Here is a 559,765-nt window from a genome sequence, read left to right on the forward strand (position 1 = left end):
TAATCACAGCATGACTGCATACAGTAGCAGCACCTCGCAGTTTGCAGCAGTTATCCCTATCATATAAAGTGTTAGTGAAAATTGTTGACCTCATGCCTAATTAAATAAATGTTTACATCTGTACAGATCAGGCAGTTCACATCTACATGATTTTTTGTCTAGAAGACTGCAGTGTTGTATTTCAAAATTTAAGCTCATTAGAGAACAATTATAATTATAATTTGTAATCTAAAGCTAAATTTTCTTATAAAATAAGAAACTAACAGAACACAGCATATAACTGTTGTTTTAATTCATCTGAATTTTATAAAACATATTTTTATTTTAGTGAATTCACGAATACATGACACAGCTTTGACAATCATGCACATGCTAATAACAATGCTATATTGGATGAGTGAAAGTTTAACAATCTGCAGTTGTGCAAGAAAATATATTTTTTTTTATGTCCTAACCTAACAATATGATATATAGCAATGAACAATGTTATGGACAATAACATGATAGAGTTCTCAGTCAAGAAATACAAAATTTGCTACTTGATGTATCCTGATTTTTTTTTGTACTTAAAAATGATAAAAACTCCAATATCCAAAGGGATTGGGAAAGGGATGGGAGGAGAGACCTAATGTGCTCTCCAAAACTTGAAATAGATGATATTTCTAAATTGTGAAATGTGAACAATGACAAACAACACTTATCAACAAAATATAATATAAAAAAAAAAAAAAAAAAAAAAAAAAAACACCTTAATAAATTAATTTTAAATTGCATTATTACAGCCATTTCTGGTAAAATTCTGTTAACATATATTTTGTTTTTGGCAAAATAGCACAAGTTATTAATATTTTCTAAAAAAATTTGTTCTTAAAATTTGCACACAATGAAAAGGTTCAACAAACAAAAGGGATTAAAAATTACAATAATGTAGAGTTAAAAAAAATTACTAATATGGCAAAACTGAGCTCATAAAATTTGCTGCCTTAGGTTTTGCTAACTGCTATTTTACACTTCTGTATTTTAAAATTACATACATGATTTGTGTGCACAGCATTTTTGCATGTTTGGCATACACACAATACATGCAGAAAATGATGCAACACATAACACTTTACAACTATTTAATGACAGTTCTGATAAGCTTTACATTTTCTTGCAGTGCACTTCAACTAATTTAAACTGTGATATTACTGAAATGCACCAATTCATTCAACAGCTGCTCTAAACACACCAACAACAATATCTGTTATTTAAAACTATTTACAAATTTGTGTCAATAACTAATTCTAATAGGTTGTATAAACAAGCAAAGGCACAGATTGCAGAATATGTTATGCAAGCATCATAAGCACTGAAACTTGAATTTTTCTTCATGATGCTAAGATATTTTTACTATCAACGTTTTTCTTAGAGTCAGCAGTCTACACGAGTCTAAATGCACTGAAGAGGGGAGGGGAAAACCATAAAATGCACAAAAATAAATCACTTTATAGATGAGTGTACAAGAAACATAAGCATCCAGTACCAGTAGCTGAAATTCCTGATTATATCACCTAGATATAATCAGGCAGGAACTGAGCATGTGACAGTTCACTGTTCAACAAAAAGTTTGAAAACCAAGAGTATTTATCAGGTCTAGATTACTTTTTTGGTTCATTTGATTTTTAACAAACAAATATAATTTATATTTAAATAATTACTTTTTTAGACATGCTTGTCTTCCATGATTCAATATGGCATAATTTCCAGATTTGTATAGTATATCAAGCGGTTAAGATTTACAAGACCTCCAGCCTGGTAGGATGCACTGTTTTCTGTCTTAAAATTTAAGCATATCTATACAGCATTAATTCATCTCTTTAATGACACATAACATGATGAATACAAAGTCTTACTCATCTCAAGAATACCCATTTCCAATTGCAGAAATTTCTTGGCTATCATTACAATGTGATGTGTCATTATTAGATGATAGAACGTCATTGAAAGAGATATAGCCATTGCTCTGGCATTTTAGTTTGGCTGCAATCTTTTGCAATTCTGGTTCTTCAATTGTAAAAGATTGGCCACACATTCACTTGATAAAGAATTAGGTCTCTGTCTGGCTGGAAAACACGTATCATCTTTCCATCTTCCATTATCTTCAGCTGGAATACACAGAGAAGGCAGGCTGCTTTGAATCATGGAAGACAAGCATGTCTAAAAAAAATAATTATTTAAATATAAATTATATTTGTTTGTTAAAAATCAAATGAACCAAAAAAGTAATCTAGACCCGATAAATACTCTTGATTTTCAAACTTTTTTTTGAACAGTGAACTGTCACATGCTCAGTTTCTGCCTGTTCACATCTAGGTGATATAATCAGGAATTTCAGCTACTGGTACTGGATGCTTATGTTTCTTCTACACTCATCTATAAAATGATTTATTTTTGTGCATTTTATGGTTTTCCCCTCCCCTGCCTGCTAGCAGCAGGAACAGGTAAACTTTCTTCCTGTGGTTGAAGAGCCTCAGTCTGAATTTGTGGCTCATAACCATTGTGTAAAACTTTAGTGGGCGGCAATATATCTGAAGGTAGTACAGATTTAGATAACTCTTCGAATGGCACACAGATAACACATAGATAGCAGCAGGAACAGGTAAACTTTCTTCCTGTGGTTGAAGAGCCTCAGTCTGAATTTGTGGCTCACATAACCAATTGTGTAAAACTTTAGTGGGCAGCAATATATCTGAAGGTAGTACAGATTTAGATTGTAAATCTTAACCGCTTGATGTATTGTACAGATCTGGAAATTATGCCATATTGAATCATGGAAGACAAGCATGTCTAAAAAAGTTATTATTTAAATATAAATTATATTTGTTTGTTAAAAATCAAATGAACCAAAAAAGTAATCTAGACCTGATAAATACTCTTTTGGTTTTCAAACTTTTTTTTTGAACAGTGAACTGTCACATGCTCAGTTCCTGCCTGTTCACATCTAGGTGATATAATCAGGAATTTCAGCTACTGGTACTGGATGCTTACGTTTCTTCTACACTCACATCTATAAAGTGATTTATTTTTGTGCATTTTATGGTTTTCCCCTCCTCTGCCTGCTAGCAGCAGGAACAGGTAAACTTTCTTCCTGTGGTTGAAGAGTCTCAGTCTGAATTTGTGGCTCATAACCATTGTGTAAAACTTTAGTGGGCGGCAATATATCTGAAGGTAGTACAGATTTAGATAACTCTTCAAATGGCACATAGCCATTATTCTGGCTATTGTCAGGAAACATGCATGGCCTATCTACTCCTATATGAGAAACATAACCTAAATTCTTTGGCTTGGCACCTGTTAATGTTGGACCCACTTTCAGAGGCTGATTGGATGGATTAATATCAACTTTAGAATAACCAGTTGATGGAGCTTTAACTTCAGTATTTTCATTCTTTAAACTATTTTCTGGACTTAAATTTTTAGCTTGCTGAACACTTATGTAACCTTTTGACACTGGCACTTCATTATGAATTCCATATTTTGAATACCCACAACTATCTGGCACTGAACTTGACTCTTGATATAAATTTGGTGAATCAGAAGAGCAACGGAAAGGCTTTTCCAATGAATTTTTACATATACTATCAGTTTTAAGTCCTTGTAGCTGCTCTCTTGGTAAAATTATGCTATTCAGATCTTTTTTAGGAGAGAACTCACTTCTCATTGTTTGCCCAGGAGCTAAAGAAGGATTTTTATTGAACATTACTGTTGCAAAATTTGCAGTTACATAAGGATTTTTTCTATTTATTACATGTAGGCCATACTGTGAATATGGTGAAATCTTGTCTGTATCAGTTTGAATGTCAGTATGGATAGTTCCAAACTTAGAATAACCTAATGGCTGATCAAGAGAGTTAAGAGGCCTATTAAGTTCTCCACCAATGCTTCTACCTAGTCCATGGCGTGTGTATGGAGGCAGTACTGGTAAAGCAACTTCACCATTGTCCTTCACTGAACCATGAATATCCACAATAGACGGTTCACTATTAGCAAGAGATCTATCTATGCCCAAGTTCTCATTACAGCCAGGTACTGCCACATAAGAAGTAATACCAAATTTACTATATGCTTGCTGTCTAGGTAGCAGTGAAGTTTCCTGACATGGATTCTTATATAAGTCGTTATTATTGAGATAAGACATAAATCTGGAATAGTGATTACTACCATCTACATCCATTGTTGGTGATTCACTATTCAATTCCTTTTCCAGTCCAGAATCTCTACTGTCATGGTCATGTCCTTCCTGAACAACAGGAAGATCAGATTTAGTAAATGTTTTTGGTGTGGTACTCGAAGAATTGCACTCTGAAAGTACTGTATCTGGTGATGGGGGAGCTTGAAGATCACTTTCTGCTCCTGAATCAGAAGACAAATGAGTGCGAGCTGTCACAGAAGACAAGATGCTATCATGTCCTTTACTGAACGTTCCACTATCCCCACTTGGATTACGACCCAGATCTCCATTTCTTTTCTGAAGAAGCTGAAAATAAAAAATAAAGTTACCAAGTTTCAAAAAACAAAGTTAATTCACTTAACTAATTAAATTTATAAGTTACCTCAAATTGACATGAAAGATAAAATGAAGGGCAACTGTTCATAAAGTACAATATTTTATCTGACTAAACCAGTTACATTTTTATTGAATATGAGTAACACTGAATAAAAAGAACATGTTATAAGTTCTCTAAATTTATTTCTTACAAGAAATAGAGGTAACACTTGCTTCACTTTTCAACACAGTCTCCTGGAAACTGCACACATTTTTCACACCTGTTCTTCCAAGCTGTGAAGGCCATGGCAAAGCTTTCTTTGAGAGATATGTTCAATCCACTGGTAAATGGCAGAAGCAGCTGCTTGTTGGCTAGGAAATCTGCCACAAAGAGCATCCTTCATCATTGGGAACAACCAGAAGCCACTAGGTGCAAGGTCAGACAAGAATGGAGGATGTGGGATAACCTCAACTTTGTTTTAAAGGGCAGGGAAATGTTCTTATTTATACTCCGGCACGGCCACCAGGTCAGTGGAGTTTACAATAAATCATCAATACAAACACTAAATCGTATTTAGCAGTCACGGACTTGAACCCGGTCCACTCAAAGAGGGCGTACGATTGTACTCGCGCTCCTGACAACTCAGCTACACCAGGCCTTGTTTTCTTTAAAACTTTTTTTGCACATTTCCAGAACAAATGTGATTCAGTCTTTGTGAAAAAAATTTTCTGAAAGGAAAATTTTTTTTTCTGAAAAGTGAGGAACTTTTTTTTTCAGAACTTCATACAAGTTTCCTGTCACTGTAGTGCCCTGGGGTACACAATGTGTAAGGATTATTCTATCAATATCTCAGAAAAGAGCAACCACCATTTTCTCTGCACTTGCAGCAACACAAGTTCCAGCTATGGTGAATCGATGTGCTTTCATTGGTTGTTGTTATGAAAGTTAACGACACATAAGCTGCCAGGGCCATATTGTGTCGTGCTTTCATTGGTCAGACTGATGTTTTGTTCCTGGATTGAAGAGTGGAACCCATGTTTTGTTTGTTTGTTGTTTGGTTTTTAGGAGCATTAGCAACTAAGGCCATATTGCTCCGGGATATGCGGTGGTCATTCCCTGACCTTTCCGCAATCTTCGTATTTGGTGGTGACGGGCTCGAACCCCGGTCTAATCAAGAAGCGTGTGCTACGCACTGCTGCTCCTTCCCACCTGGCTACTGAGGCGCCTTGGAACCCATGTCTCATCCACTGTTACAAAGAAGGAAAAGAAAGATCCATTCACTGAGGCATCCTGAATGAGAACTACTTCACACAAGTTGGCACGATTGTCTTTTTGTTTTCCTGGAAAAGCTGCCTTGGAACCCACTGAGCTGATACTTTGCTGCTCATTTGGAGATCATGGTGTATGGTATGCATGGATACAACAGAAATGGCTTGTAGCTGTTGCAATTTCATCCACTGTGATCTTCTGTCATCCAAAACCCTTTCCTCAACCCAACAGACGTGGGCGTCAGGAATGACTGGTTCCACATCCTGGTTCACACGCTTCGTTCTTGCAGGACTCCCGTCCTTCACAAAACTTAAGTACCCAGCTACGAACATTTTTTGCATCCATAAGGCCTACAAGGACACATTTCTTCTGACATTTCTCGATGTATTTCAATCAGACTTCTCCTGGTGAGATGCAAAAATCAGATAATGGATCATTCTTGATGAATGAAGGATGCCATTTTAAGTATTATAAACGTAGTATACTGTGTAGGGTGCTGCAGTTAATGTGACATATTGCATTTTGCTGCCATCTGAAAACATTTAAAATGGCAGTAAGATTAAAAGCAGTCCCACATGTATACTTCAATTATTTTGGGAGAAATAAATCTGGAGACCTTATAACTTGAAAGCATGAAATAATAACAGTAAGTTGTTCGAACCCAGCACATATCACAGGGTACAACTCAAAGTATGGCCTTGCATATGGATTTTTTTTTTTTTTAAAGAATATTGAATTTATAACTATAGTATTAATTCCTAATGTTTACCAACACACATTAGCATTAGCATTAGTAGAGGCATATGATGCAAGAAAGCAAGCTTATTCAGATTCAGCCAAAAAAAAAAAAAAAATACACACCACTCCCATTTCACCCCTCCGTTCGTTCGAAATACCTGTCCAGTTGAGCTTTAAATTTGTTTAGGCTATCAACCTCAACAACAAGTGATGGAAGTCGGTTCCACCAACCAACCACCCGCTGGCCAAAGGCAAATTTCCACACATCTATCCGACATCCGTCCTTCCTCAATTTGAATTTAGGCCCTCTGAGGTGATTATTCTGAGCAAGATGAAGAATCCCATTGGCATTGAGCATGCTCAAACCATTCAAAGCCTTATACACCTCTATCAGATCACCTCGCCGGTGCCTAGTCTCCAGACTCTGTAATTTGCAAAACTTAAGCCTTTCTTCGTAAGAGCAACCCTTTGTTCCATTCACTAATCTTGTTGCCCTTCTCTGTACCCGTTCCAGCAGCTCTACATCCTTCTTGAAATGAGGCCTCCAGACTTGTATACAGTACTCAAGATGTGGCCTAACCATTGCCTTATACAAGGGAATAATCACCTCCTTATCCCTGCTAGAAAAATTCCTGTATATCATTGACAAGACACCATGAGCTACTCTTGCAGCTCGTCTGCACTGCTCAGAGAACTTCATATCTGCCTGCACAATTACCCCCAGGTCCTTTTCATTCTCCACCACTGTCAGTGTAGTACCGCAGAGTTGATACATTGCTCTGTGGTTACTGTTTCCCATATGTAGTACTTTACATTTGTCAATGCTAAACTTCATTTGCCACCTCTCAGCCCATCTGTTCAACCTTTCCAGATCCTGTTGCAGCAGCATAGCATCAGTAGTGTCCTTAACAACCCTGCCAACCTTTGTATCATCTGCAAACTTGGACATTAAACTTGATATCCCATCATCAATATCATTCATAAACACCGAAAACAACAACGGCCCCAACACTGAACCCTGAGGAACTCCACTAATTACATTAGTCCACGTTGAGCAGTGTCCATTGATTACCACTCTGTCTTCTGCCACTCAACCATCCCCTTATCCATAGCAGCAATTTGCCTCCAATGCCACACTGCTCCAATTTGTGCAGCAGTCTTCCATGTGCAACAGTATCAAAAGCCTTTCTAAGATCCAAATATATAATATCAAAGTTATTCCCTGCATCCAGTTCTTTTGTGACTACATTATAGTATCCAATCAAATTGGTCAGGCAAGACCTGCCCTTAACAAAACCATGCTGCGTCTGAGCTATAACTGAATTCTTGTCTAGATGATCCTGCAGTGCTTCTTTAACCAGTGCCTCCATTAATTTACCTGGAACAGACGTTAAACTAACAGGTCTATAATTACTTGTGTCAGCCTTTGATCCTCCTTTGTGAATTGGGGTTACATTTGCACATCTCCAGTCTATGGGTACCTCCCCTGAGTCCAAAGACGCTCTCATAATTATGGCTAGGGGTTTGCTTACTTCCTTTGCTGCCTCCTTTAATATAACTGGATAGATCCCATCCATCCCAGGTGCCTTTTTTATGTTTATCCTCAACAATCTCTCCTCCACTTTCCTCTCAGTTATTGCAAAATCATCCAGCTCACTGCCAATGTTTACTTTACCTACGTCATTCTCCTTCCTGAATAACTCCTCATGCGTGAATGTAGATGCAAAATACTAATTTAGATTGTTAGCCACCTGAGCAGGATCCTCAACTGTTGAACCATCAATATCCAGTGGACCAATCTGATTCATCCCTTTCCTTCTTGAGTTTAAATATGTAAAGAACTCTTTTCTGTTTTTCTTTGCATCCTTTGCCAAGGATTTTTCGTAGTCTGCCTTTGCCTGCCTAATCTCCTTTGTGACTTGGTTACAGACCAACTTATATCTATCATAGGCTTCCATGTCACCTATTAATTTGTATGTATCCCATGCATTTTTCTTCTCTGCCACATGTCTCATTAGTTCATCTGACAACCATTTAGGCCTAAACCTTGAACAATATTTCTTAGTTGGTATGTAAAGCCTGGTAGCCTCCAAGATTAGTTCCTTGAATGCTTCCCATTTTGAGTTTGCTGTTGGTAACATCATCAGTTGGTCCCACTGTATAGAATTTAAATACTGTCTCAGACCATCATAGTCGCCTTTACGAAAACAAAAACCCTTCCCTTTACCTCTGATGGTAGTTACCTCCTTGAGTAAATCCCACTTCAACACACTGTGATCACTGCCACCTAGTGGTTCATTTATCTGCAGATTCTTAATGCATGAAGAATCACTACTGATAATCAGATCAAGAGTATTGCTCCCTCTTGTTGCCTCACAAACATGCTGATGTAGAAAACAATCAGCCAATAAATCCACAAATAAATCCTTGCTAGTGTGCGAGTGACCAACCCACAAATTCCAGTCAATATCTGGGAAATTAAAATCCCCTATTATAAGACTCTCTGATTTACTGGCCCACTCTATTTCCCTGTACAATATCTTATTATACTCATCAGAGTCATTAGGCCTATAGCACACTCCTACTCTCAATTTTGATTTCCCTATGCTTATGTCACACCAAACTAACTCGACACTGCCCTGTCCATCGATGTCGACTGGCTTCACTTCCTTGGACTTTACGTGTTTCTTAACTAATAGCATAACCCCTCCTCCCCTCCTGTCCTGTCTATCCTTTCTATACACATTGTATTCCCCAAATTCCAGTTCCGCATTACTTATATCTGTGTGACACCACGTCTCTGATATCCCAACAATATCTGCCTTTGATGTTTTGAGCAATACCTCAAATTCATCAAATTTATTTACTAACCTCCTAGCATTGGTGTACACGCAGGTATACATGCACCTGTTTCTATTCTTAGCTACCCTAACACAACCCATGTGTTTACTTGTACCGCAATGACTCCCAGCAGTCTCTGAAATATCCTGCATCTTGTTTTTCAGGCTTCTGCTCATTTCAATAGAAGCAGTGCAAGAATCACATCCACCTCTGCCAGTGGCTACTGTTAATCTATTAGTCCTTGTATCCCCCCCAACTAGCAGTTTTTCGACCCACCTAACACTGCCTCGACAGCATCAGCAAAAATTCTTGCACCCCTTTCTATTTAAGTGTATCCCATCCCTGTAGAAGCAATCTCTCCTGTTAACAAGTACAGTCCAGGCTGAAAAAAATTCTACCCCTTGAGCCTTGCACAATCCCTCCAGGGCTGAATTGATCGACAAGGCTCTCATCATATACTCCCTCCTATCGTGTCTGGGCAGAATTGCAGACACTTTCAAATTCAACCCTAATTCACGGCTTTTTTTCAACAGTGACCTGTACTTGCTAAGTAATTCCGCCGGTCTCCTACTCTTAATATCATTAGTGCCAATGTGTACAACTATATCACCTTTTGTGCCCTTAAAAGATGATATCCGCTCTACAACATCATCAACCTTTGCCCCTGGCAGACATACCCTGGTCCTATTCCACCTATCCTTTTTACAAAGCATGTTCCCCATTTCCCTGACAATAGAGTCACCAACAACTACTAGTTCCTGTGGGACCAGCGCATTCTGCCTAGGGGGCTGCCTCTGTGTTGCCTGATGACCAAGTGCAAGCTCTGGCGTTGATGTGGGCAGCTGAGAGCTTGATGGGCCCCTCTATTTCCTTCGAGGGCATCCACCCTGTCCTTCAAGCTCTCATAAAGGCCCATAACAACGCTGAGTTGTCGCCTGATTTCCTTGCACTCCTTACATCGTGCGCACACAAAGACATCCCCCTTGGCAGTATCATGTCCCGTACCCGACTGCTCCGCAAACATCAAGCAAACAGTGCATTTTAAAAGACTGTGATTTAGAGTCTTCCCTTCTGGAATGTGATTCACATTCCAGAAGGGAAGCTATAAATTATGACCCCAACCCACAAGATTCTGAAATACCTCCACATGATCTTAAATGAACATGCAAAATGTCATTTGTTTGTTTTGTTATTTGGTTTTTAGGAGCATTAGCAACTAAGGCCATATTGCTCCTGGAATATGCGGTGGAATTAGCAACTAAGGCCATATTGCTCCTGGAATTCCCTGACCTTTCCGCTTCCTCTGTATTTGGTTGTCACGGACTCGAATCCCAGTCTAATCAAGAAGTGTGTGTGTGTTATGCACTGCTGCTCCTGCCCACGGAGGCGCTCATCCAAAATGAGCCATTGTGCCTAACAGAAGCACCCCACCTACACATGGTAGTTTCACCACTATGAAATTTGTTTTTCAGTCCTTTTCTGGTATTTGGTGAGGTCTGGGTTCAATTCCCACTGGGGACAACTGGAAGAATTTCTTTGAGTGAACTGTGCTTCAAGCCCTTGTGACTGCTAAATATAATTAATGTTTGTATTCATGATTTATTATAAACTCCTTTGACCTGGTGGCTATACCAGAGTACAAGCAAGATTTTTAATATCGCTAATTATCCCCACATTTAGAAGGGAGAAGTCATTGTCAGAGAGTATATGCTCTATGACATGCCCCCTTCCATCAATATCAGCACTACCCCCATAGATTAATATATGTCCATTAAAATCCCCAGAAAGTAAGAGAGGAGAGGGGGGAATAATAAAATCATCAAGGTCTGCCTGGAGGATGTCAGGCCCAGGTGGCAGACAGATGGAGAAGGCTGAAATGGAGTCTGGTTGCCCACAAGGATAGCAAAGCCTAACTATGCAAGTCCAACCCCACTTTTGTCCTTTCAGTTGGTGTCAAGGTGTCAAGGGTGTGCTTGTTTTAACTGAAGTCTTCAGGGTTCCCCCTGTATGCTGCTGTAGCACCTGAAAAGGTAAATGGCAAGGGTGGCAAGTGTAATGTATGTAGGTGAGCAAGTATGTGTGCTATGTTGAGTTCCAGCACCTGGTGACTTCGCAGGCAGGGGACATCTGGTCCCCTGACTCCCAACCTTGGCAACAAGGAGGTGCACCAGGGACTACTTTTTAGCTGAAACTCTTACTGGAACTATCAGGCAAGCCTGGGAGCCCCAAGGTGATTAGGGAAAAAAGTGGAGTAAGAATGAGAAGTATGGGGATCGGAAAGGAAAGTTGGATAGAAGATAAAGGGAAGAAGAAATAGACATTCCTTGAAATAGAAGAGAAAAGTTTACAAAAGTTCATACAAAAAGTTTACAAAAGAAAAAAATAAGTGCATAATGGACTAAATTCTATTTACATTTAAAATCTAATCTTACGATTCTTAGGCATATTTGATTAGAGCTGCAAAGCAAGCAACCAAACAGTATCATATGAAAATTATATACAAGTCTACAACCTACAGACAGCAAGTAACATAATAAAATCCGGTCTTGAAAAGAAAATGCTTAACCAGTTTTTGCTACCATTCTATTAATATCTACGACTATTCAAATACCAAAACCTCAACAATCTAGCCCAGTGGTTTTCAACTTTTTTTTTAATAACGGCACCCCTACTCAATTTTCTTCCTGTTAGATCCAATTCTCTCTCTCTCTCTCTCTCTCTCTCTCTCTCTCTCTCTCTCTCTCTCTCTCTCTCTCCACGTGCGCCCACACACACAATATTAAAAAAATATGTTATATGATAGTTATTACAATAATATAGCTATAAACAAAATTACAATTCATAATACAAATTATATATATACTGTATAATTTTATTCTTTATATAGAGGTACTAAATAAGCATCAATTATAGATCACAAAATTAAAAAAGATACCGTACACTTTTTATAATGAAATAAATATATAAATTTAAAAAAATGAGTTTAAGTAACTTAAACCCAAATTATGTGGCATCCCTGGAATGACGGGCACCTCCGTAGCCAGGTGGGCAGGAGCAGCAGTGCGTAGCACATGCTTCTTGATTAGACCGGGGTTCAAGCCTGTGACCACCAAATACGGAGGATGCGGAAAGGTCAGGAAATGACCACTGCATATTCCCGGAGCAATATGGCCTTAATTGCTAATGCTCCTAAAAACCAAAATAACAAATAACAACCCCTGGAATGTTGTTGCAGCACCTTAAGGTGCCGTGGCTCCCCAGTTGAAAACCACTGATCTAGCCATTCAATTCTTCCCATCAAACAGACAATTGCTTTCAGCCACATTTTCATAATGAACACATTATATTCAAAAAAGTCAGCCACACCAGGTCTATTCACTGTCAGATTCTTGTTAAACTCAATATAACAGCTATTAGTATCTTAACAAACATGTAAATCACACAGTAATAACTATGTCAGCCAGTAAACATTTCCTTTCCTATAGCCTGAGTGCAGCCCAGACACAAGAACAGTAGTTGATTTACATCCATAGAACAACACACTCGTAAACCACAATACCAATTTCAGTATGTCTCACTACTCAGCATGAATAGTTCAATAAATTCAAAGCCAGTTTACAGACTGCAGTACCTTGAACTTCCTTTAAGAATATATCCTGAGCAATGTCTAATTAAAGTTTATGGTGGTACATTGTGACTTGTACATATCAAATTGACACCCAACGAAGAGCAGAAAACCAGACACCTTCAGTCATTTACATTCAACGTCCGTCAACACCAATCAGTGTCAATCTTAGTATGGTTTTGACCAGCTACAGAACTTATTTATCTCTTCACCAAAACATGGTAACCACATTAATCTAATAATTCTAAACATTCTGGGTCAACAACGTTGCCGGGTAAAGGACACAACTCCTTTAAAAAGCAGTAAACAAATCATGTTGACCTCAAAACAGAATCAAAGTTTGCATTCCACATCTCATTTATACACCATTAAACAGACTTTTAGCATCAAATTTCAGACCGATTCAACCATTTTCCTTTAATACATCTTCATCTTAATAATTTTTCTGCAGTCAGAAAGAGCATTAAAGTTTCCCTAGAGACTAAAAATTGAGGCATTTCATCCTCATTATATACATTTATAACTGGAGGTTATTCCTAAGGTTGAGATACAAATAATTAAAGATTAGATGTTCAGCTATCTCCTGGATACCACATTTACACAATGGGGGTAGCAGCCAGCGCAAGAATATATAACTTATAGTTAACCATATATTCCCATCCGCTGGGGCACGTTCCAGCCCCAACTGGGTTCAGCAAGTTAATTCTATAATTTTTACTCTAATTACAGAGCTGAAACTCGCTATAGTTGGAGCCAGAACTGTTTTCTTGAATTTTCCCACTTAAACTTTCAAAACCTTCTATTGAATTTCACACAAATGACAAAAATGTGACATCAAGTATGCATTTTTTTAGGCCTTTTCAATTAATTTTTTTACCCCCGCCCTAACCAGCCTAGAGCTTATGAAACCTGACACTTGATTCGATCGTATTTCCTATCTTCAACGTGTATTGCTCCTACGAACAGAAGATCAAAGAAATTCATCTGTTGGAAATGGGAAAAACTGATAACACTGCAATGCGCATTTGATAAAAAAAAAAAAAAAAAAAAGTTTGGTTTATTGTAATTGTTTTTAGTAAACAATATCGGAACAGCAGTTTCCTGGGTTTGATATTCTAACCAAATTTCGAGAAAATATTTCTATTTATAGCTGCGTTATAAACTTCGAAAACTGGTGCATCAAAAGAAAGAAAAAAAAAATAAAAAAATCAACCGCTATGAATTTTTCTTTCTTGAAATGTGTATTGTTCACATAACTGTAATATTTCTAACAATACAAAGCTAACAGATTACGACTAACAGCTGCTCAAAAAGTATCGTTAGAAGATATTTGCTTGTTACGCTTTGATGTCATCACAAAGGGAGAAATTCTGTTTTAGTTCAGAAGCCGAATAAATTCACTATCCACGGTCATAAAGCTATTCTGAGCTGCAATAAACAGATAAACTCCACTGACAAATAGACCTACTCCCCATTACTTTTATTGTTTTACTGTGGTTTTTGGCAGATGAGTCGGTGACTGCTAAATGCAGTGCGGTTTCTTGTATTCTCTCTCTCTCTATTTCGGGATCTCTGACCGTGTGGTCATCACGGAATATAAACAGAAAATTTGTTTGTCGGAATGCTGCCCACCAATTATCAACTCTTTTACCGACCTTCTAATGTATGTTGTGTTCAAATAATCCACTTTGCGAAATTCGAAAGTGCTACATCAATTAGGAGCAAAAACGGTTTCCCCCAACATAATGAATTGCTTTATAGGTATAATAATGATTTTACTGACTGGAAGAAAGTGTCCACAATAAAACAATTGTACAAGGTGAAAACATGCGATCACTCAAAGGATAAGCAATACAGCGATGTTTGAAATTTATAATGCAGTTCACTAGCTAATATTTCCAGAGGAATTATTCTGGGTTTTTTATCAAATGAGCGCCAGACCAAAATCAGACTAATTAGTACTTCCGCATCGTAGGATGAACTGACTAATTAGAACTCCAGCATCTGTGATGAAACGTCATGCACACCGATATCGTTTGCTACAGCAATAATGTAAAGAAACGAAGCAAAATATTGTAACAGACCTATAGAGCAAAATGTTAGAAAGTAAAAATGCAAAATATTGTTCTCTAAAACAATTGCAGTTTCGCCATCTTAGGATGCAGCTGACTTAGAACTGCAATGCTATTTTTTTTTTTATTATTTTTATTTATTATTTATTTTTTGTGTGTTTTCGTATGGGTGGCTCCTAGAACAAAAGTTCATCTCCGCCTCGTTGCTCTGTTCAGTTTTTACGCACTGTCAAGGTAAGGCCAGTGTGTGTTGTGTCGTGAAAGAAAGAAAAAAAAATCATCCTGCTTAGGAATATCCCATGTTGGATGAAGACAGATGAAAAGGAAGGCAAGAGAGAGAGAGAGAGAGAGAGAGAGAGAGAGAGAGAAAACTTTTTCATCCCGCACGAGAGAAAGTGACAGGAAAGAAAAACTGTGTTTGTGAGCTTATGTGTGTGTTCTGTATTGTGATGTTATGTTTTGGCATTTTGGCTACCTGGAAGCACTGATCACCTGGATGACTGCCTCCAGGTACTCGTCCCTAGCAGGAGGGCAAAGCCTTCCCTACTGTCTGCACACCCTCCTCCCTGGGGAACAAGTTTCCCAGGGAGGAAAGAAAAACTTGTATAAGATGAAGAGAGGGAAGGAGAAAAGAGGAGAAGAACTATCCCGGCCCAGGAAAGCCCCAATCCAGGATTGATTGCTAGAACAACACAAAAAAAAAAAATTTTTTTTTAAATAATAAAATAAATAAATAATAATAATAAATAAAATAAATGAAAGTTAGCTCTCTCGATCTTTGACAATCTCTTGGCCTTCTCCCCACCAAAAGGGTATTCTCTCTCTCTCTCTCTCTCTCTCTCTCTCTCTCTCTCCAGGGTCAAACTAGAAAGGGTGGCCTCCCTCCCCTAAGGAGTTTTTTTTCCTCAAGTGAGGAAAAAAAACTTTGCAGCTCAGAATGGAATTCAAGCATTGAAACACATGACATTTTATGGTGAATTTTTTGGGCGTTGTGTGATAATGAAAATTCAATTTTTCTCTAGAAATTTTTTGATGGTATCGAATGCATATCAAGGAAATATTTAAGTATTCAATAACAATTACTTACAATTTCCCAATCCCTCACTACGAGTAACAGATTGTGAGAACAATCTGTTACTAGCTGCATATTTTTTTTTTTTTTTATTCGTTTGTACACCAGGTGAGATGCATGTGAAGTTCCTTCGATATCAGTTTTCGAAGTTTATAACGCAGCTATGAATAGAAATATTTTCTTGAAATTTCGTAAGATCAAATATACATCCATGAAACTGCTGTTCCGATTTAGTCCTCTAGAAACAATTACAATAAAGCGAACTTTTTTTTTTATGAAATGTGCATTGTAGTGATGAGTTTTACGACAGTTTTTTTTCTTTTGTTTTCTTTCCATTTCCAGTATAGCTTCCAGTAGATGAATTTCCTTGATTTTTTGTTAGTAGATAATACATATTGAAGAAAGGAAACGCAATATTTTAGTTTTTCAAAACCAATTCGTTGCAATTCTTTCGTACAACAATTACGAAAAGCAATAAAGCAACTGTTGTGAGTGAGCCATGCATATTAGTGTTTGCAAGTAATGATGCTCAACTGTTTGTTTTCCACGAAAGCTGTTTACAGTTTCATTTTCTCCTTGGATCACCTTGGTAATGCTAATGACGTAAGCTTGACCAATCAATTATCTCTCCGCTTGTGTTGATTCGTTTTAGCCAGAGGCACCGAGCTGACGTGCAAATTTTTAAACTAATGCTGCAACACGTTTTATTTTCAAAGCTTGGATCTTGTTTTGCCAACATCAAAATTTAATAAATTGAAATGTGATCGTACATTTTTGCTGTTTTAGAGTGAATTAATTTTTTTTGCTGAGCGCTAAAGGTAGGAAATCAAAGAATATACTTCTGTTTATGTATATTGAGAGTTTCAATTTTGTAAATTGAGTAGAAATTATGGAAATTATTAGTTTTCTTCGGGGTGAGCAACTTTCGAGTTAGGGTTAAAAATTAGACAAAAACAGGGCGGACTTAGACCGGGTTAAGGCTGCCATGTCCAGATAATAGAAATGATACATATAACCCAGGACTAAGCCATGTTATATTGTTTAGCAATTTGAGACATTTGGAATGAATTTGTAAGTTGTTCTACCTAGTTCTGCCTGTGACAAGTCACTTTGCCAGTCACTGATTAGTTTAGCTCTAATTCTAGAATTATCCTCCTTTAAAAACAAATTCAAATCCAATGCAAAGTTTCCAACTCTTGCTAGCAAACCTTTCCTTCTGGAATACTGAATGCAGTGAAAAGTTACTTTGTAATGAATTACTCTACTATTCAGTCTCTACTATTCATTACAAAGTAATGAATAGTAGACTGTTCTACAATTTCTAGATATGGCTAAAAGGAAGAACTTTTGAGCCTGTATAACATATTTTTTAACTAAGCAATTTGCAACACGTAAACCCTGGGCTGCTGCCGCATAACACACTATCAGGATAAAGATATATCTGTGGTATAATTTTACTGTTGTTGGCTCAACACCCCAAACAATTTTAGAAATCCTGATTAATTTTCCTGCAAGAGTTTTAATTTTCTGAAGCACATATTTAGCATGTGCTATAAAATTAATACAGTCATCCACCATGATTCCTAAATATTTCTATGTTCTTACAATTTGGATTGCATTATTATTCAATCTAACAGTGGGTGGTCTATTCAGGCTTAAATACCCTTTCATTAACATTTGTTTAGTCTTAGATGTAGAAATTTCTAATTTGTGGGTCAGACACCAACAGTTTAGGTTACTTAATATTTCATTAGCTGACTCTTCTAACTCTAACCTGGATTCCATTACTAATACCAATACCACTAGGTCATCTGCATAGGCGATTTTTAGGACTTTCTCATGTCTAACAGAAAGGCACCCATCAAGGACCGTGTTCCAACAAATTGGACCAAGTACGGATCCTTGAGGGCAGCCCTGATAACTAGCCTAGAGACCAAGCAAAAGCCTGAAGACACTGTTATATTTCTATCATTGAAATAATCATGTATAAAGAAGAAACCCCAGCCTCCCGGAACCTCGCCAGGACACTCTGCCACCATAAGGTGTCAAAGGCCCCCCTTGAAGTCCACAAAGAGGTGTTGAGGAACATATTTTGAGTTGTTAGTTAGCACAGAATTCATAACATGTCTGATGGCATCAACAGTGCATTTTCTCTAAGAGACCATATTGAGTTTCCATCTGTAGGTTTTTGCCATGATAATACATTAAGAACCTGCAAACTTTCAATTTCTCTAACACCTCACCTAGAACATGCAAAAGGGCAATTGGCCAGTATGACAATGGTTCATTAGTTGGCTTCTCTGTTTTTTTTAGTAAAATTTTGAGATTGGATTGTTTCCAAAGTGTAAGGAAAGAACCAACTCTAAGACATGAATTTAGTACATTTGAAATAAGCCATGGCGACACCTGCCAGATTCTTTTTAATTCTGCAGATCTAAACCAGGACATTTTCCATCCTTCGAGTCAATTGTCTGAGCTATTTCTTCATGTGTAAGACTAGAATATGACAAAAGTGTCATTCTTAAATCTGTTTTATCTGTACTTTCTGGTACAATGTTATCCTGGTGGATGATGCCATCCAAGATTGAATTAAATGAATTTGCTGAGGAAAGAGTTTTTTTGTCTATCAACTGTCAAAATTGAAGAAAATATCTTGCTAGGTTGAATTTTTTTGGCCACAAATTTGTATGCCAAGCCCAAGGGTTCTTTATTTAATGTCTGCTTAACCATACGCTCCCAAGCGAGTCCTTTTTCTTCATAAATTGTGTTGAAATAAAGGTGCCTGGCAGACTTAAGACAGCTCTACCAGATGGTCAACTTCATCCCTTGGTCTAATGGCACACTTAGCCGCCCCCTTTGGAAGTCTCTTCTAGCAGGCTTAAGATCCCTTCTCAAATTTGTTATGTTTTGGGACCACCATGGCACATAGTTTTTGTTTCTTTTCTTCTTTTTGAAAGAAGCATCCCATACCCTATACTATAGGGTATATACCATATATACTCTATAATCTTAAGGGAGGCGGCAAGTGAGTGTACTGAACCATTGAGGCTAATTATGAGAGCATCACTGGACTCAAGAGAGATTCTTTGGGATTGGAAAAATGCCGATGTATCTCCAATACATAAGGGTTCTAAAAGTGAAGTGAGAAATTACTGGTCAGTCAGTAATTCATGATTTTCCCTACTGCTGAAGTTACTGACTTCAGCAGTAGGGAAAATCATGGAGACAATGATCAGGGGTGGAATTCAGGATAGAAATGGAATTCTGAAGGATACTCAGCATGGTTTTGGTAAAGGGAAAATCGTGTTTAACTAATGTGGTTAGCTATTTCAACAGGGTCACAAAAGAGCTGGATTTAGGGAATAATTTCAACGTTGTTTATTTGGATTTCAGTAAAGCATTTGACTCAGTCCCACATCAGCAGTTACTTTATAAGCTGGAACAGGTTGGAATCACAGGGAAAATCCTTAGATGGATAGCTGGATGGCTTCAGGACAGGAGGCAGAGGGTTGTGATACATGGTTATTCCTCAGATTGGGTTGATGTAAGAAGTGGGGTTCCCCAAGGATCAGTATTAGGCCCACTGTTGACTTTTCATAAATTACATAGATGAAGGGATAGAGGGTGTGAGGTCTAAATTTGCAGATCATATAAAGATTGGTAGGGTAGTTAATGATCACCATCAAGCAGAGTTTTTTTCAGAGTGACCTAGATAGACTTCAAGGATGGTCAGAAAAAATGTCAGCTATGCTTTAATCCAGCAAAGTGCAAGGTATTACACATGGGGAACAGTAACCCCAAAATAACTTATACACTTGGAGTTGAACTAAAGCTGGTAGTGGAAGAAAGGGACTTGGTTACAATACAGTCAGACATGAAGTTCTCCGAGCACTGTAGACAGATTGCAAGGAAGGCCCATGATAGTAATCCAAATCTTGCAGATCATCCCATTTTGCATTCTTGTAATGCCAAACAACACGAGGCTGAGAGTGGCTACAAGAGGACTCCACTAAAGAAGAGACCACGTGAAGTTGTGATCTGAGGTGCCTAGAGGGACCACTTAAGAATTTGGCACATCTGCAATTCATAGCATGCCAAAAGTGTGCCAGTTTCAATGATAATCTAATTCAGGTGGTTTGTCACATACATGTGTGTAGATCAATTTGCATGTTACTTGGACTAAAAAAACCCAAAATAACTCATGGAAGGAACTATTCTGGTTGCTCAACATCAGTTAACTACAGTTATTACTGGAAAAAGTTGCCTCCATGTGTGGTTAAGGCTGAAGTCAGCTGGATAGATACCTAGGTGAAGTATCTATCTAGCTGCTTTTTTTTTATTTTTTTTTTGGCAAGTACAGCAAAAACCTGGGGGCTTTCTTGTACCATATCAAAGGCTTTTGATAATATTTGGCATAAAGGTCTTCTAAATAAGCTTCCTCGTATGGTTTATCAACTGTTTTTTGTAATTTGGCATCCAAATTACAAAAAAAAAACCCTCTGAAACTGCTCACTGTGGGTAATGGAAGATCTCTCTTGTCCTCTAACTTCTCCACTAATGCTAGTGCCCCGAAGGTTCAGTTCTTTCTCCCACGATTTTCCTCTTGTATATTAATGACCTTATTCCATTGCCTGGAAATCCTATCCATAGTTTTGCTGATGACAAGTATATTGCATTCCACCTTCCAGTTTGAGAAACCTTACCCTGCACAGACAGCTTAAAATTCTCAAATATCCATTATCAATTACTTAAATGCTGATCTCTAGGTAGTTCTCCATTGGGACAAAGACAGCTCAATTAACTTCAATACTTTAAAAACTCAATCCTGTCATATCTCACAAAAAAAGGATTTTTCTGCCTCTATGCTTATCTTTAATGACACTCAGATTTCTAGAGAGGATCATACATCTCCATTAGGGATTACCCTGACTTCTAATCTCTCTTATCATAAGCATATCACAAATATTACTTCCTCCACATCTTAAAAAAAAAAAAAAAAAAAAATGGATTTCCTATTTCACTCTAGGCATTACTTTTCTTCTAATCGGCTACTCATTTTATAGAATGAGTAGCCTGAAAGAGGTTATAGGGATATCACTGCCACATTTGGCAGTGATATCCCTATAACCTCTTTCAGGCTTCTGGACTCCAAAAAGAGAGTAACTAGTTAATTAATGACCCATCTTTTACAAAGTCTCTTCACTCTGTCTCGTTCTCTTTCTGCTGCATGCCTTTTCTGTAGAAAAGACATTCAGCAGAAATTTCATGGGGACTGTTTTTCTAAATTGGCTTCTATAATACCCTCTTTCTCTTCCAAACCAGTCCGAACACGTGCTGCAACCAATCAGCACTCCATTCCTATCCAACTTCAAACTCACAGAACCAACTTTTCTTCTCCCTCATTTATCCCTTCAACTTCTGTTGTCTAAAACATTCTCCATTCTCATGTATTCCCTGAAAATTACAATCTACAGAAATTCCAGTCTAATGTCAACAAGTATCTTCTTTCATCTTCTCAAACAACACCCTTGCACAGTACTAAGTACTATAGGCTCTAATACCTTTCGCTGTTGTTGTTATGGGAGTTTCTGGCACAGGGGCAACTTATGCCATATTGCACCTACCAAAGGTAATGAGCAGTTAAAATCGATTATACATTCAAATTCGCTTTAGGTACAAAAAGAATTCAGAGAGATTTGCATTGTTACCTATGATGCAGCTGAGTGACAACGGCTCTTGTGAATTTGACAAGGAGCTGAAAATAGACTGTTGGGCATTGTTAAACAAGCTACATTCAATGAGTATATGCTTAACTGTCAGTGGTTGCAAGCAGTGTGTACACTGCAGAGGATCATTTCCTGTGAGCAGAAACAGATGAGTGAGGCGGGTATGGCCTATTCAGCTTCTGACTAGGATTACTTCTTTTCTATTTTTATGGAGGCTAGAATTCCATAATTTTGGTGCGGGTTTCAGCTGAAGAGCTTGTTCTGTGTTTGATTTCTCAACAGAAGCGACCATTGTTCCATACATTTTCTCTGGATATTGCATCTACAATCAGTATACGGGACTAGATCATTTGTTGAGGCTATGCTGGAGGGATGTTTTGAGCAACATCTGCATATTCATTTCCTTTAATACCCTGTGCCCTGGGATCCAAGAGAAGACAACAGTTTGCTGATGCTTGTGAAGACATATCAGCACATGTCTTATGAATTTTAACAAAGGATTGTGAGGCGTTGTGTTTTTGAGAGCTGAGAGAGCACTTTTGGAGTCCGTATATATATATGATGTTGTTGTTGTTTAAGAGCTATTGGTGCAAGAGCAGCTTAGGCTATAATGTGTGTAGCCTGGGTAGGAGAGTTTCGTATATCAGCATTTTTCACTTTTGTGGTTTAGAATAAAGCCAAGATTCTGCTTTATAATCATGTAGATTCTCTATAAATGGTAATTACTGTTAATTTTGTTTTAGAAGTATCCAGTTAACTTAAGGAAGAGGAATACGTCAGAAATTTTTGGCAGGTTATCTAAAATTGTTTTAAGCATTAAATTGTTTTGTGCATTCATTATTGTTTGAAATGCTTTTAGTCGTTCTCTATGAAATTTTGGACAGTTCATCATGAAGTGATGTATAGTGAGCGGAACTTGACAGTTTTGGCATTGGTGGAGGGGGGGGGGTCTTCACCTCTGAGTAGGTAAGAGTGAGTCGTGTGTATGCCTGATTTGCAATTGGGAAAGGGCCACTTCCGTCTATTCAATCGGAATAGACAAAAAGAAGGCCACGGTCTAAGTGTTTCTTTAATTAGATGAAGTTTGTTGTTAGTCTGATCTAGCCAGTGTTGTTGCTATTGTTTTTTTACTGCTTTGGTCGATTAAGGACTTGTAATCTGTATATGTTATTGTGTAAAAGGCATAATCAGAGGTGGAAGCTTCTTTTGCTGCTTTGTCTGCTCTTTCGTTTCCAGTTATTCCTGTGTGGCCTGGAATCCAACATAATCTGATATTGCAATTTCTTTGTAATAACTTTGATACTGAAAATTAGACATGTTGTAGGATTGGGTGTTTTTTGGTATTTGCATTCTGCAAGGTGTTTTTTTTTTTTTTTTTGGTAATTGTTGGCGCATAGGCTTCTGTGGCCATAATGCACCTCCCAAGGTTTTTGCAGTACTTTGATCCAAGCCCGAGGCGGGAATCGAACCCGCGACCTTTGGGTTGCTAGGTAGGCACTTTACCCACCCGGCTAGCCCGGTCAGCTCTGCAAGGTAGAAACAGAGCTAAGCGAGTCCGTGAAAATTATGCTGTTTGCTACCTGTTTATGTTTGATTTGGTTCACGGCCATCGAAATGGCTTGTAATTCGGCAGTAAAAATACTGCATTCTTTTGGGAGTTGTTGGATGAAGGTATGATCCTCAAAATGAATTGCAGCTCCTACACAAGTCTCTGATTTAGACCCATCTGTATATATTTCAACCCTACCATATATGGGTTGAAATATGCACCATGGTGGAACGGTCTGTGCAATTGCAGTAGCTATGTTGTCGTAATCAAGCTCTCAGCTTAGTAGTAAATCTTTCAGATGGTGGTTAGCAGGTCGATTCATCGGTGTATGGGCTTGGTATGTGTTTTCCCAGTTATATGGAAACAAAGTCTCTATTTGGATAATCACTGATAGATTTTATCTTGACGGCATAGCGTAATAACAAGTTCTGTCGCTAAGTTGTAATGAAGGTTCATGGGCTTCTGCATAAAGGCTTTGTATAGGTGAAGTTCGGAAAGCTCCAAGTGCTATACGGAGTGCACTGTGGTGCACTCTGTATAGCCCTAAGGGTCTAACCATCTCAATGCACTTGGTTTCACTGAGTCGTAAACGGCTGCTCCATAATCTAGTTTGGAACGAAATATAGATCGATAAAGTTTGAGAAGTGTATATTGATCTGCTCCCCAAGTTGTTGTGAGAATGTTTAATTTCTTTAAGCAAGAAAGTCTGAGTTGCTTAACGTGTTCAAGGAACGTTAGTTTCTTATACAAGAGAAGTTCTAAGAATCTTATGCTTGGTACTACTGGGATAATATGTCCATCAAGTTTCAACTCAGGATCAGGGTGTAGGTTTCGTTTTCTACAGAAGTGTATAAACAGTTTTTTGTGTGGAAATCCAGAAGCCATTTGATCCATTTGCTTATTTTGTTTATTGTTCCTTGTAGCTGCTGTTCTATACTTTGCATATTCTGAGAGTGATAGGAAATGCTGAAATCGTCAACGTATAAAGTTGTGTCAACGATTCTCGGAATGTGCTCAGTTATTGTCGTATATATGATGCTTTTATTGATTGACAGGAGTGAAATATTTTCCAAGGCAAGCTTAATGGCATGAAGCTCAGCAGTATAACTGCTGCAAGTGTAAGTGAAATAGTTCTATTAGGGAAGACAGCAGCTGTACCCACTTTATTACCAGACTTTGAACCATCAGTGTATATCTTAGAAAAGAGGGAATAATTCTGTGTATGGACAAGATGTAGGTGTTGGATGTTGATATCTGATATAGCACCTTTTCCCCACTGCTCAAAGTAATCATCACAAGGTGTGAAGGTAATCCCACGGAGGATCCGGATCTCTTAACTCTCTAAGGACATTATAAAGTTGAATATTCCAGCATTCTGTTAGATTCTGGAATCTGATACCAGTAGGCTGAATTGTTCTTGGTTTGTTTGCATAGTGGATTATGTACTGAGGATCATGCAGTAGTGGCCAAGTAGGATGTGTGGGGTGGCTTTTAATTTTAGCTGAATAGTACGGGTTCTCCATAGTCCAGCCGAGATCTAATTAGGGAACTGTACAAGTGGAGCAAAGTGTAATGGTCTGCACCCCATGATGTACTGGAGATGACCCGGAGTACATTCATTTTCCTAATGCAAGTAGTTCGTAGGTGTTTGATGTGATCTTGGAAATTTAGCTTCTTATCAAAAATTAGCCCTAGGAGATGAATATTGCTCATGATTGGGATAGAATGACTGTCCAAAAGTAACTAAGGATCTGGATGGATTTTGTGCTTGTTGCAGAAGTGAATAGCTGTAGACTTTTGCTTTGATAGCCTGTATCCATTTTGTGTCATCCACAGTTCAATATTATTTATTGATATTTGTAAGTGCCTCTCAATATAATTCATATTCTGGGAATGACAGGATAAGGTAAGATCATCAGCACAGAGATATGGGTCAATAGTTTTTGGAATTCTGTTTGCGTTATTGTTGATTCGTATCGCAAATAAAGTGGCACTGAGCACAGAGGCTTGTGGGATTCCTTCTTCTTGTACGTATGTTTGTGACAGAGCCTGACAGTATCGGACTTGGAAAGACATGTGTCGAAGGACGTTTTGAATAAAGGTTGGTAAATGGACTCTCATATCAATAGAATGGAGATCCTTTAGGATTCCATAACGCCATGTGGTATCGAAAGCTTTTTCTATATCAAGACAAAGCATGACAATATGTTGATTTCTAATAAATGCATTTCTACGTTTGATTCAGTCATTATCATGAGATCTAAAGGTGATCTATTCTTCCGAAAGCCAAACTGGTTACTGCTGATTATGTTTCTGGACCCAAGGTACCAAAATAATTGGCGGTGCACCATTTTTTCCAAAGTTTTACTCAAGCAGCTGGTTAGAGAGAGATCGGTCTATAGCTATATGGAATCAAGTGATCTTTTCCTGGTTTAGGGATAGCTATTACATAAGAAAAAGGCCTCCGTAGCCGAGTGGGCAGGAGCGGGAGTGCAGTAGCACACACTCTTTGAGTAGACCGGGGTTCAAGCCCCTGACTGCTGAATACGGTCAATCTGCCAACCCGCACTGGACCAGCGTGGCAGATTATGGTCCATTTCCCTCAGCATGAATTGTTGAGGAGGCTTCCATCCTGCAGTGGGTTGATAATGGCTGCACTTTACTTTTTTTATTTTATTACATAAGAATGTCGTTGCCAGGAACAGGGGAATGTGTGTTCAGAATAGATCCTATTGTAGAAATTTAACAGTGAGGACAGATTTCTCATGCAGATGTTTCAGCATTATATAGTAAATACCATCAGGGCCAGGGGTGCTGTTTTTAGAGATATTTATGGATTCTTTCAGTTCAGATAGTGTGAGTGGTTGATTATAGGGCAAAGGATAGGTAGCTTTGAAATTTAGTTTAGATTTCTCAGCTTGGGCTTTAATTTTTTGGAATGATGGTTGATAGGCAATTGAGGTGGACAACTTAGAGAATGCAGTTCCTAAGGCATTTGCAATCTCTGTATGAGCAACGATCTCCTTCCCATTCCAATTAAAAATAGCTGAAGGTGATTTAAGATATTTACCATTTAACTGCCTTATTTTTTCCAGATTATTATGGATTCAGTATCTTTGTTAATAGTTAAAGCGAATTTTATCCAAGAGTCTTTTTTGGCTTTTCGGTAGATGTATTGTGCTTTGGCTCTAAGCCTTTTATAATTAATAAGGTTGACAGTGGTGGGATATTTGTCGAATTGGTTCCATGCTGCAATTTTTTCTCTTTTAACCTTGTAAAAGTCTTTGTTCCACCAGTGATTGATATGCCTGCTGTTTCCCAGTTGAGACTGCAGGATGACGGTTGTTGCAGCTCTAAATATCTGTTCTGTTATATGCTCTGTGATGATATCGACAGGAGAAGACTCAATGATGTGATCATCAAAAGAGATATGATTTTTATATTTTACCCATTCTGCTTTGGAAAATTTCCATTTTGTTTGAGTTTCAGTTGTCTTGGAATGGGTGGTTTAAATTCGGCATATTACAGAAAAGTGATCGCTGTTGAGAGAGTTGTCATGTCTTTTCCACTCGACACTTGGGAAGAGGATAGGAGAGCATATCAAAAGATCTATTGCCGAGGTTGAACAAGTAGGAAAATGAATGTAAGTGGATAAGCCGGTGTTCAGTTACGTTAAACTCTGTATCTAGTAACATTCCAATAAGCTCTCCACGTCTATTTGAGACGGGAGATCCCCATAAGGGGTTGTGACCATTAAAGTCTCCTAGCAGGCAGACAGTATTTGTAAAATAAGGTTTTCCAGTTCCCGAGGTTTATTGGGTGGAATTAAATTGAAATGATCATTAAAGCAGTGCCAACCACTATATGAGCTGCAATGGCTTCTAAGGAGGTTTGGAGAGCAATTTGCTTACAAGGAGTTGTAAGCAAATTGTTGAGTCCATGAGTATGGCTACTCCTCCATGAGTACTTTTGTAAGAGATCTGTCTTGACGAAAAAGAGTATAATATTTAATTGATACAGTTACTTGAGGTGCTAAATTTGTCTCTTGTAGGCAGATACCCACAGGATGATAATGATCAATTAACTCGTATATGTCATCTATGTTGCTATGAAAGCCTCTGCAATTCCATTGGACTATGTTATTCATTGTGTAAGTTTAGAGTTAGAAGTCGAATCTGTCTGTTTTTTAGACGTGCTCTGTTTGTGACGGTCAATTTTTATTTTTTTCCTTTTTCGGGAAGGATGGACGTGTATTCATGTCGTCATCAGTATAAAGATCTAGAATGGGTTTCATCATAAGTATTATTCTCGGCAATATCCATTTTTGTGGTACCAGATTTCTTCCTAGCATAATCTGAGTTTTCCATTTGATCCAGAATAACTGGAGCTTGAGTAGTAGGTGGTATTGAGATTGGTGTATTATTAGTCCCATCGACAGTTTGTTTTGTGGTGCAGATGATAAGAGTGATTGAGCCCAGTCAGAAATTGGCACTTTTGGCAGAACTGTATCCGTCTGAGTTGAAACTGTTTGGTATCTTTTGGATGCTTCAACATATGTACGTTTAGGTATGTTTTGTAGATGTTTTCTCACTTCAAGGTATGTGTTATCTACTTTGTATTTCTGGATTTTTTTTCTCCAGCTTCCATTGCTCACAAGATTTAGAAAAGGTTTGATGGTTGCCTTTGCAGTTTGGACATCATGATGATTCGGCACTGCAATCCATATGAATATGTTCCTTTGATCCGCAGTTTGAACAGACTAAATTTTCTAAGCAGACAGTTTGGGAATGTCCAAACTTCTGACACTTATAGCATTGAATAGGATTGGGGATGTAAGGACGGATGCGGCAGTTTAGGTATCCAGCTTTTACTTACGAAGATAGATTCGGTGTAGAAAAAGTAAGAATAATGCTACAAGAGGGTACAAATTCTCCATCCTTCTTTAACATTATTCGTCTTGTTTGAGTAACTTTCTGGTCCTGGAGTTCTTGAACAATCTTTTCTCCTTGACGTTCATTAAGTCCCATTTGGATATGACTCCTTTAGAGGTATTAAGGGTAGCATGTGGAGATACCTTGGTGGGGACCCCACCAAATGATGTTAGTTGGAGGAGAGACTCAATGTTTGCAGTTGGTGGTTTCAACTGATAGGTCGCCAGATTTCAGTCTGCGTACCATTTTTGGTGAAGCAGGATAAGGAAAGATGGGTATTCCATTTGAGGTACATCTGTTTTTATCCTTTTGAGGTTTTGATTGTTACAATTGCTTCTTGCTTCTTGCAAATCAAGAGGATTTGCAGTCTTGAGAGGAGGGAAATTTTTTTCTCCATGATTGCTCCTTTTAGCCCTGGAAGGATAACTTTTTCTTCCAGGTTTCTGGCCCCACCATGGGGAATCAGGAGCAGTGCCATGAGGTGACCAAGTAGCTGTTAGTTGTGTTAGTGCGAGATATGAAAAAGAAACAGAAAGGTGTCTTTCCTTTCTGGGCCTTTGCCTACTTCATGTAGTATCAAAGAGCTACTCTAGTATAAAATGAGGAAAACGGTAATCATAACAAAAATAATCTCTATATAGCAAAAGCTCTTTGAAAAGATCACTTTAATGAATGCACTATAATCACTTGGCCACGGAACACTTGGCACCCGGGGCCAATACCTTTCGTGTTTGGGGTTTCATAAAAAAAATAAAACATGGCTATGCTACTAAAGCTCCAACTGAAGAATTCCTTCAGTCTCCAACTGGATTTGAACCATGCCTCTCCCAATGAGTGGCAAACCACTATACTGTTACTGAAGATTGAGCCATATTCCATATGAGCTAAAAGTAACATCAAAATAAAAAGTTATTTGAAGCAGCTGGTAAATCACATTTGATCTTTTTTTTCCAAAGGATTTTTTCCAAGAATGCAGTCAAGAATTACAATGAATATTTGCAATAAATTAAATGGGTCTAGCATTTTTCATACTATGCACAAATTTGGAGTAACATAAAATAATTCCAGATTTAATAAAGATACATTATGTGTGAAGGGGCATGGTTTTTTTTTTTTTTGATGAGGAAGATCATACCTCTTCTGTTGATGTATTGCTGTAATGTGAACCTCCAGACTCATGCCGGTCTTTTCCGTCTCCATCTTCTAAAGAATACAAACAACCATACTCAGTCTGAGTATTTATACTAGAATCATTTCCTCTTCGAACAAGACCCTTTGAGAAATTTTCATAAGATTTCAGGGGATCCTATAGAGAACACAAAAATAACTGAGAGAGAGCTGCTGTGTATATGCACACAACATATGCAGAGGTATGATTAAATAAGCTAATGTTGTAAAAAGTATGAATAACTACAAAAAGATTTTTTACGTTAATTTTAATGGAACTGTACAAAGAATTTGAAACAGGTTTCATTATGTCTGTACAAATACATTCCTGCAACATCAGTTTATTATGAGTACAAATTATGTGAAGTGGCTGGCACATCATTTAAAACTTGTTTCAAAATTACCAACAAGCAAGCAAGAAAACAATTTTAGCAAAATCACAACTTCCTTCCCAACAATGGCTTTTGCAATATAATGCTAAAAAGCCCACACTGCACATTACGAGTGACAGATATGCAATCTCATCAAGAAAGGGGCGCTTAAAAGTTATAATTATTTCTCAACGTAGACTTTCCTATTAAAATGTCCTACCTCCACTACCACCACACCAGTATCCCAGTACTGCATTTTTATCCCCTATTAATATAATGTTCTTTCGGCACTGAAAGCACAGTTTGAGAGCACTAATGACACCATACTCAATCTTAAACTTTGTTCTTTATAGACAGTTCTCATAAGAAATGAATTTTTTTCCCCCCATTTCACATTTAATCCGTCAGAAAACAAATCTGTTTTACAATAACTAATTTTAAAAATTTTTCAATAAAAGAAATACTCAGCACTGATGTTTATGAATATTTCACAATTTTTTTTTTTAAAGGTTAATAATACTATAAGCACTAATACAAATATATTCATAACAGCAATTTTTTTTTTTTTCCCCCTTTTAAACTTTCACTAAACTTGTAGTGTTCCCTCTAAGTGGCTGTGCTTAGCTGATTTTCACGGCACTAGCTTTAAGAAGTGTTGAATGCATAATTTATATATTATGACAAAACATACCGTAAGAATAAACCATTTGGACCTATATTTATTATATTAGAAGAATAACAAGAAAATTGTGATGTTATTATTTGTTGTCAAATCTTTATCAGATATTCAAAAATAGATACCTAGAATCAAATTTTTGTAGTGTACATTACTATATTTGAAACACTTAAAAATATCAAAATAGTTCATAGTTGCTAAATAAATCAACCTTTGCTTTTTATTTAACAACAAACCTTCATTTAACTTTATTTAAAGAAATATGATCCATTCTTACAAATAACAGTTGAAGGCATGTTCTTGCAATCCTAAAACCATAAACAACCATGCTAACAGATATAGTGAAGGATGAGCAGTGAAACACCAGATTTTGTCAAAAGATCAAGTTCATTCTTGACAAAGAATGAACTTGATCTCTTGATAGACAAAGGACCTGGATGCAAAAATTAATTTTTACATCAAGATTTTGATAAAGCTTTTAATACTGGTCACATAAAAGACTGCTGAACTAACTGGAGCAGTGTGGCATTAGAGGCAAGTTACTGCTCTGGATAAAGAGATGGTTGAGTGGGGTGTGGTACTATATTAGGGATAATGCAGAATGAAAAAGGCCTTGGGTAATTGTGTATCAAGAAGTTCTCTGTGAAGTACACAGGCTACTAAGACAGCTCATGGGATTTTGTCAATAATATACAGAAATTTTGCCTGTACAGGCATCCATCATTATACAGGGTGTTTCAGTTAAACGTTTCAGAACTTCTAAGAGGGGTAGGGTACATCCTGACAACTCGAAATCATATAGCAATGTGGGGTCAGAAATGCTTTCCTGAAGCGGTGTTGTACACAGAAGCACCATAAAGAAAAGAGACCGTAAGTGAGAAATCGTTTTAATAATACATGAAAAGAAGCAAAAGGTACATGGATTACAAAGTGTTCGAAGTTTCTTCCACGGGCTACAATGCACGCCTCACATCTCCGACGCATGGACATCCGAACATTCTGGAATACTCCAGGCGAATTTCGAATTTCTTCGGGAGCTACTGCGATTCTTGCAACCAGCTCCTCAGCATTGTCAACAGGGGTGTCATAAACTAGCGATTTCATATGACCCCAGAAATAAAAATCAAGACATGATAGGTCGGGTGACCGAGCAGGCCAATGCACGGGACCACCACGTCCGATCCACTGTTGACCAAATGTGACATCCAGGTAGTTACGAACATCTCCGCTATAATGGGCAGGGGCTCCATCGTGTTGGAACCACATTGTCTGTTGCGTCGATGCAGAAATCTGTTCATCTCTCATATGTTGTGGCAATACTTGCTGCAGAAAGATCAAGTAGATAGGTCCGGTTAGACGACACGGTAACAGGTAAGGTCCGATGAGGTGATCTCCCATAATACCGGCCCATACATTGACCGAAAATCGAATCTGTGCTGCACGTCGTCGCACGACGACTTCTGTGTACAATACCGCTTCAGGAAAGCATTTCCGACCCCACATTGCTATATGATTTCGAGTTGTCAGGATGTACCCTACCCCTCTTAGAAGTTCTGAAACGTTTAACTGAAACACCCTGTATATGCTTAACATGTTTTTGCTACATACTTTTGAAATTTCAAAAAAATCAAAATAAAGACTGGTTTCTATCACCATGTGCCACCATCTATGACCCAACCACTGTGCATGTGCCACAAGCACATAGTGCTGTAAGTGTTCAATCTCTCTGTGGCTGCAGAATCAAAAGCATCACGAACAGTATTCTGTCTTCTTACATTTGCACAGCACAATATATTACACTTTAGTGTAACTTAAAATTGACTCCATTGGGGGAAAAAAAAAAAAAGTGATGGCAGCGGCAAAAAAAAGTTTTGCCATTGCAAATCAAAATTCAACCTGCATGGTCTGGATGGCCAGCACTGTTAGAAGAAGAGAATTAAATGCTGACTGTATTGTCTTCACAATGAAACATTCTGCATCTCAAATGATGAAGGATACAGAAAAATAAGGAGTTCAAGGCCATTCTTAAGATGAAATTACTTTCCAAAATTAAAGATCACTATGAGAATGTTGCCAATTACATTTTTCAAGCTGACTCTGCTTTTGTGATGACTGTGTCACAGAGCCAAAACTGTAAGTACTACCACAAAAAATTAAGTTTTTTTTATGAAACGTCACACTCTTGCTTAAATAATTGTAATTTATTTCACTGTCTTTACTGTATACAGGTGCAAAACTGGTTGAAGGATAAATTGAGTCACTCAATAACATGGTCAGAGAACAGTCCAAACCTCAATCCAAATGAAAATTGCTAGAACAATATGGGTTTCAGTAATTCAAAAGAAACCAAAATCACTTAGAGAAGAGAACTGCAGGAGACACTAATCCATGGTGCCATGGATTAGTGTCTCCTGCAGTTTGGTACCATGAGATTGCCAATGGGTGGCTAACAAAATATTACTTTGCATCTGTGTGCGTGTGTGTGTGCATGAGTGTGTGGTGTGTGTACATATTTTGCTATACAGCTGCCTGTCATCCTAGGTATGAGTAAAGTAATTAAAAAAAAAAATAAAAATATATATCAGTGCTTTAATAGAATTTTTGTTATTATAAAAACTACAAGTAACATGCTGTTGTTTTGGAAAAGTATTTATTTCATTGTATATTTACCCATAAGAGTAAATATACAATGAAATAAGTACTTGTGGGATAATTTACTTTTATCCCATAAGGGAAAAATTAAATTTTTCTGCAATTAATAGTTATTTTCAATTAATACTTATTCCCAAACAAAGTGACAACAGCGCCATCTCAGTTCAGATAACTAAAGGACAAACTAAATAAATTAAATAAATAATTTTTAACCAAAGAAAGCATCAACCCTCTGAATTTCGGAAAAACTTTAGGACTAACTAATAAACTGAAATTATAGTTTAATTGTACACTATAGAATTTGAATTTTATTCAGAGAATATCCTATGAAAATGAATAGTTGGTTCTCAATTTTTTAGAACAAAAGTTGTCACAATTTTTTTGGGAATAAGTAACATGTGCTCAAAATTTCATTCTTTTACTTAGTACAGTTCAAGGTGGTAAGCTCCATTTTCCTATTTATTTATTGTTGAAATTGGTTATTCTTAATTAACTATTCTGCAAAGATCGTCTGCTATTCGGTAATAATTGGTTAAATTAACAGTTCTGTAAAGATTAGGATGAATTATATTAATTATAATTATTACTAATTCCAATTTTATTTAAATATTCAACATTCTAGTATTTGGAATTAGCCATTCCTTTATTTCCTTATTGTTATTCTATATTTCATCATTATTGTAAACCTATTTTTGTCCATTAAATACCATCCTTTAACCCCTTGTAGTCATACCAGGATCCCTTACTAAAGGGATGGGCAGTTATGCTCCAGATATATCCAAGTACCATTATATAAAGCTATTTTCTGTACTTTTCACTTTTTTGCTGTCTAACCCTAAATTTTTATACCTCAAGATCTATTAGAGCAATTCGAGGGAAATTGAGGTACTATTACTATACTTATCCTTACTTCCTTTCTCCTTATGTCAGCACTAACTTTCTTTTGCACAAATATAAATTAAATAATATCACCACAACTGAAATGAAAATTATGGTTGGCCCTCTATTTTCTGTATATTCGTTTCAAAGCTATCTGTCGGGCTAGCTGTTATCTTGCCTGTTAAATTTAAAGTTTAGCATAAATCGCCTTTATGTTTATTAATTGGACCTAGTTAAACAGGCAGATAGCAATCAGAAACAGATAACCTTGCTAATTATTGATGGGATATATTGAATGGGGTTAGTCCTTGAAAAAGTTCCATTCAATGTATCTGTATATCAATAATTATCTATATAATCATTATTGTATTCTATATTATATTATTACTAATTATATGTTTATTTCTAGGGTATGACAATGTAGACCAACACAGGCTATCTACTGTTATGCCTATGTTTTAATACACTTTCAGTACCTACATAGTACATATTATACTCTTACTAAAGTAAGTAGATTTCAGACTGATGTAATGTTCAATCTACTATTGATGGCATTAATCTGATCTGACATAACTTTTACATTTATCCCAACTTTTCATAATAGATTATATATATATATATCAAAGCATGTAAGAATAGATAAGTCTGATAAAGTTTGAATAGATGGAGATGAAAATTACACAAAGTGCCAAGGACTAGAAGGGTAAAGAAAGTAGAAAAAAGAAGTAAAGTAGATTTGAAAAAGGCAAAAGAATGTTAATATAAAAGTTATGATGAATTAAGAAAATCATGGGCTGAATTGCAAAGCCAATTTGGAGGTGAAGGAACTGTAAAGTAAAAATATTAATACCAGATAATTAAATAACAAAAAAGTAAAAAAAAAAATAAATAAATAAAATAAAGTAAAAATGAGGATAAGGCTAAAAAATATAATAAAGTGTTTTCAAAGTGGGAAAAAGGTTTTGAAATATATGTAGATTTTTGAGTAAATATGGAAAAATATTTTAGTGTTGGAATTTTGTGGAGATTAGAAGCATTTAAAATAAATAGTAACAATCACATGGTATAAGGAGAGGTATTAAATTGAGGATGGGGAAGGGATAAAGGCATAGTTAAATAAAGACAAAAATAGAGATAGAATGAGGATAGTTGGAACTTTGTATCACCGTAGTATTGCACAAATAGCTCTACGAATGGGAAGGAAGATAGAAATGTAAAAAGTATAGAAAAGTTATTAAAACATATTCAGCTAGCTGGGATTGTAAAGCCCAGCTTTTTAGTAAGGGCCCTGGCTTTGTAAAGAGTTAGTATAAAAAGGAAATGAATACCAAATGCTTGTACAGCAGGGAAAAAGCAGGCAAAAAAATATGTAAGTCAAAACAGGTCTAGAAACAAACCAAAAGTATAACAAGAAAGGGAATGATACCTGGAGTTTTCAAGTAAAACAAAGTGGAAGGAAGACGGTGGAAAAATCAAGTGCACATATTTAGTAGAATAGACTACATCAGTGACTTAGCTACAGGATAAAGCAATTTATAGTAGCATAACAGACTTGATAGAGAGCTGTGAAGAAGTGAAAATAGATATGGAAATAGTGACCTCTACAGTCTTATTCTGAACAAATAAGAGAATAGAGATATATAAGAGTAGCGTTAGAAAAGAAACAGTATATCTATAATGTAGAAATGTGGTTGAAATAAAAGGACTTTACCAATATAAAGTCAAAAGATATACAAAAATAAAACAGTTCTTAGATAAATAAACAGTATTGAACATAGCTGTAATAAAACAAATAGAAAGTAGACCAAATCTTCAAAGAAATTGTGGTTACTGAAAGTCAGTTCCATTGTGATTTCATAAAATCATGGCATTTAACTTACAGTATCCAAAAGTCAGCTAGCCACCACACATATAGAAGAACAAAATATCCCCCAATTCATAGTTATTCTTAAAGAAATATATACTACTCCTATATTATATATATTTGAAGCTACACCGAGTATTTAATATAGCATCCATTACATTAAATTCTTGAAATTTTTATTTCTTTATATCACATGGCACTCCACATAGAATTACTTCATTATATGTTCTCAGAGAAGAAAAGACAGCCTACTATTTGAGGAGGAAACCAGTTAAGTTTCAAAACAGACTACTGGAGTACTCATTTTATATACAGGTAGTTCTCAACTTTACGAGTTAATTCGTTCCTAGCACATGCTCGTAAAGCGAACACTCATAAAGCAGGAATTTAATTCCCATAGACATAAGGTTAAAAATAGGGGTTACGTTCTCAACAATGAAATTAGTTAGCTAATTAGTTTGTTTAAACAATGATTGATTTATCAAAAAAAATTAAAAAACGTAGCCTGTAAAATATAAATATAAAGAAATTATTTATGACTTACAAATGTTAAAGAATGTTTATTCTTCATCATCATCAACTAAATGCACACTCGTTGATCACTCATTATTGGCTCGGCACTCGTTGGTTTGTTGCACAAGGAGGTTTCTTCAGAAATGCTTAAAGGTGTTTATTTCCAAGATAATCTCTTTTAATTATAAATTTCACGATTGCATGCATAAGCATTTTTTTTAATGGCACACACAAATTGCAACTAACACGATTTGCGTGGAGTAACAAGTTTACGAGGCTTAAAAAAAAAAGGAATGAAGAAAAGATTCTGAAAATTTGTTTTTTATACGATTGAAGTAAAGGGGAAACACATTTCACCATAATAACATAAAAAACTAAACAATCCAAGCTATCGGGTATTTTTGCAAATGCAATAACATAGTTTACTGCCCGTTTATAATTGCTTGCAGTAACAGAAAAGCCCAATAAACTGGAAAGTGCAAATTGTTTTTACTGTTTTATGGTCGTGACCTCCAGAAATGTGCTTTAGAAAAATATCAAAGGTGTTTAAAATTAATTTTTATAATGGAACATATGATAACGATCAAAGCGTAGTGCATTTTAATGATTTGAATTGGTAACTAATACAATTTACAAACCACATTCACAACCTTTTATATGGCCTTAAGGTCACGCTCGTGATCTTAAAAAATGACATTTTAGAAAGATAAATAGCTTAGCTATACAGCAAAAATTTCAACTTCCGAGATCTTGAAATGAATTTCCAAACAACAATGTGTTATTGGGTTCACATTATGATATTAATAACGATATGATGGTGTCTCTGGACACCATCATATCGTTATTAATATCGTAAAGCGGGGTACACTGCATTGTATAGCTACGCACGTGGTTTGGAATGCAGTATTTATGAATGTTTAATATTCATTTTTTGCAATTAATGTTCATATTTTCGATTTTGTTGATATTTGATACTTGGGGGAAAAAACTCGTAAAGTGAAAACTGCCTGTAAATAACAGAATATAATTTTGGAGATGCTATTTGTATAGAAATAAAACTTTTTGAAGCAACTCAAGAATACTTGAGTCTGCCACACTGGCATTGGTAAGACCACAGCATTTACTAATGGTACCTCAAAAGTCTGCTAGCTTCCAAACATATAAGGACAACACAATTTCAATGTATTAAATTTAGTTTGGTATCATTACCATAGCATACTTGCCTCACTTGGGGAATCCAAACCAACTGGAAGCTGTACTTTAGTAATATCCTTTATCATATCCACCTTTTTCTTCATCCTAATAAAAAAATAAAAGAAATGTGTAAAGATGGATGCATAAATTACACAAAATGCCAAAACTAATAGAAGGATAGCAGAAACTGGAGATGTTGTAGGTGTGAGAAAGAATGTGAATTTCCTATATGCTCTAATGAATTAAGCAAATTATAGGCTGAATTAAATAGTCAATTAGACAGAATGGAACTGTAAAGCAAAAAACTATTAAATAAAAATGATTAAATTAATATAAGGAGTAAAAGCCGGCATTAGATATGGGTGGATAATTTTGGTTATAAGTCCAAGAAAGGGGAAGAGAAATTATAAAATTAAAATCTGATGTTAGCTAAAAGTAAATATTGATACATAATCAGGTAATTTCTTTTTTTGATGGAATCTTCCATGCTGGAACATTTGTCTTCTGAGATATTGTCAATTTGGCTTTAACTTTTTTTCTCCGCTAACTAAATGGGAATCTTTTTTTTCTAATGCTTTTTAGTGCTCGAGTTCTGGAGAAGGTTTATGATTTATTATTATTTATTTATTTATTTATTATTATATATTTTTTTGTTTATAGACCTCACTGTTAAACCACAATTGTGGTGCCTTTATTTACTTTTGTGATGTTTTCTTCATTTCTTCTTGAGATAAGATGAATCACCTTTATAATCAGTGCATTCTTAAGGATATTGATGACTTTGTTACTGATAGCTTTTCTGGCTAAATTCTGCATCCTGTTGAAGCTCTTATGTAAATTAGTGAGGCAGCCAAGTAACAGGATCTTTTTGGGAGTAGGTGTAAAATGCACTCTTTTGAGTACAGGAATACCTTGCACAGTGCGGTTAATTCGTGTAAAAAAAATACCGCGCTATGCAAAACCGTGCTGATCGAGGTATTATTAGTACGTATTTTAATGTAATGCGTTCCAACAACTTGATTATATGGGTTGAGTTGCAAAAATATATAGGTGTTTGTTTACTATAAATTGATGCACATGAAACAAAATATAAGTGAAGTATGTACTGTATTTTTATTTTTAAAAATAATTGATCGGCTTAGTTTGCACAGTTTTTTTCTTCTTTTTATCTGCATACACCTCTTTATAACATTGAAATTTTGAAATGCCTGCCTTACTTTCATACCTCGTTCGATGTTTGGCCCTAGAAGAACACTCGGCGCCATTACATTTCTTCTTTCCACTCATATTTGTGTATAAAGGTGTATAACATTTTTAAAAAAATAATCTTTAATAAAAATACACAGCGAAAAATGTTTGTACATCTTACGCACAATCAACGACCTCACTGCTCGGAATCTAGAGTGTTTACTAATCTATCAAAGCTAGCAGAGTCCGTACATAATGGGAGTTGTGACAACAGTCAGCGTGGCCTTGAATTCATAATGCATTGGTCTATGTGCTGGCATTATAATACATACATACATACATATCAAATGTATTGGTGCGTAACGCAGTTAATTTTTTTTCAATTTGTAAACCACACTATAGCGAAACCCACGCTGTTCGAAACCGTTCTATGCAAGGTATTCCTGTACTTCTATTTCAGCAAGAGGAAAGCTGAAATATAAAATAGGATCTAGCTGATTTAAGACACTTTTCGATAGCTGAACAGTAGATGGGGACATCATCTTATCATTCCATGACAAACATGTAGAAGTGAATAACATTCAGCTCCCCATGTCATGGCATATAATACTCAGAGAATGTTTAATTTACTGAGACAAGCAGTACAGAGATATTTTGTGTATTCTAGGAAATTTAGTTTGCTATCCATGATTAATCTGAGAAGTCAGACTAAGTTTGAATGGGATTTGTTGATTGTTTTGTCTTAGTTCTGGATTAGGATGCATCTTTTGCTTTTTGCTGAAGAAAACAAAAGATGTAGTTTTCAAAAATTGACACTGTTTTTGCATCAAGATTCAATATCCATTATAAATGGACCATGACTATTTTATTTATAGCACCTTGGAGCTGTCTGTCTGTCTCTCTCTCTCTCTGCCGTGCACATATTCTGTGAGTGATGTGAAGTGGTAAAGGTTACTGGCATACAGGTTTATGTTTCAACTGTTTCTGAAATAACTTATGTGATAGGATTGGTTTTGATTGCAAACAGGGTTGTGCTGAGGACTGAGTTTTGGAGAACTCCCTATTCTTGATTCTATTTTGAGACAGGATATAATAGTAATGGACTTGAAAGTTCATTTACACAAGAAGTTCTGGATGAACTTTGGTAGATGGCCTTGCATTCCTAGTTTGTCTAGTTCACAAAGTATACCTCATCTCCAGGTAGTATCAAAACCCTTTTCAATGTCAAAACACATCAAGATGTGCTTGTTTCAAAGAAAGGCATTGCACATATTTTCTTTGGCCTTTATCATGAGATATTGTATTGACCTGTTCTTCCAAAAACCATAATGATTCAGATTAAGAAGATTATATGAATCAAGAAACCACGTTAACTGCTCATTCAAGTTTTTACCGAAATAACTAGTGTGGGTGATAGTTATTTGGATTTGAGCAATCCTTCCCAGGTTCTGAAATAGCCAGTACAAATGAGTGTTGCCCATTGGTTTTGATTTGGCTAAGATTTAATGCAATTCTGTTATAGTAAAGAGTTGGTTGCATCATCCAAAATTTTATGTAAATTAATTTTGCATTTTTCAACTGGAGCTTTATATTTTTGAAAGACTTGGACTGTATGTTGCTGGCAATTCTGAAAGATTTCTCCTAATCATGTCCTTTCCAGCTCATTATCAGCTTAGGGGCTATTAAAAACCAGCCTGAGATTTGCCTAATCTTATTCGAGATGATTCTAGTGTCCACTTCTATTAATTTTGTTAACAAAAATGATCTAGGGCTCTTTTTCTGACTTTTCTGCCATATACAATGGGCCTTGGCTCTCGCTTTCTTATATTATTTTATGAGATTAGTAGTGGTGGGAAACTTTCAGAATTAATTTCAAGCCCTATTTTTTTTTTTCTTTCTTTCTTTCTTTTCTTCACTGCATTCTCCATTTCACTATTGTTTTCAATGTTTATGGTACTGACTTGGATCTTTTGGTATTGCAATATTTGCTGCAGTGATTATTTGGTTTGTGACAAAAGTGACATCACTATCAATATCAGAATATACTGCGGCTTGCTCACCTAAAGCAGCAGCAGATTGGTACAAATTACTTGTCCTCTTTTGTCTAGATGGAGAGGGTAACTGGTTAAATCTTTGAAGTTTCAATGAAAATGTATGATATGTGAACAGGTAATTCAAATCATGTGTGCTGCAACTAGTTTAAGGGGTGCTTGTAAACAAATATGCCTGGAGTGAATATTAGTCAACCAAAATGAAGACTCCTCCATAAGCAGCCACTGTGTTTGATGATCTTGCATATATATATATATATAGCATAGCATTTAATTGAGAATGTTTACATGGGGGAGTTAGGTTTGTTTCTTGTAAAAAAAAAACTTGCACGTTGTGGGTAGAAATAAGATCTTTGATATCATTAAGTATTGCCAATCTGTTTTGACTTTTTCTTTCTTCCTTTTAGAAAAATTTGTTGACTATATCACCTCTTGTATAAAGTTCCAGGATTGTTTACATCTTCTTGCTTTTTATCAACAATTTCCACAGAGACAGTATTTCACTGTTTTGTTTGTATGCAGCTATGGTAGTTTTTGAAAAGCTTGTTGGTGTTGACTTTTTAGCATCTGGCAAAATTATGGTGTGTTATATGTTTAGTCAACTTTTTTGTTTTGTTTGAGAAAAGTGTCCACACCCAGTCCACTATGGGGATGTGTGTGTGTGGGGGGGGGGGGGACTGAGATACCAGTTTATGTTCCAGTTGCCTTTGATCTCTGTAATATTGATGCTGTTGCTGCATGGGTTCTCACTGTTGGGGGTAAAGGAATCTTCATTTTAGCCACTTGTATTGGTATGAGACCTTATATTCAATTTTATATTTCTGAATTTGCTTCTCTTTTTACATATATTGCACCCTCCGGAAAAAGCAGCAGATTTTTTTTGATTTTTTTTTTGTTTTTAGGAGCATTAGCAACTAAAGCCATATTGCTCCGGTGCGGTGGTCATTCCCTGACCTTTCTGCATGCTCCGTATTTGGTGGTGATGGGCTTGAACCCCTAGTCTAATCAAGAAGCTTGTGCTATGCACCGCTGCTCCTTCCCACCTGGCTACGGAGACGCCTAAAAGCAGCAGAATAGTCTTTTTTTGTAGTTCAGGCATCATGGAGATTGCATATTCCATTCATCATTAGAATGTTCTTTTGAGCCACTAATAGTGCAAACATCTATCCTTTTGTATACTGTTTGGGAATGGCCAAACTTTTGGCACTTGAAGCATCTCATAGGACTGGTATGTATGGCTTTACCTGGCAGTTCAGGTATCCTGCTTTCACTGATGTTGGCGAAGTTGGAGTGTTAAAAGTAAGTCAGAGTGCAGTTTGATGTCAGTTTTCCATCCTTTTTAATAAAAATTCTTTTGGTTTGTATGATATTTTAGTTTCATAATTCTTATTCAATTTCTTCTTCAGAGCTGTTTACAAGATTCCATTTCACAATGACCCCTTTTGATGCATTAAAGTGGCATGTAGAATAACTTTAATGGGATTCCCAACAAAAGTTGTGGTTTTTTTATAAATACAGTGGCAGACAAAAAAAAAAAAAATTCATCACTTGTGAATTTTGCAAATAATGTGTTTTGTGCTGCATTGTGGGTTGTTCAAAATGTTCATTTGCTAGATAGAATATATATTTCTGTGAATGAAATCCAATAAAAAGCTCCACCTGATATATCTAACTGCCATAAATATCTTCCCAAAATGTAAAATGAGAAATCATGCAAACGGCAATCATCACAACCAAACATAAATTTTATTGCATTTACATGTACCAACTGAAATGACTTGTTTCAACACCATCTCAAACACCATTGCAGTTTTGGATCAGGAGCACTAGCATGGTGATTATGAAGGTATAGCCATTTCAAATATCAATTTTGGGAAGGCCTAGTCACTCCCTTATGGCCTGATCCAGGTCTTCTCTTCACATCACCGGTTTCACGCTTTAATTTCAGCACCTGGGATACTGTTGACAGCCTATTTTATCAGCGCTAGCATGCATAGAAAGCTCTTCCTGGGACAGAGCAACAACTACTTTTTTTCTTGGTGGCAACTGAACATATGGAGTCATGCGACAAAGGGAGAAAGTTTACTAACAAGCTGATCCATTAAAGCAGTTGTTCCCAAACCTTCTCGGTTCACGGCACCCTTAGTGTCCCAATAATTTTTTCATGGCACCCCTAGGCCAAAAGAAATACCTAACACAGTGGTTTCCGATCTTTTAATATATACCTATATGATAATTTTATTCTTTATATAGAGGTACTAAATAAAGATCAATTACAGATCACCACAAAATTAAAAAGATACAGTACAATGGATACTGTACACCTTTTTATGATGAAATAAATGTATAAATTTCAAAAATAAATAAATAAAATAATAACTTTAAGTAACTTAAACTATCTTATGTTTAAGTTACTTAAAAGTTATTCAGCACACTGGTCGAAAACCACTGCATTAAAGAGTGGGCAATCAAGAAGGCTAGATTTACATTTTTCTTTTGTCTCTTGGAAGTAGATGAATTAGGATCATCAGCACAGCAAGAATCAATTCACCTCAGTTTATGGCAGTCATAAAACAACTAGTCTTGTGTATAACCCCCACCCCTCACTAGCAGTTTTCTGATTCACCTAACTTTGCCTTAAGAGCATCAGAAAATATTTTTTCACTTCATCTATTTAAACTGTATGCCATCCCTATGAAAAACAATCTCACTTGTTAAAAAGGGCAGCCCACGCTGAGAAAAATTCTAGATAAATTCCACAAGCCTTGTACAAACCTTTGAATTAACTGACAAGGCTCTCATGTACTCCTTCCTACTGTGCTTGGACAAAATTCCAGATACTTACAAATTTAGCTCTAAATCATGGTTTCCATCAACATCTCATACCTATGAACTAAAACCTCAGATTACCAATCTTTAATATCACAAGTACCTACATGCATAACAACACCACCTTCAGTTCCCTTAAACGTTTTATAAGTTCTATATCATTAACTTTTGCTGCTGGCAAGAATACCATGGTTCCATTCTACTTACCCTTTTTGCATAATAAATTTCATGTTTATGTGACAGAGTCATTAACAATAGCTACTTCCCGTGGAACCAGCACCTTCTGCTCTTGGTGATTATAGTTTTTAGTGTTTTCTTCGTGCAAGAAAACTTTTCCACGGATGCTGAAGTAGTGGTTACAATAGTTTCCCTATTATAACATTTTAAGACTCAAAAAAAAAAAAAAAAAAAAAAAAAAAAAAAAAAATAATAATAATAATAATAAAAAACAAATAATAATAATAATAATAATAATAAAATAATAATAATAATAATAATAAATAAATAAAAAAATAAAAAATAAAAAAATAATAATAATAAAATAAAATAAAAAAAAATAATAAATAAATAATTTAAAAATAAAGAGAAAAAATAACCAATATCTGTCAGTTATAATTACAAGAAACCAACGAGACAGAGGTAGATAAAAAGCAGTCAACAACAAAGTTTCCGTGGTTGTATTTATTAATTCTCAACTGCAACTAAAGCAGCTTTTTAATTTTTTTTCTTGTTTTTTTTTTTTCAACTTGTTTGTTTGTTATTTGCTTTTTAGGAGCATTAGCAACTAAGGTCATATTGCTCCGGGGATATGCAGTGGTCATTCCCTGACCTTCCTGCATCCTCCGTATTTGGTGGTCACAGGCTCAAACCTCGGTCTAATCAAGAAGCGTGTGCTACACACTGCTGCTCCTGCCAAACTGGCTACTGAGGCACTTTTTTCAACTTAAGCCTTAGAATTTGATAAAGCATCCAGAAGTGAGTGATATGATAAAATCACATTACTGACAATGCTATATCACTCTTGCTCCAGGATATTGGTAATTTTTCTACAGTACTTTGAGATCTTGCCACTTACTATCAGCCTTATAGTATAAGATTTCAAAAATCTAGCATGGGACAAGTCTTAATTTCACCAAATTTGAGGCACAGCTGTATATTATTTCCATATTATAATTATACAATCAGTTTTAATGAAAAGTAATATACTGATACTAACTATTCTGCACTATTTCAAAAGTACTGTTTTTTGTTTGTTTGGGTTTTAGGAGCATTAGCAACTAAGGCCATATTGCTCCGGGATATGCGGTGGTCATTCCCTGACCTTTCCGCATCCTCCATATTTGGTGGTGATGGGCTCGAACCCCGGTCTAATCAAGAAGCGTGTGCTACGCACTGCTGCTCCTTCCCACCTGGCTATGGAGGCGCCTTTCAAAAGTACTAAAACAAAAATTCAAAACTTTCTGCAAGAATGTTACAAAACTTCATTTTTATAAAGTTGCAATGTACTTCTTGGATTAGATATTTGTAAAAATATGCTTACCAACGGAGCAGAAGATAAAGTAAGACTACAAGCAATATCAAACCAAGTGCACTGCCAACAGTTACTCCTATGATAAGAGCTAAATCAAGTCCTAAAATATGTAAAAAAAAAAAAAATTAATATGTAAGACATTTATATTTCCGTGTAAAACATAGCTTTTTCTAGGCAAAATAAATTTAAATTTAGTGTTTATTTATTTATGTTTATTGTATGTTGTTTATTCTATAAACTATCTATGAAGTTTGTTAGATGAGAACACTTTGTGTGATAGTTCTCAGCAAGTAAGAAAAATAAATGTGCATACACTAAAACCAAGACATTTTCCCTTTGTTTGAATCATATTTTTATATGATTCAAGCAGTGCATCCAAAGTGGATCAACATTGCAATTATTCAATTTAAATTGCTAAAAAGTAAGAACCACAAGAAATTCATAACAGAATGTTGGCTGTGTATGGTAAAGTGTGCCTATTTAAGAATCTGTTTTAAAGTGATCATGAAAGCTGAGAAGGAAGTCTATGCCTAATTTTGTCAACAGGAAAAGTTATGGTAACCATTTTTTATGGCCACCATAGCCTTCTGCTGCTAGACTCCAAGAACCTGATAACAACAATCCATCATTGACCAGACAGAAAGTTTCTAGTAGTTTAAGAGTTGGTGGTTAATTGATTTCTCCATTAATTTAGAAAGAGTAGAAGTAATTGCAATGGGACGATAATTGGATGGGAGGGATTTCTCACCCTTTTTAGGAACTGGCTGGATATGAGCAAATTTCCAAGCAGAAGGAAAAAGAAAGTTCATTTTCTTATTCCACCATTGGAATAAGAAAGTGAAAAAGGCAGCAAAGAACAGGAGTAAGTTCAGGAGCACAGGTTGTGATAACAAGTGAAGCAATACCACCAGGACCTGATGGTATTTCTTAGCATTAAGATTAGCATCTTAATGGTAAGAAATTAGAATCTCTTAATTAGAATCTTAGCATTAAGATTCGTCAAAATCCTTCTGACATCCTTTTGAAGGAAGACCACAAGAGGCATTGAATGGAGCATGTTGGGAATGGTGAGAGGTGTTTTACCAAGATCATTAATACGTGAGTTGGAAGTAAAATGGGATGTCAGCAGGTCAGCTTTATCCATGGCTGAAGTGACAACAGAACCATCCTGTTCTGAGAGATGTGGGAGCAGAGATGGGCAAAAGTTGCGGCCAATGGCTTTGGCAAGAGCACAGAATGTTCGGCTACCATTAGGGCAAGAAGCAAGTTTTCTACTCTTAGCCTGTTCAAACTCTAGTTTGGACTGATTAATAACTGCTTTACAATTGTTATGAGTTTTGGTGTAGGCAGAAAATGAAACTGAAGAATTGGAAACAAGTCAATTATGATATGCAATGTTCTTCTCTTGAACAGCCTTAGCACATTTATTGGAAAACCAGGATTTAGATAAAGGATGAGATTTTAAAGTAGTGTGGAATAAAGGATTCCATTCCTAAAAGAATAATTTCACTGACACGATCTGAGAAAACGTTGACATCAAAAGTTTTGAAAACAGTAATTCGACCAAGAAAAAGAAATCTCACAGATCATCCCATTTTGCATTCTTGTAATGCCAAACAATATGAGGTTGGGAATAGACATGAGATAAAGGCTCCACTGGAGAAGAGACAATCACCAAGTTGTCTCTTCTCCAATGAGACAATCACCAAGTTGTGATCTGAGGTGCCTAAAGGACCACTCACTTCGACCATGTACTTAGAAGGGTTGTTTGTGAGAAAAAGATTAAGCGTGTTGGCTGTATGGTTAGGATTGTCCGGTATTCTTGTAGGTAAATGAACAATCTGTGCAAAGTCATTAGTAATTGCAAAAGCCTCAGCATCTCAACCAGCTGGGTCGGTGTGACTAGAAAAGAGAAGCCAGCTGGAGTTGTGAACATTAAAATCACCTCACTTTTAGGAAAGTTGGACTGGAGAAAGTCAAGTTGCAAAGAGAGGAAGTCAAAGAGCTCCAAGTGATTAATGGGGTTTGAAGAATGGTAGAGACAACAGATGAATTTGACACAATGAGGAAGAGAGATTTTAAGACAGAAGAGATTCCAAATTACCAAGTCTCTAACAGGTAATATCAGAACGGATATATGCACAATACCACCTTTCAAGCAAAAGGAATCGCACAGTGAATAATTTGGGCAACTGAGATGAGCAGTTGAATCAACCGGTAACTGAGATTCTGTCAGAAAAATTACATGGAGTATGGCAGACTGCAAGTGGAAATGGACATCGTTGAGATTAGAACTGAGACCATATATATTTGTGAAATGAACTAGGAAGTGTTTTGGAGGTTTAGATCTTTTCGCAGATAAGCTTACTCTATTAGTTTGACAGTTCATGGTGTATTCAATAGTAAGAAAAGTGGGAAGGACATGCTGTATGAAGTAATGAAATTTTTGGATATGGCATACACATGGTAAGAATACACCCAGATCCTTGACATAATGTGGCCTCGACAATGATCCCCGCATACACACTACTCGGACTCCCTCCAGTCACTATCTGATCAGGAAGCCTCCCAGAGAGTTACCAATATGTTCAGTCCAGTGTGCTAACTAGCGGCCGGTCTGTGAACATTGTTTTAGAGTTGTACTCTCAAAATGTAAGGAAGTTTGGATCTCACCATGATGTTTATCATAACCTAAAAAGTCAGTCATACTGCATGATGGAAGAGTTGGGGAAGGGTTGACCGGAACTTAGCTCTGGAGACTAAACATGGGTTCCACCACTTTAAGCAAAGTGGTGGTATTGTACCGGTTGATGAGAGTCATCTCCCACCTAATATTGCTGGTAACACAGAGGGGTGGCATTCCTCTATGTGGTGTGAGCGCCACACCTTGACCCCTGCTTACGTTGGTTTACATCTGGGTTGTCTCCCACAGTGTGCTTGTGCATGGAGGTTACACCCAGAATTACTAACAGTTGCACCATCATGAAGGTGCAAGCAGAGGATTTCGCTGTCCGAACTTCACCGAAATTGGGTCCACTTGACTTGAATGTCACCCGTTTTTTGTTTGTAGGCTTTACGGCGCAAGAGCAGCAAACGCCGTAATGCACTTAACTATGGTGAAGTTAAATATATAGTTCTGTATGTATAGATATTATTCAAGATTATACCACGTTGTACAGTTTTATCTGTGAGGAAATCAAAAATTTTGGTCACATGTGGCGTATCTGCTAGGAGGTCAGAAATGCTGAAAGAGGTGTTTGTTGTGGAAAATGAGGTAAACATAGCCTGTCGCTCAGTATTGTAATTGGGGCAGTCAATAATTAGATGCTGGACAGTGAGCCGAGTATTGCACTTTGTGCACTGTGGGGGATCAGTGGCCGCAAGCAGATAAAGATGGGTCAGATGTGTAGGTCCGACTTCTTCATGTCGGTTCTCCTGTATGCTAGAGCTCCAAGGTTTTAGAACTTTTTTAATACCAAGTAGCTTATTGTTACCTTGGTTCTGCCAGATGTGTTGCCAATGTTCAAGACATCACTTCCGTATAATGTACTTATAGTCAGATGCAGTTGTAGTAAATGATTGGTCTATAGGATCAGTAGCAGTTTTGGCAGCTAGGTCGGCCTATTCATTTCCAGATATTCCCGAGTGACCAGGGATCCAACAAAAGAGAACTTGCTGCTTCTTCTGGTTTAACTTAGTCTAGAGTATTCCAGATCTGTATGAGTAAGGGGTTATCATGATTTTTATTCTGCTGTATAGCTTGGATGGCACTAATGGAGTCGGTATAAATAACATTGTGCACTACTGCTGTTGAGAGAATGTATGGCTATGCGGATAGCACAGAGTTCTGTGGTATAGCTGCTACATTCGGTCTGGTGCTTCTTGGATATGGTAATGTTGGGAAATAATGGAATGTCACCTGTATCAGTTCCATCAGTGGTTTAGACTCCCAGGTAGCAAATACAGCTTGTTTGGCATATCTGAGAGAATGTCCGTGACATTCCTCTGTGTGATGTGGATGCCACACTTTAAAAGGGATGTACACTGAATAGTGATGCAATCAAACAGAACTAAAAATGCAACTGCAGAATTTTTAAAGTGATTTTGATGATGCAAACTGGAACACAGTCGAAGCATAGACTAAATTACTCGTAAGTATACATATGGAAATTCTATTTTTCATTTGAACTCTATTTCATTCTAGATCAATAGCAATTTTGCAACATCATACATGTAGAGCTTGTTTGTGTACCAACTCAGAGCAATTTTCAAAATTTTCACATGGCACCACAGCTACAACTTTTATCTTGTTGCTGTGTAAGTGGAAGTTTCATTAGTACTGATATTTGTTTAGTTTTGTGTGATGCACACAAAAAAAATTGAATACACAGTAAAATAAAACAGCCGAAAGCTGTTATTTTATAACATTTCATGAAGTAATCAACAAAGAAAGAAATTAACTGTAATTATGTAGACATGGGTTTTGCTATACAGTATTTGTCATTTTCATGTTTTTATATTAATGTAAATAAAAACACCCATTACTGAGAATGTTATATGGAGATTTAAATAAGTTATGAAACCCCATATTGGAACTGGGGAAAATAAGTTTGGCCATTATTGGAAGATGTCACTATATATATGATCGCATTCGTTTGATCACATACATGAAGAAATGTATACATGCCATTTCTAAGTTGAACCAACAAAAATATAAAATACATAAATATATACAGTCGGACCTCTATATAACAAAGTCAATTGTTCACTTGAAAAAATTCGTTAAACAGAAATTTTGTTATAAAGAAATATTACCTTTTCAGCAATGAAAAATACTGTAACTCAACATTCAGAAATAGGTGGGAATGAATAAATTTTCAAATTTTTTAAACCAATTTATTAATACATACATATTAAGAAATGACTACTTACACAATGCACACAATATATTAGTACACTTTTGAGAATTATTTTGTAAAATATTTGGTTTTTTTTGTTGTACAATGGAGTTTACTGTACACCATTCATAAAAATGTTCTCATTTGTTTAAACACTCAAATACATTTTCTGGCACCTTTTCTTCACACTGAAGGCCTTGAAGCAAAGTTTTGGTCTCGAATCAACTTCACTCATTTACAAATGGCTTCAACTACATCTTCAACACAATTTCGCATGCTTTCAAATGCTGCCAACCTTTCATGTTTGGAAGTTTTAATATTGCAGTCACTGCCTTCATTTTCATCAAACTCATTGTTGATAGTGTCACTAGTTTTGAATACTCTCCAAAATGTTGGAGTCACTTGGATATTCAGCTACTATGCCATCATTATCAACTGCTAAATATTTATCAAGAACAATTTCTCTACTGATCAAACTTCTCGCTTGGAGTTATTCCCAGGGTTGCTCAATATCTTGTAGTAGTTCATCCCACTCATTGCTGTTAGTTGGTGTTTTAGCAAAACCTTTTGAGAAACAATTCTTAATTGTTGTGTCTGTCACATCTTGATTCCACACTTTTGCCAACTATGATATGCACATCCACAAATCTATAAGAGAATTGATAGACTGGTATAATTTTAAAGGGTCAGTTTTTCATTAAAAGCCATATTTGCACCAACCAAAATTGTAATTCTCTCCTTACTATTTTTACCACCTAGTCATTTATCACCTTTAAAAGTCAGTGTCTTGTTTGGCAAACATTTAAAAAAAATAGACCTCTTTCATCACACTGAATGTCTTTGGGCTCATAGTACTCCATAATTTTTTTTTCTTTCCAAAACTGTTTCTTTCTAATAGGTACAGTCTTCTTCAATTACAACTCCACTTTCACCCAAAATAATTTTTTTGAGTAAGCTAAGGTGCTTTTTAAATTTGTCCAGCCAACCAAAACTGGCTTGGAATGTTTTATGCCCCAGAAAAGATGTGTACTCCATAGCCTTTTCATTTATTAATGGCACTGATATTGGCATGTTTTGGTCTCGAATCAACTTCATGTACTTAAAAACAGCTTCATCTACATCTTCAAACAGTCACAATTTCTCACTTCCAAATGAGTCCCATTTCCTCAAACAGTTTGAGAATTTAAACATTGTTTTTCAGAATGGTTGACACATTACTAGCTGGGATACCAAATTTTAAAGCAATTTTTTTTTTAATGCTCCGACCTACACTATCACGAACTTCCGCTACACTCTAGGATTTTATCTTAGACAGTGAGGTTACTTGCACAGTAGCTAAAATAAAACTGATTTCGGGACCACTTGTACCTATTATGTAAACAGAGACAGGTGAAATTTAGTGCAAGTGTGGATGGCTCATAAAAACAACAGATGAATCCAGGATAAAGGAAACTCACCCTCTCTTAATTCTCTAATAGGGTGCTTACAGTAGAAAATGAGTCGACCAGAGCCAATGTCCACGTCAGGAATATGCCCTAATCTTTGCCAATGGCTGTGGATACATAGATAGCAGTTGATACCGGTACAATTTCTCGGTACAGTAGAGGCAACTGTATAGGTTTTATAAGCATCACTAAATTGTGGAATGTTTTAGCTCTTAATTCATACTCTTAAGACCGTTTTATGTCATTTACTATGTTATCTACTTTTATAATTTCTCGCGGATATCTAAATTTCTTTGGTGGCCTAGTCTTGTAAAGCCTAATAATGGTCTTAAAAATCTCATTTGTGCTGCTTCTAGTTTGTGTGCATCTTTCTTATTTATGACCAAAGTCTCACAGCTGGTGAAGAGGGCTGGTTTTGAAGTGATGTTGTGCAGTCGTAATTTTGTTTCAGTTGTCATTTGTTTTTCAAAGTGGCATTTAATCATTCCATTCATTTTATTATATTTTTGTAGTTTAGTGTGGATGTGGATTCCCTACATTTGATATTAAATTTCCCAAATAGGTGAAGTCAGATATTTATTCTATTATTTTATCATCAATAACAATTTTGACTCTGTATGTTTTTTCCACATAATCCCATTGATTTTGTTTTTGAGGTGGAGATTTCCATTTCATACTTTTTACATATTTTATTAAGTTCATTTGCTGCTGTCTGTAGTTCATCTTCGGATTTTGTAATTATTACTTGATCATCAGCATATAATATAGTTTGGATTTTATTCCTGTTGTTCAACTGTATTCCGTTGTTAATTGTTTGTTTCCATTCTTTTAAGAATTTTATTGATGTAGATATTAAATAAATTTGGTGATAGTCCACATCCTTGTTTGACTCCTTTATTGGTGTTAACTGGGTCTGATAGTTGGCCATTAGAATATTTTATACAGACTTTTGAGTTTTTATATAGGCTTTGGATCACTTTCCGGAGTTGGGTTGGGATATTTTCTTCACGTAGAATCTGCCAAAGTTTTTCCAGGTTTACACTGTCATATGCTTTTTCATAATCAATAAACAGCAGAAATGTTGGTAGATTGAATTCTCTTCTTTTCTCCAAAATTTGTTGTAGTGAGAAAATGGCATCTATTGTGCTTCTCCCTTTTCTGAATCCATTGTTCTTCTAAGAATTGTTCACTGTATTTATTAAGTTTATTCTTTAGTATATTAGAGTATAGCTTTGCAGCAGTTGACAGCAGTGTTATCCCTCTGTAGTTGTTAGGGTTATTTCTGGAGCCTTTTTTGTGTAAATTGAATACTATTCCTGTTTCCCAATCTTTGGGTATCTGTTGCTTATGCCATATGATGTTAAATAATTTTAACAGTGCGTTTTTTAGTAAGGTTCCCCTATATTTAAATAGTTCTACATTCAAATTGTCTATGCGTGTGTGTGTGTGGTATGGGTGTTTAATGGCGCAAAAACTGCTGTGGCTATATTGCGCCTATTCATAGGTATGTTGAAAAGATAAAATAAATAATTAATTAATGTGAACACGGTTCAATCTCATTTCATGCCAGAAGCTAATCATAGTCGCTTATACATTCCTATTTGTTTCAAATAACAGAAGAGTTCATTAATATTGGCATTTTCACCAATGATATCATTTAATGTTATCCGTTCCCGGAAATTAGCCAGCGAATGAAATATTGAAGTTCGATGTTGATGATAATGTGGACAGTCAATCAAAATATGTTTGACTGTTAGATGCTCAGAGCACTGTGAACAATGAGGAGGATCATCGCCTGTCAGTAGATGGAGGTGAGTCAGATGAGTATGTCCTATTCTAATCCGTGCGAGTACCACTTCTTCTCGCCGAACTGACTGAATACATGAGGGCCAAAATTTTGGGTCCTGTTTCAACTGGAAAAGTTTGTTATTTGTTTGTTTATGCCATAGCTTTGTCAATTGTTCATGGTATGCTGTTTGAATTATAATATTATAATCAGAAACAGGAATAAAAACAGAGGTAAAGTCTAGTGTTGACGGATTTTTAGCAGAAATATCAGCCAACTCGTTCCCTTTGATGCCTGAATGTGCTGGAATCTAGCAGAAATTCACTCGTTGCTGACGATCTTCAATTTTCAACAGCAAATATTTGATTTGATTTAATATAGGGTGATCCTTATGAGACAAATTCTGCATTGCTCTAATTGAGCCGAGAGAGTCGGTGTAAATTAAATATTTTGCAGATGGGTGAAGAGTCAAGTTTTCTAGAGCTAATTGAATTGCATATAATTCCGCTGAAAAGCTGCTGTACTCAGGTGGAAGAGAGGCTGATATGATAGCAGAGGGAAACACTGCTGCTGCTCCAACAGTTGAATCAGTTTTAGAACCATCAGTATATATCGGTAAGAAGTCAAAATGGTTTTGAATATGGCTAGCATGGAGTTGCTGCACATTCAAAGTCGGTAAACAATTCTTTCCCCATTGGAGAAAATAATCATTGCAGGCTGGTTGAGGAAATGGAATCCATGGTGGGTGAGAATAATTCTTTCTGTGCTGCCTACTCTGGAGAGGAACATTCCAATTTTGTGCTATTTCAAGGAGCCGTAGGCCTGCTGGTCGTATTTTATTTGGTTTATTTCTAAAGAGATTATGAAATGGTGGATTAAAGAGATATGGTTGGATGGGGTGCAGAGAACAGTTTTGTATTCTGGCTGCATATTTAAGTAGTAACATTTTTCTGCGGAGGTACAGAGGGGGCTCATGGGCTTCAATATATAGACTATAGGTTGGTGAAGTCCTATAAGCACCAAGGGCAATCCTCAGTGCCATGTGTTGTACAGGATCGAGCCAGCGCAATACACTCTTTCGGGCAGAATCATAAACTGGGCACCGTAATCCAACCGAGATCTAATCAGTGATCTGTATAAGAGCAGCAAGGTTGTACGATCTGCTCTCCAAGACTGGGCAGATAGAGCTCTTAGCATGTTCAGCTTTTTCAGACAGGTAGTACGTATTACTTTAATGTGCTCACAGAAATTTAACTTGCTGTCTAATATTAATCCCAAGAATCTAATATTGTTGGCAATCGGAATGGTGGAATTTGATATCCTAAGTTCAGGGTCTATATGTAATTTACGTTGATTACAAAAGTGGATTGCAACTGTTTTCTGATGGGAAAGCCGATATCCATTGAAATCAGCCCATTTTTGAATTTTATTGAGGGATATTTGCAATTGCCGTTCAATAGATCTCATGCTCTGAGAATGGCAAGAAATGGATAGATCGTCAGCATAAAGATAGGCTTCTACAGTATTTGGAAGTTCTTTTGAAATGGAATCAATTCTAAGGGCAAATAGGGTTGCACTCAAAACCGACCCCTGTGGTACTCCTTCTTCCTGCAAGAATGTAGGAGAAAGGGAGTTTTGGTATCGAACCTGGAAAGAGCGGATCTGGAGGAAGTTCCTAATGAATATAGGCAGGTTGCCTCGTAGACCAAGATTATGTAGGTCACTGAGAATGCCATACCGCCAGGTAGTATCGAATGCCTTTTCTATATCAATGGAGACCATGACAAGGTGTTCGTTTTTCACAAAGGCATTGCGAATTTCAGATTCGGCCTTGATCATCAGATCTAGAGAGGACCTATTTTTCCGAAAGCCATGTTGACAATTACTCAGTAGTTGTTCAGTTTCAATGATCCAGCTGAGTCGACTGTGGATCATTTTTTCAAGAATTTTACCAAGGCAACTTGACAGAGAGATTGGCCTGTAACTATTAGGGTTGGAAGGATCTTTTCCAGGTTTCAAAAAGGGCAAAACTGTAGCATGGTGCCAAGAGGTTGGATAAATATTTTCCAGGAAGATCCGGTTAAAGAAGACTAGCAGCATTTGTAAGTTTTGCTCATCGAGATGCTGCAGCATGACATAATATATGCCATCTGGCCCAGCTGCACTGTTTCGTGTTGTTCTGATGGCTTGTAAAAGTTCACAATATTCAAGAGGCTGATTATACGGAAGTGATAGTGAGGTTCTAAAGTTGATGGGCCTCTGTTCGGTGGAGGTCTTAATTTTTTGGAATTTCGGAGTGTAATTTGATGCAGCAGAGACTTCGGCAAAGGTTTTACCCAAGGCATTCGCTATATCTAGACGACCAGAGAGTTCTTGCCCATTGTATGAAAGAATTGGGGAAGGGATGTTTGGAAACTTCCCAGAAAGCTGTCTAATTTTCTTCCATATTAATCTGGAGGCGGTATTTCTGTTGATGGTACATGCAAACCGAGCCCAAGAATCTTTCTTGGCTTGCCTGTGAATGAACCGCGCTTTTGCCCTTAACTTCTTGTAACTAATTAAATTAATTGTCGTTGGAAATCGACGGAATAAATTGAATGCTTTATTTTTTTCCTTCTTTGCTTTTGTGCACTCTTCGTTCCACCAGTAGTTGAAGTGCCGTCGGGTTTGGGGGTTTGATAATGGAATTGAGTATTTTGCTGCAACTAAAAGACGGGATGTGATATAATCAGTTACTTTGTCTATAGGTTGTAGCTGAATAGTTTCTTTGTCCAGAATTATTGCTGATTGAAATTTGTCCCATTTTGCTTTAGAAAATTTCCCTTTTCTGCAGGGTTGGTCTAATGGTGATTGTGTAGTGAGCAGGTTACAGACAATTGGAAAATGGTCACTTCCCATTGGATCATCCATAGCGGACCACTGAATGACTGGAAACAGTATCGGAGAACAAATCGAGAGGTCAATTGCAGAAGTCTGTCCAGTAGGTAATTGTATGTGGGTGTGTGTACCACTGTTAAGAATGGTAAGGTTCTGTTTATCTAGTAGAGTTTCAATCAGTCGGCCCTGTCTATCTAATTTAGAGGATCCTCATAAAGGGTGGTGGCCATTGAAATCCCCTAGCAAGCAGATTGGGGGGGTAGCTGTACTAAAAGTTCTTCGATATCTTTATAAGAGTAGGTATTGTTTGGTGGGAGATATACTGAGACTAGCGTAAATGCAATCTCAGCAATCAGACGCACAGCAACGGCTTCAATTTGGGTTTGAAGAGTGATTTGGCTAGCAGGGATCTTTGAGTTAACCAAAATAGCTACACCACCACGAGCAGAGTCAGATGTATTCCGATCTCTTCGATAGACTGAGTAGTTTTTTATAGAAACAGAAATTTTAGCAGTTAAATAGGTTTCCTGCAGACAGAAACCCACTGGAGAGTAGCGTCTAATTAAGTACTGAATGTCATCAATGTTGCCTCTAAAGCCTCTACAATTCCACTGTAAAATATAAGGCATTATTTGAGTTTAGAAGAAGCTGTACCTGACGTGGCTGTCTTGTGGCATTCTGGCTTTGGTTTATTTCTTTTTGGAAAGGTCGGTCGACCTGTGTCCATATCTTCTTCTTCTTCTGCATATTTCAAGAATCGGATCTTCCTGTTTAGATGAGTACTCTTGATCCATTGATGTTTCCTGAACACTCAGTTTTGAAGTTGAACTGGGATTATTTGGAGTAGTAGCAATCACTGGCGAATGAGGAGATTTTGCTGGAATCGTAAGAGGCGTATTACTTGCTTGGTCTGAGTGTTTCTGGATATTGGACTGCTGCTGAGAAAGAACAGCTCGAGCCCAGTCAGAGATTGATATGTTGGATGGAACAGTAACATCAGTTTGCGTGGCTATTGTTTGATATTTTTTGGCAATACTGGCATAGCTACGGTTAGATATACAGTAATACCCCGACTTACGCGAACTCGGAGTTACGCGGTTCTTGATTTTTTCGTTTGGCAACGCTGCCGCACACTATCTTCAAGGTCGTTTTTCATATGTTATCGATATACGGTGCGACGGCGGAGAATGAGAGCGAAAGATGAACAAAATTCAACTTTGCTGCTTTTATGTTTTTTATATCAGTGAAGGGGAAACACATTTCACCATAATAACGTAAAAAATAACACAATTCCAGCTATCGGTATAATCGCAAATGCAATTAGATCGAGTTTACTACCAGTTTATAACAGATTTCACTAGCAGAAACGCAACTGGATTTTTATTGTTTTATGGTAGTAACCCCTAGAAATGTGAGGTGTTAATAGTGTATCTCTGCCTTTATGGTGTTGTTTATTCAGTTGCTACATGCGCGCAGCTTTGTTTTTGCGTATCAAAGTGCCTCCTCGTTTTGTAATTGCGCTTTATTCCCTAAAAATGAGTAAAATACTTAATTAAAAGTTGTGAAAAGGAAGCGTCCTGGTGAAGACACTGCAGATTCAGAGAGAAAAAGAAAAGCAATTATCGATAGACAGAGGCGGACTGGGTCAAAAATTCTTACCCGGGAAAATTTATAGTGGCCTCATACTATGGTTTATGGCCAAAATCACACCGGCCACCGGGGTTTCCCCGGTAAGGCTTATGGCCAGTCCGCCTCTGTCGATAGAGAAAAAATATGAAACACTTTGAGCGAAATGAAAGACCATGTGATATTGCACGTGCTACAGGCCTAAATGAAGCAACGGCGAAAAGCACATGACAATTGCAAACTTGACAGGGTGAAAATTGAAAAGGGCTCAATTGTAAAGGGCTTAAAAATTTTAGAAAACATAGACTCCAACGAAGAACGCGTTATAGCTACAAAGCAAGGAATAAAAAAATTATTAGCTTGCTACGAAGAAATTCTGCGTGAAAAAAAGAAGGCGCTGTGTCGTCAGACGAATTTGTTAGATTTTATGAAGCCATCGACATCGAAATAACTTTTTTACGTAAGTCATTTGTTATTTTAACACATATTTTGTATTAATAAAGAACTGCAATTTTATTAATATTTTTCTTCTAAACTAGTGTTTTTGTTAGTCCTTGGTCCCAATTAAGCAAAATTTATATGTATTTATATGCAAAGTTTTACCCCGACTTACGCGAATTCAACTTACGCGATTTTCGTCGGACCCACCTATCGCGTAACTTCGGGGTATTACTGTACTGGGTGCAATTAATTTTCTTGATTCTTGGTAAGTTACTTTGTTTTCGACTTTATATTTTACAATTTTTTTCTCCATTTTCCACTTCTCACATGTTTTAGAGTAAGCAGGATGGTTACCCTTGCAATTAGGACAAGTCATTTCTTTTGCTGAACAGTCATTTTGACTGTGATCAGAAGATCCACAGTTAGGACAAGCTGGGTTCCCTCTGCATGCCGTCTGAAAGTGGCCATACTTTTGGCATTTATAGCATCTCAACGGATTAGGAATAAAAGGACGAATGCAACAGAGCAGATATCCTGCTTTTACTGATGAGGGTAGATTTGGACTGCTAAAGGTGAGGATGATATTTCTGGTTGGTGTGAGTATATTGTCCCTTTTAGTCATAATTCTTTTGACAGCAATTACATTTTGTTCACTTAGCTCTTCTTTAATTTCTTCTTCTGTCACATTCAAAAGGTCCCAACTAGATATAACACCCTTAGATGTATTTAGGGTTGCATGGGCAGTTACCTTTACTGGAATTTTAGCAAAGTTTGTCACTTTCAAGAGTTTTTCAGAATGCCTGCAGCTGACAGTTTCTACTAGTAAGTCCCCTGATTGCAATCTCTTAACCATCTTGGGAGACCCTGCAATACTTTCCAAGTGTTTTTGGATAAGAAAGAGATTCATTATCAGAACAGCCTCTTACTAAGAGGCTGTTCTGATAATGAATGCATTATTAAAAATGCAGGAAACTCAGTCGCAGAGGAAATGGTTTTTAACCTCTTTGCTTGCGAAGAGTCATGTTCGTGCTCTGTGTCTAGCCGACTGCTTGTCGGTTCTAAACAAGGAAACATATTTTGTTCCATCTTGGCTCCTTTTAGCCCCTGGCAGATGAACTTTTCTGCCAAGGTTACCGGCCCCGCCACGGGGAGGCAGGAGCAGTGCCTGGAGTGACCAAGCGAAATTAGTAGGAGTTAGTCTATTAGATATGAAAAATAAAGAAAGGTTACTTTCCTTCCTTGCTCTCTACCAGTACTTTTGATATAAGAGCTACTAAATTAAAGTATTTCTCAAAGAGAGGAACGCAAAAGAGAACGCAGAATTCACTTATCAAAAAGTCGTAGTGAAAGCACAAAGAGAAATCGCTCAGTCAATCGCTTGGCACCCGGGGCCAATTGCCTATGCCTGGGCCTTTTCGGTTTTTTGTAATATTAACCTCATTCTTCCATTGTTATATTTTCTTCATCTTTGGTTACCACAGATTCATCTTCCAATTCCCTAGTGCCTGGGTTATACCATAGTTTGGAATAGTGTTACTTCCATTCTGCTTGGGAGATGAAGTTGGTTTTTATTTGATCATTTGTGTCTAGTTGTAATTTCTTAAAAATTTTAAAACCTCTTCTTTGTGGGCCCGTGATATCATGTTCTAAAGATTTAACAAATTTATCCCAGTCATCTTGTCAGATTCTTCTGGTTAGTTTTCTGACTTCTGCTCTAAGCTTTTTATATTTTATGTGTAGATGTAGGTCTCTAGTTTGTAGGAACAGTTTATAGGTCTTTTTTTTCTCGTTGATTGTTTGTTTAAATTCTTCATTCCAAGTTCTTAGCCAGTTTTTATTTTTTATAGGTTTATATCCCAAGCCTTTCTTCAGCAGCTCCCAGAATTGATTTTTTCATGTTTGACCAAAATTCCTCAACATTATCACTTTCATCTGATTTGAGTTTATCTTTCAATCGACTTTCATACAGGAATTTAGTGCTTTCATCTTCCAACAAATGTATTTTTAATTTAATTTAGTCAAAACATAAAATAATAATAAGCAGACAAGGAGGTAGAACAGATAAAAATTATTGGGTAAGTGTCTGCTCTTTCTTATTTATTTTTTTAGCATTCTATACTCCACAGCTTTTTTTCTTTTAAATTCAAACCTGTAACCATTTACAACAATTCTTTTCTTGTAAATTTTTTACATGTTTTGGTATACAGAAAAATATTTGTTGGTGAAATACAGAAATGCTCTGTATATACATTATTACTGCTGAAAGAACATTCTACTGTCAAACAAAATCAAAAAAGTTTTAATGAAACTGGATTAAAAATTAACAACTTATTCAAAGATGAATAACAGTTCACTTACCTTCTGCAACCAAAAAGCAAAGCTTGGCTAGTGTAGGATCACTTACAACACCAGTCAGATGACGATTTTTTTTTAAGTTTACAGCAGTTACACGGAAAACGTACGTAATCCCCTCCTTCATAAAAGAACATTCTGGAGTAAAATACATGAACGTTTCACTAATTTCAAGTGATGTATTTTTCACTTTACCCTCCTCTTCCTCCCATTCAATGGTTACTATGAAAATATCTATAGGTCCATTTGGGATACTTGGTGCATGCCAGGAAACATTCACAAATGTAGAATTGATTAATTCTATTCTTGGTTGATCTACAGGCCCAGGAGCTATAAAAATAATAATAATAAATAACAAAATAAAAATGTGTAACATTTTAAAAATGCTAAAGAGTATATGAAGCACTAGATCCCTTAGCCAGAATTTAACATATATATGGTAAATCTTCAAATATAATACTCCTGCTTATAGTACTCTGCTTTTAATGTGCTTTTCTCTGCCTTATGGCCAATCCCACAAAATGCCATGCATTTTTAATGTCTAGAGCAATCCCATTTAAAACACTCCCACTTCTATTGCTTTTTTTTTTTTTAAGGAAGGAAGAAGGAATAAATCTGGTTATAATGCTCCCTTGTCTGCTCTGGTGTTTGTAAATGGATGATACAAGACTAAAACCTAGGAATTCTTCAAGTGCCCAGTGATATTTGTTTATTTTATGTGAAGAGGTCCCAAAATATGTAATTATACATTTTTGTCTTCACAAAAGGAAAGGGTCATTCTTTTTTTTTTTTTTTTAAAGTATTTTTCTGTTTATTTTCATTACTGCTATAATGTAGTGATATTGTAAGAAAAACAGATTAGGCCAAAAAAAAAAAAAAAAAAAAGCCAGCATATTAATCATACAAAATACCATCAATTATCACTATATTACAGCATATCAAATATTAATTTAGAAGTGTATCAATCCATTGTACATAACATAGTGTGCAAATGTAATATCAGCATGCTTTCTCTCCCAGGGAAAGCCAACTGCACCTAGTCATCCAATCACAGTTGACAGTCCAATGAAAAACTTCAGCTAAATATTTCTCCACATTCCATAAAGTCAGACCTTTAACTATTCAAGTAATGATATGTATTTCAGTTTCTTTCAGCAGTACTTTTTTTTTTTTTTTTTTTTTTAATTATCATACTTAAACTTTTCTGCCAAGAGGAATAAACACCTGAGCCTATGAACTATTTTTGAGATAGTGTTGGTAGAAATGCTAAGAGCATGCTTATGTACTCATTTCTATCAGCTGGAAATGTGAACATTAAAATCACCAAGGAAAATTACTTCACTGTTAAGACTGTCAAAATTTCTGAATGATTAAAGCAACAAATCAATTTTACAGAATGAGGTAGAGAGATTTGTGCCAAAGATCAAGAAAGGTGATTCCAGATTATGTGATGTCACTAAAAAGTGACCATCAGAACGAATGCATGTGTAAGTACCAAATGTAAATCAAATGGAATTCCTGAGCCAATAACACTGGCCAACAAAAAAAAAAAAAAAAAAAAAAAAAAAATTTTTGTACTTCCACAGCAAAAGTTGCAGACTAAAGAAAATTGATCCAATTATTTCAAAAACGATCAAAATTACACCTCTATCATGTCTGCATTGAAAAATATGCTTAAATTTTAGTAACTTAATAAACAACCAATTCCAAATATTACATAATAATAAATATGTTATGGTAAAAAGAAATCATTTATTTTAAAATACTTTAATCATACATATAATGTACTACATATATTTTTTTTCCATAGAAATACTTGCCACTCAGAATTTTTCTTAATGTCTATATTGCCTTCCTTCTTAAGAAACCAGCAGTAATCTCCCATCATGATTGTATCCCCAGCAACTTTAGTACTGCTTTTCCTTTTTGGTTATGTCCTGACAAAAGTTTGTTTATCACTTACATCTCACAAATTTGGGGGGGGGGGGGAGGAAATGAGCTGGGAATGAAGAAAATGAATCAGACATTTGACAGCTGATATCTTTACAACATTGCAGTAAACTTCACATCAGAGATTCATCATCTTCTTTCCTTCCTTTCAAGGAATCCATTTGCAGCTACTTTAAACGATCACCAAGCTGCTAATTCAGTGTCCTGTAGCTTTATTTCAAGCACACACCATATTTTAGGAGTTCTTTTTTTTATTATTATTTTTTTTATTTTATTTCAGGTCCAATGAAAATTTCTTCTCAGTTAAATTTGGAAACACTTTCTGCAAGTAGCAGATTCCATTTCCTTCTTTATCCAGTCACTTTATCCTTAACAGAATTTTACATTACTCAGGCATCGTATGATCGTATGATTTACTCTGGTTTGGTGTTTATTCGCACATCAGCAACATCAGGTTATAATGTGCCAACAACAGTAAATTAATAAAAAACAGTAATAAAATTGGTAAAAGATAGAAAGGTAATTAAAGATTATAGTGACCCATTAAAATTGGTCACTATGTCAAGAAAAAGATTGTAAGCCATATATAAAAATAGAATATGATCATAAAAGTATAAGCAATATATAAATACAGTTAAAAGTATATATAATAGAGTATATTTTAAATAAAAGGAACAAGTTAATTTTAAATAGGAAATAACAGTTGACAAGTTATCATTGTCTGTGTATAGGGCTCAGTTAGATAGTTAAAAGCGATATATGATATTCACTGTTCATGTCTAAAATGTGGACATTTGGCTAAAATATGTTTAATTGTTAAAAAGGTGTCGCAATTCTTGCACGTAGGAAGGTCATCTGCCTTCAGCAGAAAAGTAGGTGTAGGATGAGTATGTCTATGTGGAGGAAAGCAAGAACAACTTCCTCTCTACAAATTATTTGTGGTCTTTCTATGCCACGATTGTTGCCATTGAGAATGTAGTACATTTTTGTACATGGAGCCATCAGCCTGTGATTTCTCTGGGATTGTGCTGATCTAGCTTCAGCATCTGTTAGATCATTACTTCTTATTGCAATGTAGCTTAAGATCCAGCAGAAGCAGATGCCAAATGTACATTCAGAAAGAGAATGCAATTTGTGCTGAATCCTAGGCAGGACTGGATGAGGATCGTGTCTAATCATTGACAGAGTCAGGCATCATATACAAAGGTGGAAGAATATTTTTTGGTTCAATAGAGGAACATATTTTATTTTTCTCTCAAATAAAAATTCTTTCCTCATTTTCCACTGCTGCATAATATAATATTTTTCTTTTGCATAACTGTCCCACAAACAAAAAATAACATAGTTATGATAATTACATAGTAAAACAACATAGTTAACATAGTATTTTGTGAAACCTCTCTGTAGACTAGTGAGTAATCTCATTACTTTAAGATCATTCAGACATTCCAAGCAAAGTCATGGTACTTTACTGCACTCAGGGTTTGGAGCAACATACTTTCAAGTTTCTTTTCAAGACAATATCATAAAGTAGAGAAACTGATAGCAATGCATTTCCATATGCAGCAAAACTGCTTTTGAACTTAATTTTGAGGAATCACTAAATATATGGCATTTATTAGGATTGTTTTCAATACCGATTCATTCAGAAGACTGCTAATAATTGACAGAAACAAATAACATCTTCCATAACAAATTATTTTCAAAACACTTTTTTATGTACTGTAATTTTAGTTCCTGCTTACTCTTTAGATAAGTTTAAAATCAGAACTTGCTTAATTTCCTACGGCACTTATAATTTTTCTGGGTGGTAGTCCAAATCTGTTGAAGTGAATGGTCCAGCAAAGTCGGCGACACAACAATCCTCACTATATTCATAACTGCTTTCTTCATGATTTCAGGGAAATCATGAAGCATTGGCTGGTCTTCAACATGTGAAATAGGACTTACTGCAATGTTAGGGATGTTTTTATTCTTTTTTTTAATATATGAAAACCCCAAACACGAGAGGTATTAGAACCTATAGTACTTAGTACCATGCATGGGTTGGAGGTTGAGAAGATGAAAAATGATATTTGTTGACATTAGACTTGAACTTCTGTAGATTGTAATTTTCAAGAAATACATATGAAGGAAGATTGTTCCAGAAAACGGAAGTTGAATGAATAAATGAGGAAGAAAAAAAGTTGGTACTGTGAATATTAAGTTGGACAATAGAGGGATGCTGACTGATAGCAGCACCTGTTTGGACTGCTTTTGAAAGAGAGAGAGTGGGAATTATAGAAGCCAATTCAGAAGAACAGTGCCCATGGAAGTATCTATAGAAAAGGCATGCAGCAGAAACAGAACATCTTTGAGACAGAGAATGGAGGGACTCCATTAGAGATGAGTCATTAATTAACCTAACTGCCCTCTTTTGAAAGGCATCTAGAAGCCTGAGACAGGACTGAGTTTTAGAAGGATTGAAATCAACTAAGTTATCTATGCCCTACTGGCGAATTACTTAGAGATCATCAGCATTTCAGGAATTGGTAGTGGATATTTGAGAAGTTGAAGCTGTTTGAGCAAGGCAAGGTTTCTCAAACTGGAAGGTGGAATGCAATGTGCTATCATCAGCAAAACTGTGGATAGGATTTCTGGTCAATGGGAGAAAGAACTGAACCTTGAGAACATCAGCATTAGTGGGGAAATTAGAAGACAGAGCCATCTACCATCGCCTGCAGTGAATGGTCAGAGAGAAAACTGAATATCCAATTACAAAAACAGTTGGTAAACCATAAGATGGAAGCTTATTTAGAGACCTTTATGCCAAACACAGTCAAAAGCCTTTGAAATGTCAAGAACAACTGCTTGAGTTTTACTGCTTGAACTTTTCCATTGAATTTGTCCATAGATGGGTAACATAAGCCAGAATATCATCAGTGGATCAACACTGATGGAATCCACACTGGCAATCGTTGATCAGATGCAAGGTTTCTAAATAGTTTAAGAGTTGGCGACTAACTGATTTTACAATTACTTTAGAAAGAGAAGTAATTGCAATGGGATGATAATTGGATGAGTGTGACTTGTCACCATTTTAAGCAACTGGCTGGATATGTACAAATTTCCAAGCAAAAGGAAAAACACCTTTGAAATAAGAAAATGAAAAAAGGCAACATAGAACAGGAGTTCAGAAGAACAGGTTTTCAGAACAAGTGGAGAAACACTATCAGGACCTGGAGTTCTCTTAGCATAAAGATTCATCAAAATCCTTCTTATATCCTTTTGACAGGAGACCACAGGAGGCACTGAATGGAGCGTACTGGGAATAGTGGGAGATAGTTTACCAAGATCATTAATACACAAGTTGGATGAAAAATCGGATGCTAGCAGGTCAGCTTTATCTTTGGTTGACGTGGCAATAGAACCATCTTGTTTTGACAGAGGTGGGAACAGTGATGGGCAAAAGTTGCAGCAAATAGCTTTAGCAAGAGACCAGAATGCTCAGCTACCATTCAGACAAGAAGCAAGTTTTCTACACTTAGCCTGTTTGAAATCTAGTTTGGAGTGATTAATAACTACTTTACAATTGTTGAGAGCTTTGGTATAGGCAGAAAATGAAATTGAAGATTTGGAAACAAGTCAATTACAATAAGCAACATTCTTCTCTTGAACAGCCTTAGCATATTTATTGGAAAACCAAGGATCAGATAAAGGATGAGATTTTAAGGTAGTGTGGAATAAAGGATTCAAAGGATATTTCATGATTTGCTTGCTTGTTTGCTTCCTTTTTATTGAGATCTCTGATATTTCTGTCATGCAAAAATAGCAATGTTGAAAAATTATGCTTCACACCAACCAGTAATTAAGTAAAATAAATTCTGCTGCAAACTAAAATACATGGACTTAATAAAACTGGTAAAAACAGATGTATTTACAATAAATATGAAATAATAATTAAAATATACTATGACTAAAATGGAAGTTAAAATAATAAAATAGTAATAAAAGTGCTAAAAACTGTAAAAACTATAGCTTTTGGAGACGATAGACTCCTTTCTCAACTATACTGTTGAGAAAGGAATCTTTCATTTTTTTTAGATACGATGTAAAGATATACCAGTATTTCAACATAACACAAATCTCAGCAGTGACCCCTAATGCTAAGATTCATTTGGATTTCCCTACTCACAGCTCAAACTACTGGCAGCAATATTACATATTAGACGATCCATATACCTTCCAGGGAATTACCAATGAGCTCAGTCCAGAGAAAAATTTAACAGCTGGCCTGCAAAAACTGCTTTTGTAGCTGTACCCTCAAAATGTAAGGAATATCTGTTATTTCTTGATATTTGGTATCAAGAAATAACAAATACTGTCATGCAGGATGAGGACTCATCCTGCATGACAAAAGAGATTCTGAGGATTTCAACTGGAGAAAAAAAACTTTCTTCAGTTAAAATCACAAGCATCTCTTCAGTTCAATTAGTCTACATTAAGCAAAGTGGCAAAAACAGGGGTGGGCAACCTTTGGTCTGCTGTCATTTTCAAAATATATATAATAAACAGCCAGCCATTTATTATATATTTTTGGAATTAATGGAATTTCTACTCTATGTAAATTTATAAAATACTTTGTGTGCATTGCTACAACAAATATCAATCCAGATATCGATTCACTGATAAAAATAAATGGCATCAAATCTTTAATTAAATTTTATAAAAATAAAACATTGAAATTTTTGTTACTGGAATTGTATTTGTATTTTGTAACTATAATCGTATTTTTGTAATTTTATCATGAATTTTTATTTCGTTTTTCTTATTAATAAAATTAATTATGTGTGCATATGAATAAATATTACAATAAATAACATAACTGTTTATGACAATTTTTTTCATCATACACCCATTTTAAAAATCCTGAAAATTGTGAAATGCTAATAAAAAAAAAAAAAAAAGTCTGCATCTCATTGACATTTTTATTTGGATCAACATGTATAAAGGTTGCCCACTCCCTGGTCAAAAACATGCCTTGTTGAGACACTGGTACAAATTCACTATCTCTACAACTTTCCTTTGTCTCTCTCTCAATTTACCTTATTGAATCAGGACAAGTCCAACTAATAGAATAGAGTAAACATTATTTTGTGGGGAGGTAGAAGGATGAAAATTTACAATCTTTTATACTCCACTCACTTTTCTAGCTGAAACTCTGTGGATTACTAGTTCCAGTTAGAACTAATTAGTATTTCCAGTTTATTTGTCCTGATTTCTAACTCCACAATTCCTTCCATTTTATAGTACTGTTCATGTAAATTTCCTCTAAAGTTCCTTATAAGATGTCCAACCTATAACCTACATCTCTTAACCTCTTGTTCAAAAATCTCTTCACCAAAGTCTTTATAAATAATCCTGAAAGTCCTCTTGACATCCAAGATCTTAGTATGCTAATTAATAATAATAATAGTAATAATGATAACGCCAAACTGTATGATATGTGATTTCCATTTCTCTATTCACTGGGTGAACAATTATTTAAAATTTTTCCATCCTAAATTTCTGCCAATCACATTTCTTGTAGTAATGAAATCCTTTATTCCACCTTCCATTTAAAGCCTCATCTGTTATTTAAACCAGGCATACAAACTGTGGTCTGTAGAACCCCCCAGGGATCCAAACTGATAAGTCTGTCTCTGTGTGTGTGTGTGGGGGGGGGGTGGGTTCTCAAAAAGGTGAATTCTGTACTCATTATGTACATCAGGAATGTGTTACATAGCAAAAAAGAGATACAAGATTATCTGCCACACTAATTCTGAGACTGTTGTTGTTAGACATTTTTTTGCTCTAGCATTTCTTGGAGCCAAGATAAGGAACTTTGCAATTAGCAGGTAGCTTTTAAATTTTATTTCTTAAATCTGCATTACTGGAAACATGGAATGGCAAATTTTGAAGGTGGGTAAGAAATACAGGGAGTCCTTGTTTTTTTCATCATAATTATATACCTGAAACCAAGATGAATGATGAAAATAGTCAACAACCTTCATATATAGTGACTTCCATATGACATGTATTGCATGAAAATTATGCTGCAAAGAAAAAAAGTGCATAAAAAGCACAGATGTTCTTTGAGATCACATTTATCACTTTTAATAGAAATATAAAAATATTACCAAACAGAAAACAATTTGCAACTCAACCCTCCTCCCCTTCACTCCGTGTCTTGCCCTTTCCCATAATCTGTGTTTTTGAGTCGCCAACTATTTTTCTCCTTAGTATATTTATTTCTGCAAGGACTCAGATACGCCGACCGGGCTAGCCGAGTGGGTAAAGTACCTGCCCGGCAACCCAAAGGTCGCGGGTTCGATTCCCGCCTCGGGCTTGGATCAAAGTACTGCAAAAACCTTGGGAGGTGCAATATGGCCACAGAAGCCGATGCGCCAACAACTACCAAATCAAAAAAAAAAAAAAAAAAAAGACTCGGATACTACAGTCTCATTTTTCTTAAAGAACTGATTTGCAGTTATTTTGTTCACTTATCTTTCTATTTGTAAAGTTTTTTATAATAGAAAACTGCATTTAAAGCAATCAAATTATTTACAACTAGCATTAAAAGCTTCTTCATTGACACTTTCACTAAATTCTTATTTATAAGCATATGTAAAGATTGTACCTTGTCCATAATTACTCTCATACTAATGGGCACATGTTGGCAATTCATATCTTCAAATCTAGATGGTTAAAAGTTTTCCATTCTTTCCATAAAATTTCTTCTTCTTCTTGTTACTTTGTGGCAATACTCATGGATGTAACATTTTGTGCAGCACTTCTAAACACTGTTTTTTTTTGCAAGCATAACTCACCAAAGTTGATGGTATGGATAAATCTCATGCAATATTCACCATCTCCAAACTTGTGAATAATGTTAACATTTGCTCCTACTACATTAATTCCATTAATAATTGTAAGAAGTGCGGTAAAACATCTGAGGATATTTAGTTTTTTTTTTTTTTTTTATTTTGTTGAAAATATTAAAATAATTGAGAGGAACATTAGGGTTTCAATAATATTTATAAAACCTGATGTGGGGTATCATGAAAGTGGTGTAAATGGAAACTTCCTGTATTTTTGTTTGTTGATCACAATATTTTTTTAATTGAGAACAATAAAACAAAATAATGCTTCATTTTTGAGGGTAAGCTGGTAAAGCTAAAAATCAAAAAGGGGTCCAGGACCAAGAAACGTTTTTGTGCAACACTGATTCAAATTTTGGTTTTGCAACAAAATGTACCCAAAATGTATCCAAAAGTTGATTCTGGATGAGAACAGAGAATTTAACCATTGCCATGAATCAAAATAACTCAGCTTCCCATTCTTTTATGAATGTTTGAAATTACTGCAAGCAAGCTGACTGTGAAAGGCAAAGCGTGGATGATGTAATAAATTATGCTCTTTTTAAAAATGGCAGTTGTGAAAATTTTTTTGCACCTTGTCAAAATAAATGATAGCAATTTCTTACTATCACCACTTTTTAATGCAACTGTTTCAAATCTCTGATACTGAGGTAGAGTTTGTCTGTTACCCTCAGTGATTTACGAAAGAGTTAATTGCTTACATGAGCTAGCAGTTAAAATTTTCAAATAAATATTGTTTGGTAACTTTACAATTTTTATTGTCTAATTTAATCTGAACCTGTGTCAGATAGTATTACTTCCACTATGTCCTTTAATTCAAATTATAAAGCAACAAATCATCTATTACCAAATACACAAACTATCTCAAAACTTCCCATTTGATTAATGATCAATGTCATGAATTCTGGAAGAGAATCTCCAAAGGATCTTACTTCTGTCATTGTTAAGAATAAATTCGACGTAAACATCTAGATACACTAAAGTAATTGCACCTGGCATTTAAAAAGGTATTTAATCAGATGCAGCCTAAAGACCTAACTGGACACACAGACACACGGACGGACACACACACACACACACACTGGAAGATATTAAGTGCTAATGATGTTAATATAAATATAATCTTAGAAATATCACATAAATAGCTTAATTAAAAAATATATTCTAAAGTAATTATAATTTTGCATCATTTCTGAAAATTTGATTGGATGAATGATTTTAAATTCTGAAGAATCAGATAATACTTTTGCATACACAAAATTAATGCCACATTAAAGTTATATTTTAATAGTATATATAAATAAAGTTAATTACCTCCAATATTGGTTACAACATAAACAGGTTCAGAATCTGATGAGCATGCCATTTCAACACAAGCTTTTAACTGAATACTGTAATTGGTGTAATATGAGATTCTAGAATGCAAGGTCTTGCTATACATTCCATCTGTTTTGTTGGAAAATTCTCTGAAGTCTTCTTGCAGATCATTGTATTTAATAATATAATGACTAATTTTTCCATTTGGATGAGCAGGAGGATTCCATGATACAAATATACTAATGTCATCAATAACCTTGGCATTTACATTTCGTGGAGGATCAGATGGAGCTGCAGAATTACATAAAAAAATAAATAATAAATAAATAAAAAAAGTAAAACCAGAACAAAATTTTATTCATAAGTATAATACTAAAAACCATTCTCCATCATACCCATGCACCAAATACATATCTGCAGCATAAATTAATCAAAATACAAATCTTATTTATAAGGGTAATTCAAATTAAAACAAGATTATGGAATAGAATTCAGAGATGCATTTAGATAAAGGCATCTGTAGCTGAGTCTGTCCCACTAGTTTAGTATCAATAGGCAAGACACCTAGAACTCTGCTATCAGCGTGTCGATCACACTGTCAAAGTGAAAGCACTGACACTGAACACTTTCTTCAAGGGACTGAAAATGTGGCAGTTGGAGATTTACAGGTTTGGTTGGCATGCTGAGTTATGTAACAGTCCCATTATTTTGCAGCAGCAATGGACATGGTTTGTGTTGATAAAAAAAAAAAAAAAAACAGTATGCTATAGTCACCTTCTTCCCTACACTAAGTATAAAATTAATCTTTTTCTGGTGGAGGGGCGATGGGACCATTTCCAATGCTGACTTATTTGTTTTTTTCCGGACTGCAGTGGTGGCATCACGATTCACTGCCTATAATGATTGCAAGGAGGTGAATTACCTTATCTAGAAAATTTTAATCTTCCAAATGGAAGTATACCAGATGTTCCATGCACAAATACACTGTGCATGGAACACTAAGTATTTTATACTTAGTGTAGGGAAGAAGGTGACTATAGCATACTTTTTTTTTTTTTTTTTTATCAACACAAACCATGTCCATTGCTGCAGCAAAATAATGGGACTGTTACATTACTGCACATTGTTTGTCACTCAAAATAAGGTATCCCTGTTACATGGCTAAGATAAGACAGCATATGTTCCCTGGTTGTTCATCCTCTGCATTTAATTTGTATCATTACATGCTAGATGCATTTTAAAATCTCCACATTATTCATATCAGAAAAATTACTTTCACTATTACTGCTTTGCAATCATACATGGCATCAATATGTTTTGTGAGTGCAACCACAAAACATTTTCATTTGAATGGTTTAATATCAAAAGTAAAAGGAATAACATTCACCATTACATCCAATATCCTTTTATTGAAGGAGAAGACTTTCTTTTCTTCCGTAAAAATTTGGTTAATTTATATCAAAATAGTAATGCACTGCCAACATTTCCACAGGGATATCCTGCTTAATGACAGGGTGAGGTTCCTGTGCTTAATGACAGGTTGAAACCAAGTCGTTAACTGAAGAAAACTATTTTCCATGCACTCCCATGCTACAATGATAGACTGTTCTTGACAGAGAGAGAAAGTTAAGTAGTGAATTTCAAAGGTAAGTTGTTAAACAGTGTAATAGCAAAAGAAAATATTGACACTTTATGGATCATTGGTTTATTAAGTGACTGATGAAAGTCAAAGCCAATGTTGTTGCTGGTATCACATTTAACAACAGACTACTGAGGCTATTGAATTACATATATATTTGTATAGGACAATACGATTCAAGTATTACAAGAGATCTTCTATACTTGCATAATTTTCAAGGAAATGGGACAAAATCTGAGCTCCATTCAATCTACCATGTCAGTGTCGATCCACTGGTGATATTCTGGCTTATGTTACTCATTTATGGACAAATTCAATGGAAAAGTTTGGTGAAACACAAGCAGTTGCTCTTGACATCTCAAAGGCTTTCCATCGTGTTTGGCATAAAGGTCTTCTAAACAAACTCATCTTATGGTTTGCCAACTGTTTTTTGTAATTGGTTATCCAGTTTTCTCTCTGATCGCTCACTGAGGGTGATGGCGGATCACTCTGTCTTCTAACTTCTCCACTAATGCTGGTGTCCCCCCCAAGGTTCAGTTCTTTTCCCCACTATTTTCCTCTTGTATATTAATGACCTTCTTTCATTGACTGGAAATCCTATCTATAGTTTTGCCGATGATAGCACATTGCATTCCACTTTCCATTTTGAGAAACCTTGCCCTGCTCAATCAGCTTCAATTTCTCGAAGATCCACTACCAATTTCTTAAATGCTGATCTCGGGTAATTCTCCAGTGGGGCAAAGACAACTTAGTTGATTTCAATCCTTCTAAAACAGAGTCTTGTCTTTTATCTCACAAAAAAGGATTCTTCTGCTCCTATGCTTATCTTTGGTGACACTCCGATTTCTAGGCAAAATGATATATCTCTTTTGGGGATTACCCTGACTTCTAATCTCTCTTGGCACAAGCACATTACAAATATTGCTTCCTCTGCATCTAAAAAACTTGGTTTTCTCTTTCGTTCTCGGCGTTACTTTTCTTCCAAACAGCTGTTCACTCTGTACAAATCGCAAATCCGCCCTACCACGGAATATTGTTCCCACATCTGGGGAGGTGCCCCGAAAAACCCTCTCAGGCTTCTAGATTCCATTCAGAACAGGGCAGTTAGGTTAATTAATGATACATCTCTAACAGAGTCTCTCCACTCGCTTTCTCATAGACGTACTGTTTCTGCTGCATGCCTCTTCTACAGATACTTCCATGGGCACTGTTCTTCTGAATTGGCTTCTATAATTCCTGTTCTCTCTTTCAAAACAGTCCGAACATGTGCCGCCACCAGCCAACATCCATTCTTCCTCATTTATTCATTCAACTGCCGTTTTCTGGAACAACCTTCCTTCATATGTATTTCCTGAAAATCTACATTAAGTTCAAGTCTAATGTCAACAAATATCTTCTCAACCTCCAACCCAAGCACTGTACTAAGTACTATAGGTTCTATACCTCTCGTGTTTGGGGTTTTCATAAAAAATAAAAATAAATATCTGTATAGGCCAATATGCTTCAAGTATTACAAGAGATCTTCTATATTTGCATCATTTCCAAGGAAATGGGACAAAATCTGAGCTCCATTCAATCTACCAGAGAGTCATGTACCATATGTTTAGCGTAACAGGATTTGTGCAGTGAGGTGGATTTTCTCCAATAATAAAAAGAGATGTGTAAGAGGAGCATGCCCAATTCTCAGTCTTGCCGATTCCACTTATTCTCATCTGTTTCGTCTGAATCTGGAGAGCCCCACGTTTGGATCTTGTTTCATCTGGTTAAGTTTGTTGTTGGGATTACTTTTCCAGATCTGTTACCAGTTAATGTAACTGGCCTTGTGAATTATAGGCTTGTAATCTTAATAAGGAACCTGAAGGTGTTGTGGGAATGTGTGAAGGGGGTTGTTTAGTGGCAAGATTAGCACTCTCACTCCCTGGAATTCCATAATATCCTGGGTTCCAGCAAGATGTTACTGCCTGACTGGACTCACTGCCGACCGGGCTAGCCGGGTGGGTAAAGCGCCTGCCTGGCAACCCAAAGGTCGCGGGTTCGAATCCCGCCTCGGGCTTGGATCAAAGTATTGCAAAAAAAAAAAAAAAACCTTGGGAGGTGCACTATGGCCACAGAAGCCAATGCGCCAATAACTACCGGAAAAAAAAAAAAAAAAACTGGACTCACTGCAGAGAGTAACTGGTCATGAATAATTTTCAGTGTAGGATGACAGGAAAAAGATGACAGTGTAGGATGACAGGAACCAGCTACGTTCTCAAGACATTTTCGAATGAGAAATGACGATAGATTGCCCAAGGGCTGGTTTGTCAGTGAATTAAGAACCTGAAAACTTAGGTGTTCAATTCGAGGAGCATACCGTCTTCAGTCTCTTTGGATTGGTAGAGTCAATATCAGGTTGATGCAAATCCGTATGATCCGGATTTGCAGTTTTAATTGGGGGGAAATTGTTATATTCCATGTTTTGCTCCTTTTGGCCCTGGGGGTTTGCTTTACCTTCCAGGTTTCCGGTCTCGCCATGGGGAGGCAGGAGCAGTGCCACTAGGTGACTGATAGGCTGAGTTATTTGGTTAGTACTGTTAGAAACAGAAAGGTGGCCTTCCTTTCTGGGCATTTTCTTACTTCTTGTAGTGCGAAAGTGCTGCAGTAATTAATAAATAAAGAAAACGGTAGTTGGAACGAAATATAATTTGTTCAAAGACGCTTTGGATATAGCGCTTTTTGGAGCACACAGAAATCACTTGGTCACGGAATGCTTGGTACCTGGGGCCTCAGCAATAAACTACCCTCCCAGAGTGCTCCCATAGTCAGTGGTGGATTTTAACAGAAAATGTGCATTATCACGAAAACAGTTCATTTGTGGCCCGATGTTCACTGGGACTTTTTTGCTTATTTTAGTTTGTACTTAACCTTTAAATTATTGACCATCATTTTTGAAACACCCTGTATATTACACTATGACAGATATCACAAACTCAAAGGTTATTTTAAATAAAAATTTATTGAAATAAAATGTATTCAATCAGTTTGTGGGTGTGAGCACCCCCAAACACACACACACATTTTTAGAATGAAATCAATTGTCCTATTTTTTTTTTTTCTCTTCTAAAATAAATCTGTAACCACTCATGATATGATCCAAATTTGTCTTTTTTTTTTTTTTTTTTTTTTGAATATGCAGCTCTAGTAGTAGTAGTAGTAGTGTCAAATGATGCAAGAAAGCAAGCTTTAACATCAGCCAAAAGAGGAAGGGGGGGGGGGGAACACTTCAACCATCTGTGTCTTCCAAGCATTTGTCTAAAAACACCCATCTGTATCCTAAAAGAATTTGTCTACTTATTCTGCAACCATCCTTCTTCAACTTGAATAACATTCAGCCTGAATAAAACCCATAACATTCAGCTTACTCAATTCAGTCAAGGCTTTAAACACCTCAAACAGATCTCACCACAGGTGCCTGGTCTCGAGACTGCAATTTGCAGAACTGAAGCTTTTCTGGGTAAGAGCGCTCTTTTGTTTCCTTCACCAATCTGTTTGCCCTCCTCTGCACACCCGTTCTAGCAGATCTACATCCTTCCTAAAGTGAGGCCTCTAGACCTGTATACAGTACTCAAGGCAGCCTAACTATGACCTTATACAAAGGGATAATCACCTTCTTATCCCTGCTAGCAAAGTTTCTGTATACCATTATATGATAAAACCCCATGAGCTGTCTGCGCTGCTCAGAGAATTTCATGTCTGACTGAACAATTGAACCTGGGCCTCTTTCATTTTCCATTACCCTGAAAATTCTTTTGATATCCAGATCCATGTAGTAAACCATTCCACCAAAACTTAAAATTTCCACTTTTATTTCAATATTTAATGCTTTCCATTTTTGTGAAACACTGCTCTCTCTCTCTCTCTCTCTCTCTCTCTCTCTCTCTATATATATATATATATATATATATACACACACACACACACATATATATATATATATATATATATATATAAATTATTTTTATGTGTAGAATATAGTAAGTATACATATAAGTATCGAATTTAACTAATGCTACTAATGAAAATACGGTGTACCCTGGGAGCGATATATGTGTTGAACAAAGGGTGGAAGAAAGGAAAAGAAAATAAGTGTAACAATATAAAATGAAAAGAACCAAAAAGCAAATTTTGAAAAAACAACGACCAAGGTAGAAATAGTATTGCAGTATCTTTCATAATTTTTGTGTCTTCTTCAGAGGTCATCCACCAAAATTATGAAAAGGACAGCAATACTCTTACTTCTGTTTCTGACATGTTCTGTATGTCAGAAACTGTTCTGTTCTGTATGTCAAAGAACACGCGTAATGTATGTCATGTATGTCAAAGAACACGTGTAAGAAACCACGTGGTAAAAACTAAAAAGAATTTTGAATACAAATTTTGAATAAATAATTAAAATCAGGTTATGCAAAACTATTATGTGTTACTAAAGTATTACATACAGAACATGGATGACCTTACAGAAGTAAGTAGACTGCTATGAAAGTGAAATAGGCGAAGACAAAGGAAAGGAGTGACCGAATGACAAGGACTTACCGCTACTGGTGGTGTTGACAGAAAAGACTGTGCCGGAGGCTAACCCGTGTATATATGCGTAGATACGCTTGTGGCGCCTAGCGTTAGACGAATTTTGGTGTCTGTATATTATGTAATGAATTTACGTAGGCGGTGGAGCTGCGCTAGGCTAATATTAAGTACATGATGCTCAAACACCCAGGATAGCTAAGAAATATAATAGCTGACAAAGTAGCAGTAGAAGGCAGCTAAACTTTGTTAAGGCGAAAAAATAGATTGGGTATAGTAAGAAAAATAGTGCTCTGGTATAGCGTTCGGTAGACTAATGGCGCACAGAGCATAAAATGTAGAATCTAGTAAAGTAAAAAGATGATTAAATTAGAAATATGTAGTTGGGCTAGGGTAATTCGGGGTTGCAAACCCGTTCCTATAGTTAGGACCCTGAATGAATGAATGTCCGAGAGTTAGTGCATCATGTATTTAAGTCAGTTGTGTTAAAAGTGTAATTGTGTACATTTAAGTTACAATCAAATCACAATTAACGATTAAATAAATAAATGTTAAACCTTCTACTTGTACTCGATATTTATATATTCACCAGCCTATCCCTATTTTGAAAGTACAGTTTACGCCTGGTTGCGCATACACTTTATTTTAATTGTAATTTTAACTTTAATTATAATTTTAATTGTAATTTTATGCAACTTTTATGTATGGAGCCAGATAACTTTGATAACATACTACATGGGCAGAGTAGAATAAATTTGACCCCAGGTACACATGCTCTGTACTGTACTCCGCAACACTGATGTAACTCGAAACATACACATTTAACACACACAAGACAGAGCACAACAGCATGTAATGCTTCTAACTTAGATAAATATGGGATCCATAACCTTAAATTCAACACCTGCAAGAATAAACTTTGTTTAACCTGTCCTTGTATACACCCGCAGCATATAACAAATGATGCATCAAAACCTACTTTTTGTAAAACTAGTAATATTATATACCTCATAACCTGCAAAACATGTAACATAAAATACGTTGGGCAAACTAGCAATAAACTGCACCTGAGAATTAATCAACACAGATCTGACATCAATAATTACCTAAATAGAAATAATATAGAACAAGAAATAGAATATATGCATTTTCAATTTCACAACTTCAATAATATATACATATCCATATTAGCGCATATTAGTAACGCTAATATTAGAACTAAACAAGAAGAAATATTTATGTTAAAATTGAAAACATTATACCCATATGGTCTTAATAATAAATTCAACCATAAAATTATTACCAATAACTTAGCAGACAGTTGTATATATGACAAATTCAATATTATCAAGTTCCATAAGAACCCATGCAAACGTACTAATAAATCTAAAAATACCAACAACAAGCACAGTACTATTTTAGGCGACTTTGAAGTCACACTCAAAAACTGGGATAAAAATATTATAAATGTACAAGATATACATAATTTACTTTTCAGTACTAAACACAGTATACTGAGAGCACTGCACAAGTTCATACGCACTTTCAACTTCGAGTCCAAACATCTCTTTCATATAATAAATGATATTTGTAAATTCAATCTAAAAAACAAAAGCTCTACAACATATGATAATGAATCAATCATTATCTTGAACTTCAACAACCATATCATGGACAACATAAATATCAGTAAACTTATAAATCAGCATACTCATCTACTTCCTAATACTAGTCCTAGTTATATAAAAGTAAGATATAAATATAATAAACCCTTTTGATTATTAGCTTGTAACTACAAATCTATAGCTACCAGTTTAATATCACATATTGCAGACACCAACAACTGCATTTGTCAACAAAATAACATGCAGCAATATATTGATCCAGACTATGGACACATCATTACAGGAAATCTAAACATAGTTACGGACCCAATGCTCAGATATGTACTATCACAAGGATTCAAATTCAGGCCACGTACCAGAATAAATGCAACTAACTTCAATAAGCAGCTATATCAAGACCTGTTAAACTACTGCTTCCAACTAGCCTACAAAAATAATTATAGAAGCATACCATATGTGGATTAGCCATACATTTGCCTTATTTAAGCATAAATATGCATTACACAGTTCAAATGTACAAAGGGTACTAGGAAAGTTTTGCAATATGACGCAACAATGAATCACAGGAAGCTGCTTGTTGAGACATGTTCATACGTGCATAGTAGCCGCCGTGCCAAGTCGATGGGCTCAGTTATTCATTAGTAGTGAGAGTGTAAAGTGCTTGCGATGGCATCGTGGTCACGAAATGAGATAAGGACAGTTTTGCGGTATAATTTCGTGCGTGGTTTAACCATAGACCAGTGCTTAGAAGAAATTACTCTTGCACTAGATGATGATTGTCCACATCGTACAACGATATTCAGGTGGTATAGAGAATTCCAAAGGGGAAATTTCACTCTGGAGGATTCGGAGAGGACGGGAAGGCCACGAACGTCAGTTACGGAGGAAACCGTTACTGCTGTGAGGAAAATGCTTGACGAAAACAGGCGAGTGACCTACCAACAGATAGAGGATACTTTGGGCCTAAATGCACCAGCAATTCGTTCGATTCTGCAAGATCATTTGCACGTGAAGAAACTTTGTTCTCTCTGGATGCCGCATCAACTGACTGAAGAGCAGATGACACGACGTGTGACTTGGTGCCGGGAGATGTTAAAAAAGTTTGATAAGGGACAATCTCGGTATGTGAACAACATCGTGACAGGTGACGAGACTTGGCTGTACTATTACGATCTGCCGACCAAGCCTCAAAACAAAGTTTGGGTCTTTGATGATGATGACACACCCGTAATTGTCAGAAAATCCCGATCTGTAAAGAAGAAAATTATAGCTGTATTTTTCAAATCGAGTGGAATTGTGGAACGTGTCGTTTTGGACACGCAGAAAACAGTCACAGCTAAGTGGTATACTGAAAAATGCCTGCCTAAAGTCATTGGATCTATGAAGAACCTGCGGCCAAAGTCAAGAATGGACACCTGGTACCTCCATCACGATAATGCTCCAGCTCACCGCGCCAAAGCCTGCATCGAATATTTGACCACGACAGGACTGAAACTTCTCGAGCACCCTCCCTACAATCCAGACCTTGCTCCCTGCGACTTTGCACTGTTCCCGCATGTGAAAATGAAGCTAAAAGGGAGGCGGTTTTCCAGTGTTGAGGACCTTCTACGGGCTTGGGACAACGAGTGTGCTTTACTCCCTAGTGAAACTTGGCAGAACTGGTTTAAAGATTGGTTTCGGAGGATGGAGAGGTGTATTGAATGTAGAGGAAATTACTTTGAAAAAATTAAATAAACAAAGCTGTATTGCAAAACTTTCCTAGTGCCCTTTGTATATTATCAGGGCAAATACTACAACCTGACTAAATTAAAACATAAACTGCTAGAAATACATAAAGACTTCGTAATCACACCAGTGATTACTTCAGATTCATTACCTCATGCAAAAATAGTTATGTACACAAATCTGGAAAGACACTTGAACAACTACTGCAACCACTGATGCATAACATAAATCACACCGGTAGATAAAGCAGCCAATAATTTTGCATTCATTTGCAAATATTTTTATACACATACGTTAACTAAGGAACTTAACTCAAGTAATACTTACAAGCCGATTTCCAGTACATGTAATAGCATTACAAAAAAACTAATAGCCTTCAATAAGAAACTAAAGCTTAATTTAAGCAATTACAACTTGCCTTATATTTACTTCATTCTTAAATTTCATAAAAAACCAATAGGCTTCAGATTCATAACCTCATGCAAAAATAGTTATGTACACAAATCTGGAAAGACACTTGAACAACTACTGCAACCACTGATGCATAACATACATAACAGTAAAATCATAGGCAACAACCAACCTGTATTAAAATTTTTGCAAAGTAATAAAGTCAATAATATTCAAACCTTTGATTTCCATAGCCTATTTACCAGTATCAATCAAACCAATCTAAAATCTGTACTCAAAGATATATATGATAAACATAAGGATTCTATTTCCTGCAACACCTACTACTGGAACAACATACTGAACTTATGTATCTCCAATAACTTCATATATGATGGTAATACAGTATATCAACAAACCAATGGAACACCTATGGGCAGCCCAGCCTCATGCATAATAGCCAACCTATATCTATATTGGTCAGAAACCTCATTTCCACAGGACCTTATCCTATTCAGATATATAGACGACCTCATAGTGATCAACTGCCCGAATTTCATCCAGGATTATGGACATTTATACCCCAACGAACTTGTACTAGACAAAGAACAAACAATTCTGATACAGCAGCCCATTTTTTGGATCTAGACATTAAGTTAAAAAATGGTATAACCTCCATCAATTTGTACAACAAACGTGAAGCATTCAACTTTAGCATAGTAAACTTTACACAATGGAATTCCAATATTTCCAAACAGGTACATGCTAATGTTATCCTAGCACAATGCATCAGAATAGCAACCATATGCAGCGACAAAACAACAGCTATAACATCAGAATATTATACGGTAAACTGACCAAAAATCTTTTTCCTATTGCATATCTGCGCCATCATATCAATAAAGACCTTAACATATTAAGGCACAAGAACCTAATAGATATTAATATAAACAGCATTATTGACTTATAATTATTCCCATACGCATCAAGTATGTATATAGTGTAAATACAATACACTAGGCCTCTTTGGTGTCTTACAGTCTGGAAAACTCGTACCCACCGATTGGCCTAACACAGTGTATTTATCTTGTAATTATTTTTAAGCCTATCTTGATTTATTTATTTAATTGTTAATTGTGATTTGATTGTAACTTAAATGTACACAATTACACTTTTAACACAACTGACTTAAATACATGATGCACTAACTCTCGGACATTCATTCAGGGTCCTAACTATAGGAACGGGTTTGCAACCCCGAATTACCCTAGCCCAACTACATATTTCTAATTTAATCATCTTTTTACTTTACTAGATTCTACATTTTATGCTCTGTGCGCCATTAGTCTACCGAACGCTATACCAGAGCACTATTTTTCTTACTATACCCAATCTATTTTTTCGCCTTAACAAAGTTTAGCTGCCTTCTACTGCTACTTTGTCAGCTATTATATTTCTTAGCTATCCTGGGTGTTTGAGCATCATGTACTTAATATTAGCCTAGCACAGCTCCACCACCTACGTAAATTCATTACATAATATACAGACACCAAAATTCATCTAACGCTAGGCGCCGCTAGCGTATCTATGCATATATACACGGGTTAGCCTCCGGCACAGTCTTTTCTGTCAACACCACCAGTAGCGGTAAGTCCTTGTCATTCGGTCACTCCTTTCCTTTGTCTTCGCCTATTTCACTTTCATAGCGGTCTACTTACTTCTGTAAGGTCATCCATGTTCTGTATGTAATACTTTAGTAACACATAATAGTTTTGCATAACCTAATTTTAATTATTTATTCAAAATTCTTTTTAGTTTTTACCACGTGGTTTCTTACACGTGTTCTTTGACATACAGAACATGTCAGAAACAGAAGTAAGAGTATTGCTGTCCTTTTCATAATTTTGGTGGATGACCTCTGAAGAAGACACAAAAATTATGAAAGATACTGCAATACTATTTCTACCTTGGTTGTTGTTTTTTCAAAATTTGCTTTTTGGTTCTTTTCATTTTATATCGTTACACTTATTTTCTTTTCCTTTCTTCCACCCTTTGTTCAACACATATATCGCTCCCAGGGTACACCGTATTTTCATTAGTAGCATTAGTTAAATTTGATACTTATATGTATACTTACTATATTCTACACATAAAAATAATTTATGTATACATTATGGTTGTAGGGTACCTTTGCGCTTGCAGTGTCCCTGATTCATAATTCATATTATCGCAATTCTAATTCATCTAAATCTTAATTTTCTTCCCCCACACATACCATACAGCTTCTCTATTTATTTTTATTTTTAGTAATTATATATATATATATATATATATACACATACACATACATATTTTTTTAAACACTTCTGTTTACAGTAAGCATGGTAAGAATGTGTATGTGTAGTGTAGGAACTGCATATAAATTTTTACACAATATTCACAGCATATGCTGATAGACAACCACGAACTGAAATGATGCTAGTGAGAAAGTGTAACATGGCAGCATGCAGGTTTTGTATGTAAATTTGAGTTTGTGTGTGCCGACAAGGTGTTGAGTAAATGTACCATAAACACTCATTGTAAGATGATTGTAGGATGAGCTGTATATTGCCATTTTTTTTTTATCAAAATACTTTATAAAATTAAGATTTAAAATATTTATTCTTTATAATAGAATATTTAGATTTTCTAATTTGAGTAAAATTTTCTTTATCTGTTCCTTTCTTAAGTTTGTTATTATTCCAATTTGTTGTTGTTATTTGGTTTTTAGGAGCATTGGCAACTAAGGCCATATTGCTCCGGGAATATGCGGTGGTTATTCCCTGACCTTTCCGCATCCTCCGTATTTGGTGGTGACGGGCTCGAACCCCGGTCTAATCAAGAAGCGTGTGCTATGCACTGCTGCTCCTTCCCACCTGGCTACGGAGACGCCTATTCCAATTTGTGTTATTATTTATACTTCACAATGTACCTACCAGGGTACTAAATGCAATCTAGATTAGCAATCATTACTAATGTTACTAAGGCAGTTCAACACATATTACCAGCAGGAAGCGTCTGCTCGCATCGAACATCACTGTTCTCACTTCGTCCTGCATCAGTAACAGTGAAAATAAGTGCTTTATATTGCTTATATGGCTGCAAGCTATGAATAAAGGTCTCTTCTGATTCCTTTTCAATCACACTTTGATACTGCCCTTTGTCTATTAAAAAAAACAATAATGATAAAAACATTAACATTTAAATGCCTTAACTTGTTCAGTTAAGTTAGCAATAATAATTAATTTTTATAACATTGTTACTAAAGTCTGGAATGTAAATTGTCTCAATATAAATGGCAGAAAAGATACTTAAACACTGCCAATTTACCTTATATATGAAACCCATAACTGATCAAATAAAAAATTAATTTTCTGAGGCCCAAGTTCAATCTATGAAAATGCATAAAACCACCTTTTATGCATTTTTATAGATTGAACTGGTACTTATTGTAATAAATTAATTTTATGTGAACACAAATTAGAACATGTGTAATAAGACAGATAAAATGTAAGTAAAACTTTAAATTGCAATTTGAAATTACAAAACAAGGAGTGAAATAAGAAAGGATTATTTTTATCTTTGTTAGTTGTTGGCGCATCGGCTTCTATGGCCATAATGCACCTCCAAAGGTTTTTGCAGTACTCTGATCCAAGCCTGAGGCGGGATTCGAACATGTGACCTTTGAGTTGCCAGGCAGGCACTTTACCCACCTGGCTAGCCTGGTCAGCAGAAAGGATTATATAAATCCTTGACAAGTATTCAATAATATAAGCAACGGTACAAAAACTATTTAAATCCATGTGACATAAAAAGCAACTTGCAAATAAATATTTTAAAATTTGCCTGATTTCATAGTATAAAATGAAAAATGCTTTACCATAATGCAAAATTAACAGTGAAATATTAACAATATATCATAGTTAATTCTGCTGTCAAATGGGAAAATCTATACTATATGTAAAATTGGACTTAGTTCAATTTGACTCATCACTGAAAAACAGCATTTTTGAGAACAGCAAGATATAATAAGGTCATCTGCATATAAGTATGCTACTACCATATTTGTGACATGGTAGAAGCATACATATACCATGGGCAAATTATTCTGAGGATGAATAATGTTGCACAGAGATTTTGTTAGTTTTTGGCAGCAAAACTTATCCTGCACCATTAAGCATGAGTTTTATATTCTGAAAATATGAACTATATGTAGCAGAAGCAAATTCAGAGAAAGATCCTAATTAGGGCTTCTGCTATTTCGGCAAAGGAGGATAGATCTTCATTTCTCCAGCAGATTGCTGAGGAATTATGTTGATATTTGCTATTCAAAGCTTATATTCACCTCCACATTAGCTGATGATGATCTGTGTCTTTGGTAACAGTGGAAGCAAATTTCTTCCAAGCCCCTTGTTAAGCTTTCCCATTAAATCATAGTGTTTCAGCTTGGGATCTCTTGTAACTGATGAGTAACTGCAGTGGGAATTTTCCAGAATTGATTCCAATCTTTAATATTTGTCAATTTTGAAAGAGAGCAGTCTCTCTGTTTCACTAGGATTTGCAGACTATTTGTACTTTTTGGTGTGTTTATTTGTAATTTTGGTATCATCACAGTAGCAATGTGTGCACATCATTAATCAAATATTGCTAATATTTGATTAATGATGTGCAGAGAAACATCCTCAATGGTCTTGTACCAAATTATCTGATCATCAAATTGGATAAGGTTTTTTCATAATTGTTCCAATTTGCCTTAGAAAAGTTCCAGGTAATGTGGTACACAGAGTGAAAGGTTAACATTGTTTGGATTTTACAGATAATATGGAAGTGTACCACTCAGCACTAACTTGGCCCTTCCGTAGCCAGGTGGGAAGGAGCAGCAGTGCGTAGCACACACTTCTTGATTAGACCGGGGTTCGAGCCCGTCACCACCAAAATACGGAGGATGCAGAAAGGTCAGGGAATGATCACCGCATATCCAGGAGCAATATGGCCTTAGTTGCTAATGGTCCTAACAACATCAGCACTAACTACTCCATATTTGGATATATAGGGGGAAGGCATGTTGATAGATCCAGAGAAGAGACAGTTACCTGCTGGTGATCATCAAGTAACAATTCTATTAAGTGACCTCTGGTATCCAATATAAGGGGATCCCCATAATGTATGATAGCCAGACCTCAAAACCAGTACATAGACATGAAAAATTTGGTGGAATGTATACAGAAGCCAGGATTAAACTGATCCTAATAAAAATGTGTACTGCCATTAACCTCTAAAGTTAGTCTGAAGAGATATAGGTCTGGATTGGATATTACATTAACCAGAATAGCAATTCCTCTGCAAGATAGTAACTCTGTACTTCTTGCATCTGAAAATGGTGTAGTTCTGAAACTTGGGAAATACTGGGGATTTAGCTAAGTTTCTTGAAAGCATAGCCCTATCAGGTCAAACTGTTCCATTAAATCTTCTAATCTGTGACCATTGCTGTCAATCTTTGGAAATTCTATTTATATAAATTGAATTTTTTTTTTTTTTAATTAGTTGAAATGACTATGTCAGTCCTGTTTTTGTTTATTGTTCTTTGAGAAGACAGGATAGCCATCATATCATCTTCTGCATGGAGCATCAGTATCATATCATATCATATCATATCGTATCATATCATTTTGATAGTCTATTTCCATAATGGCAGAATGTAACTGTTTCTTGCCACTAGTGACAGTGTGCATTCTTTTCTCATCAACTATGTTTGAGGAAATAACTGGCTTGGTGAAAGGGAGTACTAATTGGGCCCCACATGGCAATAGAGACATTTGGAGAAACTGAAACATCTTTTTTGGCTAAGAGTTGTTCCACAGATTTTGACAGAAGCTGCATATGAGAATGCAGGTGAATCTGATTATAATGAGATCTAAGGGACTGAAGAATATTACTCATTATTACCATTACTCATTATATCAGTTATTGTAGCTATATGTTACTCACTAAATTTATTACACACATGCACACAGATATATACTGCACTACTCAGGTAGTTAAATTTATGGGTAAACTATGGTGTATTTACACCGATATTATACAGTTAATTTCAACCCATAACGCATCATGCCTTGTGCATTTAGTCTTCAAAATACCGCACTTATGAAAAAGGAATTAAAACAACAACGAATAACCACAGCTCATGACTATGTGATTAACAAGTTATTTGATATATTTATACACTTTATAAATAATTCACAAGAAAAATAATTTCATAACTAAAAAGTTTTGATGTACCATGTACATAATCTATTTTTCAAAGAAGTCTTTCACTTGAAAATTTATTTTAAGGTGAGATTTATGAGCAATGTCTTTCATTTTACTGAGATAAAAAATTCAGGTTCAATGTGTTCAATGTCACTGATTTCATAAATCAAAGAAAGAGTTCTTAAAGCAATATGTGCCTCTGCATTCACACTACATTAACTGGACACTCGCCACTGTCTTGTTCCTTGCTTCAAAAGCCTCTTTTTCCTCTAACAGCTTCGAGAATGTCCTACTGTCGGTTTCAGCAGTCATGAGCTTGTTGTCCGTGATCTCAATTGTCCACACATGCCAACCCAACATCCAAGTTATGTTTCTTCAATTGCAATGTTAATTGTCATCATTTTCTTCAGTGTCTTCATCAACTTCCATGGGCTTTAGTCCTGTCTTACTAAAACAGTTTTGAAGTTACCTTATTCCATGCAACGATAATGAATTGGATGGCATCAAGACCTAAAATTTGAACTTCTTCCTTTCTTTCAATGGATTCTGTAGTTTCCAATAGTAAAAGTTTTCTAAAATGGCATTTAAAGTTTCAAATAACATCTTTATCCACAGGTTGGAGAACAAAAGTTGAGTTTGGTGGTAAAAATACAAGTTTGATTTTGGTTAGATTGAGAAGAATGAGATGTGATGGATAATAGTCTAAAATCAGCAAAATTTTCCTACTTTTTTTTTTTCTCTAAGCTCTTTGTCCCAGTTACATACTTCTTCAAAAATGGCTGATATCAACCAGGCTTTTTGCTTCCTTGGTATATTACTGGAAGATTTTTAATGTTTTTAAAACATCTTGGATTTGCCTATTGCTAGGAGTTTTCTTTTTTCAGTTCCACTCATATTTGAACAAATCAGAACAGTCAGTAACTCTTTGGATAATTTTCTGCTTGTGCACTTTTCACCTTTAAACTAGTGGGTCATGGGGGAGGGGGATATCTACAAAACACACCAGCTTCATCAGCATTAAAAATGTCACTTTCACAGGAAACGTTTCTTATATCTGGCCACACATTTTCAATCCAGTCATTACTCACTTTTTCATTTACATCACCAGATTTGCCAGTTACATTACTATAAACAATATTTCTTTTTTTTTTTTTAATCTGTCAAGCCACCTGTTACTGCAAACAAAATCTGAATATGCAAAGTCAAAGAGCCAATTTTCCAGCTTGTAGTTTCAGAAGAGGGCCATTTATAGGAATACAATTTCTTTTCAACGTAAAGCAATTCAAAAGGGCCTAGCCATTTCCGGATCACTTCTATCACACTTATTCAACTTTTTCGCTTTTTTTTTTTTTTTTGAAAGCACAAAAAATTTTTCTTTTTTTCCCCTGCCATTTCAAGGTAAAAAAAAAAAAAAAAAAAAACCCTGAATTAAACACAGGACAACAAACCCAGAAACTTAAGCCACAGAAGAAAATTGTTTTTAAAAATTCCAAATGTTTCTCCAAAGTTTTAAAAAGACGTGTTCACACACAATACAATGATTTGATATTGCACTTAATTCTTCATTACGAAATTTGAAAGCTGAATGTTTCATACTGATAGAAAAAAATTCATTGGTTAGTTTGCCAGATAATTTCTCTCCCTAGGTCTTCTGAAAATCTATAACAATAAAGAAAGAGATATAAAAGAGGGAATCTAGCAAAAGTAATTCTTGCACTGTTTCTATTGTAATGAGCAGCAGCCTAGAGAGAAATTTGCTGGGGATTTCAAGAGCTGCTGGGAGTCACCATGGAACAAGTAAATACATGGGCTGTGTTAGGGTAACTAAGAGTAAGAACAAGTGCATGTACACTTGCATATACACTAATGCTAGAAGTATAGTAAATAAAATTGATGAATTTGAAGTGCTGATCAAGACATCAAAGGCAAATATTATTGGGATATCAGAGACATGGTGTCACACAGATATAAGCAGTGTAGAATTGGAATTTCGGGAATACAATGTATACAGAAAGGACAGACAGGGTAAGAAGGGAGGAGGGGTTATGCCGTTAGTTAAGAAACACAAAATCTAAGGAAGTACATACAGTTAACATGGGTGGACAGTGCAATGTTGAGTCTGTTTGGTATGACATAACCACTGGGAAAGGGAAAATGAGAGGAAGATTATGTCATAGGCCTAATGATGCTGATGAGTACAATAAACAGTTGTGCAGAGAAATAGAATGGGCCAGTAAATCAGAATACCTTGTAATGGGGGATTTTAACTTTCCAGATATTGACTGGAACTTGTGGGTTGGTCACTCGCATGCTAGCAAGACTTTGTGGATTTATTGGAGGATTATTTTCTACAGCAACATGTTCAAGGGGCAACCAGAGGGAGTAATACCCTTGATCTGATTATCAGAAGTGATGATGCATTACGAATTTGCAGATAAATCTATATCAGTACACTGTGATCACTGTCACCACTAGGTGACAGTGATCACAGTGTACTGATGTGGAATTTACTTAAAGAAGTAACTACGATCAATGGTAAAGGGAAGGGTTTTTGTTTTCATAAAAGCGACTACAGAGGTCTCAGACAGTTTTTAAATTCTGTAGAGTGGGAAAAACTGATGATGTTACCAACAGTGAATTCTAAATGGGAAGCCTTCAGGGACTTCATCTTGGAGGCTACTAAACTTTTCATACCAACTAAGAAATAATGTTCAAGGTTCAGGCCTAAATGGATGTCGGATGACCTAATGAGACATAGGATGCATATACATTATCAGGTGACACAGAAGCCTACGATATATACAGGGTGATTCACTACCAGTGCGACAAACTTGCAGGAGGTGTAGGGGGCACAAAGACGAATCGGAATCACATAGCATCGCAGGGTCCGAAATGCCTTCGTCATGCGGTAGAGGACGTTGAACGGGAGGTCGCGTGAACAGCGATCCAGCCGGAAGTCAGCATTTGCGAACCGTTTCTGTTGGAAAAAACCAAGTAGCAAAAGTCCTCCGGAGTGGATAATCCGCAGGCTCCAATGATTGGACGCGTTGCAGATGGTATAAACTCATTTGGTTTGTTGACAGTATCCTCCATACAGTGGATTGGGAAATACCCAATCGTTGGCCTATCGCTCGAGTATTTGTACTCGGATTGCCTTCTGCAAGATGTAGGACATTCTCCTCATTGTCTGGCGTCCTCGTTGTTCGCTCTCGATCCATGGTACCTCTCGTGAAACAACCAGTCTCACATAACCTTCTGTGCACACGTGTGAAAATTGTATGATGAGGAGCACGCCTGTGCGGGAAACGTTCCTGGTACAAGCGCAGAGCGGCGCGCCCGTTACAGTCTGCAGCTCCATACGTGAGGTGCATGTCGGCCAGTTCAACGTTTGAATACTCGTCCATCCTACTGCCTCGGGAACCGCTTCACAAATGCTGACTTCCAGCGGGATCGCTGTTCACGCGACCTCCCATTCAACGTCCTCTACCGCATGACGAAGGCATTTCGGACCCTGCAATGCTATGTGATTCCGATTCGTCTTTGTGGCCCCTACACCTCCTGCAAGTTTGTCGCACTGGTAGTGGATCAGTCTGTATAAGCTAGTCTGTAATCAAGTCACAAAGGAGGTTAGGCAGGTGAAGGCAAATTACAAGAAATCTTTGACAAGGGACGCAAAGAAAAACAGCAAAGCGTTCTTTGCTTATGTAAACTCTAGAAGGAAAGGGATGAATCAGATTGGAATCACTTAACATAGATGGGTTGACTATTGATGATCATGCTCAGGTAGCTGATAAAACTGAATGAATATTTTGCATCTACATTCACACATGAGGAGTCACTCAATGAGGGGAGTGCCAGAAGTTTATCAAACGCTAACAGGGTGCTAAGTGATTTTGTGATAACTGAGAGCAAAGTGGTGGAGAAATTGCTAAAGTTAAACATAAAAAAGGCACCTGGGGCAGAGGGAATCTATTCAGTTATAATGAAGGAGGCAGCAAGGAAAGTAAGTAAACCCTTAGCCATAATTATGAGAGCATCCTTAGAGTCAGGGGACGTCCCCATGGACTGGTGATGTGCAAATGTATCACCAATTCACAAAGGGGGGTTTCAATGGATGACACAAATAATTATAGATCTGTTAGTTTAACTTCTGTACTGGGGAAAATAATGGAGTCACTGGTTAAAGAGGTGATACAGCATCACATAGACAAGACAGCAGCAATAGTTCAGACACAGCATGGGTTCATTAAGGGTAAGTCTTGTCTGACCAATTTGATGGAATACTATGATGTGGTCACAATGGAAATGGATGCTAAAAATAATTTTGATATCATATACTTGATTTTTCAGGAAAGCTTTTGATACTGTTGCACATGGAAGACTGCTGTACAAATTGGAGCAGTATGGCATTAAGGGAAAGTTACTGCAATGAATAGATAAAGGCATGGTTGAGTGGGAGATGGCAGAGAATGGTAATAAATGGACACTGCTCTACGTGGACTAATGTTATTAGCAAAGACATCCAGGGTTCGGTGCTGGGCCCATTGTTGTTTTGTTTATTTATCAATGATATCGATGAAGGTATATCAGGCTTAATGTCCAAGTTTGCAGGGTTGTTAATGACACTAAAGACAGTATGACACTGCAACAGGCTCTGGAAAAGTTAGGCAGATGGGCTGAGAAGTGGCAACTGAAGTTTAACATTGACAAATGCAAAGTACTGCATATGGGTAGCAGTAACAAAAGAGAAATGTACCAACTCTGTGGTACTACACTCAGCCAGGTGGAGAAAGAAAAACACCTGGGGAGTAATTGTGCAGTTAGAAAGAAAAACACCTGGGGAGTAATTGAGCAGTGCAGAAGGGATGCCAGAGCAGGTCATAGAGTTTTCTCAATAATATATAAGAATTTTGCTAGCAGAGACAAGAAAGTGATTATCCCTTTGTAAAAGGCAATGGTCAGGCCACAACACTGAGTACTGTATACAGGTCTGGAGGCCTAATTTTAGGAAGGATATAGAGTTGCTAGAACGAGTACAGAGAAGGGCAACAAGATTGGTGAGAGGAACAAAGGGGTGCATTTATGAAAAATGGATTAAGTTATGTAAGGTTTTTTTTTTTTTTAATGTAAACCCCAAACACAAGAGGTATTAGAACCTATAGTACTTAGCACCGTGCTTGGGTTGGAGTTGAGAAGATGAAAGAAGATATTTGTTGACATCGGACTTGAACTTCTGTACACTGTAATTTTCAGGAAATACGTATGAAGGAAGGTTGTTCCAGAAAACGGCAGGTGAATGAATAAACGAGGAAGATGAACAATTGGTTCTGTGAGTTTGAAATTGGACAGTAAATGGATGTTGGTGGTGGTGGCTGCATGTACTCGGACTGTTTTGAAAGACACAGCGGGAATTATAGAAGCCAATTCAGAAGAACAGTGCCCATGGAAGTATCTGTAGAAAAGGCATGCAGCAGAAACAGTACATTCGATGAGACAGCGAGTGGAGAGAGAGAGAGAGAGAGAGAGAGAGAGAGAGAGAGAGAGAGAGAGAGAGAGAGAGAGAGAGACTGTTAAAGATGAATCATTAATTAACCTAACTGCCTTCTTCTGATGTTGTTGTTGTTATTATTTGGCTTAATGACACAAGGGCTACTGAGGCCAAATTGTGTCTGCTCGCCTTCTTCTGAATGGAATCAAGAATCCTGAGAAGGGTTTTGGGGGAAACACCCCAGATGAGGGAACAATATTCCATGGTAGGGCGGATTTGTGATTTACACAGGGTGAGCAGCTGTTTGGGAGAAAAGTAACGCCGAGAGCAAAAGAGAAAACAAAGTTTTTTAGATGCAAAGGAAGCAATATTTGTAATGTGCTTGTGCCAAGAGAGATTAGAAGTCAGGGTAATCCCCAAAAGAGATATATCATTTTGCCTAGAAATCTGAGTGTCGCCAAAGATAAGCACAGGAGGAGAAGAATCCTTTTTGGGAGATATAAGACAAGACTGAGTTTTAGAAGAGTTGAAATCAACTAAGTTGTCTTTGCCCAATGGAGAATTAATGAAGATCGGCATTTAAGGAATTGGTAGCAGATTTTTGAGAAGTTGAAGCTGATTGAGCAGGGCAAGATTTTACAAAATGGAAAAGTGGAATGCAATGTGCTATCATCGGCAAAACTATAGATAGGATTTCCAGTAAATGGAAGGTCATTAATATACAAGAGGAAAAGAGAGGGGAAAAGAACTGAACCTTGGGGGAAACCAGCATTAGTGGAGCAGTTAGAAGACAGAGAGCCATCTACGGTCACCCTCAGTGAGCGATCAGAGAAAAAACTGGATAACCAATTACAAAAAACAGTTGGCAAACCATAAGATGGAAGCTTGTTTAGAAGACCTTTATGCGAAACACGATCAACAGCCTTTGAGTTACTTGTGTTTCACCAAACCTTTCCATTGAATTAGTCCATAAATGGGTAACATAAGCGAGAATATCACCAGTGGAACGACACTGACGGAATCCATATTGGCGACCTTTGATCAGATGGAATGTTTCTAGGTAATTTAAAAGTTGGCGGTTAATTGATTTCTCCATTACTTTAAAAAGAGAAGAAGTAATTGCAATGGGACGATAATGGGATGGGATCACCCTTTTTAGGAACTGCTTGGATATGAACAAATTTCCAAGCAGAAGGGAAAATAGCTTTGGAATAAGAAAGTGAAAAAGGCGGCAAAGAATAGGAGTAAGTTCAGGAGCACAGGTTTTGAGAATAATTGGAGAAATAAATACCATCGGGACCTGGAGCTTTCTTGGCATCAAGATTCGTCAAAATCCTTCTGACATCCATCTGACGGAAGACTACTGGAGGCATTGAATGGAGCATGTTGGGAATGGTAGAAGGTGTTTTACCAAGATCATTAATACATGAGTTGGAAGAAAAATGGAATGTTAGCAGGTCAGTTTTATCCTTGGCTAAAGTGACAACAGAAAAATCTCGTTTGGACAGAGGTGGGAGCAGAGATGGGCAAAAGTTGCGGCCAATAGCTTTGTCAAGAGACCCGAATGCTCGGTTCCATTAGGGCAAGAACCAAGTTTCTACTCTTAGCCTGTTCACTCTAGGTTGGACTGATTAATAACTGCATTACAATTTTTGTGAGCTTTGGTGTAGGCAGAAAATGAAATTGAAGAATTAGAAACAAGCAAATTATGATATGCAACATTCTTCTCTTGAACAGCCTTAGAACATTTATTGGAAAACCAAGGTTTAGAAAAAGGACGAGATTTTAAAGTAGAGTGTGGGATAAAGTAGTTCTTGCAGGATTCCATTCCTGCAAGAACAATTTCACTGACATGATCTGAGCAAACGTTGACATCAGAAGTTTTGAAACAGTAATCCGACCAAGGAAAATAAATCTCGCAGATCATCCCATTTTGCATTCTTATAATGCCAAACAACACGAGGTTGGGAACAGCCATGAGATAAAGGCTCCATTGGACAAGAGACAATCACCAAGTTGTGATCTGAAGTGCCTAAAGGACCTCTCACTTCGACCGTGTACTTAGAAGGGTTGTTTGTGAGAAAAAGATCAAGCGTTTTGGCTGTATGATTAGGATTGTCCGGTATTCTTGTAGGAAAATGAACAATCTGCGCAAGGTCATAAGTAATTGCAAAAGCCTCAGCATCTCGACCTGCTGGGTCGGTGTGACTAGAAAACGGAAGCCAGCTGGAGTTGTGAACATTAAAATCACCAAGGAAAATTATCTCACTGTTAGGAAAGTTGGACTGGAGAAAGTCAAGTTGCAAAGAGAGGAAGTCAAAGGGCTCCAAGTGATTAGTGGAGTTGGGAGAACGGTAGAGACAACAGATGAATTTGACACAATGAGGTAGAGAGATTTTAAGCCAGAGAAGATCGAAGAGAGGAGATTCCAAATTGCCAAGTCTTTGACAGGGAATATCAGAACAGACATATGCACAAGTACCACCTTTGAGGTGAAAGGAATCATACAGCGAATAATTTGGGCATCTGAGATGAGCAGTAGTTGAATCATCCGATAACTGAGATTCTGTCAGAAAAAGTACATAGGGCTTGGCAGACTGCAAGTGGAAATGGACATCGTTTAGATCAGAATTGAAACCACGTATATTTGTGAAATGAATTAGAAAGTGTTTGGGAGGTTTAGATCTTTTCGCAGATAAACTTGCTCTATTAGTTTGACAATTCATGGTGTATTCAATAGTAAGAAAAAGTGGGTGGGACATGCTGTATGAAGTAATGAAATTTTTGGATATGGCATACATATGGTAAGAATATACCCAGATCCTTGACATAACATGGCCTCGACAATGCTCTCCGCATACACACTACTTGGACTCCCTCCAGTCACTATCTGGCACAGTAGAGGTAGTAAGATTATACACTAGCTGATCCGGAAGCCTCCTAGAGAGCTACCAATAGGTCCAGTCCGGTGTACTAACTAGCGGACGGCCTGCAAACACCCTTTTAGAGCTGTACCCTCGAAATGTAAGGAATATTGGATCTCGCCATGATATTCATCATAACCTCAAAAGTCGTCAATCATACTGCATGATGGAAGAGATGGAGAAGGGTTGACCGAAACTTAGCTCTAGAGACTAAACATGGGTTCCACCACTTCAAGCCTCCAATAAGCAAATTGGTGGTATTGCACCGGTTGATGAGAGTCATCTACCACCTAGTACTACCTTGTAACATAGAGGGGCAGCATTCCTTCCTGTGGTGCGGGTGCCACACCTCGATCCCTCCTTACGTTGGTTCACACCTGGGTCACCCACCATGTACTTGTGCACGGAGGTTATGCCTAGGATTACAAACAGTCCCACCATCGTGAAGATGCAAGCAGAAGATTTGGCTGTCACAGACTGTCTGGACTTCACCGAAATTTGGTCCACTTGACTTGAGTGTCACCTGAATATCAGTTCCATCAGCGTTTTAGACTCCCAGGTAGCAAGTACAACTTGTGTGGCCTATCTGAGAGAATGTCTATGACAGCCTGAAGGACCAGTTGCAGCATCTGCAAGCTAGGCACCTGCGAGGTGATCTGATTGATGTGGTTGAATGGTTTGAGCACGGTCAATGCTGACAGGATACTTCCACTTGCTCACACTAAGAACCTTAGTGGGTATAGATTCAAATTGATGAAAGACAGTTGTAGAATAGATGTGCGGAAGTTTACCTTTAGCCAACGGGTAGTTGATTGCTGGAACAGACTTCCACCTGTTGTTGTGGAAGTTGATAGCTTAAATAAATTTAAGGATGAACTAAACAAACAGATTGAGTGACCGGATGGGTAAAATGGGAAAAGATTTTTTTTTTTGGCTGATGTTGGATAAGCTTTCTTTTTTGTATCATTTGCCTCAACTAATGCTAAGAGGAAAGAAATACAATAGAAATGATCGAGGAGAAGAACTAACTTTTGCAAAGAAAGCAAATTATTCATCACCAACACACTGCTGTACCATAGATCTCAACATAAATATACATGGACATCACCAGATGTAAATACAAAAAACTGCATGGACTACATTTTAATAAATGTTGAAAAGTTGGTTCTGTTAGTTTGAAGTTAGACGATAAATGGATGTTGGCTGGTGGCAGCACGTGTTCGGACTGTTTTGAAAGAGAGAACGGGATTTATAGAAGCCAATTCAGAAGAACAGTGCCCATGGAAGTATCTGTAGAAAAGCATGCAGCAGAAACAGTACATCTATGAGACAGAGAGTGGAGAGACTCTGTAAGAGAGGAGTCATAAATTAACCTAACTGCCCTCTTCTGAATGGAATCTAGAAGCCTGAGAGAGGTTTTGGGGGCACCGCCTCTGATGTGGGAAGAATATTCCATGTTAGGGGAGGATTTGCTATTTGTACAGAGTGAACAGCTATTTGGAAGAAAAGTAACACCGAGCAAAAGAGAAAACCAAGTTTTTTAGATGCAGAGGAAGCAATATTTGTAAGGTGCTTGTGCAAAGAGAGATTAGAAATCATGGTAATCCCCAAAAGAGATATATCATTATGCCTAGAAATCTGAGTGTCACCAAAGATAAGCATAGGAGGAGAAGAATCCTTTTTGCGAGATATAAGACAAGACTCAGTTTTAGAAGGATTAAAATCAACTAAGTCTTTGCCACACTGGAGAATTACCTGGAGATCAGCATTTCAGGAATTGGTAGCTGATATTCGAGAAGTTGAAGCTGATTGGACAGGGCAAGGTTTTTCAAAATGGAAAGTGGAATGCAATGTGCTATCATCGACAAAACTATGGATAGGTTTTCGAGTCAATGGAAAAAGGTCATTAATATACAAGAGGAAAGGAGTGGGGGAAAGAACTGAACCTTGGGGAACACCAGCATCAGTTGAGACGTTAGAAGACAGAGAGCGATCTACCATCAGCCTAAGTGAACGATCAGAGAGAAAACTGGATAATCAATTACAGAAAACAGTTGGCAAACCATAAGATAAAGCTTGTTTAGAAGACCTTTATGCCAAACACAATTGAAAGCCTTTGAGATGTCAAGAGCAACTGCTTGTGTTTCACCAAACTTTTCCATTGAATTTGTCCATAAATGGGTAACATAAGCCAGAATATCACCAGTGGATTGACACTGACGAAATCCATACTGGCAATCGTTGATCAAACAGAAGGTTTCTAGGTAGTTTAAGAGTTTGCAGTTAATTGTTTTCTCCATTACTTTAGAAAGAGTAGAAGTAATTGCAATGGGATGATAACTGGATGGGAGGGACTTGTCACTCTTTTTAGGAACTGGCTGGTTATGAGAAAATTTCCAAGCATAAGGAAAGTGAAAAAAGGCAGCAAAGAACAGGAGTAAGTTCAGGAGCATAGGTTTTGAGAACAAGGGGAGAAATACCATCAGTTTCTGGAGCTTTCTTAGCATCGAGATTCGTCAAAATCCTTCTGACATCTTTTTGACGGAATACCACAGGAGGCATTGAATGGAGTGTGTTCGGAATGGTGGGAGGTGTTTTACCAAGATCATTAATACATGAATTGGAAGAAAAATGGAATGCTAGCAGGTCAGCGTTATCTTTGGCTGAAGTGACAACAGAACCATCTGGTTTTGACAGAGGTCGGAGCAGAGATGGACAAAAGTTGCAGCCAATAGCTTTGGCAAGAGACCAGAATGCTCGGCTACCATTAGGGCAAGAAGCAAGTTTTCTACTCTTAGCCTGTTCGAAATCTAGTTTGCCCACCTGCATACACACTACTCGGACTCCCTCCAATCACCATCTATCAAAGTAGAGGTGACAAGATTATACACTAGCTGATCCGGAAGCCTCCTAAAGAGTTACCAATTGGTTCGGTCTGGTGTACTAACTAGCGGTCGGCCTGCGAACACCATTTTAGAGCTGTACCCTTGGAATGTAAGGAAGATTGGATCTCGCCATGATGTTCAACATAACCTCAAAAGTCATCAGTCATACTGCATAATGGAAGAGATGGGAAAGAGTTGATCTGAGACTAAACAAGGGTTCCACCACTTCAAGCCTCCAATAAGCAAAGTGGTGGTATTGCAGCAGTTGAGTCATCTACCACCTAGTATTGCCTGGTAACACAGAGGGGGGTGGCATTCCTCCATGTGGTGGAATAAGCACTGATCCCGTTCCAGGACCAAAGGGAGGGAGACTTATTGGAATGCAATTGATCCTAGCAGTAAGAACCACTGGCCAATTGATCCTAGTCCGGCTGGTCTGGGACCATCTGTCTTGTTGAAGCAGGGACCTAAGTGGTGTATTTAGGCTGGGCTCCTCATCCACCAGGATCCCCCTTTCTGAGTTTCCACATGGCTGCACATGCCAGGTTCCAATGAAGTTGTTGTTGTTGGTGGTGGTATTGGCTTTAATAACACAAGGGCTACTAAGGCCAAATCGTGTCTGTTCATCATTTATTCACAAGAAGTATATTGTTGGAGATATTTAATTATATGCTTCTGTACAAGCCAATATGTTTTAGATACAATAAAAGTTCTTGAATATTTGCTTCATTTCCTAAGAAATTAGATAAATCAGGTGATATATTCAACACAGAGAGTGATTGAAAAGTGTTTGACCAGAAGGTTGAATGTAAGGGACAATCAACCAGAAAATGATGCACCATAAGTTGCATCTGACAGAATGAGCACTGACGTGGGTTTTCTCCCAATAACAGGAAGTGATGAGTATGATGAGTGTGTCCAATTCTGAGTCTTGCCAGTACCACTTCCTCTTGTCTGTTTCTTTGGATCTTCTTTTATTTGGTAAAGTTTATTGTTGGTGTTACTTTTCCAGATCTGTGCCGATTTATCGTAGCATGCTTTGCATATGACAGACTTATAGTCAGTGTAAGGAGCCTTAGGATGTTGTGAGAGAGTGGCTTGAGGATGTTTAGTGGCAAAGTCAGCACTTTCAATTCCCAGAATTGCCAGAATGGCTAGGGATCCAGCAAAAACTGATTGGACACACTGCAGGAGAATAGCTGGGAATGAATCTGTTTCAATGTAGGATGAGAAGAGGAGAAATTCTTCCTTATGGCAGAGACAGCACTGAGGGAGTCTGAGTACATTATGGAAGATGAAATGGAAAGCTCAATAATCTTACTAAGCACTATCTTAATGGCATATAATTCGGCTGTGAAGACACTGCAAGCTCGTGGTAGTGTGGCTGAAATTGTACATAAAGGAAAAACTGCCACAGCACCTACTATACTGTCAGTTTTGGAACTATTTGTATAAATTTTAAAGGCAAGGTTGTTCATAATAGCATGAGCTGAATGTATCTGTCTGATATTGCAGGAAGATATATTTTTCCCCACTGGAGAAAGTCTAGGAAGTATATATCTACAGAGACATACACATGTCCAAGGTGGAACAGGTGCAGTTGTGTTTTGAAAAATGTCATTTAAATTGATTCAAACTCTGAACAAGCTCTTTGATCCTGAGCAAGGCAGGTCTATTTTCATTTGGCTTGCTCTCACAGAAGGATTCCCATCGAGTATTATAAACTCCCAATTCGGGTGCAATGGTAGACTCTGGATCTTAGCAGCGTAGTGGAGCAGTAGTTTTTCTACGCAGGTGTAATGGGGGATCATGCACTTCAATATAAAGACTTTGGATTTGAGAAGTCCTGAAAGCTCACAGTGCAGTCATATTTAGCCATTTTAAAGTAGTACTCCTGGCAGAGCCATACACTAGACAACCATAATCTAGCCATGAACAGATTAAACTTCTATAAAGTTGCAGCAAAGTATACTGATCAACTCCTCATGACATTGATGAGACCAATTGAAGTATATTCAAATGCTTTATACAAGAAGTTCTCAAATAAGTGATGTGGGCTTGAAAATTTAGTTTGCAGTCTAATATTAGTTCAAGAAATTTAACGATATTAACAAGCAGGATTGGAGTATTGTTTATTTGTAGTTCAGGTTCGGGATGGAGAGCTAATTTCTTGCAAAAGTGAGTGACAGTGCATTTCTTTTCTGATAGTCTGTAACCGTTCCGTAAAGTCCAGGATTCTATTTTGGATATGGCAAGTTGGAGTTGCCATTCGACGGTATTCGTACTTTGAGATTGACAGGAAATGGTAAGGTCATCGGCATACTTATAAATTTGTTTATGGGCTTTACGGCACAAGGGCAGAATGGCTTGTTTTGTTTGTTTGTTTCGGGATTTATTGGGTGCATCGGCAACTATGACCATAGTGCGCCATACATATGATAATTATGCATGCCATAAGGCAGAAAGGCCATAATGCACTTAACTATGGTGATGTTAAATACACAGTTTATGTATATAAATGTTGTTGAAGTTCACACTGTATTGTACAGTTGTATCCATTTAAAGAATGAAAAAATTTTGGCCACATGTGGGGTATCTGCCAGAAGGCCGGCAATACTGAAAGGAATGTTCGCCCTGGAAAAAGAGGTAAACATAGCTTGCTGGTCACTATTGTATTTGGGGCGTTGCAGTTAGTACACAGTAGTGGATCAGTGCCTGCAAGAAGATAAAGATGTGTTAGGTGTGTATGGTCTATTTGTAGTTGGGCTAATACGACTTCTTCGTGCCTGTTTTCTCATATACTGGATTTCCAAGTTTGGATATGTTTTTTTATATGGAGAAGCTTGTTCCCAACTTGACTTTTCCAGATGTGCTGCCATTTTTCAAGTCACTGCTTCTTTATAATTAACTTGTAGTTTGTGATTGGTATACCAAACGGTTGATTATAGGATCAGTAGCAGTTTTTGCAGCTAGATCAAGCACATTCATTTCCAAAAATTCCAACATTACTAGGGATCCAACAAAAGATGACCTCTTGTTTCTTCCTATTTAGCTTAGTCATGGTATTCCAAATCTGTAGGAGTAAGGAGTTATGACTTTTATTCTGCTGTATAGCTTGGATAGCACTAATGGAGTCTGTATAGATAACTGTTCGATATATTTGTTGACAAGGTGAAATTTAATGCTATGAAGATAGCACAGAGTTCTGCAGCAAAGCTGCTGCATTCAATGGGGAACTTCTTGGCTATGGTAAGGTTGGAAAATACTGCTGCTGCACCAACATAGGCTTCAGTTTTAGATCCGTCCGTGTGCTAGATTCTCAATGCGGCATGAATTTGCAGTATGTTCTGTTGGGGTAAGGTGTGTTTCCCCAATGATGTGAGTGAAAGGTCACACAGTGGCGTGATACATTCAAGGCGGGCTGTACAAGAAGTAGTAGGTTGTATCATGCTAAGGTTAATTTGCCAGTCACTGACCAGGGAATGCAAGCATATGCCTGTTGATGGGTTGGCTCTATAAAGGTTCTCCCATTTGGGTGAGAAAAGTCCATTCTGAGTAGGGTTGTCTAGCTGCCCTTTGACTTTTCCTGCGTGGTTTAACAGAAGCATTTGTCTGTGTAGATGTAAAGAGGTTTCATTTGCTTCAGCATATGGTGATTTACGGAATGCCCCTAGTGCAAGCTGAAGAGAACTGTGGTGTACAGCAACAAGTCAATGTATGGCTCTGTGGTCTACAGCTCTAGCAGAGCTGTAGACCACAGAGCCATAGTTCAGATGTGTCCATATTAATGCATGATACAAATGCAATAGTGTGTAACAGTCGGCCCCTCATGTTAGGCCAGATAGTATTCTCGAGATGTTTAGCTTCTTAAGGCAAGTAATCCAGAGCTCTTTTATATGTTCGAGGAAGGTAAGTTTTTGGTCAAGAACCACACCAAGAAAGTGGACACTACAAACCACTGGGATTATTTGATTTTCTAGGTGAAGTTCTGGGTCTGGATGTAGGTTACCCTTCCTACAGAAGTGTATCCTGACAGTCTTTTGTGGCGAGAGGCAGAAACCATTGTTTTGGGACCATTTTACAACTTTGTTGACAGCACCTTGCAACTGTCTTTCTATCATTCGCATATTGGGCAAATTGCAGGAGGATATTTGCAAATCGCATATTAGGCAAATTGTTTGTAGTAGACCCTGTGTTATGGAGTTCATTATTATGTTAAATAGGGTGGTGCTTAGTAGTGAACCTTGTGGAACCCTTTCTTCCTGAATAAAATTTGAGGATAACTGTTTGTTGACTCTAACTTGAAATGAGCAATGAGGGAGGAAGTTTCTGATAAACTCTGGAAGGTGTCTGCATAGTCCTAGATTGTATAGGTTTTGCATTATACCATACCTCCAAGCTGTGTCAAATGCTTTCTCCATGTCAAAGAGAACCACGACATGGTGTTCTTTTCATACAAAAGCATCACGGATGTTTATTTCTGCCCTGATGAGTAAGTCAAGAGTGGTTCTGCCTTCACGGAAACCGCACTGTACTGAGTTAAGAAGGTTGTTTTGGACTAGAAACCAGGACAGGCAGGCATTGATAATTTTTTTCCAGGACCTTGCTTATACAGCTAGTGAGTGCAATAGATCGGTAGTGTTGTGAATTTGTAGGATCTTTTCCCAGTTTTGGAAATGCCAAAACATAAGTGTGATGCCATTTGTCCGGGAAGGTATTCTGTTATAAAAAAGTAACAATGTCTTAAGAACTGGTTTAGTAAGTTGTGCCATCATGATCCATTGTAACAGAGCCCACAATGGATGGTGTCCATTAGTCACCAAAAAGACAAATTGAAGTTGGGAGTTGTGTAATGAGGTTGTCAAGTTCTGAAAGCAGAAGTGGTGCAGATGGTGGAATATAAATGGAAACAATGGTAATTGAAGTGCCAATTGCAATGTGAGCTGCCACAGCTTCTAGGGTAGTTCTCAATTGGATTAGCCTGGATGGAATGTTAACAAGAATAGCTACTCCTCCATGTGCAGGTGATTCTGAGTTCCTATTTTGTCTACATGATATAATTTGAAAATTTTGGCAAAACTTGAGGTGACAAGAATGTTTCCTGTAAGCATACACCTATGGGATTGAATTGAGCTGTTAAATCTCTTATGTCAGCGGTTGGCAACCTGCACCTTGCGAGCTGCATGTGGCTCTAACTTTTAGCCCGCATGAAGTTCAATTTGAAATAGAGTTAAAGGACTTAAAAAACAAGTACCATGGAGTGCAAGACTAAAATGCCTTAAAATTGAAATTGTGGATTCGGAGAGGCAAAAGGCTGCCCTTTTGCCTCTCCAAATCCACATGGATGGCAATAGATGAGTTGGAAAAGTAAGACCAAATTGTGTTCAATGCGTGGAGTAGCTTACCAGACATGTATACAAATATGAAAATATTTGTGTTTGGCACATTCACTTCCTAGGATTACAACCAAACTAAGGTTTCAGCAGAAGGTAACCATCTGGTTGAATGTTTGATAGTTATATAACCTAGATTGGATCTATTTTGCAATGGAATGAGAGGAAGAAAAAGTAGACTGAATGGCACTTGAAAGTCTGCATATATCAGTTTTTGGTCTGACGAATTTCTGTGAGCAAATTATATTATTATTGTTATTTAGCTTTTTTTTAGGATCATTAGCAACTAAGGACATATTGCTCCGGGGATATGCGGTGGTCATTTCCTGACCTTTCCGCATCCTCCGTATTTGCTGGTCACGGGCTTGAATCCCGGTCTAATCAAGAAGCGTGTGCTATGCACTGCTGCTCCTGCCCACCTGGCTACAGAGGTGCCCTGTGGGCAAATATTTTCAAACATGAACTATATTAAAAATAAATCAAGACACCATCTGAACAATACGAGTCTCTCAGCATGTATAAAGATGAAAATTACAGCATACAAGCCTGATGTTGAGAGACTCGCTCAAGTTCAGCAGCAAAAGTCACATTAATTCATACCTAGTTGGACGTTTGTTACATTTTTGCAGTTTTAATAAATAATATTTCAAAAAATATATTTTTTAATAAAACACCTTCCCACTATTCCATTTCTTAAAAAATTCCCCACTTCTCCTCCTAGCTTGAGCTGAGGTGCAGCTCTTTGGATTCTCTTTTTTATTAATTAGATCAAAAATGGCTCTTCCCTGTTGTAAGTCATCAGAATGATGGCTTAATCCTCTGCAATTCCACTGCATGATGTTATGCATTATTTAGGTTTACCTGAGAATGATTCATCTGACTTTTTTGTACGCAGAACATTTTTTCTGGTCTTTTAGGGATGCTGATTGGAATAACTGTGGCTTCACCATCTTTTTTTGGAGGATTATCTTTTTTAGAGATTGAAAGTGTAGATATAAGCCAATTCACTAGAGAGGTACTAGGCGGAACTGATACATCTGTTTCAGCTGCAGTAGAAACAAAGTTTCGAGTGCAAGCTGCATAAGAACGACTACTAGGAATAGTTGACATAACTTGCCTACATGCCTCAGGAAACATCACTTTATTTTCTATTTTGTATATTTGAATTTTATTTCCTGTTATCCATAGCTCAAGTTTTGGAAAAGGGTGGATGGCTTCCTTTGCAGTTTGGACAAGCAGGCATTTTGATTGAGCAATCCGCTTGAGTGTGTTCTTTAGATCTGCAGATGGGACATATGGCGTCACCTCATCAAGCCGGCTGGGAATGACCATATTTCTGACATTTGAAGCAACGAACAGGATTCAGAATGTAAGGTTGAATCAGACAGTTTAAATAACCAGCTTTAATTGAGGATGGTAAGTCTGGAATGCCAAATGTCAGAATAATGGATCTAGTTGGAGTGAGATTTCCATCTCTTTTCGTCATGATCCTTTTCACATCTATTCAACTATTCCTGGAGTAGTTCTTCTTCGGACACTGTAATTAGGTCCTGCTTGCTGATGACACTTTTCGATGAATTTAAGGTTTTGTGGGGAGTAATTGTTACTGCCAACCCAGCAAAGGTTTTTGTCTTTAACAGCTACTCAGAATGTTTTGAAGTGACCGTTTCAATTGGGAGGTCTCCCGATTGCAGTCTTTTCACCATTTTTGGTGATCCAGCAATAGACTCTAGATGTTTCTGAATTAAGAATGGCGATAACTTGCCAACAGGTTGGGCAGATAGTCAACGTATCACCAGGAAATTTGGTATATCTTCATGGCACTGCAATTCCCTTTGAAAACTTTTGGGTTGGTTAGAGTCATGGTCGATGTCAGGATGTTCTGATCTTGAGCTCGAGAACAATAAAGATGGATGACAGCTTGTATCCATGTTGGCTCCTTTTGGCCCTGGGGGTTTATGTTTACTACCCAGATTACTGGCCCTACCACAGGGAGGCAGGAGCAGTGCTGCTTGGTGGCCAAGTGTAGAGGTTAGTACAATTAGTAAGAGCATTAAATTAAATAAAAAGGTACTTTCCTTTTTCTGGGCTTACTTCTTAGTGCTTTTAAGAAAGTAGAGCTACTTAACAGAAAAGTTGATTAAGCAAGAGAAAAAACAATGAAAAACTCAGTCACAGTAGAGAAAAATGCTCTTTAAACGCATGAGAATTGCTTGGCCATGAGAAATGCTTGGTACCGGGGCCTCCAATGATGTAACCCTGGAACCAAGGTATGGGCATTAGATACAAGTGATGCTAATCTGGAAGGCCAGAAGTATCACTGTGAGGTCCCCTTACCACGTACAGGTGCCCGCGTCAAGGGGAGAGAATTCAAGTTTGTGGGTTTCAAATACATGATTTTAGATGCAATTAGGGACTATCATCTAATTTGAAAACCTGCAAAATACAAATAAAGGATTTAATATAAATTTTACATGCTATTGAGCAAATAAGGGCAACTCTGGACCTATCATTATTTTACAGGAATTTTATTTGATCAATTTAGTAAAGTAGCAGTATTTTTTTCTACAAAAAAAAAGGGAAAAAAAATTATTTTTATCCTACAAATACTATCACCTGAAAAACAAAGGAAAAAATTACTTACCATTACAAGATTCTGAGCATTCATCAACAGGGCAATACAAAATCCTATATTCATTTACCACAGCTTTCTGTGCATTACAGTCTAATTTCCATTTCAGTCGTAAAGTGGTAGAATTCTTAGGTTCCACACTGAAATCCTTTATTTTATTCAGTACTAGGGGGGGAAAAAATAAGCCACAGATAAACCCTAGCATCCAAATCATTACTAAACAAAAAAGTTAATACATTACAAATTAAAAATAACTGGAGAGGGGCGGTGGGAATACCTGCAAAATACAAATAAGAGTTGCATGCTCTCAATGGGATTGTTCAATGATATGAAGATGAGTAATCAAGATTAAGTGGAAGTAGAACAAAAATTAACATCCGTACTAATCACTATCATTCCTACTTTATCTTAAGCGTTGTTGTGAATCATACATGAGAGCTCAGGTTCATCATGAACTTCTGGTTCAGACCTAAACAGAAATAAGGTTAAGGATTCCTGTAAGTTGGACAGGGAGCTAAAGCTTGATTTTCTGACTGTTGAAAGTTGGCAACATTCTATGAGGATATGTTTTATTGTTAGCTGCGGCAACTGACAAAAGAAACACTGAGGAGGATTCTCTCCCATAAGCAAATACAGGTAAGTTGGATATGAATGACCGATGCGGAGCCTTGCTAGAATCACTTCTTGTCGATTGCTTCTCCTGGAACTAGATGTCCACAGTTGTGGCTCTTTTTTTTTATCTGCAGCAGTTTATTATTGGTTTGAGTTTTCCAAAGGTGAGACCACTGTTTCCTGCATGTTGTTTTAATGATAAATTTGTAATCGGTGTAGGGAACTTTTTGCAGCAGCATCCGCATGTTCATTACCTGAGATGCCAACATGACCAGGAATCCAGCAGAAGGTAACCTTCTGTTTGACTATTTGAAAGTGAAATAACTTAGATCGGATCTCTTTGAGAATGGAGTGAGAGGGAGAAAAAAGTAGATTGAATGGCAGTGATTGCGCTCAAGGAGTCTGTATATATCAAAGATTCCTTTATATGGTAGTTGTTTATATTATCTAGAGCCAGTTTTATTGCAAATAATTCTACAGTATAGATACTGTAAAGAGACACAGCTACTGAGAAAGTGGAAGAAACTGCTGCAGCCCCTACAGCTGTATCTGTTTTGGAGCCATCAGTATAGATATGTACTTTTCCTGAGTTTTCCAAGGAATGCGATTTATGGAGCTGTTGAAAATTTGTATTAGCCAGGGAGGTCTTCCCCCATCTTAAAGAAATTGTCACAGAGAGGTACGAATTGAGTCCAGGGAGGTTCAGGAGTACCAAGGTCTTGGAAGACATTCTGAAAATTAATGTTCCAACTGATCATGAGCTCTTGCAGTCGAAGCCCTGCGGGGCGATTCTCATTAGGTTTATTGTGATATAGCATGATGTATTGAGGGTCAAACAAGTGCTGCCAGCTAGGATGTGATGGAATACTCTTAATCTTTAGTGCATAGTTACATAATAAGGATTTTCTCCTTAGATGCATTGGAGGTTCATTTGCCTCAATATACAGGCTGTGGACCGGAGATGTTCTGAAAGCTCCCACAGCTATCCTAAGGGTATTATGCTGTATGGTGTTCAGATGTAATAGCGAACTGTTCCTAGTGGAGTCACAGACAGGTGATCCATAATCTAAGCATGATCTTATTAAAGCTCTATAGAGATGAAGGACAGAGCTTCTTTCAGCACCCCAGGACATAGCGGAAACAGCTCTTAGGATGTTCAGTTTTTTAAGACACGTAGTTCAAAGGTAAGATATATGGGAAGCAAAATTATGTTTATTATATAAATAATTCCCCAACAGACGAAAATTGTTAGTGACAGGTATCAAGCTGTTTTTTAAAAATATTTCTGGATCCGGGTGGAGTTTGCGTTTTTTATAAAAATGAATTTCAGTGGATTTATTTTCTGCTAAAGAATAACCATTCTGCAGTGTCCATGATTCTATTTTAGCTATGGAAATTTGAAGTTGTCTTTCAATGGTGTTCACAGTTTGGGATTGACAAGAGACAATGAGACCATTGGCAAACACACATGATTCTACTGTATTTGGTACTTCCCATATCATATTTGGGATTCTTACAGCAAATAATGTTGGACTCAGAATGGAACCCTGCAGTACACCATCCTCTTGTTCAAATGATTTGGATAAATTGTTTATATACCTTACCCGAAACGTTCTGTTGCGTAGAAAGTTTTGTATAAATTGAGGTAACTGACCTCTCAAGCCGAAAGAATGGAGATCTTTTAGCACACCATATTGTCAGGTGGTATCGAAGGCTTTCTCAATATCGAGTTTAATCATGATTAGATGTTCTCTCCTTATGAAGGCATTTCAGATGTTTGCCTCTGCTTTTATCATCACATCCAGCGTGGAGCGGTTCTTTCGAAATCCATACTGGTTGCTATTTAGTAAGTTGTTTGCTATGGAGCATTTACCACTTCGTTGAAAGAAATCATCACAAAGAGGTGAGAGTGGAGTCCAGAGAAATCCTCCAAGGCCTCTCAAACATACTGAATTGGTTGAGATTGCATGACCTTCCAGGCCTAGTGGTATGGTTTGTTGTTTCGTTGATGGATGCCAGAGTTGTCTGGATACACTGTCTTCACAAAGAGCGAAGACAGCTGTTGAATAGATGCACGGAAATTTTCCTTTAGCTAGCGGGTAGTTGATTGCTGGAACAAACTTCTATATGTCGTTGTGGAAGTTGATAGCTTAAACAAATTCAAGGCAGAACTAGACAAACATTTGGAATGAATGGATGGGTGAAATGGGAAGGGTTATTTTATATTTTTTTTTCCTAGCTGATGCTGTATAAGCTTGCTTTCTTGTATCGTATGCCTCTACTAATGCTAATGTGTAGATGGTCAGCGACGATAAAAAGGTTGGAGTTCCCATCAAGCCGTTGATTAATGGTGATCGGAGGAATCATGACAAGTCACAAAAACAGTCCTCAAACCATAACACCACTGCCTCCAATCTGCCAAATAATAGTACATGCAGGTGGTATGACCTTATTTTGCTTTCTCCAAATATGGATATGCCTACTGGCAACAGATTTCCACATGCCGTTGGTCCAGCACTGGTGCTGACGTGCCCAAGCAAGGTTCAGTTTCTTGTGTCTTGCAGTGAGTATGGATACTTGTGATGGCCAATCGACTGCCACAGCCTACATGAACTAATATCCCGTGCAATAGTCATTGTAGATATTGGCCTTGCTATTCCTATGTCATACTGGGTGGCTAGCTGGGTCACTGTGCTGCATTATAAGACGAGGCACATAATGCTCACCACAGGTGTCGATCACACAATGTGTGTGTGTGTGTGTGTGTGTGTGTGTGTGTGTGTGTGTGTGTGTGTGTGTGTGTGTGTTCACAATGGAGACCAACTCACAATGTGACAAAGCCACATTTGTAACTCATACTAATAATGAGTGTGAAGCATGCACAGACCATTTAAAACTAACAATACTATATTAAAACCAGGTTTAACCTATGAATTTTTTTTTTGTCCAATTCTAATGAAATCTGGGATGGCTAGACAAATCTTCCTAAAAGAACTAAATATAAAATTTCATGAAGAGCCATTCACTGGGATTCAAGTTGTTACATGTGGATAGACATGGTGAAGACAACAGATGCTTATGCATACATATGGGAATGCACTGAAAAACTGCCAGAAATGTGGCACCTTGTTCACATCTTGAATATTATATACAGGTATAGAAATATTATTTTTAATGATGTGGTCCCATTGGGAAATGTATATAGAAAAGCAAAAGCTTAATTCTCAGCACAAAAGGATATATTCTTGTCTGGAAAAACTTTAGTTCTGAAAGTAACAATATTTGGACACTAGGCATATATGGGTAGGTGGGAATATGTCATCTTTAACTTTGTATCAAATATGTCATCTTTAACTTTGTATCAAATATGTAATCTTTAACTTTGTATCTCTCTCTAATGATCAGTAAGAAAACTAAATTGACAGCCAGGGCTGTAAATGTGTGACTTTATAATAAGCAGGGACTGCAATTCAAACATTTAATGTTATAACACAACCACTACTATAAACAGAGAAATTATGTTTTTTGTTTCGTAAATGAATCTGTCTGAAATAAATAGCCATCTAAGTTTAACTGATTCTTAGATTATTTTATATGAAAAGTTACATTCTAGTTTCCTAATAACCATTTCAATATTTCTGATTTACTCCCATTATATGCATTACCATAGTGCTTTGGGACACCATGAATACATTGTCAATAATCTTCAAAATATTATTTCATCACTACATGACCATGCTAAATGGTATTTTCCTGAAAACTTCTAAAACTTCGCACTACTACTATATACCCATAATTAGTAATATGCATATTCAGTATGCCTTACAACCATAAAAATATAACTTGTGATCTAAGTGATTCTTTATGACAATGATATTGCAAAGACAGCTGTCACTAATGAAGTGGTAAGAAAATACTACAAAACATTTGACTCCAAAGTGTACATATTTCAAAATTGGATGTAAATATAATTAAAACCAATGTAGGTTGAGTGGTTTATTATCTTCAAATAGTTTACTAATTAATTATTCACTAAAAAAGTATGGGGATAACCACATACGGCTGATATCCAAATTTGTCCCCTTATGTATATCTCGTGTACATACAAAAGGTGACAAATTTAAATTTGTGCTAAATACAGAAGAAATAGAATAAACTCCTCCTACTTCTGCAGAAGTGGAAAGTTAATCTAAAGTTAAAGCAGAACTGGACAAATAATACTTAAACAAAAGTGAATGAGTATGATTTGTTATAGTCCGTATTATTTTTCTATATAAGTGTGTGTGTGTGTGTGTGTGTGTGTGTGTGTGTGTGTGTGTGTGTGTGTGTGTGTGTGTGTGTGTGGGTGGGTGGGTGTGTGGGTGGGTGGGTGTGTGGGTGGGTGTGTGGGTGGGTGTGTGTGTGTGTTATGGTTGTTTATTGGCACATTAGCTGCTATGGCTATAGTGCGCCTATTTGTAGGAATATTAGAAAATAATTAATAATGAAGCCAGTTTAAATTAATTTCAGTTCTGAAACCTATTCATAAAAGATGATACACACCAATTTGTTTTAAAAAGCAGAAAAGTTCGTTAACGTTTGCATCCTCTCCAATGATATGATGTAATGTCAATGGTTCTCGACGATTAGCCAGATTTTGAAGTATTGCAGCTCGATGTTGTCGATACTGTGGACAGTCAATCAGAATGTGTTTGACTGTTAGATGTTCTAAGCAGCGTGGACACTAAGGAGGATCATCGCCCATTAGTAGATGGAGGTGAGTCAGATGGGTGTGTCCTATTCTCATTCGTGTGAGTACCACTTCTTCCTGCCGTACTGTCTGATTGCTCGAGTGCCAGAACTTTGGGTATTGTTTCAGCTGTAAAAGTTTGTTATTCGTTTGGGTATGCCATAACTCTGTCCACTGTGCTTGGCATGCTGCTTGAATTAAGATATTATAATCGGGCGCTGGAATAGGGACAGAGGTTAGGTCTAAACTTGGACTTTTGGCAGATATATCAGCCACTTCATTCCCTTTTATGCCTGAATGTGCTGGAATCCAGCAAAACTTCACTAGTTGTTGATGATGATAAATCTGCAATAACAATTGGAGAGGGCGCTGACTCTCTTTAGAAAATACAGCTGCGAATTACAGGCTCCGAAAAAAACGATAAGTTTTTGCTTATTATTTACATAATTGTTATTTTATATTGTACGTAATACGTTGTCTTATAGTTCAAATTACGCTGGTTATTTTTATTTTAATTTGTATAAACAGTTTTTGTAGATATACGTAATACTTTATAAAACCGTTATTTCATTCGAATATTGCAGGCATTGTTTTTGTATATAGTGATAGGGAATTAAAATTTTTAATTGAGGTAGTTAGGTAGCTCTAACGTATAATTATAGAAACAGTAATATGCTTCACTGTTTCTATTAGATAGCGTAGTATTGACATTTAATTTAATTTAATTTAATTTATTGATCTTATTAATTTAAAATATCATGCCCCAAACTAGAGCAGCAAAGCAACGGGCACAAAGTGGCAGGAGTGCTGTGACTCGGGGGAGAACTGAGGGGGGCGATTCTCCAACGCATCACAGCCTACAAAAAAATGTGCAACTTGTGAAATGTTTGCCGAACTATCTGGAATGGAACATGATATTGCCATGGGGGATGTCTTTGTGTGCGCGCGATGTAAGGAGTGTAAGGAAATCAGGCGACAACTCAGCGTTGTTATGGGCCTATATGAGAATTTGAAGGACAGGGTGGATGCCCTCGAATGATCTAAATTGAGGGGCCCATCAGGCTCTCAGCTGCCCACATCAACGCCAGAGCTGGCACTTGGTCATCACGCAACACAGCGGCAACCTCCAAGGCAGATTGCGCTGGTCCCAAAGGAACTAGTAGTTGTTGGTGACTATTGTCAGGGAAACGGGAAGCATCCTTTGTAGAAAGGATAGATGGAACAGGACCAGGGTATGTCTGCCAGGGGCAAAGGTTGATGATGTTGTAGAGCAGATATCATCTTTTAAGGGCACAAAAGGTGATATAGTTGTACACGTTGGCACTAATGATATTAAGAGTAGGAGACCGGCAGAATTACTTAACAAGTACAGGTCACTGATGAAAAAAAGCCGTGAATTAGGGTTGAATTTGAAAGTGTCTGCAATTCTGCCCAGACACGATAGGAGGGAGTATATGATGAGAGCCTTGTCGATCAATTCGGCCCTGGAAAGATTGTGCAAGTCTCAAGGGGTAGAATTTTTTTCAGCCTGGACTGTACTTGTTAACAGGAGAGATTGCTTCTACAGGGATGGGATACACTTAAATAGAAAGGGTGCAAGAATATTTGCTGATGCTATCAAGGCAGTGTTAGGTGGGTCGGAAAACTGATAGCTTGGGGGGATACAAGGACTAATAGTTTAACTGTAGCCGTAGGCAGAGGTGAAGGTGATTCTTGCACAACTTCTATTAGAATAAGTAGCGACCTGGAGCGAGGGGTGTTGGGGGTTTCAGGGACGGATGTCAGTCATCGTGAAACAGGTGGGTATATGGGATGTGTTAGAGTGGCTGGGAATAGGAATAGGTGCATGTATACTTGCATGTATACCAATGCTAGAAGTATAGTAAATAAATTTGATGAATTTGAAGTGTTGGTCAAGACATCAAAGGCGGATACTGTTGGGATATCAGAGACGTGGTGTCACACAGATATAAGGAATGCTGAACTGGAATTTGGGGAGTACAATGTGTACAGAAAGGATAGACAGGATAGGAAGGGAGGAGGTGTTATGCTGTTAATAAAGAAAAACATAAAATCAAGAGAAGTGCATCCAGTTGATATAGATGAACAGTGCACTGTTGAGTCAGTTTGGTGTGACATAAGCACTGCGAAAGCAAAAATTAGAGTAGGAGTGTGCTATAGGTCTAATGACTCGAATGAGTACAATGAACAATTGTACAGAGAAATAGAGTGGGCTAGTAAATCGGAATGTCTTATAATGGGAGATTTTAACTTCCCAGATATTGACTGGAACTTGTGGGTTGGGCACTCACACACTAGTGAGAATTTTGTGGATTTATTGGATGATTGTTTTCTGCAGCAGCATGTTCGAGAGGCAACCAGAAAAAGCAATACTCTTGATCTGGTTATCAGCAGTGATCATTCATGTATTAGGAATTTGCAGATAAAAGAACCACTAGGTGGCAGTGATCACAGTGTACTGACGTGGGATTTACTTAAAGATTTAATTACCATCAGGGGTAAAGGAAAGGGTTTTTGCTTCCGTAAAGGCGAGTACAGTGGTCTCCGACAGTTTTTGAATTCTGTACAGTGGGATCAACTGACGATGTTACCAACAGTAAATTCTAAGTGGGAAGCATTCAAGGAATTAATCGTGGAAGCTACTAAAAGTTTCATACCTATTAAGAAATATTGTTCAAGGTTTAGGCCTAAATGGTTATCAAATGAACTAATGAGACTCGTAACAGAGAAGAAAAATGCATGGGATGCATATAAATTATCAAGCGACTCAGAAGCCTATGGCAGATATAAGTTAATCTGTAATCAGGTCACAAAGGAGGTTCGGCAGGCGAAGGCAGATTACGAGAAATCCTTGGCAAAAGATGCTAAGAAAAACAGCAAGGATTTCTTTACTTATATAAACTCTAAAAGGAAGGGGATGAATCTGATTGGTCCACTTGACATCGATGGTTCGACTGTTGATGATCCTGCTCAGATAGCAAACAAACTGAATGAGTATTTTGCATCTACATTCACACGTGAGGAATCATTAAGGTTTGAAAATGGCAGAAGATTATCAAATTGTAGCAGGGTGCTTAATGATCTTGTAATAACTGAGAGCAAAGTGGAAGAGAAATTGTTGAAGTTAAACGTAAGAAAAGCACCTGGGGTGGATGGGATCTATCCAGTTATATTAAAGGAGGCGGCAAAGCAAATAAGCAAACCCTTAGCCATAATTATGAGAGCATCCTTGGACTCAGGGGAGGTTCCCACGAACTGGAGATGTGCAAATGTATCCCCAATTCACAAAGGGGGATCGAAGGGTGACAGGAGTAATTACAGACCAGTTAGTTTAACTTCTGTTCCGGGTAAAATAATGGAGTCGCTGGTTAAAGATGCATTGCAGGATCATCTAGACAAGACTGCAGCAATAATTCAGACACAGCATGGGTTTGTTAAGGGAAAGTCTTGTATGACAAATTTGATAGGATATTATGATGTGGTTACAAAGGAACTGGATGCAAAAAATAATTTTGATATCATATATTTGGATTTCAGGAAAGCTTTTGACACTGTTGCGCATGGAAGACTATTGTACAAATTGGAGCAGAATGGTATTAAGGGTAAGTTGCTACAATGGATAAAAGGATGGTTTGTTTGTTTGTTTGGTTTTATTGGCGCATTAGCTACTAAGGCTATAATGCGCCAAACTAAGGTCATATATAAAAATTTCAATTTTCACTGAACTAATTACTTAGGCCAGCATGTCAGTATATAAAATAACAAAGGTATAAAATGTAGAAAAGATAAATTAATAAGGAAATAACAGTAACATGTAAAGATTAAATACAAGTAAAAACAAAACCTTTATTGATTTAAAATAACTAAAAATAGCAGACACATGGTCATTGTTGGATAACATCTGACTGAGTGTATACAGCTCAGTCAGATGATTAAAGACGCTAGAACAGATATTGCTAAAATCTGGACAGTTGATTAAAAGGTGTCTAATTGATAAAATTGTGCCACAAGACTCACACATAGGAGGGTCATCAGCCCTCAGCAGAAAAGAATGTGTCAAATGACTATGTCCTATGCGGGTCCGGGCAAGAACAACTTCCTCCTTACGATTCCTGCGCAGACTAGACTGCCACGGTTCAATAACAGGCTTTATACAATATAATTTATTTGCAGTCTGTCTATTCCATGAATCCTGCCATTGGGAATATATCTTTTGGTGTATTATTTGCCTGTAGTCTGTATAGGGGACTGACAGGCAGCAGTTATTATTGGGAATTGCTGATTTGGCTGCGGCGTCAGCAAAATCATTTCCCCTAATCCCAATGTGGCTGGGAATCCAGCAGAAGCGGATATCACATTCACGTCCGAGGAGGAAGTGAATCTTCTGCTGAATACTAGACAGAACTGGATGAGGATTATATCTCACAGATATTAAAGCCTGTAACACGCTGTGAGAATCGGAATATAAAATGAACCGTTGGTATTGGCATTCACTAATGTGATCCAAGGCTAACTCTATAGCATGCAGCTCTGCAGTAAATATACTGCATTCAGAGGGAATCTGCTCCGATGTAGTGCTGTCTGTAAAGACAGCAGCAGATCCCATATATGATTCCGACATTCGAACCGTCTGTGTAAACTGGCGCGAAGTCGGAATGTTCAGCTCGGTGTGCTGAATAAAGCTGCAGGTAGACAGACGATGGAGTGTCCGACTTTCCCCAATTTCTAAGGGACATGTCACATGTTGGTACATGAGCATGCCAGGGTGGAAGAGGTTGCTTTGGTGTTTGGGCAACCTTGTCTACCTTAATATTAAGTTCTTTGAGTAGCTCTTGGATACAAATACCAAAAGCACGATTGGCAGTCTTACGGGTGGTGTACAAATTTTCCCATCGTTGCTCAAAAACAAATGGCCACGTAGGATGGTCTGGCAGGGATTTCAATTTTAAGGCGTACTTTAGAGACAACTGCTTACGTCGAAGTGATAACGGTGGTTTGTTTGCTTTGACGTATAAGCTCTGGATAGGAGATGTTCGAAATGCTCCAATAGCGATACGGAGAGCCTGATGATGGACAGGATCCAGCCATCGAAGTACACTGTCTCTGGCCGAATTGTATACCAGGGACCCGTAATCTAGTCTGGATCGTACAAGTGCACGATAGATGCGTAGTAGGGTGCATCGATCCGCACCCCAAGATGTTGAGGAAAGAGAGCGCAGAATATTCAGCCCTCTTGTGCACTTTGTGCGGAGTTGACGGATGTGATCCAGAAAGGTCAGCTTTTTATCGAATACGAGTCCCAAGAATTTTGTGTTCGCTGCTACTGGAATTGCATTTTGTCCGAGCTTTAATTCAGGTTCAGGATGAAGATTATGCTTACGACAAAAGTGTACGCAAACAGTCTTCTCTGGTGAGAACCGGAAGCCATTAGCAAGAGCCCAGGAGTTGAGGCGATCAATAGCTTTTTGCAGTTGTCTTTCAATAACCTTCATGTTGCATGACTGACAAAATATGCTAAAGTCATCAACATAGAGGGCACTGTTTACAGTTGGAGGAAGTTGTTATGTGATGGAATTTACTTTGATGGCAAAAAAGCGTGACACTTAATACTGATCCTTGTGGTACTCCCTCCTCTTGACTGAAGGAACGAGAGAGTGAGGATCCCACACGAACTTGGAAAGATCGATTGGCTAAAACGTTTTTAATAAAAATGGGGAGTTGCCCCCTAAGGCTAAGGCTATGCAGATCTTTTAAGATGCCAAATCTCCAAGTTCTGTCATACGCTTTCTTCATGTCAAAGAACACCGACACCAGGTGTTCGCGTTTACGGAAAGCATCCCGGATGGATGCTTCCAGTCTAATAAGATGGTCCAAAGTGGACCGATTCCTTCGGAAGCCGCACTGGATTTTGGAGAGAAGGTTGTTTGATTCTAAGTACCATATGAAACGGGAATTAACCATTCTCTCCAGGGTTTTGCACAGACAGCTAGTCAGAGCAATAGGACGATAATTGGTGGTTACTTTTGGATCCTTTCCTGGCTTAGGAAAGGCAAGAACGATTGCCTTTCGCCAGGAGTCCGGAAACTGCCCTTCAGTAAAGATTCTGTTATACAGAAGGAGCAGACAATCCATAGATTTTGATGAAAGATGTTTAATCATTTCATAATGGATGCCATCTGGTCCAACGGTACTTGCTTTGGAAAGAGCTATGGCTCTTTTCAGTTCCAGAATAGTGAAATCCCCGTTGTAGGGATAAATGCTCTTAGATTTAAAGTTAAGTGCCTGTTTTTCGATTTTATATTTCAGGACCAGGAACTCTGGGGAATACGAAGATGTTGCAGAGATGTTACAGAATGTTTCCCCAAGAGAATTGGCTATTGCAGTTGGATCTGCAATAGCGCATCTATTATAATCTAGGATTGCAGAAGGGTGGGATGTATATTTTCCCTTCATTTTCCGGATTTTATCCCAGACTACCTTAGAATTGGTAGCCTGGTTAATAGATGAGGTAAAACGGATCCAAGATTCCTTTTGACTCTGACGACAGATATATCGTGCTTTGGCTCGTGCACGTTTAAAGGCTATAAGGTTGGTCGTGGTAGGATATCGGCGGAATATCCCCCACGCTTTGTTTTGAGCCTTTTTTGCTGCTGTGCATTGTGAATTCCACCAAGGTTTGGGAAATGATGGAAACCGGGCAGATGTTTTTGGAACAGCATTCGCAGCTGCTTGGACAATATTTTCTGTGATGTACTTAACTGCATCATTGATAGGCTCTTGACTGACCGTGCTAAGATCAAAATTTGCCTGATGTTGGAAGGCAGTCCAGTCAGCCTGATCAATCTTCCACCTTGGTAACCTGAAGGGAAGACATGGTCTCCCACTGTGTAACGAGGTTATCACAGGGAAGTGATCACTTCCGTATGGATTCTCCTCCACTTCCAAAGTGAGTGAAGGGAGTAGAGAAGGGGAGCAGATAGAGAGATCAATGGCAGAAAAAGTACGGGTAGGCATGTGGAAGAAGGTGTTTGTTCCAGTATTTAGAAGGGAAAGGTCATTGTCATTGAGCATACGCTCTATGACTCGTCCCCTTCCGTTGATGTTAGCACTACCTCACAGGGTGTTATGTCCGTTAAAATCCCCGAGAAGTAAGAAAGGGGGAGGCAGCTGAGTTAGAAGATCATCAAGGTCTGCCTGGGAGATGTCAGTCCCAGGTGGCAAATAAATGGAACACACAGTTAATAAAAATCCCACTGAAAGGCGAATTGCAACAGCCTCTATGCTGGCTGTTATTAGCAAGGGCTGCATTGGGGTCTGGTTACCCACAAGGATAGCCACTCCCCCATGTACAGAGCCATCCGCAATTCTATCCTTTCGAAAAACTGTGATGTTGTGCATGGTGGGATCATCATTTGCCTTTAAATGTCTCCTGCAAGCAAAAGCAAACTGGCTCGTGCTTTTGCAGGAGGGCCTTGATGTCATCAATATTTCGCAGGAATCCACGACAATTCCATTGTAGGAATTTAGCCATTATTTTGGCTTGGTGGGTCCATCAGGCGGCTTCCGAGGTGCTGAGGGCTTACTTTTATCAGTCTTGGATTTGTCTTTTTTGGGGAAGAATGGACGCTGTCCCGTGTCCATTTCCTCCTCCGCAAAGAGTTTCAAGAATGAATCTTCAGGTACCTCCTTCTGCTCGACATCCATCTTTTCTTGGGTACTAGGGGGGGACTTCCTCTTTCTTATTCTTTTCTTTCATAATTACCTTTGTTACTTGTGGAGCATTAGGAGGTACCGATATAGGAGTGGCAGCTGATTGGTCCTTTTGTGCAGGTTTTTGAGAACTTAAGAGATACCGCGCGATGGGAGTGAAAGACTCCTTTGGAGGAATGGTCATGTCCGTCTGAGTTCCGACGGAACATCTCCCTGCTACCTTCTGGGCGTAGGTAGGTTTGTTGATATTCAGAGGTTTGACCGATTTCCTTGCCTCCTGGTATGATATATTTAGCTCTGCCTTCAGCCGTTGAATTTCTTTTTCTTCTTTCCACCTCTGGCATGCTCGTGAATAGGCCGGGTGTTCGCCTTCACAGTTAATACAGGTGGGTTTTGCGGCTGAACATGCTGTTGTTTCGTGGTCCTTTGCACCGCATCGAGCGCATGCAAGGCCTCCACGGCAGACTATTTGAGAATGTCCATACTTCTGGCATTTAAAGCATGGTAAAGGGTTCGGAACGTATGGATGCACTGAACAGTTGATGTATCCAGCTTTAATCTCATCAGGAGGTTTAGGAGAGTTAAAAGTCAGGATAACGCTCCTGGTTTTAACAATTTTTCCATCCCTTCGCGCAGTAATTCTCTTGACGGCAATAACTCCCTGGGGTTTTAATTCGGAGCAGATTTCCTCCTCGGTTACGTCGAGAAGGTCCCACTCCGAAATGACACCTCTGGATGAATTGAGTGTTCTGTGTGGTGTCATTGTTATAGGTATTCCTCCGATTGATGTTGTTCGGAGTAGATGTTCAGATTGCCTGTCATTTTTAGTTTCAATTAAGAGGTCTCCAGAACGGAGCCTCTTAACTGATTTGGGAGAACCTGCTAACCCATCTAACCCTTTTTGAATAACAAAGGGCGACATTTTACCAATCGGTTTTTCACCGGTGGAGTGTATGATTAGGAACCTTGGAACAGGCCCTGATGGTACTTCAGTTCGCTGTCTCTTTGTAGCAATAATGCTATCTGACTCTCCGTCATTATTTTCAGATAGGGACCGGGTTGGGGCCCCTGAAGGAATATATTTATCAGGATTCATGAAGTTTTGAAGTGGTTCAGTGCCCAGGCTCCCCACCCACCACGGAGCCCAAAGGGACGCCCACTACCCGGCATGCAATAAATGCGCTCGGGAGTGGAACACCAGGGCTACCCAGACACAATACCCGCACCGCCGTCAGCCTGAATCCTGTCCCTCGGACCATGAGGGTAGGGGCGTGGCATTGACACGGTTGACCCTCGCAGGCGAGCCTACTAGCCGATTGATCCTAGCCGGGCCTTCCAGGACCACCCGTCTTGTTGAAGCAGGGGCCAAAGTCGTGTATTGAAGCTGGGCCCCTCAACCACCAGGATCCCCCTTTCCGAATTTCCACGGGTCGCAGCGCACGGCAAACACGCCGGATTCCATTGATGTAAGCCTGGAACCTGGGCTGTGGGCGTTGGATCCCAGTGATGCTAGTCTTGAAGTCCAGCAGCGTCACTGGGAGGTCCCCTCACCACGTACAGGTGCCCACGTCGAGGGGTAAAAGGATGGTTAAGTGCAAGAAGAGAGAGGGTGGTAATCAATGGGTGCTGCTCTTCTTGGACTAATGTTATTACTGGTGTCCCACAGGGTTCGGTGTTAGGTCCACTGTTGTTTTGTATATTTATCAATGATATTGATGAAGGTATATGACGAAGTTTGCAGATGATACAAAGGTTGGCAGGGTTGTTAATGACAGTAATGGCAATGTGCTACTGCAACAGGATCTTGATAATTTGGCAGATGGGCTAAGAAGTGGCAACTGAAGTTTAACCTTGACAAATGCAAAGTACTGCATATGGGTAGAAGTAACCCCAGAGAAACGTACCAACTGTGTGGTACTACACTTAAGGTGGTAGAAAATGAAAAAGACCTGGGAGTAATTGTGCAGTCAGATATGAAGTTCTCTGAGCAATGCAGACAGGCTGCCAGGCCAGGTCATGGGGTTTTGTTAATGATATATAGGAATTTTGCTAGCAGGGAGGTGATTATCCCTCTGTATAAGGAATGGTCAGGCCACGCCTTGAGTACTGCGTACAGGTCTGGAGGCCTCATTTTAGGAAGGATGTAGATTTACTTGAGCGTGTACGGAGAAGGGCAACAAGATTGGTGAGGGGAATGAAGGGATCCTCTTACCAAGAGAGGCTTAAGTTCTGCAAATTGCAGTGGCTGGAGACTAGGCACCTGCGCGGTGATCTGATTGAGGTATATAAGGCCTTGAAGGTTGAGCACGCTGAATTCTGATGGGATCCTTCCACTTGTTCAGATTACGAACCTAAGGGGGCATAAATTCAAATTAAGAAAAGACAGAGGTAGAATAGATGTGCGGAAATTTGCCTTTAGCCAGTGGGTGGTTAATTGCTGGAACAAACTTCCATCTGTCGTTGTGGAAGTTGATAGGTTGAATAAATTTAAGGAGGAACTGGACAAGCATTTGGAGGGAATGGTGCGATTTTTTTTTTTTTTTTGGCTGATGCTGCATAAGCTCATACATTTGCTTTCTTGCATCACATGCCACTACTACTACTACTACAAACTCCTGATTTTCATTAACATATGGTGATTCTTTTGAGAGGTATTCTGCACTGCTCTAATTGAGCTGAGAGAGTCAATGTAAACTGTATATTTTGCAGATGGATGTAGAGTCAAATTTTCTAGAGCTAATTGTATTGCGTACAGTTCTGCTGAAAAGTTGCTATACTCAGGTGGAAGAGAAGCTGATATGATAGCAGAGGGAAACACTGCTGCTGCTCCAACAGTTGAAGGAGATTTGGAACCATCCATATTTATCGGCAAGAAGTCAGCATAGATTTGAATATGGCTAGCATGGAGTTGTTGCACAGTCAGTGCCGGTAGATGATTCCCTATTCTAGAAAATAGGTATCAGAGGTCAGTTGAGGAAAGGTGGTCCATGGTGAATGAGAGTAATTCTTTATCTGTTGTCTATTGTGGAGAGGAACATTCCAGTTCTGCGATATTTCAAGGAGCCGTAGCCCAGCCGGTTGGATTTTACTTGGTTTATTTCTATAGAGATTAACTAGTGGTTGATTAAAAAGGTATGGCTGAATAGGATGCAAAGGGCAAGTCTGTATTTTGGCTGCATATTTAAGTAGTAACATTTTTCTACGAAGATGCAAAGGGGGCTCATTAGCTTCAATGTATAGACTCTGAGTTGGAGATGTCCTGTATGCGCCAATTGCAATCCGCAGTGCATTATGTTGAATAAGATCCAGCCAGCGTAGCACACTCCTTCGGGCAGAATCATAAACTGGAGCACCATAATCTAAACTATCTAATCAGTGCTCTATATAAGAGCAGCAAAGTTGTACGATCTGCTCACCAAGAAGTTAAAAAGATCAACATGTTCTTAGCATGTTGATCTTTTTAAGATAGGCAGTACATATTAATTTAACATGCTCAAAGAAGTTGAGCTTACTGTCCAGGATTAGTCCCAAGAATTTCATATAGCTGGCAATTGGAATGGTGGAATTTGAAGTCCGAAGTTCAGGATCTGTATGCAATTTGCGTTGACTACAAAAGTGGATCGCAACTGTTTTCTGTTGGGCAAGACGATATCCATTGAGATCAGCCCACTTTTGTACTTTATTGAGGGACATCTGCAATTGCCTTTCGATAGATCTCTTAGCCGACCGGGCTAGCCGAGTGGGTAAAGTACCTGCCCGGCAACCCAAAGGTCGCGGGTTCGATTCCCGCCTCGGGCTTGGATCAAAGTACTGCAAAAACCTTGGGAGGTGCAATATGGCCACAGAAGCCGATGCGCCAACAACTACCAAATCAAAAAAAAAAAAAAAATCGATAGATCTCATGTTCTGAGAATGGCAAGAAATAAAGAAATCATCAGCGTAAAGGTAAGCCTCTACAGAATTTGGGAGTTCTTTTGTAATGGAATCAATTCTAAGGGCAAACAGGGTTGCACTTAAAATTGATCCTTGCAGTACTCCTTCTTCCTGCAAGAATGTAGCAGAAAGGGAATTTTGATATTTGACCTGGAAAGATCAGCTCTTGAGGAAGTTCCTAATAAATATGGGCAGGTTGCCTCGTAGACCAAGATTATACAGGGTGTTTCAGTTAAACGTTTCAGAACTTCTAAGAGGGGTAGGGCACATCCTGACAACTCGAAATCATATAGCAATGTGGGGTCAGAAATGCTTTCCTGAAGTGGTGTTGTACACAGAAGCACCATAAAGAAAAGAGACCGTAAGTGAGAAATCGTTTTAATAATACATGAAAAGAAGCAAAAGGTACGTGGATTAAAGTAAGTGTTCGAAGTTTCTTCCACGGGATACAATGCACGCCTCACATCTCTGACGCATGGACATCCGAACATTCTGGAATACTCCAGGCGAATTTCCATTGAGAGACGATATCCATTGAGATCAGCCCACTTTTGTACTTTATTGAGGGACATCTGCAATTGCCTTTCGATAGATCTCTTAGCCGACCGGGCTAGCCGAGTGGGTAAAGTACCTGCCCGGCAACCGTTTCAGAACTTCTAAGAGGGGTAGGGCACATCCTGACAACTCGAAATCATATAGCAATGTGGGGTCAGAAATGCTTTCCTGAAGTGGTGTTGTACACAGAAGCACCATAAAGAAAAGAGACCGTAAGTGAGAAATCGTTTTAATAATACATGAAAAGAAGCAAAAGGTACGTGGATTAAAGTAAGTGTTCGAAGTTTCTTCCACGGGATACAATGCACGCCTCACATCTCTGACGCATGGACATCCGAACATTCTGGAATACTCCAGGCGAATTTCGAATTTCTTGAACAAGAACGCCAAGTTAGTAGGATGGATGATTACACGAACGCAGAGTTAGCCGATATGCATTTGGCGTACGGGGCTGCAAATTGTAGTGGGCCAGCCGCACAGCGTTTTTGTACGCAGAACGATATCCGACAAGGCGTATTACCAGTCATAATTTCTTTGCAAGACTGCACCAGAGGTTAGCTGAGAGAGGTTCATTTGAAAGAGCTGACAGGGACAGGGTAAGAACAGCACGGACTCCAGCCGTCGAACAGAATGTGCTGCAGCATGTACAGGGGAATCCAAGAACGAGTACACGAAGTCTAGCAAACGCAGTCGGGGTTTCCCATTGCAGCGTCTGGAGGATTCTCCGGGAACAAGACATGCATCCGTTTCACGTGCAGCGTGTCCAGACACAGCAACCGGAGGATTATGCACTTCGTATTGCTTTCGCACAGTGGTACCTTGGAAAATGTGCTACAAATCCCCTTTTTCCTGATGAAGTGTTGTTTTCCGATGAGGCATCCTTCAAAAGGGAAGGAATTTTCAATACGCATAACGACCATATCTGGGCGGTCGAGAACCCGCATGCAATACGACGTCGTGCAGCACAGATTCGATTTTCGGTCAATGTATGGGCCGGTATTATGGGAGATCACCTCATCGGACCTTACCTGTTACCGTGTCGTCTAACCGGACCTATCTACTTGACCTTTCTGCAGAAAGTATTGCCACAACTTTTGAGAGATGAACAGATTTCTGCATCGACGCAACAGACAATGTGGTTCCAACACGATGGAGCCCCTGCCCATTATAGCGGAGACGTTCATAACTACCTGGATGTCACATTTGGTCAACAGTGGATCGGACGTGGTGGTCCCGTGCATTGGCCTGCTCGGTCACCCGACCTATCATGTCTTGATTTTTATTTCTGGGGTCATATGAAATCGCTAGTTTATGACACCCCTGTTGACAATGCTGAGGAGCTGGTTGCAAGAATCGCAGTAGCTGCCGAAGAAATTCGAAATTCGCCTGGAGTATTCCAGAATGTTCGGATGTCCATGCGTCGGAGATGTGAGGCGTGCATTGTAGCCCATGGAAGGAACTTCAAACACTTACTTTAATCCATGTACCTTTTGCTTCTTTTCATGTATTATTAAAACGATTTCTCACTTACGGTCTCTTTTCTTTATGGTGCTTCTGTGTACAACACCGCTTCAGGAAAGCATTTCCGACCCCACATTGCTATATGATTTCGAGTTGTCAGGATGTACCCTACCCCTCTTAGAAGTTCTGAAATGTTTAACTGAAACACCCTGTATAGGTCACTGAGAATGCCATACCACCAGGTGGTATCAAATGCCTTCTCTATATCAATGGAGACCATGACAAGATGTTCGTTTTTCATAAAGGCACTGCGAATTTCAGATTCCACCTTGATCATCAGATCTAGGAAGGACCTGTTTTTGCAAAAGCCATGTTTACAATTAACTCAGTAGATGTTGAGTTTCAATGATCCAGGTGAGTCGATTGTGGATCATTTTTTCAATCAACAATTTTACCTAGGCAACTTGACAAAGATATTGGTCTGTAACTATTAGGACTGGAGAGATCTTTTCCAGGTTTCAAAAACGCCAAAACTGTAGCATGGTGCCAAGAGGTTGGATAAATATTTTCCAGGAAGATCCGGTTAAAAAAAAACCAGAAGCAGTTTAAGTTTTTGTCATCAAGATGCTGCAGCATGACATAATATATGCCATCTGGCCCAGAGGCACTGTTTCGTGTTGTTCTGATGGCCTGTAGAAGTTCACAATATTGCAGAGGCTGATTATAGGGAAGCGATAGTGAGGTTTGAAAGTTGATAGGTCTCTGTTCGGTGACGGCCTTAATTTTCTGGAATTTTGGAGTGCAGTTTGATGCAGCCGATATTTGAGCAAAGGTTTTGTCCAAGGCATTGGCTATGTCTAGAGGAGCAGAGAGTTCTTGTCCATTGCAGGAGAGAATTGGATAAGGAACAGTTGGAAACTTCCCAGAAAGCTACCTAATTTTTTTCCATATTAGTCTGGAGTCAGTGTTTCTATTGATAGTTGATGCGAACCTAGTCCAAGAATCTTTCTTGGCCTGCTTTTGAATGTAACGCGCCTTTGCCCTTAGTTTCTTGTAGCTAATTAGATTAGCTGTGGTTGGAGATCGACGAAATAAATTAAATGCTTTATTTTTTTCCTTCTTTGCTTTTGTGCACTCTTCGTTTGACCAATAGTTGAAATGCCATCGGGAAGGGGGATTTGATAATGGAGTTGAGTACTTAGCTGCAACTAAAAGACGGGATGTAATATAATCTGTAACTTTATCTATGGGCTGTAGTTGAATAGTTTTTTTGTCAAGAGTGATTGCTGACTGAAATTTGGCCCAACTGGCTTCAGAGAATTTCCATTTCCTGCAGAGCTGTTGTAATGGTGGTTGTGTAGTCAACAGATTACAAACAATTGGAAAATAAATGATCACTGCCCATGGGATCATCCAGAGCAGACCAGTGCATGACTGAAAACAGTATCGGGGAGCAAATCGATAGGTCAATTGCGGAAGTCTGTCCAGTAGGTAACTGTATATGGGTGTCCGAGCCACTATTAAGAAGAGTGAGGTTTTGTTTTTCTAGTAAAGTTTCAATCATTAGGCCGCGTCTGTCTAATTTAGATGATCCCCATAGAGGATGGTGGCCACTGAAATCCCCTAGCAAGCAGACAGGGGAGTGTAGCTGTCTTAAAAGTTCTTCAAGGTCACTGTAAGAGATAGTATGATTTGGTGCGAGATAAATTTAGACAATTGTTAACGTGATCTGAGTAATCAGATGCACAGCAACGGCTTCGATTTGGGGGTTCGAAGAGCGATTTGTCTAGCCGGAATCTTTGAGCTAATCAAGAGGGCTACACCACCACAAGCAGAATCAGATGTATTCCGATCTCTTCTATAGATTGAATAGTTTTTTATGGAAACGGAGATTTGAGGAGTTAAATAAGTTTCTTGAAGGCAGAAACCAACTGAAGAGTAGTGGTTCATTAAGTTTTGAATGTCGTCGATGTTGCCACGGAAGCCTCTGCAATTCCACTGCAAAATGTAAGGCATTACTTGAATTTAGAAGAAGAAGCTGTACCTGATGTGGCTGTCTTATGGCTTCAGGCTTTGGTTTATCTCTTTTTGGAAGGGCGACCGGTGTCCATCTCTTCTTCTGCAAATATTTCCAGAATCGGATCTTTCTGTTTGGATGGGTACTCTGCCTCCATCGATGTGTCCTGAATAATCTTTTTTGAAGTCGAACTATCATTATTTGTAGTAGTGGCATTCACTGGCGGAGATTGAGATTTTGCTGGTATTGTGAGAGGCGTATTATTTGCTTGGTCTGAGTGCTTAACGGCACTGGACTGTTGCTGAGAGAGGACAGCCCGAGCCCAATCAGAGATTGAAGTGTTTGAAGGAACGGTAACATCGGTTTGTGTGGCAATGGTTTGATTTTTTTTGCAATATTGGCATAGGTACGGTTAGGTATACTGGGTGCAATTAATTTTCTTGCCTCCTGATAACTAACTCTGTTTTCAACTTTATATTTCACAATAATTCTTTTCTCCGTTTTCCACCCCTCACATCTTAGAGTAGGCAGAATGGTTGCCTTTGCAGTTGGGATATATCATTTCTTTTGCCGAACAATCAATTTGAATGTGATCGGAGGATCCACAGTTGGGACAAACTGGGTTCCCTCTGCATGTTGTTTGAGAGTGGCCATACTTTTGGCATTTATAACATCTCAACAGATTGGGTATGAAAGGACGAGTGCTGCAAAGTAGATATCCAGCTTTTACTGATGAGGGTAGGCTTGGACTGTTAAAGGTGAGAATGATATTTCTGGTAGGTGCGAGAATATTGTCTCTTTTGATCATAATTCTTTTTACAGCAATTACATTTTGTTCCTGATGCTCTTCTTTAATTTCTTCCTCCATCACATTCATCAGGTATCAACTAGATATTACACCCTTTGATGTATTTAGGGTTGCATGTGGAGTTACTTTCACTGGAATACCAGTGAAAGTTGTCTTTTTTAGTAATTTTTCAGAGTGCCTGCAATTTATAATTTCAATAAGTAAGTCCCCTGATTGCAGTCTCTTAACCGTCTTGGGAGACCCTGCAATACTTTCCAGGTGTTTTTGGATTAGAAAAGGGGATAGCTTACTGAGAGGCTGTTCAGATAGCGAGTGCATAATTAAGAATGCAGGTAAGACTGTCGCCGAGGGATTGGTTTTCAACCTCTTTGCTTGCGACGAATCATGGTAATTTTCTGTGTTTGGCTGACAGTTTGATGGCTCTAAAGTTGGAAACATTTTTTTCCATGTTGGCTCCTCTTAGCCCCTGGCAGATGAACTTTTCTGCCAAGGTTACCGGCCCCGCCACAGGGGGGCAGGAGCAGTGCCTGGTGTGACCAAGCGAAAAGTAGTAAGTGGTTAGTAGTAAACTAGAAGAAATAAAGAAAGGTGCCTTTCCTTTCTTGCTCTGTACAAGTGTTTTTGTAACAAGAGCTGTTTTTAAATGAATAAATTTATTAACATCAAGAACGTAAAATAACTATAAATCACTTTTGGGAAATCGAAGTGATAGAACAGAGAAATCGCTTGGCACTGGGGCCATATAAGTTTACTTCTTATGCAATACTCTCTCTCTCTCTCTCTCTCTCCCCCCCCCCCAAGATATCTACAAAGCATTCCCTAATGATCAATAAAAAAAAAACACTTTTAACTTGGGACCCAGTGCTGTGCATGTCCGACTTTTCTATGACCACAGACTGCAGTTAAAATATGTTGTCATAAAACTACCACTACTGCACAGAGCATTTAATTTTTTTTTTTTTTTTTTTTTGTCAATCTATCTGAAATAAGTAACCATCTAAGCAATTTATATTAGTTCAATTGTTTCTTAAACAAATATGGATTCTTAACTGTTTCTTATTTCTACGAAAAGTTATACTATAGTATCCTAATAACCATTTAAATATTTCTCATTTACTTCTATTACAAGGTCACTGCCGCAGAGCTTTGGGACACCAAGTAGTATATACAAGAAACTTAGCCTATTCAATGAGTAATTCACAAAAAATTATGAAACTAATCAAAAGAACATCACACTCATACCTTTATTATATAGCACAGTGCACGTTGCCCATTCCAATCCAGAGGTGGAATCTTTTGTATTTGCACTAACAGCAAACTGATATTTTGCATTATCTGTGAAAACCCTGCCTACTGTCCTTTCTATACCAGGAACTAAAATCCATTCAATACCTTCCTTACATGGCTCTAATGAAGGTGGCTGAAAACTTTTACACCAGAATACAGTATAGCTGATGATGTCAAAACTTTTAGACTTCGGAGGTTTCCATGAGATTGTATAATTTCCTTCCCCATAATATATAACAGCAATATCCTCAGGTGTGGGTGGCACTAAATGTAAGACAAACTATTTAAAAATCCACTCCATACAAATACATCATCTATAATGTCATTTTTTAATTTTCTTTTTTTTTCTATTTTAGCATTATATGTCCCAAACTGGAAAAAAATTTAATATATAGTAAGTGTCGGTTGTAGTGATCACTGGTTATTAGAATCAGCCACTCAATAGAATCAAATTTCGAAGAACCGATCCAAATCAATAAAATGCACTACACTTTCATTGTTTACTAGAATCACATTTTCAGTTATAAGAATCAAATTTTGAACGCCTCTGATATTTTTCTAAACACATTTCTGGAGGTCCAACCATAAAACAATAAAAACTTGCAGTTTCTGGTTTATTGGGCTTTTCTGTTAGTGCAATAAATGGGTAGTAAACTGTCTTATTCATTTGCGATAATATCAATAGCTGGAATTCTGTGTTTTCACATTACTATGGTGAAACGTGTTTCCCCTTTGCTGAAATCTGCACTTCATCTCTATATCTAAACTTCGTCTCACTTGCGTGTGTCGTGTTAGTTCCAATTTGTGTGCTTTGTTATTGATTGAAGCTTATCTTTTTTATTGTGTTTTGTTGTTGTTATTTGGTTTTTAGGAGCATTAGCAACTAAGGCCATATTGCTCCGAGGATATGCGGTGGTCATTCCCTGACCTTTCCGCATCCTCTGTATTTGGTGATCACGGGCTCGAACCTCGGTCTAATCAAGAAGCGTGTGTTACACACTGCTGCTCCTGCCCACCTGGCTATGGAGGCGCCTTATTGTGTTTTAAATTGTACTACCCAAAAAAAAAAAAAAAAAATGTCAGTGAACAGAAAGAGTGAATTTGAGTGAAAAAGAAATTATGAATTATAGAAACATACGATAAATTAAACTTGGGCAATATATCTCAAAGGAAAGAGGCAGTAAAATTAGGAGTGCCTCAGTCATCTTTAGCAAAATTGTTAAAATCACATCACACAAACGCTAATGTGATTAGTGAAACCAGAAGTGCGTCACTAATCACATTGAAAGAAATGAAAGAAAAAAGAAACGTGAAGAGAAATACCAAACAGTAGATGAAGCTCTGTTCGTTTGGTTTAAACAGGCCAGCTCATTTAACGCGCCAATCAATCGTAGCATTCTTCTTCAAAAAGCTAACAATTTTTCTGAAAAACTACACAGAGTTTAAGGCGAAGGACAGAAGGCTGACAAGATGGAAGGAGGGGCATGATATTGTTTACAAAAAACTTCACGGAGAAAAACAGGATTCCAATGGTTCTGCAGCTGACACACGGTTGAAAACTTCTTGGCAAACTGTGTTAAGCACTTGTAATCCTGAAGACATTTTTAATACAGATGAAACAGGGCTACCCCAGATCACTGCATGATTTTTAAAAATTCCTCTGCGTCTGCAGGAAAGAAGATCAAGGACAGGATTACAGTTCTTTTAACATGCAACATGAGGGAAACAATCAAGATGAAGCCGTTAGTTATTGGCAAGGGTAAATCACCTAGATGTTTTTAAAGGAGTAAAACAGCTGCCTGCTGAATGTGCTAATAATACCAATGCTTGGATAACAGCTTCTTTATTTGAAGATTATTTTCGTAAATGGATTTTGAAACTGGATAAGAAAAACAAAAAAAATTGCATTGGTTTTGGACAACTGCCCAGCTCATCCAAAGTTGACTTTCAAAAACATTAACTACTTTTTCTACCTTCAAATACCACATCACTGTTTCAACCTCTCGACCAGGGAATAATAAAAATCTTTAAGACCTTTTACAGATCGGATACGAGGCAAAGAATCATCCAGTCTATGGATGAAGGTTTGGGAACATCATCAGATGTTGAAAAGCAGATAACTGTTCTAGATGCACTTCATATGACAATGAGTGCCTGGAATGAAGTTTCCGAAACCTGCATTAACAATTGTTTCAACAAATGTGAATTAATTATTCATGATGGACAACTAAGTCACGATACTGATCAAGTTGAAAAGCCCAGACATGTGTGAACAAGAGTTTAATGATTGAGTGAACACAGATGGTGATCTACAAGTTACTACAGCTTTAACAGATGAAGAAATTGCCCAGTCTGTTAATGATAATTTTACCAAGGAGGAAGAGGAAAATGAACCCGAACAAATTACAGTTACAAAACGGCAAACTCATGAAACTATAGCCATTCTGAGGAGAGCATAGGAAGAAACTGGTGTAAGTGATCGTGAATATAGACTTTTATGCAATTATTGATAAATCTATAAATACTTTGTAGTGATAATTTAAAGCAATCTAAAATAAGTTACTATTTTAAATTATAATCATATTACAAATTGTTATGTACGTAAGTATAAATTTATTTTTATTTTGTTCGGAACATAAAAATTGGAATGTTCTTCCGATTTTTAAGTATCGTTTAATTGGTAATAAAGTGTAAATTTGTGCTTTATATCTTTATTTTTATAACATCTGGATAATATTTGTCGATTTTTGCTTATTAGAATCAAAATTCAATTTGCAAACGTGATCACTATAACCGGTGCTTACTATAGTTAATTACTAAAAATTATTTCTGAGTAAAGACAACAAAAATCATTATTCTTATTTTATTTTATTTTTTTGTAGTTTCATTATTTTTTCCAAGTTTGTTTATTTTAACTGTTTGTTTTCAGAGAGTAGTCATCACCTCTTGATTTGAGAACAGTTCATTAAACCACATTTGATTTATACATTGAGAAACATTTTCATAACTTTTCTTTATCCTTCAGTCATATTTATTCCTAAACATGACTCTTAATTTAATACATGTTGTGGGTTATGAATATATATATCTACATGTTTTTATGAGAGATGATTCGAAAAAAATTTATATATATTCTACAATTCATACTTTTCACTAATTCTAACTACACTGGGTACCAGCCAATACCAACCAAATTATTGGAGTTTTATTGTGTACAGTTTTCAGACCAATTTTTCCTTTAGTTTTTCCTTCCTTATACAATTCAGTCAATAGTTTTATATTATAATGAATATCACTTCTCATCCCTTGACAATTTACTGTGCATCTTTATGTAAAATTGTTTAATTTTAAGAAATATTATTGCAACAATGAAATATCAGCATGATGCAATAAGAATCTATCACACTTTAAAAAAAATTATATATATATATATATATAAAATCATTATAACAAAATTTGTAAAGAGAAAAATAAAAATAAAAAGACAATACAACATACAGTTTTCTGATCTTTGGTCTCTAGCATCTGGCGATGTTGGAATAATTTACTGACTGAGCAGTTATTCACCTGTTTGAGTTGTGGTGTTTGAACTACCTACCTTCCTAAAGTTTTCTTGAGTAATTCTGTAAGTGACAGAGGTTGTTTAGGTAGAATTACATATTTAATGAAATATGCCAGTAAATGAAAGCCAACATGAAATTGTCAGGGAGACAGGAAATGTACTGTGCAAAAAGGATAGGTGGAATAGGACCAGGGTATGTCTGCCAGGGCAAAATCTGATGACATTGTAGAGCAGATATCATCTTTTAAGGGCAAAAAGAGTGATATTGTTGTACACATTGACACTAATTACATTAAGAGTAGAAGATCTAGGAGATCTGTGGACTTACATAACAAGTACAGGTCAACGTTGAAAAAAAAAAAAAAAAAATTATGAGGTAGGATTAAATTTGAAAGTGTCTGCAATTCTGCCCAGACACGATAGGAAGGAATATATCATGAAAGCCTTGTCAATCGATTCGACCCTGAAGAGATTGTGCAAGGCTCGTGGGGTAGAATTTTTCTTAGCATGGTGTGCTTGGGATACACTTAAATAGAAAGGGTGAAAGAATATTTGCTGATGCTATTGAGGCAGTGTTGGTGGGTTGGAGAACTGCTAGCTGGGGGGGGGGATACATGGACTAATAGATTAACAGTAGCCACTGGCAGAGGTGAAAGTGACTCTTGCACTGCTTCTATTGGAATGTGCAGCAGCCTGGAAAACAATGTGCAGGGGATTTCAGACACTGCTGGGAGTCACTCTGGAACAAGTAAATACATCGGCTGTTTTAGGGTAGCTAAGAGTAAGAACAGGTGCACGTATACTTGCATGTAGACCAATGCTAGGAGTTTTGTAAATAAATTTGATGAATTTGAAGTGCTGGTGAAGACATCAAAGGCTGATGTTGTGAGATATCAGGGACATGGTGTCACATACAAAAAAGAAATACAGAATTGGAATTTGGGGAGTACAGTGTGTACAGGAAGTATACACAGCAAAAAAAGGTGAGGAGGAGAGTGATGCTGTTGGTTATGAAACACAAAATCTAAGGAAGTGCATCCAGCTGACATGGATGGACAGTGCAGCATTGAGTCGGTTTGGTGTGACATTAGCATTAGGAAAACCAAGTTGAGAGTAGGAGTGTGTTATAGACCTAATAACTCTGATGAGTACAATGAACAACTGTACGGGGAAATAGAGTGGGCCAGTAAATAAGATTGTCTTATAATGGGGGATTTTAACTTTCCAGATATAGACTGGAACTTGTGGATTGGTCACTCACACAATAGCAAGACTTTTGTGGAGTTATTGGATGATTGTTTTCTATAGCAACATGTTTGAGGCAACCAGAGGGAGTAATACTCTTGATCTGATTATCAGCAGCGATTCTTCATGCATTAAGAATCTGAGGATAAAGGAACCACTAAGTGGCAGTGATCACAGTGTACTGATGTGGAATTTACTTAAAGATACAACTATCATCAGGAGTAAAGGGAAGGGTTTTTGCTTTCTTAAAGGCGACTACAGTGGTCTCAGAGAATTCAACAGCAAATTCTAAATGGGAAAGCATTCAAGGAATTAACCATGGAAGCTACTAGGCTTTTCATACCAACTAAGAAATACTGTTCAAGGTATAGGCATAAATGGATGTATGATGACCTAATGAGACTCGTAGCAGAGAAGACAAATACATGGGACGCATATAAATTGTCAGGAGACACAGATGCCTATGGTAGATATAAGATAGTCTGTAATCAAGTCAAAAAGGACACTAGGCAAGCAAAGGCAGATTACGAGAAATCTTTGGCCAACAATTAAAAAAGAAAAACAATAAAGACTTCTTTTACTTACGTAAACTCTAGAAGAAAGGAGATGAATCAGATTGGTCCATTTGACATCGGCGGTTAAATTGTTCATGAACCTGCTGAGGTAGCTGACAAACTGAATGAGTATTTTGCACCTACATTCACACACGAGGTCTGTAGATTGTTGTTGTTGTTAATGGGGTTTTAAGTGCAATGGCTACTTAGGCCATATTCCACTTATGAAAGTGGTTTACTGCCTGTGTTGGTTGATGTAGAAGCAATTAGAAACAGTTTTATAAGCCCATTCGTTTTAGGAAGGAGAAGAATTCTGTGAGATTTGATTTTTTACCTATGATATGGCTAAGCCACAAATGTTCCTTTAAGCTTGCCAGAGAACTGAATGACACTAGTCAAGCATTATTATGTAGAGTACATTCCAGAAGTATGTTTCTGACTGTGAGTGGGGTATGACAGTGTTTACACCGAGGAGAGTCATTCAATGACAAAAGGAACAGATGGGTTAAATCTGGCTCTGGCTAGAATTACTTCTTGTCTGTTTGTAATGAGTATATCGGAGTTAATGTCCAAATTTACAGATGATATGAAGGTTGGGCAGGGTTGTTAATGACAGTAATGATAGTATGCTACTGCTATAGGATCTGGAAAAGTTGAGCAGATGGGCTGAGATGTGGCAACTGGAATTCAACATTGACAATGTAAAGTAATGAATATGGGTAGCAGAAACACTTGAGTAACATACCAACTGTGTGGTATTGCACTCAGGGTAGTAAAGAATGAAAAAGATCTGGGGATAATTGTGCAGTCAGATATGAAGTTTTCTGAGCAGTGCTGACATTCTGCCAGAGTAGGTCATGGGATATCCTTGTCAATGATATACAAGAATTTTGCTAGCAGTGATAAGGTGATTATCCCCTTGTATAAGGCAATGGTCAGGCCACACCTTCAGTACTGCATACAGGTCTGGAAGCTTTATTTTAGGTGGGATGTAGAGTTGCTAGAACGAGTACAGAGAAGGAAACGAGATTGGTAAGTAGAACAAAGGGGTGCTCTTATGAAGAGAGGCTTAAGAGGCTTGAGACTAGGCACCTGCAGGGTGATCTAATTGAGGTGTATAAGGCCTTGAATGGTTTGAGCAGGCTCAATGCTGATGGGATTCTTCCTCTTGCACTGATTACTCACCTGAGGGGACATAAATTTAAATTGAGGAAAGACAATTGTAGAATAGATGTGCAGAAATTTGCGTTTAGCCAGCGGGTGGTTGATAGTCAGAACAAACTTCCATCTGTTGTAGTGGAAGTTAACTTAAATAAGTTCAAGGCAGAATTAGACAAACTTTTGAAGTGAATGAATGGGATTTATTTTTTTTTTGGCTGATGCTATATTTCTTGCATCATATGCCTCTGCTAATGCTATGTTTGTTTGTTTACATCACACCATTTCATGGTTGCACTTATTAAGATTATCTAAGGTATTCGTGATTCTTATTAGGATTATGTGAATTTGAAAAAGAATCTACAGTTTCAGGTTTATAACATTTCCTTTTTTTTTTTTTTTGCAGGCAGAATTAATTTTTGTTTTGTTGGTAACAAGTGTAAAAAACTTCAAAAAAAAAAAAAACCTTTACATTTTTGAATTTTTCATTTAAAAATACAAAATTGTATTTAGTAAGTAATAATTATTTATTATCTATAATTATTTTGTAATAGGCAACATACTGTTCTCACATTTTTTTTACTGTGTTGCACCATAACAAAATTTCATTATAGCAAATATAAGTGTAATATCTGAAATTCACCAAACTTGGGACAACATGGAGACTGCCAGTTTGGATAATAAATCTAACCAAACAAGAAATTAAGTGTTAAATTTCAAGCAAGGATATTGGGATAATGCTTTTTGATAATTTTTCTATGTGATTAACTTATTTTTCACCTTCTTATTAAGAATATTGCTTTCTGAGTTATTTTTTATTAACTACATTACAGGATACCATAGAAAATGGTATTCCTGTATTTGGCACCATAATGTTATATTAATTCGTGCCAAAAAATACCACGCTATGTGAAACCGCACTGATCGAGGTATTACTGGTATGTATTTTAAAGTAATGCATTCCGACAATTTGATTATATGGGTCGAACTGCAAAAATATATAGGTGTTTGTTTACTATAAATTGATGCACACGAAACTCTTGCAAAAAAAAAAAAAAAAAAAAAAAGAAACTAAAATGAAAAATACTAGTAAGTACAGTAGAAATGATTTTTATTGCAGTATGTACATAACAAAAGAATATACGTGAAGTATGTACTGTATTTTTATTTTTAAAAATAACTGATCAGCTTAGTTTGCACAGTTTTTCCTTCTTTTTATCTGCATACATCTCTTTATAACATCGAATGTCATTTTGCAATGCCTGCCTTACTTTCATACCTCGTTCGATGTTTGGATCTAGAACTCGTAGTGCCGAGTGGGTAAAGTACCTACCCGGCAACCCAAAGGTCGCGGGTTCGATTCCCGCCTCGGGCTTGGATCAAAGTACTGCAAAAACCTTGGGAGGTGCAATATGGCCACAGAAGCCGATGCGCCAACAACTACCAAATCAAAAAAAAAAAAAAAAAAAAAAGAACTCTTAGTGCCATTACATTTCTTCTTTCCACTCATATTTGCATATAAAGGCGTAATGTTTTTAAAAAATAATCTTTAATAAAAATACACAGCAAAAAATATTTGTACTGCTTATGCACAATCAACGACCTCACCGCTCGGAATCTAGAGTGTTTACTAATCTATCAAAGCTAGCAGAGTCCGTATATAATGGGAGTTTCGACAACAATCAGAATGGCCTTGAATCCATAATGCATTGGCCTACGTGCTGGCATTATAATACATACATATCAAATGTATTGGTGCGTAACGCAGTTAATTTTTTTTCAATTTGTAAACCGCGCTATAGCGAAACCCATGCTGTTCGAAACCGTGCTATGCGAGGTATTCGTGTATTTTATTATTATTTATTCTTTTATCCCTTGAGCTGTTGATCAAAATTAGGAAATTTGGCACCATAATGTTACCAAAATGATTTTATAAGTGATTGCTTTGGTAATATTCCATTTAAAAAATCAACATAGTGAGGAGAAAACAATAAAAAAATATCCAGAAACAAAATAATATATAGGGAATGAATTTTTTACAAGATTATTTTTTATACTTTTTTAGGAACAAAAGTAAAGGCTTTTAGACAACAGTGAACAAAAAGTATGCATTCATAAAAAGTCTGTTTATTATAAATGATATAACCACTTTCTCGTTTGAAAATTTATTACTGAAATATACAAACAAAGAGAAAACGGCAGAAATAAACTACAGCTCTGACACTGCTGTAGTGTAAACAGAAGTGACATACAGGGTGTGATCTAAAAGTTCTTTCACAGAGTGAAACTTTTTAGATGAGAAATGAATGCATGAGAAATGAAGCTTACTGGCTATTTGGATGAATCTCCTTTGAGGTAGTTGCCCTAAACTGTATACATCAATTCCAATGCTTCTACTACTTTCTGGAAGTTTCTTATAGGCTTCTTTTGGAACTGCTAATAGTTCCAGTGTCACATTACAAATAATTTACTCAGATGGGGGGAGTACAGTGATAGACTTCACAAGACATTCTTGAATGAAAGCAAAGTTTGAGGCTAACTGCAGATAAATGATTCATGTGTTACTTTGCCTAGATAAGTCAACAAGTTGCAACTTATACAATGCAGCATTTCCAAGATATAGTAAGTCACCAAACCTTTTGTTCATGCCTCATACACTGATATAGAAAGAGAAAAAAAATGCATTTTTTGGAAGTCTACAAACCAAATTAAGCAGAAATTTCTTACAAGGTGTTGAAAAATTCCACTCAGTAGACATTTTGTCTAAGACTGGCATAAGACATTTGGTAGCACTACTGGATGTTCTACACACCAATATAAAGATTGGCAGGCCTACTGTGTGGAAACTGTTAAGGAACTGGGAAAGTAAAATTCCACTGAGCAGACATTTGATCTAAGACTTTTTGTGAATGAGTGAGTGAGTAATTTTCATTTTTTTGGCAGATGAACAACTAAGGCTATGATGTGTCAAGTACAGTATTTAAATACTGTATATTAAAAACAACAGTAACTTTCAGATAGGTTATTAGGCTGAAATGCACAAAGTTAAAAACAAGTAAATCAAGGTAAAAACATGTAAAGAAACAGAAGTTCATACAATGATTATCAAAAAGCATTTATATATGCGTATACAGATTCAATTTTTAAAAATTTCGGACATATTGTCTTTTTAATAGTTCAAAGTATACTTAGGTGTATGCATAGGTATACTCCAAGGTATACCTAGCAAGTCTTATACACTCAGTCAGGTAAAATCTGCCTTGGTCAGACAGTTAAAAGTGGTAAAGCATAAAAGATGTGTATTCAAAAAATCCAGACATTCGATAAGAATAAGTTTGATGAAAATGGTGTCACAATTCTTGCACATAGGAGGGTCATCAACCTGAAGCAGAAAAGAACACGCCAGGTGACTGTTTCCTATGTGGAGCCGAGCTAGAACAACTTCCTCTTTAAGGTTACTGCGCAGACTAGACTGCTGATGTTCGATTATAAAGGTTTAATCTTGTATAACTTTTTTGTTTGCAATCTGACCATGACATGAGCATTGAGAGAGAGAGAGAGAGAGAGAGAGAGAGAGAGAGAGAGAGAGAGAGAGAGAGAGAGAGAGAGAGAGAGAGAGAGATGTTGTTTAAAAGTTTTAAGACACAAGGGCATCAATGGCCAAGATGTGTCTTTCCAAGTTTTTAATGTAAATCGAACATTTTTTAAAAATTTGTTTATCAAATCTGATTTGCTGAATAAAATTAAACAGTTCATCTAGATTCGCAGAACTGTCTAAGATCTGTTGAAGGGTAAGTAGATTCTGGTTATTGCATGAACTCTGAAAACAAAGGAATCTGGAATTTCTGAATAGAGGGCATACCAAAAGAATGTTTTACTGAAAGCTGAATTTGGCATTGAACACGGAGTGGGAGATTTTTATTTGCTAATAGATGAAAATGAGTAAGATGAGTATGGCCAATTCGCAGTCTGACAAGCATTACTTCTTCTCTGCGACTCTCTCTAATGCTAGAGTTCCATATTTGTGGATTACATTTTATTTCCTGTAGGTTATTGTTGACTTCATTTTTCCATATCTGAGCCCATTCATTTTCACTTTTTCTAATAATGATTGGACTAAAATCACTGTGTGGGACTATCATTGTTCTGTTTGGCAGTTTTGATGCTGACTTAGCTGCAATGTCTGCTTTTTCATCGCCTTCTATTCCACAGTGTCATGGGATCCAGTAAAGAGTTATTTTAGAGTGTTTCCTTTGAGAGGCCTTGAATGATTTGAGCACGCTGAATTCTGATGGGATCCTTCCACTTGTTCACATTACGAACCTAAGGGGGCATAAATTCAAATTAAGAAAAGACAGATGTAGAATAGATGTGCGGAAATTTGTCTTTAGCCAGTGGGTAGTTAATTGCTGGAACAAACTTCCATCTGTCGTTGTGGAAGTTGATAGGTTGAATAAATTTAAGGAGGAACTGGACAGGCATTTGGAGGGAATGGTGTGATTTTTTTTTTTTTTTTGGCTGATGCTGCATAAGCTCATACACTTGCTTTCTTGCATCAAATGCCACTGCTGCTACTACTACTACTACTACTACTACTACTACTACAAAGGTTGATTAGAAAGCCAATTTATTTCTTGTAGGAGAGGATGATGAGAATGTTGTTTACCCTGTATGGCTGAGATAGAACTCAGTGAATCCGAATATATTAGGACAGAGAGTGATGACTGTGGACATATTTCATGTAATGCAAGCTGGATGGCATATAGTTCTGCAGAAAGTATGCTGCACTCAATTGGAAGGGATTTTGAGATTACATGCGAAGGTTGTTGTTGTTATTTGGTTTTTAGGAGCATTAGCAACTAAGGCCATATTGCTCCGGGACATGCGGTGGTCATTCTCTGACCTTTCCGCATCCTCCGTATTTGGTGGTGACGGGCTCGAACCCCGGTCTAATCAAGAATCATGTGCTACGCACTGCTGCTCCTTCCCACCTGGCTACGGAGGCACCTCCACATGCGAAGGGAATACAGCTGCTGCACCTATATGTGACTGGGACTTAGACTCATCCGTATAGACTATGAGTTTCCCAGTGTGTTACGAAATATAGTTGGCATGTAACTGTCGGATTATTAAGTGGTGTAATTGTATTTTTTGACCACTGAGCAAAGTACGGATCAATGTCTATATCACGTCTATCTCATGGAGGCAAAGTCATATTTCTACTTTTTGCAGTTTTATTGAGGTTGATATTCCACTTCTGTATTACTTCTTGAAGACTTATCCCAGGGCCTAGGTTCATTAGGCTTGGATTCATAGTGTTGGTCAAAGAAGATCATTGAGGTATACCCAACAGGGGTGAGTTGGAAGGCTTCTTATTTTGGCAGCGTATTGGCAGAGTAGCCATTGTCTTCTAAGATAAAGTGGAGGGTCATGTGCTTCTACGTACAAGCTCTGTACTGGCAAGGTTCTGTGGGCACCTAGTGCAGATTGCAGGGCACTGTGTTGGATGGTGTTCAAAGACTGTAAGATGCTGTTTTTAGCTGAAGCATATACTATAGCTCCATAATCTAACCATGACTGAATTAGAGCTGTTTGTTGTTTGGTTTTTAGGAGCATTAGCAACTAAGGCCATATTGCTCTGGAGATATGCGGTGGTTATTCCCCGATTGTTATTGTTTTGGTTTTTAGGAGCATTAGCAACTAAGGCCATATTGCTCCAGGATATGCGGTGGTCATTCCCTGACCTTTCCGCATTTTCCGTATTTGGTGGTGACAGGCTCGAACCCCGGCTAATCAAGAAGCATGTGATACGCACTACTGCTCCTTCCCACCTGGCTACGGAGGTGCGGTTATTCCCTGACCTTTCTGCATTTGGTGGTCATGGGCTCGAACCTCGGTCTAATCAAGAAGCATGTGTTACGCACTGCTGCTCCTGCCCACCTGGCTATGGAGGCACCTCTGGATTAGAACACGATATAAATTCAGCATTGACTGCCTATCAGCATCCCAAGAAGTTGAGGATACTGTGCGAAGGATGTTTAATTTATGAAGGCACATAGTTCGCAGGTAGGTTACATGCTTATGAAAATTAAATTTGGTGTCTAAAATCAAACCCAATCGTCTTGTGGAGTGGTTCATCGGTATTTCTCTGCCTTTCGGTTTTAATACAAGCTCAGATGAAGCGATCGTAATTTACAGAAGTGCTTTGCTGCTGTTTTCTCCTCAGTTAATTGATAGCTGCTACATTTTGTCCAAGTTTCAATTAAAATCACTTAAAATCGATCCCTGAAGCGCTCTTTCTTCTTGCATGTGAATTTTGGACAGCTCATTCTGGAATCTTACTTAAAAGGTCCTGAGATGAAGAAAATTCTGAATGAATTTAGGCAGGTTACCTCTCAGTCCAAGGTTGTAAAAGTCTTGGAGGCTTCCATATCTCCAGGTTGTGTCGAATGCTTTGGTAATATAAAAAGTTATCATTACCATGTAATGTTTTTGACAAAGGCGTTTCAAATGTGAGCTTAGACTTTGACGTGGACATCAGTTGTTGTTGTTTGTTAGTTAGTTGTTGGCGCATCGGCTTCTATGGCCATAATGCACCTCCCAAAGTTTTGCATTTTCTACTCTGATCTCTTGCAATTGCTGTTCAAATAAATGCCCGATTAGAAATTATTCACAAAGTATTTAATGGAGAGAGGGAGTTTGATTGTAAAAATCGATTTACATTGACTCTTTTCTTCTTAAATCTGATTATAAAAGCCTATTAATTTTAGATAGTGGAAAATCTCTTGTATATTATTTTCTTCACTTAAAATGTTTTTCAGAGTAGGAGTGTCTTGAATTTTAGTTATGGATTTAACGGCTGTTTTTCTTTCGTTTGTATAGGCTGGACAGTCTAGTAACAAATGTTTAACTGTTTGTTGCACATGGCACTGATTACACTGAGGCGGTTCTTTGGCTCTAAGTAGATAGGAATGAGTAAGATATGTATGTCCTATCTTTAACTTGGCTAGAATTACTTCTTTTTGTATATCTCTTTCGCTGGACTTCCACTTCTTTAAATCTGGTTTAATTTGGTAAAGTTTATTATAAGTTTGCTCGCTGCATATTTTTTGCCATTGTTCCTTGCTGTTCATTTTGATGTTATGCCTGTAGTCTGTATATTGTACTTTGGTTGAAGAAAGGGTGCCTGTTGCCGTTTTTGCTGAATGGTCAGCTTCTTCATTCCCTGCAATTCCTGTATGTCCAGGGATCCAACATAAAATTGTTTTGTTTTCTTTTAAGGAGCTTGTCCAGAGTTGCTTGAATTTGTCTTAGAGTTGGCCGTGGATCCTGTTTCAACTGATAAAGTTTATTATTGGTTTGGGTGTGCCATAGCTCTTTCCACAGTGCAAGACATGTTGTTTGTATGATATGATTATAGTCATAGATTGGAATAGGAGCAAGGGTTAAATCATAATTTGATGGATTTTTGGCAGTTTTGTCAGCGAGTTCATTTCCTTTTATCCCTGAATGGGCTGGGATCCAGCAAAAGGTCACTGATTGATGACGTTCCACAATTTTTAATAAGAGGCTTCTGATTTGGATTTGGAATGTATGGTCTCAGTGGACAGTTTAGATATCCAGCTTTTACAGTTTTTGGAGTGTTGAAGATCAGAATTATATTCCTCGTTGGGATAATTTCTCCGTCTCTTTTAATTGTTATTCTTTTGACTTGAATAACCCCTTGATCTTTCAGCTCTTCTTTGATTTCATTTTCGGGGACTTTGAGGAAGTCCCATTCAGTAATTACTCCTCTCGAGGTATTCAGGGTGGAATGGGGAATAACGGTTATTGGAATATCTCCAAACGTTTTTGCTTTCATTAGATGCTCAGCTTGTTTTTGGTTTGTCATCTCTACTAGCAGATCCCCTGATTTTAGTCTTCTTGACTGTTTTAGGGGAACTGGCTATGCTTTCAAGAGTTTTTTGAATTCTGAAAGGTGGCAAACTTCCGATCGGTTGTTCATTCTTAGAATGAATAACTAGAAACAGTGGTGCAACTAGAAGGAGATCCTCTGTTCTTTGTCTCTTAGCTGTACATGAATCCATTTGGTCTAGTTTTCTGCTAGTTTGAGTAGCAGAAACATGGTCTGTGCTTGCCATGTTTGCTCCTTTTGGCCCTTGGCTGGAGGACTTTTCCACCAAGATTTCCGGCTCCACCATGGAGAGGAAGGAGTAGTGCCACTAGGAGGCCAAGCGGTTAGTGTTAGTTGGTTAGTGCCACTAAAAATATATGAAAAAGGAAAAGAAAGGTGGATTTCCTTTCTGCGTTCTGACTTGTAGTGTTTAAGTATGGAACTGTTTTTAAATGAAACTGTTGAGAGAAAGACAGGAACTTAAAATTAACGTTATTTACTTATCAAGAGCACTCTAAGTCGCAGTAATGTCGCTTGGCACCCAGGGCCACATCAGTTGTAGACCTGTTATGGCGGAAACCAAATTGCTGTTGTGTTATAGCACTTTGATCTTCAATAATCCAGACAAGTCTCCTGTGAACCATCTTTTCTAGTATCTTTCTTAAACAGCTGGTCAATGATATAGGATGATAACTGTTGGGGGGAGGAAGCATCTTTCCCAGGTTTTGCTATGACTACCATTATTGATTGATGCCATGTATCAGGGTAAACATTCTCTTCAAATATTCTGTTGTAAAATTTTAATAGTGTAGATTTTGAGTTGGAGCTGCTGAAGTGGCAAAGCATTATGTAATAAATGCCATCTGGCCCAGCAGAACTATTTCGAGAACGCTGAAGAGCTTCATTGAGTTCAGTAATAGTGAATGGAAGGTTATAGGAATGTGACTGGCTTGTATTGAAGTTAATTTTATATTTTTCTACAGTCATTTTTGTGCATCTAAATGAGGCTTCATAAGACTGAGAGGATGAAGTGGCAGTGAATGTTTCTGCCAGTGCCTCTGCAATATCAGTTGGAGAAGAAATATCCATTCCTTTCCAAAACAGGATTGGGGCAGAAGTTTGTTGGAACTTTCCACTGAGGATACAGACCTTTCTCCAGATTATTCTAGGGTCAGTGTTTCTGCAGTTGATAGAAGTGAATCGAACCCATGCATCGTGTTTTGCTTTCCTACAAATTCAGCGTGCTTCAGCTTTCAAACGTTTACAATTTATAAGATTTTCTGAAAGGTGCAAGGGTTAAATCATAAGGCAGTTGGTTTAGTAGCATTTCGACGAAAATGTTCCAAGCTTTATTTTGTTTTCTTTTTGGCAAGAAAGTAATCTCTTGTCCACCAACCATTATATCTTTGTTTGGTAATATTTGATTTCGGTATTACAGTGACAGCAGTTCCAAGTAGTAGTTCTACTATATACCTAGCGGCATTATTAATAGATGTAGTAAGTATCAGATGGCTATCAAATTGGATGGTACTAGAAAACTGTTCCCAGTCTGCTTGGTGGAAATTCCACGTAATTCGTTTGTTGGAGGCATAGTTTGTATCTGTCTGTATTTTGCAAATTATGGGAAAGTGATCACTGTTGTGAAGGTTAGTTAATACTGTCCACTCAAGGCTAGGATAAATGGATGAGGAGCATATGGACAGGTCAAGAGCAGAGCTTGATCCTGTAGGCAGGTGGATATGTGTGTTTTTTTTTTTTTTTTGTAGTTGTTGGCGCATCGGCTTCTGTGGCCACAATGCACCTCCCAAGGTTTTTACAGTACTTTGATCTAAGCCCGAGGCGGGATTCAAACCCACGACCTTTGGGTTGCCAGGCAGGCACTTTACCCACCCGGCTAGCCCAGTCGGCTTTTTATGATTATCGAGTACAGTTTCAATCATTCGCCCTCTCCGATCCATGTTCGCGGAACCCCACAAAGGATGATGAGCATTTAGATCACCTAGAAGGCATACAGGTTGGGGCAGTTGGTTTAGTAAATCATCAAGTTCTGCAGCAAAACATGAAACGTTTGGTGGAATATAAATAGAGACAATAGTGAATGTAATGCCAAGAACAATGCAAATGATTACTGCTTCTAGAGTGATGCAAAGCTGAACAGATTTGGATGGTAGGTTTCTATGAACTAGAATTGCTGCTACTCCTCTTTCTCCTCCCCAGGACAGATTCAGAACATCTGTCCTGGGAGTGTGTGTGTGGGGGGGGGGGAAAGAAAGAGAGAGAGAGAGAGAGAGAGAGAGAGAGACTTTATTGCAACAAGAGAATAAAGATGGTTACAGAGCACTTAATGTTGCAATTGACCTGTCATGGGACGCAGGCCAGTAGTTAACAACGATATACAGGAAGTGAAGTTAAAAAAAAAAAAAAAAAAAAAACAGTCAATTGATGTCATTGCATGGAAAGCACCCTCTTTCTATATTTTTATCATATGTGAATTTGTCAGGATCAGCATCGAGTTTGTAGACCTGGGAGAGCATCTGAAAAAGGAGGAATGTCAGGAAAAGTCTCGAATTCTGGGCAGCCAGTCTAGGGGATGTCTGCAAGGCAGAGACTGGGATTCTCCAGCAGCATGTATCCCATATGGATGGTTCGGACATAAGTCCCGCAACCATTTTCACTGTGACAACCAACATCTGGGAATCAATAATCAATAAAAATTATATATATGCACATTAAATTTCATTATTAATTGCAAAATTTCTTTGGCTTACTTTTTGACTCTTTATTGATAAAAATTGAGGATGAATTATCAGACCTTCCTTCTGCATTTTGTGAATAAATAAAAATCTTATAAGCACTATTTAATTCCATAGAAAAACTGGCAAAGAAGTTGTTTCCAGAAATCTTTGTTTCATTATCTGACAATCGCTTCACTCTTGGAATGTGAGTACGGATCACATGCACTCTATAAGTGAATTCTTTACCATTCCAGTTTCTTCTAGATACAGGCTATATTAAAAAAAAAAAAAGAAGTATGAATTGAAAAAATTCACTCTGTTGTAAATAACACATCCACTTTCTTATCTGAAAGTTTATTACTGATTCATATACAAAGTAAATAACAGCAGCTATTATAATACAGAAATTTGGCAAATAATCCTTCATTACAATGCATGAGATTATACATTTAACATCCCTCACAATTTATCAAAACAATGTCTTGCCTCTCCACAAGCCACAAATAATTAGGATCAGCCACTTCATTCATACACATAGGCGAGTCCATCCACCCTCAGCAAAAAAGCAGTGTTAGATGACTATGACTTATGCGGAGCTGAGCAAGAACAACTTCCTGTTTTCAGACCCTGTGTAGACTGGACTGCCATTGCGTGATTACAAGCTTAATGTTATGTAGTTTGTTTGTGGCCTGTCCGTGCAAAAATTCTTGCCATTGGGAATATAAATTAGATCGTATTATTTGCCTGTAGTCTGTATAAGAGATGGACAAGCACTGATTATCCAGGGAAATGGCTGATTTGGTGGCAGTATCAGCTAATTCATTTTCCAGAATCCCAATGTGCCTTGGGATCCAGCAGAAGCGAATGTCAAATTCTGATTCAGCGAGAGAAAAAAAAGCATCTGCTGGATCTGGGAGAGGACCAGGTGAGGGTTATACCTCATCAATAATAGAGTCTGTAACATGCTTGATGAGTCACTATATAATTAAAAATAGCGATTACCGAAGGTAATCGCTATTTTTAATGTGATCAAGGGCTGTTTCAATTGCATGCAACTCTGCAGTATAAATACTACTTTCTTGTGGGATCTTATTGGATAATGTTTTGTGAGGAAACACAACAGCAGATCCCACATAACATTCTGACTTTGAGCTGTCTGTATAGACTGGCAGAAAGTCAGAATACTGCTTTACATGTGATACAAAGAGTTGCTGGTAGACAGATGGCGGCTTAATAGCCTTCTCCCATATCTTAAGGGAGAAGTCACAAGTTGGGAGATGGGCAAACCAGGGTGGAAGGAATTGCCTTGGCAACTGGGCAATGTTGTCTACCATATGTTTAGTTCATTTAACAGTCCTTGGATGTGAATACCAAAACGTTTGTTGGCAGTCTGACGGGTGTTGTAGAGGTTTTCCCAAAGTGGCTCGAAAACAGATGCCCACGTGCGATGATCATGCAGGGATTTCAATTTAAAGCCGCACTAAAGACAACTGCTTACATCAAAGAGATAGAGATGGTTCATTTGCTTCAACGTAAAGGCTTTGGACAGGAGATGTGCGAAATTCACCAGTGGCTGTCTGAATGGCCCAATGGTGGACTGGATCTAACCACTGAAGTACACTATCTTTAGCAGATCCATAAACCTGAGACCCATAATCAAGTTTGGAATGGACAAGGGCTCGGTAGAACAATCTGCATTCCATGAAGTTAAACCCCTTAACACATCTTGTCCTAAGTCGATGAACATGTAGAAATGTCAGCTTCTTGTTGAAAATAAGCCCAAGGAATTTGACTTCTACTACAACTGGGATGTTGTTTTGCCCAAGCCTTAATTCTGGGTCAGGATGCAGATTACGTTTGCAACAGAAGTGAACACAAACAGTTTTCTGTGATGAAAATCTGAACCCATTAGCCAATGACCAGAATGTAAGGTGATCAATGTTTTTTTGCAGTTGCCCTTCAATGACGCTCATATTGCATAAATGACAAAATAAAGCAAAATCGTCAACACAGAGGGCATTGTTTACTGTAGGCAGAAGTTGTTCTATAATAGTTTATTTTGATTGCGAAAAACGTGACACTTAGAACGGATCCTTGTGGGACTCCCTCGTCCTGACAAAATACTCGAGAGAGTGTGGATCCTAAATTGACTTGAAATTGATGATTCGTGAGAAAGTTTTTAATAAAAAGAGGTAGGTTACCTCTAAGACCAAAGTTATAGAGGTCTTTAGATATGTCAAATCACCAGACTGTGTTGTAGGCTTTTTAAATATCAAAGAAAACTGCTATCAGTTGCTTAGATTTAATAAAAGTGTCACGAATGTGTTTCAAGTCGGATTAAATGATCCTAAGTGGATCTGTTTCTTCGGCCGCACTGTGTCCTGGAAAGCAGACCATCTCTAAATACCATACTAGGCAAGAAATAACCATTCTTACCAGGGCCTTGAACAAACAGCTTGTCAGAGCAATAGGACGATAGTTACTTGGATTTCTAGGATCCTTTCCTGGTTTTGGGAAGGCAAGAACGATTGCCTTTCACCAGGAATCCGGAAATTGTTTATTAAGAAAAATTCTATTAAATAAAATTAAAAGGTGATCCTTAGATTGTGGTGAGAGGTGCTTATCATTTTGTAGTGGATGTCATCTGGCCCGAGAGCACTTGCACACGTGAGAAATGGTGCTGAATTTAACTCTCCCTGTGTAAAGGGCTTGTTATATGGTTCAAGCTCATTTGAAGAGAAGTTTAATGGATATTTCTATTTCAGGGCCAAAAACTGAGGGGAATAATGTTATTACAGAGGTTTTTGCAAAAGTTTCCCCCAGAGCGTTTGCAACTGCAGTTCGATCTGCAATTGGACATCCATTCTCCTCGAGGATCACTGAAGGGCTTGGTGAATATTTCCCCTTCATTTCCGGATCTTATCCCAGATTACTTTTGAGCTAGCCACCTGAGTTATAAATGATGTAAAGCAGATCCAAGATTTCTTTTGGCTCAGACATCGGACATAACGTGAAAATGATATTAAATTTCTAGTTGGCGGAATATCCCCCAAGCTTTGTTTTGTGCTTTTTTCGCTGATGTGCATTCTGAATTCCACCAAGGTTTGGGAAATAGTGAGAACCTGCTGGATGCTTTTGGGATTGCAATTGCAGCTGCTTGGACAATCGTTTCTGTGACATACATGACTGCATCATTGATGGGCCTCCTGACGGACTGTAGCGATGTCAAGATTTGCCAGATGCTGAAAGGCATTCCAGTCATCCTGATCAATTTTGGACCGCAGTAAACTAAATGGCAGAGGAAAGAATTGGTGAAGGGATGGTTGGAAATTTGCCAGAAATCTGCCTAATTTTCTTCCATACTAACGTGGAGTTAGTGTTTCTATTTATGGTAGATGCAAACTGAATCCAAGAATTCTTCTTGGCTTGCCTCTGAATGAGACATCCTTTGGCCCTTAATTTCTTGTAGTTAATAAGATTAAGCTGTGGTTGGGGATCTCCTAAATAAATTCCATGCTTTATTTTTTAACTTCTTTGCATTTTGTGCATTCTTCATTCCACCAATAGTTAAGGTGCCATTGAGACTGAGGATTCAACAATGGAATTGAACATTTAGCTGCAGATAGGTGTGAAGTGATATAATCTGTGGCTTCATCTATTGACTGTGTTCGTATAAATTTCTCGTCCAGAGTGACAGCTGACTGAAATTTGATCCAGTTGGCTCAAGAGAACTTCCATTTACTGCAGGGTTTGGCTAATGGTGGTTGTGCAGTAAGCAGATCACAAATAATTGGAAAATGGTCACTGCCCATGGGATCATCCATAAAAGTCCATTCCACAATTGGAAACAGAATCAGGAAGCATATTGAGAGATTGATTGCAGAAGTTTGTCCAGTTGGTAATTGTATGTGAGTAAGTGCACCAGTATTAAGAATGGTAAGGTTTTGCTTATCTACAAAGGTTTCAATCAGTCGGCCATGCCCGTCCAATTTAGTAGATCCCCATAATGGGTGGTGGCCATCAAAATCCCCCAAGAGACAGACAGGGGAAGGTAGCTGTATTAGCAGGTTTTCAAGATCTTGGTAAGAGAAGGTATGACTTCGTGGGAGATAAATTGATACTAATGTTAACTCAATCTGGGTTATCAAACGTACAGCAACAACTTCAATTTCCCAAACAATTTGCTTGGTTGGGATCTTTGAGCTGACCAAGATGACCACCCCCCCCCTCCATGGCAGAAGTTGAAGTATTATGATCATGTCGATAGATAGTTATTTGTTATTTGGTTTTTAGGAGCATTAGCAACTAAGGCCATATTGCTCCGGGATATGCAGTGGTCATTCCCTGACCTTTCCGCATCCTCCGTATATTTGGTGGTGACGGGCTCGAACCCCGGTCTAATCAAGAAGCGTGTGCTACGCACTGCTGCTCCTTCCCACCTGGCTACGGAGGCGCCGTCGATAGATAGAATAAGTTCTTTGTGCTGGTAAAAATTTGAGAAGTTAGATATATTTTCTGTAGACAGAAACCAACTGGAGAGTAGCGGTTAATTAAGTATTAAATATCATTAAAGTTGCTACGAAATCCTCTACAATTCCATTGCAGAATATAATGCATTATTGGGGTTTAATAAAAGAAGCTGTATCCGACTGTTTTTTTTTTTTTTTTTTAATGTGACTGGTTTATGGCATTCAGGCTTCGGTTTGTCTTTTTTTGGAGAATGGTCGACTGGTGTCCATATCTTCTTCCACATATATTTCTAAGATTGGGTCTTCCTGTCTGGACAAGTCAATTGTATCTATGGATGTGTCCTCAATATTCTTTTTTATGTTTGAACCTTGATTATTTGATGTAGCAGCAATCATTGGAGGAGGAGATTTCACTGGAACAGTAAGAGCAGTATTGCTTGCCTGGTTCAACTGCTTAGGGGTACTGGACTGTTTCTGGGAGAGAACAGTTAGTGCCCAGTCAGAGATTGAGGTGTTTGAAGGGACTATAATATCAGTTTGGGTGGCCACTGATTGATATTTTTGCAAAACACTGGCATATGTACGTTTAGTAATACAGGGACCAATTAATACGTTTGATACGTTTAGTATGCATAATACGTTTAGTAATACAGGGACCAATTAATTTCCTCGCTTCTTCAAAGCTTACTTTATTTTCAATCTTGTACTTCACAATTTTCTTCTCAGTTTTCCACCTGTCGCATGTCCTAGAATAAGCAGGATGGTTGCTTTTTACAGTTAGGGCAGATCATTTCTGTTGCCGAACAATCATTCTGAGTGTGATCGGTGGACCCACAGTTGGGACAAACTGGGTTTCCTCTACATGCCATTTGAGAGTGGCCATACTTTTGCCACTTATAACATCTCAAGGTATCAGGAAGTCTGGAAGGCTTTGAATTTTAGCTGCATAATTTAGAAGCAACATTTTCCTTCTAAGGTGAAGTGGAGGTTCATGTGCCTCTACATACAGACTGTGAACAGGGGATGTTCTAAATGCACTGAGAGCAGTACAAAGGGTAATGTGTTGGACGGTATTAAGTCTGATTAATGCACTTTTCCTAGCTGAATGATATACAATAGCACCATTGTCTAAATGAGATCTCATAATAGCACGATACAAATGTAATAGAGTGTATCTATCAGCTCCCCACGTCACAGCAGAAATGGACCTAAGTATATTAAGTTTCTTTAGACAAACATTTCGGAGGTATGTGAATGTGAAACAAAGTTCAGTTTGGTGTCCAATATTAAGCCTAGGAAACGAAGATTACCAGTGAGAGTGATCAAATGGTTTTTTAATCTGAGTTCCGGTTCTGGGTGTAGCTTACGCTTTTTGCAGAAGTGAACTGCAATTGTTTTTTGTTCTGATAAACGATATCCATTCTGCACTGCCATTGTTTCCAACATATTTATGGAGAATTGCAGCTGTCTTTCAATAGTATGAATATTTTGTGAATGGCAAGATATAGTAAGATCATCAGCATACATATATATAGTTCTACAATATTGGGGATGTTGTGTGTTATGGTGCTCAGTCTAGGTGAAAAAAGGGTAGAGCTCAGTACCGATCCTTGTGGGACACCTTTTTCTTGAGTGTAGGACAGAGAAAGTATAGATTGGTAGCAGACCTGAAAGGTTCTGTGTTGAAGAAAATTTCTAATGAATTCTGGTAAGTGCCCTCACAATCCTATGGAATGAAGTTCTCTCAATATACCATACCTCCAGGTAGTGTCGAAAGCCTTTTCTATATAGAGACATATCATTACAAGATGTTCATTTTTGACATAAGCATTGAGGATGTTAGTCTCGGCTTTCACCATTAGATCCAAAGTGGCTCTGTTTTGTCGGAAACCAAACTGATTGTTGTTCATCAGTGCTTCAGTTTCAAGAACCCGGGTAAGCCGTCTGTGTATCATTCTTTCTAGGATTTTACTTAGGCAGCTGGTTAGAGAAATAGGTCGGTAATTTTCTGGAAGTGAGTGATCTTTTCCTGGTTTAGGAAAGGCTAAAATGATGGAATGATGCCAGGAAGATGGATATGTACCTTCAAGAAAAATCCGATTATAGAACATTGATAGTAATTCAAGGTCGTACTGTTTATATGTTTCAGCATTACATGATATATACCATCAGGTCCAGCTGCACTGTAGGGTGCAGCTGGACCTGATCTATTTAATGCTGTTTGCAGTTCAAATAGGTTAAACGGTTGATTATAGGCAATATATTGGGTAGTATGGAATTTTATTTTGTACCTTTCAGCCAAAGCTTTGATTTTAAGAAAGGATTTGTCATATGCTGACGTGGCAGATGTTTGGTGGAAATTCTCTGCAAGGGTGTTAGCTATTTCTTCTTCAGAAGAGATTTCCTGTCCATTTTTGATTAAGAGGGGAGAAGGAAAAGGTGGATATTTCCCATTTAATTGCCGAATCGTTTTCCAGATGAGATGACTGCTAGTATCCTTTGTAATAGTGGAGGCAAACTATATCCACGATTCCTTTTTGGCTTTTATTCTAATTTGTCTAGCTTTTGACTTGAGCCTTTTATATTAAATTAGGTTGCTAGTAGGTGGGAACTTCCGGAACAGGATCCAAGCTTTATTTTTTTTTCCTTTTTGGCATTGGTACAAGTTTCATTCCACCAGTGTTTAAGGTTTTTGTGTTTATATGTAGAGGCTTGAGATACTGCTTCGGAGGCCATGGTCAGTATTTGCCTGGAAATATGCTCTGTGACATCATCAATGGGTTGTAGTCTGATCAACTGGCTATCAAAAGAAAAGACGGGTTTAAAACTTTTCCCAATCTGCTTTGGAGAATTTCCATTTTGAGCGATTATCAGGGTATGGTGTTTGAAGCGTTTGGATTCTGCATATGATTGGGAAGTGATCACTATTGTGTGGGTCGTTTAAAACTGTCCATTCTATACTGGGATATATAATATGGGGGAACAGAGAGTTAAATCAATTGCTGACATAGATCCAGTGGGAAGGTGAGTATAAGTATTTTTCACCAGTTTTCAGTAATGTTAGATTCAGTTGGTCTAGTATCGTATCGATCAAGTGTCCTTTATTGTCCATGTGGTCTGATTCCCACAATGGATAATGCGCATTGAAGTCACCAAGGATACAAAAAGGTGGTGGTATTTGTCTTATGAGGTCTTCTAGTTCTTTAAACATGCACATCTTGTTAGGTGGAAGGTACAGAGATACTAGAGTTAGAACTTGCCTAACTGATACACGTACAGCAACAGCTTCTAAGTGGGTCTGAAGCGGAATGTTTCTAGAAGATATTTTACAGTCAACTAGAATCGCGATGCCTCCACACGTGGATAGTGAAGAGTTTCTATCTTTTCTGTAAAATGTAAAATTTCTGATTGATGGAGTTCTTGTGGAGTTAGATTAGTCTCTTGTATGCAAATGGCTACAGGACCATACCGGGAGATTAAATCATAGATGTCATCGGTATTGCTGCGTAAACCTCTACAATTCCATGAACAATGTTCTGCATTATTGGGGTTTGAGGAGAGAAGGCGAGTCTGTCTGTTTCTTGCGAGTGGTTTGCTTTTGACGGTTATATTTCGTTTTATCTTTTCTAGGAAAATTGGGACATCCGGGATCTGTACTCTCTTCTACGTCATCAGTTTGACCTGATGAAAATCCAGTCTCCATATCATCTTCTGCATGAAGATCAAGGACCGTTTCATCGTGTGTAGCTATATTTTCAGAGTCCATTCTGTTTGAGTTTGTCTTTTGTAATTCAGTAGCTTGTTGCCTTTGTGATTTATTAAAAATTTATCACATGATTTGATTTTAGGTGGAACTGTGATAGGAGTATTACTTATTTCTTCAACTAGAACAGGTTTGGTGGTAGGTTGAGATGTTGATAGCACAGACCGTGCCCATTCTGAAATGGATGTATTGGGCGGAATTGATACCTCAGTTTGGGTTGAAACAGCTTGGCACTTTTGTGCAACGGAAGAGTAAGTGGTTTTTGGGATAGTTGACTTTATTTGCTTTCTTGCTTCTTGATATGTGACCTTATTCTTGATCTTATACTTTTGTATTCTTTTTTCAATTTTCCAGAGGTTGCATGATTTTGAGTATGCTGGATGGTCATTCTTGCAATTTGGACATTCCGGAGCCTTTGCAGTACACTGTTTGTGAATGGTTTTTTGACCTGCAGTTAGGACAAGTAGTTTCGCCTCTGCATGTTGTCTGGGAGTAACCAAACTTTTGGCACGTGAAACATCTTAAAGGGTTTGGAATGTATGGTCGGATATGACAGTTTAGGTAGCCTGCTTTAACTGAGGTCGGAAAATTTGGTGTACTAAAGGTCAATATAATATTACCTGTTGGAACAAGTTTGTCATCCTTCCATATCATAATTCTTCTTGCTTGAGTTACTTTCTGTTCTAGTAATTCCATGACTATCTCCTCTTCGGTCATGTTCAATAAATCCCATTCACTTATTACTCCTTTTGAGGAGTTCAAAGTGTTGTGCAGTGAGACTTGGATTGGGATTTCACTTACAGATGACATTTTTAGTAATGATTCTGAATACCTTGCTTGAGTGGTCTCAATTAAAAGATCTTCTGACTGGAGCCATTTTTACCATTTTCGGTGTACCTACTGCATTCTCGAGACACCTCTGGATGACAAAGGGAGAGAGTCGGCTTAGCGGCTGAGTCAATAAGGAATGTATAATCAGAAAAGCTGGTGGTTCTGATTTATTAGAGTCCATTTTCATTCTCTTTGGAACATTGAGATCGTCTTCCATTCTGCTGGTCTCAGTATGTCGAGAGTCTGTTGGCTCTATTGGTAGACATGCATCACAGTTCACTGTTGCTCCTTTTAGCCCTGGGAGTGAGAGCTTTTCTTCCCTTTTTCCAGCCCTGCCACGTGGAGGCAGAAGCGGTGCCACCTAGTGGCCAAGCAGCTGGAGAAGTTACTTTGTTAGTGCAAAAATTAATAAATGTACTAGGAAAAGAAAGGTGATTTTCTTCATTGGGTTCTTACTTAGGATCTGTTAAGTACAGAACAACTTACAAAGAAATGAGGATGAAAAAAGCACTGGAAAGAAAGCAGAATGCAATCACTGAGAAAGATCACAAATACACTATCACTTGGCACTCGGGGCCAATGAATTTAATAACCTACATTTTAATGTGTTCCATAACAATAGTTTCGACACCGTCTTAATAACCCAGAATCACCATAGAGTCCCCAACCCAACTCCAAAACTATCAACCGTGACGCAACCATCAATATAGGAACACATTATGTCAAATTTACTCATAGTAGAAAGGAAAAACTAAATAAGAAATACGTGAAGACAGATTTCTTCCTCATGTAGTTAGACGGAAACTTTTCGATACTTCATGTTCACAGGACGGAATGAAACTAAAAAATGCATCGCTGAGTAAGTATTTAAGAGAAATTTAGTCTCATCACACATGTGTTTATAGGACCAATTACCTGATATTAAAAAAAGTCTACGAATATTAATTGAGTGTTTACGGAGTTTCACTCCAAGTGTTTCAGCAATAAGTAATTTACTATAATTGTGCTGAATTGTGCTGAATATTAATTATTTTGGCTTCATTAAAATGAAAGCAATGTGCCTCATTCACAGCATGGAATGCCGACTTTGAAGCGTTTGCTCTTGATGCACATACAAAAGCCTCATGTTGTTTAACGTGAAAATCCAACATCCCCTAGAGTCGATTGAACATAAACCAGGTCGTAGTCTTTACATAAAATGTTATAGAAGACAAGATCAAGCATTTGTTGAAAGGAAGAATCTGAGGAACCTTTCTTTAATAATGTATGCAATTTACTGGTAGGTCTAGCTATTACTTTCATATCTGTACCCTTATATAACTAATTGATATATAAAGTAGAACGTACTGAGCCTTTGCAGTTCTGTTATCTGTTAATCAAATAGTCTGGTTATGGACACATTACTCTAATGTATCCATAATTACTTTCCGACAGAGCTGTCAATGTCTTGGATGATAGGGATATACCTAATACGTTGGCCAGTTAGCGAATATTAATGTATGAAAAATATGTGTAAAATTTTGAATGCGCTGAAGTATGCAAAATTCAGTATCAGAGTTAGAACAATATTTCTTAAACAATAACATCAATTATCAACAAATATCTATTTTTTTTAAATAATAACCATTGTTATATTGTATCTTTACTAAGCTAAAGAAAATTTCTGGTCACTCTTTCAACTTTTGGGGTGGAAAAAAATAAAACCCCCAGCTAAGAAATCTTTGAAATTTGGGTCTTAGTACCCACATCTGACAAAATTAATTTACATAAATAATGACAATTACCTTCCAATAAATTTTAACATTTCTATGTCTTTGCAAATTTTGTACTTCAATAGCCCCATCAACTGTTTCAGGCACATCATATGGTTCTGAAATCAAACAAACAAACAAACAAACTTAATATATATGTAATAAATATATATATTAAGATTAAAAAAAATTGCAAGCATGAAAATAAATTATGACAAGGAAAACACACACACACTGAATCCTTTTGTCAATGAGAATTGCCTGCTTGATTAAAAATTTAAAAATTCCAAAAAAAATCAAAATAATCCAATTGAAAATATAAATGGCTCCATATCCAGGAGGATACAGAGCCAGCAGTCATGCAATTTTTGCCAGATGTGAATTTCAAAGTTTTAGCTGAAAATAATCTTGTTTAAATATGTTCCAGTAGCAGCTTCTTCAAATTTTACAACTGATACACAACAGAAATAACAACCATAAAAATAAGGTGATTTATACAACCACAGCAATTTTTCCCACTCTTCCTATTAATTTATAAGCAAGAAAGCAAAGTACCGATTGAAAATATAAATGGTACCATCACATATGTATTAAAGAATTTGCATTCTGTGAGGTAAATAAACAAGCTGAAACTTTCATTTGTTTTTAAAGCCATTAGCAAGGTGGCTAATAAGTGAAATGAGTTTTTTTTTCTTTTTTTTTTAAGCAGAAAGCAGTGAAACAATATCTATGCCCCAACCCCCCGATATATATCACAAATTCAAACAAGTACACCAACCGTTTATGAAATAGTTTAATACTGAAAAATAAACGATACGGTACTGTAAAATAATATTTACAAAAACTGACTTATGAAATGAAATATAATACAGGTTAAAAGCGATAAAACAATTATTGAAAATAATATTTACAAAGACTGACGTATAAATCAGTCTTTGTAAATATTATTTTCAATCATTGTTTTATCGCTTTTAACCTGTATTATATTTTATTTCATTAGTCAGTTTTTGTAAGTATTATTTTACAGTACCGTATCGTTTATTTTTCAGTATTAAACTATTTCAGTTAAACGGTTGGTGTACTTGTTTGAATTTATGATATGAATCATTGATATGATCAGTAATTTTTATTTATCTTTAATTAATTTAAATTTTAAATTCAAGTTTTCATGGCAACGTTAATGACAGTTTGTTATTATTATTAATACTGTACAATAAAAATAGAAAAAAAAAAATTGTGAAGAACAGAATGCCAAATTTTTGCAAGAAGCATTTACTGACAAAATCACTTTTTCTGCAAAATCTTAAAAGTAATAAATACTAACATTTAAAGCAGATAACAGTGGTCAGCATGATTAAGCTGGTGGCTGTTTGTTTGTTTGTTTGTTATTTGGTTTTTAGGAGCATTAGCAACTAAGGCCATATTGCTCCGGGGATATGCAGTGTTCATTCCATGACCTTTCTGCATCCTCCGTATTTGGTGGTCACGGGCTCGAACCCCGGTCTAATCAAGAAGCGTGTGCTACGCAGTGCTGCTCCTGCCCACCTGGCTACGGCGTGCCTAAGCTGGTGGCAAAGGACTTTACAGGACCACCTTAAATATATCTGTTACTTATACACAGTGTATTTGGCAAAATATAACTTCTTTTGCCAATATGTGTATTTATTTGAATTTTTGCCTTTCAGTTCTTTGAATTTTAAAATGGAAGTGACTAATAGTTTCACATTTATATTTTGTTCAGTGTTTCCCCCACCAACAGAATTAATAAGTTTGCTGTTTTAAAAATGAGAATCCCTCTTCCCATTTCACCCATTCAATTCACTCCAGATGTTTGTCTAGTTCTGCCTTGAACTTAATTTAAGTTGTTAACCCCCATTACAATAGATAGATGCTTGTTTCAACAATCAACCACCTGCTGGCTAAAGGCATTTTTACATACAACAATTGTCTAATCTACAATTGTCTTTACTCAATTTGAATTTATATCCCCTCAGGTGAGTAATGTTCGGGAGGCAACTAGAGGGAGTAATACTCTTGATTTGATTATCAGTAGTGATTCTTGATGCATTAAGAATCTGCAGATAAATGAACCACTAGGTGGCAGTGATCACAGTGTGCTGAAGTGGGGTTTACTCAAGGAGGTAACTACCATTAGGGTTATTGCTTTCGTAAAGGCGACTACGATGGAATGAGCCAGTATTTAAATTCTATACAGTGGGACCAACTGATGATGTTACCAACAGCAAATTCAAAATGGGAAGCATTCAAAGAACTTATCTTGGAAGTTACTAGGCTTTACATACCAACTAAGAAAAATTGTTCAAGGTTTAGGCCTAAATGGATGTCAGATGAACGAATGAGACATATGGCAGAGAAGAAAAATGCATGGGATACATATAAATTAACACGTGACACAGAAGCCTATGATAGATACAAGTTGATCTGCAACCAAGTTACAAAGGAGGTTAGGCAGGCGAAGGCAGATTACGAGAAATATTTGGCAAGGGATGCAAAGAAAAACAGCAAAGAGTTCTTTACTTATGTAAACTCTAGAAGAAAGGGGATGAATCATATTGGTCCACTTGATATCGATGGGTCAACTGTTGATATGATCAGTAATCCTGCTCAGGTAGCTAACAAACTAAATGAATATTTTGCATCGACATTCCCACATGAGGAGTTATTCAGCGAGGGGAATGCCAGAGGTGTATTCAACTCTGGCAGTAAGCTAGAGAATCTTGTAATAACTGAGAGTAAAGTGGAGGAGAAATTGCTGAAGATAAACACAAGAAAGGTACCTGGGGTGGATGGGATCTATCCAGTTATATTAAAGGAGGCAGCAAAGGAAGTAAGCAAACCCTTAGCCATAATTATGAGAGCTTCCTTGGACTCAGGGGAGGTACTCATGGACTGGAGATGTGCAAATGTGTCAAATGTGTCTATAATTACTTGTGTCAGCCTTTGACACAAGTAATTATAGACCTGTGAGTTAAACTTCTGTTCCCGGAAAATTAATGGAGGCACTGGTTAAAGAAGCACTGCAGGATCATCTAGACAACACTTCAGTTATAGCTCAGACACAGCATGGTTTTGTTAAGGGGAAGTCTTGCCTGACCAATTTGATTGGATACTATGATGCAGTCACAAAAGAAATGGATGCAGGGAATAACTTTGATATTATATACTTGGATCTTAGAAAGGTTTTCGATACTGCTGCACATGGAAGACTGCTGCACAAATTGGAGCAGTGTGGCATTGGAGGCTTTGTTTTTGTTTGTTTGTTATTTGGTTTTTAGGAGCATTAGCAACTAAGGCCATATTGCTCCGGGATATGCGGTGGTCATTCCTTGACCTTTCCGCATACTCCGTATTTGGTGGTGACGGGCTCGAACCCCGGTCTAATCAAGAAGCATGTGCTACGCACTGCTGCTCCTTCCCACCTGGCTACGGAGGCGCCCGGCATTGGAGGCAAATTGCTGCTATGGATAAAAGGGTGGTTGAGGAGGAGAAGACAGAGTGGTAATCAATGGACACTGCTCATCGTGGACTAATGTTATTAGTGGAGTCTCTCAGGGTTCACAATATTGGGTCCATTATTGTTTTCTGTATTTATAAATGATATTGATGATGATATATCAAGCTTAATGTCCAAGTTTGCAGACGATACGAAGATTGGCAGGGTTGTCAAGGACACTACTGACACTATGCTGCTGCAACAGGATCTGGAAAGGTTGAGCAGAGGGGCTGAGAGGTAGCAAATGAAGTTTAACATTGATAAATGTAAAGTACTACATATGGGAAACAGTAACCCCAGAGCAACGTATCAACTCTGTGGTACTACACTGACAGTGGTAGAGAATGAAAGGGACCTGGGGGTGGTTGTGCAGGCAGATATGAAGTTCTCTGAGCAGTGCAGATGGGCTGCAAGAGTAGCTCATGGTATATAGGAATTTTTCTAGCAGGGATAAGGAGGTGATTATTCCCTTGTATAAGGCAATGGTCAGGTCACACCTAGAGTACTGTATACAGGCCTGGAGGCCTCATTTCAAGAAGGATGTAGAGCTGCTGGAACGAGTACAGAGAAGGGCAACAAGATTAGTGAATGGAACAAAGGGGTGCTCTTACAAAGAAAGGCTTAAGTTTTGCAAATTACAGTGTTTGGAGACTAGGCACAAGTGAGGTGATCTGATAGGTGTATAAAGCCTTGAATGGTTTGAGCATGCTCAATGCTGATGGGATTCTTGCTCTTGCTCAGAATAATCACCTGAGAGGGCATAAATTCAAACTGAAGAAAGACGGATGTGGGATAGACTTGCGGAAATTTGCCTTTAGCCAGCGGGTGGTTGGTTGGTGGAACAGACTTCCATCCCTTGTCATGGAAGTTGATAGCCTAAATAAGTTTAAGGCTGAGCCGGACAGGTATTTCGAAAGAACGGAGGGGTGAAGTGGAAGTGGTTATTTTTATTTATTTATTTATTTATTTATTTATTTTTTATTATTTTTTTTTTTTTTTTTGGCTGATGCTGCATAAGCTTGCTTTCTTGCATCAAATGCCTCTACTAATGCTAATGCTATTCTGATTGTTGTTGATATAGGGGGTTTTTGATGGCACATAAGCTACTTTGGCTATAATGCACCTATTCATTTATTATAAAAAGAAATGAGAAAGTTTCATAAATTCAGAATTGATTAAAAAGTCCAGTTTGCTTTAAGAAGTTGAAAAATTTGGAAATATCTGCATTGTCGCCAATGAGATTCTCTAAAGTTATTGGTCTACCAAGATTAACCAGTGATAGCAGGGTTGACGTTCTGTCTTGTTCGTAGTGAGAGCAGTCAATGAGAATGTGTTTAATACTCACATTTATATTACAAAGTGGACACTGTGGCAGGTCGTTCCCTGTGAGTAAATAAAGGTGGGTCAGATAAGTATGTCCTATTCTTGCCACTTGAAAGGACTACTTCTCATCTTGATGTGCAGACACTGGAGCACCAAATTTTTGGATCATGTTTAAATTGAAAGAGTTTATTATTAATTTGAGAGTGCCATATTGCTGTCCATTTTGACAGGCATGCAGCCTGAATGGTTAATGCATAGTCTGATGGTGGAACAGGGATATTAGTTAAGTCTAAGGTAGTTGGATTTTCTGCAGCTTTATCAGCCAGTTCATTGCCCAAAATGCCAGAATGAGCTGGAATCCAGTAGAAGGTGACCAGTTGATGGCATTCTTCAATTTGTAGTAATATGCTTTTTAATTCGTCTAGAACAGGGTGTACTTTATCTGAGGAGTTACATAAAGTCAAGATTGAGCTGACGGAATCAGTGTAAATAACCGATTTTAAAGCACAGTAGGAAGAGAGATTTTGTAAAGCTAGTTTGATTGCATATGGTTGGTTGATTTAGATTTTATTGGCGCATTAGCATCTAAGGCTATAATGCGCCAAGACCACTTTGATTGCATATAATTCAGCTGTGAAGATACTAAATTCAGATGGCAGGGATGCTGAAATAACGGTATTTGGAAACACTCAGCCACTCCAACGTTTAAATTTGATTTAGAGCCGTCTGTATAAATTGGAGAAAAGTCAATGTATCTTTGAGTGTGAGCTTCATGAAGTTGTTTGATATTTGATGTTTGTAAAATGTTCTTTCCCCATTGAGAGAGGTAAGTGTCACAGGTCGGCATAGGAGGTGGAACCCATGGTGGTTGAGTACAAGTTGTTACCTGTTGTACAGAATGGATGGAAACACGTTTAACTCTATAGTGTACAGCTCTGCAGTTAATATGCTGCATTCAGGGAGGATCTGCTCTGATATAGTGGTGACTATAAAGACAGAAGCAGATCCTACATATAATTCCAACTTCGAGCCATCTGTGTAAACTGGCAAGAAGTCAGAATGTTCAGCTCTGTGTGCTGAATAAAGCTGCAAGTAGACAGACAATGGAGTGTCCAACTTTCCCCAGTTTTTAAGAGAAAAATCACATGCTACAACATGAGCATGCCAGAGTGGAAGGGGCAGCTTTAATGTTTGGGCAACCTTGATTTCTTAAGTTCTTTGAGTAGTTCTTGGAAATGAATACCAAGAGGATGATTGGCAGTCCAATGGGCATTGTACAAACTTTCCCATTGTGGCTCAAAAGCAGTTGGCTACGTAGAATGCTCTCGCAGGGATTTCAGTTTTAAAGCATATTGAAGAGACAACTGCTTACGTCAAAGTGATAATGGTGATTCATTTGCTTCAGTGTATAGGCTCTGGACAGGAGATGTTTGATATGCTGTAGTAGTGATACTAATAGCCCGAAGATGGACAGGGTCCAGCCAATGAAGTACACTCTCCCTGGCTGAATTGTATACCTGGGACCCATAATCTAGTCTGGATTGCACAAGTGCCAGTAAATGTGTAGTACGGTGCATCAGTTTGTACCCAAAGATGTAGGACAAGAGGACAAAGAGCGACGAACATTAAGGCCTCTCGTGCACTTTGTACGAAGTTGACGGATGTGATCTAGAAAGGTCAGCTTTTTATCAAATATGAGTCCCAAGAATTTTGTGTATGACATTACTGGAATAGCATTTTGTCCAAGATTTAATTCAGGTTCAGGACGACGGTCATGCTTATGACAAAACTGTGCGCAAACGTTCTTCTGCGGTGAGAACCTGAATCCATTAGCAAGTGCCCAAGAATTAATGTGATTAATGGCTTGTTGCAGTTGTCTTTCAATAATCCTCATGTTGCATGATTGAGAATATATGCTAAGGTCATCAATACAGAGGGCGCTGATTACAGTTGGGGGGAAGTTGTTCTGTGATGGCAAAAAGCATGACACTTAATACTGATCCTCGTGGTACTCCCTCCTCTTGGCAAAATGGATGAGAGAGAGTGAGGATCCTACACGAACTTGGAAGGACCGCTTCGGTAGAAAGTTTTTAATAAAAATGGGGAGATGACCTCTAAGACCGAGGTCATGCAAATCTTTTAAGATGCCAAATCTCCAAGTTGTGTCATACACTTTCTCTATGTCAAAGAATACTAACAACAAATGTTCATGTTTTGGGAAAGCATCCCAGATGGATGTTTCCAGTCTAATAAGATGGTCCAGAGTGGGTCTGTTTCTGCAGAATCTGCACTGAATGTTGGAGAGAAGGTGGTTTGATTTTAATATCACATTAAATGAAAATTAACCATTCTCTCCATGATTTTGCACAGACAGCTGGTCAGGGCGATAGGATGATAATTAGTAGGGGGTTTTAGGATCCTTTCCTGGCTTTGCAAAGGCAAGAAATGCATGCACCAGGCATCCAGAAGCTGCTCTTCAGTATAGATTTTATTATGGAGTAGTTTATTCATAGATGTTGGTGAAAGGTGCTTAATCACTTCATAATGGATGCCATCTGGTCCAACAGAACTTGCTTTAGAAAGTGAGAGAGCTCCTTTTAATTCCAGCATAGTGAATGGTTCGTTGTATGAACAAAGGCCTTTTAGTGTGAAATTTAGTGCCTGTTTTTCTCTTTTATATTTCAGGTCCAGAAACTCTGGGAATAAGGCAGATTTCCCAGAGTTGTTTGAAAAACATTTCCCCCAAGAGCATTGCTATTGCAGTTGGCTCTGCAATAGTGCATCCGTTATAGTCTAGAATCGATGAGGGGTGAGATGTACGTTTTCCCTTCATTTTCTGGATTTTATCCCAGACCACCTTAGCGCTGGTAGATGGGGTAATAGATGATGTAAAACAGTTCCATGGTTCCTTCTGACTCTGACAACAAGTGTAGCATGCTTTGGCTCATGCATGTTTAAAGGCTGGCTATAAGGTTGACTGTGGAGGGATATTAGTGGAATATCCCTCAAGCTTTGTTTTGCACCTTTTTAGCTGCTGTGCATTGTGAATTCCACCACAGTTTGGCAAAAGGTGGAAAGGTAGTGTTTTTGGGATTACAATTGCAGCTGCAGGTACGATATTTTTTACAATGTATGTGACTGAATCACTGATAGGCTTCTGACTGACTGCAGTGATTTCAAAATTTGCCTGATGTTGAAAGGCATTCCAGTCAGCCTGATCAAACTTCCACCGTGGTAACATAAAAGGCAGACATGGTCTCCCACTGTGTAAGCAGATTATCACAGGGAAATGATCATTTCCATATGGGTTCTCCTCCACTTCCCAAGTGAGAGAAGGGGGAGCAGATAATATATCAATAGCAGAAAATGTATGGGTAGGCATGTGGAAGGTGTTTGTTCCAACATTTAGAAGGAAGAGGTCATTGTCATATGCTCTGACTCGTCCCCTTCCACAGATGCTAGCACTACCCCCCACAGGGTGTTAAACGAGATATCATGGATTATCCCAAGATATCTCGTTTTTAGTTTTAAGTTTTTTTGGAACTACACGAAATATCTCAGTATACAATAATACCTGAAGCAAACAATACTACCCCCAAATTTAGGACTGAAATGTATTTTCTCAGGAATTTATCTGGCTTAATTTTGCACTAGCCAGATAAATCCCAAGATTTCTCAGGATTTTCTCACACCTGGTAGCAGACAACTGGCTTTCATATTGCTTATATTGTTAAGCAACGTCAGAACAGTAGCGTACATTCATGTGCCGCCAGTAAGAAAAATATAATTTGCCATCCTAAATACTGAACCCACGAAAATAATTCACAAAAACAATATCGAAAAATATTTTGGCACCATCTTGAACTGCCGCCCGTAAGCGATGCTTACCTCACCTGTCTACTTGAGGTGGCCACGTGTCAGAACATAGTTAGTTCGTGATTATTGCTTGTGGCGGGAGGTTACTGCTAGGGCATTCCACTTGATTTTTAAAATTTATTTATATAATTAGTAACAAAGAGTTTTTCTGTTATTTTGCTCAAGCGCTAATTTATTTTAAAAAATCTGTATAATCTGCACACTTTTTTGGTGTACATGAGATAACTCGGGATAGCCCAAATGGGTTAAATGCTCCCATGTATTTTCTATGAAAAAATTAAACACAAAAAAACTATACGAGTATTTGCTTGCATGATGCATACTTTTAATCTGTAAAATAAAAAAAGTTGATCCGTTATGGCACATTTTCCAGAAAAAAATGTTCCAGGAAGGGGTTAAAATCCCCGAGAAGTAAAAAAGGGAAGGCAACTGCGTTACAAGATCATCGAGGTCTTTCTGTGAAATGTCAGTCCCAGGTGGCAAATAAATAGAACAGACAGTTAATAAAAATCTGACTCTAGGCGAACTGCTGGTTGTAAGTAGCAAGGGCTGAACTGGAGTCTGGTTGCCCACAAGGATAGCCACTCCTCCATAAGCAGGACCATCTGCAATTCTATCCTTATGAAAAATTGTGATGTTATGCATGGTGGGGTGATCATTTGCCTTTAGGTAAGTCTCCTGCAAGCAAAAGTAAACTGGCTCGTGCTTTTACAGGAGGGCTTTGATGTCATCAGTATTTCACCAGAATCCACGACAATTCCATTGTAGGAATTTAGCAATTATTTTGGCTTGGTGGATCCATCAGGCTGCTGCCAAGGTGCTGAGGGGCTTACTTTTGTCAGTCTTGGATTTAACTTTTTTTGGAGAAGTACAGACACTGTCCCATGTCCATTTCTTCCTCCGCAAAGAGTTCCGTGACTGATTCATCCAGTACCTCATTATCCTCTACATTATTGTTTCTAGCATTACAGGTGGCTCATCTAATCTTTTTGGCTTTTCTCTACCACTTGGTTTTGGTAGTGGTGGAGAACTAGGAGGTACGGATATAGGATGGCAGCTGACTGTTTTTTTGGTGGGGTTTTGTGAAATCGATAAATTGCATGCAATCGAAGTGAATGACTCTCTTGGTGGTATAGCCATCTCAGTTTGTGTATTTTGCAGAAATCATCTGAGCATATGAAGTCTTCCCGCTATTTATTGGCTGGATGTGTTTTCTAGCCTCTGGGTAGGTAGGAGATATTCAGCTCTGTTTTTAGTTTTTGTATTTCTTTTTTATCCTTCCATAGCTGGCACGTCTGGAGTAGGCAGGGTGCTCTCCTTGGCAATTTACACAGATCAGTTTGAAAGCTGAAAATTTCTTACTCTCGTTGTCTTTCACACCACATCGAGCACACGCAGGATTACCGCGACAAGCTGTTTGTGGGTGGCGATATTTTTGACATCTAAAACACCTCAGTGGGGTTGGAATGTAAATCCTCACTGGGAAGTTTAACTACCCTGCCTTGATGGAACTTGGAAGCCGTGGGGTGTTAAATGTTAGGATAAGAACTCTGGTAGGGACGAGATTCCCATCATTCCACATTGATATTCTCTTCTTCAGTGACATGAAGGTCAAACTCTGATATGACACCTCATGAAGAGTTCAGGGTTTTGTGGGGGTTACAGTAATAGGTATTCCCCTTATTGATGTGCCTTTCAGGATTTTTTCCGCCTGTTTCATGTTTGAAGCTTGGACCAAAAGGTTGCCGGAATGCAGTTGTTTTACAGATTTAGGTAATCCTACCAACCATTCTAATCCTTTCTGGATAAAGGGTGACATCTTCCCAATTGACCGCTCTCTGGTGGAATGGAGAATGAGGAGAAGAGGTGTCACAGATGGTGTTTTATCCTCAGTTCTGGTTCTTTTAACAGAATTTGTGTCATTATCATCTGATCGATTAGGTAGGGGCCTTGTTGGGCCAGAATAAGTAGGATTTAAATTACTCATATAAGTAAGATAATAATTTCCCATGCCCTAAGTACTTCACCCACCACAGAGCCCTACGAGGGGATGCCCACTCGTGAACTAGCAGGTACTGTGTACATGAATGGGATGGCAAGTTTGCCACCATACCCACAGTAGGAGCACCATACCCACATTTCCAATAAGCCTTGATCTCGTCCCAGAACCAAAGGGAGGGAGACTTATTGGAACACAGCTGACCCTAGCAGTAAGAACCACCTGCCGATTGATCCCAATTGGGCAAATCCAGGTCCACCTATATTGTCAAAGCATGGGGGGGGGGGGCAAAGTGGTATTAAGGCTGGGCCCCCTCAACCACCAGAATCCCCTTTCTGAGTTTTCATGGGTTGCGGAACAGCTGCACACGCCAGATTCCAATGATGTAATCCTGGAACTAAGGTATGGGCATTAGATCCCAGTGATGCTAATCTGGAAGGCCAGAAGCATCACTGGAAGGTCCCCTCACTACGTACAGGTGCCCACATCGAGGGGCCAGTCTGTATAACAATCTTTCATGTAGAACAATTATCAAAAACTTTACGCTTAATAGCTTTAATCTATGAAGAGCAGTGACCATTTTAACCACTATCTCCTACCACTCAACCATCTCTTTTATCTATAGGAATGTTGGGCAAAATTTATTCAAAACAATGAATAAGAATAAAATGTTTATTTTATTTATAAATCAAAAAAAAAAAAAAAAAAATTTTTATTATTCAAAATGAAATTTATTCTGTTAAGCACAATAAATTATTCACTTATTCCTTATTCAAATCCTATTATTTGTGATTAATGTAATTTTTTATTCATAACTTACAAATATAGTTTTAATTACAGTGTTATTCAAAATAATTGTTGGCTGTTGACTAGGTAAGAAAGTTGCAAACTGAAAGGAAAAAACATTAATCAATATGAGCAAATGCTCTTTTTTTTTTTAAGACTGCCATTCATTTATAGTTTTGATGGCCAACCTCCTTGATTAATGCCATCCTCATTTTTTAGTACATAAACAATGAGTATGCTGCTACATCTAATCCACATTCTGTAAATTTACCTGCGAGCATAACCTATTTCTCAAAAATTCTATCAGTAAGTTTATCTGGTTTAAGCAGATTAGTCATGGTGGAAAAGGAGAAAAGTCTAACAAAAAAAAAAAATTTTTTTTTTTTTTTTCATTTCCACGTATTTTGTCAAGGTTAGCTAATAATTCTTGCCCTTTACAAATAAAATAGTCAATTAAGAACCAGAGTTATGTAATTTCAGACATATGTATTTTTTTTTTCGCTGAATTTTATTTTATTATTATTATTATTTAGGATTGTAAAATTTAAAATAGTAAAAAAAAAAAAAAAAAAAAAAGCAATAAATAACGAACACGGTACACACAAATTTCACAAGTGATATACGATAACAAGCTTAAAAAGTAGGAATGAAGAGAAGAGTTTGAAAATTCATTTATGTTTTTTTATGGCTAAAGATTTCAGTGAAGGGGATACGCATTGCCATAATAACGTAAAAACCCACAGAATTCAAGCTATCAGTATTATCGCAAATGCAATAAAGTTTCTATCAAATGAATTGCACTAACAGAAAAGCCCAATAAACCGGAAACTGCAAATTGTTTTTATTTTTTTATGGAACTTCCAGAAATGTGCTTTAGCAAAATGTGAGCTCGCATGGGGTGATAACAGTGTCTCACATGAGGTGATAACTAGTGACAGCGGTACTAGTAAATCTACCAAGAAAAGGAAAGCAATCGATTTTGATCAGAAAATTAAAATAATAAGGATGTATGAAAATGGTCAAACATTAACAAGTACAGCATGGAATTTAGATTTGTCAGTGTCAACAATGAACGCAATAATAAAGGACAGACAGAATACGAGAAGCAGTGAAGGGATCGGCACCGATGAAGTCAACTATAATAACCAAAGCTACGAAATAGTATAATAATATGAGTTTTTTTTTTACCTTTTATGCTTTCTTTTCTTGTGTTCCACTCCAGCTACTTACTTCACCACAATACCCAGATAAAGTTTTTAATTGAACTAATTAAAAATATATAACTAATTGGAAAATACATATAACTATTTTTCTTCATTCTTCTGAGGATATTATGTGGTTTTTGTAATTTTGGCATATCAGGGATATAGTAGCAATATCTTATTAGTCGTTCCCGAGTTATGTAAAACTCGACTTACATAAGAAGTCCTGGAACGTATCTCTTACATATGTCGGGGACTTACTGTACAAGAATAAGCAATGTAGTATGTGCCACATATTACATGGTATAGCAGACTATAAGAAATGATGTGTAATAAGTTATTCCAAGTTTGATTAAAAATAATGAATAAAGAATATCCATCTCCAGTGAATAACAATTAACTTGAATGAAGAATGAGTAACTATTATTTTTTTTATTCCAATTTTTACTTGAATAATGGTTTATTCAAGTAATGCCCAACCCTGAACTACAGCAGTAATCAACTCCTAACAATGCACTGCTCCAATTTATACAACAATCTTTCACGAGGAACACTATCAAAAGCTTTACTGAAATCTAAGTATATTATGTCAAAATTATTTTTTTCATCCAGTTCCTTTGTCACTGCATCATAGTAGCTAATCATTGAAAAGACAATATCTCCTCTTAAGAATTCCAAGCTGTGATTGCCATATAACTGCATTTTGTCAAGATGATCCCGAATTACTTCTTTAGCTAGTGACCCTTTATTTTCCCTGCAACAGAAGTCAAATATACAGATCTATAATTAATCACTTTACCCTTTGATCCCCTTTTGTAAATAAGAATACAGTCAACCTCCACTATTCACAGTCGCTGATTTAATATAAAATGAAACCTAAAAAAATGAGAATTTTAAAGCACCGTGAACATTTTCTGCTATAAAAAAACATGGGCATTGCTAAAATCATCTTAATGCCCCAGCTATAAAAAAAATGGTAAACTTATATAATCTAGGACCAACTATGGGCTAGACTGAAAACATAAATGTGACTAGTGCTCTAAATCTCGTCCAATTGAATGCCCAAAGAGCAAGAGCTATTGTAGATCAGATCAAACTCAAATTGGAAGAAAATATAGATATCTTTGTACTCCAGGAGTTCTACACACATATGGGTAGGGTTCAAGGATACCCAAGAGGCTATAAAATAATAGAATACACCTCAGGTGTCCCTTCTACAGCAATAGTAGTTAAAAATACTGACCTTAAAGTCATCTCTGCTCCCCAGTGGCAGTGTTTGCCTATATCACCAGTGCTGCAGGACAGTTTTACATTATTTCACTACATTACAGACCAGGTGAAGATATAAATCCAGATACTGAATACCTAGAGGCAGTCACAGACTTGTTACCTACTTCAAATATTAGTGTGTGTGCTAATGTCAACTGCTGGTCAGCCTTATGGCACAATCATATGGAAGACAGAGCAGGCACACACAACAACCAGGTACTTTCAGACTATATAGCTACCTCATCCTTTCAAGTGCTAAACCAACCAAATAACCTCCCAACTTTTAGCAGTACCATGTGGGAGAGTGACATTGACGTTACTCTTGCCACCCATTCAATAACTTATAAAATTACAGACTGGTGTGTCCAGCAAGCCTGGACCACATCAGATCATAGAGCCATCGCCTTCAAACTACAGGCAATTACAAACAACCCAACATCTCCTTGTTGGATATCAAAAGGTATAAACTCAAAAATGCAAACTGGCAGATTTTCGCAGAACATACACCAGCTGAGCTGAAAAAGCAGGAAGAGTGGTCTGGTTCAGGCAACTGAAGCCCGGACGAGCAAGCACTGGCTACGAGAAGCATTTTAACAAAAACAGCAAACCTGTCTATCCCACAGAAAAAACCAAGGAAGCAGGCAGTCCCATGGTGGTGCTCTGAACTGACTATACTCAGGAGAAGGGTGCAACAGGTGAGGAGAAATTTCCAAAGAGCCAGAATGTCTTGGCTACAAAATGAAGTGGATGCAATGAGAGATTCTTATAGAATCTCTCAGGAATCAGTATTAGCATTAGTAGAGGCATATGATGCAAGAAAGCAAGATTATGCAGCATCAGCAAAAAAAAAAAAAAAAATGCTCCCATTTCACCCCTCCATTCATTCCAAATGCCTCTCCAGCTCAGCCTTAAATTTATTTAGGCTATTAGCTTCCACAATAAAAGATAGAAGCCTGTTCTGCCAATCAACTACCCACTGGCTAAAGGCAAATTTCCACACATCTATTCTACAACTATCTTTCCTCAATTTGAAACTGTGCCCCCTCAGGTTCTTTGTCTGAGCAAGAGGAAGAATCCCATCAGTATTCAGCTTGCTCAACCCATTCAAGTCCTTATACACCTCAATCAGATCACCTCGCAGGTTCCTACTCTACAGGTGCTGCAATTTGCAGAACTTAAACCTTTCTTATACAGCCCTCATAAGAAACAAGAAAAAGGAATGCTGGAGGCACTTGGTGGGAACTACTGGAAACAATGACTCTTGGCGAGTTGTCTACAGAACAGTGAACAACAAGCTGCCAAGAGGAGATGTCTCAGAAACTACTGTAAAACCAGATGAAACTCCAACCCTGTGTCGAGCAGATTATGTAAATAACATCCTAGACAGTATTATTCAGACTGAAACTGGGGATCATTCCCCCACCCAGCTAGACATTATAAAAGAATAACACTGAATACTGAACCTCTGTTTACTATACAAGACCTAGAAATAGCACTATCCAAAACCAAAAACAATAAATGCCGAGGTTTTGTCCTCCTAGAGGTTGAGATTATCAAAAATGTAGTGGAAATAGCACCAGGTAAATTAATAGCACTATATAATATATGAGAGATTTGGGAATATACCTTCTCTCATACATAAAACTGTATGAGAGAAGGTATATTCCCAAAAATATGAAAAAAAGTTGTGTTAAAATTAATTCTCAAAAACCATGCGAAACCCCCTACCAATCCCAAATTCATATAGACCAGGAGTGGCCAACTTAATTTGTGATGCAATCTACTTTTTTCCTTCAAAATGTGCTGCGATCTACCATCTCAAAAATTTCATTGCACAAGATGCATAAATCAAGGGATGACTGTATATTTAAAATTTGTTGTGATCGACCGAAATTAAATCCACGATCAACTCGTTGGTCACCCCTGATATAGACTAATAGCCCTACTCCTGTACTAAAGAAAATACACAAAGACTAATATATAGCAGATTAGCTCAATACTACACAGAAGCAGGTTTACATTCCAACAATCAGTATGGTTTTAAGCAGGGAAACTCTATGGAGGATGGCATGCACCACCTACTGACAACAATTAAAAAGAGGAAAAATATATGCTGGCAATCTCTATTGACTTTGCTGGGGCATTTGACTCACTCTGGTGGTATAGTGTCCTTAGGAGACTCTGCCAGGCAAATGACCCACAAAATCTCTATAAGGTAATAAACAGCTACCTTACAGACAGAAGTGTCTCAGTATGCAAAAGGCTCCAGTAACTGTACGCACAAGGTTCCAAGTGGTTCCAGCAATCATCAGCATGCATAGTTGGATGGGTCCATGGATGTGCAGTTACACCATAATATCGCTCCTCCCAATCAGCATGAGACAGCAGGAATCAGAATTAATCAGACCAGGCAACATTTTTCCAGTTCTTCACTATTCGGTGTTGATATACTGATGCTGCACCTTCTTATTTTTACTGACAAGAGTAGCTGAAACCAAACCAAAACCTGGTTTGATTTCAGCTACAAGGTGGAGGGTCCATGGTGTCAAATTGATTATTTATCAAACAATTGCTAGTAGAGATAAGGATGTCATAATCTTATTATATAAGGCTATTGTTAGACCACACTTGGAATACTGTGCTCAAGTATGGAGACTGCACCTAAAGAAAGACAGTGTGTTTCTTGAAAGTGTCCAAAGACAGGTAACTCGTCTGGTGAGAGCGGCAAAAGGGCGTCCATATCAGGAAAGACTCTGAATATGTGGATTGCAGAGCTTGGAAGCTAGGCACCTTAGAGGAGACTTGATTGGAGTGTTCAAGGCTCTAAGAGGCATAAGCAAAATGAATGAGGATAAAATTTTCACGGTTATAAATGATTCTAGAACAAAGGGCCATAATTTCAAGTAAGGGGGGGGTGTTTAGACTGTGTTGCAGGAAGATTTATTTTAGCAAGCGAGTTATAAATTACTGGAATAAGTTACCTACATGGGTAGTAGAGGCTGACAGTTTGGGGAAATGCAAAAGTCAGCTGGATAATTACCTACAGGAGGAGGGAAACACATAGGCTGTCCACTTCCTTTTCTTGTAATTATTATTTTTTTTATTTTCTTCTTATTATTAATTTATTTTTATTCTTATTATTTTATCTATTTATGTTTTTTTTTGTTGGTGCAGCATAAGCCATAGGCTTCCTTGCACTATGTGGCCACTACTAATACCTCTGATGAGTACAACGAATAACTGTAAAGACAAAGAGTGTGCCAGTAAATCAGAATGTCTTATAATGGGGGATTTTAACTTTCCAGATATACTGACTGGAACTTGTGGATTGATCACTCACAAGCCAACAAGACTTCTGTGGATTTATTGGATGACTGTTTTCTACAGCAGCATGTTAAATGAGCAAAAATAGGAAGTAATGCTCTTGACCTGATTATCAGCAGTGATTATTCATGCCTTAAGAATCTGCAGATAAAGGAACCACTAAGTGACAGTGATCACAGTGTACTGATGTGGGATTTACTTAAAGAGGTGGCTGCCTCCGTAGCCAAGTGGGAAGGAGCAGCAGTGCGTAGGACATGCTTCTTGATTAGACTGGGGTTCGAGCCCATCACCGCCAAATACGGAGGATGCGGAAAGGTCAGGGAATGACCACCGCATATCCCAGAGCAATATGGCCTTAGTTGCTAATGCTCCTAAAAACCAAATAACTAACAAACTTAAAGAGGTAACTATCGACAAGGATAAAGGGAAGGGTTTTTGCTTTCGTAAAGGTGACTACAGTGGTCTCAACTGATGTTAAAAACAGTGAATTCTAAATGGGAAGCCTTCAAGGAATTAATCTTGGAATCGACTAGGCTTTTCATACCAACTAAGAAATGCTGTTCAAAGTTTAAACCTAAATGGATGTCAGATAAATTGATGAAACTTGTGGCAGAGAAGAAAAGTGCATGGGATGCATATAAATTATTGGGTGACACAGAAGCCTATGGTAGATATAAACTAGTCGGTTAGAAAGTTACAAAGGGGGTCAAGGCAAGTGCAGACAGATTACGAGAAATTTTTGGAAGGATGCAAAGAAAAACAGCAAAGAGCTTTACTCGTGTAAATACTAAAAGGAAGGGGATGAATCAAATTAGTCCACTCGGACGATGTAAGAGGTGATCTGAGTGTGAATGTATCATGAATTCACAAAGGGAGATCAAAAGTTGAATCGAATAATTACTAACTTGTAAGAACTAAATTCTGTTCAGGAAAAATAATGCAGTCAATGGTTAAAGAAGTAATGCAGTACCATCTAGACAGGAATGCAGTTATTAGGCAGCCACAGCATGGATTTGTTAAGGGGTGAATAATGTGTGACCAATCTGATTGGATCCTATGATGCAATAACAAAGGAAATGAATTCAAAAAATAACTGCAGTGTACTTATATTTCAGAAAAGCTTTTCATTCTATTACACATAAAAGACTGCTGAACAAACTTCAGCAGTGTGGCATTAAGGGCAAATTGCTGCTATGGATAAAGGGATGATTGAGTGGGAGAAGACAGAGTTGTTATCAATGGGCATTTCTTTTCTTGGACAAGTGTTATTGAGAGTCCCCCAGTGTTTGGTGTTGGGCCCACTGTTGTTTTCTATATTTATTAATGATACTGATGAAGGCATAATGTCAGGCTTAATGTCTAAGTTTGCTGATGATATCAAAGTTGGCAGAGTGGTTAATTACTGTAATCAGGGTATGCTATTGCAATAAGATATACAAAAAATTATGCAGATGGCTAAAAAGTAGCAATGGAAGCACATGAAGCAGTGATAAATGTAAGGTACTGCACGTGGGTAGCAGTAATTTCGTGGTAATGTATCAACTGTGTGGTACTACACTTACGGGAGTGGAAAGTGAAAAAGACCTTGGAGTAATTGTGCAATCAGATGTGAAGTTCTGAACTGTGCAAACAGATGTGAAGTTCTGAACTGTGCAAACAGGCTGCCAGGACAGCTCACGGGATTTTTTTGTCAATGATACACAAGAATTTTGCTAGCAAAGATAAGAATGTAATTATCCCATAGAAAAGGAAATAATTAGGCCACAACAATACTGCATACAGATTTGGAGGCCTCATTTTAGGAAGGATGTATGTCAGCTGGAACTGGTGATGAAGGGCAATGAAATTGTCAAGAAGAATAAAAGTGTGGTCTTAGAAGAAAGCTTTCTGTTCTGCAGATTCAGTTTCAGTTCTCCAGTTGCTGCCATGTACGTCTGGAGTTTAGGCACCTATGAGGTGACCTGACTGAGGTGTTTACAGTTATAAATGGATCAAGCAAGTTCAATGCTGATGGCAGTTTTCCTCTTGCTCAGACTGTTCACATGAGGAGACAAATTCAAATTGAGGAAAGGGTTGTAGGATAGAAGTGTGGAAGTTTATCTTCAACCAGAATGTAGTTCATCATTGGAACAAACTTCCACCTGTGTAGTAGAAGTGGATATGTTGAATAAATTCAAGGAAGAGCCAGGCAAACTATCAGAGGGGAAGGACAGGTAATATGGGTTCTTTTTTACTGATGCTGTATAAAGCTTGCTTTCTTGCATCATTTACCGCTACTAACACTAATTCACAGTAGAGAAATGTGATGTCTAGAAATCTGAGAGCCATCGATGGTGAGAAAGGGGGCAGAAAAAAAAATTTTTTTTTTTTTGCAAGAAATAAGACAGGACTCAGTTTCAGAGGAAATAATAAGTTCTGTTTGCCCCACTGAAGAAGTACATGGAGATCAGCATTGCTCGAGAATATTTGAGATAGTAGAGCTGTTTCTCGAGTTGTAAAGTGGAATACAGGCAGGCCTCGATTAACGCGATTAATTTGTCCCACGAGCGCATCGCACAAAATGGAAACACGTTAATCGAATATCATAACCAATAGGAAAAATTATAACTGGTCCTTGACCTTCTGGAATGTCCATAAAGAATTTTAAAAATACCTTTTAAATAACTTTTTAACTGTATATAATGTAAAAGATAATGAAAATAATTATGGAATTAAATGTTTATTGCATAAAACAGCAGTTCTTAAACTGTGCGCTGCGGAATATTTTAAATTTTCGAGGGAAACACAGCGATACTCGACACCTGTCGGACACTGCGCGAACTACTAGCTCGAGGTAGTTCACAGTTTCAGCATTTCTTATTAAGTTGTTTGGACCTAACTACTTAATAAACAGAATTGTTAGGTATTTCTTTCAGTCTGGGTGCGCCTTGAAAAAATTACTCAGACATTAAAGGTGCCGTGAACCAAGAAACTTTGGGAACCTCTGACATAAAATACACAATGAAGAAATTACTGTTGCGGAAATATTTGAAGTGTTGACTTTCTCTTTTCATCAATCAATTTCTGATAGCCGACAACAATCTTCTCTGGGACCTGGCGAAATAAATATCGCAGAGAACATCAAATCTTTTGTTTGAGGTTCTATGCGATACGAAAGATTTCATCTAACTCTTTTACCGTTATCTCCTTCGCGGTAACATTTTCATCTGGCTCATTTAAAAATTTGAATTTTTAAATGCAAGTCTGCATTGACTTTATTAGCAGGAGACAAACACGTCTTCTTCCGATGGAACACACCGAGGCGGGCAGCAGGCAAACGTGTGTTTATTGACCGTACGACTGGCAGTAAGCTTAACGCGCGATTCAAATCTTTTTCAACCATCGCATAAAAAAAAAGATCGAGTTAACTAGAAATTCGCAACCATGTAAAGTGAAAAGTGGTATCATTTTTAAAATAGCGTTAACTGAATATCGAACTCACGTTATGCTAGGCCTAGCTGTATAATATATTATCGTCAACAAAGCTAAAAACTACGGGCAGAATTTCCACTCAGTGGGATAAGGTCATTAATATACAAGAGGAAAAGAATGGGAGAAATTTCACTCCATCCTACATAAGAGGTTACTGTACAAGCTGGAACATGTTTGATCCAGAGGAAAAACCTGAGATGGATCGCATGATGGCTGCAGGCAGGAGGCAGAGGGTTGTTATTAACAGTGATTCAGATTGGGCTAACATAAGAAGTGGGGTTCCCAAGCATCGATATTGGGACTACTGCTGCTTTTTAATTTTGCTAACTGACATCGACCAAGGGATACAAGGTGTAACATCAAGATTGGTAGAACAGTTAATGATCAACACCAAGGAGAGCTTACTTTTTCAGGATCAGGACAACTTACTTCCGGGATGGTCAGAAAAGTGACAGCTGTGTTTTAGTGCAGTAAATTGCAGGGCCTAGCAATTTGTTCCACTGAATAACTTATACACTTGGTGGGGTTAAACTAAAAACAGTAGAGGAAAAAAAGAGATTTGGAGATTACAATTACAGTCAGACACAAAGGTCTCCTAGCACCGTAGACAGGCAGCAAAGAAGGCCCATAGTACCCTATCAATTACAAGCAAATCAAATACATTTGCTTGTAGAGACAGAGCTCATAATTCCACTGTATAAGGAAACTGTCAAGACCGCAGTTGGGATATCCCATGTTCAAATGAGGGGACCACGCCTAAAAGATATTGATCTTGTAAAGGTCCAAAGACAGGCAAATCACCTTGTGAGATCAACAAAGGAACATACATATAAGGAAACACTCTGAATATGTGGACTACACAGCTTGAAAAATAGACACCTTAGAGGAGACTTGAGCAAGGTGCACATGGCTCTGAGAGATGAAAGTAAAATGAATGAATAAATGGAATATTCGCTGTTATAAATGATTCCATAACTAGGGGTTGTTTGTTTGTTTCGGGATTTATTGGGCGCATTGGCAACTATGACCATAGCGCGCCACATAACTAGGGGAGGCCAATTTCAAATTACAGGAGAAAAGGTTTGGAGTGGATTGCAGAAAGCTGTCTTTTGTTGTTGTTGTTGTTGTTGTTGTTGGGTTTTTTTTGGCGCAAGAGCTACTTTGGCCATATTGCGCCTGTTCTTGTCGAGAGACACAGTAATGATTAATAAAAAGGGTTTATAGGAGCATAAATATATTAATCTGTTTTAGATAGTGGAAAAACTCAGGTAAATTGGAGTTGTCTCCAATCATATGTCTAATTTGAAGAGGTTCATTTAAATTTGATAGGGATCGGAATGATGTGTTTCTGGCATACTGATAGTGAGTGCACTCTATAAGGATATGTTTTACGGTTAGCGTTGAATTACAGTGGAAGCACAGTGGTGGATTATTTCCTCGCAATAAATAGTGATGTGTAAGTTGGGTATGACCTATACGTGCTCTAGCAAGCACTACCTCTTCATGTCTGTTTGAACGGAAACTAGATTTCCATAGCTGTGGATTCTGTTTTATATTTCGTAACTTGTTATTTTCCTGATTATGCCATATTTCTCGCCATTTTTCATTGCAAATGCGGCGTATGATTGATTTGTAGTCTGTGTAAGGAATCCGGATGTGGTTATTATCGGTGGGGTTTCTTGCTGCTTTATCTGCACTCTCATTTCCTGGTATTCCAGTGTGCCCTGGAATCCAACAGAATGTGACAGTCTGCCTATTGTTATGCAATTCGGATATTTGAGTTCTTATTTGATTTATTAGTGGATGTGGAGAGCGAGAATTGCCTTGGAGGGCTGTCACTGCACTCAAGGAGTCTGTATAGATAATAGTCTTCGGAGTGAAAACATGAGCAAGCAAGGTCAAACCCATCTTAATGGCATAGAGTTCTGCAGTGAAAATGCTGCATTCTTGTGGTAATGAAACAGACACTGTTGATGTTGGTAGCACCACAGCAGCTCCCACAGCTGTGTCATTTTTAGAGCCATCAGTATAAATTTGCAAAGTGTCTGCATTTGCCAAAGAGTGAGCTGCATGTAGTTTCTGAATGGTTGAATTGTTCAGGGAGTGTTTCCCCCAACGTCGGAAGTAGTCATCACACGAAGGTATACACACTTTCCATGGAGACTGTACAATTTCTCTGTCTTGATGTAAATTGTCCAACTGCATATTCCACTGCTGAATCAGTTCTCGTAGACGGATTCCTGTAGGTTTGTTTTCAAGAGGCTTATTTCTGAAAAGGTTTACCCATTGTGGATCATAGAGGTATGGCCAGATAGGATGAGATGGAAGGCTATATATTTTAACTGCATAATTGAGGAGCAGCATCTTTCTCCGAAGGTGGAGTAGAGGTTCATTGGCCTCTATATATAAGCTTTGCACCGGCGAAGTCCTGAACGCCCCAAGAGCAATCCTGAGCGCACTATGTTGTATTGTGTTGAGACAGGCTAACAGAGTCTTTCGGGCGGAGTCATAAACAGGAGCACCATAATCTAATCGAGATCTAATTAAGGCCCGGTATAGGTGGAGTAGAGTATAGCGATCAGCTCCCCATGTCATAGATGAGATGACTTTAAGTATATTCAGCTTTTTCATACAGACAGTTCGCGTTTGTAGTATGTGTTTCTGGAATGTCAGTTTAGTGTCAAGAGTTATGCCCAAGAATCGGATATTGCTGGTAATTGGTATTGGTTGTTTTTCCAGTGATAATTCAGGTTCTGGATGTAGTTGGCGTTTTTTACAAAAGTGAATAGCTGCAGTTTTGGTTGCTGATATACGGTAACCATTACGTGAAGTCCATGACACTATTTTGTTTATTGCAAGCTGCAAATGTCGTTCAATTGAACGCATATTCTGTGAATGGCAAGATATCGCAAGATCATCAGCATAAAGATAGATTTCTACGTTACTCAAGATGTTCTGCGCTAGATTGTTTATCCTAAGAGCAAAGAGGGTAGCGCTGAGTACCGATCCCTGTGGTACACCTTCTCTTTGGATAAGAGCTTGCGAAACAGCATTACGATAACTCACTTGAAAGGTTCTAATTTTAAGGTAACTCTCTATGATCATTGGGAGTCGACCTCTGAGTCCTATAGCATATAGGTCTTGCAGAATACCATAGCGCCAGGTGGTGTCAAAGGCTTTTTCAATATCCAGGCACACCATGACAAGATGTTCTTTCCGAATAAAGGCGTTCCGTATGTTACACTCAGCTTTCACCATAAGGTCTAATGTGGATCGGTTTTTGCGAAAGCCGTATTGATTACTACTGATGACTGAGTGGGATTCTATGTACCATACAAGTCTATCGTGTACCATCTTTTCCAATGTCTTGCCCAAGCAGCTGGTAAGGGATATCGGTCTATAGTTGCAGGGATTCGTCTGATCTTTCCCAGGTTTGGGAAAAGCTAGCACTGTTGAATGACACCATGAGCGAGGATAATAGCTTTCGGAGAAGACCCGATTCAGAAAAAGCAATAGGGAATTTAGAGCCTTTTTGTCTAGGTGTTGTAACATGACGTAATAAAGACCATCAGGTCCTGATGCCCCATTTCTTGATTTGTTTAGAGCAACCTGCAGCTCCAACATTGTAAAGGGTTGATTATATGGGAGCTCTATTCTTGTACTGAAGTTTAATTTGCTTTGCTCAGTCCTTCTTTTAAGTTGCTGAAAAGATGGTTCATATGCAGCTGTATCTGAGATATTGGCAAAGTTTTCTGCTAGAGCATTAGCTATTTCAACTGGAGATGATAAATCTTGTCCATTCCATCTCAGTATTGGAGAAGATGCTGGGAGAAATCTACCATTTAGTTTTTTTATTTTATTCCAGATTATTCTGCTGTTTGTGTTCTTTGTTATAGTAGAGGCAAACTGGATCCAAGAATCTCTTTTTGCCTTTTTCCTTACGAATCGCGCTTTTGCTTTCAGTTTTTTGAAATTTATAAGGTTCTCGGTAGTTGGGTTTTTACGAAACAGGTTCCATGCCCTGTTTTTCTCTTTTTTTGCAAGTTGGCATGCTTCACTCCACCAAATATTGGCATGTTTAAACGAACCAGTACGCATTTTTGGTATGGCCTTGGTCGCGGCATTTAGAATCTCAGATGTGATGTGCTGTGTGGCATCATCAATGGATTGGAAATTGATAATTTCATCATTGAATGAGATACTGAGAGCAAATAACTTCCAATCGGCCTTGGAAAATTTCCATTTTAAGCGGGAATTATTTACCTCAGGGATTCTAGCTATTTGGAATTTGCAAATTATTGGAAAATGGTCACTGTTTAGCGGATTGTCCAGAATTGTCCAGCGGATGAGTGGATATAATGTTGGAGAGCAGATTGTCAAGTCTATAGCTGTCGTTGTTCTAGTAGAGAAATGGATGTAGGTATCAGCACCAGTATTCAACAGTGTTAGATTGTGTTTGTCAAGCAGCGACTCCAGTACTTTACCTCGTCTGTCTGTATGTGGGGAGCCCCATATCAGGTGGTGTGCATTGAAATCTCCAAATAAACAAAATGGAGGAGGGATCTGTAGTAGAAGTACTTCTAGGTCATTATAAGTATATTCTTTGTTTGGTGATAGGTAGATTGAAACTACTGTTAACATGATTCCTAAGGAGACACGCACTGCTACTGCTTCTAAGGAAGTTTGCAGTGGAATGTGTTTAGTAGGGACTCTTGAGTTTACTAGAATGGCCACACCTCCACGCACGGTGGTATTATTATTTCTATTATGTTGATATATAGTATAGTTCTTGATTTTTGGAATTACTTGCGGAGGTAAATTAGTTTCTTGCAAACATATGCTTACTGGACTGTACTGTTGGATTAGGTCATGGATATCATCGATATTACTACGTAGACCTCTACAGTTCCACTGTATTATGTGATCCATTATTTGATTTTGGCGGTTGTGTTTGATTCAGTCTGTTTTTTAGGTCCAGTCTGTTTTTGTCTCTCAAATTTTATTCTTTCTTTTTTCGAAAAGATAGGACGCGCTGTGTCCATGTCATCATCTGCGTACAGCTCTAAGATTGGCTCATCCGGGCTGATGTTTTCATTAGTATCCATATTTGTTGTATTTTGCTGACTTTTCTGCCTTGGGACTGCTGTTTTAGTTTTTATAGTTTCTGAGGAAGACTGCAAAGCCGTTGGCGGTACTGTAATTGGTGTGTTATTGGCACTGTCATTCACATGCTGTTCCATAGTAGTTTGCTTTGATTTTGAGAGTATTTCTCTAGCCCAGTCTGCAATAGACATGGATGGGGGAACTGACACGTCAGTTTGAGTGGCTGCTGACTGATATTTCTTTGTTGCTGCTGCGTAGGTGTGTTTAGTTGTAGTAAGCATAATCTGCTTCTTTGCTTCTTGGTATGTGACTTTCCGCTCTACTTTATATTGTTGGATCTTTTTTCCTGTTTTCCACAGTTCACAGGACTTTGAGTAGGCAGGGTGTTGGCCTTGACAGTTTGAACAATGTGGTGTTTCCGCATCACATTCCGTTTGTGCGTGGGATTTTGAACCACAGTTTGGACACACAGCATCCCCTCGACAGACGGTCTGAGAGTGTCCAAACTTTTGGCACTTATAACATCTGATGGGATTAGGAATGTAGGGTCTTATACGGCAATTGAGATAGCCGGCTTTAACACTAGATGGTAAATTTGGTGTGCCAAACGTAAGGATGATGTTCCGCGTTGGAACCAGCTGGCCATCTTTTTTGATCATGATGCGCTTAGCATGTGTGACTTTTTGTTCTTTTAATTCTTCGACTAATTCGTCTTCTGTGACGTTAATCAAATCCCACTCACTGATGACCCCTTTGGAAGCATTTAGCGTCGCATGTGGGGTAACTTGCACGGGAATACCACCAAAGGCTGAGAGGTTCAGCAGAGTCTCTGATTGCTGACGGCTCACACTTTCAATTAGTAAATCACCTGATCTAAGTCTTTTCACCATTTTAGGTGAACCTGCTGTATTTTCCAAACATTTCTGTATCAGAAACGGGGAGAGTGTACTCATGCATTTGTTTGACAAGGAGTGGAATATAAGGAAAGATGGACATTCCTTTTGCTCTGTGTCAGTCCTCAGTCTTTTCGACTGTGATGTGTCATGGTCATTATCATTTGATTTAGGACATGAGCGCCGAGGCTCAATTGGAGGGAAATTGTCTAATTCCATGTTTGCTCCTTTTCGCCCCGGGAGAGTGGCTTTCTTCTCCCAGGTTACCGGCCCCGCCACGTGGAGGCAGGAGCGGTGCCACCAGTGACCAAGCGGTTGTAAAGTTTAGTAGCTTGTTAGTAATTAATATATATACTCTGAAAAAAGAAAGGTAGTTTTCCTTTCTTGGTTCTTACTTTAACACTTGAAGCACAGAACCACTTTAGCTAAACAAAAGAGAAAACGACACTAGAAATAAAATTGAACTTTGTCGCTTAGAAATAGCACACTATATATCTCAGAGGAAATCGCTTGTCACTATCGCTTGGCACTCGGGGCCAGCTGTCTTTTAGTCAGCAAGTTATTAATTACTAGAATATGTTAGTTCCATGGGTGCCTGAGGCTGACAGCTTGGAAAAATTCAAAGGTCAGCTCAATACGTGAGGAGGGAGTCAAATAGGCCACAAACTCACAAACTTTTTAAATTTAGCGGACTTTTGTGTGTACATGCACATGCGTGAGTGCCACAGATGCCCAGTGACAACAAGTGAGCTTGCGGTTGCCAATTTTAAATGAGCAATCAAACCGTGGCAATGCTATAATTTTTGTCCTACTCTTTCCATTTACCATGTGTAGTATACATATTTACAAGCCCATGATAATGGCTCCTAAAATAGATAAACTACATGGTGTGAAGAGAAAGAAGAACATGTTGAAACTGAGTGAAAAACTTGAAATAATTAAGAAACTAGAAAGTGGTGTAAGCAATACTGTTTTAATGGAAACATACAACATCGGAAAGTCTACAATTTACGATATAAAAAAGGAAAACGATAAAATTGCTGAGAGAAAAAGTTTACATAGGCCAAAATTAGAGAATCTCGATAAAGTGTTGTAAGAACAGTTTTTGCTAAAACGATCAGAAGGTATGGCAATTTCTGGGCCAATGCTCACTACCAAAGCAAGGTCTTTTAAGGAGCAAATGAACATTGAATCAGAGTGCACATTTAATGATGAATGGCTTAGGAATTTCAAGACTTGTCATGGTAATACACAGTTAAATATTGCTGGAGAAAGACAGTTGGCTGATACACAAGCAGCAACAGAATATAGTGCAACATTTTCGGAAAAAAAAAAAAAAAAAAAAAAAAAAATTGTATCTGACTACAACCTTACACGCTGATGAAACAGCAGTTTACTGAAAGTGTCTGCCCACAAAAACTTTAGCTGGAAACCAAGAACGAAATGCAACAGAGTTTAAGCTTAATAAGAAAAGAGTAATCATTCTTATATGTGATAATGCTTCAGGTCAGCATAAAATTAAGCTTTTGGCAATTGGTAAATTTCAGCACCCACGGGCCTTTAAAGGAATTGTGCACTTACTGTGACCTATAAAGCCCAAAAGAATGCTTAGATGGACAAAGATATATTTCGTGATTGTTCCATCAGTTCGTCAGAACTTGGGAAAATTGGGGAAGCCTGCAAATACAAAGTGCCTGCTACTTCTCGACAACTGTAGAGCCCACACACATGAATCAAAATTAGTGTCTGATTGCGGAAATATTTTTGCATGTTACTTGCCACCAAACATAACCATTAATTCAACCCATGGATCAAGGAGTCATTAGGAACTTTAAATGTCACTATAAAAATGATTTTATGACAAAAATGACGCATAAGAATGTTGACCTTCAGAATTTCAATGCAGTTTTACAATCAAAGATGCAACATTTTCACTCGCAACTGCATGGAATGTAGTCAAGCCTGTAACTCTTAAGAGCGTGGCAAAAGTTATGGCCAAACGTGATGTTTGCAGATCTACAATCTGATCAAATAGAAGATTTTGAAGGATTTCACATAAAGCTGAAGGCATTTGAAGTGAAAGAACTAATAGAAACTGTTAAATTATGTACGGAAGACAACCCTCTATGCAAATTTAATGCTGATGACATAGAAGAGTGGATACACATTGAAGATGAGGTTGAAGTTGCAGCGACTTTCACTGCTCAAGAAATTATTCAAAGCATTATAACTCCTGAAAGACAGAAGAGAATTATTCAGAAGAAAACGACAAAGTTGAAGAAGAAAAGATATCTTGGGCTGCTGCAGAAAAGTCCATTGAAACAGTTATTAAATTTATGGAACAGAACCACAGCTTCAGTCTTCAGGACATCATGCATGCATGCACACATGGTGCATGATAATTTTATCACAAAGAAATTACAACAAAGTCAAAAACAAGATGATATACGAAAGTATTTAAAGAAAGCAATAGAAGCATCAAGCAGTGCAGCAGGTAGAGTAGAAGCTGCAAGTGTTCCATCCAAAAGCAATGCAAATGCCACAGGTGATTATTTTAAATAGATGTTTCTCAAAACTGTTTATTCCAAAAATATATTGCATTTAAACAGCCTTTGGTTTACACCTGTAAGTTGCAAAAGTTTGTAGATCAAAAATTAAACATACTTACTATCTGGTTTTGTTATTACAGTATCATTCTGAAATGGACTCCACATATAATCCGAATCAGCCCTAGGCGAACGGCATCTTACACCAAATTTATAGAGTGTATATGGATTCAAACCTGCAATTCTATACTGTGTTTCATTTCCAATCTCTAGGACCTACCGATTTGGATAAAAAAAAGTGTAAACAGTTAAGATATTGTAATCACCTCTTGGCACAAAACATATAAATTAAAATATATTTTCATTTCACTAACTTTCCACAATTAAACAGTAATAATAAATATTGCAATACTCTTATCTACCCTGCACACGATACTTATTTTTTTTATAAATTTATCTGTTCTACTTATTCATTTTGTAAAAATTTACAATCTGCAAAGTTCAAGTCTGATGGTAAGCACCTTCTGTCTTCTCAACCTTTTATAATTTACCACATTCACACACCTACTAACCTTTTGCTATAAAGCTTTAGCCAGAATGTTTTTAAACTGTGTCTGGCACTGCTCACATAGTGTTCCCACCCAGACTTTCCTTGCAAACTGTTCAAAATTACATTCCCGCCTAATAGTTGGAAATCACAGCATATGACAACGGTTTGTTGATTTTTTTTTTGAAATTAGCTATGACAATGTAAGGTGTAACATAAATTTTTAAAAAAAAAGAAGAAAAAAAAAAGTATTTTAAGATTTTCTATTAAGCACTGAAATACAAACAAAAAAAAAAAAAAAAAATATATATATATATATATATATATATATAAGATAAATGAACAAATTTATTTAGTGCAGAATATAATATATGATAAAAGGTAGAAGCAAAGAAAGTACAGTGTACCCTGGTAGCGAAAGGCTGTGTGAACGAAGTAGGGGGGGGTAAAGAATTCAGTAAGGGTAATAATTGAAAGAATATGTACCAAGTGAAAATTTGAACAAACGACCAAGGAGGAAATACATTGCCAAGTCTTTCATAATTTTTGTGTCTTCGTCAGAGGTCATCCACCAAAATTATGAAAAAATATAGCAATGCTCTTACTTCTGTTTCCGACATGTTCTGTATGCCAAAGCACGTGTAAGGGAACACGTGGTAAAATAATTTTTATAGGTAAAAAGTTAAAATTAATTATGATAGGTAAAAAGTAATTATGATAGGTAAAAAGTAATTATGATAGGTAAAAAGTAATTATGATAGGTAAAAAGTTAAAATTAAGGAAATGCATACAGAACATGGATGACCTTACAGAAGTAAGTACAACCATATGAAAGTTGAGAACAAAGGGAAAGCACGACGACAGTTAAGTAGTATACGAAAGACTGACTTACCGCTGTTGGCAGGACTGACCGAAAAGTGTGTGGGTGTGATACGCTAGTATTTATGTGCGGGTACGCTAGCGGCGCCTAGCGTATACGAATTTTGGTGTACGTAAATAAGTGGGCGGAGGGTTACGGTAGGTTAAATACATGATGTCCAAACTGCCCAGGATAGGTAAGAAATATGATAACTGACAAAGTAGCTGTTGAGGGAAGCTAAACTTTGTTTAAGGCAAAAAAAGTATGGGTAAAGATAGAAAAATAGAGCCCTGGTGTTGCGGTCGATAAACTAATGGTGCACAGGGCATAAAAAGGTAGAAGCTAGTAAAGTGGAAAGATGATTGAGGTAGAGATTTGTAGTGGTGCTCGGGTAGTTCGGGGTTGCTAGCCCGTTCCTTTAGATAGGACCCTGAACGAATGTCTGGGAGTGTGTGCATCATGTACAGTAATACCCCGAAGTTACGCGATAGGTGGGTCCGACGAAAATCGCGTAAGTCGAATTCGCGTAAGTCGGGGTACAACTTTGCATATAAATACATATAAATTTTGCTTAATTGGGACCAAGGACTAACAAAAACACTAGTTTAGAAGAAAAATATTAATAAAATTGCAGTTCTTTGTACATATTAATACAAAATATGTATTAAAAAAAACAAATGACTTACGTTAAAAAGTTATTTCGATGTCGATGGCTTCATAAAATCTAACAAATTCGTCTGACGACACAGCGCGTTCTTTTTTTCACGCAGAATTTCTTCGTAGCAAGCTAATAATTTTTTTATTCCTTGCTTTGTATTTTTTTATTCCTTGCGTTGGAGTCTATGTTTTCTAAAATTTTTAAGCCCTTTACAATTGAGCCCTTTTCAATTTTCAACCTGTCAAGTTTGCAATTGTCATGTGCTTTTCGCCGTTGCTTCATTTAGGCCTGTAGCACGTGCAATATCACATGGTCTTTCATTTCGCTCAAAGCGTTTCACAATTTCATATTTTTTTCTCTATCGACAGAGGCGGACTGGCAATAAGCCTTACCGGGGAAACCCCGGTGGGCCAGTGTGATTTTGGCCATAAACCATAGTATGAGGCCACTATAAATTTTCCCGGGTAAGAATTTTTGACCCAGTCCGCCTCTGTTTATCGATAATTGCTTTTCTTTTTCTCTCTGAATCTGCAGTGTCTTCACCAGGACGCTTCCTTTTCATTTTTAGGGAATAAAGCACAATTACAAAACGAGGAGGCACGCTTGATACGCATAAACAAAGCTGCGCGCATGTAGCAACTGAATAAACAACACCATAAAGGCAGAGATACACTATTAACACCTCACATTTCTAGGGGTTACTACCATAAAACAATAAAAATCCAGTTGCGTTTCTGCTAGTGGAATCTGTTATAAACTGGTAGTAAACTCGATCTAATTGCATTTGCGATTATACCGATAGCTGGAGTTGTGTTGGTTTTTATGTTATTATGGTGAAAGTGTGTTTCCCCTTCACTGATATAAAAAACATAAAAGCAGCAAAGTTGAATTTTGTTCATCTTTCGCTCTCATTCTCCGCCGTTGCACCGTATATCGATAACATATGAAAAACGACCTTGAAGATAGTGGGCGGCAGCGTTGCCAAACGAAAAAATCAGGAACCGCGTAACTCCGAGTTCGCGTAAGTCGGGGTAGCGTAAGTCGGGGTATTACTGTATTTAAAGTCAGTTGTGTTAAATAAATACATAAAGATATGTTAGAACATAATAATAATAAGATAAATATTAAATTATTAAATTATATTTACAAGATAAATACACGGAAGTAGGCTTCTGCTTTCCTACATCTTTTATATTACTTTATTATTATTATTATTATTATATATATATATATATATATATATATATATACAGTCAAACTTCCCTATAACGAATTCGATAAATCCAGCAAAAAAATTCATTATAGAGAAATTTCGTTATACAGAGAATATCTTTTTTATTAGAAATTGTTATCTGATTAGAAAATTAAAACGAATCTACATTTATTTTTAATGTATTTTATTTCAAAAACATACTTATTTAAATTACGTTTACACAATTTTCGCCGGTAAGTATCACAAATTAAAAAAACTCTGTAATTTTCTTTTGCACAGTACAATTAAAAAATTGTCTGATTCTCAAAGAAAACCTCACATTTGTTCAGAGAATTAAAAACATTATCAGGAACATTTTCACAAAACTGTAGACCCATACGAACCATTAATCATTTCTTCGCGAGTTGGCTTTTCTACGGGTTGCTCTGATGCGTCATCGTTAATTTCTTCGTGATCATGGTCGTGTTTAACACTGTTCAGCAGTATTTCATCTTCATTTGGATGTTCTGCTGTGATCTACATAAACATAACTATCCAGTGTTATTTCATTTTCAATGTTTCTGGATGATTCTAATGTCCAAAAGTTTTTCAGTTGTGAAAGGGAAAGTTCATCTTGTTTGTGCAGTCGTTGTTCGACTTCTGTATTCAATGCAAATCCTGCTTTCGAAAAACAATTTTGAATAGTATATTCAGTGACATCATTTGTCCAAACTTTTGCCAGTTCAGAGATGCAATCTCTAAAGTTAATTGTAACCTCCAAGTTTCTATTTTCTGATAACGCATTGACAATCTTCATTATTATTCTCTTTCGATAATGAAATTTAAAATTTTTAATGATGCCTTGGTCCATTATTAAATGGACTGGAGTTTTGACATTACGTTTGGTGGTAAAAACAACTTTGCACTTTTAAGTTTGGCAGCCTGCCGGACAGTTGTCAGTTACCAAATGATTTTCCCTTTTTTCTTTTGTTATACGCTTGTCTAGTTTTAATATCCATTCTTTAAAAATATCACTTGTCATCCATGCTTTTTTATTAAAAGGTGTAGTCAACTTCCAAAGATTTTGTGCCTCTAAAACATCTTGAATTTTTTGATATTCCGATGACTAAAAGTCTTAATTTTTCACTTCCTATCATATTTGCTCCAACTAGCACAGTGATTCTTTCTTTGCTTTGTTTTCCGCCAAAACATTTATCATCCTTAAAAGCAAGTGTTCTATTCGGTAAACATTTAAAGAATAAACCCATTTCATCAGCATGAAAAACATCCTTATGCTCATATTATTCCAAAATCTTCTTTAAGGTATTGTTCCTCCAACTGTTGCAATCTTCTTCGTTTACATTAACACTTTCTCCACAAATAACATTTTGCACAATTCTGTGGCGCTTCTTAAATTTATCTAGCCACCCAGTGCTCGCATTAAATTCTGTATGTCCAAGGGAGTGTGCAAATTTCAGAGCTTGTTGCTTAATTATTAGGCCCGATATTGGGATATTCTTTTCACGTATCATTTGCACCCATTTTAGAACAACTTTATCAACATCTTCACATATACACAACTTAAATCGCTTCTTGTCTGCTCCTCCTTCAATTGCATTTAAAATTGATTCTCGATTTTTTTTTAAATCGTAGATAAACTGCTTGCAGATATGCCATATTTCTCCGCAACATCTTTTTTCTTAAAACCCTGGTCAATATCATAACAATCTTTGCTTTATCATTAATACTTAAACACTTTCTCTTCGACATTGTTTTCGCAATTGTAAAAATTACTGGACTGCAGCTCTTGCCGATATATACACCGCAAACTTCGCTGCGCTGGCCATATAGTGAATTGTTAGTACAGGTACCGCCTACTCAATGACGTTCGCTTGCCAATTCAACAGTATCACTCCCTTTGAAGAAATATACGACTTTATGAATTTCTTTTATTCTGCTTTCATTCATATATACACGAAAGAAATTTTATGATTAATGTATCCTGTATGTTACTTTTCAGAAAAAAAAAAAAATATACAAGAGCATATAGCCTATGTGATTGATGACGAACGAAATAAAAAAAAAGCATGAAAACCATCTATTTGGAGTCCACAGTTAGACGAGAACGGACATATCATATAACGAATGACTTGAAGGTCACGTGGTACAATTGAGGTGAGAAGCGAATGTCATTTAGTAGGCATTACTAAAAACCAACTATGGTAGCATTCTATGTATTGCCGCCGCAGCATGCTAAAGGTTTACCGCAGCGAATTTCATTTTCTCGTGAGCCAACATCAATTTACAAATCTACCCTATTTATTGTAAAGTTTACAACCACTTTTAAGAAAACCCAATTGATTTAATAACTGTAACAAAAATGAAACAAAGACCCTCCTATGGGCCACAAGTGTTCACTAAAAGGATGATTATTCAATTCCAGATGCTAATGTGCAATTTCGGAAGGAAGGAGGCAGTATATTTGAGCGGCTGTTTAGCAGTAAATGCTTGAAAATCTTCAAAAATGCTTTTACTAATTTTTTTTAAAAATTCATTATAGAGAGACTAACACTTCGTTATATGGGGTTAATTTTACATGTAATTTTGTTTCAAGGTGCGATGTTTCGCGAAAAAATTCGTAATATAGAGAAATTCGTTAAATAGAAGTTCGTAATAGAGAAGTTCCACTGTATATACAGGTAACCCCCGTATAACACGGTACTTCTACAACACAGTTTTGCTCTAAGACGATTGATAAATTGCAGCCATCCTTGCATAACACAGTACTTATATAACATGGTTTTGCTCTAACACAGAGAATTTTGGTAAACCTCACATAACAGGATATTTTTGAGCTTTTGTGCGGGGGGAACCCTGCTATTATGTTGGATGTATTTTTCAACGTTTCCACTCTTTTTGAATCCCCACTGTTGACTAGCTGACAATTTTATGATTAATGTATCCTGTATGTTACTTTTTTTTGTTGACTACAACAAAAAAAAAAAAAAAAAATTGAGAAATCTCTGTATTATTTTGTTGGGAAATTCCCATGTTACGTTCTGTGCTATTGAACTTGTACTTGCTGAACTTGTAGAACAATCTAGATTTCAAAGTTTATTACTATTGGATAGCACACCAGGCCATCCAAAAGACTTAAGTCATCCAAACATTGAATTTAAATGTTCCTACCACCACAGTAGTACTGGGTTAATACAACTTCTTTCATTCAGCCATTAGATCAAGGCATTATATCCACCTTTAAAACTCATTACTTCAGAAAATCTTTACAATGGATTTTGGAAAAAATTGATTCCATATCTATTGAAGTAATGGAGGCATGGAAACATTTCTCAATTGTGGACTGTATCAGAATCATAGCTTTATTGCTGAAAGAAGTAAAACCATCAAAGTTAAATGCATGTGGAAAAATGTATGGCCAGAGTCAGTTCATTTAGGAAATATGGTCAAACTGGCAGAAAACAGAATCGGTGCAATAGAGAACTTGCTACGTAGGTAGGTGGGGAAGGTTTTGATGATATGACTACTGAAGCCCTCGTGGGTAGCACAGGTGATAGAATCGCCCTCCTCCCCACACCGGCTGGAAATGACGCGAGTTTGAATCCCGTCGATGAAGGGAGGAATTTTTATGGGTATTTTTCCCAATGTGGCTGAGTTAGTCGGGTGAGGGTAGCGTGGTTTTTTCTCCCGGAAATTCTGATTTTTTGTCCAGCAAAACAGAAAATCTACTTTACGGACAATATACACAGAGTAACATGGCCTTAGTCACCAATGCTCCTAAAAAATAAAAAATATATATGATTACTGAAGATATTCGAGAATTACTGGTAGAAAAAGAAGCTGGCATAGCGGATTTGGTGGAAATGCCATCGAAGGCAAAATAAAATCAGTTCAGATGATAATATTGCAGAGGAAAATTCTAAACTTCCAAGTTAGCCTAGCAATTAGAATTGTATTTTTTGAATGCAGATTCTTGAATGAAAGGAGACCAAAGTTCAAAAGGGAGATTCAAAAATGCTTAGTTCTATACAATGAAATTCACAAAGATTTATCAAGCAAAAGCAAACAAACCCAGATTACTGATTTTTTAAAGAGAGCAGAAGATACATGAAATCTAGAATGGTGTTGTTAGCTTTTGGAACATAACCCCCCTTTTTGTACTTTTCTTAGTCCCATTTAACAAGGTTTCGCACAACACGACATTTTACAGGAACTTAATAACCTATTATACAACTATACTAATTTTTCATCAAAATATCTTCCACAACATTTTATCAATGCCTTACACACGTGGCAATCTGGTGATTAATTTTGTGTGTCCTGACTAACATTATTCCAGATGATCTGCAAAGTTCCCTATAAATTTTGTGAAGGTTGGCAGACTTCATGAACTTGATGGTCTAGATCAGTGGTCTCCAAAGTGGGATGCACAGATGATCCATGGGGTGATTTGGTAAGCAAAGCAATGCAATACAATCCTTCCATTTGGATCAACGTACCTATGTGAGGTGACTTTCTCTGCAATGACTATTATTGAAATCACATTTAGAAATAAACTTAACTTGGAACCAGATCTTCAGGTAGCTGTGTCCCAAAATATGAAACCAAGATACACAGCAATAATGAAAAATATTCAATCACATTGTTCCCACTAAAAAATGCTGTTGATTTGATTTATACCACTTTGTATTTTAATTTCAATTTCGTTTTGTTTCGTATTTTTGCATTGAATTAGATTGTGATCTTTTCAAATTATATATGATTTTATATATAATGCCATCCGTGTAAATGATTTATAAATAAAATAAAAAAAATTATACTTATATATTTAATTTTTATTCAGGGGTACAATGCTAGTCCTTTTAAGGAAAATAAGGGTGCATGACCAAAAAAGTTTGGAGACCATTGGTGTAGATCAGTAGTGTCCAACCTACTGCCTGCATGGCCATGAAAATGGCTACTTTGTTCAGATCAGCATATGTTTGAGAGCAATTTTTTTCATGCATGAAATCAAAAATATTTTAAAAGAAAAGGAATAATAAATGAGTATCTTAATTTGGTATTGAGAATTGCAAGTTTTTAACCAAATTTTGGACAATTACCAAAAATTATTCAGCCTCAATCATCTCATTAAATGTTAAGCAAATGTTATTGTGCATTGTACTAAAAAAAATTTAATATTTTTAATTTTAGGTGAATCATTATATTTATTTATTCACCTTAATATTGAAAAGCAGTGATCGTTTTCAGGTTGTAAATTTTTTAAAGTGAGCATTTAAAAGCAAAAGTAAGATTTAAAAAAAAAAAAAAAAGCAAAGTATTTTTTTAAACAAAACAAAGTATTTTTTAAAAAAAACAAAGAGTCAGTCATATTTTTATAATTTTACTAAAAAATAAATCACTGACATAGAATTGTTACACATAAGTGTGGGAGTTTGCATTTTTGATATACTGCCTGAAAATAAAAAACGGTAACATTAAAATAGAAACTTTCTTTTTACATGTAAGAAGATATAGAAAATGTTAGCACAGTAATTTTTCTTGAATCACTCAGTGGGGCCCACGAAACAAACCTAACTTTGAATATGGTCCCTATACGGGAAAAGGTGGATACCACTGGTCTAGATGATCACAAAACCTCTAATGGACTTAAGTCAGGAGATTGGAGTAGCCACAACATAATTTGCAATACCACTCTCCTGTTATTTAGTTGCTAGAAAGTCAATGACCGAAGAGCTTGGAGCTGTGCTTTTGGGTCATTGCCTTGTAATATAAAACTTCTTCCACAAAGTCAAAGGATATTGCATTATGACCAAGAATGCTTTTATAACCTTTTTCCTTAAAATTCTTTCACCTCTACTAATGTGACATTAGAGCCATGAGTGGATGACATTATCAGAATAATTTATCTGTAGTTTACCTGTATCTGTACTCTTATCTGTAGTTTGTACTCCTTTAGATGAAACACCTAGTTTTTTTTGTCTACTTCTCATGGAATAACTTTCTTTATACAGAGCTAATTGAGAAGCACTTGCTCCTCAATTCATATTATTGCAACACAGTGAAGAAAAGAGCATTAATGCATACATATAATGTAAATTAAGTTAGATATGTAAATTAAAATATGCCCAGAATGGAAAAGTCAGTGAAAAGTGAATACAACAAAAACCATAGTTAAATCAGCGTTTCCAAAACTTTTTTAGTCACGGAATACTTTTCACTCAACATATTCACGGAACACTTATGAAACACAAGTTTAGCGGGAGCCAAAGAACTGTTTGCTGACATTTTATTACACACGATGCACTGTGCATCAGGAGATTATTTTCAACATGTGTAAAGCCAAAATTCAAATAACTGTCATTATACTTTCGTTTTGGTCTTTTATTGGGTGGTTCTTATTTTTTCACTTTGGATGTTTTGGGAACAAAAGGCTATGATTGTTCATCCTCACTTTGAAGAGTGACAATATTGTGTTCGTTTTCAGCGACCACAGTTGCACTACTAGAAGTACTTTGCTTTTGTTTTAAAGTTCATTTTTTCAACCAAAAATCCATGGTCACATATTTTAATAATAATATTTCGAAATACTAATAATTATCAAAAAAAAATTATACAAGGAATTGAGTTTAGTTATGATATCGGTTCGCTTCCTCCTCTCCTTCAACCCCTGTACTCCAGGCTAAATCGCATACGAATTGCATATTACATCACTACATTGCTATTTTTCGTAGATGTCATTACTACTATGCATACTTCTCTATGCAAAAGCCCGCCAAAATAAAGTGTTCCGCAGTCTATTTGATTATTAGTCTATGCCAGTATATTAATAACCAAAAAAAGGTTAAAAATTATGATGATATAAAGTGGTGTATGCTAGAAATTTGCAAAATTGAAAAATTATGTAATTTATTTAATTTCATTTAAAAATTTTAATTAATTTATTTTTTTTAAATTATTAATTACGATCTTTCACGGAACACTTGTTCACATCTCACGGAACACAGTTTGGGAAACACGCTGAGTTAAAAAATGAAACATCAAAGAAAACGGAGGGGGGGGGGGGGGGGGGAGGCTAAATTAAAAGAAAGTTTTGTGAAAGGAATATGTACCTAAAAATTTAATATCTTAAATAAAGCCTTTATGGCTTTATTAAAATTTTACATAAGTGTTCTTACACAAAATTCAGTTTTAATTTAGGTCCTCCCCATCCCCTGTGCTCTCCTTGATGTTTCTTTATTTAATTACAGGTTTTTGTTGCATTTGCTTTTTGCAGGTGGTTTATCCATTCTGCTGACATTTTAATTTTCATTAAGTTGCAAGCAACATATTGATAGTTATGCTATGCAGCTGCTGACCGGGCTAGCCAGGTGAGTAAAGTGCCTGGCTGGCAACCCAAAGGTCGCGGGTTCGAATCCCGCCTCAGGCTTGGATCAGAATAAAATGCAAAAACCTTGGGAGGTGCATTATGGCCACAGAAGCTGGTGCGCCGACTAACAAAAAAAAAAAAAAAAAAAAAGCTATGCAGCCACTGCTGTCTGTCATTTTCTTTGCTTTGGTCTTGTTATTTTTTACAATTTACTAGTTAATTATATATATATATTAATTTGATATGTTCTAGATATATTAAAAGGTTGATATTGTACAATTTGGTAGTGTAAAAACATCGGATTAGAAATGAGGTCACAAGCTGAGTAAGTTAAGGTGCAGTCTGAGAATGACCTATAAGTCAAAACAGCCCAAGTAACGTGCAAAGGCCAAAGCTGGCACTGTGGCAAAACCTAGAAGTACATTATATATACAATTTAAGGTGGGAGTAAAAAAAGGTGAAAGTAAAGCATAATGAGATAAAAAGTAGTAATAGTAGTAGCATAAAATGTAATGAACTAAAAAACATAAATTGAAATATAACAGGGCAAAATTATAAAATGTGTTAATTATGGGTTAGTAGATATATTGAAAGGGACTTTATCGAGGGCTAATGCTCTCAATATATTGGCCCATAATTAACGCAGCTATCTGTTTCTGTTGTCAACTGCCTGCATAACAAGGTCCAAATAAATGTAGGATAGTAAAATAATAATAATACCAAAGTATATAGGGTAATTTGTAAGTAGTATAATATAAGGGCTAAAAGCAGATAATATGCAATTTAGATTAACTATTATTTTAAAATTTATAAATAATTCTTCGCCTAACATGGATATATATATATATAAATTAATTTTGCTATAAAGCATATACTGAGCTGGGACTATATTGTCCATATTTTGTAAGAGTTATACTGATTTAACCCCTCTTTCTTTTGATCTCACTCAGTTTTATTTCTAAATTTGCTTATCCTCCACAGATATGGACAAGTATAGAAACGCAGTTCTTAATACATGATCAGGTGTAGTCCCCTGAAGAAGTACCTGATCATATCTTTGCTTTCATAGAGGTGACTACATTGGTCTCAGAGATATTTTTAAATTCTATACAGTTGGACGAACTGATGATGTTACCAAGCAAATTATAAATGGGAAGCATTCAAAAAAGTAATTTTGGAAGCTACCAGGCTTTTTGTTCCAACTAACAAATACTGTTCTAGGTTTAGGCCCAAATGGAAGTCACATGAAATAACGAGACTCATGGCAGAGAAGAAAAATGCATGGGATACATAAATTATTGGGCAACACTGAAGCCTATGGTAGATATAAGCTAGTCTGTAATCAAGTCACAACGGAGGTTAGGCAAGCAAAGGCAGGTTATGAGAAATCTTTGGCAAAGGATGCAAAGATTTCTGTATTTATATAAACTAAAAGGAAGGGGATAAATCAGTTTGGTCCACTTGATATCAATGGTTTCACTGTACAAGATGATTCTCAGATAGCTGCAAAACTAAATGAGTATTTTACACCTAAATTCACAAATGAGGAGTTATTCTAGAAGGCCAGATGTTTATCAAACTTTAACAGTGAGTTAAATGATTTTGTAATAACTGAGAGCAAAGTGGAGGAGAAATTGAAGTTAAACATAAGAAAGTCACCTGGGGTGGATGGGATCTATCCAGTTATATTAAAGGAGGTGACAGAGGAAGTAAACAAACCATTAGCCATAATTATGAGAGCATCCTTGGTTTCACTGTACAAGATGATTCTCAGATAGCTGCAAAACTAAATGAGTATTGGGAAAGCCCCCACCCACAGACTGGAGATGTGCAAATGTATCTCCAATTCACAAAGGGGATCAAAGGGTGACAAGTAATTACAGACCTGTTAGTTTGATTTCTGTTACAGGGAAAAATAATGGAATCACTGGTTAAAGAAGCATTGCAGGATCATCTAGCCAAGACTGCAGTAATAATTCAGATACAGCATGGGTTTGTTAAGGGAAAGTCTTGTCTGACCAATATGATGTGGTCACAAACTGATGTGGAACTGGATACAAAAAATAATTGTTTACGGTAGGTAGTAGTTACAGTATGTTGTGAGTCCAGAGAATTGAAATTTACCTCAAGGCTGCCTCTTGGAGAGCAACCTATCTGGAAAAATGTAGCATCTGCGACTACCTTCAGCAGTATACAGCTGAATATCGAATTCCACAAATTATTTTTAGCTACTGTATTAATTGCACATGCATATAATATATAGGGCAGTTATTCTTTTAGAGAATGTTAAGTACAAGTAGTGTTCATTTAACCATTTTTTTTTATTAAAACTAATCAATTAAAATTTAGTAGCATTTAAATAAAAATTACAAATGCAATTTAAAAGGACCTTAAAACTCAAATCCATTAGCATCATGCTTCTCGCCTGGGGGTACCTCGAGCAGTACCAAGGGGTACAGCAGGCATTGCATCCAAAATGGCAGATTTTCATGTGCTTAGTTTTGAGTGAAATATTTTATTGATTTTTCTATGTATTTATTTCTGATGCCCTACAATTTACCATGTTTTGTATTTTAAATCAAAACCAATATCTGTCCAGCCTATCATGGTGCCAAAATTAAGCCATGTGATTTCTCCATAAATCACTACTCAGTTCTGTATATTTTTGTTTAGTTTAGCCCTTAAAAGTTTTTTTTCTATCCTAAGTAACTTCTAGTCAATGAAAGGAAGTTATTGTTGTGTTTGGATTTTTCTGGTGCAAAGGCTACTTAGGCCATATTGCACCTATCATAATATTTAATACCAGTTTTATTGGCTTCTATGGAAGCAGTTAGAAATGGTTATAATGGTCATTTCAGAAAGAAGAAAAATTCTGTAAGGTTTGAATTTTCACCTGTGACAATTCCTGTACGTTTGAGAGAGAAGTGAATGAAATTAGATGAGAGTTGTTATACGAGGTGCATTTCAGGAGTATGTGTTTTATTGTGAGTGGGCCTGTGGCAGTGCGAACACTGTGGGGGAAAGGAAGTTATGTGCTGTTATTTACAAAAACTTACTTCGTAACTAATGTACCACACTTGATGAATGGTAACTGTATTCCCCTCCAGAGTTAGCTGTTTGTAATTAGTGTTCCACTGAAATACTCTTTTATTGCATCTACAGCAGAAGGGAGAAACTGGGTGTTTACAGTAATTATTCACTAATCAGTCCTGTTGTTTACAAAAATTACTAGGCAACTGAATACTGAATTTTCCCCTCAACCGGCAACTGAATTTTCCCCTCTTACAAATACAGATGTACAATAGATACGATTCCCAGAAATGCTTTGTGTTGTGAGTTTGTGCTGGAGTGATGTGGTTTTTCTGAGTAACTATTTTCAATTTTTTCTTCACACCGTCCAATCATGGACAAATTTTTAGTAAGAGGAACAAAGAGAAGGTTAGATTCTACGAAGAGAACAGAAAATCCTGAGAAAAGATGTGAATACAAGTCGAGAACACCTGAATATAACAGACCAAGTGACGAGTGAATGACCATTCACCAAATCCATCTACGAGCAAATCAGCTCCAGATAAGAACCAAAAAAAAATAATAAAAACACATTAAACAAAATGAATATTTGAAATATGGATTGTTATTGTGGTGATGAGCAGAATCAAATATCTGTGTTTAATATTTCAATAGTGAACAGAAACTCGGCAATAACTATATGAAACCCTCTCTGTTGATGAGACATTTGGAAAGAAATCATCGAGGCTTGAACAGTAAGTCCATTGCTTATTTCAAAGAGAAAAAGAAGTATTACATAAAAAAGACTTTGTTGGTGAAATCTATATTAGTGAGACAAAAACAAAATTATTAGAAGTCCACTGAAAGTGAGCTATCACATTGCTTGTCAAGGCCACACTATTAGTGAAAATTTGATAATGCCACGTGCTATTGCCCTGTGAAGGACAATATTCAGACCCAACGAATCAGCAAAAATAAAACAGGTGCTGCTCTCTAATGACACTGTAAAAAGAAGAATTTTACTTTGCTTAGCAGATCTTCTCAATGAACTCATTCGTAGACCAGTTGTTTTCACATTATTTTACCCTGCAACTCAATGAGGGTGCCGATGAGTAGTCTCAATGTGCTGTTAATATTTTTGTTCAATATCTTTAAAACGGTGAGCTGTCTGAAGACATTCTTATCTGTGATTATTTGAAAACCACTACAACAGGAGCTGATATTTTTGCAGGTGTTTTTTTTTTTTTTTTTTTTTTGGTGCTCATGAACTGAACTGGAAGAAGTGTATTGACATCTGTACTGACGGTGCCAAGGCTATGCAGGGTCCCGTTTCAGGTCTTATTATGAGAGTAAACGCATTAGCACACCCTTCCTGTTCAAATAGTCACTGTGTACTCCACAGAGAAAATTTAGCTGTGAAAAACATTCCTGCAAAACTGAAAGATATTTTTAAGACACTAATAGAAATCATTAATTATGATACAGTTGGGGAAGGATAGAAATCATCAATTATGAATGAAATCTAGTGGCTTAAATATACAAGGCTTTTCCAGCAGATTTGCAACAAAATGGGCAGCAACTACGACTGCTTACTTTTTTTACATGTTGGTTGAGTCAAGGTAAAGCACTGATGAGATTCTCTGAATTACACTCTGAAACTGTTGTTTCTTACTGGGCACCTCCGTAGCCAGGTGGGCAGGAGCAGCAGTGCGTAACACACGCTTCTTGATCAGACTGGGGTTCGAGCCCATCACCACCAAATACGGAGGATGCGGAAAGGTCAGGGAATGACCACTGCGTATCCCCTGAGTAATATAGCCTTAGTTGTTAATGCACCTAAAAAACCAAATAACATACATACATACAATGTTTCTTACTGATTGTAAAGCTGAAGCCTCAAGAAAAACAGCTTGAGATAAATTGCAGACTTCATGTCTAGCAATTGTAACTGACCTTAAGAACTAAAATTGTAGTCAACTTATATGATGGATTATAATATTATGATTAATTACTTAAGCTTGAATTAAAGACATTTGCTTAGTGTTAGAAAGGCATGAATTAAGGTCAATAAAGCTTAGTTAATTCAAAATCAGAATATTAGAAATGCAATGTATTTGAAGTCACTACTGTTCTACAACTAGATATGATAGAGAGCTTTATATGCATTTAGAACAGATAATTTGAAATACATTTACAATGAAATTTGAAGTCTGAATTTGGGCCCTTCAATATGTGAATAGGTTGTCTAACTTGAAAAGAAATCAATGGAACTATAATGAAAATTCCAGTGTCCATTACAAAGGATGCCTTTAAATTTTATATTTCTGATCACTTCCCAAAAATTGCATGCTAGATCTCTGCAAATTACCAAAATTATCAAGTTATAATATATGATAATGGAAAGAACTAACTACATATCTAAATATACACTATGCACTACAGAATTTTTAAATGAAAAATATATTTCATTATTTTAGAAAGAGTTATGTCTTCAAACAGGACTATGGGGCTGGGAAATTCCATACTGCAATAATTAAAGGCAAACATCAGCCAAGGAATTAAAAATTTACTATAAAAATAAAATATACAGAAATAAAATATAATGGAAACACTATCAGAAGACTAAAATATTACAATAAAATAAACTATGATAAAAACATTAAAAATATAGTTAAAAATACCGAAGCAATAAAAAATTACCTAAAATAAACTGGATTAAAAGCGATAAAACCTGAAGCTTTCGGAGACTGCTGTCTCCTTCTTCAACAGTACTGTTGAATACTGTTGAAGAAGGAGACAGCAGTCTCCGAAAGACTCAGGTTTTATCGCTTTTAATCAAGTTATATATTCAACAGTACTGTTGAATACTGTTGAAGAAGTAGACAGCAGTCTCCGAAAGCTTCAGGTTTTATCGCTTTTAATCCAGTTTATTTTAGATAATTTTTTATTGCTTTGGTATTTTTAACTATATTTTTAATGTTTTTATCGTAGTTTATTTTATCGTAATTTATTGTAATATTTTAGTCTTCCGATAGTGTTTCCATTATATTTTATTTCTGTATATTTTATTTTTATAATAAATTTTTAATTCCTTGGCTGGTGTTTGTCTTTAATTATTGCAGTAGAGTTATTATGGTTAGCAAAAAAGAAAGATTACCTTTTTTGGAATATCAGGCCAATCTTGTTCCTCATAATGTAACTGATAATATAAACCAATTGGAAATTCACCATATTCAAGTCCCTTCGGTGCACGCCAAGACAAACGAATGCTTTTCATTGTAACCTCAAAATGTTTCATTTCCTGTGGGCGATTTGGTAACACTGACAAAAGAGTAATGTTATTTACATTAATTAGAAGTTGTGGAAAACATGAGCATTAATTTGCATTTACTATTTACACATTATATGATAGGGAGAGGTTGAAATATTTGTGGCCTGAGTATGAAAGGGTAGTGGTACGTCGGAAAATAATATTTTTACCAAGTCTGAAAAGAGGCACCTCAGTAAAACGCACTTTATATCCATGCCACAAACCACACGTGAAGGTCATGCTGCCAATGAGGGGACAATGATATCAGAATGTTTATCAGATATTATCAGAATTAATGTTATCAGCCATGGGCCAATAACATCAATAGCTATAGGCTAGGGATTTTCTCTGTAAAACCCCTAGCCTATGACTATGACTTTTGCATATAGTTTTTGAAATAAAGCTCTTATTTATATAGAATTCATCCTGCAATGTCCGTATTAGTGCAGCCTACACAAAAAGGCCTCCGTAGCCGAGTGGTCAGGAGCGGGAGTGCAGTAGCACACGCTCTTTGAGTATACCGGGGTTCAAGCCCCTGACTGCTGAATATAGTCGATCTGCCAACCCGCACTGGACCAGCGTGGCAGATTATGGTCCATTTCCCTCAGCATGAATTGTTGAGGAGGCTTCCATCCTGCAGTGGGTTGATAATGGCTGCACTTTACCTTTTTTTTTACCACGAAGTAGCAGAATGGTCACAAAACAAAACGTGACATAAACAAACCAGAAAATGGCAAACTGGTTAGCTTCTTCACCATGACAATGTGTCACATCACATGTAACTTGCTATCTACAATTTTTCACTGACAAATTCATTCCCGTTGTGCTGCACACACCTTATTTCTTGATCTAGCATTATGCAAGACATGAAAGAAAATAATCTGAGTCAATTCAGGATATCTATCTGAACACGACAGACTGTCTAAAAGTATTTACAAAGCTTTCAAAATTGTTTTTTTTTTTCAGTGGCAAACAAAATGGAACAAGTGTATAGTCGCAGGAGATAATATTGAAGAAACTAACAATTTTCGCTGAATAAATCAAATTTTTACAATATTCATCAACCATTTTGATCAAATTTTGTATTCATCCACCTTAAGGAAGTCATGCTGCCCATTTTCTTCAGCATATCAATTAATCAAACAAGGAAAGCTTCTTACCAACAAGTGCTCGAAGGGCTACATTAACGAAATTTCTAAATTAATGAAAGAGCAAGCTGCTTTTGATTTGATGGGTTTTTTTTTTTTTTTAAAATGAAAGTTTACCAAGATAGGATATAGCTTGAAATCACATGCATCTGCATGACCAGACAATTCAAAGGAAGATCATGTTCTATTATAAATGATGCAAATAAGCATTCACCATATACACTGAACGAATCACTGAATTATGACCACCTACCTAATACTGTATTGGGCCACCATTCATTCACATGGATAACAGCTGCTATTCACCCAGGCACTGACTTCACTAGATGTCTAAAGATGTCCATAGGGATCTCAGCCATGCTGCCTGCAAGACTTTGCACAGTATCAGAATAAATGACAGCTGCATGTCCATATGCCTCACTTTCCATTAAAAAAATCATTCCACAGGTGTTCAAATTGGATTGAGGTCAGGCGAATCAGAAGTCTGATCAAGATGAGTGATATGTTCACTTTATCTGAAATCACTTGTGCAAAAACACAGGCCCAATAACATGGCACATTTTCTTGGAAGATCTCATTTTTGTCTGGGAAAAAATGCAACATGACAGGATGTATGTGTTCTCCTAAGAGCTGCTGGTAGACCCACCTGTGAAACATTAGTCCATATGCAACCAAGGGTTCTAGTTCTTGTTAACAAAACATGGCCCATTAATATTAAGAAACCACCACCTGCCTGATAGTGGGCACCGTATAAGATGGGTCCATAGCATTTTCATATTAGAAAGTGGAAAAAGTGAATACTGTACAATATACTCAATACTGTAGATTCTACTACTATATTTCCAAGAGGAAAAATATGCTAAAAATTGGTTTTATGTTCGCTTCGATATATTCAGTATTCAGTTGCAGAGTAAGTTTTGTAAACAGGACTCTTCAGAGATTAATAACTGTAGACACCCAGTTTCTCCGCTCGGCTAGAGATGCAGTAAAAGATTATATCAGTGGAATGCTAATTACAAACAGCTACCTCTGGAGGGGAATAGCTAGCTACCGTTCAAGTGTTATATTAGGTACAAAGTAAATTTTTGTAAACAACAGCACGTGATATCCCTTGGCTGACTAGATGTTACGCTTATGATAGCAAAAACTTCTAAGTGCTAAACTAAACAAAAATATACATGAACTGAGAAGCGATTTATGGAGAAATCACAATTTCACTTCAACTCTATGATAGGCTTTGATTTTAGTTTTCTCAAAACATCAGAAATAAATACAAGACAAAATTAGTAAATCAGTAGAACTGAAGAAATGACCACAAAAAGAAAAAAATTATACAGTGAAAGAAAAGTTAGATTATCAAAAGAGTTAAAGAGTGGCAAAACAAAATACAGTATATTTTGCAAGTGTAGAATTAACTGCATTTTGTTTTGCCATTCTTTAATTCTTGATTTGCAAAAGCAATTTGCAGTTGGACAAAAGAGGAAGAAGAAGGCCCCAAAGGGCAGAAAAAAATTCTGTACCAGGTACACCATGTGTCCTGCCACTAGCATATTTAACATATTTTACATTTAAAAGAAATCGGCTGGTGTTAAAAACATTTTAATTTTCAGATATTAATAAAATTCATGGATAATAATATTACAATATTTTTATTTTATTTATAATAATTGCATATCGGTTACTGAAAGTATTGGTCTGTGATGACTAAAGTGGGGTATGTAATTTTTATATTGAAGATATTTTATTTCACAACTAAATACCCATCTATAGTTGTTCCATTACGGGTAGTATTTATCGAAAGATCTGATGACATGTCCAAGTTGAAGAATGTTTTTTAATAAATATGCAGTACTCTTTTCCAGCCTCAGAGTTTAATTGTAAAGAAAAAAAATTACATTCAATCTGAAAACACCAGGTGACTTGAAACTAGATGTTTAACACATTTCCCAGTTTCAGAAAGTTTTTTTGTATCTTAAAACCTTAATATTTCTGTTTCTAAATTCCTTAGCTTTCCAACGATATGCTATATGTCCACATTATCCCCTTTATTATGTGAGAAAATTTCCTTGATCACATGTTCATATTTTCCACTATCTTGAAATATACTGCAATTTTCAGAGGTTTGAAAGTTTTCCCTCTAGTATAGAGCTAAGATGAAGTTCTGAGCAAAATTTCATTAAATTTAGTCAAGTAGAAGATAAATTATTGTTGCCATTATACAAGTATAATTGCAGCAATACAAGTTACAATAATTTGCTTCTGGCGGAAGCTGAGATGACGTCACTTCCGTAATGCTTTTCACATGACAGTTTTTCATTACAATATTTTGGGAATAACACGAGTAAAAACGTTTTTATTGCCAAAACTAGACTTTGTGGAAACTGATGTGGACCAATGCTTATACAAGTAGTTCTATAGAAGCATAATGAAGGAGTACCAATAAGTGGGGTAATTTTTAAAGCAAAAACATTTAAATTTCAAAAAGCTAATTGGTAGAGATGATGACACATTTAAAGCTTCTGAAGGGTGGCTCTGGAGATGGAAGGCTCATCGTGGAATATCCAAAGTCTTGTAGGTAATTCTGCATTTGGTGACATTACAGCAGCAGAAGTGGTTCCTGTATTTCTGCATAATGTGATTCCAGATGAATTCACAGATGAACAGTTGTATAACCGTGACGAAACAGCACTGTGGCAATTTTTTTTAATATCCAGTGAGAAGTCGCTGGATATTAAAAAGCCACCCAACAAAGCAGGTACGAAAACTAACAAAGAAAGAATTACTGTGTTACTGTGCACAAACAAGGCTGAAACTCCTAAGCTAACACCATTGTGCATTGATAAAAGTCAGGATCTTCAGTGTTTTAAGCACAACATGAAATCTCTGTGATTTATAAAATAGCTCCAATGCTTGGATGACGAGTGATATTTTTGCTTCATGATTTGAAAGTGAGTGTACCATCAGCGAAAGATGCCACTTTCTTTCCAAAAACTCGAAGAAAGGCTCTAAGTTCTGTTAGATCTAACAGAGCTCTGTTAGATCACTGCCCAGCTCATCCTTCAATCGATGTTCTGAAATCAATGGATCAGAGCAATATTCAAACTATCAATGCCTTCTATATCATGGTTAGCTACTTGCTGGTGTAATGAACTCAGAAATTCAAGTCAAGTTGTAGAATTTCTAGAAACATTAACACTGAAAAATGTTGCATACAATACTGGAGTAGCACGGGAGAAAGTAAGCTCAACTGCAATTGAAAACCGCTACAAAAAATACTGGAAAAGACAAGATCACTAAGAATAAGCTTGAATTAGCAGAATTTTCAGAACAAGAAGCAAAGGCTGATTGTAACCTACTTGGTAGCAGTCTTGGAGCAAATGACCTGGCTGCTTGGATTGAGGTGAATGCTGAAGCTACAGTTGCACATTACCTGAGCAAAGAAGAAATCAGTTTCTGGGAACGGTGGGAAGACAATCAACAAACAGAAGGCCAATGAGTAGGTAGTGACTCAGAAGATGTGGATGACTCATGTTAAGGAAACGGCACCAGAAATTAACAAAGTGCTTGAAAACATTAAGGAGGTAATGGCATGGTTAGAACATGAGTGATGGTGAACATCTTCATTTATTGCATATGACCACTATTAAGAATTATGTACTGAAAGAATGCTATCAACCATGCTGGCAAACTAAATTACATGACTATTTCAGAATGGATGCATAAAATGTAAGTACATAATGCCATTGTGTATAAGCAGAATGTAAAGGGAATAATATAACTTTTAATAATTTTGTTTTTTAGTCAGTATATGCATAAAACATTAGTAAATAAAGTACTCATTTATTAAGTAAAGTGAATATATGTTAGAAAACTGAGGAAATAATGGTAAAATTTATTTGGCTATAATATGCTTTGCTTATAATGCAAGTATTCAAGTTATACTAACAAATCATCTGAAAAAAAATCTGGCATTTCTTTTGTTAAAGCACAAAAATTATGCATGTCATGAGAAGAAATTATTCCCAGTGTGCAATGTACTGTGCTTATTGGTTATCAAGCAAAAAAATAAATCATAATATTTCAGCACTTTAACAAGTTTGCTGCAGCCTACAATCACGCCCTTCACACACTGCATTGAACAATCATAGGCTTAATTCTGCTAATTGGGGAGGACAGACACTTTTAATTGGGGGGGGGGCTCGCTTCTCAATGCAGCTGAATTAGTCAGTCATGAATGTTTCCGGACAAAAATATCTCGGTTGCCATCCAGCAAATCAGAAAAATGTAGTTCTTAAAGTTAGATAATTTTTCATCTAGATAAATGGAAAATTCACTAATGCATAGATGGGTCAAAAAATATATATTTTTTTAACAATTTACAAAAAAAAAAGAACAACTGACTGAAAGTGCTCTAAAAGGAGATAAAAAAAGAACTCTAATTAGATAATCTAATATTCTTTGATTAAAATTCATAAACCTTAAGACTGTTTATCAGTTAACATGAAAATTACTGAAATTTTCAAATGTGAAATGTTTGCTACACTATCATTCATTTAACAGTTTTTGTTAACTTTCTTTGTATACTGAAATCTTCCACTTTACTATTACAACTAGATAGTTTTAAAGCCACTCTAAAATCTGTTTTTGGATCAGTTGAGCTGTATACATTTGCAGACCCTGTCCTGACTTCCATATTGACTAGGTGCCAGTTGCACCTTTCATGGTTATTTAATTTCTGTGCATAAAGCAGCACCAACTTGATGCTAATACACATAATATAAAACTAATTAATAGATTTAATTAATTACTGAAGTTAAACAATGATGATCACGTATCACAGTATTGAGAATGGGAGTTTATCCACAATTATTCATTCTATGTCAAAAAAGTCAGAGATTGTTTAAGACTCATGGAGTAAAATTTTTTGCAGAATGGTCTGTGCTTGTTAACAGGAGAGACATTGCTTCTACAGGGATGGGAGAAAAACTAAATAGAAAGGGTGCAAGAATATGTGCTGATGCTATCGAGTCAGTGTTAGGTGTGTCGGAAAACTACAAAATTGGAAGTGGGGGAGATTCACAGAATAACAGATTAACAGTAGAGACAGACAGAGGTGTAAGTTTCTTGCACTGCTTCCACTGGAATGAGCAGAAGCCTGGAAAGCAAGGTATTGGGAATTTCAAGGACTGCGGGGAGTCATCATGGAACAAGTAAATACATGGGTTGTGTTAGGATAACTAAGAATAAGAAGAGGTGCATGTATTCTTGCATGTACACCACTGATAGGAGTTTAGGAAATAAATTTGATGAATTTGAGGTGCTGGTCAAAGCATAAAAGGCAGATATTGTTGGGATATCAGTGACACGATGTCACACAGATATAAGAAATGAAGAATTGGAATTTGGGGATACAATGTGTACAGGAAGGATAGACAGGATAGGAAGGGAGGAGGGGTTGTGATGTTAGTTAACAAACATAAAATTTAGGGAAGTGCATACAGTTGACATGGTTGTTGTTATTTGGTTTTTAGGAGCATTAGCAACTAAGGCCATATTGCTCCGGGGATATGCGGTGGTCATTCCCTGACCTTTCCGCATCCTCCGTATTTGCTGGTCACGGGCTCGAACCCCGGTCTAATCAAGAAGCGTGTGCTACGCACTGCCGCTCCTGCCCACCTGGCTATGGAGGCGCCAGTTGACATGGGTGGACAGTGCAATGTTCAGTCAGTTTGGTGTGACATAACTACTGGGAAAAAGAAATTGAGAGTAGGAGTTGCTACAGGCCTAATGACTGATGAATAATGAACTGTACAGAGAAATGGAGTGAGCCAGTAAATCTGATTGTCTTATAACGTGGGATTTTAACTTCCTAGATATTGACTGGGACTTCTGGGTTGGTCATTCTCACACTAGCAAGGCTTTTCTGGATTTATTGGATGATTGGTTTCTACAACGGCATTTTTTAGAGGCAACCAGAGGGAGTAATACTCTGGATCTGATTATCAGTAGTGATTCTTCATGCATTAAGAATCTGCAGATAAAGGAACCACTAGGTGGCAGTGATCACAGTGTGCCGATGTGGGTTTTACTCAAAGATGTAACTACAGTCAGGGGTAAAGGGAAGGTTTTTTTGCTTTCATAAAGGTGACTGATGGTCTGAGGCAGTTTTTAAAGTCTATACAGTCAGACCAATGATGTTACCAACAGCAAATACTAAATGGGAAGCATTCAAGGAAATAATCTTGGAAGCTACTAGGGTTTTCACACCAATTAAGAAATACTGTTCATAGTTTAGGCCTAAATGGTTGTCAGATGAACTAATGAGACTAGTGGCAGAGAAGAAAAATAAATGGGACACAAATTATCAGGAGACACAGATGCATATGGTAGATATATGATAGTCTGACATCAAGTCACAAAGGAAGTCAGGCAAGCAAAGGCAGATTATGAGAAATCTTAGGCAAAGGATGCAAAGAAACACAGTAAACACTTTTTTACTTATGTAAGCTCTAGAAGGAAGGGATGAATCAGATTGGTCCACTTGTTATCGATGGTTCGATTTTTGAGGATTCGGCTCGGGTAGCCGACACACTGAACGAATATACTGCATCTACATTCACACATGACGAATTCTGTACGGAAGTGGAGGCAAGAAGCTTATCAAACTTTTACAGGGATTTAAATGATTTTACAATAACTGAGAGCAAAGCGGAGGAGAAATTGCTAAAATTAAACATCGTTAAGGAAAACATAAAGATAACTAGATCCTGGGGTGGATGGGATCTATCCAGTTATATTACAGGAGGCAGCAAAGGAAGCAAGCAAGCCCTTAGCCATGATTACGAGGGCATCCATGGACTCAGGGGAGGTCCCCATGAACTGGAGATGTGCAAATGTATCCCTAATTCACAAATTGGGATTGAACGGTGACATGAGTAATTACAGATGTTGGTTTAACTTCTGTTGTGGGGAAAATAATGGAGGCACTGGTTAAAGAAGCACTGTGGGATCATCTAGACAAGACTGTAATTATAGTTAAAACACAGCATGGGTTTGTTAAGGGGAAGTCTTCTCTGATCAATTTGGTTGGTACTATGATGTGCTACTATAAAGATTTTAAAAACAACATTTTGGAATTCAAAAGTACATCACTAAGGGTGTCAAGACAAATACTCAAGATTTCTAAGAGGTACAAGCTAAAGATTATAATGATTTATGCACCAACATCGAGCCATGATGATGAAGAGGTTGAAGAAATGTACACCGAAATTGAGAGTATTCTAGATGAGCAGAAAACCCACTACACTATTATTATGGGGGACTTCGATGCTAAGGTTGGAAAAAGACAAAACAGCGCAGAAAGGGGAACGATAGGAAATTTTGGAATTGGTGAAAGAAATGAAAGAGGCGAAAGACTTGTGGAATTTGCAGAATCTCAAGGACTGTCAGTAATGAACACTTTTTTCAAGAAAAGTGTGAACAGAAAGTGGACATGGAAGAGTCCAAATGGATTAACTACTAATGAAATCGACTTCATCCTCACTAACAGAAGATATATTGTGAATGATGTTACCGTCCTGAATAAAGTAAACGTTGGAAGTGATCACAGAATGGTAAGATGTACACTTGATATAGATGTAGGAAAGGAAAAGAAAAAACTGACTCGAGTAAATAATACAAAGGTCTTTGAGATAACAGAAGAGGAGAAAAAGCAGTATGTACTGGAACTTAAGAACAAGTTTGAGCTTCTGCAGACTGCTCAGGACCAAGATATCGACGAGGAATATTACAACTTTCTGAAAGTGATAAAGCCCAAAAAACCTATAGGGAAAAAGAAATCCAAAGAAGAAAAAATTAGTCAAGAAACACTTGTTACGATGAACCGAAGGCAAAAAATGAAGACCAAGATAAACACTGACAGGGAGAAAATTGAGTATACTGAGTTATGCAAAGCCATTAGAAAGAGACTCAGAGAGGACATAAGAAGATTTAACACAAGAAAAGTAGAACAAGCATTAAGGGAAAACAAAAGATTTAAATCAGCAGCCATGAGCAGTAATACAGAAAGACAAATGATACTGAAACTGAAGAATAGCAATGGTGTACTTATAAACAGCAGAGAAGGCATAATTCAAATAGCAGAACACTACTATAGAGAATTATACAAGGAGCAGGGGAATGATGCCAGCAGTGGGGAAGATGGATTGCAAAGTAGCAACACATGCGACATACCCGATATTCTTCCTGATGAGGTAGAACATGCATTGAAGAAAATGAAGAATCAGAAAGCTACGGGGGAAGATGAAGTCACTGTAGAGTTGTTAAAATTGGGAGGAAGAAACATAACACAAAAACTGGCAAGGCTCTTCACAAAGTGCATTAGAAAAGGTGTGATGCCTAAGCAGTGGAATAATGCAATCATAGTTTTGCTGCATAAGAAAGGAGATAAATCAGAAATTGTAAATTATAGACCAATTAGCTTGTTACCTCACATCTACAAGTTGTTCACAAGGGTATTTACTAACAGATTAGAAAGAATACTTGATGAGAATCAATCAACCGAAAGAGCAAGCTGGCTTTAGGACAGGATTCTCAACTATGGATCACCTTCACGTAATATCACAACTAATGGAGAAAGCAAATGAATATAAAACACCATTTTGTCTGGCATTTGTGGATTATGAAAAGGCATTTGACTCCATACAGCATAAGGCAATGTTTCGGGCACTGGAAAGACAAAGCATAGATACCCCATATATTATGATTTTGAAGAAAATATATGAGAGTGCTACCTCCTTTATTAGACTAGACAAAGACAGTAGGAAATTTAAAATCGAGAAAGGAGTTTGACAAGGAGACACAATATCTCTGAAGCTGTTTACTGCTGCCCTTGAAGAAGCTTTCAGAAGATTAGACTGGTCGCAGAAAGGAGACAACATGAATGGAGAGTACCTAAACCATTTACGATTTGCAGATGACATTGTGGTCATAAGCCACGATCCCAAAGAATTAGAGGAAAATCTTAATCAGTTATGCATAGTTAGTAAGGATTTTGGACTAAAGATGAATATGACTAAAACAAAAGTAATGATGAACAAGTATGCCACAGAAAGGGAAATAATGATTGAAGGAGCAGTAATTGAAAAGCTGGAGTCATATTCTTATCTGGGACAAGTTATTAGCTGTAATAATGATAAATGGCTGGAAGTCAAGAGAAGAATAAATTTTGGATGGATAGCATTCAGGAAATATAGTCACATACTGAAGAGCAATATCCCAGTTTGTCTGAAATGTAAAATAATGAACCAATGTATACTCAACACCATGACTTATGGAAGTGAAACTTGGGCACTGACAAAAAGAATGGAAGAGAAGCTGAGAACTACACAGCGAAGAATGGAACGAATTATATTGGGAATCAGACTGTTAGTTGTTGTTTGTTATTTGGTTTTTAGGAGCATTAGCAACTAAGGCCATATTGCTCCGGGATATGCAGTGGTCATTCCCTGACCTTTCCGCATCCTCCGTATTTGGTGGTGACGGGCTCAAACCCTGGTCTAATCAAGAAGCGTGTGCTACGCACTGCTGCTGCTCCTTCCCACCTGGCTACGGAGGCGCCTCAGACTGTTAGATAAGAAGAGAAACACATGGATTAGGGAGCAAACTCAAGTAAAGGACATTCTTATCAAAACTAAAGAACTAAAATGGTCTTGGGCAGGACACAGCTTGAAGACATGATGACAGATGGACTAAGAAAATAACAGAATGGTATCCAAGAGGAGCTAGAAGAAAACCTGGAAGCCAAAGGCGGAGATGGATAGATGAAATTCATGAGTTTGTGGGTAGTAAATGGATGGCCAGTGCTCAAAACAGAAGGAACTAGAAGGTTGCTGGAGAGGCCTTCATCCTGCAGTGGATTGAAAATGGCTGATGATGATGTGGTCACAAAGGAACTGGATGAAAAAAATAATTTTGACCTCATATAAAGTAAACCCCCCCCGCTATTCGCGGTATCTGTATTCGCGGTTTCGCGGTCGCTGATTTAATATAAAATGAAACCTAAAAAAATGTGAATTTTAAAGCGCCGTGAACATTTTCCGCCATAAAAAAAACATGGGCGTGGCTAAAATTATCTTTCCCGATCAAAACAGCGCTCAGTGGGTGGGGGAGAGGGGTGACAAAATCGCGAGCGTGGATGTTTCTCGCTAATCCTTGTTCAGTATGTGTTATGCGCTTGTCATGGAAGGTTTCGTCGTTTGCTTTTAATTTATATGCTTATAAATTCAATAAATTTATCAATTTATAAATTGATATGCTTACAAAAGTGATAAATCTACCATTTTGCAGTGTAAAACAGACTTTTTCTAGTGTGTTAATGGAAGAAAGTGACTTTATTGTGGACAAGTTCTTTCTAACCCGTAAAAAAATATGGCTACGAATAACAAGGGAAATGTGAAAATATCAAAGAAGGTGATGACATTAGCGAATAAAATTGAATTATTAGATAAAATTTTTAATGGTGAAAGTGTCTCCTCAGTGAAAAAACATTATAAAATCAATGAGTCAACGGTACGATCAATCAAGAAATCGGAAGAAAAATCCACCATAGTGTCCGTGAAAACGCGCTAATTGCTTCAAAAATTTGCTCTGTAACTCGTGAGGTTAAACTAGAAAAAATGGAAAAATCTTTAAATCTGTGGATAGAAGACCAAACTCAATAAAATTCCGTTAAGTTCACTCATCATTCGTGAAAAGGAAAAACTCCTTTATCATCACTTTAGCGAAACTGGTGATAGCACTGGCGGGATAAGTTTTTTAGCTAGCAAAGGCGCTGGTTTGAAAGATTTGTTTGAAATTTCTAATAAATATTACATTTAATATTAAATTGTTTCTTATTTTCATTTCGATGCCATATGCTTGCATTTCACTATGTACTGTCTATGAACATAGTCATATTAAGAAGGTACATATAATACATACATAGACAAAATTTTAGACTAGTTTTTCTTATATATTTCATACTTTGGAACGGAACCCCTTTATTACTATGGGAGCCATAACTCAGTATTCGCGTTTTCGGTATTCGCAGCATTCCTCAGGAGCGTAACCCCCGCGAATAGCGGGAGTTTACTGTACTTGGATTTTAGGAAAGCTTTTGATGCTGTTGCACATGGGAGACTACTGTAGAAGTTGGAGAAGTATTGCATTAAGGGCAAGTTGCTACAATGGATAAAAGGATCGTTGAGTGGGAGAAGACAGAGATTGGTAATCAATGGACACTGCTATTCAGGGACTAATGTTATTAGTAGGGTTCCTCAGGGGACCGTGTTGGGCCCATTGTTGTTTTCTTCATCAATATCATTGTTAAATCTGTATTTAACAATGATATTGATGAAGGAGGTATCAGGCTTAATATTCAAGTTTGCAGACGATATGAAGGTTGGTAGGCCTTGAATGGTTTGAGCAAACTCAATGCTGATGGGATTCTTCATCTTTCTCAGATTCCACACCTGAGGGGGCATAAATTCAAATTGAGGAAAGACAGTTGTAGACTAGATGTGCAGAAATTTGCCTTTAGTCAGTGGGTAGTTGATTGTTGGAGCAAGCTTTCATCTGTCATTGTGGAAGTTGACAGCTTAAATAAATTCATGGCTGAATTAGACAAACATTTGGAGTGAATGGATGGGTGAAACGGGAAGGTTTTTTTTTTTGGCTGATGCTATATAAGCTTGCTTTCTTGCATCATATTCCTCTACTAATGCCTCACAGATGGCACATCATCAGTAGTTAAGAATTAATTGGACTTTACTGAACAATATTTGATAATGTGCACTAATAAATCTTAAAAGGTGGTACTACAGTAATAAATTTAGTATTCTTTTTGCAAAAAAAATCCACACGAAAGGTAGTACTTTAAATCTTATCCAGCATACAAGCCAGGCCAGTCCACCTTAAAAGGATGACAGTACCTTTCTTCCAATTTTTTTAAGGATAGAAGACATTTTCATCCTGAAAATTAAAGCAATAGAGTAAGAGAGCATTAAACAGTAGGTTGTGTTTATCTGTGTGCTTTACTAGATGATTCAGAAAAAGCCACCACTTGTCCTTTTCTTGCTGCTTTTCAATGTCAATGTTCAATTTCTTAACTAGTTACAACTGATAAGAACATCCATGTGACTCATACTGAGATCAATCCCATTCATAAATAACACTGATACATGCAAGGTATACTGTATTTGAGTAGCAGTGATTCTAGGGAAAAATGCCACTTCGGACGAAAAAATTGAAAGTTTTATATAATGAACAGGCCTTTGGAGTAATTAAACAATCTCATTATGAAGTTTTCTGAACATGTGACAGGTTGCTAGGAACAACTCATGGGGTTTTGCCAATTATATACAGGAACTTTGCCAATAGAGATAGAGATAATTATTTCATTATATAAAACAATGGTTAAGCTGCACTTCGAATATTGTATACAGGCTTGGTGACCACATTTTAGGAACGATATGAACCTGTTAGAAAGAAGAGAGAAGAGCAGTGAGATTGGTTAAGGGCACAAAGGGGTATTTTCTTATTAAGACAGAATAGTTTGAAAGCTTCATTGAAAAGGCCTCTGGAGTCGGGAACTCTGCAATTCATATGTAAATGTTACTAAATAACACTTGATTCGAATCTATAAAATTGCCTTTATTATGATAATATAAAATAAAATACATGCATACTGATCGTATAACTGTATATTAAAACAAAATAAAATAAATGTATAACAAGAATAAAATACAGTAAACCCCCGCTATTCGCGGTATCTGTATTCGCGGTCACTGATTTAACATAAAATGAAACCTAAAAAAAAATGTGAATTTTAAAGCGCCGTGAACATTTTCCGCCATAAAAAAACATGGGTGTGTGGCTAAAATTATATGGGTGTGTGGTTAAAACAGCGCTCAGTGGGTGGGTGGGGGGGTGACAAAATCGCGAGCGTGGATGTTTCTCGCTAATTCTTGTTCGGTATGTGTTATGCGCTTGCCATGGAAGGTTTCGTCGTTTGTTTTTAATTTATATGCTTTTAAAATTGAATAAATTTATCAATTTATAAATTGATATGCTTACAAAAGTGATAAATCTACCATTTTGCAGTGTAAAACACTTTTTCGAGTGTGTTAACGGAAGAAAGTGACTTTATTTGGACAAGTTCTTTCTAGCCCGTACAAAAATATGGCTACGAATAACAAGGGATATGTGATAAATATCAAAGAAGCATTAGCGAATAAAATTGAGTTATTAGATAAAATTTTTAATGGTGAAAGTGTCTTCTCAGTGGCAAAACATTATAAAATCAATGAGTCAACGGTACGATCAATCAAGAAATTGGAAGAAAAAATCCGTCATAGTGTTCGTGAAAACGCGCTAATTGCTTCAAAAATTTGCTCTGTAACTCGTGATGTTAAATTAGAAAAAAATGGAAAAGCTTTAAATCTGTGGATAGAAGACCAAACTCAAAATAAAATTCCGTTAAGTTCACTCATTATTCGTGAAAAGGCAAAACCCCTTTATCAACACTTAAGCGAAACTGGTAATAGCACTGGCGGATAAGTTATTTTAGTTAGCAAAGGCACTGGTTTGAAAGATTTGTTTGAAATTTCTAATAAATATTACATTTAATATTAAAGTGTTTCTTATTTTCATTTCGATGCCATATGCTTGCATTTCACTATGTACTGTCTATGTACATAGTCATATTATGAAGGTACATATAATACATACATAGACAAAATTTTAGACTAGTTTTTCTTATATATTTCATACTTTGGAATAGAACCCCTTTATTTACTATGGGAGCCATAACTCAGTATTCGCGGCATTTCTCAGAAACGTAACCCCCGCGAATAACGGGGGTTTACTGTACAATAAAATATATAAAATTAAAAGCGATAAAAGTTGTTTAAAATCACTAGAACCACTACGGATTTAATTAATTTGGGCAGATGGGCTAAGAAGTGGCAACTGAAGTTTAACCTTGAAAAAAGCAAAGTACTGCATATGGGTAGAAGTAACCCCAGAGAAACGTACCAACTGTGTGGTACTACACTTAAGGTGGTAGAAAATGAAAGACCTGGGAGTAATTGTGCAGTCAGATATGAAGTTCTCTGAGCAATGCAGACAGGCTGCCAGGGCAGGTCATGGGGTTTTGTCAATGATATATAGGAATTTTGCTAGCAGGGAAAAGGAGGTGATTATCCCTCTGTATAAGGCAATGGTCAGGCCACGCCTTGAGTACTGCGTACAGGTCTGGAGGCCTCATTTTAGGAAGGATGTAGATTTACTTGAGCGTGTACAGAGAAGGGCAACAAGATTGGTGAGGGGAATGAAGGGATCCTCTTACCAAGAGAGGCTTAAGTTCTGCAAATTGCAGTGGCTGGAGACTAGGCACCTGCGCGGTGATCTGATTGAGGTATATAAGGCCTTGAATGGGTTGAGCACGCTGAATTCTGATGGGGTCCTTCCACTTGTTCAGATTACGAACCTAAGGGGGCATAAATTCAAATTAAGAAAAGACAGAGGTAGAATAGATGTGCGGAAATTTGCCTTTAGCCAGTGGGTGGTTAATTGCTGGAACAAACTTCCATCTGTCGTTGTGGAAGTTGATAGGTTGAATAAATTTAAGGAGGAACTGGACAGGCATTTGGAGGGAATGGTGTGATTCTTTTTTTTTTTTTTTTTTTTTGGCTGATGCTGCATAAGCTCATACATTTGCTTTCTTGCATCACATGCCACTACTACTACTACTACTACTAACACAGGAGCTTTTGGCAGCAGTGGCCACCTTCATCAGCTATAGTGGTTGCAGGATGACCGACAATTTTCAAACATGAATTTGAAAGCTACAGCATTTGGACTGTAAGTGTCTGTGTAGTAACCTGATTGAGATGTTTAAGGTCATGAAAGGTTTGAGTAACTAAATACCGAGGCAATATTTATCTTTAATCACATGACATACACAAAGTGACAAATTTAAATTGGGAGGATATAATTGTAGGCTGAATGTCCAAAGATTTCTTTAGTTAGAATCTGATTATTGGAATAAACTCCCACCTGGTGTTGTGTAGGCTATAAGGGAATGGATAAATATCTGTTAAGAAATAGGTAAATCAAAGAAGGGAAATAGATACTAGTTACATTATTTTATTAAAATAATGTTAAATTTGATTTATTTATATTTTTTACTGGTGCTACATAAACTTGCTTCATTGTATTACTTTGCCAATTCTAAAGACATGGGCGAGGTGCATTTTTCTGTCCCCAGCTTCGATTCACATGGGCTACAATGCACCTCTTCTCTTGTCCTTTGGGAATTTGATAAATAGATGAAAACAGTGATTTCAAATCATTCTTTGGAGTTCAAATTAGCTTTGAATAGTAATATGTGCACATGTGTGTTTATCAGATTTTTTTTTTTTTTAAGCATTTAATTAGCAGGACAGACAATCATGACGCCAGACCAGTAGCAAGTCATAGATTACCAAATGATGCTATAACAAATAAAGGACTTAAAATATTTACTAAGAAAACATAAGATCATTCAAATAAATTATTACTGAAAAAAAAAAAAAAAACAGCTGCAAATAATCAAACAAAAAACATAGATGTCAATGTTCTACTTACTTATTTTATAATGATCAACAACCATATGTGTAGAACTAGTTCCCAGGACGTTTTCACCAACCATGACAAAATACAGTTTATCATCCACTTTTCGATAAATTGGCTTTGTGCTCGCAGTCCATTTGCACTGTTCATTTGTACAAATTTCATCTGGACATGGTGTTTTACCATAAGCTATGCCTCTAAATACAAAACCGAACACAATTTAAAAATACACTCAGCGAGCTAATATATATATATACAAAATATAATTTAACTAAACAATAAAGAAGGGTGGTTCAAAGTTTGTAAAATAACCTTGTGTATCATTTATACATCCCTGAAGTTTTTATGAATATGACATTTCATCAACAGGTGCATTTTTGTATAATGATATCAGTGAAATAATTTATTATTTTTAATTTTTATGCTAACCTCAAACAACAAAAGTTTATAGGAACACAAGGTTGTTTCAAAGAACACACAGAAGGGATAAGTGAAAAATGAAAGTTACAGAGGGCAGTTGCCCTCTGAATCACAACCTTTTAAAATGCACTACTTGCTTGATTTTTGTGGAGCAATCAAGTATGGGACATGATATTGCCAAGGTCTTTGTGTGTGTGCGATGTAAGGAGTGTGAGAAAATCAGGCGACAACTCAGCGTTGTTATGGGACAATATGAGAGCTTGAAGGACAGGTTGTATGCCCTCGAAGGATCTAAACTGAGGGGCTCATCAAGAACTCAGCTGCCCACATCAATGCCAGAGCTTGCATTTGATCATCAAGCAACACAGCGGCAACCCGCAAGGCAGAATGCGCTGGTCCCACAGGAACTAATAGTTTTTGGTGACTATTGTCAGGGAAATGGGGAACATGGCATGTAAAAAGGATAGGTGGAACAGGGTATGTCTGCCAGGAGCAAAGGCTGATGAAGTTGTAGAGCGGATATAATCTTTTAAGGTACACAAAAGATGATATTGTTGTACATGTTGGCACTAATGATATTAAGAGTGGGAGACCGGCGGAATTACTTAACAAGTACAGTCACTGTTGAAAAAAGCCATGAATTAGGGTTGAATTTGAAATTGTCTGCAATTCTGCCCAGACACAATAAGAGGGAGTATATGACGAGAGCCTTGTTGATCAATTTGGCCCTGGAAAGATTGTGCAAGGCTCAACGGGTAGAATTTTTTTCAGCCTGGTCTGTACTTGTTAACAGAAGAGACTGCTTTTACAGGGATGGGATACACTTAAATAGAAAGGGTGCAAGAATATTTGCAGATGCTGTCGAGGCAGTGTTAAGTGTGTCAGAAAACTGCGAGCTTGGGGGGATACAAGGACTAATAGATTAACAGTAGCCACCCACTGGCAGAGGTGAAAGTGATTCTTGCACTGTTTCTATTGGAATGAGCAGAAGCCTAGAAAACAAGATGCAGGGTATTTCAGAGACTGCTGGGAGTCATTGCGGTACAAGTAAACACATGGGTTGTGTTAGGATAGCTAAGAATAGGAACAGGTGCATGTATACTTGTGTATACACCAATGCTAGGAGTTTGGTAAATAAATTTGATGAATTTGAGGTATTGCTCAAAACATCAAAGGCAGATATTGTTGGGATATCAGAGATGTGGTGTCACACAGATATAAGGAATGCACAACTGAAATTTGGATAGTACAATGTGTACAGAAAGGGAAGAGGGGTTATGCTATTAGTTAAGAAACACAAAATCCAAGGAAGTGAAGCCAGTCGACATCGCTGGTCAGTGCAGTGTCGAGTCAGTTTGGTGTGACATAAGCATTGGGAGATCAAAATTGAGAGCAGGAGTGTGTTCTGGGCCTAATGACTCTGATGAGTATAATAAGGAATTGTACAGGGAAACAGAGTGGGCCAGTAAATCAGTCTTATAATAGGGGATTTTAATTTCCCAGATATTGACTGGAATTTGTGGGTTGTTCACTCACACACTAGCAAGGCTTTTGTGGTTTTATTGGATGATTGTTTTCTACAACAGCATGTTCGGGAGGCAACTAGAGGGAGTAATACTCTTGATCTGATTATCAATGGTGATTATTCATGCATTAAGAATCTGCAGATAAAGGAACCACTAGATGGCAGTGATCACAGTGTGCTGAAGTTGGATTTACTCAAAGAGGTAACTACCATCAGGGGTAAAGAGAAGGGTTTTTGCTTTCACAAAGGCGACTACTGTGGCGACTACGGTGAAACAGTATTTAAATTTTATGCAATGGGACCAACTGATGATGTTACCAACACCAAATTCAAAGAATTTATCTTGGAAGCTACTAGGCTTTATATACCAACTAAGAAATACTGTTCAGGGTTTAGGCCTAAATGGATGTTAGGTGAACTAATGAGACATAGGGCAGAGAAGAAAAATGCATGGGATACATATAAATTAATGGGTGACATGGAAGTCTATGATAGATATAAGCTGGTCTCTAACCAAGTCACAAAGGAGATTAGGCAAGCAAAGGCAGATTATGCGAAATCTACGGCAAAGGATGCAAAGAAAAACAACAAAGAGTTCTTTACCTATGTAAACTAAAAGGAAAAGGATGAATCGGATTGGTCCACTGGATATTGATGGTTCAATTATTGATGAACCTACTCAGGTGGCTAACAAACTAAATGAGTATTTTGTATCTACATTCACACATGAGGAGTTATTCAGCGAGGGGAATGTCAGAGGTGTATTCAACTCTGTCAGTAAGCTAGAGAATCTTGTAATAACTGAGAGTAAAGTGGAGGAGAAATTGTTGAAGATAAACGTAAAAAAGGCACCCGGAGTGGATGGCATTTATCCAGTTATATTAAAGGAGGCAGCAAAGGAAGTAAGCAAACCGTTAGCCATAATTATGATAGCTTCTTTGGACTTAGGGGAGGTACCCATGGACTGAAGATGTGCAAATGTGACCCCAATTCACAAAGGAGGATCAAAAGGAGACAAGTAATTATAGACCAGTTAGTTTAACTTCTATTCCAGGAAAATTAATGGAGGCACTGGTTAAAGAAGCATTGCAGGATCATCTAGACAAGACTTCAGTTATAGCTCGGACACAGCATGGTTTTGTTAAGGGAAAGAAAGTCTTTCCTGACCAATTTGATTGGATACTATGTTGTGGTCACAAAGGAAATGGATGCAGAGAATAAATTTGATATCATATATTTGGATCTTAGAAAGGCTTTTGATACTGCTACACATGGAAGACTGCTGAACAAATTGGAACAGCGTGGCATTGGAGGCAAATCCCTGCTATGGATAAAGGGATGATAGAGTGGGAGGAGACAGAGTGGTAATCAATGGACACTGCTCATCGTGGACTAATGTTATTAGTGGAGTCCCTCAGGGTTCAGTGTTGGGTCCATTGTTGTCTTCTGTATTTATAAATGATATTGATAATGGTATATCAAGCTTAATGTCAAAGTTTGCAGACAATACAACAGTTGGTAGGGTTGTTAAGGACACTAATGACAGTACGCTGCTGCAACAGGATCTAGAAAAGTTGAGCAGATGGGCTGAGAGGTGGCAAATGAAGTTTTTAACATTGACAAATGTAAAGTACTACATATGGGAAGAAGTAACCCCAGAGTAACGTATCAACTCTGTAGTACTACACTGTAAGAACGAAAAGGACCTGGGGTAATTGTGCAGGCAGATATGAAGTTTTCTGCGCAGTACAGTCTGCAAGAGTAGCTCATGGTGTCTTGTCAGTGATATACAGGAAATTTTTAGCAGGGATAAGGAGGTGATTATCCCCTTGTATAAGGAAATGGTCAGGCAAATGACCGGATTGTGGGTAGAGTTATGTGGGGGAAACAGGAAGGCGGCTCAAAGATCGTCTTGGGGAACACACAAGGGCTATACAGACAGCAAAATTTAGCAAGTCTGCTATTGCCGAACACTTTTGGGAAAAGCAACACCAGGTCAACCCAGAGAATGCTGTCATCCTTGACCGGGCGCATAAATTCTGGGACTGCAAGTGGCTCGAGAGCTTGTGGATTGGTTCATCCGAAAGTAATACTATGAACAGGGATAGAGGTGTTTGGCTTCACCCCCTTTTTGAGGCTATACTCCTCGCAAAGGATGAATGTTTCTGCCTACCACGCCCCAGAGCTGCTTCCGGTTCTGGTACACACAAAGGATTTACCGCTCGTGCGCCTGGTCAACCACATGTGCCTTGCTTCTGATACTTAAGGATGTGTTGCTTAATGCACTGTGTTGTTGAGAAAGGAGGCAGGCGCCCCCAAAAGCTACAACTGCACAGTTTTAACTTTTAATTTTTACATTTTATTGTATTTTAACTTGATATCTTATTTTATTTTATAGTATTTTATTATAATGTATTATGTAGTAAGTCAGTCATTGTAAATAGATTATTTTACAGTATCCACTGTCTTGTAAATATTAAACTATGTTAACTTAAACGGCTGGTGTATTAATTTAATATTGTGAACAGGATTCTCTTTTGCTTGACCGCTGAACGCACCTAGCATTAGCTCTGGATTTTTTAAACTGGAGTAGATTAGCAGTGGTACAATTCTTGCAAAAGTTATTTCAGGCTTTTTTTTTTCTTGTTTGGCTTGGTTGTGTGTGTGTGTGTGTGTGTTATGGGTGTTTAATGGCGCACAAGCTGCTGTGGCTATATTGCGCCTATTCATAGGTATGTTGAAAAGATAAAATAAATAATTAATGTGAAGACGGTTCAATCTCATTTCATGCCAGAAACTAATCAGAGTCGCTTATACATTCCTATTTGTTTCAAATAACAGAAAAGTTCATTAATATTGGCATTTTCACCAATGATATCATTTAATGTTATCCGTTCACGGAAATTAGCCAGAGAATGAAATATTGAAGTTCGATGTTGTTGATAATGTGGACAGTCAATCAAAATATATTTGACTGTTAGATGCTCAGAGCACTGTGAACAAAGAGGAGGATCATCGCCTGTGAGTAGATGGAGGTGAGTCAGATGAGTATGTCCTATTCTAATCCGCGTAAGTACCACTTCTTCTCGCCGAACTGTCTGAATGCATGAGTGCCAAAATTTTGGGTCCTGTTTTAACTGGAACAGTTTGTTATTTGTTTGTTTATGCCATAGCTCTGTCCATTGTGCATGATATGCTGTTTGAATTATAATATTATAATCAGAAACTGGAATAAAGGCAGAGGTTAAATCTACTGTTGATGGATTTTTAGCCGAAATATCAGCCAACTCGTTCCCTTTGATGCCTGAATGTGCTGGAATCCAGCAAAAGTTCACTCGTTGCTGGCGATCTTCGATTTTCAACAGCAAATACTTGATTTGATTTAGTATAGGGTGATCCTTATAAGAGAAATTCTGCATTGCTCTAATTGAGCTGAGAGAGTCGGTGTAAATTAAATATTTTGCAGATGGGTGAAGACTCAAATTTTCTATAGCTAATTGAATTGCATATAATTCCGCTGAAAAGCTGCTGTACTCAGGTGGAAGAGAGGCTGATATGATAGCAGAGGGAAACACTGCTGCTGCTCCAACAGTTGAATGAGATTTGGAACCATCAGTACATATCGGTAAGAAGTCAAAACAGTTTTGAATATGGCTAGCATGGAGTTGTTGCACGTTCAGAGTTGGTAGATGATTCTTTCCCCATTGGAGAAAATAATTATCACAGGCTGGTTGAGGAAATGGGGTCCATGGTGGGCAAGAATAATTCTTTCTGTGCTGCCTACTCTGGAGAGGAACATTCCAATTTTGTGCTATTTCAAGGAGCCGTAGGCCTGCTGGGCGTATTTTGTTTGGTTTATTTCTATAGAGATTGTGAAAGATGGATTAAAGAGATATGGTTGGATGGGGTGCGGAGAACAGTTTCGTATTCTGACTGCATATTTAAGTAGTAACATTTTTCTGCGGAGGTCTGCTCCCCAAGCATGCTCTAAGCATGTTCAGCTTTTTCAGACAGGTAGTACGTATTACTTTAATGTGCTCAAGGAAATTTAACTTGCTGTCTAATATTAATCCCAAGAATCTAATATTGTTGGTAATCGGGATGCTGGAATTTGATATCCGGCGTTCAGGGTCTGTATGTAATTTGCGTTGGTTACAAAAGTGGATAGCAACTGTTTTCTGATGGGAAAGCCAATATCCATTGAACTCAGCCCATTTTTGAATTTTATTGAGGGATATTTGCAATTGGCGTTCAATAGATCTCATGTTCTGAGAGTGGCAAGAAATGGAGAGATCGTCAGCATAGAGATAGGCTTCTACAGTATTTGGAAGTTCTTTGGAAATGGAATCAATTCTAAGGGCAAATAGGGTTGCACTCAAAACCGACCCCTGTGGTACTCCTTCTTCCTGCAAGAATGTAGAAGAAAGGGAGTTTTGGTATCGAACCTGGAAAGAGCGGATCTGGAGGAAGTTCCTAATGAATATAGGCAGGTTACCTCGTAGACCAAGATTATGTAGGTCACTGAGAATGCCATACCGCCAGGTAGTATCAAATGCCTTTTCTATATCAATGGAGACCATGACAAGGTGTTCGTTTTTCACAAAGGCATTGCGAATTTCAGATTCGGCCTTATCATCAGATCTAGAGAGGACCTATTTTTCCGAAAGCCATGTTGACAATTACTCAGTAGTTGTTCAGTTTCAATGATCCAGCTGAGTCGACTGTGGATCATTTTTTCAAGAATTTTACTAAGGCAACTTGACAGAGAGATTGGCCTGTAACTATTAGGACTGGAAGGATCTTTTCCAGGTTTCAAAAAGGGCAAAACTGTAGCATGGCGCCAAGATGTTGGATAAATATTTTCCAGGAAGATCCGGTTAAAGAAAACTAGCAGCATATGTAAGTTTTGCTCATCGAGATGCTGCAGCATGACATAATATATGCCATCTGGCCCAGCTGCACTGTTTCTCGTTGTTTTTATGGCTTGTAAAAGTTCACAATATTCAAGGGGCTGATTATACGGAAGTGATCGTGAGGTTTTAAAGTTAATGGGCCTCTGTTCGGTGGAGGTCTTAATTTTTTGGAATTTCGGAGTGTAATTTGATACAGCAGAGACTTCGGCAAAGGTTTTACCCAAGGCATTCGCTATATCTAGAGGACCAGAGAGTTCTTGTCCATTGTATGAAAGAATTGGGGAAGGGATGATTGGAAACTTCCCAGAAAGCTGTCTAATTTTCTTCCATATTAATCTGGAGTCGGTATTTCTGTTGATAGTACATGCAAACCGAGTCCAAGAATCTTTCTTGGCTTGCCTGTGAATGAACCGCGCTTTTGCCCTTAGCTTCTTGTAGCTAATTAAATTAGCTGTTGTTGGAAATCGACGGAATAAATTGAATGCTTTCTTTTTTTCCTTCTTTGCTTTCATGCACTCTTCGTTCCACCAGTAGTTGAAGTGCCGTCGGGTTGGGGGGGGTTTGATAATGGAATTGAGTATTTTGCTGCAACTAAAAGACTGGATGTGATATAATCGGTTACTTTATCTATAGGTTGTAGCTGAATAGTTTCTTTGTCCAGAATGATTGCTGATTGAAATTTCTCCCATTTGGCTTTAGAAAATTTCCATTTTCTGCAGGGTTGGTCTAATGGTAGTTGTGTAGTGAGCAGGTTACAGACAATTGGAAAATGGTCACTTCCCATTGGATCATCCATAGCGGACCACTGAATGACTGGAAACAGTATCGGAGAACAAATCGAGAGGTCAATTGCAGAGGCCTGTCCAGTAGGTAACTGTATATGGGTGTGTGTACCAGTATTAAGAATGGTAAGATTTTGTTTATCTAGTAGAGTTTCAATCAGTCGGCCCTGTCTATCTAATTTAGAGGATCCCCATAAAGGGTGGTGGCCATTAAAATCCCCTAGCAAGCAAGACTGGTGATGGTAGCTGTACTAAAAGTTCTTCAATATCTTTGAAAGAGTAGGTATTGTTTGGTGGGAGATAGACTGAGACTAGCGTAAACGCAATCTCAGCAATCAGAAGCACAGCAACGGCTTCAATTTTGGTTTGAAGAATGATTTGACTAGCAGGGATCTTTGAGTTAATCAAAACAGCTACACCACCACGAGCAGAGTCAGATGTATTCCGATCTCTTCGGTAGACTGAGTAGTTTTTTATAGAAACAGAAATTTTAGCAGTTAAATAGGTTTCCTGCAGACAGAAACCCACTGGAAAGTAGCGTCTAATTAAGTACTGAATGTCATCAATGTTGCATCTAAAGCCTCTACAATTCCACTGTAAAATATAAGGCATTATTTGAGTTTAGAAGAAGCTGTACCTGACGTGGCTGTCTTTTGGCGTTCTTGGCTTTGGTTTATTTCTTTTTGGAAAGGTGGGGCGACCTGTGTCCATATCTTCTTCTTCTTCTGCAAATATTTCAAGAATCGGATCTTCCTGTTTAGATGGGTACTCTTGATCCATTGATGTTTCCTGAATACTCTGTTTTGAAGTTGAACTGGGATTATTTGGTGTGGTAGCAATCATTGGCAAATGAGGAGATTTTGCTGGAATCGTAAGAGGCGTATTACTTGCTTGATCTGAGTGCTTCTGGATATTGGACTGTTGCTGATAAAGAACAGCTTGTGCCCAGTCGGAGATTGATATGTTGGATGGAACAGGAACATCAGTTTGCGTGGCTATTGTTTGATATTTTTTTGCAATATCAAACAATAGCATAGCTACGGTTAGATATACTGGTGCAATTAATTTTCCTGCTTCCTGATAAGTAACTTTGTTTTCGACTTTATATTTTACAATTTTTTTCTCCATTTTGCACTTCTCACATGTTTTAGAGTAAGCAGGATGGTTACCCTTGCAATTAGGACAAGTCATTTCTTTTGCCGAACAGTCGTTTTGACTGTGATCAGAAGATCCACAGTTGGAACAAGCTGGGTTCCCTCTGCATGCCGTCTGAGAATGTCCCTACTTTTGGCATTTGTAGCATCTCAGCGGATTAGGAATATAAGGACGAATGCGACAGAGTAGATATCCTGCTTTTACTGTTGAGGGTAGATTTGGACTGTTAAAGGTGAGAATGATACTTCTGGTGGGTGTGAGTATATTGTCCCTTTTAGTCATGATTCTTTTGACAGCAATTACATTTTGTTCATTTAGCTCTTCTTTAATTTCTTCTTCTGTCACATTCAAAAGGTCCCAACTAGATATAACACCCTTAGATGTATTTAGGGTTGCATGGGCAGTTACCTTTACTGGAATTTTTGCAAAGTTTGTCACTTTCAGGAGCTTTTCAGAATGCCTGCAGTTGACAGTTTCTACTAGTAAGTCCCCCGATTGCAATCTCTTAACCATCTTGGGAGACCCTGCAATACTTTCCAAGTGTTTTTGGATAAGAAAGGGGGATAGCTTACTAAGAGGCTGTTCTGATAATGAATGCATTATTAAAAATGCAGGAAACTCGGTCGCAGAGGAAATGGTTTTTAACCTCTTTGCTTGCGAAGAGTCATGTTCGTGCTCTGTGTTTAGCCGACTGCTTGTCGGTTCTAAACAAGGAAACATATTTTGTTCCATCTTGGCTCCTTTTAGCCCCTGGCAGATGAACTTTTCTGCCAAGGTTACCGGCCCCGCCACGGGGAGGCAGGAGCAGTGCCTGGAGTGACCAAGCGAAATTAGTAGGAGTTAGTCTATTAGATATGAAAAATAAAGAAAGGTTACTTTCCTGCCTTGCTCTCTACCAGTACTTTTGATACAAGAGCTACTAAATTAAAGGATTTCTCAAAGAGAGGGACGTAAAAGAGAACGCAGAATTCACCTATCAAAAAGTCGCAGAGAAAGCACAAATAGAAATCGCTCAGTCAATCGCTTGGCACCCGGGGCCTGGCTTGGTTGTATTCGTTGTTCCATCAAAGTTTTGGTTTTATTCGCTGACTTATGGAAACTCTTGGTATTGCTGCTTCTGTGGCCTGCAGTATTTGGTTTGTTATGTAATCAACAGCATCATTTATTGACACATTTGTAACAACTGTTTTTTCTAGGATTGCTAGCTGCCTATATTTTTCCCAATCAGCTTTTGCAAAGTTCCATTTGGCTGTCTGATTATGGCAGGGTAGTAAATTTGCTTCTGTGACAGACTATTGAGTAGTGATCACTACCCAGAAAACTATCATGAACAGACCATTCAAACAAAGGAAAAAGGGCTTGTGAGCATATGGAGAGGTCAACTGCTGAATTTGACCCAGAAGGCAGGTGAAAATAAGTGGGTAGTCCAGTATTCAGTAGGGTCAGGTTTAATTTATCGAGAAACTTTTATAATATTTTTCACCATTTATCATATATCTTATCACCCCATAAAGGATTGTGTGCGTCAAAATTCCCCATGATGCAAAAGGGGGGGGGGAGCTGAGATACAAGGGTTTGAAGATCACTGTACAAGATGTCTTGGTTAGGAGGAAGATATAGAGAGACAACGGTAAGAGCAAAACGAAAGGATATTCGAGCGGCTACTGCTTCAAGATTTGTTTGTAGCATTAATGGTCAGGGGGGATATTGGAGCTGACTGAATTGCTATCCCTCCATGAGCTGAATTGGTTACATGAGCAACTCGATCTTTTCTGTAGGTAACGTGATGTTTAATGTGAGATAGTAACAGAAGTGGTTAAATTAGTTTCTTGAAGGCAAAAGTCAACTGGGTTATACTGAAGAAGGAGATCTCAAATGTCATTAAGGTTACTGTGATATCCTCTACAATTCCATTGAAGAAAACTGGGCATTATTTGGATGTAGTGGGGTCCACAGTTTCTGTCCAAAGAGCTGTTGGCTTATTGTGAACAGATTTTCTTTTTGGAAAGTATGGTCTTCCTGTCTCCATCTCTTCCTCTGGGAAGAGGTCGAGAACTGGTCCTTCGTGGTTAGTGTTTTCTTCCATTTCTGTTGAGTCATCTTTAGTAGGGTCGTCACTTTCTGAGTACTTTGTGTTATTATTAGTATGCGGAACAGTGATTGGTGTAATAATAGCCCTGCTTGTCTTAGATGGTTTGCTAGATAAGGGCACAGTTGCCAAAACTGACAGAGCCCAGTCTGACTTTTTTTTTTTTTTTTTGATTTGGTAGTTGTTGGCGCATCGGCTTCTGTGGCCATATTGCACCTCCCAAGGTTTTTGCAGTACTTTGATCCAAGCCCGAGGCGGGAATCGAACCCGCGACCTTTGGGTTGCCGGGCAGGTACTTTACCCACTCGGCTAGCCCGGTCGGCCGCCCAGTCTGACATTGATGTGTTTGGGGGAAATGTAACTTCTGTTTGAGTACCAGTCTTTGATACTCTTTGCACAGTACTGCTTAGTGCAGTTGGCTTTTGAACTACTTGAGAGAAAGTGGGTCGCATGTTGAAATGAACCTGTACCAACTTTTTGGCTTCTTGGTATGTGATGTTTTGTTCGTCTTTGACCCATTGAATGTTTTTTGTTTTTTTTTTCTTTTTTCCAAAGAGGACAATCTCTGGAATAGGCAGTATGTGTGACATTACAATTTGAGCACTTGTGCTGTTCTGATTTACATTCTGGGTGAATGTGCTCGTGTGAACCGCAATTAACACAAGTGGGTAATCCTCTGCACACGTTTTGGGAATGCCCATATTTTTAGCATTTAAAACAGAGTGTTGGATTAGGAATGTACAGTTTTACTTGATAATTAAGATACCCTGCTTTGATGGATATTGGAAGTTTCGGGCTATCAGATTTTAATATTATGTTCCGAGTCGGAACTAGAGCATTGTCTCGTTTGGTATATATGCGTTTTACATGCACGATTCCTTAGTCTTGTATTTCATTTTTGAGCTCTTCTTCTGAGAAGCTTATTATGTCCCACTCAGCTATCACACCCCTAGAGGTGTTTAGAGTGACATGATGGGAAACAGTGATGGATAATCCTCCAAAAGATGTTAGTGTTTGGAGCAGTTGTGATTGTCGTTCGTCTGAGACCTCAACAAGCTGGTCACCAGATCTAAGATGCCGGGTTGTTTTTGGCGATCCTATTAGATTTTCTAGGCGTTTCTGTATTTTAAAAGGTGAGAGACCACCTAGAGACTGTTCTTGAGTAGAGTGCAATACAAGATGCATTGGAGCTCTTCTTTTAATAGTATCAGTTTTTTGTCTTTTGGCACTGCATGAGTTAGAGTCTCCTATCTCATGAGTAGCCAAGTTAAGATCCTTAGGTCCTGAAGGGGAGATCAATTTGCTCCTTTTCGCTGTGGAAAGAAGGAGGCAGGAGCAGTGCCACAAGCATAACCAAGTGGCTGAATTAGTTCGGTTAGTAATGTTAAAGAAAACAGAAAGGTGAATTTACTCTCTGGAACTCTGCCTAGTTCGTGTAGTGCAGAAGTTATTAGCATTAGCATTAGCATTAGTAGAGGCATTTGATGCAAGAAAGCAAGCTTATGCAGCATCAGCCAAAAAAAAAAAAAAAAAAAAAAAAAGTAACATAAATAAATAAAAATAACCACTTCCACTTCACCCCTCTGTTCGTTCGAAATACCTGTCCAGCTGAGCCTTAAACTTATTTAGGCTATCAACTTCCACGACAAGGGATGGAAGTCTGTTCCACCCACCAACCACCCGCTGGCTAAAGGCAAATTTCCGCACATCTATCCTACATCTGTCTTTCCTCAATTTGAATTTATGCCCTCTCAGGTGATTTTTCTGAGCTAGAGGAAGAATCCCATCAGCATTGAGCATGCTCAAACCATTCAAGGCTTTGTACACCTCTATCAGATCACCCCGCTGGTACCTAGTTTCCAGACACTGTAATTTGCAAAACTTAAGCCTTTCTTCGTAAGAGAACCCCTTTGTCCCATTCACCAATCTAGTTGCCCTTCTCTGTACTCGTTCCAGCAGCTCTACATCCTTCCTGAAATGAGGCCTCCAGGCCTGTATACAGTACTCTAGGTGTGGCCTGACCATTGCCTTATACAAGGGAATAATCACCTCCTTATCCCTGCTAGAAAAATTCCTATATATCATTGACAATACACCATGAGCTGCTCTTGCAGCTCGTCTGCACTGCTCAGAGAACTTCATATCTGCCTGCACCACCACCCCCAGGTCCCTTTCATTCTCTACCACTGTCAGTGTAGTACCACAGAGTTGATACGTTGCTCTGGGGTTGCTGTTTCCCATATGTAGTACTTTACATTTGTCAATGTTAAACTTCATTTGCCACCTCGAAGCCCATCTGCTCAACCTTTCCAAATCCTGTTGCAGCAGCATAGTGTCAGTAGTGTCCTTGACAACCCTGCCAACCTTCGTATCGTCTGCAAACTTGGACATTAAGCCTGATATACCATCATCAATATCATTTATAAATACAGAAAACAATAAAGGCCCCAATACTGAACCCTGAGGGACTCCACTAATAACATTAGTCCACGATGAGCAGTGTCCATTGATTACCACTCTCTGTCTTCTCCCCCTCAACCACCCCTTTATCCATAGCAGCAACTTGCCTCCAATGCCACACTGCTCCAATTTGTGCAGCAGTCTTCCATGTGCAACAGTATCAAAAGCCTTTCTAAGATCCAAGTATATAATATCAAAGTTATTCCCTGCATCCAGTTCTTTTGTGACTGCATCATAGTATCCAATCAAATTGGTCAGGCAAGACTTCCCCTTAACAAAACCATGCTGTGTCCTAGCTATAACTGAAGTCTTGTCTAGATGATCCTGCAGTGCTTCTTTCACCAGTGCCTCCATTAATTTTCCGGGAACAGAAGTTAAACTCACAGGTCTATAATTACTTGTGTCAGCCTTTGATCCCCCTTTGTGAATTGGGGTCACATTTGCACATCTCCAGTCAATGGGTACCTCCCCTGAGTCCAAGGAAGCTCTCATAATTATGGCTAAGGGTTTGCTTACCTCCTTTGCTGCCTCCTTTAATATAACTGGATAGATCCCATCCACCCCAGGTGCCTTTCTTGTGTTTATCTTCAACAATTTCTCCTCCACTTTGCTCTCAGTTATTACAAGATTCTCTAGCTTACTGCTAGAGTTGAATACACCTCTGGCATTCCCCTCGCTGAATAACTCCTCATGTGTGAATGTCGATGCAAAATATTCATTTAGTTTGTTAGCTACCCGAGCAGGGTCATCAACAGTTGACCCATCGATCTCAAGTAGACCAATCTGATTCATCCCCTTCCTTCTAGAGTTTACATAAGTAAAGAACTCTTTGCTGTTTTTCTTCGCATCCCTTGCCAAGGATCTCTCGTAATCTGCCTTCGCCTGCCTAACCTCCTTTGTAACTTGGTTACAGATCAACTTGTATCTATCATAGGCTTCCATGTCACCCATTAATTTATATGTATCCCATGCATTTTTCTTCTCTGCCACATGTCTCATTAGTTCATCTGACAACCATTTAGGCCTAAACCTTGAACAATATTTCTTAGTTGGTATGTAAAGCCTAGTAGCTTCCACAATAAGTTCTTTGAATGCTTCCCATTTTGAATTTGCTGTTGGCAATATCATCAGTTGATCCCACTGTATAGAATTTAAATACTGTCTCAGTCCATTGTAGTCGCCTTTACGAAAGCAATACCCCTTCCCTTTACCCCTAATGGTAGTTACCTCTTTGAGTAACTCCCACTTCAGCACACTGTGATCACTGCCACCAAGTGGTTCATTTATCTGCAGATTCTTAATGCATGAAGAATCACTACTGATAATCAAATCAAGAGTATTACTCCCTCTAGTTGCCTCCCGAACATGCTGATGTAGAAAACAATCATCCAATAAATCCACAAAAGCCTTGCTACTGTGTGAGTGACCAGCCCCCAAATTCCAGTCAATATCTGGGAAATTAAAATCCCCCATTATAAGACTCTCTGATTTACTGGCCCACTCTATTTCTCCGAACAGTTTCTTATTATACTCATCAGAGTCATTAGGCCTATAGCACACTCCTACTCTCAATTTTGATCTCCCAATGCTTATGTCACACCAAACTGACTCGACACTGCACTGTCCAGCGATGTCGACTGGCTTCACTTCCTTGGATTTTATGTGTTTTTTAACTAATAGCATAACCCCTCCTCCCTTCCTATCCTGTCTATCCTTTCTGTAGACATTGTACTCCCCAAATTCCAGTTCTGCATTTCTTATATCTGTGTGACACCACGTCTCTGAAATCCCCACAATATCTGCCTTTGATGTTTTGAGCAATACCTCAAATTCATCAAATTTATTTACTAAACTCCTAGCATTGGTGTACACACAAGTATACATGCACCTGTTCTTTTTCTTAGCTACCCTAACACAACCCATGTGTTTACTTGTACCCCAATGATTCCCAGCAGTCTCTGAAATATCCTGCATCTTATTTTCCAGGCTGCGGCTCATTCCAATAGAAGCAGTGCAAGAATCACTTTCACCTCTGCCAGTGGCTACTGTTAAGCTATTAGTCCTTGTATCCCCCCAATCTAGCAGTTTTCCGACCCACCTAACATTGCCTCGATAGCATCAGCAAACATTCTTGCACCCTTTCTATTTAAGTGTATCCCATCCCTGTAGAAGCAGTCTCTCCTGTTAACAAGTAGATAGATTATACAATACAACTAAATAATTTAAAAACTATTCAAAACCAAAAGAAAACTATTCACTTTGAATACGCAGTATAGAGCTCACTTGGTTAGTTAGTTAGTTATTTGGTTCTTAGGAGCATTAGCAACTAAGGCCATATTGCTCCGGGATATGCGGCGGTCATTCCCTGACCTTTCTGCATCCTCCGTATTTGGTAGTGACAGTTGTTGTTGTTGTTGGAGTGGGATTTATTGGCGCAAGGGCTGCTATGACCATATTGCGCCTATACCGTTACTTTGGAGTGTTTGTCAATATAGGAAAGGAGACTATTCTAGAAGTGATTGTATGCGTTAATCATTTTTAGAAAGGTGAACAGTTCTGATAAAGTGGCATCATTTCCAAGTATATGGCTTAGTTGCAGAGGTTTTTGTGAGCTAATTAAGGATTTGAAACATGCGATTCTAGCTGAATGATAATGTGTACACTCAATGATAATATGTTTTACAGTAAGTATGGAACTACAATGCGGGCAAAGTGGAGGATCTTCTCCTAGCAGTAGAAATAGGTGTGTAAGATGTGTATGGCCAATTCGTGCTCTTGCCAGCACGACCTCTTCCTGCCTGTTTGATCGGGAACTGGATCTCCACAGCTGTGGATTGTGTTTTATTTCAAGAAGTTTGTTACCGGTTTGATTATGCCACATTTCAGACCACATCTCAGTACATATCCGCCGTATGACTGGTTTGTAGTCAGAAAAAGGAACAGGGGTGGAATCGAAGCAAGTGGGGTGTTTTGCTGCTTCGTCTGCACGCTCATTTCCTGGAATTCCAACGTGGCTCGGTATCCAGCAAAACGTAACAGTCCGATTATTTTTGTTGAGTTGACATAACTGTGACCTGATTTGTGAGAGGAATGGATGCAAATGTTGTGATTTATTCTGCAGAGCATTCACCGCACTTAAAGAGTCTGTATATATTATTACTTGGGTGTTTGGAACATCGTTAAGAAGTTTTAAAGCCATTTTGATTGCGTATAGTTCGGCCGTAAAAACACTGCATTCAAGTGGTAATTGGACAGAGACAGTGCATGCAGGACTCATTACTGCAGCTCCCACGGAGACATCAGTTTTGGAGCCGTCCGTGTATATCTGAAGACTGTGAGCATTGGTCAATGCGTGATTCGCATGTAGTTGTCTGAGATTGTGGTTCGATAAGGAGTGTTTTCCCCACTGAAGAAAATAGTCATCGCAATGAGGTATATACATTGCCCATGGTGCTTGTACTGCGTCCGTAGCTTGAAAGATATTTCCAAGATAGATGTTCCAATTTTGAGTTACCTCTTGTAGCCGAATACCAGCAGGTTTGTTTTCGTTGGGTTTATTTCTATATAAGTTTTCCCACTGCGGTTCAAAAAGATATGTCCAGATGGGATGAGACGGGTGACTACGTAATTTGACTGCATAACTAAGAAGCAATACTTTTCTCCTAAGATGTAGTGGAGGTTCATTGGCATCTATATACATACTTTGCACTGGGGATGTCTTAAAGGCCCCTATGGCAATCCTGAGAGCACTATGCTGGACCGGATTGAGCCAAGCCAATGCTGTCTTTCGTGCAGAATCATAAACTGGGGCTCCATAATCTAGACGAGATCTTATTAAGGTTCGATACAGATGTAGAAGAGTGAAGCGATCGGCTCCCCATGTCATGGAAGATATAACTTTGAGGATATTAATCTTTTTCATGCATTGAGTTCTTATTTGTCGTATATGTGCCTGAAAGGTAAGTTTGGTGTCAAGTGTAAGGCCCAAGAACCGGATACTTTTGCTAAGTGGTATTTTTTGGGTTCCTAATATTAGCTCGGGATCTGGATGGAGCTGACGCTTTTTGCAAAAATGGATAGCAGTTGTTTTTGTTGCAGAGAGACGATAGCCATTGCGGGATGCCCATGATTCTATTTTATTTATCGAGAGCTGCAATTGTCGCTCAATGGACCGCATGCTTTGTGAATGATAGGATATAGTAAGGTCATCTGCATATAAATAGGTGTCAACATTAGCCGGAATATTTTCTGTTGCATTATTTAGCCTAACCGCAAAGAGCGTTGCACTTAGAACTGATCCTTGTGGGACCCCTTCTTCTTGGACAAATGTACGGGAGAGTGAATTGCAGTAACGCACTTGAAAGGTCCTGTTTTCTAGAAAACTCTGTATGATAAGGGGTAGTTGACCCCGGAGCCCTGTGGCATACAGATTTTGAAGTATGCCATACCGCCAGGTGGTATCAAAGGCTTTTTCGATATCCAAGCAAATCATGACTAGATGTTCTTTACGGATAAAAGCATTGCGTATGTTGGATTCTGCCTTGACCATAAGGTCTAGAGTTGACCGATTTTTCCGAAATCCGTACTGATTCTTATTCATCACCGAATGAGATTCTAGATACCATACTAAACGGGCGTGGATCATTTTTTCTAGTGTCTTACCAAGGCAACTGCTGAGAGATATTGGCCGATAGTTTCGTGGATCTGATTGATCCTTTCCAGGTTTAGCAAACGCTAGAACTATTGAGTGACGCCAAGAAAGAGGAAAGTAGCCATCTGAGAATATCCGGTTGAAGTATATTAGCAATGAATTCAAAGCTTGTTTGTTTAAATGTTTAAGCATTATATAGTATATCCCATCAGGCCCTGGTGCACTATCACCCGACCTATTTAGACAGCTCTCTAGTTCAAATGATGTAAAAGGTCGGTTATATGGAGGAGATGCCCTTGTATTGAAGTTCAGGTTATGCTTTTCTGCTTTAGCTTTTAGCTGTTTAAAAGTAGACTCATATGCTGATGCTGCGGAGATTTGGAAAAAGCAATCTGCCAGGGCATTTGCAATTTCTGTTGGAGTGGAGAAGTCTTTACCTTTCCAGCTTATAATCGGCATTGATTCGGGGAACAGTTTACCATTCAGTTTTTTGATTTTATTCCAGATTTTTCTAATCTCTGTATTTTTAGTAATAGTGGAAGCGAACCGGATCCAAGAGTCTTTTTTCGCTTTTTTCTGCACATAACGTGCCTTTGCTTCAAGTTTCTTAAAATTAATCAAGTTTTCAGTTGTTGGATACTTGCGAAATCGATTCCATGCTTTATTCTTTTCTCTTTTAGCATCACGGCATGCATCATTCCACCAGATATTGGCATGTCTGCGAGGACTGGCTGTGGTTTTTGGTATAGCACAGGTTGCAGCTGTTATTAACTGTGCAGTAATGTGGTCGGTAACTTTATCTATGGACTGGCTTTTGATGACTTCATTATCAAAGGAAATTGAATCTGTGAACTTGTTCCAGTCTGCTTTTGAAAATTTCCATTTTATGCGGCTGGCTATATGTGTGGTTCTGTTTGTTTGCAATTTGCAAATAATTGGGTAATGGTCACTGTTTAGTGGGTTACTTGAAACTATCCACTGAATGATTGGGAATAGTTTTGGGGAACATATTGATAAGTCTATGGCAGTAGATACTCCGGTGGGAAAATGAATATAAGTGTCAGCACCAGTGTTTAATAATGTGAGATTCTGGCTCTCAAGAACTGTTTCAATAAGTTTTCCTCGTTTGTCTATCTGGGGAGATCCCCACATAGTGTGGTGCCCATTGAAATCTCCTAGTAGAATGAAAGGAGATGGAAGCTGCTTTATAAGGTCCTCCAGTTCTTTCACAGTGAGTTCTTTGTTTGGGGAAAGGTATACAGAGACAATGGTTAAAGTAAAATTTAAAACAATACGTATGGCTACAGCTTCTAATGTGGTCTGCAGGGAGATCTGTTTTGTAGGAACTTTGTTGTCAACTAGTATGGCTACACCTCCTCTGGTTGAGTTAGTATTGCTTCTGTCTTGTTGATAGATACTATAATTTTTAATCACTGGAGTCACCTGCGGAGTTAGATTGGTTTCTTGCAAGCAGAGGCTGATTGGACTGTGCTGTTTGATTAGGTCATAAATATCAAATATATTGCTTCGTAGACCTCTACAGTTCCACTGTATAATATTCTGCATTATTTAGTTTTTGGGATTGAGTATGGTTCTGTCTGTTTTTTATATCCAACCTGCTTGTGTCGTTCTGGTTTCATCTTTTCTTTTTTTGGGAAGCTAGGACGCCCAAGGTCCATATCATCTTCTGCATGTAAATCTAATATTGTCTCATCATGCGGGGTACCAGTATCTGTGTCCATATTTCCTGAGTATGGTTGTTGTGCAATATTTGGGGATGATGCTTTCAATTTCACAGTTTCTGGTAGAGTATCAGTTGCAGTTGGTGGGACTGTTAGTGGAGTATTGTTAGCACAAGTCACTTTACATTGTTCTGTAGGTGGCTGCTGTGGGACCGACAGCACTGTTGTTGTTGTTGTTATTTGGTTTTTAGGAGCATTAGCAACTAAGGCCATATTGCTCCGGGATATGCGGTGGTCATTTCCTGACCTTTCCGCATCCTCCGTATTTGGTGGTGACGGGCACCCCGACAGCACTGATCGGGCCCAATCAGCAATTGAGATGGATGGAGGTACTGTGACTGCCGTTTGTGTTGCAGCTGACTGGTATTTTTTGGCTGCCGCAGCATAGGTAATTTTTGGCATACTGAGCATAACTTTTTTCCTAGCTTCCTGGTAGGTGACCTTTTGCTCAACTTTGTATTTCTGGATCTCTTTTCCTACCCTCCAGAGTTCACATGATTTTGAGTATGCTGGATGCTGGCCTTTACAATTTGGGCATTGTGGCGTTTCTGCATTGCAGTCCGTTTGTGCATGAGCTTTAGAACCACAGTTTGGGCAGATGGCGTCTCCTCGACATACTGTTTGCGAGTGTCCAAATTTTTGACACTTGAAGCATCTGATTGGGTTCGGAATGTAGGGACGTATTCGGCAATTAAGGTATCCGGCTTTGACACATGATGGTAAGGTTGGTGTACTAAATGTGAGGATAATATTCCTAGTGGGAACAAGTTCACCATCTTTTTTAATTATTATCCGCTTTGCTTGAACTACCTTTTGATCTTTTAGTTCTTCTACTATCTCGTCTTCAGTGACATTCATCAGGTCCCACTCTGCTATTACTCCTTTGGAGCTATTTAAAGTGGCATGAGGGGTGACCTGTACTGGTATTCCGCCGAAAGTGGATAATTTCAGTAGAGACTGAGAATGCTGGTGCTTAGTTGTTTCGACTAGAAGATCTCCAGATCGGAGTCTTTTCACCATTTTCGGTGAACCAGCCACACTTTCCAAACATTTCTGGATTAGAAATGGTGAAAGTGAACTCACAGGTTTGGCAGAAAGAGAATGTAATATGAGGAACGCTGGATATTCCTGCTGATTCTCATTTTTGCGTAGTCTCTTAGATTGTGATTCGTCACGTTCGGGTTCATTTGAGTCAGGACATGAGCGTCTAGGCTCAAGTACTGGAAAGTTGTCATAATCCATGGTTGCTCCTTTTAGCCCCAGAGGATAACTTTTCCTCCAGGTTACCGGCCCCGCCACGTGGAGGCAGGAGCGGTGCCACCAGTGACCAAGCGATTAGAGATTAGTGGTTAGTGTGTTATGTGTTATTTCTATATACAAGAAGAAGAAAGGTACCTTTCCTTTCTTTTGAAAAGCTTACTTCTTTATTTAGAAGAGCTGAAAATAAATAACTTAGCAAATGAAACACTTGAAATTTCTCTGAAATCTATTAACTCTAGAGAAGTCGCTTTGAAATTCACTTGTAGATTCGCTTTGATCACTCGCTTGGCACTCGGGGCCTGGTAGTGACAGGCTCGAACCCCAGTCTAATCAAGAAGCGTGTGCTATGCACTGCTGCTCCTTCCCACCTGGCTACGGAGGCGCCAAGCTCACTTGGAATCGCTTGGCACCCGGGGGCCTGAAGATAAATGCAAAGTACTGCATATGGGTAAAACTAATCCCAAAGTAACCTACTAACTGTGTGGTACTACGCTTAGTGATAGAAAATGAAAAAGACCTGGGAGTAATTGTGCACTCAGATAAGACGTTTTCTGAGCATTGCAGACAGGCTGCCAGAGCAGGTCATGGGGTATTGTCAATGATATACAAGAATTTTGCTAGTAGAGATAAAGAGGTGATTATCCTCTCGTATAAGGCAATGGTCAGGCCACGCCTTGAGTACTGTGCACAGGTCTGGAGGCCTCATTTTAGGAATGATGTAGAGTTGCTTGAACAAGTACAGGGAAGGGCAACAAGACTGGTGAGGGGAACGAAGGATTCCTCTTATGAAGAAAGGCTTAAGTTCTGCAAATTGCAGCGTCAGGAGACTAGGCACCTGCGAGGTGATCTGAATGAGGTGTATAAGGCCTTGATGAGATTCTTCCTCTTGCTCAGATTACAAACCCAAGAGGGCATTGAAACTGAGGAAAGACAGTTGTACTATAGATATGTGGAAATTTGCTTTTAGCTAGCGGGTAGTTGATTGCTGGAACAAACTTCCATGTGTCATTGTGGAAGTTGATACCTTAAATAAATTCAACGAGGAACCATTTTGTAATTGTAATTTTGTTTTTTTTCAGGAGCATTAGCAACTAAGGCCATATTGCCCGGGGATATGCGGTGGTCATTCCCTGACCTTTCCGCATCCTCCGTATTTGGTGGTCACAGGCTCGAACCCCAGTCTAATCAAGAAGCATGTGCTATGCACTGCTGCTCCTGTCCATCTGGCTACGGAGGCACCAAGGAGGAACCAGAAAAACTTTTAGAGGGAATGGATGGGTGAAATGGGTTTGGTTTTTTTTTTTGGCTGATGCTACATAAGCTTGCTTTCTTGCATCACATGCTTCTCCTACTACTGTTATAATAATTTTATTTTTACTGTTTTTATTTTTCTAATTTGTAAAAATTCCTTAAGTGAGAAAAAAATTTAAGCCTATTTCCAAAAAAAAACAAAAAAGTTTTAAGTTTTTTTAAAATTATCAATAGTTTTAATTTTTTTTCTGTCTAAATCTTTCAGCCCACAATAACTAACTGAAAAATGCCAGAAAAATGACAAGGCAATTATTCCATTAAAGTAATGCTTAGATTACATATTGAATGTTCATATAAGTTTGAAAACTCTATTTTAGGAAACATGCTGACATATCAGAAAGGACAATGTTTAAAAGCACTGAGGGATATTCTCAAAAGCAGCAACTTGAAGTCTCCAAGTTGCTGCTTTTAAAAATCAGGAATATGCAGGGTGATGACCTGAATGAAGTGGATAAGGCTTCAAATAAGAAGACTTCATGAAGGTTAATAATGAAGACTTTAAAAAGGTTGAGCAAACTAAAAACTGAAGGATAATTTTAATGAGCCCATTTTAATTAGCGAAATCAAATTAAATGAATTTCAATAAATGCCTGATGAATGCTCCTCCCATCAGCATGAAAGAGCAGGAACTGCTCTTTCATGCAGACAGGAGGCGCAAAGTATGGCAAAAACAGCATAAATCATGGCTCCATCCTGACAGGTATCAGCAAAAGCTGGTGGTGGTGTCAGTATAGTGGTATGGAGTGTTTTTGATATATATATATATATATATATATATATATATATATATATTTGAGTTAAGTTATAATATAACTTTTTATTATAAACTACACACATAAGCCTAAAAATAGATATATCTCCTTCTCTAATTAAAATTTTTGACTATCCGTCGGGCTAACAGTCATCTCACCAGCATACTGCTAAATTGGAATGTATCAACGAAAATACCTTTTTTAAATTTATATATTTATGGCTCTCTATCTCATTAATTTTTAATTATCATTCAGACAAGTTATGCTGGACGATGACTACAGAAACGGATAGCTCGTTATTTATGGTTGATACATTGAAAGGGTTAGCCCTTGAAAAAGTCCCTTTCAATGTATCTTATCGCCTATAATTAACATTTTAATTGTACATTTGTATTGTTTATTTTTGGCATATATATTTTTTTTCAAGGTTACGTTGGTCACCCGTATAGGTTTTTGGTTTTTCTTGAGTAGCTATCTTACTAGCTTTCATTTCATGTTATACATTATAACTTAACTCAAATAATATACAGACGGATATAATGTTTAATCGTTTTTGATGGCATTAATCGGATCTGTGATGAATTAATATTATATATTAGAAATAATATTATAAAATAGATATAAATTAACTATCCTATTTGCTTTTTACATACTTGGATATATATATATATATATATATATACAGTGGATTCCAGTTATTTGGGCCACCGTTTAAAAAACAGAACCCAATCGAGAAAACAGCCAGGGTTTACTTCGCTTAATTAGGACAACATGCCGTTTAATCAGAGCAGGAGACCACAGACTGGAGATCACCCTACGATTGCCTGTGACTATACCACGTGGTTCGGCCGCATTTCTGGAGGTCGCAACCATAAAACAATAAGCAGTCACCTGTTTATTGGGCTTTTCTGTTAGTGCAATTTATCATAAATAGATAGTAAACTCGATCTTATTGAATTTGCAATAATACTGACAGCTGGAATTCTGTGCGTTATTATGGTGATATGTGTTTACACTTTCATGGAATCTTCAATCATATAATAAAATTAATTTTCGGAATCTTCTCTTCATTTCTATTTTTAAAGCTTTGTAACTTGTTACTCCGTTTTGACTTGCACGTATCGTGTTACTTGCAATTTGTGTGTGCTGTGTTCTTTGTTATTGATTACTTATCTTTTTACTGTTTTAAATTTTAACCCCCACCCACAAATGTCAGCGAACAGAAATGTCAACTATTTATATGTACATATTAATTAATCTGATTATCACGTATATTCTTCCGATTTTCACGTATCATTTAATTTTTTTAATTGGTAAGGTAATAAAGGGTAAATATGTGCTTAATACAGCTTTACTTTTATAGCCTGTGGATAATATTCCTATTTTCGCTAATTAGAATCGCTGTTTAATAGAATTAAAATTCAATTCACAAATGTGATCACAATGACCGGCGCTTATTACATATTGTATAGTGAACGGTACTTTACTACGGTGAGGCCATCGTAACGTGATTTGATTGTACAGTGAACCAATTGTAAAGCGGGGGCCCATTCTATTTTTAACTATTTACATGAAACTTCGGATAACTGGGACAGCCGCTTAATTGGGCCAAAATGCACTAGTCCTAATGTGTCCCAAATAACCTGAATCGACTGTATATATATATATATATATATATATATATAATATATATATATAAAATAGACAGTTGTGTCCCTGTATCAGCTGATTCAGTTACCCACAATTAACCACCAAAAAAAAAAAAAAAAAAAAACTTAACCTGTACTATTCGCATGTCCAATACAATGCTTCCCTTTATTTTTTACAATGTCACGTATGGTTTGGTCCCCAACATTATAATTGTTCTTTAGAGATTTAATGGATGCACATTTTCAAACTTTTAAATAATTTCAATTTTTGTTTAATTTGAAAGCACAACTCTTACATTTGCCCATAATTTTTGCAATTTCTAAACAAAAAAATAAATAAATAAATAAAAATAAATTAAATAAAAATAATAATAATAAATAAATAAATAACGAAACAAAATTTGTCCTTTTGCAGTGCAACGGAACACAACAATTGACGCGACGAACTAAATCAAACTAAACATTTGGTCTCTCTCTCTCTTTTTTTTTTTTTTTTTTTTTTGAGTGGTAGGTGTGAAGACAATAGGGGTTGCAGGATAATAGGTATACTAATATCAAGTGACGACTTATAACGCCGGTAAATATCTGTTTATACCTATTCTAGTTATTACTTGAATTTTATGATTTCTGGTTTTTTTTTTTTTTTTTTTTTTTAAATTCAGAGTCTTGAAGTGTCTGGGGTTAATCTAATCCCGGTAAATCAAGAGTTGGCTGTACTTTATTATTACCGTATTTAATGTTGATAATGTCTTACTGTGTGTTTAATTTATCAATTAACTTTATTACACGTATGTATGTACAAGAAAATCACGTTATATATGGGGTCGGTCAGCTGGTGTTAGCTTATATCCGTGGGTTTCGAGCCATCCACAGTAGGTCTTGGAACATATCCCCCACAGATACGAGGAGGGGGATTACTGTGTGTGTGTGTAAACAGTACGGTAACGTCAAGCGAAGATGTAAAACAACTCCTTTCTTCGGATTTTAAGCAAGAGTTAAAGAAGGTTAAGATTAAATCAGTGCGAAAGCTAAGGGAGAAAGGGATAGTAATAGAGACTGCTACTGAGAATGATCTCCGTACTTTGGAGAATTGTGGTAAATTTGCGGACTGCGATCTTCACATAGAACATCCTAAGAAGTTAAACCCAACCTTGGTAGTTTTTGACATCCCTGGGGATTCCTCAGATGAGGACTTTTTGGATGACTTGTTTGAGAAAAATCTCTGTAATAAAATTGATAAAAAGGATTTTGAAACAAATACTAAAGTAAGATTCAGGTTTGGCTCGAAAAATAAAAATACTTGTCATTTAGTTTTCGAGGTTTCCCCGAAAATGAGACACTGCTTATTGAGTTCGGATTGTAGAGTTTTCTTGGGCTGGACAGCCCACAGTGTAAAGGACTTTACCATTGTTTCGCGCTGTTTTCGTTGTTTAGGATATGGTCATTCCGCAAAAACTTGTCAACAAACTGCTAATGTATGTGGTCACTGCGGTGATCAAGGTCACCAATTTGACAATTGTACTAAGAAAGACTCCCCCCCTTGCTGCGTTAACTGTAAGGTGAGGAGAAAGGATAGTAAACACTCTTATAGGGATCTTAGCTGCCCGGAATTTATTCGAGCACAGGAGCTGATTCGCTCAAAAACTAATTTTCAATAGAATCCTCCATTCTTCTTTTAGTCCTTCGCTAAAAGTTATACAACTCAATTGTCAGAGGTCAGCTTCGGTTACTAATGACTTAGCAAAAATTGCAATTGATAAAAAGATTTCGTTTATGGGTTTACAAGAATTATATTCAGTAAAGGGTTTGGTTAAAGGCTTTCCTTTTTCGTTTCGAATAGTCTCTTCTTATATACAGCATATTGGTACTGGGGGGAATGCCAGGGCTATGGTTTGGGCAGCCCTGGTGGTGGCTGACCCCTCATTGGTTGTTACTAAAATTAATACCTTGTGTTCTAATTTTGCTGCCTGCGCCTGCATAGAGGGTCCGTTTGAAAAGTTTTATGCTATATCATTGTACATGCGTTGTTCACAAGGTGTACAGCCAATTGAGCCTTTTTTAATCTATCTGGACCACGTATTATCGCATTTAGCTGGTGAAAAACTACTAATTATGACAGATTCTAATTCTTCTTCGTCGCTCTGGTCTTCTTTTCCTCCAAATCTTAAGGGTGAGTTGTTTGAGGAGTTAATTTTTTCTAAAGGTTTAACGGTTTGGAACATTCCGTATTCACCTCCAACTTTTGTTTCTGCTTCCGGACAGTCCAGTGTTGATGTAACTCTTACCAACAGAGCCTTTGGCAGTAACATTCATTCTTGGTCGGTTCAGCCCACGTGGTCCGGTAGTGACCATAATGCCATTGTATTCCACATTAAATTTAACGTTTCCTTGGGCCCTTCCAGACACACAGCTGATTTTCCCAGATATAGAACAGTTAATATAGATTGGTCACTTTTTGATGCAAAATTTTTGGATACTTTTACTCCTACCTGTATTGCTTTTCTGAATTCTCTGGACACTAATTCCCATCTTGAAGAATTTATGAAGTTATTCTCTTTTGTTTGTGACTCTACATTGCAGAAATGTTCTCGTTCCCCTTCTTCCGTCCCTTGGTGGACGTCTGAGCTCTCGAACCTGAGAAAAGCTTTTAGCTCTGCAAGGCGAAAATTTCAAAGGGCTAAGCGTTCACACAGACCCCAGGCGGAAATACAGACTTTTTACGAACAGTATAAAACATCAAGGAGAACTTATTTCAATACTATATATAAATGTAAGAGAAAAGCTTGGGATGATCTAATTTCAAAAAACTTAAATTCTGACCCTTGGGGTTTTGTGTTCAAACTGGTTACTGAGAAGATTCACCCTGGTCTGATCCATTCTTCAATCCTAAAACCAGATCTCACGGAAACTCTTTCTTGGAAGGAATCCATCACTCTCATTTTACAAGAAATAATAAAGGATGATATCACCGTTCCTGAGAGTCCTTTGCAGACTTCCTTAAGATTGAATCATCTTTGTTACTCTGCTTCAAGTGTTGAGGAACCTTTTTCCATTTTTGAAATCGACAACTCCATCAGTTCACTTAATTCGGGCAAATGTCCCGGTCTGGACTTGATGGAGGTGTCCATACTGAAGCGAATCTGGAAGCTTTGCCCGACTTGCATTAGTGACTTATTGAATTCTTGTTTGGCTGGTGGTTGTTTTCCTGATTCTTGGAAGGTAGCAAATTTGAAAATATTATTAAAACATCAAGACAAACCGGCAAATATGGTTACTTCATATAGGCCTATTGCTTTACTTCCTGCTTTAAGCAAAGTACTAGAAAAATTAATCTCACTTCGTTTTCAGATTTATTATAACAATCATTCTCTTTCGGCACGTAATCAATTTGGCTTTCGGAAAGGGTACTCAACGGTGGATGCCATTAATGCCACCCTTGATTTGACAGCTGCCTCTAATAGCAAATATGTCCTTGGTCTCTTTGTAGACTTCAAGGGGGCCTTTGACACCTTATGGTGGCAAAGTGTCCTCGCGAGGTTTCGGGAGGCCGAGGTTTCCATTCCTTTATACAGGTTAATATCAAGTTATTTCTCAAACCGTAACATTGTTGTCTCCTCTGGCTTTGAAGTTGTAAAGAGACAGGTTACTCGTGGCTGCCCCCAGGGCTCTGTTCTGGGACCGATTTGTTGGTCCGTTGTTCTGGATGGGTGGCTCACTCAAAATCTACCATATACACATAAAGTTGCTTACGCCGATGATTTGGTCGTTCTCATCCTTGGTAATTCCAGGTTGGAATTGGAGGAACGTGCCAATGAGGCACTCCTTGATCTTGACTGCTGGTGCCAACTGCATAAGCTCGAGGTCTCAGTCTCAAAGACAAAGCAGATGCTGTTGAAGGGGCGGCTAGCTGTTAACAGACCACCAACCGTAAAACTTAATGATAATTCTATTGGCCTTGTAACTTCTTTCAAATATTTAGGAGTCATGCTGGATAATAAGCTAAATTTCGTCCAGCATGCGAAATACTTGCTAAAGAAAATTAAAATCCTCACTGGCAAAATACTTCATATAGCAAGATGTACTTCTGGTTTAAAATCCAGTGTGCTTCGAACATATTACAGATGCATCTTTATCCCGATTATTGTCTATGCTGCTGGTGCTTGGGGCCGTAAATGTACTACAACTATGGTTGCAAAGTATCTTATACAAGCGCAACGTTTTTTCCTTTTAGCAACATCACGTGCTTGCAGAACCATTTCTACCCCAGCCCTGTTAGTTTTAACTGGGAAATTACCAATTCAATATGAGGTTATTCAAAATTTTCTTATGTTCCATAAAAGTCGAGGTATTCTTGTCCAATTGAACCAGTATTCTAACAATTTGGATCTTACCTATAAGGAGGAATGTAAAAGGTTGACAGCACTCTTTAAAGATTCCTGGCAACAGGATTGGAATCTTAATACAAAAGGAAGAGTAACTTATAGTTTTAAACCTACAGTAGAAATTTTTACTAGGGATAACTTTCCCTGGTTTACGCCAGGTCTATATCTCACCTTTCTTCTTTCTGGGCACGGTAGCATTAATTTTAAGCTTTTTCATTTCGGTCTTGCTAACTCTCCAAACTGTTTGTGTGGTGAATTGGAAACAGTTCCACACATAATATTAGACTGTCCTTTATATGTTGATTTACGGCTTCCTTTTCAATTAATAACAAACGTGTTTGATGTTTCTGAGTTTCCTCTTTTGGTTTCCTCTTTGGAATTGTTTGGGGCTTTTTCAACTTTTGCGGATAAGGTTTTCAAACGTCGGAAAATCTTAATGTCAGATAGTTCTTAGATAACATCGACACCATTAGGAATCTAACTCTTGTGTTTTAGGTATAATAATGCACAGTTTTTGTTTTGCCCTGGTTAGGGTGGAGTCTTTCTTCTTGTACTTCTGTTGTAAATGAGATGTCTTAGCTCGTAGTTAAATGTAAATATGTAACAAAGTTTTAACTCTTCTAGAACTTTTGTATTATATTGTAACTTACAGTTATTACCTGGTTTTGTTTTTGGGTTTTTGAGTCTGTTCTGTGTTTGTTTTCTAGTTTTGTATATATGTATATCTCTTCTCAGAAATTGAGATTTTGTAAATTTCAGCCCCATTCGGGCTGGTGGTTGATTCATTAAGTTAAATGGTAAATGTAATTATTTACTTAAGTGTTGTTCCAATAGTTGCTGAATTTTGTTGTAATAAGTTAATTGGTGTTATTGAATCAAATTTAACTTAACTGTAGTTGAATATACTTACTTATTTTTGCTTTCAATTGGAAGATTTTATATAACAAAATATAAATAATATTTTGTAATAGTAAGAGTTTTAAAGCAATATTTGTTGAAATGTTTTTAATTATTTGCCACTAGTGTTGAGGAAATTCTTTTTTCCTCTTCTGTTTCCTTTTCTAACCTATTTCTTCCGTTTCTTTCTTCTAACTATTTTCCTACTAAGTCCTTCCCATTTATTCTTGATGTTTTGCATCAGTATGAAGTATAGTTGTTCCTGGCTGCCTCCACGTGGCTAGGGACGGGAGTCTGGGGGTAGAAGGAAATTGCTTCTGCCCCCAGACTGCGAAATGCCAGGAGCCGGCACACAACATACAACAGAACACACACTTACACACAGTAACGGGTTCAAACATTTTATTAGTTGTTCTTTCCTTGAAAAGTTTTTTTTTTTTTTTTTTTTCTGCCGGCTCAGCGATATGCTTTTAGAGTACACTGCGGTGTATAGGGGAAACCCTGGATCCCGCCTAACAAACACAAATACTTGAATACTTGTGTGTGTGTGTGTGTGTGTGTGTGTGCCTTATTTTTTAAAACTTATTACCAATTGGATAAATTGCATACAACTGGAGAAATTTAATAAGAATTTAGAATATAAATATTAGGGGTGAAAACCATACCCATATAACGAAACTATACCCATATTTAGGTAACCTAAGTTGGACTTATTGTTGTGCCTAATAAATAAACACAGATTATAATAAAATAGTAAAATTAAAATGATGTAGTTAATTATTGATATTTGGATACATTGAATGAAATGTTAACTAGGGCTAGCTCCACTCAATATATCCCATCAATAATTAGCTGACAAACTGGCAAATGGCAAACAGAAACAGATAGCCTCAGCTAATTATTGATGGGTTATATTAAGTGGGGCTAGCCCTAGTTAACATTCCATTCAATGTATCCAAATATCAATAATTAGCTACATCATTTTAATTTTACTGTTTTATTATAATCTGTGTGTTATTTATAGGGTACAACAATGAAGTCCAACTTAGGTTACCTAAATACTTGGCCCTTTGGCCTCGTGGGTATAGTTTTCACCCCTAATACTTATATACTAATTCTTATTAAATTTCTACAGTTGGTAATAAGTTTTAAAAAATAAAGAATAAGGTAATATTCAGACTGATGTAATGTTCAATCATTATTCTGATACTCTTTTTCTATTTCTATTCCTCAAATTCCATATTCTTCTACATAATTTCACATATGGTTAAAATATATATATATATATTAATAGTTATATTAGTGATAAAAGGAAAGAAAGTTAAAAGACAATAACTAATATTTATGGGTTAATGCAGTTGCAAGCAATCATGCAATACACCCATAATGTCTATAGAATATTATTAGAAAAAGTAAATCAATCCAATAATAAGAATACCATCAGGGACTTAAGAAAACGCAAAAAAAAAAAAAAAAAAAATTATTATTATCGCTTTTTACCGACAATCTAGATGACTTCAACTGGGGCCAACCACCCAGAAAGAAGGCAAAAAACGACAAGAAGTTCTCTGTTTCTGTGATGATCAATATATGCTAAGTAATTTAAATCTAAACCAAATATAAACCAGTATAGGCCGAATATAAATCGAATATAAATAAATCGAATGAAGATAATTAATTAAGAAAAAATTTTGAAATATTAGAATCAAAGGTAAGAAATATAAGTAAAATATAAATGTTATATTTTTTTTTTGCATTTTCTTAAGTCCCTGATGGTATTCTTATTATTGGATTTTGAAATATTGAAATTTTGAAATATTAGAATCAAAGGTAAGAAATATAAGTAAAATATATATTTATATTTTATATTTATATTTTACTATATTACTATTTTACTATATATTTTATATACTAATATCCGATCTCTTAAATTTCAACCTTGCAATAACAAATTATGTCTTACTTGCCCCTATATGCATCCAAATCATGCTACAATGAATACGAATTCACATATATTTTGTAAAATGAATAATGTTATATATATGATCACTTGTCGTACATGCAATGTTAAATATATTGGTCAAACTAGCAATAAACTAAATATCAGAATGAACCTTCATCGTTCCGATATTAAAACTTATAATAACAAATCCAGTAAGAAAACAGGTAATCTGGAACATGATATTGAATTCAGACATTTCCAAAAACATACTTTTGGTAATATTTTCATTTCAATACTTAACGTAATTAACAACGCAAATGAAAGATTATTGCAAGAAGAAATTAGCATGTTACAATATAAAACACTATATCCATACGGTCTAAATAATAAATTTAATCAAAAATATATGACGAATAATTTAAAAGATATTTGTGTTTATAATATGTTTCAAATTGCCAAACTTCGTAAATATAATTGCAATAGGAAATATAGTAAATCAACACGTATAAAAGCAACCGAGAACATCTAGGAGAGTTTATAGATTTATTCAAAATGTGGGATACGGATCCTATAAATATTAGTAAAATTCACAACACACTTTTCAGTATTAAACTTAGTGTACTCAAAGCACTAAATAGAAAAACCAATGATTACGTCTTTGCATCCTCCCACCTTATGCACATTATATTGGATATTTTTAAATTCAGAATTAATATTTTGAATGTTAGCAAGCAGTCGGAAAATTCTGTCCTCATCTTATACTTTCAAAATAAAATGATGGATGATTTAGATATACATAAAACTATTAATTTACATAATGACTTGCTGCCTATTAATAACTTACATATTAATATCAGATTTAGATATTCTAAACCATTTGGTCTTAAAGCGTGTAACTATAAAACAATAGCTACAAACCTTCACAATATTAACATCGGACAGGATACATGTGTTTGTCACAAACCTTCATTTCATAGATACGTAGATCCTAACCATAATCACATTATAACCGGCAATTTAGATATAATCCCATATCCCGAACTTAGAGATATTTTATCACTGGGTTTTAAATTTCGACCTAATCCACCTATTAATAAATCTAACTTTAAAAAAATTGTTATATCTAGATTTACTAAAATACTGCATAAGATCAGCATATAAACATAATATACCGGTTGAAGCTTATCACATGTGGTTATTTACAATGCTTAATATCGTATCTAACAAATATAATCAATTGAAATTCGTACAGGATAATCTATATAATACCAAATTAATAAATAGGCAGCTCAAAGATATACATGAACATTTTATAATAACTCCCGTTGACAAAGCTGCTTGCAATTATGCAATCATATGTAAATCATATTATATAGATATTATAAAAAATGAACTACAGTCTAGCCGTACATATAAACAGATAACCTCTTCCTCTAATATAATAATCAAAAAATTAATTGCATTGCATAAAAAATTAAAGTTAAAGTATAATAACCTAAAATATCCATTTATATATTGCATACCCAAATTTCATAAATCACCCATTGCTTTTAGATTCATAACATCATGTAGAGATAGTTATGCTAAATTGCCCGGAAAAACGTTAGAAAAGTTACTTAAAATTATATTAAATAACTTAAATAAAACTCTTATAATAAATAATAACTTACAGATTATAAATGCTATAAAAAATAACAATATTCATCAAATACAAACATTTGACTTTAACAGTCTATTTACGAGTATTAATCTTGATAATTTAAAAGTCGTCCTCCAGAAACTATATTTAGAAAATAAAAATGCCATAAAGGTTGATTTAACCTATTGGGATTCTCTAATAAAATTATGCATCTTTAATAATTATGTATATGACGGAACTTCGTTATACTTACAAGTGACTGGCACCCCTATGGGAAGTCCAGCATCAAGCATAATCACAAACCTTTATCTGTATTATACAGAAAGAGAATTTCAAGATAACCTACTTATATACAGATACGTAGATGATATATGTGTTTTTAATTGTCCACATTTTGTCCAGGATTACAGTAAATTATATCCAGTAGAACTTGTATTGGAAAAAACTAATAGTTCCGATACTATAGCAAATTACTTGGATCTTCATATAGAAATATTCCATAATAATAAAATAGACGTAAACGTATATAATAAAAGAGATGCATTTAATTTTAACGTAGTCAGCCTTACAAATTGGAAATCTAATGTATCAAAATCAGTGCATGCTAATATAATTTTATCGCAATGTTTAAGGATTGCTTATATCTGCAATAGTAATAAAAATTGTTCAACAGGCTTAACAGCGTTGTACGGCAAGTTGATTAATAATAATTTCCCTATCGCTTACCTGAAATATCACTTCAGGAAAGCAATAAGCATAATTAATTTCAAAAATTTGTTTTCTGAACCTATCGTTTCAATATAATTTCAATAAAATCGTTATATTTAGTGCCATTTATATATGTAAATAGGATACACTTTGCATTCTTGGTGTCTTACGGCGTAGAAAACTTGTACCCACCGGCTTGCAAATTACAGTGTATCATATTTTTTTTATTTATTTTTTTTTTTAATACATATAGTTAAATTCATTTAAATTTACTTAAATTCACGCTGAGATAACATGCAAATTCAGCTCAGGGTCCTACCATAGGAACGGGTTTGCGATCCCGGGCATACCCGAGCCACAACTTATCTTGTAATGCCTTTAAGCTGTCCTACACTCTTTATTTTTATTTCTCCGAAATTATTAGGGCAATCCGAGGACGTAGGAGAAACTATTTCTTATCTATACCACTATTTTTCGCCTTTGTGGAGTTCAGGTTCTAGTTTTTCTTCTTACTATCTGCATGTTTCTCTTTGCGTTAATTTAATTATTTATTTATTTTTACCGTATCCATCACATAGGGGGCACCACTTATTATTTTGACGACTATTACATTATGTCCTAGATACGGTCAAATGTAGTATGTATTATATATTTAATCTTATTTTAATCATTAAATTACGTTCTCTGTCGGGTCAACGATGATTAATATATGCTTACATTTATATTTTACTTATATTTCTTACCTTTGATTCTAATATTTCAAAATTTTTTCTTAATTAATTATCATCATTCGATTTATTTATATTCGATTTATATTCGGCATATACTGGTTTATATTTGGTTTAGATTTAAATTACTTAGCATATATTGATCATCACAGAAACAGAGAACTTCTTGTCGTTTTTTGCCTTCTTTCTGGGTGGTTGGCCCCAGTTGAAGTCATCTAGATTGTCGGTAAAAAGCGATAATAATAATTTTTTTTTTTTTTTTTTTTTTGCGTTTTCTTAAGTCCCTGATGGTATTCTTATTATTGGATTGATTTACTTTTTCTAATAATATTTTATATATATATATATATATATATATATATATATATAAGTTTGTATTATAACATTGAATAAAGTACAGCCAAGCCTCGCATAATGAGAGTTCGATTAACCCGTTTTTCAGTTACCGCTATTTGAAAAAAAAATACTTTTCACAATGCAAATTTCCAGTTAACGCAATCTTTTTTTTTTTTTTTTTTTATGTGATAGTTGAAAAAGATTTAAATCGCACGTTAAGCTCGGACGGGCAATAAACAAAAGTTTGCCTGCTGCCCGCCTCAGTGTGTTCTATCAACCATCAAAAGAAGACGTGTTACTTGTTTGTCTCCCGCTAATAAAGTCAATGATTATTAGCGGGACTTGCATTTAAAATTTTTAAATGAGCCAAATGAAAATGTTACCGCAAAGGAGATAACGGCAAAAGAACTAGATGAAATCTTTCGTATCGCAGAAAACCCCAAACTTTTTGTCTGAGGTTCTATGCGACATTTATTTCGCCAGGGCCCAGAGAAGATTGTTGTCAGCTATCGGAAATTGATTGATGAAAAGAAAGAGTCAACACTGTTCAAATATTTCCGTAACAGTCATTTCTTCATTATTAGTGTCTCACTATTTTTTTCACGGCACCCTTGGTGTCTCAGTATTTTTTTCATGGCGCACCCAGACCAAAAGAAATACCTAACAGTTCCGTTTATTAAGTAGTTAGGTCCAAACAACTTAATAAGAAATGTTGAAACTGTGAACTACCTCGAGCTAGTAGTTCGCGTGGTGTCCCGACAGATGTCGAGTATCGCTGCGTTTCCCTCGAAAATTTAAAATATTCCGCGGCTCACAGTTTGGTAACTGCTGTTTTATGCAATACACATCTAATTCCCTAATTATTTTCATTATCTTTTACATTGTATACAGTTAAAAAGGTATTTTTAAAATTCTTTATGGACATTCCAGAAGGTCAAGGCCCAATTATAATTTTTCCTATTGATTATTATATTCGATTAACGCGTTTCCGTTTTGTGCTCGAATGCGGACAAATTAATCGCGTTAATCGAGGCCAGCCTGTATGCATAAATGGATGTGAAAATTACACAAAGTGCCTGAAACTAAAAGGGTGAGGATAGTAGAAAAGGAAGTATAATAGGTATGTGAAAGAATGTGAATATCCTAAAAGTTATGATGAATTAAGAAAATTATGTGCTGAATTACAAAGCCAATAGGTGGGTGAACTGTAAAGTAAAATTAGTACAATAAAATACAAGAAAAACAAAAATAAAAAAATGGTACAGCTGTCATCAGATATGGGGGGGGGAACATATGTAGATAAAGGTCGAATATACCGTATTTCTCCGTGTATAAGACCGCACCTTAATTTTGGGGCCCGAAATTTGAAAAAAAAAAAAAAAAAAAAAAAATGTATTACAAAGTTATTGAACTCAAGTTTTATTCATCATAAAATCCATACAACTCCTCATAACTTGAATTCGGCACTGTACGAAAATCTTTTCTGAGCCATTTCTGGGCAGAATGTGGCAAAACATAACCTAATATACCGGTAACAAGTGTGAAACAATGAGCGCAAAGACAACAAGCACCGAAAAGCAAGTAAAAAAATCTACAACCACTGTATAAGACGCACCCAGTTTTTTTACCCCAAATTTTTCGAAAAAAGGTGCGTCTTATACATGGGGAAATACGGTAAGTAAGGCAAATGTGCAGAATCTGATAGCTGAAGCAAATATTGATATATGATCAGGTGACTACACCTGACCAAGTATCAGGAACTGCGTTTCTATACTTGTCCATAGTAGTAGAAGGTGAAAGGCCAAAAATGTAATTAGCACATTCTTATACAGTATGGACAGGTAGTCCCCAATGCAGTGTCATTTATTAAGGTAAAAATAAGGATCATGTTAGAATAAAATATGGTTAATATAATATGTAGAGTTTTGTGTAGGATTTAAAGGTTGTAATTTTGTGGAGATTGGATTTCAATAATTTGATAATTCAATAATTTGGAACAAGCACATGGTATAGAGTGAGGTATTAAATTGAGGATAGGGAAAGGAAAAAGGCATATTTAAATAAATAAAGACGAAAAATAGTGATAGAAGAATGAACGTTCATATTACCCTCATATACACTAATAGTTTTACGAATGGGAAGAACAATAGAAATAGATAGCAGAAAGATAAAAAGAGAAGAAAAAGTTATTAAATGACACTAAGCTAGCTGGGGTTGTCAAGCCCAAACTTATAGTTAGTAAGGGCTCTGGCTTTGTAAGTGTTAGTATAAAAGGGAGCTAATACCAAATGTTTGTATTGTAAGGAAAAGGCAGGTGTGAAAATATGTAAGTCGAAACATGCCAAGAAACGAACCTAAAACAAAACAGAAAGTATAATAAGAAAGTCAACAATACCTGTTTCAAGTAATGCTTAGCAGAAATAAGCTAGCGGGAAAACTATATGTAGCTGAAGGAAAAATGCGGGGAAATGAAGCGCATATATTTAGTAGAGTAGATGAATGCACGTAAACCTTAACCACATTAGTAACATATCTACATGACGAAGTAATTTATAGCAGCGTAACGGACTTAATAGTGAGCTGTGAAGAAATGTTAAAAAAATGGGAAGTAGTGACCTCTATTGTTGTATTTAGAACACAAGTGCATGGAGATACTTAAGATTAGTGTTGGAAAAAGAAATCCGGCTGGAATAGTAAGACTTTACCATAATCTCATACAAATTACAAAAATAAACATAACAGTTCATAGATAAATAAAAAGTATTGAACAAAGCAATGGTAAAAAGAATGCAGATCAAAATTAATAGATGGAAGACCAAGTGATAAGGCTACGGTGTATTAAGCTGACAGAGTTGTATAATCTCATATAAGGGTGTAATCACCAACGTATCTGAGCATAGAAAGAAGGAAATATGTGAAGAATCACAAAATATTTTGAGATAGAGAAAGATTAATAATTATAATCTGTAGTCCAAAATGGTATAGTAAGAATCCAATTTTGAAAGAATAGTAAATACATCCAAGGAACTAGTTTAAATCCGTTGATGCAAGAATATGACATAATTCCAAGGATATAAATAACTTGGTGACTTTAGATCCAATGGTGGTGTAGTTAAGAATCCAATTATGAAAGAACAGGAAATAAGTCCATGTATATAATTCCTAGACCTGATATTGGTGTAGTTCAAGAGACTGTAAAAAGTAAATTTTTCAAAGATTAGTGGCAAAATCAAGTCACTAAAATCTAAAGGTGGCCATACAACTTCAGTAGAAAATCCAGGTGGATTTTTCAAAGGTACAGTATGAAAGAATAGGAAATAAGTCCATGGATATGAAACCAGTTGAATCCAAATTTAGTTTTAGGTGTGGTAAGAATCCAATGTTGAAAGAATAGTAAATAAATCCAAGGATAAAGAACTAGTTTAAATTCATTGATTAAAGAATATGACATAATTCCAAGGATATAACTTGGTGACTTTAGATCCAATGGTGGTGTAGTTAAGAATCCAATTATGAAAGAACAGGAAATAAGTCCATGGACATGAATCAACATGGACCAGCATTCCTCTGACACCTCACTGAGTCCATGCCACAATAAATCCAGGCTGTTCTAAGGTATAAGGGGGAACCTACCTGCTTGGCCACCATAGCCAAGTGGTCAAACAGAGTACATTAGGACAGACATTTGAATGTCTGTCCTAATGTACTCTTATGACAATTGAACGTGGTTCAAGCTCGTGTGACTGCTAAATATAATGATATTCTTGAATTCTCTCTATCTTGTGAACTGCTCTGACCTTATGTGGTTGCCCTGCGGTATAAACAGAAAATTTATTTAAGCTTACTTATATAAATCCTCCAAGTTAACCAGAGGATTTAGTTTAGTGGCTGGCAACCAGTTTCTCCATACTGTCCATAAGCTGATCTCTGCCTTTTGCAATAATTCTGGCTGAACTTAATGGTATCACTTTAATTTTATCAGGTAACTATACGGATTATCAGTGCAGATAAGATAAATGCTCAATCTATGTTCATAAGTTCTCATGCATCCAGTTGTTTTTAACACAATTTCAGAACTTTAAAAAAATATTTATTGTTATTATGCATATAACTATAATTGCTGACCATTGTTTACACATATCTCCAGGACGTGTAGAAAATTGAAGCAATTTTAGGAATTGCAACTGAATTGAAGCAATTCAGTTACCATTAGTGAGTAACAATCTAACAGAGAATTGGTGCATAATTACTTCATATATGTCTCTGAATAGCATGATAATAAACCAAAGATGCTCTGTCTAGTTATGCAGGAAAAATTGGGTTTGGCAACTCCTCCAATTTTATAATGTCTTCACATTGGAAATTTGACTCATATATAAAATTTATAAAACATTGATATTGTTTTCATGAGATGGCATAAGTAAAAGCATCATATATCAAGGACTATCTGTTTACACAACAAAGATTAAAATTTACTGTATTTATTAATAAGATAACCGAAAAAATAAATACATACCCTGTCATAGAATACCTAGTAAGACTATAATTGGTTTTTATTGGATTAAATGGCTCATTCCAGCTGCAGGTTAAACTTTCAAAATTTTCACTAAGACAACTGAAATTTTCAACTGGTTGCGGTTTATCTAAAAGAGAAAATGAAAAAACTGCTGAAAGATTATTAGAAATTACCAGAGAATTACTGAAATATTTTCTTCCCCTTCTTTTAAAACTAAAGTGAATTACAGAATTATTATCTAAACGATTCATTATCTAAATTTATCATTGCCTCCATGATCTATCAGACTGAATCTCAGTCTGATAGATCACTCCCAAAACCACCTTTATATATATTGGCGATACATTAACACTTCTCCAATCCAACAGAATCTTTCGAATCCAGTGACACCCTCAAAATTAACCTTAATGATTCAATTATGAGATCATCCCTCAAAATTACTAGGTATATGCCATCAACTTCAGGATCCCTACTCACTTTTGGGCTTGCAAGTTTTTTCTAATAAATCTTCTAAAATTTCAATCACTAATATCACACCTTCCATCTTTACTTGCAGTTTCTCCTCACTGTGAAAGGTCTCTCTGTAAATATAAATGCAGTAACTGTTCAAGTCATCTGCAAAGTCAACTGGGTTATTTAAGATTTTACCACGCCAATTACACAAGGATAAAACCTGATTTGCCCTTATCTTCTTTGTATTCGCATAGGTGAAAAACTTGTCCTCAATCTATGCTCTCTTAGTCAGTGATTTCTCTTAATCTGCCTTTGCCAGCCTTTTCTGCAGTACTATTACAGATCAGTTTTTAGCTGTTATAAGTATGGCACTTTTTTTTTGCTCTGTAACTTTTTCATGCCATATTTTCCTGCTCTATTAAACTGGCTAGTTCATTATTAATTCATCTCGCAATCCTCCTTGTACTGTACTGTCTTAACAGTATATATGCATTCAAGGTTTTGGTGAATATAGCTTTAAAGGTATATCATAATTCTAATGTATTCTCACTATGTGAAAATAGATTAGAATTAGAATCTTCAAATCTCCTTTCCTAAAATTTAAACCCATTCCAGTGCCATTAACAACTGCTACCTCTCTCTCTCCTTATCATCCAACTTAGAACCCTGTGATCCCTCATGCTAATGGTTCTTGTACTGTTACCTTATGATATCTGGTTCATGGATGATTATCAGGTCTAGAATATTGTTGTCCCTATTAATTTCCCCTAACATGCTGATACAAATAACATTCATCTAATTGATTTAAATATTTGTCCTCCATGGTGACTTTCCATTCCACTAGCTCCAATCAATTAGGAGTAAACTGATGTCAGATATAATAAGATAATTGCAGTTGCTAGCTCATACCACTTGCACATAAAGACTTATCATAATCCTCAATTGTCTGGTCTGTAGATTACTCATATTCTTGTCATATCTTTTCTCTCAACTATCTCGTAACACACATTCTATACTAGCATTCACAATTTTCTTAATCTGTAAAAGCTTTTGTGAAGTTTAGGCTAGGTTGCTTTTGATTAGATGCATGACCCTACCACTCCTGCCTTTCCTTTCCTTCACAAATACATTATACATATCAGTGGAACTCATCATCCCCTATTTCTGGATGACACCAAGTTTCCATTAGCCCTATTATGTCAGCACTAGTTGTCTTAACCAAGAGGTTGAATTCACTCATTTTATTGCTGACGCCACTGATATTACTGTACACATAGTTAAGACTAAATGTTCTTTTATAGTTTACCCTCCCTTAATCATTGAAGCTTGCTTCCCTAGTGCGACTTTCTCTGCTCATTTGAAACATTACTATTCTTCAAATATCTCGCTTATATTGGCTGCTGTGACAATAAATAATCTTGAGATGTTTGAGTATTACTCACCAGGCTTCCATCATATAATTCCTCCTATCGTGACCAGCAGAATTTCTGACATATACATTCTGACCTAATTCACAGCATGCTTTTCAGCATGGTCCTATATTTTTCCAATAAATCATTGGTTTGCATGCTCAATATCATTTATTTCCCACACAAATAATAATGCTCCTTTTAACCCTTTTAAAATCAATCTGTTATTGGTATCATTTAACTGGCAGACACCCTGGTTCTAGTCCACTTATTCTCTTTACAAAAAATGTTAATCTAGTTCCTAACAATGTAAATCTACCATTAGAACTTAATCTTTTTGAACCAGAGTAGTTTGCACTTGATTATTCTGTTCCCAGGACCCGAATCAGAGGAGCATCACTTGGCAGATTGGTGCCTCCCTAGCCAAGTGGGAAGGAGCAACAGTGCATAGCACACGCTTCTTGATTAGACTGGGGTTCGAGCCCGTCACCACCAAATACAGAGGATGGGGAAAGGTTAGGGAATGACCTTTCCGCATATCCCGGAACAATATGGCCACAGTTGCTAATGCTCCTAAAAACCAAATAACAAACAAACTCGGCAGATTACTAGAATTGAGTCCCTGATGAGTTCCCAGTTGCATGTTTCTAGGGCATTTCTATTGCATTTCTTCAGTGACTCTTCTTCTTATTGGCAATGCACCAGGTTTTAAACTAGATCAGTGAACTACTTGCAACAGGAATAAAGAAAAGAATAATCAGATGAGCAATGGTCAGTATCTAGATTGATCCTTAAATACGTGCCACAGGTAATGCAAGTTATGAAAGTGTGACTCACAAATGAATCACCTGCAGCCATTTCCACCTGAGTTACATAACCTCTGACAACGTACTAAATGTTGATCTTTGTAACAACCATTGTCAAATTCACAAAATATCACAGAAAGTAACTGTTACCAAAATTAAATTTACAATATATTAAAGAAAATTAAATAAATACAAAAAATTTATCTAAATCACTTATCCTTTAGTCTTTAATCCACCTGTAGACAGGACCCAGAGGTAGAAGCAACTGCCAACTCGAGAAATAATAATACAAACAAAATTTTTACATTTAAACATTGTTGTTCTGTTCATCATTAGTCAAAATTTTTTTATAATGGCCAGAAAAATAAATTACATTAAAATTATCTTTGGCTCTCGGACCTAATTGTTTATCACCATTAAGATCTCTTCTCAAGTTAACAGTTATGGATAGAATGATCTGGCTTTTCCCTGCACACAGGTTTGGAGTGATTCTGGTTGTTGGAAATCCCCTGCAGATCATATCCACAGATCTGGTCCTCAATGTCTATTCCCCGGTTCTTAATCGTTGAGTCATTATCTGAGAGGCTGCTGTGATGTAGTGGTTCCATGAGTTTCCTCCATGTTGAAAGTGATTTGCAGTACTACAGAACAGTATTCCTGAAAAGTTTAAGTACTCTTTGTTGAAGTACACCACTTTGATTCTGTTAGTGGCTTTTAAATGGAAGTATTTTATCTAAAAAAAAAAAAACTCTTTGAAGGCACTCAGATAATGACCATTAAGGACTCTGTCTGACTTTAAATCTCAAGCCATTCCACAATGCATGGAGTGGGGTGAGTCACACTTGCCCACCTACTCATACTGTATACATCTTTGGAATGCTCTTGAATTCTTACAGTCTCCTATACAACTTCAATACCCTATACAATTCCCTGGTATGTGCTTAATCACACTCACACTTCAGGCAGTAAGCCGAGCTCCTTGGATTGAACAGTATTTCTATTACTGAAGTTGAATTTGTTTTAGGGAGCTAGTACCTATGAAAAAGGTTGTAATGTTAAAATACCTTGCAGTGATAATTATGGTATGTTTGCATTCCTTTTGGGGAATTATTTTCTGACTTTACTAACTGGATATACTACTCACCTTACTGATAAGATTATAGGAGATAAGATTAGTATATGTATCCCCTATTAAGAATCCAAAAAAGAACCCAGAAGAACCATGTATTCTATATATACCAGTCATAAAGGAAGAAACTGCAAGATCTGCAAAAAAGTTTAACATTACAACCTTATTTGTAGAGATCTGATTTCAAAAATAGAAATTCAATCCAACAATAGGAACACCAAACAATCCAAGAGGTCCATCTACAACATGTTGAGCATGCAATGAAGACATTGGAGAGACATAAAGAGACTGGATTTAAGAACCAAGATAATTCCAAAGATGTACAAGTTCTGGGAGAGTAGACATGTCTGACCCAACCTGCCATGCTTTATAATGTGGAATAGCTGCTTAGGATTTAAAGTCAGCTAAAGTCCTCTCTACAGATTCTTTATGTCATAAGGAGATGGGTCATTTCAATGAGTTTTTTTTAATGAAGTGCTCCCACACTTGAAGATCATTAACAGAAATTTAAATATATGAATGTATTTCAAAAAATACTTGAACCTTTTCAAGAATACAGCATTCTTTCAGAGATACCACAACCCAAGGACCCCTTGCATCAACCATCAAGGACTAGATCTTGAGCTTCTGCAAGTGATTCCTATTAACCAAGACCATGATAAACATGTATGCAGAGAGAAGTCAGATTATTCTACCCACAACTATTATTTGAGGAAGTGTCTCAAAGGCAAGGAACAACTGAGTTCCTTTTTTTTATTAAAAAAAAAATTAAAATTTGGGCTGATGAACAGAAAAATTGTGTATTTAATATAGAAATTATCTGTATGATTATTATGATTTAAATTAAATTTAATTTAAGTTAATAATATAAAATAATATTATCTCCTTGTTTTGTTTGAGATTACAGAGGGATGGTCAGGACTATTTCTGACCTGCGAGGGAGGGGGAAGGTAACTGGTAAAGTTTCTTGGGGGTTTTAATGCTAGTCGCATTATAACATACCTTTACAATGTGACTCCTATCAAGCCACTAACACAGTGTGGCAATTAAATAACGAGACTGCATGCGCTCTGCGTTTAGTATTAATGTAAGAGGCCAAAATAGTACATAATTAGATCTGCTCGAGTGTGCTCTTTCCGAGTGCAAGTTGAAACTTGTCCGGTTGGTAGTTCGTGATTTATGATGGAAAGGTAATAGTAGTTTCGTGTATGTCATCAGAAAACTGAAAATGGAACAAAGAGCAGTTATCAAATTTTATTGTAAATTGGGAAAAAGTGCTACGGAAACTTTTGAAGATTTAAAAAAAGTTTATGCTGATGAATGTTTGTCTCAACCAAGAGTGTTTGAATGGTTTTCTCGTTTTTGTAAAAGATGTGAGTTGTTAGAGGATGATCCCCGACCTGGCTGACCAATCTCTGTTCAAACAGAAGAGATTGTCACAAAGGTTATGTTCTATAACGAGGTGTTGAAGAGGTTGTGGGATTGAATTCATTGGGTGAGACGTGAAATGTTCTACTCCAAAAATTGGTTGTTGTTGCACAACAATGCACCCGCACATTCTGCCGTCAACATAAACCAATTTTTGGCAAAAAAAAAAAATAAATAAATAAATTCCAGTCATCAAACCTCCCCCTTTTCCGAATTTGGCTCCCGCAGATTACTTTTTGTTCCCCAAAATTATGACAGCCATGAAAGGAATGCAATACAGGACAATAGAGGACATCTAGGCTGCAGTGACCGACCAGCAGAAAGTAGTACCAGAAGAGGAGTTCCAGAAGTGTTTCCAAAACTTTTTTTTTTTTTTGTAGTTGTTGGCGCATCGGCTTCTGTGGCCATAGTGCACCTCCCAAGGTTTTTGCAGTACTTTGATCCAAGCCCGAGGCAGGATTCGAACCCGCGACCTTTGGGTTGCCAAGCAGGTCTTTACCCACCCAGCTCGCCCGGTCGGCTCCAAAACTTGTATAAAAGATGTCAAGTGTGTACACATTAGAGGTGATTACTTCAAAATTATATAACTTTACTTTGCTGTTAGTGTTATTCTTTTTTTGTAGTAGTAGTAGTGTCAGTCTCTTTATTTAATTGGCATGCTGTGTAGATCCACTATGGTGTCTCCAATCTCCAGACAGAAGGGAAAGATACACTACTGACAGTCTCAATGACTGTTTGGGGTGGTGGATTTGTATTGTTTGTGACTGTAAAAATATTCTCTCTCCTACTGATAAGAATATTTCTCACAGTGCTTAGTTCTTGCTTTAGGGTGATGGGTACCACAAGGGTTATGCTTTTCAAAATCAATTTTTATAGAATAGAGGTGGTCAGAGTGATTAAACACTAACATATTTAATTTGTTGTTTAGAGATGTCAATCCAGGAAGTGTCTGTTTCAACGGAGAATTTTATGTATTCATGCTTACTATTTAATGTCACCATGGAATTTAGAAAGGTCCTATATCACCCATGAATCTGAGCTATAATTCAGGGGTTGATGAAAAGCTATGACTGCTTGTTCAAATTCTGACACAAATGTGTCTCTTCCAAAAGAAAGAGGAAGTATGTATGCCAGGGCCTCTATTTTGTTTTTGTTCAAAAACTGGTCACCAAGAAATAAGCTTAGCCTATGGTGATTTTCAAGGCTTCTGTCATGTCACCATTCTTTATGGTTAAGATGGGAGTTTTAATTTTATTGAGGTGGATGTTATTTCCTTTGTGAAAGAATAATTGTCAGATTTTATCAATAAATTCCTGTGTGTTTTTTATAGTGGCAAGAGAGAACAGCTAGAGTAAAGAGACCAACTACCTACCTAGCCATGATCTGTCCTGGATGCCATTTACCACTTATAGATCCCAAAAACATGGGGGGGGGGGAAGACTTCCAAATTATAGAGGTTTAGATTTCTCAAGGGGACCTGGTCAGTAATCGTTTTTGGAAATTGATGAATTTTTACAATGGTTTGGTGGGTTCTTTTTTGTGCAATAGATGTGTATTAGTAACAGCTAACAGGACTTTGATGTTACTCCAACAGCAACAAAGCAGCCACCTCCTTTATCCACTTCACTCATAAGGTTATTGAACACCTTTTCTATGATGAAAGAAGGTTATCTATAGTTTGGTCACTTTATTGTTAACATCTGTTGTATTTGTTTGGACCAAGACCTAGAGTGAGGGATTCCATTGTCCTACAGTTCACAAATGCCCTCATTCTAGACTTGGACCAAATACTAGAATTGGAGGGAATGATTGGACTCTTTTACAAAGAACTTTTGCTTTATCTATGAGTGCTCTCTCTTGCTGCATTTTTGAATCAATAAACTGGCATGGAAGCTAGAAACATGAGGATGGGGGGGGGTTAGAATTGGGACAGAGTTCTGTTGCAATGTCATCAAGATGCATAGGTTGAATTCCAAAGGCAACAATAAACATGCCTAGGTGGGTCCTATTAGAAATAGCATTAAAATTACCTGTTTAGGTGGATTTTGAGAAATGGAGAGGGGGGTGTTTCCAGATTACTAGGGTTCCATCAGTCTCAAACAGTAAGAAGGGAGAAATTAGTGGTATACAAACAGGATCAAAAAGAGGTATTAGAGAATCAAGCTGATGCCTTGAAGTGTCAAGTCATCTGCAGGAAGTTGCCGGGAAATGCACCTATGGCTGCATCTGTTTTGGAGCCATCAGTATAGATAGGTATTTTCTCTGAGTTTTCCAACGAATGAGTTTTATGGAGCTGTTGAAAGTTGATGTTTGCCAGAGAGGATTTTCCCCATCTTAAAAAGAAATTGTCGCAGAGAGGTGAGCATTCAGTCCAGGGAGGTTCAGGAGTAGCAAGGTCTTAAGAATATGTTCTGAAATTTAATATCCCAATTGATCATGAGTTCTTGCAGTCAAAACCCCAGGGAGTTTTCATTAAGCTTATTGTGATATAATTCAGCATATTGAGGATCAAACAGGTATTGCCAGCTGGGGTGGGATGGTATGCTTTTAATTTTTGCTGCATAATTACACAATAAGGATTTCCTCCTGAGATGCAAAGGGGATTCATTTGCATCAATAAAGAAGATGTTCCTTCCTTACGAAAGCATTGCGAATCTGGTTTTCCAATTGAGTAAAGAGGTATAAAGTTGATCTACCTGTATGAGATCCACACTGCAAAGGACTGATAAGGTTATATTTATTCAGCAACCAGATGAAATGAGAGTTTACCATTTTTTCCATTATTTTGCCCATACAGCTGGTGAGGGCAACAGGCCGGTAATGACATGCATTCATCGAGTCTTTGCCAGGTTTTAATAATGCTATGACATATGCATGTCTCCAGGCATTGTGGAAAGCATTTTCTGTAAAAATCCAATTATACAGAAGAAGTAAGACAAAAAGTGACTCTTCACTCAGCTCTTTTAACATGGAACAGTGAACTCCATCAGGTCCAGCAGCACAAGGTCTTGTTAAGAGCAAGCCTTATTTCAATTATGGTAAATGGACAGTTGTATGATTTATGGTGGTTAGTGCCAAAATTTAACTTCTGTTTTTCAGCAAGGGACTTTAATTTCTGAAATTCTGGTGAGTATGAGGATACGGCAGAGTTTTGAGAAAAAGACTCTCCGGGAGTGTTAGCTATGTCCTGGGGCAGTGAAACGTCATTACCATTTACATTCAGTATTGACAGATATGAAGGAGGATATTTGTTATACAGTTTCCTAATATTTTTCCAGAAGGTTTGTGTTTTGGTGGTCCTCGTAATCGTGGAAGCGAAACATTTCCATGATTCTCTTTTGCTCGACCGCTGAATGCGCCTAGCATTGGCTATGGATTTTTTAAATTGGAGTAGATTAGCAGTGGTACAATTCTTGCAAAAGTTATTCCAGGCTTTATTTTTCTCTCGTTTTGCTTGGTTGCATTCGTTGTTCTACCAGGGTTTTAGTTTTATTCGCTGACTTATGGAAACTCTTGGTATTGCTGCTTCTGTGGCCTGCAGTATTTGGTTTGTTATGTAATCGACAGCATCATTTATTGACACATTTGTAACAACTGTTTTTTCTAGAATTGATAGCTGCCTATATTTTTCCCAATCAGCTTTTGCTAAGTTCCATATGGTTGTCTGATTATGGCAGGGTGGTAAGTTTGTTTCAATGTGACAGACTATTGGGTAATGGTCAATACCCAGTAAACTATCATGAACAAACCACTCAAACAGAGGAAAAAGGGTTGGTGAGCATATGGAGAGGTCAACTGCTGAGCTTGACCCAGAAGGCAGGTGAAAATAAGTAGGTAGTCCAGTATTTAGTAGGGTCAGATTTAATTTATCAAGAAACTTTTCTAATATTTTTCCCCATTTATCATATATCTTATCACCCCATAAAGGATTATTTGTGTTAAAAATTTATACTCTTTGCACAGTACTGCTTACTGCATTTGCTTTTGAACTACTTCAGTAAAAGTGGGTCGCGTGTTGAATTGAGCCTGTACCGACTTTTTGGCTTCTTGGTATGTGATGTTTTGTTCGGCTTTAACCCGTTGAATGATTTTTTTTTTTTCTTTTTTCCAAAGAGGACAATCTCTGGAATAGGCAGTATGTGTGCCATTACAATCTGAGCACTTGTGCTGTTCTGATTTACATCCTGAGTGATGTGTTCACGTGAACCGCAATTAGCACAAGTGGCTAAACCTCTGTACACGTTTTGGGAATGCTCAAATTTTTGGCATTTAAAACAGCGTGTTGGGTTAGGAATGTACAGTTTTATTTGACAATTGAGATACCCTGCTTTGATGGATGTTGGAGGTTTCAGGCTATCAAATGTTAATATTATGTTCCGAGCGGGAACTAGAGCATTGTCTCATTTGGTATATATGCGCTTTACATGCATGATTCCTTGATCTTGTAATTCATTTTTCAGCTCTTCTTCTGAGAAGTTTAAAAGGTCCTACTCAGCTATTACACCCCTAGAGGTGTTTAGAGTAGCATGAGGGGAAACAGTGATGGATAATCCTCTAAAGGATGTTGGTTTTTGGAGCCGTTGTGATTGTCATTCTTCTGAGACCTCAACAAGCAGGTCACCAGATCTAAGATGCCGGGTTGTTTTTGGCAATCCTATTAGATTTTCTAGGCATTTCTGTATTTTAAAAGGCGAGAGACTACCTAGAGACTGTTCTTGAGTAGAGCGCAATACAAGATGCATTGGAGCTCTTCTCTTAATAGTATTAGTTTTTTATCTTTTGGCACTACATGAGTTAGCGTCTTCTATCTCATGAGTAGCCATGTTAGGATCCTTAGGTCCTGAAGGGGAGATCATTTTGCTCCTTTTTGCCGTGGAAAGATAACTTTTCTTTCCAGGTTACTGGCCCCACCATGGGGAGGCAGGAGCAGTGCCACAAGCATTAGCATTAGTAGAGGCAATATGATGCAAGAAAGCAAGCTTATTCAGCATCAGCCAAAAAAAAAAAAACACACACCACTCCCATTTCACCCCTCCGTTCGTTCGAAATACCTGTCCAGCTGAGCTTTAAATTTGTTTAGGCTATCCAACTTCAACAACAAGTGATGGAAGTCGGTTCCACCAACCAACCACCCGCTGGCCAAAGGCAAATTTCCGCACATCTATCCGACATCCGTCCTTCCTCAATTTGAATTTATGCCCTCTGAGGTGATTATTCTGAGCAAGATGAAGAATCCCACTGGCATTGAGCATGCTCAAACCATTCAAAGCCTTATACACCTCTATCAGATCACCTCGCCGGTGCCTAGTCTCCAGACTCTGTAATTTGCAAAACTTAAGCCTTTCTTCGTAAGAGCAACCCTTCGTTCCGTTCACTAACCTTGTTGCCCTTCTCTGTACACGTTCCAGCAGCTCTACATCCTCCTTGAAATGAGGCCTCCAGACCTGTATACAGTACTCAAGATGTGGCCTAACCATTGCCTTATACAAGGGAATAATCACCTCCTTATCCCTGCTAGAAAAATTCCTGTATATCATTGACAAGACACCATGAGCTACTCTTGCAGCTCGTCTGGACTGCTCAGAGAACTTCATATCTGCCTGCACAATTACCCCCCAGGTCCTTTTCATTCTCCACCACTGTCAGTGTAGTACCACAGAGTTGATACGTTGCTCTGGGGTTACTGTTTCCCATATGTAGTACTTTACATTTGTCAATGTTAAACTTCATTTGCCACCTCTCAGCCCATCTGTTCAACCTTTCCAGATCCTGTTGCAGCAGCATAGCGTCAGTAGTGTCCTTAACAACCCTGCCAACCTTTGTATCATCTGCAAACTTGGACATTAAACCTGATATCCCATCATCAATATCATTCATAAACACCGAAAACAACAACGGACCCAACACTGAACCCTGAGGAACTCCACTAATAACATTAGTCCACGTTGAGCAGTGTCCATTGATTACCACTCTCTGTCTTCTGCCACTCAACCATCCCCTTATCCATAGCAGCAATTTGCCTCCAATGGCACACTGCTCCAATTTGTGCAGCAGTCTTCCATGTGCAACAGTATCAAAAGCCTTTCTAAGATCCAAATATATAATATCAAAGTTATTCCCTGCATCCAGTTCTTTTGTGACTACATTATAGTATCCAATCAAATTGGTCAGGCAAGACCTGCCCTTAACAAAACCATGCTGCGTCTGAGCTATAACTGAATTCTTGTCTAGATGAACCTGCAGTGCTTCTTTAACCAGTGCCTCCACTGATTTACCTGGAACAGAAGTTAAACTAACAGTTCTATAATTACTTGTGTCAGCCTTTGATCCTCCTTTGTGAATTGGGGTTACATTTGCACATCTCCAGTCTATGGGTACCTCCCCTGAGTCCAAAGAAGCCCTCATAATTATGGCTAGGGGTTTGCTTACTTCCTTTGCTGCCTCCTTTAATATAACTGGATAGATCCCATCCACCCCAGGTGCCTTTTTTATGTTTATCCTCAACAATCTCTCCTCCACTTTCCTCTCAGTTATTACAAAATCATCCAGCTCACTGCCAATGTTTACTTTACCTACATCATTCTCCTTCCTGATTAACTCCTCATGCATGAATATAGATGCAAAATACTCGTTTAGATTGTTAGCCACCTGAGCAGGATCCTGAACTGTTGAACCATCAATATCCAGTGGACCAATCTGATTCACCCCTTTCCTTCTTGAGTTTAAATATGTAAAGAACTCTTTTCTGTTTTTCTTTGCATCCTTTGCCAAGGATTTTTCGTAGTCTGCCTTTGCCTGCCTAATCTCCTTTGTGACTTGGTTACAGTTGTTGTTGTTGTTGGGTTTTGTTTGGCGCAAAAGCAACTTTGGCCATATTGCGCCTATCTTAATGTTTATGTGACAAGGAAGTTTATATTTCTTAAATATGATTTATATCTGGTCAAAATATCCTATTAATTTTAAATAAGTGAATATATTTTCAATGTTGGAGTTATCGCCTAGGATTTGTGATAAGGTCAGAGAATCTTGGAAATTTATAGGGAGATGGAAAGCTGACTGTCGGGCCATGTGATATTGTGGACATTCTATAAGGAAATGTTTTACAGTGAGTTGACAAGAACAGTGAAAACATTCTGGGGGGTTTGCTTTGATGAGTAAGTGAAAGTGCGTGAGATGAGTATGTCCAATGCGCAGTCTGGTTAAAATGACTTCTTCGTGCCGATTTTTACGAAGACTCGATTTCCATGGCTGAAGTTCATGTTTTATTTGAAACAGTTTATTGTTTGATTCATTTTGCCACATTTGTGACCACTGTGTATGGAGAATTTGTTTTATAATAGGCCTGTAATCAAAATGTGGAACTTTGTAAAGCCTTAGGTTTGTGTTTGTAGGATTCTTTGCTGCTCTATCGGCTCTTTCATTACCTTCAATGCCTGTATGTCCTGGAATCCAACAGAATTTTACTTGCCTCATTTTACTTTTGAGTTTCACAAGATGAGTTTGTATCTGATGAAGAATGGGATGCAATGGAGTCTGCCTTTGTTGCAGAGCGTGTATTGCACTCAATGAATCTGAATTGCACTCAATGAATATATGAGATGTTTCAGATGCGGGGAAGATGCTATGTATTTTAAGGCCATTAGTATGGCGAATAGCTCGGCAGAATAGCTGCTCCATTGGTTTGGGAGTTGCTGTGAGATAACAGTGTGTGGAAATACCACTGCAGCACCAACTTTGGTGTCTGTTTTAGAGCCATCTGTATATATATGAAGGTATTCAGAGAACTGTGATGAGTGGGCTGCATGCATCTGTTTTATGTTGACATTTGCCAGAGTGCTTTTTCCCCATTGTTGAAAGTAAGTGTCGCAGTTAGGCGTGAAGGTGTACCATGGTGGAATACTTATGCTATTATCCTCGTGTATGTTGTCAAAGCTTAGGCCCCATTTTGAAACTATTTCTTTTAGTCGTATTCCAGCTGGTTTATTTACTGTGGGTTTATTGTTGTAGAGAATTTCCCATTGTGGGTTAAAAAGATACTGCCAAGTAGGATGATGAGGAAGACTTCGGATTTTAATTGCATAGTTTAATAGCAGCATTTGCCTCCGGAGATATAGTGAGGGCTCGTGGGTCTCTGCATATAAACTTTGGACTGGTGAAGTTCTGTATGCTCCTAAGGAGATTCGTAAGGCACTATGATGTATGGTATCGAGCCATTTGATGACACTTGGTCTACACGAACTATACACAGGGGCTCCATAGTCTAGTCTTGATCTGATTATAGCATGGTATAGGTGAAGTAGTGTGAACCGATCAGCTCCCCACTTCATTGCAGAAAGAACTTTGAGAATATTTAGTTTTTTTTGACAGGTTGTTCGGAGGCATTTGATGTGATCCAAAAAGTTAAGTTTTTTATCTAGAATGAGGCCAAGGAAACGTATACTATTTGCTAAAGGTATCAGCTGGTTTTCTAGTCTTATTTCTGGATCTGGGTGCATTTTCCGCTTTCTACAGAAATGTATGACCACTGTTTTTTGTTGTGATATTCTATAGCCATTGTTTTTAGTCCATAATTCTATTTTTTTCACTGCGCTTTGTAACTGCCTTTCAATCATGTTCATGTTTTGTGAATGGCATGAAATAGTAACATCATCTGCATATAGGAATGTTTCCACTGTTTTTGGCAAGTCTTTTGTAATAGAATTTATTTTGATTGAAAACAAGGTTGCACTTAGTACTGAGCCCTGAGGAACTCCTTCTTCCTGAGTATATATTTGTGACAGATTGTTTTGATATTTTACTTGGAAGGTTCTGACTTTCAGGAAATTTTTTACTAAGAGTGGTAAGTTGCCTCGCAAACCAATGCTGTGGAGATCTTTAAGAATGCCGTATCGCCAGGTAGTATCAAAGGCCTTTTCTATGTCGAGACTGATCATTATTAGATGCTCATTCCTTAGAAAAGCATTTCGGATATTTGCTTCTGCTTTTATCATGGGATCTAGAGATGATCTATTTTTACGAAAGCCGTATTGATTTATGTTAAGTACATTATGTGTTTCTAAAAACCAGGTTAATCTGTTGTTCACCATTTTCTCGAGGATTTTCCCAAGGCAACTTGTTAGTGCTATTGGACGATAACTTGTGGGAATTGTATGATCTTTGCCAGGTTTAGGAAAGGCAATTACAAGGGAGTGAAGCCAGGAATTTGGATAGTAGTTTTCCATGTAAATTCTGTTGTATAGCATAAGCAAGGCCTTTAGAGATTTTTGATTAAGTTGTTGGATCATTTCATAGTGAACTCCATCAGGACCTGCTGCACTCTTCCTAGACTTAGCCAGAGCATTTTGCAATTCTTCTATGTTGAAAGGTTGGTTATATGGTAGTTGTTGGCTGGTATTAAACTTTAGTCTGTATTTTTCAGCTACAGTTTTCGTTTTCTGAAAGGATGGGGTGTATGCCGATACTGCTGATATATTTGCAAAAGTAGTTGCAAGTATGTTTGCGATTTCCTTGGAGTTAGTTATTTCCTGTCCATTCCAGATTATTAGTGGAGTTGGGACTGAAAGAAATTTCCCATTAAGTCTTCTGATTTTGTTCCATATGACACGGGTATCTGTATTTTTATTAATTGTGGAGGCGAATCGTATCCATGAATCCTTTCTACTTTTACGCTGGATATATCTTGCTCTGGCTCTAGCTTTTTTAAAATTTATGAGGTTGGAAATGGGATACTTTCGGAAGAGATTCCAAGCCTTATTCTTCTCTCTTTTGGCTATCCTGCATTCTTCATTCCACCATGCTGTGTCATGTTTATGATGTTTTCCAGATGACCGAGGAACTGTAGCTTCAGCTGCTATTAAAATTTGGTTTGTGACATGAGCTGTAGCATTGTCTATGGGCTGAGTGGTGATTATTTGTTCATCTATTGCTGCAATTGTTTTATATTTAGTCCAGTTAGCTTTATGGAATCTCCATCTTTTTTGGCCATCGTGATGTGCAACATCATTTGTTAGTATTTTGCAGACCACAGGAAAATGGTCGCTATTCAGTGGATTCTTCAATATTGACCATTCAATCAATGGGTATAGGACAGGTGAACATATGGAGACGTCAATTGTGGAGGCTGTTCCAGTGGGCAAATGGATGTATGTCTCAGTACCAGTATTAAGCAGAGAGAGATTTTGCTCTTCCAGTAGTTTCTCAATCAATTTACCACGTTTGTCTTGATGACAGGATCCCCACATGGGATGGTGACTATTTAAATCTCCCATGATACAGACCGGGGGTGGTAGCTGGGTTACTAATGCTTCTAGGTCTGAATATGCATACTCTTGATTTGGGGAAAGGTAGAGTGAGACCAGTGAGAAAGTAAACTGGATTGAGACTCGTACTGCAACTGCCTCCAAAGATGTTTGTAGTTGGAGGCGTTTACATGGAATTTTGGAGTCAATTAGAATTGCCACTCCACCATGAGCTCCACAGGAAAGGCATCGGTCTTGTCTATAGGTACCGTAACGGTTCACTGCTGTGTTTACTTGGGGAGTTAGGTTAGTTTCTTGAAGACATATACCTACAGGGTGATATTTATCGATTAGGCTGCGAATGTCATCAATGTTACTGCGGAAACCTCGACAATTCCACTGTATTATTGTGCGCATTATATTGGCTTTGTAGTTGTATTTGTTTCTGACTTTTTACGAGTAGGCGTTTGCTTGGATCGCTCAGGCTTTTTCTCTTTTCTGGGAAAGATTGGGCGAACTTCCATCTCTTCCTCAGCATGTATCTCTAAGATTGGTTCTTCTGGGACTTCTTTTTCACATGTATCCATATGATCATGGACAGGAAGTTTGTCATCTATATCTATGTTTTTAGTATTTATGGTTGGCCGTGACGTGGAAGGCATTGGAGGAATTGTAACAGGTGTATTTATGGCTTGATTAGATGTTGAGATTGAAGATGATTTTGCTGATGGAGCTAGGATTGAGCGAGCCCAATCAGAAATAGAGATGTTTGGGGGGATTGTAACGTTGGTTTGAACTGAAGTGGTAGTGGTGGTGACAACAGTTATCTGTTTATGCTGTTGGACAGTTGCTGCATATGAGCGTGTTATTGCAATTGGTGATATTTGTTTCTTTGCCTCAGTGTAGGAGACTTTGTGCTCGGTTTTATACTTCTGAATCATTTTTTCTTTTTTCCATGTTTCACAGTCTTTGGAGTAAGCGGAATGGTTGCCTCTACAGTTTGGACACTGTAAGATTTGTGCAGAACATACGGTATGGGTATGGTCTTTAGATTCACATGAAGCACATACAGCAGTCCCTCGACATACTGTCTGTGAATGTCCAAATTTTTGACATTTATAACATCTGATTGGGTTCGGTATACATGACAGTTCAAGTATCCGGCTTTTACAGATGTTGGTGGATTTGGCAAGTTGAAAGTTAGTATAATGTTTCTGGTTGGAAGTAGCGAACCATCCTTTTTGATTAGTATTCTTTTTACCTGAATAACATTTTGTTCTGAAAGCTCTTGTTTAATTTCTTCCTCGGATACATGTAAAAGATCCCATTCTGTTATAACTCCTTTTGAGTAGTTTAAGGTGGCATGAGGTGACACTTCTATAGGAGTTCCTCCAAGTGTTTTCAATTTAAGTAGCTTGTCAGAATGCTTGGATTGTGTTGTTTCAACAAGCAGGTCACCTGATTTTAGTCTGCGAACCATTTTTGGTGAGCCAGCGACGTTCTCTAAACTTTTCTGAATCAGAAAAGGAGAAAGCTTGCTGACTGGCTGGTCAGTCAAAGAATGTATAATGAGGAAATGAGGCCAGATATTCTGGTCTGTATCCTTCTTTTGTCTCTTAGCAAAGGAAGGGTTGTAATCTTCCTGCTCTCTCGAATGTGATGGGGCATTGATCCCACAAGAGTCAGTGTTGGTATGGTCCATCTTTGCTCCTTTTAGCCCTTGGCAGAGAGACTTTTCTGCCAAGATTTCCGGCCCCGCCACGGGGAGGCAGGAGCAGTGCCTGATGTGACCAAGCGAAGAGTAGTAGGGGTTAGTAATATACTATGAGAAAATAAAGAAAGGTGGCTTTCCTTCCTTGCTCTGTACAGGAACTTTTGTTACAAGAGCTGTTATAAAATAAATGGATTTTTTAACGATAAGAACAAAATGGAACTGTAGATCGCTTTCTAGAAATCGCACTGGAAGTACAGATAAGTCGCTCAGTCACAATCGCTTGGCACCCGGGGCCCTTGGTTACAGACCAACATATCTATCATAGGCTTCCAGGTCACCCATTAACTTGTATGTATCCCATGCATTTTTCTTCTCTGCCACATGTCTCATTAGTCCATCTGACAACCATTTAGGCCTAAACCTTGAACAATATTTCTTAGTTGGTATGTAAAGCCTGGTAGCCTCCAAGATTAGTTCCTTGAATGCTTCCCATTTTGAGTTTGCTGTTGGTAACATCATCAGTTGATCCCACTGTATAGAATTTAAATACTGTCTCAGACCATCATAGTCGCCTTAACGAAAACAAAAACCCTTCCCTTTACCTCTGATGGTAGTTACCTCCTTGAGTAAATCCCACTTCAACACACTGTGATCACTGCCACCTAGTGGTTCATTTATCTGCAGATTTTTAATGCATGAAGAATCACTACTGATAATCAGATCAAGAGTATTGCTCCCTCTTGTTGCCTCACGAACATGCTGATGTAGAAAACAATCATCCAATAAATCCACAAATGCCTTGCTAGTGTGCGAGTGACCAACGCACAAATTCCAGTCAATATCTGGGAAATTAAAATCCCCCATTATAAGACTCTCTGATTTACTGGCCCACTCTATTTCCCTGTACAATATCTTATTATACTCATCAGAGTCATTAGGCCTATAGCACACTCCTACTCTCAATTTTGATTTCCCTATGCTTATGTCACACCAAACTGACTCGACACTGCCCTGTCCATCGATGTCGACTGGCTTCACTTCCTTGGACTTTATGTGTTTCTTAACTAATAGCATAACCTCCCCTTCCCTCCTGTCCTGTCTATCCTTTCTATACACATTGTATTCCCCAAATTCCAGTTCCGCATTACTTATATCAGCATAACCAAGTGGCTGGGTTAGTTCGGTTAGTACTGTTAAAGAAAACAGAAAGGTGAGTTTACTCTCTGGAACTCTGCCTAGTTCGTGTAGTGCAGAAGTTACACAATACAACTAAATAATTCAAAACTATTTAAAACCAAAAGAAAACTATTCGCTTTGTACATGTAGTATAGAGCTCACTTGGAATCGCTTGGTTACACTAATAATCGCTTGGCACCTGGGGCCGGGGGTGAAACTCTAGTAGAGAAATTGATCTTATGCTGCTCTGAAGATTCTTTAATTTGCTGAAAGATTGGGTTGTAGGTGGATATGCCTGATGTACTGGCAAATGATTCGGCTAAGGCATTTTCAATTCCTTCCGGAGAGGACAACTCCTTTCCTTTCCAGTTTAATATCAAAGAGGGGGACTGCACATATTTGCAGTTAAGTGTTTGTATTTTCTTCCAGATGAGTCTGATATCTCATCTGTGTCCTTGTTTATACTAGAGGAAAAGCCAATCCATGCATCTTTTTTTGCTTTCCTTCTTATTTGGTGGGACTTGGCTTTCATTCTTTTAAAACTAATTAGGTTACTGGTTGTGGGGAATTTGCAAAACAAATTCCAAGCCCTATTTTTTTCCTATTTAGCGTATGTACAATCCGGATTCCACTAGTAATTACTGTGTTTGCATTTCCCAGGCAAGGATTTTGGTATTGTAGATTGGCAGCTTGTAATATTTCATTAGTTATATGTTGTGTGACATAATCTATGGGCTGGAGTTGGATTATTTCATCATCTAACTGAACATTTGAAGTGTATTCATTCCAGTGTGCCGAAATTTCCTACTGGAGCGACCCGGCAAAGGGCAGTTTACCTGTGTTTGCAGCTTGCAGAGATTGGTAGATGATCACTATTTAGTGGATTTTCAAGAACAGACCACTCTGTATATTGGTACATATGGGGGGAGAGCAGATTGAAAGGTTTATTGCACTCATGGATCCTGTAGAAAAATGAATATAGGTAGGCTCACCAATGTTCAAAAGGGTAAGCTGACAAACATCAAGAAGAGTTTCTATTAGTTTACCTCTTTTGACGATTGTTCGAGATCCCCAGTGCGAATGACAAGCATTGAAGTCTCCTAGCAAATAGAAAGGAGGTGGCAGCTGGTCTATTAGATTTTCTGAGGAGAGTGAGGAATTTGGAGGAATATATATAGATGCTATTGTAATAGTCATGCCAATTTCTGTGTGCACTGCCACTACCTCAAAAGGAGTCTGAAGAGCAACATGTTTGGATGGAATATTATTTCTAACAGGAACCGCCAAGTCTCCACAGGCTGGCGAGTCGATACTCCTATCTCTTCTGAACATGGTATAATTTTTAATGGTAGGACACACTTGTGGATTTAAATAGGTTTCTTATAGGGATACCTGTGGGCTCATAGTGGTTGATGAGATCATGCATCTTTTGCATTACGAAAGCCTCTACAATTCCACTGAAGGATTCTTTCCATTATGCATTCTTGTTAGTTGTTTTTGTTTCTGACTGCTTTTTGGTTGTAGCTTGTTTATACTTAGTCTTTCTTATGAAAGAAAAGGATGTGTTGTGTCAATTTCATCAGTTGCATGAAGTTCTAAAATTCCATCATCTGAATTATTCTGCTGATCAATATCCATTTCCGCTGAAATCCGTGGTTGCACCATTGGGGTTTCTGTAGCTTTTGGTTTCACTGTTGAAAGTGCATCGGCTGGAATGGAAATTGGAGTATTGCTGGCTTGTTCAGTTGCTTGTCGTGAAGGACACTGTTTGGGAGAAGCGAGCATGGATCATGCCCAATTCCTCCATTTTGATTATCTCTTCTTGCCTCTGAATAAGTGACTTTGTTCTCCACTTTATATTTCTGTATTTTTTTTCCCTTGATTCCATAATTCGCATATTTTGGAGAAAGCTGGGTTATTACATTACCTTTACAATTTGGGCAATGAGGAGTGGTAGCATTGCAATCGGATTGGTTGTGCTTCTTTGATCCGCAGTTAGGACATATTGCCTTACCTCTACATGCAGTATGGGAGTATCCATATTTTTGGCACTTGTAGTACCTGATTGGGTTTGGGATGTAAGGTCGAACACGGCAATGGAGATAGCCTGCTTTGACAGATGTTGGTAAGATGGGAGAGCTAAAAGTGAGGATTATGCTCCTTGTTGGAACAAGAATACCATCTTTACAAGTCACAATTCTCCTGGTTTGGATGACTCTTTGTTCTCATAGCAGGACTATTTCCTCCTCTGATACAGTTAATAAGTCCCATTCTGCAATTACTCCCTTAGAGGAATTTAATGTGGCACAGGGGAGTGACTTTTATTGGATGTCTGCTGAAAGTTGTCAGATTTAATAACTGTAGAATGCTGGGATTTCATGGTCTCCACCAGAAGATCCCCAGACTGGAGTCACCTTACTGATTTTGGTGAACCTACAACAGCCTCTAAGCATTTCTGCATAAGGAATGGGGACAATTGACTCAAAGGCTGGTCTGATGTAGAGTGCAGTATGAAGAAGAATTCTCCTCTTGAGAATTTGTTTTCAACCTCTTGGATTGAGAAAAGTCATCATCAGAGTGATTTGTCGCTAGTTTTTAGCTTGGGGGGGTCTAAAGTTGGAAACGTATTGTTATCCATCTTTTGCTCCTTTCAGCCCTGGGAAAGTGGATTTCTTCTCCCAGGTTACCAGCCCCACCACGGAGAGGCAGGAGCAGTGCCGCTAGGGTGACTGAGCGGTGTAACAGTTAGTATATTAGTTAAATGGAAACAGAAAGGTGATTTGCCTTTCTGAAACTTAGTTACAGATCGTAAGACTAAGTTTACTTTTATTTAATGAGAATGTAAGAAAACTTTTATAAATGAACAAAACTGTAGCTTTGAGAAAAATGCTCTAGAAATCACTGAGAATCGCTTGATCACTATAACACTTGGCACCAGGGGCCCAAAGGAAGTAAATGATGGATGGCCATTGCACAACACAGAAGGAACTGGAAAGTTGCTGGCAGGCTTTCATCCTGTAGTGGATTGAAAATGGATGATAATGATCATGATGTATAATATAAATAGTAATTATGTAAACTTACGAAAAGCAAATAACACACACACACACACACACACACACACACACACACACACACACACACAGTAGTAATACATGTAAAAGATTTTCACAAAATTAACTAGTGTTATGCTTTATTTTTCAAATTTTCATATGAATATTACAAATACAATCATAATAATCTTTTTATCTTAATAGTTTGGAGTATACAAAGACGTGGTTTTATAGTTAGTAATGCCCAATTTTGAAGGAATGGACTTGTCAGTGATGCTGGTGATGGCTCAAAGTTTGGGCATGACTATTATAAGACTGGAGTTCATCTTTTTGTCTTCTAATGCAAAATGATTGCATGGGTAAGACAGAGATAGGCCATTATCATGACAACAGCCAACATGGTTAAGTGCTCCTGTTCTGTGGCGTCACAAATCTACAAAGACAGTCAAAGGTCATACATGTGATAGTCATGTGGTCAATGCCAATGGTGAATGTCATGTGTCTCTTCTTGTAACACAACAGTGGTGCAACTAATCACTCAGTATAACATAAGAATAGCAAAACCACTATCCACACAAAATATGCACCAAACATTAGCTTGTATAAGCTATGGCAGTCAACAGCAGTTACAAGTACCTAGGCTCACTGTAAGACACAAACTACATCTTGCATGGGCACATGAATCAGAATCAACACTAAACCATCAACATGGATATTTTTAACCTGATCTGATGAATCCCATTTCCAACTAGAGCATGCTGATGGGCATATCTGCATTTAGAGAAAGCAACATGAGGCAATGCTACACAATGACGCAACTGCTGGTGTTCAGCAGACTGGAGGTGGTGGCTTGGAAATTGTATTTGTGGTATGCCCTGGGTCCTCTAATCACCATTAATCAATGGCTCAATGGGTAAACCTACCTTTGTATCATTGCCACTCCTTCAAGATGACCAAATACGGAGGATGTCGAAAGGTCAGGGAATGACCACCACATGTCCCCAGAGCAATATGGCCTTAGTTGCTAATGCTCCTAAAAACCAAAATAACTTAACATAACTTAATCAACAAGTGGGTGCACCATTGCACTATACTCCAGGGTTCGGTGTTGGGCCCACTGTTGTTTTGTATATTTATCAATGATATTGATGAAAGTATATCAGGCTTAATGTCGAAGTTTGCAGATGATACAAAGGTTGGCAGGGTTGTTAATGACACTAATGGCAGTGTGCTACTGCAACAGGATCTAGAAAATTGGACAGATGGGCTCAGAAGTGACAACTGAAGTTTAACATTGACAAATGCAAAGTACTGCATATGGATAGAAGTACCCCAGAGAAACGTACCAACTGTGGTACTACACTTAGGATGGTAGAAAATGAAAAAGACCTAGGAGCAATTGTGCAATCAGACATGAAATTTTTTGAGCAGTACAGACAGGCTGCCAGAGCAGATCATAGGGTATTGTCAAGGATATACAGGAATTTTGCTAGTAGGGAAAAGGAGGTGATTATCCCTTTGTATAAGGCAATGGTCAGGACACACCTTGAGTACTGCACACAGATCTGGAGGCCTCATTGTAGGAAGGATTTAGAGTTGCTTGAGCGAGTACAGAGGAGAGCAACAAAAGGGTGGTCTTACCAATTAAGGCTTAAGTTCTGCAAATTATGGCGTCTGGAGGCTAGGCACCTGCAACATGATCTGATTGAAGTGTATAAGCCCTGGAATGTGTTGAACAGGCTCAATTCTGATGGGATTCTTCCTCTCGCTCAAATTACAAACCTAAGGGGTCATAAATTCAAACTGAGGAAGTTATAGACTAGATGAGCAGAAATTTGCCTTTAGCCAGTGGGTAGTTGATTGCTGAAACAAACTTCCATATGTCGATGTGGAAATTGATAAATAAATTCGAGGAGGAACTGCACAAATGTTTAGAGGGATTGGATGTGCGAAATGTTTTTTTTTTTTTTTTTTTTGGCTGATGCTACACAAACTTGCTTTCTTGCATTACACGCCTGAACTACTACCACTACAAGTCCCAGCAGGTTGCTAACCATTTCAGGAATATGACAATGAATTCTCTGTCCGCCCAACTGAACATGTTTGGAAACTACTGGAAAAGGAGATTCAATGTAACAACCATCCACCTGACAATGTGCAGGCATCACCTGACACACCATGCAATGCATGGGTAGCACTACCACAGGAGATACCCAGGAGTCATGCCGAGACATGTACAAGCAAAGGTCATCTCCCACAAGGTATTAAGCAGGTGCTGCTAAAGCAAAGCCAACTCAGTGTAAATATTTTTATGTTTAGGATTTTCTCTCTGTAATATGTGATTATTTCTTGCAATTTCAAAATACCTTAAAAATGTATATTACATCACTGCATTTCTGAAGTCTGTCATAATTCTTCCTTCGGACTATAACATAAAAAGGGTATTCAATAAAACAGATTAGTTTATCTTAATAGATGGCTTCAATATAACTGCAGGTTAAAATTGTATTTAATGTATTGTGTTGATAGTCAGGTGACAACGGGGGTGCCCCCCAATGCCATATTTGTATACTCTATGCCACAGTACAAATTCTGTAAAAGCCAAAAGATGGAGTTGGTCTGCTGTTCCTCCAGACATTTAGCCTTAGTGGAACCTCACATTGCCTGCCCACTGCCCTGGGGAGGCAGGCCAGGTACAGTAGAGAATAGAAAGGTGTCTGATGGAGAAGAATCCTGGACAATGCCTGAGCTTGCCAGGGATGGCCTGAGGAGAGAAAAAAAAAACTCTGAAAATTAAAAAGGGAGTGGCAAAGACAGATGAAGATAAAGAAGGTGGATAATAGGAAGACTTTCCATCTGGAAATAGGAAGTTTAAAGGGTAGAGGAGCAGCCATGTGGAAGGAGCCCATCCTCCACGAAGAGGGACTATTCAGAACAGGAAAAGATTTGTGTTGGTAGAGTCCACACGGCAAAAAGGTTAGGGGAGAGAGAGAGACAGAGAGAGAGAGAGAGAGAGAGAGAGAGAGAGACAGACAGACAGACAGGGATCATAGGGGAGTAGAGTTATTGAGCCAGAGCACCCTATGTGGAGGAAGAGATTGCACTGTGGACATGCAGTGCTTCACTGTTAATGCCATACCAGCCAGACCAGCTGAAGATGGCATCAGCAAATCCTATGTCATGCCTCAGAGGAGAGAACATGACATCTGCAGGGCAAGGGGTGTTTCCTGGTAGGCTGCTCCCACTGCAGTCTAATTTGGGGTGGGAGCTGTCAGAACAATATGCACTACATGCACTCAGCTCAATTACACATGTCATACTTACATTTACACACCGACACTTTTTTATATATGTGTTTAGGGGCAGAGTGAATAACATAACACAACACATTCACATATTCATCACTAAACGTAACTACCAAGATATTCACTCATATATAAATTAATTTTTTTGCAGGTTAAGTGCAAACACATTATCACATTTAGGCCTAGTTGTGCACATATATTCACTCATGCTGATGTATCCATTTATATTTATATACTGTGAATAACAATAATAATATACAAATAACATATATATTTATGGTTAGACATATAAAAAAAATAATTTTAGATAGAAATAATTTATATCTGGAAAGAGTTACAGAAGAAAAATGTTAAAAATCACGCTGATGCAAGTTCTCAATCACATCCAACAACACAGACACGATTGAGAGCTGCAAAACCAGCATAGACTGCCATACATAGTCATTCATAGTTCTACCTACACCAAAGCAGGAGCTCTCCATGACATCCAACAGTATGGATGTGATAGAGAGCTGCAAACAAGCACAGACTGTCATACACACTATCATTCAATGATTTTAGTTTACGCCAAGGATCAAACACCACAAAGAACTCTCCATCATGTCTGAAGACTCAAATTCGATAAAGAGCTTGATAAAGAGCTCCAAAGATTGTCATACACACAATTGCCATTTATACAAGCATTCAAACAGTACATATACTCATGAGAGCATTCTCATACTCTCAACTTGAACCATTCATTCCATGAAATATACACAATTACACATTAATAATACACATTTATACATGCTAATACATATAAACATTGATATTTCTTTTGACAAATGTCAATATCAAACTTATACATTGTCACTGGGTGGGAAACACTGTAAGAGGCCAATCTCACTTGGGTTAGTCTCTACATGCCAAAATCAGGTAAGCATACTGGTCTAAGTGGGGGAGGGGGGTTCCACAGTCAGGATAAAAATAGCATGGTTGCTTCTGGCCTCAAACGTTTTGAGTAAATTCATAGCCTATGTAATGCTTTTCATCAGAGAGAGTAGTTGCTCCTCTCTGCAGTTTACAGGTACAATCTTGGAAGTATACATGCAGGGATGGTGATTGGGGCAGTCATAAAGGACATGGGTCCAATCCTCATCAGCTCCACTAGTATGTTTAGAATCCTAGGTAAAACCCAGCTGGCACACCTTTGCATTCAGGGAACCATGCCCTGCTAGCAAAAATGTGGCATAGAGTCCTAGTGCAAACCAGGGGATTGGTTTGGAGGAAACCAGGGTTACTGGAGACAGGAACCTCTTAGTGACTTCCCCTTTAGGTGTATTCCCACCAACTCTGCCATTCCTGGTAACGTAGTTGATATTCTTTTTCTTTCTTGTTTCATATCAGTCTCAAAATTTATGGTAATCCCTAAGTTGTTAGTTGGAATTGGCTTTTTGAGTCTATAGTTGATTTAATATAATCATTTCTAAATCCAGTGGCACTGCCCCTGCCAGGACCTGCAGAATGTGTACTGACAAGGCAGCATGCTCTCAGGTTGATTAAGAGTACAATCCCTGTATAGAATCTAATTTTCTTTTATCTAAAGTGGCTCTATAGTACCATATGCCTGCACCATAGGTAATAACTGGAAGGTTGCCTTATAAATAAGTGCAAGTGTCTTCCTTTTTAAACCCCAGCCAGTACGGCTGATCCTAGCAATCTTTTCATCATAATTCCCAAATTTTTTGGCTAAGTGCACAAGATGAAGTTAGAAAGTTAACTTATTGTCAAATATCATACCTAAATATTTCATTTCTGTTACTAGGGCTATTGTTATTTTAATCTGTGGACATCTGTTCAAGTTACTGTTTAACAGAATTGATTTGGTTTTACTGCTGGATAGTGCTAGTTTGTGTATACTTGCCCATTGCTGGAGGTATTGATTGCTAAATTGGTATTGTTCTAAAACAGCCCCAGGTGTTGGTCTTCACAAGCAAGATAAGGTCATCAGCAAAGGCAATCCATCCCCAGGAATTTATCCAGTACTGGGTTCCAGAAGCAGAGACCCAGCACTGAACCCTGGTGGTATCCTTTTGTCACTCGTTGTTCTGGTTGTTGATATGAGAATTTCTTCCACAAGGACTACTTGGACCATACTGCACCTCCAAAAGTAAGTGAAGTTACCTACAAAACCTGTCCAGGGAGCAGTTAGAAATAGTCATACATTTGAATTTGTTTTAGATAAGAAAAAAATCCAGTGATTTGCTTCATTACCTATTATGCAGTTGAGTGAAAAAAGTTCTTGCAGATCTGAAAGTGCACTGGGTATTGTCGAACAAGCTACATTCAAGGAGTATATGCTTTACCGTGAGTGATTGTAAGCAGTGCACGCATACACTGCCGAGGATCATTTCCTGTAAGCAGAAAGAGATGAGTGAGGTGAATATGACCTATTTAGGTTCTAGCTAGGATTACTACTTCTTTTCTATTTTTATGGACGCTAGAAATCCATAATAGTGTGATTCATGTTTTAGTTGAAAAAAAGCTTGTTATTATTTTACATTTCCACAGAAGTGTCCATTGTTCCATACATATTTTCTGTATATTGCATTTATAATCAGGATATGGACTAGATAATTTATTGAGGCTTTTCTGGATAGATTCTTTGAAGCAATCATCTGCATGCTCATTTCCTGGAATACCACTGTGTCCTGGAATCTGAGAGAGGACTCCAGTTTGTTGATGCTCACTAAGATGGTACAGCTCATGTCGTATGAGCTTTAATAAAGGATTGTAAGGTAAAAGCACTTTTAAGAACTAAGAGAGCAGTCTTTGAATCTGTATAAATTATGCTTTTACTGATTGAGAGGAGTATGATATTTTTCAGGAGAAGCTCAATGGCATGGAACTCAACAGTATAACTGCTGCATTCGGCCAGAAGTAAAACAGATTGTTGTTGTTGGTTTAAGGATTTATCCGGCGCATCTGCAACTATGGCCATAGTGCACCATACATATGGTAAGTATTAATTTAATTTCCTGTCAGATAGAGATAATTGCAAAAAATAGTGCCAGCAAGTTAGTTTTTAACAAGTTAAAGGAGGTGGTATACATTAATCATTTTTATAAAGGTAAAAATGCTTGAGACATTTGCTTTATTGCCTAAAGGTGAAATAAGTGTAAGAGGGTCTTCTGTCGTGGCTGGAATGATATGATTCTGGCATTCTCTTGTATATTTTAGACATTCAACAAGGATACTGGTACTGACAACTTGGTGGGGGGGGTTTCTCCCCTCTTAATAGATAACTATGAGTGATATTTGTGTTAACTATTTGTAGGCGTGCTAATATTACCTCCTGTTGTCAATACTGAGTTGAAGCTTGAAAGCTTCAACTCAATAAAGGCTTGAGTTGAAGGCTTGATACTCCTAAGTTTATTATTATATTGATTTTTCCATGATAATTTCCACTGGTACATGCATTTTCTCTGGATTATTGATTTGTAGTCTTGACATGGTACTTTATAATTGTCACTGGGTGGCCAAGATGGCCGATTCTGCAGCATTGTCAGCTAATTCATTTCCTGGAATTCCCATATGTCCAGGGACCCATACAGGTGTATGCTTTTCCTAAGTTCAAATACAGTATGCAAAGAAGATGTTACTTCCTTTAAGACTGGGTGGGTGATATTCATGGGGTTTTTCAGGGCTTGAAGTGCACTTAAAGAGTCTGTAAAAATTATACTATTTTCAATATCGGAGGGCTCGATATGCTTCAGTGCAATCTGAATAGCCATTAGTTCGGCAGAAAATATACTGAACTCATATGGCAATTCACAGGTCAATGTAATGTTCGGAAAAACTGCGGCAATTCCAACATGGGCCTCATTCTTTGATCCGTCCGTATGCACTACGACAAAGTTGGGGAACTGATCCACTACTGCATGATACAGTTGTAAGAAATTTTCTTTATGTAATGTAGATTTATTCCATTGATGTAGGGATAAATCGCATGAAGGTGAAGTAAAGTCCCAAGGAGCACAGGAAATTGGAAGTGCATTTGCAACATTATTAAAAGACAGATTAAGTTGATTTGAAAGATACTGCATACTGTATTTGCAAGACACTGTATTTGCATACCTAATGGTTGGTTAGCAGAAGGGCAGTTTCGGTACAACATACTGTGCTAGTGGGTGAAAAGTATCTCCCAGTTTGGGTGTTCAGGCATAGATCTAATTTTATATGCATAGCGTAATATAAGTTGTCTTCTGATTGAGAGAGGGGGGTTCATGCACTTTAACATATAGGCTGTGTATTGGAGATGTCGATATGCTCCTATGGCAATGCGTATTGCACTATGATGGAAAGGATCAAGCCAGTGAAGGACACTAGGTCTTGCTGAGCTATACACTGGTGCTCCATAGTCAAGTTTTGATCTTATTAAGGCTCTGTATAATCGCAACGTGATAACTCGATCAGCTTCCCACTTCATTGCTGAGAGAACCCGAGAACCCGGATGATATTTAGCTTTTGTTGACAGGATGTTCTTAGTTTTTTTAATATGCTCTAAAAAGGTAAGTTTGTGATCCAATGTGATTCCTAAGAAACGTATGCTGGGATGAACTGCTATTGGTTGGCCATTCAGTTATAGTTCCGGATGACATTTACGTTGGCAGCAAAAATGGATGCACAATGTTTTATGCGGACAGAGTTGAAATCCATTAGTTTGTGTCCATGAACTGATCTTATTTATTGCCACTTGTAATTGTCTCTCAACAGTATTCATGTTTTTCGCATGGCACGAAATGCTAAGGTCATCTACAAACAGTGCTGTATCAATAGTGTTTGGAATCTGTTCGGCAATGGTGTTTATTGCAATTATGGAAAGTTTAGCAATGAGTACAGAGACTTGGGGGTCTCCTTCTTCTTGTAAAAACACCTGGGATAATGAAGTTTTAAAACAAACCTGAAATGTGCATTTGTACAGGAAGTTCCGAATGAAAATTGGGAGATGGCCCCGAAATTCATGGTGGTATAATTCGCGGAGTATTCCATACTTCCCCGTGGAATCATAAGCTTTACTTATATCAAAACACACCATGTTTCGGATGGAGTTCAAGTCTTACGAGTATATCTAGTGTTGATCTGTTTTTTTGGATACCATATTGTGCAGAATGCAGGAGATTAAAGTTTTCTAGGTACTATATCAGTTAATGGTTTATTATCTTTTCAAGAATTTTGCAGAGGTAACCTGTCGAGGTAATGGGTCGATAGCTAGTAAGGTTTGTCGGGGGGTCTTTTCCTGGTTTAAGGAAGGCAAGGACTGTAGCAATGGTGCCATTGTTTAGGGAATGTATCTTCTAGGTAAAGTCTATTGAACAGATCAACAAGTGAGAGCAATGATTCAGTACTTAGTTCCTGTATCATCGAGTAGTGAATATTATCTGGTCCTACAGCACTGCATCTAAATGTTGATAGAGCTCTGTGCAGTTCGTGGAAAGCAAATGGTAGATTGTATTGTTCATTCACTTTAGATGAAAAGTTTAATTGAAGTAAAATAGAAACAATTATATTAGAGAAGACAGCAATGGCAACCACTCTGTCATTGTGAACCATCAGCATAAATTTTAGTAAAGTTAGGATACTTTTGCGTGTGAACAAATGTAGCTGTCGGATATTAATATTTGCTACAGCACCTTTTCCCCAAAGTAATCATCACAAGAAAGTCTGTAGGTAGTCCTCATAATGGATAATGTCCATTTAAATCTTCTAATAAACAGATAGGAGATAATTGCAAAATAAGGTTTTCCAGTTCCCGAATCATACATGGATGGTTAGGCAGAAGATATATTGAGATCAGTACCAGAGTGATACCAATTACTATATGTGTGGCAACAGCTTACCAATGAAATTTGTAATGGAATGCATCTGGATGGGACTCCATGGGGACTGTTAGTGTCAGATCTATCTTGTCTGAAGATAATATAATTTTTGACTAAAGTGGATATTTGTGGCGTTAAATTTGTTTATTGCAAGCACATGGCAGCATGATTGTAATGGTGGATTCATATATAATCAACATTGCTGTGAAAAACCTCTGTAATTCCATTATTTGGTTTTGTAAGTGGAAGATGAATCCGTCTGCTTTTTGTGAGTTGGCTGTTTATATCGGTCGAATTTTGATTTTTCTTTTCAAAAAAAAAGAAGGGCGTAATGAAGCATTGCTTTCTTCCATATCTTCACATGCACGTATTTCAAGCAGATCTTCCTGCTGGTCATATCTTGCATTAAAATGCTCTTCAGCCAACATATTAGAATCACGTGTTCCCTAAAATGGCTACACTGTTACACAAAACAAAAAACTTTCATATTTGGACTATACCATATGAGGTCAAAACGACAGGAAAGTAGCAAAATATTTGATAGCGCATGCAAATTTCTGAATATCATTCATGTTCTTATAACTTTCATTGAAATAAATGAATTACAAAGCCTATTCTGAATTTTCCTAAAAAAAAAAAAAAACAAAAAAAATATATATATATATATATATATACACACACACACACACACACACTCACATAATATATGCATACTTACATCCAACATATATATAACTTGCACAAACAAGAACCATTTCTTGTTTTACAGGAAGATTAACAAAACAATAATACATTCCTGCATCATTAACTGTGACATTTCTCTTTACTAACTGAGCAGTAAGAGGATCCAATAAGTGTGCATCATGGACAAATTGCTGATCATATTTAAAAATAAGATGAGAAGAATTAACATAATACTTTTTGCTTTCATTTTCTATTTCATGATCATCAAGAGTACAGTTTAAAGTGAGAGTTTTCCCAACTTCCAAACCAAAATCTGGTGTCAATGCTAAGAAAGGAAAAAGAAAACAAAATCAGAAATTATATCAATGAAATTTATCATAATATTGTGCTCTAGTACAGAATACAAAAAACTCTATCCATTGTAATTTCTGACCAACTTATCTGTGTCCCTCAGCATACATATGCATGACCAAGTCAAACAATTCTAATATGCACATAAGGGCAAGGTGAATATATTTTTCTGATTATGTATAATCATTAAAATTCCAAAAATGTGACCTCAAGAGACAGATATTTTGGCTGGACACATGGATAAATTAGATCACTTAAATTCTAAATAATTTTACCAATAATTTTCTTTTCGTTTTAAAGCAAGTTATGATTTTGAAAAAAATAAATAACAGCTATGTCAAATGGATATCCAGAAAAATACTCTCTAATTCCAATTCATTATAAATAAATTACCATTTATTTAAAAGGTGACTTGATAATCACAGACCTATTAGCTTAACTTCTGTTCCAAAGAAAATAATGAAGTCACTGATTAAAGAAATAATGCAATTATACTGCAGCCACAGCATGGATTTGTTAAGGGGCAATCTTGCCTGATCAATCTGATTGGATACTATAATGCAGTAATAAAGGAACTGGACATAAAAAATGAAATTTTTGATTTCAGACACTGATTTCAGGAAAGCTTTTGATACTGTTACACATAAAAGACTGCTGCACAAATTGTAATTAAGCAACTTGCCCATAATGGTGGTGTGCCATTATAGGCAAGTTTCTGCTATGGATAAAGGTATGGTTGAGTGAAAGAAAACAATGTGGTCATCAATGGACACTGCTCTTCATGGACTAATGTTATTAGTGGAATCCACTAGAGTTCTGTGCTGAACCACCTGGTGTTTTCTATATTTGTTAATGAAATGATATTGATGAATGTATGTGTATCAAGCTTAATATCTAAGTTTGCAGATGACACAAGGGTTGGCATGGTGGTTAATGACAGTAACCAAAGTAAGTTACCATCTAGAACAAGGTCTTGAAAAGTTAGGTATACGAGCAGAGAAATGGCAGTTGAAGTTTGGCAGTTGAATGGCAAGTTTAACATTGAAAAATGCATATAGGTAGCAGTAATCCCAGATACCACACTGAGCATAATGGAAAATGAAAAAGACCTGGAGGAGAGGAGTAATTATGTGGTCAGATATGAAGTTCTCTGAGCAGTGCAGATGGGCTGCCAGAACAGCTCGTGGGGTTTGTCGATGATATACGGGAACTTTTCTAGCAGAGATAAGATGATTATTCTACCGTACTACAAGAATACAAGAAGTATTCTACTTCTTGAGTATTGCATATAGCTCTGGAGGCCTCATTTTAGATAGGATGTAAATCTGCTGGGTGGGTGCAGAGAAGGGCAACGTAACAAGACAGATGAAGGAAACAAAAGGTCTTACGAAAAAAGGCTTCAGTTCTGCAAATTTCAGCATATGGAGGTGATACATCTGTGAGGAGATCTGATTGAGGTGTTTAAGGCCTTGAATGGATTAAGGAACCTCAATGCTGATGGCATTATTCCTATTGCTCAGATCAAAAAAAAAAATACAAGGGGGTATAAATTCAAGTTGAGGAAGGATGGTTGTAGGATAGATGTGCAGAAGTTTTCCTTCAGCCAGTGGGCGGTTGATTGTTCTAACAAATTTCTGCTGTTTTAGAAGTGGGGTGTTGGAATAAATTCAAGGAAGAACTAGACAAATTATTGGAAAAGATGAGCATGTGATGTGTGGGATTTTTTTTTTTTTTTTTTGGCTAATGCTGTATGCACTTTCTTTCTTGCATCATATGCCTCTACTAATGCTAATGATGATTAGTCGAACTAATAGAACAAACTTATTGGCAAAACTCCCTCGTTCATTTCACAAATTCATATGTAGCCTTATGCTCGAATCTCGATGATCCATTTCCACATACAGTCTACCAAGTCCCACTTGCATTTTCTGACAGAATCCCAATCATCGGTTGATTCAACCACTGCACATCTCATTGTCCTAATTATTCGCTCTACAATTTCTTTCACTTCAAAGGTGGCACTTGTGCATATGTCCACTTTGATATTCCTTATCAGAGACCAAGTAATTTGGAATCTTCTCTGGCTTAAAATCTCTCTACCATATTATGTCAAATTTATCTGTTGCCTCTATTGTTCTCCCAACTTCACTTACCACTTGAAACTCTGACTTCCTATCTTTGAAACTTGACTTTCTTCATTATCAATGTCCTAACACCTACTTGTACCTGCGCAATAAGCTCATCTGCACTTTATTCCTCTATCCTATCAATTTTAATCTTTTGATCCTTAATCATATCCTCCGTATGATAAATCAAACATTGAGGATATGTTACCGCCTCTGCCCCGAAGAGGCGGATATCCACTATCTAGAGCTCCATTAAACTTTAAGGGCAAACTTCTATAAATTGTGATTCTTGTTCCAGCCAAATTAAAACTCTAAACATTTAAAATTCATCAATATATTTTTGTATTTTATACTTTTTACAACATTTTCTTTTATACAACTATAAACTCTAAAATAAATATAAAACTGTAAACAATAAAATTTATCAATATTTTTGTATTTTATACTTTTTTTTTTTCAACATTTCCTTTTTATATAACTATAAACTATAAGATCAATAAATTCCAATTCCAACTAAATCTCAACTCCATAAAAACGCTACCTACTTATATACAAATTTTTACAATTGTCTAATCCTGCTTACTTCTCTAGCGAACTCAGCAAAAGCTTCATTCCATTCTCTATTCTTAAACAAGTCACTCCAGGTGTATGAGTCGGAGCCAGTCTGCCTAATTAACATATTCCTTGGTATATCATGGCAATGGCCGTAAAATATATTCTGTAATATACACTGCCGTAAAATATATTCTGTATCCTCTACCATCCCACAAATACACATTGGATTTTCTTCTACACCAAGCTCTACCAGTCTTTTCTTTAACCCATGTCCAGTTATTAACATTGTTTGGAACATTCCTAGACCAGACCAAGATGAAATTTCTTTCATAGTTTTTACCCCAAGCAGAAAGGCAAAGGTAACAAGACCCTTAGCAGAACTGTTCCATCTTTCCTGCCATATACAATCTGCTGCAACCTTTTCTTTTCTACTTTCAAATCGTGTCTTCCATACTCTCTTCCCTACAAGATTTAATTCCCATAAGTTCTATTCTTTTATTATTCTTAAATCGCATATTCCATTGTACTTTTAAGTATAATCAGATCCACTGGTTCCTTTCCTGCAATAACTTGCAGAACATAATTTGAAACGGTTCTGCAGGACCGTGTCACTGCCAGAAGGGCAAATCCCTGTGTTGAAATAAGACTTCTTTTAACGTGGCTATTAGTCACTATGACCCCAAGCCCCACATGCATATGTCACAATCGGTAGACATATACATTTATAGAGGAGGTCTAAGGACTTGCCTTTCACTCCCCATTCTACCCTTGTGACTTTCCTAATTTTTAAATAAATCATCCTCACTTTATCTCTTAATTTCTGCATGTGAGGCAAAAAGGACATCCTCTCATCCACATAAACTCCTAGGTACTTGCCCAAGGGGGCATATGCTATTGTCATACCAAATATTTTTGCAGTTGGCCTTCTTTCACTGAGCTTCCCTTTGAACTTTACTTTCTCCAGAGCAACTTTCCTGTAACAGCAAGGTAATTTTCCTTGGTGTTCACGACTCCAGCTGACTTCCATTTTCTAGTCACACAGAATCAGCTGGTTGAGATTGCGAGAATTTTGCAATTACTAATGACCTCACACACATTGTTCATTTACCTACCAGAATATCACACAATCCTAACCACACAGCCAACACTCTTGATCTTTTTCCCATAAACAATCCTTCCGAGTACACAGCGAAGGTAAGTGGCACTCTCGGCACTCCAAATCACAACTTGGTGATGATCTCTTCTCCGATGGAGCCTTTCTCTTGTGGCCGTTCTCAACCTCACGTTGTCTGACATTACAAGAATACAAAATGGGATGATCTGTGAGATTTCTATCCATAATTTCCTTAGTTAAATTACTGTTTTAAATCTTCTGATGTCAATGTTTGCTCAGATCGTGTCAGTGAAATTATTCTTGTAGGGATGAAATTTTTTATTTCACACTCCCTCCACCTTAAATTAAAATCTTTATCTGTTATTTAATTCTTGGTTTTCCAATAAATTTGCTAAGGCTGTTCACAATAAGAATGTTGCATATTGCAATTATCTTGCACCCAAATTTTCAGGTTCATTTTTGCATACACCAAAGCTTGCAAAAATTATAAAGTAGCTATTAATCAATCCACACTAGATTCTGAACTGGCTAAGTGTAGAAAACTTGCCTATCTGTGTCAAACCAGATGGTTCTGCTGCCTTCTCAGCTACATACAAAGCTGACCTGCTAGCATTCTACTTTCCTTCTTCATATATTGATGATCTTAGTAAATCATCTCCTATCATTCCCAGTACACTCCATTCAATGCCTCCTGTGATATTCCAACAAAAGGAGGTCAGAAGAATTTTGAACACTCTTGGCCAAGGAAATACCAGTTCCTGATGGTATTTCTTCACTTGTTCTCAAAACCTGTGCTCACTCCTGTTCTGTGTTGCCTTTTTACACTTTTTTATTCCACTGGTATTTTTAACACTGCTTAGAAGTTTACACATATCCAGCCAGTTCCTAAAAAGGGAGACAAATCCCTCCCATTCAATTATTGTCCAATTGCACTTCTACTCTTTCTAAAGTAATGAAGAAATCCATTAACCAACAACTCCTAAACTAACTAAAAATCTTCCATCTGATCAATGATCTTGGTTTCTGTTGTGTTGATCCACTGGAGCTATATTGGCTTAAGTTACCCATCTATGGACAAATTCAAAAGAAACTTTTGATAAAACTCAGGCAGTTGCTACTGATACTTCAATGGCTTTTCATCGTGTTTGGCATAAAAGCCTTCTACATAAGGTTCCATACTACAGTTTTCCAATTGTTTTTTTGTAAGTGGGTAATCCAGTTTTCTCTTTGTCTGCTCACTGTGGGTGATGGTAGACAGATCTGTCTTGAACTTCCTCACTAATGTTGGTGTTCCCCAGGGTTCAGTTCTTCCTTGCACTCTTTTCCTCTTGTATATTAATGACCTCCTTCCATTTAGCAGAATCCTATCCATAGTCCTGTTGATGACAGCACATTATATTTTATGTCCTGCACAAACAGTTTCAATGGTGAGAGCTTTGTCAATCGGTTCAGCCCTGGAGAGATTGTGCAAGGCTCACGGAGTAGAATTTTTTTCCGGTGTGGTCTCTGCTTGCTAACAGGAGAGACCGCTTCTACAGGGATGGGATACACTTAAATAGAAAGGGTGCAAGAATATTTGCTGATACTATCGAGACAGTGTTAGGTGGGTTGGAAAACTGCTAAATTGGGGAGGGGATTCACAAACTAAAAGACTAACGGTAGCCGCAGGCAGAGGCGAAAGTGATTCTTGTACTGCTTATATTGTAATGAGCAGCAGCCTAGAGAGAGGTTGCTGGGGACTTCGAGAGCTGCTGGGAGTCATCATGGAACAAGTAAATACTGTTATTTATTGTTATTTGGTTTTTTTTAGGAGCATTAGGAACTAAGGCCATATTGCTCCGGGATATGCGGTGGTCATTCCCTGACCTTTCCGCATTCTCCGTATTTGGTGGTGACGGGCTCAAACCCCGGTCTAATCAAGAAGCATGTGCTATGCACTGCTGCTCCTTCCCACTTGGCTATGGAGGCGCCCTGAACAAGTAAATACATGGGCTATGTTAGGGTAACTAAGAGTAAGAACAAATGCATGTATACTTGCATGTACACTAATGCTAGCAGTATAATAAATAACTTGATGAATTTGAAGTGCTGATCAAGACATCAAAGGCAGATATTGTTGGGATATCAGAGACATGGTGTCACACAAATATAAGCAGTGCAGAATTGGAATTTGGGAAGTACAATGTGTACAGAAAGGACAGACAGGACAGGAAAGGAGGAGGGGTTATGCTGTTAGTTAAAAAACACAAAATCTAAGGAAGTGCATCCTGTTGACATGGGTGGACAGTGCAATGTTGAGTCTGTTTGGTGTGACATAAACACTGGGAAAGCGAAAATGAGAGGAGTATGTTATAGGCCTAATGACTCTGATGAGTACAATGAAAAGTGGTGCAGAAAAACAGAATGGGCCAGTAAATCAGAATGTCTTGTAATGGGGGATTTTAACTTCCCAGATATTGACTGGAACTTGTGGGTTGGTAACTCCCACGCGCTAGCATCACTTTTGTGAATTTACTGGAGCATTATTTTCGACAGCAATATGTTCGGGAGGGAGTAATACCCTTGATCTAATTATCAGCAGAGATTATTCATGCATTAAGAATTTGCAGATAAAGGAACCACTAGGTGACAGCGATCAGTGTACTGATGCGGTATTTATTAAAGATGTAACTACCATCAAGAGTAAAGGGAAGGGTTTTTGTTTTCGCAAAGGTGATTACAGTGGTCTCAGACAGTTTTTAAATTCTATAGAGTGGGATCAATTGATGATATTACCAATTGTGAATTCTAAATGGGAAGTTAGTTAGTTAGTTAGTTATTTGGTTTTTAGGAGCATTAGCAACTAAGGCCATATTACTCCGGGATATGCGGTGGTCATTCCCTGACCTTTACACATCCTCCGTATTTGGTGGTGACGGGCTCGAACCCCGGTCTAATCAAGAAGCGTGTGCTATGCACTGCTGCTCCAAATGGGAGGTCTCCAGGGACTTAATCTTGGAAGCTACTAGGCTTTTCATACCAACTATGAAATACTGTTCAAAGTTCAGGCCTAAATGGAGGTCAGATGAATTAATGAGGCTCGTGGCAGAGAAGAAAAATGCATGGGATACATATAAATTTTCAGGTGACACAGAAGTCTATGGCAGATATAAGCTAGTCTGTAATCAAGTCACAAAGGAGGTTAGGCAGGCGAAGGCAGATTAAGAGAAATCTTTGGCAAAGGACGCAAAGAAGAACAGCAAAGAGTTCTTTACTTAATGAAAACTCTAGAAGGAAGGGGATGAATCAGCTAGGTCTATGTGACATCGACTATTGATGATCCTGCTCAAGTAGCTGATAAACAATGAATATTTTGCATCTACATTCACACATAAGAAGTTATTCAAGGAGGAGAATGCAAGTTTATCAAACTAACAGGGAGCTAAGGGATTTTGTAATAATTGAGAGCAAAGTGGAGGAGAAATTGTTGAAGTTAAACATAAAAATGGCACCTGGGGCAGATGGAATCTATCCAGTTATAATGAAGGAGGCAGCAAGGGAAGTAAGCAAACCCTTAGCCATAATTATGAGAGCATCCTCAGAATCAGGGGAGGTCTCCATGGACTGGTTGATTGATATAATGCTATAATGTGATATAATGCTATAATTGCTATAATGCGCCAAAACCTTGTCAAAAAAATTAGTAAAACATTCAGTGACCTAATGAATTAGGTCACTAAGTCAGGATATAAAAACAAGTATAAACTGTAAAAGACAAACATCAGTAAACAAGTAACAATAGTAAATCTTAAAATAATAAGATTTTTTTAAATATGAGTAAAAAGGTTTACTGATTTTAGGAAACTAAAAATAGCAGACACATGGTCATTGTCGGATAAAATCTGACTGAGTGTATACGGCTCAGTCAGATGGTTAAAAGCGGTAAAACGAGCATTTCTAAAACTGGTACGGTCACATAAAATATGTTGAACCGATAAAATGGTGTCGCACTGCTCACACATAGGAGGGTCATCAGCCCTCGGCAAAAAGGAGTGTGTAATATGACAGTGTCCTATGTGGAGCCGAGCAAGAACAGCTTCCTCTTTGCGATCCCTGCGTAAGCTGGACCACCAAGGATGGATCACAGGCTTAATTCGACATTGTTTGTTTGTAGTAATCAGTCGATGCCACGAATATTGCCACTGAGATTGTAAATTATTACGGATCACCTGCCTGTAGTCTGTATAGGGGACCCCCATGGACTGGAGATGCGCAAATGTATCCCCAATTCACAAAGGGTGACACAAATAATTATAGACTTGTTAGTTTAACTTCTGTTCTGGGGAAAATAATGGAGTTGCTGGTTAAAGAGGTGATACAGGTTCACCTAAACAAGATAGCAGTAATAGCTCAGACACAGTATGGTTTTGTTAGGGGGAAGTCTTGTCTGACCAATTAGATTGCATACTACGATGTGGTCACAAAGGAACTGGATGCAAAAAAATAATTTTGATATCATATACTTGATTTTTCAGGAAAGCTTTTGATACTGTTGCACATGGAAGACTGCTGTACAAATTGGAGCGGTATGACATTAAGGACAAGTTACTGCAATGGATAAAGGGATGGTTGAGTGGAAGATGGCAGAGAGTGGTAATAAATGGACACTGCTCTATGTATGTGACTAATGTAATTAGTGTAGTCCCCCATGTTTCGGTGCTGGGCCCATTGTTGTTTTGTGTATTTATCAATGATATCGATGAAGGTATATCAGGCATAATGTCCAAGTCCGCAGATGATACAAAGGTTGGCAGGGTTGTTAATAACAGTAAAGACAGCATGCTACTGCAACAGGATCTAGAAAAGTTAGGCAAATGGTCTGAGAAGTGGCAACTGAAGTTTAACATTGACAAATGCAAAGTACTCCATATGGATAACGGTAACCAAAGAGAAATGTACCAACTGTGTGGTACTACATTCAGGGAGCTGGAGAATGAAAAAAGACCTAGGGGTAATTGTGAAGTCAGATATGAAGTTCTCTGAGCGGTGCAGACGAGCTGCCAGAGCAGGTCATGGAGTTTTGTCAATGAAATATAGGAATTTTGCTAGTAGAGACAAGGAGGTAATTATCCCTTTGTATAAGGCAATGGTCAGCCCACACCTTGAGTACTGTATACAGAACTGGAGGCCTAATTTTAGAAAGGATGTAGAGTTGCTAGAACAATTCCAGAGAAAAGCAACAAGATTGGTGAGGAACAAAGGGGTGAGCTTACGAAGAAAGGCTTAAGTTCTGCAAGTTGCAGCATCTGGAGACAGTACTCGAGCCTTCTAACTTCTCCACTAAATCTGGTGTACTACAAGGTTCAGTTCTTTCTCTAACTCTTTACCTTTGTACATTAATAACCTTCTCCCAATAACCAAATGCAGCCCATAGTTTTAGTGATGACAGCACACTATACTCCATCTTCCAGTTTGAATAACCTTATCCTGCACAAACAGCCACAACTCCTTGAATATCCACAAACAATTCCTTAAATGCTAATCCCCAGGAAAGTCTCCAACAAAACAATGAAAACTTAGTTACCTTCAATCCTAAAACTCAGTCCTATTTTTTGCAAAGAGTCTACTGCTCTTATGTTCATCTTCAATGACACTAAAGAAGATCCCATCTCTCTCTCTCTCTCTACTAGGGATTATCCTAACTTCTAGTCTCTCTCTCTCTCTCTCTCTCTCTCTCTCTCTCTCTCTCTCTCTCTCTCTCTCTCTCTCTCTCTCTCTCTCTCTCTCTCTCTCTCTCCCCCCCCCCCTCCTGGCCTAAGTATACCACAAATACTGCTTCCTCTACATCTAAAAACTGGGTTTTCTCTTTATTCTGAACATTACATTTCTTCTAAGCAATGACTCACTCTGTACAAATCTCAAATCCACCCTACCATGTAATGTTGTTCCCACATTTGGGGTGGTGGGAACAACATTACACCATAAACTCTCTCAAGATTCTTGACTCCATTAAAAAGAGAGCAGTCTAGTTAATTAATGACCCATCTCTTACAAAGTTTCTCCACACACTGTCTCACAGACGTTTTGTTTGTGCAAGATGCTTTTTTTTTTCTCTTTTTTTTTATAGATACTTTCTCGGGCAGTGTTCTGAATTGGCATCTATAATCCCCCCCCCCTCTCTCTCTCTCCCAAACCAGTCAGCGTCCATTTACTGTCTAACCTTAAACTCATGGAACCAACTTTTTTTATTCCTCATTTATCCCTTCATCTTCTGTTTTCTGGAAAAACCTTCTTTCAAATTACCATCTGCAGAAATTCAAGTCTAATGTCAACACGTATCTTCTGTTTGGCCCCTTCAACCCATACACATTACTATATTGATTACATATAGGTTAACCTATGGACTCCAAGCACAAAAGCATCAGCCTTTTGTGTTTGGAGTTTTAATTTAAAAAGTAAACTTCAATTTTGCAGTTTTCATTTGAATGACCTTTGTATTTACATTTTTAATGAATATATAAGATAAGAGATATAATAATATTCGACATGTTTTTTTAACCTCAACTCATCATCTAATTTAATAACTGATTTTGAATTCTCCACAAATAAGCAAAACCCATTTTGCGAATGATAATATTTATGAGTAAAGGAAAATGGGAGTAAGCAAAACCAGAAACAACAAAACTGGGAAGTAAAAGCAAATTCTGAATAAGCAAAAGTGTGATCACAGAGAATCACGATCAGTGATACCTATTTGGTATTATCTGTGCATGTTATACTTGTAAGTAAATAATCACTAGACAAAAACCTTAGTTTCCGATTCCTGTAGTATCTCCATTACAATTTTCTATTCAACTCCTAACCTAGATAATTAAGAGTGCTACAGTACTCTTAAAACTGCTTCACTATATAATTAATATATATATATATAAAAAAATAAATAAACCTACATCCATAATGAGGTGTAAATACTTGGCAATTGTCACCAGCGGTATGGTCCAACAAATACAGAAGCCATATGCAATAAACAAAGCATAAAGTGATTTCCATTATGGGAAAAATTCTGGAAATCCTAGAAAAGGGTTAACCTTCCTTCTAAAAGGAAGTCGCTTAACACCAGCGAATGAACGCATGAGAAATTTTCATATCTTCAATGCAATTTCTTCTTTTTAACCATGATGAAGCAACTGTCTTTCACTGCCATTCTCCCTATGAGGGGGAAAAAAAAGTTATTTAAAACTATATACCCAAAAATTTAAATTTAAAAATAGCATATGAAAAGATGAATGTATAGTATGTACACTTACTTATATACGTAATCTACATAAATTAAACTGCTAGAAATTGTCATATTATAATTACACATTTATATTACAATTACACATTCATAACTGATAGGTTAGTTCAATAGCATTAGTTTAATAGTAGTAGTGGCATGTGATGCAAGAAAGCAAGTGTATGAGCTTATGCAGCATCAGCCAGAAAAAAAAAAAAAAAAAAAAAAAATCACACCATTCCCTCCAACTGCCTGTCCAGTTCCTCCTTATATTTATTCACCCTATCAACTTCCACAACGACAGATGGAAGTTTGTTCCAGCAATTAACCACCCACTGGCTAAAGGCAAATTTCCGCACATCTATTCTACATCTGTTTTTTCTTAATTTGAATTTATGCCCCCTTAGGTTCATAATCTGAACAAGTGGAAGGATCCCATCAGAATTTGGCATGCTCAACCCATTCAAGGCCTCAATCAGATCACCACGCAGGTGCCTAGTCTCCAGCACTGCAATTTGCAAAACTTTAGCCTCTCTTGGTAAGAGGATCCCTTCATTCCTCCTCATCAATTTTGTTGCCCTTCTCTGTACATGCTCTAGCAAATCAACATCCTTCCTAAAATGAGGCCTGCAGACCTGTACACAGTACTTAAGGCGTGGCCTGACCATTGCCTTATACAGAAGGACAATCACCTCCTTTTCCCTGCTAGCAAAATTCCTATATATCACTGACAAAACCCCATGACCTGCCCTGGCAGCCTGTCTGCATTGCTCAGAAAACTTCATATCTGACTGCACAATTACTCCCAGGTATTTTTCATTTTCTACCACCTTAAGTGTAGTACCACACAGTTGGTACTTTTCTCTCGGGTTACTTCTACCCATATGCAGTACTTTGCATTTGTCAAGGTTAAACTTCGGTTGCCACTTCTTAGACCATCTGCCCAAATTATCTAGATCCTGTTGCAGTAGCACAGTGCCATTACTGAAATAAGAACATTTCAAGAATTTTTTGTCCATAAAAACAACTAGATCCAATTTGACAAAATTTGTTTCTACGGACAAAAAATTCTTGAAATGTTCTTATTTGGCAGCCTTTCATATTGCTAAATGCAAGAAAGCGTATACCATTGGAGAAATGTTATTAAAGCCTTGCATGAAAGACATTTGTAGTGAATTATTTGGCAAAGAATATGGAAGCAAAAATAAATTGCATTCCCATGTCAAACAACACTATAAGGGATAAGCGATTTGTCTGATGATCTTGAATTACAAGTTGGTGGAAAAAATACAAAAATCCCAATATTATGCAATTCAATTAGACGAATCGACCGACATGTCAAATGATGCAATGATATTAGTTTACACCAGATATATTTATTTTACATATAAAGATATACAGGAAGAATTACTGTGTTCTTTGAAATTAGAGTCATCAGCAATGTCAGAAGAAATTTTTAAAGACATCAGTTCGTATTTCCAAACAAAAAACATTTCTTGGAATAGTTGTATAGGGATTTGTACTGATGGGGCTGCGTAGGAAAGCATAGGGGTTTAGTATCATGCATAAAGGAAATTGCTCATCCAGATTTAATAACAACTCACTGTTTTCTTCATCAGGAACGATTAGCTACGAAAGATATGAGTGAAGATTTACATGACATTTTAAATTAGTGTGTAGTTAACCAAATTCAAAAGAGTGCAGTACACAGCCATATCTTTAATATAATGTGTGAAGAAATGGGTTCAGCCCATAAACAGGTATTGTTACATTCTCATATAAGATGGCTTTCAAGAGGAAAAGTTCTGAAACGATTATTCAAACTTCGAGTAGAAGTTGAAATATTTTTAAATGACCAGAAGCCAAAATTAAGTGAATATTTTAAAAGTCATTTGTGGCTTGCTAAAGTTGCCTATCTAGCTGACATATTTTCTTTAATGAACGATTTAAATTTCTCAATGCAAGAAAATCAGACCAATCTTTTTATTTGTTATAATAAAATAGAAGCTTTTGTTAAAAAACTTGACCTCTGGTTAAACAAAGTTAAAAAGGATTGTTTTGATATGTTTCCATCATTCTTACAAGTGGTTGAGGACAACATGAAAACTCATAAGGAAATTTTGGATATACGTCAAGTTATACAAAATCATTTATTAAAATTAAAAGAAAAGTTCATTCAATATTTCCCACCTACAGGAGATATTCATTTGGGCAATATGTGGGTAATAAATCCTTTTCAACAATGTCAATCAAATAATTTATCTCTATCAGAAGAAGAAAATTTAATTGAATTATCAACGGACAAGAGTTTGGAAATAAAGTTTAAAGAAAACCAGAATTTTACCTAAATTTTGGTTACAAATTGAAGAAGAATATCGAATTTTAAAACAGCCTGTTTTATTTAAAATCATTAGTCTTACATTTTTCCATAGTGGAATTTAAATAATAAAAAATGAAATTGAAGTATTCGTTATAAATCAAAATTCATCTGAACCGCTCTCAGTAGAAATGTACTGAATGTTACTTTTCACATGTAGAAGTTATTGTCAAATATGCATAATTTTATTTATTTATGTAATATACATACAGTGATTCCAGTCTATCAATTTTTTTAAAAATTTTATATTATAAGCATTTGGGTCACAGTACAATTACAAACAAATATGTTGGGTCACGCGGCAAAAAGGTTGAGAAAACGTTGGTCTATACTACTGCACACCATCGGGCATCTCTCATATTGTGGAGTTATACTTCATAACTGGGTTGTCACTATTGCAACACGAGGGTACCTGCCAAGAATAAGTAACAGTAGTCTTCTTCTCCACTGGTGAAGCGTTACTTATTTGAGGTAGTACAATACCATGGCGTGAAGGTATTCACAATATGAGATATAATTAAAACAATGCCAGTTTAACTACTTTGGTAGATGGTTATGAATTAAACTGATGATTAATTCATAACCATTCATAATTTAACAATAAAATGGTTTTAACAAATGCAATGTTTATTGTATATATTATATTACATATAATAGCCTTTGTCAGCGAAATAGTGACACTGGATAAATACACTAAACAATGGCATATTGAGTTCATAGCTAATTCTTGAATGACTATTTAATCAAAACAGACACGAAAGCTTGCGAATTACCTACGGATACACCACAGTTCATAAATTTCACATAATTTTTTAAATAAATTTTCATAAATTTTTAATTCACCGTTATTTCAGTAAACTGTGAATTAAATGACTGTAAATTGTGAAAAGAGATTCACAAATGAATTTTAACATATCCCATTTGTTCTTTCACAAACGAATGGGATATGTTAAAGCAGAACAGCTCAGTAAACCTTTACTATTATAATGAAAACAACCTTTGACTCATGAACAGTCCTTACAGACTGGGTATATACAACAAATGACAAAAGTGGTTCCAAGAGTTAAATGGATAACTAGAACTATAAATTTAACATCTATGCCAGGAAAATATGAAATCAATGCTAAAACCCATTTTACTTTTGGAAAGGAATGGAATCACATAGGAAGTGTTTCATTTTCAATTAAAAAAATTGTGTAATCAATCTGATAAGTAACAGGGAGGTTTTCTGAGGACTGTGTAATATTGAATATGCACACCAGTGCATATTCAACTGACTGAGGGAAAATGCTCATCACCATTTTCACTCAGTCAGTTCCAGAAATAAGTGATTGCCAAGGTGTTAAGAGGGCTATCATGATGTGCGGAAATTTGCCTTTAGCCAGCGGGTGGTTAATTGCTGGAACAAACTTCCATCTGTCGTTGTGGAAGTTGATAGGTTGAATAAATTTAAGGAGGAACTGGACAGGCATTTGGAGGAAATGGTGTGATTTTTTTTTTTTTTGGCTGATACTGCATAAGCTCATACATTTGCTTTCTTGCATCACATGCCACTACTACTACTACTACTATGTCACATTACCAACCATTTTTGACCAGTTCTATGCAGGATTTTCAAAGTATCAAAAAGCATGGAACACTTTGCGATGGAGCAATTAGTGTTTATATATGACGGATATTCCAAATTCCGATTTTTTTTTTTTAATGAAAACTCCAAACACAAAACGTATCAATACGATTGGGGGAATGTGCCAGAGGCATTGCTCTGGAGACTAAACATGGATTTCACCAGTTGATGAGAGTCAACTACCACCTAGTTGTTAGTATTATATTATATTAGTAGCAATGTGCATGGGATGAAGGAGATGGCATGGGAGGAGAGAATTCCGGAAACTTTGCTCTAGAGACTAAATGAGTTTCACCACTTCAAGCCTCCAATAAGCAAAGTGGTGGTATTGTATTGCACCAGTTGATAAGAGTCATCTACCACCTAATGTTAGTATTAGCACATGTACTGTACTAATACTAACTATGCAGCTGAGACTTGGATAAGAATCAGTGATAAAATTAGAATTTCCCTAAGCAGAAATAAGTGTGCATGTGTAATTTTGAAATTTAGTTTTTAATAATTTTATCAACTTGAAAATGGAAATAACTAATAATTAATATTTATACAGTTTTTTTTTTTCCCCAACAGAATTAATAATAGTTTCTGCATATTTCTGTTAGGAAGCATATTAAATCTAAGGCAGTGCAATGCTGAGACAGTTTGGAGGCAGGGGTGTGCTATAGGCCTAATAACTGCGATGAGTATACCAAACAACTATACAAAGAAATAGCTATGCAGTAAATCAGAATATCTTATAATTGGAATTTTAACTTTTCAGATGTTGACTGGAATTTATGGAATGGTCACACACACTAGCAAGAATTTTGTAGATTTATCGGATGACTGTTTTCTGCAACATGTTAGAGGGGCTGCAAGAGGAAGCAATACTCTTGATCTGGTTATCTACAGCCATTCTTCAAGCATTAAGGAATCTGCAAGTAAAAAACCCACTGGGTGGCAGTGATCACCTGGAATTTAATTAAAAACAACTACTGTCAAGGGTAAAAAGAAAGGATTTTATTTTCATAAATAAGAGTGACAACAGTTGTCTCAGACAGTTTTTAAATTCTGTGCAGTGGGACCAACTGATGATGTTATCAACAGCAAATTGTAAATGGAAAGCATTCTGGGAAGTAATCATAGCCACTACTAAGCTTTTCATACCAACTAAGAAATACTATTGGAGCAGAGCTGGTGCTAGCATTTGTGGCACCAGAGACAAAACCCTGTAACGGTGCCTGTGGAAAGTGCCTCACTTGCACACCACTAGTGCCAGCCCTGTGTTTAGACCGAAATAGATGTCAGATGAACTGATGAGACTTTTGGAAGAGAAGAAAAATTGGTGAGATACATATAAATTATCAGGTGATTCAGAAGCCTATGGTAGACATAAATTAGTCTGTAATCAAATCACAAAGGAGGTTAGGCAAGCTAAGGCAGATTATGAGAATTCTCTGGCAAAGAATGCAAAAAAACAGCAGCAAAGACTTCTATGCTTATATTAAAATTAGAATTTGGGTCACTTGACATCAATGGAGTAAATGCTGATGATCCTGCTCAAGGTCGCTAATAAATTGAATAGCTATTCTGCATCTACATTCACACATGAAGAATACTTTACAGAAGACAATGCCAGAAGTTTATAGCTTGAATAAATTCAAGGAAGAAGAGGAATGAGTGAAACGATGGGTTTTGCCATATTTTTTTTTTTTTTTTTTTTTTTTTTTTGGCTGATGCTGTATAAAGCTTGCTTTCTTGCATCATATGCCTGTGCTAATGCTAATAGCAACTATATAATAGAGGGAATAATCCCAAAAATATGAAACAACTGTTTTATGATTAATTCTTAAAAATCAGAGAACACCCCTCCCCCTACTGATCCTAAATCATATAAATCAATAGCCATACTCACTGTACTGGGAAAAATATATGAAAGATTATTTTCTTTTTTTTTTTTTGATTTGGTAGTTGTTGGCGCATCGGCTTCTGTGGCCATATTGCACCTCCCAAGGTTTTTGCAATACTTTGATCCAAGCCCGAGGCGGGAATCGAACCCGCGACCTTTGGGTTGCCGGGCAGGTACTTTACCCACTCGGCTAGCCCGGTCGACTAAGATTATTTTCTAGCAGATTATCTTAATGCTACACAAAAGCAGGATTATACTCTAACTATCATTACTGTTTTAAGCAGGGCACTCTAAGGATGATGCCATGCATCACCTACTGACAACAGTCAAAAGCACAGAGGAGAAATATATCTTGGCAATTTCTATAGACTTTAATGGGCCATTTGACTAACTCTGGTGGCCTAGTGTCTTCAGAAGACTGCCAGACAAATGCCCCACACAACTTCTATAGGGTAATTAACAGCTACTTTAAAGACAGAAGTGTCTCAGTATGCACAAGGTTCCATGAGTTGCACACCATGTGAATAAAGGTTGCCCACAGGGCTCAGTCCATGGCCCTTTCTTCTGGAACATTGTTCTGGATGAATTTCTGGCCTTGGATCTGGGCCCAGCGGAAATCCTAGCCTTTGTGGATGACTTAATTCTCCTTGTAAGAGGTAACGTGCATGTGGTTGTAGAGCAAGATCCAATGCTGCCCTCTTGCAGCTACAGGATTGGGCACAAATGAACATGCTCAAAATATCGCTGACAAATACTTCTAAAAGGCAATCTGGACATAAGACCCACAAATTAAAATAAACAACTATGTACTATCAAAATGTAAAAGAATTAGAATACCTTGAAGTTGTCTTTGACTAAAATTAACCTTCCCCCCCCCCCATCTGGCTTATTTGGCAAATAAAGTGAGAAATTATGCAGGCATGACTGCCAGGATCAGACTGGAGGCTCAAAAGAAAGACCCTGGCAATCATATACCGTGCAGTGTTCCTACCTGTTATAACCAGTGGAGCCAATGTGTGGTTCACCCACTCAGCTATAGTAAGAAACTAGAATCAATACAGAGAAATATACTTCTCACTATTACAGGTGCAGGTTGGAACTCTCCCACTCTACTTGGAAGTAGCTAAGAGGCTTACATTACAGAAAAAAAAGGGCATACCAACAGAATTTCTAGGGATAGCCCTTGATAGAGCCAATACCATCAAGGCTGAAAGAAATAGAATAGCCACAAAGCTCCAAAAGATATGGCAAACAAATTGAGAACAGGAAACTAGAGGTCTGGTTACCAAAAGGTTTATGCCACAGGTGGTAATGGTTAGCCCAAAGCCACCTACCTACGTGGTACTTCTTGGAGCTTTTTACAACATTTATACTGACAGGTCATGGCTCCCTAAAGGTGAAATTAACCTCCTTGGAGCTGGGTGATGAAGAGACTGGGCACACATTTTATATGAATGTATAATTTATGACATCCCCAGAACCCAGTTAATAGTACAGATTGACCCCCTTCCCAGGGGAGAACATATATTTATAATGGAGGAAGAAAATTATAAAGCATTCACAACCTACATGTAGAAAGTATTCAAAATCAACCCAGAGAAGGGCAATTCAGCCCCCCAGCAGTTAGTCAATAGCCAAAAATGCCCATGTCTCCCACATGCACGCCTCACATCTCCGACGCATGGACATCCGAACATTCTGGAATACTCCAGGCGAATTTCGAATTTCTTCGGGAGCTACTGCGATTCTTGAAACCAGCTCCTCAGCATTGTCAACAGGGATGTCATAAACTAGCGATTTCATATGACCCCAGAAATAAAAATCAAGACATGATAGGTCGGGTGACCGAGCAGGCCAATGCACGGGACCACCACGTCCGATCCACTGTTGACCAAATGTGACATCCAGGTAGTTACGAACATCTCCGCTATAATGGGCAGGGGCTCCATCGTGTTGGAACCACATTGTGTGTTGCGTCGATGCAGAAATCTGTTCATCTCTCAAAAGTTGTGGCAATACTTGCTGCAGAAAGATCAAGTAGATAGGTCCGGTTAGACGACACGGTAACAGGTAAGGTCCGATGAGGTGATCTCCCATAATACCGGCCCATACATTGACCGAAAATCGAATCTGTGCTGCACGACGTCGTATTGCATGCGGGTTCTCGACCGCCCAGATATGGTCGTTATGCGTGTTGAAAATTCCTTCCCTTGTGAAGGATGCCTCATCGGAAAACAACACTTCAGCAGGAAAAAGGGGATTTGTAGCATATTTTCCAAGGTACCACTGTGCGAAAGCAAAACGAGGTGCATAATCCTCCGGTTGCTGTGTCTGGACACGCTGCCTGGAGTATTCCAGAATGTTCGATGTCCATGCGTCGGAGATGTGAGGCGTGCATTGTAGCCCGTGGAAGAAACTTCGAACACTTACTTTAATCCATGTACCTTTTGCTTCTTTTCATGTATTATTAAAACGATTTCTCACTTACGGTCTCTTTTTTTTATGGTGCTTCTGTGTACAACACCGCTTCAGGAAAGCATTTCCGACCCTACATTGCTATATGATTTCGAGTTGTCAGGATGTACCCTACTCCTCTTAGAAGTTCTGAAACGTTTAACTGAAACACCCTGCATAGACAGTATATGCACACCAATGAGCCAAAACATTTATGACCACCTACCTAATATGATGCTGGTCCTCCACATGCAATAGAAACAGTTCGTAAGAGCGAAGCATGGATGCTACAAGATTTCTAAATGTCTTGTGGTATCTGGTACCAACACGTAACCAGCAGATCCTTTAACTCCTGTAAGATGCGTGGTAAAGACACCGAAGATTGCAGTTGCTGTTCCAACACGAACCACAGATGCTTGATGTATGGGGTATTTTGAGGCTAGGGCAATATCTGGAAGTCTTCCTCATGTTCCGCAAACCAATCTTGAACAAAACCGGGCAGTGTGGCATGGCACATTATCCTGCTGAAAGATGGCACCATCAGAGGGGAAGACCGTTGCCATGAAAGGGTGTACCTGATTAGCAATGATGTTTAGGCAGGTGGTAGATGTAAAAGTGCCCAGCACATGGATGACTGGACCCAGGTTATCCCAGTGTGGCACCACCACCGGCTTGTTTTTGTCTCATGGTGCATCCAGGCACCATCACTTCCCCAGGTAAACGATGCACACGTACCAGCCATCCACATGGTGCAACAGGAAACATGATTCATCTGACCAGACGACCTTCTTCCAATCACTCAAAGTCCAGTTTCAATGCGCACATGCCCATTGTAGGCACTGTTGCCGGTAAACCATGGCTCGCATCGGCACTTGAAGCAGCCTGCAGCTATGCAGCCCCATTTTCAGCAGGGTTCGATGTACTGTGTGTTGTGACATTATTCCCATCACCAGCATTCAATTACCAGCGGAGTTGTGCCACAGTCGCCCTTCTGTTGTCACGTACCATCCAGGGGAGCCTTTGCTCACCTCAAGCATCGATGAGCCGTGGTCGTCCAACACCTCGCCGGCAGTTTGTGGGTTTCTCCCTCCTCGGACCACTTTTGGTAGGTACTAACCACAACTAACCATGAGCACCCCACCAGCTGTGCCGTTTCGGATATGCTCTGACCCAGTCATCTGGCCATTACAATTTGGCCTTTGTCAAACTCGCTTAAGTCCACTGCCTTTCCCACTGAAAAACAAGAGTAACACTGATTAATGGACCTCAATATCACGTGATTTTTATACAGTGTCCCGACCCGCACTGTAGTTCACCTGCAGTTGCTTCGATTTGTATAATGACTCACTGGTCATAATGTTTTGGCTAATCAGTGTGTGTGTGTGTGTGTGTGTGTGAGTGAGATTTAAGGATTACACAAAATAAAGTTATGCTTATATACCTTTTTTAGCAGGTGAGCCTATTTGCCCACATCATATAAAAAAAAAGAAAAAAAATGTTTCCTTTTTAAAACAGTTCACTGTTTTATGTCACCCAAGTATTTTCAATCTATTATGAATAGCCCACTTTTAAGTTTTGCTTTTTTAAATTAGAAATATGTTTTTTAAAAATAATAAAACAAAACACCAGACTGAGTACACTGGAGTCTCTTTACAGACAACTGTGCTTGCTCATATAAGTCTTGCACTGAATAAGACATACACAAACAAGCACAGAATGCCTTCTCAATACTGTTGGCACTGTGCCAAAAACAATCTTCAGCATCCTAGCACATGTATTTTAGATGGCTGTTGTTGTTGTTATTATTTGAAAGCTATTGGCGCAAGAGCAGCTTAGGCTATAATGCGCCTAGCCCAGGTAGGAGAGTTTCGTATATCAGCATTTTTCCACTTTCCTTGTCGTTTATGGCAGAACCAAGATTTTGCTATATATATATATATAGTAATTTTATACGTTTTGAAAGTATCCAGTTAACTTAAGGAAGGAGAAAACTTCGGTAATATTTGGCCGGTCATCTAAAATTTTTTTAAGCATTAGGTTGTTTTGTTTATTCATTATTGATTGAAAGGCTCTTTGACATTCTCTATGAAATTTTAAACAGTTTACCATGAAGTGATGTATAGTCAGCGGAACTTGACAGTTCTGGCATTGAGGGGGGGGGGTCTTCACCTCTAAGTAAGAGTGAGTCATGTGTATGCCCGATTCGCAATCGAGCGAGGATCACTTCTTCCTGTCTATTCAATCAGAAGCTAGGCCACGGTCGAAGCGTTTCTTTAATCAGACGAAATTTGTTGTTAGTCTGATCTAGCCAGTGTTGTTCCCATTGTTTTATTTATTTATTTTTTTTTTTCTTTTGGTAGTTGTTGGCACATCGGCTTCTGTGGCCATAATGCACCTCCCAAGGTTTTTGCAGTATTTTGATCCAAGCCTGAGGCGGGATTCGAACCCGCAACCTTTGGGTTGCCAGGCAGGCACTTCACCCACCCAGCTAGCCAGGTCGGCCCATTGTTTTATACTGCTTTGTTGGATCAAGGACTTGTAATTTGTATATGGCATTGTGTGAAAGGCATAACCAGAGGTGGAAGCTTCTTTTGCTGCTTTGTCTACTCTATCACAATATCAATATCAGATTCTGCTGGGATCCAGCAGAATCAGATATTGTGATTTCTTTGTAATAGCTTTGATACTGAAAATTGGATATGTTGTAGGATTGGGTGTCCTTTGGTATTTGCGTTCTGCAAGGCAGTAACAGAGCTAAGCGAGTCCTTGAAAATAATGCTGTTTGCTATCTGTTTATGTTTGATTTGGTTTATAGCCATTAAAATGGCTTGTAATTTGGCAATAAAAATACTGCATTATTTTGGGAGTTACTGGATGAAGGTACAATCCTCAAAATGAATTGCAGCTCCTACACAAGTCTCTGATTTAGACCCATCTATATATATGAAAGTGTGATGTGGATATTGTTCTTTGTATGCTGCATATAACTGCTGGTAGTTTTTTCTTGATAGTGTTTTTCCCCCAGGTTTGAAAATACATATCATAGATGGGTTGAACTATGCACCATGGTGGAATGGTCTGTGCAACTGCAGGAGCTACAATAAATCTTTCAGACGGATGTTGGCAGGTCGATTCATCCGTGGATGGGCTTGGTATATGTTTTCCCAGTTATATGAAAACAGAAAATCTATTTGGATGATCACTGATAGATTTTATCTTAACGGCATAGTGTAATAAGAAGTTCTGTCGTCTAAGCTCTAATAAAGGTTCATGGGCTTCTGCATAAAGGCTTTGTATAGGTGAAGTTCGAAAAGCTCCGAGTGCTATATGGAGTGCACTGTGGTGTATGGGGTCTAACCATCTCAAAGCACTTGGTTTCGCAGAGTCGTAAACAGCTGCTCCATAATCTAGTTTGGCATGAACTATAGATCAGTAAAGTTTGAGAAGTGTATATTGATCTGCTCCCCAAGTTGTTGCGGAAAGAACTCTGAGAATGTTTAATTTCTTTAAGCAAGAAAGTCTGAGTTGTTTAATGTGATCAAGGAAGGTTAGTTTCTTATCCAAGAGAAGTCCTAAGAATCTTATGCTTGGTACTACTGAAATAATATGTCTGTCAAGTTTCAATTCAGGATCAGGATGTAAGTTTCATTTTCTACAGAAGTGCATACACGCAGTTTTTTTGTGTGGTAATCCGGAAGCCATTTGTTTGAGCCCATTTACTCATTGTTCCTTATAGCTGCTGTTCTATACTTCGCATATTCTGAGAGTGATAGGAAATGCTGAAATCGCCAACGTATAAAGCTGCGTCAATGATTCTTGGAATGTGCTCGGTTATTGTATTTATTTTAATAGCAAAAAGGGTAGTGCTAAGCACAGACCCCTAAGGCATGCCTTCTTCTTGGATGAAACCTTTGAAAGGATTGTGTGCAACCTAACTTGGAATGTCCTGTGTTGCAAGAAATTTTGGATATATTTAGGAAGATGTCCACGTAAACCAAGGATGTATAGGTTTTGGAGGATTCCATAACGCCATGCCGTATCATAAGCTTTTTCTATATCAAAGCAGATCATGACATGATGTTCCTTTTGGATGAAGGCATTCCGTATACTGTTTTCTAATTTTATAAGTAGGTCTGGTGTTGAGCGATTTTCCTAAAACCATGCTGTGCCGGGTCGAGAAGATTATTACTGTTAAATACCACATTAAACGAGCGTTGATGATTTTTTCCATAACTTTGCCTAGGCAACTTGTTAAAGCAATTGGACGGTAGTTGCGTGGATTAGAAAGATCCTTTCCCGGTTTTTGGGAAAGCCAGAATTATTGTATGATGCCAACTATCTGGAAACTGGTTTTCTAGAAAGATTTTGTTAAACAGTTCAAGTAATGCCATTTGGGATTGGTGGTCAAGTTCCTTTATCATCATGTAGTGAATTTAGTCTGGTCCTACGGCGCTTTGCTTTGTCTGTGACAGAGCTGTTTTAATTCATGAAAAGTTAACGGAAGGTTGTACTGTTCATCATTTCTTGTGGAAAAATTCAGTTTGTTTTTCTATTCTTGCCTTGTATATTGAAAACTAGAAGTATATGATGTGGTTGCTGATGTTTTGGCAAAGGTTTTGCCCAGTGCATTGGCTATTTCTGAAGGCTGTGCGGTGATTTGTCCATTCCAGTTTAGGATTGGAGGTGGATTAATCTGGTATCTGCCATTCATTTTGCCGATTTTATTCCAGACAGTTTGAGATGGTGTGGAACTTGTTAAAGTGAATGCAAATTTTATCCAGGATGCTTTGCTACTGGCTCTTCTAACATATCTGGCTCGTGCTCGTGCCTTTTTGAATAAAACGAGGTTCTCTGTAGTGGGACATCTTCAGAAATTATTCCAGGTTTTATTTCTCTCTCTTTTAGCGTGTGAACATTCTTCATTCCACCATGATTTTGGATGTATTGGAAGGTGTGATGATGTTTTTGAAATAGTCTGCTCAGCAGCTTGGATTAGTTTATTTGTTACATATTGTACTGCTGCATCTGACGGTTTTTGCTTGATAAGATCTGCATCTAATTTCGCAATGGATTTATACTTTTCCCAATCCGCTTAGTTTACTTTCCATCTGGGATTTCGACGTGACTGACATGTGGTTCCTGATATCATGGTAATGATTATTGGATAGTGATCGCTGCTGAGAGGATCTCTGTGTACAGACCAAACAAGTATTGGAAATAATGTTGGAGAGCATAATGATAGGTCGATAGCTGTGCTGTTTCCCGATGGAAGATGCGTGTACGTATGTGTGCTGTCATTCAACAGGGTTAAGTCATTCTGTTCTATCCATTTTTCGATCTGTTTTCCTCTCCGGTCTACGGCTGTGTTACCCCACACAGGACTGTCCATTGAGGTCTCCCAGTATACAGAAGGGTGGAGGTAACTGAGTTAGTATATCTTCTAAGTCTTGTTGTTGTAATTCTTGGTTTGGGGGAATGTAAATTGTTATAATGGTTAGGAGAGATTTAATAGCTATGCGTAATGCAACCGCCTCAAGGGTTGTATTTAGTGGAAGAACTTGGAAAGGAATGTGTGAATTTACCAAAATTGCCACACCACCATGGGTCGTGCCACCTGTTACTCTGTCTTTATGGTATGTGATATAGTTCTTTACTGTGGGAGAGTTTTGAGGTCTGAGATATGTTTCTTGCAGGCAAAGACACAGCAGGGTATGCTGTGCAATCAATCATATATATCATGTATATTAGTGCAGAAACCTCTGCAGTTCTATTGGATTATAATCCCTATTATTTGGTTTTGGAGAATGTGTCAGACTGTTTCTTAGATGTTGCTTTAAGCTTTTCACGTTTATGTTTTCCTTTTGAAAATATGGTTTGCCAGTATCCATCTCTTCTTCCACAAAAATCTCTAGTACTGATTCCTCTGCTTGATTGGTCACTAATCTTCTAATAATCTTCTAATAAACAAACACACCACTATCTGTACCTATCCATTTATTACATTGGCTTCTGGCTTATGATATTACCTTTTTCTGTGGCTTTTGTTTCTGAGTGTTTTGCATTGAGAGGTACAGATAGTGGTGTGTTTGTGACTTGCTCTTTTTGTTTTGGCTGGGATGTGATAAGTAGACCTCGTGCCCAGTCTGAAATAGACTTCTTTGGAGGAATTGTGAAATCTGGGAAGGTCTGTTTAAAATAGTCGGGAGTACAGTTCTCTTAGCTTCTTGGTATGTGACAGAGTGTTCTACTTCATTGAATCTGCTTTTCTCTTTTCCAGAATTTGTAGTTCTTAGAATAGGCAGAATGGTCCCCCTTACAGTTTGGACACTTCAGTTGCTTGGCTGGACAGTTCTGATTGGTATGATCTTGAGATCCACAGTTGGAACAGATAGGAACTCCACGGCATGCCATTTGTGAATGACCATATTTTTGGCATTTAAAGCAGTGGAGAGGATTCGGATGGTTTGATGTTACAATTCAGATATCCATCCTTCACTGAAGTAGGTGGTTTGGGAGTGTTAAAGATCAGTATCAGATTTATAGTTGGAGTAAGTATACCATCTCTAGTAACTTTAATCCTTCTCACAGCTATGACACCTTGATCTTCGAGCTCATTTTTAATTTCTTCTTCTGAGACACTAATAAGTGTCCCATTCAGAAATTACTCCTTTTGATGTATTTAGGCTATTATGGGGAGAGACTGCTACTGGGATCCCTCCAAAAGTTCTCACCTGAAGCAGTCTTTTTGCATGTTTTGCATTGGCTATCTCAACTAAATTGTTGCCTGATTTCAGTCTCTTGACATTTTTTGGTGTTCCAGCTATACTTTCTAGACATTTTTGGACCCAATGGCTGTTCTAATGTTGAATGAAGGACTAGAAAGGTAGGTGCATGAAGCAATGTTATGTCCTTTTTTGTCTTTTGGTAACATTCGTCTCATTATCCTCGTTTTTCCGACTCAAAGAGGTCGGATCTTTGGGATCTGTGATTGTGATATTTGGATCATTCATGTTTGCTCCTTTTAGCCCTGGGAGTGAGAGCTTTTCCTCCCAGGTTTCCGGCCTGGCCATGGGGAGGCAGGAGCGGTGCCACCTAGTGACCAAGCGGAAGTTGATTAGTAGTTAGTAGAATTAGAAAATAAATAAAAGAAAGGTGTCTTTCCTTTCTTAGGATCCTTTGTGCTGATACCTTTCAGCAACTATATATATACACAATAGAGAATTTGCTTTAAACTCTATAAATGTGTATCACTATCACTTCAGAAATCGCTTTATAATCACAGAGATCGCCTGATCACTAGAAACGCTTGGCACTCGGGGCCATTTTTTTTTTGATGGAATTTGTAGAAAGAAAAGACATTATGTGTGTGTGCGTGTTGATATACACACTTTGAAATGTAAAATTATTTGCAAAATGAAATCAACTAAAAAAGGCGTTAACTGTTTTTGGTTGGTTGATTGATATGATGTTTAATGGCACAAGGGCTGCTAAGGTCATATTGTGCCTGATTCTATTCGGTAGTGCAATTACCAGTTGTAAGTAAGCTAGAGAATCTTGTAATCTCTGAGAGTAAAGTGGAGGAGAAATTGTTGAAGATAAACACAAGAAAGGCACCTGGGGTGGATGGGATCTATCCAGTTATATTAAAGGAGGCAGCAAAGGAAGTAAGCAAACCCTTAGCCATAATTATGAGAGCTTCCTTGGACTCAGGGGAAGTACCCATGGACTGGAGATGTGCAAATGTGACCCCAATTCACAAAGGAGGATCAAAGACTGACACAAGTAATTATAGACCTGTGAGTTTAACTTCTCTTCCCGGAAAATTAATGGAGGCACTGGTTAAAGAAGCACTGCAGGATCATCTAGACAAGACATCAGTTATAGCTGTGACACAGCATGGTTTTGTTAAGGGGAAGTCTTGCCTGACCAATTTGATTGGATACTATGATGCAGTCACAAAAGAACTGGATGCAGGGAATAACTTTGATATTATATACTTGGATCTTAGAAAGGCTTTTGATACTGTTGCACATGGAAGACTGCTGCACAAATTGGAGCAGTGTGGCATTGGAGGCAAATTGCTGCTATGGATAAAGGGGTGGTTGAGGGGGAGAAGACAGAGAGTGGTAATCAATGGACACTGCTCATCATGGACTATTATTAGTGGAGTCCCTCAGGGTTCAGTATTGGGTCCATTATTGTTTTCTATATTTATAAATGATATTGATGGTATATCAAGCTTAATGTCCAAGTTTGCAGACGATACGGAGGTTGGCAGGGTTGTCAAGAACACTACTGACACTATGCTGCTGCAACAGGATCTGGAAAGGTTGAGCAGATGGGCTGAGAGGTGGTAAATGAAGTTTAACATTGACAAATGTAAAATACTACATATGGGAAACAGCAAACCCAGAGCAATGTATCAACTCTGTGGTACTACACTGACAGTGGTAGAGAATGAACGTCTATTCTGCTGAACTGTGGTAGCCCACAGTTCAGCAGAATAGACGCTGCATTCCTTTGGAAGGGACACAGAAGTAGAAAAGATAGAAGAAACTGCCGCTGTGTCCACTGTCGTACTTGTTTTCGAGCCATCGGTATATATTAGAAGACACCGAGAATTTTCTGCGACATGTGCAGCATGGAGTTTCCTCATGGTAAGGTCTGCTGCTTGTTTTTTCCCCCATTGTTGGAATGAGAAGTCACAGACCGGTGTATAATCAGACCACGGAGGGTCGTGACTGCTCATTTCCTGAAAGACATTACCCATGTCTAGATTCCAACATTGTGAGAACTGTAGCAACCTTATCCCAATAGGCTTGTTTTCATTAGGTTTGTTTTGATAAAATGTGGTCCGTTGGGGCTCAAATAAGTAGGGCGAGATAGAATGAAAAGGAAGACTCCGTATTTTTGCTGCATAGTTGAGGATCAACATTTTCCTCCAAAGATGGAGTGGAGGTTCGTGTGCATCTATATATAGACTCTGTACAGGGGATGTTCTGAATGCTCCTAAAGCAGTTCTTAGGGCACTGTGATGGATAGTGTCTAGCCGAGTTAGTGCACTTTTCCTGGCAGAGTCATAGATTGGAGCTCCGTAATCCAAACGAGATCGAATTAATACCCGATATAGCCGAAGCAGAGTGTATCGGTCAGCACCTGATGTCAATGAAGAGAGTACTCGGAGGATATTTAATTTTTTCAAGCAAATGATTCTCAGATATGTGATGTGTTGTAAGAAGTTTAATTTATTGTCCAGGATTAGGCCAAGAAATCTGATACTATTGGAAAGAGGTATGGTGAATTTTTTAAGATGTAGTTCAGGCTCAGGGTGCATCTTACGTTTTTTACAGAAATGAATACAGTTAGATTTTTGTGCTGATAAGCGGTAGCCATTGCGAGAATCCACAGCTCAATTTTGTTAATTGAGATTTGAAGCTGTCTCTCAATAGAATTCATAGTTTTTCCTTGGCAAGAAATCATGAGGTCATCTGCATAATGATATAATTCTACTGTGTTTGGTATATCATGGATGACATTGTTTATTCTTATTAAAAATAGTGTAGAACTCAAGATAGATCCTTGAGGGACCCCCTCCTCCTGTATATGAATTCTAGAAAGAACATTTAGATGATTAACCTGAAAAGTTCTGCCCCGGAGAAAGCTCTGAATAAACAAAGGAAACCTGCCTCGTAGACCAAAGGTGTAAAGATCCCAAAGAATACCGAAACGACATGTTGTATCAAAGGCCTTTTCTAAATCGAAACTTACCATAACGAGGTGGTCAATTCTGACAAAAGCGTTTATGTTTGATTCTGCTTTGGTCATCATATCTAATGCAGATCTGTTTTGCCGAAAGCCATACTGATTTTCATGCAGGATGTTATGTGACTCAAGAAACCAGGTGAGGTGCTTTAGAACCATTTTCTCCAGTATTTTCTCCAAACAACTAGTTAAGGAAATTCGACGATAATTTCCTGGATTAGAGAGGTCTTTTCCTGGTTTAGGGATGGCTAATACAAGTGAATGTTTCCAAGAGCACGGATAAACATCTTCCTCAAAAATTCTGTTAAAAAATATTAAAAGAATTTGTAAAGCAGTATCATTCAAGTGTTTTAGCATAATATAAAATATACCATCAGGGCCAGCTGCACACTATTGGGTGATCTGTTAAGAGCATCCATTAACTCGGATATAGTAAAAGGCTGATTATATGGAAGAGACAGACCGGTGTTGAAATTTAACTTATACCTTTCTGCTACCACTTTAATTTGTTGGAATGAAGTATCATATGAATTTGCTGCTGAAATTTTTGCAAAGGCTTTAGCAAAAGCGTTTGCAATGTCTTTGGAGAAGACAGTTCCTGTCTATTGCAGATCAATATTGGAGAGGATGACAATGGATATTTGCCATTCAGATGTTGGATTTTCCTCCAGATTAATCTAGTATCAGTGTTTTTGGTGATAGTGGAAGCGAACTGTATCCAGGAATCTTTTTTGGCTTTCCTTCTTATTTGTCATGCTTTAGCATTTAGTTTCTTGTAATTTATAAGGTTAATAATAGTGGGATGCTTACGGAAGATATTCCAAGCTTTGTTCTTTTCTTTTTTTGCTCTATTACATTCATCATTCCACCAGTAGTTTTTGCACCTGTGTGGATGAGTCGACTACGAGGAATAGCTTTGTCAGCTGCTGCTAGTATCCGTTTAGTAATATGGTCATTAGCTTCATCTATTGACTGGTTCAGAATGAAGTTTTTATCTAAAACTGTACTTAAGGAAAATTTTTCCCAGTTTGCCTTTGTAAATTTCCATCTTCTGCGAGTTTCCGGATAGGTGGTGGGGGTAGTTTGGAATTTACAAGTAATTGGAAGATGATCACTATTGTGGGGATTATCCAATACTGCCCAATGTATACTTGGGTACAGAGCGGGGGGGAGCAGATAGACAGATCTATGGCTGAAGTATTTCCTGAGGGAAAATGAACATGAGTATGTGCACCGGTGTTCAGCAGAGTTAGATTTTGTTTGTCCAGTAATGTTTCTATTAGCTGCCCTCTTTTATCCATATGGAGACTTCCCCATAACAGGTGGTGTCCATTAAAGTCACTCATCAAACAAAAAGGAGGTGGTATCTGGGCAAGGAGCTCATCAAAGTCTCGGAGTATATACGTTTGGTTTGGTGTAAGATAAATAGAAACAAGAGATAAAGATATTCCAATTTCTATTCTTACAGCAACAACTTCTAAATTAGTTTTTAAGGGGATTTGTCTGGACGGATTAGTAATGGATACCAAAACTGCTACACCTCCATGGGCTGCAGTTGCTATATTCCTGTCATGCCTGTACAAAATATATTTCTTTATTGAGGGGGTCACTTGTGGAATTAAAAATGTTTTCCTGTAAACAAATGCCTGCTGGATTGAAATCTCGGATTAGGTCATAAAGTTCATCTGTATTAGTACGTAGTCCTCGACAATTCCATTGTAAAATGAACTTCATTATTTAGTTTTAGTGGTAGGATGATCCGGTTGCCTTTTAGAGGCAGTAGGCTTACTGCAATCTATTTTAATTTTATCTTTTTTAGGAAAGGTAGGCCGTCCAGTGTCCATATCTTCTTCTTCGGCATGAATTTCTAATATAGGTTCTTGTTGAGTTTTGTCATCTGTATCCATTTCTGCAGTATTAATTTGGGTTTTAGTAGAAGATTCAGCATTTGTCATCCTGGTCTCACTTTGGGACTTGATGACACTAGTGATGGGGATGGAAATTGGGGTATTACAAGTCTGGTCTCTGTTGTTTTGCTTCAAGGATGGCTGAGGAACTGAAAGCTGAGCTCTAGCCCATTCAGCAAGTGATATGTTCGGTGGAACTGAGTCATTGGTTTGTGTAGCAATTGAACGATATTTCTTTGTAACATCTGCATATGTACGTGCAGGAGTATCTTTCAGTATTTGTCGTCTCACTTCCTGATAAGTCACTTTATTTTCAACTTTAAATTTCTGTATTTTTTTCCAGCTTTCCATAGCTCGCAATTTCTAGAATATGCAGGATGATCTTCCCTGCAGTTAGGGCAAACTGGAGATGTAGCAGTACAGTCTGTTTGAGTGTGATCCTGGGATCCACATTTTGGGCATATTGTGTTTCCTCGACATGTTGCCTGAGAGTGTCTGAACTTCTGACACTTATAACACCGTATTGGATTTGGTATATACGGGCGGATATGGCAATTTAGATAACCAGCTTTTACAGTATTTGGTAAGTTTGGAATATTGAATGTGAGAATTACACTGTGGGTTGGAATGAGATTGCTATCTCTACGAGTCAAAATTCTCTTAGTTTGTATGACCTTTTGGTCTTTAAGTTCTTGTACAAGCTCCTCTTCTGTTACATTCAATAGATCCCACTCAGAGATAACACCTTTGGAACTATTTAGGGTTGAGTGGGGAGATATTTTAACAGGGATACCACCAAATGTTGTCATCTTTAACAACAATTCTGAATGTTTCGACTGTGTAGTTTCCACAAGCAAATCCCGACTGTAACCTTTTGACCATTTTAGGTGATCCAGCAGCATTTTCTAGAAATCTCTGTATAATAAATGGAGAGAGTTTGCTCACTGGTTGACTAGTTAAGGAATGGATAATCAGGAAAGTTGAGATACTCAGGTTGATGATTATCTATTTTTAAGCGCTTATGTTGCGCACTACCTTCATCAGAGTTATACCAATCTATGGTATTTGAGCTTGAAGGCTCTAAGGCTGGATAATTTTCTTTATCCATGTCGGCTCCTTTTCGCCCTGGGGGATTAGCTTTTCCACCCAGGTTACCGGCCCCGCCACAGGGAGGCAGGAGCAGTGCCGCTTGTGGCCAAGCGTAGGAGTTAGTACAATTAGTATATACAATAAAGAAAAAGGTACTTTCCTTTTTCTGGCTCTCTTTCTATACTTTTAAAAAGTAGAGCTAATCAACAGAAAGACTTATGAATGAAATGAAACAAGGAAAAACTCAGTCGCTTTAGAAAATCGCTATAGGAATCGCAGTACTATTTAGCACAGAAAATCGCTTGGCACCTGGGGCCGTTAACTGTTGTAACTGTGTAAAGTGCAAGTTAATTTAATGCAAGACTTACATGAGCAAGCAGTGTCCATGAAGTGTTCTGGCTAGTACTTTTTTTTTTTTTTTTTTATAAAAGTCCAAAGTGTCATAAATGTTAATGCATATAAAACTGGGATATGAGATTACATCTAATGCACAGCACCATATGAGGAATGTGTGAAATATTATAAATTAGGAATGAAAAATTAACCTTCCATTTCAAACATGGCATCAAAGTACCACTTCTTTAAATTTGAAAATGAAATAAATCCTCACATATGCCTTTGCCCACCCATTCTTCTCTAACTGGTTATACAACCCCAACTAACACTACACAATTTTCTGTTTTAATTTCGATATACTATGAATTACAAGACATTAAATTTTTGTTTGGAGTTTTTATAACAGATTCCAAGTGAGCAAAAGAATTACTTTTCTTTTAGGCAACTCCCATTTGTTGGCTAAATGTGAAAAGCTGACAATATATATATCTGTAAACAAAAGTGTGTGTGTGTCATAGCATTCGGTGCACATGAAGTACATGATTGACATAGGCAAGGGATATGATCAAATGGAATTTTGGAAATTGAATCTTGTTGGATGTTTATGGAATGTTGTAGTCAAGGTGTTCCAAGAGTGGGCAGACAGTGAAGAGATCAGCAGTCACAGCAGTGGGTACCCATGCCTCACTGAAGGTAGCTGTTCTACCTTGAGTGAGTCGATAGATGGAAAACAGTAAAATGACTGATCGTGGACTTTAACCAGAGTACAACCAGTGGAGTTTCCAAGACCATGATCCAACAGAACCTCACCTATATGGGTTGCTGGAATAGGTGTCTAGCAAGGTACCCATGCTTACACCCACCCAACACAAACACCAATTAAAAGTCTGCATTGAATGGCCTCACTGGACCACTGACATCTGGGGGGAGAAGGTTCCTTTTGCAATAAACCACATTACTTGTATGCCGTGAGGGTGGCAAATGGAAGATATGGCAACAAACTGTCGAGAAGAATCACTCCGATATCCAGATACAACTGAAAGAAGTAGGGAGGAAAACAGTTTTGGTATAGAGATGGGAATCTCTTAAAGCACTAATACCCCCTAGACCACACTCTTGATGCTAAAAACCATCCATCTATTGTGGCTGATCAAGTACACACATTCCTTCATGGTAACCACCTGGATAGCACAGGCGTGTTCAGCAGGATAATGGATCCTGACATGTTGCCAGTACTGTTCGAGAGTACCAAACATGAAAGTACTTCCAGGTGCTACTTTGGCGACCAAATTCAGCAGTTATGAATCCAACAGAACATCCCTGGGATTACATGGATCGAAAAATCCAGCATCTGGATCCTCTACCACAGACTATTGCAGATCTATGGAACACAATATGCAATCCTGACGACGTGGAATAACATACCTCCTGCAACATTCAAAAGCATTATAGTCTATGCTTTGCCATGTGGTGGCAGTACCACATGGCATAAGCATAGATTGAAAGAGGCCAGTATTGCTACTATTAGATTAGGTGGGCATAATGTTTTTGACTGGATTGTGTGTGTGTGTGTGTGTGTGTGTGTGTGTGTGTGTGTGTGTGTGTGTGTGTGTGTGTGTGTGTGTGTGTGTGTGTGTGTGTGTGTGCGTGTGTGTGTGTGTGTGTGTGTGTGCGCGCCCACAGTGGAATGATGAAAGACTACTACATGTGGGAAACCACACCATTAGTTTCAGGCAAAGCTGTCCAATTGTCCTTGCCAGAGCAAGGCAGTTTCTCATAAACAATGTTCACTGCATGATACACAATTATCGTATAATTAACACAAACAAAACAGGCATGGTGTATTGTAATGCAGACAAAATGCAGGACTATGACTACATTTTATTGTTTTATGAAAATATTTCTGAATTTCTAACACAATGATGAATATTGAAAATCCACCTAAACACACAGATTGAGGAATACTAAAATTGACATTTGTGTTATCTGGTAAATAATTTTTTTTATTTTAAAAAATGAGCATCTATAGTTGCTAATTTTTTAAAATAAAAATTGTATTTTCTATGTGTATCTATCTTATGGGCATGCCCGGGAAGTTGGGCATGCCCATAAGATAGATATATTTTTATGGCTTTTCAACCACCACAATTGAGAGGAATGACAACAATACACAGGGCCTCTGCATCTGCAGTATATATATACTGGTAATAATGATGAACTTATTCTATATCATTTGGCCAAACTTTCACTGTCAAAATTCAAAATTTTCATGTATATGAATTATATATTTATTATTGCCTGAAAAAAGTTCACTACAGAAAGAAACCTATATACTGATGTCTTTCCTCTCAATTTTGTTGGCTGGCTGACCCTTGAAAAAGTCATTAAAGGTGAGTAGTATACAGCAACATACTGTTGCTGTATATATGTATATAAGCAGTGTCTTGTATGTAATCTGTAAATTCACACACAGAGATACACCTACCCAGCTATAAATATAAATATATAAAAATTAAGTTAAAGTAGAAAAGTGAGGCAGACAAAAAAATAAATACATTAAAGAAAATAAGGGAGACAGAAGGTGAAGAAAACTAATAAAATATGCATAATAAAAAATATATAATTACAAAATTGATAAAATAAGGATGTTACCACACAACTTACATCCAGCCTCTCATCAGTTGCCAATAGACAGGATTGCAAGAAAAATAGCAAGGTGTTTCTTAATTTCTGGTGTAAAAACCACAAGCCAAGAGGTAAAAAGCATAAACATAAATAATAATATAAAATTTAGTTACCAAAATAAATGAAAATGAAAATAAAATTTAGTAAACAAAATAAAATATCAAGAATTAAAGGGGATTTTTTTTAAGAAAAAAAAAAATTTAATTTTAGCCTTGTGCGCTTGTAGTTTATCAGAAATGAACCTGATGAGAGGACAGTTTTTTAAGCTGTGTGGCAACATCCTTATTTTATCAATTTTGTAATTATATATTTCTTATACATATTTTATTTGTTATCTTCAATTTCCCTCATTTTCTTTTTTCAACATTTTATTTACTTCTTTTTGTTTTCCTCACTTCCCTTCTTTAACTTATTTTATTTATATAGTCCATGCTTTGCTTAGATCTAGCATTCGAGATATATATATATACACACACAGTATATAAAACTTCCCTTCTCCATTTGGAAATCATTCTCTGTATCAGTGAGCATCAATGCCACTACTTATCTGTGCTATAGTAAGCTTAGAGAGTAAGGTAATCGAAATTTTGAATGTCCAACAATTCTTGTATCTAAGTTTGTATCACAATTTCATTATATTTTCTTATAAAATTTACTTTATTTCAACATTCAACCATTATAAACTACTATCAACTACATTTAACTTTTATCATTTTAAAATCGTCCAGATCAAGAGTGCTACTTAATTGACATGAGTCAGATGACTGGTGTCTAAGACAACTACGTCGCCACACTGACGCCCGTGCAAAAAGGCCGCGCCCCAAAGGCTTCGTTATCGCGTAGAAGACTGATCGTTGGAGCTGCATTTTACGTGACTGTATTATAATTTTATAGTTACATGATTATTTATAATATGCATAAATAAGTGTAATATGCATAACTAAAAAGTACGCAAATGCGTACATATGCTCATTGCTGAATTCTTCTATGTTATTTTCTTCAAAGCAGCAAGAAACTTTATTCTAAATCAGGCAAGTGGGTTATGTCGAGACCAGCAAAGTTAAACGCAGGATGAAACACAGCAAATCGTCAAGAACTGAAATGTGCACATTACAATTAAAAAAAAATTAATCAGGAAATTATATTTTCTCTAAAATATGAATTGAGAAAACGAAACAGATGTCTTTGCCGTTTACGACAACCAGAACCACGCGGCCTTTAGTTTAGTGGGAAAAATAAATGATTCGATAAATCAAATAATAATGAATAAAATGTAATTGTGACTTTTGGGTTTGAGAAGTTCCTAATATAAAATAAGGAGCGTAAATCTGATCTAATAGTGGCAGTACAGACCTCTTTCTGCCTGTACTGCAACCACATGGCAAGGCGTATGGCGTAGAAATAATTTGTGAATAAATAAGGGGCGAAAAAGTCAGATAAGTCCATTTGCCTGGTTGATATTTATGAATGTGGTACAATAAAAGGCAGTAGTAATGGTGGAATGTGATGCAAGAAAGCAAGCGTATGAGCTTATGCAGAATCAGCCAAAAAAAAAAAAAATTTACACGACCATTCCCTCTAAACGTTTGTCCAGTTCCTCAAATTTATTTAACCTATTTATTTAATTTAATAGGTTAAATTTATTTAACCTATCCACAACGACAGATGGAAGTTTGTTCCAGCAATTACCCACCTGCTGGCTAAAGGCAAATTTCGGCACATCTATTCTACATCTGTCTTAACTCAATTTGAATTTATGCCACCTTAGGTTTGTAATCTGAACAAGTGGGAGAATCCCATCAGAATTCAGCGTGCTCAACCCATTCAAGGCCTTATACACCTCGATCAGATCACCTCGCAGGTGCCTAGTCACCAGCCGCTGCAATTTGCAGAACTTAAGCCTCTCTTGGTAAGAGGATCCCTTCATTCCCCCTCACCAATCTTGTACACGTTCAAACAAATCTACATCCTTCCTAAAATGAGGCCTCCAGACCTGTACACAGTACTCAAGGCATGGCCTAACCATTGCGTTATACACAGGGACAATCGCCTCCTTTTCCCTGTTAGCAAAATTCCTATATATCATTGACAAAACCCTATGACCTGCTCTTGTAGCCTGTCTGCATTGTTCAGAAAACTTCATATCTGACTGCACAATTACTAACAGGTCTTTTTCATTTTCTACCACCTTAACTGTAGTACCACACAGTTGGTTCGTTCCTCTGAGGTTGCTTCTACCCATATGCAGTACTTTGCATTTGTCAATGTTAAACTTCAGTTGCCACTTTTCAGCCCATCTTCCCAAATTTTCTAGATTCTGTTGCAGTAGCACACTGCCATTACTCTCATTAACAACCCTGCCAACCTATCATCTGCACACTCCGACATTAAGCCTGATATACCTTCATCAATATCATTGATAAATATACAAAACAACAGTGGACCCAACACCGAACCTTGTGGGACTCCACTAATAACATTAGTCCCCGAAGAGCAGCACCCATTAATTACCACCCTCTGTCTTGTAGCAACTTATCTTTAATACCATTTTGCTCCAATTTGTACAGTAGTCTTCCATGCGCAACAGTTCAAAAGCTTTCCTGAAATCCAAGTATATGGTATCAAAATTATTTTTTGCATCCAGTTCCTTTGTAATCACATCATAATATCCAATCAAATTTGTCAGACAAGACTTTTTTTCCCTTAATAAACCCATGCTGTGTCTGAATTATTCTGCAGTCTTGTCTAGATGATCCTGCAATGCATCTTTAACCAGTGACTCCATTATTTTACCTGGAACAGAAGTCAAACTAACAGGTCTGTAATTACTCATGTCACCCTTCGGATCCCCCTTTGTGAATTGGGAATACATTTGCACATCTCCAGTCCGTGAAGACTTCCCCTGAGTCCAAGGATGCTCTCATAATTATGGCTAAGGGTTTACTTACTTCCTTTGCTGCCTCCTTTAGTATAACTGGATAGAAAGCAAAGGAAGTAAGCAAACCCTTTAAAGCCATAATTATGAGAGCTTCCTTGGAATCAGGGGAGGTACCTATGGACTGGCGATGTGCAAATGTGACCCCAATTCAAAAAGGAGGATCAAAGGGCGACAAGTAATTATAGACCTGTTAGTTTAACTTCTGTTCCAGGAAAATTAATGGAGGCACTGGTTAAAGAAGCACTGCAGGATCATCTAGACAGGACTTCAGTTATAGCTCCGACACAGCATGGGTTTGTTAAGGGGAAGTCTTGTTCTTTTTGTTGTTATTGTGGTGGTGTTTTCTGGTGCAATGGAACTTAGGCCATATAGTACCTCCCAAATCAATTCAATTTAAATATAAGAACTGCTTGTACAGCAGTTAGAAACGGTCATACATTTGAATTTGTTTTAAATAGAGAAAGAATTCAGAGAGATTTGCTTCTTAACCTATGATGCTATCGAGAGACAGAGGTTGTTGCAGATCTGAGATGAAACTAAAAGCCATTCGCCGGGCATTATTATACAATGCTACATTCCAGGAGTATATGTTTTACTGTAAGTGGTTGCGAGTAGTGCACACACTGAGGAGGATTATTCCCTGTAAGCAGATATAGATGGGTGAGGTGAATGTGACCGATTCAGATTCTGGCTAAGATTACTTCTTTTCTATTTTTACGAAGGCTAGAAGTCCATAATTGTGGTTAGGGTTTTATTTGAAATAGCTTGTTATTTGTTTGCATTTTCCACAGAAGTGTCCATTGTTCCATGCATGTTCTCAGTATTTTGTGTCTATAATCAGGATATGGAACTAGATCATTTGTTGAGGCTATATTGGAAGGATGCTTTGCAGCATCATCTGCACATTCATTTCCTGGAATACCACTGTGGCCAGGGATCCAAGAAAAGATAACAGTTTGTTGATGCTCATGAAGCTGCATCAGCTTATGTCTTATGAGTTTTAATAAAGGATTGTTAGGTGAGGTGGTGTTTTCAAAGCTAAAGTGCCTTTCAAAGCTAAAATAGCACTGTGAATTAGTATATATTATACTTTTATTTATTGACAGCAGTGAGATATTTTTCAGAGCAAGCTTAATGGCATGAAGTTCAGCAGTATAACAGCTGCATTCGGCTGGAAGTGAAAACGAGACAGTTGAATTAGGGAAGACAGCAGCTGCACCCACTTGATTGTCAGACTTTGAACCATTAGTATACATCTTGGTGAATTCAAGGTACTTTTGTGTATGAGCATAATGTAGTTGTTGGATGTTAAACTTTGCAGGAGAAGTCTTGTCTGACCAATTTGATTGGATACTATGATGTGGCCACAAAGGAACTGGATGCAGGTAATAACTTTGATATCATATATTTGGATCTTAGAAAGACTTTTGATACTGTTGCACATGGAAGACTGCTGCGCAAATTGGAGCAGCACGACATTGGAGGCAAATTGCTGCTATGGATAAAGGGATGGTTGAGTGGGAGAAGACAAGAGTGGTAATCAATGGACACTGCTCTTCGTGGACTAATGTTATTAGTGGAGTCCATCAGAGTTCAGTATTGGATCTACTGTTGTTTTCTGTATTTATAAATGATAAATGATGATGGTATCTCAGGCTTAATGTCCAAGTTTGCAGACGATACGAAGGTTGGCAGGGTTGTTAATAACAGTATGCTGCTGCAACAGGATCTAGAAAAGTTGAGGAGATGGGCTGAAAGGTGGCAAATGAAGTTTAAGATTGACAAATGTAAAGAACTACATATGGGAAGCAGAAACCCCAGAATAACATATGAACTCTGTGGTACTACACTGACAATGGTAGAGTGTGTGTGTGTGAAGGCACACGAGTTGCTGAGGCTATAGTGCACCTATTCATAGGAAAATGATAAAAAATAAAATTTGAGATATAATCAATTCATGTTTTATTAGAGTGATGTTTTAGAATGTATGATACATTCCAATTTTTTTTTTCAAAAAAGAGAAGAATTCATTGATGTTTGCGTCGTCACCAATAATATGTTTTAATGTTTTCGGTTCCGGAAGATTTTTTAGGGAAAGGAGGATGGATATTCTGTCCTAATCATAGTGAGGGCAGTCAACGAGAATGTGTTTGACTGATAATTGCGAGGTTGTTGTTATTTGGTTTTTAGGAGCATTAGCAACTAAGGCCATATTGCTCCGGGGATATGCGGTGGTCATTCCCTGACCTTTCCGCATCCTCCGTATTTGGTGGGCATGGGCTCGAACCCCGGTCTAAACAAGAAGCGTGTGCTACGCCGTGGTGCTCCTGCCCACCTGGCTACGGAGGCACCAAAGTGTGAGGAATAGTGTGGACATTGAGGAGGATCCTCTCCTGTAAGTAGATGAAGGAGAGTCAGATATGTATGTCCTATCCGTGCTCGTGCAAGCACTACTTCTTCTCTTCGTACTGTTTTGGTGCTAGATCGCCAAAGCTGCAGTTCCTGTTTAAACTGATAAAGTTTATTATTGGTTTGGGTGTGCCATAGCTCTTTCCACAGTGCAATTTGATTTGATTTGAATTTTATTGCCGCATTAGCAACTAAGGCTATAATGCGCCAAGACCAGGTAATATCTAAAAATTTAACATCTCAGTGACCTAATTAATTAGGCCACCATGTCTAGATCTAATAATAAATATATACAAGAGATAAGTCAATAAAAGATATAACAATAACATATAAATTTTAAATACTATTAAAAACGTTTATTGCTTTCAAAAAGCTAAAAATAGCAGACACATTGTCATTGTCGGATAAAATCTGACTGAGTGTATACGGCTCAGTCAGATGATTAAAGGCGGTAAAACGGATATTGCTAAAATCTGGACATTCAACTAAAAGGTGTCTGATAGATAAAATTGTGCCACAGGACCCACACATAGGAGGGTCATCAGCCCTCAGCAAAAACGAATGAGTCAAATGACTATGTCCTATGTGGGTCCGGGCGAGAACAACTTCCTCCTTACGATTCCTGCGCAGACTAGACTGCGACGGTTCAATTAAAGGCTTTATAACATATAATTTATTCGCAGTCTGTCTATTCCACGAATCCTGCCACTGGGAGTGTATCTTTTCGTGTATTATTCGCCTGTAGTCTGTATAAGGGACTGACAGGCAGCGATTATTATTGGGAATTGCTGATTTGGCTGCGGTGTCAGCCAAATCATTTCCCCTAATCCCAATGTGGCTGGGGATCCAGCAGAAGCGGATATCATATTCACGTTCATGGAGAAAGTCAATCTTCTGCTGAATGCTAGACAGAACTGGATGAGGATTATATCTCACAGTTATTAAAGCCTGTAACATGCTGAGAGAGTCGGAATATATAATGAACCGTTGGTATTGACATTCACTAATGTGATCCAAGGCTAACTCTATAGCGTGCAGCTCTGCAGTAAAAATGCTGCATTCAGAGGGAATCTGCTCCGATGTAGTGCTGTCTGTAAAGACAACGGCAGATCCCACATATAATTCCGAGTTCGAGCCGTCTGTGTAAACTGGCGCAAAGTCAGAATGTTCAGCTCTGTGTGCTGAATGAAGCTGCAGGTAGACAGACGATGGAGTGTCCGACTTTCCCCAATTTCTGAGGGACAAGTCACATGCCGGAACATGAGCATGCCAGAGTGGAAGGGGTTGCTTCGGTGTTTGAGCAACCTTGTCTACCTTGATATTAAGTTCTTTGAGTAGCTCTTGGAGACGAATACCAAAAGGACGATTGGCAGTCTTACGGGTGTTGTACAAATTTTCCCATCGTGGCTCAAAAACGGATAGCCACGTAGGATGGTCTGGCAGGGATTTCAGTTTTAAGGCATACTTTAGAGACAACTGCTTACGTCGAAGCGATAACGGCGGTTCGTTTGCTTCGACGTATAAGCTCTGGACAGGAGATGTTTGATATGCTCCAATAGCGGTACGGAGAGCCAGATGATGGACAGGGTCCAGCCAACGAAGTACACTGTCTCTGGCCGAATTGTATACCAGGGACCCGTAATCAAGTCTGGATCGTACAAGTGCACGGTAGATGCGTAGTAGGGTGCATCGATCCACACCCCAAGATGTAGAGGAAAGAGAGCGCAGAATATTCAGCCCTCTTGTGCACTTTGTGCGGAGTTGACGGATGTGATCCAGAAAGGTCAACTTTTTATCAAATACGAGTCCCAAAAATTTTGTGTCCGCCGCTACTGGAATAGCATTTTGTCCGAGCATTAATTCAGGTTCAGGATGAAGATTACGCTTGCGACAAAAGTGCACGCAAACGGTCTTTTCCGGCGAGAACCTGAAGCCATTAGCAAGTGCCCAGGAATTAAGACGATCAATGGCTTTTTGCAGTTGTCTTTCAATAACCCTCATGTTGCATGACTGACAAAATATGCTAAAGTCATCAACATAGAGGGCACTGTTTACGGTTGGAGGAAGTTGTTCTGTGATGGAACCACAGTGCAAGACATGTTGTTTGTATGATATGATTATAGTCATAGATTGGAATAGGAGCAAGGGTTAAATCATAAGTTGATGGATTTTTGGCAGCCAGTTCATTCCCTTTTATCCCCGAATGGGCTGGGATCCAGCAAAAGGTCCCCGATTGATGACGTTCCTCAATTTTTAATAATAGGCTTCTGATTTTGTTTCACATAGGATGAACCTTGTATGAAAAGTTTTGTATTGCTGTAATTGAGCTTAGAGAGTCAGTGTATACAATATATTTTAGAGATGGGTAGAGATTCAGGTTTTCTAAAGCTAACTTTATTGCATGAAGTTCTGCAGAGAAGCTGCTGTACTCAGGTGGAAGGGAAACAGAAATTATTGTAGAGGGAAATACTGCTGCTGCTCCAATGGCTGAATGTGATTTGGAGCCATCAGTATATATTGGCAATAAATTAGCATATTTCTGAATATGGCTTGCATGGAGTTGTTTCATGTTGAGTGACGGTAGAAGATTCTTTCCCCATTTTTGAAGATAAGTATCACAAGTTAATTGAGCAGGTGTCGTCCAAGGTGAGTGAGAGCATGTCACTGCTTCTAGCCTGTTGACATTAGGAATATTCCAACTCTGTGTTATTTCAATTAGGCGTAAGCCTGCCGGTCTTATTTTACTGGGTTTATTTCTATAGAGGTTTTGAAGTGGTGGATTAAGGAGGTATGGCTGAATAGGATGCTGACAGCAACTTTGTATTCGGGCTGCATACTTAAGAAGTAGTGTTTTCCTGCGGAGACAAAGAGAGGGCTCGTGTGCTTCAGTATATAAACTGGGTAGGAGATGTCCTGAATGCACCAAAGGCAATCCGCAATGCACTATGCTGTATAGGGTCCAACCAGCGTAGTGTACTCTTTCGGGCAGAATCGTAGATTGGAGCACCATAATCCAAACGGGATCTGATCAATGCTCTATATAAGAGAAGCAAAGATGTACGGTCTGCTCCCCAAGACATTGCAGACAAAGCTCTGAGTATGTTCAGTTTTTCGAGGCAGGAAGTACACAGCAATTTAATGTGCTCAAAAAAATGTAATTTTCTGTCAAGGATTAATCCCAAGGATCTGATATTGTTGGTCACTGGAATTGTAAAATTTGACATCTGAAGTTCAGGATCTGTATGCATTTTTCGTTGATTACAAAAGTGGATTGCAACAGTTTTCTGCTGAGAAAGACGATAGCCATTGAGTCCTGCCCACTGTTGGACCTTATTCAAGGATATCTGTAATTGCCGTTCAATGGATCTCATATTCTGAGAATGGCAAGAAATGGAGAAATCATCCGCACAAAGATAGGTCTCAACTGTATTTGGAAGTTCTTTTGTGATAGAATCAATTTTAAGGGCAAAGAGGGTTGCACTCAATACAGAACTTTGTGGCACTCCATCTTCCTGTAAAAATGTCATAGAAAGTGAGTTGTGGTATCGAACTTGGAACGAACGCTTCTGGAGAAAGTTCCTGATTTATATAGGAAGGTTGCCTTGTAGACCAAGGGCGTGGAGGTCGCTGAGAATGCCATGGCGCCAGGTAGTGTCAAATGCCTTCTCTATGTCTATGGAAAGCAAAACGAGATGTTCATTTTTTACAAAGGCATTGCGAATTGCAGACTAACTCGATCATGAGATCTAAGGAGGACCTGTTCTTACGAAAGCCATGCTGATTATTACTCATTAGGTGTTGTTTCGATGGTCCAAACAAGTCGATTATGAATAATTTTTTCAAGTAATTTACCGAGGCAACTGGAGAGGGAAATTGGTCGGGTAGAGTATTTTCCAGGTTTCAAAAAGGCAAGAAATGTGGCATGATGCCAAGAGCTGGGATAAATGTTTTCCGTAAATATTCGGTTATACAAAGGGTACTAGGAAAGTTTTGCAATACAGCTCTGTTTATTTAATTTTTTCAAAGTAATTTCCTCTACATTCAATACACCTCTCCATCCTCCGAAACCAATCTTTAAACCAGTTCTGCCAAGTTTCACTAGGGAGTAAAGCACACTCGTTGTCCCAAGCCCATAGAAGGTCCTCATCACTGGAAAACCGCCTCCCTTTTAGCTTCATTTTCACATGCGGGAACAGTGCAAAGTCGCAGGGAGCAAGGTCTGGACTGTAGGGAGGGTGCTCGAGAAGTTTCAGTCCTGTCGTGGTCAAATATTCGGTGCAGGCTTTGGCACGGTGAGCTGCAGCATTATCGTGATGGAGGTACCCGGTGTCCATTCTTGACTTTGGCCGCAGGTTCTTCATAGATCCAATGACTTTAGGCAGGCATTGTTCAGTATACCACTTAGCTGTGACTGTCTTCTGCGTGTCCAAAACGACACGTTCCACAATTCCACTCGATTTGAAAAATACAGCTATCATTTTCTTCTTTACAGATCGGGATTTTCTGACAATTACGGGTGTGTCGTCATCATCAAAGACCCAAACTTTGTTTTGAGCCTTGGTCGGCAGATCGTAATAGTACAGCCAAGTCTCGTCACCTGTCACGATGTTGTTCACATACCGAGATTGTCCCTTATCAAACTTTTTTAACATCTCCCGGCACCAAGTCACACGTCGTGTCATCTGCTCTTCAGTCAGTTGATGCGGCACCCAGAGAGAACAAAGTTTCTTCACGTGCAAATGATCTTGCAGAATCGAACGAATTGCTGGTGCATTTAGGCCCAAAGTATCCTCTATCTGTTGGTAGGTCACTCGCCTGTTTTTGTCAAGCATTTTCCTCACAGCAGTAACGTTTTCCTCCGTAACTGACGTTCGTGGCCTTCCCGGCCTCTCAGAATCCTCCAGAGTGAAATTTCCCCTTTTGAATTCTCTATACCACCTGAATATCATTGTACAATGTGGACAATCATCATCTAGTGCAAGAGTCATTTCTTCTAAGCACTGGTCTATGGTTTAACCACGCACGAAATTATACCGCAAAACTGTCCTTATCTCATTTCTTGGCCACGATGCCATCGCAAGCACTTTACACTCTCACTACTAATGAATAACTGAGCCCATCGACTTGGTGCGGCGGCTACTATGCACGTATGAACATGTCTCAACATGCAGCAACAAGCAGCTTCCTGTGATTCATTGTTGCATCATATTGCAAAACTTTCCTAGTACCCTTTGTAGTAAACCAGCAGTATTTGTAAATTTTTGTCACCAAGGTTTTGTAACATGATATAAGATATTCCGTCTGGCCCAGCAGCACCATTGCATGTTGTTTTAATGGCATGTAGAAGTTCATGATATTGAAGAGGCTGGTTATACAGAAAGAAAACTGAGGTTCGAAAGTTGATGGCTCATTCTTTAGTCTTGGTCTTTATTTTCTGAAAATCCACAGAATAAGTTGAGACCGCTGAAACTTCAGCAAAGCATTTGCTATGTCCTCATGAGTAGAGAGTTCCTGCCCATTCCATGAAAGAATTGGTGAAGGGATTGTTGGGAATTTTCCAGAAATCTGCCTGATTTTCTTCCATATTAATCTGGACTTAGTGTTTCTGTTTATGGTAGATGCAAACCGAATCCAAGAATTCTTCTTGGCTTGCCTTTGAATGAGACGTGCTTTCGCTCTTAGCTTCTTGTAATTGATAAGATTAGCCGTGGTTGGTGATCTACGAAAAAATGCCATGCTTTATTTTTTAACTTCTTTCCTTTTGTGCAGTCTTCAATCCACCAATAGTTAAGGTGCCGTCGGGACCGCGGATTCGACAATGGAATTGAACACTTAGCTGCAGATAGTAGGTGTGAAGTGATGTAATCTGTGGCTTCATCTATCGACTGTGTTCGTATATACTGCTCATCCAGGGTGACAAAACATTGAAATTCGACCCAGTTGGCTTGAGAGAACTTCCATTTCCTGCAGGGTTTGACTAATGGTGGTTGTGCAGTGAGCAGATCACAAATAATCGGAAAATGATCACTGCCCAAGGGGTCATCTAAAACAGACCATTCTATGATTGGAAACAGAATCGGGGAACATATTGATAGATTGATTGCAGAAGTTTGTCCAGTTGGTAATTGTATATAAGTGGGTGCACCAGTATTAAGAACAGTAAAGTTTTGCTTAATACACAGCCATTTCTAAATAAACAGAATATTTGTAAAGCGGCATCGTTTTAAGTTATATCTCATATTGTGAATACCTTAGTCTGAATACACCATCAGGCATCTCTCATATTGTGGAGTTATACTTCATAACTGTTTTGCCATCACTGCATCACTTGGGTACCTACCCACCCACCGAAGAAGGGCCAAATAGTCCTGAAACGGTGCTGTCTGGGTGGTGGTACCTATCTGAGAATAAGTAACATTAGTCTTCTCCTTGGGTGAAGCGTTACTTATTCAAAGTAGTGCTATGTCATGGCAACTCATTGTGAAGGTATTCACAATATGAGATATACTGCATTTCCCCATGTATAAGACGCACCTTAATTTTGGGGGCCGAAATTTGAAAAAAAAAAAAAAGTATTATATTAAGTTATTGAACTCAAGTTTTATTCATCATAAAATTAATACAACTCCTTATCACTGTCAAAACTCCCATCCATTAGCTTGGCAATATATGAAGATAGTGATTCGTCATCTGTGTCTGATGACGAATCACTATCTTCATATATTGCCTCGTCCTCAGTTCCATCTATGGCATTTGAAATGCCACACTTCTTAAATGAATTGACAACGATCTCAATCTTGATTTTATCCCAGGATCTTTTCACCTAGGTACAAACTTCTCCTATAATTAGGTTCTTCATTCTTTCTGCTGGAGTCAAATTGTCCCCAGAAGACTTCATCCATTGGTTCCATTCGCCTCTCATGGCAGCTTTGAAGGGTTTGTTAATGCTGACATCAAGGAGTTGGATGTGGGATGTCAAGCCTCCAGGTATGACGGCAAGTTTTGTATTTCGCTCTGCAGCAATCTTCTTTGTGTTTTTTGTTATGTGCCCTGAACTGATCAAGCACCAATAGGGCAGGTTTGCGTAAGAGACCACCTGGTCTCCTGCTCCAAACTTTCTCAAACCAGATCTTAATCCCATTCTGATCCATCCAACCCTTGTCATGAACATGGACAATCACTCCTCAAGGAATGTCTTCTTTTGGCATTGTTTTGTGTTTGAAAATCAGCACAGGAGGCAGCTTGGTTCCGTCGGCACAAGCTAGAACAACTGTATAATGGCTCTTTTCATGTCCACTTGTCTTCACAGTTACATCCCGTTCTTATCAACAGTTCTGTTACTTGGGACATCAAATTGAAGGGGGACTTCGTCCATATTTGCAATCTGTCCCAATTCAAACTGATGTGTCTTCCGACATTGAATGACAAAACGATGAAATTCAAGGACCTTCTGCTTATAGCTTTCAGGCATCTTTTGGGCAAGTCTGGTGCATGTATGCATGCTTAGTCCATTCCATTTCATGAACCTGAAGCACCAATTGTGTCCTCCTTTGAAATCAGTAACTTCTTTTTCATCAGCAATTCTTCTTGCCTCATGCTGAACCATCTTTGTGGACACAGGAATTCCAATTGCCCTTTGCTCTTCAATCCATATCTTCAATTCCCTCTCTAAATCAGGCCATTTTGCTGACTTGCCTCTCATGGCATTCTTCTGCAGTGGCGTTTTCATTAGGGTTGCTTCTTCCCTTAGCCAGTCTCAGATTGTTTTTTCAGTTGGAGGAGGACCAAACTTACGTTCAGCAGCACGATTTCCATTCACTTTTGCAAACTGGATAACTTTTAACTTGAATTCAGCACTGTACGAAAATCTTTTCTGAGCCATTTCTGGGCAGAATGTGGCAAAACATAACCTAATATACAGGTAACAAGTGCGAAACAATGGGCACAAAGACAACAAGCACGAAAAAGCGGGAAATGCAAGTAAAAAAAATCTACAACCACTGTATAAGATGCAACCAGTTTTTAGATCCCAAATTTTTCGAAAAAGGATATGTCTTATACATGGGGAAATACGGTAACTTAAAACGATGCCGCCTTACAAATATTCTGTTTATTCAGAAATGGCTGTGTATTAATGATGCTATTGCACTTAATATATACATAGTCTAAATTTTCTTGCAGCTTGAAGCTTTAGCCCTGAATGCACCTTAGGTTTTTGTAAAGTTATTTTGGTTATTTATTTGATTTTTTTTTTTTTTTTTTAGGAGCATTAGCAACTAAGGCCATATTGTTTCCGGGGATATGTGGTGGTCATTTCCTGACCTTGCCGCATCCTCTGTATTTGGTGGTCACGGGCTCGAACCCCAGTCTAATTAAGAAGCATGTGCTACGCACTGCTGGTCCTGCCCACCTGGCTAAGGAGGCACACATTATTTTGGTTTTCATTTGATTGTTTTGGTTTTTATTTGATTGTTTATAATTTATATGTATATTACTAAACTTTGTTTTTAAGAAACATATTGGAATAATTTCTTTGTTTTGAATTAAATTCCAACCCTAAATTATGCCTAAAGAAATCAGGCATAACTTGGGTAACTGCCGATTTATTTAAAGAATGGATTCTATTTTTGTTTTGTGCCAGCTGTGGAAAACTATTTAAAGCGGAAAAATTTAGATTTCAAAATTTTATTACCATTGGATAATGCGCCACACTATCTAAAAGATTTAACTCATCCAAAATGTTGAAGTAATGTTCCTACCACCTAATACAACTTCTTTAATTCAGCCATTAGATCAAGGCATTATATCTACCTTTAAAACTCATTACATCAGAAAATAGTTACAATGGATTTTGGAAAAAACTGATTCCAAATCTATTGAAGTGATGGAGGCATGGAAACATTTTTCAATTGTGGACTGTATCGGAATCATAGCTTTATTGCTCAAAGAAGTAAAACTGTCAACACATTGTGTGCTGGAATCATAGCTTTGATTGATTGTTTTAAGAATTCTTGGTGCAAGAGCTAATGCGGTTAGAATGTGCCTGTAAAATTTTTTAAAACAGTTTTGTTCTAATTTGCATTTTGCTGCTAATAGTTTCCAAGAGTCACAAAGTGACTATAGCTTGCTTTGGAGATAATATTTGGTTTCATATTTGATTATAGTAATTTATTTTCTTGAGGAACTGAAAAACATCTGCTATATTTTTCCTATCTTCCAGTATGGTTTTGAGAGTGAGGGACTGTTGTTATGGAGGCTTAATGGCACATAAGCTGCTATGGCTATAATATGCCTATTCACTTATTATTTTAAGAGATGAGAAACTTCCATAAAGTCAAAAGAAAATCTGAAATCAGAAATTATTAAAAAGTCCAGTTTGCTTGAGGAAGTCAAAAAATTCAGAAATATTTGCCTTATCACCAATGAGATTTTCAAGAGTTATTGGTTTACGAAGATTTATCAGTGAGATCAAGGATGAAGCTCTGTGTTGTTTATAATAGGGGCAGCCAATGAGAATATGTCTAACAGTCAAATTGTTAGAGCAATGTGTACACTGTGGTGGATCATCTACTGTGAGTAAATAAAGATGTGTCAGATGAGTATGACCTATTCTTGCCCTTGAAAGGACTACTTCTTCTCGTGTTGATGTACGGACACTGGAGTGCCAAATTTTTGGATCTTGTTTAAACTGAAAGAGTTTATTATTAGTCTGAGAGTGCCAGAGTGCTATCCATTGTGATAGGCAAGCAGCATGAATGATTTGTTGATAGTCTGATGCTGGAACAGGGATATTGGTTAAATCTAAGGTAGTTGGATATTTTGCAGCTTTATCAGCCAATTCATTGCCTAAAATACCGGAATGGGCTGGAATCCAACAAAAAGTGACCAGTTGGTGGCGTTTTTTGATTTGTAGTAACAAGCTTCTGATTTCATCTAGAATAGAGTGAACTTTATCTGCAGAATTACGTAGCGACATGATTGAGCTGAGGGAATTGGTATAAATAACAGATTTTAAGGCACAAGAATAGAGATTTTCTAAAGCTAGTTTTATTGCATATAATTCAGCAGAAAAGATATTAAATTCTGATGGAAGGAATACTGATACAACTGTATTTGGAAACACTGCAGCTGCTCCAACATTTGAATTAGATTTAGAGCCATCTGTATAAATTTGGTAGAAATCAATATATCTTTGAGTGTGAATATCATGAAGTTATTTGACATTTGTTGCTTGCAAAATATTCTTTCTCCATTGGCAGAGGTATGTGTCACATGTTGGAAGAGGAGGAGGAGCCCATGGTGGTTGAGTAAAAGTTGGTACCTGCTGTACGGAAAGTATGGAAATATTCCAAACCTGTGCCAGTTCAAGAAGGCAAAGACCAGCTGGTTTTACTATGCTGGGTTTGTTTCTGTATAGGTTTTCTAACGGTGGGTTTAAAAGGTATGACTGAACGGGCTGAGAGGCACAACTTTGTATCTTGGCAGCATATTTTAGTAACAGTGTTTTCCTGCATAAAGTTAGTGGGGGCTCATGACCTTCAATTTAGAGACTATGTGCTGGCGACGTTCTGAACGCACCAATTGCAATTCTCAAAGCACTGTGTTGAATGGGATCAAGATCCATGATAATCACCATAATCGAGACGGGATCTGATTAATGCCTTGTACAACCGAAGCAGGGAGGTACGATCTGCACACCACATTTGGGCAGATAAAGCTCTGAGTATGTTTAACTTTTTTAGACAGGAAGTCCGTACATTTTTAATATGATCTAGGAAATTTAATTTGTGGTCAAGGATTAATCCTAGAAATCTGATGTTAGTAGCGATTGGGATGGAGATATTGGAAATTTGAAGTTCAGGATCCGGATGAAGTTTTCATTGTCTACAAAAATGGATTGCAATTGTTTTCTGCTGAGAGTCAGTAGCCGTTAAGGCTGGTCCATTGTTGTATTTTATTTAGTGATATTTGAAGCTGTCTTTCAATAGATGTCATGTTTTGGGAATGGCAGGAGATGGAAAAGTCATCTGCATAAAGATAAATCTCAATTGTGTTTGGAAGATGTTTAGTGATGGAATCAATTCTAATAGCAAAAAGAGTGGCACTCAATACTGATCCCTGTGGAACACCTTCTTCCTGAATGAAAGTTGAAGAGAGGGCATGTTGGTATCGAACTTAGAATGATCTAGTATGTAGAAAGTTCTCAATAAATATAGGAAGGCTGCCACGTAGTCCGAGAAAGTAAAGATCACTAGCGTTCTCTATGTCTATTGAAACCATTACTAGATGTTCATGTTTGACAAAAGCATTACAGATGGAAAATTCAGCCCTGACCATAAGATCTAAACATACCTGTTTTGACGAAAGCCATACACACTATGGCTCATTAGCTGCCTGACTCAATGATCCAGACAAGTCTTCTGTGGATAATTTTCTCAAGGATTTTGCTGAAGCAGCTCGAGAGAGATATGGGTCTATAGCTATAGGGGTTGGATGGATCTTTTCCAGGTTTCAGGAATACCAAAACTGTAGAGTGATGCCAAGAAGCTGGAAAAACATTTTCTAAAAATATGCGATTGAAAAAGCCTAGGAGGCACAAAGCTTTATCATTAAGATGTTGTAGCATGACATAATAAATCCCATCTGGCCCAGCAGCACCATTGCGGGCTGTTCTAATGACATGTAACAGTTCAGAATATTGCAGAGGTTTGTTATATGGGAGAAGGGGGGAAGTTTCAAAATTAATACCATGCTTTTCTTTAGTTTTTTGAATTCATTGGAATGAGGTAGTATAGGCTGATGCTGCTAAGATTTCTGCAAAAGTATTGCCCAAAGCATTGGCTATATCTACAAGATTAGACAGATCTTTCCCATTCCGGGAGAGGTATGATAGGAAACTTACCAGACAGCTGTCTAATTTTTTTTCCATATTATTTTGGGATCAGTGTTTCTGTGAAAACTGGATGCAAAACTGGTCCAAGATTCTTTCTTTGCTTGCTTTTGTATGAAGAGGTCTTCAAGATCTTTTAAAGAGTAAGTACAGTATGGCGGTAGGTAGATTGAGACAAGTGTTATTGCACTATGAAGAGTTATACGAACAGCAACAGCTTCTATTTCAGTTTGAAGTGGGATATGTTTAGTTTGGATATTTGAATTTACTAGGATTGCTACACTACCACCATGGGCAGCGGTAGCAGTATTTCGATCTCTTTATCACCTTCAAATTTCACCTTCTTTATTGAAGGTGAAATTTGTGAGGGTAGGTAAGTTTCCTGTAAACAAAAGGCAACTGGAGAATATTGGTTAATTAGGTATTGAATATTGTCTTTGTTGGAACGAAAGCCTCTGCAATTCCATTGTAAGATTCTGTGGTTCATTTTGGTTTAGTTGAGGATGATTCATCTCACTGTTTTTTGTTTGAGGAGGATTTTTGTTCGGTCTTTTTTCGGGAAGGTAGGGCGTCTAGTATCCATAGTCTCGTTTGTGTGAAGTTCTAGTATGGGTTCTTCGTGATCTGGGTTTACACCTACTTCCATACTACTGGTGGATGATTCAGGTTTATTGTTGTCTTTAGTAGTTTTTCTTTGTCATGCGGGACTGTCTGAGTCTCAATTGGGATACTGATTGGAATGTTGGTCGATTCACTGATTTTAATTTGATGTGTGTCTTTTACAGAGTTTGATAATGTGTTTTTAACCCAGTTAGCTAGAGATGGGCTGGGAGGTATTGATACATCTGTTTGAGCTGCTGTTGAATGAAAGCTTAGAGTTTAAGATGCATATGAACGACTGGGCATGGTCGACATAACCTGTCTGCGTGCCTCGGGGTACATGACTTTGTGCTCTATTTTATATTTTTGGATTTTCTTCCCTATTTTCCACATTTCACAAGATTTGGAAAACGTGACTTTCTTTGCAGTTGGGAAAAATGGGACTTGAGGCTAAACAGTCTGCTTGCGTATGCTCCTTGGAACCACAAATTGGAAAAATGACATCACCTCTACATGCTTGTTGCGAGTGTCCATATTTTTGACATTTAAAGCAACATATGGGATTAGGGATATAAGGCCGTATTCGGCAGTTTAAGTAGCCAGCTTTTACTGAGGATGGTAAATCTGGGGTGCTGAATGTTAAAATTATGGATTGAGTTGGAACAAGTTTTCCATCTTTTTGGTCTTTATACGTTTTGCACTAATTACTTTTTGATTGCCCAGTTCCTGCACTAATTCCTCTTCAGATACTGTAATCAGGTCCCACTCTGTGATGACACCTTTTGACGAATTTAACGTATTGTGGAGAGTGATAGATACCAGTAGCCCAGCAAAAGTTGTTGTTTTAAGCAGCCATTCTGAATGTTTTGAGGAGGCTGTTTCGATTAGGAGGTCTCCGGATTGCAGTCATTTAACCATTTTTGGTGTTCCAGCAATGGATTCCAAAAATCTTTGGATGACAAATGGTGATAATTTGCCGACAGGCTGGTTGGAGAGCGAATGTATTACAAAAAAGTTTGGCATCTCATTGCACTGAACTTCTCTTCGGAGCCTTTTTGGTTAGTTCAGGTCATCATAATTTGGTTTGTCTGGCCTTGAATTTGAAGACTCTAGTGGTGGATAGTCGTTTATATCCATGATTACTCCTTTTCGCGCTGGAGGATAACTTTTTCCCCAGGTTACCGGCCCCACCACGGGGAGGCAGGAGCAGTGCCACTCAGAGGCCAAGCGGTTGAAGTGTTAGTTAATTAGTAAAAATATAAACAGAGGAAAATGTAAAGAAAGGTGTATTTCCTTTCTGTGTTCTAACTTGTGGCTTTTCAAGTATAGAACTGTTTTTAAAGTAAGACTGTTGAAAGAAATGTGAACTTAAAATATAATTTCAGTCGCATCTCGAGAGCACTTTATGAATTGCAAGAATATCGCTTGGCACCAGGGACCGAGTGATGTTCGTTTAACTCTTTAAAGCAGTTCCAGCACTCATCTGCAAAAGCTGAACAAGTAATCAGTACATGTTCTACTGTTTGTTGTGTGTGATAGATAGGACATGGGTGGTCCTCCCCTCGCAAAAGATAAGAATGGCTGAAATGCACATGTCCTATTCTTAACCTTGCAAGTCGTGTCTATTTTTCTGTATGCTGGATTTCCATGGTTGGAATAATCTTTTAATCTGATGTAGTGGTTAGTACTTGCCATTGCTGCTGCCAGTGATGTATCCCACTGTGATGAATAACTTGTTTGTAATCTGAAAAGGGATATATTCTGAAGGAGAGATGTTGTTTTTAGCTTCTTTAGCAGCTCTGTTTGCTTGCTCATTACCATGTATTCCGACATGACTTGGGATTCAGCAAAATCCAGCAATTTGATTCTCGCACTGCTTCTATTGGAATGAGCAGAAGCCTGGAAAACAAGATGCAGGGCATTCCAGAGACTGCTGGGAGTCATTGCGGTACAAATAAACACATGGGTTGTGTTAGGGTAGCTAAGAATAGGAACAGGTGCATGTACACCAATGCTAGAAGTTTGGTAAATAAATTTGATGAATTTGAGGTATTGCTCAAAACATCAAAGGCAGATATTGTTGGGATATCAGAGATGTGGTGTCACACAGATATAAGGAATGCAGAACTGGAATTTGGGGAGTACAACGTCTACAGAAAGGATAGACTGGATAGGAAGGGAGGAGGGGTTATACTATTAGTTAAGAAATACATAAAATCCAAGGAAGTGAAGCCAGTGGACATCGCTGGACAGTGCAGTGTCGAGTCAGTTTGGTGTTACATAAGCATTGGGAGATCAAATTTCAGAGTAGGAGTGCATTATAGGTCTAATGACTCTGATGAGTATAATAAACTGTAGAGGGAAATAGAGTGGGCCAGTAAATCAGAGAGTCTTATAATGGGGGATTTTAATTCCAGATATTGACTGGAATTTGTGGGTTGGTCACTCACACACTAGCAAGGCTTTTGTGGATTTACTGGATGATTGTTTTCTACATCAGCATGTTCCGGAAGCAACTAGAGGGAGTAATATTCTTGATCTGATTATCAGTGGTGATCCTTCATGCATTAAGAATCTGCAGATAAAGGAACCACTAGGTGGCAGTGATCACAGTGTGCTGAAGTGGGATTTATTCAAAGAGGTAACTACCATCAGGGGTAAAGGGAAGGGTTTTTGCTTTCGTAAAGGTGACTATGGTGGTCTGAGACAGTATTTAAATTCTATACAGTGGGACCAACTGATAATGTTACCAACAGCAAATTCAAAATGGGAAGCATTCAAACAATTCATCTTGGAAGCTCAGTGGAGGCTTTACATACCAACTAAAAAATATTGTTCAAGGTTTAGGCCTAAATGGATATCAGATGAACTAGACATATGGCAGAGAAGAAAAATGCTTGGGATACATAAATTAATGGGTGACATGGAAGCCTATGATAGATATAAGCTGGTCTGTAACCAAGTCACAAAGGAGATTAGGCAGGCAAAGGCAGATTATGAGAAATCCTTGGTAAAGGATGCAAAGAAAAACAACTCTAGTGTAAACTCTAGAAGGAAAGGGATGAATCAGATTGGTCCACTGGATATTGATGGTTCAATTGTTGATGATCCTGCTCAGGTGGCTAACAAACTAAATGAGTATTTTGTATCTACATTCACCCACAAGGAGTTATTCAGGGAGGGGAATGCCAGAAGTGAGTTAAACTCTGGCAGTGAGCTAGATGATTTTTTAATAACTGAGAGGAAAGTGGAGGAGAAATTGTTGCAGATAAACATAAAAAAAAGGTACCCAGGGTGGATGGGATCTATCCAGTTATATTAAAGGAAGTAAGCAAACCCTTAGCCATAATTATGCCAGCTTCTTTGGACTCAGGGGAGGTACCAATAGACTGGAGATGTGCAAATGTGACCCCAATTCACAAAGGAGGATCAAAGGGCAATACAAGTAATTATAGACCTGTTAGTTTAACTTCTGTTCCAGGAAAATTAATGGAGACACTGGTTAAAGAAGCACTGCAGGATCATCTAGGCAAGACTTCAGTTATAGCTCGGACAGAGCATGGTTTTATTAAGGGAAAGTCTTGCCTGACCAATTTGACTGGATACTATGATGTGGTCACAAAGGAACTGGATGCAGGGAATAACTCTGATATCATATATTTGGATCTTAGAAAGGCTTTTGATACTGTTGCAACTGGAGCAGTGCGGCATTGGAGGCAAATTGCTGCTATGGATAAAGGGATGGTTGAGTGGGAAAAGACAGAGTGGTAATCAATGGACACTGCTCATCGTGGACTAATGTAATTAGTGGAATTCCTCAGGATTCAGTGTTGGGTCCATTGTTGTTTTTTCTATTTATATCAAGCTTAATGTCCAAATTTGCAGACAATATGAAAGCTGGCAGGGTTGTTAAGGATACTAATGACAGTACGCTGCTGCTGCAGCAGCAGGATCTAGAAAAGTTGAGCAGATGGGCTGAGAGGTGGCAAATGAAGTTTAACATTGGCAAATGTAAAGTACTACATATGGGAAGCAGTAACTCCAGAATAACGTATCAACTCTGTGGTACTACACTGACAGTGGTAGAGAACAAAACAGACCTGGGAGTAATTGTGCAAGCAGATGTGAAATTTTCTGAGCAGTGCAGACTAGCTCTGCAAGAGTAGCTCATAGTGTCTTGTCAATGATATACAGGAATTTTTCTAGCGGGGATAAGGAGGTGATTATCCCCTTCTATAAGGCAATGGTTAGGCCACACCTTGAATACTGTATACAGGTCTGGAGGCCTCATTTTAAGAAGGATGTAGAGCTGTTTGAATGAGTACAGAGACAGGCAACAAGATTAGTGAATGGAACAAAGGGTTGCTCTGAAGAAGAAAGGCTTAAATTTTGCAAATTACAGTGTCTGGAGACTAAGCACCTGCGAGGTAATCTGACTGAGGTGTATCAAGCCTTAAATGGTTTGAACATGCTCAATGCTGATGGAATTTTTCCTCTTGCTCAGAATAATCTCCTGACAGGGCATAAATTCAAATTGAGGAAAGACAGATGTAGGATAGATGTGCAGAAGTTTGCCTTTAGCCAGCAGGTAGTTGGTTGGTGGAACAGACTTCCATCCTTTGTTGTGGAAGTTGATAGCCTAAATAAATTTAAGGCTGAGCTGGACAGGTATTTGGAATGAACGGAGGGGTGAAATGGGAACAGTTTTTTTTTTTTTGTTTTAGCTGATGCTGCATAAGCTTGCTTTCTTGCATCATATGCCTCTACTAATGCTAATGTTACGACATTGTTCAAGGAGTTTTGATATTCTGTATTGAATTTGCTGTTGTAGTGGATGTTTGTTAGAATTGATATTTTGTATTGCCATCATGGAACTACAGAAGTCAGTGAAAATGATGCTGTTTTGGAAACTTGAATGGTTGATTTGGTTTAGAGTTAACATAATGGCTTGCAGTTCTGCAGTATAAATGCTGCAATCTTTTGGGCCAATGTAATGTAAGAAAAGTAAACTACCGCTCCCACGTGAGAATCAGTTTTGGTATCTGTATATAAAGCAATGATCTGAAAATTGTGCCTTAATTATAGGCAGCATGCAGTTGTGGAATCATAGCTTTATTACTCAAAGAAGTAAAACTGTCAACATGTATGTGTATGTGTGTGTGTGTGTGTGTTTGAAAAATGTATGGCCAGAGTTAGTTCATTCAGGAAAAATGGTCCTACTACCAGAAAACAGAATCGGTGTGATGGTAGAACTGCTAAGTTGGTAGGAGGGGAAGGTTTTGATGATATGACTACTGAAGACTTTCACGAATTACTAGTAGAAAGGAAAGAGCAAAGCGGATTTGGTGGAAATGGCATCGGAGGTAAACCAAATCAATTCAAAGGATGATAGCGCAAATGAAAATTCTGCAGTTCCAAATTTTACACTAAAAAGCATATGGGGAAGCATGAACTTAGCTGGGCAATTAGAATCTTATTTTATTTTTTTAATGCGGATTCTTCAACTGGAAGGAACACAAAGTTCAAAAGGGAGCTTCAAAAATGCTTCGGTTCATACCATGCAATTTACAAAGATCAAACAAGCAAAAGCAAACAATTCCAGAATACTGATATTTTAAAGAGAGCAGAAGATACACAAAATTTAGATGCTGCAGAAGAAAGTTCAGAAGGTGAAGATATTCTGCAACTGAGAAAATGTTCTCATTTGATTGTGCTTAGCCGCAATGAAGAGGAAGAAAATTAAATGAACGTAGATTAACTGACATATTATGTATCAGTTTGTAAACTGTTTTTCAGTTATTACTATTTTTAATAAAAATTAAGTTTCCGATAATTATAAAAAAATGATGTATTTTTGTTAGCTTTTGGAGTGTAACCCCCCCCCCCCTTTTTGTATTGGTTCTTAGATCCGTACAACACAGTTTCACACTACACAAGAATTTATAGGAACCTAACTACTGCGTTATATGAGGGTTATCTGTATTTGCCTTGGGGAAAACAGACTCCTACCAGGTACATCCCCTGGGTGAAAGATAGGGGAGCCTCATATGTTGCTCCAAATGAGGAATAGAGCAGCCTCTCCCCATCTCCTTCAAAAAATTGTTTTTGAAGGAGATGGGGAGAGGGGGATGCCAGAAATCTTGCTCTGGTGACTAAACATGGGTTTCACTATTTCGTCTCCAATAAGCAAAGTGGTGGTATTGCACCGGTTGATTAGAGTCATCTAACACCTAGTGTTAAGTATTAATACATATTAGTATTATATTATATGTATTGTATCGTATTATTAGTGTTATTTTATATTAGTATTATTATTAGTAGTAGTACCGTACATGGGTTGGGGAGGATGCCAGAAACTTTGCTCTAGAGACTAAACATGGGATTCATCACTTCAAGCTTCCAATAAGCAAAGTGGTGGTATTGCACCAGTTGATGAGCATCATCTGCCACCTAGTGTTAGTATTATATTATCTTATAGTACTGTATTATTAGTGTTATTTTATTGTATTCAACAATGCCCTGTGGATATCTACACAAACTTACTTTAGTCACTAGCTGACTGATTCAGGATTTCTCCCACTGACTCACATGTGGAATCCAAATATCAGTTCCATCAGTTTTTAGACTTCCAGGTAGTAAGCCCTATCCTGTCATATCTAAAGCCTTGAGCATCATAATTAGTAAATGTGCTGCTCTGGAAGCATTTACCAATTCTGGTTCCTGAGGCACAATATTCCAACTAGCTATAACAAAGTTTACTTTTTTTTTTTTTAGATTCCTAAATACAGTGGATTCTGGTTATTTGGGCCACCAGTCAATCATGGCAAATCTTAAAAAACAGAACCCAATCAAGAAAATAGCCAGAGTTTACTTCGCTTAATTGGGACAACATGCCGTTTAATCGGGGCAGGAGATTGTAGCACTGGAGATTACCGTATGATTGTCTGCGACCGTACCACATGGTTCGGCTGCATTTCTAGAGGTCACAACTATAAAACAATTAGCAGTCACCTGTTTATTGGACTTTTCTGTTAGTGCAATTTATCAAAAAATGGAGAGTAAACTCGATCTTATTGAATTTGCGATAATACCGACAGCTAGAATTCTGTGGATTATTATTATGTGAAATGTGTGTACCCTAACATGGAATCTTCAATCGTATAAAAAAAATAATTTTTAGAGTCTTCTCTTTATTCCTATTTTTAAAGTTTCATAACTTGTTACTCCGTTCTCACTTGCGCGTATCGTGTTACTTGCAATTTGTGTGTGCAGTGTTCTTTGTTATTGATTGCTTATCTTTTTATTGTTTTAAATTTTAACTCCCACCCACAAATGTCAGGAAACAGAAATGTCAACTAGTTAGTATGTACATATTACAGTACATATTAATTATTCCGAGGCGCCTCTGTAGCCAGGAGCAGCAGTGCATTGCACACGCTTCTTGATTAGACCAGGGTTCAAGCCTGTGACCACCAAATACGGAGGATGCGGAAAGGTCAGGGAATGACCACCGCATATCCCCGGAGCAATATGGCCTTAGTTGCTAATGCTCCTAAAAACCAAATAACAACAACAATTATTCCATTATCACGTATAATTTCAGTTTTTAATTGGTAAGGTAATAAAGGGTGAATTTGTGCTTAACATATCTTTACTTTTATAGCTTTGAATAATACTCCTCCTATTTTCGCTAATTAGAATCGCTGTTTAATAGAATTAAAATTCAATTCACAAATGTGATCAATATGACCGGTGCTTACTACACATCGTATAGTAAATGGTACTTTATTATGGTGAGTCCATCGTAACGTGATTTGATTGTACAGTGAACCAATTGTAAAACAGTGGTTCATTGTATTTTTAACTATTTACTTGAAACTTCGGAAAATTGGGGCAGCCACTTAATCGGGCAAAAATACAGTAGTCCCGATGTGTCCCAAATAACTGGAATTGACTGTATTTAGATAAACATCAGAATAAACAAATCTGCTTAAAAATTTTTTTTTTTTTTTTTTAATGTAAACAACAAACACAGGAGGTATTGGAACCTATAATACTTAAATTTTAAGTACCGTGCTTGGGATGGAGGTTGAGAAGACAAAAGAAGATATTTGTTGACACTGAACTTGAACTTCTGAAGACTGTAATTTTCAGGAAATACGTATGAAGGTAGGTTGTTCCAGAAAACAGCAGTTGAATGAATAAACAAGGAAGATGAAAAGTTGGTTCTGTGAGTTTGAAGATGGACAGTAAAAGGATGTTGGCAGCACAACACGTGTTCGGACTGTTTTGAAAAGAGAGCGGGAATTACAGAAGCCAATTCAGAAGAACAGTGCCCAAGGAAGTATCTGTAGAAGCATGCAGCAGAATCATTATGTCTATGAGACAGCGAGTGGAGAGACTCTGTTAGAGATAAATCATTAATTAACCTAACTACCCTCTTCTGAATGGAATCGAGAAACCTGAGAGAGGTTTTGGAGGCACCACCCCATATGTGGGAAGAATATTCCATGGCAGGGCAGATTTGCGATTTATACAGTGAGCAGCTGTTGGGAAGAAAAGTAACGACAAGAGTGAAAGAAAAAACCAAGTTTTTTAGATGCAGACGAAGCAATATTTTTAATGTGCTTGTGCCAACAAGAGATTAGAAGTCAGGGTAAAGATATATATCATTTTGCTTAGAAATCGGAGTGTCACTAAAGATAAGCATAGGACAGAAGAATCATTTTTGCGAGACATAAAAGACAAGACTGAGTTTTAGAAGGGTTGAAATCTACTAAGTTGTCTTTGCCCCACTGGAGAATTACCTGAAGATCGGCATTTAAGGAATTGGTAGAAGATTTTCGAGAAGTTGAAGCTATTTGAGCAGGGCAAGGTTTCTCAAAATGAAAAGTAGAATGCAATGTGCTATCATCGGCAAAACTATGGATAGGATTTCCAGTCAATGGAAGAAGATCATTAATATACAAGAGGAAAAAAGTGTGGGAAAGAACTGAACCTTGGGGGGGGGGGGGGTGGACACCCGCATTAATGGAGAAGTTAGAAGACAGAGAGCCATCTACCATCACCCTCAGTGAGCGATCAGAGAGAAAACTGGATAACGAATTACAAAAAACAGTTGGCAACCCATAAGATAGAAGCATATTTAGAAGACCTTAACAAACATAATCGAAAGCCTTTGGGATGCCAAGAGCAACTACTTGTGTTTCACCAAACTTTTCCATTAAATTAGTCCATAAATGGGTAACATAAGCCAGAATATCACAAGTGGATCGACACTGACGGAATCCATTCTGGCGATCGTTGATCAGATGGAAGGTTTCTAGGTAGTTTAAGAGTTGGCAGTTCATTGATTTCTCCATTACTTTAGAAAGAGTAGAAGTAATTGTAATGGGACGATAATTGGATGGGAGGGATTTGTCACCCTTTTTAGGAACTGGCTGGATATATGAGCAAATTTCCAAGCAGAAGGAAAAACACCTTTGGAATAGGAAAGTGAAAAAAGGTGGCAAAGAATAGGAGTAAGTTCAGAAGCACAAGTTTTGAGAACAGATGGAGAAATACCATTGGGACCTGGAGCTTTCTTAGCATCAAGTTTCGTCAAAATCATTCTGACATCCTTTTGATGGAAGACCACAGAAGGCATTGAATGGTGCGTGTTGGGAATGGTGGGAGGTCTTTTACCAAGATCATTAATACGCAAGTTGGAAGAAAAATGGGATACTAGCAGGTCAGTTTTATCCTTGTTTGAAGTGACAACAGAACCATCTGGTTTAGACAGAGGTGGGAGCAGATGGGCAAAAGTTGCGGCCAATAGCTTTGTCAAGAGACCAGAATGCTCGGTTCCATTGGGGCAAGAAGCAAGTTTTCTACTCTTAGCCTGTTCACTCTAGTTTGGACTGATCAATAACTGCTTTACAATTGTTTTGAGTTTTGGTGTAGGCAGAAAATGAAATTGAAGAATTAGAAACAAGCCAATTACGATATGCAACATTCTTCTCTTGAATAACCTTAGCACATTTATTGGAAAACCAAGGTTTAGATAAAGGACGAGATTTTAAAGTAGAGTGTGGGATAAAATATTCCATTCCTGCAAGAACAATTTCACTGACACGATCTGAGCAAAAGTTGACATCAGAAGTTTTGAAACAGTAATCCGACCAAGGGAAAGAAATCTCGCAAATCATCCCATTTTGCATTCTTATAATGCCAAACAACATGAGGTTGGGAATAGCCATGAGATAAAGGCTCCATTGGACAAGAGACAATCACCAAATTGTGATCTGAAGTGCCTAAAGTACCTCTCACTTCAACCGTGTACTTAGAAGGGTTGTTTGTGAGAAAAAGATCAAGCATTTTGGCTGTATGATTAGGATTATCCAGTATTCTTGTAGGTAAATGAACAATCTGTGCAAGGTCATTAGTAATTGCAAAAGCCTCAGCATCTCAACCAGCTGGGTCGGTGTGACTAGAAAATGGAAGCCAGCTAGAGTTATGAACATTAAAATCACCAAGGAAAATTACCTCACTGTTAGGAAAGTTGGACTGGAGAAAGTCAAGTTGCAAAGAGAGGAAGTCAAAAGCTCCAAGTGATTAGTGGAGTTGGGAGAACAGTAGAGACAACAGATGAATTTGACACAATGAGGTAGAGAGATTTTAAGCCAGAGAAGATTCCAAATTGCCAAGTCTCTGACAGGGAATATCGGAACGGACATATGCACAAGTACCACCTTTGAGGCACATACAGCGAATAATTTGGGCATCTGAGATGAGCGGTAGTTGAATCAACCGATAACTGAGATTCTGTCAGAAAAAGTGCATGGGGTTTGGCAGACTGCAAGTGGAAATGGACATCGCTGAGATTAGAATTGAGACCGCATATATTTGTGAAATGAATTAGGAAGTGCTTGGGAGGTTTAGACCTTTTCGCAGATAAGCTTGCTCTATTAGTTTGACAATTCATGGTGTATTCAATAAGAAAAAGTGGGTGGGACATGCTGTATGAAGTAATGAAATTTTTGGATATGGCATACACATGACAAGAATATACCCAGATCCTTGATATAACATGGCCTCGACAATGCTCCCCGCATACACACTACTCGGACTCTGTCCAGTCACTATCTGGCAGAGTAGAGGTAGCAAGATTATACACTAGCTGATCCAGAAGCCTCCTAGAGAGTTACCAATAGGTTCGGTCCAGTGTACTAACTAGCGGCTGGTCTGCGAACGCCGTTTTAGAGCTGTACTCTCGAAATGTAAGGAATATTGGATCTCGCCACGATGTTCATCAAAAGTCATCAATCATTCTGCATGATGGAAGAGATAGGGAAGGGTTGACCGGAACTTAGCTGTAGAGACTGAACATGGGTTCCACCACTTCAAGCCTCCAATAAGCAAAGTGGTGGTATTGCACCGGTTGATTAGAGTCATCTACCACCTAGTACTGCCTGGTAACATAGAGGGATGGCATTCCTCCATGTGGTGTGGGCGCCACACCTCAACCCCTGCATACGTTGGTTCACACCTGAGTGGTCACCCACCATGTACTTGTGCATGGAGGTTACACCCAGGATTACTAACAGTTCCACCATCGTGAAGGTGCAAGCAGAGGATTTGGCTGCCATAGACCGTCCAGACTTCACCGAAATTGGGTCCACTTGACTTGAGTGTCACCCAAATATCAGTTCCATCAGCGTTTTAGACTCCCAGGTAGCAAATACAGTTTGTCTGGCCTATCTGAGAGAATGTCTGTCACAACCTCAAGGACCATAAAATTATTCTATTTACTAAATTATCACAAAAAAATTATAATTTAGTAAAGTTATAAGCAAACAAACATCTGTCACTGAATAGTTATTTGTGAAAATCTGTGAATGAATATTTCAAATGTGCAAATTGTTGAAGAGAAATCAGTCACTCTTTGGAAAGGTTGTGTGAATATATACAAGTAGAGTAGTATTAATTATCCCAAAGTATTCTGCATCATCCAAATAATAAAAAAAAAAGCCAGAGGGAATTGAAGCAGTGAAAGAAGCATAATAACAATAGCCTATTTATAAAGGTGGTTAAAAAAGACATAAAATGCTAATGACAAGTAAAAACACCCACTGGAGTACTGACATCTTCCTTTTCAGATTTCGTTAATTTTCACTAACAAAATCTGAGAAGGAAGATACCTGTAATCTCCTGGCTGCAAAGGATTGATCTCCAATAGAAGGCAAAACACATTATGACAGAATTTTATCACAACAGAAATGCTGAATTACATCTCTAGCTACCAGTGTTTTGGGAATAAGAATTACTCATTCATGCAAAATTAATTTGGAATTAATTTTTGATTAATATTGACAACCATGCTTGTTTGGAAGCAAAAATTAAAGGTTCTCAAGTTACATAAGCCAAAATTTTATTACCAGGTGTGGATGAATGCAATTCAAATTTTTCAGAAATATGACAATGATACCATTGCCTTTCAAAGCTGAACTGCTCTGAAGTTTTCGGCAGTGCACTAGAAGAATGAAAACAAAGATGCATGTAGCAACATAGGGATAAGACTGACATTAACAGGAGCATCACATATATGCTAGCTAAAATCATACATTATTAAATGTATATCAGTGCCAATATATAAATTAAAAAAATAAAATACCTAATATAATTCATAAAAGATGAAAAAATTACATCCAAGCAAAAATGGGCAGGCTCCTAATTCTGAAATAAAGAACGAAATCAAAACTACTATATTTATTATATATACTATTATTTTAATAGTATATATTATTATTAATAGCGGATCTAACTGTTTTGTTCATGAATCTTATTTTGAATTCTTGAATTACAGTTTTACAGTGTCTGCTACTAAATGTTATAATAGCAGACGATAAAGCAATATTCAAGCAAAATTTTTCACATAGTGCAAAAACTACTTTCACAATGTAGTGACCACTTTTGGGTTGTCCAATGTTTGAACGCTTGGTCAGGTTGTACTGGAAACATCAATCGAGTACCAATATGGAAATGCACACCAGATGTCGCGATTATAGAGGGAAACACTACCAGTTTATCAACATTTGTTAAATAAAGCCATTATTTATAAATTCTGCGTGTTAAAGCTAATTTTTTGTTAAAACCGTTAAAGCTAATTTTTTATATAAAAAGCTGAATCTGTAAAGCACGTCCTATTATATGTAATATTTTCAAATCATAATGTGCAAGCCATTTTTGTTACCATTTCAGTTCTCATTGTGTTCATGGCTAATTACGAAATACAAAAAAACAACTTTCTTTGTATTTTTTTTCAGAGAATTTTCCCTTCCTTGTTCCTACTAATCACATTTATTTAAATCTGAAAAGAAATAAATTTTCATTTTGGCATGTTCACATTTCTAGTTATACACTTATTTTTAAATTTCCTTATATCTAGAGAAAGAAGTAACTGCGATCGAGTAACGAAATCTAGTAGTCAGCTAAATGCTATAATTCGATTTATAACTGCGGAATACGATAAAACTTTCTAAATTAAACTGACAGTGGGATGCCACTAATCACGCAAAGTATACCGCTTGTCTATACAGTAGCAGACTACAACCACAGCCGCATTCCACTGCTAAGATTTTAAATATACAAAGATCATATGACATAACAATTAATAATCGTACTTACATATAGGTGTCATCTACGATGATACGGCATGCTTCAAATGGCATAATTTCTTCTGAAGAACAGAAGAATATTAATGCAAAACAGTTTCTAAACTTCCAACAGTAACCTTACACCAAAGCTCTCGCCATTTCTGAGAAACGCAATGTTAAAACATCTATGCCGTCACTGCACTCTCGTTCGCAGAGTCGTTCAAAAATGACCCGCTTTGGTGTTCGTCCCGCACGTGTACATTCACAAACTCCTAAAACGTGCACTGACACTCTTCTAAGCAAGCAGTAGTAATAGCAACCCTGCTTCCTTAGAAAAAGAGGAAAAATAAAAAATACTCAACTTATCTTAAGTCACAAATCCGAAAGCATACGAATTAAAGTTGATCCAAAAAACTTTTACCTTCTTTCATTATTACATTGTTAGCTATGAAAGAGGTGTTACATTGAGATACAAAAGGAAATTAATTTTAACAAATTTTACTAAGGATTAAAAAAATTAAGTTAAAATTTAAAAGTCACTTCTATTAAATCGATTGTCGAAATAACAGAAAAGAAATAACTTAGCAGGTTTTTTTTAAGCCTTCACTTGAAATCTTTTAACAAAAATGTGTACAATGAGTCGTTGGCCATTTGAAAGTAGATATCCGCCACATAGCAAAGACATCTTTATTGTTATGGATGCTTAATGGCACATAAGCTGCTAAAGCAATAATGTGCCTATTCACTTATTATATTAAAAGATGAGTTTTCCATAAATCAGAAGAAAATCTGAAATAATTAAAAAGCCCAGTTTGCCTGGGGAATTCAAAAAAATCAGAAATATTTGCCTTATCACCAATGAGATTTTCAAGAGTTATTGGTTTATGAAGATTAACCAGTGTGATCAAGGATGAAGTTCTGTGTTGTCTATAGTTGGGACAGCCAATGTGAGTATATCTAACAGTCAAATTGTTAGAGCAATGTGTACACTGCGATGGATCGTCTCTTGTGCAAAGATGTGTCAGATGAGTATGACCTATTATTATTATTATTATTATTAGCCACATGGTACAAGGAAGCCTGAGGCTTATGCTGCACCAGCCAAAAAAAAAAAAAAAATTCCCGAGTTACCCTGAGAGAGAGAGAGAGAGAGAGAGAGAGAGAGAGAGAAGTAGAAAGGAATCACCAAGAAAGAGAAGGATGATGATATCCAGCTCAGGACCCTGGGTTTGCCAAGCCCATACTCACCAGATGTGAGCCCCCTCGCCCTTGAAAGGACTATTTCTTCTCGCCTTGATGTAGGACACTGGAGCGCCAAATTTTTGGATCTTGTTTAAACTGAAAGAGTTTATGATTAGTCTGAGAGTGCCAGAGTGCTGTCCATTGTGATAGGCAAGCAGCATGAATGATTTGTTGATAGTCTGATGCTGGAACAGGGATATTGGTTAAATCTAAGGTAGTTGGATGTTTTGCAGCTTTATCGGCCAGTTCATTGCCTAAAATACCGGAATGTGCTGGAATCCAGCAAAAAGTGACCGGTTGCATTCTTTAATTTGCAGTAATAAGCTTCTGATTTCATCTAGAAAAGGGAGAACTTTATCTGAGGAATAATATAACGACATGATTGAGCAGTGTAAATAACAGATTTTAAGGAACAGTCAGAATAGAGATTTTCTAAAGCTAGTTTGATTGCATATAATTCAGCAGAAAATATACTAAATTCTGATGGAAGGGAAACTGATACAATTGTATTCGGAAACACTGCAGCTGCTCCAACATTTGAATTAGATTTAGAGCCATCTGTATAAATCGGGGAGAAATCAGTATATCTTTGAGTGTGAACTACGTGATTTTGGTTGACATTTGATGCTTGCCAAGTATTCTTTCTCCATTGACAGAGGTAAGTGTCACAGGTTGGAAGTGGAGGAGCAGGAGCCCATGGTGGTTGCGTATAAATTGCTACCTGCTGTACGGAACGAATGGAAATATTCCAAACCTGCACCAGTTCAAGAAGGCCAAGACCAGCTGGTTTTACTATGCTAGATTTATTTCTGTATATGTTTTCTAACAATGGGTTGAAAAGACATGACTGAACAGGATGAGAGGCACAACTTTGTATCTTGACAGCATATTTCAGAAACAGTGTTTTCCTGCGTAAAATTAGTGAGGGCTCGTGAGCATCAATGTAGAGACTTTGTGCTGGTGATGTTCTGAACGCACCAATTGCAATTCTCAAAGCACTGTGTTGAATGGGATCAAGCCAGTGTAATGCATTCTTTCTAGCAGAATCATAGATGGATGCACAACAGTTTTATAATTGATATAGGATCTGATTAATGCCCTGTATAACATAAGAAGGAAGGTACGATCTGCACCCCACGTTTGGGCATATAAAGCTATTAGTATGTTTAACTTTTTTAGACAGGAAGTCCATACATTTTTAATATGATCTAGGAAATTTAACTTATTGTCAAGGGTTAATCCTAGAAATCGGACGTTGCTGGTGACCGGGACGGAGACGTTAGAAATTTGAAGTTCAGGATCTGGATGAAATTTACATTGTCTACAAAAATGAACGGCAACTGTTTTCTTCTGCGAGAACCGATAGCCGTTCAATTACGCCCATTGTTGAATTTTATTGAGTGATATCTGAGGCTGTCTTTCAATAGATCTCATGTTTTGAGAATGACAGGAGATGGAAAGGTCATCTGCATAAAGGTAAGTCTCAACTGTATTTGGAAGCTGCTGAGTGATAGAATCTATTCTCAGAGCAAAAAGAGTGCCACTCAGTACTGATCCCTGTGGAACACCTTCTTCCTGGATGAAAGTTGTGGAAAGGGCATGTTGGTATTGAACTTGAAATGATCTAGTATGTAAGAAGTTCTGAATAAATATAGGAAGGTTGCCTCGTAGTCCAAGAAGGTAAAGATCACTAAGTATACCATACCGCCAGGTGGTATCAAAAGCCTTCTCTATGTCTACTGAAACCATTACTAGATGTTCATGTTTGACAAAAGCATTACGGATGGCAAATTCAGCCTTGACTATAAGATCGAAGCATGACTTGTTTTGACGAAAGCCATATTGACTATGGCTCATTAGCTGTTCCGAATCAATGACCCAGACGCGTCTTCTGAGGATAATTTTCTCAAGAATTTTGCTGAGGCAGCTTGAGAGAGATATGGGTCTATAGTTATCGGGGTTGGATGGATCTTTTCCAGGCTTCAGGAATGCCAAAATTGTAGAGTGATGCCAAGAATCTGGAAAAACATTTTCTAAAAATATGCGAATGTAAAAGACCAGGAGGCGGCGCAAAACTTTGTCATCAAGATGTTGTAGCATGACATAATAAATCCCATCTGGCCCAGCAGCACTATTGCGGGTGGTTTTAATGACATGTAAAAGTTCAGAATATTGCAGAGGTTTGTTATATGGGAGAAGACGGGCAGTTTGAAAATTAATAGCATGCTTTTTTTTAGTGTTTTTAATTCGTAGGAATGAGGTAGTATAAGCTGAGATTGCTGCAAAAGTATTGCCTAAAGCATTAACTATATCTACAGGATTAGAGAGATCTTTCCCATTCCAGGAGAGGATTGGAGAAGGTGTGGTAGGAAACTTACCAGACAGCTGTCTAATTTTTTTCCATATTATTTTAGGATCAGTATTTCTGTGAAAATTGGATGCAAAACGGGTGCATGATTCTTTCTTTCTTTACTTGTTTTTGTATGAAGCGTGTTTTTGCCCTTAATTTCTTATAATTAATGAGATTGACTGTGCTCGGACATTGCCGAAACAATTTCCAGGCTTTATTTTTCCCTCTCTTTCCTGTGGTGCATTTGACATTCCACCAGTAATTATAATGCTTTCGGCCCGGGAGATTTGATAGTGGTATTGTGTCTTTAGCCACATTTAGAAGATGCGACGTGTTGTAATCTGTCACATTATCAATATGCAGGAGCCGAATTTTGTCCTCATCAAGGTCAATTGATTAATGAAATTTTGCCCTGTCTGCTAGGACAAATTTCCACTTTCTGCAGGGTTGAGTTAAAGGAGTCTTTGCTTTCAGAAAGTTGCTCACTATTGGAGAGTGGTCACTGCCCATGGGATTGTTTATTACATACCACTCTATGGTTGGGACTAGTACTGGTGAACAAATTGAGAGATCTATTGCTGAGGTGTGTCCTGTTGGGAGCTGTACGTGTATCGGTGCACCAGTATTGAGTACAGTGAGATTTGTGCCTCTAAAAAGCTTTTAATTAGGCCAGCCCGTCTATCTAATTTAGGAGAGCCCCATAAGGGGTGATGCCCGTTAAAGTCCGCTAATATACAGAGAGATGGAGGTATCTGTATAAAGAGGTCTTCAAAGTCTTTTAAAGCGTAAGTGCAGTTTGGTGGTAGGTAGATTGAGACAAGTGTTATTGCACTATGGACAGTTATACGAACAGCAACAACTTCTACTTCAGTTTGGAGTGGGATATGTTTAATCGGGATCTTCGAGTTTACTAGGATTGCTACACCACCATGGGCAGCATTAGCTGTATTTCGATCTCTTCGATAAAGGCAATAGGTCTTTATCGAAGGAAAAATTTGTGAGGTCAGGTAAGTTTCCTCTAGACAGAAGGCAACTAGAGAATATCGGTTAATTAGGTATTGAATATCGTCAGTGTTGCAAGGAAAACCTCTGCAATTCTATTGTAAGATACTGTGGTTCATTTGAGTTTAGTTGAGAATGATTCATCTGACTCTTTTTTGTTTGAGGAGCACTTTTTTTCTGTCTTTTTTTAGGAAACTGGAGCGTCCAGTATCCATAGTGTCATTTGCATGAAGTTCTAGTATGGGTTCTTCATAATCTGAGTGTACATCTACTTCCATACTATTGGTGGATGATTCAGGTTTCTTGTTGTCTTTAGTAGTTTTTAATTTTTCTTTGTCATGCGGGACTGTTCGAGTATCAGTTGGGATGCTGATTGGAGTGTTGGTCGATTCACTGGTTTTAAGTTTATGTTTAGTTGAGATTGATTCATCTGACTCTTTTTTGTTTGAGGAGTTTGATGTGTGTCTTTTCCTGAGTTAGATAATGTAGTTTTAACCAAATTAGCTATAGATGTGCTGGGCGGTATTGATACCTCTGTTTGTACTACTGTTGAATTAAAGCTTCGAGTGTGAGATGCATATGGACGACTGGGCATGGTCAACATAACCTGTCTGCGTGCCTCAGGGTATGTGGTTTTGTGTTCAATTTTATATTTTTGAATTTTCTTCCCTGTTTTCCACATTTCAAAAGATTTTGAAAATGCTGGGTGACTTTCTTTGCAGTTGGGGCAAATGGGACTTGATACTGAACAGTCTGCTTGTGTACGTTCCTTGGAACCACAAATAGGACAAATAGCTTCTCCTCTGCATGCCTGTTGAGAATGTCCATATTTTTGGCATTTAAAACAACGGATGGGATTAGAGATATAAGCCCGAATTCGGCAGTTTAAATAGCCAGCTTTTACTGAGGATGGCAAATCCGGGGTACCGAAAGTTAAAATGATTGATCTATTTGGGACGAGATTTCCATCTTTTTTAGTCATTATGCGTTTGGCGCTGATTACTTTTTGATTACTCAGTTCTTGTACTAATTGCTCTTCAGATATTGTAAGTAGATCCCATTCGGTTATAACGCCTTTCGAGGAATTTAAGGTGTTGTGTGGATTAATAGATACTGGCAGGCCACCGAATGTCGTTGTTTTGAGCAGCCACTCGAAATGTTTGGAGTTGGCTGTTTCAATTAATAGGTCTCCGAATTGCAGTCGTTTAACCATTTTTGGTGTTCCAGCAATGGATTCCAAAAATCTTTGGATGACGAATGGTGATAATTTTCCGACAGGCCGTTTGGAGAGAGAGAGTGTATCACCAGAAAGTTTGGCATCTCATTGCACTGCACTTCTCTTCGGAGCCTTTTTGGTTGGCTTAATTCATCATCACTAGGTTTATCTAGCCTTGAGTTTGAGATAGAGCTGGATAGTCGTTTTTATCCATCGTTACTCCTTTTAGCCTGGAGGATAACTTTTCCCCAAGATTACCGGCCCCGCCACGGGGAGGCAGGAGCAGTGCCGCTCGGAGGCCAAGTGGTTGAAGTGTTAGTTGAATAGTAGAACTAGAAATATAGGAGAAAGAAAGGTGTGTTTCCTTTCTGTGTTCTAACTTGTGGCTTTCAAGTATAGAACTAGTTTTAAAGAAAGGCTGTTGATAGAAATGTAGAAACTTAAAAGGAAATAACTTCAATCACTTTACAAGAGCGCTCTATATATCACAAGAATATTTCTTGGCCTCGAAATATGCTTGGCACCCAGGGTCGCAAAGACATGTATTTTATTTCTGTATTTTAGTGGGAGACGAAATACAGTCTTAAAAAATACATTTATTGAGTAGTCATAGGTAACTGAGTTGTCATATAATAGTAGTGATTTTGCCCATTTCCCTGCTAATTAGGACCTATACACACATCAATTAACTTAAACAATCGACGACTAGCAGAAAACTCCACCTACCCACTTAAAAGTGTGGATCTGGATATGCGGGTGCTCTAAGCTAGCGGTCCTCAAACTGAATGTATCGGCCAAAGTTTTTTTTCAATGAAAACTCCAAACACGAAAGCTATTATAACTAATGGTACCTAGTAAAGTAAACTGCAGCCATTATCAACTCACTGTAGGATGGAAGCCTCCTCAACAATTAATGTTGAAGGAAATGGACCATTCTCTGCCAAGTTGGTCCAGTGCAGGTTGGCAGATCAACCGTATTTAGCAGTCACAGGCTTGAACCCAGGTCTACTGAAAGAACATGTGCTACTGCACTCAGCCACCTGACCACTCAGCTATGGAGGCCGTCAATAGTTATAATGGTACATAGTACCATGGATTAAAGGTTGGAAAAAACACAGAAGATACTTGTTAAGATCAGACTTGAATTCTGTAGATTGTAATTTTCAGGAAAAACATGTGACGAACGGCTGTTTCAGAAAAATACAGAAGTAGATGAGATAAATAAGGAAGAATTAAAAATTAGTTCTGAAAGTTTAGAGTTAGACAGTTAAAGGATGTCGACAGGATGTGTTGTCCTTCTTTGAAGTGAGCAGTGGAATTATAGATGCCGATTTAGAAGAACAGGGCCTTTGAAATCTATATAAAAACGCATGTTGCAGACACAGAACGTCTGTGAGACAGAGGGGAGGGTTTTCTTTAAGAGATATGTCATGGATTCACTTGACTGCCTTATTCTGAATAGTCAAAGAGCTGAATATAGGTTTTTGGAGAACTATCCAAATATTTTTGCCATGTCCCCAAAATTTCTTTGCCCTATTGGAGACTAACATGTTGATCGGAATTTAAGAAATTGGTGGTGAACATTCAAGAAATCGAAGTTAGTCCCGCAAGGCAAGTTTTTCAAACTGGAAGCTGGAACAAAGTGTGCTATCATCACGAAAAACTATCAATAGGATTTCCAACTTGAAGATGCCAATTTAGACAGTAAAGTCTTCCATCGATAACAGCAATAGGTCAGGGAGAAAATTGGCTACCCAAATGCAAAAGTTAGGTGGAAATTATACCAAACACATTCAAATATATTTATACCAAACATATTCAAATATATTTATACCAAAAATTATCATAAGCTTTGAAAATGTCAAGCGCAACTGCTTGATTTTCACTGAATTCAATCAGAATTTCACCATTAAAAATGCCCAAAGACGAGTAACATAAGACTATACATCACTAGTGGATCAGCGCATCCGTAGCCAGGTGGGCAGGAGCAGCAGCAGTGCGTAGCACACGCTTCTTGATTAGACCGGGGTTCGAGCCCGTGACCACCAAATACGGAGGATGCGGAAAGGTCAGGGAATGACCACCGCATATCCCCGGAGCAATATGGCCTTAGGTGCTAATGCTCCTAAAAACCAAATAACAAACAAACTAGTGGTGATCCACTGATGAAATATCCTCGGGGGTATCACAGTCGGTGTAAACACCGTCCTCCCCCCCCCCCCAAAATAACACAGAACAGGGAATTTACAGATATATTATACAGGTGATTCAAAAGGAACAGTAAATATTTTGGATAGTTATAGTATCGATTATTCTGAGTAAAAAAGTTCATATAAACATGCGTCCAATTCTCAATGGATATGGAGATACAGCTGTTTGAAAGGGGTGCGCACAGCTCCCTGAATCCGATGTGGCCAAGAAGCAGTTATAACCTGATGCTGTTGGTGTTAGAAGTGTTGTGAGAATCCCGCACATCTCCACACATGCTGATTATGCCAATATGGTATATGTCTACGGTTTTTGTGGTGAAAGTGCTACTGATGCTTATAGAGAATACCGTCGATTTCCTAACTGCAGAATACCGAATTCAAGAGTGTTTACACCAAACTGCGTGAGAATGGCACAGTTCCCAGCGCTCATATTTCTTCTGAACGTGCAAATGAACAAAATGTGGATGAAATAGAACACATTCTTCAGTCTGTAGAAAGTAGTGCTACTATTAGCACACGAAGAATTTCTACACATATCGATTTGGTTGATTGAGCCACAGCGAAGAGCTGCTGCGGCTAAAATATATTCATATGATATACACAGTACTTAAAAACATAACTACTGTCGATTGTAAGGGGAAAGGAGTTTGCTTTTGTAAACAAGACTACAGTAGTCTCAGGCAGGTATTGAATTTCTTTCAGTAGGATCAATTGGTGATGTTACCAACTGCAATGCTAAATGGAAGGAATTCAGAGAAGTAACTAGGAAAACTACAAAGTTTTTTATACCAACTAAGAAATATTGTTCAAAGCTTAGGCCTAAATGGATGTCAGATGAACTGATGAGACTAGTTACAGAGATGGAAAATGTGTGGGATGATGATAAATGAGCAGGGGGATATGGAATCAAACAGAAAGTTCAAACTAACCTGCAATCAGGTCATGAAAGGGGTGGGCTAGCTAAGGCAGACTATGAGATGTCCATGGCTAAAACTGCAAAAAAAAGAAACTAAGAATTTCTTAGTTCTTATTTCTTTGCTTGTGTTAAACGATAGATATGAACAGCAAGGTGTCGGGGATTTCACGCCCTGCTGTGGGTCGTCACGGAACAAGCAAATACATGGGATGTTGTTGTTGGAATTTTTTTGCCACAGAGGCCTCTTGGGCCATATTGTGTTTGTTCGTGATTTTCTTATCGCTAATTTCACATGTTATTGGAGACTATTATTCAAATTAATGACTTTCAAATAGTTAAACAATTCTTCCAAATTTGCATCATTTCCTAGAATGTGTGCTAAAATCAAGGGTTCCTGCAAGTTGATCAGTGAACTAAAGCTGGATTTTCGGATAGTTGAATGTTGGGGACATTCAATAAAAATATGCTTTATTGTGAACTGCGACTGGCAAAAGAAACACTGAGGAGGATTCTCTCCCATAAGCAAAAATAGACGAGTTGGAAGGGAATGATCGATGCGGAGTCTTATTAGAATCACTTCTTCTCGTCTGCTTCCCTGCGGCTCTTTTTTATTATTATTTTTTTTCATCTGCAGCAGTTTATTATTGGTTTGAGTTTTCCAGAGTTGGGACCATTCTTTCCTACATGTTGTTTTAATCATGGATTTATAGTCAGTGTAGGACATTTTCAGTTGAGAGGAAGATCCAGTGCCAGTATGTTTTGCTGGATCTCAGTGCCAGGGATCCAGCAAAAGGTAACCTTCTGGTTGGCGATATAATTCGGATTGTACCTCTAAGAATGGGATGAGAGGTGGAAAAGGTAGATTGAATGGCAGTGATTGCACTTAAAGAATCGTTATATATCAGAGATTGCTTGATATGGTGGTGGTTGTTGTTATCTAGAGCTAGTTTTATTGCGAACAATTCTACGGAATAGATGCATTTCGTAGGAAGAGACACAGCTACTGAGAAGATGGAAGAAACTGCTGGAACACCTACAGCTGAATCTGTTTTGGAGCCATCAGTATAGATATGTACTTTATCTGAGTTTTCCAAGGAATGTTCTTTATGTAGCTGCTGAAAGCTGGTGTTTGTTAACGAAGATTTCTCCCATCTTATAAAGAAATTACCGCAAAGAGGTGAGAATTGAGTCCAGGGAAATTCAGTAGTAGCAAGGATAATATTCTAATAGTTATGTACCAACTGAGCATGATCTCTTGCAATCGAAGCCCTGCGGGGCAGTTTCCATCACGTTTATTGTGGTATTGTACGGCATATTGGGGGTCAAACAGATACTGCCAGCAGGGATGGGATGCAATACTCTTTATTTTCGTTGAATAGTTATACAATAAGTATTTTCTCCTTTATATATATATATATGTATATATATATATATATATATATATATATATATAGAGAGAGAGAGAGAGAGAGAGAGAGGGGATTAATTTGCTTCAATATACAGGCTGTGGACCGGAGATGTTCTGAAAGCTCCCACAGCTATCCAAAGGGTTCAGGTGCTGGTTGGTGTTCAGATGTAACAGAGAACTTTTCCTTGCGTAGTCGTAGATCAGTGATCCATAATCCAAGCGTGATCTTATTAAAGCTCTTACAGGAGTGGGAGAGAGCTTCTTTCAGCACCCCAGGCCATAGCAGAGATAGCTCTTAGGATATTCAGTTTTTAAGGCAAGTTGTCCGAAGATAAACTATATGAGCAGCAATAAATTTATTGCCTAAGTATTACCAGTATAATCCCAATAGACGGAAATTGTTGTTAACAGGAATTAGGCTGTTTTTAAATATATTTCTGGATGTAGTTTGAACTTTTTACAGAAATGAATTGCAGTGGATTTCTTTTCTGCTGGGGAAATACCATTCTGTAACACCCATTATTCTATTTTAGCTATGTAAACTTGAAGTTGCCTTTCAATAGTGTTCATAGTTTGGGATTGACAAGAGACAATGAGGTCGTCAGCAAACATGTACGATTCTATTGTATATTTGATATATATCCCATGTCTTGTTCGCAATTCTTATTGCAAAAAATGTTGGATCGAGAATGGAAACCTGAGGGACACCCTCCGCTTGTTCAAACGATTTGGATAAGTTTTTCATGTACCTGACGTGAAAAGTTCTGTGGCGTAGGAAATTTTTATATAAATTGAGGTAACTGACCTCTCAAGCAGAAAGATTGAAGATCTTGAAGTACACCATATCTCCAGGTGGTCGAAAGCTTTCTCGATGTCAAAATTAATTATGACTAGATGTTGTCCCCTTATGAAGGCATTACGGATGTTTGCTTCCGCTTTTATCATCACATCTAACTTGGACCGATTCTTTCGAAACCCGTACTGATTAATATTTAGAAAGTTGTTAGTTTCCAGGAACCCACGTTAGCTGTCTGTGAACCATTTTTTCCAGGACTTTGCCTAAACAGCTGGTCAGTGAAATCAGCCTGTAGTTATGCGGAGAAGTGAGATACTTTCCTGGCTTCGGGAAGGCTAGAACAATTGAGTGACGCCAGGAGATTGGGTAAGTATTTTCTAAGAATATTCGGTTGTAATAATTTAACAATGTTCTTTTTTCTCTGTTGTTTAGTTGGCTTAGCATGACGTAGTAGATCCCATCTGGAGCAGCAGCACTACCGTATGTTTTAATGTGAACGGCTGGTTGTACGGGTACAAAATTATCGCGTAGAAAAATTGATCTTTTGCTGTTCTGGAGATTCTTTGATTTGCTAAAAGATTGGACTGCAGTTGGACACTGCTGATATACTGGCAAATGATTCGGCTAAGGCATTTGCTATTTCTCCAGGAGAGGACAACTCCGTCCCTTCCCAGTTTAGTATTGAAGCTGGGGACTGAACATATCTGCCATTAAGTGTTTGTATCTCCTTCCAGATAAGTCTATAATCCGTGTCCTTGTTTATACTTGAGGAAAAACTAATCCACGCACCTTTCTTTGCTTTTCGTCTTATTTAGCAGAACTCGGCTTTCAGCCTTTTAAAGTTCATTAAGTTACTAGTGGGGCTTAGAGGGGAACAGGTATCAGACACTCAGTCTAAAACACTGATGGATCCAATATCTTTCTATTACAGAAGATTTAGGAGAAGTCCGGTTAGCCTGCCTCCTTAAAATCCACTCATGCACACCTTCTCGATGGTAAGCCCTGTTACATCGCTTAAATGGCAACGAACGTGTAGAGTGGTTCTCTTCAAGACGCTTGGTCAGTGTGAAGAGGAAAAGACCAAACCCTCCAGCATATGACAGCATGACAAAACAAATGGCCCTCAGTCCCCAGTGGCTTTCACTCCCCCTCTTACGGCAGCGAGAGGATCAGAGTGGAAGCAGAGGATGCTAAGAATCTCTGGGTACGACCAGGCTGCAATGCACGGAAACTGAACTTGGCCTGTTACAACGTAGGATCACTCATCGGTGAAGACAGGATATTAGAGCTGGAAAAGGAATTAGAAAATGTGAATTGGAATATCATCGGTTTGGCTGAAGCAAGAAGAAGAAATGAATCACTTATAAGTTTATCAAGTGGAAATCTACTGTACACCAATGGAAACAGTGAAAGGAGTGAAGATGGAGTTGGCTTTCTGGTCCATAAAGATTTAAAAAACAACATTTTGGAATTCAAGAGTACATCACCAAGGGTGTCAAGACTAATACTCAATATTTCTAAGAGGTACAAACTAAAGGTTATAATGATTTATGCACCAACATCGAGCCATGATGATGAAGAGGTTGAAGAAATGTACACTGAAATTAAGAGTCTTCTAGATGAACAGAAAACCCACCACACAATATTATTATGGGGGACTTAAATGGTAAGGTTGGAAAAAGACAAAACAGCGCAGAAAGGGGAACTATAGGAAATTTTGGAATTGGTGAAAGAAATGAAAGAGGCGAAAGACTTGTGGAATTTGCAGAATCTCAAGGACTGTCGGTAATGAACACATTTTTTCAAGAAAAGGGTGAACAGAAAGTGGAAATGGAAGAGTCCAAATGGATTAACACTAATGAAATCGACTTCATCCTCACTAACAGAAGATATATTGTGAATGATGTTACCGTCCTGAATAAGGAAAATGTTGGAAGTGATCACAAAATGGTAAGATGTACACTTGATATAGATGTATCAAGTAAAGGAAAAAACTGACTCGAGTAAATAATACAGAGGTCTTTGAGGTAACAGAAGAGGAGAAAAAACCATACGTACTGGAACTTAAGGCAAGTTTGAGCTTCTGCAGACTGCTCAGGACCAAGATATCGACGAGGAATATTACAACTTTCTGAAAGTGATAAAGCCCAAGAAACCTATCGAGAAAAAGAAATCCAAAGAAGAAAAAATTAGTAAAGAAACACTTGATACGATGAACCGAAGGCGAAAAATGAAGAGCAAGATAAACACTGAAAAGGAAAAAATTGAGTATACTGAGTTATGCAAAGCCATTAGAAAGAGACTCAGAGAGGACATAAGAAGATTTAACACAAGAAAAGTATAACAAGCATTAAGGGAAAACAAAGGATTTAAATCAGCAGCCATGAGCAGTAATACAGAAAGACAAATGATACTGAAATTTAAGAATAGCGATTGTGTACTTATAAACAGCAGAGAAGGCATAATTCAAATAGCAGAAGACTACTATAGAGAATTATACAAGGAGCGAGGGAATGATGCCAGCAGTGGGGAAGATGGATTGCAAATTACCAACACATACGACATACCCGATATTCTTCCTGATGAAGTAGAACATGCTTTGAAGAAAATGAAGAATCAGAAAGCCCCGGGGGAAGATTAAGTTACTGTAGAGTTGTTAAAATTGGGAGGAAGAGACATAACACAAAAACTGGCAAGATTTTTCACAAAATGCATTAGCAAAGGTGTGACGCCTAAGCAGTGGAATAATGCAATCATAGTTTTGCTGCATAAGAAAGAAGATAAATCTGAAATTGGAAATTATAGACCAATTAGCTTGTTATCCCATATCTTTAAGTTGTTCAAAAGGGTCATTACTAACAGATTAGAAAGAATACTTGATGAGAATCAACCGAAAGAACAAGCTCGCTTTAGGACAGGATTCTCAACTATGGATCACCTTCACGTAATATCACAGCTAATGGAGAAAGCAAATGAATATAAAACACCATTATGTCTGGCATTTGTGCATTAAGAAAAGGCATTTCACTCTATACAGCATAAGGCAATGTTTCGGGAACTGGAAAGACAAGGCATAGATACCCCACATATTATGATTTTGAAAAAAATATACGAGAATGCTACCTCCTTTATTAGACTAGATAAAGACAGTAGGAAATTTAAAACCGAGAAAGGAGTTCGACAAGGAGACACAATATCTCCGAAGCTGTTTACTGCTGCCCTTGAGGAAGCTTTCAGAAGTTTAGACTGGCAGCAGAAAGGAGTCAATGTGAATGAAGAGTACCTAATATATTTACGATTTGCAGATGACATTGTGGTCATAAGCCACGATTCCAAAGAATTAGAGGAAAATCTTAATCAGTTATGATGAGTTAGTAAGGATTTTGGACTAAAGAAGAATATGGCTAAAACAAAAGTAATGATGAACAAGTATGCCACAGAAAGGGACATAATGATTGAAGGAGCAGTAATTGAAAAGGTGGAGTAATATACTTATCTGGGACAAGTTATTAGCTGTAATAATGATAAATGGCTGAAAGTCAAGAGAAGAATAAATTTTGGATGGATAGCATTCAGGAAATATAGTCACATACTGAAGAGCAATATCCCAGTTTGTCTGAAACGTAAAATAACGAACCAATGTATACTCCTCGCCATGACTTATGGAAGTGAAACTTGGGCACTCACCAAAAGAATGGAAGAAAAGCTGAGAACTACACAGCGAAGAATGGAACGAATTATATTGGGAATCAGACTGTTAGATAAGAAGGGAAACACATGGATTAGGCAGCAAACTAAAGTAAAGGATATTCTTATCAAAACTAAAGAACTAAAATGGTCTTGGGCAGGACACATAGCTCGAAGACATGATGACAGAAGACATGATGACTAAGAAAATAAGATAATAGTACCGAAGAGGAGCTAGAAGAAAACCTGGAAGACAAAGGCGGAGATGGATAGATGAAATTGATGAGTTTGTGGGTAGTAAATGGATGGCCAGTGCTCAAAACAGAAGGAACTGGAAAGTTTCTGGAGAGGCTTTCATCCTGCAGTGGACTGAAAATGGCTGATGGTGATGATGAAGTTACTAGTTGTGGGTAATTTGCGAAACAAATGCTAAGCTTAATTTTTTCCTGTTTAGCGTGTGTGTGTTTGTGCGGCTAGCAAGCGCAAAGAGGATACAGTGGTATCGTCACCATCTTCCTCACACCGGGTGGAAAAGGCCCGGGTTCGAATCCCGTTATGACGAAAGGAACTTTAATGGGCTTTTTTCACTCCGTGGATGAGTTACTCGGTCTCAGTTTCGAAAAAAACCTGTTTCTGGGAAAAACCCAGAAACTGAGGTTTTTTCGTCCAAAAAAGCAGACAAATCGACCAGAGAGCACAGGAAATTTACAGACACAATGCACATGTGTAGAGGTAATAAATTTTCGGGTTACCCTAATAAATAGTTTATTTTTTGACCACTGTTCTACGGAGGCCACCAGGGAAGTATGATACCGCAAAAGGATATGGAAATTTTAGGAACATGGGCTGAGAAGTGACAGTTGGAGTTTGTCATTGACGAATGTATGGTACTACATGTGGGCAGAAGTAACCCAGATTTACATTCAACCGCGTGGTTCCGGGCTCAAGGTAGTAGAGGAAAAATCCTAGCGGTAATTTTGCAGTCAGACATGAAATAATTTGAGCAGTACAGGCAGCAGACGGGCTGCTGGAATCACGGCCACTGAACAAGAGAATCTTTGTGTCACATTTTGAGTACTGCATACAGGTTTGGAAGCCTCGTTTCAGAAAGAATGTGGATCTGTTGGAACAGATGCAGAAGAGCAATAATTTCCAAATTAAATCAAAATAAACGAGATTAGTGCGGAGAAGAAGAAGGAAAGCGTATTTTTAGAAAGACTTCAGTTCTGCAACGTGCAGCTTTTTGAGACTAGGACCCTGCAAGGAGATCTGGTGGTGGTGTGTTTAAGGTCTCTGAATGAATTAAGTAAACTAAGTGTAGATCACTCTAGCTCAGCAACGCAAGGGGATAGAAATTTAAACTGAGTGAGGATGGCTGCAGGATGATGAGCAGAAATTTTCCTTCAGTCAATGGGCAGTTCATAGTTGTAACTAACTTCCGTCTGACGTTCAAGTGTGTAATTTGAATAAATTAAGGAAAACTTGAGATGCAAAATAGGTTTTGGAACTCCTTTCGTTTACGTTCATGAATTTTGAAACCTTAGATAAATAACTGGATGACACATTACTATACAATTATATATCACTGAAAACAATTCTTACATAGAAATGTACTTTAATGTATATACACACATACGCACTACAGATAAATGACAAGACAAGTTTTTTTAGGTCTAGTTTTCTTTCTTATGGCTTGGTAGATTGGTGCTATGTTTTCTCGGAAGTAATCACGCAGGTTCTTAATCGCCTTATTGTCTTGTTCAATGAGTTCCGTCAGTCGCTACCCTCCTCCTTTACTGACTATGGTCAGTTTCTCGATGGCCGACTTCAGGTAGTGTTGACACTTCTTGTTCATTATCCTGGTCGATTTCATAATCTCCAGTTCAGTGTTGGTCTAATATACGATCCCGAAGGAGTACGTTAATACTGGGACTGCGAAAGTGTTTATAGCTGTAATCATGGTTCCACCATTCAGCTTTGATTTTTGCAGGCTTCTCAGTCAAGGCCTCGATCTCCTTGTGTTTTAACTGGTAGGCCCGCATAATTCCCAGATATTTGTGCGTTTCTCCTTCTGTCATGGCTTCAATGTTCACCGGTCTTCAGCTGGAAGTTTCGTCCAACTGCACTAATATGAGCTGTTTTAATGGCACGCAAAAAGTTTCAGAATATTGTAGAGGTTTGTTATACGGTAGAATGAGGGCAGTGTGAAAGTTAATAGAACTGTTCTCTATTGTTTTTAATTCACTGGAAAGATGTAGAATAAGCTGATGCTGCTGATATTTCAGCAAAGGCATTTCCCAAAGCAATCGCTATATCCAAGTGAGTTGATAGATCTCGCCCGTTCCAGGAGAGGACTGGAGAAGGTATGGTTGGAAACTTACCAGAAAGTTGTCTAATTTTTTTCCAAATTATTTTGCTGTCAGTGTTTCTGTATTGTTGATGCAAAACGGGTCCAGGATTATTTTTTGGTTTGCCTTTGTATGAAACGTGCTTTTGCCCTTAATTTCTTATAATTTTTCAGATTGGCTGTGATTGGATATTGCTGCAACAAATTCAAAGCTTTATTTTTTGCTTTTGTGCATTCCTTATTCCACCAATAATTATGTTTTCGGCCCGGGGGATTTGATAATGGTATCGTATCTTTGGCCACATTTAGGAGATGCGACGTGATGTAATTTGTTACATCATCAATAAGCTGGAGACGGATTTTTTTCTCATCGAAAGAGATTGATGTCTGATATTCTGCCCAGTTTGCTCTGCAAAATTTCCATTTTCTGCAGGGCTATCAATACTTTGCATACGACTGGGAAGTGATCACTGCCCATAGGGTCATTTTTAACATACCACTCCATGGTCGGGACCAGCACTGGAGAACAAATGGAGAGATCTATTGCTGAAGTATGTCCAGTTGGGAGCTGAATGTGAGTGTGCGCACCAGTATTCAGTATGGCAAGGTTTAGTGACTCTAAAAAGCTTTCAATGAGTCGACCGTCTATCTAATTTAGTAGCACCCCATAAAGGATGTGCCCATTAAAGTCCCCTAATATACAGAGAGGTGGAAGTATCTGTATGAAGAGGTCTTCAAGTTCTTTTAAGCGGTAAGTATGGTTTGGCTGTAAGTAGATTGAGACTATTGTTATTGCAATATGAGGAGTTATACGAACAGCAACAGCTTCTATATCAGTTTGAAGTGGGACATGCTTAGTTGGGATCTTTGAATTTATTAGGATTGCTACACAATCATGGGCAGCATTTGCTGTATTACGATCTCTTCGATAAAAACAATAATTGTTTATCGAAGGAGAAATTTGCGATGTTAGGTAAGTTCCTGAAGACAAAAGGCAACTGAAAAATATCGGTTAATTAGATCATGGATATCATATTTGTTGCAACGAAAGCCTCTGCAGTTCCATTGTAAAATACAAGACATTATTTGTGCTTAATCGATGGAGCTGTATCTGACTGCTTTTTTAAGGCGACTGGCTTATGACGTTCTAATTTTGGTTTAACTTTTTTGGAAAAAAAACTGTCCGACCAGTGTCCATTTCTTCTTCTTCAGCATGAATTTCTAAAATCGGATCTTCCTGTATAGATGTGCCATTTGTATCCATGGTTGTGTTCTGGGTATTTTTCATTTCATTTGAGTTTGTAATATCAGATGTAGTAGTACTCATTGGAGGAGGAAATGCCGCTGGTATTGTCAGAGGAGTATTATTTGCCTGGTCTGAGACTTTGGGTTGTTGTTTACGTACACTTGGTTGTTTCTCAGAGAGGGCAGTTCTAGCCCAATCAGAAATTGATTTATTAGTGGGAACTGTGGCAACTGGTTGAGTGGAGACTGTTTTATAATTTTTTACTACATTGGCGTAGGTTAAATTTTTGTTTATAGTAGGAGGTGTAAGTTGTTTTTTTGTTTTCTGGTAGCTGACTTTATTCTCAACCTTGTATTTTACTATTTTTTTTCTGTTTTCCATTTTTCACAAGTTTTGGAATATTCAGGGTGGTCACCTTTGCAGTTAGACAGTTCATCAATTGGAAAAGAGCTGCACACTACAGTGGATGCCTGCGCATGTGGGTATAGAAGGAAATGAGGCGGCCGATAAACTGGCAAAAGAGGCAAGAAACTTAAATCACAACACCTCAAAAACCATAACTCTAGATGATGCTAATGCCATCGCCAGACACAGACTCAGACAGAAACATATAGAAACTGATCACCAAATCTGCGAGATTAATGCAAATAGGAACATCACTAAGACCATTGCCAGACTGAGAACTCGACACATGGCAGGTATGAAAATTAGTGCGGATGGTACCAGAACTTATAAACTTTGCAGAAACTGTCCGAAAAAACAGCTTACTCCGGAACACATCTTCAGCTGTCCTGCAATTCAGGCGACTTTGCAAAGCATGGACGAATCTCCTTTTCAGGGAGAACATTATAACGAAAAGTTCGTGGACTTAGCTAAAGCAGTGATATCAGCGCATGGTTCAATTTGACTTCAAATGGACACGACACCAACCAACCAACCTTTGAGGTTGGCGCACGTCATTTTTGTAGCTGAACAGTCACTTTGATTGTGTTCTGAGGACCCATAATTGGGACAGACTGGAACTCCTCTGCATACAGTTTGCGAATGGCCATACTTTTGGCATTTGTAACATCGTAAAGGATTGGGAATATACGGGCGAATGCGGCAAAGTAAATAACCTGCTTTTACAGAGGCGGGTAAGTTAGGGGTATTGAACGTGAGAATAATGTTTCTGGTAGGTATAAGTTGGTTGTCTCTTTTAGTCATTATACATTTTGCTTCAGTTACATTTTGTCCCTGCAGCTCTTGGGTCATTTCTTCCTTGCTGACGTTTAGTAGATCCCAACTGGATATGACACCCTTAGATGAATTTTGGGTTGCGTGAGGAGATATTTTTACTGGAATGCCAGCAAAATTAGTAAGTTGTAAAAGTTTCTCCGAATGTCTGTGGTTAGTAGTTTCCACTAATAGGTCTCCTGATTGCAGTTTCTTAACAGTCTTAGAAGATCCTACAATACCTTCCAGATGTTTTCGAATCACAAAGGGAGACAGTTTTCTCATAGGCTGACTAGTGAGGGAGTGGAAAATTAGAAACGTTGGGCAGGGTTGCTCCATCCTATCAGTCTTCTGTCTCTTTGTATTATTTCCTAAGTTGTAATTGGTGTCATCGTCATTGTGATTTTCTGCTCTTGAGAAAAAAAATTTTAATGCTTCACGATTTTGCGTGTCATCCTTGAGCAGGGGCCATGCTAATCTTCTCTGTATCGTTCCAATTTTAGAATATGTACTGCCGAAGCAAGTACACTGTGTTTTTAGTTATATACATAGTTATTATGATTGCATTATTTCTCTCTGATGGGGCTTCCACCCGTGACGGGCAAGTACACGGTGGTTGTTATATCTGGTGTTTTGATTGAGGAACTCTCTGACTATCCTACAGGTGTTCAGGATTGCGAATTTCTGATGTTCCTTGTATGTGTTCTTTGGGAGACCTATTGCTGCTAGTCTGGTCTGTAGGATCTTTGTTTGGCACCATAGCGGTGATTGAAATGATAAGGATAGTCGTTACTTGTTGAATATGCCACATCTCCTTGATTTATTATTATTATTCAAACTTTGTCTCCTTTTTTATGGGATTTTTTCCTTCACGTGACGGGTATTGATACCAAGTGCATGTGGTAGGTAATTGTGTCTGGTTACTATTGTTATTGTTGGTCTCTTACTGTCCTACAGGTGTTCAGAATTGTGGCTTCCTGGAGTTCCATGTAAGCGTTCTCTGGTGTCCTATTGTTGCTTGGTTCCTTTATGGAAGGTGCGATGTGTGAAAATTTTATTTTATACATGTTCTGCACCTACGTTGATGTTCAGGAAGGAGGATGCATAGGGGGATTCCAAAGCAGAGATTGTGGAAAACGATTCTGCTGGTGCATTAGCAACTTCTTCAGAAGCAGACACGTCTTTCCCTTTCCAGTGAAGTACCAGAGAGCGCAGACGAGTAAATTTGGCATTTAGGGCCTGTATCCTTCTCAGATGAGTCGTGTGTCGGTGTGTTTTGTGATGATTGAGGCAAAAGCAATCCACGAATAAATAAATTTTCTGTTTATACTCCGGCACGACAACCAAGTCAGTAGAGTTTACAATAAATCATCCATACAAATATTTATCGTATTTAGTAATCACGGGCTTGAACCCCGATCCACTCAAGGAACACGTGTAATGCACTCTCGCTCCTGACCACTCCGCTACGAAACTCGTTCCGCTTTCTGTCTTTCTTTAGCTTTAAGTCTTTTAGAAGCAATTAAGTTAGTAGTAGCAGGACACTTGCTGAAATTATTCAAAGCAAGATTTTTTTCGACTTTTTGGCATTAAAGCATTCTGTATTCCACCAGTGACTTCGGCAAGTGCGATATATCTTGGATTTTGGAATGAAAGCATTAGCTACAGTCAGAATCTGATTAATAATGTAACTACTTAAATTTTTTTTCTTTTATGTAAACCGCAAACACGAGGTATTAGACTCTATAGTACTTAGTACCGTGTTTGGTTGGAGGCTGAGAAGACGAAAGAAGAGATTTGTTGATATTGGACTTGAACTTCTGTAGATTGTAATTTTCAGGAAATACGTATGAAGGAAGGTTTTTCCAGAAAACGGCAGTTGAATGAATAAATGAGGAAGATGAAAAGTTGGTTCTGTGAGTTTGAAGTTGGACAGTAAAAGGATGTTGGCGGCACTTGTTCGGACTGTTTTGAAAGAGAGAGCGGGAATTATAGAAGCCAATTCAGAAGAACAGTGCCCATGGAAGTATCTGTAGAAGAGGCATGCAGCAGAAACAGTGCGTCTATGAGAAAGCGGGTGGAGAGACTCTGTTAGAGATGAATCATTAATTAACCTAACTGCCCACTTCTGAATGGAACCAAGAAGCCTGAGAGAGGTTTTGTGGGCACCACCCCAGATGTGGGAACAATATTCCATGGCAGGGCGGATTTGCGATTTATACAGAGTGAGCAGCTGTTTGAAAGAAAAGTAACGCCGAGAGCGAAAGAGAAAACCAAGTTTTTTAGATGCAGAGGAAGCAATATTTGTAATGTGCTTGTGCCAAGAGAGATTAGAAGTCAGGGTAATCCCCAAAAGAGATATATCATTTTGCCTAGAAATCGGAGTGTCACTAAAGATAAGCATAGGAGCAGAAGAATCCTTTTTGCGAGATATAAGACAAGACTGAGTTTTAGAAGGATTGAAATCAACTAAGTTGTCTTTGCCCCACTGGAGAATTACCTGAAGATCGGCATTTAAGGAATTGGTAGCAGATTTTCGAGAAGTTGAAGCTGATTGAGCAGGACAAGGTTTCCCAAAATGGAAAGTGGAATGCAATGTGCTATCATCGGTAAAACTATGAATAGGATTTCCCGTCAATGGAAGAAAGTCATTAATATACAAGAGGAAAAGAGTGGGGGAAAGAACTGAACCGTGGGGGAAACCGGCATTAGTGGAGAAGTTAGAAGACAGAGCGCCATCTACCATCACCCTCAGTGAGCGATCAGAGAGAAGACCTTTATGCCAAACATGATCGAAAGCCTTTGAGATGTCAAGAGCAACTACTTGTGTTTCACCGAACCTTTCCACTGAATTAGTCCATAAATGGGTAACATAAGCCAGAATATCACCAGTGGATCGACACTGACGGAATCCATACTGGCGATCGTTGATCAGACGGAAGGTTTCTAGGTAGTTTAAGAGTTGGCGGTTAATTGATTTCCCCATTACTTTAGAAAGAGTAGAAGTAATTGCAATGGGACGGTAATTGGTTGGGAGGGATTTGTCACCCTTTTTAGGAACTGGCTGGATATGAGAAAATTTCCAAGCAGAAGGAAAATCACCTTTGGAATAAGAAGTGAAAAAAGGCGGCAAAGAATAGGAGTAAGTTCAGGTTTTGAGAACAAGTGGAGAAATACAATCGGGACCTGGAACTTTCTTAGGGTCAAGATTCGTCAAAATCCTTCTGACATCCTTTTGACGGAAAACCACAGGAGGCATTGAATTGAGCGTGTTGGGAATGGTGGGAAGTGTTTTACCAAGATCATTAATACATGAGTTGGAAGAAAAATGGGATGCTAGCAGGTCAGCTTTATCCTTGGCTGAAGTGACAACAGAAACATCTGGTTTCGACAGAGGTGGGAGCAGAGATGGGCAAAAGTTCTCAATAGCTTTGGCAAAAGACCAGAATGCTCGGCTACCATTAGGGCAAGAAGCAAGTTTTCTATTCTTAGCCTGTTCAAACTCTAGTTTGGACTGATTAATAACTGCTTTACAATTGTTGCGAGCTTTGGTGTAGGCAGAAAATGAAACTGAAGAATTAGAGATAAGCCAATTACGATATGCAACATTTTTCTTTTGAACAGCCTTAGCACATTTATTGGAAAACCAAGGTTTAGATAAAGGACGAGATTTTAAAGTGGAGTGTGGGATAAAGGATTCCATTCCTGCAAAAATAATTTCACTGACACAATCTGAGCGAAGAGAATCACCAAGTTGTGATTAGAAGTGCCTGAAGGACCTCTCACTTCGACCGTGCACTTAGAAGGGTTGCTTGTGAGAAAAACATCAAGCGTGTTGGCTGTATGGTTAGGATTGTCCACTATTCTTGTAAGTAAATGAACAATCTGTGCAAGGTCATTAGTAATTGCAAAAGCCTCAGCATCTCGACCAGCTGGGTCAGTGTGACTAGAAAGCGGAAGCCAGCTGGAGTTGTGAACATTAAAATCACGAAGGAAAATTACCTCACTCTTAGGAAAGTTGGACTGGAGAAAGTCAAGTTGCAAAGAGAGAAGAAGTCAAAGAGCTCCAAGTGATTAGTGGAGTTGGGAGAACGGTAGAGACAACAGATGAATTTGACACAATGAGGTAGAGAGATTTTAAGCCAGAGAAGATCAAAGAGAGGAGATTCCAAATTACCAAGTCTCTGACAGGGAATATCAGAACGGACATATGCACAAGTACCTCCTTTCGCCTCAAAGGTGGTACTTATGCATATGTACAGCGAATAATTTGGGCATTTGAGATCAGCAGTAGTTGAATCAACTGCTAACTGAGATTATGTCAGAAAAAGTAAATGGGGTTTGGCAGACTGCAAGTGGAAATGGACGTTGTTGAGATTAGAATTGATATCATGTATATTTGTGAAATGAATTAGGAAGTTCTTGGGAGGTTTAGATCTTTTCGCAGATTGGATTTCTATTGAGCCCCAGCAACTGGGGTTTTTCGTCCAGCAAAACAGACAAATCGACCAGAGAACACACGAAATTAACAGACATAAGACACACAGTGTGTTATTTTTAGGTGGCCTAAAAATAATAGTTTGGTTTTTTAGTTTTTTTGGATTTCTATTGAGTATAAATTCTATCTAAGGCATTTGGGCAGAATAGCCATTTCACCTTATTAAACTTTTAATTGGATTGTTGATTAGGATTTTAGTTACCACTGTTTATATTGAGAAAATAATTTAAAGTGATCGCCGTTAAAGTGATCGGATAATATTGATCATGTCAATGATTGGAAATATGGATGGCAAACAAATTGACAAGTCAATTACAGAAGTAGGTCTTGTAGGTAGGTGGATGTAAGTAGAACATACAGAGTTTAGTAAATTAAATTCATTATTATTCATATATTCCTCAATCAATTTGCCTCTTGTATTTATTATAGAGGACCCCCACAATGTATGGTGTCCATTAAAGTAACCGAAAAGACAAATTGGAGTTGGGAGTTGTGTAATGAGGTTGTCGAGTTCTGAATGGGGAAATGATAGAGATAGTGAAATCCTCCACGTGCAGGTGCCTCTAAGTTCCTATCTTGTCTGTACATCATATAATTTGAGAATTTTTTTGGCGAAACTTGGGATGACAAGAATGTTTCCTGTATGCATACACCTATGGGATGCGCATGATAGCCTTAGTTGCTGATGCGCCATTAAACGTCCAATAACCAACCAACCTATGGGATTGAATTGAACTAATAAATCCCTTAAGTAATCAGAATTACTGCTTAGTCATCTGCAGTACCATTGTATGGTGTTATACATTATTTAGATTTGGCTGAGGATAATTCATCTGACTGCATTTTGTATGCAGGGCAATTTTTCTGTTCTTTTTTGGGAATCCAGTATCCATAGGGTCTTTCGCATGAAGTTCCAGTATAGATTCCTCTTAATCTTAGTGTACATCTACTTCCATACTATTGGTAGGTGATTCGGTTTCTTGCTGTCTTTAGTTTTGTCCAATTTTCTCCTGTCATTCGAGACCGTTAGCGTATGAGTTGGGATACTAACTGGAGTGTTAGTTGCTTTGTATTAATTGGAGTGTTAGTTGCTTTGCTGGTGTTAGTTTTAGGACTATCTTTTCTGGAGTCTGATAAGGTTTCTTTAACCCAGTTCGCTGGAGATTTTTTTTTTTTTTTTGTTTGTATTGAGGTTTAATGGCGCATGGACTACGCAGGTCATAATGCGCCAGTTCATACGGTGTGATCTGTTTCAGGGGTGTTTACTTTTGATTTCAATTGTTCATTTTAACCTGATTCATACGTTCTTGTGTCATTCTGTTGCTTATATTCACTTCCTTACAGGAGGTGGTATAAATTGATAGCTTTAAAAAAGTTGAAAACATCTGCGCAGTCATGTTTATTTTTCAAGAGATCTGTTAGTGAAATGGCGTCCTGTGTCTCATAAATATCTTTGAAAGCTTGTTTACGTTCATTTGTATATGTAGGACAGTCTATTAATATGTGTTGTATTGATTGAATGGTGTCACAAGTCTGGCATCGTGGTGGTTCCTCTGCTCGCAACAAAAATGAGTGTGTAAGATGGGTATGGCCGATTCTTAGCCTGGTGAGTGCTGTTTCTTCTTTTCTCGACCTTCGACTGCTAGAAATCCAGTTTTCAATATTCGGCTTTATTTGGTATAATTTGTTTGCAGTTTGCTGATTCCAGGTTTCTTGCCATTTCAACTGGCAAATACGCCATATCGCAGGCTTGTAATCGGAATACGGGACTGATATATCCTCTCCGATCTGTAGTACGGCTTCTTTGGCTGACTTGTCTGCTGCTTCGTTTCCCGCAATCCCTGTATGTCCTGGGATCCAGCAGAATAAAGTGTCCTGTTCATTTCTGGCGCAGTCAGCTATTATTTGCCGAATGTGCCAAAGGATTGGGTGTTTGGATGTACCTATGTTTTGCATGGATTGTAAGGAACTCAAGGAGTCTGTATATATTATGCTTCTCTTATAATGTTTATCTTGTACATGAGTTAAGGCTATTTTTATTGCGTGTAATTCTGCTGTGTATACACTGCACTCTTTCGGTAGCTGTTGTGTTAAAGTTATATTTGGGAATACTGCTGCTGCTCCCACTAAAGTGTCTGTTTTTGAGCCATCTGTATATATTGGAATATAGTCAGGAAATTGGATTCTGTGCTCTGCATGTAACTGTTGGAATATTGTTGGAGGTATCCCTTTTTTATTCCATTTCTGAAAGGAGAAGTCGCATATTGGGATATGCGAATCCCATGGTGGAGGAGTATGAACTGGCATGTGTGCTATTTTGTCTATATCAAGGTTATGTACTGCCAAAAAGTCTTGCATTCTAATGCCTAGGGGTCGGTTTGCTTGTTGGCGATTCTGATATATGTTTCTGCATCGTGGATCAAAGAGGGTCTCCCAAGTAGGGTGTGCATGCATAGATTTTATTTTAAATGTATAATACAATGCGAGTTGCTGTCGCCTAAGAGTTAAAGGTGGTTCGTTGGCTTCAGCATAGAGACTATATATGGGAGAGGTACGATAAGCGCCAGTAGCTATACGCAGTGCATTGTGATGAACTGGATCCAGCCATTTCAGAGCTGTTTTCCGTGCTGAATCGTACACTGGGGCTCCATAGTCCAATTTTGATCTAATTAGTGCTTTGTATAGGTTTAGTAGGGAATATCTGTCTGCTCCCCATGCTGTTGACGAAAGGATTTTAAATATGTTCAGGTGTTTTGTACAGCTTTTACGCAGCTCTCGGATATGCTCCACGAATGTGAGTTTCTTATCTAAGATTAGTCCGAGAAATTTTGCCTTCGGCTGCGTTGGTATATTTTTGCCTTCTAATTTCAGTTCAGGATCAGGATGGAGATTTCTTTTGCGACAAAAATGTACACATATTGTTTTTTGTGTTGACAGTCTGAAACCGTTATCTAGTGCCCACTTACTTATATTGTTGATTGCGCATTGCAATTGTCTCTCGATAGTTCTCATGTTCTGTGCCTGACTAGAGATACTAAAGTCATCAACGTAAAGTGCATGTGAAACTGAAGGAGGGAGTTGATTTGTGATCGAATTAATCTTTATGGCGAACAAAGTGGCACTCAAGACTGAGCCCTGTGGAACGCCTTCTTCTTGTTGGTAGATTTTAGAGAAAGAAGTTTGTACTTTGACTTGGAAGGTTCTGTTCATAAGGAAGTTCTGGATAAACACAGGGAGATTGCCTCTCAGTCCAGCATGGTGCATATCTCGCAGGATCCCGTATCTCCAAGTGGTATCGTAAGCTTTTTCGATGTCAAAAAATACTGTAACCATATGTTGTGATCTGATAAATGCATTTCTGATGTTGGCTTCTATCCTGACTAGGTGGTCCAGAGTAGATCTATGATGTCTAAAACCACATTGCGTGTTTGTGAAGATGTTATTTTCCTCTAGATACCAAATCAGTCTCTTGTTTATCATTTTTTCTAATAATTTTCCTAAACAGCTGGTGAAGGCTATTGGTCGATAGTTGCATGGATTTGTCAGGTCTTTGTCAGGTTTCGGGAAAGCTAATACTATTGCATGGCACCATGTGTTTGGAAATACATTTTCTTGGAATATTCTGTTATACAGTTTCAATAAATTTTCTAATTCAGTCTTTTTAAGGTGCTTGATCATGTCGTAATGTATATCGTCTGGGCCTACTGCACTTGGCTTGGCTGTGAGCAAAACTTCGTGTAGTTCGTTTATTGTAAATGGTTGATTGTAGGGTTCATTACCTTTTGATTTAAATTTGATCTTATGCTTTTCTGCTTTTTCTTTTCGGATCAGAAATTCCGGATGGTATGAATCTTTCGCTGATACTTTTGCGAAGGTCTCGCCTAATGTGTTTGCAATAACGGTAGGTTCAGTCAAACTAATTCCATTGCAGATCAGTATTAGTGATGGCCTATTTCTATATTTACCTGTCATTTTCTTATTTTATTCCAGACTATATGTGCATTTGTTTTTTTGTTTATTGTAGATGTGAATTTTATCCATGCTGCTTTTCGACTCTGCTTCCTGGTAAATCGCGCTATGGCACGCATTCTTTTGAACTGAATCAGATTTTCTGTTGTGGGATACCTGCGAAAACGGTTCCATGCCCTATTCTGTTGTTTTCTTATTTCAGTGCAGTCATCATTCCACCATGTTTTCGGACGGTTTGGAAAACGTGATGAAGTCTTAGGGATTGTTAGCTTGCCTGCGTTTTGTATGGTTTCTGTGACATGTGCTAGTGCAACAACTACTGTTTCCTGCTCAATGATATTGGTGTTGAAAACTGCTTTCCTCCTGAATGCTTCCCAATTAGCTTTTTCTATTTTCCAACGAGGAGTCCTGCTGGTATGATATGGATATTCACTGACCAGTGTGGAAATTACTGGATAATGATCACTCCCAAGAGGATCCTCTAAAACTTCCCAATTAAATGCTGTGTAAAGTGTAGGGGTACATATGGTAAGATCTATAGCTGTGGTGGTCCGAGTTGGAAAATGGAAGTAAGTGTGGTTACCCCTGTTAAGAAGTAAGAGGTTATGATTATCTAGCAGTTGTTCAATGATGCGTCCTCTTCTGTTGTAGTCGGAGCATCCCCACAAAGGGTTATGTCCATTCATATCTCCCATCAGACAAATTGGGGGTGGTAGTTGTTGTAGTAATGCGTCTAGGTCTTCATAAGAGACATCTTCTCCTGGTGGAATGTATAATGAACATATGGTTAATAGGGACCTTGCTATTGTACGAATTGCTACCGCTTCTAATGGGCTATTTAAATGCACCTGTTGTGTTGGTATTCTGTCATTTACTAATATAGCAACTCCTCCATGTGTTATACTTTGAGTTATTCGGTCTCTTCTGTACATTGAGTAGTTCCTGATATTCAGGGTATCTTGTTGTTTGAGGTACGTTTCCTGGAGACATATACAGATTGGTGTGTAATGGGTGATCAGATACAGTACGTCATCAAAATTAGTACGTAATCCACGACAGTTCCACTGGATAATTTTATCCATTATTTATATTTGCTCAGCCCCTCGAGCTGTTTTCGTTGGGTGACTGTCTTTTGTTTTTCTGTCCTTACTCTGTCTCTTTTGGGAAATATCGGTTTTCCGGTATCCATATCGTCTTCTGATTCTTCGGCATGGATTTCCAACGTATCGTCATCTATCTTTCCTGTTTTCTCCAATTCCATAAATTCTGAGTTAGGTTCGTGATTTTGTGGTCTGCTATTACTCTTACACTGTTGCGAGGTTGGAGAATCTGAGGGGATTGAGATGGGTGTGTTTACTGTTTTCTCTTGTTTATCTTGTTGCTTTGCTTGGAGTAAGTGTTTGACTTGTGGAGAAAAAGATTCATTTGGAGGAACTGAGATTTCAGTTTGACATTCCACTGATTTAAATTTAGTTGTTACTTGTGCGTATGTTGGTCTATTGGTTATGGTTGGCTGGACCATTTTTCTTGCTTCTTGGTATGTAATATTGTGCTCTGTTTTGTATTTCTGTATTTCGTTTTCTTTTTTCCATCTATCACATGCTCTGGCGTATGCGGGATGTTCTCCTTTACAATTTGGACACTTTGGGGCTGCGGCTGGACACTCATCAATCTGATGATCTTTGGATCCACATTTAGCGCATGTCGGTGTGTTTCTACATGCTGTTTGCGAGTGTCCAAATTGTTGACACTTGAAACAGCGCAAAGGATTTGGAATATATACTTTTACTTGGCAGTTCAAATATCCTGCTTTTACAGTGCATGGGATTTTTGGTGTGTTAAATGTCAGGATTAAGGTTTTGGTAGGTATTACATTTCCATCTCTCCGAATAGAAATCCGTCTTACATTTGTCACTCCTTGATTTTGGAGTTCTTTGCTGATTTCCTCTTCAGTAACGTGTAAGAGGTCCCATTCGGAGATTACTCCCCGCGAAGAGTTTAAAGTGTTATGGGGGGTGACCACTACTGGTATACCTCCAAAGTTTGATACATTCAGTAGCTTTTCTGAATGTCTAGTACTAGACGTTTCGACTAATAAATCCCCAGATCGGAGTCGCCTGACCGTTTTTGGTGTTCCGGCTAGTCCTTCCAAAACTTTTTGGATGAAAAATGGGGATTTCTTTCCTAGTGTCTCCTCTCCAGTGGAGTGGATGATTAGGAACAAAGGAATCGGTGATGGTTTGGAGCCGTCTGTTCTTTGCCTTTTGGCAGTATTTTCTGGTTCTTCATCAAGCCGATTTGGTGGGATCTTTTCTGAAGTCCCTTGGGAAGTAGTGACTTTACTACTCATGATTTGCTCTTTTAGCCCTGGGAGTGTACCTTCCAACTCCCAGGTTTCCAGCCCCGCCACGAGGAGGCAAGAGCAGTGCCACCAAGTGACCAAGCAGCTGCTATAAGTTAGTAGGGTTGGTGGTTAGTTTGAGATAAGAGAAAAAAGAAAGGTGACTTTCCTTTCTGTTAGTTTGCTAGATCCTTTTAGCAAAACTTACTTATGGGGTACTAAAAAATTAAGATCGCTATAAATATAGTCAACTTAGTATAATTGAGAAGCGCACTCTAGAATCACTTTAAATCACTTGATCACTTGGAAAACGCTTGGCACTTGGGGCCGTTCGCTGGAGAAATGTTCGGTGGTATTCGCACATCTGTTTGAACTGCAGTTGAAAGATAGCTTCAGATGCGAGACGCATAGGACAGGTTAGGCATGGTCAACATAATTTGTCTGCGTGCCTCAGGATACGTGACTTTATGTTCTGTTTTGTATCTTTGAATTTTTCTCTCCGGGTTTCCATATATCACGCGATTTAGAAAAGACAGGGTGTCTTCCTTTGCAGTTGGGACAGGAGTTGTGGCTGAGCATTCTGCTTGTCTGATCCTTTGATCCACATATAGGACAGATGGCGTCAAGTGACCATATTTCTGGCATTTAAAACAACGAAGAGGATGCGGGATGTACGGCCCAATTCGGCAGTTAATAGCCATCTTTTACTGTGAACGGCAAATCAGGAGTGCTGAAAGTTAAAATGATGGATCGAGTTGGATTGAGATTTCCATCTTTTTTAATCATTATTCGTTTTGCACTGATTACTGAGTTTTCTGAACTAATTCCTCCTCAGACACTGCACGTTAGTCCACTCTGTCATGATGCTTTTCGATTAATTTAAGGTATTGTGGGGAGTAACTACCGGCAACCCACCAAATGTTGCTGTCTTTAATAGCCACTCAATGTTGGGAGGTGGCTCTTTCAACAAGGAAGTCTTCGGATTGTAGTCTCTTCACCATTTTTACTATTCCCGCAATAGATTCCAAATATTTATGGATCATAAATGGTGATAACTTGCCCACAGGCTGAGTGGACTGTGAGTTTATCACCAGAAAGTTAGATAGGTTAGGACACTGTGCTTCTCTTCGAAGCCTTTTAGGTTGGTTAGCGTCATTTTCATTTGGCATTTCTGTCCTTGGTTGTTGTTGTTGTTGTGATGGAGTTTTACGACACAAAGGCTGCCACGGCCATATTGTGTCTTTCAAATGGTTAGTACGAAATACTAACTTTATTGTAATAGGCGTTATATTTTAAGATATATACCTATACAGTTTAGGAAGGTAAACAGTTCTGTTTTATTAGGATCATCTCCGAGAATGTGCATCAATGATAATGATGACTATGAATTAGCAAATGATTTAAAGGTGTTTGAACGGATATTTGGAAACTTGGCACAGTCTACTAATAAATGACGAACAGTCAGTTGTACATGACATGATGAGCATTGGGGAGCGCTGTCATTCATTAATAGATACAAGTGTGTGAGGTGAATATGCCCAATTCTTAGCCTTCCTAAAATTATTTCATAACGCCTGTTTTTTCGGAAGCTGGAGAGCCACAGCTTTGGATCTGGTTTTATTTGGTAGAGTTTGTTTCCTGGATAACCTTTCTAGATTAGTGACTAGCTATTATACCATGCTTTACGGATAATGTGTTTGTAATCTGTTTATGGAACTTGAGAGGTCTGAGAGATAGTAGTTTCTGGTTGTTTGGCTGCAAGATCTGCTCTTTCATTGCCGGTTATTCCAGAATGTCCTGGGATCCAGCAGAATGTCACAGTTTGGTTCGATTCATTACAAGCAAGTAACTTGGAACGTATCTGTTTTATTATATGGTGAGAGTAGTTGTTACTACTAGTTATAGCGGTGACAGCACTGAGTGAGTCAGTGTATATTAAAGCAGGCGTAATTAAAAGTTCAGTGATTCGATCAAGAGCTATGTTTATAGCGTAAAAGCTCAGCAGTAAAGATACTGCATTCTATGGTAATGAAACAGAAATGGTGTTCTCTCCTTGAGCTTGACGGCTCTAAAGATGGAAAATTATTTAAGTCCGTGGTTGTTCCTTTTAGCCCTGGGAGAGTGAGTTTCTTCTTTTTTTTTAGCCTTCTTTTTTTAGCCATAGTTATATGGGTTATTAATACTAGTTCTGCGTTCTTACTTTAAGCACAGAACCGTGAAGCGAACAAAGAGAAAGTCACTAGAAAATAACTGAAACTTTTTTGGAAAGAGTACTCTGTATATCCCAGAGAAAATCGCTTGGCACGCGGGGCTCTTTTGCCACGGTTTCTTCTAGGAAGTGTGTCAGCATCGAGTTGACTTTGTAGATCTTCAGTATCTCTATCCGCCAGGTTTTGGGTATGGAGTCGAAGGCCTTGTGGTAGCTGATGTTGGCCGTGTACAGGTTCCGGTGCATGGACGGTCAATTTCTCCTTGGATCTTCTGCTGCTCGGCCATGATATTTTGGCTCTCCAAGCGGTCTGTTGGGTTTTTTTTTTTTTTTTTTTTTGTTATGCAGCTAGTCAGGATCTTGTACATTGTTGGGAGACAAGTGATTGGTCTCTACTTTTCCAAGTCTGTGATGTCTTTGTCCTTGAGTCAGAAATTCTGGGATTGTGTTAGGTCGCATTATTATCTGGGTGAATTGCCCCGCTATGTGCCTGTGTGTGTATAGCTGAATTTCTTCTATCAGTAGTTGTGGATGTTTTCTGTTCCAGGGTTTCACCAGTTCAGGAACTTTCTGATCGACTGTTGAACATCTTATTTCCAAACCTTCCATTCTGTCATTAAGTTCTTGTTTTTTTTCTTTTTTTTTTTTTTTTCTCCTTTCTAGATCTATCCAGGAGACACGACCGTTATGGCTGAATTTACTGCTCCACATGTTTCCCTAGAACTCCCCGAGTGCCTTCAGGTTGGGGAGGTCCGTTCACTTCCTTCTCCTCGTCATAAAATGTCCTGTTGTCTGTTTTCCTCTGGAAACTCTTCCTGTGATGGCGAAGTTCCTTGGTGAGTGCCAGGAGTTCCTGCTTGAAGATGTTAAAGTATTCTTCGATCCTCTGGTTACAGATCTCGTGTTTGCTGTGGGTATTGTCTTTCTTAAGGATGGCCTTCAGTTTTCTGATCAGATTCTTATTTCTGTTACCCAGTTGGTAATGGGTCAGTTGTCCTATCTTCACTCTTATCTCTTTTATCTTCTGCTGTAGCCTTCTTTCCCAGGCTGGTGGTTCCTTGTCTTTGCGTTTTATGTTATATTGGTCTCTGATTTCCCTTCCGTTAATCCTGGTGGTTGCTACAGTGGCACAGTAAATGGCTGTGCGGATGGTGTCTAGTGTTACTGTGTTGTTTATTGAGATGATCTGGTATTATTCGCTTATTGAGGTCGTCTGTGACTTGCCAAAGGATTCTGTTGGGTCTCTGTTTCGGTATGGTGCGGGTCTTTGTGGGGTTCAATCTCTCGAGTTCTACTAGGGCTTTCTTCTACTCTTCTTCTATTCTGGATATTGCGATCTCGTCCGTTTCTACTTCAACTGCTTTAGGTTGTACTTGACTTTAGTTCTTGTACCTGCTGTTTCTCCTCCAGTTCTGTTTTCTTGTGTCTGTATTCGTTGTTGTTTGTAGCTGGTCGCTCACATCCTGCTTGATTTTTTCCAAGATTGCAGGAGCTATCAGGTTCTTCGAGCTATCAGAGAGGGACCATCGCCAGAAACTTCTTGGTGATGGTCCTTCTCTGGTCTTCTATTCTACTATTTGCTGTTCGGTAACCTGATAGTCGGGAATCGTTCCAACCACTTGGTGTTTAGTTTATTTATCCACAAAAAAGCGGAGCACAACAGAACTGCTATGTGCCAGGAGGGTATGCTATTTACAGAATGAGTTACGAGGTACCACATGTACAATGCATTACAAGTAGAGTACATGCAGGCTCGACGAGGGATATTTACAAAATTTTACTGAAAAATAAAAAGTATAAATTATATACAAATTTTGAAAATTATACTTATAGTTTGAAGTAAAACAAAAATATTTGTAGCATTATTGATTCATCAGCTGATAACGGTTCTCTAAGGCTTTCTTTCTATAGCAAAACTTATCTGGATGGATACCTAATGTTTGAAGATCTCAAGGAATTTTTTATGGGCATTTTTCACAACGTGGTTGAGTTAGTCGGTCTCAAGGGAGGGTAGCATGGTTTTTATTCCAGAAACTTGAGTTTTCGTCCAGCAAACCACCCACAGAACACGCAATTTACAGACATAATATATACTGCTCAATATGTCCTAAGCCGTTGATGCGCCTAAGACCTTACAACTAACAAAAAACTTTATTTCTGAGTTTTAAAGCTCGGATACAGCAGATATTAGGCATCTAACAGTTCACTGGTAAGAGCTCATATGATAATCGCATTTTCAAATTCTTTTCTATTATGACTGAAGTATAGTATATTATATTGTGAATATTTTATCCAGATAATTTTGCGGGGATACGATATAATATTACCCCTTTGTCCTTGTTTAAAGCAGATTCTCACTAACACACACACACCACAAATGGTGTCGGATTTTAATTTTTTTTGGATTTTAGAGAGGCATACCTAGTTATGGAGCAATTTTAAAGACGCACCTTTCAACTAATAACTAAGAAATTTACCTCTGTAAATGTTTATACTGACTAAAAAGGTCGTACTCATGTTTAAAATTCCAACAACAGCAGTTGTTTAGTGAAGAAATAACAAAAAATATAGCCGCAACTATTTATTATCAGAATATAAATCGATATGCTTCATAGAAAAAAAAAAAAATACTTTTCCAATGGCGAATAAGAAAATAATTAACTATTCTTCTTAAGGAATTATTATTATAACGATTTAATCTTTATCAGTCTACATGACATTTTGGTTTTAATAACGTACAACGGAGAATATTCAATCAGTTTCTCTAACGTAATAACATCGATAACTAAATTTCATTTTTGTCACCATTCTGACTAATAGCAGAGAAAAACAACAGGCGGTCAAGGTTACTCAGCCTTCTCTTCCATAAGCTTAATACAAAGTGGAAAGCGAAGCGGGTAACCTTGAGTCGCCTGTTTTTTTATCCCTACTTTAATCATGCACGTGACACGCTGTATAACTAGTTATAACGGCTCCAAATAATAATAATAAAATAGATAAATAAAAAAAACAGCGCTGCGAAATTAAATCTATCGTTTGTGCACGTAAATAAGTCGCTGTTTATGGAAGAGATTAACATTAAATTTTATTAACTGCATCATTTTTGCAGGTGTTCTCTCAATTTGCATGGTTTAATGGAACAGCTACCGAAATAGAGTTGTTTTAAAGTAATGCCAAACTGGTTAAGCACAGCCATATACTGTAAATGCAATTCTTCAGAGTTAGCGCTAAGTTATGAAGTTACTGAATAAGAAATAGCAATAAAAGAAAGAAATTAAAAGAAATTATAACTATACCTATGTGGCTTCAGATAAATTATAAGATGTGTTCGGGACTACCTTGTTGTTTCTTCTGTTTTAGTATTAATGTTAGTATTAGTAGGCAAATTATTCTGGAAGGGATAGGAAGTGATTTGTAGGTACATCACCTCCTATCCCTGCCAGAATAATTCCTATGTATATATATATCATTGACAAAATCCTTTAGCCAGCGGGTGGTTGATTGCTGGAACAAACTTCCATCTGTCGTAGTAGAAGTTGATAGATTAAACAGATTCAAGGCAGAACTAGACAAACATTTGGAGCGAGTGGATGGGTGAAATGAGAACGGTGTGTGGTGTGTGTGTGTTTGGCTGATGCTATATAAGCTTGCTTTCTTGCATCATGTGCCTTTGCTAATGTTAAATACTAATGCTAATTATGGCTAACGGTTTGCTTGTCTTCTTTGTTGCATCCCTTAATATAACTGGATAAATCCCATCCACGTCAGGTGCCTTTTTTATGTTTAACTTCAACAGTTTCTCTCCTACTCTCCTCTCAGCCATCAGAAAATCATGCAGCTCCCTGTCAGAGGTTGATAAATCTCAATAATTGATCTCCCTAAAGAATTCCTTCTGATGTAAAACACTTATTCAGTTTGTCAGTAAACTGAGCAGGATCATCAATAATCAAACTATTGATATCAAGTGGACCAATGTGATTCACCTCCTTCCTTCTAGTGGTTACATAAGTAAAGAAGTCTTTGCTGTTTTTCTTTGCATCCTTTGCCAAAGGTTTCTCATAAACTGCATTAGCTTGCCCAACCTCCTTTGCAGTGGCGTAATTTGGGTGAGGCAGGTGGGAGTCGTGCCCTGGGTGCCAAATTTGTGGGACACCATTTTTATGGTTATAAAATGTAAAAATTCAGCCAGAATTTTAAAGAACAGTTTTCAAGGGGCGCCATTTTTCATTTGCCCTGGGCGTCAGCAATCCTAGTCACAAAGGACTCCTTTGTGACTAGTTTTACATTGCAGACTAGTTTATGTCTACCCATTAGACGTTAATCTTTAGGGTTCTTTGAGGTCTAATTCTGATTTCACATGCCCCCTCTTCACATAAATCATAACAGAGAGATGAACCCCTGACTGGTCAATCACAGGAACCCAGTAAACTCACCCTACCCTATTAAGATCAATTCTCTTGTAATAATAAAATCCAGAGTTTGATTTTTAATCCCTGAATTTGTTATTATTTTTATTTCATATTCCATTGGCAAATAGATGCAACCATAATGTATCTGCATCCCTCCCCATATTTCTATTTTTCGTTCCATTTTTCCATCACCTGGACAAACAGGTAGATATGGAACTCGCAGTCGACCCTAGTAACTGGAAAATTCCGTAATCATAGTTAGGATTTTTCATAAGGACAGCTTATTATTTTATTATATTTTGGTTTATTTTGTACAACAGTAATGTCAGCTTCAAGAATTATGACAACCAGAATTTTCCAGCTACTGGGGTCAACCGCGAGAAACCATACCTAGCTCTACAACCAGAAGATGGCCGAATTAATAATTGTGTTGGTCCAACTCCCTAACAACCCCTGGATTAGGGCCACCGCTTACAGGTGTTCAGGGTATGCCCCGCACACGGGCACCTCATCAAGGGGGCGACATTTGTGTTCGATTAGTTGAATATTAAAATTTTCCCACATAAAAAAAAAAAAAATGAAAATAAAACAACGAAAAATGCTAATAGTGTGTGCTCCTGAATACTCGGATAATTATCCATATAATTCGTAAATAGAAAAGGAATCACGATACAATTATTGTAAGTTCTAAATTTTGTTATTCGTGCGGTGGCAGCGTAGGGAATCCCCGATTACATAGGTACTCGACAGCATATTTAAGTCTGTGTTTAGGTCTAGCATCAGAGGGGAATCGAAGGAATCCCCAAATTCGTGTAGTCTAAAGTGACCAGCTTTTTTGTATTCCAATGCGGGACATTTGGGGGGGGGGGGGGATTCTACTATTCATATACTGTATGTGAGCCGATTCTTTGTATGCCAATGCGGGACATTGTGGGGGGGGGATTTTACTATTTAAATACAAAAGGTAAATTAAATACATATATTTCTTCGAACTAAACTTATAAAATATCGCACTTCTTAAAAAAAACACTTAGAGGGGGTTATGTTTTTAATCGACTTTCAATCGAATCGAATGTACAGAATGAAATAATTCATTGAATTTCCGAAGAAATAAAACAAAATATTTTAGAAATGGTTAAAAACGCAAAATATTATTCTTTAATTCTTAGGACTCCAGATATAAGCCAAACAGAACAATCAACTCTTGTTATCAGGTTTGTGTATCTTAATAAAAATAAAAACATTGCAGAAATTCACGAACATTTTTTGGGATTTTGCTCAGTCGACGATACCACTGGCCAGGGATTATATACATTTATTTCATATAATTTAAATTCATTAAATCTTAACATTTCGGTAGTCCTAAGAATTTTTCTGACATTACCAGTGTCAGTTTCTTTAGGGGAAAGAAGTTTCTGGAAGCTTAAAATTATAAAAAATTATTTACGATCAACTATGGAACATGAATGTTTAACAGATTTATCTATAATAGCTATAGAAAATGATATTATGGATAATTTGCACATTGGTGCATTAATCAAGAATTTTGTAGCAGCAAAAGCCCGAAGAGTACAAATTATGTAGTTATTTTAATTATAATGTGTGTGATTAAATTCCGTGATTATATAAAAATATAAGTTGGAAGTTACATTTAAAATAGTTTCCGTTGAGCAAAGAAAATGTTCATATAGCGAACGGATTAAAAGAGAATTAACTCGGTACGCACTGTTCGCATTTCTGGCCTTCGGGCAATTTAGGCAATTAGTCCTGCTGGGCGAATTAAGAGAGCTAGAGCATTCTACAACTTACTGGTACCTGGTAAAACCTATCCGACCACCTGTCCCACATATGAGGAGTCGTGCATGATGTTGAGAGACACGCTCAAGAAGTTCATCAGCAAAAGTCACATTAATTTGTACCTAATTGAATGTTTGTTACATTGCTAGTTACTAGAAAATAATATTTTCTCTGAAGAATCTTGCTGAAATTATTAGTCAAACAGATCCTCAAATTTACTATTTCATACGCTTTATACTAATTGCTCGTCATTTTTTTTGTCGAAAAGCAGAATAAATTTTATACATCACACAATTTCTCTTTCTCAATCAGATTTTCAGTTTTGATTCATTTTTGTTGCATACTTTTGTCTACAAGAGGACTAATACGTGCAGGTAGCCTTCATCATAAAATACAAACTATCTTCATACGCCCTTCACAGTGCTCTTTGCTTCAGACTAGTAGCGCAAGTCAATTATCCTGACACCCAACACGATCAGCCCTTGTGGGCAAGTAACATGATCACGTTTCGGAGCAGTAAGCATGCGCTACATGACCAATCAGCACATTTGGAAATCCAGTAAGTTAGGTAACAAACGATTATTGTAAGATTGCAGAAAAATTCTGGTTCGAATGGAAACAGAATTTTTTCTTCCATTCGAACCAGAATTTTCAGAATTCTGGTTCGAATTGTGTAGTTACTTAATTATATATTTTTAACTCATAATAATATGTTCCTATTCCATTAGCGTACGTTAAAAAAATAATCCTGTTATAACATTTTAAATTTATCAAGGACTGTGGGAAGTGCAGTTTTATTTAAAAACGACTAGTTTTTATGTTTCATTTTCCTCTTTTTGATTTCCATTGGTACTCAATTGCAGAGCAGCGAAGAGAAGGCACAAACCACACTGAAAAAGAAAACTGGAATAATGAGAAGAGTGTTGGCAGGTTTTCAGCTGATAAACAACCTGCAGAGGAGTTCAGAATATTGAACTCTCAGTTCGCAAGCAGCACACGGATTACATAAGGTCTAGGGCAATATTCTACCCGTGGGTTGGACGCCTTCAAATAAGGAATCGTCGTGCAATGTGGTTGCGTTTGGTCAATTTGTAGCCACTCAGGAATAAACAGCTTATTCTACATCTCTGATGGTTTCCCGAAATGCTAATGTAATCAGCTTTGTGTGCAATATTTTCAACGGATTCTGTATTTCTGATGTTACAGTTATTAAGATTTATAGTTACAAGAAATAAAGGTTTTGCATAATTCCAGGCCTGGAATCGATCGAGTGCACCGGAACGCCGTTCCGGTTCGCTACACGTAATTGGTAATGTCATGTACAAACTTGATTATTAAAAATAAGATATTTCATTAATGAGCGTTCCGTTACGTAAAATTTTCCATTTCGACTCCTGATTAATACTGGACTTCTCCAACATATCTTTCCCTTTTTGATTATGCAGTACAGACTGATTATGAAAATCGAAAGTGATTACCATATTTAAAACAAAGGAATTCCCCCCCCCATGAATCGCTGAATTTTTTCTCCCTTGTTTCTAGGAAGATTAACCGTTCTTAAGAAAACTGTGCAGTATTTTTCATTTTCATTTTAAGAGGAAATATAGGAAAACCATTTAACATCTTCAAGTATGATGCTAGGATAACTTCATCATCATCAGCCATTTTCAATCCACTGCAGGATCAAGACCTCTCCAGCAACTTTCCAGTTCCTTCTGTTTTGTGCAATGGCCATCCATTTGCTACCCACAAACTCATGAATTTCATCTATCCATCTCCGCCTTTGTCTTCCAGGTTTTCTTCTAGCTCCTCTTGGGTACCATTCTGTTATTTTCTTAGTCCATCTGTCATCATGTCTTCGAGCTATGTGTCCTGCCCAGGACCATTTTAGTTCTTTAGTTTTGATAAGAATGTCCTTTACTTGAGTTTGCTGCCTAATCCATGTATTTCTCTTCTTATCTAACAGTCTGATTCCCAATATAATTCGTTCCATTCTTCGCTGTGCAGTTCTCAGCTTCTCTTCCATTTTTTGTGAGTGCCCAAGTTTCACTTAAATAAGTCATGGTGGGGAGTATACATTGGTTCATTATTTTACGTTTCAGACAAATTGGGATATTGCTCCTCAGTATGTGACTATTTCCTGAATGCTATCCATCCATCCAAAATTAATTCTTCTCTTGACTTCCAGCCATTTATCATTATTACAGCTGATGACTTGTCCTAGATAAGTATATGACTCCACCTTTTCAATTACTGCTCCTTCAATCATTATTTCCCTTTCTGTGGCATAATTGTTCATCATTACTTTTGTTTTAGCCATATTCACCTCTAGTCCAAAATCCTTACTAACTGTGCATAACTGATTAAGATTTTCCTCTAATTCTTTGGGATCGTGGCTTATGACCACAATGTCATCTGCAAATCGTAAATGGTTTAGGTACTCTCCGTTCACATTGACTCCTTTCTGCGACCAGTCTAATTTTCTGAAAGCTTCCTCAAGGGCAGCAGTAAACAGCTTCGGAGATATTGTGTCTCCTTGTCGAACTCCTTTCTCGATTTTAAATTTGCTACTGTCTTTGTCTAGTCTAATAAAGGAGGTAGCGTTGTTACATATTTTCTTCAAAATCATAATATATGGAGTATCTATGCCTTGTCTTTCCAGTGCCCGAAACATTGCCTTATGCTGTATGGAGTCAAATGCCTTTTCATAATCCACAAATGCTAGGCATAATGATGTTTTATATTCGTTTGCTTTCTCCATTAGCTGTGACATTACGTGAAGATGATCCATAGTTAAGAATCCTGTCCTAAATCCAGCTTGCTCTTTCGGTTGATTCTCATCAAGTATTCTTTCTAATCTGTTAGTAATGACCCTTGTGAACAACTTGTAGATGTGGGATAACAAGCTAATTGGTCTATAATTTCCAATTTCTGATTTATCTCCTTTCTTATGCAGCAAAACTATGATTGCATTATTCCACTGCTTAGGCGTCACACCTTTTCTAATGCACTTTGTGAAGAGCGTTGCCAGTTTTTGTGCCATGTCTCTTCCTCCCAATTTTAACAACTCTACAGAAACTTCATCTTCCCACGGGGCTTTCTGATTCTTCATTTTCTTCAATGCATGTTCTACCTGATCAGGAAGAATATCGGGTATGTCGTATGTGTTGCTAATTTGCGATCCATCTTCCCCACTGCTGGCATCATTCCCTCGCTCCTTGTATAATTCTCTATAGTAGGATAACTTATTCAGACCTTTCAAGCAGGAATAACTTCATTGACCTCAGGTAGAGTGAAAGTACCAAGACCACTCTTCCCCTGTTGTTCCCGGTTTAATTTCATCCCGCAAAAAAAAGAACTAATTCTACAGCGCACACAGTTTTAAAACTTGATACATGGACTGAGTTTCCTTTGCACAAGTTTGAAACAATGACCCAGAAGTTCTCTTCCCATAATAAATGAATTAAATAACACAGAAATATTAAATTAAGTCCAACCCGAAATTTATCTACTTATTTATTTATTATTATTTTAATGTTCGAACGCACTTTGCGAGATATATGTCTTGTTTTTTTTATTCAGTCTTCCCAAACTTGAGAAAAGGCGAATTACGATACACTGCTCGACAAAATTAACAGAATAGTATTAGTATTAGTATTAGTAACGGCCGCATGGTGCAAGGAAGCCTATGGCTTATGCTGCACCAGCCAAAAAAAAAAAAAAAAAAAAAAAATCCGAACAAAACAATGATAAAAACAAAAAAAAAAAAATAAATAAATAACTAAATAATAATAATTAATAAATAAAAAAAATAAAATAAAAAGGAAATTAAACCTATCATCCTATGTGCTTCCCTTACCCGAAAGTACTATCCAGATGACCTTTGAATTTCCCCAAACTGTCGGCCTCTACCACCCATGAAGGCAACTTATTCCAGTAATTTATAACTCGCTGGCTAAAATAGAACTTCCTGCAATCCAATCTAAACATTTCCCCCCGTAACTTGAATTTATGTCCCCTAGTTCTAGCATCATTTATAATCTTGAAAATTTTGTCCTCATTCATTTTACTGATGCCTCTCAGAGCCTTAAACACCTCAATCAAATCTCCTCTAAGGTGTCTAGTTTCCAAACTCTGCAACCCACATATTCGAAGTCTTTCTTCATAAGGACGCCCTTTTGCCGATCTCACCAGGCGAGTTACCCTTCTTTGCACCCTTTCAAGAAGCTCGATGTCTTTCTTCAGGTGCGGTCTCCATACTTGAACACAGTATTCCAAGTGTGGTCTAACATAGGCCTTATATAATGGGATTATCACGTCCCTATCTCTACTTGCAAAAGTTCGATAGATCATCGATAGGACACCATGGGCCTTCCTTGCAACCTGTTTACAATGCTCAGAGAATTTCATGTCTGACCGTATCGTAACACCCAAGTCCCTTTCCTCCAGTACTGGCTTTAGTTGAACTCCACCAAGTGAATAAGTTTTTTTGGGATTACTGTTTCCCAGGTGTAATACCTTACACTTTGTTGGATTAAAGCACAGCTGCCATTTTTCTGACCATTCCTGAAGTCTATCTAGGTCTCTCTGAAGAAGCTCAGCTTGACAGTCATCATTAACTACTCTCCCAATTTTAACATCATCTGCAAATTTAGACATCACGCCCTCTATCCCTTCATCAATGTCGTTTATGAAAATTAAAAACAACAGTGGTCCTAATACTGATCCTTGGGGAACCCCACTTCTTACATCAACCCAATCTGAGGAATAGCCATTTATCACAACCCTCTGCCTCCTGCCCTGAAGCCATCCTTCTATCCATCTAAGGATTTTCCCAGTGATTCCAACCTGTTCCAGCTTATAAAGCAACCGCTCATGTGGGACTGAGTCAAAAGCTTTGCTGAAATCTAAATAAACAATGTCGAAATTATTCCCTAAATCCAGCTCGTGAGTGACCCTTTCGAAATAGCGAACCAGATTTGCTAAACATGGTTTTCCCTTTACGAAACCATGCTGAGTATCCTTGAGAATTTCAATTCGATCCAAATGATCCTGAATTCCACCCTTGATCATTGCCTCCATGATTTTCCCTACTACTGAAGTCAGACTGACAGGTCGATAATTTCCAACTTCACTTTTAGAGCCACCCTTATGTATGGGAGATACATTTGCACTTTTCCAATCCAAGGGAATCTCCCCAGAGTCTAATGATGCTAGCATAATTAGCCTCAATGGTTCAATGCACTTGCTGCCTCTCTTAAGATTATAGGGTATATTCCATCAACTCCAGGAGCCTTACTGGTCTGTAGGCTCGAAAGTTTTTTCATTAAATAATCTTGCGAAATTTCAATATCATTAATTACATATTTTTTAACTTCGCTCCCACAATTTCCCATTGCCACAAAAGGCTTTTCATTTGTAAATATCGATGCAAAATAACTGTTGAGTTCATCTGCAACGGCAGCTGGTGTATTTATTACTATCCCCTTTCCCTTACGTAAAGGTCCGATCTGGTTTGTCCTGCTCTTCTTGGCATTTATATATGTGAAGAATTCTTTATCCCCCCTCTTTGCTCTGTTTGCTAGTGATTTCTCATAAACTGCCTTTGCCTGTCGAACCTTTTCTGTGGCTCTATTACACATCACCTTGTAGCTGTTATAGGCTTCAGTACTTTTTATTGTTCTGTAACCTTTCCATGCCACCTTTTTCTGCTCAAGTAATGCGGCAACTTCACTAGTCATCCAACTTGGAACCCTCCTCGTGGAGTATTTTTTTAATGGTATATACGCATTCAAGGCATCTGTGATTAATGTTTTAAAAGCGTACCACAGTTCAATTGTATTCATTCTCTGCGCGATATCTACCCAGTTAATAGAGGCCATGTAGTACCTTAAGGCATCGTAATTTCCTTTTCTGAAATTAAAACCCATTCCTTTGCCTTTTACTTCTGCTACCTCTCTCGTCATCATCCACCGTAGAACTCCGTGATCACTTCCTGCTACTGGTTCCTCTACTGTCAGCCCTGTTATGTCATCTGATTCATGTGTGATGATGAGGTCTAGGATATTCTTTTCTCTAGTATTTTCCCTGACATGTTGATACAAATAACAGTCATCTAGTTGATTTAAAAATTTTGTTCCCCATGTCGAGTTTCCTTCCCATTTACTCCAATCAATTAGAGGCAAATTGAAATCACCCATAATAAGGCATTGACGCTTACTTGCCCATTCCATTTGCATGTAGAGGCTTTTGTCATAATCTTCACAATCACCTGGTCTGTAGATTACTCCTACTCGCATTATACCTTTGTTTCCAACTATCTCACACCATACAGACTCTATACTAGCATGTGAGACGTCTGAATCCGGGAAAGCTATCGTCGCACTCAGGCTGCTTCTGATAAGAAGCATTACCCCACCACCCCTTCTATCTAACCTATCCTTCCTAAATACATTATACAAGCCGTACTGAAACTCATCATCCCCAATTTCCGGGTGGCACCACGTCTCTGTAAGCCCTATTATGTCCGCGTTACTTGTTTTAACCAGCAGTTCGAATTCGCTCATTTTATTGACGACACTTCTAACGTTACTGTATAAACAATTAAGATTTACTGTTCTTGTATATTTAACAACCCTAACACAACCCTTGAAGTTTTTTAGGCTCTCTTCCCTGGCATTAGCTACCCACCCACGTGAAACGTTTGTGCCCCCAGAACATCTAGATAATACGTAGTATCTATACTATACTATACTATACTTAGATAATACGTAGTATCTAGATAATACGTAGAAAACGTGATGTAACTCGTGCAGCTTGCGATGAAGCGGGCCAAAATTTTGTATGGTCGTGTACCATAGAATAACGTTGAAATGAGGAGATAGCAAGAAACTTCGGACAGGTATAAGGGACATTTATAGGGGTTGCATAAGAATTACCAAAAGTTTACATTACACAAGTCGATACATGATGCTCGAAAATATGGTCACATGACATCAGTACGGCGTGTGATCCCCGCAAACGGAAAACCATGCTCGATATAAGGACGTTTATAATATTCTGTGGCAACAAATCCCATTCTTCCACCAGCGCAGATCTTAGCTCAACCAAGTGACCAAGCAGTTGGCTGTTGGAGTGCAGTGCGATGCCCAAGGTCGTCTCACACATGCGTGATCGCGCTGGCCACAGCAGTCGTTGGATATCTTCAGTTTCAAGATATTCCTTCACCACTTGAGCTCTGTATGCAGTGGCGTCGTCGTGCATGAAGAGAAATTCTGAGCCAACCGCAACCACAAAAAGTTGCACATAGGGTTCGAGTATCTGATTTCGATACCTCTGAGCAGTTAGGGTACCCCCATCAAAAACATGAAGAGGGGTATGGCCATTGATCATTATTCTGCTCAACACGAGAATACCGCCTCCATCGTGAGTGTCCCGTTCTCCGATGTTGGAGGGATGGTACTGCATTCCTCGTTGTCCAGGTGAAATAACGTCTAGAATATGCTTGTCGGCTAAAAGGGGACTCATCAGGAAACAGAACTGTCCCTCATTTGTCTGGGCTCCAAGTCACATGTGCACGGCACCAGTTTCAACGAGCTCTGCGGTGGTTTGGGGAGTCCACTTGAATTGAGCCTTATACTGCAACCACAGGTAAAATGTTTTTACCTGTGGTTGCAGCAACCTCAAGAGACAGTTGATGACAAAAGATCATTAGGTATCATCTTGCTGTCAGAACCAGATAACGATCTGTTGCGGTTGACCACATTTGGCCCTCAGGCGACCTTAACTAGCTCTTCTTGTAATGGTTCCTGTCTCCTGAAACTGCTTCCATAGTGCAGAGACGACACTGCGTAGTACATTAAGCCAACGTACCACCCCCGCCTGCGACTGCCCGGGTTCAAGTCGTCCAACGGCCGCCATCTCATAGAAGCATCTAAACGACGATGACTTGCCATCCTGAGTACTGGAGATGTGGCTGTCCCACTGAGTAATCCAAACAACGGGAATGAAGTGATGTGGTCGTAACCACTGTTTATATATGCGCGAATAATTTGTGTAATCTGCGGCTCTGTAAGGTGGTAGATCGATTTCCATTGATTACTCTGAATATACATTCGAGGTTGCCAATTACATCAAATATTCGCCTTCGGCGACACTGTTCACAATGAAATATTAATGAAACACATTTTGTTCTGTTAATTAGGTTAGCAGGCATAATACACTGCTGGCAAGTGTATTATGCCTGCATTTTTACTTCCCATCATATCTGTTGATTGTTGATTCGTTTTCTTCCCACCATAATAATTTTTGTGAAATTAAATCCAAACTAAGTTTACAATACAACTGTGGGGGGGGGCTAGGGATTTTAATACTTTTTAGAAGGAATAATTTAATTTATACAGGCAATGCTGCCTTAGCGACTGGGCTAAATGGGCAATTCCTTTCCTCTCTTGTGTTTTTTTATATTTTCTATTTTGTTACTTTTAGAAGAATTTCTCTTGGTTTTATTTATGAGCAATAAAATCTACATTTCCTTTTAAAATAAACATCTATTATTACTCACTAAACTAAAAATATTTTTTATTACTCACTATTAAACTCCTCTGACTTTAAATTTAATTTTAATGGCCGCCATCTTACTTAAAAGCGGCCATTTATATTTTTTTTATGAAACCACCAAACACGAGAGGTATTAGAACCTATAGTACTTAGTATCGCGCTTGGGTTGGATGTTGAGAAGACGAAAGAAGATATTTGTTGACATTGGACTTGAACTTCTGTAGATTGTAATTTTCAGGAAATACGTATGAAGGAAGGTTGTTCCAGAAAACGGCAGTTGAATGAATAAACGAGGAAGATGAAAAGTTGGTTCTGTGGGTTTGAAGTTTGACAGTAAATGGATGTTGGCTGGTGGCGGCACGTGTTCTGACCGTTTTGAAAGAGAGAGAGAGAGAGAGAGCGGGAATTATAGAAGCCAATTCAGAAGAACAGTGCCCATGGAAATATCTGTAGAAGAGGCATGCAGCAGAAACAGTACGTCTATGAGACAGCGAGTGGAGAGACTCTGTTAGAGATGAATCATTAATTAATCTAACTGCACTCTCCTGAATGGAATCAAGAAGCCTGAGAGAGATTATGGGGGCACCACTCCAGTTGTGGGAACAATATTCCATGGCAGGGCGGATTTGCGATTTGTACGGAGTGAACAGCTGTTTGGAAGAAAAGTAATAAATAAATAAATAAATTTTCTGTTTATACTCCGGGACGACCAAACGGTCAGAGGAGTTCGCATGATAGATTGAATACAAGAAACAGCACCGTATTCAGTAGTCACGGGCTTGAACTGCGGTCACTCAAGGCACGTGTACTTAGGCACCCGCGCGCCTGACCACTAGGCTACGGAATGCCGAGAGCGAAAGAGAAAACCAAATTTTTTAGATGCAGGGGAAGCAATATTTGTAATGTGCTTGTACCAAAAGAGTTTAGAAGTCAGGGAAATCCCCAAAAGAGATATATCCTTTTGCCTAGAAATCGGAATGTCTCCAAAGATAAGCATAAGAACAGAAGGATCCTTTATGCGAGATATAAAACAGGACTGAGTTTTAGAAGGATTGAAATCAACTAAGTTGTCTTTGCCCCACTGAAGATCGGCATTAAGGAATTGATAGCGGATATTCGAGAAGTTGAAGCTGATTGAGCAGGGCAAGGTTCTCAAACTGGAAAGTGGAATGCAATGTGCTGTCATCGGCAAAACTTTGGATTGCATTTCCGGTCAATTGAAGGTCATTAATATACAAGAGGAAAAGAGTGGGGGAAAGAACTGGACCTTGGGGGACACCAGCATTAGTGGAGAAGTTAGAAGATAGAGAGCCATCTACCATCACCCTCAGTGAGCGATCAGAGAGAAAACTAGATAACCAGTTACTAAAAACAGTTAGCAAACCATAAGATAGAAGCTTATTTAGAAGACCTGTATGCCAAAAACGATCGAAGGCCTTTGAAGTATCAAAAGCAACTGCTTGTGTTTCACCGAACCTTTCCACTGAATTTGTCCATAAATGGGTAACATAAGCCAGAATATCACCAGTGGATCGGCACTGACGGAATCCGTACTGGCGATCGTTGATCAGAAAGAAGGTTTCTAGGTAGTTTAAGAGTTGGCGGTTATTGATTTCTCCATTACTTTAGAAAGAGTAGAAGTAATTGCATGGGACGATAATTGGATGGGAGGGATTTCTCGCCCTTTTTAGGAACTGACTGGATAGGACCAAATTTCGAAGCCTAAGGAAAAATACATTTGGAATAAGAAATTGAAAAAAAGGCAGCAAAGAACAGGAGTAAGTTCAGGATTTTGTACCTGGAGTTTTCTTAGCATCGAGATTCGTAAAAATCCTGCTGACATCCTTTTGACGGAAGACCACACGAGGCATTGAATGGAGCATGTTGGGAATGGTGGGAGGTGTTTTACCAAGTTCATTAATACACGAGTTGGGAGAAAAATGGGATGCTAGCAGGTCTGTTTATCCTTGGCTGAGTGACAACAGAACCATCTGGTTTGGACAGAGGTGGGAGCAGAGATGGGCAAAAGTTGCGGCCAATAGCTTTGGCAAGTGCCAGAATGCTCAGCTACCATTAGGGCAAGAAGCAAATTTTCTACTCTTAGCCTGTTCAAAATCTAGTTTGGACTGATTAATAACTGATCTTCAATTGTCGCGAGCTTTGGTGTAGGCAGAAAATGAACCTGAAGAATTGTAAACAAGCCAATTACGATATGCAACATTCTTCTGTTGAACAGCCTTGGCATATTTATTAGAAAACCAAGGTTTAGATAAAGGACGGGATTTTAACTTGGCGTGTGTAATAAAGGATTCCATTCCTGCAAGAATAATTTCACTGACACGATCTGAGCAAACGTTGACATCAGAAGTTTTGAAACAGTAATCGGACCAACTAAAAGAAGAAAAGAAATCTCGCAGGTCATCCCATTTTGCATTCTTGTAATGCCAAACAACACGAGGTTGGGAATAGCTATGAGATGAAGGCTCCATTGGAGAAGAGACAATCATCAAGTTGCGATCTGAGGTGCCTAAACGTTTCTTCGTTTCGATCTCGTTTCACTCTCTTCGATGTACTTAGAAGGGTTGTTGGTAAGAAAAAGATAAAGCGTGCTGGCTGTATGGTTAGGATTGTCCAATATTCTGGTAGGTAAATGAACAATATGTGCGAGCTCATTAGTAATTGCAAAAGCTTCAGCATCTTCTCGACCAGCTGGGTCTGTCTGACTAGAGAACGGAAGCCAGCTGAAGTTGTGAACGTTAAAATCACCAAGGAAAATTACCTCACTGTTAGGAAAGTTGGACTGGAGAAAGTCAAGTTGCAAATAGAGAAAGGCAAAGAGCTCCAAGTGATTAGTGGAGTTGGGTGAACAGTAGAGACAACAGATGAATTTGACAGAATGAGGTAGAGAGATTTTAAGCCAGAGATGTTCGAAAAGAGGAGATTGCAAATTACCAAGTCTCTGACAGGGAATATCGGAAAGGAAATATGTACAAATACTACCTTTGAGGCGAAAGGAATCATAAAGCGAATAATTTAGGCAAATGAGATGAGCTGTAGTTGAATCAACCGATAACTGATATTCTGTCAGAAAAACGTACATGGGGTTTGGTAGACTGCTAGTGGAAATGGACATCGTTGGGATTAGAATTGAGACCAAGTATATTTGTGAAATGAACTAGGAGGTCCTTGGGAGGTTTAGATCTTTTCGCAGATAAGCTTACTCTGTTAGTTTGACAATTCATGGTGTATTCAATAGTAAGAAAAAGTGGGTCGGGGACATGCTGTATGAAGTAGTGAAATTTTTGGATAGGGAGTACACATGGTAAGAATATACCCTGATCCTTGACATAACGTGGTTTCGACACACACACACACACACACACACACACACACACACACACACTACTCGGACTCCCTCCAGTAGAGTAGATCTTTAGCAATACCAATAGGTTCGGTCTGGTGTATTAACTAGCCGCCGGCCTGCGAACACCGTTTTAGAGTTCCACTCTCGAAATGTAGGGAAGATTGGATCTCGCCATGATGTTCATCATAACCTGAAAAGTAATCAGTCATACTGCATGATGGAAGAGATGGGGAAGGGTTAACCGGAACTTAGCTCTGGAGACTAAACATGTGTTCCACCACTTCAAGCCTCCAATAAGCAAAGTGATGGTATTGCACCGGTTGATAAGAGTCATCTACCACCTAGTATTGCTTGGTAACATAGAGGGGCGGCATTCCTTCGTGTGGTGTGGACGCCACACCTCGACCTCTGCTTACGTTGGTTCACACTTTCTCAGGTGGTCACTCACAGTGTGCTTGCGCATGGGGGTTATACCCAGGATTACGAGCAGTCCCACCATCGTGAAGTGCAAGCAGAGGATTTGGCTGTCACAGACCGTCCGGATTTCGCTGAAATTGGGTCCACTTGACTTGAATGTCACTCGAATATCAGTTCCATCGGCGTTTTAGACTCCTGGGTAGCAAGTACAGCTTGTCTGGCCTAGCTGAGAGAATGTCTGCGACAACCTCAAGGACCAGTTAAAAGGACCATTAAAATTATATTCCATTAAAATTATCCTCAAGGACCATTAAAATTATATTCGAGTACAAGATACTTCTTATTAAGACCATTATTGAAAAATAGTACAAACAAACAGATGCAGTAAATAGTAAAATTGTACAGAAAAGAGCGAATCACTGATGTATAATAGTACACCAATCAGGCAATAGGAAGATTATATCACTGAATACACCAAGTGTATTATATACTAGTCAAGGCAGTATGGGTACCCATGAAGTGACAACTCGAGCAATCAAGGCAAACGAGTCAGCATTTCTCGGGTCAAGGTGCTAGAGTCCCATGCATGTGGGTGTGGTCTTTTAGAATCGACTGATATTGCGTATTCTTATTTCAGAGCCGCCATTAATCTGAATATCCTTAGTGAGAATCTAAGTTTTAAGAAAGTTTCTCACTATAGATATATATATGCTCGTTGGCATAGAAACAGATGAAACGTATAATAAACAGTAAAACTCGAACAATAACCACTTTTATAATTTTTAACTGAACTACTTGTGACTTGTAGTTCAGTGAAGTATCATAACAGAAAGAAGAACATTAAGGAGGTCAAGTATTTTCACTGAGCTATAAACACAGAAGGCACCCTCATAGCGCGTAGCTAAGAGGTAAACAGTGGAGGAGAGAGGGAGAATAGTAAGGTTACATCTAGATATTCAGCTTCTACTTACCATTTTCTTTACTCAAGTGTCTTTTTGGTAAGTAGAAGTTTTCAGCTTCTACTTACCAAAAAGAGACCCTTGAACATAGAAAATTTACATCTTTTATAGAGGAATGAGAAATGCTAGCAGTATAGAAGCCACCCCATGAATTATCGTAACGAATCAACAACAGAGAAAGCACTTGCGTGTACAAGAAAAGTAGATTAAAAGTGGATATATATAAAAGTGGATTAAGTAGTGAAGATTTTTTTTTATTAAGAACGCGAACCACAACATTAGGCTATGAAGCTACAAATCGTTCACATCTTTATACGCAGCATATACTTCAAAGTTCATGCACCACCTTCAAAATAGAATAGCAATCTAATTTTAACAATTCAGCTAACGACCCAAGGATTATCACCACAATTAGAAAATTAGAGGCCACTCTCGTAGTCGTAAAGATCTAAAGAACAGCGCTTGATGTCGAGGAGAAATTATACGCAATATTAGCATATCATCATTTTGAAATACCACTTAGACAGCCTTGAGTAGCGACAGACTAAACCAGCGGTGTAAGGGACATTTTGCACATGCGCGTACGTTATTTAGAATAATTACATTCCAACGGCTGCTTTATTTTGGAACTGTACTATCTATAGATATTAATCGTAGATTTTTGCCACGCAGCCCATGAAGAGTAGCGAGATCCCTCTTCCCATTTTGCCTTCCCACACAGAACGTAATGTGGAGAGGTCTTGTTTGGGTTAAGTGCCCTGTAAAATGGCGCCACCGTAATTCAGCTATGATTGCCCTAAATTTCTACGATTGGCTTATAATATCAAGTAAACGGAGATGGCAATCAATTTGTTCCTTGCATAGTATACAGAGGGTAGAATAAATATTGTAATGCTCGTACGAGCAGAAAGAAAAACCTCTCCACAGCACCCTCTACCGACAGCTGCCGATTCTGCTCGTGCTTGAACAATACCCTGTTTTATGTCTGTCGCCACAACGAAGCTCATAAGGAAATGTCAGTCTTCTTTACTTAAGAAGATATGCTTTAACTGGCTCCATCCGTTCACTTTTTTTTTTCTTTCGGCGTGGGTCACTTTACAGACGCTAGCGGACATGGATTACGGACACGATGACTTTGGAGTGAACGCAGCAAAACCAAAGTTCACACACTGATGCGGATAGTGTTGCTTAGATCGGGTGCAGCATAATGAACAATCCGCAGAGGGGTCAATAGCTTAAAATAGAATTATGTTATCACAACGCTGAGGCAAGTAACTACCATCCAGAGTGCACATAATAAACGCACCGTCAAGCACGTAATTTAAAAGGAGGAATTAGACGAAATTTGATACTCTGACTTTGCTAAGATTCAGGTAAAATAATTCAATCAAAAATAATATCAGATTCGCGAAAAGATAAATGTGGTATTTATTCTGCTCTGCAGACTGCTTTCGTTCATCAGCAAAGGTTCATATGAAAAATAAATTAATAAATATGGTACAATTTTCGTAGTAATCATATTCTCACAATGTGAATTTAGTGCAAAATACTACGGGTCCAAAAGACCTCGATCGTCGTATCCACCTTACATTTCTCGGGAATAGAGGGCCATCAGCGAATCTTTGCCACAGGTCATCTATCTGGCTATGACACTAATATTTGGTCAATCTATTACTTAAAAAACCCAACACGAATTATGAAGACTTGCTATATCCCAATTAACCTAAGAATGTGTTTTTCTGGTGGAAAGGTTCACTTTTATATCAGTGATGCGAAATTTAAAACAAAAATTATCACTGGACCTATCGAACCTTATTAATTTTTAATTTTTTTAAATTTTTATTTTGTTATTATTATTTTATATATATATTTTTTGGGCCCATAGACTATTAAGCATAATATCCAGTACTTAATGGATAGCGTGATTTGTACTGAAATTTTCAAGGACCAGAGAAAAGATTCTCATTACAACCATAATAATTTTTAACTTCATTAATAATTATCGCACAATATTTTAAAACTTAGTACCCTTTATAGCCGAAATTTTCCCATCTGAGAACGTGTTCTTCCAACAGGATAATGCGCCTGTCCGTCACAAGGGCAGAACTGTACCGAACCATCCGCAGGAGAACGAATTCATTCTACTGCGGTGGCCTCTCCAATTTACCAGATATCAATCCAATTAGGTACTTGTAGAATGAGGTGGAAGAAGCTCTTCGGAGTAGAGATCATGCAACCATCCGATTTACAATAATTGTGGGAAATAATTAAGTCAACATGGACCAGCATCTCTCTTTGAGTCCATGTTACGACGAATCCAGGCTGCCCTGAGGCTGAAGAGAGAAACCACCTCGCTATTAGGTAAGTGTGCCTAATAAAGTGGACAGTGGGTGAAAAAACATTACTGTTCAATCTTGTGCAACTTATGACAAGTCCAAAGTTTTCTTGAAATCGATATTGAATCATAGGTAACTAGAAATCATTAGGATGAAATAACGATTACACTATGGAGAGTCTACGCCGGAATTTGTCAGACCAAACAACGTTTCTCCAATTCTCTTCCACTACACAACTGCCCTAGTCATAACCAGCCGCATACTTCATGGTTAAATTAATTTACAGAAAAGCAGACTTCAAATAGAACCGTTTTTTTTTTTTTTTTTTCATTAATATAAAATCAATTGGTTACATTGGCTTTAGAACTACACCAACGACGTTTTTAGTTTAAGCCGAAGAACAACTTTCTTTAAGGAAAAAAGTAGCTGACTAGTCAAAATTTAAATTTAGAAATCCTAATATCAAAATGGAAATGCCTAATCTCATTTTAATATTAAATTAAAAAAACTTCAGCCAAATATGACCAACAAGGTTCAGACGACAAATATTCTAAACCTAAAGAAGTGAAATATCCTAAATAAGCGAGATAGATCTACTTGTCTTTTAATTTAAAAACTCCTCTCTATATATATATATATACGAGGGCGTTTGAAAAGTTCATGGCCTGAATATGAAAGGGTACTGACAATGTTAAATATTCCTACACTTAATATATAACGCTTACAATAGTAACCCATCATGTTTCATGCAGTTCAATTATGTCCTTAAATGTCCTTGCAAATTCTAAAGTCAAAAAAGTTGTGTAAACGAGGAAAGATGGACAAAGTTAATCACCGCGCGGTCATCCAATATTTGGGAAAAAAGGACCAAAAATGGAAATTCATGAGGATGTGGTAACAACATTGGGGAGGATGTTCCTTCCTGTTCCATGGTTAAGAAGTGGACAGAAGAATTTAAATGAGGGAGGGAGAGTCTGAAAGCTGATCCACGCTGTGGAGACATGCAACGTCAATCGCCCCAGGCCTTGTTGACAGTGTGCATGGTCTGATAATGAATGAACGACAAGTGACAGTTGGCCACATTGCCAGCGTATTGAGCATCTCATATGAACGTGTGTGACGCAAAATAACAGGCGTTATTATGCGTAACAATGAAAAAGGTGTCAGCACGAAGAGTCCCAAAGTTGTTGACATCAAATCAAAAACGCTCAAGAGTTGTCAAGCGAATATCTGCATCGTTTTCAAGCAGATCTACCAAATTTCCTTCCAAGTCTTGTGACCATGGATGAGACGCTCCTTTATTTTTGGCTGATCACTTTCAGCCAAAGACAAAGGAGCATCCAAAAAGCAGAACCACAACTCTTTGCCCTCTCCAAAGAAAACCAATTCGATTGCTACTATTAGCATTAGCAGAGGCATATGATGTGAGAAAGCAAGCTTATACAGCATCAGTCAAAAAAAAAAAAAAAAACCAACCCTTCCCATTTCACCTATCCATTCGCTCCAAACGTTTGTCCAGTTGTTCCTTGAATTTATTTAAGCTATCAACTTCCACAACGACAGATGAAGTTTGTTCTAGCAATCAACCACCCGCTGGCTAAAGGAAAATTTCCGCAATCTATTCTACAACTGTATTTCCTCAATTTGGGTTTATGCTCCCCCCCCCACCCCAAGTTCGTAATCTGAGCAAGGGGGAAGAATCCATCAACATTGAGCCTGCTCAACCCATTGAAGGCCGGTTGGCATGATGATCGAATTGGGTTTTTTTGATGCCGGTGGATTATTGCTAGTGAATTACCTTCAGAAATGCCAGTCACTTACAGGGGCATGTTAACAGACCTTTTGAGAATTTGCATGAAAACATCAAACACAAACGCCGAGGAAAACTCAGAATACAAGTCTGTCAATGCCAATGTTGCACTGTATGAGTGCGGCTTTGAAATCTTGGATCATCCCTCATATTCACCACATCTGGCACCGTTGGACTTTCACCTCTTTCCTAATTTGAAATAAAAATACCCGAAGTCGCTCTCGATGGGAAAATGGACGCCTGGCTGGCGTCCATTTTCCCATCAAAAGTGATGTCATTGCTGCAGTGAATGAAACATTGCAGAATCGGTCGCAACACACTCCAAAGTGGGGACTATGTTGAAAAACAACATAGTTCCTCCTACCAGACTTTTCAAATAAACCCTTCATACTCAGGTCACGAACTTTTCAAACGCTCCTCGGATATATCACTCTCGGTGAGGCAGATATGGATTCTACATTTCTTGAAGTACAGTTCTTCGTCTTGGAACTGCTTTGGTAAAACCTGTCAACGATCAGACCTGCTATAGGCGCATCCCACAAGCTAATGTTTGTTGATTTGTTATGGAGGTTTAATGGCACATAAGCTGCTACGGCTATAATGTGCCTATTCATTTATTATATAAAGAGATGAGAAATTTCCATAAAGTCAGAAAAAATTCTGAAATTAGAACTGATTAAAAAACGCATAATAATGTAGGATATCTCTATGATTTTTTTGTTTTGTTTGTTTGTTTTTAACTGAGTAATAAACAAGAATTATTTTCTCAGTCAAATTAAACAAATGTTCTTACGCAAAAAGTTAGAAGAAGTCACACAATTTTTTGGATATTATTTAAGGTGACATGCATTATATTCTAAATTCTTCAAGCGAGAAAAGCACGATGCTCTATCTATTCCGAACAGCAGCACTACGGTTTTATATTGCTGACGTCTCCATACTCAAATGACACAAGTAGGACACTGTAATTAGTCGAGGTTTTTAACTTTCCTTTCTTTGAAAAATGAAAACCTGAAGATCGATGCAAATGACAGAGAACTATTACTCCTCCTCCTCCTCCTCCAACCGTATTCATGGTGTAATGAAGAAAGGTGTCGCTTGTCGTGATATATTGTAGCTTCCATTTTGTTTATTCGTGTACATAAATACTGTAACACAAAATTAAGTTAATTTATTTCACACACACGGTAGAATTTCAATATTGAAAACCTCAATGAAATTGATATGAGTCGTATTAAAGCATTTATTGGTTTATTTTGTTATCAATGAACAGTTTATCATCGTTGTATCTCAACCATATAAGCTTTATTAGTATAGTGCAATATACATAATCCAGCCATTTTAAATTTATTCTGCTATTTTTATTTTATTTTCACTAAAATATTTACATTCGAACTGAATGTTGTAGAATGTGACAGTACAGACATGATCCGAAGCGTAACTGAATTAAATCAAACATAATTGGATATCTTTATGGCCCACTAAGCAGAAACGGACTATATGGATATCACGTGACTGACGTAGCCGAGTGATCAATGCAAGAGTACAGTATTATACGCGTTTGAATTAGACGCACGAGCCTAAGTAACCGTTAAATACAGTAATGTACTGTCCTTGTATTCTCCATCTTGTAAACGCCTCTGCCCATGGGGATGTTCTGGAATATAGGCAAAATATTTATTTATACTATCCGCTGTTCTTCAAGTTTCAAAATATTCGATACCAAGGACCAAAGGATATGCCGTTCCACCACAGCGCTTGAGAATTCCCTTCCTCAAATCATTTCAAACATTAAAACCTGGTCTGCTGTTAGTTTCTATGATTCTGAAGATTAAGTTGCCAAACTGGTCTCGCTGACAACAGTTCCCCACAAATGCATTTCTAGTTCACCAAGATCTATTGTAACTGTCAGATAACTGCTATTGTTGGCCCTCCTATTTTTAACTGAGAATTCAAGTTGCCACGATTTACAGCTTTCTTTCTTTTATTTTCTCTTCTTCTTCTCGCTCTTTTTTTTTAACTGTCCTTCAGCTGACAAATCATCGATCACTGTGTAATGCAGTTGCAGCAATTACGAGTCAAATCCAAAGTGTAGCTTCTTTTTCGGGGAGACTTAAGAGAGTGCTTAACGACTCAAATGACCATCAAGAACGTGGATGAGACCACCCACACAACACAAATATTTACATTGGCAATATGCGAGTAACGCTGGATTTTTGAATAGACTAATTTTCCTCTTAAGTCTGAAAAATTTAATTGGATGTGTATGTGTGGTAGCCCATGATTCGCTTTCGCAAGTAGAAAAATCTTATTATTTATTTTATTTCATTATTTGTATTCTTAATAGTTAATTTAACCTAACCTTTTGTTATTTATACTTACTGGTATTCAATAAAAAGTACGAAATTATATAAAATCAACTTTAAAATGATCTGAGTAAGAGAAATAATGAAAAACCTTGGGCTAGTCCAGAAGAGTCTTACAATGCACATTTATTATTATTGTATTTAGCTACAGATGATCTACAGGAAGGCGTGATATTTATATCTTTGGATTTCTGTTCACGTACAAATAACGTGTACCCTACATGTACAAATTACACAGATCACAAATAATTAGTTTATGTACAATATGAGGAAAAATACATTTATGTACATTCAGAGGGAAGAAGAAATGAAATATGCACATACATAACTACTAGGATACGTGAAAAAAAACCACTGTTATGAATTGCAACCTGTAAATTATCTAGAATAGGACGCGAAACGAAATGATATTTTCTCAATTTGAAAATAAAAAAAACACTGTCCCGGAATTACAGTTTATCTACGATTCTGTCTATAATCATCATAGAAGAGCAAGACAATTTGACTGACACACAACGCAGCTGAATAAATATGCAGATTTTCCTTTTCTTCTTCCGTTAGTGACAGTAAAGTAGATTTCACAAGTACAGATATACCTCGCGTAACTGATAATAAGAGAAGTACTGATATGGATTCACTGGCCAGCATGAAACCAATGTATAAAAGAAATAGAAAGCAGACGAGAAGCTATCAATTCTGATTTTTATAGAGATTGAAAGTATTCCCCACAAAGAAGAGCAAACTATCCTTGAATACGGTTGGATCTCTCTCTCTCTTTCTCTCAGCAAAGATAGCACTGCAGCTTCTAAATGGGAAAAGGCTTCCTGTTTATTATTTTTGGGACTACAGCGCTAGCATTTCTTCATCCTTGTTTAGCCTTCTTTACCTTCCAAGTTCAAGTTCTCCGGTAGTTAAACCTTCACTATATGATTCGGGAAACGGACCACATCAGCCTATCCAACATTATCCAAGCCAGACTTTTTTGGGGTCTCCACTGTTTCTTTGAGGGTCATCTGCTGGCTCTCCAAGTCCAAAGTAATTCTGGATACAGTACAACCAGACCATAGTTTTCTCCAAGCTCCAGTCATATCTTGTTGTCTTAACTTCCATACTGCTTCTTCCTTTCGTGAGCGTTCTGGACCCATTTTAAAAGGGACACTTGAAGGGAAACCAATAAAGATAGAGGAAGCACAGAACAAGTGAATACAGCATATGGACCTTCCTGACTAAATGACACTTGAGTTTGGCGAGAAACATCGCAACTCATTTATTTTTAATCAGCTTGGAAGACTGCTGTTTAATGGTGCGCTTTTAATATTTCTAGAAATTATTAGTAGTAATTGGTGCATAGTAATGGGTATTTTTGGGACGAGAAGTGGTTAGGACCCAGAGTTGAGACTAAAACACTTATATGTCATTTCTTATATCTATAAAATTCGGTTTATAAGCAAAAGTACTATAAGATAACATTTTAGGTTGAAAGTATTTAAAGAAAAACAATCATAATGAAATAATGTTTACTAATACACACATTTTTTTTTCGTTCACTTTTTTTTTTAATTGAAAGAATTAAGGAATGTTAGGGGTGGGAAACGTATAAAATGCCTACCAACACAATTTGATCACGTATTTCAGGAGTAATAAAAACATGCATGAAATAACTGCACGCCTTACACGACTAGTTATTACTTAATTTTGTATTTAACAATTAAATAATTAAATTCTGATTATTATCATAAACTCGATTTCCTGGTTGAGACTTTTCGAATGACACAAGACTTTCTCTCTCTCTGTAGATACAAAATCATAAACAAACATATTTAACCTTAATAATTACAGAAAAATACAGTACACACTGACCTTATCAAATACTATATTTGTATTTTATATCTTTCAAACAGTGAATTTTCAGTTAATGTTACGAGCTGCTGAAAACTGAAAAATAAAATTTTGAAATATGAGACTTTGGTAACGGAACACATCATCCAAGTTTATTATTATTCTATTTTTGTATCCTAAAAATAATACTACACATTTCACTAACGCTCTCTTAAGTTACCGGACGAGAATTTCTAATACTTTTTTAGGAGATGGGTGGTGTCGCTATTTTTTTTTTCCCTCGCTCCTGCCCTCTCGCAGGCCTGATATTTTTGGAGAAGACATTTTCTAATGAGCATTCCACTATAGGGAGATATCGTCTAACAACGTTCTAAAAAATGACACGTCTGGTTTGAGAATTTGTTCTAAGACAGGTAGTTTCCCGAATAGGGGCCTAATGATATAATGAAAGTAAAAACCATCAAACAGGAAAAAAAAATGTTATTTTGAATTTCTTATTGTAGATTAATATTCGTACCATATCCAACGTTTCACATCGCTGTAGTTTTTCTCTGAAAATATACGCAGGCTTCAACGACTTTTGAAAATTTGGCTTAACATTAAAGTTACATTTCAATAGATCAAAATGTATTCTTCTGACTATCGCGTGTTTCATGATAAAATGCGTATTTTATTGCATTAGAAAAGGAAAGTTTTGTTGTTGTAATGGCATGGAGCAGTATTAATATAATATTAGAAAAGAAAGAAAAAACTAAAACGGTTTTTTATTTTTCCGAAACTGCAGCGAGCACTCTCCACCTTCAACAATGAGTTGACTCAGTACTCAACTACTTCAAATAAACCCTAATATGAATTTAAAGAGCTATAATAAATTAATTTTCCCAAAATTCAGCTGCAGTTTTTTTTCCTTCTAATTTATACTATTCTTTCCCTCATTTCATGACGGATTATATGCTTTTTTTTTTATAACTATAAAATGATTTATAGAATGTTAAGAAAATACTTATATAATGATTTTCTCGTTTATAAATAAAAATTCCTTAGTTTAACTGCTGTTGCGTTATTTTGTATTAGAAATTATTTCTTTCCGAAGCTGCATGTTATATATTGATGCTTGAGACATCCAAGAGAGCTTCCGGTGACTAAGTGGTGGGATGTAAACAGAAAATTGGAACTACGCCATCAGTTCTGTTTAGGTCGCTGCTTTTAACTTCGATTGAAGGAACTGTCGCAGTATAAAGAATATATTATATAATTCAAATACCCATTCAACAGCTAGTTTGTTATAACCATGCAATAGGCCTTGAATTAACGAAATAATTCTTCCAGCGGTCTGAATTAAACATCTCCATTTAGAGCCGAGATTTTTAAACAGGGAGGCTCCTGTCTCTAGGGTGGAGTGCGACAGGAGGCCCAGGGAGAAGCGAGTGCCTTCCAAAATACAATCTTTTCTGTTGTTTCGCCTGTTGCTTTAAATTCTTTTAATGACCAGAATGTGCTATGACGTAGCCGAGTGGCAAGAGCACGAATCGAGTAGTACACCAGTTTGAATCGACTATGGTTCTATCCCACGTGACTATTAAATAGCTATAAAACAAGAAGGTTTTCCAAATCGAATTTTCTGGCCATGTGCCTCATTTGAAAATCTTGAAAGTAGAATAAGGGAAAGCAAGGTGACAAGGCAAAATGGGAGGGAGGTGACTGTACCAAAAGGTTAAGAACCCATGATTTAGAGAGATATTATGATCAAACCCATCGTATCATTCCATGCGGAAAGTGACCGTAATGTACTCAGCGTTGCCATGGTTACGGCCAGCGAGTGCGTCGACTCACCATCAGATGGTTGTTTATTTATGGTCACAATACAAAAGGTTGTTCACTCTACAAACACATCCTTTGACTCCTCGAGAACCTTCAGCTTATATCAGCTCGTCGTAAAATTCAACAGATAAGTCACTTTTATGGCTTGCTGATATGATTATCGCCAAAAAGAAGCATCTTCCCCTTGTCTCCCGAGATTTTCTTGATAAATAAATAAATAAATTTCCGTTTATTATCTAGACAGCCGAGACGAAACCAGAAGAGTTAACAATTTCATAGTCACTGCATACATACGAGCTTGAACTCGCACCCTCCTTACTAACCACTAGTCCAAATATGTCCACTTAACAATCAATTTAATGTCTCGATCTTTTTTTCGTGTTGCATATCTTTAGTTTTTTCTTTATCTTAAAGTTCACGGAATTAACTTGAATTCGTTAGAATTACAAGCTTAAATTAATTACGGTTGATAACACGAGGTACTGGAACCTGTTATTCGGGATTCAAACATAAATAACAGAAGTGTGGTCCAGATATTAATAATTAGTTTGCTGTCACCTTACATCTCCATTGATGCTTTACTAAACGAGTTTGTTAAAGATGACCACAATTGATAATGTCAACAGTAGGTGACCTGACTTAATGAGCAACCTTAGACCTGTACTGTAAATATTGCTCTTTGTTCTAGAGCCGGTTCTGTTGCGCAATAACTGCAACGCACGAACGTATAGTTGTACAAGCTGAAGATTTTTGTATTATATGTTTAAAATGATCATTCAAGTGAAAAGATCCTGATGCTATAATTGAAATATGCACGTCAAAAAATAAAAACAAATGTAAAATAAATTAGGAAAGAAATATACTGAACTATAATTAGAGATGTAGTCGACGCAACGGGGCACTCATTGGCAGTACAGTTGGTATAATCACCGTCCTTCCCCACCGGGTGGAAAAGACCCAGTGGGGATGGGACTCGAGTTCGAGTCCCATCGATGACAGGAGGAATTTTTATGGGTCTTTTTCACAACGTGGCTGAGTTAGGAGAGGGTAGCATGTTTTTATTCCCGGAAACTGGGGTTTTTCATCCAGCAAACTGACCACAGAACACGCACGCAATTTACAGACATTAAATACGGCGCAATATGGTCTAAGTTGCTGATGGGCCTTAACTCGAACAACTACAACGGAAGGAGTAGTCCGGTACTTTTAAGCGACCTTCCCTTTATTTGTATTTAATTATTTGTTATTACTTAAAAAAAAAAAAAATATCTCTCTCACATCTCTGACGTAGCCAGTCAGAATTAGTTCATTTCTTGTTGTCACATCGAAGGTAAGTGTTGGCAAATCACATGCGTGAGGAAAAATCTAAGTTTCCTGGAATAAAGAATACTTCACTGTGCCAAAACCCGTTTAATTAACTACAACCACGAATGAAAAGCCTTTACAAAGAATTGCATCAATCTATGACGAATATCAAAACAATGTACAGCTGAACATAATGTAATGATGATATTCGGATGTAGCATGCATTGATATTATTCGTAAAAAATCACTCCAGAATGCCACTGCCCTCTAAAAGATAGAGGACAGTGGCAAGACGAGTGGGAACGCCATTGTCACATCTCTTTGCTTATGGTAGAACAAGCATAACTGAAGTAGGCAATATGTTCCTCGAAGCCTATGGAGCAGGTGCTGTACCTCTACCCAGATCTACTGCTTTCCGTTGGTTTAAAGAGTTTAAGGCGGGTAGAAAATTGTGAAAAAAAATTTAATGTCATAAATTCAGTTGGCAAGGTAGTAGTTATCACTTTCGTCGATGTTCGACGTACAGTTATGGCCGCAGAGTAAAAGAATACAGTAAATCATCTGACAGGAACTATCACTCTGCTCTATCGATTCTTCTTTGGCACAATATTAAAAAATAAAATAAAATAAAGAAAAGCGTCTGGATGGAAATGTATCAGTAATGCGAGACTACACACTGCCAATGCTATTGTTCGGTTCTTAACCCAGAAAGAAATCGGATGCGTTCCAAATGAATCTTACAGCCTAATCATCTCACTCCATGCGACTTCTTTCTTTAACCCAATATGAAGTCGCAATTACTAGATGTTGATTTGGCGGTTCTGAAGAATGAAGACGTTATAAAAGCTGTCGAGACTTTGAAGCACATATCGAAGAATGGCTTTCAACACGTGTTTGTAAAATAGACCAGACATTGGGATAATATACACGTATATTACTCCCGATGGGATTCTGAAGAGGATGTCAGCGAAGATGATCAGAAAAAAAAAAAAAAAAAACAATACGGGCGTTTCGTAGCATATTGGTCGTACTTTCAGGATAAATTCAGGACCCGAAAGTAATGACAAAAAGAAACAAAAAAAAAAAAACTTGCATTAGGGCACCCAAAGAGCTATTTATCTGCCCATGTGTAATTTGGCCACAGATTACGGGTATTAAAATGCGTCTAAAACCCTAGTACAACCAACCAACCAACCAACCAACCAGACCAGTCAATACAGTACTGTTAGATTGGAGGAGTGGGTCCTCAATCGTGTGGAGGAAAATCCTGGTGACAGCACCTCGAAGGACAGAAGCGGTAGGGAACACAGGACAAGAAACAGTATGGAGAATTGGTCTACCATCATCCCAACACGAGAAGCTTTTTGTACTTGGTTCCTTGAATTGATTTTGCTGAATATCTGGACTCCTTTCACATTACAAAAATAAGCATGGAAAGTAAAGATGTAAACTATATGCTACTTATGATCCATACAAAACACTATAAGAATTTGAAGATAGTTCCTGTTCGTGTCAAGTGCTTTGTCCCTAATAATGGCAGTCCAATAAGAGTAATTAATTTTCAAAACATAACATCAGAAACGGCAGAACTAGTATTAAATCACATCGTGGACATTTTACAGAAGTTGACCAGTAAAATTATTGCATTTTTGTGTTGATAATTGCAGTACTGACATTGTTGAGTTGTGTGCTTGGACCGAGTCTTGGAGTTGATGATGAATTCACCAAAATCACTTAGTAAAGTGTTAAAAATGAACCTATTGACATAGAGATAGTTGTAAAATAAATAACGAAGGTACTTTATATTTACATCATACGAGTTTAGGAAATGGAAGTATCACTTCATTCTTCATTGCAACTGAATATGCCTTTTAAGAGTGTGACCGAAGTTTGAGCCTATCCTTTGGCTCAAACTTCGGTCACACTCAGCTAAGACTTAAAAGCATTCTCAGCAATTAATACAGAAAACAGATAGAGACAATATATCGGCAACTGAAGTGACAAAACAATCAGGATTTCAAAATAATTTCAAGAAGAAAACATTAATATTTTCAGACTTTTAATTATATTAATTATTTCAAAACCAGAACATGCCTTTTCATTGAGATCGTACCAGTTAAAAGCTTATTCTGCAACATCTTTATTCGATATTTAGGAGAAATGAGTTAGCCCTTTTAGACACTCAAAACATCTCATTCGGTTGAGTGAAAAGTCCTGTTTCTCCCATTTTAGGTTGAAGTCGCGACCAGCGTGGAATACATCAATGATGATAGCAGCATGACACTGAAAATCATGATACAATGTTAAAACTCAGGAACAGTATGACACAAACGCTTAATCGGATGAAAAGTGATGGATGTTCTCAATGTGATCAGAAAACAGAAATTCCGTACAAAGCCATGTTGGTTACAAAGCACTTTCAGATACAAAAATATTCCCTATTTAATTTCTACCAATACATCTCAAATGTTTTGCATCTTTTACTGAGTTAGTCGATTTCGGTGTAGACGAACCCCGTACCATTTACAGTGCACAAATCTGATGAAACAATTAATTAAGGGACCTTGAGAACCTGTAAAATGCAATTCCTTTTGAATAAAAGAGTTGTAACCAGGACTCGGAAATGAATCGGAACGCATAAGCATGCAGTTCCGGTTCATCACACGCATCAGCAATGTCATGTACATATTGACCTTTAAAAATGAGATAATTTAATAAATATTTGTTTATTAAATATTAATTGATTTAATTCACGAGCATTCGTAAAATTTTCCATTTCGATTCCTATCTGTAACGGTCACCACCTGCATTATCACAGATGGTTCAAAATCCACATGCCCTCTCTGGAAGCAGTTAGTATAATCACCGGCCTCCTCACATAGGGTGGAAAAGACCCGAGTTTGAATCCCGTCAATGACGCGATGAATTTTTATGGTTTTTTTCACAATGTAGCAGAGTTAGTCAGATGAGAACATCATGGTTTTTTCTTTCGGCAACTCGGGATTTTCATCCAGTAAACAGGAAATCGACCACAGAACACACGCAAGTAACACACATATTATATATGACGCAATATGACCTAAGTTGCTGATGTCTAAAATCCTATAACACGCACAGTGTTAAGTACAACAGTTACGATTTCATGGTATTACTTCCAGTACGCGTATGTACACATTTACTTTTCACGTCTTTTCTACATTTCTCAGCGAACCAAGAGTTCCCACTTGGTTAGTCATCAAGGTTAATACTAAATCGAACTTACGTCAAACATAATGAGCGTGACGAATGATTTTAATGATTTTTTTTTTACTTATAGATCAATAAACAACAACTTTTATGGGTTTCATATCAGTTTCCAAGATGAATAATGGTTTACGTTTGAAAAACGTTTATTAATAGAAGTTTAAATATTTTAAATTCATTAGTTATAGAACAGATGGGATGGACCATTATCGTGAGGGAACATGGGAGAAGAGATTTCCATAGAACTGCCATTATGTGAACACCTCAGAATTGACCAAAACTCGGAACTGTTGTCTTCGAAGTTCGCTTGTCCTGCTGCAAGCGTAAAGATTGAGAATTTCTAATAAACTGAAGTTAACAGCACTAACTTTCTGTTCTATAACAATGCGAGAGCCTTGTTATAGAACAGAAAAAAAAACTACCCCTTAATAACAACAAAAAAAATTTCCTTCGTTCAGTAATCGTTGCTGCTTTCAAGTGTTCAAAGGTTCAAGTGTTACAATGAAGTAACGACTGCGCTTGCTTCTCTTATCTTGTTGGCCTGGCTATGTAATCCACAAACGCCCTTCATAAAATAGGAAGAAAGAAAAAGCATGGTTTTCCCCTTACGGACATTTCTAAAGACGTGACTGCACAAAATCTACTCTAAAAGCACTTCTTGTTAAAAAGATCACGATCATGCCGAGGACCCCTGAGTGCAGGTCAAACCTTATAAAGTGCATCTCGAATCATTAAATGTCTAATAGACTTTTTCAGGGCTATTACACACGCGTTGGTTGCACTAAAGGTAACTTTCACAGATTTAATCACTGCCATTGCTGACGTTAACTTTTTTGATGACCAAATTAAATATTTCGAAGACATTTATCCACTGATACCAGGTAGCAGAAACAATTACCCTCCTCTCTCTCTCTTTCACCCACTCCTCGTTTATCTCTTAGCAACCTGGCTTCGAGATTTTAAAATCATTCCTCATCCCCACAAGAACACATGAAATCGCTTGTGATGTAAAATTGACATCATTATGCAATCTTTCTTCCTTCCTGGTTTAAAAATCTGGAAATCTTGAAGTAGGCATAGTGGAATTGTAAATTTCCAAAATAATGGTTGCAGGAATCCTCTCAGAGACGGGTTTGTTACCATTATTTTTATCCATAGTCATCTTTGAAGAAATTCAATCTAAAAGTGTGGGCGAAGTAAAGCAGTTGCTCTCGACATCTTTCACTTGTAATTGATACAAACGCCTTCTCATCCAGAAACATTTTTGACCACGGAACTCTTTTGTAGATCTAAACATTCCGTGGTACCCTTTTTCAAATCTAAATCTTCCGCGGAACAACCCTAATGTCTTTAAAAAAATAAATAAATAAAACCGTAATACACAAAATATCATAAAGTCACCTCTATCTCATTCAATCCAGTTTGAAAACTTGTTAGAATCAACTTTCCTTCCGTCTTATGACCTCTACCTTCAGTTTTTGTAATTTGGTAGTCACTTTGCTCTCTGACTGCTCACTGAGTGTAATGGTAGCTAGTTTTCGCCCGTTTGACTTTCCAACTAATGCTGTGGTTCGAGGTTTTTTTTTTTAAACTCACTCGTTTTCTCCTGTATATTCATGAAATTTCGTTGAGTGGAAGACCAACACAGTTTTAGTGACAGCATCACTCTACCATTACACTTTCGAGTTCCAAAAACTCTGCTCTGTTCAAACAGTTACAACTTTTCAAATCTCTACCAACCGTTCCTCAAATTCCGATTCCTCCAGTTAATGTTTATAAAAAAAACGAAATAAATTTTGTCGACTTCAATCCAGTCATATTTCTCTCAAATAAAAAAGATAGATTCTGCTACCAATGCTCACCTTGGACAACACTCATTTATAAGCATTTGTGTTTGATTGTGACTGTTATCATTATGTACACTGCCTGGTATCTTTATTAGAACCATTGGCTAATACATTGTTGGATTTCCTTTGACTCGAATAACTGCTCCGCCACGATGTGGCATGAAGTCAAAAGTTCCTCCCGTCACAAGTGGGCCATTCGTGTTAAAAAAAAAAAAAAAAAAACTGTTCTTAATTCATGGAGTGAAGTGAATAAAGAATTATACTGAGAAACAAGCCTTTCCAGTTCATCCCACAGATTCTCATTAGGACTGAGATTCGAGAATTGGCTTGAAGCTTTCTTCATGTTCCACCACTCTTTCACATATTTGGCGCACCGGATGGTTGCTCTGTCATCTTTCAGCACTTCTATCCACGTGTAAATATGCATCGTTGAGGACCAGTGTACCTGATCTACACAATAGGATAGTTCCAGTGTGGTTTCTTTCGTATGTGCGCTTTTCCATTTGGTACTAAAAAGCGTAAATTGGGATTCATCCAGTCCTCCTGCATCAATTCTTTGTTCCTGACATCAAGCAATGTATTTTCCAAAATGTCTTGTAATATTTAAGCGCTTACTACACACACAACGTGTAGCCTCTTCATTTTACATATATATTTGCATAGATTGTTGCATAAAGCCCAAACCACTGCCGTTCTAATAAGTCGGCAGGTATTATATTAGCTCATTAACATATAAGGATTTAAGGCTATATTTCACTTTTTAGTGATTCCTATTCGAGAAATGACCGTGCTGAGAAGCCTGGATATTTAGCAGTTCCCTTTTACTGGTACACTCCAAATCAGTTGAATATTACGATAATGTTTAATGGTACTCAGTTGCATAACGAATAGTATTTTTACGTCAGCTGATTTCTATTCCTGTTGTTTCACAAACATGTGAGTTCGCCGGAACAAATAAATCACCGTGTTAGCTAAATATCGGATAATCTGATCGACAAATTGACACGTTATCTACATTAACTGATTATGATTATCGCTAATCGATATTAAAATTGCAGCTTTTTTGACCTTAATAACCTTCATGAAAATATAGGTATGAAATGTTGAAAAGCTTCCGAAGTTTTAGTTTTTTTTTATTTTTTCCAGGTAGATCAAATATATTGATGTTTTCACACAGTGAAAAATATACAGGGGACAATATAAATTATTTCTTTTAAACGGGGCCAGGTACAGCTCTCAATGGACAGCATATTTTGTGGCTTCGAGCACATGACCGTGCAGCACTCTCTATTCGTAGTCTAACCACCAAGCCATGGAGTTTTAAATTCTAAATTTTTGTCCCCTTTTATCACTTAGCAACCCAGTAAATCTTATAGATTCCTTTCCTAACCGCTGATTTGCCATTTTGTCTTTACAATGGCCACATTGTAGAAGGGAACACTTCGTGTCTCCTGCACGTGTCTTTTAAATGGCGGATTCGACAATGGAAGCTCATAATTTTATTTACTGTTAAGCGAAATGCGACATAAAAATACGAACCCTTGACAGCTGAAGTATTTACAGCAATAATATGAAACTTGGCTCTGTCTGCAGCCTTTATTTTAAGGTCCCCAACTAGTAATGAAAGTTTGCTATCAACGAATGTGATTAACGTCCAGAGCAGGGAATCCCGGGACAAGGTCTCAATTAACTATAAATATTACGAGCGAGGTCTGACAGCTCTTATTAATTGCTGGTTCGTGTAGGCCCCGACACGTGCAGCTTTATTCGTCCGTTTTGCGTACTGTTTGATTATAAGACGCCAATTGGTGTACTTTCCCACTCCGCTACTTTTTAAAAATAAAGCACGGGGAACTATTTACAGTGTATTTGACTCCTCTGCGGAAGTGCAAACAGTGTCTTGACTACTAACCCTAAAGCCAGCCGATTCCCAGAAGCTGTTATCCTAGCTGTGTGTGATAACTGTACAGGAAACCGGAGGGTACTCTACGTTAACCGCAATCCCACGCATACCACCCCCCTTCCCCCCCCCTCACCACCACTGTTGGAAGAAGAAGAAGAAGAAGAAAAAAATGTAATGATTGACTGCTCACAGCCGCGAGTGAAGTCTCGTTGTAGAGGTTTATCATGCCCTTTCCTTTTTCGACAAGGTAAACTACGTAGTCTGTGACCCACAAAGGCGCCATTGAGAACTTTGGCAGAACGTATGAAAAACATCGCAACCGTGACCTCACAGGGTGGTCAGATCAAATCTTGTAAAGTAGAGCAGGGGAAGAGATAAACACATATTTCAGTAAAAGGCAAAAATGAAAAATTAAATATATTGGTTCTGAGTAGCTGTCTACTGAATTGCCGTCTTAATAGCACTGAGCAGAGACTGTTTTTATTGTGTGCGAAAGTGGAGAAGACATTAAAAAAAAAAAGAGACTACGAGTGTTCAAAGTGAGATGGGGAAGAAGAAGATGTATACCGCAAATAAACAAAAAATTAATTCTCCGGAATGGATACGCCATTTTGAATTCCATTGTTTACCATACGCCATTTTGAATTCCTTTGCTTGCCAACAGACAGCACTTATTTTAAGGTTTAAAAGTAAACAAGCCGCCATTGACAAGGCAAAGTTGCAGACAAAGTTAAATGGAACTTAACCAAAGTACCACTTTCACTACAGTCTAGTCTGTTTTGTACCCCCCAAAATGACCTCAGTTATCATTCTGACCAGCATTATATTTCTGCAAGTTGCATTCTGCTTTAATTAGTTCAGTATAATTGATCTGTTGGACACAAAATATTCTGCGAATATTATTTATAATCAAGACTATATTCATGATTTTTAATATCTTGTCGAAGATGTCTCGTGGAGGCATTAGTAACAAATAGAGAAATAATTTCTCTGCCGAAATTTTATTAACCTGTCATTTTGGTTTTTATAATTTCTGGATATGCTTCTGTACTAGATTTGGTTGGCTCATTCGTAGCTAGTAAAATAATATTTCAAAGGGGTTAGGAAATCCTATAAGCAAGATAGATAAGAGTCCTTCGATTTTGAAGCTTTTTCACTTTTATACCTTGTGTTGTGGTCAGAGCACCTTACAGTCCTTTGGATGGGAGGGTGCTCCTGCGAGTGAGAAACCGATCTTCGGGGTTAGTCATAGACTTATCGCGTAGTAGACAATAAATGTGTTTACCATGGCGCTAATGCAACTCAAGGAAAAGTCTGAGATTGGTCCATGGTTTTAAATCACTATTCATTTCCGAGTTAAACAGGAAATAGATTCGAGGTTTGTGTGAAATCTGTTATGAATGTCGAAATTTTGATGATCAATACGTTGTAATTGAGCGCATCGTCGACTTAGGCTGCATTGCTTCATTGTACTGTATATTATAACTGTACAAGTGTGTGTTAACGGCCGATTTGCGTGTTGTTAGAGCTGAAATCCCCCTTCCCCTGAATAACTCAGTGGGGAAAAATTACTTCCCTCGCACGAGATCAGGTATCTACAGTCTTGACTGCCGAAGACTTTAGAAATTCCAGTCACAGACGAGCATCAAATCATATCGCTCCAAACGAGTGATGTGTAGTCTACTATACTGTCACGCAGACTCAACAGCTTGTATTTCCAAGATCCTTCGGAAAACTTGAGCTGGTGTGAATCCGTGGCTGAACTTGAGGATATTCAGTCTTCGTTGAAGAGTGTCCATTTCCAGGGTTGGAAAAAACAGCAGGTGTATCATCATAAATAGTAGAAGGGTATGTGTAAAAGTAAACCACCCAAGCAATGGTAATTAATCAAAATGTCTTACCTTTTGACTAATTACCAGAAGGGAACTTGCTCGGAAAAATAAAATTAGTGGTCATAAGGAGTTGTCTGGAGGCTGCTGCGATGGGCAGTCTTGTCAATTTTAGTTCATCAACCATTTGGATTTTCCTGATGTGAGGCGGGAATTTTTGTTTATACGAGACCCATGTCAGGAGCCAATATTCCAATGCTGGATTCCTTTTTTTTCCATGTATAAACAGCTACTGCCCGTACTTCTGCAACATACAGAATGGGTAAATATTTTACTGTGTGTATATTATGTTTCTGTGGTACTTGGATCTCTGATATGTAGCAGATCTTGTTTTGCGGGTCATCTAAGACATTTCATTTTGTGGTCAAGGGAAAGGATTTGAAAATGCATGTTCATGCTCAAAAAGAGAGATGTGTCATTTTATGTTGTCCCATGTTTATTTTTGTTTCATAGAAGAAGAAACGGTTGTTGTGGGATTTAAGGGTCATTATCAACTTAGCCACATTGCACCATATATAATATGTTTGTAAATTGCGGCTGTTCTGTGGTCGATTTGCTGCTTGCTGGAAGAAAAAAAAGTTTCCTGGAGATAAAACCATGCTGCCCTCTCCTAAAACCGACTAATTCAGCCACGTCTGGAATAAGAATTCCCCATAAGAATGCCTCACGTCATTGATAGGATTCGAATTCGAGTTCCGCCCGGTATGTAGAGGACAGTGATAATGCCAACTGTGCTACCCACAAGAGAGCATAAGAAATAACTAAAGACAGATGTCGAATTTTCCTTTAAGTACAGATGAAATCCATATACGTTACTACGCGCTCTGAATTCAGAACGCGTAGTAACGAGCTACTAACTAATACAATGTTTATGGGGGAGTTACCTTGGATATCCGAAAATGTGAACAGTGGATTTTTAAATTCCAATGCACCTTTTCCGTTGACAGACTGTGGTCAATACCGAAGATAACAAAGCCATCAAAAAGGACATTAAAGTAAAAATAATATATATCCTTTTATGCATTATTAGTTATTACATTCAATCTGAAAACACCAGATGACTTGAAACCAGATGTGTTTTTGAATTAACGCATTTCCGAAAGTGTTTTGTATCTTAAAATCTTAATATTTCTGTTTCTAAATTCCTTAACTTTCCAACGATATGCTACAAGTCCACATTATCCCGTTTATTACGTGAGAAAACTTTCTTGATCACATGTTCACATTTTCCACTATCCTGGATGAACTACTGCAATTTTCAGAGGTTTGAAATTTTTGCCTATAGTACAGAACTAAGATGAAGCTGCGTGCAAAATTTCATTAAATTTGGTCCAGTAGAAGAAGATAAATTAAACTGGAATAAATTTTCGTAACGCTTTTCGCATGACGGTTTTTCGTTACAAAATTTTTGGAGCAAGTAAAAACGTCAAAAAAGTTAATCGTTTTATATGCGCGAACCAAGAATGTTTTTTATCTGCGCATTCACCATATTGCCCAGTCATCGCGCCAATCAGCGCATAGAAACAGATAACATTCAATTCTTCAGCTGTAATACAGGTATTTAGAAACAGCCATCGTCAAATATCAGAAATGGGCCTTTTTTCATAAAAATAATTAAATTATAGTTACCGGTATATTAATTAAACTATAAAATATTGCTAAAACATTAGGAAATGGTACTTTTTATTTAAAAAAAAAGTGGGGGAGCTTTCATAATAATTGACTTAGATAATACTAACTGTTATTTTTTAAAATAAATTATAAATTTTGTTATTTTTTGTCTATATCCTCACCATACCCTAGTTATACATCTGGACAGAATACTTCGACATTCTATCCAGAAAATTGGATATTATGTTTGTTGCCGTGCACTACTTGGAGGAATGAGTCAGTGTGTCAGTTCATTTGCAAGAAGTGAGAACATTTTCCTTTTTTCAATATGGATTTTGAAACGAAAATATGTGGGTGAGATTGCCCGATTACATGTCCTTGTTTGCAGAGTTGGTCAAGAAATGAACGTGTTATTTAAACTGATGGTTTACTGTTGCGTGATCGAATACTAAATTAATTAATTAGTTTTCTACGAATACTCCTCAACCGCCACCTATGGGCAGAGGTGTTCGTCCTATGGCCTACGTCGTCTGCGGATGACGCGCATCAATAATAACATCGCGATAGTAATTACTTCAACTACAGATTTGGAAGCAGAGATGTTAAATGCTTTCATTTCAGCTGTAAGTCTCAACTAACTACCAATTATCTCTGCCAACTGCTGGACACGCAATTCGAATGTAACATTTTCACTATTGCTCTTTGTAATGGTATCGATTTTGTGGCAGGTTACGTAAGATGCCCAAGGTTGAAAGAGGAGGGGGGGGGGTGCAGGGAAATTTGTTGCCAAGTTTAAAGGTGTCAGCGGAATAATTATTAGTTTCGCTACTGCATTCAGTGATTGTGCGTGTGTCACTGCTGTAAGAAACAAACAGTCACGTTCGTATAAGTCACAAGACAGTAATTTTCTTTAATATAGGGAACTGTATTTAATCTGTGGTAAAATACTGTTAAAAAGAGAAGGAAGAAAAGTGTTTTATTTTGATTGTATTTGCTTGAACTGCTCAAATCCCTCGGTATAGTTATTAAGAAATCAGGGACCAGCCCGAGGATGTTTAGGTGGAACCCGCTACTTTACTCTAAGCGGGGTCCTCGTTTGCTCGAAGATCTTCCATCCCGGCGGGCTTGTTTCTTAGCCACTTTTCTCTCCTCATCCTTCTCTTTAAAAGTTTCGAGTTAAACTGAATTTCGGAGAACTCAAACATTACGATCTTGTTATAGGGAATATCTGCTTTGAAACTTTTTTTTGCCTGGAGAAGTTCTGATCAACTTCCGGTGACGTCAGCCATCTTCTTCATTCGCAATAACAATGAATCTTTAATGAGGGTGTAGCTAGTTAATTAACTGCACGAGGACCCAGTTACAGTACTTTTCCCGCAGATTCACTTCCGTCATTATATGTTTACACCCGAAAAGACACGTAACACTAAAGCGTTTAACAGTTTCAGCGAAGTCGGCACAGGCGTTTCTTATCACCAAGATAATTACTTGAGCGCAGGCATGAGGATTCAAGCTATCACTCCCTCACACGATTTTTTTTTTAAAAAGCTGTTCCAGCGCTATTTGATTAAAGAGAGAGAAAGAATTCCAATCAGAGGAAGTTTTAGTTTTTGTGCTGGTTCCCTGCAGCAGGAAAGACTACTTTCTTCTCTCTCTCTTCTTTATATTTTCTTTCATTCCCCCCTGGGCGAACTAGACAGGTTTTATGGGATAATTTGGCATCAGTCCATTTCGAACTCGACAGACAATTGAGTGATCAAGGGTAAAAATGCGAAATACTACAGCGGTTTTAAACTTGAAGTTAACAAATTAAACTTAGAAGGGAAAAAAAGTGTCGTTTTAAAACGCGTGAACTTCCAACGATTCGCTTTCGACATTTAACCCGATTTCCGATATAATTCAGCTTGGAACCTGCGCTCCGAGCGATTTGTTATTGCCATTTGATGCGCTGTAATTACAGTATAACGATGATTATATTCGACTGATGTTTTCCATACATTTAACACTCAAAGCTGGAGATGGTCCAGTACCTTGGTAATAGAAAGACAGAAATAATAAAAAGGCCACTTCTAACTAATAAACTGTCGCGTCCACTGAACTGTCTCTGAGTTAAATTACCACAATAGCGCACGGGAATCTTCCATATTCCACGTCTCATTTCCCTAATAGTTCTCTTCACTGTGCTGTAAGATTGAAAAGATAATAGTGCGAATTCTGTAAGGCCGTTATCTAGGTCGTGTCATTAACTTTAAGACTGCGAGCGAGTGGGAGACATTTATCATCGTCAACTCAAATGGTTTGCAAGGTCTTCGAGCGGGTGAAGTGTTAATTTTATATATTTTTTTTCATTTTCGAGTAAATTAGTGCAACTTTGGTCATCTTTGTGATGAGGTATTAGTCCGAGAAAGTATGTCACTGAAAAAAAGAAATGAATTTAGTTAAATAGATTGGCGTGGAATAATCAAACTCAATTTAAATTATAATCCAGTTCTTTTGCTGCTAAATGCAGACGACTAACATCCAAACGACAAATTCCAGTTTGAAACTAACGTTTCTGCTATGACGTCATACCAACGTCATTTCATCCTCACGCGTGCGTTGTGTAAGTGACAAAATTGTCACTCATAACTAACTTTAAACACATTACTGAAATTAAAATTAGATTAACTGAGACCATCAAGGTGGTTAGTGGTTTTAGTTTCGTGTTATTATCAACGAACACATATCCTAGTACAAATTGAACAAAACTCTTACAAATGGAACCTGAGATTATGGCTGTCTTGTAGCGATTTAGAGAGAGGTTCATTTATTAGAAAACATAATGAATATTTAATTTTAATGTTTTTGTTAGCAGTACTGTAAATGTAATAATTATCTGCTATTAAAACTCTTCATCACTGAATGATTTTCGTAATCGAATGATCAATAATCGATAATTTAAATAATTAATTATATGCAAATTAGTTGATTACTATAAGTGGATTATATTTTCATAATCGATATTATATGTTTATGAAATAAGTTATTTTAATATAACATGGAAGATTCGATCCATGTTATCCAAACTAACGTGGCTCTCTCTCTCTCTTGCTGTCTCTACAACAATCCATTATTTTCATAATTTCGATTACAACCCATAATCAGTTTTTTCGATTATTATTCTGTATTATGCTCATCACTAGTAAAAACTTTCGAGGCAGCCACAATCAAGGTTGTTGTTTTTTTTATGTTAAAGTTAATTAACGCAGAAACTAAACTTTTAACATATAATTCACTTTTCACGCGATCAGCAAACGAAACAACGAATATTTTCAATATAATTAAAGACTAATTAACGATATTTGTATAATAATTCGACACATTCGAAGACGAATGAACTGAACACCACTGAATTGTACAAGTACTCTTGTTAGAAGCATTGTTTTTGTTATTTAAACGCACAAATCCACATCTAACAGACTAGTCCTGATCGCTGAAAGTAAATGGTTTTTGTTATCTCCCAGCTGTGCACTTTATCAGTGGTTGCATTCACCACAACCTTCGTCCCGTGGCTGTCCCGTTATCTAACCTCAGTATAAACATAGCTCGAACTAGAGAGCAAAGTTAAACACACGTACAGGATTAATGCGTAGGATGTTATTGTCAATTTACAAATTCATTTAGATTTTAGCAAGGTACGATTTTGTTTTTGATGATGAACGCAAGTTCCAACGGTGGCCAACACGTTATTAGATGTTGTATCAATAAATGGTTCTTTGATGCATGCAGGTGTTCGGTTACTTTTAGCAATATAGTGTATATACCCTAGTTTATTTCTCTAATCCATCTGGCCTAATCTTAAATTGTTAAAACTATTGAAATATTTCTAAAAAGCAATTATCACGAGCTTCAGTAATTTAAAAATGTTTCAGCAACGCCTTAAAAGCAAGCACGCACATGCATTGCCCGATAAAAATATTAGAAACCCTACCATTTGCATCGAGACAGTAAAAAGGGGTTCTTCTTAGATTTTTTTTTTTTTTTTCAGACTAAGCAACGAAGCAATTAAGGTCATGAGGGTATATTATTAGGTCTGTGTATTGTGTGGTCGGTATATTTTGCTGGATAGTAAAATTTTGTGGTATTTTAGTTTCTGGGTGAAGAAAACAAGCAGCCCTCTGCCACGCAGTGGAAAAAAAAAAGAAATTAAATAGAAATCCTCCTTTCCCAGACGATTCTGATCAGACATTTTTCACACAGCATGAAAGAACATTGAACAAGTTATCTTTGCTAGCTGCGAGGACCATCCGCGAATCTAGAGATTCTGCCACTGTTGGAAGCATTTCGTCATGTCCTGCTATTTTTCGTGGATGTCCGAAATAGCATAAAAATCCCCTTTTAAGTGCAAATATTAGTGGCTGGCTCAAAGGGAAGCAATCTGTCTTAATATGTCACAGTTAAAATGCAGTTTATATGTTGGGGAAGACGTGTATAATTGATTGAAACACAATTCATTTAGTCAAAAACCTTCTCGTGACATCTAAATATTGGCTACTTAAGTGGGCTAATTGGCCTAATCCACACAAATTTCAGACTTCAGAAAGCAAAGAAATTCTTCCGGTATCAGATGCTGAAGCAAGCTCAAGAACTTTGAAGTAAATCGCCTAAGGTAGGTAAAAGACCCGAAATGTAGGAACGATGCTACCCTCTCATGAGACCAACTGACTCATCCACGGTGTGAAAAAAATCCATAAAAATACCTCGCGTCCTTGACACTGATTATGTGCGATTACTCATATCCATTTCCCTTGTTCAATTTAATGATCAACAACAATGCCATTACTTAAACCACTAGCTCACAACGGCAGGAATTCTAAAGATTTCGTCATTAAAGTCCTTTGAGCCAAAATTGCATTTCGCTACAATCCTAAATTAGTGATTATAGATCAGAATTGAATATACTTTGTAGTATCCCCTCTCCCTGCAAGAAGCCTCAAGCATCTTTGACAGTTATTGCCTTCTAATGATATGCACAGATGCCACTCATTGCTGATTCTGGTTGTAAGCCAGTATTTTCGAGATTAAACTTTCTATCAATGATGACGCAGGGCTCCATCATCGGACTAAGAACACAAATGCCTTACGGTTAAACTTCTCATTTACGAATTTAAAACAACCCGCCTCAGTGTAATTATTCCATACCTCCTTCACCCATCTTTCATAATGGAAATTCTGCTTATATCTTGCAGAGACTAATTCCACCCACAGCGATTGACGCACCTGTCCCGGACACCAGTGTTAGAAGGGATCCCTTCCCAGCGCTGACCATGAATATTTAACACTTTTATCAAAGATTTCAGAAAATTGTCTAAAGACTCCACGTTGCACAAAGAACAGTCTGAAAGAAGAATGCCATTATTGCACTCTTACCACCAACTGTCCACGTAGAAGAAATTAAGCAGATTTGGATCGAGACTTGCTTTTTTGTGGCAGTTCGTATGCCGTATTAGTTAGTGCAATGACGAAGAACTGCGAACATATCCGTAATCATTTGCGTGCTATGGAGAATAAAGGATTAATTAAATATAGCTCAGTTTAAGTGTCACTTATTTCATTTAAGCAAAGGAACAACGTAGTGCAACTGCCATATAACGAAAAATTCTCTCCTTGATTGTTTCCTTACCTGAAAAAAGAAATTACCAGTTTCCACAAGAAATACCATCACCTAATTTCTGAGGAGACAGAGCTTTATGGAGAAAAAAATAATAAGAAGAAAAAAAGCATGGGGAAAGTGTGAAATCGTGTGAACTAATCTTTCGTCTTGGCTCAGAGCCAAAATAACAAAATGGCGATATTTTTTTAAAGTTGCACGCTGTGAAGGGACTATTCAGGTGTCACCATATAAAAATGGCTGGAAAATATCAAAAAAGGAAAAATAAAGTTCGATAAGATAAATTTAAACTGAGATATGGTCGTCAAACAAAGAGAAAAAAATGTTTTTAAGGAAATGCACGGAAGTCTGCATGAAACAAGAACGGAAGTGTGTGATCGATGTTATAAAGTATCTCCAGGAAAGCTCAAAGGAGGAAGATTAACTTCTTTGCGGTCAGACTTTATCAGCCGAGTTAAGGCATTTAATTCTGAATTCTGTAAAAAAAAGTTATTTTAATCAGTTGGTGGAAAAAAACTTTCGTTTTTCTGTTCCAAAGCCATTTTCGACAGCCTGATCTAATTGAAACACTTAAATGTGTAGTATTTTTATCCTTTGTGGACCACAAGTAATTAATCAGTCTCTCAGACAGAAAACAAAGATAGAAAGAGAATTTAGAAGTATACGAAAATACTCGTATTGCATTAAATGTCATCGAGGTTTTTAAGCTTGTTTTTCTAATTCCACCAAAATATAATGTTATAGGAATGTTTGAAAATCAAATCAAAAGCTATCGTCAAAAGGTATCAAACAGAAGAAATAGAAATAAAAATGCTTACTTGAATATTTCTTCACTTCTGTATTGAATCTTAGATGGTTTGAACTACTCTGTGACAGAAGAAAAGACAGAGACGAAGAACCAAAATGCTTCGGGACTGAACCTTGCAAAGTCTGCAAATGGATTCTCAGACGAAGCTTGAAGGCAACCTTCAGTACTTTCTAGGCAACCTTCAGTATAATCACAGTGCGAAAAGTCTAACTATTATTAAATACTGACTAATTCCTTTGCCTACAACATGAATGACTGCAGCTAATTCCTTTGCCCTTCGATCATGTTCACAAGTTTATATAATGCTACCCAATAAAGATAGGCATTCTTCTTCGTATTATGCCCTCCGGGATTATGGGATATCGCTTTCAATGGAAGAAGCACTACTTAGTTGCATTTCTAACGAATTGTTTAGTTAGGAAACATCAGCTACGTCAAAAGGCAGCTACTGTGCATGCGCAAACGATTTCATGGTCCCGCGAAGAAATTTTAATTTTATGTGCTTGTTTCACGGCTCATTCAATTCGCCACTTTATTTTCTACTGAGGATGTACAGAGAGGAATACGGATCATGGTGAAGTATCTAATGCTTTAAGACACAAGAAGATTCAGAAAAAGAAAGCCAAGTTAATCTAGTAGTTCTAGTCTTCAATTAAAACGATAAGACATACAGAAAATGGTCAGTTTTTTTCAGGGTCGCTTTATTGTTAAAGGGGCAGTTTATCCATTTATCCATAAGGGAGCACAAAGTTGGAGATAAATCTGTCTCGACAGGATATTCCAGAAGTAAACATTGCTCTCAGTGTTGGCATATCGATGACACGATGTCAAGATGTTATCTGCATTGCCGCAAATCTTCACAGAGAGAGGGAACCAATTAATCACTGCAGGAATAATATTTACAGTTTATGACTGCGGATTTCCGAGAAACATTTCGTTGGTAATTACCCGGTAGTTGTCCGTCCAAACCAAAGGTTAGAAGCAGTTCATATTCGATTTCAAGAGCTTGATGACGACCCTGGAAAAATCTGTTTATATCTTTATTCTGAAATTTGATTGACAGTTCTTATAGAAGACATTCTTCCAAAATTATCCCATTCATAATCAATGACAAAATGTTTGCGTTTCCATCCAAGCGGTGGTTGTGTTATCATTTTTAAGTCTCCATGTCACCGGTGTAAAGGCTAATCAAAATTATCTAAAAGAGGGTAATTAAAATAACATTAAGTTTCTTTTTATTCCGATGACTATTTTGTCTTTAGAATGGCTGCGTATAATTGCGGTATAAGTAAAAACGATATTTTGTAAGATAAGCGACCTTCTCAGCAATGAATTTAGCATGTAGATGGGATGCAAAAAAATTTCGATAAAATTTGAAAATGTTTCTTACAAGAAATATTTACTTTCGACATAATTTTCAGTTTATTTTAATCTTTTTCTCCCATTAAGCATACTGCTTATTGGGTTTTTTCTCCCATTAATGCATACTGCATTAAGCTTATTGGGTTTAGGATAGATCATCCATCCATCTTCTTCTTGGCCTTCGCTTGCTTCGTTGCCAATGGGTCTCCAGTTCTTTGATATTTTTGTCTAACTGGAGACCTAATGGCAACGAAGCAGTCAAAGGCTAGGAAGAAGATGGATGGATGTCCCCATCCTTCCATCCCATCTACATGCTTTTTCCATTCTTTTTACCCATTAAATATCCACTAGGTTGCATTTTACATTGTTTTCTGATTTCCATCCAAAAATCTCCTAATGTTTTATTAGTTATTTTCCTTAATGTTTTCATTTCTATAGTTTCGTTTCAGCTTATAACGATATTACTACATCTTACTACTGTATAATTTTATATTTTTTAAGTTTAGCGTCCTGATTAATAATTGGACTGTTCTAAATTATATTATCTAACCTCCGACTAGATATTCTGCTTGCTTTAAATGCCTGCTCTTCCACATCTTGAGTTATCATATTTCAGTGGTTCTTTTATTATATTCAAGCCCTTTGTTTTCTCCTGCAATCCAAATAAGATTAAGATTATTACTATAATTAATACCACTCATATACCACGTGAAATTAATAATATAGTTCATTAAGGTTCGTCTCGATGCTCCCAGAAACCTGCAGTACATATGCACTGCAGGTTTCTAGGAGCATCGGAAAAAGGAGTCTGACAGCAGCATGGTCTGATGACGGGTATCGGTAAGATTCCTGAAACGTCACCTTAAATTGTATAATGATTTAAGCGATTAGCTTAATAAACTATATTATTAATTTCACGTGGTATATGAGTGGTATTAATTAATCTTAATGGAAAACAACCACGTAACGTGGTTGTTTTTCATTACTTCCGTTAGGTTTGTACAGTTTATGAGTTCTCACAGATTCGTTACAACACGATGTGCCTTTTAACTAGCAAAACTTCGCATAAAGCAGACTGCATTTCTCACGATCGTGGTTATGTTGGATTTCCAGATTGCAGAGTGAGGAAGAGACGTATTGGAAGCTGGGGACACCGAAAATAACGTTCTATAAGCACTCAAAACAACTCGCAGGTCTCTAGAACAAGCAGCCCTTTCATCGTTAGAAATTAAAAGTGTTGTTACTATATGAAATTAGCTGGGATAAGGGCCATTTGTTTATGTTAGGACGGAAGCAACCTCATTATAATAATAATGAGCTTTGTCTGGACATCTGAGATACTCGCACGGATAAGAGCATTTTGCACGTAGTTTGTATAAAAAGATGAGTGCAGTGATCTTTCGGGCATTCTCCATATATAGCCGGAGTTCTGATATCTGTATTTTTATATAATGCAAATATTCATATCTTTAAACTGTCCAGGCAACTTTAGGTCCACACAATGGTCAACTGAAATGCGGGTACTACTGTGCGCGTAGAGTAGTACACGCATTTCAGTTGACCGTTGTCGCAATTGCGCAGTATGTCCCTGCATCGACCACTTCGAATCATCATTTGCTTAACGTGGTTTATTATCTACGTTGCAGTAAAATAATATAATCATAAATGTGTTATTATAATCAAATAAATTTAAATAATTTTCTAAGTATCACTTTCCGTTTTAATAGTTTTATTTATGCTAAAGGAGGGTCAGGTTTATTGCGTCAGTCATTCACCAAACCAGATATTTAATGCGTTAAAAGAATAAATACAACGTTCTCTGAATTAGACTTTTTTTCATTCTGAAATTAAAACTACCAGCCGGTTTTAAAAAAAATAGCCTTCGCGAATGAAAGAAACCAGTCCTACTTTGAAATGAACATAATGAGTTCATGGTAAAGATTTAATTCTTTAGAAATGAGTGCTTTATTAGTAAACTGGTCCCAGAAAGGACTTTCAAAGCAATCACCACTAGAAGATGCGAATATTTTATGAACATCTTCAGTGAAACGAATTGAGTAGTCTCAATGTCAAACGTAGGTTAATGAGCAATCCCTGGATAAATCTCCGGACATCTGAATGCAAATACCGTGTTTACTCAAGACGTCAGTATCGCCGGGTTGCTAAACATGCGACAAGTTATTTACTATTCAATAGACATTTTGTAACCTTTACTCTCCGTGGTTTCCTAGAAAGGGCATCATGTAAGTGTCACTTAACTTTATGAAGCTCTTTAATAAGGAAGGTCTGAAAAACCAGTTAAACTTGTGAGTGACCAGGAAGTGGAACATTTACAGTAAGGGGATGACCATGTGTCAGATGGGGTGGCGAGAGACGTAAGGGGAAGAGAAGGAAAACAGGATATTAATAAGAAAGCAGCAGAGGAGTGTAAAGATTTTATGTTTTTCTAAAGGGCATTCTAAAGAACGATATTAAATTTCTTGGGCTGTAGAAAGAAGCTGTTGTTCGGTTTTAGGCGCATCAGCGACTTAGAAAATATTGCGCCATTGTGCAGTATGTTTGTACGAGTGTGTGTTCACGACCAGACTGATTTGCATGTTATGCGTGCTGGAAAACTCACGGGAAACCCTACTCCCACTTAGATTGGCTAACTACAGGCCCGATTAAAAAGGCCTTTAGAAAATCTTCCAGTCATCGACGGACTCAAACCAAGACTTCTGCAAATGAGGGATAATTGACAAAACAACTACAATGTCACAGAGGACGTAGAAAGAAGCAGTGGCGTTTACCACCATACTTTAAAAACATGAGTGTCTTTATGAAAATAAGAGTCATAATATTCCATAATACTCGTATTAATACTGTACTTGGAATAAATCTGTCCTCCTGATGATGTCACGAGCGTGTAGAACAGCTTCTACTATGTCTTTGCAGGTATCATTGGGAAAATTACCTCTACACTATGAAATACAATACAGATATATGATGCATCACCTGAAGAAATCAATACCTGTTACTTTGGATATGCGCAACTTGATCTAGATGCTTCTTTATTCATTCCACATAAATGATAAAGAGCCTGGTCAGCTTCGGAACTTGGCGTCGTGACCAGAGAGTTTTTACCATCGGTGAAGGAGTTCAGGAAGAGAGAATCTTTATGTTTTGCACCTGGCTTGCATGGTACATTTTTACTTACCGGCCACAGGAGTATTAACAGCACATTATTTAAATTAGGACTGTCTCCTACCCCGCTTTGTCTCTGTGGACAGGAAGGGAGTATTGACCACATTATTTTCGATTGTCAATATTATCAGGACTACAGGCGTGAACTGCAGCTTGTTTCAGATACCTTCACAATGTATACAAACCTTCGCTTATACGATCTCATGCGATAATTTTATCAGGAGTTGATGATTGGATACTCATTGTAACCAAATATACCCTGCTGGACATTGAAAATGTTCTTGTATATAGGTAAATTCTTGGTGTTCTGAAGATGTGGAATCTGTTTATAGCGTGATTCGGGTAAAAAAAAAAAAAAAAAAATATATATATATATATATATATATATATATATATATATATATATAAATAAATAAACAAACTTGTTTCTCCGAGGAAGTGCCTGGAGAAATGTCTACAAGAGATTAGACATAATTATATCTCAAGAAATCTTGCTGATCCTAGCTTCTAGGATGGGATCCTCCATGGGATTATTTCCCATAGCATGAGAAGTCACTCCACTTCTCCACCTCTATTTCCTTTAGTCTTGCTTTATTTCTTCTACCTTCTAACTATTGGAGGGTCCCTCTGTTTGATCCTCCTCTCTTCTATTCTTTCCTACCTCTCCAGCTCCCAAACTTCTCCTTCTATAGCCTTTTCATTTCATCCTAATTTGGGCTCTCTCGGGTCTTTTGCCCTGGTGATAGTAGGTCCTGGCCGCCTCCACGTGGCGAGGATGGGGGCTGGGACGTGGTGACCAGGTGTTGCTACTTCCCATCTGCTAAGAGCCAGGTACCGGCTGAAAATATAACACACCATATCACTACCCTTACTCATCCAACACACTACATAAAAATGGACGATTTTGGCGTAAGCTTCTACACAAGATGTACAACTGCGACTGATGGGGGAAACCCTGGGATCCGCCTCAACAACAACACATCAACAACAATTCCCCCTGTACTTGGAGTAATGCAATTCTTGGAAGGTTGCACCAAATCGCGATGCATATTATTATTCGAGACTAGCTTTTAATTAATCTAGTTTAACCCAACTGCAATAATCAACTTATTTTCAAATTCGAACACTTGGATTGTATCCGTGAAGGGATTTATAAATAAATAATCTTTATTTCCATTACAGCAAGCAGCCAGATGTTTACAAAGTAAATATAACTACATAGAAAAAAAAAAAAAAAAAAAAATACATGTAGAAAAATAGTATATAAACAAAACAAATTAAAAAACGGAAACACTATAACATATCCTGTAATGACGGGAAGGTAGAATATAATGTATTTGTGCACGGGGGAAAACTTAACAGTCCTCTGGAACAATGTGAAAGATGCAGGTAGTCAAGCACGAGGTTGTCCATTCACAGTTGGAAGTGCGGAAGCCACATGCATAACTGCAAGTGTTGAATAGCTCAGTCTACACAGTTATGATGACGAGTCAGCTGGGGAGGCTTGTGGTAAGAAGTACATGGAACCTATAAGCTGCGTTGGTGGCAAATCGAAGCGGGTCAGCATCGAGTCCTTGGATTCTGTCAAACATCTGATTTGGTAGAAAACGATTGGATAAGCAAGCCTGTTGGAATGCACAATTAAAGTTGATCTTAGACGTGCATAGGGGATGCGCATGAACGTATGTTCCATATGTTGGATTCGGATATAATGCCGGTGATCATTATTGCAGTGAAAACAAACAAAGTCTTCTTTCATCAACCAGGTCTAGTAGCCTCCTTAGCCCCAGTTCTTGTGCAATTGCTCTTGTCCGTTGAAGAGGGGGAAGATTTAATTTGTGGGTGGCCCATTTTAACCACCAGTATTTTCCTCGGCATAAATGCGCTTTATGTTAGTGTGGGCACCCGATGCTCAGATTGAACTCAATACAGGATTCCAGCATAGAGGAAGGTGGTTATGCATTTGCGAGCTATCACTGGCTTACGGATATGGAGGAGTTGGCACTAAGCTAGCCAACGAATCCGAAGGAATTTAATAAGTGTTTTTTCAATGTGATTGTGAAATCGTAACTTGGAATCGAAGACTATTCCTAAGTGTGCATGAGGACATTTAGTATCCTCCAATAATAGCTACGGCCTGTGTTGGATTATTTTTTTAGTGAGAAATAATCTGGGCAGATTTATACAGACATATGCCAAAATTTATAAATTGTGTACATTTAGCGACAAGTTTATTAGGTGCACCAATTTCCACCATCCAAGAAATTGGTCGCTCTGTCAGAGATAGTTATGTGTTTGTATCACGCTATTAAAGCAAGTAGTCAAACACGGGAGGCTGTTGATTGTTTCTGTGTGCGTGGGCAATCCAGAAAGAGAATGGCCCTGAGCGTGGTATAATAGTTGGCTCCGGACTTGTTGCACTGATGGGGATGGGGATTTACGCACAAGAGTCTATAGTGTACTGAGAATGACCCAAGATGTGAGATGGACGTGGAAAGAAGCAGGCGATTTTTACCTACGCCTCTTTCCATGTCGGCAGTATAACAGACGAAGCGCAATCAGTCAAATGATGGTGCAGAATAACAGTGGTGAGCAAAGGGGTATATCGGAACAAACGTAATACAGTTTTTAGGTGCGTTCCCGAATGTGTAAGCGTCTATTAGATTAAGTACATTTGTCCATCCGCATGGAAACAACTAGACTTCTAAAGAATGGATTTTGATGAAAGTTATATTTCGGTATTTTGGAAACATTTGCGAAGCCTCTCCAATTTCATTAAATCGGACAAATAGAAATTGTACTCTTGATATGCTCACTTTGAATATGGATCCGATATACCAGAATGACGCCATGTTTCTGATATTCCTATTATGTCAGCATTAGTCAGACTTAATCAGTATCTCTAATTCATCAAAAATTATTAACTATACGCCTGGAACTGGTATACAAACACTTCAGAGTTTATCTATCTTTTCTATGTCCTTTATAACACAATCCATGTAGCGGATTATGGCAGTGAATTATATATTAAGTTACTTTCAGCAAGTTCTAACTTTATTAATATTAAAAGATTACCCCACCCCTCCACTGTAGATGTATCTCTCGAGCTGATTTCAAAGTTAGTATACAGTATGCCTCAATAGAACGTTGGAAAAGGACAAGTACCTCTGCTTTTAAATTCCATTAACGTAGCCCATCCTCCAAATTAATAGTTTTCCAACATTCTTTGGCATCTTCTGTTCAAACGAACCCAGTCTTTAAAAAACAAAGTTCATTTTTAACAGCTGCAGACCATTCTGTGAAAAAGTTTATCCCATGAAGCCTGTATAATCTGATTATCGCAACTTTAACCCTGACTATGACTTAATGGGTTCAAAGTACTATTGAATTCTTGCTTTCAAGTCATATTTTTATCTTTGAGTTGGAATGTCTGGATTTTTATAACGTGTTTTCTACCTAAATCCTTTACAAGCATGTTTTGTAAAAGGGGCAAAATCACACGGGCCTTGTTACAGACTCGTGAATGTCGAATGTGGTATGGGGGTTACAATGCTAACCCCTAAACCAATGTTACCATAAAAGACTCAATTATGCCCATATTATGGAAAATAAAATCAAGTTTCTAGATTTTTTTTTTTTTTAACAGAAGGTCTGTGCACTTGATCAACAAAGCTTCGTGGCAGATAACGGAACACGCTTTCAGTGTCTGACACAGTCATGTCTGGCATTAGGAACAAAGTAGTACGGTGCCAGTCTACAACTACAACTGCAGAACTACGCGCATCATCAAAGAAAAAGTTCAGAGTACGTGAGAGCGGCTGAAATTCTTCGCAGGTTAGACGCGCAATATAGGAAAGAGCCCCTATCACGCGCAAGTGGGTTTGATTGGTGCATCAAGCTTCATGAATGTCTTGAAGAAGTTGCTAACCTACCGCATGCTTGCTTATGCGTAGCTGACCGTTATCATAGATGTCAATATTCGTCGCGTCGAAGAGTTCATTTTGGAAAACAGACCAATTGCAATGCGTGATAATATTGCATCGAAAATATGCGCAAGTCTTGGGGGAATTATTCATGAATACTTACTGTACAACAGAGCATGCTCACGGTTATTCCCACCGACTTTCAACAGAAGGCACAAAATATTACCGGTTGCGCCGAACTTGTCAAACAATTTGAATTGGAAAGAAAAGCATTTCAGCAGGTGATTGTGACTAGAAATGAGTACACCAGAATTAAAGGTCTAGTATGGGATGGTGCCACAAAGGATTTCCACCATCCAAAAAATTCAAGACACAGCCTTCAGCCAGCAAAATCAGGGCAAGTGTCTTTTGTGGATTCAAAAAGGTTGGTTCTTGCCAATTTACCGTCAGCTCATTCAACCGTATTACAGCAATTTTATTCTCAATGATGTGCGTAAAAGCAATGCTTCCCAAACTTTTTCCTTCATTACCCAAAACCGCTTATCTGATAACCGGCTTGACGCCGTAAAGCAATTGGCAAAAATATATTGCGAAACTGTCAAAGGGATTATTCTATTGTGCAACAACGGACATTCACATACGGCGAATTTGACAATATTGACAACCTTAGGATGGGAAATTGTGAACCATTCCTTACAGTCACATTTAACTCACAGTGAAGGAGACAGAGACTCAAGATAGATGACAAACGTAAGCCCGGTGGACTGAATTGGCTACACAGAGAATACTTCTTTCTAAGAAGCCAGCATCGATTCCTTGCACGACTACAAAAATGTATCAGTGTAGATGGAGACAATACCTTTAAAAAGAGTAATACGTTTGGTAATTTTGGTATGTGCTGTTTTATAAAAATATAGGTCCAGGTCAATCCCAAACCAATCTTTTTTTTGTTTGTTTGTTTTTGCGATATCAGTTTGAGAAAAGTAATGATAAACCCTTCAAGGGCTCAGAATTGTTTTTAAGTTTGTTTAGACGGCAGGAGTCATACAGCGAGAGGAGCGGTAACAACCTTGAGCTGGATGCATAAAACCAAGATCTCAAAAGCCACGCCAGAGTTTTTTGACGTCACAAGTGGCAAACGCCTGAAAATTGAGATCCTTTCAAATGCATAAAAGAGGAGAGTGACTTTGTTAATTAAGTGCTTCATCTTCAGCCGCTCAACCCTTGGCGTTACATTAGTGCCTCTGATGCGTGAACTTCCACCAATAAGGAGACGCCTTCGATTGCGACATTGATCAATAGCAAGCACTGCGCTTTGCAGCCCAGTAAATTCAAAACGGAAGGAGAACGCGACACGCCAATTTTACCTACGAATTTATTCTGACATTTTCCCAGTGTTATTGGGACACTCGATTGTCCCAATAACACTGGGATTTTTTTTTTTAATGGTTTAATTAAGGAAATATATATATATATATATATATATATATATATTCGGAGTTCATTCAAAAGCTTGAGGGGAGGGAGAAAAAACGTAAATATTGTTAAAGAGCAATATTTATGAGAAGAATTTCACTTCCTGTTTTCTTTTTATACTTGGTTAGATCATTGTTACAACGCTAAGCCAGCTAATTAAATTAATTACGCTGGCAGATTTAATTTTAAATTAATGTATTTTAGGTGAGATATGTATACGCAATTTTACTGGTTATCGCGAAGAGAAATAATTTAGGAAGTTAAACTAAGAAATTACCGATAAGGAATAATTAGAAAACAAAATAAATAATTCCTTTTGGTTCTACGTTGAAGAATTTCACGTAATTCATGACAAGAGCGAACTGCATTGTGTGAAGAGTAGACTAATAAACTTATTGTTCCTCGAACAGGTTATTTTTCTCTCAATGCAAACTTTTGCCTAGAAAGCTTCTTATACTTAAAATATCTAGATATAGTGACAAAATCTTAGATTAATGATTAAAACAAGACAATGGATATGGAACACACAAAATATGGATAAACAAAATTCACTTCAGACGATATGACCACGCGTAGTTCTTGAATGGTGAATTCTTGCGCATGAGCCAATACTTCCAATATCCAAATTGCAAAATATGCGCTCCCACTAATGTATCAGCTAAGTTAACCACGGATTCACTTGCCCTCAATGTCCTGTGACAGATAAACGTTTTATGAATACCAAACTACAAGTTAAATTACGTCAGTTATCGAATTTGCCACTTAACGACTGAAAAAGAAAAGTTCTGTTTATGATCAGGCATGGCCACGTAGGATAGAAAAGTTTACACAACTAATTATTTGACAAGAATGTTATCATTATGGTGTACTTGTGCTTTGACCACTCAGCTACAACAGTTTTAAGCACGAAGGCCTCTACTGTTAGGTCACCACAAAGCTGGGTCGTCGGCATCGTTAACTAGGCCCAGTGTGGCTTCACCCCCCACAAGTGTGTACATGATATTTTATTTAATCATTTGTTTATTTATATGCCCTGCTGCTCCACTGACGCACTACACTGGCAACATTTCATTTGACAATTATGATAATAGAGCGAAGTGGAAGGTCGTTATCTGTTTGTTGCTCATGTTTTAAGTATGAGCTACGTACATCAAGGAGTCACAACCTCGTTGCAGATGTGCTTGAGAAAATAAACAAAATGAAACGTTCTGCTCACTGGTAGTAAGTATATTAATAAACTTATTTTTGCTCGCAAGATAACAACAAAAAAAAAAAACCCTTCAAACACACGTTGGTATTTATTCATTGGAAGAAATTCACTGAGAAATTTACTGAGATAGGAACCTCAAAAGAAGTGACAGGCAGTTAGTAAAGAAAAGAATAGTGTATTAAGAAAGAAAGAAAAAAGCAATGAGAACAGGGATTGAAATTTACCGTGGTATCAAAGTTTTCTAGCTTCAGTTAATATGAATCAATAAATTTTTATTGGACTCGGAGGAGCAGTAAGTAAGAATGAAGTACTCCAGAAAGAAGGATCGTAGAGAAGTAGATGGAAGTGAGGAGCAGCAGTCTAAGAGCAAAAAGAAAGCCAAATATAGTTCATTTTAATTTTTCCCATTGTATATACAGCTGGGAGCTGCTCTTGCCTTTCCCGATCCACTCATGAGAGTAGCCGCTCCATTCGTTTGTACAAGTATAATCATCAAGAATGCGGTAATTAATTATCAAAAAAAGAGAATCATTAAAATGCGAGGAACAGAACTAAAACGAAATGAACTGTGGTGCATATACACTACCCTGCAAGGAATATCCGGATGTATTTCTGTTTCATTGAAGTTTCGGTAACATGTCCTGTTTTGGCCACTATGACACGCTCCACCCACCTAGGTAGGCTTTCAACCAGCGAACGACAGACTGCATCGGATATAGTCCTTAATTCCTCCTGCAGAACGATGACCAGTTGAGCTACTGGATGTGGGACTTGTAGGTCTGTCCCTCACCTACTTTTATTGTCCCTCATTTCCTATTATCTCTCACCTACTTCTATTTTCTTCTTTTCGGGGATGCCTCTTATCATTTCCCATACCATTCGTTCTATTTTCCTGTTTTCCTTTCTTTGAAAATTCTGGGCTCCCAGACTTGCCTGATAGCCCCAGTAAGTGTCTGATGGATAGTGGACCCTGGCGCGCCTCCTCGTGGCCAAGGTTTGGAGGCAGGGGACCTGGTGTCCCCTGTCCCCCTGGCTGCGAAGTCGCCAGGTTCTAGCACTCAGCAGACCAATACACATACACACTTGCCGGCCTTGACATTATGCTTTTCAGAAGCTACAGCGGTACATAGGAGAAACTCTGGAAACCGCAATAAAACATACACACCTTGACCTTGTTCCTCACCTGACGTTCCAGTTCATAGGAGTTCCACAGGTTTAAAATTGGAGCTCTGCATCGGCCATTCTAACTTTTGTACCTTCAGGTTATTGAACCATTCTCGAACAGCACCGGTGGTATGGCAAGGGTCATTATCCTGTTGAAACAAACATAGGTGTGCCAAAGAACTGTCGCATGCAGATGTCCAAAATGTTAAGGTAGGAGTCGGCGTTGATGTTTCCTAGTACACATCCAAAAAGTACCAGGCTACATCACGAGAAATGGCCCAATATCATAACTCTACCTCACACGAACTTCATTTCTAGCACAATGCAGGCATTGTTTTCATCCACCCACACACACACTCGGAATATGGTGAAGCGAGATTCATATTCATCACTCCACAGAGCCATTTCCATTGCTCCGTGGACCAATTCCGGCGTCCGTTGCACCACAAGGTAAGATTGCTGATTGCAGTTTGTGATGTTTCGCTTATGCGCTGCCTCATGAAAACGAGACTGTGGAACTCCGTACATAATAGTAGGTTCGTACAGACCCCTAAATCCCTGTTGACAACTAAAAATCCTGTTTGGTGTTTTACAGAGATTTCTGACGAGATTGTTGTACTACCCTTCTTCGCATCATCTGGCCACTCGGAGTAAGCTGCTGTGGCCTTCCTGTATGTTGCTTGACGGTGGTGCTATCAGGCTTCCATTCCATGATAACATCACCAATGATTGAGTTTGGGTTGCGTAGTTTGCTAGCAATTACACGAATCGACAAGCCAGCAATGTGGCATCGGACAATAACACCACTCTCGAAATCATGCAGCTCGGCTCTACGTGGCATGACGATAAAAATTAACTTGTACGACTCCCTTATATACCGGAATGTTCACTCCAGGAAGGTCCAATGGACTATGAAAATCAGGGATTTCTGGGCACTGTCCTGGAAGATAGTGTATTCATGTAAAAGGTAAATTTCGCGGCCAGAGAATAAGAGAACACAGGCATAACTACATATTTAGCCCTCCCATAGCGAGATTTGTTAATTAATGGGCCCTGTGCTCTTTAACGATCTTACCATACCAACCGTGGTATGGTGTATTAAAGAGGAGGAGCAGACGAAGCTTGCCATCAGAGCCTTATTCCCTTCAGGAAATGGATTCTGTTTTGAGTGCCTGCATATAAATATTTTATCAGGAGGAAAAGAATCCTACTCTCTTTCGAGGAATTTTATAGAAAATTCGATTTTATTAATCAGACAAAGCCAAACGCGGGAATACATCCCAGCTACGTAGGCTGTGTTTAAAACGCAGGCACAGTTGGAATTTCCATATGGAAGGACGCGTATGCTGCAGTGTTAATTGTGTGGCCTTCTGATCGGTAGGAGCATTTTGCCTTTATGTTATTCCCTTTCAGTTCAACTTCCTTTAGTTAAATGCGTGTACAGCGAACTCGCTTAAACATCCGGCATTTCCGCCTCACAGAGTTTAATTTCAATTTAATCGTTTGGATTAAAGCGAAAAACAGTTTGGTTTTTACAATTACAAACCAAATTCTGAGCTTTCCAATAATCGTTCATTTTCCCACTTCCTGAGATCTTGCTTTAACACTTCGTATAGGAACATACTTGGACGATTTATCAGTTACAAATGCAGTGATAATAAAATCGCTTTCCTCTTATAAACTGTGCAAATTTATACTGAGCAGCGTGTTTTTATAATTGTTATCAATCGAAAATAACCCGAGTAATCGTCAGGGATCTCTTGAATTTATTCTTTATAGTAGCGGTTTCATAACATGGGATTTTTAGAGAAAACATGCACAAGTTTGGTAATATACGCATTAAGTTACATTTCAGACGCATTTACTTCTTAAATGTGTGCGTGTCAAGCCTTCTATACTGTTGTTGTTGGTGCTGTGGGGGTTTGATAGCGCATAAGCTGCTTTGGCTATAATGCGCCGTTCTATCCTGCATTCAAGAAATGTTTGCCAAACTCTCGTCACGTGATGTACATGACGTGTTGTTGTTGTTGTTGTTGGTAACCATAAGATGAGATTTGTGTAGCAGTTTTTCTGCGGACTACGGAAGTAGAACTGACTGAAATCTTCCCAGGAGCCAGACAAACATACGTTGAAAATTTGGTGTTGATACCATTTTTCCTTTTTGAGTAATGTTCGAACATCCAGCCTAATATAGATTTCTGCAAGACGTAAAATTGAGGGAACTGTCAAATTAGAATGGAAAATTTGGAGTGGATCTGAATTTTCTAATTGAATAATGTCCAAATATCCGAAATATACTTATAGATTTAGCTCATTGGTAAAAAATGACAATTGGTTTGAGTGAAATTTGAGCTCCACAAAATCTTTTACAAGATCCAAATATAAAATTCAATGAAAATCCGTTCACTGGAAGTAGAATCATAATATGAGGGCAGAAGATGGACATTGTGAAGACAACATGCGCTTTTAAGGATTTGGCAATGGATCTATAAAAAAACAGAGATAAAAGTGGTTGGTTGTCCCCATGGGTCATCACAATCTAAGCCAGTAGTAATCAACCCTCTCTCTCCCTCCCTCCCTCCCTCCCTCCCTTATGTACCATAATACTAGGAAAGAAGTGTTACGTGTCAGCATGCAAATCATTCTGATACGTGACAGTAAAATTAACTCGATTCTAAAGCAATTTAAAGATTCCATATTTAAAGCAAAGCATTTTAAAATTGACACACAAAATGTCACTTTTGTTTTGCTTTGAGGATCATTCAAGAGTAACTTTCCATGCGTCATGTTTGGCACATGTTCCACGTGTTCAGTACCACTACTCAAAACAATATTTTTTTACTACGAGAGCTGTAATATTTTTGTTTTCTGTTTCTATTCAAGGGCTTCTTTAAATTTGGTTTAATTTAATTTACCAGTTAAAAAATATAACAATAAAAGCTGCGCATCAATGCTATGAAGCATTATGGTAGGCTAGTTAAAATGATGATTAAAAATTACTGTTTCAGCAAACAGCACGAGGATCATGGGTAAACCAAGAGAATTTGAGAATTTGAATGCGTGGGAAGTGCTATTCCGAGGTTTACTTTCTCATCTTACAGGAGAAAAATAAATACAATAATTATCTTAATACATTTATATACACACCTATAAAATACATTTTTATAAAAAGCGTAAAAAATTCGACACATGTAATTGGAGAACACTGGTCTTCTCTAAATCTTAGGAAGACCCTTATGGTAAAGGTCATCTTACCATAAGAGATGTTCAAAAAATGTTGAGTAATGGCAGTTTCAGATCTGCAGAGGAAAAATAGTTCCATTGCAGGATTTAAGACCATCTGGTAAAAAAACACCTAAACTTTTATTACCGCGAAGTAAACCCCCCTACATAAAGTGACAGCAGGAAACAGAAGGAAGAAATCTCGGTACTTACTTGACCAATGAGGAGCAGCACTGCGACGCTGTTCCTTCGTCCAGAGTTGTCCCGTAAGTGAACTTTGATGAATAAAGAGTCACAAATTACCGATCCTCAATAAACAACGCTGAGTGGTCATCAGTTTACACAGTACCATCAGCGCTATCGGACAGAATTTCAGACACTGATTGCTACTGATGGGTTCTCGTGTGCGGTGTTATTGAACTAGCGATATGCACGCTCGGCGCGAGGAGAAAGAGAACCACGGCCAGCCGGTAGATGAACTGCATTCCTGCTAACCTTCCTCGCAATGATACACTTTAAAAGAAACTGTGTCGTGTTTACGATTCGGCCAAAAATCTTCGTCGTATCAACTGATCGTTGCGTCTTGTGTTGGCTACATCGCATAAATTCTAACGGAAAGTTAGTCTCGGCTTACGGCAGTGACGTAGCGGAAAATCGGAGGGCCGGGCCCACGCAAACTGCTCATTTACGTGACATTTTAAAGGGTGTTTTATTATCAATGAGATTTATGGAACTATTCAAAGGAATAGTTCCATAATATGAACTATTCAACCCCCTCCTTCAAAACCAATTCGGTTTTGTGAAGCTGTCATTCCTCTATTAGTTGTTTTTTTTTTTTTTTTCTTCTTCCAGACAGACAATAGACGATTTAACTACGCCATCCTTAGAGTCGATGAAACTGAATGCGTTTACTGACAAAGGAAAGTTTTTCCCAAAATGGCAGCTATGTTACTTTTAAATATTTTAAATATCTTCTAAGCTAAACCTGGCGTTATTAATACATGAAATTATTTTTTATAGATTTCCTTTTTTAGAAGAAAAAAAGAAAGAATGTAAAAATTTTTTTTGTGCTGTTTACATTTCGATGTGCATGGCATGCAGAACTAAAAAATATATATTATTTTTAGGCCACCCGAATAATTAAATTCATCTGTTGTTGTTGTTGTTGTTTATGGGGTTTTAAGTGCAATGGCTACTTAGGCCATATTGCACTTAGAAAAGTGGTTCATACTGCCTGTTTGTTTCATGTAGAAGCAATTAGAAACGGCTATACATTCCTATTTGTTTTAGGAAGGAGAAGAATTCTGCGATGTTTGATTTTTCGCCTATGATATGGCTAAGTGACAATGGTACCTTTAAGCTTGCTAGAGAACTGAATGACATTAGTCGAGCATTATGATACAGAGTACATTCTAGAAGTATGTGTTTCACTGTAAGTGGTGTATGACAATGATTACACTCAGGAGGGTCATTCCCTGAGAGGAGGAACAAATGAGTTAAATGAGTATGACCGATTCTGGCTCTGGTTAGGATTATTTCTTCTTGTCTGTTAGTAATGAGGCTAGAGGTCCATAATTTTGGTACAGGTTTAATTTGAAAAAGTTTATTATGAATTTGTGCTTGCCATTGTAGAGTCCATCGATCTTTACATATACTTCGGATCTTCATTTTATAATCAGTAAACGGTATTAAGAAATTTGTTGGGGCTGCTCTAGATGGATGTTTGGCAGCATCATCTGCAATTTCATTTCCTGGTATTCCAGTATGACCAGGTATCCAGCAGAAAATAACTTTTTGTTGGCACTCTCTCAGACGTATCAACTCTGTTCTAATGAGCTTTAATAGAGGGTGAGTAGACGGGGAATTGTTTTGCAAGGCTGATAAGGAACTCTGCGAGTCTGTGTAAATTAAGCTCTTTTGAATTGACATATGGAAAATACTTTCTATAGCAAACTTTATGGCATATAATTCAGTTGTGTAGCTACTGCACTCTGTTGGGAGAGATAGAGAAATGGTAGCATCTGGGAGTACTACTGCTGCGCCTGATCCACTCTCAGACTTCGATCCATCTGTATAAATTTTAGCGAAGTCAGGATAACGTTGAGTATGCGCTATGTGTAGCTGCTGGATATTAATATCTGATAGAGAGTGTTTACCCCACTGGTAGAAATAATTGTCACAAGATGGTGTGATGACAGACCATGGAGGTTCAGGATCTATAGGATCTCGTAAAATTTTATTGAAGTGTACATCCCAATCTTCTGCTAGCTGTTTTAACCTAATACCAGCAGGCCGAACTGTCTGTGGTTTGTTTCTGTATAAGGTCATAAACTGTGGATTGTAGAGTATTGGCCAATTAGGATGGGTCATCTGGCTTTGGATCTTGGTTGCATAATGCAGCAGCAGCATCTTTCTCCTGATATTTAGGGGAGGTTCATGAGCTTCAACATACAAGCTTTGCACTGGAGATGTTCTGAACGCACCTAGTGCTGTTCTGAGAGCTGAATGTTGAATAGGATTGAGGCGAGATAAAGCGCTCTCCCTAGCAGAATCGAAGACAGGGGCACCGTAGTCCAGTCGAGATCTGATTATGGATCTATATATATGTAGCAGGCTTTGGCGATCTGCTCCCCATGTTGTGGCTGATAAGACTCTGAGAATGTTCAGTTTTTTTTGACAAGTAGTCCGGAGATGTTCAATGTGCTTTTGGAAATTTAACTTATTGTCAAAGAACAATCCCAGTAGACGAGTACAGTCAGTTATGGGAAGAGGATGGTTATTCAATTGCAGCTCAGGTTCAGGATGCATATTGCGTCTAGAGCAGAAGTGTATGGCAGTAGATTTCTGGCTGGATAGTCTATAACCATTTTGTGTCATCCATGTCAGGATGCGATTCATTGATATTTGAAGTTGGCGTTCAATGTAATGCATGTTTTGAGAATGACAGGAAATCGAGAGATCATCTGCGAAAAGGTATGAATCCACCGTTTTCGGAATGAGTTCAATTATATGGTTTATTCTCATTGCAAACAAGGTAGCGCTGAGAACAGATCCCTGTGGAATTCCTTCTTCTTGGATAAAGATTTTAGAGAGGGTTCCCCGATAACGAACTTGAAAGGATCTCCGTTGAAGAAAATTTTGGATAAAATATGGTAAATTACCTCTCAGGCCAAGAGAATGTAGATCCTTTAAGATTCCAAAACGCCACGTAGTGTCAAAGGCTTTCTCAACGTCAAGACAGACCATGACGAGATGTTCCTTTTTGATGAAAGCATTTCTGATATTTGACTCAGCTTTGATCATAAGATCCAAGGCGGATCGGTTTTTCCGGAATCCAAATTGTTCTTTATTTATCAAGTTTTGAGACTCGAGGAACCAGGTGAGACGGCCATGTATCATTTTCTCAAGAGTTTTGCTGAGACAGCTGGTGAGGGATATCGGTCTGTAATTTTGAGGAACCGAATGATCTTTACCGGGTTTTGCAATCGGTATTACATAAGAATGACTCCAGGAGCTGGGGAGGGTATGTTCAGAAAATATTCGATTATAAAATATGAGCAGCGAAAACAGTGATCTTTGATCCAGATTTCGGAGCATTACATAATATAACCCATCAGGGCCAGCAGCACTGTTTCTTGAGTTGGTAAGAGCTTGCTGTAGCTCGAACATGGTAAATGGCTGATTATACGATAAAGCAGAATTGTCAGCGTAATTCAGTTTGGATCTCTCTGCAACGGTTTTACGTTTTTGGAATGATTGATCATAAGCATTACAAGAAGACAACAGAGAAAATACAATTCCCAGTGCATTTGATATATCTGTGGGATTAGAGAGTTCTTGTCCATTCCAGTTTAGTAGCGGGGTGGATAGAGGAGGAAATTTATTGTTTAAACATTTTATTTTTCTCCAGATTAATCTGATATCGGTATTTTTATTAACTGATGAGGCGAATTTAATCCAAGTTTCTTTTTTTGCTTTGCGTCTGATGTAGCGAGCTTTAGCTCTGAGCCGTTTATAGTTAATAAGATTGGGAGTGGTAGGATTTTTGCGGAAAAGATTCCATGCTTTGTTTTTCTCTTTTTTTGCATTATTGCAATCTTCATTCCACCAGTAATTTAATTTTCGTCTATTACTTGCTTGATATTGAGGAACTGCGACGGATGCAGCTGCCAGCATTTGATTTGTGATATGCTCAGTAACGCTATTGATGGAACCGGACTGAATGATATCGTTGTCAAATGAGATGTGCGATCTGTATTTTTCCCAATCAGCCTTTGAAAATTTCCATTTAATTGGACTTTCTATTGGGTAGGAACAGGATGTTTGAATTTTGCAGATTAATGGATAATGGTCACTACTATAAGGATCATTCAGAGGTATCCAATCTATACTTGGAAAGAGGATTGGGGAACATATGGAAAGATCTATAGCAGATATTGAGCCAGTAGGGAGATGCACATATGTAGGAGACCCAGTATTCAGTAATGTTAAATTCTGCCTATCAATCAACGTTTCGATCAGCTTAGCCCGTCTGTCTGAGGTGGGGGAACCCCATAATGGGTGATGTGCATTAAAGTCTCCTAGTAAACAAAACGGTGATGGTAACTGCATAACAAGATCTTCAAGTTCCTGAATAGTATATTGATGATTGGGCGGAAGATAAATGGAGGCCAATGTCAAAGTAATACCATTAACAACACGCGTGGCAACAGCTTCTAAGGATGTTCGTAAGGGAATACGTCTGGCGGGGATGGTGGAATCCACGAGTATCGCTACTCCGCCATGAGCGTTATTAGACACAGTCCTGTCTTGCCTGAATACAGTGTAATTTTTGATTGAGACTGAGACCAGTGATGTCAAATTAGTTTCTTGTAAGCACATTGCAAGAGGTTTATAGTGATGAATTAATTCGTATATATCATCTAGGTTACTGCGAAGACCTCTACAGTTCCATTGTATAATATGTTCCATTATTTGGTTTTGTAAGAGGAAGCTGAATCTGTCTGCTTTTTATGCGTAGGTTGTTTGTGACGGTCAGATTTAGATTTTTCTTTTCTAGGAAAAGAAGGGCGTCCTGAATCATTTTTATCCTCCATGTCTCCATCTGCATATAATTCAAGAAAATCTTCTTGGTTGGGCATATCATCTGTATCCATGCTTGTTGGTTGTTTCACCTCCACACTATCTGATTTATGTACTTTTTCTGCCACTGTATTGTGGGTTAGGTTTTGAGTTGGAATTGTGAGTGGCGTATTATTACTTTGGTCCACTAACTGTGATTCAGATGTAGGCTGAGTTGATAGTACGGATCGAGCCCAGTCGGCGATCGATTTATCTGGAGAGACTGACACTTCTGTTTGACATGCTACTGATTTGTAACTATGGGCAGCCGAAGCATAAGTAGTTTTTGGAATACTTGATTTTACTTGTCTTCTAGCTTCTTGAAAAGATACTTTATTTTCTGTCTTGTATTTCTGTATTTTTTTTCCTAACTTCCAAAGATCACAATCTTTGGAGTAGGCTGGATGATTGCCCTTGCAATTAGGACACTGCGGAGTTTGTGCCTTGCATTCAGATTGAGTGTGAGTTGTGCATCCGCAGTTTGGACATGTTGCATCTCCACGGCATGCTGTCTGGGAGTGGCCAAATTTCTGACATTTGTAGCATCTCAGAGGGTTCGGGATATAGGGCCGAACACGACAGTTTAAATAGCCTGCTTTAACCGAGGATGGTAGATTCGGCGAACTAAAGGTTAAAATTATGCTACGGGTTGGGACTAAGATGCCGTCTTTTCGTATCATGATTCTCTTGGCCTGAGTTACATTTTGATCTTTTAGTTCCTGAATTATTTCTTCCTCGGAAACGTTCAATAGGTCCCATTCACTGATCACTCCCTTGGAAGAATTCAGGGTGTTGTGTGGAGTGACTTGGATTGGAATTCCACTTAAAGATGTAAGTTTTAACAGGAGGTCAGAGTGTCTTGGAAGAGAGGTCTCTATTAGCAAGTCGCCAGATTGAAGGCGTTTCACCATTTTTGGAGATGCTGCTGCATTTACAAGGCATCGTTGTATGATGAAAGGCGAAAGCTTGCTGACAGATTGTGAAGACAGAGAATGGATGATCAGGAAAGCTGGAGCTTCCTGCTTGTTTGCATCCTTTTTTAGTCTTTTCGACAATGAAAAGTCATGATCAGTTTCGTGGTTGTCTTGTTACGAGCTCTTTGGCTCTAATCGTGGGAAATCATTAGTATCCATGTTTACTCTTTTTAGCCCTGGGAGAAGTACTTTCTTCTCCCAGACTACCAGCCCCGCCACGTGGAGGCAGGAGCAGTGCCACCAGTGACCAAGCGGATATTAAGGTTAGTAGAGTGTGAGTATTTAATATAAATACTAAGAAAGAAAGGTAGATTCCCTTTCTGGGTTCTTACGTAAGACTTTTTAAGTGAAGAACCGCTTTAAGTGAACAAAACAGGAGAAAATCGTACAACAAAAAATAGAACTATATCACTTTCAAAGATCACTTTATGAGTCGCAGAGAAAAATCGCTTGTCACTATCGCTTGGCACTCGGGGCCAATTCATCTGTCGTGCATTGTGTATTATGTCCGTAAATTGCGTGTGTCCTCTGGTCGATTTGCCTGTTTTTCCTGGACGAAAACCGCGAGTTGCCGGGGTAAAAAACCTTGCTATCTATGCCTGAGACCGACTAACTCAGCCACGGAGTGAAAAAAGGCCATTAAAGTTCCTCGCGTCATCGACGGGATTCGAACCCGGGCCTTTTCCACCCGGTGTGGGGAGGAGGGTGACGATTCCACTGTACTACAAGCGCAGACGGCATGCAGAACTGTGTCGACCCCAGCTTTGCAGGTTGTGACTGGAAAATTGCCTATTTATCTGCATTTAGTGTATGCGTTGGCTTACTTCGTCCGCCGTGGCATTCCGTGTTCTTTTCCGAATATAGATGTGGACATCTTGGCAGATTCCAGAAAGAAAAAGACAAGAATCTGGGACGCTTTGGTAAAATTCCGGCAGGAGCGTCGGAGTGTTTGTGATAAAGGGCAGATTACACAAATTTTTTTCCCAAATTTAAGAAATGCAGTTTCGATAAAATTCAAATGATTTGCGCCAAACTTACAAGCTATGTTCTTATTCACCGGTCATGGTTCGTTTAATGCAAAGTTGCATGATTTAAGAATTACTGAAAGATCTAGTTGCCATTGTGGCGAAAGGGAATCATGGGAACATACCATGTACAATTGTGAGGAGTACAGTGATCTACCAATTGAATTGGTATCTCGGGTGAGTAATCTCAATCTTATGGCAGAAGGCTGCGAGACAATTCTAGTTGATAAACAGGAGAACTTCTTGACTTTCCACGCCTTTGCAACTGCTATATTTTGTTAGGCGGAAGACTCTTCTGCATCCGAAAGACTTGGATTTGTAATGCGGTATGGTGTAGTGCCGAATTACCTAAAGTTTTGTGAAATCGTTCTGAAAGGCTTTGCTTTGGTGGAGGCATGAGTCTGCTATATCCACTACAACTCCAGCTCCTTGTGCTGGCATTTCTATTCTCGGCAGCTCCTGGCGCTACTGGCTTTCCAACAGACTGTGAAAAGATGTAGCTCTTTCCAATGAAGTTTGGACTTTGTCTGAAATTTAATTACTGTATATGTATATTTATTTTTTATGTAATTTGATTATTCTCAGTTTGTTCATATCTATCTTTTTTGGTCATGGCAGTTTTTCCCTCCCTGTACTTGGGCAAACAGGAGAGGGAGTATATTTGTTGTTGTTGTTGTTATTTGGTTTTTAGGAGCATTAGCAACTAAGGCCATATTGCTCCAGGGATATGCGGTGGTCCTTTCCGCATCCTCCGTATTTGGTGGTTACGGGCTACTGTTCCTGCCCACCTGGCTACGGAGGCGCCAGGGAGTATATAAGAGCGCTGCTAAATTGTGTAACTGACAGCGGGGGTGTCATTGGTTGGCTGGGACCGCTCTAATTAATAAATAAAAACAAATGTGGGAATTAACTTTGTATAATTGTAGTTTAGATTATGTCAACGGCTTTAAACTGGCACTTTAAATTTTCTTGTCTAACTTCTTCATTTTCGGGGATGTCTTCTTCTTCTTTCTGCTTTCCCTTCCCTCCCATCTCCCCAACTAAACCTTCCATTTCCTATCGTCCTTTCAGTTGAAAACTGAGGGCTTCCAGGCTTGCTGGAAGCGTTGCAGTCAATTCACATCTTATCACATATGGGAATTGACTTTGATAAGCTTGTAGAAGATCAGAACTATAGACGACAAACTGCGGCGTGGTTCGCCGAGGCTACTGTTGTCTAGCAGTTTTGTGTATTTCTGTCAACAACTGTACGCAATTGTGTTTAATTATTTGAACAAGTGCATATCTCGCATGGGTTGTTTCAGTAGATATGATGTTAAAATAAAGATTCTTTCTTTCACTTGCAAATGGTGAAATTTTCTAAAAATTTGGTTTTAAAAATATTTCTGGAACCATGCAGCTTAACGATGAATTTTTTCCCTTGAGTATTTTTTTCTCCAACTAGAGCGGGTGTCAGCCATTACAGCTTTAACCTCTTGGATTCAGATCTGTCAGGATCAGTTTGCAATGTCTTTAGCTTGACAGGACGTCGGCTCTAAAACCGGGAAGCACTCTTGTTCCTTTACCGCTGGGTGTTGATCTTTTGACAGAGGTTTCCAGCCCTGCCATGTCGAGACGGGAGCGATGCTCAATGACCAAGTTTCTGGGCAAAGTTAGTTGCGTTAGTAATAAAAAGAGAAAAAAAACCAGAAAGATGAATTTCCCTTCTGGGCTCCAATATATTGCTTAGATAACTTAGAACCGCTTTATCATCGAAATTTGCTTGACACCTGAGGCCCGTCATCAGAAATTGCTGTCTGGTAATGGACCTGAGGTGCAAAGCGAGTAACTGATACTTGGAGAAAGAATAACTCAATCAGTCTTTAAGTTGTATTCAAATCTGGAGAGCAAGGGAACACCAAGAGGCAACTTTTCCATGGGGCATTGGCAAAGCAAAGATCTTACGCAGGTTCGAGATCTGCAGGACCTTCGCTCAGCCAAACAAAATTTGCTCAGTCACATTGCTCAATTGAGCAATTTGCTCAGTCAAACAAAATTTCTGACGCACCCAGAAATAAATTTTATATGGGGAGAAGAGGATTCCACATTGGCAACTTGCACTTGGTGTAAACCTTTTGCCATAACATCATGAACTTATTAGCTGGTGGGACCTATTTGAATCAACTATTTCTATGGTGCGTTTCGCTTTATAATCATTTTTTTGGGTTATATGTAGCACAGAGCCTTTATATGGAATTTTCTCTAATAATAATATTAAATGGCTATGTACACGCAAACATAAATAAACGAAATATTTATTTACACAGCGAAAGTGTTTATATCTGCTTGTCCTGATCCCTGGACCAGAAAATAAATCAGGAGATTGCCTTCTTTTGCACTCCACTTTCCAGATGCATTCTTTTTTTGTACATTCTTGAAGCGAATACTGTCACACCGATAAACCCCATCAGATTTACTTCCGTCAATCTTCTGGGATTTAACCAAACCTCCTCTTCCTCTCATTTGCCCAACTTAGGATTGTCTTTTCCCTTCGCTTTCTAGTTCCTGAAAATCTGGCTGATTGACTTTATTACCCTTGGCTGTTCATAAGCACACTACTAAACGCTTTTATTATTATGATAACAATCTGCTGCCCTTTTCATCCCGACTTCTTTTTAATTCCAGCCATTAGGACAGCGCATTCGTATTTATCTTTCTTTAAAAACTCTAACAGGCCTCTGTATGACGTTTATGTTTTATCTCCCATAAGAAAAAGTTCAGCAGAGTAAATTAAGCGTCGTACCCGAAACTCTGGTCTTTTAAATTCCTCACGGATGCGCCTTTCAGCTTACTTAAAGAGCAGTTTCCTTCTATTTTAAGGAAGCTTGAAGCATTTCAGCCGGATGTTGATCGATGTTTCGAATTCCACTTTGGGGATAAAAGAGAAATAAGAATAAAAATCTAACGACATCAGAAAATGACAGGATGTTGGAGACTGATAAAAGAAAGAAAGAGAATTTGTAAACGACTCAAGTGTACTGTACATGAGTCACTACATAAATGCGCGTGTAATTCACGAGTGCTTCTGCGTGAATCGTTAATAACCGAGACCCTCCACCTCTCCTTCTGACATAAGAAAGATTTCCTTGCTGAAAATATCCTTCGAGCTCGCTTCTCTTCAAGGAACTAACTGAATACCTTGTATTTTTCTCTTGTATTGGGATAAAAACGCGGAAATTGCTGATATTATTCGTTTATGGCATTCAGGGAACAGATTCTGAGAGTTGATTTATGGAGCATCGATCTGGGAAGAGAACAGCACCTGCCCATATTCTTTTCGGTTGTTTTTTGGATTATCTGAATAAAATTTGTTCGCAGACCATAGGACGGGCGATCGACTCTCGACGTATCGCTTATTTAAATGTTAGAGACCCCCTCGCCGTTTATCTCACAATGAACTAGATTGTAGGAGGGTCTCCTTGACAACAGAAAGTCGCGAGAGTTGCGTCATGAGCGTATGGATTTATAAATATCGCTAAAGGTTAGTGTTTTTTTGAGCGCAGTTCAAGTCAATTGCCGCAGCGCACTAAAGTACTTAAATTAGAACGGCGGGCACGATGGCACTGACCTGATCGTCGTTTGCTGAATTGTTAGTCTTGTTATACATCTCCTTGATCTGATTTTTCGCTTTCCCTCCAGGGGAACATCATCAAATGCTATTTTGAAAAGCGAGTTTTAAAGGATGTAATGAAGTAGCTGCTAACTGGCTCTCCTGGACACCCCTGCTTCCAATAATAAATAAATAAATCTGTTTATACTCCGGAAGGCCATATAGAGGTAGAAGAGCTTACATTATAGAGAGAGAATACAAGATTTAGCAGTCATGTGGCTTGGATCACGGTCAGCTCAAACGCGTGTAATACGCTACCGTCCTGTTTGATCTGTCGGCTACGGCAGCGTCTAATGTGGTTCATTCATGAACATAAACACACATTCTGAGCATTCAAGCTTAGGGGATAAATAAATAAATCTTTATTTGCCCTACCAAATATAAATATAGGTGTACATTGTTACGTGACAAATTCCCTTCACGGCAGAAAATGCCAGGGGATTACCATAGAATGAAAAATAAAAGAATGGATAAAATACACTAGAAAAGCTACAATATAAAACGAATGACTGATCACTACATTTCTGTTTAGAGTCCTGTCAATTGTAGTACAAAAGTCCATCTTAACATCACATCCACTGAAATAACTTGTGCGAGATATATACACTTTGCTGCCGCTTTTTTTCACTTCCTTGTTCCAAAGGTGTTTTTCCTTCTGCTTGGAAATTTGTTCATATCCAGCCAGTTCCTAAAAAGGGTGACAAATCCCTCCCATCCAATTATCGTCCCATTGCAATTACTTCTACTCTTTCTGAAGTAATGAAGAAATCAATTAACCGCCAACTCTTAAACTACCTAGAAACCTTCCTTCTGATCAACGACCAAACTATTATATTTAGGCCATCCGAATAATTAAATTCATTTGCCGTGCTGTGTCTTATGTCTGTTAATTGCGTGTGTTCTGTGGTCGATTTGTCTGATCAACGACCGCCAGTAAGGATTCCGTCAGTGTCGATTCACTGGCGATATTCTGGCTTATGTTACCCATTTATGGACAAATTCGGTGAAACACAAGCAGTTGCTCTTGACATCTCAAAGGCTTTCGATCGTGTTTGGCATAAAGGTCTTCTAAACAAGCTGCCATCTTATGGTTTGCCAACTGTTTTTTGTAATTGGTTATCCAGTTTTCTCTCTGATCGCTCACTGAGGGTGATGGTAGATGGCTCTCTGTCTTCTAACTTCAACTAATGCTGATGTCCCCCAGGATTCAGTTCTTTACCTGGTGTATATTAATGACCTTCTTCCATTGCCTGGAAATCCTATCCATAGTTTTGCCGATGATAGCACATTGCATTCCACTTTCCATTTTGAAAAACCTTGTCCTGCTCAATCAGCTTCAACTTCTCGAAAATCTGCTACCAATTCCTTAAATGCTGATCTTCAGGTAATTCTCCATTGGAGTAAAGACAACTTAGTTGATTTCAATCCTTCTAAACCTCAGTCTTGTCTTATATCTCGCAAAAATTATTCTTCTGTTCCTATGCTTATCTTTGGTGACACTCCGATTTCTAGGCAAACTGATATATCTCTTTTGGGGATTACCCTGACTTCTAATCTCTCTTGGCACAAGCACATTACAAATATTGCTTCCTCTGCATCTAAAAAACTTGGTTTTCTCTTTCGCTCTCGGCGTTACTTTTCTTCCAAACAGCTGCTCACTCTGTACAAATCGCAAATTCGCCCTGGCATGGAATATTGTTCCCACATCTGGGGTGGTGCCCCCAAAACCTCTCTCAGCTTCTTGATTCCATTCAGAAGAGGGCAGTTAGGTTAATTAATGATTCATCTCTAACAGAGTCTCTCCACTTGCTGTCTCATAGACGTACTGTTTCTGCTGCATGCCTCTTCTACAGATACTTCCATGGGCACTGTTCTTCTGAATTGGCTTCTATAATTCCCGCTCTCTCTTTAAAAACAGTCCGAACATGTGCCGTCACCAGCCAACATCCATTTACTGTCCAACTTCAAACTCACAGAACCAACTTTTCATCTTCCTCGTTTATTCATTCAACTGCCGTTTTCTGGAACAACCTTCCTGCATACGTATTTCCTGAAAATTACAGTCTTCAAAAGTTCAAGTCCAATGTCAACAAATACCTTCTTTCGTCTTCTCAACCTCCAACACAAGCACGGTACTAAGTACTATAGGTTCTAACACCTCGTGTTTGGGGTTTTCATAAAAAACAAAAAAAAAAAAAAAAAACACTTGTTGAAATAAGTTCTTGACAGAAACGCACAAAACTGCTAGGCAACAGTAAACTCATCGAACCACATAGCGGCTTGTTTGCTATAATTCGGATCTTCTATGAGCCTTTGTAGGTCAATTCTAATATGCGTTAAGCACTGAATTGACTCCATCGCCTTGGCTGGTATAAACCCGTCAGCCTCTTTCAGTTTGTTGTTCTTCATTCTCAGGGATTTCGTACCTCTTAAAGCAGATGGCAGGATGTGCCACTCACAAAGCTGCGAGAAGCATGGCAGCTTATCACGCCAGCCATCATCTTTATTGTGGCCAACAATCGTTTCCAGGCAATGATGTGTGGCAAACGCTGTAGTTACAGATGTTCAGCAAGCTGCGTAGTCCCTAACTGTTGAGGTAGATGGTGTTTATGGTTTGTCCACTTCAGCAGCCAGAATTCACTTGCAAATATTCTCCTAATGTGGATAGGGGTGGCTGACGCCCACATTCGGTGCCGTATAATATGGTCCAATACATTGTGGTTCTAAAATATCGTGTGGTTGTTGTAGTCTGTTTCACGTGCAAGAGGTGCTGTTTGGTTGCTCAACGTAAGTATTTCATTTTCTTTACATTCAGATCATTATGCGACTTGAACGTAAATTTAGTATTAAATGTTACTTCCAGACCTCTACGCGTCTCAAAAACTGGGATAGGTATGCCGTTTACTTTTGGGTGTACGAACGTAGGCAACATTTTGAGAGAGCATACACCATCATTACAGTTTTCGGTGGATTTAGGACCAAGCCAAATTTATCTAAATACATGAATAACTCCAGAAGCTTATGATTAATCTAGTCACACAATACACTATTGGTCATGGACGGTTGGATGATCGTTAGGATGTTAATATCGTCTGCGTAAGTGCATACATCATCCCTACTCTTGCAAAACATCATCATGGCGGTAAAGAGGAGCCTGGATAAGACTCCCCCTTATGGAACTCCTGAATAGAGTTGGAGGATCTGATTGTCTGTATGGAAATAAATGGAACGACAAGTAAGTAGGTCCTGTAGGAACTTCAGCAAATTTCTTTTTATTTAGAAAACGGAGCAGATGGAGTAGGGCATTTACTATCGAAGGCTGCTTTTATATCAGCATATATTATTGCAACTTCCTTTTTGGCTTGGAAAGCATTTAGTATCGCGGCTGGAACTGTGGGAGGTCAGTAATTGCTGATCTAGTACTTATTGTATGATGAATTTTTTGAGGCTACCCGTCCAGTATCTGATTTGATAACTTTGGCAGTAGATCTTTCTCCAGTACTTTATAAAAGGGTAGATGCAGTAGATATAGGCCTATAGTGCGTGCTCCATGAGGTAAGGCTTTGTAATTTTCGGCATTGGATGTTGGAAGCATTTACATTACGTACTCGGATGTACGATGGTAAGAAAGATAATCAGAATTAGAAAAAGTGTGCTCGGGGAATTTATGAAATTGGCGAAGTCCCATAAATGCCTTTATAATGTGAAATATTCAGATTATACCATTGTAACAGCTCAAGAAAAAAAATATTGTGACAAGTCAAGGCGGAGTCAGGTGAAATTCAAAGCGGATTTTTTTTTTTTTTCTTCTTTTGGCAGATGCAGAAAGTCCGGGTTCTTGCATCATTCAGACATATTAATGTTAATCGTGCGATCAAAGTTCAATAGATAAATGGCTCGAGTCTGCGCACGTTCCGGAAAAGGGTCCGGTCTAGGCGGAAACTTAAACATGTAAGTTAAATGAAGGAATATACAATTCCAACGAGAATAGTGAGTTTTTAAAATAGTAGGTTTGGCGCTTAACATATACAACGTTTTGTATACTTTTATTCCAATTTTATTGACGCGCGACTAAAACTTGGAATTTGTGCAAAAAGATTTTTAAACTAAATTTTTTACCAAGAATTTTTGCCTGAAATATTTTTCGAACAATATGATCACGAAAGGTATAGAAGATATTTAAGAATTTATTTTTTCGAGTTTGCAAACGTTATAAGAAAAAATAAATTAATTAAATCGTCGATATCTGCTGTACAATATCCCTTGAAGTAACGCTTACTTCCAGAGATCACACACACTCAATGAAAAGTAGATGAAACAGAATGGGACAAGAAAATGGGATTTGAATCCCTTCACAATAGTAGGTTGTCATATAGCGACATTCGTCAGATAGCAAAGAGAATGGGACATGCAAAATCAACTATTAGAAATATCGTACGCAAGGTAACGTGGCCATTCATCTTAATGATCCCCAGAGTATGTCGGCAGTTCAAATGGGCAGTGAAATCTCAAAGGTGCCCTTAATAAACCGACTCACGAAACAGTTGAAAGATGGGATAAATGTAAGACCAACGAACATCATTAAACACATTCCTGTGAGCCGAAACAATCTCCTTGCAATACACGACGATAGTATCGACTTATAGCAGTGGCAGAATGTAATGTGGGGAATGATGAATCCCTCGACACACTCCAGGCATCTGATGGTTGTACCTGGGTGTGATTTATGCCCAAAGAATAATTTCATCCAGATTGCGCTGCACCAACAATAAAGTTCGGTGGCGTTAATGTGATGGTATGAGACTTTTTTCTATGATTTGAACTTGGGTCACTGGCTGTCATTGATGAAACCATGAATACAATTGTCTGTTGTGACATTCCGAACAATTCTGCAAAATAGAAGTTCGTATCAGCAACTTCTAGAGCCAAATCTGAATTTAATTTGACACCTCTGAAATGTTCTGCAGCGATAATAGAGAGACAGAAAGAGGTGTTCTGGTTCAAGAAGGAAACTATGTAACCTTACGGGAGGAACAGAGCAAAATTCCAGTCTCCAAATACCAAAAACTTGTAGAAAGTGTCCCCTCCCCTAAAGAGAAACTAGTAGAATTATAGCCCATGGGGATCATACTCGATTTTGAAATTTTCTTCTGACTGGATGTCCTTCATTTAATGTCCCAGTACATGCTGGTGGATTTTGTACATCGAGGTAATGAAAGCAATTATACAGGGGAGAATGTTGGGCATGAATGAAACGCATCTAACGTGGATTTCCATTTATTTATCAGAGTCATTTTGCAGAGGGATCGGATAAATAAATGGACATCAATGTTAGAGGTGGTTCTTGTACAGCTTGTGATTTTCGCAGACAGATCACATGCTATTGAATCAAACGTCCCAAGGAAATCGCTATAAATCACGAATGTTCCGACCATATTCATGAGACATTCTGCTAGAAGGTGTTGAGATTGTTTGCAACGATTATCTGGGTACAAACCCAGGTTATTTTGAACCCAAATAGTGACTAAATTGTATGGGCTGTAGACCATAAAAATTCTATTTTTAACGTTACATTTTTACAAAGGCAAAATAGCGTAGAAAGAAAACGGGTTTTGATTGCCATCCACAGGCAGCTTTTCCCCTCATAACTGCAAGATGAAAACCCAATACATTTCTATACAAACACTTTTTAGCTGTCCTATCGATTCTAGCCTTTCGCTGTTTTTCTCATAGCAGAAAACTTTTGGAAATTATGAAAAGCTGACATTTGCGTGTTGCCGTTTCCCGGGAAACTTCAAGGCTGCCATGTTGCACGTTCCATAACAAACTATGAATGGAGCTTTCCTCGCCAGCAAGTCGTCACACGCCTTTTCCTGACTAATAATTCGGCACCAACTACGTCCTTCTGATCACTGGCATCGTATTGCTCGCATTTTTTTTCTATTCGACTTCCGTCCGGTAATAGCGTGTGCTTGGGGAACTTCCTTAAACATCCGGTATTTCCTCCGCAAAGAGTTTAATCTCAACCCAGCAGCCATGTGGGTTACAACACTCGTTCTGGGCTGAATTTTCATCTCGAGACTCTGATTGGCTGTGGATGAGAGCGACTGTAATTATTTCTCAAATCGGAACCGGTAGAAAAAATAAATAAATAAAACAAACGTCTTCGGCCATCACGCTCTCTCGATGTGTGTGTTCCTCCGCGTTTAATTTCCATTACTGTTTTTCAAATGTCGCATGCCTTTGCTCTTTCTTTCTGTTGCTTCTACTGTTTTCATACTTCATCTCATACGTTTTGCCCTTGAAATCTTTAAGTTCTTTAAATCTAAAAAGATCTTTAAGAACTTTTTTAGATAAATCGTTAAGTTCTTTAAATCTGAAAAGAGCTTTAAGAACTCTAAGATCAATCTAAAAAAAACAAAATCTTTAACTATCTTAAGACTCTCTAAAGCAGTGGTGAACAACCTTGTGGAACAGGGGTCCAATTCAGAAAGGAAAAAAGGTTTGTGGGCCACATTACATTGATCAATGTCCTCAATATGAAAACTGTCATATTAGGGCCACCCAAGAATTACCCCATCCACCCGAATGTATTATGTCCATAAATCGCGTGTGTTCTGTGGTCGCTGGATGAAAAATGCCAGCTTCCAGCAGATAAAAAAAAACAAAAAAAACTTTCTATCCTCGCCTGAGACCTAAATAAATATTATTCTAATGAATATTAGAATAATATTTATCTAAACAGAGATACATCATCATCATAACACTCTCTGTATTTAGCAATGGGCCTCTGGGATCCTTTGGGCCTTGTAAATGAACTATTGGCTGCTTAATTATATATATAGACAAAGGCAGTTCAAGGGGTAATACAGTTCTCTGTGTTATCTAGCCTGCAGCTGTTAAACGTTGACCAGGGAGGATGTACAAGGGGGAATAAACAACTGGAGGGAACACATAATTACATTTACTTGTTATGGGATTACAGACAAAGCAGCTGGAGGGGGTCGATTCGTTTCGTATCAGAATTCTGTTTCTTCTGCATATAGCGTCAAAATGTTCGCCAAGAGGACGATAGGTTTTCTGACTGCGTATTGCACATTGCTGTGCGTCATATTGAGCGATAACCCCCGCACCCCCGACCAGGCTAACTGAAGCGTGTGTCGCGCTACATACGAATCCACGTACCTGTACTTACAAGCGTTCCTTTGGCTGTGTGGCCGACACAGTCACGTAATGGTTCGTGTAAATGAAAGCCGTCACCTTGGTTACGGTCTCGATAAAGATACAGGAGCGCAAATGACGCCCTTCCCTCACATTCACGAAGTCCGCAACTTGAAATGCAGCTCGGATCAATCGCAGGGGATGGCCGCCTCAGTACCGAAGCATTCCGCCGTACGCAACAGTTTCAAATGACGACCTTTCAAAGGTCACGTACAAGCGGAAGTTGCGCTAGACAGAGATTTCGAAATCGGAGTAATGTGTGGTGCTGCGAAGTCTCCAGTTATTTGACTTTCGTCGTTTTAGCTCGCACACGTGCAGTCGGGTTCTGTTTTTTGCGGTTGTTTGTGACTAATAAAAGAAAACTTGGCGAATAAAAGAGTCCCCCAAAAGTATATAATTCTGTTTATTCGGGAAACCTTTGGTTTCCTTAAAGCTTTCTAGAAGGAAAGTATTCTTAAAGCTTTCTAGGCTTAATTATCGTATTATTACTTGTAACGGTAACAGCAAACGCTGAGTGCATATCGTAGCAACGTGGTAGCGCGGTAGTTTCGCCACGTCTATGTACGAATATAACAGCGCCTTAATGGCGGTATAGATTTTCTTGAAACTGAGTATTGGAGATCGCTTAAAAATTTTACTAAAACGTTCCATTAAAACGTACACGGACGTGAAAACGCGTGTATTTATGACAGACAAATCACGTTTCGATTCTTGAAGATACTGTGACCTCTGGAGTATAACGTAATATCTGGTCGACATTTTATCTCCCCCCCCCAAGCAGATTTCCTGATGGTCCTCGGACGCCTCTTCTCTTGTGAAGAGCCTTTCGCAACATGATCTTGGGTTTTCTCAGAACTGAATGATCTGCGTCTTTGTCCTATTCCTTAAATTACTTTTTACTGAAGAACCATCGAGGAGTATGAGTTGGAGTTCTTTAAATTATTAAAATTGCTTGTTGGGAAAATACTTTAGTGCAGGGTAAGAAGTTATGTTGTCGAAGCGCCAGTACTGTTAGTTTCGTGATCTCATCTATTGAGGAATCAACGATTGTGGCCCTTGAACTTCTAATGACTATAATCAGTATTGCGTGTATTGTCTTTGGCACGGCCGAAGATGAACATTGCCACTCACTCCCACGCCAAGACTGAAGTTTCCTTTTCCGGACTTGAGAAAACCGGGAAAGTGTTTTCTACGGCTCGAAATGGAAATTTTTACCAAACAAAATGTTCATCAGGATAACAGATTAAAAGGATTTAACGCATATATATAACACTACCAATGAGTATGACGAATCGAATCCTGGCCTGGATTCGAACGGAGGAATTTTAAAAGCATCTTCAACGCAGGCTGTACTTTGCCCATCTCACCTGGAGTTAGTGAGGATTTCTTCGAATTGTTGGAGTGGTTTCAGTCCACACATAAACTTGTAAAGACATAAAAGGTCAAAAATATAACGGATAATATCTTAGCAAGCCACACAATATATTTTCAATTTTCCTGTAGCAGCAGCACCTTTCGCATAAATCCACACGAGATCTCTTTCAGCTACCAAATTAAAATGAATTATTTTAGTAGCGTTGGCATCTTTCATTAAAATCTCTTCGTGCAATTCAAGAATAAGACAAAAATTCCGCACTCTTTATACAAAACCATTCGCCATCTTATTTTTGAAATTTAGGCAAACTTCTGTGAATTTTTATATTTTCTTCATGTTTTCCTTCAATTGTCATAATCCATTCTTTTCCTCTTGTTTTTCCATTAATTGTATTGTCTTAATTCAATCTTTCTGTCTTTCCACTTCTTCCTTGCCTTGAAATGTCTTTCGGCATTCTTCTGTCTAACTCCACAGAACTAACCCCTAAGACGCCATCTCATCTGAACACTTTAAATTGCATCGAAAACAAATAGCTGACTGCAAAACTGGTCCAGAATTATTAAGGACATGCGTAATGAAATAAGCGGGAAAGAGGCCCCCCCCCAACTTTTTTTTTTAAAGAACGCGGACAATCAGGTCTGCACACAGTGAATTCGCGACGCCTTCATTGGGCGACCCTGAGGGAATACAAAGAATGCATGCCCAAAACAAGAGGCGTGTGATGAATGAAGAAAGGCGAAAACAGGAAATGAAATAAGAAAGAATTCGTCAGTACAACTGATGCAGTGGAATACTTGCAGATGCTCTTTTGTGAGCACAGAGGTCCGGCTCTGGTGTGATTAAACAGTTGGTATAAAGCGAATTGCGTGCATTATTTGTCCATCGCCACTGCAGATATTTGTTTTTTTCTCTTTCTTGTTCTTTCTTGAAAATTAAATCGTAGAGACTTCTGGTTCTTAGCCGATATCAACAGATCAAAACATATTCAAGTGACAAGATAAAATCGCTTCGATCTCTGCTCTAAAGCTTTGCTGAAGCCGGTGGCGTGTCGAGACAAATTTGCATTACGCATGCGGTGTCAAAGAGTTTGTCCTTCATAACAACGAAACAAAATCTATCCATAAAAGTATTGTCAGCGCGTGTACAAAGCTGATACTTTATCTCGTCGATCTGCGATTACGAGGTAAACAAGAAATTTGCAGCAATGCGCTTACTTTCTGTTTTTCCGTCCCATCGAGTGCGTAACCATGACAACGCTAGTCATTCCTGCGAAAATCGAACGGCAGCTATTCGGAGTTTGAGTGCCACGTTCTGACCGGAAAGACCGCATTATAAAAAGATCCAATTTCGAGCAAATGAATATTTATTGTTATTATAACACTGCTTATGGAGGGAGTATTTGATCCTGAAACCATAATAATTGTATTTACAAATGCACAACTCAGTGGACTTCCTAGAACATACAGAAATAATTGTATTGCTCTAATACTGCTCAGCAGATGAAATAGTATGGAAAATAGGTTAAATAAAACTTTCTGTTTGTGTATGCGCGTGAATAATGGCATTAAATAGGCTTGCGCACACTTTTATGACCCGCACTGTGATTAATATGAAATATAGCGATTGTTCTTGGGATGAAATGGCTGCTGCTGCTGCTCCGATTTATTTTATTTTGATCTCTTACAAACTGTAATGGTTTCTTTTTCTCAGATTTTAGCCCGTTATCAAGCTTATCTCTCAGTATTTTTACTTATTTTTTCCTAGATGGATTATATATCGTGAGACGCCACATTCCTTCCCCCCAAAAAAAGAAATTAAATTTTTGAACATCTTCTTTAACACTTTTTGGACATCTTGTATAACACCCAATAGTCATAAAGGATTAAATACCTCAGTAACCTTCCGAGAACTAGATTTAAGAAGGTCTCTACATCATCAAGCTCGATTGATGAGAATTTTTCCACACGACTGTGTTCATTGGAGTGCTGATGCCTTTAAAGAGATATGTGAAATCGTACATTGACCCCATCCTCGTATTCTGCACTATGCCTGGCCATAGTCGCCTAGTAACAATAATATGCTGAACAAGGAGGAACACAGGGGTGTTATGAGATCGAATGACATCCGTGGCGTCACGGGTAGAGCTAATAACTGATGATACACTCCGTATTACGTTCTGTACAATATCATCTTACCAACGGGTTTTCACACCCACAAAAAAAGGTGCAAACTTTAAATGTATTTATTATTCTAAGTTACTGAGTGTATTAAAAGAAAATAAAAACAATTTTATAGAAGTTTTTTGTTGTGTACAAATATTTTCAGTATGGGACATTCCGACGCGTGCTACCTCGTTGTAAACCAATAGCAAAGAAGACAGACATGCTGCAGACGTGTCTTCGTTCGCTCCTCTTGTCGGCTTCAATTTCCGCTCTTAACTCCAGAAAGGTCAAGTGGATTGCTATATTTCGCCTCCCCCCTTTGGACATCCGACAGAAACCAATCGCCAAAGTTGCGGATTAGCCCTCTGAAAGCGGTTAAAACTACCCAAACTGAAAGTCGATTCGACCTTATTGAACTTAGTAGAAAGCTAGAAACTAATACTTGCAATTCAATCGTCCTAAGAGAAAATGTTACAAAAAATAAATCTCGATCTGTACAGTTAATGCAGAAGCCATTGTAGATGGCCATTATCTGTCGATGTACTTAGAAGTGACAAACTCCAGAAACTATCAATTTACACGTTGCCCTCTTCGCGTTACAATAACGGTCCTTTTTCAGACTGTTTTTTGATGTGAGAATTAAAATTGCTTATGTACAGCAATACCAAACAATCACAACACTGATTATCGTCCTGTGAGTTGTGCTGCACATATCGAAGCTCCTACTTCATCTACAGAAAGTTTTGTCGTGTCTGGTGGAATATAACTGGTATTGCCCAATTAGGTAGCTTTCTGGACAAACCCTCACAGGGGACAGAGTGCGCTGGTTCTTTATATTAACTTTATCTTAAAAATGACTAAGAATTTTTTTTGACATTTTATTATTTTAAACACTATATAGTTCCAGATTCATGTCTTCATCAGTGAAAAAGAATCTCATTCTCCTGAAAGGGGTCGGGATTTATGTCTAGGCAATATACAGCTTGTTTTCCTACATCTTATATCCTTAAGAATTTCAACGGTGTATATCCATTAATTTATTACTAAACGTTTTATGGTACTTGTCTATTATCTCCGGGTCCAAGAATTAACAGACTGCAGCTTCGATATACGAATTCGAAATAATATCTGACGAATTATAATAAAATTGTAAATATTTTAATTCTAAATACTTCACTAAAAGGCAGCATAAAAATTATTCTTTATAATATAAATATAATTTATAAGATAAATTCATTAGCGGTACCGTTTCTTGATTAAAATCTAAATTCTTCAGTCATTTAAGTTTTTTAATCATTCTTTTGAAGATATATATTAGGAGTCATAAAACTGTAAAACGACACTAAAAACCGAATGATTAAACAGAGTAAATAAACTGATGATTTAATGAAATTGGGTCGTTTTTCTAGCTGGCGTGGGTAGGGCTAACCTACCATGGATTACCTTCTGCCTGATGAAACTTTAAAGCCAAAACCATTCTTAACGTTCACTTACTCTTAAAAAAAAAAAAGGAACAGAGAGAGAGAAAGATAAAAAGAAAACATTTACACCAATAACGATCTTGGCATAAATAATTCATGAAGCAAGAGCTGCTGCTGCTGCTTGTCGACAAGAAAAATCGAAGTTTTTTTAAGACTAGTACAGCGGTTGGTATAATGAGAATGCAGAAAAAAGGAGGGTGATGAAGAGAGAGAGAGAGAGAGAGACTTGATAATGAATCTAATCCATGAGACAACTTTATTTCATCACCTTTAATGTGGTTCTGACAATTATATGAAAGCTCTTGTGTAGCTTTGATTAGTTGTTAAAAAATTTTAAAAATACTTCACTTAGTTTTTTTTAGCGAATATTAAATTTCTTTACTTATTTTTAAGTCGTTTTCCTTGGAAGAACAGCCGTGATACTTGGAAATCAGCGAAATATTATTCGAGATTTTCAGAACAGTTAATGCTAATCGCCAGTTCAGTTAACTTCGGAATCAATTCTTCCATGGAATTAAAGATCGTCTGACAATTCAATAGCAGAATTGAATTGTTACAGAAGTCTGAATTGTTACAGAAGTGTAAATCCTTGTTACAGAAGTGTGAATCTGAACTTCACTTGCTGGACCCTCAATAAATAAACAAGCAATTGCATTAATACAAAAAAAAAAAACTTTTAATATGAGAGGCATCGTCATTTCCGTTTAAACAGCCACTTCCGGTCTGTAGTAAGTAAGACCCGGTCCCACTAGAAATGATCAGCCATTAGAGAGAACGACGAAATATGTTTTAAAGGATGGCTTTTATTTACACTTGAGATTTTCTATATATTACTTTGTCTCTTGCCCTATTTCTTAAACGAAGTACCACGAGCCAGATAACGACACCCAAAAGACTCCTAAAAGGCTGCGCAACTTTTCCATAGTGAAATATAACTCGCGGTTAGTAGTAATGGGGATCCATAGAGGATACATTTGGGAATAGTCGGTTGCTAAAGTGATAACAAAGTAGCCACAATACGAGGATCAAAGAGATTCTGTGATCATTTTCTTTACTGCATTCTATTTTCATTAAGCTTGTTTATTGCGATGTTATCAACTTCATTTTTTCTCCTTTTATAGGTCTATAAAATCTCAAGTTCATTTCCTCGTTATGTTCATCATGGCGGCCATTTTCCAATTATTTCGTTGAGAAAGTGCTTTTCAATTGCTGTATTGGCTCAGCGCACTTGTCGGTAACATTTCAGACCGGGTGGCTGGTTTGTTGTCTATTCAGAATTTTTTAAATTTTATTATTATTTTTTTTGTGGGCGGCGACAACACAGGTCGTTATGTGACAGATCCAGATCTGTATAACTTCTCTGTATAGCTAACAGAACAATCAAGGGTACAGAAGCACGCGAGCTTGAGTGATAGTGGTTCAAGCCCTCGTGAATACTAAATACGGTGATGGCCCTGTGTTCTCTGTCTGTTGTATGAAAAGTAAAAACCATCGATTGGTCCATTTCAAAAACCCAGAGTTCTTTAGATAGCTCTGTGGTGTTGATCGAGGAAAAAAACAGCAAATAGGAGTATATGTGGGTTTTGATCAACTGTTATGCATTCTACCTTAAGCCTTGTTTTAAATTCCAAAGGGTTATTTTTAAAATTATTAAAACTTTGGAATGAATGTGCTCTTTGTATGCAAGCCTAGAGTCAAGGAACATTCCCCGGAATGGGAATTTACCATGTAATTCAGATTTTCTTTGTTTGTTTATTTATTTAAACGATAACAGAGGCCAAATATTATCGACTTTTCTATATTGATTATTCGAACCATACACAGCAGTGGAAATCTGATTACATATGATTGTTAACTGCGTTTGATTATCATGTGATAATGATCGTGATGAGGCAATAGCAGCTGATGACACATTTATAGATTCCTGTCGACTTAAATCCAGACTATAAGACACCTATCTATGCAACCGCTTTTTCCAAGCTGTCCCTAAAAAGATATCCTGCTGGCATTTTGTACGCATGCGTTTACTTCTTGATCAAAATATAAAATTTTGATCAATGGCATCAGAGATCAATATCACTACGTGGTTTTAAAACACCTCTTATAATAAAAACTTTAAAAAATAAATATTCTCTTTATTTTTATTCATTCTGGTGAAACTTAAAAACAACCCGAATTCAAAATGTAACTTTTACTTTAAGAAGAATGCATTCTCTTTGAATTCACGAATCACCATGGCAACTGCACAGTCCGTAGAAGTAAAATAAGTGCATGGGATACAGAAACCATGACAAACACAAATGGCTACAGTAATTGGATGCATAAATATGCAAATTCCGCTATAAATTCTGAGAACAATCTTGTCTCTAATGCCATTACATTGAGCTAGCTTCTACTTGCAGTGGATGCAGCGATGTGAATGCAAATGAAGCTTTTGATTCATGGTGATTTAGAGAAGAACTCCTTTGAAGTTATCAACACTCATACAGCTTACTTTCGATAGGTTTAAAAAGCATTAAGAAACACCAATGTCTCTAGTTCAGCTTTTTATTATTATTTTAAGTTCATACGAGGCCCAAATGCAATCTGGTTTTACACGCATCTGAAATGAAAATTTTGGTACCTCGGAATGAGATTAGCTAACAGTGTGGATAAATCGTAATCTTCTCAAGCATATTCAGTTTTGGAATTTCCCTGGAAACTGTCGCTGTTATCAGATTTAAAAATCTCATTATCATTGAGGTTATGAGGCATCAGTATATCGGGCGGTTACTGGAAGAAAAACCAGTTTCGGACGATACAAAAAATGCTAATTTCGAGGGCAGACCAAAGATGCAAATCCTAAGTATAGAGCAGGTTGTACATATAGTAAAGATTAACCTCTCCATGGGCATTCCACTTCACAATAAGCGTTCCAGTTCGAAAAAAACAAAAACTAATTCATATTCCAACGTTCTATAAGGTACTTTTATGCCGACCAGAGGCAAGTATTCGTTCTACTTGTTAAACAAATAAATAAGCAGACCTTCTTGAATAAGGGTCGCAGTTGGACCTGATTTCCGCTATACCCATGACTGGAATTTTTTTGTTCTTTCTTGTTCCTTGCTAAGATAGTCTGAAATCACTATAGCGAGGTCTTCCTCTCATAAATAAACAAACCTTCCAATACATGCAGATTTGCTATACGTGTATCATGCAGTCCAAAGATACAAATAGGAGCGTCTGTCATGAATCTGTCTCAAATTCCAATCATTATCTGAAGATCCTCCTTCTCTTAGAAGAATCTGGAAGTGAACTGTTAAAAAGAAGTTACTTTAAAGGAACCGCGGTATGTCTTTCTGAAAGGACAACCCACTGTCATTCCTAGGATGTGTAAGGGTGTTTTTGTTAGGGATGAAAATAGACGCATACTTACAGTGAACGGATTAAGATGAGGGTCCTAGCCGTGAAAGAAAGCAAAAAAACAGAAACAGAAAGCTTTCTGTTCTACTTAAAGTTTAAATGCTTGGTGGGAAGTGGAGGGAATAAAAGTAGAAGCTGATGCTCCACAATGCTTTCTCTACCCTAACTGTTTGCAGGGCACTGAAACACTTAAAAAAAATCTGTAAAATTTCTCTAAAAGTACTGTATTTTACGAATTGTCGCTGTGATTGTAGGCTAAATAGTTCTTTGATAGTTTAAAGCATTCCTTTTAATTATCTTTGTGCCTGCACGTTATCCGTTAAGGTCTTATGGATAAGTGGATAAAGTGCAGATTCGGATTAGGTGGTTAGAGCCAGAGCATTCTGGAAAACCGAGGGATTTTACTCGAGTAGCTTTTTAAATTTTCTGTAGGGATTTTTCTTTTTTTTTTTCTGTTGATATTCTATGACTTTAATTTTCGTACCAATCAATATGATCCAAATCCGCTTACGAGATTTTATTGGCGCAGAGCGTACCTGTTATGTATAGAAAGACAGATTGAAACTAATAAAAGGATCAAAGCTTACGAAACGCTCTAAACATCATAGGAATAAGAGAGAGAGAACGCGTGTGTTTATCTTAGCCGTTCAATCTAAAAGATGTAAGAATGCTTTACTGAACTTTCCAAATATTTATGGAAGTCGGTGCCTTTACTGTGTGTTGACTTTATTTCTCTGTCCTTGACAGCAACTGAACAGACTTCCGGTTGCTACAAGCAATTATCTAAAGAATGTGTGTTTAGGGGAAAAAAAAGGAAGATATTAACAGAGAAAAAGGACATAAATGTTAAATGTCGTATATATCTGGATAACATTCAGATTAGGTAAAAAGGACCACAGCGTTTTGCAAACATGAGGATTTTATTCGAGTAGCTTTTTAAATTTTCTTTAGGGATCGTTCTCTACTGTTTCTTTCCGTTTCTAGGTTTTCGAAACAACAAGTTTTCACTTGGTACACTGATGATTCACTCTCTTACCTCACGATATTTCCTCAAGAGGAAAAAATGATTATCAGAAGAAATAATGAAGTATCATTTCCTGACCACAGCAGAACATTCTGGTTTCAGAATAATGTGCAGGCCTCTTCAAAATAAAATGAAAAATACTAATATGAAATAGGTTTTATCTCGATATTTTGGTATTTGGTAACACGTCATTTCGCAGTGCCAAGTTCTCGGGCAACCTCCAGCGGTGGATCAGATGGAACGATGGCATTGAGTAGGTTAAATTTTCGACCACTGACTGATCTCATGTTCATATTTGTGCGAGTCATTGTTTTAAATTGTTCCTGTTCGATAGCCGAAGGCAAATATTAGTTTTGCTAGGACAACTCGTCAAGGGAAGGAAGGAAGGGAGGGGACGAAGTTATCCCCAGAGAGAAAGGACTGTGACCATGTGATTGATGACTTGCTCTTTCTCTTTTTCATAAACTAGCACAGAAGTAAAGAGAAAGCAGCGTTCATTTTATTATTAGTAGTTTTAAAATGACAGAAAGGTTCAAAGCAGAAAGGTTAATGTTGCATTTATCGTCAAGACAAAAATATTATATATAATAAAATAAAATGTTATCTTTAAGTTTATTTTCAGTTATTTGTGTCATCTGAGAATGAGAAAACATGCTCCCAACATCATTAAGTTTTCTCAACCCACTTAAGACCTTAAACATCTCAGTCAGATCCCAATACAATGCCTAGTTTCCAAACTTTGCAGCTAAGAATATCTCTTTGCATCGTCATTTACTCTGTTCAAAATTAATTCGAACGAGGTATGCATCCACCTAATGGCTGAAAGATATCTCGTGTAAGTTTAACTGGCTGCTGTAGCAAAGGTTTCTCTTCATCTAATTACTCTCCTGAATGAAAAAGCCCTTAAGAATTTTTACCAATCTCCAAATGGATTCTAATCCAGGCCTCCTAATCGAATGATAAGTGGGATGGAACCAATTACAGATACTGTCAGCTTTGTCATTGGGTGAAATTGAAGCATTTGCGTTGTATATATGAGATCCGATGAATTTCTTAAAGATGCAGCAGTAGAAAAGTCGGATAATCTTCTATATTCACTCCATGAAAACATTTCTAACATAATTGGTCCACTCCTGTAGCTTGTACAATAGAAGCAACACGTGATGGATTTATTGACCCATGCAATTCTTACAATCTCTAACCTGTACAAGCGAATCTAAAATAGGATTCCTCAAAGCCTGCAAGTCTGCTTAAAGAGGAAGCACCACTTTTTGGAAGTCGATGCGCCTCTTTCGGATTCTGATATTGTAGTCCATTTTTTTTTGGAAGTCAGCTATATCAAGTGGTTTCTCCTTCTCTACGGCGAATTTTGGGGGTGAACCTTTGATAATAATATATCTCCTTTTCATCGTGTCGCTACAAATGGGATAGGGTTTCTAATATTTGGACCGGAGAGTATATACGAAGCGCATGGTTGTACTAAGAAAAAACTAAATACATTTTATGTATGTAGAAATCATTGTAAGGCCCTTTTGGATTCTGTTTCTCGGAACCGATGTATTGGAACCAATATGAGTATTACAGCTTTTCAGAGAAGAGCTGAAACCAGGTTTCCTGTTTCCAAGTTGCTCCATAGAAGCTATTTTAGGATCTGACTGTATCTCGGGGTGTCCAGACGCCTGTTCGTAAAAATTAGCTAACTTCGACAAGTGGAATAGACAATACCCTACCACTTCTTTGCAACCCCATGTTTCATAGGTGGTTTCAAATAAGCGAGTTCCAGTATTGTTCTTGAATTTCCCTTAAATTAAACGATTTTTTTTTCTTTTTTGGATTAACGAGTGAAAATTAAATATAGTTATTTCCTTATCAAATTACTAAGATTACTACTTTATAGAACTGTATAGTTTTACGTTCTCTCTCTCTAAACTTACCCTTCAATTTAATTCATTCAATGATGAAAATTCATCCAATGAAAGTCGGTTAGTACATGCGGAAGGACGGACGAACATGGTGAAGATAATAGATTCTAACGCGTCTAATAAATACTGATGTAGTTTATCCTAGAAGTAATAGATGGAAGGTACATAATATCCGCCAAGACAGAATCGCCAGTGGAACAGAAAACATAGTATGACAGGCATGTATTAATACAGTTAGAAGAGATTAACTCCTATAACTCTACACCGCGATAGATATATTTAGAAACGAGCTCTACGTCGTCATCTGAGCGTACAAATTTAATTTGTCAAATCAAATAGCGAAGTTATTATTCAGGGTGTTTCTCTGTTCGTTTAAGTTGTCCTGGACTTTAAGAAACGTGCCGACAATAGCGGACTAGCTCATAATCATATTCATTAATATTAATCGATAGATTAACACGAGCGGATGTAATTTATGAAAAGATGTTTACACGATTACCATTACAGAAAGAGATAGATTTTGTGAGCCAGAAGTGGCCAGCCAATGTTGCGGTCGCCAGCTAGCCTCAGCATATTAATGACCGTAATTAGATGATGCCCCGAATTACGCCACGATTAGTGCGTAACTACTGGCACGAGCACATCGCCCCCTCATTCCTTACGAACGCTACCCACACGCCCATTTTTGTCTGCGTTCTTCCCACACACTCAACTTCATTAAACTGGCGTCGATATTTTATAAAAAAAAAAAAAAATCTAACATCGATCGGGAGGGGAAGACTAAAAAGAGAAATCGATTCTCAGTAGACATTTAGCGACAGCTAATGAGTAACCTAATATTTTTGCAGGCAATATACACGACTTAACTTCACATGTGTTTTACGGTTAAAAAGATTAGGAGAGAAAAAAAATAAAATAAATTGGAACGCTCACCCTTATCTCTTCGATAAAAACGATGGAGTTTTTTTTTTTTTCATTGTTTTTGGTGCAGCTCGTGAGAGTGTTTATGTAAACTATCTCACTTGAAATGGCTTGTAATTTGAGTCGCAGCTTATAGATTCAACAGACCGTCACCTTCCTGTCCCACTTATTAAGAACTAATTAAAAATATTTTTTTTTTTTTTAAAAAGAAGTCTCTCACAATGAAAACTTTGTTAGAAACAAAGAACTCCTCTTGACATTTTTGTATACGGTTGTACGCGTGTTGTTGAAAGAGAGAGCAATTTGGCGCGATACAGGGTTAAATTTATAATGAGCACGTGCGATTTATCTTTTGAGATTCTTTCAATACATAAAGAGGAAAATAGTTTATGAGACAATGTAGGAGGGCTCTGCTTCTGGAATAAATCAGTCCTTCAGTATTTTGGCCTCAGAACGTGCACACACTAGAAAATAAGCTTCGTTAGCTTTTTGACTTTGTGTGCGTGTGTGTGCGTGCTGTATCGTCTGCCAGTATGTTTACTTCCAGCCACTAAGGCATCTTTCTCCCAAATGCCAACGTTCCTCATTTCACGCAGTTACACTCCTAAGGAGAGTTCACATAGGCGTTCATCTCTTCGTCTGTGTAAATTGGGAGGATGCGTACAATATGTAACACTCGGCTCGGTCATGAACTGTACGTAAGCAGCCGTCGCAGCAACACCCCACCAGCACCTGTAGGCGGATTGGCACGCTAAAATAATATTAGGCGTGTGAAGAACAGAAGCGTGGGAAGTTCGAGGGGGAACAAAAAATGCAGATATCCGAGCCAACACCTCATCGATTTCCAGGTTGTCACTCGAGTTTCTTTGGGAGGCGATACTCAACTCAAATTTTACTTTGTTTGCTTTCACTCTATTTTTCTTAGTGGGCCGCAATTATTTTATATTCGTGATTATATTTTGGCTCTGAAGGCGTTGCTTAGTAACGCGAATATGTATACTAGAGGGGCGCATGCGTGTGTCTTAACGGCGGTCAATGAAACCTCCAGTACGTGACAATCAAAAGAAATGTTTTTTAATTAAACTGGAATTGGTGACGCAGGACTTTTGAACTTATCTCTGGATAATTATGTAGTAAACAGAGGTTGGTTAATAAAAGTATGAGAGAACCCGGAGATATTTATAATTGTAGATGTAGCGAGGTATTCTGAATCTACCGTCCATAAAAAAATAAAATAAATAATAACAATGTTGGTTTAAATAATATTCTTTTAACTCATATAATTTTTATAAAATTGTATCCATTTTTGTAGTAAGCTTATCAAAACGAGAAAGAGAGAGAAATAGCTGGATTTTAAATTATGCAAAAAGAAGAGATTTACAATCATAAAAATTACGAGTTAATAGCGGTTTAAAATGGAAGAAACAACACAACTAATATTTCTAAGCATTCGTGATTAAGATCGTCGTCCTTCCAGGCCATATGGAATAGGCTTAGGTTCAAGTCCCTTCAAAATGGGAAGAATTTAAATAAAAACTAAATAAATTTTCTATTTATACTTCGGGGTAACAGAAGGCCAGAGGAGTTTACAAGATACAGTATACAAGAACATTACCGCATTTGGCAGTCACGAATACTGTAACCACGATCAACTATGTGGTATTGTCTCCACCATGGCCTTCTTTGTGAACTCCTTTGATCCCAAGTAGTCGTCCCGGGGTATAAACAGATACAAGTCCCCTCAAGATAATTTTAATCATTTCGAAGGGACTTCTTACTTCATGGTCGAAATGATACTCCAACAGGACACGTTCTTCGCGCAATATTCACACCCAACTACGTTCATCGGAAATAAAAATTGTGCACTGGGATTGGCCACTCCATAACACCTTCTGCCACTATTCTAGGATCAACGAACATCGGATATGACGCCATTCAAAATGTTGCTTCGCATTAGTGACCGTGATATTGGACTTTTGCTCAAGTTTCCCACCTTCGGACCCATGGCTCTACAGTTCCATACGGATGATTTACCTATGTCATCTTGAACTTGTACCGTGATATTTTCTGCGGAACATGCGTGATACCCGAATTCTTTTTTGGTTTGCGAACACCTTCTATCAGTTTGTGAGGCAGTCCAGGCCTTTTTAGCGTTGAGGTATTATCTGTTGTCTTCTGTATTTGAAAAATGTGCGCCACAGTCGATTTTGGGAAGTTCGACAAGTCGCTTTAGGAATCAAACCATTCCTTCACGTTCCCACAGTGGATCCCACAAGAGGATCCACTCCCAACTCATCAAACAACTTTGCTTCTTGCGCTTTTAAACCCTTTCCATTTTAGTTCTTTGGAACAATCTTCCTTCGTGTATATTTCTTAAAAATTGCAATGTGCAGACATCGAGACAAGTATCAGCAGAGATAGCAGCCGTAATTCATCTTCGAAATGAAACTACTCATCTTTATGATTCCAGGCAACAGTTATTATCTGTTGACTGGAAATGTTTCATTTCGTACAGTGCAGCATTCGAACCAGAACAGTTAGTTATAACAATGTTGTTGTAGCCTTCAGGGATTTATGGCAGGAATCCCGTAAAGTGAAGCTAAATTTTGAGCTATTTTCAGAAAATAAATTTATTAGTTATGTCGTAAAGTACTGTGTAAATTTAGGTAGTGTACTCTTCATGGTTAGGCTGTATATCGACTCTTTCAGTGGTTATTCAATTTTAAGATCCTCGTGGTTCGTGGATACCATTTTCAATGCCTTTCTAAGAATTTTAAGAGCTGTGGCACACGGGAAATTGATTTCTGCAGGTTTCTTTAACTGCCTTCTCAACACAGCCGACTGATTTCCTCTCTTCTTTGTTCGCTTACACCCAAAAGACCCTTTTAGATTTAAACAACACAGACCCGTTTTCTGCAGACTTTCCGTACCGAATTGATAATAGTTTACCGTGAAGGAATATTTTTACATTTAAATTCTTTCTGATAATTTATTTTCTACTAGAATAACACTTTCGAATTTAGAAAATTCCTTCCAATAAGGTCCTTTGCTCTGGGGTGTATAACAGCTCCTGTCAATTACTGTAGTCAAGGTAAACTCGCATTTATTTATACTACGGCATCAAAACGTTTTTCTTAAATAACGACGTAATTAAACAAAATAATTAGTCCTTTCGTTGTGAACTTCAACGTAATTGCGTGTAATCCAGTGATGGAATTACTCGTACTTTTCTTCCTTGCCAGATTAAAAACCATTTTCATGGAAAAAAAAATATATATAGCCTTGTTCAATACCATTAAAATATACTCATAGCATATAGTTTATAGACGTGTATGTCCATAAACATGTATGGACTAGAATATGTCCATATTCCTGTTCGATATACCAGCCGCGCGTGACGTGATTGATGTGACGTGTTGCGCGTCTTGATGACATACGATGTGAAAGATTGAGCAACGCGTGATTTCACGTGACATGCACGTAATAATGTGACATCATATCACATGATGCGACGATATGTTCCCAGTTTCGCGCCTTAGGACTTACGAATTTCACGTGTCACGATAAGATGAGAAATAATGTTGTATCTGTCACGATATCTCACGGTATGTCAAGATTATTGCGTATAGCACGAATGTCACGACGCTTGACGTTTTCCTCTAACGTGACATATTCCTAATTTCTCACGTGATGTCATCTGTAACGTGTGTCTTATGAGCAGCTATCTGCCATATCACATCATTGATTGTAACATAACATCCGTGGCGCCTCCGTATCCAGGTGAGCAGTAGCAGCAGTGCGTAGCACACGCTTCTTGATTAGACTGGGGTTCGAGCCTGTGACCACCAAATATGGAGGATACGGAAAGGTCAGGGAATGACCACCACATATCCCCGGAGCAATATGGCCTTAGTTGCTAATGCTCCTAAAAACCAAATAACAACATCATAACATCCGTCACGTCACATCATCTGAATCACTTCACATCGTGACAACACGCTTAAAGCGTCACGAAGTGATTTCACGCTATATCATGCCACGAAGTTCTTTCACACTATATCATGCCTGATATGCCACGAAGTTCTTTCACGCGAGAGTAATCTCGCGCTGTATCACGCGTGATGTGCCATGAAGTTATTTCACGCTCGAGTTTCACGCTATGATATATATATCATAGCGTGAAATATACTTTTCCACTCATGTGGAGAAGTATATTTTACGCGTGAGAACTGACTATTTTCATTTGTAAGAAATGGAATAATGTCAAGTCACGATGTCTCACGATATGTCACAAATATCTCACTCATGATGTTGTGGGATAAGACACAAAGTAGTGTCACAAGTGATCTTTCACGGTTCACTACGTCACGCGTGATACGTCAAGAAAGACACGAAATAACAAGAAATTTCACGCCTGAGTACCCAGCAATGCCTTCGTGAAAGCAATATGTCTCACGAAATGAGTTGCGTATATTGAGTAATAACTTTTCTTTAATAGTGTTTCGGATTAAAAATATGAGTTAAGATCAAATGGAGAAAAACCATGCAGCCTTCGTTCGATACAGCTGTTCCCTTGGAATTATTACTGTGGCAAGTGAGGCCACGAAGTTTGTAAATTTCGTGTTTGCCATGGTTTGGAAGTTTTGTATGAATAAACGCCCAGTCCAAATCTTTATGAAGGGCGCATGTATTTTATCTTTGGGATAAGCTGGAAGGCTGGATCAGGGTGCTTTTCAACTATGCAGCTGCCAACTGCATGGAACAAAATTAGTGGATCAAAATATCACCGAAAAGCGATTGAAATATTTATAAGAAAGATCGCCTCCTATTGTTAAAGGTTAAAAAAAGTCCTGAAAAACAGTAAAGTTTTTTTGAAAATTGTACTTTGTTTCACTTAGGTCATCGTGTATGCACAGTAAATCTATAATTCTCGTTAGCTTTCTTTCTTTAAAGCTTCTTGAAACTTAAAGACGCATTAAGTTTACTAGGTAACCAAAGCGATCGGGAGGGGGGGAAGGGTATTTAGCCTGAGCCTCAAGCTTAAAACAAGTCTCAAATAGTTTTAATAGATTTTTCCTCAATTAATTAGATCATTTGCACTGTCTAGAAATGCATTTGTTAAATAAAAAAACATTCAAATCTTATCTCGCTTTTGAGTCCTATTTTGTTTTTATTGTACCTTATTTATTATTATTAATTTTTTTTCTTATAGCTGGGCCTCCAATCTTCTACAACTTTCCCGACCTAAACCTATCAAATTTAAGTTGCTTTGAATTTATTTTTTAAATTAGAATTGTTTTAAATGAATTTTCGATTTGTTAATTGAGTTAATTAAGGATGATCTTTTTCAAGGATGATTAATTAAGTTCTTAAAATACTTTCATAAATGCAATTTACCTTAATTTAAGTTTAATTCAAGAAATCTATTTAACCTTCATTAAATGGATGCTTGCGAAGTTTATATGGCCACTTACGTACCTCAAAATAAAGTAACAGAATTATGAAAGTCACTTCGAATAAACGTACAAAAGAAAGAAAAAGAAAAAAGATCGATTGGTTTCTAAGCGATTAGCCAGTGACTTCTTGGTCTTATGGGATAAAATGCTTTCCTTAACGTCTTACGGTATTAGCCATGTCAGCAACTAATACAATAATAAGAAGCCAAAGTGCAGAAGGCCACACCACTTACAACTAAGTGAATAGCTTCAGCTTCTTTTTTTTGGTCATGAAATAGTTACTACACAGAGAATAAAAATCTCACGATCGGTGCTAATATTATTTATTTATTTTTTTTACAATTTGTTCTACTTGTGGTCGTAAAAATCCATTATTTTTTGGATAGCCCACGTGATATGCACGAAAAAAAATTGAATAAATAAAATATGCAGTAAATAAATAATTTCTATTGGTCCGATTTTAATGAAGTTTGTGAAGAATAGACATATCTAAAAAGTCTAAATATAAAATTTCATGAAAATCCATCCACTGGGAGTCGACTCATCACATGCGGACGGACAAAGAAATAATAATTGTGGGATTTCTATTGGTGGGATTTTAATGAAATTTGGGAGGACTCGATAAATCTTTCTAAAAAGGTCCAAATATATAAAATTCCACGAAAATCCATTTCACTGGAAGTCGAGTTATTACATGCGGGCGGACAGACAGACATGATGAAGACAATACGAGCATTATGCATATATGCTGACTCGCTTAAAACAGATTAAGTAGTCGTGTCTGGAAGGTCTAGTAGTAGATTGAATGCGGCGCGCATTTGAAACAGTTTGCTGTATCATCTTGCAAAAAGAAAAAAAATCTTTTTTCATGTTTTTTTTTTTTGTATAAAATGCAAAATAGTTGTACCGGGTCTACATGCGATTATGTAATTTGCTTAACTGTTCTTTTCTACTGGAAGCGTTTCGATTAAGAACCCTTTTTGGTCTATCAAGTTTTTATAGGCGCACACTTGATATTTTTGGAGGTCCCTGTATGCATCTAATTTTTCTTAACCGGATCTACGTCCATGTTTCGTTTTCAAATCCTTATAGAAGGAAGTTTTTTGTCAGAGGAGTTTACAACTAATCATATTAACCATATTTAGCGATCACGTTGGCCAATATATTTATTTTATTAAAATTAAACGGTATATTCGCATCCGTCTTTATTTCTAATTAATATTATATTTTATTCGGCACATCAACAGCATATCCAATTGTACTAAAATCCTTCTAATGCAGACCCGTAATTTATATTTAGAAAATATCCTTCCTCATCTCCTGTCTGCATGGCTTAATTTGTGACTATGCGCTACAATGGCACACAACCATAATGAAATCAATACCAGGCAAAACAGGAAGGAGGTGGGGTGGGGTGGATATTAGCCCATGTGTAAGCCATATTCCGCAGACGATGGAGTAGTTTCCGGCAACAATCGCCTACAGTCCGATATTTGGTAAGCTGCAGCGGGGCAAAAGAGTGCTTACCCGTCTAACACTAATGAGAAGGAGATAACGATCTCGCTAGGTTATTGCTCGGTCTTGAAGACTGCTCCCACTTCTTTTTCTGTCCGCAGACAATTTCTACCGCTGTCGCTTCTCTTGGCTCTGGATGGTGCCAAACACTTCACCAATGAAACATGTCCGGTGTCTGAAACAGTCTTGGAGACAAAAAAAAATCTGTTTTTCCACAGGAAAACTGATATTTCAAAAAAAAATCCAGGAGGCGCACAGGCCCAACTATTTGAATTTAATTTACCCCCGAACTATATACAGGCACTCCTCGATTTTTGCGATAGATGTGTTCCTAGAAATTACGTAAATTGAATATTGAATGTGTTCTTCACTCGTCACTTGGTAGAAATAAAATTGAAAATAAAGGTAAAGTGGTACATAAATTATATAAAATAAATGCTTACATATAAATTATTAATAAACACTAAATTCTGTATTTGACATAGCAGGGATGGCACTAAAAGTTGCATACGGTTGCCTCGTGGCTGGTTCGTGGTTTATTCAACGCGGAATCGGGACTATCTGTCCCTTTTCTAAGTAAGCAACAGCAGCCTGAAGCTTCAGCTTTTACTTCGACTGGATGAAGCCGCAGGTAAGTATTTTAAAGGTTAAAGAGATCCTTGTAGCAGTGATTGGAATTTTCTAACTTTATAAATAGCGACTGCTTTTCATTGGCATTTTGAGCCGTAGACTTCAAGGGAGAAAAAATTGGACTGGTATTTGGTGAGTATCTGCTTAAAGTGTCATAGAAATAGATATAAATATATATAATAGATATAAGCATGGATAAAAGGGCCGTCCGAGAGGCGCTGAGTCATCTGTCAATGTGTAATACTCGTATGTCCATAAATTTCGTGTCTTCTCTGGTCGATTCTGTTTTCCTGGATGAAAAATCCGAGTTTTCGGGAATAAAACCTTGTTGTCCACTCCTCAGACCGACTAAATTAGCCAAGGAGTGAAAGAAGCCCATAAAACTTCCTCGCGTCACTGACAGGATTCGAAGCCGGGTCTTTTCCACCGCTGTAGGAAGCCCGTGATTTGCAACTGTCCTACTCACGCGGACTGAAAGCTGCTTAGGTGTACTGATATTATTTCTTCCAGCTTCTTCATCTCTGCTAAATCCGTGCCAACCCTTTTTTTTTTTTTAACAGGAATGCCTGCAGAGGTTCTTTCTCTTCATCCCCATAGACTTAAAAGAGCCATTGATCATATCACAACGCTTTATAAGGCGGTCAGAATATTTGCTTGACGTTTCTCCTCGTACTGAAATAGGTCAGGAATTTTAAAACAAAGTTTCTGCGCTGCTCAACGGTTGTTGTATAGACGAGCGGAAGTTGTTCCGCCAGATTATTTTGTTCGCATTTCCTTATAACGAATTAGCAAAACTTAATGAAGAAGTCGTTTGAAATATAACAGGTAAGGACTTTTAGGAAATACAAATGTGCACGGAAAGTCTGTAGTAGAAATGCGATTCCAATTCCAAGGAAACGTTTTATATCGTTTCAATATAAAATTAATGATTTACGAATCCGCAAAAAAGAAATTAATTACTTATTTGTAATATGGTTCCATCCTCATAGACGTTTCGGTAATCTTTTGTCACTTCATCGATGGAAGACCAGGAGGTTCCTGGCATCTCAGTGACGATTTACTGAATTGTGATGCAAACTCGTTTTCTTCCCTAAATGTGCATTCGAAAGGACCAAAGAATGCTATTTATATGCAAATTTGCTTCATTTAAGATAATTATTTCTCGAATTGTTTATTGCATATGCAGATAATTCGTGTCATGTGGATATTCGACACTTGTACTAGTTTCACTAAGGAAAGGAAAGCTATTTAAGAATAAATATTTATTTTGGCAGTTCTCAACGAAAATGAAGCTTACCCATTGGAACATATCTTGACAGACGTGCGTGTGACGTCATTGCACGCCAGAAATATTTGTTTTCTTCGCGATGACCATCAATCCTTGTCACGCTCTCCACGTTGTATTTACTTTTTGTGTTGTGCGCTATCTATAACCGTCCAGGGAGTAAAGCGCAGCTACATAAATACAATAATAGTACAGTAATTGATTTTTAAATACGCTATTCAGATCTATGATGCGTAAGATGTTTCTTTCTCATTACTACAAATTATGTACTACGAATATATTCGAATTAACGGTGGTTTTTGTTAGCACGGATCACGTCATTTTTATTTCATATTAGACAACGCTCGTGCATGGAATTTTGTTGTATTTCAAACAAGGTGATATTAGAACTTCGAAATCATGATAGCTTAATAAGGTTTAAGTTTACCTAACAGAATCGTTTAAGGATATACTTCTTGTACACGAAGTACCTTCCCATTACTGTAAAATCGTAGCTTTGAAATTATATATGCAAATATAGTTAAAAAAAAGGAATAAATCGTCATAAATATATGATAACAGTGGACCGAATATGCAAATATTGCGATTGCTCCTTTAAATAACGCTTTTTATGTAGCTTGACGTGGTAGGATGCAATAACCTACTGCACATTAATCGTACTCATATCTGAGTTGGAAATTTGGACCCATTAATCTGCAATTCATTCCCCCAAAGCAGTTATTGATTTCAGTGTACGGAAATTACCACTAAGGGGAGTAAGGAAGTAAAGTTTCATTAGAGACTAGTACAAGACCGGTCCGATAAACGAAGCGAAGAGGAAACTGCTTCATGGCGCCATTTGTGAAAGGAGCCAGGAATTTAATTTAATTACAAACAATATTTATAAGGAGCGTCATAGTCATATATTGCATCAGCCGGTAGGTTCTGGACTGCCCAAACACAATTCATCTACTCAAAAAATAAAAGCTTTACGAAACCTTTCATAAAAATAAACTCGTTGGTATTTTTGTTCTAACAGTTGCCTATCTACAGTTTCATGCTTTAAAACTCATCATAAATTTTTTCTCACTCTCATGAGAATAGATATGAAGTGCTCAAAGTTTAAAAAAAAAAAAAAAAAAATCAGCCTTTCCTTAAAAAAGCATATAGAATTATCCAAAACGTGTATTAGAGAAATAGCATTATTAATAATAATTAAAATCTGGCTTGACATTCAACCTTCCGCATAGCTTTTATCGCTTGATGATCGTGGACACCCAATAATTGCCTATCTCCAACTGCATAGCAGGTAGCTCTCTACAGAAGCAAGACCTGCTGCTCCAGGGTGTGTATCCCGGAAAACTTCCGAGAAATACGATCCAGTTATCGTAGAATTCCATAAAGAGGATGCGAACATGATCAGGCAGTACAAATGAATGGTTACGTGGCCTTGAAGTTTTAATTTTTTTTTCTGTCCTTGACAAAGAAACCGGAAAAGCTTTCCAAACCATATTATACGCTTCAATCAGCTAAAGAAAGTTTATGTGCAGCTGAAATCTGGGCATCTGCCCTTCGAACCATTCAATCATGTGAACATTGGCTTCTGTTGTTTCACCTGGAAACACCAGCTGATGAAGTCTTAACAGACGACTACAGTGATAGAAGTTTTACACTAAAGACTTATAACTACAGTCCAATGATTACTAGATTCAATAATATCACCCGGTTTCTGGAATGAGAACAGATGGAGAATTCCTGTCCTCACTCTTCGAGCAGAACCATCACTTCCCAATTACGGTAGTCGACAGATTCCTACCACCATAATTACTTCAAGAAGTGAGGAAAATAAATCCACTTAAAATTTCCATTGAAAATCAGAAAAGGCGTAATATTTCATCTGCGAATAATAAAGCGACGCAAAATTTCCTCCGTTAGTGAGGAAATTTACATGAAATCTAGGTGGGAAAAATTTTATGAGGAAACAGCATTAAATTTGCTCCACGAAACAAGGGGAATGGGTAAAATTATTAGCAAATAAAGGAATATCGGAAATTTCTACTAGGGAAAAAAAGACCTCGTATAATGGAACACGCAAGCGGCTTTCTCGAATTAGAATTTAAGGAATAGTAAAGTAAATCGCGAAAGTGATGAACTCAACGAATGAAGAATATCTGCGGAAACAATCTCTCAAAGGAAAACACTTGTGATCAAGTACAGTCCCATAAGTTCGAGTCCAATTGTATGTAAAAGTATCGCAGTTCCCATTGATCACATTACCACTGTGTCATCCTCTAAGTCCTCCAGAGTCAAATCGTTTTTCATCTTTTAACTCCTCAGTGTCGAATTTGCTGAATGTCTGAAAAGTTGACTAATTTGAAACTAGGATTGCCTCAGTGCACTCATACATCTAAGCATTTCCTGCCAGTATCATCTCTGAGATCTGTATAATGGCTACAAAGTCATACATAACAAGTTTTCAGGACTCGGAATCTCGGATTCGCCACTGTGGCATACTTCACGGAGAGCGACCACCCATTTCAATAAATTTCTCGAAAATCGAACCACGATCAGCATTAATGTACAATGTATTCCAGAGCACATCATCCGATTCTGCTTTCTCAATCGTTTAGGGGAAAAAAAAAGGCATAGGTAACCCAACCCTTATTCACATTGTCCCAAACGATTTTTTTTCCATACCAGACTAGATTTTCTAATTTCACATCTGCATTTGAGGTTAATCTCGATGTCCAAACGTGTCGTTTGAACTCCCCATCTCAGCCCGTACAAAAGTTCTCTGTAAACAATGTACAGGTCCACCTGCAAGAACTTGTAAGGCAGCAGTAGAAACCGTCTTACAGTTACACGTGTGATAGATAAAAGAATCACTCTGTGCAACCTCTAATTTCCTTGAAATTATATCCTTCCTAACCACAGAGAACCAAGCTCCCGAAGCACAATGTGCTGTTGCCAAATATACACTCATAAAACAAACTAAACCAATTTCCGAAGCGATCACGCTGTACGCTTAACTCCACAGCCACTCGGAAGCAAAGTACCGTAATAACAAAATTGTCATCCTTCGTTTGTAGAAGTTTTTTTTTTATTCTTCGGTAGAAGATTAAGTTTATCTCACTTTCCTTGAGTGAAAAACGTACATTACAGCGAGGTTTTACTTATGATTCTAAACTACTGAAATTTTTCGTAATAATAATAATAAAAAAGGTGTGCTGTAACTATCATTCCGTTCTATGTAAAAATGTTCGGCTAGTATAAAACAATTTCCTGATTAAATTAATTCGAAGTATTCATAATAAATTAGATACTTGTTGATTCTCCGTATACTGACCTTGGATATGGTTTACTTTTCTGAAACCTGGCTAGACCAGGACCAAGAATGGCTTGTCGCGAGAATTAAAAATGGATGTAAAATTCTCCTATTTTACATCCAGGACACATTGTAGAGGCACGGTATGGTGACACTCATCAATTAAGTTAACTTTAAGTTCATGCTATTCACAGCCAGTCCCCAGTATACGAAGTTGTAACTGTTAGGTGTAAATTCACATTAATCAATATCAGTACGATTTATACACCACCCTCCCCAAATTCGGATACTAATAATGATGCCAACTGCTGGATTATGACCAACTTCAACATCTCGGTTGTGCACATAATGTTTCGACTTCAATCCACCCCAGCACTCAAGAACCTCCTAGCACTTCAACTAGGAGTGTACTAGCTCCAACTTGTATTAAGTCGTCATTGAAGGCCTGATTTGTACAAACAACAGACTTGATCTCATCCTCTGCTCTGGAATACGCAGCATTGCCTGTGTCGCCATTTGAATCCCCTGGAAATATCCTCGAAGCATGTTATCCTGATATTGCCCTCAGTCTTTTCACTAGCCGGCTGAATACGATTTCACATTTCCGCCACAACTGTATCAGATGAGAGCTTAGTCGGATTCAGTATTTTTCAAGTCCAAAGCTATCTTCAACTTCTTAAATTTCAAGCCATTAAAAGAAACACGGATACCAGTCTAACAATAGGTAAACTTCCATCTGTTGCAGCATCAAGGACTTTCTCTCACCTAAGACCCGAAAATTGATTTACATAAATTTCAAGATTTTATAATAGCCCTGAAGAATCAAACTGCACCGATCTTAGCCCCATCTATGCACACATCCAGGTTCTCTTTCTCTACTATCAGTATCTTCAGACTGTAGTTAACTCCCTGGTCATCATAAAGTACTAAAATTGCCCATATCTCACACTTTATAATAAAGTGCCTGATCCATGTTCACATGTTCAATTCTATTCTAACTCAACACGCCTTCCTCATCCAATGAAACAATTACCGTGTGATACTACTCCTAAAATCCGATCTCCAACTCTCCTAAAGCATTTTAGGGCAATCGCCACTGAATTAACTCTACACAGATCAAGTTAAACCGATATGAAAATAATAATAAATGGGAAAAATTTTAATATATTTTTCTCAGTAATGGCATACTGTGCGCGCACACTGATGCGGCCCACTAGTTCCCCAGGCACTGTTTGTACAGTCCAAGAGCACTTCTGAGTTTGGCCCCCTTGGTGTATACCCTCCTAGTTGGCTGACTATGGAAGGGAGACTAAAATTTGGTGATAAAACATATTTTAATAACAATAATATATACGATAAACGCTATATAAACAGTCGATGAACCAAAGAAGTTAGTTGAGACTTCTCTGATTCTTCTCTTGTCTTTACTTTTTGTTCCGGTTTTGTACTGTTATCGATCTTAGATGTATTACAAGCGGAAGTTGAGAGAGAGCCTACTTTCTCTCCTGAGGACATATTCTTCGCCCCTTCCGATATTAATGAAAAGCACACAAAAAATTGAAAGAAACGCTACTATTTTATCATTTCCCAAATGGTATAAATCCCTCTCGGATATCTGTAAATACCACGCGTGAAGTGAGTCCGGATTCAAACCCTAACAGCGCGTTCGACTTTTTTTCTTTTATTTCTTTTTAACCTCATGCATTACTACATTAAGAATTATGACAGCTTGTAATGAAATTCTCTCTTCTGTCCATCCATGTGTGTTATGTTTGCGTACGTGTCTTCTGAAAATTTTTATTATTAAGCAGACATTTGAAACTATCCGCTTACGTATAAAGCACATTTTCCTTTATCTTTCTACCTAATAATTATTGGCGAAACTGAGCCACCCCAAAATTGATGTAATAAGTGAGGTGAATGCTCACATTTCATCTTGCCCAATTATCCTTGTTAAGGGGCATAAATTGCGGTAACTAATACGAGAAGGCCATCTCGGTTTACTTATTAATGGTAACTGTGCCTTTGAGAACATCTTGTCTACACACGAGAGGTTGATCGTTAGAAGGTATTCGTAGCTGGTGAAAATAGACCGACATCTAATATCCCCATGGATATGAATAGCATTAAATAAACTCAGAAAGCAGGCAACGTAAAAAACAAGAACAGATTTTAATGATACACGTTTCACCGCTTTTATTAATCTGAGCCTTCCTTGTACACTCAATCAGATTTTATCTCTCAATTAAAATGCGTCACTCTTTTTAAATATTTACAACTTATTGATTTTCGTACATATATATATAAAATGCTGCCTATATTTTTAATCTGTATATGATAAACGTTTCAATCGTTTTACTTGAAACGTTTGACGAGGTTACCTCCTTCAAAGGTTATCACATCATATTAGTTTAACATTTTATTGTCTTGCCTTGGTGCATAATGGCCATTGTCGCTAATGCTTCAAAAAACCATAAACCAAAACTCTATTCCCTTACCCAGTTAGTCATTTTGAGATGAAAGACGTAGGGAACCTGATTTCTCGCCATTGTAAAACAAACACCGATCTTCGTTTTTAAAGAACTATTACTATATTGTCAGAAGTATCCGGACACCTCTAGGATTTAGAAAAATGAACCATACTACTCAGCAAGTTGTCAGAAATAAGAATAAAAACAACTGCGTACACGCTGAAAGAAAAAAAAAGTAAATAGGCGTTTAGTTTAGTGACTTCCAATGTAGAGCCGTCTTTGGACTCCATATTAGTAATCAATCTGTTCGTACCACAGAAGCAAAACTGAACACCTTAGATCAATGGTGGCTGATGTAATCACCAAACCTTATGGTGCTACAAAAAGTGGGAAGAGTTCAGGTTCACCGCAGAAATTGACAAAAGAGATTAGAGATCGCTCAGAAGAGTGGTATTTGTGCATCCCTTCAGTCATCACCAAAAACATAAGGGAGGCTACAAGAACTGTTCTTAGCATAAGAACGATACTGCATAGCGCCGACTTTTACGGAATAGCTGAAGGATTATGAACGAGACAAGTGTCAATGCACGTTGCCACCTGGCTCGTTCACAATCCATTGTATCTGGTTCTGAAACTTTAGTGTATTTGAACAATTTGTTGTCCACGGTTACCTTTATCAAAATACTTGAAATGAAAGCACTTCATTGGTATAAAGTTTAGAATCTATTTACAAGTATTACTAACAGAGTATAAAAAGGTATAATTTCGAGGATGCTTTCGCCTCCACTTCTTCATTGATTGTAATTCTGCTGTTACACTGCACAAAACTGTCAGTTTGATCTTTTGGTGTTAGACTCTATAATAAGCAGATTCTAAATTTTACACAGTTGAAGTGCTTTTATTTGGATTATTTTGGACTGCCCAAAGCGCCGATCTTGAGCTCAGGCAACACGCTCGTAATCAGTAGTTGAATTAACCGTATATTAAAGGAGGACTGGATTAAAGAAACCACAATCCTGTTATCTAAAACTAGTGCAGAGTCCACCGACGAGAGTACAGTGTTTAATTAAAACGAAAGTTGGACACATTAGATATTGTATTAATAAATGGTTCTTTGAAATATGCGTTTACTTTCATTTTAAATGTAATCTAACATAATTTATATATGACTACCCAACATAAATTCTCATTAAGGGACAACGTTTTATGGGCCATGTTTAACCCTCCAGTCTCCTGCCCTTAACAACTGGAATTACAGGTATGAAAAGGAAGAACTCGTTCTGAAAAGCTGCATTCTTCTGGGTTAAGCCTTTACTCTGGCAGTACACAATGTCTTCGAGGGTTTCGTTGGATCAGGCTCAATATCTGTACGTAGAGTCTCTCTTATGGTTCTTTGCATACCGGTTTACTGGAGAATGAATATTTCGTAGAACTCTATTACGTCCGTTCAAAACGAAAATCGATTAAGAAATCCATCCTGCTGTCAGAATAAAGCGAATCGGAGTGAAGGTCACCTTCCTTCACGAATCCAACGAAAAGACGTCGGTTGGTAAAGAAAAAAGAATTCATTAACAATACGAAATGCGGTTAAAAAAAAAAAACTTTAATAAATAAAGAGAAAAATAAATAACCAGGAAGTATCAGGCATATACTACGTATATGCCTGATACTTGCTGTTAAAAGTAAAGTTTTAGTTTTCCATCTCGGTTTTTTCCATCTCGGTACAGACACTTGATGGCAAGTGGAGTTCAAAACTTCATTTCTTGGTAGCCAATATAACAGCGTTGCTAACAGTAGGCAGGAATTTCAGGCGACATATAGATTCGAACTCGCAATATGCGTACTAGTTAAGCTATCTCGGTACCGCAGACAATCCTTTATATTTATTAATGTTCATGTGTTTAAAGACTTTCGTTATCAGTACTGCACTTGTAAGAGAGAGAGAAAGATTCTAAAACAAAAATTTCTCAGTTGGTATTGTGTTCTGACGACCCAGTATATTCAGCACACTTAAAAAAAATTGTTGAACCGGTTAAAGTATAAGATTTTGGCAAAATTCACAAAAAAAACTAAGGATAGGATATTGGCAAAAACAAATGACTGAATAAAATATTTAATCACGAATGGAGAGACCAGCCCGAAAAACTGGAACAGTCACCTGGTCATGGCATGCATTCCAAATAGTAATTCAAAATGTCTCGTCCAAGATTTTTTCTTTTTTATCTGACATGTTAAAGTTACAGTCCGAACCTGATTTTCAGCATAATTTCCAAGCTTGCAGAGACATGTGTATGTCCCATTAGTCCAAAAGTGTTAATGCCTCGCAGACTGTGACTGACTGCCCTTTTGCACTGCTGATATCGGTCAGTCTATTTTATAATTCCGAGTTCACCAATTAAGCTTCTGGAGTGACAAACATTTTTCTCCAGATACAAAAACTATCTGCTGATGTTTTAAATTATTATTAATTTATTATTATTCTGGCGGCATTTTACTCCGGTAAATAAGCAACAGTTCCCCCTTAGGAAGCTGTTTATTTGAAGTGCAAGCCCGATGAAACTCGTGATGACATTTTACGATTAGATAAATTTTGTAGTACACTTATCGTGCTTTTGGCTACGTACTTTAACTCTCGTATACCACTGAAGCCTTTGCTGTGAATTTACTTGACTCGCTATATTTATTAATAAAATAATTTAATAAAATAAATCTGTACTGCATAGAAAGCCATTTTGTAGAATTAATCCTTAAAAATTTAAAGGCTAACAAGTAAAAAAACTAAATGTTAGCCATTGGTTAATTAATTAAATAACTCTAACATTTAGTTAAGTTGAAATATTCCCTTGAAGTGGAATTACGAGCAAGCCTCTTTGCTTCAAACGATCCGTGAATGATCTTACAGTAACACGCATGGTTTTAGTCTGTGGAAGAATTAATTTAAGCACATCGGATGCTGGCAGTCGCAAAATGGATAAATGTCTGCTTCAGCTTGCAGTAGGAGCAGACAGCATGAAACTTAATCACTTGACCATAGCTCTGTAATTCTGCGATTAATCCAGACGTCTTCAGGAAATGGAAAAGGGCACAAAATTAGTTTAGTATGAAGTGCAAGTATGAACTAGAACAACCGGTTATTTACGAAAAAATAAACTGAAAAATTAACCAATATTATTCTCTCCACTGTTCTTTCGAAACACCATGAAAATGAACAGACACTGTTCAATCAAATAAATTAATGAAACCAAGACTTAAATCAAATAAGTACACAACCGAGCATCGATTTTTTATGCCTGAACCGAGAAAGTTTCATATATGCGCATCAGCCATTCCTCCAACCAATGCATGACAAAAAACCATATCCAGTGCTTTAGCTACAATATACGGTCTATGTATTAGAATAATAATAATTAATGATTCTGCTAACAGGAAAAGCCGAAGAAAGTTATTTAATTGGTTCTTGTAAGGTTTTAAGCGCATCAGCAACTTAAGCCACGTTGCGCTATATATAATGTCTGTAAATTTCGTGTATTCTGTGGTAGTTTTGCTGGATGAAAAACCCGAGTTTCCTGTAGAAAAAAAAATCATGCTATTCTCACCTGAGATCAGCTAACTCAGCCATATTGTGAAAGAGACCTATAAAAATTCCTCGCATCATGGCGGGATCTGAACTAGAGTTTTTTCCACCCAGTGGGGGAGGCCGATGATTATACCAACTGTTCTACACACGAGAGTGCCGAAGGAAGAATTTATCTTAGAAATCAGCGCTGAAAAATTAGTTTATAGTTGGAATAAAATCATTGAATTCTATTTGAATTAATTTTTTTGGAGCCCTGTTTTTTTCGTTGGTCCTAAAAACTTTGTATACCTTAGGCACAGTGCATAAAGTGCCTAATGGAAAAGACGGCCTTGCACTTCAGGATGCTTGTTTCAACTAATTCAGAACATCATTAATAACATAATATGTTCTGTTCAGAGTTGGCAAGCTCTTGCAATCTTGCGTGGCTTATCTAACTAAAGCAATAATAAAATTTCTTGATGTCTTTTCTAGGTAACTGGCATAATATATGAGTGCCATTAGCCCAGATTCTGAAAGTTAAATAATTGTCCACGCAGAACGTTTTCTTGGAACAGTTGTTTAAAAAATGGCTGCTTCAATATAAGCAACTACATTTATCATGGACAACATAATAAGAATGCGGATGTAAGGAAATATAGGTTTTATATTTAGAGTGTGTGTGTGTGGTATGGGTGTTTATTGGCGCATTAGCTGCTATGGCTATAGTGCGCCTGTTCTTAGGAATATTAAAAAATAACCCAGTTTAAATTAGTTTCAGTTCTGTAGCCGATTTATAAAAGATGATACACTCCGATTTGTTTTAAAAAGCAGAAAAGTTTGTTAACATTTGCATCCTCTCCAATGACATGATGTAATGTCAATGTTTCTGAATGATTATCCATATTTTGAAGTATTGCATCTCGATGTTGTTGATACTGCGGACAGTCAATCAGAATGTGTTTGACTGTTAGATGTTCTAAGCAGTGTGGACATTGAGGAGGATCATCGCCCATTAGTAGGTGGAGGTGAGTCAGATGGGTGTGTCCTATTCTCATTCGTGTGAGTACCACTTCTTCCCGCCGCACTGTCTGATTGCTCGAATGCCAGAACTTTGGGTTTTGTTTCAGCTGGAAAAGTTTGTTATTCGTTTGGTTATGCCATAATTCTGTCCACTGTGCATGGCATGCTGCTTGAATTAAGGTATTATAATCGGGCGCTGGAATAGGGACAGAAGTTAGGTCTGAATTTGGACTTTTGGCAGATATATCAGCCACTTCATTCCCTTTTATGCCTGAATGTGCTGGAATCCAGCAAAACTTCACTAGTTGTTGACGATCATAAATCTGCAATAATAAACTCCTGATTTTCATTACAATATGGTGATTCTTTTGAGATGTATTCTGCATTGCTTTGATTGAGCTGAGAGAGTCAGTATAAACTATATATTTTGCAGATGGATGTAAATTCAAATTTTGTAGAGCTAACTGTATTGCATACAGTTCTGCTGAAAAGTTGCTATACTCAGGTGGAAGAGAAGCTGATATGATAGCAGAGGGAAACACTGCTGCTGCTCCAACAGTTGACAGAGATTTGGAACCATCCGTATATATCGGTAAGAAGTCGGCATGGGTTTGAATATGGCTAGCATGGAGTTGTTGCACAGTCACTGCCGGTAGGCAATTCTTTCCCCATTGAAGGAAATAGGTATCAGAGGTCAGTTGAGGAAAGGTGGTCCATGGTGGATGAGAGTAATTCTTTATCTGTTGCCTATTGTGGAGAGGAACATTCCAGTTCTGCGATATTTCAAGGAGCCGTAGGCCAGCCGGTTGGATTTTACTTGGTTTATTTCTATAGAGATTAACTAGTGGTTGATTAAAAAGGTATGGCTGAATAGGATGCAAAGGGCAAGTCTGTATTTTGGCTGCATATTTAAGTAGTAACATTTTTCTACGAAGATGCAAAGGGGGCTCATTAGCTTCAATGTATAGACTCTGAGTTGGAGATGTCCTGTATGCACCAATTGCAATCCGCAATGCATTATGTTGAATAGGATCCAGCCAGCGTAGCACACTCCTTCGGGCAGAATCATAAACTGGAGCACCATAGTCTAAACGGGATCTAATCAGTGCTCTATATAAGAGCAGCAAAGTTGTACGATCTGCTCCCCAAGAGAGGGCAGATAAAGCTCTTAGCATGTTGATCTTTTTAAGACAGGCAGTACGTATCAATTTAACATGATCTAAGAAGTTGAGCTTACTGTCCAGGATTAGTCCCAAGAATTTCATATTGCTGGCAATCGGAATGGTGGAATTTGAAATTCGAAGTTCAGGATCTGCATGCAATTTGCGTTGACAGCAAAAGTGGATCGCAACTGTTTTCTGTGGGGAAAGACGATATCCATTGAGCTCAGCCCACTTTTGAACTTTATTGAGGGACATCTGCAATTGCCTTTCGATAGATCTCATGTTCTGAGAATGGCAAGAAATAGCGAGATCGTCAGCGTAAAGGTAAGCCTCTACAGTATTTGGGAGTACTTTTGTAATGGAATCAATTTTAAGGGCAAACAAGGTTGCACTCAAAACTGATCCTTGTGGTACACCTTCTTCCTGCGAGAATGTAGCAGAAAGGGAATTTTGATATCTCACCTGGAAAGATCGGCTCTTCAGGAAGTTCCTAATAAATATGGGTAGGTTGCCTCGTAAACCAAGATTATATAGGTCACTGAGAATGCCATACCGCCAGGTAGTATCAAATGCCTTCTCTATATCAATGGAGACCATGACTAGGTGTTCGTTTTTCACAAAGGCATTGCGAATTTCAGATTCCGCCTTGATCATCAGATCTAGGGATGACCTGTTTTTGCGAAAGCCATGTTGACAATTACTCAGTAGATGTTGAGTTTCAATGATCCAAGTGAGTCGACTATGGATCATTTTTTCGAGAATTTTACCAAGGCAACTTGACAGAGATATTGGTCTGTAACTATTAGAACTGGAGGGATCTTTTCCAGGTTTCAAAAAGGCCAAAACTGTAGCATGGTGCCAAGAGGTTGGATAGATATTTTCAAGGAAGATCCGGTTAAAAAAGATTAGAATCATTTGTAAGTTTTTCTCATCGAGATGCTGTAGCATGACATAATATATGCCATCTGGCCCAGAGGCACTGTTTCGTGTTGTTCTGATGGCCTGTAAAAGTTCACAATATTGCAGAGGCTGATTATATGGAAGTGACAGTGAGGTTCGAAAGTTGATAGGTCTCTGTTCTTTGGCAGTCTTAATTTTCTGGAATTTTGGAGTGTAGTTTGATGCAGCCGATATTTCAGCAAAAGTTTTGCCCAAGGCATTGGCTATATCTACAGGAGCAGAGAGTTCTTGCCCATTGCAGGAGAGAATTGGGGAAGGAACAGTTGGAAACTTCCCAGAAAGCTGCCTAATTTTTCTCCATATTAGTCTGGAGTCAGTGTTCCTATTGATAGTTGATGCGAACCTAGTCCAAGAATCTTTCTTGGCCTGCTTTTGAATGTAACGCGCCTTTGCCCTTAGTTTCTTGTAGCTAATTAGATTAGCTGTGGTTGGAGATCGACGGAATAAATTAAATGCTTTATTTTTTTCCTTCTTTGCTTTTGTGCACTCTTCGTTCCACCAGTAATTTAAATGCCGTCGGGACGGGGGATTTGATAACGGAGTTGAGTACTTAGTTGCAACTAAAAGGCGGGATGTAATATAATCAGTAACTTCATCAATGGGCTGTAGTTGAATAGTTTTTTTGTCAAGAGTGATTGCTGACTGAAATTTCGCCCAATTGGCTTTAGAGAATTTCCATTTCCTACAGGGATATTGTAATTGTGGTTGGGTAGTGAACAGATTACAAACAATTGGAAAATGATCACTGCCCATGGGATCATCCAGGGTGGACCATTGTATAGCTGAAAACAGTATCGGGGAGCAAATCGATAGGTCAATGGCAGAAGTCTGTCCATTGGGTAACTGTATATGGGTGTGCGAGCCACTGTTAAGAAGAGTGAGGTTTTCTTTTTCCAGTAAAGTTTCAATCAATCTGCCGCGTCTGTCTAATTTAGATGAACCCCATAAAGGGTGGTGGCCGTTGAAATCCCCTAGCAGGCAGATAGGGGAGGGTAGCTGCAGTAAAAGTTCTTTAAGATCGTTGTAAGTGTAAGCATGGTTTGGTGGGAGATAAACTGAGACTAGAGTTAATGCAGTTTGAGTAATCAGACGCACAGCGACAGCTTCGATTTGGGTTTGGAGAGTAATTTGCGTAGCTGGAATCCTTGTACTAATTAAAATAGCTACACCACCTCGAGCAGAATCGGATATATTCCGATCTCGCCTATAGACCGAGTAGTTTTTGACGGAAATGGGAATTTGAGGAGTTAAATAGGTTTCTTGCAGGCAGAAACCAACTGGAGAGTAGCGATTAATTAAATAACGGATGTCGTCAATGTTTCCACGAAAGCCTCTGCAGTTCCATTGTAAGATGTTAGACATTATTTGAATTTAGAGGAAGAAGCTGTACCTGACGTGGCTGTCTTATGGCGTTCTGGCTTTGGTTTGTCTCTTTTCGGGAAGGAAGGGCGACCAGTGTCCATCTCTTCTTCAGCAAATATTTCCAGAATTGGATCTTCCTGTTTGGGTGGATACTCTGCCTCCATCGATTTGTCCTGGATAATCTTTTTCAAAGTCGAACTATCTTTATTTGTAGTGGCATTCACTGGTGGAGATTGAGATTTTGCTGGTATTGTGAGAGGCGTATTATTTGCTTGGTCTGAGTGCTTAACGGCACTGGACTGTTGCTGAGAGAGGACAGCTCGAGCCCAGTCAGAGATGGAAGTGTTTGAAGGAACGGTAACATCGGTTTGTGTGGCAATGGTTTGGTATTTTTTTGTAATATTGGCATAGGTACGGTTAGGTATACTCGGTGAAATTAATTTTCTAGCCTCCTGATAACTAACTCTGTTTTCAACTTTATATTTCACAATTTTTTTCTCTGTTTTCCACCTCTCACATGTCTTAGAGTAGGCCGGATGGTTCCCTTTGCAGTTGGGACATATCATTTCTTTCGCCACACAATTACTTTGAATGTGATCGGAGGATCCACAGTTGGGACAAACTGGGTTGCTTCTGCATGTCGTTTGAGAGTGGCCATACTTTTGGCATTTATAACATCTCAACGGATTTGGTATGAAAGGACGAGTGCGGCAAAGTAGATATCCAGCTTTTACTGATGAGGGCAGGATTGGACTGTTGAAGGTAAGAATGATATTTCTGGTAGGTGTAAGAATATTTTCTTTTTTTATCATTATTCTTTTTACAGCTATTACATTTTGTTCCTGAAGCTCTTCTTTAATTTCTTCCTCCGACACATTCATCAGGTCCCAACTAGATATTACACCCTTTGATGTATTTAGGGTTGCATGTGGAGTTACTTTCACTGGAATACCAGCGAAAGTTGTCTTTTTTAGTAATTTCTCAGAGTGCCTGCTATTCAGAGTTTCAATAAGTAAGTCCCCTGATTGCAGTCTCTTAACCGTCTTGGGAGACCCTGCAATACTTTCTAGATGTTTTTGAATTAAAAAGGGGGATAGCTTACTGAGAGGCTGTTCAGATAGTGAGTGCATTATTAAGAATGCAGGTAAGTCTGTCGCCGAGGGATTGGTTTTCAACCTCTTTGCTTGCGACGAATCATGGTCATGGTCATTTTCTGTGGTTGGCCGACAGCTTGACGGCTCTAAAGTTGGAAACATATTTTGTTCCATGTTGGCTCCTCTTAGCCCCTGGCAGATGGACTTTTCTGCCAAGGTTACCGGCCCCGCCACGGGGAGGCAGGAGCAGTGCCTGGTGTGACCAAGCGAAAAGTAGTAAGTGGTTAGTAGTAAACTAGAAGAAATAAAGAAAGGTGCCTTTCCTTTCTTGCTCTGTACAAGTGTTTTTGTTACAAGAGCTGTTTTTAAATGAATAAATTTATTAACGACAAGAACGTAAAATAACTATAGATCACTTTTGGAAAATCGCAGTGATAGCACAGAGAAATCGCTCAGTCACATTCGCTTGGCACCCGGGGCCGTTTTATATTTAGAGCTAATATAATCTAGAGATTTAAAAGTTAATCTAAATTAAAGCACAAATTTATATTAATTTAATTTAACACTATAAATATTGTAATATTTATAGTATCGACAGAACTAATGCAGAGCATAAGTTCTGTAATTTACAGATCTATCGGCGTAATTTACAGCCTATGTCTTGTTCCACCAGGGCAACGCGTCTACTCACAAATCGGTCATTGCCATGGCTGCACTGAATGAATGCGACATGGATATCTTGGACCATCCCCCATATTCATCAGATCTAGCACCATCAGACTGTCGCCTATTTCCTAATTTGAGAAAACACCTGCTAGTATCCATGTTCTCACCGACAGTGGCGTCATTGCTGTATTAGATGCATTCCTGGAGGCCGAAGCGAAAACATTCGCTTGGCCTACAGCAGATCTTGAAATTGGGGCACAAATACAAACTGAAAAACAAATTCAACTTTCTGAAGTTGACATCAGAACTGACTTACAGAAAGAGGCTAACAATGTTTTTGACAATTATTATGCTTGCACTTTTGATTTGCAAAAAGCTCTTGCATTTCCAAAGCTAACCACATCCGTCACTTATTACAAAAGAAATTTCTACCTATACATTGTAGTGTCCACCCAATTAAATCTGGACCCTCTGTAATGTATGTGTGGAATGAGACAGAAGGTGGACGAGGGTCTCAAGAAATCTCCACTGTTATTACAAACCATTTAAAAGATAACGCCAGCCAATGCACCAGCATTACTCTCTATTGTGATGCTTGTGGTGGTGGGGGGGGGGCAAAACTGCAATATAAAGGGTGCAATTAATTTACTAAAGTTGTGCAACGACCCTTCTATGGCCGTCAATACAATTGTAGTATTCATGGTTTCTGATCACTCCTACCTACCAAATGACACCGATTCTGGAGTTATAGAAAAGCTAAGTAAGAAACATTCATTGATATATACAGCCCTGATGACTGGATTAATATAATAAAAAAAACTCAAAGAAAAAGGACTCACCATTTAAAGTAGTTGAACTTAAGCACAATGATTTTTTGTCACCAAAACCTCTAGAAAAGGCCATAATCAACAGAAAAAAAAAAAACTTTTTTTCTAGGAAATTCTAGGAAATTCAAAGACAGAAGATATTAATAACTATTTTCAAACAAATATTGACATAATTTATTTAAATTTATCTAACAGTGAATTTTTTATTGGCTCATATGCAAAAGTTGCTTTTTTTCAATACTATTTGAAAGTGATTTGATTCAATATACTTCTGACCCATTCATATCCACCAGACAGTACAGTTAAACCCTATGCGAATATATTCGATGATTAACTTATTGAATAACCATTCGCCAGATATAGACAAAATCCAGATACCCCACCTATCCTAGCATGAATATTCGTTATAATTATTATCAGAATGCACAAAATTCATGCAAACTTCATGTAAAGTTCATGGTCCTTGAGGTTGTCACAGACATTCTCTCAGATATGCCAGACAAGCTGTATTTGCTACCTGGGAGTCTAAAACGCTGATGGAACTGATAATCGGGTGACACTCAAGTCAAGTGAACCCAATTTCGGCGAAGTCCGGACGGTCTGTGGCAGCCAAATCCTCTGCTTGCACCTTCACAATGGTGGGACTTTTATAATCCTGGGTATAACCTCCATGCACAAGTACATGGTGGGTGACCACCCAGGTGTAAACCAACGTAAGCAGGGGTCGAGGTGTGCTGCCCACACCACATGGAGGAATGCCATCCCCACTATGTTACCAGGCAGTACTAGGTGGGAGATGACTCTCATCAACCGGTGCAATACCACCACTTTGCTTATTGGAGGCTTGAAGTGGTGGAACCCATGTTTAGTCTCTAGGCTAAGTTCCGGTCAACCCTTCCCCATTTCTTCCACCATGAAGTATGATTGATGACTTTTGAGGTTATAATGAACATCGTGGCGAGATCCAATATTCCATACATTTCGAGGGTACAGCTCTAAAATGGTGTTCGTAGGCCGGCCGCTAGTTAGTACACCGGACCGAACCTATCGGTAAATCTCTAGGAGGCTTCCGGATCAGCTAGTGCATAATCTTGCTACCTCTACTCTGCCAGATAGTGACTGGAGGGAGTCCGAGTAGTGCGTATGCGGGAGGGGGGCATTGTTGAGGCCACGTTATGTCAAGGATCTGGGTATATTCTTACCATTTGTACGCCATATCCAAAAATTTCATTACTTCATACAGCATGTCCCACCCACTTTTTCTTACTATTGAATACACCATGAATTGTCAAACTAATAGAGAAAGCTTATCTACGAAAAGATCTAAACCTCCCAAACACTTCCTAATTCATTTCACAAATATACATGCTATCAATTCTAATCTCAACGACGTCCATTTCCACTTGCAGTCTGCCAAAACCCCATGTACTTTTTCAAACAGAATCTCAGTTATCGTTTGATTCACCTACTGCTCATCTCCGATGCCCAAATTATTCGCTGTATGTTTCCTTTCGCCTCAAAGGTGATACTTGTGCATATGTCCGTTCTGATATTCCCTGTCAGAGACTTTGCAATTTGGAATCTCCTCTCTTTGATCTTCTCTGGATTAAAATCTCTCTACCTCGTTGTGTCAAATTCATCTGTTATCTCTACCGTTCTCCCAACTCCACTAATCACTTGGAACTCTTTGACTTCCTCTCTTTGCAACTTGACTTTCTCCAGTTCAACTTTCCTAACAGTGAGGTAATTTTCCTTGATGATTTTAATGTTCACAACTCCAGCTGGCTTCCGTTTTCTAGTCACACCGACCCAGCTGGTCGAGATGCTGAAGCTTTTGCAATTACTAATGACCTTGCACAGATTGTTCATTTACCTACAAGAATACCGGACAATTCTAACCATACAGCCAACACGCTTGATCTTTTTCTCACAAACAACACTTCTAAGTGCACGGTCGAAGTGAAAGGTCCTTTAGGCACTTCAGATCACAACTTGGTGATTGTCTCTTCTCCAATTGAGCCTTTATCTCATGCCTATTTCCAACCTCATGATGTTTGGCATTACAAGAATGCAAAATGGAATGACCTGCGAGATTTCTTTTCTTCTTTTCCTTGGTCGGATTACTGTTTCAAAACTTCTGATGTCAACGTTTGCTCAGATCGTGTCAGTGAAATTATTCTTGGAGGAATGGAATCCTTTATCCCACACTCCACTTTAAAATCTCGTCCTTTATCTAAACCTTGGTTTCCCAATAAATGTCCTAAGGCTGTTCAAGAGAAGAATGTTGCATATCGCAATTGGCTTGTTTCTAATTCTTCAGTTTCATTTTCTGCCTACACCAAAGCTCGCAACAATTGTAAACCAGTTATTAATCAGTCCAAACTAGAGTTGGAACAGGCTAAAAATAGAAAACTTTCTTCTTGCCCTAATGGTAGCCGACCATTCTGGTCTCTTGCCAAAGCAATTGGCCACAACTTTTGCCCATCTCTGCTCCCACCTCTGTACAAACCGGATGGTTGTGTTGTCACTTCAGCCAAGGATAAAGCTGATCTGTTAGCATCCCATTTTTCTTCCAAGTCATGTATTAATGATCTTGGTAAAACACCTCTCACCATTCCCAACACGCTCCATTCAATGCCTCCTTTGGTCTTCCGTCAAAAGGATGTCAGAAGGATTTTGACAAATCTTGATGATAAAAAAAAAAAGCTCCAGATCGTGATGGTATTTCTCCACTTGTTCTCAAACCCTGTGCTCCTGAACTTACTCCTATTCTTTGCCACCTTTTTTCACTTTCTTATTCCAAAGGTGTTTTTCCTTCTGCTTGAAAATTTGCTCATATCCAGCCAGTTCCTAAAAAGGGTGACAAATCCTTCCCATCCAATTATCGTACCATGCAATTGCTTCTACTCTTTTTAAAGTAATGGAGAAATCAATTAACCACCAACTTTTAAACTACCTAGAAACCTTCCGTCTGATCAACGATCGCCAATTTGGATTCCGTCAGTGTCGATCCACTGGTGATATTCTGGCTTATGTTACCCATTTATGGACTAATTCAATGGAAAGGTTCGGTTTTTTTTTTTTTTTTTATGAGAACCCCAAACACGAGAGGTATTACAACCTATAGTACTTAGTACCGTGCTTGGGTTGGAGGTTGAGAAGACGAAAGAAGATATTTGTTGATTTGGACTTGAACTTCTGTAGACCGTAATTTTCAGGAATACATATGGAGGAAGGTTGTTCCAGAAAACGGCAGTTGAATGAATAAACGAGGAAGATGAAAAGTTGGTTCTGTGGGTTTGAAGTTGGACAGTAAATTGATGTTGGCTGGTGGCGGCACGTGTTCGGACTGTTTTGAAAGAGAGAGTGGGAATTATAGAAGCCAATTCAGAAGAACAGTGCCCATGGAAGTATCTGTAGAAAAGACATGAAACAGAAACAGTACGTCTATGAGAAAGCGAGTGGAGAGACTATGTTAGAGATGAATCATTAATTAACCTAACTGCCCTCTTCTGAATGGAATTAAGAAGCCTGAGAGAGGTTTTGGGGGCACCACCCCAGATGTGGGAACAATATTCCATGGCAGGGCGGATTTGCGATTTATACAGAGTGAGCAGCTGTTTGGGAGAAAAGTAACGCCGAGAGCGAAAGAGAAAACCAAGTTTTTTAGATGCAGAGGAAGCAATATTTGTAATGTGCTTGTGCCAAGAGAGATCAGAAGTCAGGGTAATCCCCAAAAGAGATATATCATTTTGCCTAGAAATCGGAGTGTCTCTAAAGATAAGCATAGGAGCAGAAGAATCCTTTTTGCGAGATATAAGACAAGATTGAGTTTTAGAAGGGTTGAATTCAACTAAGTTGTCTTTGCCCCACTGGAGAAGTACCTGAAGATCGGCATTTAAGGAATTGGCAGCAGATTTTCGAGAACTTGAAGCTGATTGAGCTGGACAAGGTTTCTCAAAATGGAAAGTTGAATGCAATGTGCTATCATCGGCAAAACTATGGATAGGATTTCCAGTCAATGGAAGAAGGTCATTGATATACAAGAGGAAAAGATTGGGGGAAAGAACTGAACCTTGGGGGACACCGGCATTAGTGGAGAAGTTAGAAGACAGAGAGCCATCTACCATCACCCTCAGTGAGCGATCAGAGAGAAAACTGGATAACCAATTACTAAAAACAGTGGGCAAACCATAAGATGGAAGCTTGTTTAGAAGACTTTTATGCCAAACACGATCAAACGCCTTTGAGATGTCAAGAGCAACTACTTGTGTTTCACCGAACCTTTCCATTGAATTAGTCCATAAATGGGTAACATAAGCCAGAATATCACCAGTGGATCGACACTGACGGAATCCATACTGGCGATCGTTGATCAGACGGAAGGTTTCTAGGTAGTTTAAGAGTTGGCAGTTCATTGATTTCTCCATTACTTTAGAAAGAGTAGAAGTAATTGCAATGGGACGATAATTGGATGGGAGGGATTTGTCACCCTTTTTAGGAACTGGCTGGATATGAGCAAATTTCCAAGCAGAAGGAAAAACACCTTTGGAATAAGAAAGTGAAAAAAGGCGGCAAAGAATAGGAGTAAGTTCAGGAGCACAGGTTTTGAGAACAAGTGGAGAAATACCATCAGGACCTGGAGCTTTCTTAGCATCAAGATTCATCAAAATCCTTCTGATATCCTTTTGACGGAAGACCACAGCAGGCATTGAATGGAGCGTGTTAGGAATGGTGGGAGATGTTTTACCAAGATCATTAAAACATGAGCTCGAAGAAAAATGGGATGCTAGCAGGTCAGCTTTATTCTTGGCTGAAGTGACAACAGAACTATCTGGTATGGACAGAGGTGGGAGCAGAGATGGGCAAAAGTTGCGGCCAATAGCTTTGGCAAGAGACCAGAATGGTCGGCTACCATTAGGGCAAGAAGCAAGTTTTCTACTCTTAGCCTGTTCAAACTCTAGTTTGGGCTGATTAATAACTGCTTTACAATTGTTGCGAGCTTTGGTGTAGGCAGAAAATGAAACTGAAGAATTAGAAACAAGCCAATTACGATATCCAACGTTCTTCTCTTGGACAGCCTTAGCACATTTATTGGAAAACCAAGGTTTAGATAAAGGACGAGATTTTAAAGTGGAGTGTGGGATAAAGGATTCCATTCCTCCAAGAATAATTTCACTGACACAATCTGAGCAAATGTTGACATCAGAAGTTTTGAAACAGTAATCAGACCAAGGAAAAGAAGAAAAGAAGTCTCGCAGGCCATCCCATTTTGCATTTTTGTAATGCCAAACAATACGAGGTTGGGAATAGCCATGAGATAAAGGTTCCATTGGAGAAGAGACAATCACCAAGTTGTGATCTGAAGTGCCTAAAGGACCTCTCACTTCTACCTTGTACTTAGAAGGGTTGTTTGTGAGAAAAAGATCAAGCGTATTGGCTGTATGATTAGGATTGTCCGGTATTCTAGTAGGTAAATGAACAATCTGTGCTAGGTCATTAGTAATTGCAAAAGCCTCAGCATCTCGACCTGCTGGGTCGGTGTGACTAGAAAACGGAAGCCAGCTGGAGTTGTGAACGTTAAAATCACCAAGGAAAATTACCCCACTGTTAGGAAAGTTGGACTGGAGAAAGTCAAGTTGCAAAGAGAGGAAGTCAAAGAGCTCCAAGTGATTAGTGGAGTTGGGAGAACGGTAGAGACAACAGATGAATTTTACACAATGAGGTAGAGAGATTTTAAGCCAGAGAAGATCAAAGAGAGGAGATTCCAAATTGCCAAGTCTCTGACAGGGAATATCAGAACGGACATATGCACAAGTACCACCTTTGAGTCGAAAGGAATCATACAGCAAATAATTTGAACATCTGAGATGAGCAGTAGTTGAATCAACTGATAACTGAGATTCAGTCAGAAAAAGTACATGGGGTTTGGAAGACTGCAAGTGGAAATGGACATCGTTGAGATTAGAATTGAGACCACGTATATTTGTGAAATGAATTAGGAAGTCCTTGGGAGGTTTAGATCTTTTCGCAGATAAGCTTGCTCTATTATTTTGACAATTCATGGTGTATTCAATAATAAGAAAAAGTGGGTGGGACATGCTGTATGAAGTAATGAAATTTTTGGATATGGCGTACATGTGGTAAGAATATACCCAGATCCTTGACATAACGTGGCCTCGACAATGCTCCCCGCATACACACTACTCGGACTCCCTCCAGTCACTATCTGGCAGAGTAGAGGTAGCAAGATTAAACACTAGCTGAACCGGAAGCTTCCTAGAGAGTTACCAATAGGTTCAGTCCGGTGTACTAACTAGCGGCCGGCCTGCGAACACCGTTTTAGAGCTGTACCCTCGAAATGTAAGGAATATTGGATCTCGCCACGACATTCATCATAACTTCAAAAATCATCAATCATACTGCATGATGGAAGAGATAGGGAAGGGTTGGCCGGAACTTAGCTCTAGAGACTAAACATGGGTTCAACCACTTCAAATACCACCACTTTAAGCAAAGTGGTGGTATTTCACCGGTTGATGAGTCATCTACCACCTAGTACTGCCTGGTAACATAGAGGGGTGGCGTTCCTCCATGTGGTGTGGGCGCCACACCTCGACCCCTGCTTACGTTGGTTCACACCTGGGTGGTCACCCACCATGTACTTGAGCATGAAGGTTATACCCAGGATTACTAACAGTCCCACCATTGTGAAGGTGCAAGCAGAGGATTTGGCTGTCATAGACCGTCCAGACTTCGCCGAAATTGGGTCCACTTTGACTTGAGTGTCACCCGAATATCAGTTCCATCAGCGTTTTAGACTCCCAGGTAGCAAGAACAGCTTGTCTGGCATATCTGAGAGAATGTCTGTGACAATAGTTGCTCTTGACATTTCAAAGGCTTTCGATCGTGTTTGGCATAAAGGTCTTCTAAACAAACTTCCATCTTATGGTTTGCCAACTGTTTTTAGTAATTGGTTATCCAGTTTTCTCTCTGATCGCTCACTGAGGGTGATGGTAGATGGCTCTCTGTCTTCTAACTTCGCCACTAATGCTGGTGGCCCCCAAGGTTCAGTTGTTTTCCCCAATCTTTTCCTCTTGTATATTAATGACCTTCTTCCATTGACTGGAAATCCTATCCATAGTTTTGCCGATGACAGCACATTGCATTCAACTTTCCATTTTGAGAAACCTTGCCCTGCTCAATCAGCTTCAACTTCTGGAAAATCTGCTACCAATTCCTTAAATGCTGATCTTTATGTAATTCTTATCTTATATCTCGCAAAAAGGATTCTTCTGCTCCTATGCTTATCTTTGGTGATACTCTGATTTCTAGGCAAAATGATATATTTCTTTTGGGAATTACCCTGCCTTATAATCTCTCTTGGCACAAGCACATTACAAGTATTGCTTCATCTGCATCTAAAAAACTTGGTTTTCTCTTTCGCTGTCGGCGTTACTTTTCTTCCGAACAGCTGCTCACTCTGTATAAATCTCAAAACTGCCCTACCATGGAATATTGTTCCCACATCTGGGGTGGTGCCCCCAAAACCTCTCTCAGGCTTCTTGATTCCATTCAGAAGAGGGCAGTTAGGTTAATTAATGAGTCATCTCTACTAGAGTCTCTCCACTCGCTGTCTCTTAGACGTACTGTTTCTGCTGTATGCCTCTTCTACAGATACTTCCATGGGCACTGTTCTTCTGAATTGGCTTCTATAATTCCCGCTCTCTCTTCCAAAACAGTCCGAACACGTGCTACCACCAGCCACCATCCATTTACTGTCCAACTTCAAACTCACAGAACCAACTTTTCATCTTCCTCGTTTATTCATTCAAATGCCGTTTTCTGGAACAACCTTCCTTCATACGTATTTCCTGAAAATTACAGTCTACAGAAGTTCAAGCCCATGTCAACAAATATCTTCTTTTGTCTTCTCAACCTCCAAGCACGGTACTAAGTACTATAGGTTCTAACACCTCTCGTGTTTGGGGTTTACATAAAAAAAAAAAAAAAAAAAACACATTCAAGCGGCTCGTCTGATAATAAATTCTGATTGCCTTGAGAACTTTGATAGGCTTAAAAATATTTGAATTATCTTAATTTATCTTCTCCTGGTTAGAGAAACGATCCATTAATGCAATTGAAATGAAGCTGAAAAAAATTATTAAAAATTATTCGCCCAGCGATACATAACATTGGAGACGTATTTCTGATCAGATGAACTAATCGTTCTTTTCTGAATGCAATGAATTTGTTAATTTCAAATTATGCAATTTTAATCCAACCAGAAATAATAATCTCCTTGTGATTTTTTCACACTTGGTAACTACTGTATTGACAGTCATTTCTTACGGTCTCCAGGCCCTCGAATTCATTTCAAATATCTCTGCCATCGGTACATCTTTCAGCTATCAGAAGGCTCTTCTTCTTCTGAGGACTCATACATGAGCACTTAAAGTTAATTAATGGCCATATTTAATTATATACTAAGTTTTTAATTAGTATGTTAGTCTTGTGTAAATTTAACTATAATTTTAATCAACAAATTTAGGACGCATTATTGCATGACGTGTACGATTATGGGGAACTTTTGAACTGTGCTAACCCTAAGCAAAATAATGATATAGGATTGCAACTCAACAAATCTTAGACACAAATTTCATCCAGGGTTCCACCCAAGTTGCTAAATTCTTTCTGATTATTCGATTATACTCATCACCACTGCAATCATCAACTAATAGGCGCTATTTCTGAGAATAAAAGCGCAAATGTTGCTCATCTATGAAAAATTGACGATGTGGATTTTTTTTTTCACTTTTTCTTTGTGCATTCCTTAAGCTACACATTGATATATTTTTTTCAGTGGCATCTGGTTCTAAGGAAACTTCAGAGTTATGCGTCATCTCAAAATCTCCATTTTTTTGTGAGTCTGTGATGAAACTTGTGACGTCACACCGACTTCTGGTTTGTGCATTTCTTTGAAGCTACTACCGTGGTGCCATCTACTGGTCATTAATATAAGTAATATCTTTTATTATTTTGGATTACACTATTATTGTTATTAGCCACATAGTGCAAGGAAACCAGAAGCTTTTGCTGTATCAGCGAAAAAAAAAAAAAAAAAAAAACTCTGAGTAGCTAATTACTGTAGTTAGTAAATTAATTTAATTACAAAGTAGCTCATCGCTACTCCAGCCTAGTTTTATGGAGTAAAAATTCAATGTCAGATTTAATGGACACAATAGCTAAAAGAAACGTTAATTTGGTGCAGGGGAAGTGTAAATCCTATACTATAATTAAATGGAGAGAAAATGAAGAATTTTTAACTAACTGCAAATACTGTATACAGTTGTATAATTTTCACAAGATAAACAACAAATATTATTATTTCCTTAAAACTGAATTATTATTATTCAGTATACAGGAATGTTAATCGGAACGATAACTAAATTTCCATTCTTTATTAATTAGGTGATATTGAGTAAAAAATATTTTGTCAATTTGAAATTCAGTAAGGAGCTAATGTGGCAATTATTAAATAAATACTTTTATTTAACGTTGTAGTAGAGTTAATTATAAACTCTAGTACATTTTAAGGCTGTAAATAACTAGTGATTTTATAGAGATTTTTTTCGTGTTTTTTCGATACTTGTGTGTATGCACCAAAGCAACCAAGGCTCTGAGGCGTCAATACATTGTGTCTGTAACTGCTCGTGTTCTTCGGTATGTTTAATGTTTTCTGGATGAGAAACTAGAAACGGCAAGAGAAAATTCCATGCAACCGTTGTCTGAGACCGTGACGTTGCCACATTGTGAAAAAATTGCTCATAAAAACTCTCCTCGTTGACGAAATTCGAACGCAGGGCTTTCACACTCCTTATTGGAAAACGATTGTAGCCACCTTGCTAGCTGCGAGTGGTCATTATCCTTTCAAATTTCACTTACACTAATAAAATTTGTGCGAGAGTGTGCTTATATGCAGGGTTAATCCTACAGGACCAAGCCAAAAATTCTTGGTTATGTGCGACAGGCCCTCTCGTGCCTTTTAACAATTTGTCCCTTACCTCTTCCTCCGAGGGTACGAACTAGTGGTTTAGTAATTTCGATTTTGGGCTCTACAACAGCTCTCCGTGAATGTATAGATCAAGGATTCGAACACAGGCCTTTTACACTTCGTATAGGAGAACTATGCTATGATTACAGCCACTTTACTAGCCACGAGTGCTTGTATATATCACGGAAGGTGAACCTTTCTGGCTTGGTTTGTGTGCCAAAAATAAGCTGGCTCAGAAATATAACAATGACGTGGCACACATGGTTTCACCGCTTCATTTGGCTACTTGTCACTTTTTTTGGAGATGTCTCAATTCAAATCCTGTCGCAGAATATAAAAATTCATAAGTGCTTCCTCAATCATGGCCGTAGTCTGAAGAATGGAGCAGAGTTTTTAGTATCAGTACTGGACAAACAATACAAGGAAGCCAAAGACTTTTTCTCCACCAGAAAAAGCACTAACATGCTTTTTTTTTCTCTCATAGTACTAATCCAGCAGGGTTTTGAATTTTCTCAATTTTTTTGGCCTGCACAGCATGCGGATTGGCCAATGAAAACATTTTCACATATAATACACGATAAAATATGTAAATTAGTGTACCAAAGGAACTGACATACTCTGACCGAAAGACAAAGGACTAGGTTGTTGTTGTTTTTTGGCGCAAGGGCTACTATGACCAAATTGAGCCTATTTCTGTGGAGAAACACTGTACAGATCTTATAAAGCGAGTTTATAAGAGCATATATATATTAATCTGTTTCAGAAAGCGAAAAAATTCAGATACATTAGAGTTGTCTCCAAGAATATGTCTTAGTTGAAGAGACTTATTCAAGTTACGGAGGGATCGGAATGATGTGAATCTGATAGACTGATAATGATCGCACTCTATAAGAATAAGAATTCAATACCCGCTCATTTGTTCTTCGTCCAAGTAAGAAATACGCAGTATTCTGCTGTAACACCACATTTCGTTTAGTGGTGAATCACAATGCAAGCTGGCGCACTATGGTCATAGTTGCCGATGCGCCCAATACATCCCGAAACAAACAATGCAAGCATAGTGGGGGGTTATTTCCTTTTAATAAATAGAGATGCATAAGGTGGGTATGTCCAATACGTGCCTTGGCAAGTACAACCAAAAGGCCTAAGAAAATCATTAAAAATGTAATAGGCTTGCAGGAACCCTACCGAGCCCATGGCAGCACACTCCTGCTCTGTAGGGAAAAAGCAACAAGAAAGATTGGTATGGACTGCCGAAACTGAACGTCACTTTTCATTTGGAAGAGTTTATTGCATTTCAGATTTTGTATGAATAATTAAAAAGCCTTGTAATTCTTACAAGGCTTTTAAAAGGTTTAACTTTTTTTTTTTTTTTTTTTTTTTGCGTTGCGTTTGCAGACAGCTTTATCAAAGCCCCACTTGCCCATGATAAAGAATTTTATTCTCATATATTATGACACATTAAATAAATATGTATGTTAAAAAAAAAATAAAATAACGAAAATACATTAATTTGCTTTGGCTGCAGACAATAAAAGTTTCAGAGAATGATGATTCGAAACTTTTTTTTTTTTTTTTTATTGCCAACCGTTTAGTACTACTATAAAAAAAAAAAAAAAAAAAAAAAATACAAGAACTATTTTCTGTATAATTCCAAAAAAAAAAAAAATTGTCTCAAAAGATATTTTTGCCGCATCATTCACCACTAAATTGAAAGTATGTGCAGCGCAAGGTACATGTTAATGTTATATATTTCCAAAAATTCTAAAATGAATGTAATTAGCTCACTTCTTCTTCCAGTCATATAGCTCCCTGAGGAGCTGTTGTGGCCACCAACAAATTCCTCCAACTACATCGATCGTGTGCTATACGAGCAACATCGCAAAGTGTCATGCCCAGAAGTTCACTGATCCCATCCTTCCGTCTAGTTGCAGGTCTTCTTCCTCTGTACCTCTTCCCCTCGGTTTTCCCTTCCATTAGATACTTCAACAGAAAGTTTTTCCTTCTTACTATATGACCAAAAAACGTGAATTTTCTTTTGTTGATGCTACGAAGAAGAAATTTAGGCCTGCTAATTTTATTCAATACCCACTCATTTGGTTCTTCGTCCAAGTAAGAAATAAGCAGTATTCTGCTGTAACACCACATTTCAAATGCCTCCATTTTCTTCCTACTCAGATTCCATCCTTCACATTCATAAGTGGCAACTGGAAAAATTAACGAATCAATGATTCCCAGTTCTGTCTTTAGGGGCAGATCATGATCTCTCCATAATTTTATCAGATCAGCGACCAACGTTTTAGCAACTGCCTGTCGTCTCTTTACATCGTTTGAACAGTCACTATTTTTATTTATTCTTGACCCTAAGTAATCAAATTCATCAACTTCTTCGATATCTTGCCCATTAACCTTCACTTTACTGGATCCGAGATTATCACCAATCATCATAATTTTAGTTTTACACAAATTCAGAAACAATCCTTTTTTCTTACTTGCTTCACATACTCTCCTCAGAGTTTCTTTAAGATGATCCTTAGAATTACAAATTAGCACACTATCATCTGCATAACGAAGGTTGTTTATCTTCAGTCCTCCAATTTTGATGCCAGTCTCTAAATCTTCCAAAGCTTCACGCATGCTATCTACTATAATATTCAATAGAAAAGTTTCTTCTATTATCTTCATCTTTTGGAAAATCAAATTTTTAAAATTGTTCTGTTTTGTTTTCAACTAACATCATTTTTATTTTATTATTTAAAATGTGTGGCCATTTACCGGGATCGCTAAGTGAAATTAGTTGATCTTGTATACCACTACAGGAACTCCCCGACTTACGTAAGGGTTGCGTTCCGCAGAACGCTACATACGTCGAATTTTACGTAAGTCGGGGAATTGCCCCCATGCTTGTGCAGCACTCGCAACTGTGCTCGCTGAATTGATTGAATCAAAAAAGAAATGTTCGATTCGACGAACATGTAAATAGAATTACTGTATTTATTGTATCTATTCAATTTTTTATCTCATGCTCAGCAAAAATTACAAAAGCGTGCAATTTAAAAAAATTTCAAAATTATAAAATTACAAAGAGAGGAGACAGGCATACATAACGTCAGTAAATTTTACCTCTCGAGCATTGTTGTAAGAATCGACGTCTTCAGCTGATAAGTAAGCCGTTGCCGAGGTTGAGAGCTGTGGAGAATTTGGGCCAGGGCCAGCCACTGAACCTTACGAAAGAACATATTAATGGATGACTGGACGGTGGCTTTTTTCTTTTCATCGTAGATTTCTTTGTAGCAAGCAAGCATATCATTCATCCCTCTGTTAACTTTTAAGAATCGTTCGCTGTCAGGATCCATCTTCCCATTGCCGATGCAATTTCACGATCTCTCTGGTGATGAAGCGTCCCGGCTCCTCATTTGATTCATCTTGAGCTAATTCAGCATTTTCTTCTTTCACTATCGCTGCCTGCAAGTCAATAAGTTCTTCATTAGATAATTCCTTCTCTTCATCTTCTATTAACTCCTCCACGTCTCTGGCATCAACCTCCAACTGAAGTAGCTCTGCAGCCTATATAATCTTATCTGTAATCTCTTCATATAATTCTCCTTTTTGAAATCCTTTGAAGCCTTTTACGTGCTGGGCACATATTCTTCCATACGCCATTTAAAAAACTTTTAGTAATTTCTGCCCAGGCCTTATTAATGTTTAAGATGGAGTGGTAAATACTGTAAGATTTCCAAAAGTCTCTTAACGTAAAGTTTTTCTCATCATATACTGCAGACAATGCCTGAGCAGATGTTGTGCGCAAATAGTATGCTTTTAAATTCGAAATAACACCTTGATCCATAGGTTGGATGAGTGAGTCGTGTTTGGCGTTAGAAATACGACTCTCATGTTCGAATTGAAATCATCTAGATGCATAGGATGTCCAGGAGCATTATCTAATAGAAGCAAAATCTTGAAAAGAACGTCGTTGTCTTTACAATATTTTTCAACCTCGGGAATGAAGCAGCATTTAAACCAATCCTCAAAGAGAGATAATGTTATCCATGCTCTCTGGTTCGATCGGAAATGCACGGGTAGGGTGACTTTATTGATGCCCTTAAATGCAAGAGGATTTCCAAAATGGTACACAAGCAGGTTTCAATCTGTAATCTCCCGCTGCATTAGCCCCAAGCAAGAGCGAGGCCCTATCTTTTGACACCTTGAAACCTGGCATTGTATTTTCTTCTTTGCAATATATGTTCGATCCAGCATTTTTTCCAATACAGAGCATTCTCGTCAACGTTAAAAATTTACAGCGTTGAATAGCCGCCTACATCAATAATTTTTCCACAAAAGTCTGACAACACACTGGATTTATTGGATGATTGTTTTCTGCAGCAGCATGTTCGAAAGGCAACCAGAGAGAGAGTAATACTCTTGATCTGGTTATCAGTAGTGATCATTCGTGTATTAAGAATTTGCAGATAAAGGAACCACTAGGTGGCAGTGATCACAGTGTACTGATGTGGGATTTACTTAAAGATTTAATTACCATCAGGGGTAAAGGAAAGGGTTTTTGCTTCCGTAAAGGTGAGTACAGTGGTCTCAGAAAGTTTTTAAATTCTGTACAGTGGGATCAACTGACGATGTTACCAACAGTAAATTCTAAGTGGGAAGCATTCAAGGAATTAATCGTGGATGCTACTAAAAGTTTCAGACCTATTAGGAAATATTGTTCAAGGTTTAGGCTTAAATGGTTATCTAATGAACTAATGAGACTCGTAACAGGGAAGAAAAATGCATGGGATGCTTATAAATTATCAAGCGACTCAGAAGCCTATGGCAGATATAAGCTAGTCTGTAATCAGGTCACAAAGGAGGTTAGGCAGGCGAAGGCAGATTACGAGAAATCCTTGGCAAAAGATACTAAGAAAAACAGCAAGGATATCTTTATTTATATAAACTCTAAAAGGAAGGGGATGAATCTGATTGGTCCACTTGACATCGATGGTTCGACTGTTGATGATCCTACTCAGATAGCAAACAAACTGAATGAGTATTTTGCATCTACATTCACACATAAGGAATTATTAAGGTTTGAAAATGGCAGAAGGTTATCAAATTGTAGCAGGATACTTAATGATTTTGTAATAACTGAGAGCAAAGTGGAGGAGAAATTGTTGAAGTTAAACATAAGAAAAGCACCTGGGGTGGATGGAATCTATCCATTTATATTAAAGGAGGCGGCAAAGCAACTAAGCAAACCCTTAGCCATAATTATGAGAGCATCCTTGGACTCTGGGGAGGTTCCCACAGACTGGAGATGTGCAAATGTATCCCCAATTCACAAAGGGGGATCGAAGGGTGACACGTGTAATTACAGACCAGTTAGTTTAACTTCTGTTCCGTGTAAAATAATGGAGTCACTGGTTAAAGATGCATTGCAGGATCATCTAGACAAGACTTCAGCAATAATTCAGACACAGCATGGATTTGTTAAGGGAAAGTCTTGTCTGACAAATTTGATAGGATATTATTATGTGGTTACAAAGGAACTGGATGCAAAAAATAATTTTGATATCATATATTTGGATTTCAGGAAAGCTTTTGACACTGTTGCGCATGAAAGACTATTGTACAAATTGGAGCAGAATAGTATTAAGGGTAAGTTGCTACAATGGATAAAAGGATGGTTGAGTGGGAGAAGACAGGGTGGTAATTAATGGGTGCTGCTCTTCGTGGACTAATGTTATTAGTGGAGTCCCACAGGGTTCGGTGTTGGGTCCACTGTTGTTTTGTATATTTATCAATGATATTGATGAAGGTATATCAGGCTTAGTGTCGAAGTTTTCAGATGATACAAAGGTTGGCAGGGTTGTTAATGACAGTAATGGCATTGTGCTACTGCAACAGGATCTAGATAATTTGGGCAGATGGGATAAGAAGTGGCAACTGAAGTTTAACCTTGACAAATGCAAAGTACTGCATATGGGTAAAAGTAACCCCAGAGAAACGTACCAACTGTGTGGTACTACACGTAAGGTGGTAGAAAACGAAAAAGACCTGGGAGTAATTGTGCAGTCAGATATGAAGTTTTCTGAGCAATACAGACAGGATGCCAGGGCAGGTCATGGGGTTTTGTCAATGATATATAGGAATTTTGCTATTGTCCCTCTGTTCAAGGTGTGGCAATGGTCAGGCCACACCTTGAGTACTGAGTACAGGTCTGGAGGCCTCATTTTAGGAAGGATGTAGATTTGCTTGAGCGGGTACAGAGAAGGACAACAAGATTGGTGAGAGGAATGAAGGGATCATCTTACCAAGAGAGGCTTAAGTTCTGCAAATTGCAGTGGCTGGAGACTAGGCACCTGCGTTGTGATCTGATTGAGGTGTATAAGGCCTTGAATGGGTTGAGCACGCTGAATTCTGATGGGATCCTTCCACTTAGCATTAGCATTAGCATTAGTAGAGGCATTTGATGAAGCAAGCTTATGCAGCATCAGCCAAAAAAAAAAAAAAAAATAATAATAAAAAAAAAATAAAATAAATAATAACCACTTCCACTTCACCCCTCTGTTCTTTCGAAATACCTGTCCAGCTGAGCCTTAAACGTATTTAGGCTATCAACTTCCACGACAAGGGATGGAAGTCTGTTCCACCAACCAACCACCCGCTGGCTAAAGGCAAATTTCCTCACGTCTATCCTACATCTGTCCTTCCTCAATTTGAATTTATGCCCCCTCGGGTGATTATTCTGAGCAGGAGGAAGAATCCCATCAGCATTGAGCATGCTCAAACCATTCAAGGCTTTATATACCTCTATCAGATCACCACGCTGGTGCCTAGTTTCCAGACACTGTAATTTGTAAAATTTAAGCCTTTCTTCGTAAGAGAAATTTTGTTTGTTCCGTTGTTCCATTCACCAATCTTGTTGCCCTTCTCGGTACTCGTTCCAGCATCTCTACATCCTTCTTGAAATGAGGCCTCCAGACCTGTATACAGTATTCTAGGTGTGGCGTGACCATTGCCTTATACAAGGGAATAATCACCTCCTTATCCCTGTTAGAAAAATTCCTATATATCATCGACAATACACCATGAGCTACTCTTGCAGCCCGTCTGCACTGCTAAGAAAACTTCATATCTGCCTGCACAACCATCCCCAGGTCCCTTTCATTCTCTACCACTGTCAGTGTAGTACTTAGGAAATTAGGTGGCAGGACCTGCCAGAGTGAACTATATACTAGTGAGTACCTGGTCTGCCTCCACGGGGCTAAAGTGGGACAACGTCGGGCCTCAGTAGGGGTCTGGCGGCTAAATGACCAGATGAACAACGGTACAAGGCATCAAATATATACAAAGTCCATACACTTTTAAATCTCTGGCTTTTCCAGAGATTTAAAAGAGTCATTTCCAGTCAACTGGTTCACCCACAATGTAAACTACGCGGAGATGGGGGAAACCCCTGGTGCCGCTTGACCCTAAACACACTTTACACTTTACACTGTCAGTGTAGTACCACAGAGTTGATACGTTGCTCTGGGGTTGCTGTTTCCCATGTGTAGTACTTTACATTTGTCAATGTTAAACTTCATTTGCCACCTCTCAGCCAATCTGCTCAACCTTTCCAGATCCTGTTGCAGTAGCATAGTGTCAGTAGTGTCCTTGACAACCCTGTCAACCTTCGTATAGTCTGCAAACTTGGACATTAAGCGTGATATACCATCATCAATATCATTTATAAATACAGAAAACAATAATGGACCCAATACTGTATCCTGCGTGACTCCACTAATAACATTAGTCCACGATGAGCAGTGTCCATTGATTACCACACTCTGTCTTCTCCGCCTCAACCACCCATTTATCCATAGCAGTAATTTACCTCCAATGCCACACTGCTCCAATTTGTGCAGCAGTCTTTCATGTGCAACAGTATCAAAAGCCTTTCTATGATCCAAGTATATAATATCAAAGTTATTCCATGCATCCAGTTCTTTTGTGACTGCATCATAGTATCCAATCAAGTTGGTCAGGCAAGACTTCCCCTTAACAAAACCATGCTGTGTCTGAGCTATAAGTGAAGTTTTGTCTAGATGATCCTGCAGTGCTTCTTTAACCAGTGCCTCCATTAATTTTCCGGGAACAGAAGTTAAACTAACAGGTCTATAATTACTTGTGTCGCCCTTTGATCCTCCTTTGTGAATTGGGGTCACATTTGCACAGCTCCATTCCATGGGTACTTCCCCTGAGTCCAAGGAAGCTCTCATAATTATGGCTAAGGGTTTGCTTACTTCCTTTGCTGCCTCTTTTAATATAACTGGATAGATCCCATTCACCCCAGGTGCCTTCCTTGTATTTATATTCAACAATTTCTCCTCCACTTTACTCTCAGTTATTACAAGATTCTCTGGCTTACTGCCAGAGTTGAATACACCGCTTGCATTCCCCTCGCTGAATAACTCCTCATGTGTGAATGTCGATGCAAAATATTCATTTAGTTTGTTAGCTACCTGAGCAGGATCATCAACAGTTGACCCATCGATATCAAGTGGACCAATCTGATTCATCCCCTTCCTTCTAGAATTTACATAAGTAAAGAACTCTTTGCTGTTTTTCTTTGCATCCCTTGCCAAAGATTTCTCGTAATCTGCCTTCGCCTGCCTAACCTCCTTTGTAACTTGGTTACAGATCAACTTGTATCTATCATAGGCTTCTGTGTCACGTGTTAATTTGTATGTATCCCATGCATTTTTCTTCTCTGCCATATGTCTCAGTTAATCTGACATCAACTTAGGCCTAAACCTTGAACAATATTTCTTAGTTAGTATGTAAAACCTAGTAGCTTCCAAGATAAGTTCTTTGAATGCTTCCCATTTTGAATTTGCTGTTGGTAACATCATCAGTTGGTCCCACTGTATAGAATTTAAATACTGTCTCAGTTCATCGTATTCGCCTTTACGAAAGCAATAACCGTTCCCTTTACCCCTGATGGTAGCTACCTCTTTGAGTAAATTCCACTTCAGCACACTGTGATCACTGCCACCTAGTGGTTCATTTACCTGCCACATTCTTAATGCATGAAGAATCACTACTGATAATCAAATCAAGAGTATTACTCCCTCTAGTTGCCTCCCGAATATGCTGATGTAGAAAACAATCATCCAATAAATCCACAAAAGCCTTGCTAGTGGGTGAGTGAACAGCCCCCAAATTCCAGTTAATATCTGGGAAATTAAAATCCCCCATTATAAGACTCTCTAATTTACTGGCCCACTCTATTTCTCTGTACAGTTTCTTATTATACTCATCAGAGTCATTTGGCCTATAGCACACTCATACTCTCAATTTTGATTTCCCAATGCTTATGTCACACCAAACTGACTCGACACTGCACTGTCCAGCAATATCGACTGGCTTCACTTACTTGGATTTTATGTATTTCTTAACTAATAGCATAACCCCTCCTCCCTTCCTATCCTGCCTATCCTTTCTGTAGTCATTGTACTCCCCAAATTCCAGTTCTGCATTCCTTATATCTGTGTGACACCACGTCTTTGAAACCCCACAATATCTGCCTTTGATGTTTTGAGCAATACCTCAAATTCATCAAATTTATTTACTAAACTCCTAGCATTGGCGTACACGCAAGTATACATGTACCTGTTCTTTTTCTTAGCTACCCTAACACAACCTATGTGTTTATTTGTACCCCAATGATTCCCAGCAGTCTCGGAAAAATCCTGCATCTTATTTTCCAGGCTGCGGCTCATTCGAATAGAAGCAGTGCAAGAATCACTTTCACCTCTGCCAGTGGCTACTGTTAATCTATTAGTCCTTGTATCCCCCAATCTAGCAGTTTTTCGATCCACCTAACAGCAAACATTCTTGCACCCTTTCTATTTAAGTGTATCCCATCCCTGTAGAAGCAGTCTCTCCTGTTAACAAGTACAGACCAGGCTGAAAAAAAATTCTACCCCTTGAGCCTTGTACAATCTTTCCAGGGCCGAATTGATCGACAGGGCTCTCATCATATACTCCCTCCTATCGTGTCTGGGCAGAATTGCAGACACTTTCAAATTCAACCCTAATTCACGGCTTTTTTTCAACAGTGACCTGTACTTGTTAAGTAGTTCCGCCGGTCTCCTACTCTTAATATCATTAGTGCCAACTGAACAACTATATCATCTTTTGTGCCCTTAAAAGATGATATCCGCTCTAAAACGTCAACAACCTTTGCCCCTGGCAGACATACCCTGGTCCTGTTCCACCTATCCTTTTTACAAAGCACGTTTCCCTGACAATACAGTCACCAACAACTAGTACTTCCCCTGGGACCAGCGCATTCTGCCTTGGGGGCTGACGCTGTGTTGGGTGATGACCAAGTGCAAGCTCTTGTTCAGATTACGAACCTAAGGGGGCATAAATTCAAATTAAGAAAAGACAGATGTAAAATAGATGTGCGGAAATTGGCCTTTAGCCAGCGGGTGGTTAATTGCTGGAATAAACTTCCATCTTTCGTTGTGGAAGTTGATAGGTTAAACAAATTTAAGGAGAAACTGGACAGGCATTTGGAGGGAATGGTGTGATTTTTTTTTTTCCTTTGACTGATGCTGCATAAGCTCATACAATTGCTTTTTTGCATCACATGCCACTACTACTACTATTAGCATTAGTAGAGGCATATGATGCAAGAAAGCAAGCTTAAGCAGCATCAGCCAAAAAAAAAAAAACACTTCCATTTCATCCCTCCGTTCGTTCGAAATACCTGTCCAGCTGGTCCTTTAATTTATTTAGGCTATCAACTTCCACGACAAGGGGATGGAAGTCTGTTCCACCAACCAACTACCCGCTGGCTAAGGCAAATTTCCGCACATCTTTCCTACATTTGTCTTTCCTCAATCTGAATTTATGCCCTCTCAAATGATTATTCTGAGCAAGAGGAAGAATGCCATCGGCATTCAGCATGCTCAAGCTATTCAAGGCTTTATACACCTCTATCTGATCACCTCGCTGGTGCCTAGTCTCCAGACACTGTAATTTGCAAAACTTAAGCCTTTATTCGTAAGAGCATCCCTTTGTTCCATTCACTAATCTTGTTGCCCTTCTCTGTACTCGTTTTAGCAGTTCTACATTCTTCTTGAAATGAGGCCTCCAGACCTGTATCCAGTATTCAAGATGTGGAATGACCATTGCCTTATACAAAGGAATAATCACCTTCTGATCCCTGCTAGAAAAATTCCTGAAATCATGTCAAGACACCATGAGCTACTCTTGAAGCCCATCTGCACTGCTCAGAGAACTTTATCTGCGTGCACAATTATCCCCAAGTCCTTTTCATTATCTACCACTGTCAGTGTAGTACCACAGAGTTGATACATTGCTCTGGGGTTGCTGTTTCCCATATGTAGTACAGTACTTTACATTTGTCAATGCTAAACTCCTTTTGCCACCTCTCAGCCCATCTGCTCAACCTTTCCAGATCCTGTTGCAGCAGCATAGTGTCATTAGTGTCCTTGACAACCCTGCCAACCTTTGTATCGTCTGCAAACTTGGACATTAAGCTTGATATAACATCATCAGTATCATTTATAAATACAGAAAACAACAATGGACCCAATATTGAACCCTGAGGGTCTCCACTAATGACATTAGTCCACGATGAGCAGTGTCCATTGATTACCACTCTGCCTTCTCCCCCTCAACCACCCCTTTATCCATAGCAGCAATTTGCCTCCAATGCCACACTGCTCCAATTTGTGCAGCAGTCTTCCATGTGCAACAGTATTAAAAGCCTTTCTAAGATCCAAATATATAATATCAAAGTTATTCCATGCATGCAGTTTTTTTTTTTATCTGTTATCCAATAAAATTGGTCCGACAAGACTTTCTCTTAAAAAAAAACCATGCTGTGTCCTATCTATAACTGAAGTCTTGTCTAGATGATCCTGCAGTGCTTCTTTAATCAGTGCTTCCGTTAATTTTCCTGGAACAGAAGTTAAACTCGCAGGTCTATAATTACTTGTGTCAGCCTTTGATCCTCCTTTGTGAATTGGGGTCACATTTGCCCATCTCCAGTATATGGATACCTCCCCTGAGTCCAAGGAAGCTCTCATAATTATGGCTAAGGGTTTGCTTACTTCCTTTGCTGCTCCTTTAATGTAACTGGATAGATCCCATCCACCCCGGGTGCCTTTCTTGTGTTTATCTTCAATAGTTTCTCCTCCACTTTGCTCTCAGTTATTACAAGATTATCTGGCTTACTGCCAGAGTTGAATACACTTCTGGCATAACCCTCGTTGAATAACTCCCCATGTGTGAATATCGATGAAAAATATTCATTTAGTTTGTTAGCTACCTGAGCAGGATCATCAACAGTTGACCCATCGATATCAAGTGGACCAATCTGATTCATCCCCTTCCTTCTAGAGTTTACATAAGTAAAGAACTCTTTGCTGTTTTTCTTTGCATCCTTTGCCAAAAATTTCTCGTAATCTGCCTTCGCCTGCCTAACCTCCTTAATAACTTGGTTACTGATCAGCTTACATCTATCACAGGCTTCTGTGTCACATGTTAAATTATATATATCCCATACATTTTTCTTCTCTGCCATATGTCTCATTAGTTCGTCTGACATCCACTTAGGCCTAAATCTTGAACAATATTTCTTAGTTGGTATGAAAAGCCTAGTAGCTTCCAAGATAAGTGCTTTGAATGCTTCCTATTTTGAATTTGTTGTTGGCATCATCATCATCAGTTGGTCCCACTGTATAGAATTTAAAACTGTCTCAGAGCACTGTAATCGCCTTTACGAAAGCAAAAACCGTTCCCTTTACCCCTGATGGTTGTTACCTCTTTGAGTAAATCTCACTTCAGCACACTGTGATCACTGCCACCCAGTGGTTCCTTTATTTGCAGATTCTTAATACATGCAGAATAACTACTGATAATCAGATCAAGAGTTTTACTCCCTCTAGTTGCCTCCCGAACATGCTGATGTAGAAAAGAATCATCCAATAAATCTACAAAAGCCTTGCTATTGTGTGAGTGACCAACCGATAAATTTCAGACAATATCTGGGAAATTAAAATTCTCCATTATAAGACTCTGATTTAATGGCCCACTCTATTTCCCTGTACAGTTTCTTATTATACTCATCAGAGTCATTGGGCTTATAGCACACTCCTACTATCAATTTTGATCTCACAATGCTTATGTCACACCAAACTGACTCGACACTGCACTGTCCAGCGATGTCGACTGGCTTCACTTCCTTGGATTTTATGTGTTTCTTGACTAATAGCGTAACACCTCCTCCCTTCCTGTCCTGTCTATCCTTTCTGTACACATTGTACTCCCCAAATTCCAGTTCTGCGTTCCTTATGTGTGTAACGCCACGTCTCTGATATCCCAACAATATCAGCCTTAGATGTTTTGAGCAATACCTCAAATTCATCAAATTTATTTATCGAACTCCTAGAATTGGTGTACACTCAAGTATACATGCAATTGTTCCTATTCTTAGCTATCCTGACACAACCCATGTGTTTACTTGTACCGCAATGACTGCCAGCAGTGTCTGAAATATCCTGCATCTTGTGTTCCAGGCTGCTGCTCATTCCAGTAGAAGCAGTGCAAGAATCACTTTCACCTCTGCCAGTGGCTACTGTTAATCTAATAGTTCTTGTATCCCCCCGAAGCTAGCAGTTTTCCAACCCACCTAACACTGCCTCGATAGCATCAGCAAATATTCTTGCACCCTTTCTATTTAAGTGTATCCCATCACTGTAGAAGCAGTCTCTCCTGTTACCAAGTACAGACTAGGCTGAAAAAAATTTTACCCCTTGAGCCTTGCTAAATCTTTCCCGGGCCGAATTTATCGACAAGGCTCTCATCACATACTCCCTCTTATCGTGTCTGAGCAGAATTGCAGACACTTTCAAATTCAACCCTAATTCATGGCTTTTTTTCAACAGTGACCTGTACTTGTTAAGTAATTCCGCCAGTCTCTACTCTTAATATTATTAGTGCCAACGTGTACAACTACTTCACCTTTTGTGCCCTTAAAAGATGATATCCGCTCTACAACGTCATCAACCTTTGCCCCTAGTAAACATACCCTGGTCCTGTTCCACCTATCCTTTTTACAAAGCATGATCCCCATTTCCCCTACAATAGAGACACCAACAACTACTGGTTCCTGTGGGTCCAGCGCATTCTGCCTTAGGGGTTGGCGCTGTGTTGCGTGATGGCTCTGGCGTTGATGTGGGCAGCTGAGAGCTTGATGGGCCCTCAATTTAGATCCTTCGAGGGCATCCACCCTGTCCTTGAAGCTCTCATATAGGCCCATAACAACGCTGAGTTGTCGGCTGATTTCCTTACACCGAACACATATATACACACACACAAAAACATTCCCCATGGCAATATCATGTCCCGTACCCGATTGCTCCACAAACATCATGCAAACAGTGCATTTTAAAAGGCTGTGATTTAGAGGGCAACTGCACCCTCAGTTCTCCCCTGAGCCACAGCACTCCCATTAGCTTGAGCGTTTTGCTTTGCTGCTCTCGTCTGAGTCATGATTTCGATTTAATTTCAATAAAATTTCAATTGCAGTACAAAATTATAACTCTAAACTTCTATCCCAACACAGTTATAACGCTATATATATTTTTCAGTATCGAGTATTATCTACGAGTTCCGTTTATATAACTTCCGTATCAAGTTATGTATTAATTAATTATGTTACGTTTGTAATCTAAGTCGTTATATGTGTTTAGTTAAAAGTACAATTTAATTGACAACTAAGTTCAATAAAATTAATAGATTTTACTGATTAATTGACAATATTATATTATATACTATACTAACGCTATCTAGTTCGGTATATAACGTTGTATCGTATGACAATGGCGGCAAGTTACGAACGGTAAATCTACAGACACTTAAGTATTAATTAACTTCCAAATCTCGCTGTCTCAATTCACAATAAACTAAAAACGATCCTGACTAGGTCTATAAGCTACTTTTAGAAAACAATTTGATGTAACAATTGGTTAACAAAGCAGCTAAATATGGCTAAAAAACTTCTCGTTCAGCAGAGCTGCAACTTGTAACACGTGGATTTGATACCCTTACCGATACTTTTATGCAATTATAATGCCGAGTAAAGAATAAATACACCAGATTAATCAGAAAAAAAAATAATGCTATACTACTAAATTTAAATCAAAAGTTTTAGAAAAACAATAATTTCAAAACAATAAATAAAAAAAATCCACTTAGCGGTTTTGAACGCTTCTGACTCCCACTAGCTTCGTCAGCAGACTTTTTGCTTCCCATTTAGAATTCGCAGTTGTAACATCATCATCAGTTGGACCGACTTAAAAGAATTTAAATACTGTCCAAGGCCACTGTAGTCACCTTTAGGAAAGCAAAATCCTCGATACGAAAGAGTAGTTACACGTATATCTTTAAGTAAATCCCATAACAATATATTATGATCACTGTCACCCAGCAGTTCCTTTATATTGGAGATTATTATTAATGCGCGAAGAGTTACTGCTGATAAATCAAATCGAGAGCATTGCTTTCTCTTGTTGCCTTTCAATCATGTTGTTGTAGGGCATGCACGATTACCCGTGGATGTGCTTATTGAAAGAAGCAATGAGATGAAGTTTGAAAGAAGGTCAGAGAGTCTATTGAGTCGTAACGTGCATAAAAAGATAGCATTATGCTTGGATTTCAAGGTGCAACCATCAGACTGAGAAAGAATATTAGTAAACAATGAATTTATAAACTTGTGAGGTTCAGACGGATTAAGATTGGATATTGTGTGACAACAAAACTGAATATGTGCTGCCCTTTAAATGCAGGGGTGGACGAGAGTGGGCTCGGTGGGGGGGGGTGGATTTGAGCGAGCCCCTTGATAAAGTTTTGTGGATTATCCGAATCCACAGATCATTTTAGCCAGGATTGATCCTCGGCTGAAATTAATCTCTAAAGAAGGTCAGAGAGACTAACGAGTCCCTTCTTAACAAATTGGCACACTCCTGCTTGAATAAACCCTTTTCCCCACAGAGGTTTTGTCCACTTCATAAAAATAAATCAAGTGTAATGTGATGAGCTACGCTCAATTTTAAATCGGTGTTTCAATGTAAAACACAATGAAATCGTTCGTGCATATTTAATGTGTGTGATTAATGGACATTAAACATTCAAAATGTTAGCGTTAATAAGCACCCAAGAAAGGGAGATATTTAAATTAAAAGCCCAATAAATCATATCATCAAAAAAAGAAAGAGAGAGAGAGACGGAGCTGGGTAAAGGGGGTATATCTGTTTATGTAATTTTTACATTTTAAGAAATCTGGAGTTTAGTGGGTTTTCTTTTTTTTTTTTTTTCTTTTTTTTTACCATTGTCTAGTGCCAGTTACGTTATCAGTTGGCACCCCTGTTATCCAGGATACACCCAAACCCAACAAATCGGTAAGTTTTAGTATAGGAATGAATCATTATCAGAGGTGGAGTAGCACCAAAACATGTGGGAGGAATATTTTCAACCTGGTTCCTCTTCTACTGGCGTCTAATTTTTTTCACTGTAGCAATTTTATTATCTTTACTTGTTCTATTGACCAATCCTTTCGTCGGTCATCATTGAATCAGACACTTCAAAGACGTTTTTTATTAAGCAAGTGGCCTTAAATCTTAAGGCATATTCGAATTGTAAGTTATGAAAAGTAGCATTTATATCAAAATGGAATGACCACAAATTTGATAAGATTCATCAGCTGCATCAAGACTCAGAGCGCGGAGGAGGTATACAAATGAGAAAAAAGAAATTGAAGAGATCAGTAAAATAAATAAATAAATTATGTTTCGTCAGGATTCAAGTTCGTGACGATCAGCCACAGCCTGTACTACACAAGCAAATTATTTAAAATTAAAGTTCAGCATGAACTTCATAAAGTCCGTGGTGGCAGAGTCAAGGCGAAACAGCGTAGAATTCTTGACTTGTCTACAGGGAGCATTGAAGTTGATTTTACTAAGAATATCAGAGGCTTCATAAGTTCCAGCGAGTACTATGGCTAGAAGAGTGACGTCAGCAATAACTCTTATAGTGCACAGAGGCCTCAGATGAAAGTAATCACACAGCGACACTGTGATAAAACAGAAGAAAATGAATAATAAAATGATAGAAGTGATAAAATAAAATAAAATACAAAAAAATTGCATTACTGGTTACTGTGTGTATCTAACATATTCTATTTTTATCGTATATATTTAACATTAAACATAGTTTAAATATAACTCGTCATTTTATTTTACTTTACGTTCCGCTCTGTGCTACATAATAGAGAATGTAGAATAAGTTCAATAATATGATTCAGAGTTAAGTTTACAGCATATATAAATAAATGGATTATAATAATAATAACAATAATAAAGCTCAGCAGTGGAGATACTGCATTCTATTGGCAATGAGACAGAAAGAGTGAATGACGGGAAGATTGCCGCAGTACCTAAATGGGTCTCACTTTTTGATCCAACTGTATAGATTTCACATGCCTTTGAATTGGAAAGAGAGCAAGTTGCATGTACAGTGGCGGACAAAAAAACTGCATCATTTGTGAATTTTGTAAATAATGTCTATTGCGCTGCATTGTGCGATGAAGAAACGCTCGAAATGCATTTGTTAAATGGGATATATATCTCTGTGAATGAAATCCAATAAAAAGACTCCACCTGATATATCAAATTACCATAAATATCTTCCCAAAGGGTAAAATGCGTAATTAATGGAAATATGAGAAATCATGCAAATGGCAATCATCAGAACCAAACATATATTTTATTGCAATTACGTGTACAAACTGAAATGACAAGTTAATGTAATAATGTATGTACATAATGTATTATGTACTCTAAATCAGCAAAAGTCCTCAATATTATGTTGAGATATATATCTCGATGAATGAAATTCAATAAAAAGACTCCATCTGATATACCAAATTACCATAAATATCTTCCCAAAGGGTAAAATTACATTGGGCTGCAATTACAGCCTTACAACGATCTGGCATAGAAATAATCAACTTCTGGATATACGGTTGCCCAATTTCGTGGTACCACACCCTTAAAATGCTCTCCTGCAGCTGAATCTTACTTGTTGGATTCTTCTGAAAAATTTTAGACGATATTATGTACCAGCAATTTTCAATAGGGTTCAACTCTGCATTGTTGCCGGGCCAGTCCAACACTGTAATGTCAGCATTTCTGAGGTATGACTGCACCTTAAGGGTTGTTGTTGTTGTAGTGTTTTCTGGTGCAAGGGCAACTTAGGCCATATTGCGCCTCCCAAATCAATTCAATTTAAATATAAGAACTGCTTGTACAGAAGTTAGAAACGGTCATACATTTGAATTTGTTTTAAATAGAAAAAGAATTCAGAGAGATTTGCTTCTACAACTATGATGCTATTGAGAGACAGAGGTTGTTGCAGAATTGAAATGAAACTAAAAGCCATTCGTCGGGCGTTGTTGAACAAGCTACATTCAAGGAGTATATGTTTTACTGTAAGAGGTTGCGAGCAGTGCGCACACTAAGGAGGATCCTTCCCTGTAAGCAGATATAAATGAATGAGGTGAGTGTGACCTATTCCGATTCTGGCTAAGATTACTTCTTTTCTATTTTTACGAAGGCTAGAAGTCCCTAATTGTGGTTCGGGTTTTATTTGAAACAGCTTGTTATTTGTTTGCATTTTCCACAGAAGTGTCCATTGTTCCAAACATGTTCTCCGTATTTTGTGTCTATAATCACGATATGGGCCTAGATCATTTGTTGAGGCTACGTTGGAAGGATGCTTTGCAGCATCATCTGCACATTAATTTCCTGGAATACCACTGTGGCCAGGGATCCAAGAAAAGATAATAGTTTGTTGATGCTCATGAAGCTGCATCAGCTTATGTCGTATGAGTTTTAATAAAGGATTGTTAGGTGAGGAAGTGCCTTTCAAAGCTAAAATAGCACTTTGTGAATCAGTATATATTATAATTTTATTTATTGACAGCAGTGAGATATTTTTCAGCGCAAGCTTAATGGCATGAAGCTCAGCTGTATAACTGCTACATTCGGCTGGAAGTGAAAACGAGACAGTTGTAGTAGGGAAGACAGTAGCTGCACTCACTTGATTGTCAGACTTTGGACTATCAGTATAGATCTTGGTAAAGTGGGGGTACTTTTTTGTACAAGCGTAATGTTGTTGGATGTTAAACATTGCAGGGGATCTTTGCTATGGAACCTTTACCCCATTGCTGAAAGTATTCATCAGAAGAAAGTGTGAAGGTAGTCCACTGGGGATCTGGATCATTTGATTCTCTGATGATATTATCAAACTGAATGTTCCAGCTTTCTACAAGAATCTGCAGTCTGATACCAGCAGACCGAATTGTTCTGGGTTTATTGCGTAGTGGGTTTTCCACTGGGGATCATGCAGGAGTGGACAAACAGGATGAGTAGGCAGGCTTTTAATTTTAGCTGAGTAATTCATCAGCAACATCTTTCTTCTGATGCTAATTGGAGGTTTGTGAGCCTCAACATAAACACTTTGGACTGGTGACGTTCTGTATGCACCTAGGGCTGTCCTAAGAGAGGAATGTTGGGTGGGCACAAGAGAGGCTAAGGTGCTCTCCCTAGAGCAAGGTATAACGATCTGCACCCCAAGATGTACTGGAGATGAACCGGAGTATATTCATTTTCTTTGCGCAAGTGGTTCTTAGATAATTTATGTACTCCTGGAAGTTTAATTTCTTATCAAAAATTAGCTCTAGGAAACGAATACTGTTTACGATTGGTTAGAGGGTGATTGGCGAAGTGCAACTCAGGTTCAGGATGCATTCTGTGCTTTGTGCAGAAATGTATGGCTGTAGATTTGTGGCTTGACAGTCTGTATCCATTTTGTGCCATCCATAATTCAATGTTATTAATGGATATTTGTAGATGCCTCTCAATATAGTTCATATTCTGGGAATGGCAGGATATGGTAAGGTCATCCGCATAGAGATATGAATCAACGGTGTTGGGAATGCGGTTTGTGATATTGTTTATTCGTCGTGAGGACAGAGTGGCACTAATCACCTTAAGGGAGAAAATCGAGGGAAAACATTGGTGTGAGATGTTTTAAGACTTGTGAGACAAGAAGACAAACTCATCATTAAATCTAAATAGCATAAAACTTACCAATTTTGCTGTGTGAGTCCTGTTGAAAAATGCAGTTTTGGATGTCTGTGTGGTGATCCCTAATAACGGGTTACAGGCACTCCTCCAAGTTAGCAGTGTAGGTTTATACATTCACCGTTCCGTTAATAAACTTAATTCAACCCACCCCTTTGCTTGTTATGCATCCACAGACCATCTGACCGGCGGCCGGGGAACTTTACAGTCGGTGTTATGCAGTCAGGATGATATTCCTCCGATTTTCGTCTTCTGACTTATCATTTCCCATTCGAGCCATTGCAGGTTGAATTTCGATTTGTCAGAAAAGATGATGGTGTCCCGTTGCTCTTTTGTCTATGAAACATGCGTTTTAACCCAAGCAAGTCGCTTCTTCCTCATTTGTTGGGTCAACAAAGGCTTCTTCTTGGGCCGATAGGTAGGTAGACCACATTCCGAAAGCCGGCTTTGGATAGTTCGTGCATTTGTTTCAAAACCAGAGGCCATCTCAAAGTCCAGTATTAGATCAGGAGCACTAGCATTGCGATTACGAAGGCATAGTCGTTTCAGATACGGATCATGGGAAGGCGTAGTCACTCTCTTACGGCCTGATCCAGGTCTTCTCTTCACATCACGGGTTTCACGCTTTAATTTCAGCACCCGGTATGCTGTTGACTGGTAGCAGCCTATTTTATCAGCGATAGCACTCATAGAAAACCCTTCCTGAGACAGCGCAACAGCTACACTTTTTCTCCTTGGTGTCAACTGAACATATGGAGCCATGCTTACACCTCCGCAAAACAGGACTGTTGAGCGTGTATACCCTTCCAACGCCGTATTTATAGAAGCCGCTGATGCAATACCTCGCAATTACTCTGATGCAACAGAAGCGTTATCTGATGCAGTGCCTTTGCTTTGCGACAAACATAATGACTGTAATCAAACAATATCTTATACGTTTCACTACAAATAATCAAACAATATCTTATACGTTTCACTACAAATATTACCTTTTTTAAGGTGATGCAGTTTTTTGTCCGCCACTGTAACTGTGCGATATTGGAAGGAGACAAGATATTCTTTCCCCACTGTTGAAAATAATCATCATATATTGCACAGATAAATGTCCAGGGTGGTTCTTGTGGTGTCATGTCCTGAAATATATTACCGACTTCTACAGTCCATAGCCGACCGGGCTAGCCGAGTGGGTAAAGTACCTGCCCGGCAACCCAAAGGTCGCGGGTTCGATTCCCGCCTCGGGCTTGGATCAAAGTACTGCAAAAACTTTGGGAGGTGCAATATGGTCACAGAAGCCGATGCGCCAACAACTACCAAATCAAAAAAAAAAAAAAAAAATCTACAGTCCATGATTGAGCCAGTTCCTTAAATCTAAGTGGAGCGGGTCGGTTGTAAAATGTTGTAAAATGACTCCTATTCGGTATTGTACAGAGATCTCCAACAAGAGTGAGAGGGAAGGCTGTGGATTTTTGCGGCATACATCAGAAGTAATGTTTTTCTGCGAAGATGTAAGGGAGTTTCATGGGCTTAAGAGAGGTAAATGTGCTGCCCAGGAGGGAAAATTGCTGAGTCCAGAGAATAGTCACCTGCGAGAAGATCTGATTCAGATTATCATGACTTTGAATGAATTGAGTAAGCTAATGCTAAGAGCATCGTTCCTCTTTCAAACATGATGTGACCTAAATTTAAATCGAGGAAGAACGGTTGCTGGTTAAATGTGCGGAAATCGCTTTTAACCAGTAGGTGGTTGATTAATGTAGCAAATGTCCATCTGGCATTGTGGAAGCAGGTATTTTGGATAAATTTAAGAAGGAATAAGACTAATTATTAGTGGAGGTGATGAAGACAGTTTTTTTTTGTTTATAATTTTATTATTTGTTTAGTTTTATTGTATTCATTTTAATTTTTTTTATTGATGCTGTATATGCTTACTTCCATGCATCATTTGCCACACAGAGTAGTAAGATATGTTATACTACTCCGTTATTTATTATTATTATTATTATTATTATTATTAGCCATATGGTACAAGGAAGCCGGAGGCTTATGCTGCACCAGCCAAAAAAAAAAAAATTCAGAATTACCCTCAGAGAAAGAGAGTCAGAGGTAGAAGGGAATCACCACGAAAGAGAAGGATGATGATATCCAACTCAGGACCCTGGGTGTGCCAAGCCCATACTCACTAGATGTGAACCCCTGTGGTTAAATTTTGCCAATACTAATACTAATATTAAAATTGATATTTGAATTTGCATAAATAGATAAATATATACTTATATTGCGAAACATAAACTAACTATATATTTATATAAATAAATGCCTACATAGATATAATTAATAATACATGTATTTTAATATTTAATAACGGATAACAGTCATTTTTAGAACTTTATTTCTGAGGAATTACTTTAGTTCATAGGTAAAAACAAAAGGTGCCGCTGTTGTAAATACAGTCATATGATATACGGCCTACTCTGTAATGGTTGGTAGGTTCGCTAGTTTTATTTTCTGTTTTGTAAACTTTTCGCTTCGTGGCTAGCAGAGAATAACATTTGTGACATTCATGAATACAGATATTATTAACTACGTATAGATATTGCTGTTACGCAAACTGTAGCCAAGGCTTCAACTGAGGTTGCTAAACATGGCGTTCTCATTTCGTGTTTGTGGTCCGAAGTGTTCTATTTGTTGTGCCATTATTAGTGTGTGGGGCATGATAATGTTAGTATTAATGGGCTTATTTTTGATTACAGAAAGTGTTGCGTTTGCTGAAGATCTCCCAATACGGGAAGGTATTCTGGAAGAAGGAAGAGAGGTGTTTTATGGCGAAGCTGTAAGGCAGTATACTCAAGCTGCATATAACTGCTGGATTGCTGCATGTCTATATATAATATCTTTGGCGTTGTCAGTACATCAGTATTATTTAAATAGAAGAGCAAGTTACACTATTTAAAATAATCAATATCTTTAATTGTAAAATTTCAAATGAAGTGATATGTCAGAAGTTTCCAGTATTGTGAATGGCGTTTTGTTTTTGTCTTAATTTGGATAAATGGATGATTTTGTATATGACTAGCCTTCAACTTTCATGAAATGTATTGCGAATTTGTGTGAATATAAAATTCAGCTAGTCGCATAGAAACCGTATTGGTATTGTAGGACCATGTTGAGCTCTTAAGTTCAGAAATGTTATTTCAGTTTTACTTGTAAATTATCTTTAATAGAAACCGGGTGTAAATTATTGTATGTGTATATGGCGAAAAATAAAGAGAAGTGACTGGTAGTTAATTGTTGATATCTAGGAATTGACTGAGACTAAATAACACATTTTCCATAAGAAATAGAAGAATGTTTAGTGTTAAAAATTCTAAACCTGGCTAGTTAAGCTAGGGCAATAATTCAGGATTCTTCATTACCAAATTTGTTAAGGTTAAACAGTATCAAATATTAGAAGGGGAAGCCCCCCCTCCTTTTTTGCTGATGCTGCATGGCTTGTTTTCTTGCATCATTTGCCAAAACTAATACTATTTTATTTTCAGTATTCAAAGAGAGAGAGAGGATAGGAAGATGTACATTTTAATTTAAAATGTCATCCTAGTAAAACAAATCATGAAGGATACCCAGTGTGATCTGACTTAAATTTCTAAAATAATAAAAGTGATTTTAACAAAATAAAGGGATAACAAAGGAATAGATACAACAGAACTCCAAATCATAATTTCTCTTTCCATAGCAAGGGGGAGTCCTGGTACTTTAGGATAGCACATCATCAGAGTTAGTATTAAGCTGGAGCAAGGTCTGGTTCTATTCTAATAACTAATTATCTTTCCAATACAGTAAATACAATATTATTACAAAAAAAATAGCAATATTAGGCTGAAATTTAGTATGCAGTACCCCTGGGCGTGGCAGACGAACAGTCGAAGTGGAGGATATGATTGGTTCTGTCAAAGTGAAGGACATAATTGCTGGGTACTATGCGTGGCCTATGAACTGAAGGATGTGATTGCTCCTCCCTTACGTGATGAGTTACAGGGAAAAACTATGTGAAGCACATAAACTGAGAATAATAGTTGCAATTAGAAGGGGAAAAAACACTTAGGAAGGGTCATGTTTTTAATCGACTTTCATTTTTGTTTAGTGAAAAAAGGTTAGATTTTTATGCGACTTCTGAATAGAATCAAGCAAAGGAAGAGCAAGTCATCCATTTTGCAAGTCATTTGGCTATACCCAGGGGTACCGGATGCTAAATTTTTACCCAATATGATAGATTTCAGCTATTTTTAGACAACATATATGTAAGAATTAAGATGCATTCTTAATTCTTACTCAATAATTAATATACTTATAATTAGCACAGGTGTGAGGCATACACACTTGGACTTTTTTTTTTTTTTTAACATTTAAAATATTTAAACATTTTAAGTGATCTTACATTGTGGAGGCACTCTGCCACAAGTTGCCTTGCCATAGCACTATATATATATATATATACACCGATGACCCAAAACATTATGACCAGCGAGTCATTATGCAAATCGAAGCAACTGTAGGTGCGCGGTCGGGACACGGTATAAAAAACACCTGATACCGAGCTCTGTTAATCAGCGTTACTCTTGTTCTTTAGATGGAAAAGGCAGTGGACGTGAGCGAGTTTGACTGAGGCCAAATTAGAATGGCCAGACGACTGGGTCAGACTGAGCATATACAAAATGGCATGACTAGTGGGGTGCTCACGGTCAGCCACTACCTACAGAAAGTGGTCTGAGGAGGAAACTCCACTAACCGCCGGTAAGGTGTTGGACAACCATGGCTCATCGATGCTCGAGGTGAGTGATAGTACGTGGCAACAGAAGGTAATTGGAATGCTGGTGACGGGAGTAATGTGTCACAACACACAGTACATAGAATCCTGCTGAAAATGAGGCTGCGTAGCTGCAGTCTGCTCTGAGTGCCCATGCTAACCATGGTTCACTGGCGACAGTGCCTACAAGCCGGTGACAGCAGTGTCGTGTTTTGGGCAATTTTCTGCTGGGATACCCTGGGTCCAGTCATCCATGTGCTGGGCACTCTTGGCGTCTACTACCTACCTAAACATCATTGCTGCCCAGATACACCCTTTCGTGGCAATGGTCTTCCCCTCTGGCGGTCTGTCTTTCAGCAGGATAATGTGCCATGCCACACACTGCCCGGATTGTTCGTGACTGGTTCACGGAACATGAGGAAGACTTCCTGGTATTGCGCTGGCCTCCAAATTCCACAGACATTAATCCCATCAATCATCTGTGGTTTGTATTGGAACAGCAACTCTGATCTGCGGCGTCTCAACCACAGACCTTATAGGAGTTAAAGGATCTGCTGGTTACGTTTGGTACCAGATAACACACATTTAGAAATCTTGTAGCGTCCATGCCTCATCCGGTTAGGGATGTTTTGGCTGCACGTGGAGGACCAACATCATATTAGGTAGGTGGTCATAATGTTTTTATTCATCGGTGTGTGTGTGTGTATATATATATATATATGAATATATATATGTGTGTGTGCGCGTGTATTTTAAGTGTTTTTCTTACTGTAAGATATTTTGGAATGGCTACAAAACCAGAAAACCTCTTATGTATTTGCTACAAAATATGTCTAGGATCATACCGAACACTGAAATGTCCCACTACGACAGGCTTATCAGTACTGCTCAAAAGCTGGTGTCACATTATACATGAGCTATACGAATAAATCAGTTTTTTTTTTTTTACCAAAAAATCGGGTTGCACTATACATGGAGTTGGCTTATACATGAGTACATGTGGTTTTTTTTATCACCATTTTATTCCCAATTATTTTAAGATAATGCTTCTCATTGTTAATCTAAGAAAGATGTAAAGTTTGTTTGCATTGCATTCATTCTGCTACTCAAACAAAAGCACACAACTCTTCTTTTTTTTTCGTTTCCCCCATTTCAACTGATGCTTCTGGAAATACAAAAATTGACATAATCCATCCAAAATTGGATGAGTAATTAAAACCAATAGAATATATCAGCAAAAAGATTGAATTCTGCTGAATTCAATTCTATTGAACACTAGCACTTAACTGTAATATTTCCTTTAAGAAAAATAAAATATTTATTTGTAAGTCAGCCCATTTACATCTGTTCTGATTCTCAACCCCTGTCTGTCCAGAATCAAATGAAGGATAAAAACCAAAAGACGTTTAAGTGGAATTGAAATTCAGGAATAGAACAACATTCATTTCATGTTCCTGGTAAACAAAATATCGTGGCAGACTATCAAGAAGTGACACAAAAACTGGTAAATCAAGATGTTCAATGTATTGAATTTGTTAATAGTTTACCATTTGAACAAACAAATGTACTACTAAATAGTGGAAGAAGAGTACAAAATAACAGAGTACCACATCATATGATATGAGAGAAACTAATAATTCTACTCAAACTGAAATTCAGTGTAATTCAATTTATTTAAAAGTCTCATAATCTGACAAATGCAAATAGTATTATGTTTTATTTTGTTATTAATATATTTTATTAATAGACCCGAATATATCTGTTGCAATAACTAAAATACATAAATTATTTGTATTTTGTATATAGTGATATGACATATAAGTCATGGTATATAAAAAATATTGAAGATGAAATATATATTTTATTTTTAAAAAAGGAGGGAGATTTGTAGAATGTCAATGCTTGAGGCATATAATTTTAAAGTTCATTCCTTAAACTTGAGTTCAGAGATTGAATGAACTCTTATAATAGAGCATTAATGTTTAGAGCTTTTGTCTAATCTGTATTTGGTACTTATATAACATTGTATGTAATATGTTTTATTAATGTGATGTTTATCACTTACATTCAATTTATAGCCCAAGCTTTACCCTTGCTGCAGTATGGCTGATACCAGGTATTCCCTGTATGCTTTGCATGTTTAATTATGTATGACTTGTGCAAACATTAGGATTGTATGAGGAGAAGAGAAGAACAGAAATGTACCATATGAAAGAGAAATAAACAGCAAACTTTAACAATTTTGTTAAATGTTCAATAAAACAGTGAATAATTAAAGAGCATTATATTTTGTCAGTGCTGAAGCTAAGAAGCTGAAATTGAGATACTGGTAAATTTTCAGTCAGACTCAGAAGTTTTTGTAGGGCTCTTCACTCATCGAGACACCAAAGACACAGGACTACAATAAAGAAACAGGGCACAATATGATAATGAGTTTATCCATACAAAGACGGACACCTGGTGTCAGCTGCTGTGACACATGAGCTGCAGATTTTCCCTGTCTCATGGATACACTCTGGATCAGTAAAATTTTTTTCATATTAAATCGCTTCTGTAAAATTGAGCATTTTTAGAAATGTCATTTAAAGGGAATCCCATAATGGTCAAAAAATATAGTTAGTAAAGAAATACCTTTTATTTAAAATAAAATTAAAAGGGATGCAGGGAAATTCATCCTAACTAAAAAAAAAATTAGTTTTAATATGACTTTCAGGTAATTATTTTTTTTATTATTATTATTAACTACATGGTACAAGGAAGCATGAGGCTTATGCTGCACCAGCAAAAAAAAAAAAAAAAAAAAATCCTGAGTTACCTTGAGAGAGAGTCAAAAGTCGAAGGGAATCACCAAGAAAGAAGAATGGTGATATCCAGCTCAGGATCCTGGGTGTGCCAAGCCCATACTCAACAAATGTGAGCCCATGTTTTGTTTAGAAAAATAAAGGAAAAAGAATAATCTCTATATCAATAACATTTGATAAATTACATCATGAATAGCTTACTAATAATTCTACTCCAACCCAAACTGAAATTCATTTTGGGTTAGAGTAGCAAATGGCAACTGGTTTCTTATGAATCCAAGGGGAAGAAAAAGAGTGTTTCTAAGGATAGACCTTTATCCATGATACATGGGGGCCAAAAACGGGATGTAAACTATCATCACAGGACTTGTGTTAACAGCTGCTTGCCATTTTTTATGGTATTCTGAATTCAACAGATATTAATTCAAGCTATTTTGAGATACAATGAAAGAGTGGAAAAGTAATGTGCCATTCTTGGGATTTCAGTTTTTGTACAATGATGATATGACTTTAAGAAGTTCAGAGCAAAAGCTTCAAGCTAAGAAAGCTACAAATAGTCATTGTACATGATTAGTATAGTCTCTGTATGTAGCTGGGAACATGATTGTAATAATTTATTTCCAATCAAACATGATTGGAAATAAATTTTACATTGAAAAAAATAATAGTTGTCCCATCCACCTTTTTTTTGCTTTATTAGACTGAACAGCTCACTATTCATCCATCTTGGCATCTTCCTTCTTTTGCTATATTTTCTTAATGTTATGTATGCTGTCAAGGCTTCTGTGACTATAGCTTTAAGGTATTCCATAATTCTAATGTATTTATTCTCTGTGTATTATCCTCAGTTGACAGAGGCTGTATAGCACCTTAAACTGTCATAATCTTCTTTCCTAATATTAAAATTTTAGGAAAGGAGATTATGATTGCATGATTTTGAAACTCCATGATTGCCCCTAGTACTTTCCCTAGCATGCTGGTACAAATGGTAATCAGGTTGATTTAAAATTTTTTTTCCGTAGTGAGTTTAACTTCCACTTGATGTAATCAGTTATGGGCAAAGTGAAATCACCCATAAAAAGAAATTTACACTTGCTTGCTTGTTCCGTTTTTTTTATTTTTTATTTTTTTTAAGAAAATCCCAAACATTAAAGATATTAGAACCTAAAGTACTTAGTACCATGCATGGGTTGAGAAGCCAAAAGAAGAAACTTATTTCCTGAAAATTGTAATTTTCAGGAAATATGAATGATGGGAAGTGGTTCCAGAAAGCGGAAGTCAAAGAAATTAATGGGGAAGAAGAAAAGTTGGTTCTGTGAGTTTGGAGTTGGACAGTAAAAGGATGCTGACTGGCCGTGAGTTGTGTTCAGATTGGTTTGGAAGAGCGAGTGGAAATTATGCAAGACAATTAAGAATAGTGCTCATGGAAGTATCTATAGAAAAGGCATGCAACAGAAACAAAATGCCTATGAGACAGAGAGTGGAGAGAATTTGTTAGAGATAGGCCAATATTTAACCTCTTTCAAATGGAATCTAGTAGCTTGAGAGAGGTTTTGCATAGACAGCTAGTCAGAGCTAATGGACTGTAGTTTGTTCGGACTTTGATGTAATTTGCTAAACATGATGTAATTTTGTGGCCCATTGCAGCACATCGATTGCATGCAAGGGCTCCATGACAGGCCACTTGCAAGTGTCCATATTTCTGGCACTTAAAGCATCTTAAAGGATTTGGAACATATGGATGCACTGACTTTGATGTAATTTGCTAAACATGATGTAATTTTGTGGCCCATTGCAGCACATCGATTGCATGCAAGGGCTCCATGACAGGCCACTTGCAAGTGTCCATATTTCTGGCACTTAAAGCATCTTAAAGGATTTGGAACATATGGATGCACTGGAGAGTTAATGTAGCCACCTTTGATTTCTTTAGGAGACTGGTGAATTGAATGTTAGGATATTTCTAGTGGGAACAAGCTTCTCATTCCTATACGTAAATATCTGTTTTGCAGCTGTCACTCCTTGGGATTTTAATTCATGACAGATTTCCGCTTCAGACTCTTCTATGAGATCCCATTTGGAATGAAACCATGGGATGAACTGAGTGCCTTGTGGGTGGATAACTGTGATTGTCATTCCCCCTATAGATATGGCTCAGAGGAGCCTGAATGTTTGTCACTTCTCATCCCTACAAGAATGTCACCTGGCAAAGCCATTTCGCTGATTTAACTACATCATGTTCAGCAAGTTACATCAAAGTCCCAACAAACTTTCTGGATAAAGAAGAGTGACATTTCCCTATATGTTTCTCACTCGTACAGTGCATTATCAGGTAATAGGGTGTTGGACCTAATATAACTTCTATTTTCTGTCTTTGTGCTGAAGTGACAACATATAAATTTTCAGATAGGGACTATATTGGGGCCCCACAAGAAATACTTTTATCAGGATTCAGAGTGTTTTATTTTTGTTCAGGACCTGGGCTCTTCACCTACCACAGAGCCCAAATGGGACATGCACTACCTGGCAGACAGTATGTTCTCAGAAGTGGGACAACAGGGCTACGAAACCATGGGATGGTTTTGTAGCCCTGTTGTCCCACTCGCTACCCAGACACTACACCCACACCACTGTCACCATGAGACATTAAAATGACTGACCCTTGCAGGTGAACCCACTAGCCAAAGTTGTGTTGAAGCTTGGCCCCTCAAACACCAGGATCCCCCTTTCTGAATTTCCATGGGTCACAGTGCACTGTAAAAACACAGATTCCTATAATGCTAATCTGGAGAACCAGCAGAATCACTGGGAGGTACCCTCACCACATACAGATGCCCATGTGAAGAGTGTTGTTTTAACAGTGCTTGTGCCTGTAGCAATAGCTGAAAAGTTTTCCCAAAACTAAAAGTAATAAAACATTATTTGAAGTTTCCCACAAGTTAAGAATGATCTTTTGATATTTTAAACTGACCATCAGATTTCTAATAATTTTGATTATATGATGTATTGCAATATAAGGTTTTGTGCTTATGAAACTTATGGAAGTAATATTAATGTAAAGTGTTGTTCTTATGAAACTTTAACTTGAGCTTCCTAGTAAACAAGAAGAAACCAATATTTTAATAAATGATAAATTAAAGTAACTAAAATTCAAATGCAGAGATTTTGATGTATGTGTTAATTGCACCTTTATTCATATTGTACATAACTGCCAATTATATATTATTTTTTTAAAATTTAAATTACTCATTTATGAGGGGGAGTTAAAAAAAAAAAAAGATTTGTGTTCACACTGTAGTTGTGATAGAAATATGATTTTTTTTGTGTGATACCTTTACATCTCCACACCACACAAATTTTGGTTTCGATCTGACTACTTTTTTTTTTCTTTGCAGTGCTGAATGAAGTGAAGCAGCGTTACCGTGGATAAAGTGGAATACAGATCAGTGATTCGGTTCCTCTATCTGAAAAGGAAAACATCAAAAACAATCCACAAAGAAATGGTCGCTATTTATGAAGAAGACTGCACAGGTTAGTGTTGTTGTTGTTACACACTAGTATAAGCAATTCAAATGTGGAAAAACTTCAGTGCATGACAAAAAAAATTCCAGGATGCCCAGCAACTGCTGTGAGAGAAGTGTTGCAAAAATTAAGGCATTAATCATGGAAGACCAGTGTATTAGCATTAAAGAACTAGCTGCAGAGCTCCAAAGTAGAATTAGCATTAATAGAGACATATGATTAGCATTAATAGAGACATATGATTAGCATTAGCAAGGGCACATGATGCAAGAAAGCAAGCTTATACAGGGTGATTCACTACCAGTGCGACAAACTTGCACGAAGTGTAGGGGGCACAAAGACGAATTGGAATCATATAGCATTGCAGGGTCCGAAATGCCTTCGTCATGCGGTAGAGGACGTTGAACGGGAGGTCGCGTGAACAGTGATCCCGCTGGAAGTCAGCATTAAGAAAAATTCCTGTATATCATTGACAAGACATCATGAGCTACTCTTGACAGTTTGCGCTGCTCAGAAAACTTCATATCCGCCTGCACAATTACCCCCAGGTCCTTTTCATTCTCTACCACTGTCAGTATAGTACCACACAGTTGGTACGTTACTGTGGGGTTACTGCTTCCCATATACAGTACTTTATATTTGTCAATGTTACACTTCAGTTGCCACCTCTCAGCCCGCCCATCTGCTCAACTTTTCTAGATCCTGTTGTAGCGTCGTACTGTTAATAGCAACCCTGCCAACTTTCGTATCATCTGCAAACTTGGACATTAAGCCTGATATACCATCATCAATATCATTAATAAATACAGAAACAATGGATCCAACACTAAACCCTGAGGGACTCCACTAACAACATTAGTCCATGAAGAGTAGTGTCCATTGATTACCACTCTCTGTCTTCTCCCACTCTACCATCCCTTTATCCATCGCAGCAATTTGCCTCCAATGCCACACTGCTCCAATTTCTGCATCAGATTCCATGTGCAACAGTATCAAAAGCCTTTCTAAGTTATTACCTGCATCCAGTTCCTTTGTGACCATATCATAGTATCCAATCAAATTTGTGAGACAAGCCTTCCCCTTAATAAAACCATGCTGTGTCCAAGCTATAATTGAAGTCTTGTCTAGATGATCCTGCAGTGCTTCTTTTACCAATGCTTCCATTAATTTCTCTGGAACAGAAGTGAAACTAACATGTTTGTAATTACTTGTGTCGCCCTTTGATCCTCCATTGTGAATTGGGGTCATATTTGCACATGCTCCAGTCCATGGGTACCTCCCTTGAGTTCAAGGAAGCTCTCATAATTATGGCTAACTACTTGCTTACTTCCTTTGTTGCCTCCCATCCACCCCAGGTGCCTTTCTTATGCTTATCTTCAACAATTTCTCTTCCACTTTGCTCTGTTATTACAAAATCATCTAGCTCTCTGCCAAAATTTAATTCACTTCTGGCATTCCCCTCCCTGAATAACTCCTCATGTGTAAATGAAGATGCAAAATACTCATTTAGTTTGTTAGCTACCTGAGCAGAATCATCAACAGTTGAACCATCGAGATCCAGTGGACCAATCTGATTCCTCTCCCTCCTTCTAGAGTTTACATAAAGAACTCTTTGCTATTTTTCTTTGCATCCTTTGCCAAAGATTTCTTGCAATCTGCCTTTGCCTGCCTAACTTCCTTGTGACTTGGTTACGGACCACTTTATATCTATCATAGGCTTCTGTGTCACCCATTAATTTATGTGTCTGCATTTTTCTTTTGTGCAACAAGTCTCATTAGTTCATCTGACATCCATTTAGTCCTAAACCTTGAACAATATTTTTTAGTTGGTATGAAAAGCTTAGTAGCTTCCAAGATTAATTCTTCGAATGCTTCCCATTTTGAATTTGCTGTTGGTAACATCATCAGTTGGTCCCACCGCATAGAATTACAAAAGCATAAACCCTTCCCTTAACCTCTGATGGTAGTTACCTCTGAATAAATCTGACTTCAGCACACTGTGATCACTGCTACCTATTGGTTCCTTTATCTGCAGATTCTTAATGCATGAAGAATCACTACTGATAATCAGATCAAGAGTATTACTCCCTCTAGTTGCCTCCTGAACATGCTGCTGTAGAAAACAATCATCCAATAAATCCACAAAAGCCTTGCTAGTGTATGAGTGACCAACCCATAAATTCCAGTCAATATCTGGGAAATTAAAATCCCGAATTATAAGGCTCTCTGATTTACTGGCCCAACTCTATTTCCTTTTACAGTTGTTTATTATACTCGTCAGAGTCATTAGGCCTATAACACATTCCTACTCTGAATTTTGATTTCCCAGTGCTTATGTCACACCAAACTGACTCGACACTGCACTGTCCAGCCATGTATATAATGGTTTTATGTGTTTCTTAACTTATAGCATAACCTCTCCTCCCTTCCTGTATACATTGTACTCTCCAAATTCCATTTCTGCATACCTTATATCTGTGTATCTCTGATATCACAGCAATATCTGCATTTGATGTTTTGACCAATACCTCAAATTCATCAAATTTATTTACCAAACTTCTAGCATTGGTATACACACAAGTATACATAAACAAACTGTTCCTATTCTTAGCTACCCTAACACAGCCCACATGTTTACTTGTGCCGCAGTGACTTCCAGCAGTCTCTGAAATCCCCTGCATATTGTTTTCCAGGCTGTTGCTGCTCATACCAATAGAAGCAGCGCAAGAATAACCTTCAGCTCTGCCAGCGGCTACTGTTAATCTATTAGTCAGTGTGTCCCCCAAGCTAGCAGTTTTCCGATCCACCTAACACTGCCTCAATAGCAACAGCAAATGTTTTTGCACCCTATCTATTTAAGTGTATGCCATCCCTGTAGTAGCAGTCTCTCCTGTTAACAAGCAAAGACCAAGCTGAGAAAAATTCTACCCCTTGAGCCTTGCACAATCTCTCCAGGGTCGAATTGATCGACAAGGCTCTCATCACATACTCCTCCTATCGTGTCTGGGCAGAATTGTAGACACTTTCGAATTCACTGCTTTTTTTCAACAGTGACCTGTACTTGTTAAGTAATTCTGCCGGTCTCATACTCTTAATATCATTGGTGCCAATGTGTACAACAATATCACCTTTTGTGCCCTTAAAAGATATCTGCTCTACAACGTCATCGACCTTTGCCCCTGGCAGATATATCCTGGTCCTGTTCCACCTATTCTTTTTGCACAATGTTTCCCATTTCTCTGACAGTAGAGTCACTGACAACTACTAGTTCCTGTGGGACCAGCGTATTCTGCTTGATTGATTTGGTTTTTAATGGCACATTGGCAGCTAAAGCCATAATGCAGCAAGTCAAATTTAACTGGATACTAAACATTTTGGTAGCCTAGGCTACCACGTCAAGCAATTAACCATTATGTAAAGAAGTATAAAGTAAAGTAAAACATATAAAATATAAAACTCGGATCTTTGTATATAAATTAATAGAATGCAAAAAGTTAAAAACGTCAGACATGTTGTCTCTGTCACCTATAATCTGACTGAGTGTAAATGGTTCAGTCAGATTATTAAAAGCGGTAAAACACGAGCATCGTGCTTCTATAAAAGATGAGAGATGGTTAAAATAGTATTACACATCTCACACATAGGTGGGTCATCCGCCCTCAGCAAATAAGAATGTGTTAGATGACTATGACCTATGTTGAGCCGAGCAAGAACAACTTCCTCTCTTTGAACCCTGTGTAGACTGGACTGCCATTGCGTGATTACAGGCTTAATGTGATGTAGTTTATTTATAGCCTGTCTTATGCCAAGAATCTTGCCATTGGGAATGTAATGTAGAGCATATTATTTGCCTGTAGTCTGTATAGGGGACTGGTAGGCTTATCCAGGGAAATGGCTAATTTGGCAGCGGTATCAGCTAATTCATTTCCCTGGATCCCAATGTGGCTTTGGATCCAGCAAAAGCGAATATCAAATTCTAATTCCACGAGAGAAAAAAGTATCTGCCAGATCCAGGACAGGATCGGATGAGGGTTAACTAACAGCATAACCACTCCTCCTTTCCTGTCCTTTCTGTACACATTGTACTCCCTGAATTCCAATTCTGCATTTCTTATATCTGTTTGACACCACATTTCTGATATCCCACAATATCTACTTTTGATGTCTTGACCAGCACTTACTATACTAGGAGTATAGTAAATAAATTCATCAAATTTATTTACTATATTCCTAGCATTGGTGTACATGAAAGTATACATGCACCTGTTCTTACTCTGTTACCATAACATAGTTCATGTATTTACTTGTTTCATGACTCCCAGCAGTTCCTAAAATTCCAACTCAGCAACTTGCTTTCCAGGCTGCTGCTCATTCCAATAGAAATAGTGCAAGAATCACTTCTACCTCTGCCTGCAGCTACTGTTAATCTATTAATGTGTGAATTCCCCCAAGCTAACAGTTTTCTAATCCACCTAAGATTGTCTTGATAGGTAGTGTAGGGTCTGTTGAGAATATCATCCATCAACAGTTGCATATGAGTAAAATATCTATGTGGTTCCCAGATTTCTGATCCATACCAGAACTAATGAGGACAATGTGCACGTGAAACGTGCCAGGAAAAGGAGGTAGTGTTGATGTGCCAGGGAACAGATGAAACTTGGATCCATTACTATGATCCCGAAATTAAACGAATGTCAAAACAATGGAAGCATGCAGAATCACTACTCCCAAAAGGGCAACTAAAGGTGATGCTGTTAGTTTTTTGTGTTGTTGTTATTTGGTTTTTAGGAGCATTAGCAACTAAGGCCATATTCTCTGGGGATATGCGGTGGTCATTCCCTGACCTTTCTGCATCCTCCATATTTGGTGGTCACGGGCTCGAACCTCGGTCTAATCAAGAAGCGTGTGCTATGCACTGCTGCTCCTGCCCGCCTGGCTACGGAGGCGACAGGTTTTGGGGATCAGTATGGCATAATACTAACAGATTACCTTCAAAAGGGCAAGACTGTGATGGTTATTATTACAACCTCCTCATAAAGATATGTGCTATAATAAAAGATGGGGAAAGCTGTCAAATGGCATGCAGCTGCTCCAAGATAATGAGACTGCATCATGCATGGACATTTGAAATACTGCTGCATTCTGCTTATGTTGTTGTTGTTGTTCGGTTTAACGACACAAGGGCTACTACGGCCAAATTGTGTCTCTTCATCGTTAATTGACAAAAGCGTATTGGTAGAGAGATTAAATTATATGCTTCTGTACAAACCAATATGTTTTAGATATAATAAAAGTTCTTCAATATTTGCTTCATCTCCTAAGATACGAGATAAATCAGGTGATATATTCAATGTAGAGAGTGACTGAAAAGTGTTTGATCGGATTGTTAAATGTAAGGGACAATCAACCAGGAAATGACGGACTGTAAGTTGCGTCTGACAGGATGAGCACTGCGGTGGGCTTTTCCCCAATAATAGGAAGAGATGAGTATGGTGAGTGTGTCCAATTCTGAGTCTTGCCAGTACCACTTCCTCTCGTCTATTTCTTCGGAAGCCAGACAGCCACAGCTTTGGATCTTCTTTTATCTGATAAAGTTTATTGTTAGGGTCACTTTTCCAGGTCTGTGACCATTTATCATAGCAGGCTTTGCGTATGACCGACTTAAAATCAGAGAAAGGAACCTGAGGATGTTGTGAGAGAGTGGGTTGGGGATGTTTAGCGGCAAAGTCAGCACTTTAATTTCCCGGAATGCCTGAATGGTCAGGGATCCAGCAAAAACTGACTGACTGATTGGACACACTGCAAGCGAATAGCTGGGAATGAATCTGTTTCAATGTAGGGTGAGAAATGGAGGAATTCTTCCTTATGGCAGAGACAGTACTAAGGGAATCTGTGTAAATTATGGCAGATGAGATGGAAAGCTCAATTATCTTACTAAGCGCTAACTTAATGGCATATAATTCGGCTGTGAAGACGCTGCAAGCAAGCGGTAGTGTGGCTGAACTTGTAAATAAAGGAAAAACTGCCGCAGCACCTACCATACTCTCAGTTTTTGAACCATCCGTATAAATTTTACAGGCATGGTTGTCCATAGCATGAGCTGAATGTAACTGTCTGATATTGCAGGAAGGTATATTTTTCCCCCACTGGAGGAAGTATGTATCTTGAAAGACAGACACGTATGTCCAAGGAGCAACAGGTGTAGTTGTGTTTTGGAAAATTTCATTTAAATTGATATTCCAAGTCTGAACAAGTTCTTTGATCCTGAGAGAGGCGGGTCTATTTTCATTTGGTTTGCTCTCATAGAAGGCATCCCAATGAGTATTATAGAGATACTCCCAACTTGGGTGCGATGGTAGACTCTGGATCTTAGCAGCGTAGTGAAGCAGTAGTGTTTTTCTACGCAGTTGTAATGGGGGATCATGCGCTTCAATATATAGACTTTGGATTGGAGAAGTCCTGAAAGCTCTCAGCGCAGTTCTCAGAGCACTGTGATGGATCATATTTAGCTGTTTTAAAGTAGTGCTCCTGGCAGAGTCATACACTGGACAACCATAATCTAGTCGTGAACGGATTAAACTTCTATAGAGATGCAGCAAAGTACACCGATCAGCTCCCCATGACATAGATGAGACAGAACGAAGTATATTCAAATGCCTTAAACAAGTAGTTCTCAAATAAGTGATGTGAGCTTGGAAATTTAGTTTGCGGTCTAATAGTAGTCCAAGAAATTTAACGGTATTAACAAGCGGGATTGGAGTATTGTTTATTTGCAGTTCAGGTTCGGGATGGAGAGTTCGCTTCTTGCAAAAGTGAGTGACAGTGCATTTCTTTTCTGACAGTTTGTAACCGTTCAGTGAAGTCCAGGTTTCTATTTTGGTTATGGCAAGTTGTAGCTGCCGTTCAATGGTATTCATACTTTGAGATTGACAGGAAATGGTAAGGTCATCTGCATACATATACGTTTGAACAGTTTTTGGGATATCTCGTGTCATACTACTAACTCTGATTGAAAACAGTGTTGGACTGAGTATTGAGGACTCCCTCTTCCTGTATGTGAGATGTAGAGAGGATGTTTTTGTATCGGACTTGAAAAGAGCGCAATTGCAGGAAATTTTGAATTATTTCCGGCAAATGGCCCCGAAGCCCCAGATGGTAAAGGTCCCTAATAATACCATGGCGCCATGTTGTATCAAATGCCTTTTCAAGATCTAAATTGACCATGACTAGATGTTGTTTCATGACAAAGGCATTGCGGATATGAGATTCGGCTTTGATAAGCACGTCCAGTGTTGATCTGTTTTTCCGAAAGCCATATTGTTGTTCTGGAAGGAGATTCTCTGACTCCAGGATGTAGGTGAGTCTAGTATGAACCATCCTTTCGAAAATTTTTCCCATGCAGCTCGTAAGAGATATTGGCCTGTAATTTTCAACACAGGATGGATCTTTTCCTGGTTTTGGTAAGGCGATAACGAACGAATGGTGCCATGAAGAAGGATAGGCATTTTCAGTGAAGATCCGATTATAAAAAATTAATAGTTCTCAAGTCTTCATCAAGTAAATGCTTTAGCATAATGTAGTGAACTCCATCTGGTCCTGCAGCACTATTGGAAGATCTGTTTAATGATTCTTGCAGTTCTATTAATGTAAATGGTTGGTTGTACGACAGTGAGCGGCGCGTGAAGAAGTTGATTTTATACCGTTCTGCACCTGCTTTGATGTTCTGAAAGGTGGACGCATAGGTGGCAGAAGCTGAGATTTTTGCAAATGATTCTGCTAATGCATTTGCAACTTCTTCAGGAGTAGAAATGTCTTTCCCTCTCCATCGAAGTATCGGAGAGGGCAGCCGAGTAAATTTGCCATTTAATGCCTGTATTCTTTTCCAGATGACCCGTGTATCCGTGTCTTTGGTAATGGTTGAGGCAAAAGCAATCCATGAATCTCGTTTTGCTTTCCGCCTAACTTGTCTAGCTTTCGCTTT

General features: G+C 37.9%; 2 protein-coding genes and 1 non-coding gene across 4 annotated transcripts; 1 reads left to right on the forward strand and 2 right to left on the reverse strand.

Moving 5' to 3' along the window:
* Positions 1-1,634: 1,634 nt before the first annotated feature.
* Positions 1,635-455,388, reverse strand: LOC150079006 (cytokine receptor-like). 2 transcript variants are annotated; one of them, XM_090383341.1, is made up of 18 exons: positions 455,015-455,388; positions 302,755-303,013; positions 291,714-292,004; positions 260,427-260,553; positions 220,585-220,766; positions 203,618-203,781; positions 186,931-187,084; positions 157,536-157,621; positions 146,722-146,959; positions 129,496-129,804; positions 106,420-106,572; positions 83,842-84,000; positions 70,856-71,149; positions 60,699-61,022; positions 45,277-45,367; positions 37,698-37,773; positions 29,488-29,658; positions 1,635-4,519 (listed from the first exon to the last, which is right to left on the reverse strand). In XM_090383341.1, the coding sequence occupies exons 2-18, from the start codon at positions 302,852-302,854 to the stop codon at positions 3,077-3,079; spliced, it is 4,362 nt and encodes a 1,453-aa protein (XP_090239467.1). In that variant the 5' UTR covers positions 302,855-303,013; positions 455,015-455,388; the 3' UTR covers positions 1,635-3,076. The 2 variants fall into 2 exon arrangements, with proteins under 2 accessions (XP_090239467.1, XP_090239466.1); XM_090383340.1 differs by lacking the exon at positions 455,015-455,388 and adding an exon at positions 358,708-358,827.
* Positions 378,732-378,838, reverse strand: LOC150079007 (U6 spliceosomal RNA). The gene has a single exon (XR_016547600.1). It is a non-coding gene; the product is annotated as a U6 spliceosomal RNA (small nuclear RNA).
* Positions 455,389-543,100: 87,712 nt separating the features above from the next.
* Positions 543,101-543,952, forward strand: LOC150079008 (ribonuclease kappa-B-like). Its single transcript, XM_090382763.1, has one exon. It carries the CDS (start codon positions 543,302-543,304, stop codon positions 543,608-543,610), a length of 309 nt encoding a protein of 102 aa, XP_090238889.1. The 5' UTR covers positions 543,101-543,301; the 3' UTR covers positions 543,611-543,952.
* Positions 543,953-559,765: the final 15,813 nt, after the last annotated feature.

This window comes from Mastigoproctus giganteus, chromosome 10, assembly GCF_048544385.1.
Source record: "Mastigoproctus giganteus isolate SK-2022 chromosome 10, ASM4854438v1, whole genome shotgun sequence".
In the NCBI taxonomy this organism is placed as follows: domain Eukaryota; kingdom Metazoa; phylum Arthropoda; class Arachnida; order Uropygi; family Thelyphonidae; genus Mastigoproctus; species Mastigoproctus giganteus.

Bases quoted from the DNA above. Each gene is read 5' to 3' on its own strand.
- LOC150079006 (XM_090383341.1), bottom strand. From the start codon at position 302,854: ATGGAAATCACTTTATGCTTTGTTTATTGCATATGGCTTCTGTATTTG. The intron at 292,005-302,754 runs GTAGGTTTATTT...TTCCTTTCTTAG, and splicing joins ATTTACACCTCATTATGGAT to CATTGACACCAGATTTTGGT. The intron at 260,554-291,713 runs GTAAGTATGCAT...TTTCTCTTTTAG, and splicing joins AAGTTATATATATGTTGGAT to ATAAACCGCAACCAGTTGAA.
- LOC150079008 (XM_090382763.1), top strand. From the start codon at position 543,302: ATGGCGTTCTCATTTCGTGTTTGTGGTCCGAAGTGTTCTATTTGTTGT.